Here is a 576,716-nt window from a genome sequence, read left to right as displayed (position 1 = left end):
ACAATAATTTTAGTACAAAAAGAAAACCACATTATCTTCAATCAATGAGCGGTGTAGATATTCTACGCTAGGCACTATTATTTTTATCAATTGACACACCATATTTTCAAATATTATACAAAGCTTGCTACAGTATATTAGTACTGTTAATGATTTTTAAGTAGTAATTAGTACTTAGTGCATGATACTATCTTGAGAAACCAGAGAAAGGCAAATCTTTTAACCACTATAATATTGTAATATAGGTATATGGTAAAAGAACCTAGGTACCTAGGGTATTTCAAGTAATATAAGCTGTAATAATGTCAATAAATGGGCCTTGTGTCCTATTAACAAGCTGATGACACAGAAATTCAGTATTAGATGAGTAGGCAGATAATACGTGGGACATAATTAAATTTCCATAGATACTGATAAGTTTCAATGCCCTATATTGTGTGTTTTACTCGATTTTTCTTACAATGCGTCGGCCAATGTCAACATTTCCATGCATACTAACAGAATGAAACTTTAACATGGACAAAACCACTGTAAGAAACATCAAATCTTGCTTGTAAACTAAATATTTTGTTTGGCACAGTTCTAGAATTAAATACCTAGTGTGATCTGTAATTATTTTAAAATGCTATCAATACTTAAACAATGCGTACGAAGTATTACATAGTTTCCATGATAATGACATTTCCTCAGGTTTCTCTAGATACTACAAAACGCACTTTTTTAACATTCTGGTAATATTTTACATATAAAAATAAGTAGATTGGTGTATCTACGTATTAAGAGAGCTATTAGTTAATTAGTGTTCATAACAAAAGTATCGTTACAGCAAGTCTAAATAATAACTGGACAAGTAGGACAATTTCATTTTATCCCCAAGTTAACCGCCACTTAATTGGGTATTAACTATTATTCTGGTACTTAAGGTAATTTATCGAGAGGTGGTTTAAAAAAACTACCTGTTCGATAAAAAAAGCATTAAAGCAAGCATTTTCTCTGATTTATTAAGATTATGAAAAAAAATAAGTCATCGGAAATATACTTTTACAACAATTACTACGATACTATGAACATATTAGATATATTGAAATATGGCGGACACATAACTCTAAAATAACGAATAGCTCTCAGAATAATAATAGGTACCTACACCCGCTGTACAACTTGTTTTTAAACGTATACGACAGTCAGAATGACTAATCAAATACTAGTCAAGTTTAATTCTTATAATAGAATTGGATAAGTATTCGTAGTTTGGTCAAAATTGCACAGACGTTATGTATACAAATACTTATGTATGCAATAGAAGTACATAAATAGTTGTTCTCATTTATTATAATAATATTGAAGATAATCGTACTACATATCAAAATAACAGTTAATTCAACTAATTCGGTGATGCTCAGCTAGTTTAACTACTATTCACGTCATTAATCACAATGTTAATAAAAACAATTAGTTAAAAAATATATTGTAGGTAGATTTTTTTATATACTTTTAAGACTTATGAATATTACTTCAGCTTTTAATAACTATTTAGTACTGTGGAAAACTGTGTTTGTAATAATTACAATGATTGCTTAGGCATCAGTAGAATCATCTAAGCCCGTTAATTTCATTAGTCTTCAGACAACGACATTTAACAAAAGCTAGCTTACATCCTCATTGGACATTTAGCCTATTATTTCTAATCTTTTACAAGGCTTTTATTGGTAGACCAACAGATCAATAGACAAAGGGTATTTTACTAGAAATATTTCTACAAAGAGATCTGAGAACATGTACGATAGTTCATTCGGATAAAAGAATCGTGACGTTAAAATAGTAGGGCTCGTAATTTTTATGTTAAATCAGGAAATATGTAGTATAACTAGTTTAGGTACTGATAAATTTACCCGAATGAACTATAATCGTCAGTAATTTAATTGATACTACCAATAAAATATGCTTATATCGATCCTTTAGTTCCCATGGTGAGGCCGCCCATGTTTAAAGCTTTAGGCAATGATAAAAAGCCTATTTCGGCTTAAGCGATGGTTTCCTCTACATAATTTTGAATCGATTTCAAGAGAAACACTTTACAATTAGATGCTACACGGTAGGTGTACCTATTTCCTTTCTTTTTTACTTAAACAAATATTTAACACAACTCACTTATGTATTTACACGCCACTTTTATAATTCCCTATTATACTACACTATTATTGTACTAAATCATCCACGCTTTAGTCTAATTTTAAACAGATTTATTTAATCGTATCAATCTAATAACAATTCAACATTTTGCGCTGATGTTACATTATAATTAACGCGTTTTTACAATAGTTACAAAGTAAAACAAATAAATGCTCTCAAATTGCCAATGACATATTTATTTACAACTATTAAGTTATTTATGCCAATGATGAGGATTTAAAAAAGAGTACTAAAACAACAATTTATTATTGTCCTAGCTTCATTAAAATTCATGCTTGTGTTCGTGTCTACCTTGGTTCTTCAGTTAGACGTAAACCCCTTTTAGTAATTTGTCAAATAAATATTATTATGTAAACTTAACTTTTACAAAATTACTTGAAATAAGGAGTAACATACGTAAGCATACGGTTGTACTATTAAAGTCACTAAATAAATATTTTATTAAGTACAGAACAAAAAGTTACCAACAGAGAATGTCAAGGATCAAGACTAACTAGATGTATAAAAAAGGAAGATCTGTTAAATGTATTACACAGCTTAATTAAACATTATATTTCTAACATATCTGCTTTGAAACCCATCAATTATAAAATAGCCTCCAAAACGCGTCTGTTAAACGGCAAACATAAAATATTACCTACGAGTATATCTACAAATCACATCAAATTTTATTCATTTAATGTTTCCGATAATCTAGTGGTATTGTCATTGGCAACAAGCGCCGTCCTTGAAATCATCAATATCTATTATTAATTATGTATACATACATAATATTAATTTATAAATACAAACGGTTAACTTACACACAAAATCACTGGATGTTATATTGGTTTACAAAGAGCATACAAAAATACACATCACACAATTATATAAACTGGTTTAGATAAGTGTACTTAAAGCAATATTATTTATTATTTTATAAACAGCTAATTCCCCATTTCTACTCATTATTTCGGGTAGCTTTAAAGTTATCTTATTTCTCACAATTTAATATAACGTAAAGGCAAGAATGATATAGGTAGATAATTTTTATGTTAGGTATCCGATTCATATATGATGCGCTCATCGCAATGTTAACATGTTATTCATGTATTTACAACTTATTAAATACATAATGTATAGCTATATCAAAATAACTCAAAGCCTCCGAATATCTGGCAAGCAAACAACTATCAAATACCGCACGATTTATAGGTAGAGTCGCTTTATGTGTGCGTATCGTGATTATTGATTGACAATATCAACGCATCTTATAATGTAAGTAACTACTCCGAATATAATTAAACAGTAACAGTCGTCAAAACTTGAATACCATCACTCTAAATCAATACGAAGCCTTTAAACTGTCTTATTGTATAAGACGACCTACGACTTTCATTATTTGTACATATCCATTATCCATACAATTTCGTTAATTGTGATAAATCTCCAGCCTTATGTTAAAAACGGCGGTGTATCAGTTAACTTTAATTCAATGTTCATTTACATGTTATTACTATACACCACAGATTCACAGCACTTTTTATAAAGTACATTATTTTAAGACGTTCACAGTATCTTTATCAACGATGGCACATTACTCTAGTGTCCTGTATTTTAACAGTGGTAACCTGTCTGGGTCACCACGGCGGGGCACTCAGGTGTTCTCGTCTGAGGAGTCGTCAGACGACGAGCTGGTGTTAAGGGTGGAAGCCATTGTCAGTTGTCGGATAAAAGGTTCCCTCGGGAGGCTCTGCTGACCTAGAGGTAGACGTCTCACGCCCATGCACGCGCTTTCTGGCAGCGACTTGCTACATTTTTCTTCTGTTATAGCGTCACGGGATAAAGATCTGGAACATACATAAATATAAATTAATATTGTATAAGACAAACCAATCGTTGCTACAATTTTTGAAACAGTATGCAGGTTTATTTTGGTTTGAAGGCAATGTAGTCTAAATAAGATTTAAAATCTTACCCCGTTAGTTCTAACATGGATCCTCTTCGGCATTGTCCCCTGTGCGGTCCTTGCATGATGCTGGCAGGCCGGCTGGACGCACCGAGAGGATCAGAATGTGCTACGTCTTCCATCAGCAGTACCGACGGACCCCCGAGGCTTGTACTTCGTTTAGACAGTAGGCTCGGTCCCTGTCTCACCGCTGTATCCTTTGAGGTGCCCTCTCCCTTGCTCCAACTATCGCGATGTCCTTCCGAGTCTGACACCACCACTCCGCTCTCACCACCACCTTGTGTAGAACTAGAGCTCTCTCTTCGGAAGAGACCTATGATAGATTTCGGGTGTTTTGGCTTTTCTATGCCACCTAGTGTCAGGAAGGTTATGATAATGGACGTGTTTTTTTTACAGTGGAATGGATGGGGAGAAAAGAGAAAAAAGTGTGTCAGAAAAAGTTGGTAAAAGTTTAGTATATCTAAGGTAAATAGAGTGCAATAATAAATATACATATATTAATCTTATAGATAGGTAGGTTCTAAATAAATCCTGAACATAGGAAGTCTATACCAGCACTATCTTGCTTGCTTGCTTGTTTTAAATTGATTAAAGCTTTACCTAGGTATGGATTTCATGGAAAGGTTTAAAAAACTGTGCACTTAAAAGTTTTTTCTAAATTAATCTATTACCGCAAAATTATTGAATTGATATAAAGCTAACATGCACGGTGTCACGCAGTACTAATGTCGAATGAAAGACGCTACTTGATTAAGGAATATCATTAAATTGATGTGCCCTTAAGCAATGCATGAAAAAGGCACTCTACGAATGCTATGGGGATGTAGGTACATACCTACGCTACGTGGCAAATGACACCAAAATATTTTTACACATCCGTGGTATTTGAAAATGTTAGACTTATCTGCTCACTTCCAATCGAATACTATTTGATGCCTGCTTAAAAATGTATGCGTGGCACTAAATAATTTTGCATTATTTATTACACCTACTTACCTAATACCATTTTAGTGTGATATTATCTACAGTGCGAGTTGTATATATTTTCAGATTGTGTTAAGTAACTGGGACTGATATTCGTAGCTGTTGCTCTGTAGCACTGGCTACGAGCTTACACGAGATAGTGTTACAGTGCTACATAATTAAAAGTAAATATAAAATTGACTCATAATACTAATAAGCTCTTAACAAAGTACATATATGAATTAATTATTCTCTGTTAATTATAAATATTTGTTTATCTGTAAACGATATTAATAATCCGAACTCTTATAATAACTTGTTAACATATTGATCGTCAAATAATCTTACCTAAGAAGGTGGCAGAGGGTGAGCTGTACGCGAGGTACTCCTTGTTGGAAGCCCAGGAGGGGAACTCGGATTGTTTGAGGGCTCCGGACCCCTCGGCCTCCTCTCGTTTCCATGGCAGCATAGTTTCAGTAGCCGTAGGGGTGGCGACGCGGGCGTGCTCTGCTACAATCATGTATGTGTCTGCGAGTGTAGAGTTTTATGATTTATCGTGTTACTACTTTATGAATCGTATAGCCATATTGACATTGGTTAAAGTAGTTACGCCACATAGATGTACGGCATATTCGTCGAAGAGATTTCTAAGACAACTTGGTCTTAGAATTCTATTTACAGAATTTGTAGCTGTTCGACTGTAGAGTCAAATATAGTTTAATTTAACTCGTTTAAGATTGACACGTAAGTATAAAGTTTGAAGCATAAATGAGTCAACTAATGCATTAAGTACTTTCTTACCATTGTCATCGGACAGTCTTCTCTCATCTTCTTCGAGAATGTCCTCGTTCGGAACTAAAAATATTAAAACATTCTATAAGAAATCCATCCTTTTTAGTAATACACCTACATTTATTATCTACCTACTAAAACCATACAAACCTAGATTGCACATAATTTTGTATTACTTATTGTTTTAAGATGATATTTTATTTCACATATGATTTATTTAAGACTACTATAATACCTACATACCTAATTACTCGTACAACTAAGCAAACTAACTAAGTAACATTATGATCAAATTGCTGTCTAATACGATTGTGAAGAGTTATTAAATTTGCATTCTATATCTTACGTATCACAAAGACGGCTACTTACATACTAATAAGTTCATTAAAATCATGCAATACTTACTTGTCTTTAGTAAATAAACCCATTAATAATACTTTGGTAACCAATCTAATATTATTATTAACATTTCTTCACTTATTTTTAGGCTCGAATATTTCATAAATAATTAAAGTAATTAGATTGGCTACATCGTACTTTTAATTAACTCAACAAAATATCCAAAGATTCTTTTAATGGAGAGTGAAAAATAGTATGTGTTTATAACATGCAGTTGTAACATTGAATCGGATGATCAATATCTTTGCAAAGCGTCCAATGAAGTAATTAAGCACCAATATTCACCATATTTTCATGTAGAATATAATAAAATATAGTAAATATATAAATAATATATGGAAGCATAATACAGCCATACCCCGAATTACGAAATCAACATAAAACCCCAAGCGCGAACTGCGCGATATCGAGTAATACACAAAGATTAAGTTCCTAAGAAAAGGCGAGTAGTACGATAACACAATGAAAAGCGAGGGTAGTAGCATGACAAAAGGCAAAGCTATAGAAAAAGTGACTACTAACTTCGAAACTGCTAAAGATGTGGCATCGTAAATCGGGGTATCACTATACAAAAACGTGTTAAGAAAATTCTATGTTTAATTTAGAATCACGTTACTCAAAATCAGATTAGGTATTTGTTAGAACACTTGTACGGATTCAATTAACATGTCATTGTGGATACATAATACCCTACTAGGTCAACAATAATTAAAATATCTGTAGTGTTTACAGAAATTTAATTGCCCTACCACGAAAAATTGTACATAATCATGATTTACAGTAATCGTAGCACAGAAACAATGAAGCGTAATCTAAAGTAAAATGTTGATCATCAGACGCAAGTATGCACGCTAGTGACAATTAAAACAGTTCGATTTTCGAGTAAACACATACCAAAGTTATACGTGGATCTGTCCCTTCTCCACGGTAAGGATTTCTCAACAGCTGTCGGAAGTATTTCTTCGGGTGTTTTAGCATACTGCTTAACAATCCTCGCTTTCAAGGGATTGAATCCGGGCAGGTTAGCCAGTTGGTTTAAAAGTGAACTACTATTTTCTTTATGCGAGGACGTCGGACTGACTTCTTTGTATCCAGCTGATAATTTTATCATCCCCAGTTGTCGAGAGTATCAGTTAGTTTGCGGTGCCACATGAAGATTGCCAGAAGGGAAGAAAACAACGATCAAACAAACAATATTAAACAAGCAAAGATGAAAAGTATATTAGCCATTAGAAGATAAGTATACCTACACAACTAAAGGAATGTTACTTGTGGTTAAGGATAGAAATAGGAAATAAACTTCGGGAATAGTATGAACAAAATCTTTAGCAAACCTTTTAGTTGTGGAAACTATGTTGTCAGTTCTCGTAGAATTCATGCGTAGCTATTCTACGCTCAAGTTCTACGAGGTGTGATAGTTCGACCACGCGATACGATGTATTTTTTACTCATAATGATGATAATTGCTAAAAGGTTTTAGGTTAGTAGGTACCTAGTGAATATGTTAATAAAACGTAGGGCCGTAAATTGTTTAATAGGCAACTGAATCAAACTTGAAATCATTAAAAAATCTTGGGGAAAGGTAATACTTATAAAATACAAATACATACAGAGTTAATTTGGAACATGCCACCACAAATACGTTTTAGCACATTCTCACAGTACGTAGCCATGTCAGAAATTAAGGAACGCTTTCGGGACCAGCAAATAATATTGTATACCAATTTAGTAAACGCCGGTTAAGTTATAAGTACTCCATTTCGTTAATGTAGTAAAAGTCCAAGTGCGGAAAATAAAAAAAAATAACAACGTTAGTCAACAACATCTAAAGGACTTGTTTGGATTTGAATATGTAGATGTATGTACGTATTTTTTATGTTACTTTGTGTAATTTTGTACCGGATTCCTAAGATAGATTTACACGATAAATCTGTTCGTTGAGATGTATACGAAAATGCCCTCATTATGTTTATATTATGTGTGTTAATAATTATTACACAATTAATTAAAGGACTGTTTAGCCAACTAAATAGCTACATTTACAATATATCTGTTCTTGCTCTACATACGTAGTGCTTTAGATCCAGTATAGATACGACATTTTTTTGCAATCTCTTACTGTTGTAGCATTCAAATCCAAACTGTGACGTGTCACACAGGGTGTGTCATGCAGAATACCTACGCGGGGATTTGGCAGTAAATGTAATACCGCCGTCTTCGCCATCGCGGCGAGGTTCCATCTCGCGCTCGTCTCCTTCTTCTTGCAGAACCTCGTCAATGTAGTCTGCAAACACGTACCGTACAACTGGCATACTTAAAACACAACATTTTATGTCATGCTTCAACTAAAGAGCTAAAAAAGACTTTGCTGTATTTTTAACTGTAACTATTTAGTTTTGTTTTTTTAACTATATTTTATGAGCTGCTACTTATTTGTTATCGCTATAAAATACTTGTGGGAATACCAATGCACGAATATCACATACAATAAGGAACATAAAACATGTGCTACGATGCGCATTTATTTAATTTAGTGTCATATTAATTACACATTTATGTGAGTTTTCTAGTGTAGAACAAAGCTTTTGTGCTTGCAAAGAAACTGAATAATGGTATTTGATACATATGTACGTATGTTTTTGAAAAGAAAAATAAATCAAAATAAATACTTGAACCCACACGTGCATGCGATCGACACTCGTGATAATAATTAAAAGAAAATAAGTACCTAATCTTAAATACTTTATTTTACCGTGCGTGAACTGTTTGGCCGAACCGTTTTGCTGGAATTCAGGGAAAGTGACATGGTTTTTGCCATCCTGAAAAAAGTAACGATCTATTATAGAACCTGAAAGAGCGTAGCTATCGAAAATTCGTGCCGGAACATAATTTTATAAAGGCTTACCTGCTTTCCGCGTTTGCTACGTTTATGGTGATGTTTCCTGTCGCCAACACGTCGCCGTATATTCATGTGAGTCTTGTAATTGACTTGTGTGCCGAGATCGCGGTCATTCACCGCGTGCCGGCTGTAGCTAAGGCGACGATGCTGGGTTTCAGAAAATATTGTATTATCATCTTGCCCTGATTTCGTATTATATGGAGGAGCTTCAATATTACGTAAGTGCTTTTCTCATCTCAGTTAAGTACCAGACGCGGGTAACAATTTATACTTGTAGTATATACCTAGTACCTATCTACTCCTAATACTACTTACAACAACGAAACGTAGAAGTTCTTCTCTGCTAATTAAACACTAATCAATATAATAAATAATCACTTAAATAAATGGTTTTCTCACTACGGTAACATATGATTTTCAGGACACACCATTTTCAGAGCAACATTTACCATACCAAGAACTCAATGAAAGGGTGGCAAACAAGTCATACGGAACTGACCTAACTGTAATAAGACGTAAATATTATATGGAACAGCAGAAATATAGGACTGTAAATAGAGGTGTATCATAATTGGATACATTATCCTTAAGTCAAATAGGACAAGGTGTGAAGACATCGTGTTAAAGTGGCAATGAACTGGTAACAGTAGTAAGGCTTCAAATATACTACGTATAACATTGTAATGCCTGCTTAAGAGCCTACTTTGTAGGTATTCATTTAGTTTGAATGAATCGTTGCAGCCTATTTACGTACTTCTGCTCTACACCTACGTACTGTCTTACGGAAATCATGAATTAAAATTAAAATTATAAACTTGATTTAAATAGCGATAAATTAAAATAACGTTATATCAATTTGTAAGATTTAGTACAAATTCACATGTAATCATCATGTAAAGATCAAAATAAGTAAAGTAAAAATATTCTGTCGCTCTGAAATGAAAGGCCATGAACATGAAAAGGATGTCACGACTCATGATTGGTTTAAAATCTCATTTCTATCAGTACCTATGCAATCTCGATAGATTAACGTTGATTTACTTACCCGTCTGAACGGTTTGCAGAGTTCTTCGGCTAGCAGGTGATGAATCTTGGCATCGGTGAGATCTTTCTTAGACGGATTATATTCTAGTTCTTGCATGTCTATATTCCATGTTGAAGAATCAAGTTGACTGAAGCTAGGACTGGAACCGAAACCATAAGATTAGGTACTTACATAAAAGTAAAAAAATATGTAAAAAAACAATGTAACAAAAATCGGATCCTACAGACAAACGGCGTAAGCGGCCTAGTAGGTCGTGTTCACGTTATTTTTAAATTATTTCGTTAAATTTTTATACATGTTATGTAATAAAAATTACACTAGATAGGCAAATAGAAAATATCATGTCCAATTTAGTTTTAGACAAAATTCTTACCTCCCATTGAAATTGGCATTAGTATAGTTTTTAAATATTGCCGACATAGACTCGGCTCCAGAAATATTTCCTATAGTAGACGCATTTCTTTGCATATATTCTATGGCATCCTTCATAGCCAGCTTCGAATATGTTTCCAAGATCTTTGGCTCGGCGCCCTGAAATATTATAGCAGTGTCAGCACTAACGAAAAATATATTCTACCCAACAATTTGTGTAACATCGTAACAAGAATTTGAACATATTTTTGTGAATATTCCAGGAAATGTGATTAACGCAACAAGTTGTCATTGTAATTTGATTCAACAATTTCCGAAACCATTTCCTTCACTACAAAGAAGTATTTCAGCAATCGAACATATTTACCTGATAATTTCTGAGTAAAAAAGGCCTAATGAATCGGTTGTCAAATCTCTTGAATTTGTCCCGCATGTGGTGGTTTCCATGTTTACCTAATATGTCCTCAATTCCCGCCATTAAGTGATCCATAAACTAAAAAAGGAAATTATTATATTATTATATTATTTCAGTATACATTTACATGCTGTATTTACATGCATATTACATAAAGCCTACTTATTAAGTCATGTTCTTATTATACTTCCAAATTTTCTTACGATCTGGTTTATGAATTAGTAATAAGTACACTCTACAAGACAGTGGCGAATCCAGCTCCTATATTATAAGAGTTCGTTGTACTTTTATGGGGACAATCGTGTGCTTCAAATGAGAAGAATATTCGTAATATTCTTTTCTCTATCCCGGAGGTCTTTGAACTCTAACCTCTTCTTTAAAAGATCGCTATTTTCTTTAAACAAAAAGTGTCTTTTTACCCTCTCATGAATCCTCTCATTCATCGTAGGTTTCCTCTTCTCAGCTGTTTTAACATTAAGTATCTTGACTAGAGGCTTTATCGTAATGCCTTGTATGAACACTGTGAAGTATATCACCGCGATAGTAGTGGTCACAAACATTGGTTGAAGCTCTACCACCTCTGGGTCTATCAGGAGTACTAGTGCGAAAGCTACGGCACCTCGCAGACCTGAAAGAATAAAGTAGTTAAACACAATTTCGAAATAAAAGCAACCAAATATACGTTTACGAGTACAAACTTTAACAAAATAGCAGCTCAGCTAAAACAACAAACACATTAACTTACTTAATTTAAACACAATGAAACTATCTCTAAAATGCTCTAGGGATGCCCCAGGGTTATTAAAATTTGCAAAATACGAAAGCTTGTTTAATTATTATTCTAGATTCTGCTTCGGTATGGTAAACTCAATGATTAAACCTATTAAATTTCTTTTAACAAAGATTAGCGAACGATTTTGCATAAAAAAGATTGTTCTAATTTCATACAATAGCCATTTTATATTTGCTTATCCCTTGCGTTTGAGCTGATTCCGCTGTGTTTTTAAAATAAAACAAAGCTGTATCTAAGTACGCGAATCTCTACATTGTTTTTCTTACCGTCTATATACAATATACATATGTACTTACATATAAAATTATAGTTTTAAAATTGCGAGTTCATTGTGTTTGAGGGATAAAACGACTAGACGTAGCAGACATTATACATAAAAATCAGACGTACGCTTCGCATTTGCCAGTCGACCATTGTAGTCTAGCCGGTTAACGACTTCACTAGTAGTATTCAGTTGCAAATTAAAATCTGTTCTCCAAACTCTAAACCAAAGTACTTATATCCATTCTTCGAACATAAATCACGAACTTAAGCTAACTGGTAAAGTTCTACGAGAAGTAATTTAACATGCATCTTACCTCCATACGACATAACGAACTTTTCCACCCGGTTCAGTTTATGTAAACGGAACTTGTTGGCGATTGTGCTAAATATGTACACTCCTAGAACAAACATAGATCTAATATTAGAAGGCTCTATCATCATTTTCTTAATCTGATTAAGTGTGTTCTGTTTTTGTTTGGATCTGACGCAGTGTATCGTGTCATTTATTAACTTAACATCTATGTTATTTCGGCTTTCGTAGAGCGTCCTGCGATCATTTGACTTGCCCAGAGAATAATTCCAATGATAATGTTGACCATCTTAGTTTAAAGCAAACACAAAAAATGTAACTAAGTACTTGTTAATAAACAAAATAACTTTACTCACCTATTATCCGGAAAACTGAGCAAAAAACAATAGTCAACAACACAAACCAAGTATTCCAATCATGGTTGTTGTTGACAGTGGCAACACCTAGGAACATGAATATAATCGTTTCGGAAGACGATGACAACATCTTCATAGTGTACTTTATCGTGGTGTGAGATTTGTGCGATATATTCCCTTCCACATAGTTCTTCATAGTTATACCGCAGAACGTAATTCTGGAAACAAACTGGTACATTTAATACTGCCATTTACATAAAATGTTAAAGTTTGAATATCCTACTAACGATGTGACGAAACCTCGCAGTGGGATAAAAGTTAAATTGTAGGTACTCCAAAATATGACATAGCAATTTTAAACAAAAGTTTGTTTCGTTTAATCGCGGTGCCGCATAGAAATATCATGTGAGTGACAGACCGCTTCAAGTTAATAATATAAATTTTTTCGAGTAAAATATTTGCTTTTCTCCGCGGAAATTAAACAAAGGTTAAATACGGCCCTCGTGAAATTAAAAAACATCCGGTGGATTCCATTTTTGTGTGTTATGAGCACACATTTATATTAATGGTACATTTTATATAGACTGCTATTAAATAGCGTTCATTAAATGAATTGAAATTGTGGATATTGTAAAATTACATAGCGCCATTAGGTTTTTAAATAATAGGTAAGTATATGAAATCAGAATCCATTTTTATGTAATTAATATTGTTCTATCTACATAGTGTACGTTAAACATCTGTTAGCTTTTAACATAAATGATCACATAACATTATAGAGTCACAACTTACGCAAGAATTCCGCTCATGTGGAACATTTCAGCATTGAGATACGCTAGATACGCCATGACGAATATGAAGATTGGTTCGATGACCCTGACTTCATGAGTGAACCGGGTGACGAGGCCGGTGGCGAAGCCCCACACTACCCCGATACATGTTCCTCCAACGGCTACGACTAGGAATGATGCCAGACCTGCCAATATGTCCGTGTACACCAGACGAGATGGACCCATTTCCCTGATAAAAATATGAATATTAGGTACATTATAGAGTCTATCACTATCAAAACATAAAATTAGACAGTTTTGTAAAGAGACTCAAACTTATTGCCATATATTGGTTGGCATGTTGGATAATAATAAGACTGACCTACATATATCGTTAGAATACTCACGTGTAAGCTTCAAACATGTGATATAACACAACGGTCACAGCATCATTTAGCAGTGACTCGCCAAAAACAACAATATAAAGCACTTCATCGACATGAATCTCTTCGAAAACAGCAAGCACAGCCACTGGGTCCACGGCAGATATAAGTGCAGCGAACAGAAGCATGTCCAGCAGCGGAGTAGTACAGCCAAACATCCCAGTCTGACCACATGCCCAAAGGGACGCCCCTGTATGAAACAGAAATAGGAAATAAAGAACCTTGCATAATTATCTTGGCTTTGGTTTCATAGTTTTGAGTGACTCTACAGCGAATGTTCAAAAGGTTATAGTTTGACTAGCTGACCCGCGCAACTTCGCTTGCGTCACATAAGAGAATGGCTCAAAATGTTCCCTGTTTTTGTTACATTTTTTACTGGTACTCTGCTCCTATTAGTCGTAGCGTGATGATATATAGCCTATAACCTTCCTCGATAAATGGGCTATCTAACAGTGAAAGAATTTTTGAGTACCACTAGTTCCTGAGATTAGCGCGTTCAAACAAACAAACAAACAAACTCTTCAGCTTTATAAAATTAGTATAGATAATGAGTAATATTTACAAAATGAACTTACCAATAGTCAGGGTGTTGAACACAGTCCCAACTACCGCAAATAACAGTATTGTTCCAAGATGATCAAAGAACAATCTGTTAGGCATAAAGTAGCCCGCGTCCAGGATGATCGGAGGCAGCATGTATAAAAAGAACGTATCTGGCGTCAAAGGTTGAACATGTACACTGTGTGTGCTCAACAGCAATGCTCCGATGAGAACTCCGACAAAAATGAGGAGACAGGACTCAGGAAACATCCTCGACAGTTTTGGGGCCATATGGAAACCTGCAACAAAACACAGATGTTATTTTTTTATTTCTTACTAATATGTTATGTGTTAAAGTAAGAAGACGAAGTCTAGTCTTTGCCCTTAAAACCGCCCGAAGAAATTCAGAATTGTTCCTCAAATGACTTCTTTGGAAAATGAAGTACCATACGCCAGAAACTTGGTTCCAAATTGGTCGGTATTACAAACTACTTTTATCACATTATTGTTTGTTAGTAAACTACCAAAATAAAATTAATTACATCTGTAAAAAAATCAGGTGACATAAAATGTCAGTGCCAAAACCGTAAAAATTTGTAAAATTATCAAAATTTCAAGTAATGCTATTTTTTCATGGATTATTACAAAATCGTGAAGAATGTCTATACTAAAGAAAAATAAAACACCTCACTCCAAATCATATCCAAGTGTACTTGATATATTTAGACCAACATCAGTATGTGTTCTCTGCGACAGCCATACCAAAGTACAGCAAGTGTTTCACGCAAATTGTAGAGATGCAGGGATTAAGTCTAAAGTTTACAATTCACATTCAAAATACATGAAGTTTATTACAAGTGACTTTGACTACTTGCAGAGAAAAGTCAGTAGTAAAACACTTATACCATCAACCAGTACAATATTCTATGATTTAGATGATATCGCTAAAAGACATTCGTTTCACTGCATGACTGATTTTGGTCAATCGAATACAAATTTATTGAAAGTCATGAGAATGAACGTAAAGAATAATGCATTTGCCAAATCAAATGCTACTGTTCAGGAATGTGCAACACAGTTGCCTCGGAAACTTGTTCCTCGGGATAGTATTGAAATTAATTCAAGAAAGGTTAAGAAAAAAGCTTCCAAGGACTTGTCTTCTGAAATTTTTCTAAGAGACGATGATTATCTACATGACTATGATAGACATTATTACAGTAACAATTTAAGGGATATATGTCAGAAACCACAAAAGTTTTGGTCCTACGCAAAATATCGGACAGAGTACACGAAACCTGAAGACAAGAAATTAAAAAAGAAAGAAAAAGGTAAGCGCACCGAAGATCCTTGTCCATGTCAATTATTTTCTTACGCTTGTCCTTGCACCGATAAGAAATCGCTAAGTGAATTGGCAGAAAACAGTGGATCTTTAACTGTTGCTAATCAAATTACAAGTACTTCTAAAATTGTAGCTGACGAAAAGGGTGATGTAAAACCGAATAACAACAACAAGTCGAAAAAGCACAAACGCGATAGTATGGAGAGGGAAGATAAACCAACAAACACAAGTGTTGCACAATTAATTGAAGTAATGGTTCCGAGAAATGAAGGCCAGGAAATGGTAAATCAACAAGAAGCGGCGCTCGCTGATTCGAATAATGGTAACAAAACTAATAAAAGGGGTTTTAAATACAGAGCTCATCAGAAAGCACGAAAAGTGTTATGTCCAAATTGTAGAGAAAAGGTTAATGTAGTCATTAGTTTAAGTACCACTGAAGAAGAAGATAGTCTTAAACGTGAAAACTCCATGTTAAATAATAGTGATGAAATACCATCAACGGTAACTTATAATTACAGCTCGTCTCCAACAGGCCATAGGAGCAAGACTAACGATGAAGATTTATGTTTACATGACCCTCCTTGTGAAATGTTGCCAATATGTCAAATCTTACCAACAGACAACTATTATACGGTAAACCAAAAATGTATGAAAAAGAACTCAATACCTAAATCTACACCACGCGTTATTAGAATAACTAAAGCATGCAGACATCATCCACCTTGTACAGTAGTCCCTTCTTGTCAAAGAGCGAATGTTTTAAAAAACAATTGTGAATATATACCTCCATGCTTGCATCACCCACGTTGCGTTAATTTACCTTTATGCGTCCCATTCTCTAAAAGCTTGCATTATGAAGATTCACCTACAAAATTGTATGATGAAAGGGATAATTCCGACTGTCCGCATGTTCCGAAATGTAAGTACATTCCCGTATGTCAGCACGACTCCTTTACGAATTTAGATCCCCATCAAATAAACATGGTATCTCAAGTGCCGAACACTTGTGAAGTTTTCAATAATTATAATCCCTATTTAGTAAATCCAAATAAAAACTGTGTTCGGAATTCGTGTTCTCCCTGTCAGTTGTCTACTATCCCATGTCATACGTGTCAATCTAATAAGTCATGCCAGTACAGTTCCTTACATTCTAGTCCCGATTCAAATCTAAATACCATTACCCAAGAGAAAACAAGTAGCGATGATATCATTTTCATTAGAGACGTCGGATGCCAGTTTAGGAGTAAAAGTTATTCACCAAGAAACTCCATGTTACAATCTATAGCTTCAAGCAATTCCTTCGATCTAGTAGACGTGCGACAGATGAGCAATTATTATACAAATGTCCATACTCTAAGATACGAGGATAAATGCACTAACCCTATTACGTCAATAGAAAAATCTTTTTCGATGGTGTCTATGACTACTATAGATTCTGTATGTCCGTCACACGGACGGCGAAGTCCATTCTCACGAAAGATTCAGCCGACAACAGGTTTCCAACCACAATCGGCTTATGTCGCCGCATTCTCAACGGGAACAAATTGCAATCGAACTCGGTATGTGGAAATCAGTAAATCCGATATAGAAGATTTTCGCGATCGTCACCACACTTTCCCGGTCAGATCCCGTAGGAACTTTTTAAAGTGTAAATACAAAAATATGTATTTAGTAAAACGAAGGCGAAAACCCAGACTGAGTTGTAAACTCTCAAGGAAAAGCTGTTTAGATGTTTAGATAATTAAATGACATACGGTATATAAAAATATTGAGTTTTTTATATTTTTTTGTGGTTTATTATATTTATTTTATGTGCATAGGGAGGAGAAATAAATGTCGATTTGAAAAAAAAGTTGTATTTATTTGTTTTATTTTTACTTACGAAGATAACGTGAAAGCTTTTGTTTATTATTTCATTTGTATAATTTCAAGGACCATAACGTCTCTATATAATGACGCTCTCTAAAGATTGTGTTCTCAGATACAGATCTAGGCAAAATTTCAACTATATAATAAACTGTGTACCTATTATAACTGCTTACAAGTTTTGCAAAACGTTGCTTACAGCATTGTGGGGAATTGGGGGAACTGTAACACTACAACCGGGCTCTTTAAACTTTGAAATTAAGCATGGTAAAACATAAAAATGTCATTGCGATGTTTATTTTAAAATCTATAAAGTACAGGGTGTGTGTATTCAAATTCCCGAATGAAGTGAACAAGTACGATTATAAAACCACTTGCCCCAGTTTGCTTCACCTTCGAATAAACTCGTGATTTGCAAGCTGGTACTTTAAGTTAACGAATTCTAGGGAATATAGGTACAAAATCCATTTAAGTGTTACAAAAGTGGTACAAGGCCAACGAAGCGTTTGGTGGATTTGTACACTTGAATATAGATACCTACATAAAATAGTTCTTTGTGCTACAAGTACTACAAAAAAAACTGTAAATGTAGCTGTATCGGATAATCTCAAAAACTATTAAAACGAACTAAAACCCCTTATCTATTAAAGATCTATCGAGAATATTGAAAGAAGTCTACTTAAAGTTCAATAAGATCGTAGACACTAGCAAAAGTTGGCTACCTTTTTATACGAAATTAGATAGAAATACGGCACCAGCTTATAAAGTTATGCAAATGAACGAACATAGGATATCTCGCTCCGCTCCTATCTTCTTCTTAAATAGTACAAGCACTAGATAACAATCCACTTTACCTGTGCTCTCGTAACATACGTAAACTACTTTTTTTTTTTTTTTTTTTTTTCGTCAGGAAAATGCATTACTGCACGTCCCGCCCCAGGGAGGAAAGCGGGGGTCTGTCGGGCTCTCCCGCCGGCAAGGCGTTCCGGCTGACTTGGGCATACCGACTAAAAACCTGACGGTGTTCCTTCTGCGGTCACCATAACGTGGCCAGGACGCGGTACCTCCGATCGGATACTCCGCGTCCCAGCCGGTGACTGCCCGCTTTGTATGCGGGCCCTACTTCGAGCGGGGGCAGGCACGAGGATTGCCCCCCCCTAGCTCTCCACTTCAAGGGGGTGTGCCAGGAACACACAGCGCACTCCCCACCTCTCGGACCTGTTCCCTGTCCAGGCGACGGAGCGTTCCGCCTCCGCCGCCCACAGGTCCGCGTCACGGGGGCCGGAGATCATCCCGGCGCCTACGACGCCCAGTGCGTCTTGCGCGGGAAGGGAGGGGAGCGTTGATTTCCCGCTCCCGTTCCGCCGCCTCTTTTGCGGATATAACTTCCTCGCAGAACGAGGCGACGGCCGACCACGCTGCCTCGCTCCCGACCATGGACAGAACCACGGCCGAGAGCGAGAGGTCGCTCCCGACTACCCCGGTCAATTGACGGCGCTGCGACGACCACGCCTGGCAGTGTGCCAGTGTGTGGTGAGCCATATAGGGCCATTGACCGCACGATCCCGGCGTACAGCCGTCGACAGGTGTTGTTTGGCCCCCCGAGGTTCGGCAGCAGGCGTGAAAGAGCGCCCGCCGCACCTACGAGTCTGGGGTCCAGCCGACTGAAATGGGCTGTGAAGTCCCATCGGCCGTCGAGAGTTAGACCAAGGTACTTCATCGACGATGCAATGCCGATGTGGACTCCGCCTACGATGATGCTGGATCCTGGAGGCGGGCGGCGTCGGGGCCCATGGAAAAATAGGTCCTCCGATTTTTCAAGTGCCACCTCCAGACCCAGCCGCCGGATGCGAGCGACGACCTGTGCGACCCCAGCTGTGGCCAGCACCTCCGCGTCGCGGTGCGTCTTCCCCCGGGCTGTAACCAGTGTGTCGTCGGCATAGCAGAATATGCCGACGCCCGGATACGTAAACTACTACATCAACTAAATTAACCCGGCCAGTTTGCAAACTTGCCGTGTTATTTTAGCATATTCATACAACGCGAGCGCATCGGTCCGCTGGATAACATAGTAATGAGTTATACCAATATTTACACATTTACCATTATAGTAATTAGTGGGACAGTAAATATTAAGCGCAAATTACTCGAATAAACAATATAATTAGTCCACGTTAATTTGTATATTAAATATTTTCAGTTTACATAATATAACCCGTATATCAATAGGGAATTAACGTGGTATTATTGTCATCAATGCGGCTAATAGTGAGCCACTCGAAAGACAATTTCGATGTCTGCATTACAATTATTAGAATAGAACAATGCATTTCTACTGTAAATAGAATTGGAGTTTCTAGAACTAATAGAACAATGTTTACAGACATTCTCTCTTTCATTTCTTAGAAAATTCTCAATAGCAGACTCTTACACAATAAAGAACAGATGAAATAATAAAGGTAATTGTAAGAATACGTGTACAATCGTACCAATTATTTTCAAGTTTAATTAGGATCAGTCGAAGTCTTGTAAGTGGAAAGATCCAGCATCCCCACCCTGGCCCCTTAGGGAACCCACTTACAAAGTATAATAATAATCTGCTTCTAGAGCTTACATCATTGTATCAAGATAATTAGCGCATCAAGACTTGTCTCAGCACTTTAAGAATTGAACATTCCATGTAGAAAACGGGTAGTGTAGGTAATTAGTAAGACAAGTGATTAATGTGCAAGAGATAAAATATTTCTGTAGCAATTTATTACGTTAGGTCTGAAGTAAATCTCGACAAAATAGGAGCATTAGGAACATTTCTGCGGTTGCGTAAGTTCGCTAAAGATTCGTACACATAAATTGCGGGTTTCTGTAGGTATTGTTAAGTGGTCTGAAACTCGAAACCAATTCATTACTTCCGTACCAGAGGAAACAATTTCCGGAATTCTGTGGACCAACAAAACTTAAGTATCGAATCAACTCGAGCAAGCTTTATAGCTCAACTTGTGAATTTAATAGTTAGTACGTCCATTACAGACATAGCGACGGCCATTGTGATCGCCAATCCGCTTAAAACTGTACCGTATTATTTCGCTATAAACTGTATTGCTCATCGCAGTTCTAGCTTATGCTTGTGCTAATAGATGAGGACAATTTGAAGTAAAACTTTTCAATTAAAATAATTAAAACGTTTTGTTAAAATGTATGCGTGCTGTAAAGTTTGGGATAATTAAGCAAAATACTATAGGATTTTTCATTGGAAATTATCCTCGTAAACAAAAGATTATATGCAAGTATTCAATAAATTACTTGTTCGTCAAAAACCTAACCTATCATAAACATAATGTTTTATACAGCTTAACCTATAACTATCTCCCAAATGTCTGATAATATTGATGAATATGAACGACGATATTGTAGCCAAACGCAATTGGCTGACAATGTCTATAACTCTTGAAACTATGCAGAATGGAGAACATGGACATTAAAGTCTATGTAACGAAGTATTATAAAGCTTCACAGCATATTCCTCGCATACAATATTTCCCTGGTTAACTTATATTGTTACGAGAAATTGCAAAGCCTCAGTGCCAGCGTGGAGGCACTTAATATATGCCACTACACACAACGGAAGGAAGCTTCCTGTGGCGCGGAGAGCGATATAACATAGATATTATTAAATGAAAAAGGTATCCACAGGTTATATATTAACATGACCTTTCGTTATTTCCACCTGCCCTTTAAAAAGATAAATATTATGATAGGTATCAGCATACAGACACACCGATACTGTAATGCCTTAACATTGATTTTATTTTCATTATCCTCAAAGAGCGGACTTTAAAAACCAATAAACGTAACATTAAATAAACAAATATGTATCAAACGTGTCAGTATCTGTTTTCCGTTCACGTACTGCTATATCAGAAGGTTTTACCGATTGCTGACTAAACCTTTTTATAGATATGAGCTGAATTTTTATCTGGTCTCAATATTGAACGAGGATACGCTGCGCAAATTTATAGGACGTGAGCTAATGGAACGATTTTTCCTAGCACACACGTTGTGATCTACAAAAGCTTTAGATGTCACACATTGACGGAAACATTTCCCTTGCGTCCTCGGGTACAAAGGTGCAAAGAATACCTACGCCTGGCGACGTATAAAATGCTAGAAAGAAACGACACAATTTTCCTGGAATTCGTAGCTAATATTTTCCACGCACCGTTTTCTCAACATACACTTCAACGCCGTGAGAGGTAAGTCAGACTGATATAAATAAAATATCACCGCCTTACACATGTAAAAAATATCAAGAATTTCGTGTTCCACGTGAACTTGGCTCTCTAAATTCGTAGCAAAAAAATACGTCACATGTGTGGCAGAGCGGTGATCCGTGAAATTGACTGAATTTCAACATGGAATAAGCGGTGTTTTACATTATTACTTAACTCCCTGTAGACTGGATTCATCGCATGGGTTAAATGTGTATTTATTTGAACAGACAAATTACATTTTGAAAACATGTATTGGACGTTAATGGAAGTTGATAACTTTTGGATATGGTAATTAACGACCAATTTAATTTAAAAAGTTGGTTACTTCAAAAACACGCTTTTATAGAACTTCACCTTTTAACATTAACAGTGTCAATAATAAGGTAACATACGAAAGCTTTAACATTAATATAATGTTAGAAAAACTCACCAATCTTCGCAATGCTAGCAAAGAATATCCACAATCCTATCAGGAAGGGTGTTTCAACTCGATGGAACTCAAAGGCTGCGATGACGAAAGTCCTCTCTTTCTTCGGCTTCTCCGTGCTTGGTAGACTAGTAGTAGTATCCTGGTGTTGTCGCAACTGTGTTCCCGGGGGCTCGCCGGGGAACGGGGCGACGGGGCCCATGGGCCCGAACCCCACGCCAGGGTACGTCGAAATCCCATCGACTGTTATGGACGGACTTTGTTTTGTGGTACTCTGCAAACAAGGAAAGGGATCGTTAGATAAATATTTAATGATGAGGTAATTGTAAAATATATTAGAAGGGTTACTCGACAAGAATATGTGGGGGATTTATTGGCAAAATTATACGAGAGACGAAGTTTATAGTCAGTGCACGATTCACGTTCATGTACGTAAAACTAAGGCGTACCTACATTAAAATTCGTATTCGCGCAGCAGTATTTCGTATCACCAATTGATAGATATGGGAAACAAATAATAATACCGTTCTTTATACGTTTTACGAGAGACTATACAATCATTAATCGAATTATATTTATTAAACTCTGCCAAAACTACAATCACGTCTCTTGATACAGCACGGTAGAATTGCATTCTCGTGTTAGAAAAATTCTAAGACTACGTCATATTGCAGACACTTCTTTTCAAACTATGCAGATTATTTCTATTTTGAGATCTTCAAATTAGTATTCAAAGGTTAGGAGTATATGTCACGTATCATCGAAGCCCAGTTTCGGACAGACACGGGTCTATTTCGGTCCACAAACTTACTTGAAACAAAACACTCGGCGAATGTGGCTCGAACTTACGACTGTACATTGCAATATGTTACACTTAGATCTAAATCTGCACCATTTCTTTTGTTTCTATTGCTACCTTAAGATAAGTATAGCTATTATTCCTAATAACGCAACTGTAGTTAAATTTAGAAATATTGAGAGCCTAGAACCTTATTTACCAAGGAAACCTTATTTATAGAATTCTGTCGTCAATTTGTATATGTGTCCACTACAGACTGAGGTACTGATATTTAAGTATTTAAATAGTTATTGCGTTAGGGGTAGATTTTTATGTGAAGTATACAGTTTATGAAATAATGAAAGGGTTAAAATTCTACAGTAAAAGCTAAAAGTAGAGAAGGTTAAATAAAACTTTTATTTTAGAAATCTTTTGGTTTAGAAAGAAGGCCGTCTAAAAATGAGGTGAGTATCCGGTACAATATTATTAAACGTAGCACAGGCGCCCCTGCAGGGGATTTCTATTTCACCCTTCCTCATAGTTCACGGACAAAAGACGTCGGCCTCTTTCTGCCGTTCACGGTCCGAAAATTTCCCTCGATCCCGACTCTTTATACAATTTCCAGGTAAATATAGTAGATAACCGTTTGTTAGCTGTTTCTATCTAAATTGAATAACTCCTTGCAAATCCCTAGCAAGGGATTAAGTAGTCCGTGTGTTTATAAAAGGACTTTTATTACGTTGTATTTAAGCGGATAATATACTTCACTTTCATTCCTTTCTTGCGAGTTTTGGATATTTTTACAACGCCTCAGTAATAAACGTAGGGTCTAATGATCAAATTATAAAGTTCCACGATAAAATCAGCAATGTTACGCTCTCGGCTTAAGTTCTGTGTTCTTTTTAATTGTAGTCGGTTCCAAGGGATTTTATAACTTTACCGCAGCCGTGGAAAGTTGGAACGGTTCTGAAACTTCATCTTAAGATGTCTGGAACTGTTTAATGTAGAACTATGTACAAGTTTGTATTGTGTAGTGGTTGGTAAACTGAAAAACGAAGTGGTTGAGGGTGCTCGGCAGCCGCAGTCGCGTTGACCTTGGCCGCAACACAAGGCTTTGTCTTCGAAGCGCGGCCTTCGCCAAATTGTCGTCGAGTCTACTACTTATGAAAATGTTAAACGCCTTAATTTGACAATGTATAAACCTTCACTTCAAGATATTAGATAGCGGCATATAAGATAGAGTTAACATAATATGGTTATGACCTTTATATTCGGAAAAGCCAACACAAATTAAAACTGAGTGATGAGCAGGTAGGACTTTTTTTGTTTTTTTTTAACACTACTCCCGCACTAACGATTGCTTGCAACGGACACATAGTAAACACCAGACTCGAAACAACTAAGTATTAGTGGATCGCACAAATAATTGTTCCGTGTGGGAATCGAAATCGAGCGTGGCGACCTTAACCACTGCGCTACGGAGGCAGTACATAAGAGGCATTTTTTAATTAGCATCTTATATCTTAACATTAACTGATACCCAGTTTTATCAAATAACTTTACACGGTGAAGCGTTGTAACAAGATTTTTCCTCATCTATATAATTTATCAGAACAATCTGGTTGGCTTATTAAGGCGCCGACGGCTCGTTCCATTATTCAGGAGCACGTTTAACGAGACCTAAGTACTTAGTACTAATTAGACTAAATCTTCATTTGCAGCTGGTTACATCATTGACTTTATAATTAATTCAATTAATGTATGATTTATATTTGATTTTGACGTTAAAGCAAATAAAATGCTATAATTATGTACCTACGTTAATAGTATGCAAATATAATTTCATTATATTATTATAGTGTCTTTACATCAAATATAGTTAAGGAGATTAATTTATATGTAAAGCTTTATATATATAACGACTATACCGTAGTATCGGATATTCTACTCAGAATATAAGAACAAAGGTATTTCTTAAAATAAACATAAATTTATGAAAAAGGCTTTACAAAGTCTACAAGGTGTATTATTAACGTTTGATAAATAATAAAAACGATATTATTTTAACAAAAACCTATAAAAGAACTACAAAAAGTCTAACGATACATATATAAATAAATTAAACGCGTCTCTTAGAAACAGATAACCTAAATGACCTTGAAATACTAAATTAGTTAATAAACTTGTTATTTTTTTGTTAACAGCTCATATTTAATTAATATCAACATTTAAACAATGATTTAAAATGTATTTTGTATCAAAATGTTGTACGCCCGAACAGGGACTTGAACCCTGGACCCTTGGATTAAAAGTCCAATGCTCTACCGACTGAGCTATCCGGGCCGTATTTGTACAGCCGAAATAGCCGTTTACGTAAACGACATTGGATTCCAACCGAAGAATAAAGGCGCCTTGCCAAGAAAATTTGAACTTTATTTAGTGATGATTTTTGTATTTAGAAATAATTTGTTTCCATTTATGTGTTTCTTACAGTGTTTTGGTAGTCAAGTGTTAAATACATAGGTAGGTACTTTAACCCCCGGTTTTTGAGGAAGGTACATTTAGCGGCAGTTTATCTATTCAATAGCGCTTAAACACTTATAAAAAAAACGCTATTGAGTAGATAAACTACCGCTAAATGTACTCAGAAACCTAAGGTAAATGTTTTAGTAGTCGACTTCAAGAACAATTCTTGTGAAAATCTATTATTTATTTATTATGATGAACCTGTATCGTCCCACTGCTGGACAAAGGCTTCCCCCATGGGTATCCATTGCAAACGATTTCTAATAATCAAAAATATAAATAAAATATCTATACCTACATTATTTTATTTATTTATAACGTTTTATGACAATGGACAAATTGGTATTTAAATATAAAGGTCAGTATGAATAACAGAGATTTAATTATCAGCTGGTGTAGACAAAATAAATAAGATTTTACCTCGACCTAATTCGAAACGAACATAAAATCAGTAGGCGATATTTATATGACAGAAATATACACATTTAGGAGATTTGTATCAATATAGAGTCCACTCTACCTACACTAAACAAAAATATGATTTAGCTGGGAAAATTCTATTAATATAAACATTTCAAATGAAAATAGAAATATAGAGTTAATTTTACCTACACTAAACAGTATAAAAATATGATTTTACAAAAAAAGTGCTATTAATACTTCAATAGTAACAAAATAAATCGTATTTCAATTGAAACACAATATATATTTTAGAATAATAAGCTCATATACGGCATGTTAACATACTGTATATGAGCAACATTTATAACCATACAGAATGTCTTCATATCACCACAAATCAAATCAAAATGTTAATCGCCCGAACAGGGACTTGAACCCTGGACCCTTGGATTAAAAGTCCAATGCTCTACCGACTGAGCTATCCGGGCCATATCAAAGATGGCAAAACAAGCAAACCCATTGCAGGATAACTTAAACTTCAAGTCTCAAATCAACAATACATACTACAGTTAAATATACAATGGATTTTATGCATTGTGTTTATAGATACAAAAAGGCTAAACCAAAAAAAACCGTCCTCTGCCTAAAAAAGTCTTTACCTGACGTATCCGTATTCCGTAGTGACTCACACGATTGTATGAAAGAATCTCCAGACAGAGTATTCGGCAATTTCGCACTATGTCTCCACGGCCCGGATAGCTCAGTCGGTAGAGCATTGGACTTTTAATCCAAGGGTCCAGGGTTCAAGTCCCTGTTCGGGCGAACCACATTTTGATTAAAATTACAGTAATTTATATAAGAATTCGTTATCGTGCATGACTAAATATCATTTCAATCGCAATTAGTAACATTCGATGTGCATTTTTTACTTCTATTTTTTATCATACTTACTTATTCATTTTAGTATAATTATAACTTACGTCTTTATAATAAAATAACGGAAAGAAGACTCATTACTTATATTCATTCAGGCAAATTTTTGTACCTAACAACACTAATTATTAATTATTCAATTTAAAAGTATATGAAAACAGTCTCAAAATCATTTCGTATTTACTTACAAAGTAACTTTTTCATTTCTAATTTTTATTTTATAAATATTAGATAAACTATATTTACCAATAAATTTCATAAAATTGCTCTACATTTAATTTCCATCGACCAAAAAGTAAAAAATTAAGTAGCAAAAGCACTTTTTTTGCATTAAACCATTCAACCTTCGATCGTTCGACGGGCACGTGTCCACGCTGCACATTATCGAAGGCAACTTTGCAGTGGAGTGACTGCGGTAGGCACATCTGCTCCTCTGCACCAAACTGCAGCATAATTCAAGTATTCTAGGGTAAATTTATTATCAATTTGGCTACTTTTAAACCTTGGCAAAAAAGGTCGTATTTATTGACGCAATTTATTATTATGCTGCTTTTTAGGAAGCTGTATGTTAATTTAACGAAAATATAAAAGAGTTTTCTATTTTTTTAAAGAAAAACAATATTTTTAATATCATATGGTAAAGTTCTTGAAATAAACCGTTTAAACGGAATGAAAACGTATTCAAATGTGCGCCGTAAGAATACCTCACGGGAATTAAGTTGTAAAACAATTCTAATTAGCCTATCTTTTAGATACGGAGTTAGTTTTTACAGTTCTTAATACTTTAATTATACCTTACACTAAAATTGGACTAAACATTTTTAGTAAAAAGCTAAGATTTTGTAAAAAAAAACGTGCAATAGTCTCTACTATCGCATTGAAACTTACGTTAAGATTACTATGGTAGAATAATTGCTTTATTCTTTGGAAAATACCTGTTATAACATTACAGATTTATTTTATTAAGAGTTTCATAAACCAAAATGTTGTTCGCCCGAACAGGGACTTGAACCCTGGACCCTTGGATTAAAAGTCCAATGCTCTACCGACTGAGCTATCCGGGCCGTGAGAACTCAAGCTGAAACTACGGAATAGTGTCTAACGAAACGAAAGTTTTTATTAGCACAATACCCAAAATGGTTAATGGTTGTAACATTGTATTCAGGTAGTATACTGCTTTTCGACCATTACAATGTAGGTACTTCTCTGATGATAAGGCTGATTGTTACTGGTTCTTTTGCAAAAAAAATCGGTAACACTTTATTCAGGTACAATAGGTACATACATATACGTTTTTCTTTTACAGTATTTTGATTCCATGTCTTTTGAATATTATCTTGTTTTACTTTATCTCAAGTAGAGTTAATCTATTTTAAAATTGTGTAATTTTCGCTGTGCTTGTCGTGAATAATTTGTCTTACTATAGATAGCGAATTATTTATTTTTATTCTAATTACGAAGAAGAATAACAGGGCGATCGTTAAATTTAAAAACAATTCTTTATAACGAACAAAATTAATGTTAAACGAAGTTCAAGACTAATATTTAGTTTTGCGGAGCTTTATAATAATTGTAAAGTTTATAGCTGAAAGCGTTACTTACTTCAATAGGGGTGCATTGTGCACAGGACAGGAGGGCGGCGGCCACCGCCCACAAGAAGGCCGGCCTGCACGCGCGCCGGCTGAGGTTCACTCCGTGCTTCAATGACGTCATGATTGCGCACCACTATCTATCACTACCTTACGCACATTTACACACAATCACAAAATCACAGAATACTTGTCTATCAATGAGAAGCCATTCTCACTGTTCTCTGTACTGCACCTTCCACGATACAACGACGGTTTATAATGACATTATGCTCTAATCACACAATTCGCGATGCTGATAGCTGTAATGTACAATATATTTTACGCCTTATATGTTTTGTATAACGGTGAAGGTCTTGTGGTATGTCACTCGACAGAACAAGCACGTGTATGAAATACCGTTAAAATTATGTAAGAAGAGAAAATAGTTTTAGGCTATTCTCGATCACTCTTTCCACGGTTCAAGACAAAAATGTGACGAAAAAAGCAATAAATGGAAACAATATGTAGTAATAAATATTTTATTGTTTTTCATGTGAATATAAATTGTTTCTTAAAAGTTGATATTGTTATGCTTAAAGCCTTATCATATTATTTGGTGTGTAATTTTGCATTTTATTTGTTATAATATATTTGTATTAGGTAAGCTTATTATCCAAGGGTATTAGACCAAGCTAATACAGTTATATTTCTCATTAGATACTTTTTCTAGCTAAAGGTTTGACTGCCTCCGTGGCGCAGTGGTTTAGGTCACCACGCCGATACCACTGCATCGGGAGGTCGTGGGTTCGATTCCCACACGGGACAATTATTTGTGCGATCCACAAATAATTGTTTCGGGTCTGGTTGTGCTTTGTGTCCGTTGTTTGTATGTTTGTAAAAGTCCCCGCGACACAAGAGCAATTCTTAGTGCGGGAGTTGTAAAAAAAAAAAAAGGAAAGGAAAGGAAAGGTCCTTCTAAACATTAAACGAGAATTAATTACACAAATTTTATGAAAGGGATGTTGAATGTAGACTCTGGAATAAAATGTCTTTCTTTCCCATAAATAAAAATAATTTCAATAATATTTATTTAGAGGACTGACGTTAAAAGGTTTGTGTTTTTATGAAGACTCTACGATAAGATTAGTCGTACGTAAATAAAGAACACATTGTCATTAATCTATTCATAAAACAGATTTAAAACCACGTCTTGATTTACCAATAAAAAGCACTTAATTTCTGTTTAAGAAATCGTTAAACCTCAATGTTGAATACCGAAATTAAACTATTACTCAACAAAACTGTTTCAAACAATACTAAAATAAACTATACTTTATCTCTAGAGAAAAAAATAACCCTTTCAACCTTAGACTAAATTAGAAGAATAGAAAAAAGAAATTTAAAAAGCAAAGTTTGTTTACATTAATTTGCAAGAGGATCAGTGTTCTAAGCGAAAATAATCTTAATGTGATAGCGAGTGTGGGCGGGCGTCGGCTAGTCGCGCCTCACCCCCGAGGATGTTGACTCGAAGGACTTGAACAATGTCGTATTTATTAACTTTACATGGACGTCAGAGAATTGGCATTGATCCCACGAACATAAAGACACTTGATATTGTATCTACTTACACTATTTTATATAATAAGACCATTTTACAGAGCTCTAGTTTGTTCAATACAGTAGCGCAATTCTCTACAGTCAATACTATCCAAAATCAAGAGTTTGACATTTAAAATGTACTGCCAACATAGTTCTTACGGAACCCGGTAGAGGCGTTAAACAGATTTTCATGTAAAATTTCGCGATAGTTAGCCGTATGACAAGTCGGTAGTTGATAGTAGTAAGGAATCGAGCCACAGATTGCCTGTGTTTTAATTTTAGTTTTAGTTTCACCACGGTAAAGTTGTGAAATGAAAACATAACCGCATTCATAATGTAACGTGTTTTTCTTTATCATGTTTGTTTAAGTTACAATCAGTTACGTATTACTATAACACGCATGTATTGTGCAGCTATAGTAACTGCGAATAATCATTTGTATGCAAAAGATATTCAAACACACTGAATGAAGCCTAAACTAGAATTATAAGTACTTTTACTTTATTGTCTTATACAGTTGCAATATACAATTCCATCAATCGTAATCGTGTTATTTTATCTACTCCGAATCTATTATCAATCAATATTGTATCTTAGGAAGATTTATTACGATCCCGTCATAAAATCTGCGAATAGTTACTAAACAAATGCTAGAACTAAATGTTTCATTCAGTTCTGAAACTTATGAACAATTAACAAATATTATTACGCAAAGGATCTTAAACGTTATTGAAAATTAAAGGTCAGGATACCTTAGGTATCAGTTTACTCGACGTTTCGATCGAATCGCATCGAATATCACGAGTTGACCGTCCGTAAGTCAGCCTGCAATATTATTTAACTTTCATTCGCATTTAAGACCCATTACATTACAATATTATGCGTACAAGTCACAAGAGTTTAAAATCGTTAAATAACATTAGAAACTTCCTGAAATCTAAAAGCGCCTGATGGTAATAATTAGCAATTTATTTACGAAAGTAAGTCCATCAATAAAAACATCAATCATAAAATTATTCCCTTCGTCGAATTGATTATTTTTGGTAGTGCATAACTGTGCCAGCGCTATTAATGCACTAACTATATTTAACCAAACACGTGAGCACTTGAAATGCACGTGTTCGTAGTTTGTTCTGTCAGACGCAGTTTGTAAATAAATCGAAACGTTGTAGGAACCGATTAAAAGGGTCGTAAAGTGTACGTCACTACCTACATTTGCATGGCGCATATTTAATAGGATTCAGTAAACAATCGTTACTGTATGTTCGTGAATATTTCATACGTTGTTTATCACTTACGCTCAACTCAATTACAGTTCGACAGTCTATAATTAATTGGACTATTTATTATGTTTGTTGAATTTACTCACAATTTATACATGATTCCACCCGCTTCGCCCGCACAGAATTTTACCCCCTCCGGAGCGGAATTTCCACAAATCCTCTCCTAGCGTTAAAACCCATACAAAAAAAAAAGTTATTAAATAAATAAACTACCGCTAAATGTACTCAGAAACCGGGGTTTAGTACTCGTCTACACTTTCTAAGGAATCTTCATACCAAATTTCATCTTTCTACGCCCAGTAGTTTCGGCTGCGCGTTGTCCATCAGTCAGTCAGCAATGGAATCATGATCACATGCAACTTCAGTATCGCCTCCCAAAATATCACGAGAAGTCTGTGTATAGATTGTTATTTAGAGTGGACTATCTATAATGATCATCAGTCAGGTTGATATAGGTCCTGTGGCTAAACGCTAAACTTTTCCGCTTGAAATATTCTTTGTACCCTTGACCGCATTGCCGCACCCGGCTCACCCGTCTCCCTTAGACGCACAATCTACTCAAATTTATAACCCGTAGGAAACCGACGGCCGCCCATCCTTATGGGGACGTGCCCTACTTGTGTCAATGTTTTACACCACCACGTGCCTCCCAGTAATAGAACCTTAACTCATGAAACTTTAAACCTACATAAACTGTTTATACGAAATTTATTTTTAAAAGCGTTGGTCTAAAACTGTGTATATAAACTATCTACCAGAAGTTTTTTAAATAGCAGTTCATATTATGATTGATTGTTTGCTTTACTAAATAAACCCTTTTAATAGCAGTCAGCTACTAAAATGAAATCACTACGATATAAATACAACGATAACCATAACAAAGTTACTAACTATAACTACCCTACTGAATATGGCAGATTCTCCACACTGTTCAAGAATACAGCAGACACCCCCAGTGAATAACAATAACCACTTAATCCCTTCTTGTAAAACGGGGTCTGAGTTTCATGGTAATTCTCGAACAAGCCATTCACACGTACAGCTAATCTTTTAAATAAAATTGCCATAAAATTTTCCAAGCAATCAAGTGCAAGTATAAGCTTTAAAGAATTGAACAGTTGAGTGGTCTTTCGAATGTCGCATGTGTACTGCATTGGCCTTGAACTTGCGTACTGGCAGGTACATACATAACGTATCTACGGCTCACGTTGCCCGTTGCCAACTGCTGAAGATTTGCTACACAGCTCCAGCAAAATTGTTTATATTTAGAATTCCACCCTCCAGTCACGTTTAGTGCCGAACAATTTAGTCGGCTTCAATTACGTATGTCCTGACCATGGTTCAGATTACTCTGTATGAAATTGAAAGCTATTTCTATTTTGGTATACTTTAGTTTAGTTTAAATTGTTAAACAACTCGCTGAAACGAAATTCTTTGGATATTGCTTCAATTATTTGTCGAAGCAAAAGGAGCAATAATTCAGTTAAGCGGATTAGTGACCGCAATAAAATATCGATCAGCCGAAACGTCGCCGCTCACAATTTAGTCTGCGACTATAAAAAAGTACTGAGTATACCTATTTGTTCCAAAACAATGTGTCGTTTTTTATGAAGTCATTAAACAGTTGCTTTATCATAGGCCAATCAAAATGTAATCAAGTATTTTATACCTACACACCAAATGACTTACACGAAGGGACATCAAATGCGTCATTTCATATTGCGTACTTATAGACTGCTCCATTATTCAAATGTAAATTAATTGTCTCCGTCTTTTAATTTAGGCATCCTGTTTTAATGCCTTCTAATTTTCACCCAGCTCAAACACTTAATTGCCCCTTGTCTATGTTAAAGAAACCTTATTGTCGAGACCATATCGTAGTCCTCAATTCGTAATTTTCCATTATTGGTTCAACACTCATTATACAAACAAAGTAATGAGGTAACTTTGTAACCAAAAGCTTTACAGAAAAAACACTTTTCAATTTCACGTTTGTGATTGATCACGTAACGCCTTACACAATTTCCGGTAAACATTAACATAATTATTGTAACAAAGATTGAAATGTAACAAATTACGCCCTTGTTTGTACACACGGGTATAAAAACGTTTGAAGTAGGCTTGAAAAAGTAAACAGGTGTCGTGTTCCATGACAATATGCAGTTCAAGGGCGGGGTGGACGATGCAGCGGCCGCGGTCGTGTGTGACACACAAAGCTTCGTTCATTATTTACACCAGATTGGACTACTAACTGAGTTTACCACCACAATACAGCCTTCCTACATGTCATGTATAGTATATCTTTTTCCCTGCCCAGAAACCGGTGAGGAACTTTAAAGCGTCAAAAAACAGTCTAAAGTTGGGTTGTTGCCAATATTTTTTGCTTCGCTCCTACTTATTGTGTAAGTACTGTGCAGTAGTTTATACAATAAAAATTAAAGCTGTATACAAATGCATTGTAACAAATTCACATTCGTTTTCAAGTAAATAATTTCATGGAGAAATTTTAATTTGCTTTGCGACTTCAACCTTGATAACGGAGCATATTTATTTTGTACAGTAAATACATTTAGTTTTCTTTTATCGATATGACTGGCCTTCAGACACACTAATCAATCAAGTATGTCTAACGAGGCACGTAAACTTGGAGCCTACTTGTACAGAACAGTCTGAAACTACCGATCTGGGTAACTTCACCGTTAGTTTACACGAAGGGATACTGGAATAATTTACGATCCACGATATGAAGTAGGTCACACGTTATACGCTGTAGTTCAAGACGAATGGACCATGGCGCAACATTTATGTATAGTAATGTGTACACATCACCGTAAATCGGGCGTATTTCTGGCTGGAATAAACAAACAGGTTTTAATCTACCTCTTTGTGAAAAATGACGCCATTTCGCTTTGTTTTTCTAGTTGTATTCTTATCTACATCTTTATATGAAAATAACTTTTAGACGTTTATTCTTTTTTTACTATTAAAAGCATTAAACAGTTGGGTAATCTAGATTCTGTAGTGGTTGAATAAAAAATCAAAGCAGTTTTCTTTTAAGTAGTTTGCCTGTGCCACTTATCCAAGCGGTATTGGTTCAAAGCTATTGTAGAGTCCTCGAGCTTAATGGGGAATAAAAGGAAAACGGTGAAGAGGTTTTCATCCCGCACAAGTTGTAAAATCAACTCAAATAAAAGGTTAACTATGGCTCGGGGACTCCGCAAATCTTGTTAAAATAAACTTTGTTCAATGATAATTAACATTTTATCCCGGAAGGTATATTTAACACTGATAAAAAGTATAATACCCTTTTGAAATTGGCCGACTAGACTAATATTCGGTAGAAAAAAATAAAAAAGTCGGAAGATCTCCATTTTATAAATAGCTTACAAGATAACATAATCCTGAACTTTTGCTAAAATAAAATTAACTTCCACATTATCTCAAGAACATGTAGAGAAGGAAAGTTATGAATATGCAGAGAACACTAACTACATAAGTTCATACATACTTCAGGTTTAAGAGAAACTTTAGCTAAAGGAGATGCTTTACTCAAAAGAGCTAGAACAGAAATGAGAAAGTTTATAAAATGTTGTATAATTTTCACAACATGCACTTGGACAGTACGGTGTACTCAAGAATTTCTGTATCAATGAGATACCCAGACATTTTGTGGGAAAAATAACATATCGCTTATATTTCCACGAGCCGTACCTACTTGGTCAGCGATCAAGCCACAGTCACATTTCGGGAAAAGACCCTTTCCCATCAGTGGGACAGTAGCTGGTTAAATTTATACATATACATTGGGTTGCTGAGTTTTCCTTACATGATCAGTGCGTCTTTTACCAGGGTCTCAAATATTAAATATGCTATGCAATATTTACTAATTAATTTATCCCGTTACATAGAGTGTAATTTAGCGGAGAACTAGGGCAACTCGGTATAATATCAGTAAACAGCACGTCTCAGCTCACCCGCGCAAGCAAACATTGTTTCCTAAGCCATTAATTGGACGAACTCCCCGTGACATTTAATTACACATTACAGGCCTATTTTAGATGAAGAATTAGGGTGAAGTACGTGACATTATAGCCTCTAATACAGGTACCTATATTAAATTTTATTTCATTACATTATGACTCAAATTTCTTTAAAAACTTAATATAATATGTTGAATGTTGAGGCACACAAAACAATAGTACCTACAATTGCAGTTGAAAGAATTAGTCCACGACTCTTTTATATGTTTAGAAACAAAGCTTTCATTGTAGTCTACGACCTCTAGTAGCACAGTTTTCCATACACTAGATTTTAATCAAAAAAGCATACCGATAATAAAGCTCACGACTTCACACACGACTTCACGACATCAACTATTGTTATTTGAAAACCACACAATATCACCAGTTTTTAGCTGTTTAGAAATGGCATATATAAAAGTACTAGCTTTTACCCGTGACTTCGTCCGCCACCTGAATTTTCCCATGGAAATGCGTCATTATCCCGGGGTAAAAATTAGCCTATGTCCTTTCTCGGGTATCAAAATATCTCCATACCAAATTTCATTCAAATTGGTTCAGTAGTTTAGGCGTGATTGAGTAACAGACAGACAGATAGAGTTACTTTCGCATTTATTATATTAGTATGGATAACAGTGGAAAGTATTAAAATGCTATTTGCTATAAATTCTATTTGTTCTTCTTTACAACTGTTTAATATTAATGCAACATTCAAATTCAAACGGTACCTAAGTTAAAACGACAGAGATTTAATCTAGATGTTCACCGACACATACAATTGGATAAGGTAAACGAGCGGTGGTGCTCGCTACATTATGTACTGCAAGTGGGGTTATGTCGTTAAATATGTAGCGATGAAGCTAGAGGGACACACGACAGCTAAGCTTTGCTTACGTGGAAAAGACTACTAACTACAACTGGTAGAAAATCTTTAAAACAATAACAAATCTAAACTAAGAATGCAGCAGTCGAATGTGTTTCTGCAGAATAATGACGCGGTTACTTCTTTGTAGTCTATTTGTAACTTGCGATAATATCAGATCTTATCTCTTGTGTTAAGTGTTTTGCTTACATTCGAGTGTATTTTACAATTCTTTTGATTTACGATAACAGATGATATTTTTTTCATACAAGAACGTCGACTCAATTATGTAATTGAAAATGGGTCGTAATAGTTCTAACATTAATGCATAGTTTATAAACTGACTCACGGTTTGTTTGTGCATCGTAACCAAATAACCTTTAGTTAGAAGCCAGTAATCAACAACAGAATTTCCAGTTACAATGAAGAATGGAAAAGCATTACTAGTTTGAACTACCGATCTAAACCGGGCCACATGATACAGACAGACGGGGGAGACATAAACTGCCTGCCACCTCCGTCACCTGCCTATGTTCCCACACAATTCATTCGAATGTCAACCGAACGAAACTTACCTTCGGCACCCCACTATAATTTCGATATCGTGTATCAAATTACAACATTTATTTTTTTAGGAAAATGGCTGGCTGTTCTTAGGAAAATATTAATAATATATGGGTTGTAGTCTCGGCTTCTCTTTTAATAGAGCCGGGTGTATCCTCCCGGGAAGCTCCATTATCGTAGCTTATTTTATGAACTGATGTTGAGCTATCAACGGGATTATATTTGCTCAATATTTTTTTAGGATCCTTATTGAATTTTAGTATTAAAAAGGAAGGTTTAAATAAAACATCCGTATTTGAATAGAGCTATAAATGGAAATGGTGCTGAGATAGCTCCGGGCGATTCTTTAGCCGCGTTAATTACATCAATTCACCGGCTCCAGGAAACATAAAAATACCTCAAGCTAACCTCAGGCGGGTTACCTTCTTCGTACTCAAACTTAAGATAACAATAACACAAATATTTATGAGCGAGCCAGCGGTTATTTATGGTTATTTGAAGCAGGCAAAGGGCGCGCACCGAAAGGCCTGCCTATAAAGAGTTTATTCGGATTATGTAAAGATCAAAGAGACTAGTGAAATTCATGGAAACATGAAATAAACAAGGTTAGCAACAATTGGGACATCTACAAGCAAGTTATGCCACTGTGAAGATAATCTGCTTACGCTGACGACCGGACACGACCGCAAGTGATTGCGGAATAGTCCCTTTGAAAACAGAATCTGTGCTTCTTTTTTATCCGGATGAACGTCATAAAGTAACGGACAAGATATGACATGTCAACGATAGTCGTAAAATATGATCCGAACACCGTTTTTATAAAGAAACCGATGAAAAACGATGCAATTTATTTGAAAGACAATATTTTTAATACCAGCTTCTTTATTCTTCTTACTAAAAAGTGTTAACCGAATCTTTACGAATATTAGTAAACTTTTACGGCAAAATTACAGTTATTTTCTAGGAATTAACTAATGAATATATAAGGTTTACCTACTACATATCTTTCTAAGTTTCTCAGGGGTAATATAAAAATGCTTTCATATTAGGTACGTGACAAAGATTTGTTGTTAGAAAACTGTTATGATACACAGTTTTTCTACCACACAGACAAAGAACGAACAGAAACGTGTTCAAAAGGAAATGTTCAATGATTGGACATAACTCGTTAGTAACGCCATAATAGTTGACAGTAGTTTCAAACAAACTTCCCTCGGGAATATGGACGCCCTTTCAACGGCTTGCGAAGCTTTCAACTATTGCATTAATAAATTATTTGCTACGATGTTCACCTTTTTGTTAGGGGTTCTTTAGTATTGATCTTTTTAATAGCAGACTTAATAGAATAGATAAATTTTGTATTGAGCGACAATTATGTTATCAAACATCAGATTTTAGTGACCATAGACGAGAGTTTCGGAAAAAAGTATTTTGTCATAGACAACGAATGAAAGGAGTGCACCTTTAGCAGTATTGTTTATTGGTTTTAGTTGCTATAAAATCGTGAAAAGCGCACTGATGATAGTTTTCATAAAACGAGAAAGACGTAAAATATTGGAAGAGCAGATATTTCTCTTTGATACGACCTGCTTACTTAAAAGAGCGTTCAGTGACTCGGAAAACGATTGATAGCGAGAAGAAAATAGAATACTGAACATCACTTTCGAACTATTTATTTGTTGAAAACTGTTGCTCGTTATATCAGGTGCATACTTGTGAACTATTACTCCAAATATTTTAGCGTAGATATTTTCCTACACGTGTGCATCTCCGTCGTGGGCGAAAAGTCTGACTCAATGGAATTACCGGTGATACATCTAGCTCATTTGCGAACTGTTGGCAATATCTCGTCGCATATTTGACATTTGAACATAGAAATGAGTTATCTTAGTCATAGAGTGAGTCTGAACTATATTGTTGTTTGATTAATCTTTGAAATAAACGCCGGATTTACTTTATTCTTGTGAAAATGATCGACACCACAAACACAATAAAATTAAGTTTCTTGTACATCTAGTTACTTATGCACACTACAGACGCACTACTTACTCTATCGGAGTCTTAAGTATACCTTTACATAGTTGAATTCCAAAAAAAAAATTGTTTGATAGTTCCAAAAAGTTGGGATTTCCTTCATTGATTAATCGGTTTCAAAGTTCTGTTGTGATATCTTAGCAAACAAAACTAAAAAAACATGTTCAAAACAATTTATTTCTTTTTGAAAAAGTTATTAATAGCTAAAACCACTCTGACAGAATAGTGAAATGAAATTATATCGCAAACAAGTCGAGATTTTAAATTGTGTTGTCTGTTTCCGATGCACTCGCCGCTCGCCGCGCGCGTCGAACGCAGTGGATTAACCCAGCAGTGTCGATGCAAACCTTTCACGTTATAACTCAATATAACCTTGTTTACTTTCCATATAGCTATCTATCTACTTTATATTTATAACGGATATTCTTCTGCTGAGTTTGGAAATATTGAGCTTTGTACTTGGTTTGTTTTGTCCTGGTTGGTGGTTTTAGGAGATTTCGTTTCATAAATCACTAACTGGAATAAGCTGTATAATCCGCCTTCCTAATTGACAAAATCTATGACTAGCACTAAAGTTTTTAACCGTAAGTTTATATGTGGGCCCATATATGGTATAAACCTTTGATATCGTGTTACTTATTTCTGAATAAAGTATAACATGAATATTAATACACTTAAATGACAATTAAATATCTTGTAGTACCATATACGAGCCAACTTGCAATAGAACGTTAATTTTCTGTCGTTACTTACATAACTAAATGTGATTTACATTTAGTTAGGTATGTAATGAGAACTTTAATCTCAGTTCTCATTGACTCTTACATAGGTCGCATTTTAAAAAGTCTAGTCTAATTAAAAACACTATTAAAACCTACGTAATTAAATAAAAACATGGCTGCCTATTTTCAATTATTCACCACGCGAGTTTTAGGCAAGGCCATATTAAAATAATATTTGAAATAGAAGCGGGTCAAGTTATGAAACCGTTTTATATTTTTAAAATGCCGGCAATAATATTAAAATACCGCAATCTGGAGTTACATTGAAGGAAGGAATAATAAAGCAAAAGTTTTCGATCAATCAAATCAACAGGGCAATTGAATTTAATTTGAATCGATCGAGCAAAGCTCCACGGTCAAGGGTTGAATAGGTAACGCTATAAATATATCAAGGTCTTGTAAAATCTACAGACTGAAGTCAGCGAAATCGCTGCAAAGAACCTCCCAGGCTGTCCGTGTATCAGCTCGCTTTTGGTTAAACGTCAACTCCTCGACTCCCAACCCCCCTTCCAATGAACATTTACGATGAAGAAACATAGTTCTTGTGCTTAGACTGACCAACCAATCCAAGTTCTAAGCTTATGTTAATAATGTGCTATAACGACAGCATTATAAAGCAGTAGACGAAAATTGCACTTGGAAGTAAATTTTTGACCTTAATTCTGTGATTATCATAGTCACTTATTTACTTTTAAAATGTCATTTACAAAGCGCCTACTGATTTTTTCTTAGAATACTCGTAACTAGCGTAATAGGTACAAATTAAAAAGAATTATCTTACAGGAATGAATAAGAGGTCTCAAAACAACGAACATTAAACACTAGGTCATTTTTGTCGTGTCAATTAATTTATGTTTTCCTTCAAAAGCTTGCATGACATTGTGATATTTAGCTCTAGTCCAAACAAATGTAACACGTAGGCGATTGACTATCGATCGTTACTTTAATACGACGTGAATGTTTTGCCGATAACTGGTTCAATCCAATCTGATTTACAGAGGTCACCGGTTTGTGAAATGATTGGTTTTGGCTTCCGTGGACAGTGGCACACGTCCACTGCCATCGCGCTCCCAATAGTTAATTGAGTTAATCGTAGGAATAAGCAGTAACAAACTCTTATTTCAGTAGCTCGATGCTCTACTACTATAGACTACAAGATAAATTTTACACGAAAATCTGTTTAGCGCCTCTACCGGACTCCGTTAGAACTATTGTGGCGTCAAACTTTCGATACTCGATAGTACCTGTACGAATCTGATTGTAGAGAATTGCGCTACAGACCACTTTGTATTTGTCTTCTCATTTGGCTTTAAATAGTAGGTGTAAAGCTTAATCACCTAGTCTTACTACTTGTTCCTGCAACTGTACTAAGATCCCGGGAGATCTTATTCATCAATCAGAGAAATCAGTCTACTAGAAATGACTTAGTGTGGAGCCTAATCAAATAAACTTAAAATTCTAAATCGTATTTTTTACCTTACATATCACTGCCTGTAAAAGGCAAAAAGGTTGAAAGTTTTAAAGCAAAGTCCGGCACTCCGGCTTCAGAGGCAAAACGGTTTCACTTTTGTAAAAAGGCGTTGAAGTTATCGCCTCTCTTTATAGCTCTTCTTTGCATCAAAAAGCTGGGCTAGTCACTCAGAAGCAATGATCAAGATATTAAAGCTATTATTTAATCAAGTAAAAGCGTTTACAGTAGCCAAGTTTGATTTTATAAAAACCGATAACAATTAATCATTTTGTTTTCAAGTGCCTATACTAATCTGACTCTTCAATTTAGTAAATATTTAAATTATTGTTATCTAAAGACACCAATATAAAAATCTCAAAAAAGAAGGTGTAATAAATTTAAAGCAACACCAGCTATCGAAACAATAAATATGTTTGTAGAAGCTCACACATTTCTCGGATATCTTAACTCATTATTGATTTCTTTCTCATTTGAGTCAGTCAGTGGTATTTTATTAGATACTAAGTCAAAGCAATAGCATACAATGCGTGAACAATGAACATGAGTGCAAGTTCAAAGACAAACAACGATGTTGTTGACAAACGCGTATTTGTCAACTACTTAGAGTAAAGTGTTTCAACAGTAACCGATACGGTTTACTACGGACGTGAATTTTCCATTGTTTTTATTTATTGTTCTATACACGAGTTAGTTCTATGCACCTTTAACTATTACGCTAATTCTCTAAGATCAGTACTAAAAGGATTTTAAACAAATAATAAGTAAATATCGTTAGACGCACGCACGGTTATTTGATTCCAAGCTAAGCAGAGCTTGTAGGTACTATGGTAACCAAATAACTTATAAACATATTGATATACTTCTAAATACAGCTTACTATATATAACATGTATATTTATAATTACAATTTGCTTAGATGTTGGGATCGCCTTGATTTGTATCCCATAATGATTCTCTTATAGCGTTTGTCAAAATTAAAGAATCATAAACTAGAAACTGTTAAAATTCGTTTATAACCCAGTCGGGCGTAAAAGCACTAGATTACTTGAGCACTGTCGAGGGAATCATAATTGAGATTACAATATGTACTACAAGTCAATACATAAATTATTTTTAACGAGCAGAGAGGAGATAAAAGGCACTTGTGACACTGGTATCATCAATCTCTTGTAGATTGTATAGAGCAGCTCGTTTCGGGACGCCTGAAGGAACGCTCTAAGGATATTTCATTTCACTATGACGTATTACATTCGATGGTCCAGCTTTACAATGTTAGGTTTGTGAAATAAACAGGCCAATTTTTGTGATGTATAATATTTTGTAAAAAAGATAGGTAATTTATCTGTCTAGTATAAAAAATTGTGCTGTTTGCTGAGATCTCATTAGATACAGATTTGAAAGGAAAGTCACATTTACTTCAACTTATGTACACATTTTTTATGATGCAATAAATATACCTATGTCTATGTCTTTAATAAATTACTGATTTGTAATTAAGGGCTGGATATGTTGGAGTCATTTTAATCTAAAAAAAACAATTTTGGTTGTAAACCAGCACTAAGACTTAAAACAACCATTATTCCTTTTAAGTCCGGTTCGGTAACTACTTTAAATCCGAAATCTTTGACATGTTTGCCGAAACAAATAACTGTAAACAAAACCAAGAAGCCCATCTCACGCAAACAATTTCAAACTTTTAAAGGAACACGATAATACACTTATCACTTTATGTATTAGTTTCGTGAAACTTTCAACAAATCAATTGAATCTCTAGCCATTTTAGATGCAAAGTCAATCTCGAAATTTACTGCTAGTTGAAAAATAACATCGTAAATAGAAACATATAAAATGGAACTATTGTTATTTGTATTTTGACCCGTGTTTGTGGTTTAGAATATGACAGTGCGATGGCCCCAGACGTCTGCTGCAGTCTGCAGTATGATGGGCAACGGTTCGAGGGGGGACGGGGGGTGCAGTGGACATTTGCATCGCCTGATAAAGTTATCGTCGAACATATCTTGCTCGTTAGCCCCTCGTGTAGCTGTACTTAGTCCTCGGAGTAAACAATGCGATGCTTTTAATGGAAGTCTAACTCTTAAAAGTTTGTAATTTCTCTAGAGATTATCAACAATTTTGTATTGAGTTTTCGACTTTTGCGTGCTTTCTGTTTTATATGTCGTAGTCTAAATGCATTTTATAAAGTTTATTATGTCTTTCAGTTTAATTTTTAATGTTATAATATGTAAACATACCTTTATTTAATGAATTTCAAATATCATTTTAGGGAAAAACGCATTCAGAAATTAAATATACACTCGTGAGGCCGTTTAAAATCACATTATGTGAGAAATGTTTACTCATAAAATTGTTGTTGTGTTATTCAGTGAACAGAAACGATGTTGCTGGCACAGTAGCGTACTCACAGTGTCTAATATTAAATATTCAAACACTACTTACTCTAGTTTTAGACTACACGTTTAATTTTCTAAACGACAACCTTCAGAAGGTCTCTTTGTCTCAAAGAAGCATAAGCGCTATTTAAAATATTCATATCAGAATTAATCAACGCCTAGCACTATCTCGGCCATTTTAATTAATTGTTTGAACTGCTTTTAATGCTTAATATTCCTAAAAGTAATGGAAAGTATAATTATGGTAAAGGTTTATAATTTTCAGGCGCTTTATTTCGTGTCACAAATTACAGGGCTCATGTAGCTTTATAGTTAATTCAGTATTAGGCTAACAACATATTGTATTACCGTTCGGTAGCCGCCACATTCTGTTACTCCTTTTGTATTTTATAGAACACGTTATTTTTATGCAAAATTAGGCCGAACGTTAACAAAACCTAATTGTTACTCATGATGTTTTTTACCAAAAAAGTTAATGAATTTTTACGAAGTTATTGTAAGCTCGAAAACTCGTTTGAGAAACCCCTTTTGTTAAATGATTCTGGGCTCCTACCTATTTAATCTCAATCTGTCTAACGGAAGGGTTACCATTTAACCAGTTAATATTAAGTTACTCATATAAACATTAACAAGAGGTACGTGTATGTGCATCTTTAGATGAAATATACCAAAGAAAGCAAACCAATACGTGATTTTTATAATACATGGAATTAAAAGATATTGTATTCAAGTAGAAGGTTACCATTAAAAATTAACGACAAATCTCAAAATTTGAAAGTACTTAATAATAGGTACCCGGGTAACTAAAGTAATCATAGTATCAAACGTTCGAGTCGAAATGTAAGTTGACACAAACAAAACAAGAGACCATTTTATTTACTTGCTGTTCAAACGACAGCGAAGAAATAAAACAGTAGGTTTGTATGTTCACAGTACATATCAATGATGCTTGCGACCCACGATTATCTGTCCCGGGCACAGCTCCTGATAAAGCTGACCAAATAAACAAAGGTCCACTGAACAAAATAAAAGCTAGATATAACTAAATCGAGTTGCCGACCAAAGGTTTCGTCCCATGACCTACATTTTCATCGTCGATCTTCACTAAAGGTTAAGTTCGCAAATACAAATCGTTAACGAACGTGAAACTTCTTTATAAAAGAATATTAACTCTGACGAAGTTACTTCGGTGAAACTGAACTTGGCTTTTAATGTTAACTCGTAACATTAATTGAAACGTTGACAGTAATCGTGTGTCGATCACACCGAGATTTACATTTCCAGTAAAACAAAACGTGATAACGTGATACTTTATTAGATTTGATTTTACTACCATTCCCTTGACAGCACAGTGGAATATAAAACGTGTTACGTAAGTATATTACGTATGTATGTGTGGTATATAGAATCTGACGTGCAAATAAAATGGGAAAATTATTGATTCTGTCTGACTCGCCGGTTTTCAGTCAAACATACGTTTGCCCTCTACGCATAACAGTAACAAGTTTTTGTATGAACAAATCAATATAGACTACATCATAATCGCATTAGATTTGCCAGCACAAATTGCGCTACAATTGTGAATGAAGAGCTTTTTAGGGCAACGTAAACATTATCTTTACGATCGCATTAATATTCCGCTCTAGTACGGTGAGATTCATGCGTCAACGTGGCAACATGTAGCGCTTATTACGAGCTTCAGTAGAAGATCAGCAGTACATACGTATAATGTTATTTCTCCTTGAAATTGTTATTAAACACATATTATATTGACATTGAAAATCCCCGTCGACCCTTGAAGCTAAAAGCCCCGGGCGTCTGTCTCTAAAGTCCTCGGCGAGAGCCACGACATACTCGTACACAACTCAACAAATATGAACCAAATTTACAACAGTCACTACTTTGAAAGTTTGACGACTCTTTATTCACTTCTGCTTTATAATAACAATTAATGGAAGTCCTTGTGGCATTTTTTTAGAAGATTAAAATATCAGCAGTAGGTACTGCTGCCGCGAATTGCTAGGATTAAGAACTTAATATAACAAATAAGATACAGCTTGGTTCTCACCTGTCCACAACACTTACGTCACAACAAGCAGGATAGCGTTATATAATGACAGCGGGTCCTGCGAACCTAAAACACATTTTCGACAATGGACTATCTCGTGATAATCTAATTGACACCAAGGCTCTCGCCAGTCAAACCTAATTAGTCATGGCTAATCAATGATCAAACAAATATTAGTTATTTTACTTAAATACAAAAAACAATAAAGGTTTTGACAAAACACATAAAAATAGCAACGTTTTACAGAGAGAGGCGGCAATCAAATCGTTTCGTAAAAGATTTAATAACTTATCGATTTTGAAGCGCCAGTCGTGTACCATTTACGTAACACAGTATAAGAACACAAATACAAGGGATACAAGTACTACATGTGGACTCTGGTGGCGAGGAGCGACCGAGAATAGCTCACGTTTCAATAAACGGATTGGCGATCATGTGTTTTCTAAGGTAGCCATGTTTTATGGTGTTGACAATAGCTATCAACGTGGCGAAGTGCGGTACCCACTCGGAGCAGGAGACGGCGGTGTGAACGTCTCGGGGGAGGATATTCAGGTTTATGTAAGTTTTAAGGGTATTATTTGTTGGTTATCACGGTATTGATCGAGAGTCGCGGTAGGGCGCGAGGAGTGCGCGCGGGCGGCAGGCTGCGCCGCGACTGGCAGGCAGTGGCAGGGCGGGCGGGCGCCTGCCGCCCTGCGTCGCGCGCCCGTCGCGCCGCCGCCGCACGGCTGCGCGCCAACGCTTTTATTTTGACCCGCAACCGTTACCGAGGGGATGCTTATGATAAGATGAAACCGCCACGTGAACATTGTCAATAAACTTCAAATGCCCGATATTGTTTTATATTTTTGTAAACTGACATAAATTTTCAAATTAAATTGTAAACTATTAAGTGAAATTTATTCTTGAAAAAATATGACGAAGAAACTATACTTTTTAGAACTCAGAACAATGGTGATTAAAATGTATGAATGCAGCTGGCTACTTCTTAACAGCTTGTCAACCGGTGTCAATTATGGTTTCTTTAATAAAAAAAACTGTGCATTTAATCCACATTTGGGTGCTAGCTTCATAATCTTGATACTGGGTACTTCTAACAATATAAAAGAATTGAACTGGCAACCAATGGTTGATATACAATATTTGGACAGATAATACAGAGTACTTTTGCTAATGACGTCACAGAAAAAAATGCATTTTTTCAACAGTAGTTAGCCATCTAGTTAGTTGCCTATCTGCCAATTATGTACGATACGACATAGTGTATGCATGTAATATGTTATTTGCGTAATGACGGTCAAACTGTCCAATTAGTCACATCTGGCATTGACTGCACCAATGACGTAGTTTTCCACATATTATAGGTATTTAAGATAACATATCTGACGAGGGTTTTCGTACTGTGAAGTTTCGCTGCATTCTCTCTCTGTATTTGAAAACAATATTTAGGTACGTCTTTATGCACTAGGTACTTAATGGAGCAAGATTTTTTAAGAAGAGTCCTAAGATCTGAACCACCATGATTTTATCACACATTCAACAACAATTTACTAGAGTACAAAAAAGCTTAAGCGCCATTAACAAGACATTCATTTACACATGTAAACATATTGTTCAAGCATTATGTCACAGGCAATTTAAGCATCCTTATCTAAATAGAATCATAAGCCGATAATTTGCAAAGCAGCAAACAAGTGTTTTGAAAGACTTGAACTAAGAACGGAAGCTGATTATTTTGTAATTTTCCGCCGCATAAAGGCGACATTTCGACAGCAAATAAAACAATGGATAGCTGAATAGCTGAATTAGTTTGTTCTGTCACGACACTACTGTAGATCACAGCCGAGCGCTACCGCGTGCGCACTCCTCGGTACACTGCACTAGTACCACCAGTGTCGGTGACTGAACCATCTACAGCTGTCGTGTTATCATGGCTGGAATACTTTTCATCGTAAACGTACCAAAAAAAGAATACGAAAATAAATTAAGACTAAACAACCTTCCAAATTTAATTTTCGAAAAAGAAAAAATTGATAAGTCGTCTAAAGCTTTAAACGAATTCGATTTAAAACATTCGGGACCGAGGACCATAGAGTCGTATGGCCACGATGAGGATATAGTTATAAAGTGTAGATCTACAGATTGTTTACATCAACACAGGAACAGTGAGTTGAACAAGTGCAATAGTGAAACTACTCTAGCAGATGGACTGGGGAGCGATCACAAAAGTTATATGAGAGCGTCTTGGGAAGAGATAAAACAAGTGATAAAGCCAAAGAACAAACTGAAAATAAGTCGGCCGGTGCGCGGCGTGGACATTCTTGGAGCTTTCCGTTGTGACACCCCACTTGAAACTGTAAGTTGGACTTATATTTTCATTAATGAAACAAATACAATATGTCTCATTTTCTTATTGTTCAAATGTTCTCAAACTCGTTACGAACACCAAAACCATTGGACAAATTAGAACAATATGTTTTGAGTATTGTTTTAACTTAAATAGATCGTCCAATGTTTGTTAGCTAATTCAAATATTAAATTGTAAATAATTTAACCTTTCTTTATCAGTATCTATAAGGTAATATTATTTTAAAACTATCTCAGGTAGTTACAGAATTTTGATAGCAAAAAATTAAAGTACTTACTAGGAAATGATGACAGCAACATGCTTGTATAAACTATAATCATGAGATTGTTGACAGTAACAATCAAACATAAATAATGTCTTGTCATCGACAGACTGTTATTACTGCGGGATTCCACTTTGAGAATGATACACATTAAATCGTTGTACAAAAATATAAGTAGAGTCATTCAAAGGAAACGTTTATATTCCATAGCATTAGGATATTAAATTGAAAACAATAATAATTGGTATTTTGGAAAATATTCAACTTTATTTACAATCAATGTAACTTACTTAACTATTTGTAACTGAATTTCCTCCGATTTCCTATACTCATTCATTAGATTCAAATTTAAATTCAAAATATACTTTATTTTGTAAGTTGTACGAAACAAAGTATTTGAAATAGTTGTATATTATAATTTATTGACCGTTTCGGAAAAACTGGTTGCTGGTTAATAGGTACATTGCTTTGATCAGGTACTCAATGAGTGCATTTTAAATAGTGCTTCAGAAAAGTGATAAGTGACATAAATACATGTTTAGAAATATTATAGCGTCTATAAACTTAACTTTACACTAAGATTTATGAGTTTGTCACCTATAGAAATGACATGTTGACTAAACATTAGGTTCCTTGGCATTACACCAAAATCCAAAAGCGCTACCTACTGTTTTGAAGGGGTTGAATAATTAATAGTGACACTATAAACACTTAATCACCCCATTGTTTCACGCTATAAGGGCCTTGAGTAATTCAGACTATAAATGTAATATACGTCGAATGACTATCCTCAATGCCGAAATTTTATTTAAATGCTATATGAATGAAACCAGGGCAGTTTGTTAGATTCGTACCAAGCGTTCTCTGGTCTCTCCACCAACAGGGAGAAAGGCGTAATTTTATGTACGAGTAGGTATATATCCTTCTAATCCTATTAGCAGAAAGTAAGCAGTGATAACCGACTGGTCTAAGCATATGCTTTCCACGCAGGGAAGAAATGCAAAATTCCCAAATCGCACTTGGCCAGTGTGGTGGACTCAAGGCCTATCCCTAGTCATTCCGGGAGGAGAACCTTAGCCAACAGTGGGACTATAATTACATTTGGTAATTTTCTTTTAAATATTTTAGACCGGTTTTTATATTTCGTCTTTAATCTGCGTAAAAATTGACGCAAGCAGAGCTGCAATAAACGGCTAATATTCAAATAGACAATCTTTTAACCTGATTCGAAGTGTTTGAGTGAAAACAATAGATAATACTGAGAAAATCTCTTTGATCCTCATTTTCCTTATAATTAAAAGATTGAAATAAATCAAAACGTTGTTAATGATCTAATTACGATATTAAAAAGTAATTATTAATTGAGAATTGTCACGATTTTAAGGGCTTTTACAAACCTATTTAGAGCTAACTGATTAACGCTATTTTTTAATCACTTCGTCACTACATAGTATAAAGCAAAGTTGCTTACCGCGTCTGTCCTTATGTCTGTATATATGTATATATGCTTAGATCTTTAAAACTATATAGTTTTAAAGATCTAAGCATATATATTTCGAAGTGATTTTTTTTCGTAGAGGGTGATTCAAGAAGAAGGTATTTGTGTAAAATTCGTACTAAAGGTATTTATTATAAATTAACTGTTTAAACTGGGCGAAGACGGGGCGGGCCATAAATCCATTAAAAATTTTTCGACAATAGTTCATTTTACATTTGATCTATCCAATTCTACATCAACGGGTCAATATTATTTATCTAAACTTACTAACTAATCGTTGCTATGAATGTTAATTGCAAACAATACGCATTGTTTGCTACTATGATACGCGTATGCTGCAAACAAACAATGTTTAACAATACTATAGTATATGACACATAAACTTTACTTTTTATACGATCTTTGTTGATATTGTGTTTCTGACTTTGAATGGTACACTTTTCTTACTTCTAATTTACCACAATCTTTGACTATCTATAAATGACGCCATTTTTCTCAATACTGCCTTGGACTGCTGATTAAACACGATTCTGACGCAGTCACTATTCCTAACAAAAACCTGGCATAGTCTTCACCGGATTCAGTCGGATTATTATCATTCAGACCAACCAATAGGTACATTTTTTCTTCCCATAATGGATTTTCGAGAAACGATGCACGTAGTAAAAAAAGAAACAACCTTTGGCTGTTAAAATAACGCGTGAACAGCTTTTTAATCTATCAGCCCTCAATTTAAAAAGAAACTCCTGACCTGCTGTAGAAATAGGAAATGTGAGGTAATAAAAAACAGATGATAGTATCAAGGTAACATATACAGATAACAACGTACGAGAAATTGCAATCAGCGTCACCGATTAAGGATTTTCTTCACTCGTGGTGCGTGCCAGCAATCAAGACGTTACAACTGATTATTACGACATTTTAGGAAAAGAAAACTCTTAACTTGAGATAATCACATAATTGTGGAGCTAATTTCATATCACATGACGTTTTTCCTTCCTTCTTTATTAAAGCCTGGAATAGAAATGTTGAAGAAATCCCAGAGGTCAACGGTTATGCGTTATCGATTTTAATTGCGGTCGCATATCCGAGCATTTAACTCGAAGCAATTGTTCTATTTGGACAAAACAATACACAATGCAAAACAATTATGTTGATGTTTGGTAATGTCCGAGTGAAAATATTGAACATAAAATTGTGAGCAGTATAATGGCCTTTGTGTTCGTGGCAATGTTTATCACCTCGTGAACTAGTGAACCTGAAATCTATATCTGAAGATATGATTATATTGATGATTAAACTCGACATAGAGTATACGGGTGAAGTGCTAAACAGTTGACACAAAATAAATGAGAATCAATACGACAATGTTTATTTTGATTGACAATTAGGTGACTGACAATTATAAGTCATTAATGACCATGTCATGTCATTTAGTGAAATTTGTCTTGAGAACTACCCTCAATATTGCCTGCTGCCCAGGATCAAATGGTTACCCGTGAAGACTTCTGGTTATATGATGATATGCTTAGTTTAATTTACGAACCCTTTTACGATTTGTGATATCACCGAAAGGCCTTCGAAAGAATATGAAGTTTCATTACCAATGTTATTTATTTTTGTAATTGAAGATGAATAATTAATTTTATTGCTAATTGCTGTTTATGCGAACAAACAAGGTCGGTCTCATCTCTATCTCTTCCTGATCTTGAAGCAACCTTTTTAGCGCAACAGGTGTTAATTATTGTAATGAGTCGTTTGGTTTTCCTTCGTTACAATTAAATAAATGATAGAGACTAATAAGTATTCGCTAATTTAGTTAAGGTCTTTTCGTCTTATGCGAGGCTGCTGTGTCCTAAAGATAAGTCAGAATATTTTAGTGTCAGTCCGTGGTTAATGGATGTTGCATTTAAGCAGTACCTAATTAAATATTTAATCAACACTGTGGTGTCTTTTAGGAAGTTTTGGTCGGATTACACAGGGCTCGGTTTTGAGATGGAAACTTTTTTTTTGTCGTTACTGAGTATAAATTGTATCATTTTCGATAGTGAAAACCATTATCATTTAATAGTCTAATGAAAATTTTCAGCGGTAGCATGCTATGTGGTCTATATCATCTGCATTGTTAAGATAATTTACAATGCATAAATGTACACTTGGTACAATGTGCCATAAGTTGCAGTGGGAATTCCATGAAATTCTTCTCATAATATTTAAATTATTTTCAAGTCTCACTAATGATAACTCGCTACGCTCTTCATGCCGCTAGATTAATTAAAATGAAATATTAAATAACTAGGTCACCAACATACACTACCGTATTTAGGTACATATTTTTCCAACAGAATGCTGCCAGAAAATTCATCCCGCTCGCAAATGAGTGAGATTTTCCTTATTTGTACACGAAATAATAAGTAATCACTATTCTTTATGACTCGTGGACAATGTACGTTGCTTCATACATAAATAACATACGTGCAGGCTAGAATTACAGAAAACAGGCCGTATTTTGTTTTTGTTGGAGAGACAATAGTTATTTATTTATCTGATATGCGGCCTGTCAATCGATGTCAGTGCGTAATTATTGCTAAAATACATATATTAACTACATTGGATATTTTCTGACGTCACACCAAGTTCTCTAAGAAGGGTAGTACGAACAGGGGGGCTATCACGTATCTCAGTTGACAGCCATTTGAAAGCCACTATGCTGTCCATTGTTTTCTTCCTTAGATTATAGTGATTAGTACGTTACGTCAAAGCAGTAATGTACTGAATAGTGACCATAGATTTGACGTATACTAGCTGTCAACTGAGATACGTGATAAGCCCGCTGGTATTAACACGTTTTCTTTGAGATAAGTACCTTCCGACATCAGCTTAGAAAATAATCTAAATTGAAAAGACTGCAGTGCTAGTTAGGAAAAGACTTAGTAGACATATATTATAGAGTACGGTGTATGTTCTCCAATAGAAATCCTTAATTGAACCGTTGTACGACTTATTAAGAAGGATAATATAACATTTGTTGTTAGAAAGGATCGTAAAATGGCCGAGAATTAGATACTCTTTTACCATGGGACTGAAAACACACTTGGCTTCATGAGCACGTATATTTCAATTATACACTTCAGACTTACAACAGGATATCCCAAAGGGAAATTTTATCGTACATCGGTAACTGAAGACATAAAAGTCAGTATCAATTATTCGTAAGACGATTGACCTGATTATATCTAAACAATGACGCAGGCACTCGGGGAAAATATTTAACTCTATAGTCTCTTATAGACAGGCACGTGGCACCCAATTATTGTTCCCACAAATAGGTCAAATGTTTCATAACGATAATCCTAAAAGGTCCCTGCTATCAAGTCTATATTTTGAACCCTTTCTAAATTTAATCTATCATTTTGTCTTCAGATTTTGTCGGAAATTGTGTCGCGGCTCGACGTCAAAAACGCAGCGTGGAATTCTACGAAGGATGATAATTTCTGGCAGGTAATTATGAACTTAATTGTTTATTAACATCGTTTTATTAGAATCGCTTGATGAAGAATGATTGACATGTATTTTTACATAAACTCATTGCATGATGGATTATTCAAGTAGGATTAACAAGATGAAATAAATTTTAATTATGCCAACTAATGCATTCTCACGTCCTCTTTATCTCGTAATTCTAAGCTATAGTTAAATAAAGATTAATTTCTATACACATAAATAAAAAGCCTAGACCAAATTCTATTACAAAACGTCGACATAAACTGAAAATTACTCCATGTCTCGGTTAAACAACATGTGGGCGGAACAGTAATCGTTTCACAAAATATTTGGACCAGTGAGGCATTAAAAACATTGTCGAAATGAAGACAGCACTTCGGAAGTGTTTTGTATGTGTAATGGCTTCCATTTAAACATTACGACGGCGTCCGCCCACTGCGAACGACCTATTAAACAGATATGAATCTACACCATCACTCATAATCGCAATAAGTGCACATTATGACGCGGCCGGCATTCAAACACGCTTTGTTTTGTGCCATACAGGACACAATAGACCTTATAGCCAAACTCTTTGAGCAGCTACTATTAATACGTCTATTCATATCCAAAGTAAGATTTATGCCGATTACTAAACGTAAACTTGCAACTTGTTGTTCTTAACGAAACTAGTAAAACATAACAGTTTCATATTTAGCTTTCGCTGTTATTATGTCAATAAGCTGAACCTAGACATAGATAAGGGAAATAAACATTAATAAGTATAAAATAATGTGTTTCTGCCAATGTTGCTACTTTTTTTACCGAATCCTTTATAATTTTGCATTAGTTTTAGGAGTTGTGTTACCATACACAGAAATAATAAACAGCTGTATATTTCAGGTAATTTTCTCCCTGGAATCAGGCAATCTGAGTGAGGAGCTTGTACAAGTTTTGCGGACATTCGGAATAGGATCACGATACCAGTCATCAGTCAGCCTGCTCCCCTGCGCCCTGTATTACAAGTCCAACGACCGTCTCCCGCCTGCCACAGAACCTCAATATGCCGACGAAAGGTACTGAATATTCAATAAGTGTAATTTGTCTTTGGTAAAAACTTAGGTCACTGAACCCTGAAACGTGTGCGTACTTTACCCATCAATTATATTGACTTAGTTTTTTATATATCGACCCTTTTTTTCTCACTCCTATCTTTCCTTATTTTATGCATGCCTTATATCTAATGGCGTTGCAATTATAAAAGAGGCAATTACATCCAGGAAGGAAGTTTACGGATTTGAATAAGTGATTAATTTATAGCCTATTCTTGTCACTTACTTAAGTAGCGGTAACCAATATCATTCCATTTCATAATATACAACGAGATATACCCTATACTAGACTGCGCTCTCAGGAATTATGTGTAAGAAACATCTATTTTTAGACAATAATTAGCTAGTTTAATGAATGATTCACAAGATCCAAGAAGTGAGCAGCATGTACCCATGACCAAGTGATCATGACCTTGCTGATGCAAGTGATCAGGAGGAGATAATCGCTACAGATTGCCAACTGACACTGCGACCCCGTTAATTATTTAAGTGGTTTTAACTGGACATTCAACTAATAGTAAAGCAACATTAGTCACATCCTGCAACCATCCAATAGATAATCCTATGAAAGACAAGCTTTTGCCCGCGACTTCGTTCGCGTAGTTTGTGACTTAGGACAATTTTTTCATACTAACTTTCATCGCCCATCTTATTCCCTTGGGGAAAGAATTGATCAAAATGCTTTCTTAGCGGATGCCTACGTCATAACATCTACCTGCATGCCAAATCTAAGCCCGATTCGTCCAGTGGTTTAGGCTATGCATTGATAGATCACTAGATATGTCATTCCGACCTAGACCGACCTTTGAGCTACATATACTTACCTATGTATATTTAGATTTTAAGTCTGTACATTTTTTTGGAAATGTTTTCCACTATCGCTATCGACAATTGAGTAGCTATTGAAATGTTTAGTATGAAAATAATCTGGTTAGCGTGTTCATCAAAAAAAAAATTAAGTACATTTCAAATGTCATAAGTTACATTCAACAGTACCTACCGAATGTAAATAATCGCGCAATAGTCGTTGAGAATATTAATATTAATATAGAATTATCCTCTTTTGTTCGTGACCATCTCGTGATAAGTATATTAATGTTAAACAACTTTATTTGTTATTTATTGCAATTCGTTTACAGAACAATGAAAGAAACAATAGCGCTCGTTTTATTTACCATCAATCTCTTTTATAGTTCAACGACAGCTACTGATGTTTGCAGGAAAACACAGAAATTTTACGCTAACCACGTGTTCGTTTGGGAATAACCAGGGTATAATAAAAATTAAACATAACTTAAACTAAGTAGTTTACTTCATTAATACGTAAGTAGACGCGAAACGTGACGTATTTTTTAAGCAGTATTGAATAAAATGTAATGTAAAAATTACTACTTATTTTATTGCCTGCAATATCATTGTTCATTGACATAAGCCCGGTTTCTGAGGCACATTTAGCGGTAGTTTATCTGTTCAAACTGTTTTTATATGGGTTTAAACGGTATTGAAAATAAACTCAGAAACCGTGGGTCAGTCTTTACTTGAAGGTTTTCGAACTATAAAAAGATCGATTCGGAGAAGAAATCACGAGATTAAAGAAAGAGGTTACGCTAATTACATTATCCTATTAATTATCAATTGTGTTATCAATTAACCGACTGTTCCCGTCCTAGATTTAATTGCTATTTTGCCACGTTATACGATCGATGCAATAAGGATTAAAAACTACTTTATTAATCTCCGTTTATTAAATTACGTTTTTTGCAGGACATGACTTTGCTATTGGTAGCTTTTGACATATTCGTGTAAATTCCACATAGAGAGTCAACTGGAGAGTTTTTTTTACAAAGTGTAATTAATTATTTGAAAGTAAAGTTGTAATTATCTAATCCAAACAAATTACTTACACGGATAAAGCGTGGAAGTCTTAAGAAACACACCGTGTCGCAACTATACTATGTCTTCTCCGATATCCGCGTCAATTGATAACGTTTAACTCTCACGCACAGAGTAATTGCTCTTACGTACCACAAGGCAGATTAGCGACACTTAGGTCAATTATTAATCCAAGCAATCAAGTGGAAACAAAGATAGCGGCTCCTGTTGTCTGAGGAATAACATGTCCTAACTAACAACACTTTGAATACGAGATTTAAAACTTTGTTTCAAAGGTAGACAAAGTTATATAGAGGCTTCCAGTTTCCTAGCTCTGCTAGGCCCATAAGTATAAACGGAGCAGTGTGTTGTTATTTATTACACCATTGATACACCTTTGGATATAAAATACATTACTTATTTAGAGCATAAAGTAACTAGAGTAGCGACTATCATAGCAACGCAAAACAACACGAAAGTTCTGAAGTATCACAGATTTTTTGCAAGAACTTTTTAAATAATCTTTCTTTCTTTCCAGCGGGTCAAACACAGCATGGTCTCGGTTCTCATCATCAGTGCGGGCTCGTACGAATCTTGCCCAAGTCCTTCACGATGTCAAGGCTAATGGAGCCCTAACCTTTGACTGGGTGTTCATGCTACTCGTAGCTGCCTTCGTAGCAGCCATCGGACTTATAGAAAACTCTACAGTTATACTCGTCGCTAGCATGCTTATTTCCCCGCTAATGGTGAGTGTACCTAAACTTGTTATTATTTTAGTTCTATTTATCTAATATATCAAATTCTCGCATCACAGTTTTCGTTGCCATACTCCTTCGAAACAGCTTGACCGATTTTGATGAATTTTTTTGTGCTTAACCGGTATCTATGAGAATCGGCCAACATCTATTTTTCATACCCCGTAAGTGACATTGTTTTTTTATAATTATGGCAAGACAACGTCTGCCGGGTCAGCTAGTCAGATATAAGATCTTATACTTAAATGTAATTTGATAATACTAGATAATGTAGGTCTCTTAAATAAGAACTGTCTTATTCAAGTCCTTAAACAAGGGGAGCAAGCGAACAGGAGCATAATGAAAGTTTAAGTACGAACGTTCACGTTTGTTTATCTTACTTTGTGGTCTCTATATCAATATTGGCCACGCAATACAAATAATTATCTACACGGAATAAAACAATAAGCACGAAAATTTTCCCACGTGACAAAATCAATATTGAATAAGCCGCCAATCGATACACACCATCACCGCGACACGAGCCACTCCTTAACCATAAATTCTATTGCAGCAAAATAATAGATAAAGATCATTAATTAAATACGACAAATTGTATTTTTCAGTAATGGTTTTCCTTTTTCCTTTATTGGAATCATAAAATAGGTACAATAGACGGAAAGTAATGTTTCGGAATAAAAGCTCGGTTAGATAAACACGTTGCGAGCTCTTTTAAATGGCGCCAGGACGACTGAAAGCTACTACAACTATTACCAACCCATCTGATTCAAGGAATTGAAAAACAATTATGTGTCGCTCGTTGAACAGTCGGTCTCCCTCTGATATAAAACCTAAACAATAGCTTCTCATTGCTCTCGTTGTTTCCTGAAGAAAACGATTCATACAGGCTTTGTCTACAACATTTTCTATAACCTACTATTTTTGGGTCCCGGGTCTAAAAAAATAGAAATGAAGTGAAGGGGACTCGGAATCAATAAGATAGGCATTTTTTCCTGTGACTGATATGTCCAAAAATATCAATTAGTGTACCTACCCCTAACCCCAGACTCAAAAGCTTTCAAAAGACGTGATATTTATAAGATTTTGTTCATTTCAGGGTCCAATAACAGCTGGGACATTGGGCACAGCAGTTCGCGATCGCTCTCTTCAACTGATGGGCGTTAAAAATGAGTTCCTCGGTTTATTCCTGTCTCTCGTCGTAGGATTTCTAGTCGGACTTACGATATGCGCTCTGGACGAGAGATATGGAGTAATAGAGGACTGGCCGACTGATGAAATGCTAGCAAGGTAGTATATTATTATTATCTATTATGTCTATAGCGCTAATGGTGCTAAGTGTAAAGTGGTCACGATTTTTATAAATTCTTTCTTCCATTGCAAGCGGCGCGGCGGTTGTATTGTCGATGCAAAAGAGAATCGTTTCATCTGTATGATTAAGAAGTAACGATATTAAGTGTTATTTATACCTTGCTTCGGTTTCAGGAACTAGAAAAACTAACACAAAAACCGTATTGCAGGCTAGATTCTCTCAAATACTTTTTTATTTAAATAACTTCCTAATACGATAGTTGCGACTATTCCTATCACCTACTTTTAACTATAAAGTTATACGACGCGTTCAGGTCAGTTAGGCCTTTACCCAATGATTAGATTTTCACACTAATTCACGGGAAACGTGACCGAGTCACCGTAAGTGAGTCAACGAATAAGTTCATTACCTGCAAACGGAGTATAACGGTAGCGTCAATATTATACGTTCAGCTACTGATTTCCCAAATATAGGTAGCCTTTTCCAAATCACAAGATGATGATGTTTGGGAAGAATGTTAGCTATAGTGAGCTGTCTTTATTATAAGTAGAAGCATAGACCAAATTACTGCTGCAGTTAAAATTATGTATGTGTAAGGTTACCTTTAAACATACAAAGTGAATTACTATCTAAGTACCTATTTATATAGAATATTTGAAACTTACGTTTTTAGTCTCGACATGGCGTTAAACTGAATAGTAATTTATTTTAGGCAAATTGGGCAAGCGTATACACTTAGCCATTTCACTCAATGTGTACATATATGTATAAGGTAGCTGTATATTTTTTTATAATTTGTTACTTAATAGTTCCCTTTACATGCTACAGATGTGCCCACCGTTCTCTATGGATTGGTATCCTGGTGGCCATCCCGAGCGGCGCGGGGTGCGCGCTGGCGGTGCTCGGCGACTACACGGCGTCGCTCGTCGGCGTCGCCATCTCCGCCTCCCTGCTGCCTCCTGCTGTTAATGCGGTTAGTAATTTTATAAAAGATCTAAAAAATGTATGTACCTACTCAATCTCTCAAGTATATCTCATAAAATTTTTGTAGGTAGGTACGTAAAATACATACTTACATAAAAAATATCACATATCGTACAGTGCAATTCAACCAACCTCTTCATCTTTTTCTCAAACTTGACGCCACAAATCCTACATCTTAGTTTCCAGTTTTAGTTTGTTCTCACCTCTGTAAACTTTGAATTAACTTATGTAAAGAATACGTGACGTCATAACGAAGAAAATACGTCTTAGTTATAAATAACGCCCAAGCACCATGAAAATATCATATCGAAATTAGAATACATTATTTTCAGCCAGCTCCGACCAAAACGGTTTTATTCATGCTAGCGATGCTACCAAAATAAGTGGATAAATATAACTCAAAGGGACCGAAATGTGGACACAATAGTTCATATTGATATAATAATACCTACGCTTCCGACATAAGGCTATAATTACAACCCTATTTTATCAGAAGTAACGATCGACAACGTTGGAAATTTTCCTACAAATAACGTTTCCCCTAGGAATTTCCGGATGGAAAATTACTTTTCTAACAAGAGTTTGTCAGTTTTGAAGTACTTTAACCATTTCCGATATCGAAAACTATCCCACGGTAAATAAGTAGGCATAGTTATATAGTTTTTTCTGAATTTGTAGGTACTAATGTTCGACTTAATAATAACTTAGTGTTTATGTTGAGTACAATCCATACTCCATACTATATACTATATACTATTATACTATAATATTATAAATGCGAAAGTAACTCTGTCTGTCTGTCTGTCTGCTACTCAATCACGCCTAAACTACTGAACCAATTTGCATGAAATTTGGTATGGAGATATTTTGATACCCGAGAAAGGACATAGGCTACTTTTTACCCCGGGAAAATGACGCATTTCCCGGGAAAATTCAGGTGGCGAATTAAGTCGCGAATAATCAATATTATAATGACATTAAAATAACAAAATTCCGTTGTCATGGCAACTGTTTTTTTTTTAGCAGATATTTAAATAATTTTGATATGTTTTTCGTGAAAAAAAGGCATATTATATATCATCACGCTACGACCAATAGGAGCAGAGTAACAGTAAAAAGTGTTATAAAAACGTGGAAACTTCTGACCCATTCTCTCTTATGTGACGCAAGCGAAGTTGCGCGGGTCAGCTAGTGAGTAATAAAAATTACTAGACTGTTAGCGTAGGCTGTTAGGCTGTTAGGTTTATTTTAGCTACAGGCGTTATTGGTGTACAATATTGGTTATGGACTACGAACACTACAATGAACAGTTTTCGCATCGTTATTAACGTTACTTTGCCAATTCTATCAGAATGCAGACTTTACTTGTTGTTCATTACAAACTATTCATCGAAATATATTTTTTATATTATAACCATGGTTTCCGTAGTCTTCTTAGTCTAAAGATTGGACCGACTCCTATCCGGTGTCGGAAAATGTTCAAAATTATATTTTTATGTTTCCAGGGTCTACTCTGGGCAATGTCACTGACCCGCCTGGTCTTGAAGTCGCCAGAACAACGTTGGCTAATAACTCAACCCTCAGAACTTGCGCTGATGGGTACCGCCTCGCTGTGCCTCACTCTTGTCAACATCGTCTGTATATTTCTCTCTGGGGTTACTGTTTATAAGGTAAAGAAATTAACGCATCCGAATCCATTAATTCTATCTTTGGGCTATAGTGCGCTTGATAAGAACAGAGTAAACATTATATTCTTTGGTTATGTACAATGAAGTAGCATTGCCCACACTAAACAAATGATTTGACAAGCTAAACAGCGATTCTTTGAATGTAAAGATTTTTGTTAGGTTTGGGAGTTAAAATATGTTTACAGAACGTTCTTTATACTAACATACTTTTATATCATTGAACCCCTCAATTTAACTTTATGGTTGTTTAAATAACTTTTATAAATATGAACACTGTACAGGTAAAGGAAGTCAGTCCTTTAGACAGGAGAGACATCTCATGGTGGAAAGCTAATAGAAGTCGATTCAACGCCACGAAGCAGAACAAAGAGAATCCACTCGACTGGGAAGCTTACACGTGAGTACTAATGTAGCTTTGGTCTATATTAGTGGTTCCCAACCGGTGGTCAGCGGACCACCAGTGGTCCGCCGAAGTCAAAATGTGGTCCGCGAATGACTTTAAAAATTTTCAGGATGATTAATACACTTTATCTTTAATATACTAACATAGTGGTCCCTGCCAATAAAAATAATATAAAAGTGGTCCCGGACTAAGAAAAGGTTGGGAATCAACTTACTACGGTACTACAATATTCGTTAAAAGAAAGAAATAATACAATATTGTGTAACAATGAAATGAAGCATAGACCAGTCAATGGAACTACGAAAGGTACCGAAATCATCTTATCACTTGATGAGTTCAACAGCAATAAAAGAGCTCCTCCGTACATTTAGATGCATATAATAATAAATTGTAGCTAATATAATTTTACTGCCAACTGTCGCATTACTTATTGCAAGAGCTATCTCATAAAATATTTTCTTACAGTAAATGGTGCACAGAATCTCTAGAAAGAAGGGCTAAAGAAGGCGACGTAGAAAAAGCTTCAGATACTTCAAGTGTTCCTTCAGTTCATGGGGAAACTATTGCATTTAGAAAGCGACCATCCATCATCAAGAGACTTAGAGCTCAGAATATTGAAGACTATTGTCACAAGATATCGTAAGTCATTTAAAAACTAAATAAATATTTTCGTTAGCAATGAACCCAATGTTTATAAAAGGTATTCAAGCCACCTTAGCTTTTTAATTGATTGAATTAAAACCAATAACAACCTTTGTCATGCCTAAAATAGCAACGATACCCAGAAAGCCCTAAATGGTCACCTACGATGCGCACGTGCCATAAGTTGAGTAAAATACTTATCTTTGAACACTGACTTTTTGAGGAATTAGTACTAAATAATTCCAAATCCTGTCTTAAATTAAATATTTGTTTGTTAACAGACTTGAAGACAACTACATACCACTGAATCTCCAAGTCAATTCAGACTTAGACAAGCAAATCGAAGCAATAAACAAAGCCAGGACTCCGAAAATCAACAATGAAAGGCAACACCGAAGAAACACATCGCAGAATACGGACAGTTTACCCCATGGATATTATAACATGGCTTACGAGAACGACAACTTAACCAAACATCGTCCTACTTTAGAACCATCATTATCTTATACTGTAGACAATAAGAAATATGTGAACAATAAGACTTTTGATGTTTAATACGAATTACAATTGTCACCATTTGTAAAATGTTTACAACTACCTAATAATAAAAGTATCATGACACGTTTGAAAAAGCACCCTTTAAATGAAGGAAAGGTCATATAAGCCTTTCTTTTCCTGCAAATTCAAGGCATAATAATAGTAGCCTTCAGTATAAAAGGGTACAATCTAACAAGGTTTGTCGTGCACTGAAAGCGTGATATTTTGTCTCTTCCCTTTTGATCGCATTTAATATCTTCGAGGGAAAAACTAACATGTTTTAAGTATAGGGTTTTATAAAACAGGGACACAATAAAATTATTATAACAATCGGGTCTCGAAATGTAAAAATAAATTAACGTTGAAATACTCGTTACAATTCAATCTGAATAAAAATGTTTATTACATTGTAAGCGTTATACCTAAATTTAAAGTAAGTAAATAGGTAGATAAGTAGATATCAACGACTGCACGTAGTTTTGTATTCATTTCATGAGTGTATATTTTAATTATTTATTACACTTAATTTTAATAAATATTTTTAGTCAAATGCTAATTTACTTTGATTTATTTATCAACAACATATTACGTAAAACGTAATAAATCCTAGTACAAGCGTACGCACCACCATATATTATATTAGCTGTATGAATAACACGAAGCCCTAGTATTCAGGCACCCGACATTTTCTTAATTAGGCATAAATAAAGCTCAGACGCAAGTGCAAGCCAAAAATATGTTTCCACAACATTACCACTATCTTCATCTACGATATATAAGAAGAAACAATATCAATATGTCCTATTTTGCCATGTGCATCTGAGTCTCGTATTTGAAACGGTATGTTTTCTCACGTGTATGATCACGTTAGCGATACATCATATTACACGCGTCCGGCGTCCAATTACTATTAGCATCTTGATTAATAGCACGAGCTTAATATATCTACTTACCTACGTATAATTGCAGTATACGAGATGCGACATCATTACACAGTGATGCTCTAATTATCGCACGAAGCCTCTAATTAAACGACGCTTATACGCTAAACGGTTTAAGTAGTTCCGTACATGGGGATAGAATGTTAGTCAGTTTTACTGTCCGAGTCTTCAAGTAAAAATGCCTTCAGGAGTGATATTCGTTATCTACATACCATCAAGTAATTACGAACATATCCTAAGATTTGGCAAGCCGAAAGATTTGATAGTCATTAATGATAATCCGCCGAAGCCTGGACGATTGGCTGTTGAACTTCGAAACAAGAAATCTAAGAGTATTCCTATACATTTAACGGAACATTATTATCATGATGGATTTAACCGAAATTTGGAAAAGATCTCCGAAGACGACGAATTTCTTACAATGGAAAGTGTAAGTGGATGACTGTGTAGGCGAGAGTAGATTGATGTAATTGTAGTGTAGTGACGCGGCGCTATCTATTTTGTTGCAAGAATTTGTGATCTGAAACAAAATAACCTAGAACATTTAAAGGTCACTATTGTTACTAGGCACCTTTTACCCAGATATCTGGGTCTTGCACATTTTAATAGGCATTAACTGGATTTAAGAACAAAGTTTTAACGCTCGTAACTCTTGGCTAGATTTTATGTATAACCTTAAGTAAATAAACATTATTTATAGCTTAAATTATTTATATTTTTAACCAAAATGTTATACATTTTAAAGATTTTACAAGAATTGCTATGCAAATTGCACGTGGATCACGTTGTTTGGATAAGTGACAAAGCCGGGAACTATTTCGAGATAATATTCCCACTGCCAACTGGCGATCAATGTGAGACCATGCTGCACTGTCTCACTCAGCTCGGCATCGGAGTACGATGCAAGTCTATAGTCAGGTAAACGTATCAATCAATCAATCAATAAAAGTACGCTTAATTGAAATGAATATAGGTATCCACATATATTTTTGTACCAGTCCCGGCGTCGATGTGAAAACAAATGGCACCTGAGGCGATATTGCTGAAATGTGCCACTCAATGAACGGTATAAATATCCGATGGATTTTTATAGCAGAGTCCAGATATTTCCCAAATAGATTTAGCTCCTCAAGCTAAGAGAAAATTGTAGGTACTCAATCCAAAATTACTCAAACATGCGACCATATGTTACAATCATATACCTTAACGTATAATTTATATAATATTTCAGCGTTTTACCTTGCAACGTAGTACATTCGGCAGTAAAAGTCGAACAAGATGAAGAGGACAACATGATGTAAGAAATTTTAGCTTTCCAAGCTAATAATTAACCACAAAACATAAACAATTAAACTTTTTCCTGTTATACAGGCGAAAGTCTGAAGACGCAACACGCTGGCGGAATTTCGTAGACTCGATTAGATCAAAACTAACAGTTAAACAAGTGGTCGATGGAGTTCGAGGCGGGGGAGAGTTGTCTTTCGATTACCTTACGCTTATCATAACAGCGGAGTAAGATATTAAATTCGACAGTATAAATTTACTTTATAACCGAGCTCAATTATATAAAAGTACCTTTAGTTCCCTTGCAGCTTTAGGTCTGGTCGAAAACAATGCTTCGAACATCGTAGCAGCAATGTTGGTCTCTCCGCTAATGGGGCCTGTCATGTCCATAACTTTTGGAACTATCATTTCGGATAGAAGCCTCGTGAGAAGCGGCTTCGAAAGTCTGATCATAGGGATGTTAGCATCCCTTGTGTTTGGGTTTATTTTTGGACTGATCTTGGGAACGACTGAAATGCCTTGGGGTTTCGGCGACTGGCCAACTGAGGAAATGAAGGGACGGTAATAGAAACATTGTTATACCTATTCTATCATTTTATAAGCACGAAGTTACTGATTCTATAACTTTTCAGAGGTAACGTCCGAGCCTTATGGATGGGTGTTCTTTGGGCTCTTACATCTGGCACGGGCGTAGCATTAGCTTTACTCCAAGGCAGTGCTGGACCTCTCATTGGTATAGCGATCTCAGCCTCTTTGTTACCACCAGTTGTAAATTGCGTAAGTGTGACATAGGTCAACCATTATGAAATAGTAATTGACGTCATGTAATCGAAATATTAATTTGTTTATGCACAGGGACTGTATTGGGCGTTAGCCTGCATTTGGCTCTTGTATCCAGGAGTAAAGATTCCTCACATAAAAGGAGAAGCTTACACGGGCAATTCGTCCTACCAACCTTTGTACCACGATTATCTACCGATTGAATTTGCAGTCAACGGTAAGGGAGAAATGACTACTAACTCTACAAAAGTATGTAACTATATCTTTCTTCCAAACCACATACAATTTTAAATGATTTTACATTAAAGGTATCGTGAGTTGCTGCCTCACAATAGTGAACGTGATCTGTATTTTTATAACGGCCATTATATTCCTGAAAATCAAAGAGGTCGCTGCCCCCTATACTTCCAGTCCAGACTTGAGACGCTTCTGGGAACAAGACATTAAAGTGGCGCGGGAATCGAATCGAGCGAACTTACATAAAGCCGAGAATGACGAACGTGCTGAGTAAGAATAACAATTCTGTGATTTTATTTTATAGACACTTTTTATTCCTTTGAAAAAACTTTATCGGTTAGATATGTACTATTTACTTTATATATTGCAATACCTAAGTGTTATCAAAAAAGAAAAAATACATTTTTAACATAAATTTTAAATAGCAATGGCACACCGAGGGAAGGCTTATATAAATGGGAACTGAATAGAAATGGGCTGAATAGACAGACAGGTCGTAATTAGTGACTAAAGCAGGTCCTTTTTCGCATTCAGGTTGGTTCTAGAAAACCTCGATCAAGGAACAGATGAAGATCTAAAAGATAAGCTAGAAGCGGCTGTTGAAGAAGCGTTAGACGACGACACATATAGAAAAGTGAAGAGAATGAGTTATCAGAGTCACAATGCTGATGAGGTAACTCAAACACTATCAATGCATTTATCCTACAATCTTTTTGCACACTATCTTTTCTCTAGAATAATCGTACGAGTGATAGTGATATTATCGAAATTTTACGACATGACCTTCAATTTCTGCAGATTACACTTATTTAAAGTAGGTTATGCAACACCGATGGACTAAATATATATCAGCGCATAAAAGAGCTCATTATAAACAACCATTAGACGCTCAATTAAAAATGTTATCAACATATATTTTTCGAACAATAATTTGAATAGCATAATTTAACATAACATTTAAGGCAATAGGTAGATACATGTTTATTATGATGCTAGCGTGTGAAAATGTAGACAGATATACTAAATTAAACTTTTTGTGAACATGCTACCATGGATCTAGTTAATAGATACCTATAATATTCTAACTTTACCTTCTCTGTTCAGATCATCCACTCCATAGGACTTTCAAGAACACCCGTCTCCGTTCTATCCAGTCAAAGGAACTCCGGCGTGAACACACCGACACGGCCAAAAACGTCCAACATAGACGACATAGCCACATTAGACAAGCTCTTGACATCACTCCTCGGCCTCAAGGAGGGAAAGCGTGGCCGGTCGTTCATATCACACCGTAATACGCCTCGATCTAGCCGTATTCCGAGAATTATTGAGGAAACATCCCTTGGTCACAGTAGACGCTCTGAATCTTGGCCGGAAAGGATATTCGAGGATTCCGTTGTACGCAGCGTGATCAACAACTTGAGAGATAGCAAGCGAAAATCGCAGCTTGAAGAACCTTTCCTAACTCCTAATTAAGACGTTTGAAATGATTAATTAAATACTACAAAACAAAGTAGACCCTTTAGGTATATACCACAGTAACATGCACTAAGTTATAAGTAGACATTTCTGTTTATATGCTACTGTAGGTACAGTTTGTTATGGTATCTACTATCTAACATGAATTAGGAAGGTCGCCAGCTGTTTCAATGCCAAACACCATGGACTTGTGGTATTTTTGTTGATTTTTAATGGTGTAAACAACATGTATACTATTACTAAAATTAAACAATAAAAAGCTTAACCTGCATGTAAAATGTTTTATTCAACAATTTCATATGTCAAATAAAGGTTTTTTTACATTTATTAACAAAAAATAAATAGTATAATTCTTCATTGAGATATAAATAAAAATCATATACCTATTATTATTGGGAATATTTCTCATGTTTTATCACAGCAAAGCTTATGTCAAGGTAAAATAATTTAATGTAAATTATACTTCAATTATGAACATAATTGTTTTTACAGTATGGACAAATTTTCTATGGCAAAATTGAAGTTAGTGATGACATGAATGATATAACTTCATTAAATTCAATAATCTATCTAAGTATAAATACATTTTTAAATTAGCAGTCAAGTTGGAGAACCAACTACAATCTAGCCATGAGTTTGTTTACATACTGTGCATAGACAATAAGTGCCAATATAAAACAATTTCCTATTTGAATTCACGATTCTTGAGTTTCTGGTCAAGATGATTTACTCCCATTCTTTGAGTCTTTAGGCACATTTTTAAAAGATTTACTATGTTTCACTTGTGAAGTATAAATATCATAGCCTAATGATATTGTATTATCATATAAAACTCTATACCTGGTTGGTAAAAAGAAAAAGTTTATAATTTGTGCAGGCGGCCACACCATCCACTCAGCTCTGTATAATGTGATGAATTTGTCTCTCACTTCTTCTTTAAAGTTTTCCATGGGATTCTCTTCAAATAACGCAACGGATCCAAAGAAAGTCACTATCATTATTGGTGAAAACACTAATTGATCTAAAGCCAATTTCTTGGCCACCATGTCTACTGTTCTGCCTATTATAAACCTATCTAATATTTTGTACCAGTGATGACACAGAATGCCCACTGCAGCACCAGAACATCCCATATGCACAGTCCTTTTTGCATCAAATTTATTTTCTTCTCCAGTATAAATTTCATATCCTTGTTCTAAGGCATCTCCCAAGGCTGATAAGCTTACTGATATAGACACATTTGTATAAAAAAGATATTTATCACTGAACGCCAAGTCCACTATTTTTTTACACTTTGACATTTGAGTTGACTTTTTCACATTAGTTGCTAGTTTGCGCCATGTTGTTCCCAATGCTTGCATTTTATCTGTAATAGAAGAAACAGCCCCTGATAAAAAATAATTAAAAAACAAATATTTTAAAAAGTAATACCAATATATTTTTGTAACAAAATATAAAATAATATTCATAAGTTAGGAACATATCACACTGTAGATTTGTCTTCTTTTGTCTGTTCTTTTGACTTATTAGATTTATCATGCTTAACTTGAGAAGTGTATATATCATAGCCAAGTGATATTGTGTTATCATACACAACTCTATAACGAGTTGGCAAGAAATAAAAGTTAATAATTTGAGCAGGAGGCCACACAACCCACTCAGCTTTATACAAAGTCCAAAACTTGTCTTTCACTTCATCAGTAAAATTTTCAGCAGGATTATCTTCAAATATTGCCACTGTGGCAAAAAATGACAATATCACAATTGGAGAACAAATAAACTGATCCATCATCAACTTTTTAAAAACCATGCCTAATGATCTGCCAACAATAACTGTGTCTAGATAGTTATACCAATGGTGACAAATAAAACCAGCTGTCACGCCTGAAAAGGCCATATGTGCAGTTCTATGGAAATCATAGTTATCTATATCCTTCTTGTAGTATTCATTGGTTTGTTCAATCAAATCTCCAAGTGTAGATATTCCCATTGAGATCAACAAATTGGTGTAAAACAGATTCTTGGGACAGAAAGCTTTATCAACCGCTTTTTGGTAAGACTTAATCACTTTAGCAAAGTTTCTTCTAAACATTACCAGAATAACACCTAAAACAAATGGTTAGGGCTTTAATAAAAATCTGTTTTACAACAACTGCCAACAATGCTATCCAAAAAGCCGCAGTACCGTTTTTAAGGTTATATCCATTTAAATAATTAGGTACTTTCTGAGTCAAAACATTTGGACAAACTATAGAATAGATTCTGACGTTCACTCTAAGCGTAATACTTTTTAAACATTATGTATAATTGCCATTTTCTTTCACATACAATATAAAATAAGAAGTCTACTTACGTTTTAACTATGTAAACACAGCAAAATTAACCAGGAAAATATAAAACAATACTCATATAAACGTTGTGTATATTCTAATTATTTATAACATTCGGTATATATTATATAACATTGGCAAAATATATTTTTGCTGTTTTCCAGTTATCAAAGTAACCTCAAATTCTGAGATTCTGTCAAATTCACTCGAAATTAAACTTTCCGCAAAAAACCGTTCCAGATCACAGACAGATCGCAGAAGTTACCCCGTTTCACGGTGAAATTCGAATGTCAAAATTTAGTCGACTTAATAACAGTGCACGTAAAAGCATTCTGCTTTCACTTGCTCAAATATAAAAAATAAAACTAAGTTGGCTAGCTTCCACTAAATAAAGAAACAACGCTACTGCACAAACAGAATCAGCTTATAATCATTTATCCTACTGATTAAAACATTTTGTACACGGCAATCAACTACGGCATAACTTTTGACAAATGTCAACGTCCACAGATAAAAAAAAGTCAATACGCTGGGGTTGCTCTGTTATGAAGAAAGAATCGAAATCTACTTATTTCATGTTTACATTACACAATCTTCAACCTACATAAACGGCCCATAATTTTGTGTTTGTATTATAAAGGTATGTGATTAGTGAGAATGTGTAAGTAACTGAATTCTTACAGTTTTGCAATGTGATATTTTACAAAACTAATAAAATTAAACTACAGATATGCAGATTTGACAAAAAAAATAAATAACTTAAAACTAAACTAAACCAATTTTGTTTGACAGCTAACAAGTCTAGCAACACTTAAACAGCAACATTGCATCCTTTCCCCGTAGATACTTTCTTCATTGCTTGGTTTGAATCACTGTTTTTCTTCAATAAATGAATGAACACAGCCAGAAACTAGTGATTTAAATATATAACCAAGTTAAATAGACACCAAGACGATGGCAGGTAAATAAAGACAGTAAATATTTTTGGCAAGACCGATCGCGGCAGTATTGATAGTTTCAATAACATTGTGAAGTGCTCTATGTTTATTATTACCATTCTACTTATGTTATAGATGTAATATAACATATTATGTTGTTATAATTGCCTGAATATTGGTTATTTATTGCAGACAAACTGACCTTAGATAGGCAGGCTATGAAAGACCGGAATACGGCGCATCTTCGTATATACGTAGGATCCATTCCAGACAATGCCACTATTGACGATATTTACGAACATTTTATAAGCTATGGACAGATAAATGGGATAGTAATAAACAGAAACTTTGGGTTCGTACAATTTGCTGAAGAAACAAGTGCAAGAGAAGCCATTGCTAAGGCAAATGGTAGTACTTTTCAGGGAAGTCGCATTGTTGTGAAGACTGCTCAGGCTAACCCTGACAAGAGGTAAAACATACTTTAATTACTTTGTATATTGTGGAGTCTTAATTGTAATTTTTTATTTACCAATTATATCTTTACAGGTTATAACCCAATGTGATACATATTATCATTTTATACTAATAAACATTTCCATTTTATTTGTTAGATATCATTAAGCATATCATGTTGTCATTTGCAACTTGTGGAAGTAAGATGTCATCCTAGAGCACATTAATTGTTGTATTAACAATAATGTTATAATACTATAACAGCAAATACCTCCATAATACTAAGTAAAAATTTCAAAACAAAGTAACAAATGCAGCAATGCTTTTCTTAAGTCTTCTGCAAAGACAAGATATAAACCATTAGAAAATGCTGTATTCGAAGACACACAACAAGAAAAATATACAGAGAATTCTGTTATAAAATAAAAAAGTTAGCAAATTCTTTCTAGTTATTTAAAATTTTAAATACAGATTGCATTTTTTTTTCTTTCAGCCGTCATGTCTTAGCAGAAGTAGTTAATGTTACATCAAATATACCACCTGCAGTTGCAATAAACGACAATAAGCTACCAAACACTGAAGATACAGTTGAGGACTATGATAGCTATGGCAACTACATTGGGGATCAGGGTAAGGGTTAGTACTACACAAATATTATTGTAATTGAGCTTGCATAAAGTTAAATATGAAAGTCTGTGTGTTACACTGTGGCTAAATGCTGAATCAATCTAGATGAAACGCAGTATCAATTCAGCTAGTCTTGAATCAAATAAAGATCTGTATGTCAACGAAATAAGGCATATCGATTTTCTTCCTCCTTGTCTTGTCCTTATCCCATGTTGATTTGGATCAGCATAGCATGTTTTCTTTCTCATGATGTTCTTATCAATTGTTGCCTGCATTAACATCAACAAATTTTGGTAAAAAATCAAACTGATTTTGTACTTAAAATAACTTTCTTGTTGCTTGTTAGTCATCTAAAACTGCACTCTATAATTGTGTTAAACATTATCTTGTCATTATTAGCTTATGCAGAAGAAGAGCATGATGAAGGTTATGGTAACCACTGGGCTGAAGGGCGTGGTGGCTTGAGGGGGCGAGGCGCACCTCGTGCTCGTGCCCGGGGCGCTAGAGGCCGTGGAGCCCCACCTGGCTTCAGAGAACGATCACCGGCACCTGGCAGAGGTAAGTCCAAGTTAATCACATCATTTTTTAAATTTTTATTCATGAAATTATTTTATCACCATTATTGAAAATTATTGTGTATTCTAAAAAGTACTCTGACCATTGAATGAGTGATATGACACTTATCTATCTATCACTTGTGAAAAGGTGATGCCAGAAATCATTCTTGTTTATGTAATTCTAGCAAATAAAATCTTAGTTATTGTCTGAATGACTATTTGCTGGCATCTTCTTTAAAATTATATCTGTAATGCACAATGACAAATTTGTCGACAGGCAGTGAGTGGTCAGAACGCGCAGGGTATGATCGTTACGCACAACCTTTACCAGAATATCCCAGAGCCTTACCTGGTCCAGAGAGAAATGATTGCGAAATTATTGTTGTCTCCAAAACTCTTACGTAAGTGTGCACATTATGTTAACTCCTTATATAGGCAATTTTGAGTATTAAATATATTAATTAATAAATGATACTCCAGTTGAATAAGAAAACGAATATATACGTTTTATATATTTTTTTTTCAGGGAGTATGCAGAATACATAGAAAGCCGACTAAAACGTTTAGGAATAATCGTGGACTTGCTATTTCCTATGGAAGATGTCCCGATCGGCAAAGTGCTCGGCAATATCGCGTCACGTGGCTGTCTTTACGCCATTCTAGTCATGCCACTAAACCAGGAGAATAGATCTTTAACACTTACCATATTGCATGGATTACCACAAGGTTAGTGTTAATGCTTATTTGATTATTATTATTGGTGGGTTTGCAGTAGGCAATTTCTGCGTTTTAAAATATCTGTGTTCTTGTTGTTTTAAACCAAACTAATTGTTTTGTCAGAGCACCGCAACATGCCGATAGAAGATGCGCTGCAGCTGTTGTCGCGCAACTTCCAGGAGGTGCAGCGCGGCGGACCGTCAGGTCGCGAGGCTGTGTACGCCTTGCTTGGACAGCTCGCCGACGGCCGCACGCTTACCGTGCTACAGTACGACAAAGTCATCGAGTACCTACAGGTACATACACCAAAACTACGCATAAAGACGCTTGTTTTCATATGAATAGACCTCTAAACCATAAAGTTCCGTAATTTCAGTGTGTTTTAAAATATCTTCTTTTTTCGCAGGACCGAAGAGATCATCAAGTGAAGATTGAATTAGGAGAGCCACTAAACCCGGCGCCGGCTACTACTAATAAGACTCAAGTTGACCTCCAACAAAGAATATTAAGCATATTGAACGACAAAAAAGCACTATCTCAAAGCGAGTCAGCCCCACCCCCTCCTGTCGTAACACCAGCCGCTCCCGCGTCTCAGCCGCCAGCCCAGAACAAACTGCTGAACGATCCCACCGTTAGAAAAGCACTAGATTCTATATTACAAAAATTTACTTAGTTTAAGTATAGTTAGGTGTAACCTTAATAATTCATAGTTATAAGGACGAGTCTACACATTTTGCTCCATTGACATGTTGCTGTCCATAGGGGCAAAATCAAAAATTACTAGAATAAAACTTAATTTTATAGTAACATAATAGAATCCTCGATTGCGAGATTCTAACGATATATATTATTTAATCACGCGTGTAAAGCTGTAAGGTGTCTAGAATTAATGATGGCATTTAAATAAAAGTACATTGTCAGTTACATCAGTTTTATTTATTAAGTTCATACATAATTAATAGAGGTGGTCTAAACAAATTTGTCCACAGAGCTAGCAGTTCATTGGTGATTTCAAGTGACAAACAGTGCTATATAGTTAATTTGTTATTATGTACATACACACGAATTTTATAATATCGATGCTACCAACTAAGATCCCAATACATTCAAGTTTGCACGTAAAAAATCAATTGGTTCCCATATTATATGCATTTCGAATATGACTCCAGCTAAACCTAACATCCAAAGCTGATTTGTCAAAAAAATAAAAAATCTACATGCAAGGAGTTGAGATTGAAACATTATAACATTGTGTAAACTTATGTATGACATGATTACTAGATGTCAACAAACACCGCCCGCGGCTCGCCAGAACTTCGTCACGTACTTAACGGCATGATTTATAATATGTACAAATACGTGAGACAAACATCAATAATACAACTTTGTTATCAGGAATTCATTATTATTATGGCATTGTAAGAATTTGAAACTTCAATTATTTTAATGGCTCTATGTTATATGAATATTTATTTATAAATATCATCCCATTGAGATCAAGGCTCTGAGTCTTTTTATCTTTCAAAAGCATCATATTTTTAAAAATTATATTCTTTTATTTTTCTAGTAGTTATTAGCTATACAAGATATATATAATAAACTAGGATAACATTAGGAATATCCACATCTTACTCTATATAAACATATCCACATACGCCCTTACTACTACAGCGACTAAATGCCACCACACACCCATCAAACCCCATAAAGCTTTGTTGGAAGAATTTGGTGTCAGTTGAGAGCTCGACGGGTGAGAGCGATATTTACATGGGATCAGTCAATTATTGACTGCATTGCCAACATTAGTGCAGGCCATACTGCAATCCTTTAACCATCAAAATTCGTCATATAAATTAAGTGGATCTTTCTGGAGGATCTTCTTGTTTGGAAGGATCAAAGCCTTCCTTTATGTGACCACCTGTGCCTTTTGGATCTAGATCTGTAGCCCAACTGAAATGCATTAGTGCTAAATGGGAATTGCCTAACTTATTGTGGACTTTACCAAGTAAATAGTACACCAGTGATTCCCTTGGAGCTATGTCTTTCAAATGATGAAGATCCACTAAAGCATCTTCAGGTCTTCCAGCACGCAACAGAACAGAGGCTCGGTGGAAACGACACAATGGGTTTTCAGTATCTAATGCAACAGCCCTTTCTAAAGTGGCTAGAGCGCGATCCATTTTCCCCAAAGCAGCTTGGGCTAATCCCAACTGACACCTTAGTACTCCAGAGTGAGGATGGATAGTAAGAGCTCGGCGAATGTGCACTTCTGAAGGTTTCCAACGTTCTTGTCGCGCATATACAGTCGCAATGCCGAACCACGCAACATAGTTACGAGGGTCAATGCTCACTGCCGCCCTGAAACTCGCTAGAGCCTTGTCAGTCTCCTCAGCCACAGCATATTCATGGCCCAACAGAGCATGTGCATAAGCTGCATCTGGATCTAACTGTACAGCTCGCCTGAAGAATTTTAATGCTGTGTCACGTTCTTTATGAAGTGAAAAGCAATTTCCGGCGGCAAGCCAAGCAATTGGATCCTTTCTGTTTAATTCAACTAATTCTTGGGACAATGCTGATAGCTGTGCTTCTCTCTGCAAATGCCATAAACATGTACTGTAGATGTCCATACCTTCAGTACGATTTGGATAATGTTTCCTAAGTTCAGCAAAAATCTTGGCAGCAGCCTCATACTGAGCAACTTCATAGTGTGCTTTGGCTATCATGGTCTGTACCCAAGGTGATGCTAATTGCTTCGGTGATGTCTCTTGGAATAATTTTATAGCATTTTTACAGTCTAGGAATGCAAGTGCCTTATAAGCATCTCCCAAGTCTCGCATTAAATTTAACAAAGCTACTCCATTTGAATTCTTTGGTGGGATAGTAGGTGTAACGGTTTCAACACTTTTATTCCTTTCATTAGCTTCAACTGAATTTGATTTGATATTTTTGGCTGTACGCTGTTTGTTTTTCCTTGAAGGACTCTTAGGGGCTACAAATTTTCTACTTGGCGACTTATTATTTTCTTTGACCGAGTAACTGCTGTTATTGTTACTAAATAGTCTGGATGACCGTCGAGGAGCTGGACCTAGGGTACACCTTGGAGCTGGACTAAACACAGCATCTTTTAGCTGTCCCATCTGTGCTCTTAACGAATTTACTATCTTGGGTATGGCCTTCTGTTCATTAGAGTCTGTCAATGTTGGAGTGTATAATACAGGAGATTCTTCCATTGGTAACATGCCAAAGGATGGAGAGAATGGAATAGGTGCCATGCCACTGAACACACTATGCATTCGTTTAACCGGAGCTTGAGTTTCAGGCGTAATACTTGTGGACATTGTCATAGGGGTTCTTGTAGCAACATTGTTTGGTGTGACATTAGTATTGATTGCAGTATTATTAGGAATGTTACTATTCACAAATGAAATGTTCTCTGAATTGCTGACTAGATTCACTAATGTAGTAACACCAAATGTAAAGTCAGTATTATTCATATGGAATACTTGGTGGGGATCTACTTTCTCACCCATGTTACATAGTTGTGTAAAAGATTTCCACATGAATGGATTCAGTGACAGTGCTTTCCGGTGCGCGTCCGCTGCTTTACTTCTTCTTTCAGTAATATTATAAATTTTGGCCAAAAGTTGTAATGCATAAGGGCCCTGTTCTCCAAATTCGGAAGCGACAATATCTAAATTAGATCCCAATGCAATCTCTGCATCTTTATAGCTGAAAATAAAAGTATTGAATCATTAGAACATAAAGTCATAGCATAATTATATCTATTTCTAAATATATGAATCTAATAATATTTCTAAATATATATACGAATTGTTTGTTGATATGTGTCCAAGTGACAATGGTTGAAATCACAACTTGTTTATTACTTATTAAAACAGAAAGCAAGCAGTAATTAAGGCTTCTAGGAAACAATAACAAGTAATGATAATTGAGAACTTACGATTTCAAGTCAATGGAACATTTGGCTAATAGGAACCTGGCCTGTGGTAATGTTAATGACATGTTTTGCAATAGATGATGAGCTTCATTTACTCTTCCAGCTCTGTAGTAACATGTTCCTAATAGGAAGGCAGTCTCTTCTGAGGCAACTGGAAATTTAAGAATTTTTGTCAAATCACTAATTGCAATCTAGGTGCATCGTGAATTTTGAAATCAACAATTACGTAAAAATCAATAGTAGCACTTAAAATGCAGGTGTTAAATCAACGATTAAATCTGTCACATAGAGGCAAAAAATAATCAACGTAAAATTACCTTCAGCGTGTAATCTCTCAGCCAAAAATATAGCGTTGTCGTATGCATAATTATTCAGACAATCCCAAATGATAACCTGTGGGAATTTGAATAATGAATAAAACGTCTCCACGAAAATACTTTGACAGTTCCTTGAAAATATACCTATCACTTACCTGTATAGGCTCTTGAACAATCATTTTTGTAGATTATATACACTTCTAAGAATATAAATACTACAAAATATTCACATCGCAGGCCACAATTATTAAACAGTCACAAAATAAATTAGAGCGTATCTTTTACGACGGACATTTTCATTTTTGTTAATTGTCTATGGCCATTTGGAAGTGTTTGCCAGGTATATGATATTAAACTTCTACCAAGAAAATCCTACCATTCATAAAATTACTTTTTTACGTTTTCTTTCTACCTACTATCTACAAACTGTGGCCTCTGTCTCCCATCAAGTCCCTCTGATCTAAAAAAAGTAAACAGTACATTTTTTTTCACGTTTAAGATACAATACTACTTTTGAGTCATAATTTATATTCAAACGAATAATTCGCTGGTTTTGTAAAATTTACATCGTTTGAAATTCGCAATAGCGAAAGCTCTTTTAAAATTATTAATCAATCAGTAAGTTTGAAAAGCAGAATCCCAAAATTCAAGAAATTCTTACTTGTCGTCCTTTCGGAAAAAAATCGAATGTAAAAATGCTGCATCACAACTATGTAGTTACAGATATACCTTTACCATTACCACCATTACCATTGTTTAATATTCTAAAATTTTTGTTCAATGTTTCAAAATAAACCTACATATTTTATTGTTGTTAAATAAATGGAGAAATTATTATAAGTACCTATAGTATTTTTTGTTTGTAGTTCACAAATTGTCTATGATGAGATTGGTAGCAAATGGTAGGAAACTAAACGTCAATTCGTCACGAACACAATCACGATTATCACGAATTTGCAAGTAGTGAGCCAAGTAAAAGATGGGAAAGCAACTAAAGTGAAATTGAAGTTTTTGCAGTGTTTTGTTAATAATACGTTGTGTTCATTTTATATAGAGTAAATACCTGCGTGAACATTGTTGTGTAGGAAACCTACGTGATTATGTGTACAATATGCGCAGAGTGTTGATTACGAATGACATCTGTTAACAAAAGGAAAACAGTAATATTGAGACGTTGGTAATCATAATCCAGGTAATTATTTGATGTGCTTGATATTTTAAAACTATACGATAGATTAACACGACTCCAAATAATTGCACCGTTTGTTTGGTGCCATATTAAATGTATCGCCCTTCACTCAACAGACAGTATAATACACCAAACAAGAAAATGTCAAGACGTGTGACCTCCAATTTGTGAGTTCCGTGATATTTCATGATTTTTAGTGTTATTGATGAGGTGGTTTACATTGAGGCGCATGGTTTTCGTTTTTTGCAATGATTATGTTCTACTTAGCATCTAGGTGAAAACTAAATGGTTATTGAACAACTTAACTACTACCTGGTTTGAATAGAAAATGTACTGTCTATTCTTAATAATAGTTTAACCATTGTTATGTTGTTTATTTCTTATAAGATAGGCATGCTTTTAAATCAAAACAAAGCTATTTATCATTATAGCAGTGAGGTAGTTATGATAGACCAGAGTGAAAGATTTGACACAGATACCCACATAGTAAATTGCAGTAATCTGTGAAGTATGAAGTCTATGAATATGATATTTTCTGTATTCAATTTCATTGTGATACAGATATTGGTGTTGTTTGCATACTGTCTATTGAAAGAATACCATTTGTTTACACAGCTGATGATTAAACAGAAACAATGACATCAACTATGACCAAGCAGGTTTTATGATTTATATACCTCTTTAGTATTTTGGCAGTAATATTAAATATTGCAAAATTTAAAAAAAAATAAGTCACTTAAGAAGCCTAGATCGGAACATGTGCATACACTTTTACAATTTACCTTATAAACTAGTCTATTAGTGCAATATTTCATAATTGTTTGAATGAATCACTAGAAATATCAGAATATTACTATACAAGTACTATAATATCACATTGATGTCTTCTATTTCCTTGAAAAAGAAAGAGACAGCAAGTGCTTGATAGCAAATGATTAGGAACATAAAACAGTAAAACTCGACACTGTGTTTTCGTTCTTTCTTCAAACTTACTTAGTTCTATTTAATTGTATTTTTGAAAAAGTATCAGTGTGATGGCAATTTTGAATTAAGTGGTGTTTTCCTTCAGTTTTCATTTGTGGTATGTGTTTATAGTTTAATAGGTGTAAACAGTATCACATAGTATTTTTAAATAACTGTTTTACTTTCTGTATCTTAAAATCTTGTTGGTTCAAAATAGTTTGTTTGTCCGAATAACAAATAATTATATTTACATTCAAGAAATGTTTCCTTTAAATCATTTATCAGAGAAATAATAGAATAAGATTTCAGAAATGTTGTGATAACACCATTTAATTAGTCATTACTTGTTATCTTATCAATCCTTATCAGTGGTGATGTGTTATAAACATAACCTTATGAGCAAAGAAAAAAATATTAGCATTTATATTTGTTTAGGAATTACAAATATTTATACCTACCTAGATATTAAGAAAGTGTTAGGTACCTAGTTATATGAACTGCATAAGTAAACATTTACTACTAACTATTTACTTATTTAAATATTTGGTAGTTTCTAGACTGCCGCAATGGGGCAGTCAGTAATATATCTTCTGATTTTCGTTCGCTTCCCAGGTCAGGCAAAGTACCGTGGGATAATTTTACTCATATTTGAATATTTCTCAATAGTGACCAAGAGTTTGTAATCTGTTTAGTAAATAACAATAGGCTTGCTATGTTACCTAAATGTGTATTACTCATACCTCTGCTTGTATCTTCGTGTATTTATGTAGATAGTTTCCAATTTTAGTCAAAATAAAGACATTTAAAAATCTTCTAAAGATAGGTAACTTATATTTCCATAATTTGTAATACAACATATCAAATGATATCAGATTATTGGTATTCAATATCAATTCAGATAAGGAATAGTTAGTCAACTGGTATAGAGTGGGGTAAATTGTGATCTGCCTACCTCATTTAGAGTCTTTATGTTTGTTGTATTTTTATATTTATTGCATTGTAAGTTTGTTTTTATTCTCAAATTATATTTAGTTGTCATTTTTGTAATACTTTCCATTAAATGAGCTGGAGTCAAAGGCAAACTTACTTACTGTTAAAAAGAAGAAATAGGTATCTATGTAAACAAAGGTATGCCCATACAAATAAATAGTATTTAACAAAAAAAACGGATAAAAGAAATCAACTTCTTTTAAAATGCTAAGTGTGGTTTAGATCCAATCAACTTAAAAAAAATTGATTGTGTTGCCACTTGCAAAATAGTATAAAAATAAAAAATAAACCAGTTTGTTAAATATCTGAAATCAAGGTCATTGAGTCATTGCATATTACACAGTAATCTACTTAAATCTACTTTTATAAGGCAGACATCAAGTAAATGTTAAAGTTGGAGCAGATTTATTTCTGTTAAAAGTCACTTGTTTGTTGTCTATCAGGTTTATGTTGGGATTTTCTAGAAGAACATGTTGCTATTTGTTTTGGCCATGATACTGTTATTATCAGTTCAAATATGCTTGTTTAATTGTTTCTATACACTATACTGTATTCATCTATTACAGATGATTAAGATGTTGTCAGGTACTCTTTACTAAATCACAAAATAGACAAAATCCCTTGTCTTGTCTGTCTATCTTTTCATATAAAAGTCAGATCTGCTTCTCTCTTTAGGCTACTGCTATACTTTGGTATTTTCACGCACATTTTGTATAAAGTCAATGAATTTGGATTGTGGAAAATGTGATAGGTTTCGCGATTGGATGCCGATTTACGAGTGCCGATTGGAGAGTGGTAGAACGATTTCGATGGTCTGATAGTCACATTTGAAGTAGACTTATTTTAAAATAAAACAAACAGGCGATTCATAAAATATTTTGTAGAATGTTTCAGGTCATAACAATGACAAAGGGGTTAGTGTTATATTTAGCCAAGTTTGGTTCAACACCCTCGATACAATGTGTAAACATATCAATTATAATCCTATAAGTGTTGGATATTTACAGTACTGTGGGTGTCCCCATATACACATAGTATTTATTATTTTAGATCGAAATAGAATCCTTCTGTAGTAAAACTTCACATATTTTTCTATGCAGGCAAAGACATATTATAATATTCTTTAATTTAACGTAACACATTTCCTTGTTTTTTAATGACGACTACCGTAATGGTGACCGGGGAATTCCCTACCTTGAAAATCAATTACGTAAAATTATATGGAAGGAACATGAGGAACTTTAGTGATTTACTTCCAGAATAACAAAATTTTAGGATACTGAATCATTTTGATATAAAATAAAACCATCTATAATATTCTATTGTTTATACTTCATCTAGAAATGTATAAAGAAATGTTAAATTCAACCCATTAGCTAATCAATGTTCATAAAGAGCTAACCTTCAGTTGTAGAACAGACCATTAAAATATTCTGTCCTCTTAGTCACCACATTACCCATAATGTCCAATTAGACTAGGTAGTAATACTATTTTATATTAAAAACTCACTGCAGAATATAGTTCTTAAATCACAAATTCAGCATTCAGTAGGTAATATAGGCCACATATTATTAGGCCAAGGTAGGCCTGAACTTGGGCGAAACAAACTGCAAGGTTAGCAAAATGAAGGTTGTAAAGCTGCGTCTTATTGGAGGTACACCGCATCAGGTCGAGGCTGCCTAATGTAGACGTAGCTTAATTGGCCTGAGTGTTATCAAACACGGTGAATACTTATTAGCTAAAGTGTAGCTGTTTCAGGAAACACTAAAAGCTAGGCGGAATAAAATACTTGGAGTAAACATTTTAAGATCTGTTTTCAGCATTAAAAATAGATCTCTGTAATGCCTCTTGCTGCGGCTGTTCTTATCGCGCCCACACACGCGCTTCGATTTTCCTTGCACCGCTTTGCTGACCGACTTACCAGTGTTTACTACTACTGTTTTGAACTCCACTTGTTAGTTCATTAATTTAAAAAATACGTATTTTTCTCACATCCTAATAGTTCCTCATTTTTAAATCGACGATCCTTTCTTGGATGCATCTGATCTTATCTCCCTAATGGGTCCTAAAGTTCTCGTGTTTATGTCACCGAACTAAAATCTCTAATGAGCAATCGCATCATCTAGCGACAATTATCATCGGTTAGACGCACGGATGATATTCCAGCTCGTAATTTCTCTTACATGTTATCTAATGAGCTGATGTACAGATAAAATAACTTTCCACACGATATAGTCGCGTCGTCGCTGATTTACCGTCAAGTGTCTGTTTTCAATTAAGATTAGCAGTAACATTTATGACAACCAGTTCTTGATACGTAAGATATCATAATTTACGAATTAGTCTCACCCTGCGTTCAATCAACAGTTGCAGCCAGATATATTTCACTTTTGAAAGAGGAGGCACATGTAACAAGCACTTGATGATGATGATCTAATAGCGACGGCTTGTTTGATTTGTCCCATGAGCTTATGAGCAGCATTGGTCTTAATAGCACATGTCTAAATCTACTTGAAGTATATTTATTCAAGTCAATTCCACGGAACAGTGAACCCTCTAAGACACACTAACAATAAAATGGAATTTCCCCTGAGAACAGACCTTGCACCGCGTATGATGTCATTACAGACCTTGTGTCTGATGGACTAACAACTTAACAGGCAGTGGTGCATTGTGGCATCGTTGTTCTCTTTAAAACCAACCCACGCTTGCTTTCCTGTTGAATATTGTTCAGTTAAGGGCAGAAACGTTTCTTTGAAGTGTATGTATGTGATGTAGAATGACTATTTACGTTACAAGAGTAGGAACATCTTCTAAGAAACTTGACAAATGGTGTTGTATTCCCTCTGGATACGGAGGTCATATAGCAGTCGGTTCACATTAATAATGTAGGTACTTAGTTCTCGCAATACACACGTTGCTTCGTGTCTCGCGAGACTTCAAGAAGATACATTAGATGGAAACCACCGCTATTTGACCTCAGTTTAATTATTGCTCATAGATACTCGTACGGTGGTCAAAGCCACAATGATTTGATTAGATAAACGCCCCTGGGATTCAATTTTATTGTTTTGCTAGCACATTGTTTCAGATAGGCCTTGCTGCGGCCGAATGATGAATTGTAATAGAATATACTGCTGGAATTTAAACAATGTTCTTTTGATTTAAATGATTGCATCAGTATGTTGTAGATCATTATCAATTTGTCGGTCTTTAATTAATTGATATATTTGTACTTCGTATTTTATATAAACAGTTATTCAGTGATGTATTGTTTACCGAAATAAATAAAAAACAAATGTCTTAACATTGCTTGCTCATATTTGTTAAAATTCTTCTTTTATGCATGAAGTAAGATGAGTATATGCGAAGTTGTCCGTGCTTTCATCAAAATTATATTACCTGTCAACGAATTAAAGTATTGTTCTGTGTAATTCACATAAAATGTCTAACTACTTTAAAACCTCATGCTCCATTTTCCTTTGTTAAAAAAGTGCCTCAAAAACCTCAATAGAAAAACCTTAATGTAATTAATGGTTTCGTGATGGGCGAATTGTAGTAATACGCAGTTTGCTAGTACCGTTACTTTTGTCCCGCGTTTATACTTTTCTATTTCGCTGCTGAGAAATCTTTTGCAAAATTGTAAGATTGTACATTTTGTTCGCAGAATGAGTTCGACAGAAACGATTAACGTGACGGCGCAGCCGATGAAAGAGGTGGTCCACGACCAGACCATGTTTCTTCAAACCCCGGCCGCTCAGGGTATCGCCGGCATATTTGTGTTTGCAGCACTTTTCATAACTTGCCAACAGGTAATTATATCTAATACGGTTCCCAGAAGCCGGTTATCTTGTTTTCTTTATTAGCAATAATGGCCGTGACCAAGACATGTTGTGCATTGACATGGATGCGTTCAAACGAGTTATTGATTGCGGGACCCCACGCAGGTGTCTCGTCGCATCCCATGCCGCCATTGTGCAAAATCGTAGAAAGTCGTACCTACTAAGTGCTCTAGTGAAACGTGCAATACCTAGTTAGGCTAAGTTATGCAAGAAAGTGACACTTACTCCAAATTTAATTTTACGCTTCAAGATCCAAATCTTTGTTTGCAGAACAATACAAAGACAAAAGCATCATTACGTTCAAAGTGTCTGTATTGTCACAGGTGTGGATACGTCATTCTATTTTTTCAGAAGTTGTACGAACGCTAAAATACCCAATACAAAAACTTGAAGAATAGAGAAACGCGCCGCTTGCAAGAATCGATTGTTGCGATTATAGTGAAGCATTGCATCAACCAGACAATCAATAAAATTAGAGCTATTAAACTATTTTTCTATTGAAATCTTTGGAGTACGTGACATTTTTTGTGCGATTAGGAATGTTCATGGTGACGGGATGTACTTAATCAATTTTAATGACACCCGCATGTAGTTTGTTTAACAAACACTTAAGTTATTGGATTGCGGGGTAAATGTATCAGGTTATGAGAAGCTACGGATGTATCGCTGAGTGAGACTCGATGACGTCAGACCGTGATATTATTTGAAGCGAGTAGATTGTATAAACAACGGTGTGTTGCGTCAACAGCGTCAAGATGTGACACACCTGTGACCTAGACGCGTAGACGATTCCACACTTATGTTATACACATCACTTTTCCTTCTGGCAAGGTAGCTTCTGCCTTGAATTTATTAAAATTGTATGAATGTCTTTATTACCGACAAAATGGCTAAATATGTGCACCATTACCGAACACTCCTCGCGTTCTATGATATAATTTATGCTGCTTATTTATTTACGTTTCAGTAGCGAAAGTTCGGCTTGATCAGATAAAATAACCCTTATGTTTCCTTCGGCCTGTAGCTGATTGTCCGTAATAGAGAAATAATGGTTATAAGGAACTAGAAGGCGTGACGTAATGTTAAATCGCGCCACAATACACAATGAGAGATTGTAAGGAAACAAAAAACGGGTGGAAACTATTAGACCACCCGCTATTTGTTTTATTGGAGTTTTGGATTTATCCTAATAATATTTGTGTACCTATATTTTTCGAAATTTCGTGTATTTTGATGTACTTAAATAAAAAATAGCTGATGATTTAATTTATTTCATAGCAAGGTATTGTACAAAATGTCATGTTTTACGCTTCGTACAGCTTATTACTCATACAAATACACATTACACCGGAAGATAACTAAATAGAAAGGTGGAAAATAGCATCAAACCTGCAATTAAAAGTAATACTCATCAGTCAATAGTGTAATTTACGCGTACGTCATGTAAAATATGCAACAAATGAGTCATTAGAACTTTGAGATTCCGTATAAGAAAACGTGTTCTACACATTAAGAGAATCGTTTTCCGCGTTTCAGTACATCGTAGCAAAAATATTGATATGTATTTAAAAGTCTAGAGTAGCAATTTTTTATGATATTTTGTTATTTTATTTGGAGTTTTCCTAAAAGATTTAAGCCTTTTTTGTTAAATTATAATGAGATGCCCGAGGTTGGTAGAGTTTATTCTGATTCTGAAGACTTATACAGGCGTTTTTCTTTGTTCAATGAAAAATATTATACCAACACATTTTTATATTTGTTTGATTTGTAATAACAGATATCGGCTAATAAGGATACTTGTTATAAAAACAAATATCCTGCATCTACACAAAAATAAATACGTATTTATTTTTAATAAAAAGCTGTAGTAAGCGTGTAAACTGTTTAGGGAACAACAAGGGGAACACATTAATTTCGCTTAGGTAGAATATAACATAATTTCAAAGTTAGATTTCTAACGACTTTAGTTGCGAATAGTAGCGAAACAAACCACATACACAATAATATACGTGTACATTACTATCACTACAAACTTTATGGAATTCACCGCGGTTGGTATCTTTTACAAAGGTTATTTAGATTTTGTACACTTTCCAATACATCCCATTCCATGATTTTCCCTAAAAACGCTTCGATGGTCTAAAACACCAAATCACTTATGACATGATTAAAAGGACAGCTAGCAGGCTATATATGCTACGTAACTCGTAGTCCATTGAAATGTTACATGAGTTTTACATTTCTTAGAGGACGCAATTTTATTTTTGGAACATGTAGGGGGGGTCAATAGAAGCTTAACTTGAAGTTTGTGGGGTTGCCACTCTTGTCCCCCGGCCGCCATCTTGGAAAAGGGGGTGGAAACACTTTTTTCGCTATATCTCAGAAACTATGCGTCTTGCAATAAAATTGTAAAAGCATAATTTGTAGCAAATTATTTTGCCTACAAATATGATGAATAACTTTTTGCCCTAAATTAACAATTAAAGAAGTTATAAGCAAAAAAGTGCAATTTTATTTATAACAATTTTCTTTATTGCTCTATAACTTTTTTTGACGACAGCCGCGCGGATCGATCTCTGAGGTGAAGCCACGCTTGCCGAGGTTGTTCTGTGGATGGGTGACCATCTTATACATATCGAGCTCCTCCGTGTTTCGGAAGGCACGTTAAATTGTGGGTCCCGGCTGTCATTTTCGAAGATCTTTGATAGTCGTTAACAGTAGTCAGACGCTTGAATGTCTGACAACCAGTCTTAACGAGGGGTATCGTTTTATATCCCAGATAACTGGGTTGTGAAGGTCAGATAGGCAGTCGCTCCATGTAAAACACTGGTATTCAGCTGCATCTGGTGAGACTGGAAGCCGACTCCAACATAGTTTATAAAAAAGGCTACGCTGATATGTATAAATACAAAAAAATTACCTCAGACCAATCTTGTAGAGTATTTTTCGAGGAAAATTTATCCCTATAATTTTTTTTATCTTCATTAATTAGAAACTCAGTAACAGCGCTCCGAAGTAGACCGGCTTCGGAAAGAAAATTTTTGTAAAAAAAAATCACTTTTTTGCTTATAACTTTTTTAATTGTTAATTTAGGGCAAAAAGTTATTAAACATATTTGTAGGCAAAATGATTTGCTACAAATTATGCTTTTACAATTTTATTGTAAGACGCATAGTTTCTGAGATATAGCGAAAAAAGTGTTTTCCAAGATGGCGGCCGGGGGACAAGAGTGGCAGCCCCACAAACTTCAAGTTAAGCTTCTATTGACCCCCCCTACACGTTCCAAAAATAAAATTGCGTCCTCTAAGAAATGCAATATTCGGCCCTCAAATTGTAACATTTCAATGGACTATCGTAAAAGTGAACTTTAAAGTAGAAGCGTTTAAAGTACGTATAAAATTCGTGAGTCCATTATTTTTGGCATATAAAACAAATCATTTTAAGTAATTTGGCATAAAATTTTACCAAATTTTAGTTAGCGTAGTTTAAATAGCTGCTGTCGAAAAGGTACACTTACCTGTGTTAGTGTATCTGTGTATAACACGCCTCATACAATGTCGTTAAACGACAAAGCCACTCAACAAGTAGGCAACTAAGGGCCTTCGAGTGCCGTACCGAACACATAAAGGTTGTAAGTTCAAATCCCATCCATTTGAGGTGAACACGAACTTATACAGGCAATGCACGACTAATACCCGGATTCTGAGGTACATTTAGCGGTAGTTTATCTATTCAATAGCGTTTAATCTATTAGGTCGGGGGAAAAGTCTTTTCGCATTATCGTATGTATGAACTTGTAATAAAATCTTTTCTCTACACAGAAAAGTTCGATGTTTGGGTAGCTCACGAGCTCACTGTAATGAACCGTGTACTCATTTGTGATTCTTGAAGCCAAAGAGATTTGATTACAAGTTCATACATACTATAATGCAAAGAGACTTTCCACGACCTAATGTATATAAAAAAACGCTATTGAATAGATAAACTACCGCTAAATGTACCTCAGAAACCCGGGGTTAGTGATATCATGTTTTCGCAAATATTTGTAGCTTCAAGATGTTTTTAGACTACCTGTCTGTAATTCATTCACGAATGTAGAAAGTGTGAAACTAGTATGTACAATATGCATTTATACCGATTTTTAAAAGTCGCATTATACCGCTTGGCATATAATTTATTGTGTTATGTTCATGAAACTAGTAATTAATTTTAAACGTAATTTCTCAACAAAGCGTATTATGTCGTATGGTGTCTTTTGCTGTACTAGGTATGTACAAAAGTAAGAAACTATTTGAAAACTTATAATTTGATTTGCGAACAATATGGAACTTTAAACGATTCGAGTATATTTTCGACCATGAGCTTAAAACTTGTAATTATTTAAATGAAATTCTAGGAGGCTAGTGTGATATTTAAATTAACCCTTCAGAAACGACGAAGACTATCAAATTTTTCAAAGGCATTTCATTAATCAAATAAGTATAAAGTTATGGTGTTATATCGTGTTGTTCTACAGGCATAGTTTACTCTAGTTTATTTCTAACACAGCTGAAAAACGATAACAATTGCTTTTTGTTCGGGGCTACGGTGCTTACACGCTATGCGGTTGCAAATGTTACATTATTTGGCGTAACACGTAACTGTGTGAAATATTAAGTAATGTTAAAACTTTACGTAGGTACTAGCGACGAGTGTGATGTATCGATCGAGCGTTATCGCCACTCTGCCTGGTCTTGTCTAAGCCAATATAGGCGGTATTGATAAGAAATTAACAGAAACGTCTTGTTTATGTTTCTTTAATAGCTTTGCGATAGTTGTTAATTAACTTTATGCTAATCTTTTGTCTGATTTCCAATCAGTATCACATTATGAAGCCGAAGAGGGACTATTTATAAACAAAAACAAGGTCTTCAACTATTTGTTTTCGTTGGATTTCGTGCGAAATTCGGTATCTGATATGGTTTGTTATATTGACAACGGAACGGTGCGGTATTAAGTTAAAGTAGCCGTGACAGGGTTGATAAACAACTATCACAAACATGACCCCGCATACTTTTATCGTGAAAATCGATAGTAAATGCGATGTATGCGGGATGACGTATGTATTTACCATGTCTATAGTTTCTGTACGTCTTCGACTGCTCGCAGTTCGGACACGTGCGACTTTGGTCGCGGTTGACGTCGGCTAGGGGTCGTTCAACCAATCAGACGATTTTAGGCGGCTAATGTTACCTTATGATACTGAATTCATAGCATATTTAAAGAAAAACTGTCTGAAAAGAACAGTGTTTTACCTCCTTGTATTGTACGGAAAATTTACTTTGTTCTTACTGTTTTATGAATAGTCTGCTTAAGATTATGCAAATGTGGTATTTAGTAATGATTGGTATCTAATCATATGCATCTATTTATTTATCGAGATACGATTATAATAAAGGCTAACAACTTTATATTTGCTGTTTTTAATTAACCAAAATACCAATCGATTGATAAAATTACAGCCAAAGGAATCACGATGGTATCATATTGAATTAAATACGCAATATAAGATAGTAGATTCACAACTAGCCTTTAAGATTAAGTTAAAGACGCAGTATAAAATGATAGAATGACAACTAGCCTTATTAAGATTTCCCCTTTAGTCATAATTTATTTATAAACACACGTTTTGTTGATACAGTCGTATGTAAAGTAGATCAATAATCAGACGTGGGAAAATTGTTTTTCATATCTTCGTGATAAGAATGTTAAACGCCGATCTGAAATTACCGCGTACCAATTCTTTTGTACTATTATCAGTTACTTTGTTATCGGTACAGTTATGGCCTGTATTCAGTTTTGTATTTACCAACTGATAAGTAACGTGTTATTAAGGTGTATGAATAATGGCTTCGACGATGTGAAACTGGCTACAGACTTGTCATACTCGGTTTTTTGACCTTGCGTTTTCCCATCGGGACAGGAAGTGTACGTGACGGACTGGTACTTTACTGTTACCAAAATGGGTGAATAGCCTTTAATAAAATCCACGAAATGTTACATGGTAATCTAGTTATTTTTTGTGAGAATGAGGCCCTAAACGCATAATGTTCCAACAGTGCCGCGGTTTGAGGTTGAGCACGAGTAACGTTTTGTACTTTATTGTTTTTACGTGCCTTAATAAATCATCTCGCTCAACAAAATTGTTACGAGTAAATATTTTTTACGAAAGATTAACTTTGTTGACTTGAAATATTATTAAGATTGCGGTGAGAAAGATTGATGATGAATAATATGAGAGAAGTTTGACCAAGCATTGAGTAATTAACACTTATACTTGATTGAAATATCTTAACAACAAATTAGGTATAAATCAAATACTTTTGTTTCGATAGTAATTGTACTTTTATATGTTTAGCAATTAGGCAATGGATACTAAATCGTTTCAAGTTTCTAATATAACAATGGTAATTGGTTGCATTCGCTAATCGTTGCAAGCAAAACTAACTACGCTTGTTAAAATAAACCGTTTATCGCACTTAATTGGAAAGGAGCGGTCTTTAGATTCATGTAAGCTGTGTTATGGACAATCATATCGAACCAGGCCATTTGTATTGTTATAAAATTGCGCATAAAAACTAGAAGAATGGCCTCGAAACTATTTTGAAATTCCAAAGTAAGTCTAGTCGCTATCTTTCCATCGTTTGTTTGTAACTCATTACTGTGTAAATACGTAGTTGCATTAGTGTATAGTATCAAGTGCAATATTGCTACTAGTTACGTAATCTTTTAGAGCGTTTATAAATTAAACTTTGAAGTTAATAAACAATTAACACGGGAAATCACACGACCGTTTCAAAGGCGGTCAGATAGTAAATACTCCAAGAAACGTTGTTTTAGAGTAGCGTAGCGGTAGCACCGTTATGTCTTGCTCAATTAATATATCTCAAACTAATGATTTTGGTCGTAAACGAAGAGAGCGTAACTATACCTCGTGCTTTCGACCCTGTTCACTCTGTTCCGCAATCAATTTTGTTTTAGTGAAAACCTAACGTTCCCAATACATAAACATTATAATAATATTCGACGCGAAACGGCTGACTTTCGATTGTAGAAAATGAGTTTATTTCTCTACGCATTTTGTCGTGACTGTCTAATGATTTGGAACGGAAACAAACGGTAGATAATGTCATAACATCTTTATTATGTATTAGAGATTGGTACCTGAGTAGAATGATTCAAGAGAGTTTATTTCGTGCAATGAACTGATAGACTTGTGACCAAACTTTATAGTCAGATAATAAATTTTAACTGATTTCTGAATTAGTTCATTGCACAGGAAATGCATTAATTTATCGCATATCTAAACAAAGACGCGAACCAAAATAACAAAGTTATGTAGTTGGCAAAGTTTCGGGTAGATATTTCGAGGTAAAGTTTGCTAGATTTGACGGTACTGGCCTCAAAACACGCTTAAATCTGAATGTTATAGAGCAACCGCTATTTGTGACAAATCTATCTTTGAGTTAATGGTGTTGAATCCGTTTTGTATAATGTGAAGATTGCATTCACATTAGGAGACTTCGGAATCTCTCACTTTCACGTTTGTCGCCGACAATGTTGCTAACAGCAGTCAATTATCACTATCTGAAGCGGCTACAATGACAAGAAAAGTCTGATGACATTGTCAAAATTCCATTTGTTCATTTAACTGACTTTTATCCAAAGGTGAAACTGACCGTAAATGGTCAAAGCATCCCGGTCGTGAACAATTTGAGTTTCTTATCGTTTGTAAATCACATGTATCGGAATATTGACATACTGTACTTTGCCATCATAAATTGTCTTGCCCATGGGCACAAAGGGTACGGCAACCTTTACTAACATTGTATGTAAGGCGATTCAGTGAAGTAAAATCATCTATCATTATCTATTTTCTCACGGCCACTTTTATAAGTTGTTGCGTTTCCATTGCAGATTTACCAGCACCTCCGCTGGTACACAAACCCATCGGAACAGCGCTGGATAGTGCGTATACTGTTCATCGTACCAATATACGGTTGCTACAGTTGGATCTCGCTGCTGTTCTTCAATGGCAACTCCTACTATGTATACTTCTTCACCGTCAGAGATTGCTATGAAGGTAAATATGAACACTCTTGCACTTTTAACTTTTGAGACATTAATTGCTTGACGCGTACTCTATATTTTAGTATACCCTACATAATAACCCGGGGGTAGTGGGATTCGTAAAACTATAGTTTGTTAAAACCGATGAGACTTTGATAGTGGATCTGTTAATCCTATATTTAGTAGACAAATGTATGGAAATAATGACGTTGATAGATGCGTGGGTATTGAATCGAGGTATACATACGTAAATATGATTAGCAATGAACTTCAAAGAGCCCAAAACAAAAGAAGGTCTCTATATTGTCAGTGTCTGTTTATATCAGTTACTGTTGATGTCAGTGGTGATGATATCATTCATGCAAAATACATCCTAAATGAAGCGCTTGCTCTAATCTTAGCTCGTTAGTTGGCTTTTTCAGGTCGCTATTGTACATCAGTGTCTAGGGTTGACTAGGTTATCAAAAATGATTAAAGTTATAGGTATGTACTGGTAAAAGGTTCATCCAAAACGCTCACGCTATGTAGTTTTTTCGTTAATGTTAAAAACAAAATTATTACAGACATAAACATTATATTAGGCATTTGATCTCAACGAAAATATGATATTAGTGACGTCACTATCTCGTATTTCTGTACAAAAATGCTATTTGTTAAAGGGTAGCTGATTTGACTGGTAGCAACACTATTAGCGATATGTAGGATATCCGTCTATGTGTAACAAGTCAGTCTATGTAAATAGATTAGATAACTACAGTTAAATAGCGGACAGACAAGCTATAAAATGCTATTAGTAAAACAGTAATGTTCTTAGTGCAAGAGATGCATCGGAATGTTAAGAATGGTATTCAAGACACAAACACTCGCTAGTCTCTACCACTATTAAACTAACGATTAGCGATTTCTTTTCTTTAAAAAAATGTTCTGTTGATGTTGGTTTCTTAGTTAAATGATGTTAAAGTTAACGAATTGCGTAACTGCATTCGCTAAATTATTTTACAATAGAAGATTGGGGGACGGGATGCAGAAAGTACTGTTAAAAAAAGGAAAAGTGTGATAAAATTTGAATGCATTTTACCTCAAAGAAAATCACTAGAAATGAATTAACGTAGATAGAACTTGCCTTTGAAATAAGGTTAAAGATGCACAACATATATTTAGAAAATCGCTCCAAACATCTGTAGTACGTCGGCCTACTAATTGATTAGATCTAAACGATCGGTGTATTGATTACGCAAACGCAACATAACTTCATTGGTATCGTGTTGGAAACGCACTCGCGCAACAGGGTCAGCCACCTTGATGAGGCAATTGACTGCGTACCAGAATATATCGTGACGAAGTGACGAACAACTTTATATATAAGACACGAGAGTGTTATATTTCCTGTGACACTTCCTTATAAATAAATCTTTTAAGTCATCCAAGAAAATTGTATTGTTAGTTTCCTTAACTGCAAGTTTGATGCAGTGGTTAACGTGGTCACCTCGCCCCAATAACCAGTAGCGTCGCGTTGGTGGGTTCGAATCCCACCCGGGTCAGCATTTTTGTGATGAGCACGAGTATCTGTTGTAAACCTGATTCGAATTGAAAAAATATTTTTGTGTTGTCCATTTATTGAGAAAATAACAGGCTATATAATATCATGCAAGGACTAATAGGAGTGGAGCAGCAATAAAAAAGTATGAAGGGGAAAACTAAAATCCACCAGAACGAATTCACAGCTGGTTGTTAATATTATACAGGGTTTAATAAGAGGAAAGATGTTGCAACAAACCAAAATAAGCCATTTAATTGGTAAATTGGGGATGTACAAGTAATTATAGCCGTATTTTTCTTCAATTTGTTTTACAAAACATCAATTTTCGTTTTATTAATGATTGTATGTGTGTTAATCTATGAATCGGCAAACATTTAATTTTTAATGCGTACAGTCGTGATTTTTAAACTAGGTCATGGTTGTATGTGAAAAGAGATGCTCATTTATTTGGTAAATGATTTAACTGTTGAAGACGGCTCAATGTCCATACATTCACTTAGTCTTACTACGTCGTTGTAATATTTGTAGTTCCTCAATCATTTCCACAAGCCTCATGCAGTTATACGTCTGTATCTGATTGGTAACTAATTCTGAGAGTGGGAGGAGCTTTATATCACCCATTGTTTTGATTGGTTGTTATCAGTGTTATCAAAAGGAATTTCATGTATGATAGAGGTTTGGTAAACACCATTTTGATTCTCGGATTTGATCAATAATGAAGCTAATTGTTTAGTTGTACGCCTATCTTCGATCTAAATAGACTGACTAATAAGAAGTATTTACTAATGAATGTTCTGCCGAAAATTCATCTACATACACATATTAGGTTTTAATAAAATTGTGTATTTCTAAAATTAAAGTATCAAATACGCCACCGTCAGCTGCCTGTGTGTCACAAATCTAAAATTTTTGTACCTCCACCGGTCTCGAAGCTTGCATGAGCTTCTAAGTTGTAGGGCTATAATTACGGCATAGCCAACATTTTTTCGTGAACTCACATAAATTTATGCTTATTTTATATTTAGACTCATTTAATATTTAAATGTATAATTTATACATGCATAATATATTCAATATATTGATCATATATGTATTTCTACGAGGCTTCCAATTCCCGCGCTTATCACGAAGAGCTTATTAATATTTAGCATTATGTCCGTCTGACCTAGTATTAGTATCTAGTTTTCAAGTAGTTAAGTTAAACGTTTTAGATAAAAACTGCATATATTAACAAGTGACATTTTTCAAAATAACTTGCAAATAGTTTCATAAAGTAAAAACGTTTTATAAAGGACGGGAAGAACGTATAGAAGAACGTTTAATAAAAATCGTTTTAGGGAGCTCTAAATCAAAATCATGTATAGTGTGCTTATGAAGCCATTTGCTCTTATAAGATCTTAAAGGTCTGGTTGTTACAAGTTTAGTTAGAAGCCCAATAGTATTAAATAGCCTACTAAAAAGGGTAAGTTATTAATGTAGGAAAGCATTATGGATATTAGGAAATGTTATATTGCTATATCTATGTAGGTTATTGCAGATTATCAATATGCGTTTTTTTAGTACAGCCACACTTCGTACTTGGAAATAAAGCCTATTCTCATTATTAGGGTCATAAACCTTTGTTTATAAATAAAGAAATAATAACCATAGTTCATTGGCAGTAGATATTAAATTATTTTCTAAACACGTACCGTACACGACCGTGAATAATTGATTTCAATTTTATGATAACATTTCTGGACAAAGGCCATTATCTATTACGTCATGAATAACATATGTATTTGTAAATAAGGGTTTTGTCTACTGAATTATATTTACATGACCGCTTTATTAAATTCTGATCTACCTTCTTTTACCTTTTAAAGTCATTTTTTTTTAAATATACTTAATAAGAAAGACTCAAATTAGAGTAAGCATCCCAGATCATAAAACAACTTAAATATTTAAGACGGACTTATTTTCAATGCCTAAATCACAGTTTCCTTTGATCGCAAGTTTTAATTAGCAATATACCTAACATAAATAAATACATTACATAAAATCACACCTTTTTCCTTGCCTTAAGACTTTATCTTATCTTATCTTTGGGGGTGGGGGTGCCAGTTAATGCCTGGCTGACACTTCGACCATTCCTGATCCTTTGCGTCACCCCCTCCTTGCTACTTTTAGACGTTGGGGGGCAGGGCAAAACTTATCAGTTTTGCTATGCACCCCACCGGAAGCAGCCTGTAGTCTTCTGGTTTCGGGTAGCCGCATCCTAGAAGATCCATTCTTTTTCTTCCTAAAGCATCACACTCGCACAGTATGTGTTTCATAGTTTCTGCTTCTTCATTGCAGTGCCTGCAATTAGGGTCATCTACGGCTCCTATCTTATTTAGCATGTAGTTCGTGCCGTAGTGACCTGTGAAAGCACCTAGTATTTTCTTGATGCTGTCTTTGCTGAGGTTTTTTAGGTTATTACTCCAGCTTTTGTTGACGTTGTTTATGAACATTTTCGAATGGGTTAGTCCAGATATGGCTTTCCATTCTTTCAGATGCTGTAGCCTAACTTTGTTGGTTCGGCCTACCTTGTTCAGGTTCTTTATGCAATTCAGTACAAGTCCCGAATTGACCTTAAAACAGCAGAGAGCTTTAATAGCTGCTTGACTGTCGCTGAGTATATAAATGTCGCGATTTTTTGTATCTCGTTTTATAATCTCTTGGGTGCATTCGATGATTGCGTGTACTTCTGCTTGGAAGACTGAAGCATATCTGCCTAGGCTAGTACTTATGCTGCAGTCCTCCGAGTGGACGCCTGCTCCTGTGCCGTTCTGCATTTTGGAGCCATCGGTGTACCATATCTGTCTCGATTTTGTTTGTGTGTAGAGACCTTGACTCCATTCTTCTCTCGTCGGAATCGTCATCTTAAAGTTTCTGTGAGTGACTAGTATTGTCTGTATTTTGTCAGAGTTCATATCTAGCATCTCTTTTAGATGAGGTTTTATGCCCATGTTTGTATGGTTGCATGTCATCATCTTCCTTGTCCCGAGGTTTGCATCTTTGAGTCTTTTCAACGCATTGATTGCCTCTCTTTGGACTGTAAGGTGCAACGGAGTGATTCCAAGTAAGGTTTCCATTGCTGCCGTTGGTGTTGTTTTGAAGGCACCTGTTATAGACATGCAGGCAACCCTTTGGATTGTGCTGAGCGCTTTCTTGCATGTCTCTTTATTGGTTCTTGGCCACCATACTACACTTCCATACTTGATGATGGGTAGGATCATCATTGTGTAGATCCAGTATAGTACCTTCGGTTGGAGTCCCCATGTTTTGCCATAGGCCCTCCTGAGCATGCCAAAAATCCTCAAGGATGTATTCGTTACATGCTCCTGGTGTTTTTTCCAGGTCAGATCTTTGTCCAGTATAAGTCCTAAGTATTTGACCTGTGTCGACCATTGTAGTTCTTCTCCGGCCATCTTTAGGCTTTTGAAGTTTTTGAGGTCTCTTTTCCTAGTAAAGTAAAGACCTTGCCTTAAGACTTAAGAACGCCCCTTAGTACAATAATCACAAAAACAGTTTTTTTCTGTGGCAACTTATTATTGCTTGTACTTATTCATGTATCGTGTTTATTAATTCCTAAATCTTTTGTTTTCAGCGTTCGTGATCTACAGTTTCCTATCGCTGTGTTACGAGTACCTCGGCGGGGAGGGCAACATAATGTCGGAGCTGCGCGGGCGGCCCGTGCGTGCCTCATGCGTGAACGGCACGTGTTGCCTCAGTGGCGCCACCTACACCATCGGCTTCCTGCGCTTCTGCAAACAGGCCACCCTGCAGTTCTGTCTCGTCAAACCTGTGTGCGCCTTCATTATTATATTCTTGCAGGTAATTTATCATATAAAATTAACAATTAATGTGTGTATATAATCTTGAAGGTAAGCAAAGTCCCCTACCCGCACTTGACTAGCTAGTGGACGCAAGGCGTAACCTATCCTTCATTACGGGAGGAGACCCTTGCGGGAGGATTTAATGGTCTACATTCATTATTATTATAATGTGTATCGTGATATCCAATGTCTGGACATGAGTCGCTCTGTGGGACATGACGTCACAAAATTTAATCAATCCTAATGATATTATAAATGCGAAATTCTCATTTGGCGATTATGATTAACTCTCAAACTAGTAAGCATACAATTTATCGGACACGAGAGAGAATGCCCCTTTACATTGATTTATCTACACAAATGATTTCTTAATCTCGCTAATCGTTTATCGACTTAGCGCTCTAATCAATATGAGTTCATACCAATTACGTAATGTATTGATTTAATCTTTACCAGGGTTTGCTTATGGTAGTAGTACGGCCTATGGGGAAAAAGATTTCCTCAGCGAAGCGTTGAAATCAACTTACACATTTTTCCTGCATCAATTGTATTCATTAATTGCAAATAAATACATTATCATAATTGTATTGTGGACTTTCCTCTTACGACAGTCGTGTCAGAGGTTAAAGAGTTGATTTACTTAGTAATTGTAGTAAACATTTACTTCTTTATAATGGCCGATAATGGGTTTATCCATTAGTAAGAGGTTTGATAGTATCAATCGAGATAAAGTGAATCATACGCGGATGTTATCAAATGCATTATTGAAACGTTAATAATGTTTATTTTGATGGAAATATATGATATCATTTATATTAGTTAGACACATGCTACACACATATTTGCCGTGTATTCACATTAGGTTCGGCATTAATAGACCTAGCCGGGCTGTAAGACCGAATATGTGTAGATAGCCGCATCCACACTAAGCAAGCAACCTCACGAGGCGTCTCTTTTCTTTAAAATCAAAATGAGCGAGACCGAGATATTGCCTCGCTAGGCTGCTCGCTTAGTGTAGACGCGGCTAATGAATGTTCGGGAAAAATTGTGAGGATCGGACCCGAAGGAACTATCCTATCGGTACAAGCCGAAAATAGCAGTACTTGCCTCGATTCGGTTTTGTTGTTCGATAAATACTATTTGTGTAGCAAGCCTAACTGGTTATAGTGGTGTACTATACCGGAAAAAATATCCTATTTCCTTCCTCGGGTTAAAAATAATACTGTAAAATTTTAGCAAAATCTGTTGTGTGCAAGTTATTAAATAATATTTAGAATCACAAAAATGTGTAACATATAATAGGAGTTGCCGTATTTATTTTTATGTGTTGCTTTTTATGACTTATGTAAAGTAATTGCAACACTATGTGCACAACACACGAATGTCTTAGTTTATTTTAGTTTATCGTTAACGAATCAAATTCTTATGATAAAAGTAAAGTAGTACACCATTTTTGTATTAATAAGTTAAATTTAATAACAAGTTTACAAGAAAATAGCGTTTCTTTCTAGATTGATAATATTTATTTTTGAATGTATTTAAGCTCCAAACCATAAAAAATACGGAAACTAGTGTTGCCAGTTTATGGCTTCCTCATCTAACACTACTTTCGTATTTCAGGAGACACTTCCATAGACGATGGGATATAAAATTTTCTTCTCACTGTAGGGACTATAGCAAGTGAAGTTCTTTGGTCTCCCTAACCATATAGGACGACAGGATACAGTTTTTTTTAATGCACTAGCGGACTAGGAATTATCTAACTTAGTTTAGTTCTTTTCAAAGTTATGCGCGTACATATGTTCCGTTTATTCATTTATATTTATATAGAGATATGTTTATTTGTTGTCCAGGCGCGAGGCTTGTACCACGACGGTGACTGGAGCCCCGACGGCGGCTACATCTACATCACGATCGTGTACAACTTCTCCGTGAGCTTGGCGCTGTACGGACTGTTCCTGTTCCTCGGCGCCACTCGCGAGATGCTCAAGCCCTTCGACCCCGTGCTCAAGTTCTTCACCGTCAAGTCTGTCATCTTCTTGTCGTTCTGGCAAGGTAAGATTCACTACAATATTATATCTATCTATCGTATGGTTAGTGGTCAACCTAGTGTCAAAGTTGTTCAAGCCGCCCGAAAGGCCTTTGACATGGCTTAGCTTATAGGACCGACTTTTTACGTGCCCTCTGTAGCACGGAGACGCTCAGTTCTAATACCACTATGCGGTCACCCATCCATAGAATGACCGCGTCAACGGTTGCTTAACCCACAGATCGTTTACCGACCAGTGAGCACAACTGGCTAGGAGCGCTTCAATATTTACTTGCTATTTTCTCTTAGTTTGATTGCTGTTTGCTCTGCTGTACAGAATATCACCAAAAAGTGACCTTCTGTACACTCTTACCCCTAAAGAGAAAAGGCCATAACCAAACCTCATGTTTAATTAAAACATTATTACATAACGTATGACATGGTTTCTTCATGAAGGTCTTCAAAGTCTTTATGTACATATTGATATCAGATTTTCCTGTATCTGTTATCTATAAGAAAGGTCACTTTAGTTCTAGAAGGGTTGTGTATTCTACAATGTAAATTCTTTGACTATGCATTGACCAATATTTTTGATGTAAAGATGGCCCTGTGTATACTGTGACATCGGTCCAATATTTTTATTCATTACATAACAAACAGGAACATAACTTATCTATTCCATTCGCAGGTGTGGCTCTCGCCATCCTCGAGAAGGCGGAGGTGATCAGTCCGATCCACGACTCTCTGGGCGCGCGCACGACCGCGGGGACGGTGTCGGCGGGGTACCAGAACTTCCTGATCTGCCTGGAGATGCTGGCGGCGGCCATCGCGCTGCGCTACGCCTTCCCGGCCGCCGTGTACGCGCATGCGCACCGCGACCCGCACCGCTCTGTCACTATGCAGTCCATCTCTAGTAGCCTCAAGGTAACTACAACCTTCTTATAAACTCTGATCCGCGTTGATTAAATTATAAGGAAAGTGTATGGTAAAAAGGAATTTAAAAAAAATATGCAGGTAGGTGTCCAAGTAGTGTCAGAGGTACGTAAGTAGAAAAAACATACTAGTATACGTCCGACGCTAATACAAACGTGTTAAAATTGTTAAGAGTCGTGTTGCTTTCTACAAGATAGAAGTTAGTTTAGTTCATACATACTATAATGAGAGAAGACTTTTTCCCCGACCTAATATTGTTGTCATGTCAAAGTATGACTCAATTATGTTAGGAGAGTTATTTTTGAGAACCATACAATAATGGTAAACAAATAAACTAAAATTAATATCTTAACATTCCAGGAGACAATGAATCCAAAGGACATAATGACAGACGCGTTCCACAACTTCCACCCGCAGTACCAACAATACACACAATACAGCTCCGGTAAGAAATACCTGTTATTTACTCATACATACCTGTTACTTTGTCACTGTGATACCGCATGCCCCATATCGCTGCCTGGTCGCATTTTATTTGCTCGTTTTAAATACTTCTCATGTTACCATATTAGTATATTTATTAGGTTTAATATTAGATATTTGAATGTTTAGTTAGACGTGTTCATAAAGGTATAAGTATATTAGTTGTGAATGTCGAAATTGATGGTTTTATCAATTTAGCTCGTGTAATACGGTTTGACAGTTTGTAGTTAATAAGATTTTGTTTTTTTTATATTCTATGGTCCAATACTGAAACTAGGAATACAATAATAAGCGAAATCAAAGGTTTTAAAAATGTGTGCGTAATAAAAAACTTTACTGATTTCATCGAGGAAGAATTTAATGAAGTATATTTTTATTTTTTTCCGTAATAATAACTTTTTTGTCTTGTAATGACATGAACAGGAAACTATTTAATTGTTTAATATAAATAAAAATATTCATATTTTTTTCATTATTATCCTACATACGAAGAAAAACGTAGGTGAAACAATACACTAGTATCAGATTACACATATTTAAAGATAGGATAATATTATTACTTAATATTTTATATATGCGTCCAGTTACCATCTTATACCATTTACCTACATGTATAACGAAGTAGGCTAGGTTTTATTTTTTGGTTTTATTTTCTTTCAGATGTCACTTCTCACCTGCCTTATGAGAAACTATAAACTCTGCCATAGCTGTGCTCTGCATGACGTGCATTGATGTCCGTTTACATGTAATAATTATATACATACAAGCCCGAGCATGGAAACACCACTAACAAAATAATGTTCATTAATTACGTGTGTTTCGTTACAATATGCCTCCGGTTTTACAACAAAACATTCCATAAAATCAACAGTATTTCGAGTATGACATCATAAATTGCAGTATTTTTTCTGAAAGTATTGAGAGGGTAAAACCGGAGTCATATAAACGGCATGCTGGTTTATCTAAAGAGATTAAAGATATTAAAATGAGATTTCTTATCGTCAAATTCTGAAGAATTTTAATATCATGCTGACGTTTTCTGTTGTTTAAAAACACAGCATGATATTAAAATGACTAAAAGATTTGACAGGTGTGAAAAGATTAACCGAATTTCGAGATTTTACACACACACATGCACACATATATTCAAAAAGTGCCTTAGAAGAGAGGTGTATAATACTTTTGGTTTTCGGTGCTCGGTCTACAGACCCACATTCATTAGTTAAGATGTTTATTTTTATAATATCGAGGTATTTGGCTAGTCCGAAACGCATAACGAATTTTTACGAAAATCTTAGGTAAGTTACGAACCGAAGGCATTGTTCGGGAACAAATTTGAATGGCGTACCCGGAGTTAACAGGGAAATTAAACAACATTTTTGAGGAGGATCAAATGATCGGTTGCGACATTAGTGTGGTAAACGTTGGGTCTAACATCTGTCAAGAATGGAAAAAATACCTTTTTATTTTTATTTAGAAATATGGCAATTCTTTTAAGGATAATAGTATTCCACTTTCAAGCAGTAAAATTCGTTGGAATAACGACATTCTCAAAATATAACCGAGCGACGATAAATTATAATTATGAAGTCTAACAGAATATTATTTGTTTAACAGACTTATAAGAGAATATAATAGTTGTTCATTAGATTTTCTACTACCCACGATACCAACATTTCATAGCACATTCAATAACAATTTTACAATATAATTTGTCGTTTACATTAATTCGGACTATTCATTGCCATAAAAGTTAGTAATTATTTCGTACTTATTCGCCTTTAGTATGTGTTGTGTAAGGTTTAGCGTGTAAATGTTTATTTTCTGTGATTATATTAATTTCTTTTTTTTGTATTACTTTGTTACTTTTCTTATAGTTACAGGATATGATCCTTAGTTGATTGCTAGAATTCAAAAATTATGTAGAAACCGCCCTGAGATCGTTTCTTTTTTTGTAAAAGCATTTTTTGGCATTTATCGGGTTGTTTTTTCTGTACATTTTTATTTATAGTTGAAAAAAATATTTTTTTCTTCGATGTGAAACTAGCCTTTGTTGCCAGACCAAAGAACGGCATTTCATATTCCCACTGTCAGTTAAATGTCGACGCGAGTTTATTGCCAACGCTTTGTAATAATACGCGCTTTGATATACGTTTAACTTAATTAAAAATAACTAACAACCTGTAAAGCCATACTTGTGTTTTCTTTCCTAAATATTGTTATCATAATATTATTTTTTAAATAGGAGATTTTAATATTAATTATAGTTTTGGTAAATAAATAAAATTTTAAATATTATTACAGGTTAGGTTTAAGTTGTAATTATTTTGTACCGTTCACCACAGTTTGATTTAAAACAACACTTGTATTTCGCCTCTCACTAATAATAAATAAAGGATATTACCTACTCATATATTATTTTTATTATACACATACCACGACATTGCCCAATAGCCCATTAGGTAGCTAGGGTTGACTACAGAAGACATACAGGTAAGACTGTTTTCAAATACGGCTTTTATTTATTTAAGTTGCTGGCATGCTTTAACTTTGTTTGGAATGTTTCATGATACCATATGCACGTTTGAATGTGTTTTGTAAATCATTAAAGTACCAGATAAGACAAACTTTTTTATAATCTGCATGAAATATGCAGGATATAAACTATTAAATATGGAATATCGACTATTGATAATTTAGCAACGTTATCCGTAAGCACACGTTATAAAATGTAGTGGCACATATACAGTAACATCCACTTTACACAACAATTTAACCTTTTCACCGCCAGAGTAATATTGAAAATCGGTGTTCCCCACGCCAAGCAATAAATTCCTTCGTTTATACCTACAAAATAATAGTCACGGGAAAAGTGTATATCGATAAAACTTCGATTAATTTTACGTGTTCTTATATTATGAGTAAAAATTGCATAAAAGTACCACATATTGAATTTCTCCCATGTGTCAACTTTACACTACTCAGTACTCATTACCCAATAATAACAATGATATACACGAACAATTTGCATAAAAAAAGTACTTAATTCAAATATTTTATTCAAAAAGTCACAGCACTAATCCCAGTTGTGACGACACCTTTTGACGTTAAGAAACGCCACTGGCGTGGTCAGCGCTGCGATTTCAAATTTTGCCGCCTTATATTAGAGATGTATCAGTGTGACCCGCTCCTGCTTAGCACGGGTATTTAATAACAATATTTCTCCACTATTTCTTGAATGTAATATTATACATAAAACATTCCTTTTTAATCATTCTATCTATTAAAAAAACGCATCAATATCTGTTGCGTAGTTTTAAAGATTTAAGCATACAAATATACTATGTAGTGATAACATATTTCTAATATTGAATAACGACAAAAGTAGTAACTATACCTAAAAGGTACAATAAACATAGATAGTACGTATTGGCATGATAACTGTGTTTTTTTGTTAGTCCTACAACATTAATAATACCTTTATTGTTTGTTTAATGTATTCAAACAATAACTTACCTCTAAATCGTCACTCCTTAAAGATTCTGCTTCAGAATATGTAACATCATCTTCTACACCTTCTAACACTCTCAACAGCTCTTCTGTCGTCATTTGACTTGAAGACATTTTTGTGGCGCAGATGGTGTACGAAAAATTTATTATACACAAGAATTTATGTACCTATTATTAATAACGTATTGCAACAACACTACGAGTGTCCAGCAGCGCGGGTGACGTCAGAGCGCGCCGTCTGATTCCGTCAGTGGCGTACGAAGCACTGTAAGGGATTCCGCTAATAGAGATGCGCGAGAGTTGCCACAAAATGATCGATTTGCACTTATTTAGTCATGAGTTTATCACTAGATATGGTAGTTTTATTACATATTTAGGTTTGTATTGAATCTAATTTAAAACATATCAGACAAAAAATTTTTTTTTCAGAAAGGAGTGAAGTATTTCAATTTGTTTTCGAAATATTGCATAAAGTGTTTAGATTGTAGTCCTTTTCCTTGCACATCACTAGTTGACGCGTCTTCACGTCTGTGGCGTGGATTTGCGGGCTAAATTTATACATTTTGCATGATGATTTACTTTGTTTTTTTTTCAGGTACAACTGTCTAATTATTATATGTCTTTGTGTAATAATGTAATAAATATGTTTAGGTAATAATAACAGGAGAAAGAAAACACTTGAAACGTATTGTTGTATGTTTATTTTGAACTATAAAAAAGTGATATTTTTGACGTGCTATCACGTCGATGGCGTCGTGAGCGATTTTCAATTTTACGTCTCTTAACGTCCGTGGCGGTGAAAAGGTTAAATTAGATCCTTAGTTCCACAAAGACACTGGTTTAACTTAAAATATAAAACAAACTACTTAACAGATTTATGTACCTACTTCTTACACAGAGCACAGAATAGTAACTTTAAGTTGCCACTGATTTAATAAATAACTGTTTTAAGGTATATTAGATGCACTAGTTACTATCACTTACACTGGACTATATTCGTCGCTATAAACTCGTTTTTGTAATGTAATTTTGTGACACGAATTCGCTTACGTGCACGGAAGTGCGTACAGAGAGTCATGCCAGAGAAATAAATCCAATTGATTTAAGTCCCTGCAGGTATAAGTTGTTATACAAAAACGTGTTCATACGCTTTGAAAAAGTCCATCATGTCTACAAAGGAATTAGGTTTTACTACTAATACCAACACAATGAACGTGTCACACAATGAGAATATAAATCTTATATATCTGTGTATGATTGTAACTAATATAAAATGTAACTAATACATAGTGATGCGCGGTGGCGCAGGCACGGGTAAGCGTTCGGACGAGGGGGCAGCACTGGCGCCGCGCCCGCCGCCACAGCGCGTGGCCACCATCTGCCACGCCACTAACTACCACGAGAAGACCACGCTGCTCAGCTCTGACGACGAGTTCCAGTGAACCACAGTATAATGTTTACAGCACAATCAGCCCCATTTACGGCCATTGTTGTTATTCGACTAACGTGTCCAGTCTTTTGTAAGTCAAAAGATTTAGGCACACTTTGCTTTCTTCAAAAATTTTACTTTTGATATTGGATAGACTATTATTTGCATATTTTCAGATAAAATTAATTTAGTAATGATAGTTCTAAATAACATTCCATTGGATTAAATTTTGAGTCGTTTAGATTGACTAAAGCTTTACGTTTTGCATTTCTGAACAGCATTTTATACGGTAAAAATCCTTCATATGCAATTATTTCTCTAGCAATTACTTAAATTGAATATGAGAAAGTGATTTGTTCGTTTATCTTACGGGCTTGTCGAATAACAACAAAGCCACGGTAATATAAAATTATCTAGGAATGAATCCTAACCTATCTAAAAGTTCATTTTAAAAAGCAAAAATATATTTTTATGTATTCCTTGGAGTCCTTTACATTAAAAAAAATAAATAGAAAAAAAAATACAAGTCTATACGCCTGACTCATAGCTGTACATTTGTTGTCAATATTCAGAAGGTATAAATCATATGAAAGCTTTATTCATTGGTGGATTTAATAGCATAATATTAAAAATAATATATATTTATTTATTAAGATTTATGTTGTCTAGTTTTATATTATGTCGTATCTCTGTTAATTTGATGTAGCGTTTTTAGTGTCGTATGTTTATTCATTTGATTGATGCTTACGTTAGGGTACTACTATTCTGTAGAACTTATTCACGATGCCATACGATCCTAAAATTATGAAAGTAATCAATGCGAATAATAAATAACTTGTGTAACAGATAAGTCACTTGCCTTTGACATGTAGATGTTATTGCGGTACGAGCGACAAACCACGGCGACACCGGCGCGACATAGGACGTAAGATTGTATAGTTTGTAAAATAAAAGTAAATGAAAAGCAAATGATACATTACAAAGTGTACAGGAAAAAGAGGAATTATTATTCTATAGATAGCTATAAACTCGCTATAAGGGCAGTAGAAGACTAATGGCGAATCCTCTTATGAAATTATGAGTTTAAAGTAACGTAGGTCATTAATAAAACAATGGAGGCACCTTTCCACATATCTCAATTAATGTCGAACTGTTCATTGTTATTCCAATATGAATCCTTTGGATGTGCCTTTTGCCAGAACATACCGCAAGTTGAATGCTAAATCTCAGCTTTACATACGTTTGCCCGTTCATTTATGACTTAGTAATTAGGTAAAGAAATATTTGCTTTAAATGTGATGCACAAATACATTCCTTCTTGCCGAGAACCAAAGAAAGTCACTGCCAAAAATAACTTTTGCTAAATAAATAAAGTCAGATAAAATGTAGCCAGTTTAATGAAAATGCAGGGCCATTTAGAATTAGTGGATTGGATTAAACAGTTGAAAGATCGAAGCATTATTGTCAATGCTTACCTCTGCTTCGCCGTCCAAATTGCTTAGGCTCAAACTTTCAAAAGGTATTGTCCATAAGTTCATAACAAAATTACCACTTGCAGTTATTACGTGCTCACTGAAGTTGAAGCGATGTATGTGATAGAAACCTGTGCTGTGCAACTTGTTGGTCGATATTGTTAGGTATAATTCGACCATTCGACAGAGCGCAGTTATTAATCGATTCTTTTAATATTGCTTTACACCTAAAACATTTGGCTTGGGCGATATGCAACATGTTGCGCAACATATTTTCTATAAACGTCTTTCCAGTGAGATAACATTAAAGAAATATCGAATAAAATGTCTAGGCAGACCCTCTAGTCAATTTTCCTAGAATGGTTTTGGTTGTAGACTGGTTCGTCTGAATACTGGTCTCAAGCGTGGTAGTAACCATCTGACAGTCGTACAGAGTCAGTTTTCTGAACAGCTTTCGTATCTCTCACTGGAAAGACGTTGCGTTTGAGGATTATCTATTAATTGCTTACAATTAGGTAAGAAAGATTGTGGGTCTCTTGATAATTGGTCAATCCCTAATTAAGAATAATTTAACTTACTAATTATTTTTGTGTTAAATGTATCCTCAAGTACTTCGTTGTTTTCTTGTTATATTAATTAACTTTGTGTATGTAATGTATCGAACGTTTTAAATTAGGTAAGTATCTAACTATATTATTATTTATTTGATTACTGTAAGTACATTCTACCTTTAACTAAATGTAAATAATAATAAAACCCCTTTTATTTGTTTTGCTTTTGAACGGCATTGTAGTGGGATCTAAAGTGTTGATATTTTTTTAAATTCATGTTTTAGTCAATTACCTTTTCATAAATCTGCCTGAAAACTTTTAGATCATATAAAGAATGTAGATATATCCGATCCGAAAGTTCAAAGTGTTCTGGTGAATAGAAATTCTAAAGTATCTATATTTTATTACAAGTATATGTCTTCAACGTATTAGGTGTGTTATTATGTTAGTGTAGATAATGTGTTGTGTACTAAATAGCGTAATGTATATTTGTTTTTTGATCTCATGGATGAGTTTGCATTCGCAGATATCTTTGTATGATCTAACAGCCTTGCATTTTAAAATAATCTATGTGAAATATAGGCCAATCATATATAATAAGAGCCTTACTTTTCGGGATTAAAAGAATTATTTTTGTAACAGAAATAGTATGTGACAGTAACACACGTGTTTCACAAAACGATTGTTGAAGAATATAACATGGATTAACGTTAGATATTTTTAATTAAAAATGTTTTAGCTCCAAGTTTTTAAGTATATGTATAAATAAATAACGATATTGATATACCAATGGTGTCTTTTATTTATTTTTTGTTTCCTTACATGCTTACTCATACTCTACCTCTATTAAGTGTAGGTACAACTTGCTATGATTTTTCATTAGCTTGGCGCTACCTGTAGGTAGTTACAAACAAGCCATTAATAATTAATTAGGTACGTACCTCAGGTCAGAGTAGGGTTGCCAGATTCAAGCTGATCATTTCCTGGACATTTCTGGGGCCACGAACGTAATCAGTTTTGGTCTCCGGTCCGAGACTACACTAAGTAGGGGTGACCAAAAAAAAATGTCGTTGCATCGTAGTTTTGTAAAAACTAGTATGTTTTCATTCCGGAACAGCGAAGTAAAATTTCTTGGACACGGGACAACACGCGAAATTTCGGGAAAATCCCGGAAATCCCAGCCATCTGGCAACCCTAGGTCAGAGACAAGTAATACTTCTGTATCTCAGAAGAATAGGAGTTACGACGACATAAAATCAAACAAATATAACTGGTATTAAATTTTATATTAAAAATATAGGTACAGTTACATAATAACCATATTTTCCACATTGCTGTTGCGTTCTCATGTGTTATTGCTTCAATACCATCGTAAAGGCCGAGGCTGATAGCCTGCCTACTTAGCCGCTAAGCTCTGAGTGCATAACAGAAAAATATGATGTACAATTCGTATTAACATAGTACCTACATGTCATGGCTGACAAACAAACCGGGTAGGTACACGTTCATTAAAGGCAATTCTCTATTAAATATGACTTTGAAAATAACCAATAATAGGGGCAATATGTGATAGTCAATGCGTTTGAAAAAAAAGTATGAATTTAGACCCATTTATAGTATTTTTTTTGGGTTTGCTTGTAATTGAATAGTTACTAAAATGTACAATGTATGCTAACCCATAACGCCCGAATTATTTAGTGTTCAATTTTATAAATGCAGTATCTAGTAAGCAGAAGTACTTAGTTCAACAAACAGGATTATAGAGCATGGACTTAGCATTTCGTCACATGTGCCAAACTTTGCCAACGAATGAACGAGCCCCATAAATAAATAATTATGTATTTATATAAATCTTCAAATATCAATACATATCATGTTTATAACATCTTTTCACATAAAAATAACATTAAATTTTACAAAAAATAGTGCTCATTAAATATATTTTCTTAAAATATTGTCATTTGCGATGGATCAAATTTTATTGATGTGTGTTAGTTTCCGATTTGTAAGTGTTCTTAAATTTGTTCTTAGGATTAATTCATTAGGAATACCTATGAGTAGAAAGAGCGCTAATTTAAATCGAGTAGTTAATTGATATAAACTAAACGTAAGTTTGTAAAATGTAAAAACAGCACAATATAAAACGAATGAGTACCAGCTTAGAGCATTTCTATCAAATCCGGAAAATTCCATGGAAAACTGGTCCATATTTTTTTTCTTTCCGAATAGTTTCCTTTTATCTCTCTACATATCAATCAAGGAAGAGGATTTTAAGAAGAGAAGTGAAAACATTTCCCTTGGAAATATGTAACTATAGGGAAATAAAACGACTACTTATTTACATATTTAAATCGTAAGGAAACTTATGAAAGTCATTGTGGAATATCTCACAAAAAGACCGAACAGCGCTTGGACCGACATAGACTTCATTTATAGTTAAATCAATATTCAAAGGCTGTTATAAGTAGTCCTGCTGTTTAATGAACATTTTAAGAAATCATTTGATCGAATGCTTTTACCTTGTAAAATCGTACCTCTAGTTTCATTACCGACTCTTTCAGAATATATTCCGCGGTGTCAGATTTCAGATCTGGAAAAGCAATTTCCGCGCTCTTATCTACCTCGCCCGCTTAAACTAAATTCAAAACGATACTAAAGGAAATATTACTATTGATTTACATAAAATATTTACAGACTTATAATAGATTTATAACAAAGCTACAGTGGCAGCATTTCATAAGTAATCATAAAGAAATTTATAAATAATTCTCTACATTATGCCACCGTGCTAAAGGCATCTAAATCACAATTTCCTAAATCAGGCTAAGCCTTGTAAGAATGAGAGAAAGAGAGAGAGAAAGATATGCAAAAATTCACAACATAGTTCGACCCTAGGAGTTGGTGTTATAACGTGTTACGATAATGTAATGGGCTTATTAGAGCATGTACCAACTAGCAATATCGTACGTACCTATTTGTAAATAAACTATCTTCTTCATGTGAATCGATTACGTTATTACAGGTACTTGCTAGTCGGTTATTACCCTAATAGGCGAATAATGAAATTGTACACGTGCAGACTCTAAAATAAATTGTGCTTGTGCTAGGAACGGACTCAGGTTTCCATTTGAGCAATTATCTAAGAGTTCGCAAACACTTTTGCTTTTTCTACATTTTTTACCCGAAGCAAAAGGTCCGCCGAGAGCAAGCTGCGGTCTTTAAATAACTGATTCGTGGATATACAACTTAATACCTAATTGAGGGTCAATATTATATCTAGAAGTATACAACTGAGGTCCATTTTTCCGTTCATAAAATCTTACAGTTAGATAATAGCGATAGAATATTTTACAGCGTTGTTTTACAAAACATAAAATATAAATTAACAAAAATATACTTTTAAACTCTCGCGTTGCATGTTTAATGTATAATAGAATACGGGAATTAACGCGAACACGCATTTTACCTTAAAATGCCTGTTCGCGTTAACTCACTCGCACTCACTCGCACTCGCCGTGGTCCCAGGCAGACTCTGCCTGGGACCACGGCGAGTGCAACCTGCGCCGAAACGTTAGGCATTTTAAGGTAAAATGCGTGTTCGCGTTAATTCCCGTATTCTATTATACATTAAACAAAAATATAATTTTATTTAGGTACAGGGTAGGTCGAGTTAAAATGTGAAGATCACGTTTCATATTTGACGCGTCATAGCTGCAAATATCAAATGTGAAATTCATTACAATATAGATAAGTAGTTAAGTATTTTCTCATAGAACTTTACATTCAATCAGGTCACTCAAGATTTTTAGTAAATAGATTTTTTAAACTTCAAAGGCATTTAAATAAACATCGCTACTGATAAAACTAGCTACAATAAAATTGTAATTACAAGCTAGTATGTAGGTATTCTAAAAGTAGAAATCTTAGAAATAGAAATCTGTACCAGTCAGAGCGCCATTATTCCGACTAATAAAATGTACGCGTCTCGATCACAATCCTATTAAAATATCTTCTAACTTTAATCTTCATAACATTAGCACGTTGTACTCTTTTCTTTCATAGTTTAAATAATTGAACTAATAAGACATTTCTCGGTAACATTTTAATGAATACTTAGAATAATACCGCGACCAATCTTTGGACTTCACATTTCTATTTAGACGATCTTATCTAATTCTTAATCCTTAGTCGTTAGAATCCATCAAAGATGTCCGATATTTTAGTAGTTCACAAATTATTCCTCGAGACAACTGGCAATAATACAAACGTTGCAATTATAGATAAGTACATAAACTCGTATTGCATAACGCCACACAATCATAGTCGTTGTTTCAGCATAGCTTTCTTACTGCGCAAACCCAGACAGATAAGTTCCAGCGCAATATAATACGGAGCGCTTGCGCTCAAGATATAAAGCGACAGTCTCGTGACGTAGAAACATCTGTCTCAGATAATATCATACAGGCTGAGGATTGCTTCGTACAGATACAACACTCGATAGTACGTTCTCGGAAATAAATTCGGTCTTGCAACAGGACAGAAACTGTTCTCACTAATTTCCAGGGCCCTCACTTTATCACCTATACATGAGCGCGAAATGGGCATCTAGCATAGTTTCGTTGATGAATGGTATTACACATTACAATAAATATATATCACGATTGACACCGCAAAGGCAAATAACAACTTTAGAATTGATATAACTGCCACAATCTTTTAACCATCAACATTATCTTAACTTTTCAATATCATCATTCTCCGTCAAAACTTCATCATTCATCAAACTTAATATCGTTCCACTCATCGTCCAACACTTTCCTTACAATATTGCTTACAATAAATGCTTCTTGTAGGCGTCGGAAGCCGTCGAAGCATCGAAATGTGCATTAATCACTAAAGGACGTGGATGTCAATGGATGCTGTTGTTGTGCGAGTGACATTGGGCGGATGTTGGACGACGCACGGTTGCCTGCTACGAACACCGCTGCACCGCGCGCGATCTGAAACATTATGATATATTGTAACACACCGTAATAAAACTAATAATAAAATCCATTGGTTCTCTAACGTATTCTGTCAAGAATTGGACTCAAGTTGTTGGTATTGAACACAACAAAGCGTGATCGCGTTTTCAATTAACGCCACAATTCGGGTGCGTCCTGCGTATCCTACATATTGCGTGGAAACGCAAATTACTCGTAGAGGCGTCCCACCGGACGTCAGCATCACGTTAAATTTTATGATGAACCGCCGTCCTCCGCTCGTTAAATATGAATCTAATACCAGAGAGTTTGCCGGCTTCATACGATATGCATATGGGACGTCCAATTATATTTTCACGTTGAAGTTTCGTCAGCCTAAATGCTAAAGTATGCATCTGTGGCAAAGCTAAAGGTTAAAGGCTGGCCGAAAATGTGTAAAAATACTTACCTAAAGTCAAAATAAAGGCTTATTTTTTTATTACGTTCTTTAAATAGCCGCTTCTAATTTCAAAAATCCTTAGCTTTAATGGTTTTTAATGTATAACCTTCGTAGTGGTAATTAGCACAAAACAGTCTAGTCTTATCATATCTCACGAGCTTGTCTGTCTACCTTATACCGTTAAACATCACCGTACAGCGCTCTATAAATTTGAATATTAAACGTTTCCTTGCAACAAATCCTCGGTGTACATTACGGAGCTTGATTGCAAGCTTCGAGTCGTGCAGAAATGTGTTTCCGACTTATCTGTACACAATTGAATGAAAACGGCGTCGCAGAGCCGTCCTACTTACAGCGATAAAGATAATACTATACAGAATGAGAAAACAATAGCCAAAGAGGCTCTATTCATCGTGGAATGTACTGTTGCCTCAATTATTTAAAAACGCTTCATTAGGTTCATCGGCACAGCGATAAGGAAGTCTTTCTCATTTATGTTACCTGTTCTGTTCGGTTTGTTTTGCAGTTTCGCGGTGATTTTGATATAAAGTCACTTTATTTCTTACTAGATATAAAAGCAAAAGAAAATTATACAGACCTAGCTTAAATATATATAAAAAATGACTACTGTACATAATGAATACAATTATGGAACAGTCAAATAATGGTTGAATACGAAACACAGAATCGCTAAATAAATACAAACTAAACTGTAATGGCAAAAGAAAATTTCAGTTAACAAAAGTGGAGAGCTTCAACAAAACAACGATGATTGCTAAATAATTGCGAGAACAAAAGAAACAATGGTTTGGTAACCTTGCGGCAAGGGTGCGAGGAGAGTGATTAAAACCTCTTGAGACATGACGGGGTGACGTCACAACGAGTCGGGGTCCCACTTCACCGAGGGTATAACCCACGCAACGCCGGGCCTATGATCAACATAACAATCAAAAGATGAATGAAAATACGAAAACGTGAAAAAATCAAGTACGTATGTAATGAAGCAACTGAGGAAATAAGCGAATGACCAAAATATGTAGGTACTCAATGTAATTTTTAAAGAATGGCAAAGTAAAAGGCCTAATTTAAACCTAAGGCCTATTTTTATAATACATTGGTGGTAAAAACTATGGCCCAAAACAAAAAAGATTACATTTTGAAACTTTGTTCAGTTTTAAATTAAGAAAACACTTTTAAAGTTAACCTATGGAGAAGAATACTGAGCAGCATAAATTAAAGCGGTGGTAAATGGCAGGGGATGATGACAGTAGCTGGTGATGAGCTGACCTGTGTGGTGCTCTGTGCGGGGAGCCGGGCGGCGAGGAGGCGGGCGAGAGTGCCGGCGTGGCGGGCGCGGAGGCGGCGCGACGACGCGAGTACTCCGTGCCTCCCACAGCCATGGCCGTGCCGCCGCCCACCGGGTCCGTCACACGGGTCACGCACAACCCTGATGCCGAGCGTGATGGCCGGGACGGAGCTGCAACATCACATTAATAACGAATTTTCTCATGGATGATTTATCTAGTCCTACAACATTAAGATTGGCTGAAAGTAGCTATTGAAGTAACACTCCTAAAAATCAAGGAATTTCAGCAAAGAGCTTACGTATTTTTCCCATTTTATAAAAAATCCTGTGTGGTTAAGTTATCCTTGTAATTTCTAAATGATATTTGGCAGTACCAAAGTCCTTCTTTTATATGCGAAGCTTTGTAATTACATAATTACTCCAATGAATGTACGAGTAAAGGCATACCTCCAGTATAACTATAAAGTCCTGCAGGCGAGGACCTCGGTCGATACCCTGAGGCGGTCGACGTGGTGGAAAGTGTTGAAGGCGACCTCTTCAGCCCTGGACCTTCCCCGGGCCCTGCGGCAACTGACGGCTTCCGCGGTCGCGGTTGTCTCTTCGATCCTGTTCTGCATACCCCTGATGTGAGAGACGCAATGATACTGCTATAGTGAGAGTGAATGTGCATACAAGAACACCTCTAAAACTAGTGCACGGTGGAACAACGATGCTAGTTGTGGCATACTGGCATATATCGTCCTGTTTCAGATTTTGGCAATTCTAACTCGGCATATCAAAGAGCAAATGACCATGTCTCCCGTCTGCTCATTATCAGTCACGCAGTAATAATTTTGGTCCATTTCTTACACAAAGAAGTTATGACTGGGGCAGGCGAGAGACCGGTCCTAACTCGATGTACATAATTGCCAGACTATAATGCTTTTAAAAGCGATGCCATGTAAGCGTAAAAAGTAATGGTGCTTGAATCGTACTCGTTATATTAGGTACATTTTCTTTTCACGACTTGAAAAATAAACTACCATTAGATAAAAACGCTAAAGTACCTAATCGAAACTTGAAACTATAGTAATGGACGTGACAACAGTATGTTACAGTGGAGAATGTTATACAACTCTCTTATTAAGTTTTAATCTATCAAAACATCAAAACCAATTAGTTTGATCTCGTCACTATAAAGAAATATAACTATCTTTAAAAAGATTTATCTGTTTAAAGATATTCATAATTTCTGCTTTATAACATCAAAAAACACATCAATCCAAACACAAAAGTAAAACTGTTTCGTGTTACGACATTAATACGAGATTGTTAAGTGTAACAGAATTATTAGTTTCAGTGTGAGGCACTCCCAACTAGGGCGTCTGGCTATTGAATTAAAAGGACTTTGGGCTCTACACGAAATTGAACTAGGTACAGTATCGTGACGAGAATATTGATGACGAAATTTTTTCAGAGCACGATGAGTGGTCACATTCACATCTGAGGCTATTCGTTTTTTTTCTCTATATACTGAATCTATGATTGAAATGTTTAATCAACCGTTTCGGCCTTTGTTTAGTAGTGTTTGAATGTATTTTTATGTAAATATGAATGTGTACTGCTGCCAAACCATGCGGGTATCAAAAACTCTAAATAAATGACGTGTTTCATTCGATGGCTGATGATTATATTATTTGTTGGTTGCTTGGTCGTGTATTTGGCAGCCTGAGGAAGACAACAGGGAGTTATTTGTATTGTAGCAGATTAATATTGATTTTCTTTGATGAAATTATTTGTGCGCCACCAAAATGGCTAGCTTTGCTAGTTTTTGGACTCATTGACTAAACTCATTGAAACTCAATTATTAAATTACAAATAGAACAATATGTTCCGTTTCGTGAAATAAAATACTAAAGGTTTTATTGCGCTATAATTTTTGTATGCAATGCAGAGTGTACCTACAAACCAATTTCAACCAAATAAAATAAAGTAGCATCAGCCTTATTTTAAGTCCAATATACTTAAACATATAATTGAAGAGTTACCAGTCGGACATTGTCGTCCCATGGAGCACTTTCCCTCGCAGATAGTTCGTTGGTTCAGCATGGTTTGATACGAGTCGAGCATGATGCGGCACTCTGATAGATCTCGGTCGGCCAACGCCAAGGACGGGTACCGCTCCTTCAATCTTCTTCTTTCCTATTTCAGAAAAATATATATTATATTAAGGAATGTTATAATATTTTGTGGGATAGATGACAAAAAATCATTAAATCTCTACTCTCTTTTCGCTCTCCCAGCCGCAGCTACTGAATAATGAAGAAAGATATATTATTTGATTCATTATCGCTTCGATAATGTCAGAAATTATTTTATAGAAGAAGAAGCCTTCGCTTTATATCACATTTTCTGTGATTTTTCACTAACAAATTTATTTTAAAGCGGAAAACGGAGCAGTAACAAAAACAGCCACTTGACTACTTTAACGCGGCGTCCCACAATTATATTAGCCGTGCGGGACTTGAAATAACGACCCCCGTGTCACGCGGTATAATGTGCACTTGACTTTAACCATTGCTCGTTTTCACATCGTCAGCGTGAAGCCAGAAACTGCCCTTGTTTTAACCCCCGACGCAAAAAGAGGGGTGTTATAAGTTTGACGTGTCTGTCTGTGTATGTGTCTGCATGTCTGTGGCATCGTAACTCCCAAACGGATGCAGTGATTTAAAAATTTTTTTTTTTAGTATTAAAGGTTACTTATGTGCAAGTGTGCTTAGATGATTAATGAAAATCGGCTGAGCCGTTCAAAAGTTGTAGGGGGTGAAAGTATGGGAAGGAGAGGAAATTTACTCGGGTGGGGTCTCAAATAGCTTCGTATGATGAAAAGGTTGGTGGTGGAACATAATGACGACATAACCTAGCTAGCCAAGTTATAAAAAGTATAAAAAAGGAGTATAAAATCGGGGCTTTTTAAAATTTTTAATTAATAGTTATTATATTTAGTGCTTAGTTTGGAATCAGACGGCCGTGTGTGAGTTGTCCAAAAATGTTATTATTAATTTATTATACAAAAAATCATACGACGGCATATAAAGGCACTAGATTTATGCCACAAGCTCTCAGTGTGCAAGTGGCGTAGTCGCATGTTGTCCTGCCTCGAGAGCTCCACTATAAATTACGTTGATTTATGGCATTTGTCCCCGCGCCGCGGCATGCCAGCTTGATTCATTATTGCAATGACTCGTGACTTGGCAATATTGATTTGTTTACGCTATATTATTACGAAAAATAGTTATGAAATATTATAGAATTAGCGAGAAAGTTTCCTTCGAATAAGTTGACCAGTTTCATAAAGCGTACTTAATTTAATTTTTTTCATTTATACGTGACTCAAAGCTAGGTATTTCCACAACTACGAATTCCGTTCAATGTGTTCATAGCTCGCATTGTTGAAAGAAAAGCAAAAAATACGTTGAAAGTCTTAAATAACAACCCATCACAATACACAAGCATAAAACTATTTTTGGACTTATTTGTCGACAGAATAAAGTACTGAAAATGTTGTAAAGCTTAAAGAAACGTGAATGTATTTTATGTCGACGCGGTGTCTGGCCGCTGAGATATGAGGGAAACTTGTGAGGCTGACAAAGGCACGGGAAACAACTAGTTTATTGTGAAACGTGGCATTATTTTGTATTCGTACGTATTTTCTAGAAAAAGGGTAATTTAGGCCTTACTGCCTAATGTGTGTAGGTACTCGGTCAGTAAACATTATAAGGTCAGGCCGTAACTGTGTATTCAGCGTACTGTATCGATTCTATCTATCATTAGTAGACATATTCAGTACATTAGGTAATGACAATTATGTAGTTTCTACCACTATACAAAGTTTCATAATTATGTTTCCGACAATGCCATCTGCAACCAAATATACACTGTAAGGTTATTCCTATTATCTACATTACATTTTAAACAAAGAAACAAGAAAAACAATAGTGATAATATTGACGCTCCTTCAATGATACTTACAAACAGAAACGTATGTACATATTATGTCTACTGCACCTGCACTTGAAGGTGAACCAAGGATTATCATGATGTAATCAGTCAGCTGTTGCCCGCGGCTCAGCTCGCATGTATTTATTATAAAGGAAAGCCTGATTCCTTTCTTTGAAAATAATCTATCACCCTCGCAAATTATTCTAAAGTTATTACGAAGATGAATTGTTTAAGAACAGTAGAATTAGTATGGAATCGAATGTGGTCATCATGGATTTGCCTAAAACATAGTTTGGGCATCATTTCCTCACCTCAACAAGTTTGTAAGTCTCGAACTCTTGCAGCTGTCTCTGGAAGCCGAGGTTAGGGTTGGCGACTGCACGACCAGCTCGCACCACTTTCAGCGCTTCCCGCCAAGTCAGGGGTGTCACCGACATGATGTAGGCCACAGCTACTGTCACACTCCGCGACATCCCTGCTAGACTGAAACAAAAATGTAATTTAATCTCTTTTAAGATTTTTTCTGTAATAGATGCATATTTGTAGGTAGAAAAGCGTGTTTTCTTTACTTAAATTCAGTTAAATTTAATTTTAGAGAGTTAGTTAAAATTTTCCCAGTCAGCAAGTAAAAATAACGCTCCATTCCATGTTGCAAATGGCGCTAACAGCATCTTTAACACAACACTGGCCATCGTCACGTACCTAACATTAAGTGTTCGTGGGCGTAATTGTAACCTGTGGCCTATCGTTATTATTAGCTATAGTTTGCTTCTTCGCGATAGAATCGGAAAATAATCACTTTTAATGAAAATGTCCGTTTAAAACAGCGATAAAAGCTAACGGTCTGATCACTAACTGTAAGCCATAATGGAAAATAACCAATATTATGTAAATACATGCGTTTAATTAAGTCAGACAAGAGTTGAACAAGGACTGGCTAATGAAAAGGTTGTCACTTAGGGTCCTACGTGGTTAGAATAAAAATAAAGTTCCTGGAGCGCATTTCTCTACCACCATCGACTATTGACAATATTTTATGAAAACTTGATCACCGCTTCTAGTGGTTGCTGCGGGAACTATATTTGTAGTACATTTTAAATGTCAAACTCTCGATAATCGATAGAATTGACTATAGAAAATCGCCCTGCCGTAGCCCGATTCTCTACTACTATCGAGTATCAACAACCGGATATCTATCAAAAAAAATTGTATGAAAATCTGATCAGCGCCTCTAACGGACATCGTAGAAACTATTTGTGCAGTACATTTTAAATGTCAAACTCTCGATAATCGATAGAATTGACTATAGAAAATCGCTGCTGTTTTCTTCTTTTAAATATTGCTAACGCTGTAGGTTACGTCATTAGATTCAGTGTACGGAAAATATTAGCGGCAAGGTCAGTGTCTGTGCCCGTTAGGTTGTATAATGGCGGACTACAGGCTAGTCTTTGAATTTCGTTATCGTATTTTTAGAAGCTTAGTGAACCAAACTTTTCTTACCAGTAAACGGTAATGTTGTTATGAGTAAGAATATTGTCGTGCCAAAAGCTTCTTTATGCTCGGGCTTGTGTAACAATAAACTGAGTCATGTAATATGCAATTTTGCACAAAATCGTGCTTGCATATTCGACGCTGGGCTTGGGTTACCAGTAATAATTAATTTTATCGCTTTTTTTATACACGTTGGGACTTTCATCCCAAATCTTTAGATAGGACTAAGCTTAAGGTTTATACATATACACAATTAAATTCATGGAACTGTTTACAAGTACTGATATAATAAACTTTAAGTAACACTATTTAAGGAGCTGAGTATTTACAAAAATTATAGGACACGTTAAAATCCACTCCAATCTTCGTTCATAAAGTTAATTCAAAGATTTTTGAGAGCTTTTATCAACCTTAACTGAACAAATGCTTGATCATTAACGCATAAATGATGAAGTATAAAGTGGCAAGGAATCATTAATAACAGAATAAAAACGATATGAAATAAAACAGGGATTTGCTTGAGCTTCTTACGTTATAAGAAGTAGTACAACACAATAAAGCTAAGCGTACACAATCGATGGTATCACATGTACTACACAGTGAACAGTGTCAGCGGTATTAGGGCCGTGACGTCAACAGTCCTCGAGCGCCCTCGATCGGCCTCAAGACGGGATGCTGGCTGCCAGTGACACTTGACCGAGAAAGGTGAGACCGATATCGACACCGGGAACTGCTGAGCTCATCTTAATAGGCATTTTAAAGAGATATACAAGAGCCTTTGCTCCTTATGCTTTTGTTTTTCTGGTAACAGGAAGGACTTGCTAATTAAAAATGGGAATAAGTCGAGTAATTGAACTCGTGGCTTATAATCTCTTATATTTTACTTTGGTCTTATGTACTAGATGTCAAAATTAATACATTTTTTTTTCCGTGATGTGATCATACCAGTATAAGTTTTATTTGGTTTTGTATGAGTTTTCCTATTTTTAAGAAAAACAAAGCCCTTCCTATTTGATAGGGGATTTTATACTTAACGCAAATGCATTTAAAGCTGTTTTTTTTTGTTTTAAAATAACTCGTTCTACGAATCTATTTCGCATTAATATTTTTATATAATCCAGGATAACAGAATTTACATTCTATAAATTGAATTATAGCTATTTCAGTGAGCTGGCATAATCCTGACGTGTTTGTCGCTGAAATTCAGCTCGGCTTATCTCGTTCGGAGTACCTACTTAAATAGAAAATGTAACTTCTCTACTGAAATTATGTGATTTCTCGATTGCATACCTAATATAAATTCATTGTAATCGGATTACTCTAATAGTTTTTGTGTATATAAGTATTATATTTGTAAATTATCGAAATGGTAAATGTCGAATTGCAGCCTTAGGAGTCATTAGGGTAAATTTTCGCCATATCGCCAAATCGGTTCACGCAATTAGTAGCATGCAACGTTGCCAAAATGCCACTTAGATGGCCGATGACAATCGACCACGTACATAAATACTAGTCAAAAGTCATGCGGTAATCACCCGTTTAAATCCCACATGAGGAAATAACAAATCGACAATGTGTACGTATATGCAGTTTCATTTCCATCATTAGCCGTGTCTTGTCGCAACGCCACTCGTCTGCGACTCGGCAACTAGACGCGACGCAAATGACGCGTCATTAAAATCTTCCCTCACGCTTTTGTGGAAACTTCGCACTTTTCACAACTCGCCTTGAAACAATTCGAAACACTAGACTAAAAGTAATTTATTCCTGTTTCTACTAAGTTTTATTTTATCAAACCCGATCGCATTATTAACGGCATGAGATAGAGAGAGAGAGAGAGAGCTTTTAGTATTAAAGCTCAGATAATCTGTTAAAGCGATAATACTACAACCAATTCAGAATTCAACTCAAACTATAGTCATAAGTATACATTAATAAGTTTATTAACCCCCGTTTTCTGAGGTACATTTAGCAGTAGTTTAGCTATTAATAGCGTTTAAACTCATATAAAAAAACACAATTGAATAGATAAACTACCGCTAAATGTATTTAGAAACCGGGCATAAGTAATTTAGCAAATTATATAACTATAAACATGACATCACGTTCTATAAAAGTAATCTTTGTAACACATTACCCTAGGACGGACATACTAAACTATTTTAGTATTAAAAAGAGGGTGGAACGCTACCTTTGTGCGATTAAGCGTCGAGAATCTGTTACAATTACGATTAATCGATAATGCGTTCAATCGTCTACTTCTACGTCGTTCGACCTTTACACGCTGTACATATTGATAGACTACAGACAAGTAATTAAATATTCAACGGCTAATAAGTAAGCCTTTCAAAAGAAACCAGAAATCTCGGAATTTCGGAAGGTTAATTATTGACAGCGATGTTAACGTTTAATTTAATATTTATGGCCAAGTTAATAACATGCTGTATTATTGCATTATGGAACATGAATATCTAAATACAAATATGATGCAAATAGATAATTATATTATCTACCTACATATGAAAATATAATGTCACATTCAAAATACTAATATATTATTCGAAAACGCTTCGTCGAGCGTGTATAGATACGAAGAATGCTGAAAAATTAAAGCAACTGTTAGAAAAACTTACTTAACGAAAGGGAGACACATTACATTATATTATGGAAAAGTCTTTAGCTTGATTGAGTGTCTCATTTCTGGGCAAAGGCCTCCCCCCTTTCCTTCCAAATCACCCTATCGGCGGCAAGATCCGACCAGTAACGTCCTTCTCAAATGCGTCGATGCGTCATTTGCTCAATTTTTATTTCATAAATAATGAAAGTAAGTATGTTTGCACATACATGATTCAAGTAAATTTTGTTCTTAGCTCAAACATTGAATAGTACCCGCGAAAGAGCGATGTACTGTGACGAAAAGTTTGTCAAATTCTACGAATTAACGCCGGAGTCTCTCCATTCCTTTCTTCTTGCGGTCTATTTACCAAGTTTCATGTTTTGTAGGGAAATATCAGGACTTAAAACAGTAATGACAAACATTGAAACAAAATTGAAATTTGTCGAATAGTTTTCAAGTTATTGAGGCCTTTATGCTTAAACAAAGAGAAATATAATAGTTATGACGGGAACAGTTTGTTTTAGAAAGCACTTTGCAAATTCAACATTTTGTGGTTTCCCCTACATTATATTTAATAGTTCTAGAACGTCTTTCTTGTAATATAAAGCGTTGCGTTCCATATATTTAAGAATAAAGGTATGTACAATGTATACTCCTGAAGAGAACAGATAATGTCTAATAATAAATAATAAATTTAGAGGCTTTTAAAACGCCCTTTGTTGCCTCCGGTCTTTACCAGAGACAAGCAAGGATATTTTATTTTGTTTACCCTAAAAAAATAAGTAAGTACAGGCATGACAGATTCAGACAATGTATGCTTTGGCACCCAGTCAAGTCAAATAACTCTCATTTCAAAATATTATACAGTTCAAAAAAACATCTAAGTGATATTTATATTTTGCAAGTAAATAAATAGAAGAATTTAATAGCACTTTTAGACAGCTTGATTCTTCGTAAAAATATTTATTTGGTATGAAAAGTAAGTAGTTGTATATTGCGTACTTCTCATCCACATAATAGAGGTTTCGCTGTGATTTATAATAGCGAGTGGCAGTCCTCTATTTGGATGTTTTCATAAAGAAATCCCTACTGTATAAATGATGACAATTCCAGAAAGACTTGTCATTTTATCTTTATGTTTGTGCGAGCATTTTGTATGTTACTCGTCCTTGAAAGTATATTCAATGTGTTTTATTTTAATTACATTTTATTCAGATTTATAAGTCTGTAATGTAAGTTCCAAAAATTATTTCTGAAATCGAACTTACTTTTACATAATCTTTCATTTTTAATTGGTTATGTGGGTTCGGGTCAGCCAATTTAAGTGCATTCTATTAAAATAGAACAAAAGTATTTAGAAAATACATTTCAGTACCTCCTGGCTCCTACTGTAACTTAGATATAGTTTCTCAGTCATGAAATATGTACAGTCAGCTGGCAGAAGCTTGTTATTTTAAAGTTTAAAAGCCGTTCAATTGTAATTGCCGAAACGATAGTAGTAGAGCTCGTAAACGTTCAGCGAGCAATTCATGGTCATAAAACTAGCGAATAAAACAAAGGAGTTTTACACAGAGCAATAATAATAATCTACAGGCGCACAGCTAAATGCTGGAACACGAACCCATTTCAAAATAAAGGCAAACAACTATGTCAGCTACTAAGCTACTTAATGAAATGGAAAATGTTTAAAAGGATCAAACATCAGTATTTTTGCTACCTTTTTATAATTTAATTCAGTAATATATTATGTAATAAGTAAAGTATTTTTTGAAGCTGTCTATAAGGTATAAACGCGTAAGGTGAGGTGTAAGGTAAGTCATACGATAATCGCCGAATACGTAATGCTGACTCCACGTAAAGTTGTACTTTTGGTTAAAAAAGTGTAGGCGAAGGCGTGGCGGCCGTTAGGACGCACAAAATACGAGGCGGAGGTAGAATTAGTAAACATCACGGAAATTGATAACTCATTCTTACCGTTGAAGGAAATAGGCACCACCTGGGGCGCCGCGTACAATGCCAACGAAATACACAGTAAATAATAAAAACAGATAACGCTGGGGGACATTTTCGAGGGTCGCTCTGTGGGTAGCGGTGTTTCAGACGCAGAACAAAAACATTACTTTTAATTGCCTTAATTAGTGCAACAACGCCCGCATGCCCTTTTATGTTCTATATGTATAAATTGTTTTCATTCTGAGGCATATTTCAAGTTGCGAGTGAAGCTCAGTGAATGTGCGGCTTCGAATACCGCGGCTTGCCTCATGGCTCGTCAAATGCGTGTGAAATTTACTGCGTTAAAAGCTTGCGATATAGTTGGTGGGTAATTTTGCTTGTATAATACAAACCTAAAAAGCGTTTCACGACATAAATCGATCGGCTATTATTAGTAGGAATATTCCGTAACGTTCTTTTACCAGATTACCCTGTAATTTCGTTCCGATAACGGACAGTTAAATTACTATGTTGTATTGTAGTACTCAATTCCAATGAATATTACTTTCAGCTAATAAAAATCTCAATTACACCGAAAACTGGATTAGTCTAGAAGTGTTAACGATTATTTTCCATTTTAATTAAGCTAAGTTTCGAACCAAAATTAGTTGAACATTCACTCTACATAAATGAGTAGGCCCTGTTTATTCTATAGTTCTACATCAGATATATTTGGGTTATAAACAGTCTTATTCTCTCTCTCTTTTTAGAAGAGAACAGTCTTGATAATTATAGCGAAGTGCTCTTAGCCGTCGGGTATGTTTGTCGTGACATACAAATGTATGTTAAAAGAAACAAAAGAAATTCGTAGAGATAGTTCTTTGGTATTCTCATCGAATCGAGGCGTGATTCTACTAGTATGTGTATAAATTATTTTTACTCACCAATGTATTAAAACGTTTCCTTCCCTAAGTCTCGCGGCGTGTATGAAGTCGTTGCACAGGCTGAAGTACTGCGTCAGATTCTGGTCTGGAGAGTCTGACGCCATGATGCATAGATAGTGTTTATCCTGTCAACAAACAGACACATATTACTAAGGACCTTAAATAAGGCACTTTAATTTAGTTGATAATTTCCAGATTTGCACATGTGACTTGAAGTACAAGTGAAAAGTTTCCAGGCGCGTAATCAAATACCATTTTAATGGGCCGGTGTGAAAGAGAGTTGAGTAATTTTTTTGAATTATTATTTTTCCAGACAAGTTACTTTTAAATTAATGTTCGAACATTTTGATGGCAGGAGTGTCTTCATTCTATCAAGTGTGCTTGTGAATTATAATTTCTATACATAACTTTTGCATAATGTCATTGTAATCATATTAACATTTCGTAAAGCCTTACATATGAACAAAGCACTAAGATAACAAACGCGGATTAAAGTTTACCGATAACTTTCAAAGCCGTTGTAACGTTTACTTAACCAGCTAAATTTATGGACTATCCATAAACCAGTAACCAGCCATAAACAAAAGTTAAGCCGAGAAACTATTAATATAATCTATGGTATAAAATAAAGTTGGCCGGTTGAGTTAATAGTCTATAACTTTTAATGCAATACATTAGTCACAAAGATTAATGTTATTATTTTCATCGTTTCTCCTTGAATCTTGAAGGTTTAAGGTAAATATGGGAGGGTTATTTACTGCGGTATGTTTCCGAGATGCAAGATTTGCGCGCTTGTTTATTTGACTCATTTTATCGGTATAAAATGTGCTGAGAGGAATTTATTGCGGTATTTTGTGTAGCTATCTGAAACTTTTACAAACATAAGTATAGTTTTAGAAGTTTTATGGTAGTAGATATCTAATGCTACTTTTCAAGACATAGCATTATTTTAGGTACTTAGTTATTTTGTCTGGGCTTTCAAATTGAATAAATGATAAACAAATCAAAAATTTACTTTCTTTTCGCGTGGGAATTCATCCACCAAGTGGACAAAAGCGAATCAAGTAAACATGAATGAGTAAACCTTTACGAACCAGCACTACCATAAATCATAAATGACCACTCATAAGCTCAACTTATTCGTTATTCACCAAACTATCCACTTAGTTATTTATTGTGCGACCATAGCATCATATTTGTACGTAGTTCAATCTAGCCGAGTCCCGTGGGTGAGACTCTGCAACTCTACTACAAAGTTATAATACTCTAGAGCGAAATAAAGCTGAAAATGCGATGATGTGATTGTCTCGTTTATTTCGCTTATTTATCATGTATAACGTCATTTCACCACTTTTATTATAGCCTGAAATGACCGCGGCTTTCGGCCGGCTTTGTGTTATGATTACTATATTATTATGGTAGTAGAGAATAAGATATTAGCAAAAGTTTTGATGGTAAATAAATCACATTCATTGTCTGCTCGGACGAACAATGTTATATGAATTGAGAAAGTTGTTATGTAATGTTGGTATCTGAACAAAACAAATGTAATGCGCGATGTCGAATATTACAGCAATTTTTGGATTCCTAATAAAATTCAGATAGAAAAGCTGACCAAATCTTGTGGATTTTCAATTCGACTCTTACTTTCGCTCTACTAAACTAACACGATTCCTAAAGGCATGCGATAGGCACTGACGAGATTCAGCTCAGAGCAGCCTTTACAAATATATTCCAGCATTATTTTTAACTAGTTGACCAGCGCAACTTTGCTTGCGTTACATAAGTGAGAATGGTCATAATTTTCCCCGTTTTTTAAACATTTTTCGTCGCTACTCCGCTCCTTACGTTTGTAGCATAATGTTATATAGCCTAAAGCCTTCCTCAATAAACAAGCTATCCAACAGTTAAACGATTTTTGCAATTCGCACCAGCAGTTCCTGAGATTTGCGCGTTCAAAAAAACAATCAAAGTACAATTTTATAATATTAGTATAGATAATAATATACGCGTTTAACGTAAATCTTTTTCCAATCGCCGCTCTAGATAGGTGGATTAATCGTATACATGTGAGAACAAATTACCCAACCCCCGTCCTCTCACGGGAAAATATGGTGAAGGCCTATTATTAGCGAGGTATTACGAGAGCCGTATGAGATCTACTCATGATTTTACGTATTACTGGCTTGTGGGAATAGATTAATAATAATATCGTGCTTATATTATCAAGATTACTTTTTTATATATATTTTTTCAATTATTATTTACTCGGATAACCGCCAAAGTAAATATACTTATCGTTTTATAAACCACAATATAACACTTATCATCTAAGCGCGGTCTCGAACTTTATACGATAGTATCGAACTCTTATCGTCCTAATGTCAAATACTCGACAATATGACGTTTGAACGATACAATCTTTCAAAATCGTACTAAGTACTCGATGGCACATTCACAAGTAATTTGTACTGAATCACGCACTATTCTAAAGAAATTTAATAATTGCTCGCGAATACCTGATGACGTCATCGCGTTACAATCGTGTTTTAATGAAACGCGACCGTTTATAGCTGGCATAAAAGTTTTATCGATTAGAGGTTGTTGTCACCAGTCATTATCTAATGAGGTCAAGTAACCTAACTATGTTCGTAGCAACGTAACTACGACATAGTAATTAACAGGAATTTACTCCAAAACTTTTCTTTACTGCTAAATAACTTAATAATTAATTGTCGGATTGTTTGTGACGATGATTTCTTAGTCTAAAAACTAATTATGGGCTCGTTCATTGACACATAACTGTACTAGATGGTAGAAGTAGTAATTATTATCAATCATTTCCTACTTTTACTTAGTTTTATTGCTTCACAGAGTGTTTTATGAAACTTGCATTTGTCCTATCGCTAGGCAATAGTTATGGCACACACACAAAATGAAAAAGCGAAAAAAATATGTAGACAAACATACAAGAATTGAAGCCAAACATCAAGACACTTGACCGGTGAGCAGCTGTCGGCGCAAAGAAGAATAAAATTCACACACAGAGAGAGGCAAGGCAACTATAATATTCATGTGTTGTGATTGGTAGATACCAAAAGTTGCCAAATAAGCTTATATGAGAGAAACTCTTCAATAAAATATTCAAAAGTTGGCCTGCACAAGTTTCTCGTCAATTGTACTTTTGTTGTGTTTCGTCGAAATGGGAATTATACCGGTTTACAGAATCGTTGTCATTGTTTACGACCTACCGGCTTACGGTGAAACTGCTTTTCTATAATTGTATCGTTACTTTATTGACGTAGTTAAAGAATAAATTCACTGTAATCTGTTTATTTTGTATGTAGTCTTATTCAATGATTGTTCTAATTGTTTAGGACAGTTGTTTGTTTAGGATCATTTCGAAGTAGAATCGAAACATTTGTGAGGATCCAGCGTTAATCCTAGTCAGGTATTTACTTCTAAGTGTAAGATATATTAAGTGTAGATACTAGCAGATAGTGTTTTCAGCCACCTCGGGACTGTTGGTATATGTATTTATAAAACTAACATTTATAAAGTACACGTTTACCTTCTTACACTGAACAGTTAAGTTAATTAAATTTTTCAGTTCCACAGCAGTAAGAGTACCCCGGAATAATGTCACTATGTCCCTCTAGCCTGCCGCAGGTACCTTCATACTAGTACTTATACATGTATGTATGTGCCGCAGTAATACCGTTCGACATCGGACATTGATGATAATTTACGATTGACACACTTGATTTATTGTGAGACTGCTGAATAATTAATGATGCAGAATATTGGAGGCATAAATGTGAAGTGAAATAGTCATGACTTTTGTGATGAATTCTGCGAGAAATCGCTAAAGTTTGCCTATTCTTACGATTAACTCGCTAAAATAATATATAACCTTAACAATTGCCTTGTAATACTATTGGCAAAGTGCAACCGAAACTCAAACTATGTGAGTAAACATCGAACAGCTCGCTAAAGCACTTTGCATGAGAGCACGACCTCCAAATCCGAACAACTGCACAAGCTAGATAACGGGAGTCGGTCGATGCGAGCTGCCGCCGCATAACTCACCAACTAACTTACTATTTAAGTGCACCGATTGTCCGGTATTCAGCATTCAAGGAAGGAACTACCTCTACAGTCTTGAGTTGCACAACTTAATATTTATTGCGGCTAGCGCGCTTTTCAATTCTCCAAGTCTCTATCACGAAGCTGTGAGACCGTGTTAACGACCTCGCTTTGTTGGCATTGCTATGGATAGAGCCATAGGTTTTATTGCCAAATTGTCTACATAATAGTTGTCAACTCTCGCTTAATAAGTGCTATTATTTCAAGGTTTAACATTTTAAGATTCTCTCTTGCATATATTTGGAATAAATCAGAAAAGAAGATGCATTTTTAAATCTCCGTCGTGACACAATTCGTATGCAAATAACAGAACAATATTTGCTTTAAATTTACGACCGCATTTCCTATTGTAAAAATATTTTTCTCGGTTGTGCGGAGATCTGGGCCAAAGTAAGACGACACGTGCTACGTTTTACGATATTCATATGCTTCGGTGGATCTCCGTCGCCAACAGATTAAATTTGTTACGAGCTACAATACTGTGACGGTTGCAGAATGAGAACTACCGCAATACTAGCCTTACATGTCCTGTTTGAGGTGGGCCCATTAGTTTCTATCTTTTTGGGTTGCGTTAATACCACCACAAATATCTCGCGCAACTAGTTGTAATGCTCTAACCCCCGGCGTTTAGTGTTTTCAACTCATATAAAAAAAAACGCAATTGAACATTAAACTACCGCTAAATGTACTCAGAAACCGGGGTAAGCTGACTCAACGATACCCACGGAATTGAGACTGGTATTCTGCTATTCTTCCGTAAATACAAGGATGAAAACGTGAGAAGCTCCCTATTAATTATATTTATCGAGAAAACGAGGACTATATTAACAAGATTAATGATTGGAGCTGATAATAAATTGATATTACTTTCCCGAGAAAATCCATTAATAAGAAGAGGAGTAATTTTCTTAAACGCATTTACGTTGTAATTGTTTAAAGCGTCTAAGTTTAGATCAATTATTTAATATTATTTTGTAATTTAGATAAATTAAATGTCCGGTGTTGGTTTCTCCGCTTTGAACGACCAAAAAACGATTGCTAAAATATTAACTAAAATCAAAACTGATCAGAAATGTGAATATGATTTTCCATTCAACGTATTTCGGTGAAAAGCCTCTAAAAATACAGCTCCCTGTGGAGTCAGGTATCTTACAAAAAATCCCCATTGCAAAATAACGAAACGGCCCTGGAGAAAAGAACCGCCTCATAAAAATCCATTGCAAATAATTTAAAAAAGCATAATTTTCTTTATTTTGAATGCAACGCAAGGTTTTGGAAATACAAGGAGACATTTTCTTCGAAGCTTACTCATGGTTGAAAAGCAGACAGGTGTTATAAAATACCAGCCGTCTGTCAAATATAAAGCCATCATAAACGTCGTCTGTCGTCTAGAATGTTCATAAAATCTATGTGTTTCCTAAGATTTATAGCAGTCTGTCTTCTACAGATTGTGATCAGGCATGCAAGGTTACGTAAGCGAAAATTAAATAATCCGATTAACCTAACTATGCTAGACAAGCCAGACAAGACTAGATGAATTATTGAAGCGTTTCGTGTTAATTGAGTTTGTATGAAATAATCTTCACATAAGTAGCGTCGTTTTAAAGGCGTAGGCTGAGTACGTAAACAAGAGGAACAGAAACTTATAAATTCATACATAAAATCATGCCCTTTTCTCATAGGAGTAGGCACTGACCAAATAACGCCACTTCGAACAATCCTTACAAACTTCCCTCGTTTCATTCCCATCCCTACATTTTGTCATACAGGAAAAAAAATATAAATTCATGGTAATTATAAAACTATACCTTCAGTTTCGTTTCTTCTTGTATAGAATCAGATCTGATGTAAAAAAAGATTCAATATGTAAGTTATAGAAGAGGATCAAAAGCTTAAACTTTTAAAGAGTCGTTGATTTGTAATTCAATGTCGGTTTATAAAAAACGTCAGTGGATGGAATAAGTTGAGAGGAAATCTGTCGGAGGCTTGAATAAGTGATGAAGAGTGGAAAACTCACAGACCGGCAACGATACACAAATACGAACGCCATGAAAATGATAATTCATATAAGGTTTGTTACACACATATTCGGTTCGGCATTAATCGGCCTAGCCGGGCAGTAAAGCGGTGTGTAGATGAACCCGATCGGCAAAAGCCGAACAAGTGAGTCGAGTCTGTTTTGTTGTTCGATAAATATTAGCATACCGACAAATGTGTAGCAAGCCTTACAGAAGTAATATTGTGATACAGCTGTTTATAACGCTTCATAAAAACTTGATAACACACTCATATTCTGTGTGTTTTAAAAAGAGTGATCATAATATTTTTGTTGGTTTTATAGCGGCGTAAAATAGAAGGATCATCACCTCGCGTTTTTGGGTTACTTAAGGTGTGGCGTGTCTTAAATGGAGTGAAAGTTTCTTTGTTAAACAATTATTTGGATAACAAAATGTTTGGAACCCTTTCCGACTTCTCCATACTAGCTACCCACACCACATCAAATACAATACGTCACTCATCATAGCCATTGAAAATCAACCATAACAAGTTTGTACTGCAAAATTTACTGTTGATGAACTCTTCAAAATCCATGAATACAGTAATCAGTTACAAATGTTTTAAAAAATGCAACAAGTTAAAGCCGGTTATATAGCTAGCCATTACCTATACAGGTACATTGGTCACTGTTAATGTTCTAAGTTGGAAGCATTAATTTGCATACTAAACCTGTGTCGGACTTCTCATAGAATATTCAACTACCCTCGTTTCGTGTGGGCGAATGCCAAATACCCGCGTGCTCCCTATCCGATGATTAGTTTGAATATTTTACGTATTCACTTACTGTGCTTTTAATTTTTAGTCGTTTTTTCCACTGAAGGTCATGGTATGAATCACCAGTGAGCGTGAACAGTGACTCGTGAAATAATCGTTTGTAAAAAAGGTTAAGGTAAAATGCGTGTTCGCGTTAATTCCCGTATTCTATTATACATTAAACATGCAACGCGAGAGTTTAAAAGTTATAAAAGTTATAATCGTTTGTTCTTTGTAAATTACGAAAGCTTTCAAATTCATGGAATTTTTTGGCCAAATTACGCTTAGAGTCAGTGGAAACGAATGATCTGTGTACACATGGTTACATGTTATTCTAGCTTTTTCGAATTTTCTGCTTTTTATACGACCTCATTATGTAAAACAACAATATTATGTTACTTTATTTGTGTACTCGTAAAATCCTGAGTTTAGTATATGTTTTCCACATCTTTTTCGATTTTCCAATAAATTTCGTGGCCGCCATTCCGCGAATAGAAAAACCAACCCGTTAGTCATATTCCTTGCTTATTCAAAGCATGTAAAACAAATTGGGTTCATATTTGGTCGTATTTCATAACAGAGATTGATCGTTAATGGAACAACGCGTACCTTTTACTGAGAAAATCGTAGGGAAATATACGCGTCAGTCGTAAAACATTTGCTCAATAAAAATGAGTCGTCGGGTCAGAGGGTGAGGCCGCCTTTGTGTGGTACCCGGGCTGTCATTAACAACACCGTTTATACCTCGCTACATTAAAGCGTATGCCTGCGCTCAACACTTCTAATAAAAATATATTCCAAAGAAAATGTACAGCAGAAATTGTTACAAACAAATTGAATTTTTGTTCCACAAAAATAGTGATTCATTTCAACTGTAAAGTATTAGTTTGTTGATTTATGTTCTTTGGATGTTTGATTTATTACCGAGCAATTTTTATTCAACTATCAAGGTCTTGAGTAATGGGAAAAACCATAAAAATATTACAGTCTAGACGATTTTAAAATTGACCTAATTTACAACCTAGAATTTTTCATTAGACAATGTTCCTAGCGTACGCAATAACCTTATTTCATCTGTACTTCTGCGCTCATATTAAAGGCAGTATATAAGGCCTTGTGTGCAACAATATTTATTCTGGGTAGGACGTACCCCTGCACTGACCTCGTGTGTACCGTCCCTTATATATTTATTTTAGCCGAGCAGACGCAACTTCGAAGGTCGCGTAACACATGTTTTGCGATGTCATGCTGAGAGTTGCTATCAACATGTGCATTTTATGTTTTGATTATTATTTTATAAATATATCATATAAAGCAACTTTTTTGTATATGTTTATAGAAAATAAAAATATTAAACTTTTATAGCAAATCCCTTATCAATAATGAAGCCAATTTAAGTTCTTTATAAAATATGTAGATGCTAAGTTCTAGTTAATGTAAATAAATTCATTAATGAAAGTCCGTAGTAAAACGTTTTTAGAACAGAAACAATTCCTATACGTTTACCATGAAGCCTATAATTTTGTAGAACGTACGGGTAATGGAATTTAAATAATAGGGTGTGAAAATTACACACGGTTCGTTTAAAGATACAATCACGATCCAAAGGATAAGCATCGGTATTTTTTTTACTCGACAACTCACAGTTTAAATATTAATTTAGTACCTTTTCGTAAAGGCTTCGTTTGTATTGGAAGCTAGTTAAATAAAAAGGTGTGTTTTAAGTCGTGACGTAACCTTATAACCAAACGTTCGACCGGAACATAAAAAGTTGGGAACGTTCCTTTGGGAGCCATACTCTCGACCAAACCTATCGGAGCTTGTGCATTTTCATTACGTCCCTTTTAGGTCGTGGGAAATGCTGCGGTAACTCTCCTTTAACCTAAGTATGGGAGCGCTACTCGACACTTTTTATTAAGAACTATAACGTAGATTTTAACAGAGAAATGTTAAGTTTTCTTTACTGTCTCTGTGGCTGTATCTGGTCACGAGGTTCAACTAACAATTACTTCGGAAACCGGTAATTGTCTGAAGATATAATTTTCTTAGGAAGTAAGCCGGAGTTTGTTGACCTGCTCGATTAATTGAATACCTAGTGAACTAAATAGTATCGTATTGATATATTGCCCTCTGTTTTCGACTATAACAATACGTATGAATAAAATAATAACTGTACCGTTCAAAACGGTATGGAATTTCATGTTATTATTTGTCTTTAGAATCTAAAGACCGAGTACTAAGATATAGTAAACATTACCTACACGTTAACTAAGAATAATAACAGTAATTCATCAGAATACCGTGGGATCTCGTTGTAATAATATAACAGGTTACAGGTAAACTGAATTACGAGAGTGGGCCTCAACAGAATAATTAATTGTAACTGTCAGGTTACCGACCTAATGCCGACATAGTTTTGCTTTTAGTTGCTAGCTTCTAAGATGGCGTTATGAGAACTTTTTGACATGCACAGGACATGTGTCTACTGGACTTCTTGATAAATAGGAGCAATTGAGGCAAGACTCATTAATGCATTTTTTTATAGTTAATTCTATTAAATTGTTGAAAACTTAACTGATTCCGGATTAAAGTAGTTTGTTTTGTATAGATGCGGATTAGTAAATCGCAATCGCAAGGATATGAATTGTAGATAATGAATAATTTCCATATTGTAGGTAAAATTTTTGAAGTAACAAAGACATTAAGACAGACATTACTAGGTACTCTATTCTGTCATAAAAAATCAAGTGAACTCATATGGTCTCACTTTTACAGATAGGTTTAATACAAATCGTACGCATTATCACAATGTTCAGTGGTTCCACTCTTCAGACGCCGGCAATAATGCCTGAGTGGGCCATAAACATTGTAATAATCTGAATGGCTTGACGTGAGCTCGTGTGATTAGACCGAACTCAAACCAAACTAGCTTTCGTAGATTACAAATGTACAAATCTACATACCTATTATTACACATACTGAAGAATAGACAAAGCTTAATTAAACTTATAATAAACATACAACAAATTGTTTTGATAAAACCAAAATATACATACACACGTAACATATATAAAATCACGCCTACTTTCCATAGGGGTAGGCAGGTCAAAGAACGCTACTAGCTATAATACTAACAAACTTCCCTTATTTCATTCACTTTAGTACATTTTGTCGTACAAGACCGCCGGTTACAGGTACTACGAACCTAACCTCTATGCGGGACATCAATAATATGATCAGTTAAAACCAAAATATTACATGATAAAACCGCCAACGGTCTGACTTATTTAAATCGGCTATATTCCTGTCAACATTAAAAATTACTAGCCTCAAAACCGTAGAACTTCTGTTTAACTTATTTCAAATTAATCCTACAATCATTGTTTATAACAACAACTTTTTAAATTTACCATAACTTTTTAATTCAAAGCGTCCCACTTAGGGTAGAGAGCCCCCTTTATTTCCCACGCACTTCTGTCAAAAGCAAAAGGTTATTAGAATTTTTATTTCTGTCTTTAGAAATATGGCAATCAGTAAATGTAAGGAATAATTGAAACAACTTACATTACTAGGGTAATAAAGTTAGTCGACATTCGTTGGTATGGTAATACAGATCTTAATCTAATTTCATGGAATAACTTTGTAAATACATAGAAATGACGTGTAATGGTTTTTAACCCTTAGTTTTGTAAGTCAATGGTGTGACTCACGAAATCGAGTTGAATGAAACTTATGAATAATAATGAGATTCATTGAAAAAATTGTAATTTATTTTATTCCATGGCGTCATTTCAATCAATATTGTGATGCCAATGAAACAATAGCTCGAAACACTCATTTTCATTTTTCGAAACGTTCTTTAAAATACAGGTAAAAAATGGCGGCTATGTTTGATACCACAGATGGGAACAATCCTTCATATGTGTTTGGTAGCACGGATACGCCTTTCATCACACACTACTAAACAGCTATCCATCTTTTGACGACAATATCCTACTAAAGGATACTTTTTTTTATAAATGTATAGTGTATACCCCTTGACCCGTAGTGTGAACTTCTTAAAATAACTATGCATCAATAAGAAAACCCACTTTTAACCACTTTAGTATCACGAAAGGCACTTCCAACAATATTTTTAGTAAAGCGAATTTCGTTTCGATATTATATGTGACGCCGGCCGCGGTCCTATTCAATGGAATCCAGAGGGGTATTCACGGACATAATTCACGAATTCTCACAATAGGAGGTCAGGCTTATGAACCAATAGAATTTTTTATTAACCCCAATATTTTTTACATTACCTTTTACTATTTTTATTGCTCCGATGTGAATTGTACGCTATTTTACAGAAGGTATATACAATTTATTCAAAAGCCATTAAACAATCGAAATAACTTTGCTTGCGATAAAATGTTTTACAATAATTCTATTTCGAGCTGTTCTATTAACACTATGAAAATAAAAAAAACTGCGAAGACTCCTTAGTTCATGGTTATTCTAGAATGTCATGCTGCATAATAGTTTATTTTTAAATATACCTAGATGATGCAATACTTCTATGAACGTAATGTTAAAGTTTAATCTACCTATAAAAAAATATCATGTAAGTCATTGTAAATTAATGTAGCAGTGTAGTTTAAAAGTAAATTCATATTACCTTTTAAAATAATACACTATTATTAAAAAACAACAATATAAATTGTACAAACAAAAGTGTCTGCCCTATTACGTAGCAAATAACTGCCGTAGCACTTTGTAGCCGTAGCAATGGTCTACGAATGAGGGTCCCTCCGATATTCGTAGACTAAGTAAAAGAAAAGTACATTGAAGTGTTACGGTAATGCACAACACGTGACGTTCTCACGTTCAAGCGAGTCGGCGACCGGTGACTGTTTAGGGGTCAACACATTCTCGTATTATAATATAATGTCTTTGTACTTTGTACGAGAATTGGACGAAAGACAATATTGTTGTAGAACTTTTCCAGTGCAATGCATTTTCATTACTTTGCGGTTTTTGAGGTATTATTTCCACTTATCTAGCTTTTGCTCCTGATCCAATCTTACCCCCGGTTTCCGAGGTACATTTAGCGGTAGTTTATCTGTTCAATAGCGTTTTTTTAATATAAGTTTAAACGCACGCGAAACCGGGGGTTAATCTAGTAAGGATAAGATAAACCTTCCTCAGTTGACTGTATTATCATACGAGTCTATATAACATATAACAACAACATGTCTATAGCATAGTGCAGTGCGTAGTTCGGGTTCGTGTTCAATGCAAATGATAGGTAAACTACGGAACAACTGGCTTTGCGTGAAGTACATAAAAGTGAAGCAGAAAATCCGTGAAAAGCTGCAGATTTCCATGCAACATATAATAAAAGTACTATAAATCCCAAAAAAATATACAGCGCTCGAGGGTAAAGGACCCAAGGTCGAATCGTAAAAGAAATTTTCCTTATTTCCCGAAACGGTTGGAATCTGTCGATAAATACACAAGAAATCTTTCCACGGATTTATCAAAGGCAAAAAAGAACTTCATAATCAAGCACGATCAAAAGAAAAAAAAGATAAGAATAGATTAAAAATCATTGAAACGGAGATTCGAAATAAATTCTCGAAAATGTTTCTTAAGAGTTGAATATAAGTAAAAATTATGAAAATACACCTAAACCTCATAATTTACATTTAATACTAACATTTTACTCATAATTTACATTTAATATTAACAATTTACTATTCAATTCATCTATTCTCAATCAAAATAATGTTATGATTAGTTACTCCATTGAGAATACAATAACGACAATCCTCAAGTCATAATGTCAAGTAGTACTTGTTAATTAGAAATACTATTTTACTCCTATTCAGCAATGAATAGTATTGAATTGATTTTAACAGAAATGAAGAGAAGATTCAATTAACAGAAATATGTAAGATTTGTAACTAAAAATCTATTAAATGTTGTATTAATATTTATATTATTTATACAATTTTAACACAGAAACGGAGAATTTAGTAAAATATGGTGGTTTATGAGAAACATAAAATCCTTTTGCTCGGAAACGGAAAACATTTCACCGTACCCGCTGAGGTTTCAACCACAAGGATTTCAGGTTTTATACATCAGGTCTACCGAAAAGGGTAAAAAATTTGAATATTTTAGTAGCAAGCAAACCGCGAAGGTTTTAATCCATCAAAAACTCACTCATCAACGAAATGAAATACGTGCATTTAGTTCATACCTATGTAGTACATACTAAATACACACTTACATACTTAATATCTTAACATTAGTCAAAATTATCGTGATTCTCGTCTGCCGAGAGCTAATTGGTAAACTTCAGACGACAAAAAATCGTCCTACAATCCCTATAAAAATTCCAAAAAACATTTTGTTCTTCCGACAATAACTGATATACATAACAGCACAGTAATCTCAAGGCGAGCCTCGAATACTTTCGAACAGGATAAACCCTCAGGTGTGTTCAGTTGTTCACCTCTCTGGTTACGAGTGTACGCTCGGAAATATTCATAGCCTCATGCGGGATTACAGCAATGACAGTTAAAAATAACAGTCATCGTCGAGAATATGAAATATGTTCTTAACATTAATATTAAAAGTAGGATGGGAATGCCTCGTCATGTCTAACAATCTCCTTTGGGATAAGAGGCGAAAGTATGTTCTGAAAATGGGAATAGAGAATTTTGGAAAGGTTGCCTCTGTGGCAGTCGGTAGTGTATCCGACCGCCTTATGCGTGTTCTCGAGCTCTTTCTTTTTTCTTCTTCTGAAATTTTCGGTCAAAAAATCTCAGTGTTTAAATTCCAAAGTCGGGCTGTAGACCACCGTACCTGTGAGAGCACGTAAAGCCGTAAGTCTGCGCCTCATACAGGTTTGTCACTAAACTGATCCAAATTCGGCATTTTTTGCTAGTTTCAATAAAAACTAGCCCCGGTAACCAAATATCAGCTAGTAGGACAATGGACATCATATTTAGAAAAGACCTAATAAGAATAAAAAATTTGCTCTAAAGCTGACATGAACAATCCCACATATAGGCAATTGACTTCTTATTAGTTAATCATTAAATTAATCTAGAACAAATACATTACCTTCGGGTTTATTAATAACTTTATAATTAAATTGCTTGTACAATTAAGCCTGTTTCAAAGTCACGCAATATATTGAACGTCATAGCATATTTTAAACTTTTGTTCCCATGAGAACTTACTAATATACTTCAAACTTCAGAACCTCAGAATACGAAAACAACAATAAGTCTAATTAGAGAGAGTTAAGTCTGTCAATTTGTTATCTTGATCTCACAAATCACGCCGTCACGAAAGAATGTAACAACTTTGCCCAATTACCGTGCTATAATTACAGTGTACTGTTTCCATTAAATTGGTCAATTACTCGTTCAATCAAACAACAAACTAAAATTTACCTAATCTATAGTCCGACAACATAGTAGGGCCCTGTTTGGCATAAAAAAATTAGAACGTTATTCACCCGCAGGCTTACGCAGCGGACGGTTGTCTGTTTGTTAATATTTACTATTATTTGGATACACAATAAGATGTAAATCTCAATTACGCTTAGAGCCCTACCTCACTAGGACGCCGTGGCGGCGTCGCTGGCTACGTATCCAAGCAGTTAGTATTAAAATGTATGTCACCTAACTCACGTGGTGACGGTGTGGCAACGTGACATTTCAGTTAGTATTGATACTTTTGCTTGTTGCTTGGATACGTAGCCATTGGTAGCCATCGATGCCGCCATGGCGTCCTGGTGAGGCAAGGCACTTAAGATAAATCGTGCACTCCTAGGCTTTTCACTAATTTGTGGGACTATACCAACTTAAAGTTTCAAACTATAATCACGGTTAGAACAGTGTAACGTATCGAACAAAGTTTGTGTATAACCCTCGCCATTTCTACATATTTAACTAATGATCGGTTACGAACTTTCCAGCAATTCGAGAGCCACGGATCGATTTCGTTAGAGTATTTCATCGAAACGATGCATAGTATGATATTTCGTTGAACTTCCAACGTGGTCTGTATTTATAGTTTTAACGTAAATTTTCTATTAAAACTAAGACTTTATTTATACAACCTGAAGCATCTCAAGAAGAAAAAATATAGTAATTTTCAAGGAAAGATAAAAACTCAACTTTGCCGAATAAGAATTATGGCGGATCTTATGGCTTGGTAGATCGATTTGGTTTACAATATTCGTTTTCGCGTACTTAATAATAACAAATAACGGAATCGTTAATCCGTAAAAGTCTTTAAAGCTATTGATGTTCCAAAGCCAACACAAACTAAGTACAAAAGCAACCATCATTAAATCTAGAACAAAGAGCTCATGTAGTTTAATACAGATTGTATAAAAGAGCCTTATTATCGAGAATGTAAACGTCACTCAAGAATATAATACTGTGTGGCAATTTGATCACACAGACGCGGTGTGCGGTGTAAAGCGAATTACCATTGTACAGGTTTAATTGGATCCACGAAGCTACCTTTATTACGTGAATATTAATTTCGTAGGTGTTGTGAGGATTTCAACAATATGTCTAACTGTGAACTAATCAACGGTTTCACACATCTAGTCTATTTCAAGTGTCTAGTTATAGTGTTGTGTTTCTATCTTCAATATTATAAATGCGAAAGTTTGGATGTTTGTATGGATGTTTGTTAGTCAATTAAGCCAAAACGCTATATCCAATTGAACGGTTTTGGACGTATTTTGGTACATAAGTAGTTCGTAACCTGGATTAAAATATAGGACACGGGAGATATTCTACAGAAAATGTTTTCACGCGGACAATCTGTCAGACAGCAGTTGTTGAATGTTGACAAACGTAGATTGCACACAGTGCAGTTGTTTCATTGAACAGAGTTACTAAAACTTTGGGACCACAAGACTGGCAGTGATGAAATCATTCCTAAGGTTAACAATCGTGCTATAGATTAGAATTCAAGAGAATTTCGGTTATTAAGATTAGAGCTTTGTTAAGGCCCAGAAGGTACGAGCACCCAGCACTCAATCAGACAGCATTGTTAAACACACAACTCTATAAAAAGAAACAATATTTTTATATCAGCAGAGAAAGTCCCACATATTTATTCAAAGAGCTGCTTGATATTGTGATTGGTTATCTTTATTCATGACAGTTATGTGTACAACAAGTGCATACGTAAATGAATACGGTGGCGAATATAAAATGCAATTCTGAATTGCAACTGTAGAAATAATAAGCCCTATTTAGGGTAACGAGTAGAATTATTTGCCTACAATCAAATAAATGTCACGTTTATGAAATCAAAGGAAATAAATAAACTATTATATTGATTATTATATAATACTAGCTGACCAGGCAAACGTTGTTTTGCAATAAAAAAAATTGTGTCACTTAGGTGTATGAAAAATAGATGTTGGCCGATTCTCAGACCTAGTCCATAAATATGCTCACAAAATTTCATGAGAATCGGTCAAGCCGTTTCGGAGGAGTATGGTAAAGAAAACTGTGACGCGAGAATTTTATATATTAGATTGGTAGTGTATTTTTTCCTTAGTTTCTGATTTTTGTGGATGTAGTCCCTAATGTATTGCAAAAAAGTTCTAAGGGTCAATGATTGTACGTAGGGGGAGGGGTTTAATAATACTGCGCGTTTCCCCAGTTTTTATAAACTTCATGTTTCAATAATAATTTATGTTGAACATTCAAATTTAAAACCAACATCAGTATCCAACGTACAAACAACACAAATTGCAACACAGCAATCAACTGCATTTAACTAAAAGCATTTTCCCACGGGGCAAATTAACGTGGTGTTTAAATACGTTTTTGAAAGCTTGTATGTTTCCCTCGACGCGATCGCACAAATGAGTTTGTGATTATTAAAAGAGGGAAATACATATATAGCGTGAAAAATCTTTTGTATTTAGTTTCAATACGTTAACGTGAAAATTTTAGCTTTTGAACTTTCGATATATTTTAAGAACTAAGACTAGATTTCAAGACGTATTTATTGCATACTCTTAATAAGTAATAATGTTCCTTATGATAAACTAAATTTTATCAATCCAGTCAATCCGAAGAGTACGTAAAACGATGGCAAGAGATCCACGGCTTCAATAAATATCGGATAGTCAATCTATACTTATAATAAATCTGTAGAGAGGTCAATTCTGTACATTGAATATATTTAAAAAAAAACCAATGGGGGATGTTTAGTAACGGATACTGATACCGAATCTGCAATTTATAATTTTCTTTTCTGTCTGTCTGTCTGTCTGTCTGTCCTCCGTCTGTATGTGACGCTATCACGTAAAAACTACCGGATAGAATGCACTGAAATTTGGTATATGCATAGATTAAGTAGTGGAGCAGTTTCTAGGATACTTTTTATAGCATAAAATTTCAAAAAAAATTAGAAAATTGAAAAATATACGTAGAAATCGTTTGAACCTGCGTTTCCCTATAGAGACCATAGATGGCGTTACAATCCATTTCACAACATTCGCATAAAGTTAACGCGGCGCCTGCCGTATCGATACCTGTTGTTTGCACCAACCAATAGATGGCGTTATAGCTCGCAACAAAGCATGTTTTTTCTAATTAATTTGTTTTGATGGCTTTATTGTAAAAAAATACCTTTGAAACATGCTATACATTTATAAGATTTTTAAACATAAATGTTGTATGATATATTACACAAAAATGTTGGTTTACGTGGGTCCGGTGCGGTCGGGATATCCTAGATGGCAACCGAGTAATTTCGTTTGTTGTTCGCCGCAACTAACAGATGGCGTTGTTGTTCGAAACACATAACCAAATTAATTGGTTGCATTAAGGAAATAAATTGTATAGCTATGAAACAGACTACGTGGTAAGTTTTAAAAAATAAATAACGGATGACATATAAAAAATAATTACGGGTTACGCGGTTTCGGACGTATCATCGCAAGTAAACATTATTACGCGTGTGAAGAGCTCCGGCGCAGATAGGTCTGTCTGTACCTATTATAATATTCTGAATCCAGACGGGTAAGCAATTGTCAGTCTATAATAAGGTATTATATTTTACACTGTAAACTGGTACGGATACAGACGAGAGCGGAAAAGAAGGTAACCACAGGAAATCAGGCCTGCCTGAGCCTGCGTCACATTGTGTGCCCTTCGGGTCCCTTTCGTATATAACCATTAGATGACAAAAGAGTTGTTAGCATTTTTATGTGTATCGAGTGCTTCGCAATTCGCGTGCTCAAACGAATAAGCAACAGTACGAAATTCACGCGAGCGGAGCCGCACGGGTCAGCTAGTACATAATATGACAGCAAATGTATGAAAGTAAAGGTCTAAATTCCGTCTAATAGGCCCAAAGATAACCTTTTAGAAGTGTTGGAACCGAGGCTAAATGTGAAACAGTTAATGAAATGTAAACTTACCGAATGTAATCTCCTAGCGGCGTCGTGTATGGACAGTATGTGAGTGATCTTGAACTTGTCCAGCTGGACCGTGTCCTTCGAGTCCCGGTAGTTTCCCACGTACAGACCGGGCAGCACCTGACCAACAAACAAACAAACTTATTGCAATTACCCGTATGTAAAGTTTATAGCAATTTATACGGTTACATCACATAGATGTAGTTATTTTTAATTTTATCATTATGGTTAGTAGTAAAAATTGCTGAAGCCGCCCGAAAGGCATTTAACGACGGTTAACTTAATCGACTTTATTTTGTCAATCGGTTCAGCGCCTCTAGCGAACGTCGTAGAAACTATTTTCGCAGTACATTTTAAATGTCAAACTCTCGATACTCGTTGATTCCAATTGTAAAGAATGTTACCACTGGAGCTGATTTCTAACGTGCCCCCCGAAGCAGGGAAACACTCTGTTCAAGTACCACTATCACAGCGGTCACCCGACTTTGTAATGACCGCACAATGGGTTGCTTATCCCTCAGACCTTTTACAACCGGTAAGCGCAATTGGCTACGAGATGTACAGTATACTGCAGGAAGGAGAAGCTGAGCAATAATAATGTACGAAATATGTCCCATTGGTTTGAAGTGTAGTTTTCTTTGGTCCCATAAGACTATGACCGCATATTTTACTCTATTGCGACCGCAAAGGTAATATCGTATTTCTTACATATTATATGAAAATGTAGGAAAACATGAAAATGTGTTTTAAAACACCCCCAACATTTGTATTCATTCTCAGACATGTTGTTTGAAAGTTGTACAGAATACATAATTATTTGGTTCAACTGCGCCATAACTACGCGTTGATTATTCTTTCTTTTCTTGCATTCATCCGTCTCATTATTTTTTGTGCAGTTATTCATATTTTTGTTGTTGGACGATGCAACAAAAATAATGAGTTTTCTCGCTGTAATCACCGCGCTATGAACGCAGTCAAGTGCATTGAAACTGTGGAAAAAGTAAACAAATCTGCTTTTACAACCTTGACTTTCATTTCATTTTTGATTTCTTGTGGGATGTGCGCATTCATTTTCTGTATGTAGTGGGAATAGTGACCTCGGATATCAAATGTACCAAGGTACCGAATGATTCACGAATTTGACTACAATTTTGTTACCTAAATTATCATTTTTTGAAGACAACTTCGGCACTATGATTTGTTCGTGTAGTTGTGGGGACTTTTACAAACATACAAACAACTCACAACCAGACCCAAAACAACTATTAGTGTCGCGCACAAAGCACAAATTACTGTTACGTGTCGGAGTCAAACCCACCACCTCCCAACGCAATGGTAGCGGCGCGTCATGGCAACCTTAACCACTGCGCCACGGAGTCAGTAAAATATAGTAAAAAAATGTTTTAGCGCATTGGCCTTACTCAAACAAGAATTTTCAAGTTCCAGTAAAATAGTGTCATGTACCTACGCGATCGTTTTACAGAAGGTGACGATTACATGCATTAAGACGTTTAGAACGAGAGCTGTTATTAAGTCCCAGTGTTCTTCAAAGGACCTAAAGTGGAGCATAAAGCTTGTAATTACTTACGCCAAATTGTACTTTTACCTTTTTACTTAGAAATTGAGCTATAACTCCGTACAAAGTGTCATATTAATTAACCTCCTTTTTGAACGAAGAAGTAAATTGCTACGTTCGACTAATTATAACTAATTGCTAAAACAAAGTTTGCTGACTTCGTTTTTTGGATTTCTTTGTGCCGAAAATTTGTACTTGCTTTTAAATAATGAAATAAGAGTAATAAAAAGCAATACATTTAATATTACACACAATAGGACATAGTACAAACATACTTTTATATTATTATATTCTACAAACTTTAAAATAAAAGTTGTCACTTGAAAGGATCACACGCAAATTAATAGTCTGCATTTCTAAGAGAATATAATAATATGTTTATGCTTATGTATGCATAATATCTAAGGAATTGATTTTATTAATACATAGTATCAGTAATTTATTATCTGTAGTTTTATTTAAATTAATAGAAGGGTAATGTAACGTGAATGTGACTTTATCTTAAGTGAAAGGATATCCGTTATGATTGCGGCATTGTCTTTGTTCATTGAAGTGACTCATGAACAATGACCAACGTCGTTTACAGAAAGTGCTCTAGTATTAATATTATAAGGTAAAATCAAGTTATGTTATTTTATATTAGTACAATTATTAAATAACTAGCTGTTCCTCTCGACTTTTCCCAGGCTACACCGGATGAACCCTAACAAATTATTTACTACAACCTGCCTTTAAAATTACTCTATCTATTTGTGAAAACCGCATGAAAATCCGTACAGAAGATTTTGAGTATATCGTGAATAGACAGACAAACAGACGCAGTTAGACACGGCGGGAGGACCTATGATTAAAGGCAATATGCATTATGCATACAAATTGTTCAATTAGACTTTATACTATATAATAATGTGTGTAATTTTTTTCATAAGGCGTAAAACATACTTTGTTTTATTCAAATGTATCAACTAATACATTAAATTACACCATAACATTAGGCGTGGTCAGCCCGTCATTACGACGGCAAAATAAAGGGCGAAACTAGTCTAATGCAAATGAGTATTTAAATGGAAAAGAGAATTAATTACACGTTGAAAACTCCGCCGGTTAAATACTTACTCCCTATTGAATAAAACTTTTATAAAGTTCAACCGTGAATTTAAAAGGCAAGGAGCAAAGAATCTTTCGAATCTAGCTTTCAATGGAGTTTTAGAAGTGGAAAAATCACACGAATAAGGCACTAGGTATGTAATAGACGAAAGAAGTAGTGCAGTGACTGTTGAAGTGAAACTGTTCTCTGCAAATTGTGCGGTCTCATGTAGTACGATTCTGTCCATGCGGTACTTTCGAGTATCGAGAGTTTGACATTTAAAACGTACTGCAAAAATAGTTTCTGCGACGCCCGTTAGAGGCGCTGATTTTTTTTCAATTGTCATGCAAAATTTTTCGACACTAGCCAGTTGTAGTGTAGTGTAGTAGTGGTTGAGAATCTCAGTAATGATCGTATAATTAATATATCATACTCGTATATTATGTCACCGATTGTGTTATTGATACTTAGCTAATATCAATAAAACATTTTTATTACAAAACAAATTAAACATTAAATTGTGGTTTTGTAGTAAAAGAGATATTCAATGATAATTATTTCTTTCGAACGTTCTCGAATACGTCGATTTTTAGCGTAAAATTGAGTCAGTAAATTGATTTTTTTACTGAGTTATTCATGTAAATGTCAAAGTTAGTGATAATGCACTTAATTTAAGGTTTCATTAGAATGCATATGAACTGCTAAACTGTTACCGAGGCCCAATTAGAGAGCGTGTCAGTGTTACAATAGCTTACAGTTGCTACGTGCGACACGTTGATGCAATTATCTAGTAATTATACTGCGGGCTTAATCAGATCCCCGCACGCAACTATCACATCTGAATCAACTACTACTAATCCGACTTGTAACCGTTCTCCTATTGGGCTTGCTACACGCTAATTCGGGTCGGCACGATCTTCTTTATCTTATTTATTATTTCTTATTTATCGAACAACAAAAACCGATTCGAAGCAATTACTGCACTCGTTTGGCTTGTGCCCGGTTTCTGAGATACATTTATTTATTTATTCTTTATATACAAATTTGTATAAAGGCGGACTTAATTTAATGCATTCAATAGCAATTCAATAGCTCCATCTATAAAATAATATTTTTTTTTATTTGGGTTTAAGCGCTATTGAATAGACAAACTACGGCTTAATGTATCTCAGAAACCAGGTGTTATATTCAGGGGCGGCTATGTCAAGCGGCATTTTTTCATCAACATTCATCTACACATATTCGGTTTTGGACCCGGCTAGACCGATTAATGCCGAACCAAATTTGCGTGTAGCAAGCCTAACACTTTATTCCAATCTTAATAGCTGTTAACAATCTTATAGCAGAACAATATGCTTATAACAACACAATAAGCAATTTTCATTGGCTTGTATTACAATAATTTGAGAACTCAACGGCCGAGTCAACAACATTGGCGAGAAATAACTTTGTTCAAATTGCCAAACTTCGTCTTTGATGTAAATCTTATTTTTTTCTCTGTTAAGAACTTGAGCGTGCTTAGAATATTTAAGGCTTTCGACGGTTTTAGAATGCCAGCTTTTATACCGGCAAGATCTTTTACCCCCGGTTTCTGAGGTATATTTAGGGGCAGTTTATCTATTCAATAGCGTTAAAACTCATACAAAGAAAACGCTATTGAATAGATAAACTACCGCTAAATTACTCAGAAACCGGGGGTTAGTGATACAACACTTGATCTACACATACATATTCCTTTATGCGATGATAATCATGGACGTTTTTTTTCTTACAAATCAGATACAATATTATTTGTATTTCAACGATGCCTACCAATCAATATGTCGATGATTCAAGCCACTATATAAATAATCCTGTGTTGAAGTTTATCTGGCCGTATGTAAACCTTTTAATAAAACAATAAATCATCTTTAATCCGGTATGCGCCAGTTTAAATAGGTGCAATACTTAAATAGGATTTCCTATGAAGCCTGAAACTAGTGCACATTTATCACGTTTGTATGGTTTCAAAAGTCATTGCGGATTCATAACTTTATTCTTTATACTGTTGAGCTTTACATCCGACAATTTTTTTGTCATTATAACTATTCTCTACAAGGTGCTGCTCGCGACTTCGTCCGCGTCAGATCGATTTCCCAAAGAAAAAGAGCTGTGTTAACTCAGGTTTGACGCTATCAGTGTACCAAATTTCATTAAAATCCGTCCAGTATTTTTTTCGGGAAAGAGTATCCAACAAACATACATACATATGTACATCTACGTCTATAGCAAAAACTTATTAATTATTCTTCACTTGTAATGAAAGTAATCAGAGGACAAAGAGACAATCAAGTGAATCTAAGAGAATCAATTTCAGCGCTATTCCGCCTCGTGTAAAGTATCGGCGCGGGTAATTAATTGTCTCGTAAAGTACAATTTGTGGCAAAATTGCTACATTACGTTCTTGCACTAATACTCGGAGCTGTTACAAATAAATGAGAAATAGGGTCAGAACTCAGAATAGAGATTCATTTTTCTAGAGTCATACTCACAAGATAAAATTACAACAAATAACGTAATATTACGATGCAATGGGTCTTAAACGCGATTGAAAATTATAGGTTACGAACTTACGATACCTGATTTGTTTACACGACGCCACGTTTCGATATAATTGCATCGACCGTTAAAACCCGTTGCATTATAATAATAATATTATGTCTACAAGTCGCGACAGCTTAAAATTTATAGAACATTCTAAAAATACCATAGACGGATAAATTGAGCTATGAAGTTACTTTTTATTGAACATTTAGACGGTAAAAATATTATTATGGGCGTTATAATATCACGTATAAGGTTATGCGGCTAGTGATGACACTTAAGCACACGGGACCGAGAGGATTAATATTAATGTCAGCCGACAGACGCTCTCGACAAACTTGTCCTACCCACTGTATTTATAAACTGCCAGTCCCTCAAGTCTGGAATAATTTAAACCATAAATTGACAGTTTATTCAATAGTTGACACATTGTTTGATACCAAAACTTGCGTACCATATGCGTCAAAATCTAGTTACAAAAAGCTGGGATAGACGAGTGGTAAGTATAAGTTGGCACTTCCCACGCAAGTGTTCGATGATTCAAACTTTACGAAGTTATGAGCGAATTAGATAACATTATCACTTGCTCTAATGGTGAAGGAAAAACATCGTGATAAAATATTTCATGCCAGAAAATTTATTTAATCCGTTTATCGAGGGCATGCAACATTCTCAACCCGCACTTAGCCAGCGTGGTAGACTCAAAGCCTAACCCCCTCTCTCGTTCTGGAGGAGACACTTGCCCAGCAGTGGGACGGTAACTAGTTAAAAAAATACTGACAATGAAACCGACAGAATTTTCAAACAAATCGTTTCACCATTCGATTTTCCTCTGAAAAGCGGTAAAAATTCCACAAATCTATTCCACGTAGGTAAGCTGTGACACAAGAGTCGAGAAACGGTTATTGAGAGAACGTTATTGAAGCTGAACAGTCCGTTTATAATGCAAGTGTGGCTGCGACGGGAACGTGTAACACGTAATATGTCTTGAGACTTGACTCCTGACCCGTGAGCCATGACACTCGTGACAGGTAGCACGGCTTTTATTGCCAAGGAATGTGGGGAAGCCGCCACTGCTATGTTAAGTGACGTTAAAGGGCCTTTGAGGCTTTGCAATGCGTATTGCGGAGTAATTTAGGGTTTGTAGCTAAATTGTTTTGGAGTTAAACATAACTGAGAGTTTTGCTGCCTCTGTAGCGCGGTCGGTTTTGTATACGACTGCTGACTACGAGATCCTCGGTTCGATTTCCTGGTCGGAGAAAGTGCCATTGGTCTTTCTCTAAATAATATTAGAATTTTCTTATGGATAGTCCAAGAAAATTCTAATATGATTTAGAGAAAGACCAATAGCATTTGTCCTATAATGGTAATAAGCTCACCCCCTATTACATGGGACTAACATTGTCAATGATGTATTTCATACACTGCTGCTTACACCTTCGGGTAAAACATACAAGATATTATGCATGAGTGTATGTATGTACATGACTGAGATGGGAAGTTCAACCCTCAGTTAAAGAGTAGAGTAGTAAATCAATTATAATTTACACGTTTGTGTTTACAATTTAGCGTAAATTGCATTATAAGGTTTGAGAATCGCCGCTAAAACGTCATCCGTTATGGTTTTATCTCATGCCAACATTAGGAGTTCTTTTCTCCAAAATTGTATGACGAAAACCATTGAAATCTTGCGTCTTTACAACGCATTTTATATCTCTGTTTATTACAGGCATACATATTTTGCAGCATTACACCACATTGTTGTCCGGAGCTTGAAATATTTCATGACAAACACAAAACCAAGGACGACAGTGTCAAATGATACGACAGTCGTATTTATAACGACTGATTAAAATTGTGCTTTGTTTACGTTTACAAATTTTAAGGCGATTAATTTTATTGTATGTGACGATAAATTTAATTCTTCCATATAAAATAAATGCAAAAGTTATATTCAGACGTGCATACATAAAATCACGCGTTTTTCCCATAGGGGTAGGCAGAGACCAAAGAACGCCACTTACGATCTTTACAATCTTCCCTTGCCTCACTCACATCTTTATTACAAAATAGTATTCTTAACTACCTACTTTCTCAACGTTTTATTAAACCCAAATATTAAGCCATTTTATATCTTAATATTGAACTTCACGCCGTGATCCGTAATAACTAATTGAACGCGCAAAACCATTATTTTAATAAAAAATACGACTGCAAGTCAAAGTGCAGAAAAACGCCGCATGCAAATAAATATGGAAGAAGAATGCAGTAAGAATCTATCGTATTTATTGCGAAGGTTGCTGGCTCTTGCCCTTGCCAATCCGATGCAAAGTTTACAGTGAATCAGTGAACAATTTAATATAACAACCAAGAAATAGCATAAAGTAGGTCATAACTACTGTTATTTTATTTGATATTCCATTGCGTCCTATTTTTAACTGAACGATGATAGCCCGATTACAAACCAGCAATGCAAAACGCATTTTTACGTCAGTAAACCCAGTAACCTATATATTATGCTAAGGTATATATTAAACAACCTATGACAAAGTTTTTGCTCCTATTTTAATCAAAAACCACACAACGTTTTAAGCTTGCTTTTGTGCAGAAAGTTGGCAACAAAATTTATTTTCCGTGGTAAAGCACACATGTTACACGCGTGAAGTGTGAAGTACCTAGATGTTGGAAACTTTTGCATAATGTAAAATGTCGGAGGTAAAATAGAGATAATTTAACCATGAGATTTCATTTTGAAATTGGATAGTGATTACATCTATCAGTATTTTTTGTGGAAGTTTAAAAAGTTCATCGTCGTAGAGTGCATTATAAAATCTACCACTCAAGTGGTCGACGGCTAACTCGAGGCAAAAAATCAATGACATTTCGAAATTTTGTGTGCATAACTTAGAAACATTATCGCATTATAACTTGTTCTAACTATGAAGAAAATATCTTGATGGATTCCTCCCCCGTTTGGGAGGAGAACCTTGCCCAGCAGTGGGTTAGTAAAGGGTTAAAAAAAGATATAGAAGCTACCCATTTCTCTCACTTTCAAGGGAGTTAAAGCAAAAATACATTATACGGTCTACAAATACTTTACATGGCTACAAGTTGGGTCTATCTAAAAAAACAACGTCAGATTTATTTATTTAGAGAAGGACCTTATGGGATTTAGGGACCGTGTTGCTAACTCAGATAGTTTTTGACCTTTCAGGATGTTCTTTCCCAACCCTAGTACAGTTTAAAGTCCCTTAGGAACATTTGGACTTAGTATTACTTGGAAATACTTGTATAAACTACTACTATATTCAAGTTTCAGTTTTTACATAATTATTCGCTTGAGGAATGGAGTTTCTAAGCTAACTCACACGTTCATTAATTTCGAATTGCAAACAAGTAACTGACTGCTTTAGGGAAATATATAAAAAATGGCACAACATTTCATCTAGACTATAATTTATTTATTGCACTTTCGATCGGTTCCTAACTAGAAATATATCTTGAAATATTATTGCGATATTAATAACCTGAAACATTGCAACTTATAAATACGTAATGAGATAATAGTTCCGAGTAGTGGAATATAATTGCTAAGTATTTGTATTGGCAATAATCCGACCAGCTTGTATTCTATCATCCTTGGATTATTGTCTTTACGAAGCAGTTTTATATCAGTTATTATGAGAAAATACTTGTGCTGTAATATAGATTCAATAAAAAGTTCTCGCGTGCTTGAACATAGCGTGTTGCGCCATGTGGCGACACGGCTTATGTGAACCAAGTCAGACGAGTGAAAAGATCTTTTGACTGTCTCTTTTAGAACAAAGATCTATATAAGTATGCTTTATTCAAATACAACTTTATGTTTTCTAGTTAGTCAGTATAGTTAAGAATTAAACCTTAAGTAATTTATGATATGTAACATCATATAATAAGGCGGATACAGTAATATAATTATTTACTTCATTGATTTAAGGGAGAAAGTATTATTCAGCTGCATTCGGAAAGACGCCTCTATCATAGTTGGAAGAATGGCTAGGTTGATGATGACTGAATAAAAAAACCTGTTATTCTTTCCATAAGAGTTCTGTTCATTCAATTGCCCGAAATTGTGGAAAAATTTAATAAATTCTATATTATTATTTCTAACGGTAACACAGTTTGTTCTGATATTGTATCGTTGTGAAATATGGGTTGAATCAATCATTCTTTGGCTAAACGCCAAACGGCTTAACGCTGCTCTATTGGTATGTAAAGCAAAAAGTTATTTTATGCTGTAACTATACAAAAGAATATACTTAGTCTGATCGATTTGTAAGTATCTATTGTACCTACATGTCTTGCGGGTTAAATACCAACATGACGAATTGTCTGAGTAATCAATTCGTCATACACTCTTCAATTTAGCTTAACCAATAATCCAATGTAACAGATTGCCTCATCCACGGAAGTTATATATTCCTCAACATTATTTCCCGCGTGTATTGTAAAAACGATTGAAGGATTATTTCAGAACGCTGAACAGCTGCGACTTTTTCTTTACCGACGAAGTACTGTGTGTTTCTCTCCGCAATCAATCCACTTGTCGAGGAAATAGACAATATCCGTCCTAGATCTCTCGATGTAAGATATATGAGATCCATTTTCAGTTCGAATTAAGATATTGGTGTAGCGACAGAAGAAATCTACGTCAAGCTTCGAAAAAACGGTCCGATTCAGCTGTTCAATCTTCGCATCGATAACAAGGTGTTAGGGAGTTTAATACCATCCACCGAGTGACGATGATGATAAAGATAGGGCGCAAACTTGAGAAATTCCAACTCAAACAAAACTGTCAGAATCTTGCTAATAATCTCAAAGTTCAGTTATCGTCAACACGGGAACAAAGTTAGTGTACATATTAGTTATACGTAAATACTTATTTCACAAGAGTATTTACTGACAGAAGTTCAACGTTAATAAAAAGTTATCGTTCGAAGCTTTTTAGGTCTTGCCTTGATAAAATTACTTTTCGTAACATTCGGCGTTTTTATGGCATGTAAAATATCAATTTCGTTAATAAGAAATAAAAGTATATGCAGATATACTTTTTTACGACCCAGTACCTTAATACAGGATACGTACCTAAACCTAATACAATTTGATACTCTTTTTGCAAATACATAAAAGTTAGAAGGTCGATTATTTGATACAGCTAATATAGTTGAAAGTGTAGCAAGCAGTTATTACTTTTCTATTGAATCTATCTACTGTAAAGGTTTCTTTGTCGATGCGCAAAAACGAATAAATGTGATTGTATCGAATTGTCGTATCCGTTGTGGGCTAAAGTACACCGTTTATGAAAGCGGGTGTATGGGAATAGTGGAGCGTTGCGAATTTAATTTGGCATCGTTCGTGTAAACAGGTGGAAACACCGAGGGATCGGTGAGGACCGGGGGTGCTCGCCCCGTACAATGGCGTCGGTCACCGCTTAGGAAAACAATCCCCCAACCGCGCCTATCTTATTTGTCCGGAGGGAAACGAAATTAGGTTTTTGTTTTCACTTTTGTCTAATTATTCGTGACTATTTACAGACGACTTTAGGTCGGGCTTTACCTTTTTCTTACGTTTGTCATGTTTCCGTCGTTTATGTTACTAACGCTTTTGCGAGCTCAACTGTTGGTATAGTAATATGAATATTGTATAACAAAAGATAAGTAGGTACAATTACATCTACATAAATAAGTAGATATTATGACCTAGTGCAAGTGTTGAAACTCACGCACGACGCAAAACTTTATGGCCACTGAGCACGCAACGTCGCTTAAATTTTGTCTAATAATTTGCCCTACATTCACCTCTATACCATTCATGTTTAGATACTTATAGTTCAATGGATGTAATATGATTAGAGTGCCTTGCGGCATAAAGTTTAATCGCAACTAATAAAAAAAAACCTTTCAATTTTCACTCATAAAATAGAAAAAAGTACATTTAACAACATTTATCATTATTAACTACCTAATGTAGTGACTACAGAAACTGGGCAACGAGCCAAATTAAAACTTGCATACATTTACATAAATCGCTTTAAATCGGCAAATGCACATACTTTATTCAGCTAAATGACTATATTACCTTCTATTCCGTACAATAAACGGCTTATTAGCTACCTTATGGCTTAAACATTCTTTTTTATCTCAAGAAACTAGAATTTCGTGGGGTGAAATAGAGAATCTATTTTTAAAGTCAGATTTTGTGCCAAACGTTGCTTAGGAGCTACATCTCGACATTCGCGAATGAAGGCGTCATCAAACTGCGTTCTATCTCTGAGCTCAAATGAATACGACCATCATCAAAAATTCAATGTTTCAGGGTTTCACTTGATACCTAGAGGTTAATCTGCGCTGTACATTTTAAGCTTCATGTCACGGGTTTATTGGATGACACTTTAGAAGAGGGTGAACCTTATCGCTTTTTGTCTAATCTCAAAGGACGTTAATGAAATTAATTTCTAAAGAATATTTTTGTTTAGAATAAAGAGACACATTTTGTTTGAGCTAACTCATTACTAAGTTTATCTTGCTGGCTTAGTTCTGCACGCGTTGTGTAATGTTCTTTAGACATTATTCTCATCTCGAAAACTCAACATTGTCGTCTTATTTGTTATTCCGAAGGAGTTTAGATTAGGCAAAAATTTTTGTACAAAGTAAGTATTTCGTGTCACAGGGAACTTTGCAAATTGCCTTAACTTTCTAAGCTAACAGAGACCATAGTTTTAAGACGTGTGTTGTCAAAACCCCTGGCAGTACGTAGGTAACTTGATATTTATATATTGGTGTGAAACATTGTTCGTTACGTCGAAAGAAAAGAAAGAATTACACTCTACGGACAACTATAATGACATATTTTATACAAATAAGTCGTTTTAACTGCGTCGCCACTAAAACTCTTGCAATTACACCACTCATTTCAATTCCTCCTTTCTTAAAAATAATGTATAGATCGCTACAAAGCGTTTGCTTTAAGACAAACGACGACGAGACGCCCAGCGCAGTGACATTGAATTCATCGCGACAGGGGTACACAAAAACCTTGAAAAATCTTTCAAACTTTTGTTATAAACCTCGTTTTAACTTGATCAAATACTAATGCAGTTAAACGGGTATCATAGGCTCGTAACAAGCGGCTCACGATCTAAGTTACAGCTCTTAGGCTCATTGCCAACTTTACGAGCTGGCCAGCAGAAAGTAGGATTGTATGCCGAATATCCATACGACCTCTGTCGTACGTGTATTGCATCATCGCTCATAATTCGTTTTATTCAAATGACAGGATTTATTATAGGACAGAATAAAAAATCGTGATTTAAACAAACAAAAAACAGCAAACAACAGCTTTAAAGATTACGGGATGAATTCTGACATGTTGAGTACTTTTCCTTGTTTAATTTTATGAAATAAGATACTCATAAAATGAAGAGTGGAGTGTTATTATTAACTATTATTATATGACTCCAACTTACACGCTGTATAAGCAGCATTTTACACGCTTAATAAGTTTATATTCCGATAAATTGTGCAAAGATCTTCATGCTTGCAAAAAATTAAATACCCCAATTTTACGGCAGCCTTAGGGCACAACACAAGCCAAAGATGATAGAATTTATTTTAATGAACTGAAATCAAACGTCCAAAGTTTGTGTGAAAAGGTATGACATTTTATTGTCATAAAATATTCACACATAAACTACATGCTTATAACAATTATTATTACAATACTAGTTGGTGAGGGTAGATGTTTACAATATATAAATGTCTACCCGCATAAAACTACAATAACATTTAAATATCAAGAAATGTATAATAAAAATCATATTCAATTGAAAATAAACTATATAATATTTTTCATATCATACGACAAATTAAATAAACATTACACTAAGTAAAACTCCAATATAAAATTAAACATGTCTAGATATATAAAAAGCATGCTACAATTAACTTGAAACCAAAACAATCCATAAAAGACGTTTTAATATCCACGTTGTAACGTCTCGGCGAAAAGGCGGACAAGACGTAGACACACAACTTGCATCCCGCTACGGACGCTCTACGAGCTACGAGCTACGAACCGCCGCTACGTTGACGTTACGTAACTTTTGCCGCCTGCATTCCACTGCCTTTCTACTTTCTTAACCTCCAAATATTTACATGCCTTACATATGAATTAAAATAATTAATAACCTACCTTGTTCATTCCATTTCCCATTTTCGTGGATTATACAAAACTATTCAAGCCAACAAAATTATTGTCGTCATCTTAACAATACGTAACAACCAACACACAACGTTGTAAAACATGATAATTTAAAAATCAACGGTATTTTAGCGTCATGTTTTAACTGTCAAACTGTCAACACGAGCGCGTCACTATGACTACATTGTTGACGCCGGTGCGCCACGCGATATCGATGTTGCCATCTAAAATCGGTTACATAAAAATGTCCAACATGACAATCGGGATCGGCACTGGTCGTTTTAATTTGTGTGACGGTGGAGATGTTTAGTTTTTATCGCGGCTTTGTGTTATCGATCGTGTTTCTTTCAAGTCGAGGTGTGTGGGTACGGCGAGTGGTGTTGAGCGAGCATGGAGCACGCGTGCGGCGTCCCCGGGCCGCGGCGCGCCACTGCCGTGTCGACCGCTCGACGGCGACTCGGCCGGCGTCACTGCGTCTATAAAACCCTGCAGAGACGTCTACTTGTCGATTCAATTGTGTCGATGTCTTTTATGTTGTCTACATACGGGATTTATCCTTCAAATGTTTCAGGAAATACGATTTGCGAACAAGTTGTTGACTGTGTTTGACGATTTTTCTGACTTGTACTCAATTTGTAAGACTATACAGAGATTAGACAAACAGCATATTTTCAAATCATATTTAATAAATCCCAAAAAAAATTAAAACAGTATTTATAACACTATTTTCAATTATATCGATATTATCGATAATATTAGTGTAGGCACTTCTACCAGCTCGTAGCGGTCGGGAGTGCGGTGCGGACGGATGGCTGGGCGGCTGAAATACGCAGGGACATTCGACAGCTCGCAAATCTGTTAACTACTTTAATTCAACCTAAGTATCCGCCGAGACTAAATCACAAGTTTTAAGACCCTCGGTAAATTGAGAGGAACTTTGTTTTTTGCGTCGTTTTTTGACCTTAAATACTTATATAGACAAAGGCAAATAAACCTTATTTATTTCTATTTTTCGGATATCAACATCATAACGTTCAAATAAAATCATCTGATAATGAGAAATCGATGCCTTTACAGTGATTGTTTTGTATCAATAACCAAATACCAATTGTTTTCTAAGCTTTATTACAAACGTTAGGTCCTTACAACAAATAAAACAAAAAGTAAGTAATTCTGTTAACAATAACTTTATTATATAACATTGAAATAAACTTAAATCTTATTCTTTTGGAAACTTTTATTTGTACTCGACGAATTAAACATGTAATATAATTTAATTGTGAACTAATTCATACATACACACCAGCAATACTTTTTATTTATATCATAAATGCATAAGTAGCTCTGAACTTATCTAAATAGAATTTGATAAAATAATATAAGTGCAGAATATTTTCTACGAAAGGACGTAAGCTACTACCTTGAAGGCAACTCGTGCAGAGCTCGGATAAAAGTGAACGCTTTTATATAAAGCTGAATAATATTGCTTTCAATTAAACTTTACATCAAATAACTAACTTTAAAAAACCTTTAAATATAGCTTGTCGATTATCCAGTTGAATGCCTGATTTCTGAGGCACATTTAGCGGTAGTTTATCTATTCAAACTGTTTTGTTTATATCAGCTTAAACGCTATTGAATAGATAAGCTACCGCTAAATGTACCTAAAACCGAGCATAAATAAATAAATATTAAATAAATATTATTGGACAACTCACACACGGTCATTTGAAAGTGTTGTACAATTAAATAAATACAAAATATATGTTAAGTTAAGAAAGTTGTTTGTCGTATAGTTAGTGGTCAACCTAGTGTCAAAGTTGTTCAAGCCGCCCGAGAGGCCTTTGACATGGCTTACCGACTATTATCTTAGTAGACAACAGCTGGAACCGACATTTTACATGCCCTCCGAGGCCTGGAGACGCCCAGCTCAAAACAAATATGCGGTCACCAATCTATGGAATGACCGCGCCAAGGGTTGCTTAACCCACAGATCGTTTACCCCTGGCTATGGGCGCCTCAGTTAAGAAAGTTAGTAAGTAGTAAGTTAGGATGTCTATCATTGAGTCTTCTGTTTATCCCTGGGACGCGCAACTAGAGCCAGTCCGAACACGATCATGGTGGCGCCGGCCCACCACCGCACTGATGATACTTCTTCAAACAACGTTATTCCTATCACACCCTGGAAAAGATAAACAGCATATTAAGAGTAAACGAATCGAAGTAAGGGAAGTTTGTAGGGATCGTAGCGTCTGCAGGGAAAATTTGCGATTTTATGTACTAAGAACTTAAGCCGCAAATTCAATCGCGATGCAATTTTTTTTTAATTAGCTCTGGCCTCGTCCTGTGCCTGCCTAGGAAAGAGAGATTTGAAAAGTCTTCGCTTAGCAGCAGTGAGACTAATTCAGCGCTATTTAATATTCTATACGTTTTTACACATGACAAAATTATTCCCCGAATAAAGTTATCTGACGATAAAAATAATGTCTTAAAAGATAACAAAAGTTATGGTGTAGCTTTCAAATAATAATGTTTTTAGTAAGTGATCAATAATAATATAATTTCGATTTAAGCGGGTAACAAATCAACAAGCAAATATTTTCTTTTGCTCAAAATAAAGTATAGACAATATAATCTGCTATACAAAATAAATTGTTATTTACGCGAGCGAATGAACGCGACCTCTCTGCACTTTGCACATCAATATCGAAATAAAATATGAATGTATTGGCATATAAAGGCACCAAGCCAAAACATACATGATTATTTTATACCGATTTTCAGGTTTGTGAAAACCTTTCCTTTATTTGAAAACTTATGAAGAATTTTATTTTATACTTCGACTTAATAATTCCTCTATTTTTTTTCAACGATACGATATAAAAAAGGAAAAGTTTCGTATAACGTGCTACGTCGACGCTACGAATAGTTTTATTTCGTTTCGTGGAAATTTATAAAAGCTTGTCACCCGTGGTAGCCGTGACTGTTGTTAACACTATATTTACCTAGCTTTTAATATTTCATAAACCGTTAAAATTGTACGGACACGGACGGGGGTATAAAATTATAGCAATAGCATGAGAAAACAGCCTATGAAATACAAAGAATGTAAGCGTAATTACGCTAGTGACTACAAAATGATATATTTGGCTGCTATGGAATACCTCGGTTTTTAAGTAAATAAATAATAAAGTCAAATGCCGTGGACAATTTAAATTAAGTATATTGTAGTTAAATCCTATCTAGAAGACTAGAAATAAAAATATATCTTCTGTTACCAGTGAATTAAAAATAGACAAAACTTCTGTATTATTGAGTTAAGTGTATCTATATCTACTTTAAAATGGCGATCTATTTAAAGGAACACTTGGACTCGAAGAAACTGTTTCGGGTGCAGTTTAAACAAAACGTTTCTTTCGAATCGGAATCGGTGGTTTCACACGTTTTCCCACTTGACCTTTCAAAGCTGTTTACTTTTTAAAGTTGCGCTTTTCACAAGGATTGCGAGGTAATAAATATATAAAATGAAATACGAATAACCTAACAAATATTACTGTGATTTTCATCTTATTTTACGCGTTTTGTTTTATAATAAATCAATGCTTATTTAAAAACAAAACGCGTTGTCATATTATTATTTTAGGTAACTTATTAATAGCGTACATAGCAATACCTGCTCGATTAAAAATAGAAATTATCGAAAATCGCAAAGTTTAGAAATTAGAGCTTTTATTTTCTATTTAAGTTCAACCTTTTTAGTAACAATAATATATCGCATTAGTTGTAACTGGCTCATGTTAGTTAAAAAATGTGCTATGATGCCATTAGATTTTTCTTTTAATTTTTTATTCATAAATTTATAAGGCATTTACACTATTTTTTCGCACATCGAGGCCAGTTAACTTTTGATTTGATTCATTATAAACCTCTATGCTCTCAAGATATTCAAATGAACATTCAAAAAATTAAGAAATTTGTTAATGCTTTTGTCAACAAAATTACAATAGCGCTTTTGCGTACAAACTATTGAAAATGCATTGTATTTAAGCAAAGTACCACAAGCGTACCTCTTCATATTGTCCATCGCAACGAGAGTTCTTGTTCAATTGATTGAATCTTGCACTACAATATTCATACTGCATTGTTAACGCTAATGATCAATTGAAAGACTCGTAAGAGTTTGTAGTTTCCATTCATTAGACTACTGTAGGCTTGTAATTATGCTCCACTTAATTAAGAAATAAAGTACCTACGCTATTCACAAGACAAGTTAAAAGATTGCATTTTTTATGGCGCAAACGAGTAATGTATATGTAATTAATAATATTAGAATATACAGGTACAACAAATATCAGAGTGCATTAAGTTACGAAAAGAAATAATACAATAGATACTGTATAGAGAAAATAATTTTGAGCTATAAGCACCTGTCTTATGTCGCATGTTAAACCATAAATGTACAAAATTATACTTACGGAGAGCACGTAACTAGAGGCCGCAGATATGATAGTTGGAGCTACGGTGTTTGACGCAGCATCGAGAGAACGGAGATAATGCCTGCAGCCCCATGTGTTGGCTATCACCATAGTGATTAATAAACCACCCCATATTATATAGCTTTCACCCTGTCGACAACGAAAATTACGTTAAAAATACAAACTGTGACCGTTTACCATTTTCTATTTAATATCTCTATGTCTCTATCTACCTTTTTCACACTACTCAATATTTATTTACTGAAAAAATTACGTAATTTGAACAGTGTAAAAAACAAACATTGTACTAATATGTGTTTTTATAAGAAATTATGTAACACAAAGATAGTTATGGCTGTATTATTTTTATAACTAATATAAGAAAACTGTATGACAATACTTATAACAATAAGAAAGTCTATCTTTATCAAATAAATCGATGACATTTTTTAAAATTATACTTTATTAATTCAAACGAAGCATAAACTTTTTAGTCAAAATAAATAACAAATCTTAATTTACTGGCACGTATAAGTGAAAAAAATGCATAAGATGCCATAAAACTTTTCTTTTAATTTTTTGTCATAAAATTGTAAATGGCATTTTCTCAGTTTTTTTGGGCGTCGCGGCCAGTGCTATGTTTCAATGCAACACGATAAACCTTCACGCTTAATATTACGTTAAAAAGTACCTATTATTTTATTGTGAGTTTATTTTCAATTAAAAGATTTCCACGATAGCTGTTTCATCTATATTTTATAGATTATATTGCGATTGGTAGAGATATTTTTCCGAGCAAAAAGCGAAACCGCTAAAACGAGTGCACTTTGATTAATTGCCGAGGCAACCGATTCCCAGTTATTTGCAACTTGAGTATAAACGTTCAGTTCGATAAAATTGTTACCTTGTTAAATGGCACAAGCACAACTCTTTTATTACGATGTGATTTTTATAAATCATCTGCAACAGCACCTATCTACATATAACCGTATAGAACCTACTTATGCTTTTACGTATTTTACTTTCGTACGATATGAGATCAAGCGGAACAATTTTTGGATGATTGGATAACCGAGTTGATTTGATTAAGGAATGACGACGTTTTGTCTTCAATACAACGAATGTCTACAACACATGAAAACTGGAAAAGACATTTGTAGTTCCTTTTTATTCTTACTAAAGTTCTTTACTATAACAAATACTCGGTTCTTATACTAAGGATGGAAAGCAGTAATTCGCATTTCCTACTGTTTATTTGCGGTTTTTCCGATAAACAAGTTTTAAGGTCACCTAAAATACGTCTGTCACCATCAGTTACCTACACATCTGCGTCCCTCCATAATGTGTATTGTGCACGTATCTAGAACCAAGGGAATGTCGCCCTTAGACGCTTATTTAAGGCTTAGATTGAATAACTAATATACAGGTTCTTCACATACTTATCATGTATGAGTCGATAAACATTTTCAGATTAAAACTTTGAAGATTACGACGGAAATGTGTGTGTAGGTATGTTCTGTTTTTACCGCAGCCCCTTTCGTCCTGTATGACAAGATGTATGTATGTGAATGAGGCAAGGGAAGTTTGTAAGGATCGTACCTACCCTTGTTTATTGGTCTCTACCTAATCCTATAGGAAAAAGACGTGATATTACGTATGTATTTGATCATCACTTTATACGATACATAGTAATGATAGTATGACATACGCCTTTAAAACTTTACAGTAACACCATATCGATTGAACTATGATGACTAATGCGTTTGTAGGTACATGGTTGATTAGTGCGATTACTATTACTAATACATACCTATGGCCTATGGCGCAGTACTCTTTCCACTGAGTAATTATCAGCAATGAAACAAAACACTTTATTTTATTGAGCAATTAAAAGACGGTATTATAGGAAATATGATCGACGTAAAGTGAAAGCAAATACAGCTTTCATAGAAAATATTATGTCTATTTTTCTTTGCTGTTTTCCCCGACGAAATGAATTGGGATTGGATAAGATTACATGTCCCGAGTGTCAGACCTTAGGTTGGACGAAAACAACGTAGGTTTTTGCAAAAATAAAGCCATGTCGTAAAAGACCCAGGTGCGGTGCGCTTGGTTAGATTCGTTTTTGAAATATTACTATTCCACGGCCGCCGAGAAAACCACACACGGCAAAGAGGGTCGTAATGAAATGTTGTTTTTAATACACTTTTACTGGAACTAACCTAAGAAAATGAGCCTTTAAGAAAAATTTATACTATTCTATTCAGTATCAATTTTTGGAGTATTTTAGCCATAATTTAGTAGGTATATTAAGATGATGAAATAGTAAGGTTCGCAAAATAATATAATTATTTTATTCTTTAATTGCCGTGTTTTTTACACGATTGTGCCGTTACTTCCCTTTATCTACAGCACAATTTTAGTCATAACCAACTAAAAAAGATAGATTAAATTAAGAACTACTTAGTTGACTAAAAAAAAATATGTTCAACAGAAAAAACTGTTCCTATTTCATTCTTTACTCTAAATTCTCTGTTTTTTTTTATTCAGTTTATGAATTTAAACGAATTATTTAAGAACCAGAGTAACTTTTAACAGAAGTGACGATCAAGTAGCGAAGTCAGGTACAAGTAAAATTAAGCATTTAATGCGGATAGACGGTACCTACAATACTTGAATTTGTGTGTATATGACTAAGTCACATAAATTAAGTAGTTAGAATAAATTTATTTTCATTTTCATAGTTTTTAAAAACGAGTAACAATATAGGTCGGCACAGCATTTTTTTTTCAGGTGACTTGCTGCGCCATCTAGTGATAAAATAGAGTACCTACTCAGTGTAAATATTCTAATTATTATAAAATTAGCACATATTAATGTTCTTTGTGGATGACTTAAAATAATTGCATCAGTTTAGTAATGTACATTTCTAACTCTATAATGATTAGGAACAAAACTGTATCTCCGCTCTTCTTAATAAATCAAATAGCTATAGTAGTAAATAATAACTCACAACGACACTAGTTGTGCCTGTTAATTTTCCTAGGGTGCTTCCTATAGATGCCCATATACCTGCTAGGAACGCCTCGTAAAACATGATAGAATATTTTAACTATTTACAAATATAAACAAAGGCGATTTTGTAGGTTAACTAATTGTCAGACGTCAGTTGACAAAATCAGGTGTCAAATCAGTTTGAACCATTCGGGTTAACGTAATGGAAACTGATAATTTTTCATTGTGCTAAGTTGTTTTTTCTTTGTGTTGAACATAAATAAATACTATCTTCTGTAATGTTAATTTTACAAGTATTTATTCTGTTGTATTTGGACTGTTTTATCAAAATTGAATATTTTGATAAAACAGTCCGACACAAAGTACTTTGCCTAAATCGGAACGAGCTACGAGCCAGTGACGACAGTGGCGTATCGTTTCCAATAGTTTTCACTTTTCATTTGCTTTTATTTATTTCTATTAAATCGATTAGATGTTGAATTTTGTTTCTTATCACTTTCTTGGCTGTGGTCTTTCATCAGTTACTGGTGCTTTTTCTCACCGGCAACTGGTTAGAGCGTAATATTATTACTTTCTGAAATTGTAAGCTGTAGTATTCAGTAACAAAATTGAAACTATACCTACTACTTTATGAAGCAAAAGCTATGCTACACTTTTTTTTAAACATTGTGTGTTATGTAATTATAAAATGTATTTTAAAAATAACAGACATACCCCAAAAGTAAATTTATCAAAATTAAAGATAATTTATTTAACATCCTACCAATTACCAATGGAGATGTAATTGTGTTAATTCTAACAAATTACGAAATAGTATCAAAACCTCTCCATTCGAATACAACGTACGGCTTATCTTACGACGCAAACCCTATCTGTGGTGTGATTAAAAAAATGTTTATAGAAATTAGAAATCGATTTCGACGACTGTCTCCTCAGAATTATGAAATTTAGCACGTTGGACATCTCTACAAACGTCAGAATAACCGAATGACTTATCATTTGTCAATTTGCTGTCAGCTCTCGGTGAAAAACTCTTTGCTCTGTGAAAAAACAAGCATTCGGTTTAGTCAGGCAAGGCATATCAAGAGTACAAAGAGGTTGTACTTTAAAATCAGAGATAAATTTATTAAACTTTGCTAAAATACAACGTTTCAACTTTAGTTGATTTCCTTTTTTAATTTGCTGAACGTGCTTGAACTTTGTTTACAAAAAAACATTGATAGAATTTATTGTTTGGTGCTTAACACACGGAGATTTCATAGGTTCGCAATATTTATCGAACGTGGTATCGACGGTAACTGTAATAACAAACAAAATGGAAAACATAAAAGCTGGTGATAATGTGCTAGTTATCTGGAACAAGGATAACCAAGAAGGTATCAGCAATTTAGTGGACGACATCAAAGGACTAGTTCAAAATGGATCAGTTGTTCTGGAAAACTCTGAAATGATTACTGAATGTAAGTTAAAGCAAAGTGTACTACTTTCAACTTTTATTATTGGTTAATATGTAACTTTTACCTATAATCTTTTCTGATAGCTTCACTGAGTATAAACATTTGCGTTCTTTATATTATTCTTATATTAGAAATAAATAACATTTCTAATTTTATGCAAATAGACATTGTTATATTATTAGTTACACTATGCAAATTACCATGCTATGAATGGTTTATGCTCATGACACAATCAGGTTATTTTCAGTACTTTATTGTTTAATACTTTATAATAACCAAATATTTTTTGCTGAACAGAGCAGGTAGGTTTTTCATATTGATGCCAAACCATGACCCTTTTGACAAAATAAATGCAATTATTGCTTATAAAACTTTCATGTGTCCTCTATTGTAGCATCCAGACCTCATTCCTCATATGAAGTGATAGTATCGAACTGGCTCACACCACTGACAGTGAAACACACAGACAGTATCCTAGCACTCATAGTGAAGTTGCTCAAACCCAGTGGTAAAGTGCTACTGAGAGATGAGACAGATCTGACCACCTCACTCAAGTTAAATGGATTTGTTAATGTCACAAAGTCTGCGGATAACTTATTCGTAGCTGAGAAGCCTAAGTTTGAGGTAAGGAAATAATAATGCAATTTCTTAATAGTTCTAGAATGTGCCCACTTAACTAAAGTTATAAGCTTTGTTAGTAGACTAATAATGAACCTATATATTTTCTTTACTTAAAATGTTCTCTTTGCATGTTTATTATATATTAGAATATGGGAATTTACGCGAATGAGAAGACATAATGGTAAAATGTGTGTTTTTTTTACTAGTTATAGAATCTCCTCCCGAATTAAGATATTATGAGACCTGTTAATATTATGTTTTATGATCCTTTTATTAAACCTACTTATTGGTAAAATTGAAAAAGCCAAAAGCAGTATAAAAGTATGGGTATTTTTTTATTAAATAATGTGTAGTTCATTATTTTAAAATATTTGCATGGACATGTATGCTAAGCATGTTGGTGAAATAAAATGAATGTACAAAAGCTATGACTAATTGTGTTGTGTCATCTTTACATAACACATTCTGTTTATACATCGGTAAATATTAAAAGAATGCTTTAAAATAATTAAAACACATGTGTTAAATCAAGCAAAGAATAACTGTTTCTTATTTATATAAAAACAGTTTTTATTATGTTATTATAACTATTAATATTATAATATGAGTGGCTCATCCTGGTTTTGCATGGATAGTACTTTTTTTGTTTATTGCAATTAAAGGTGTCTTAATTTAACAGCACCATAGCATTAAAGTGGTAAAATAAATTTTAAAATCGGTCCAACACTCTCTGAGCCTATTCATCACAAACACTTATCTTTACTCTTTATAATATTAGTATAGATTACCTATAATATTTTCAGGTGGGGTCAAAAGCATCACTGAAGTTGAACAGTAAGCCTACGGTGTGGAAACTAAGTGATACGGTTGAGGAGGCATGGGCAGGAGGCAATGATGATGACATTATAGATGATGATCAGCTCCTTGATGAAAATGACTTGAAGAAACCAGACCAGCAATCTTTAAGGGGTATGATTCATGATGTTTATAATTTTTTGTGGTTGTTATATGTGGGGATCGAATTATATTGACAATATCTGTCCCCATAAATAAATGACTATCTGGTAGTTAATTTGAATAAGATGAGTAGCAATAGAATATTAGTTAGTTCTAGGCATGAAAGGAAGAGAATTACTTTATTTTGTTTGAAATTAGTCTGTGGATGATGTTATAGATTTTAAATAATTGTGAAAATTGGCATTATTGGATGATTTTTGTTTTCTTTAAGAAAGTAACAATTTAGAAATTAATTAAATTCGGGAAACTACACAGCTATTTGCTTCGTAACAATTGAAATAATATTCGTAATTTTCAATTTAATAATACAATAATGTGAACGATAAGGGAATCTTATCACTCAATGCTGTCCACATACCGTGTAGTCGTTATCTTGATAATAGAATAACAACATCGAGGTTGAGGTTTCGTGTTCCGAATCCGGTGGAGCGATTAGGTTGAGGTTTTGTGTTGCGAGTCGGTCCAATGACGTTGTTCATTCACAAAGGTCAATGATTTCACTGTTTGTAGAACAGGTCTATTTTTACTTGTAAACACTTTTTACGTGAGATAATCATGAATGTGAATGTTATGGCGTGCTGCCCGATCTCCCTTGCATAACTAGGATTATATTTTGACAGGATTATGTACGAGTTTTGGATAGAACATAACCAACACAATATTTATTACTGCCCTTATGATTTTCAATGTTATAGCTGTATTAATTTCTGTTTAATCTCATACAAAAAATATTTTTTGAGTGTCACTGTTATGTGCCACACTATGATAGATCGGAAATAATCAAGTGCAGATAATTGCTGATATGAGAATTTAATGAGATATTCTTAACATGCGTGGAAATGTGCAGCAGTATTTTTGTTTTAAAAAAATGTACAACGAATTTACGACCATATTTAAGATGGTAGTTCGCAAAACTCATGAGCATTATTTTTAATTTGCAGTGTGTGCAACGACCGGTAAAAGAAAAGCTTGTGCAGATTGCTCATGCGGCCTAGCGGAAGAACTGCGAGGCGAGACTAAGGAAACACCGAAATCATCCTGTGGCAGCGTGAGTACTTGCAATTATTTTATTTTGCTTAATTACTCACGATTTCCTTTAAATAATAAATATAGATCCTTTTCTGAGTCATGTGACTATAGTCCGACAACTTAGTAGATAGCCTTGGCAAATACAATTCGATTTATTCTAGATAATTATAATTATTAATCGGGTGTGCTTTCAAAATAACGAAGTTGAATCAAACAGGCCACTCTGCCACTGTCCGTTTCATAACTCTGAGATTCACTGATGTAGTAAATTCTGAATTTGGTTTATCTCCGCCACGAACACCACGAACCTGGCAAAGAAAGGTCTATACTGAGTTGGCGAAATATAGTAGGGATACGGATTGATCGAGATTCAATGCAATAAACTTACTACATACGTTATGGTCATTTTTCGTTTTGGTTGACGTTATTTACATTGAGTAGTGTTTCCGCCTCTTTGAAATGAACTTCCGCGCCGAAATAATTGCTTTTATGACATTAAAAAAGCAACCAATGTCGCCTTCGAGGCTCTTTGATTACGATCGACATTCGACTGACTATTTGATGTAATAATAACTTTTGTTACATGTGAATTAATAATCCTCCCTTACCCGTCCAGTTACTCCGACTGCCTCTGTGGTTCGCGCGTTCGTATATGCTCACGAGATCTCAGGTTCAGTTCTTGGCTCGTGCAAAGTGCTTTTGGTCTTTTACAACGTGTTGTCTGGTATATGGCAATAGGCTTGGTTATTATAACTGAAACATACATTTTTTTCTATAACAGACAACTCCCGCATTAAGAATTGCTCTTGTATCGCGGGGATCTTTACAAACATTCAAACTACGGACACAAAGTATAACCAGACCTTAGACAACTATTTGTGGACCGCACAAATAAATTGTTCCGTGTGCGAATCGATCCTACGACCTCCCGACTACTCCCGATCACTGCACCACGGAGGCAGTCATGTATAGGCGAAAGGAGGACGTATTTCGTTCTTACACAGCCTACACTTTCCGATATAACATGGGTGATGTATGTTAAGAGATTTTTTTTTATTTTCAGTGTTATCTGGGAGACGCATTCCGCTGCGCCACATGTCCTTACCTCGGCATGCCAGCATTCAAGCCCGGTGAGAAAGTGAAGCTCGAACTCAAGTCAGATATATGAAAAACTACTTTATTATTATTATATATTATATTTAGATATGTAGCGCTCTCAGGTAACTAAGTATTAGTTCCACGTTGTGATCTTTGCTTTCAATAAAAATTGTAAGTTATGTATGTTATTTTATTTTATTGAAGTATCTTTATTGTTGGTAGTTTGGTAGTGTAGTTTGTAGTTGAGAAAATATAATTACGGTCAATTGTGGCATTGTCATGGTAACCTTACCTATACATTATTTAATCTTTCTTGTTGTATGGTTTGAGGTCAACCTAGTGTCAAGTTTCAAGCCACTCGGAAGCCATTGACGTGGTTTTACAACTGTTATCTTAATAGACAACCACCTGGACCAATTTTTACGTGCCGTACGAAGCACGAAGACGCCCAGTTGAAATACCCCTATGCGGTCACCCATCTATGGAATGACCGTGCCAAGCGTGGCTTGAGTCACAAATCGTTTATCGACCGGTGAACTTTAATTAAACAAATGTGACGTATGTTATACAGGGTGTAAACGACGGTTAACCGAAAACTTCAGTGTTAATTTTGTGACACTAAATGCGCGAAATTTACTTCAACCATTTTTCTCGGAAATGATTGGTTCCCGAGTTAGTCATTTTTGAGCATTCAATGTATATTGAACAACGCGATATATCTCCGCGCATGCCTACGAGATTTCTGGCGGCGGCGGCGCGTTGAGCGACGACATGTCGCGACGCGTCGTAGGTATCAAAATCAAAATCAAATCATTTATTAATTTAGATCAAATGTTGACACTTACGATAGTCGTTACAATTACTGAATCTACCTCTAGCTCGGAAAGGGGGTAGAGCCTTATGAGAAGAGCTAGCGAGAAACTCACGGCCACTCTTTTCAATCGCCAAAAGTTTTACAATGTGGTTGATACAATAATTGATCATGCGAGGAGCTGCCAACAATCAGCGGTACGTACGCGTACCACCACGTCTATGCGCTCACTAGTATGTATTATTAGATAACAATCTCATGTATCGTTTATGGTAGGTATCGTAAGTACGCTCGTATGTTACAATAGCTCATAGTAAAATTGTAAGTAGGTAGATACCTACTTGGCTTACGTGAAATCAAACAATAATAGCAAAATGTAACCAATAATAAGAAAGTGCTAAAACGAATTGTTATCAATGTCTATCAACACGCAATTACCTGGTGTATGGCGAGAGTTTGAGTAGGTACCTTTGGATCCGGACGTACAGGTGCAGAGCACGCCGTGCACTTCCACGTGCTTCACCATACATAGCACATCAACATTTCTTCCTATTTACGAACACAACTGCACTTCGAAAACAATAACAACAAAAATAATAACAATAAAAACACTAACAACTCAAAACCGAAACAATAACAAGTAATAATAAACAACAGTTCACACACGACACGACGAATAGGACATAACGAACGACACCGGTGAAGAACTTCCGTCTTCCGCGAGCGAATTGCTCGAACTATCAAAGAGAGCCGCCGGCGCGGGCGCCTCTCCGCTCACTCGCGCCGCCCCTCGCCCGCGCCACCCGCTCCCTCCGCGCCGTCCGTGCGCGCGCCGCCGATTTGGTGACGAGCGACGAGTTAGGATCCCAGCGAGAGATTAGATTGAATAAAATATTGATGTGGCATTAGGTACTATTTTTACTTGTCACAGTTGTTACTCGTTGCATTGTAGTTTTATTCAAATACCGAATAACATTAAAAACATTATTGATGTAAGTTTAAATACCTACTTTGATATTTAATAAAATAAAATCAGATTAAAGTAAATAAAATAAACACGAAACGTTTATTTAATTAAACCATAAAAAATGTAGGTACATAACAATGATAACAATCAATATCCATTAATATTCTTATCAGAGAAACTAACTTATCATAATTCATTATCCCCGGAGAATTACTTAGCATTCATTTTGTCGCATCCCATCTATGTAACATCCACGCGCGGTCGCGGCGTCACGCGTCACTACGGCCATCTACTTTTCGAGTCGCACCGCGCTTGTATGAATGAGCGTGTAAATATCGAATAGAATAATAAGTTTGCAAGAACAAATAGAACAAAGCGACAATACTTGTTAAATTGTTTATTAGAGATTTTTATAGCGCTAAAGAATATCAATAGGATTTTTTGTCGTTCTGTATGTATTTGTACGTGTAATAATAATAAGATATCACACATTTTAAATCTTATTAATGTACCTTTTATCGGAGAGCGGGATAATTATGTCATTTTCATTTTTAACATAGAAGAACAAATACTAAGTAACGCTGCATACTAGTGAGAGTGAGGCTGACAGCTGTGTGCGTAATCGTGTCTGTGTGGCGCGCGTAGGTACGTCGACCGTCGCGGCCGGCCGCCGCCGGCGCGGTGTCGTTGGCCGCGGACAGCTGATAGCGAATTTATACGTTGTTTTAATCCATTGCTGTTTTTTGTGAAAAACAGTAATATGACGGATTTTTTCTCATATTCATGTTGCACTGTGTAGTATTAACGAAATAATACCGAAAAAAAATAAAAAAAACGCATAAAAAATCGGAAAAATCATGAAAAAAGCGATGAAAATTTTCAACGCCATAAGCACCAGAATCATGTCTAGAATCATTTTTTTTTCGTTTTCGGTAGCCTGTCTGTTACACCCTGTATTATACATTTACCAAATACGAATATCGATGAAAATACCTATATTTTTCAGTTATTTACGTTAACATGACAAAGTAAAGATGCCACAGTCGTATGTAGCACGCCAAACAACACGTTCGCGGTAAAGTTAAACAAGTTTATATACAAGGAATATTTCTACTTGTATGATATGTATGTACTTACAAATCGTTTGTCATAAAACTATTTTTAATCATAAGTTCAGCATTCGCATGTATGCGACAGTTGATCTCGAGGTTCAGAACTCGATTACCAGGTCGAGCAAAGAGTTCGTCTTATCTATGTATAAAATGTTCGAAATAATAGGCATGAGTTTTCAACGTGCCGGTATATTGCAATAAGCTCCCTATTACATGGAACCTAACCTGTAAATGGCGTAATTTGGGAGTATTTTGTTCACCCCTTGGGTATAATGGTTTTTTTTATGGGTCGAACCCTAGGTCGGCCAAGTAAGATTTTTCAGAGTTTTTGAGTTCAGAATTTCTCAGACATTGCCCGGGGTTATAAGTTGAAGTTGTAGATATCCATGCCTCGGAGTGTACGTAAAGCTGTCGATCCTGCGCCTGAGCTCCCACTGGTCGTGCCGGTTTAGTTGTCCCAGCTGGGCTATGTAGTTGTGTATGAATTTTTAGTAGACGGTGAAAAGTACCGCAGCATTGACTTGTAATCGATGGTTAATTGTATCAACGAGATGTAGAGGCGAGTAAAATAAAACAAACATATAGCAAATATTCAATTATACATATTTTCTCTTCTTTTTACAAACAGTTAACTTATTTAACATATTTCGATCTATAACATTTTCCATTTACAATAAATCTGAATAGTAGTCATTCCGCTATACAATAAAATATACATATATATTTTTGCGATATCTGTCATATAATAACAATTTTTATAGTTATTTATCTATTAATTTAAATGACACAACATTTCCTGTTATCTAGTGTACGCTATTACAATGGAAAGTGTACATGTTGGTACAATTTGGTTCTGGAATATCCACGGATATAACTATGTTCCCAATATAATAATGTGTTCAGTTAAACATATTGTATATGTTACGGTGAATCATTTTGTCTTCTTAGTCATTATTTATAATCTGGAATACTAAAATATTGAAAATCTGTTAAGGATGGCACAATCATTGTGTGTCAGTTAGTGAGGAGCACTGTCTAACATTAATGTCTACATACCGTCTACTGGCCTTGCCGGGAGATGGCATCTTTAACGTAACATGAATCTCTCATACATTATATCTATTGTCACTATATTTGTAACACCTATTTATCGTTCAATCACATTTAGAGAAAAGTCTCGCACCAAATTAAACAATCATAGTAAATAGTTTTGAAAGAAATATTAAGTGACATTTAGATATTTATAAAAGTTTGTAAACGGAAGAAATTGGCACATCAAACTAATGATTGTCTACTGGTTCAGTAATAAGTTAACTGATCTCAGTCTTTGTTTAGGTACTTTGTTTATAGTTTGAGAGGTAACGATTCTTGTTTGTTAGACTGTTGTCGATTGATCACGTACCTAGTTTAAATTGGATAAATGTATTTAGCAAGTGACTAAACAACATATCAATGGAAGCCTTGTTAGTGGAATATGTTCAGTTGTGTTGTACTCGCTAGCGCAGTAAACAATCATTTGTTTGATGAACGTCAGCCTCTAGTTTACGTATAAGGAATATTGACGGAATCAAACGTATCGCAAACTCGTGTTGCATATTGTCTAATGAATACATTTTACAACAAACACCGATGCACATATTTAAGATGTTACTTATAACGTATCATATAATAATGAAGTAACAAGTGCTGACTGAATATGTACCTACACGTAACGATATTTAACGTATAATTGACTCACTAAATCTACTATAGGAGGCGCGGAAGAACATCGATTGTGCCTTTATCATATAAACGATTGGCAAATATTACAACAAAGTGTTCCTTAACAAAATTTTCTCTATAATATTATAATCATGATTGTGCCTGAATTACGTCCACAAAAATAATATAGCACCTTTTTGAAATTAAATTAATACTTTCTGAATTTGGATTTTGGGAAATAATACTTTTTGTAACAAATTTTGTACTAAATGATTGTCCAGCGTTGATAGCGGAGCTTGATAGTTACACGACGGAACGAGCTCGCGCCACAAATAAATGCTCCTATCTCATAATTTAAGTAATATCTTCAAAGAAACTACTATCCCACAACATTCAGTAAAGCGTCCCAGTCTTTTCAAAAGTTTATTTTCATCAAATTGAGATCTTGTTTAGACTTGATTGCGACCGGGTCGCGCGTGACGTCACCGGCGCACGCGGCGCGGGCGTCGCCGCCGCGAGACACTAGTCTTATAGTTTGTGAGGTAGGCTTAGTCATGATCTAATGAAAGCGCCTTGTTAGAAAATACCGATTAATAAAATGAGATCTTTCATTACAATTACAAATATTAATATAAAGACGATAAAACTAGAATTACATACATTATACAACAAATTATTAACTTTTGTACAACACCATCTGTCGTAGATGCGGTGTCCGTATTCTATGGTCGTCGATAATCGTTTAACACAATATTGATTAATAGCACGTAGCATTTGCGGTACAATGAAACTAACCCTTTGTAAATCTAACTGTCCGTATCCTTGTCACCGTCCGGCGAGTACTGCTCTGCCGCGTGTCATACAGTCATACTGTCATGTGTGTTTGTATGTTTGTATGTTTGTCTGTCTGCGTGTGATCAGTGTGATCAGTGCGACGACACCAGGATCGAGTCGCCACAGATGTTCTCAGTGCGATACAAGATCCATGACTTGTTAACGTCTGACAAACGTTCATGTTACAGATATACTAAATTATGCAAACACAAAATGGAGTTCAATTTCAAATCAAAAATCAATTTGACTTAGTAATTATATAAAATAAATTTGATTTTGATATGGCCATGCATTCGTCGTTATTTTAATAACGATATATGTATATCAATCACAGACGCTACTTGTTTTCATTTGTTTACAGTTTTAGTTTTTCAGCGTTTTATTTTTGAGTATACAACAACTATACATTTTCTTACCGATAACGCACTTATTAGTCTAAAACATATTATATTTCTTTTATTCAAGCAATACTTCATACCTACTCTGACCAATAACTACAAAATATCACAGACTGTGTGTTTATTATGTATACATCTTCTCATAGAAAAGTTTATGTGTATCACACATGGACGTCAAAAAGCAATAGAGATGACATCTATATAACCATGATCATTATACATATATTTTATGTTTACAATATATAACTATCAATTATCAACATTTATATTAGACGTGATCAAATTATTTGTCAGAAGAGTTAGCCACCACAGTTCGGCGAAGGATCCTCGCGCACTGCCGGCCGCGCCACGGCGACAAGGCGACGACGCGACAACGCGGGCACTGTCGCTGTGTCGCCGTGTCGCAGGACCACGACTAACGACAATTACATCGTCATGGATATGTCTGCAGTCACAACCATCGGAGGAGTATGGGACTCTCACATGACTGCTTCATATTCGTAAACAAACATAATCATTTACAATACTCGTATAGAAAGAAATCAGTCGAGATTTAAGCACACGTCAGCCCATTACTACTACCTACTATCTAACATTCATTGTACCTTTTGTTTTGTTTTATATATGCATTGCCACGTGTCCACGTAGACTGGCGTTTAAAATCTCATTGGTTATCACAATATCTAACCTACTTTAAGATCTGGTACAAACTTACACATTGTTATTTTTGTGCTCATTATTTTAAAATTTGTTTATTTTACTCCATTGGTTGTGGATTATTAAATAATAATATTGTTTAAAGTTTGTCGTGTAAGAATGTCTAAAGCGTTTTACTTTGTATGCCGTATATTGTAATATATTATTTCGTGCACCATAGAGGATTAAGAACCGTTAATCGTTATCCCTTCTCTTTGTGACAGATTAGGTTAGTCATGGAGCATAACGTTCAACTTTGACCTAAGTTACATACATATTTACAACGTCGTACACGAACGCGTACAGAAGCACCCGACAGTAAAAAGCACCTAGAGTTCCCGAATAGAATTTCATAAGCGTACTATTATGGACTGCCGATCGCTGCAGAAACCGCGCAACATAACATAAAACATAGTGCATGTGCCGCGACACGCGACCGAACTCACTGGGGCTGATCAATTTATCTATCTACACGTCGACACCCGAAAGCACTAGTCCGTTCCACTCGTAGAATTCAGCCGAATCGGCGCACGGAAACATTTAAAGTCAGAAACGAGGAGCGAGCCGCGACGAGGGCGATCACAACACGATCGAGACAGTTCTCCTCCAGAGCCACGATAACAGAGTTTACTTCGGTTCAACGTTTCTTGAGCGGCGGGCGGTCGTCTTCGCACACGTCGGAGGCGGACCACCGCCGCTTGCGCGCGTCCTCCTTCACGCTCAGGTTCTCGGGGTGCGTCTGCGGCGGCGCCGACGTGGGCAGCGGAGCGGGCGCCGCGCCCGCACCCGACCCCGCGCCCGCCTGCTTCCGCGGCACCAGCGACACGCACACGTCGCCCACCTGCAGCCGCTGCACGCGCAGCCCGTACTGCGCCATCGTGCGCTCGGGCTTGCACGACGCCCATCCTCTTCCGTACACGAAGAACGGGTGCTCTACCGTCGATTCTAGCTCCACCTGTAATCATTGAGACGAATATGTAGCTATTTTTGTTTGCTATTAGAGATAGGTTCTTGGACCGTCGCGGTCGTGACTTTCTTCTTGTGCTGCCTAATAAGATAGAGTTAATCGTAACGGACTGCTATGAATCTATATGAGGAAAATGTATCATCCATGTACCATTATAATAAATTTTCCGATTTCCTGCTGCCTATAAACGGTTCTTATTGTTCAATATTGTTCATTGTCGTGTCTATTTAAAGCGCGTTGATGGAGTGGTCCAACGATTATATTGTAGAATCGGGAGGAATATAAAAAAAGGGAAGGAATATAAACAAAAATCGGACCAGTAAGCTCAAAAGGTATGATTTGGAAATATTATTTTCGGACTTAATTGTTTAGCTTTAATCCATTGCGGATGTCGAACAAGTAGTTTGTGTATATGTATGCTTTTTGACTTCAATGTAGGAATCATATTAGTGATGAATGTGTAGTACCTGGGAGCGATTCCTGTCGTAGGTAAGCGTGAGCGCGAGTCGGTCGCCTCGCTCCTCGAGCCGCAGCAGGGTGCACTGCGTGAGCGCGAGGTCGCCGCTCCGGTCGGCGCTCATCACGAAGTCTTCCGTGCGCATCTCTTCGACGCGCCGTAGCGAGCCATCTTCCAGGCGGATCAACGCGCCGCGGCAGAAGTACGGCGCTGGCGCACCTCTTTCGGGAGACGTTGGCGGTTCCTGGAATCAAGTTCATAAATTATTAGGTAGGTGTTTTGCAGTATCTCAAAAATGTTTCTTAATCTAATTATTTTACATAGCTTAAGGTTAAAAGGTTAAAATATTTCAGAAACTTGTTATACTGAGAAAAGGGTTTTTTAAAATGGGGCTTACCTCTCTGGGTGGTGGAGCTGGCGCGGGCGCAGACACGGGTGGTGAGTGTGGTGCGGGTGCCGGGGGCACGAACCCAGAGGAAGCTCGGGGACGTATGGGGTAGTTTGATGGCGGCGCTTGAGGAGTCGCTCGCGTCCGGTAGATGTAGGACTGGTAGGCCGGGTGTGGGAGGAACGGTGCGTACGCTCCAGCTACCGAGGGGAATGGCGGTATCGCGGGTGCAGGGGGCGCCGGCATAGAGTCCCGGGGCCGCCGCGGCGCATACCGCGGGTAGGGCCGCGGCGGGGGCGCCAGGAACTCGGGCGTCATGACGGCCGGTGGCGGCGGCGGATACAGGTGGCTCAGCTGCCCGAGCTGCCCCAGCTGGGCTAGCGCCTCGCCGGGGAGGCTCGCTGAGATCATCGGACGGGCTGATGACAAAGACGACAATACATTAGCATACAATAATGATATTTAGAAGATGTAGTCGTGAGAAATCATGGACTAAATCCATTTTTTTACCATATCTTACGGGTCCATCGCTAACGATGCTACAGAAGTCCCTGGATTTCTCGTCAAATAACGCATTCCTAATCGGTATTTGTAAGGCTATATATTATATACAACAAGCAACAAATGTGAAGATTGATTAACACTAACTAGATCAGAGTAGGGCGAGAAGCCCTCGCTCTTACGTTACTCTGAAGAAATAGGTACGTAGCGTCCAGCATCTGTGTTAGATTACTCGAGTCGAGTTTAGTATCGCGACGAGATAAGAATGTGGAGCGGCCGACGTCAACATTATAAATAGATTTTATTCACGTACATAAAAGTTAGTAATTCAGTGTGCACGCCACATGACGTGGAGTAGTCTGTCGTATAAACACCGCTTTTGTTCTATTTTTAGGGTACAGTAGGTCTACCATCAACACATAAAACGATCTTTGTTGCTTTATCGTCCGGCGGTACACTAGGCGCATGTTATCCATACACGAACTGTACGGTCGAGTGGCGTGAACGTGCGCAGGGAAATAAACTCGTCTCATGATGAATTGTTACATGGCTGCTCAAGTGCTTATTACCGAGCGCTGTGAAATTATACCACTGCGCCTTTAGGCATTGCGTATTAAGTACTGAAAGTGAAGGAACCATCGAATAAAAGAGCACAAGTATATAGGTACACCTGCATAACGACTTGTAATATTGATTTTGGCATATTAGACGGGTAAACTTTCTATGAAGTATTTTTAAAGTATTCATCTTGTATTTTTTCTATTTAAACTGAGTTAAGTAAGCACCGTTACTGTTATAGTTTTTCAAAAAGATTCTAATTGAAAGCAGTCGGTGTACAAGGTTACCTCGCCAAAACATAATATACACACGTAGTTGCTCGATTGTTTGGATACTTATCACTATTACATGAAACACGTGTACACGAGTAAATATTTTTTCTACTTGTTTGAATTTTTTACACCACGGCGATTTGTTTCGTGGAGTTAAATATTAGTCCATTGAAATGTTACAATTTGAGGGCCGAATATTGCATTTCTTAGAGGACGCAATTTTATTTTTGGGACATGTAGGGGGGGTCAATAGAAGCTTAACTTGAAGTTTGTGGGGTCGCCACCCTTGTCCCCCGGCCGCCATCTTGAAAAAGGGGTGGAAACACTTTTTTCGCTATATCTTGGAAACTATGCGTCTTACAATAAAATTGTAAAAGCATAATTTGTAGCAAATTATTTTGTCTACAAATATGTTCAATAACTTTTTGTCCTAAATTAACAATTAAAGAAGTTATAAGCAAAATAGTGAATTTTTTTTTACAAAAATTTTCTTTTCGAATCCGGTCTTTTTCGGAGCGCTATTACTGAGTTTCTAATTAATGACATGAAAAAAATATAGGGCAAAATTTTCCTCGCAAAATTCTCTACAAGATTGGTCTGAGTTATTTTTTTTTAATATATTCATATCAGTTTAGCCTTTTTTCCAAACTATGTTGGAGTCGGCTTCCAGTCTCACCAGATGCAGCTGAATACCAGTGTTTTACTTGGAGTGACTGCCTGTCTGACCTCCACAACCCATTTACCTGGGATATAAAACGATACCCCTCGTTAAGACTGGTTGTCAGACTTTCAAGCTTCTGAGTACTGTTAACGACTGTCAAATATCTTCGAAAATGACAGCTGGGACCCACAATTTAACGTCCCTTCCGAAATAGGGAGGAACTCGATATGTGTAAGATGGTCACCCATCCACCAAACAACCTCGGCAAGCGTAGCTTAACCTCAGAGACCCATCCGCGCGGCTGTCGCTAAAAAAAGTTAAAGAGCAATAAAGAAAATAACTATAAAAAAAATTGCACTTTTTTGCTTATAACTTCTTTAATTGTTAATTTAGGACAAAAAGTTATTCAACATATTTGTAGACAAAATAATTTGCTACAAATTATGCTTTTACAATTTTATTGTAAGACGCATAGTTTCCGAGATATAGCGAAAAAAGTGTTTCCACCCCCTTTTCCAAGATGGCGGCCGGGGGACAAGGGTGGCGACCCCACAAACTTCAAGTTAAGCTTCTATTGACCCCCCCTACATGTTCCAAAAATAAAATTGCGTCCTCTAATAAATGTAAATCTCATGTAACATTTCAATGGACTATACAGGGTGTCCCAAAACTCAACGATAATCCGAGACAGGATGAAAGGCCAAGTCATACCGGCTATAGGAAAAATAAGAAAAAAATTCCATATCACTTAGTTCAGCAATAATAGACACTTTTCAAAAAAGTTGAAATTCCACACCTTTGGTCGCATTTTCAAGTCCTGTGATCACCAATGTTACAATTTCGCTGTGTTTTTTTGAATTTCGTGATCTTAATTAAATATGCTATTAATCGTATAACAAATTAATGCACAAAACATTGTTAATTTAATTAAAAAAGTTAAGTTTTAGTGAGTCATCTTTCTCAAAAATATCGTTAGTCAACTTTGACGCTTCATACTGAAAAAAAAATGTACTACACTACCCTTGGCAAGTTATTTCAAAAGTTGGCGCATTTAATCAAGATTTCAAAATAGTATAACACTTGCCACTTTTCTTGCCATAAAAAATGTTATTTTTATTTGAACGAAGAGTATCCCCGCAAATGGATCGGACGCAGTGGTACAATTTTATGGCTTCCTTGTTCTCCCGATCTAAATCCAGTAGATATTTTTTACTGGGAATGCATAAAAGAAAAAGTTTATTCGAAATCAATACAAAATCTATCAGAACTTCGCCAGAAAATTGACACAGCGTCAGAGGAAATAAATGCAAGGAATTTTGATTGACCGGTGCAAAGGTCTTTTGTAAGGCGTTGCAGAGCCTGAATTCATGCTAGAGGAAAACAATTCGGAATTACTTTAGTTTAAGGAGAAAAAATAAATAAGATCGATGGTTCGTTCATTGTTTTTTTTTAATTATTATAACCTATTATGTTTATTACATTAAATATTTGTTATGGACTGACTCAATTACATCTTTACTGAAAATAATTGCTTTCCTCTGGCACGAATACAGGCTCTGCAACGACGTACAAAAGATTTTTTCACCAGTCAAGCAAAATTCCTTGCATTTATTTCTTCTGACGCTGTGTCAATTTTCTGGCGAAGTTCTGATAGATTTTGTATTGATTTTGAAAAGACTTATTCTTTTATGCATTCCCAGTAAAAAATATCTACTAGATTTAGATCGGTTGAACGAGGATGCCATAAAATTGTACAACTGCGTCCGATCCATTTGCGGGGATACTCTTCGTTCAAATAAAAATAACATTTTTTATGGCAAGAAAAGTGGCAAGTGTTATACTATTTTGAAATCTTGATTAAATGCGCTAACTTTTGAAATAACTTGCCAAGTGTAGTGTAGTACATTTTTTTTTCAGTATGAAGCGTCAAAGTTGACTAACGATATTTTTGAGAAAGATGACTCACTAAAACTTAACTTTTTTAATTAAATTAACAATGTTTTGTGCATCAATTTGTTATACGATTAATAGCATATTTAATTAAGATCACGAAATTCAAAAAAACACAGCGAAATTGTAACATTGGTGATCACAGGACTTGAAAATGCGACCAAGGGTGTGGAATTTCAACTTTTTTGAAAAGTGTCTATTATTGCTGAACTAAGTGATATGGAATTTTTTTCTTATTTTTCCTATAGCCGGTATGACTTGGCCTTTCATCCTGTCTCGGATTATCGTTGAGTTTTGGGACACCCTGTATAGGTAGTTAGATAATGCTTGTTTGAAAGAGTAAATAATAAATGTAATTTGGTTATCTCGATACTTTTATAGAGGCTTTTTGGACATATTAACTTGTAAAAAAAGCGGCTAAATCCCACAGACCAGTTCAATATGGCGTTGCGTGAAGCATGTTTAATTATCTATGCACGATTGCAGTTTTGAACGTTTGAAGGTATAGGAACAACTTGATAAAATTTTTATTCTCGTGAGCCATTAGCAAGCGCGAAACATAAAAAGCACAAAAGCAAAATCCGATAATACTTGAAAGAAAATAAGTATAAGTTGAAAGAATCGTCAACATTCCTGTGCGTGTTGGTGCTGCAAGCGATAATTTGAAGAACAAAGAAGGCACCGACGCACCTGCGCAAACAATACGCTCTTTTCGAGTTAGCATATCTCTCTCACTAGGGGATGACTACTATACGATTGTATCTATAGACATGTTGTTGACAAAAACTTGTTAGCGGAGCCGATAGCACATACGCTCTCTCTTATCTAACAAGAAAATAAGCGTTAAACACTTCGAACAAAACTCCGAACGAACTTATAATTACAACAAAAAATCTTATCGTGAATGCTTCGAACAAATATTTTAAAAACTAAAATTCGTTTAATTTACAGTTTAGCAGTCTACACAGAATCTTTCAGTAATGTTGCTTACCTAATTCATGATAAAAGCCGTCAAAAGATGTGAAACTCGATAGGTATCGAAATATTTCACAAGGCTAGGCTTTCTAGACTTAGTCACGAACCTTTTGTGACCTTGTGTTCGTGTGAAACAGTTTTTCAAAGCCTGAAGGAAACCTAGTCAATCTAGCTTCGGCACATTGTTATAATGCCTAATATTACAAAGAGGAAAGTTTTGTTTGTTACTCATTCACGTAGAAACGACCTATACTGGACCTTCAGATGTGATTACAATTTTTTAAAGGACATCCTCTGAATTGAACAAGCCGAGGTTGTTTCTCAGAAATCTGATTGTAGATCCTAATGTAAGGTCAGCCTAGTTTAGTATGCGACTAAATTCTTGCGCTCTCAACACACGGCGTTATTTGAGATTGAAAAAAGTCAGTCGTAAATCATTTATTTCCATTATGGATATCCATTAAGTGAGATGTCATTTGTTGCAACAAAATGTTTTCATAAGGAAACGTCGAATGAGATAGGTATCAATGGACAAAGACAACTTTACATTTTCCTTATCTGGTTTCATGGAAAACCAAGCAACAGCAGCACTAAGAATAAATTATGATTTAACACGATATCACATTCCAGCTTCAGTCAACATGCTGTTACGTGTGTAATGTGTCCGAATTACACACATACTTAATTATGTTACATAATAGACAAAAGGCTTTTTTTACACGCACACTTGCACGTTGTTTGTTGTATTTATGTTTGTTGTGTGTGTAAAATCAAATTTCGCGAATGAGGAAACAAGATCGTGTACATTGTTTGCCATTGTGACTCACAAAAACAATGAAAGATGGTATGTCGTGACTAAGGTTTAAAAAATTCAAGCCAATTAGCTAGCTCTCAGGTTGAGTGATGCGCCTGCGCAACCCAACGTTCAACAACACACAACAGACAACAAACTCATTTTATTTTTAACCAAAGCTACAAAATACGTAATCACCTAATGGCGCTAGATAATAAACAATCAAAGATGGACTATTGCGTCATTTGTCACTGATTGTACTTACTATTTATTTTTAATTTAAAATTGATGGTATAATTCAGCATTTTGTTCCCACATGTGATTCCTTAGAGTCATTAAATTCATTTGAGACTGAATGATAGATATCAATCAATCAAAGTGTTTGTGGACTCTATCGTGTTTGTCAATTTTAGTTTTTATGTTACACGTGTAATTTTGAGATATAAAATAAAATAGTAAGACGTATAAAAATAAACGTAGAGACGATCTAATTTTGTGTAGAAGAAGTATAGCGCGCTGTCTGTTGGCTGCGTTCGGACGGCGCGCAGCGGCGGCGCGGCGGCGCGGCGTAGGCGCAGGCAGCAAGGCCGCGAGTTCGCCGGCCGCACGGTAAAAAACCTCGTATGAATGGCGAGCCAAATTCGCGAACGATTCTCGGCGGAAGCGCTTACATCACGAGCTCTACAAAACAACATGGCCGCTGCTCTAGCGCACAACTAATTGTTATTTGCCAAAATATTTTCGTCTGTTAGAAAAATAAATTTTATTAGCAAATTAAGAAAATCGGTGAAACGCGAGATAGTATGTATAGGAATGATTGAAAAAATGGAGTTATTAATTATTATTGTACTGTTTTTCGTGAAATACGAAACGTAGACATTATGGACCTTCTAAAAAGAAGGATTTTTCAATTTGTCACAGATCGATCCCAAAAAAAAATAGATTTTGGGCTGATTCATATTATTTGTGTTGCAATATTTTACTAACATACCAACCTAATATATAATAGATTCACAATACATGAAATTCAGCAGAATAAGTAAAACTGTAAAAATAAGTAAGTAGCAGCAGCTTAATCAAGCGCACGTTTCCATTTCTGAGCGTATAGGGCGAGTACACGCGTAAAAAGTTGTGAGCGTCGTTTATAAAGTATGATAATGATACAATGGTGTTATTAGGCGGCGTGTCGGGCGCGTGGCGGGCGCGTGAGGTGGTGCAGGGTGGCGCGGAGTGGCGCGAGGCGGCCCGGGGCGGGCGGCGGCCGGGCGGTCGATAGGGCGCCGCCCGTAACCCACTTCCGACGCCCCTGACCTTGCCGCCGCCATTCACGCCGCGTCTTACAGCGCCCGCCATTTCCCCCTACCAACAAACCCCCTATTGCCCTGTAGCCAGTCCCCGCCGCTCCCCCTACACCCATCGTCACGCACGCCGCCCCGCAGAAACTTACAAATGCCCGGATTATTTTGACTTTACGCTTGATTCGCTCAATGTTTATCAAAGATCTGTTTATACCAAGTTAGTTTTATCAACTCTCCGTAATACCGACACAAATGTTTGGGAAAGTCAGCAACGCGTTTAATTTATTTTTGTACATCTATTGACGATGTTGTTGTGATATTAACAAGTTAATTGATATTGTAATGTTTAATTAAGCAAATTATAATTAATTTGTTTCGTATCACCAATATTAGTCGTAAATTTTCATGATATAGTATGCGGGTCTGACAGAAAATGATATTGCGGACGTCTTTATCGTTAACTTGTTCATTACAATTATTGTCAATCGTTCAGAGGCAATGAAAATGCAAATTACACAGTTTATACACGTTTTAATAAGAGCCGCTGTACAGTTATGTTGCAAAATAACTACTGAAGTATATATGTATTGTTTGCACGATAAAAATAACACAAATTTATCCGCAGATGATAACTAACATTGTGTCATAGACGTGACTGTTTACATTAGTTATTAATTTAATTGTACAGGAGCGGTGTTCAAATGCTGGCAATAAGTACTATAATATGATATGATCGTACGCACCTGTTTCGCCCAGCTGTCACAGACGTTATAACTAGGGTTGTCCGACGAGCGGTTAGTTTCGTAACCATCAAATATTTGCCCTAAATATAGGACGTATATTATTACTTGTTATACGTTGATGTAGTCCCAAAATAATATGGGTTGAATAAAAAACGTTAACACAAGATTTTACACGTTATTTAGATATAGAGTTTATAGAAATATTTTAATTTTAATCGTTTCTATATCCGATATACTGCACTTGAATAGATTACGAACAGTAGCCAACCCTCAGTGAGTAGCGTAGGGACATGCAAACGTTCTGTGTAATCAGTAATTAGTAATTACGCACACATGCATGATAACCAAGCTGTAGTAGTGTGAACACAAAAATAAACACTTAATTATGTCCACGTTGCGTGCTGTTACAAGCGGATATCGGTTAAAACTAATCATACAATTAGTCACTTATTTGCATATGTCGAAATGGGTATTGGAAGTCATCAGATATTGCTATTTGTTAGGATAAAACCGAATCGTGATGAGTAGATCGTGTACACAACAGGTACGAAGTTACACCGTCATTTAGACAAACAACAAGGTAGAACTGCTGCTTACATTACCCCCTCTTTCACTCGTGCGTTAGCTTGTTTTTTATCATCATGTATCAGTCAACACTTTACGTAATACATTGAGAATTATGTACGGTATTAGCATCCATTAGTTTAGCTAAACATACAACACGAGATTGACGTCAATGTGGCTATTGTAAATTAAATATACCTAAATTAAGTCAGCCCGGTTGCTAGTCGAGTTTCAGAGTCCAATTTCAAAAGATCTTTCAATGATTTCACGCCTTAAAGCGTATCTGTACCTTATCCATAAAATGAAGTGGCTATTGATAAAAAACACTTTGTACATTCAGATTTTTAAGTTGCGCCAGCGATAGATTTGGGTGTACTTTAATAAAATATTGAAATATTTATTTTACAATGTAGCTATATTACTATGAAATAAAGTAAAGAATTGCTTCGGAGTTTACAACGTCATGCTTACACGTGCAAATTGTAGAGCACCAAAACTCCACTAGTTAAATTGTATAGTCAGTACACAATATCGTCAAAATGCTTAACAGTCATTATCTCAAATCAGCCACGTTTGATCTTCTTTAAACGAACACCAAAAACATACCTACAAACTTATAACAGTGATAGTATTGCACAATAACAAGTAACCTCTATCAAACCGCAAAATTGAATGCGGCACCTATAAGGACAAAGTCCAAAGACAGCTGGCAATTTTCTTTAAAAACAAGGTAGCTGGAGCTGAAACATTAATGCCCGATTTCTGAGTACATTTAACGGTAGTTTATCTATTCAATAGCGTTTTTTTGTATGAGTTTTAACGCTAATTAATGTAGGTACCTCAGAAACCGGATCTTCAGATAGAATTTTATTTACAGAAACTTAAGTGTACTACTCTGGATAGGTGCAATATTGAATTAAATAATAATCAGAGGTAAAGCGATAAAGAGGAGCGATTTATAAACGTGTACGTGATGTTGAGCTTTGGGTTGCGAGGCTGAATGAACGGAGCTAGTCACGCGACGGCAGTTACGTAAACCCCGAGTTTCCACAATATTACTTAGCTTACTTGTTTGCGGTAAAAAGGCAACTGACGTGTTAATTGCATTGCAGTATTGCTAATTATAATATTAACTTGCATTTTGATTCCTATCGAGAAACCGGCTTCGGTGTGTTAAGGACAGTTATTTCGAGTTTCGTTCGCAGTAGCGCACGTGTATACGTATGTATTTATGACGATAGCGTAACGCCAACCAAGCAAAATTGTTTCAGGTCATTGCATTATGATTATAAAACTGATGTGAAGTCAATTTCGCTGAAGCTGCTATTGTATGCTGGTACAAACGATACGTATAAATCCATACAAGTGATGAGAAATATCGAGCTACGTAGCGTGATAGGACAGATCGCTGGGTTTAATCATGACAAGGTGGTGAACTAAATTATCTCGCGTAATTGCCGGTTCTGATGGCCACAGTTTGCGTCGAACCTACAAGGAGGCGGCGTATTCGTTTAAACGACCAATTTGGAGTCCAACAACAGTTTTATTGAGTGTATCACGCAATAGGAGAGTCGAGGCAAACAACCCCGCCTACACTCGCGACTCGCGACGGCACACGGACACTCTTCTATTTACATACACGTCAGGGTTGGCAGACAAGTCGACGTATAAGAACATAAAAACCACCCATTATAAGATATAATGTATCATTTAAAAATAATATTTGAGCAGTATTCGATGTATGCATATTCATGTCAGAACTCATTAATTAACATTGTTGAATCACGTCGTCGATTCATGTCGTTTGAGTAGATTTTTCTACAATCTTTTCCTCAACAAGTGGCAAAGGAAGGAAAGATGAATTACATTGAGGTGTGTCAACCCTGTGCGCGTCCATTATTGTTAAGTTGCGGCCACCGTCGCCCACGCGGCGAGTGCGGCGACACACCAACATTGTGTTAATGTGTGCGCCACCTGTGCTGTGTGTTGTCACTCTCGGCACTGTTGTGTGCACAGGCGCCATCAAATGTCGTCGTGTCAATTCTACGATCAAAACAAATTATGTTCTGATTCATTTATACCCAAAAATATAAATATTCAATACCTTCTTTTCTCCAAGTCTGTCCGATTTTCTATTGAAGAGGACGCGATAAGTCAAAATTACCTCTTCAAGAATTTTTAATATTATCTTAAAGGTCGTGAATTGTATACCACCGAAGGCTTGTGGGTGTTGAGTCATTGTCAAAAGAAAGTTGTTTGTTGCGAATTTTTTTAACACTTCATTTGTAATTCAAAGGAACTATTTCATGTAAAAATCGAATTCATTTGCTGCTGCATTAGCATTAATTAGTAAGTTCGTTGACTGTTGTTGAATTATTACTTAATTCTTTTATCTGAATTAATGGTTGTACTAAATGTTCTCGTTACGACGCGTTTAAAGTTAATATAACTATTTCCTTTTCAGCAATAAGTAGAAAAATATAGGTAAAGTTTGGTTGTGTCATGTTATTCTTGACACACATGAGTATTGAGTATTTAAATAATGACGGAGCTAAATTCACGCAACATTTCTTTTACTTTGATTGAATACTGTTGTGAGTTCCAACTCGTAGATAATAAACGACCATGAATGTGGTTTCTATGTAATGACTTTATAGAGTAGCTATAAACAAGACATACTAGTCGAATCGTAAAATGACGTGTCGTACAGTCCGCCTGGTGGATCGCCCACGCTTCCACATCAAACGGATTGTATAAAATTTAGTGTCGCTAACTTTTTCAATCGTACGTATCTCCGTCTTCTTTTATTTATATACAAATAAGCGAGACGTAAAGCACGATTAGCAAGTGCAGCACTTGTGTCGAGCTGATAGATCATTGTGTCATGTTGGTATAACGTGATGTCGCGATACTCTGTTCGTTATTGTTGCGTTCTATGACGGACGTTGTCGTTGGCTCATTTCATTGATATGTAAATATGTGTATAAATTAATGGTCTATCGCCATTGATAAGACAGTCTTACAAAGTCCAATACTGCAATACGTGCTGGAAAACTCACGTCATGAAGTCGCAAACTGTAAACGTGGAACATATTTATTTATACCTAAACAAACATTTTAATTCTAATCTTAAATAATATTAGGTACGTAAGATAAATGAAAACAAGACTGAATCAAAACGTTAATGTCAAGGATCAGCTCTTTGTTGAATGTAAAGCGAAACTTATATATTTGTGTTTCATAATTTAAGGTAAATTCTCTGACCTTTGTATCTTTATTATAAAGTTATTATAAATTTTGATGTCGACTATTTATAGAATACTATGTACATTTTTAAACATATAGCTGGGTGGAAAAGCTCAACACGGTATCCAACGAATATTCGTTTAGTGTCATCGTGTTACTGTATGGGTAAAAGCCTACTACCCAGCACTATTCTGAAGAAAACTAGACAAGAAGAATATACTAGTGAAATCAGTATTCGCGGAATTCAAGAGTAAACAAAACATTTAGTTGAAATGTGCGGATGTGAGACGGGTGTCAGCATCCACCCACGACCGCTCGTCGCTAAATGGACTTTATTTTAGGCTGCATTAGATAGATACACGGAATAGCCTTTTGAAATCCAGGTCGGCTCTAATTTTAATTCTTATACCGCGTATATTTAAACTTTTTTAATAATCCAATGTTGTATTCGGTTGCTGATTATAGCTGCTTTTTGGTACTCTGATTAATTTTTAATTTGTTTGGGCAATGTCTGTAAGAGTTATACCCTAGTAGTTCTTGGCTTACGTACTTAAAAAGTGATAACAGCTGAACTCGGTAAAAGAATAATTATAAGACATGAATATTGTCAGTAGTGGTTTCAGTAGAGGCATAAGAAGTGCAACCGAAACAGGCTGTGCTATGCTTCTTTGCTTTGGAATAGATTTTCATTGATCCTCTATAACAGTGAAAATGAAGTGGCTGAACCGTGAAAATCTTACACGCTTCATAGCTAACTGACTCGCCTATTCTGAATAGCTTTTACATGTTTCGATAACAGTTAAATCGCCTGTGGAGGCAACATAATGTGTGAAGTTAGAACAAATATTATTTGAGAGAAAATCCAATAATCTGATAAAGCAAGACGGTCTTGTTGTATTCCGTTGTGTCATAAATATCGTAGTAAATGTAGCGAATATTGATCTCTGTCACAAAATGAATATCCGAATCTGTGTCCGCCATTATGTCTGGAAAAGGGACTCGTCGCTGTCGCAGTCAAATATTTGAGTAATGAGCAATTTCTGTAAAACGAGATATCAATTTATTAAAAATAATATCGACTTCCACTTCACGGAACACTTATATCTATCGTACGATAAGTTATGTAATTAACTTGACTAAAGATTATAAAATAAGTTGTCGTAATTGGTGAAATGTATAAATATAATATAACATCTTCGGTCACGTTTATGTAACCATACGTTATCTTATCTAGTATTCAGCGATTTCGAAGCAATAAAATCGTAAAGGTCGTTCACAATATGGTATGTTATTCGGAACCGAGAGCCGCAAATTAATTTGGAAAGACGTATTAGAGGACAATGTGAAGGCCACGAAATGCTGTTCGATTAAAATAAAGTTGATTCATTTCGCGAGTTATTCGGCGTTAAAATCGACGTAATCAATCATCTGGATGTGAGTGACGTAATCGGCGCTCTCCCGTCTACCCGGCCGTTTGATCGAGCGTTTATACTACAGCAGGCGTCCGTCCGCACCACCTCGTCTACGGTACCGACTCTACCTAACACCACGGTGCCCAAACATGTTCACTAATCGTCTAACTACGTACCTGGACGTGTGATTGAACATAGCCCGTCTGATCTCCAGAGCCTCACGATTTCAATTAATTTACAGCCATACACGATCAAACTTTAGCTTTCTGAAGCCTCTGTTCAGACTGATACAGACTCATGTTTTTGTAGATATTTTGTCTCACATTACTTTAAAAGATGTTATCTATTTATGCTAATTATTTCGAACGTACTTTATTACATCGGCGATTCATCAACAAATAGGTATAAATATCTTATCTCGCGATTAATTTATCAGTATGACCATTTATATTAAGGTAGATATTATTAGTTTATCACATTGTGAATGGTTGGACTTGGGGCGAGCAATTTTGGGCGTTCCATGGCTCTTGATAAACAGTTGATTAGTATTTAAGTCTTTTTAATTTATCAATGTCCACTTATAAAAGAGTAAAAATATACCTGTTCCTATTTCTACAGATATAATTTATTTTCATATCAAAAATATCAGCGGCACAAGTTGCATAATTACGCGCAACACTCTTTTACTACTTTATTTGATAAAGATTCGTGTAAACCTGTCCCACTGGTTTAGAAAATACGATGAGATAGTTTGCGACGGTATAAAATACTAGAACATTTAAAAATTATTTATGTTTTAATTTTTTAAACATATAAACAACATTGTTTTACAATCAAATGTACATACATATACATATATGTGAAAATGAACAACATAATCAATCGTTTATGTCGGTAGCGAGTATTCCTATATTAAGGTTGTCAAGGTTTTAGCGCTAGTCTAGACTTCAGCCGTCTAGTCGTTTCTACAAAGAGTTAAAATTAGCAACTTTTATATGATTTTAGCATTTATCGATCTACCTCCGAGTCTGGCTCTACCTCAGCAGTGTTGAGGAACATATTGTATCCTCTATTGTGCGAAGATCAGATTATTCATTGTACGTATTACTTCCTTTTCAAATGTATGGTACTATTCTTGTGCGTCATCTTGATGCGTGCAAATAACATAATGTAACTTCAAAGGTCTTCTAAGAAATGATAAAGCTAAGTTAGTAACACAATCTTGTCGCGTAACAATGTATTATTCTAGACGAGAATATCATGTTTGGTCGCCACTCACTCGGATTACAAGCACGTTTATCCGAGAATAGTGTATGATGGACGATCAATCAGTGTGACGTGTCAGTGTTCAATAGACGATGTTTTGCCAAAGTGCCAAGAGCTTTCCCTCGGCTTGGCAGCCGCGACAACAAGCCGATACGACCACACACACCTTCTAATTCATTCCTCTAACACACACATACATGCGTGTGTACCACCTGTACGTGTGTAATATACAAATAGATAGTGATAGCTATACGATATACACTATTTAAATTTTGATATACATATAGCCGTTTCGTGTATGCAAACATCGTGCCTTGATAATAGCGAACGCAATTATTATTAATTCCTTAAAGGTCACAGTTATCTTTAGAGACGATTGTTATTAATTCAAATCTTCGTTTTACATTTGTAATGTTATCGATTAACATATTGTTTTTACATTTGTAATATAACCTTAAAGCATACCATAAACAAACGTTACCCTTTTAGTGTTTTGCTAGGATTTTCGGTCGAAATCGATAGAAAGTAAGTCGATAAACAGTTCTCAAAATCTGCGTGTCCTATTTAACAATATATTTGCAAACATATCAATGCTGACCTCGTGTGAACAGTTATTGCTTCTCTATTTAGATTCCATTCGTGATTGTTACACGCGTAAGCAAACGCTGTCGTCCCTTGAATATAAAGAGCAGATCTTAGTGGCCGCGTGACTAACTGAGTACTGACTAACCTGTCAGAGGAATTACCACCGATTGTATGCTAAGCAGCGGTGACTGCGAGCGACCATTGAGCCGCGCCGATACCCGCACGAAGCATTCATCAATATCAAATGCCAAATTCAATAATAATGGCCTTGCTACCATAAAAGTATCGTACACACTTGCCATTCGCGAACGCGATTAAAGAACGGAACTAGTGAGTAAGTCTATTCGACTATTTGTGTCTCGTTACGTAATAATATTACAACTATTATAAATGATTCATTTTCTGCGGTTATATGATAATTTTATTGTGCACTTGTTGCTAACATTGTGGGTAATGTTATCTTGAACAGATTATTACGATTCTGTAGAAAATGTATTTAGAAAAACCTAAGAATTATTGTCAACGTCTCCTAATTGGTATAGTACTGTCATTATTAATCAGCAAATATATCAAAGCAAATAAATTTGTTCGATCTCTACGTGCATTCATAATAAACATTATATAATAGGGAAGAAGTTTGATATTGCTACTAAGTAGGTAACTAGTTGCATTACAGTAGAACTAAGTCGATTTAAATTAATTTGCCTCAACTAACCGCCGATTATGAGCAACATACAACGGAAATGCAGGGTCTTACTTAACTACTCTACATATCAATTATAGACTAGAGGAGACTCGCTATTTATACTCGTTTTGTTTCATTTGTCGAACTTAGCAACATTTATGTTAGTAAAGTTTAACTTTATGAACTTTTTATTTTAGTCTCACCAACAATAAGTTTAATTTAATAAACGTTTGTGCAGTCTGCAGGCACTCACGCTCCTTTTCCGATTTAGGTTCAAGTAAATACTGGTTTACTTTTAAAAGTAATGTGGGCGGTTCATTTCAAAACGATTCGCAATGAATTTGCAGTCGGAGCGAGGTCTTACTCAGATATATGTTGGTGACCTAAGCCTTCAAAGACGGCAAAGACGACCTAAGGACAAGTAAAAGTTCAATAATTCCGCGTTATAATACCGACATCCATTTTCGCTGTATAGTTTGCAAATAAAAAACAGACGCTGATGTAACGGATCACTTACTGTTTTTATACATATCACAATTTATTTTACATACAATCATCACCAATTTATCTGTGTAATGAAAACAAATAGTGTTATCAGTGTTTATAAGTTCGGTTTTATTAAAATAGAAGTTGGCGAGGCACGTGTAGAAGTGCTGGCCAAAACTGACTTTTATGTATAAATTGTAACTGTGTTGATATAAAATTGGATGTTTTCATTTTATCTATACTAATATTATAAAGCTGAAGAGTTTGTTTGTTTGTTTGAACGCGCTAATCTTGGGAACTACTGTTCCGATTTGAAAAATTCTTTCAGTTTTAGATAGCCCATTTATCGAGGAAGGCTATAGGCTATATATCATCACGCAACGACCAATAGGAGCAGAGTACCAGTGAAAAATGATACAAAAACGGGGAAAATTATGTCTCTCTTATGTGACGCAAGCGAAGTTGCGCGGGTCAGCTAGTTTTATCATACGAATGCCTCATTGTTTTTTTGGTACAACTTATTTCCCAGTTTATCATTAATTTGTTGTTACATTTCAGTTCCCTTTAGTTGGTACAAGTTAGTTTACAAAAACCTTTTAAGGGTGCTTATTTGTTAAGTTATAAAAATATGATTCAGCAGTATTTTAGGTCAATATTTGTTATCATTCGTTTATATTGCACTTCCCGGGTTAATTCGTCAGAATTCGGGTAGCGTTGAGTATCAGTGGAATGTTTTCATAACTGGCACTGGGTCGGATAAGATAATTCGCGGTTGCCAAGTGAGCACTATCTATTGACCCGTGTTAAATAACTTGAGATCATGTGACCCACCACTCACCACGGTTCTTCGACGACAATGAATTATTTTTTCATTCGTTTGTTTCGTCTGTTTTTGTTACTTTATTTGGCGATGACCTAGCACGCAGAGTAATGCAAATAAATTGGAACATGAGGTATTTTAGTTCCGTATCTGAGAATGTAGTCGGTCGGCAAATTTGTAAATACTTAACCAATTACATCCCATTTTCAAAGGCCTACCAAAGTGGAAATCTATACAAAAGAATACAGTTTTTCTGTAAATAGGAAGCTGACAATTCTAATTTGGTGTGTAAATGTAAAACGTCTATTTAAAGAGATTAACAGTAAATAGAATAGTTGCGCCATTTAGATTTCCACTTGACCGAATGCGGTTTATAGATATTTTGTAATTAAATATTTCAACGATAAACTTGTGTCGCTCGATATCGTCGGTCACGTACACACTCGTGGGTACACAATAACAATATTCAGAGTAATAAAAAACCTTCTCGGATCACGCTCTCGACGAAAACTGACTAACCGTTTATAATCGCACCTTGCTCACCTACAAAAGAAAACAGGCGGTTGAGTTAGTCGTACTTGTACAACGATTAAGCAACGATAACATTGACAAGTAACACGGATGAGGAATCACCCAATAAACAAGAAATTCAACTTTTATCACTTTTTACACGCGCTACAAATAGAAGCAATTAACCAACAAAAAGTGTTTTTCAATTGGAATTATCAACAGAAACGTTAAGCTGAGCTCTACTTAGAAACAGAAACAAGTTGACAATTGGAAGTGTAAATAATAAATATTTGGAAGTAAGAGCGACACGCGGATGTGTGAACACGTCACAATGGAGCCACGCGCCCGGTACTGGCTTGTGCTATGCGCGTGTTGATAGATGCGCACGCGTTCTTCAAGGAAAAACCCTCTGAATGGACCGAGGCCGACGAAGATGCGCGACCAGTGTTTTCAAAACGTTTTCACAGAAACGCCAATACTGGGACATGAGACACGCAAATATATTGTGTAAACTTGGAGAATACAAAGTCAGGAAACGTGCGATACACTGAGCTAAATATGCACGCCATTAAAGTTTTCTCCTTTCTAAATGCCACAAGGTAATTCAACAGTACAGTGTGATACGAGTCGTCCTTGTCGATCGCTCGATTATTATTGGTGGTTCGGTTATTGCTAGTGCTGTCGGTGGTAAGGCACGGTAAAATTAATAGGCAACATTGAACTTGAACGTGTTGTGCGGTGCGTGAGCGTGACGTCACAGCTCACGTATACACGTGGTCGGCGCTCGGCGCAACACTCGCCGACGGCCTTGTCGCGGCCGCCGCCGCCTATCGCACCGGCCACCTCGCCACCGTGCGCTGTGCGCCGTGCGCGCCTAACTAACCGTGAACACAGCCTCACATGTACAGACAACACCATCACACACACACACACACACACACAACCACTCTTATATACATACACATGGTAGTTTTAAACGCCCTCCACGAAGGAAGTAGGCGGACGTAGAGTCAGCTTAATTTGAATCACAACTACTCGATGCCTTACTTATTTATCGTATTAACAAGTCAAAGGAATAACCTCCTAAATACGGCTTGAATCTTGACCTCCCTGAGTTTTTTATGCCACATCTGAATAAGAAATACGTTCAATAATGTAGGTGTAAGGCCGTGAACATGTAGAGCCGCTCGCAAAAACTAACATTTTGGAGTATCATTTAGATGAGCACTGTGTACAGAAAACAGGAATGATAAAGTTATCTAGTTATGTATCGTTATCTATACAAATATTATTTATCAGTGTTACGTTAATGGATAAGCGAAAAAGTGATACAAGAAACTTGTTTCTTTCATCAATTTTATTTACTCGTAGGTATCAGGAACCTACTTATATTATGATATCAGCAACCACTTTGTGGTATATAGTTTTCGCACTTTGTACGGTTCAACGTACATTAAGTCCTGTACTGGTAATAAGTATTCCTGTTAATCTCGGAATTTAAGAAGACTTACTTAACACAACAATTCTTAAAAGTATCTATTCTAACAATATCTTTTCCATGTAGAGAGTTGTAGAGCGTTGTATTAGAATCAGAGTTACTGTCCACCGTACTTAATAGGAATTACAGTTTTCAGGAATTGCAAGCTATTGTTATCGAGTATTTCCACTAGGTGCGTTGTGTTATAAATAACAGTGCGTATGTGCGATTAATTGGATTTAAGTATTAACGCTAGAGAGTGTCAGTCGTACGATAGAGCTATTTATAAAAATATATCTTTGTAGCGAGTCGATAATGTCACTGATATCACAAACGCTGGAATCGGATCAATCACATTGTTGATAAATAAATACGAGCTCTAACATTTCTGTACAATTTATATATGCAATATTAAAGGTCGAGTGAAACACATGATACATTCCGCGAAACAACAACGAATATAATATATGTAGACAAGAATAAACAACAAATAAGTTAAATTTGAACACCTTTCTTTACTAACAAAATAAGCGAACTTCATCGCTAACTGTTGATGCTACATGACTTTAGTCACGTCTTAAAGACAAAGTAACTACGTCTTTCTTTAACTACCACCTAAAATAATATTGAAGCAATTGCATTATTAGTGTACAAATGAGATGACAGAATGCAGGTAAATGCATTGCTGAAAACGTGAGTGACATTTAAACCTAAGATAAGATAACTCCACGTGTTATTGCATGGGGACGATTCTATCAATCTGAACACGTTATGCAAAAAAGCCTTTCTAAGGTCGTAGTTGAATCCATTATCGTATGTCGTAACGTATCGTTAGAAACTCATTTACCTTGCATAATATGGATACACATGATTGCATGTGTCTGCTCTAATATACGTACCATGTACCTTCGACAAATGAGAACGGATGGGTTGGTCGACTCCACCGATTAATTTCATCTTACAATCGTTGCCAAGTCGCGTTCAAGTGGATACTGATTATGATCTTGGTACCTACATATCGACGACAAAAACTAGATTGTTTAGATAAATTATCTTTGCAGTAAATATATCAGTACCAAAAGATATCCATTGGTATTGTTTTACGTGTGTAGTTCCATTTCCGTATAAATGTAGTTTGAGTGCAAAGTGTGATACACGATTACGATTACATATCTTTGAATCCAAGTTTATTTTAGTGGCACGCAAATACCTGTGAGAGGTTACACAATCTCCTCCTGACTATGTGAATAATGTCTTTTAGAACTAGACAATTATTTATACAAATTGATAACTGAGAGGTCAAGTTCAAGTTCTATTATGTTCCAAAGGTTGAAGATTTATTCAATTAAAACAAGGATTCTTTCTTATCTATGTTTTCGAAACCAAATACCTATTTTTTATCAAAGATAACACAATTGCGAACATTTTCATTCAATCCATATCTAAAATATTATTCTTAATAATATATTGCCAATCTTGTTTGAGCATTACTATTGACGATAAGGCCCACCTTATCTGATGTTCCGTTTTATTACATATACCATTTTGCGAATTTTGTCCTAAGCAGAAAAATAATACTAGATAATACTTTATGCCGCGTGAAGTAAAATATCATTATCATTTTGCAGTGTCTATCCAAATGAAATTTTGTGCCACTGCTAAATGGTGTTTATTTATTTTAATATCAATTAACAATCCTTTGTGAACACATCGATAGAAGGTAAAAGCATTTTCCTAGTTGTAAAACAAACAACAATGAAAGTCGTTGAAGGTATAAAAAGGAAAAGAAGTAATATTTCACGCTGCAATTGCTTTGTAAGAGCTTTCGTATTGGCTCGAATAATTCCTTTATCGAAAAACTGACATTGAATTGACGGCCTCCGGTGTTTTTCTAAGTTGAGAACATTGCACGTGTTAATATAGCTTCATAAATATCATAGGTTAAAGTCTAAAGATGTTTTCTATCCGTGAGAACTAAAACATCATTAAGAGTATGAATGGGAACTCGATAAGTTATTTGTCAATGATGGTATTAATAAGGAAATCCCATCGCACGTCAACACTCTTGAAGGATTATTTTCCTTAAGTCGACAGCTGTTGTTAGAAGAGGATGTATCCTCTGAGGTATGAGACTTCAAATAATCTTATATGATCGATGCAATAACATATGAACGTGGCGCATGCAACATTCGCTCAGTTGGGGTATTTGCGTATCGCGTACTGCTTGCATAAGTGGCGTATTTCGCAACATCTTACTACAGTGTAGCCGCGAAAGCTGTGACGTAACGTGCGCAGGCGCTGCCGACCCATTGATTAGACCGACTTGTGAATGTAACCAGTTACTTAATCCTAATCATTTCTATTCTTAGTTTTTATCACTGTGAAATACTTACATTATTACAGTCTAGTATATTTATATCCACAACAATGAGATCACAACATTCACAACGCTCTCTGAAATATGTTTGCTGTTTGTGTTTAGTTAGTTAGGTACTTGTATTATATTAAATAAACATGAGAAAACATTTTCAAACAAAATTAATTTTCCTTGTTTAATAATAGGCTTTGGTGGAGCCATTTTGTGAAAATACTGTAAAGGTTACCTTTTCTAACGTGTATTTGGAAATATTGCCGGCGGCTACGCAGTTAATAACATGGAGAAACATCGAGAGGTCGATGTTAAATTATTCAAGAATAAAGAGGTTAGGCGTATTTTTAGACAGGACTTCTGTCACGAGGAGATGTTGGGTCAACAACATCGATCAAGTGCGTTCTGAATAAATCAGGGATCTAATACAACATGCATGCGTGTCGACACTGCACCGTCCCGCATCGCGTTCACAGGCACATTTTACTTTAAAAATACACCTACTTCTGCACTACGAAGAACTTATGTAAAAAATTATATAGGACTCATCAGATAACAACTGTATTATTCATCACTAACTCAGTACCAAACGCTGGATCTAGCTTCAACATTGACTATGTTTTGTAGAGGTTTCAGTCTAAAAACCTATTTTGCGAAAAGCTTTCACACAGGCGATAGATGTCCAATTTAATTCAGTGGAAGCTTATAGATTTCCAGAGAGCTTTGGATCTTAAATCTAAACATAGCAACGGAATATTGAGTGGGGCACCTGTTTTCCGGCTAATTTCACTACTTCCTCCCTTGTCAAACAGCCCACCCACATGTTTACCGCTCTCTGTACCAAACAAAGCATAATTATTATCGACTTTGAAGTAAATGCCACTTAATTACGCGTTTCGACGACTAATGTTATATTCACGGAATTCAATTATATGGGATTTGAAGTAAATGTGTCATATTTACCGTGTACAATATTTTACCTTTCGATAACCTGTGGAAATTATCCTCGCAGTTATGACTGCATTGTCTTTTATAAATGTACGAATAATCTCTATTGACCTGTTGCTATTAGATTTGTTATAAATCACCTGTATTCTAATGCAGAATAACAATGGAACATGGTAAAAATGATATTGTTTCTACAGCATAAAGTCCTTTTATATTTCCATATCGGCAATTTCTTTCTAAAATCATTTTGCAATAAAACATAGAGCAGATATACTCTGTGGACGAGATCTTTCACCTTATAAGGCCATGGGCAATATTTAAACAGTGATTAGTTGCATTGTTATTGATGCATATAGTGTATACAGTGCGCGAGACGCAGGTACAAACATTCAACTGCATTAGGGCCTTGTTGACAAACAACACCCTTTAATATAATCATTGTTTACCTTGCAACAATGTGTGTTTGTAATGTATATTATTTAAATGCAAATTGTTTCACGATTTTCATTGTTTCAGTCCAACCAGAAATAGCTCGTGATTAAAACTCGTCTTTAGCTTTTTGTTAAACAAATATCAGCGCCTGTCTCCATTTAAATGTGCTTCGGGACAATACTTGGAAATATGGAGATTTTACTTTGCAAGTGTTGCCAATTCTTTTTACCGTCTTCCCTACTAATGTCAAACAGCTCTTTTGCCAATTTCAAAATTATTTTCACGTCTATTTTGACACTAACGTTATATTTCCCACGAAAGATTTTCTGTAATTAAATAATTTATGACCTTTTATTTCTATATGAATATTTCATTATTCTTCAGATATAAATTAAATCAGTTGCCTTATTAAAGACCGTATTTTCATAGAGTTTCTTTGAAGTGGTTTAATTAATTCAAAATCCTATGAGCCATTGTCAAAATAAAGCTTATAATAATATTACTTTTAATTTTATTACGCTTAGAATGTTCTGAACTTGAACTTTTGTTAATTAAATAGGTAGATGTTTTCACCCACGTATTATGTACACATCTACTCCTATGGTACATAAGCCGTGCGTTGGTTCTCAGTGGGAGCTCTAGGCACTTGTTTCCATCACATAGGTGTGTAAGTGTGGGGTCTTATAACAGCGATATGATAACAAAGAAGTGCAGGCAGAGCGTCGTAACGTAAAACTAATAACTTTGATTGTTTACACACCGCAATAAGATACCGGCCTCTGACGATCGTGAGAACTTTGTTCCGTTAACGCGAGCTGTATTGTCACTCGCGAGTACATGTTACAACACTTATTACACTCATTAACGAGGTATTATCCAACGATCATCTTCACTGCCACTAACGCCGAGCTGAGCGACACTCATCTCTGCGTGAAATCTAGAAAAACTATACAATACAATCCTATTGCACTCAACTATGCTATAATTGTATAACGAACTTCTAGATAGTTCCAATGCGGTGTAATTAATGGAAAAAAGATTTGCGGTTTACATTGACATAAGTATAATAACGAGTTCATTACAGTGCGGTCTCTGTAATTGGTGGTTTATTATTTAAATCGTAGTTAATCACGTTGTAAGCTTAGTAAATATTATTGTCAACGAAGCCCCATAACGCGCAATGGGTATTGTAAGCAGAATAATACGTTGCATATTTATTTCATATGTATTAAATGCTACAGAATCATTATATTAAAATAAATATGAGCTAATATTTTTACAGGAATAACACAGTATCCTTCCTTATATTGTTTAAACGTTTATTCAGTTATTATTACTATTTACAAAATGGACAGATAACATTTACAATATATATGCCAATATTTCCTTTAGGGAAACCTAAATATACAATTAATATGTTACAATATTCATTGTACCTAATTGTAAGTTGTAATTAAAACCTATTTGACTTGATCCAAGAGCACTTCTTTTTAAAAATTTCGCTGAAAATTATAGTGATGACATTATTTCACGATGGCACTCTACCATAGACAGTTATTCAGATTCAAACGATGATTGTTTGTAATGGTTAAATAAGATTATATAGCCCTGTATTACATACTTGCGTAGCACATGGCTCCGTTAAAATCCTATCAACAAACCTCAACAACTCCACTACATAATTCAGGCGCAGCTGTTGTTTACAGAACAGTTTTATGTACATTCGTAGTTTAGTTCATTCATGTCTGTTGAGTGCCTATTTACATATATACATGCATAGAAGTAACGCATGTATAGTGCAGGTATGCGAGGTATTATCGTGGCTAATACAGCTGATAGTGTCAGATATCGCGACGTAGGCGGCCACGGTAGCTCGCTGCCTGATAACACACCCACACATGCACACGTTACACTGTACATACGCTAACATACATGTGTGCGCGCCTGTAACACTATCTGTGACACAAGCTATGATATCTCTTTGTTTTCTTTGCAACCGCCGCTTGTTATCTGACAAATGGTCCTCGTTTATTTAATAGGTATCATGGACCCTTCGTGAAGTAGAATTACGGTTACTTAGTTTATACGGTCTATATACATATACTAAGAATCACTTACTCCCAGTTTCTGAGATACATTTAGCGGTAGTTTATCTATGGAATAGCGTTTAAACTCATGTAAAAAAACGCTATTGAATATATAAACTACCGCTAAATGTACTTAGAAACCGGACATTAATCATTATTATTAGGTGGTTTAGAATTAAAGTATTGTTGCATCATATTTTTTATATCTATTATGTAGATAAAAAAAATAAATTGATAAGTATACTCATCCTTTAGCGATGTTATCATTAAGCATGGCACACATGTGAAAAAGTTGAGATTATAATAACCAGTGTTAAAACAAGTTTTAAGACTTTTGCAACCTTACGGCCTGTGATTTTTCTCGTGTAAGACATATGAAGTAAAGAATATTAAGATTATTTAGAATAACTAAACTGTAAATTATTGTTCTCATAGTATTTATACAAGCGCTTGATATTAAAATATATGATTGATTACAATGCTATTTATGGATGATATGTTTTGCCGACAGATATGGCATTTTTTATCAAATCCTGTCGTTAATCCTACGCTTAGGTCCCCAACAATATTGGCAAATATGTTATTCATTGTATACATAATGTCAATATGAAAATAAACTGGAAAAACATAAACGTCAAGGTACCTACCTATAGTTTTGTAAAACATATTGCCTCTTCGTTATAAAACATATAATAATTAACTAAGTCACGTTAGAGATCTAAATTATTTTGTTTAATGATTTTCGAGCCGCAATCCCATCGAGCACCTTTTTACCAGTTTACCGTAAACTATTTTTTAATAAAATCCGTTGACTACATTATGTACCTGATTGAAAATCACTTTACCTGTGAGGGTCTAACGTTGGACCATTTTTTTTATTTACTTTTATGGCGGCATCGTTGATTTCTGAGAAGAGGGAGTATTGACACATTTTTCAACTGCCGACGTTAACTCGTTTACTACCATCAGTCTCCTAAGTTTAGTAATCGTATAAAAGTTTATAGGAAACTTTGTAGCGCTAGTTGTCTGAAGGACTTTGGACTTGTTTCCACAGTAGTGTCACATGGCTTTAGGCCGAAACTGGCTCTAATAATTGATTAAAGTTTTGCAGACTATGCTGCTTTGTGGAGAGAAGAGAATCTTGTATTGTGCATTTTGTTTATTCAGTACATGTTTGCTAAGTAAATGTGCAAGTATAAACTAACCTACATAATAATACGAGAAGGCAAACTGTCGTTAGATAGCCAGCGCAGATAGGCTAGCACAATATTATCAAAGGATTTTCCTTTACTTTAATCTAACAAGTGTCGTGCGTCAATGTAAAATTGTTGATATTCTAAATCCCTTATTTATTATTCTGTTTATCGTATGTGTTTACTGTTTTTGTATAAACATAGAGATGAAGACTGTTCAGCTGTCTATTATCGGTCTGCTCTAATATTTGAAGATTGATTGTTTAGTCTCTCGCCGTTGGGTTACTTTATGTTGTTTATTTCCGAAACTGGCAGTAAATTCCTGAAGCTTGTGTTGTAATGCTTGTAAGAGTTATACATCATGTTAGTCATACTATAAAGAAAAGATACCTACTCATATTTAAATATTGAGTGATGCCTAATTTACTTACATGCTTTTAGTTCTACGGGAACTTGATATTTTTACGTCTAAGTGGGTAAAAGAGTGGACAACTCTTCGATGGGATTCCCGATAACTATTATGTAGTAGATTGTTAGAGCCGTGATAAGTTGGGTGTTTACTTATTTAGTAATTAATTTGTTTGCTTGAAATGTTTATGTTTGAACAAAGATATTTTAATAAGCGGTAGTAGATAGTATTGCGTGTAGAGCCGCTTGTAACAGCGGGTCGAAGTTTATCAGCCGACCTAACTGGCCACCACGTAATTTTCCTACTTGTTCTAATTTTAACTCATCAATTATTGAAAATGCTGCATTGTAGTAAGTTGATAACGCACGCGTATTATCATATTGTTATATTTATTTAGCGATTAATGCCCAGCCCAGGACTACTACACGCCTACACTCGTATCGCTATTAATTACTTTTGATTACCGATTTGTACTATAATTAACTGAGCTACTGTTGTGTATGTTTGTATTAATATGTGTTGAACAGGTCGGGTGACGTCAAGTCTTTTTATTTTCTTATTACAATGCAAAAGTAGTTACATGAATTACATTCTGATCAAAAAATAAATAATACGTATCACAAAAATATTGCTTAAAACGCTAAGCAAAATATAAACATGCTCCGTGAGGTCATGTAGAGATAGCATAGAGACAACGTCGACTCGCTTAATTATTAGTTAATTAGATAAATCACTATTCCATGTAAATGATTGTCACGTGTAAATGAAATAATGAGGCTAGCGTTTTTTACATTCTTTCGATGACAGGTAAAAAGTACACGTCGTCGGACAAAAAGTTGCCCATATCGCAGTATTCAGTTGCATTGTCCTGAGATCATTGACATGTAATGAATTGTGGATAATGATAATGTTGCCAACATAGTGACATAATGTAAGACCGGTTTAATGCCTCTCACACCACGATGCTCATGCCTGATATGAAGGCAGTGCTCCAAGTGCTACTGCATACTGGACATACTGGTGCTCTATCAGAACATAATCACTATGACTCATATTAAGTGCTACCGTTTTGTGAAATAAATTTTTGATAAGTACCTAATTTAAAGTATTCTTTGGTAATTTTGAGACAATTCAAGTGCTGATCTATACACTCAAGGTCGACCTGAAGGTGGCAAGCCCAAGAATGGTAATGGAATACGTTTGAATGGCATAGTTACGACGAGAGCAAGCGGTAGTGGTACAGTGGTACAGTGGTAGGTAGTGTGCAGGCGCCAGGCGGAGCGGTCGCTGGCGACACGCTCAGAAACAACCTAAATAAAGCAGGCCAGCAGGGAGTAGCCGTCTCGGCGGACGCGGAACGCGGCGCACACACGCGCGCCCGCACACACCCGCACCATCTCACACACTCTCGCTCCACGCACACACCAGTCCCCAGACGAAAATAAAATCCACTCGTATGCGCCATGCAAATAGGAAGGCGGCCCGTGCACGCGAGTCGCCAAATCAACTAACAGATCCTTACGTTTCGTGGCACTGTCGCAAGACGGTCACGGGCGCAGCATCGCAGGCCGCGGGTCACAACAGCGTTCGCCGGTCGGAGATCTCATCCGAGGGAAGGCGCCGTCGTCCGCCACTCCGAACTGGTTTCGTACGCTCGGATTCCGATGGAAAAGTACACGGGCGTAACGTCCAAGAACATTCGGCACTCGCGGTATAGCGCGCCGGTTTCACTGCGGTCACTCGGCAGGAAAATCAACGGGCGGAGATTAGCATGAATGATATCATGGGTCGATGTCACGACGAGCGGACACAGACGGAGTGCGACGTCGGCGCGGGTCGCAGCGCGACTGGCGGCGGCACTACGCGGAGCCCCGTGCGTAGTGAGTGGCCGTGAGGCGCGGGGACGAGGAAACCCGGCGCGAGTACGGAGCGCCCGGCCCGTGGCCCACCGCGGGCGGCGGCGGGGGGACGCGGATTAATCACGTAGTAAGTATGCCCCCCTGCCGCCGCCGCCCCGCCCGCCCCGCGGCGCCGCCACCGATAGAACCTGCGCTCCACCGATACATAAATAAATACTAAATGCAATATGAGCGCTCTTCGTGCCAGACTGAAACCGGACACTTCTCGGGCGAAATGGATTGTTGTGTGAGTGTTGTATGTTGCCACCGAATGCTGGGCCGCCGGGCCCGCCGCAGAGTGGCGCTGCGCCACGTATACCCATGATGCAATGCAACTGTTAAACGCCTCGCGAGTTATCAATCAGCCCGAGAGATGCTGTTATGTAGAGTCGTCGGGCGAGAGCTCGTTTCAACATAATATGAAAGTTTACTTCCGCCACGACGCTGTGTATGGATAATATAAACTCATTCAGCGATTTCCTGTCCTGCCACTGGACGATCTCGTCCACTGGCGACAATATTCTGAGTACTGTATAATTGCAACTACTCTCTACAACAGGTATTTCCCACACATCTCCAGTGGAAAGGTTCTGTAACCGGTTCTATAACTCTATGTCGCTGACGTCATGCCGTGCCTCGAGCTCGCGATACCTACCTTCGGGACCTTTCTACTTTTTATCCACACACTCAGTGCTCGTCGCTTAGGAACGCTACATTAATTGCATTTATCAAGATTACTACAAATGTCTTGTCTATTTCTGTACATAATTACTTAGTGCTTACTTACAGATGTAATCACTTCACAGAATTGGTTGTTCATTGTGTAAGCTTCTTTTATATCGTGCCGTAGTATTAATAAAACAAGTACTCGTAAAAAGCTAAACTGTGTAAACGTTAAATACATTTTAAGAGTACAAAAAAGGCTAAAAGTGTTTAGCTTGTAAGTACAATTGTCGGTAGCAGCGCACTTGAAAATAATCCTGGTCCGCTCCATTGTGTTCCACCAACGGTCACTCAGATAAGCCTTAAAAAGGCTTATCGTAGAATAATAGCACAGCCCCTTACGACAAATGGTCAGACATGGCTTATTGTCACACAAATATGTTTCATTTCGTTTTTATTCAATATTTTTTGTCGTAGTTACGTACAAATAACTTATTAAGTAATGCTCGTCTGGCTGCACTATATCATTGAGAAATATAAAGTGACTTTATCTGCATGGTATCTTACTACGGTTTCTGAAAAAAAAAATCTTATTACAAATACCTACAGGTATCTATATACCAGTAACAACATTAAACTCTACATGTCTTTCCTTCTATTTTATCTAAACATTCGTGATAAATGTTTAGAAATAATGATACGTATCCTAAATCCCAAAATTCCTAAGCATTGTAATTAACATAACATAAGAACTGCATCGGAGTGTGTCTAATGTAGTTTAAGTAGAAGTAGTAGTGCCAGCATCGCGTTGAACTCTTCACTAGGGCCATCGATCGATTCGACACGCTCAAGCGCAGGAGACTATCAAACGCGTTTTTTACCTCCACCACTCTACGTTGATGGAAAACTTTTAATGCATATTAAACTCTGTAATCAAACACATTCCAAATTGCTTTTAGGTGTTTAATAATGTGTGAAGAGTGTGGAGTTTGTATACGTTATTGTTTATACTTAAAGCTTATGAATTTTAAATGGTTGATTTACTCCTGACGTTAAAAATACTTCTATTTGATGTCTGGTTGAAAAAAAGGGTTGATGGCCCGCAATTTTGAATTTCATATTTAGAAGACATTCTATTAAAAACACGTTAATAAGATATAAGAAATAATAATATAGGCATATTAATAAAATATAATGTAAGTTGTATATAAAAAATACAGGTAATTGTAAGTAAAAGGAATAAACTTGTCAGCGGGCATTCGAGAATTTAGATCTTAAGAAACGTGGATGGAATATTAACTTTGTTATGAAGAGCTTCTTGCCTAATATAATAATAATAGCCTTAAAAAGCACGTTGTACTTTGTGACTTTGTGTAGTACCCATTTACACTAAGTTGAAAAATATAAATTATAAAGGTATCACTCGTGAATTGCATTAAGGGAGTAAAGTCAAAACAACTAAAAGTCTAAAGTCATGGTTTCGTTTGTGCTAAACCTCTTAGAAAAGTAGAGCTTTTAAAACGTATCTCGTACTCGAGACGTACTGATAGTTTTAGGTAGAAAATATTGTAAAATATTATGTGATGGCAGTGTAAATGTGAAAAAAAAAACAATAGTCGGTGAGTGAAGTGTAGCCATGAACCGTGTTGCGGCGTGGTCAGTTCGCTAAACAACATAACGTGGGTTACGCAGTGCGTGATCGCTTTGTCTTCACAATGTTAATGGTCGGTCGCGCCGCCCGCGCTCGGTGCGTGACGGTGGCAGGTGCGCATGCTCACTCGCACACCGTGTGATCTACTACATTACTGCACTTATCTACACCATTGATCACAAGTCACAACCCCATTACAATACTTTATAAAACTAGTTTAATACCCACACATATTTTCATTAACTCTCAAAACTGAAGGATTTTAATGAAATTGAATACTCAGAAAGGGTAAACAACAAAATAGATATCAAATATCACGCTGTCCTCAACCGTTCTCAGAATATCAAATACGGATTCAATTTCATATTGTTTCTGATGTAGACAAAGCTTGAGGTTATATTTTGGTTGAAGAATGAGGCGTGACGAAAGTTCGAGAGTGGAAGGCTGTGAATTGTATGTATCTGTGCGTGTATAATAATTTGAAAGCAGTTTGTTGACTTGTCTGGAGTTGCCTAGTTGGTGTCAGAGGCAGGTCGCAGACGTCTGGCTGCCCACGTCATCTCCAATAATTGCAGACAGATCTTCAACTACATCCCTTAACTGTTAGAGCTTTAAGAATTGATTTCAAGTAGATACCTGTTGCTGCAATTTATATTCTCGAGTAAACAAATACATGTTGATTGTGGAAAGATGCTATAATTGTAATTAATGAAATATTTTTTTTCTGTATATGAAATATGAAATGAACAGAATATACAACAGCAAAAAGTATATAAATAAGTACTAAGTGTTTAAACTAAATTTTCTTTACGTCTGCTTACATTTCTGATATCCAACTTTTCGAAGAGCTATAAAAGTCACACGGGTTAGTTTTTTGTAGTCTCTGAATTATATTTCTGTATTAGAAGCCTCCCATTTCACTATGAAAGCACGTTAATTAGAAACGAACGCAAATGTTTCAAACTACAATTTTCATACTTCAATAGGAGTTCATTACCTAATCTTATATATAAAATATAAATTTAACCCATTAATGTCCCACTGCTGGGCAAGGGTCTCCTCCCGTAATGAGGGAGGGGTTAGGCCTTGAGTCCACCACGCTGGCCAAGTGCGGGTTGGGGACTTTGCATGCCCTCAATAAATGTATTAAACAAATTTTAGGCATGCAAGGTTTCCTCACGATGTTTTCCTTCACCGTTGGAGCATGTGATAATTATTTCTAATACACACATAACTTCGAAAAGTCATTGGTGTGTTGCCTCGGGTTCGAACCTGCGACCACTTGCGTGGGAGGTGCCAACTTATACCACTCGGCTATCACCGCTGCAACCTAATCTTATATACCTAATATTAATTTACCGTCATCATTTACATTTGAAATTTTTATCGTCTGGCATTAAACTATTCCTGTTCGCGCCCGGCAGACATGATGCCGAATTATATGTCAGTTAAAGTCACGCGCAGTGCGGTGACTCGATGCTAATATTGCTAATATGAACATAGAATGCATGCACCGATGTATATCTAACACCGCGTATCTGTCGCATACAGACTACACTCTCGATCAATTTTAAACTACATTTACAATAATATTAGCATATTTTGACACGAGCTACAAGTTTCTTGCTTGTAATGAGTTAGTTGTTGGTCTGTTCAATTCAGTTACATAGTAGCCAGTTGCCTTGCAAATATTTTGTCTCATTTTAGTTGGTACGGTCCATATAGCGTCGGATTTTTTCTTGCCAGCAATGTTGAGATACTTCAATTCTGTTTTAGGAAAAAATGCATCCTCGGTATAGTTTTTCTAAACATTTGTATGTATGGCACAAAATATGTGTCTCCTCTAGTTTAAAATATCTAGAATATATTTTTTGCAAATGTTGTGCAACCTGTGTAGAGAATAAATTAAAATAATTCGTAACACTGTGGTGAAGAAATAATGTAATGTGTTCTACCTAGACTGAAAGTATGGGTGAATTTTTTCATAATGAAGTAATGTAGGCAGTAGAGATATTCATGTAGCCATTACATGTTATGACATAATTAATCAAGCGGCAGGCGGCGCGGTGTCGGCGGCGGCGGCGGCGGCGCGCGGTGGCAGCCGACGGCTCTTCTTATTTCGCTGGCGAGGGCGTTCAGTCAGTCTGGGCGGCCGCTAGGCTATTTCCGATCAAACCTACGCATCGCCGTCTAGTTTCTATTTGTTCGCCATATAAATTGCTATCATTACATTTGCACTACAGTCTGGTGCGTGCCATGATATATTTTTAACGACGCGTTGAGCGAAGTGGTTAGATAAACACTTCAGTTTCACTATTTGTTAGACTGTTTATTATTAGCGTTTGATTTTTTTATCAAGGTCTTACAAACGAACCATGCGTAAACATTTATTGGCCGCTTCGTCTACGTATACAATGTGAGGTGCCAAAATATGTTGGAATAAACGTGAAATACACATGTAGGCACGAAGCCGCCGTGGCTCGTGTGTATACTTGAGTGTATACAGTGTGTATAGTGGTAGGTATAGTTAATAACCGTTAACATTTTGCGTGCTGCTATAACAGTAAAATGAGAATGTAAAGACGATCTATAATGTCAACTGAAATATGCAACAATAGCAATACTGCAAAACCTATACGTGTTGTAACGAAAGAAACACGAGCTCCAAGTTTTCATAGTAAACACATCGACGCGCCAACCGTGTGAAGATTTATTTTTCCCAGAACGACAAAGCAACATTGTTCTTTGACTGAAATAGGTACGAGTTCAAAGCAACGTGCCAGCTCATTAGGAACGAGATCGCGTTGTTTACGTGCACATTACGTGCACTTCCTTATACCAGCCGGTTCAGTGTCTGAACAGGTCTGCAGCCACCCACGTCATTCCCTGTACACCCCATTAAAATAAGTCAATTCACCGGCTCAAAGTATCGTACAATGTGCGAGTACCAGTATAATACATCTGTGTCGTGTCCACGACTAAGAATGCGCCACTCATTACCAGTTATTTTAATTACAGCCAATGTACCGACGTGCAAGCGAAAGAGCTCTCGAAGGAGCCAACACTATCGCATGTGAATACACTCCAACATTAGAATGTCACATTGTATTCTAATTTTGAGTTCATTAAGCTTGCTTAAAGATGAGATGCTTTTATAAATATGATGAGTTTATTACAAAGAAGGATATTTTGGAAAAGTAACAGTAACCATTGTTTGCATAACTGTACAGAAACTGTTGGGAGGCTGATACAATACAATAAGTAGGTTGCGGGTTCCCAAACCTCAAATTTGAATTTATTTCTGTAATTTCAGAGGCTGATTAATCAAACAATGATCGTTTTATATCGGTGAACACGCAGCCTTCGGTGGCTGAAACTAAGATTCGCAAAATGCAAATAATAAAAAAATCGTTTGTCGGAATCGTTTTGATAATTCTGACAGTACGGATGATTTGATCTCACGAATGAAATATCTGTGACCGAGTTTACAGCCAATGAGTCACGGGGTAAACAGTTTAATAAAAGTTATTTATACGAGTGTGTGACGCGTGGTGCCCATTGTACGAATAATCCTTGCAAATGTCACGTTGGTGGCGGGAGGCGCGAACGATGCGCCCGCGCACTGCGGCCACGCCGACGATTAATCGAGCTATTACAGTGCCTTACACACAAACACTAATGTCGTTGGCTAGACCACATCGACAGCTGCCAAACAATTGATTGCATTCAACAATCCGTAAAGCTTACTTACGTATAAATAAGTAGTTAAAATGGAACATATTGATTTATGTCAGAAAAGCTTTTAGTTTCAGCTAAATTGTGACAATTGTAGTTATATTAGTTTAATTTGTAGATCAGTCGTGACTCGTCGTGATCATAAATATTATAGAAGATTTGGAAAATACAAACGAGTAGACTTATGTTAATTCATGAATAGAGAAAACGTAGAGTCGTCTATTTACTGTCTGCTTCGTTTCTAGTTTGTTCATCTCATAAACCGCGCGCCGCGGCACTTGGGAATTAATTTGAGTTGCGCTAATTCGAGCGGTTAAAATTCTCGCAGAACTCATGAGCTGCATCTTCTGTAATCCCTGCGACAGTGACAAATGCTTAACGTGCGCTTTTATCACTTGCTACGGGTTTATCCTTTTGCAGTAAAAGTTATATATAATATACTAGCTGACCCGCGCAACTTCGCTTGCGTCACAAAATAGAAAATGGGTCAAAATTTTCCCCGTTTTTGTAACATTTTTCATTGCTACTCTGCTCCTAATGGTCGTAGCGTGATGATATAGCCTAATAGCCTATAGCCTTCCTCAATAAATAGACTATCTAACACTGAAAGAATTTTTCACATCGGACCAGTAGTTCCCGAGATTAGCGCGTTCAAACAAACAAACTCTTCAGCTTTATAATATTAGTATAGAAGTATAGATAACGCGACTTTTTCCCATAGTAGTAGGCAGCGACCAAAGAATATTATAACTATATTAATATAGTAACTATATTCTTTTAAGTTACAAAATAAGCTAATAAATGTATTTGTTACATTTCTCGCATTTCTATTTCTCTTTCATTGAAATACGATTCTTTTCACTGTGGGTAGTTACTTACGACCTACAGGTATTTTTTCAATGTCTGGTACACCCACGGAGCTCTAAACTTAGTGAATTTACTTCACTGCTAACAAATATTGGAAATAAATAAATTATTATATGTCTATTAGTGTATGCTGTTAAAAAAATACGTCAAAGGATCAGTGTAAACATGAAAACTCTTAATTATCCTTCTAGTTTCAAGTTCCTTCCATTGCCATTCCACTTATACCTTTAATTATATAATATGTTTATATTATTGCTACAGTTATCTCCGACCACATACCATTTATTCTACCTACCTACGTGCTAAATGGCACTCAGAAATCCCAATACAGCTAATTATCCGCGAACATGACGAGTTCACGGAAATACCTAAATCATATTTCATAAGAACCGTCTAGCAATTAATACGCGGATTTCGATTTTCCTAAATCTTGTCCTTATGTAGAGGACACTGTTGAACATACCGCTAATTAAAAAGAAGTCCCGTTACATGAGGGAACATTACCATCAAGCACGGAATTAACTCCTGGCGTGAAATCAATAGATTCACCGACCCACATATCACACCTAATGCAAATTAAAATAAAGGTAAATAATTGGCCAAGGGCACGTCGTTTTAAAAACATTTGATTCTGAAATTGAAAGAAATCTACTGAAGTTATTAACAGTGATCCGCCATTTATTATGAAAATTTAATACTGAGGCTACAAACGAGCCTGTTATAGATGTCATTATTGCCTTTTCATTTTACGTTATAGGGCCTCATTGTTACGTAACTACAAAACGTTAAAAATGTGCCTTCAATGGTCACTTGTGGAGAAGAATAAACGAGCAAATGAAACCCATGTGATATTTCCCCCCTGAATGTCTACCTCGGCGTATAAGAATTCAATATCACGTACAAGATATAGCTCTGCTCATTACGAATGAAAATTCCGCTCATAAGGAATACCTGCATATAATAAATGCGCTAAAGGTGAGATGGCGTAGCGGCTTCTTCGAACTTCTGAATAAAAGATACGTTGCCGCGCGTGTTTACGCACGCTAGCTTGTGTTTTGTTGAATTCTTTAGCCTATTATTGAGTAAAAGCAATAAAAACTAACGTATCCTCAAAGACGTCACCGCAAACTATTTAGATTTTTACCCACGAGAAAAGAAACAAATGACTTAAAACACCTACGTCCAAGGTTTGTGGTTTAAGCAACAAGTTCAATTGAGACAGTTTCAAAGTATGTAGGAACGTGCTGTGGCAAACGAATTGAGGAATCTAATTATACACTCAAAGTATCAAGACAATGTTTCATTCTGTAACAAGAGCCGTTACATGAACCCACGGAATAACTGTTGACAAAATGTAAGATTCAGCAAAGCAGCTCGCGGGCCAAAATGTGAGGAGGTGTGAGGAATAATTAATCTTCCTTCAGATTACCACAATGTAAATACACCCTCAAGTTTAATACAGCAAAAGGTTAAACCGGCCAATGAATTAATAACAGTAGAACAATATCACAAAGGGAGTAGTAACAGAATTTTCTAGTAGGTCTTACTTACAGACTCAATATTTGGGAACAGCACAAAAGGCAGATTGACTCAAGTTAACCTTTCGGCACAGCCTACAGGCCCTTCAGCTATTACAGACTATATCTTGGTAAATTGTTTTAGTATATAATTACGACTGGCATTTTGATACGAGTAAATAATAATATTATTTACGTACAAGAATAATTTTCATGGAATTGAATAAGTAATTGCTGAATAAAATACCTACTGCAGCTATACTATGATAGATATTAGATACTGTTTTAGAAATTGCCAAAGGTGTACACAGGACAGGATCAATACTTATTTTCTTCTTTAGAAGGTATATTTATATGCCAGATCTTTTATATTTTTAATGGTCGCCATTTTGTGTTCGGGCCACTGCTATAAATTTAACACAGAACACCTACTTTTCTCACTTTTGGTCGACGCTTGTCCTTTTAGTAGGAGTTTAACTCGTATATCCATTTTCGCATCTGATAAAAGGGTGATCTATTTTTTGCTTAACTTATTTTCGTGGGTTTTACGCGTGTGTAAGCAAAATAAATTAGCGTAGGTGGTTGTAATTTCATGTAATATTAACGGCACATTTTAGAAAACACGATTAAGTCGGACGTGAAACTCTCTTGTGTAGAAGAGTTCCCTGTATTAAGACAAATCCTAGAGCAACCTAAATCGTTACTGAAGGCCTATAAGTTAATTTCTTAGGCTGTCGTACTAAATTATATGAAACTTTTTATGAAGATTGTACAAAATTTAAAGCACCGAAGCGAAACTGAGTTAATACCCGGCTATAAAATGGTAAGATTGATCGGTGCAAGTGTCGCGGCAGTTAATCGCCGATTCGCCGTAATGTCAATAGGGCGGGCGCGCTGCCACACGGGCACACACAGGCGAGCGGCCGACAACGCTGCATTAGACGTGTCCATCACACCTAATGGATCGCTCTCTGGCTATCGACCGAGACACTTGCTAAACTTTATCAGAATACGTGGCTACTTGTAATATTACATTCATTGTCCCACATTTAATGGTAATGCCCACTTTAACGCTCATTACGCTTTCAGAGAATTTCAACAAATCCTTTCCGAGTAAGCGATTGCTTGAATACCAAATAATTCTTGAGATATCTTGCCTTTACAAGCTTAATTTAAGCGTTCATTGGCCAAAGTCAGCCGTTGCGGGTGCGGCAGCAAATCTTTCTAAATAAAAGTCATTGAGATAATAAAGCGTGCAGTTTCAGGGGCACATTCCACTCCGAGGCGTCTCTCAGGCATACGCCGTCACCCCGCACTAGAGGGGGCAGCACCCTCCTCCTTGTGCCCGCTGGGGTATCATTCATACCCTGAAATTGGGTCATTAGAACGATTGGGAAAAATGTCGAGTCCCGGTAACGTGTAAGTATCATCGTATGTACAACATATCACATGGTATGTTAAGCCTTTATTCAAGTTGAATACATAACAATAGCAAAAATACGCACTAAGAAAATTGCTCGACCTTCCCAAGGGAAAAGTATACGTCCAGCCGTGGACTGCGAAACGCTCTTAATGTAATAAGAAAATCGCATTTCATGAATATTCAATGATGATACACGCGCGCCTTGACACTTCGGATATGGAGTGAATACTGTTACGGAACTGTTGGTAAGGAACCTCAGGCAAATTGAATTCTAACAGTTTTTAGTTTAACCTTTTATATTTATTGAATTATGATATTTACGATATGCCTAGAGTAGAACTAGCAGAGCGGTAGTTCAGCCTCAGTTCTACGTCATTTTGACAGTGTAATTTCTTTGTAGACGTTAAGTCGAGTAAGTTACTTCGTTTGAAAACTTCTGGCGCAAAACCAAATGGATCCTTTTATAAACTTTCATTCTTTTTACTGCTGCACCAACTACTGACTATCGTAATTTGCAACGACAACTGTCCAAACCTCTTTGTAGACAACTTTATAACTACTAACTTTGAACAAACCTATTATGTTGGTATACTATCTAATATCTATTGATTTGTAGTAGTAGTAGACATACTGTGTACAAAACGAAATAGATGTCAACTATGACGTAAAAACATCGTAATTATTTTGATACGAGACGTTATTAAGAGAATATCGAATTAATTGCATTATTAGTAAAACAGTTACCTCGGTAATTTAGAATTATTTTCACATTGAAAAAAAAAATAGTTTGGCAGATATCCTCTGACGTTATCTCTCTTCTGCTTTCATAAGTTTGCCACTCATTTCCAGGGCTTACGTAAAAATAGCCCTAGTTAGCAAATAACATTAATTTAATCCTCTTGGGACAAATCCATCCCCAAAAGATTCACTCATAGTAGGCCAGTCAGTAAAGCTGAAACCAAAAATGTCTAAAGAATTGAAGGATTGACGTAATTACTAAACTTTGAGCCATAAAACCTTTGAACTTTAATTCAAGTTAGTTCCCCGCAAGCTAAGTGTAACAGACCATACTTCTATTGACGCATGTTTATAAAAAGCTATACGATACTCACAAAAACGATTCTCACTATTTGTCCACTCAAAATTGACATAATATAGCCATAAAGTTAAAAAACAGTTACCTTTCCTTGTTTTGACCGACGTACTAAAATGAGGACATTATACTTACCGTCTGATATTTTTTTCTGATGATAAACAACAAAATAGAGTCGCTATTTGCATACCTTGTCGAAATATAGGTCAGGTCGCGAGATCTCGGTGGCAGGGGCTGGATGCAACGGCGCCCCGGTAACCCAGATGCAAGCGGCAAGGGCACACACCCACACCCTCCGACCATCACTCAACCACTTTACAAGATCTCCCGGACCTCTTACATCACCACCCCTTTGCATCAAACGAAGGGACCCCCGTGAGTGCTAGGGAAGATCACGTTATACTGGTCACCGCAGCTCAGCGACAAGAGACTGCATTTCCTAATGATAGTCCCTAGCGAAAACGCTCTTAAGCGTTTCTGGGCTTTTAATAGCGATAATACAAGACTTGATTTTTTTTGTTCCGTTGGCGATACATACTTATAACATCATAAATGAAAACTTTTCTCTTGCTCATTTTTATTTTTTGAAAGCATTTAGAGATTTTTATCTACTTGTACTAGGAGCATATAATTGCACCATAGACTTGTTCGAGTTGAATAATTAAAATTATGCATACAACAATGTATTGTGATAATTTAAATTGATCAAAACAAAAAATAGGAAGAAACAATCACTGAATAGCTACTACAGTCATTCAACAATAATTATAGTAGGTAGGTATGAAAATATGAGATCATTATGTGCGAGTCAAAACATGTTGGTTGCATTGTAGTCGGCGGAAACGAGGCCTGTTTCATGCGCGTTAATTAAAAAGCTTTATCTTTTTTCACATTACACAAACAACGGTTGGCGAAAAATGTTACTTTAATTTTATTTTCAGCCTGCAAGATGCTCTTTAATTAGAACAATAAGATAATGTCAGGCAATTCACGTTTACACGAGTTTCCCAAAAGCAATACTGACAAACTCGAAATGTCAAGTTTTCCTATATCTATGCGAGCAGGGATTGTATGTGGGTATAATGTTTTCTTACATAATCAAACGAAATCAATAAATTATGATTAATTTGTCAACACGTGGAGCATTCAGGCAGGGGGTTCTCAGTACGTATTAGTAATCGGTACGTTGTCCAACGTCCAGTCAGCGCGACAAGGAAGAGCGATCAACGAAATTCAAGCCAGTTAAACCACACTGGCATTAGAGTGATTCTAAGAATTTGTTCAAACAAGTTACGAAGCTCGAAGAACAAACACACATGTAAACAATCCATATTTTACGCACACACGAACGTTCAGCGCACTACACAATGAGAGTACGGCTCGAAGCCTGGCAACAGAGCCAGTAAAGGCTGTGCACTCACACAGAGGCTGCGGGTGCAGGTGTGTGCGTGCAGAGGCATAGTGGCTACGTCTGTGTGGAGTACGGAGCGTGGGCGGTATGTACACACAGAGCTTTCACGACGCAGCCTTGGCCGCGAGACACGTGCGTCAGTAGGGCGGTGCCCCGGCCCTATGGATGATTACTATCGATGCTTAAATATCGCCGCTATAATAACGATAATAACTTGTTTATTTTCATGTGTACTGGCTGCGCTAAGTTAAAGGAATGCCGTACATAATGCAACGTGAGTTAAACAGCTACGTTTCTGCGGAATCCTGTCAAACATCAGTTCGGAAGTGGCTTTTCGTTGCAGTTGACCTTGAATGTAAGAAAGGCATTCTTTTTAAAAAGCAGAAATAATCGTCTACCACAATGTTATTCAGAAGGATTTGTCAACTTTTTCCCTTTAATGAACTTAAAAATTAGGGTTCAATACCATGGCTGATGGTTAGATGAACTTTCAACTTAGCTTCTATGTAGTTTAAGTTTTTATCTTTAGAATAATGAAATGAGCATTACAAGTAACAATCGATGATACTGATAGCTTTTACATTAACCAAATCGTCGTATAGGTATAATGTTTAATTGTAAAGAAAATAATCCATTTCGTGTTATTTCTACATAGAATATTGATGATACGTAGAGACTAGAGACAAATAGTATGTAAAAACAGGTGAACAACAATCTAAGTCATCATTGAATAAATTGCAACCTCTGGTTATTTTTCTTGGAACTGTTAAAAGTGTTCTTGTGCGATTCTACTTTTTTTTCACAGTAATTTGACCAGGAAATAGAATTATTTTTAGACAGCAATATCGATAGAGGATTTCCCTTCACTCGGGGCGGGAGCGGGCGTCGGCCGGGTGGAGGGTGTGTTCCCCCTCGTTCCTCTCGCTCTATCAGCTGAGCGACACGTGCGCCGCATATACTATTTCGTCTAGTGTACTCTGTACTTGTACACATCGGCCAGCAAGCTCGCCTCCCGGCCTGCTAGCCTTGCTTACACACAACACACACTACTCGCACGTATTTACATGTTATGTAAATTGTTAAGTACCATTTGGGAAACATTCGTAATACATAAACACGTCTAGCTCAGACATTCTATAAATTCTGAATACGTAAAGCCAGTGATCGTTACAGCGGCGTTGAGAGATAATATTTATGCGTTAAACTAAAACTGTAATGTAAGGAGAACTTGTGCAAATAATGTAAGATTATGCCGGCGGAAAATCTGTCCGTCTCGAGCGTATGCCTGAAGTTCGCTACAATTATGTTACGAACTGAACTCCGCTAACTTTGTTCTTTAGGTACCTACACAATCGTTTCAACCTATTTTATGTTACAGTTTAGTACTAGTAAACTGGAGTATTAAATACATCCTCGTGTTAGAAACAGGAAAACATTTGAACTTTATACCCAGAGTCGTAACATAAAATAAAATGGTTCAAATAAGTACCTAAGTACATTATATTCTGTCATAAAGTAATAGTGGTAAACTAAGAAGTCTAATCTTTTCTGGTGCCACGTCTATTTTAATATCCACTGTGGCTATCATTATTTGCTAACAAAGTTACTTATATTGTTGTAGATCTTAGTCTTCTGTCTTGAAACATGCCCTGAAGATGATGAATTTAAAGCCTTCATCGCACTACATTGTAAGACTTACATGGAGTGTTAAATAATATTTGTCCATCTTGCTAAATCTATAACAACATCGTTCCCTATGTTACCTGGCATATAAGTTTCGTATAAAATACTTATGACTTCTAGGGTAGGTAAACTAAATAGTCGGAATTCCAGTCCCAGCTTTCTGTTTCGTAGAAGTTAAAATTGATATCGAGAGAACTTTGCTGTCTGAACTATTCAAAACGCATTTCCTCGACTTTCCGCAACATGGAAAACATTGAAACATAAACAATGCAACGACGCATCACGTCTGTATAATCTGTATAACAAATTCGCCCGTCACTTTGTTTTGTAACCCGTCGATCTGATACGCGCGCGCGCATGAATGCATTCGCTGTGTGACGGCTTCCCCATATGGCCAAGGCTAGGCCTTTTATGGCTCATATAAGTGGCCACTCACCCACCGCCTGAACGAGTCAGCCATATCAATGAACTGGCCATCAATAAAACATGTGGCACTAAGCCAGAAAAGGAAACGGCGAAATGAGAAAAAGAAATATTTGAAAAAGGTATTCGATGCGTACACTCGATTGTTTGTGCGATTTGAAAGCATTCAATGTAAAGCTGAGCGCACACAGCATGAATTATTCGAGTCGATTACTTTTTGCTTTTCGAGCTACTATCCACCATACTCGTCGTAATTGATTCAATATCATTACATAACTATCGTTGTGTGGCCTTACATAATATTGCGGGGTAAAGACGCACGCTTTCTGCCAGGAATCATAATGAATGAGTAATTCAAATCCATCAAGTCAGTGTCAACAGTTTAATTTTATTATTTGTCGGATAAAAATGGTAGGGCTCTACCACTGTTTATTAGTTAGGCTTAGTATATACTTATTATTATATTATCTGAAGACAAATGTACTCCTACTGAATTGTTACACGACAAGTCTCGACTGGTTCCTAGACGGTTCAACCTCTGAACTCAATATTCACGTCGATGTAGCGCGATGTAGCGATAGTGCGTAGAGGCGAAAATAAAAATAATTCGTATGGGGTCTGAGTCGTGGGAAGCGCGATCACCTGACCGGTCACGGAGCACATTCCTGTGGCAGCCACGCTCATCCGACAGCCTACAACTTAGGCTTAATGTATGACTCATATAACATTATACTAAGTAGTGTTCAATATCTATTAAAACCTTTGAGGATAAATGTCTATATGTTTATTTCAATTGAACTCTATCACATTGGTTACATATGCCTTGTTCTACACGTATATGTAAATCCACGCATATCTTTAAATATGTGCTAACTTTGTTTAAAGTGTACTGAAACTTTTCCCCAAGCTGATGCAATGATGAAACTAATAATGAAAGGATGTTGCAATAGTTAAAGCACTTGGCTCAATAAACAGGTGGATTGTTCGCATCTTCTTGTGAGTCATATGACAATGATAGGCCCTTAGCTTATAGTACGATGCTATGAAATGATGAAGCTTGAAAAGTCCAGTTTTTAACGTGTTAGTCACCACATGGTGAGAAAATAATTAAAAAGTTTTATTTTTGTGTTAAATGGGTACATTTTCTGGTTATGTGTTCAGATTATTTTGTGCCTAGAACAATATAAACATTTGTGTCTATATTTTTCTGGCAGAACATGTAAATTGGTAGTTAGTGTGTAATTAATTTGTGCGCCACGTCAACTGTTCTAATAATAACCTACTTTAGTCTGGCTTCATTTATAAAAATGATCCCAAAGTATTTAGATGATAGAAAATAATGAGAGGGTCCACGTCAATGGTCGCAGACCCCTAATGAAGTAGTTCGCACAGCTGCATTCCGGCCGCTCATTTTCTGGGAACACACATCTTTAATGGGAAGGTGGAATGCAAGTTTTTTAGTGGCAGTGCGTGTGCGTATGATTTTTCATTGAAATTTAAAAAGAAAACGCCTCGCTCGTGAAGTAATAAAAGCAGTACTGAGACCACGCCGCCGGCGTTTGTGCCATTCTTTTTTTTGTCGTCTGCAATCCTTAGCTTGTTTTATTATGTGATGACAAAACAACTTCTATTTATGGTTTTAGCCGAGCATGTTGCGAATGCCAAGCAGCTTAATGCTAGTATCTGTACGTTCTTGTATGCTGCAAATTATATTAAGATATTTGTGTGGATTCAGCGATCATAAATCTATAACAGGATAAGTGTGAGGAAGACCGTTCGACTATATTGAAACTATGAATCAGCGTTGAACGCGCAGTAATATTGTGATCAATTGATTACCTAATAAGTTAGTGGTATCGGTGTATAATGATGTAGGAGCGCTGAGATTTCCCATGGGATCGTTGGGAAGCCTCACATGCGCGCTCACGCGATGTTCGGCCGCGCGCAATCCGCGTGAGAATCTCCATAAAAGGACATCGCTGAAATTGCTTCAACACTCTGCGAATGTTGGCATGGTTGGCTTCAAATGTTTTCAATAAAAACACCATTAATATTTATATCCAATCTTGGCGAGTTCATGTTACTCACCAATTAAAACTTATTAAATACTTTTTCTTATAAAACAACAATTTTTGGAGATGGTTAATTTAGTTTCTAAGAAAACGTCGGTTAGTGTATTTGATTGTACCTAAAAGGGGTTTAAGGTATCGGCGGGTATTAGTAATTTGCGTGTGTCGGAGCGATAATGTGTGTCGTGCGGTGTACGGTGAGGCGGTGAGGCGGCGAGGCGGCGACACGGACAGGTTGGCTGTGTTTGTACATTTAATGGGTCACATCACAACACACAAGTGTAATCCTTGTTCTGCCCACACGAATTGAGAGAATCACGTGCACTCGACACGCAACGCTGTGGCCAATTCCGTGCACAACGTTTGATACCAAATTGAGAATAAACGGTTGAATTTAAAATGGTGAGACAATTTAATGATATCATGAACATTGAAACATCTCGTGCAATGTGTACAAGTTATTGCATAACGACGATAATAATACAAAGATGTAACATGGTTACTTCAGTCGTAGACTTTTTTAAACCTAAAATGTTACACCTCTAGACCTCGCATATCCTAAATCTCCAAGTACAAAATTAAATAAGATAGTGTGTCGAGTAGAAGCAGGAGTCTTAGTAAGAATTTCTTATTTCTTTATCGAGAACCGCTACTTCCGGGTCGGCGAACGGTCATTCGCCAATAAACAAATTCTTAGCGCACCTAATAGCCTAGGTAAACAAAAGTGGGTGTTTCTGCACCGGCCATCCGATTGATAACTCTTACGTCATCCTTTACAAATGTTTATGTAATACGACAATTTCTTTTTTACAAAAACAATATATTTGTGTCGTTCGTAACAATCTAATGTTTTCAATCGAGATCGTGATGGACCATCGAACATAACGATTGAATTATTATGACACGTTTTTATACACTGGCCGTTCGTTGTCGTGAATTCAATTGGCCATGTTCTTTGCTTAAAACCTGTTATAACTTGTAAGTGTTCGAACGGATATGGACAAATATATTATGAGTAGGTATCTATTTCATTTTATAAAGCTATACAAAATACCTTTTTAACAGATATACACTTACTATAAGTTACAACAGAAAATCTAAAATAACTGTCTTAATACTAATTAGCCCAATTAAATTCACATATAACGCTGAGAAAGAGGTCAGCGTTTTATCAAAGATCCTAATTTTAGTTACTTCACATTTATATCAATAGTAGAGTAGCGAAGTAGGACAGACGAACCGACGGGGCTTTCTTAAAATAGCATCCTTAATGAGTGTAGTGCGAAATGATGAAGCTTAAGCGCCAATAAACAAATGATTGCTGACAATTATTGCGAGGCGAGTGTGCGCGGGCGCCGCGCGTAGCGCAGTAGCCGCCACCCCGCCCGCCGCGCCCGCGCTCCCCCCGCCACTCACAATGATCGATTTATATTTCCATTAAAATTGCTAATGCTAATTTTGGCTGATTATTATTGGCACCGACGTTGTAAAGACTATGAATATTTTTGTAAGTCAATGCACGTAGAGCGAAGAGCACGTATGTTATACATTTGGGAAATTACGTTCATCGTCTCTATGGGAAACAGATAGGGTATACCAGAAAGTATAAAAATACGGAGAACTGACATAATTTGCGTTGAATAGTTTAGTAATAACAACAAGGCTCATAACAAAAGTGTGTTGATTTAATGTCATGGATAGATCTGATGGGACACTGTATAGCGAAACTCTCCATAATCATACTGGTACGTCTGATACATAAGTTCCGCTGGCTATAATTTCTCTCTGTCAATTAGAATTTTCATAACTCCTTCCATTTATCTTAGACCCAAATTTTTTAAACTTTTGATAAAAATATTCTGTCAAAAAAAGTATACATTCGGCCTTCATGGGAAAAAGGATCATTTTTCTTTATAAACATTTTAGGTAGAGCTACTCACTAAGTAAAAAGAATTGGACAAAATTGTCACAATTAGCAGCAGAAACCCAGGCCAAATATCTCTATTCAATTATCGATACGAAAGTTGGTGAGAATACTAAATGCAATGCAAACGCATTTTTACAGGACACCCATCTATAACCTATTTTCAAATCTGGGTAGCAGCAATTCGAACATAGGGTAAAGCACCCAGTAGTCAGCCCCCAACCAGTAGTCAGCCTTTACAGGCTTTATATCCATGTAATTAGTGTAGAAAATAGTAAAGACCAATAAAATAATCATTAATCGAATCTGTATAATCTTATTGACTAATATGCACAATTACGATTCGATAGCATGGCAGGTTAACGTGTTATACTCATTCTTATGAACTGCCATCAAAGACATGGCCAAAAACGTCGCCATTACTATTTTTTTGTTAAGGATTCGTGTTTTAGTTTTTGGCATGTTTTTAAATAAATTTGATGCAATATGGAACGAATTGATATTTTATGCTAGTATTTAATAGTTTATCTTCGATAAAATCATGCATTGCAGGCGTTTTATTTGTCTTTTGTATTATAAATTAACGTGGCCGACTATTGGGTGTGCAAAATATGAGGTTGATCCAGTACTCGGCCATGAGTGGCTGACTACTGGTTTTTTTGCAATTCTCATATATGTGGTTGAAATTAACAGGGCGAATACTTCTCAACATAACTATTGCGTTGAGCTAAACTCTTCTAAGACAAAAATAGTATTTTACCAGTAGTCGGCCGTATATAAAGTCAGTGAATTTCATGAGGCCGACCGTTGGACCTACATATCCCATAGTCGGCCGTCAGTTTTGCTAAATGAAATTGGGTCTTAAATCCTTTCATTAAGGTTCAAATTTGTGGACGGCTATGTTGGCACAAAACTTAGTTACTTGTTTTCGAATAGTATCGTATCAAAAAGACCAAAAGTTCTGTATAAAGAGGAATAATTGTCATGTGCTATGGTGGCGATCAAAAACGTTATGAAAATCATGGAAACGAGTCGAGTACTTGGCATTTCACACATTATTATGACACTACAAGTCCGAAATCGTTTAATAGTCGCACAAATGCCCCGTACCATTAAGCTAGACTAAGTGCACTCCCAAAAACAAATGGCTGCCCTAAGAAACTGGTCACAATATGCTGGAATCAGCTTCCAGTTTCACCGGATGCAGCTGAATACCAGTGTTTTACATGGAGCAACTGCCTATATGACCTCCACAATCCAGTTACCTGGGCTATACCACGACTAGCATAAGACTGGTTATCAGATTTTCAAGCTTCTGACTAATGGCAACGATTGCCAGAGATCCTTGAATGCCCGCCGGGACCTACAATTTACCATGCCTTCCGAAACACGAAGGAATTTTGGGAAATGAGAAAAGAAAGGAATGATACCAGTTGCTTCTATCATCTACCTTCTATTTCCTAGCCTACCATTGACTTATGTATCAACACATCAAGAAAGCTTAAATAGTTTTATAGAAGAGAGCATCTTTTGTAGATTGGGGAGAGTTGAGAAACAGAAGGAATAAAGGAACAGAAAATAAACTTTTATCGCTGTGAACCGTGTGAAGAAAGATTGACTAGAAAACATTTAGAAATCAATTACCTAAGTGCTAATAATTATAAATTAAAATCTTGAAAACCCCCGATTTCACAATATATTTTTTTATTTCATGCTTTTTATAGGTTGGTGGTTAGGTTAAGCCATTCTGACTTTCCCACCACCGACTTTCTCAGCATGCGAAGCCATTTGAGACCCCGTCCGAGTAAATTTGCAGACATTCGGTTAATCTCCCCACTTTAACCCACTACAACTTTTAAACGGCTCCACCGATTTTCATCAAACATGTCTAAAAACACTCGCACATATGTCACCTTTAATTAAAAAAAAACTAAATTGAAATCACTGCATCCTTTCGGGAGTTATGATGCCATAGACAGACAGACACACAGACAGACACATCGAACGTTATAACACCCCTCTTTTTGCGTCGGGGGTTAAAAATTAATGGATGTATAAATTGTACTGCATGGTATTATTGCAAATGTGCTTTATTTCCTGGAGATTTCAATAAAAATATATTTAAAATAGAACATTTGTATTGAGTAAGTAAGAGGCTGACTACTGGGTAAGACATGGCTGACTACTGGCGAAATGGGGCTGACTACTGGTAAAAAGTGCCATATTTTGTTTAATGTGGATTTTTTCCATAATAAACTTATGAATATGATATTTTGTTATATTTTTCTTAAAGTTTAATAAATTACCTTTCATACAATGACTAATGATTTTACATCTAGTTGTAAATGTTAAAAATATGGCTAAATCAAATTGACATTTTCACTAAAAGGCTGACTACTGGGTGCTTTACCCTATTCCTTTTTTAATTTTCCACCAGAAAACAACAACTCACGTATTCTAATGGCAAATCTTTGGTTCTCATTACTAATGTTCAATTTAGAATACAGTATTCCTCTGTCTCTACAAGCTGAAGCTCAAGACGTAACAAGACTGATACAAGGGGTTAACAACATAAACACCAGTGGCGAAGGCTCCATAAAACTCGATTCCTACCGGCTTCCCTTTCTGGACAGACTTAATATTAGTGTTAAATTAATTGTTTACTTTTGCCTAATAATACACAATTAATTAATAATAAACAATATTTAAAGCGAAATCTTTAACTAGAATCAATAATCTAATCGAAACAGTACGAAAACGCCTACCCTTCAAAAATTACGCTCCGCTAAAAACGCAACGTGAAGTAATAATAATGAAATAAACCGTAGGCGCTGATCGGGAATCGCGTACAATAAAAACTATGGCGGCGATGTCGCTTACGACCTTTTGGATCGCGCTTTACACCGCGCTGCATAGTGGCGAGCAAGCCGGAGGAAGAGCGGGTTGCCTCGCGCTACAGCGCTCGCGCCGCCGCGCCGCGGCGGACGCATGATCTTACGCATGTTTCTGTCGCGGCGCGAGCCGCGTGCAAGAGCGAGATGGCGAAATATAAGCCAAGCATCCTGCATAAGTATGAGTCGAACATTGTTCACCAGTTTGACATTAGGTTATGTTTGTTTACTGTTTTTTCGCGCGCTCTATAACAAATTAGAATATTTGTGTTTATTACAACATTATTCCTTATTAAATGTTTGTGCATAACTGTGAACGTATCAGTGTATTAAAGAGTAATTGTTTTGCATGTTTCTATTCGAGTAAATTTTCATTTTGTCAGATTTATAGGTTAAACTCATTTCTATTAAAGTGTTCTGCGTTTATCCATAATGTGTTTGATATTTTATTGTTGATGAATACATTCTAAATTGCTTGTATAATATGTTATAAAACAACCAGTGCGAGACAATCATCAATCGTTCGATATACGTTATCTTAAATATGTGCTGTTGTGTTACCTACGTGTTACTACACTGAAGACAGAGTAACTTAATGCAAAACAAGCATGATTAGGTAGCATGGTAAGTACTTATGTATTATTAGACTGTAGAGAGAGAAATAAGAGACTGTAGTCGAATGTAGATAATACTCTCATATTGTTATTATGCAGAATTTTACGTCGATATTCTTACGATATACATAATATGTAGGTATTATACCTAGACAATGACTAATAGCTCCGGCTTACCTTTTGTAAAAACTGACCCTTCGCCACTGATAAACACCAATCCTGTCATGTTACGATTAGCCCATGTAATAGGGTACCGATTCTCCTACGACTGAGAGTTGCCTCGCTGATTTCACTTATTTTCTCTGTGTATGAAAGACAAATGCTAGGCTCTTTTTGATTTGAGAACAACACTTTGAGAACACTACATGCAAAGAATGCATTATGTATGAATTGTTGAATTTTCTCGAATATTTGTGTAGTAAGGGCAAATCTTTTTCTTCATAAAACTACCAGTAAAATCGTAAATGAACAAATTTTACTGCCATTTTCATTTAGCCTATACTTTGGCTGTTACTTTTGAAGAAGATCGTTAGTAATTAGTGGAATAATGATTTTCATCCGTACTTCATAGTGTATTAGGTGTATAGACATGTATGTTGTCACGTCAATGCGCATTAGGTACGAGGTGGCGACGCGACGCTGCGCCGGCGCACGGCGCGCACCGCGCATGCGCACACACCACACCACCACAAGGACAACGACCCCCGCAACCTTGGCTATGCCAATTAATTTCAACAATGTTCTCTTCTCAATGCGGCTAAAATTATCTACTATATTAAAGATAATTATCTCTTGATGATATATAGAGATTAACCTGATTAACGTGTCGGCTGCTTCCTGTGTTCAACAGATTGTTATTGATTTGTTTTTTCGTATAATTATGTTCTAACGGTAACGTAATGCCACAGCAATGTTGAATGATATGCGGATCTTAATGAAATGTGTGACCGCACCTCGTAAAGCTATCAAGTTGGAACTTTTACGTGACTTTGGCTTTCCATTGCCACTATAGTTTTTTTAATGATTGACTTGTCAAAAGAACAACCGCTCTGAAAATTAGGTTTGCGTTGCAGGTTGTGCGTAGTCATAATAAATGCACTTTGACACTCACTAACCAACACCATATGGATCACACACAATTTACTTAACGGCAATAGGATCATGAGCTGGACTTACTGTCAGCTACAAATAATCATTTTCGTAAGGAACGAATATCAGAGAATTTCTTGTGTAAAGAAACACGTTGCAGCATTGCTTTCACCTGGACTATAGCCTATTATTCCCAGTGTAACCTAAGTGAAATACGGTTAAAGAGACCCGGATGAGCGAGCTAAACGAACCATCACTTACCTATTTGTTTAAAATAAATACAAAGAATTATGCTACTTACGCCATTACAGATAATGAGCAGCCACTCATATGTAATGGGTTCTAAATGTCTTAATTTCAGAATTATTACTATGACATCTGGCCTCTACAAGCTATTCGCATTAGTAAGTAGTGAATGTATCATACATATTAGGCGTATAAACTTTTATATCATGTGCTATTAGCATGTAAATGTGTATATTATAACGAATTATCACAATTATGTCGGCTGGCTGGAGCTAAAAACCGTAGGGTTATTTATATAAGTAAATAATGGTGGGCTGTGTAATTTTAATAAGACCGACTTATTGTACTCGGTCGTACAACAAATGAGTGAACAACAATAACAAGGTCGGTACTCGGTGCGTAATCAATTCCCAGTATGTTAAGCTCCAATGATTTACTCGAATAAGTTGTAAACAGCGCATTGTGTGGGTACACGAGGTACCGGGTGTACCGAGCGAGTTGGTGCGCTACGCGGGGACGCAAGCGTAAATACTACAATTTTACTGTAGCCACTATGGGCGCAGGAGAGGCTAAGGATAATGACCTGCGTGTGCGACTGCGAGTATGCGCCCGCGCCGCACCCGCGCAGGCCCGCGCTCCGTGCCCGCTGCCCGCCACAATACCACGCACTATTTGTACTACAAACATCGAACAATACCCACTTACACATTTATGGCACACCTATACATATAAGCACATACATAATATTGTGTAACTACCATTTAGATATAAATCAGTGACGTTTGCTTAATGACGTGTGTGATCATGTTAATTTTGAATAATGTTATCTGACTATAACCAGTGTTTGTTAATATTGAGTACTGACTACTGGCGGTAAAACTCTACCTATTGTTATAAGTTGCGTTCAACTATAAATAGTGGTGATGGGAAACCCTGGGTGATATGAATTGCGGAAACTCACAATGATGTCACTTACTTGCGGCGAATGGAAGTTATATTTAACTCAGACACTCAACTTTGTTTTTTTGCCATCATGATATCTAAAACAAGTATTGACAATTAACTTCTTCGTGTTAGTTATTTTTGTTTCATTGTCAATTAACCTTAACAATGTAGTCATAAAAATGAATGGACCATACATTGTCTTAAATATCTAATTTTCGACATGTTTACGTTAACATGTAAGATACCTACGTAAGTTTTATAAGTTTCCAAAAGCATAACATTTTATTTCGTAATTATGTGTATAAATAAATTTTAATACTAATAACTTTACCCAACATAAACAAAGTTTTATTTTACGATTTTCCAACAAAAATACGAGCGAGCTTAAATGGAATGGACTGTATAATGGTTCCGCATTAAAATAACGTAAACGTGAGATCATATTTATGTCTCGTAGATATTTAGCTCATTCAGTGGTAGGTAGCTAACTATCTAAGTATCTACGTATAACGTACATAATGATGCGAAAGAATGTTTCGTTTCCGGTGTTCATGGATCGCTGTTTATTTTTACACTTAAGATCAAACACGATTAAATGAGCCGTTGAATAATATCTCCTCTGCTACTGTCTGCTGCTAGCTCACGTCTCGACATCATCTCAGCTTTCTTGTTTTATTTTTATTACTGATCGATTTCTATCTTATTAGATACCTACATACTATCTCCCGACAATTAATCAGCACTCCAATATGTCTGCTCTGAATTACATATTTTTGTTATTCTAAAAGCACCGGCAATATGAATGGCGAATTCCTCTGCCCACTTACTGGCCTGAATGATTTCGACATTCTTGGCGCAGCTCCGATAATCCGAGAAAAAAATAAACGAGCGCCAACGTAAATAAGCCCACTCGGAGTTGAAAGTGCGCACTCCGCGAGGCGGTGGCACGAAAAATAAATCACGTCGATATGGTACGCTCGGGATAACGTATTTTTACGCAACAGGCTCTTTGTTTATAACTAGTAACGTCGACGAACAGACGGCTGGTTATTCAACCGGGCGCATTCCGCGACGGCTCCACTTTTTGCTCGCCCTCGGTCGCCGGCCGTCCTCCTCGCCTCCTCGCCGGTGAAAAACGACCAATTAGAGCTTTTACGGCAGGAATTAACATCGCGCATTGTCCGCGACAGCGCGGCTCGGCCCGCCTGAATGCGCCGCCGACCGCCGCCCGAGCCGCCCGACGCGACTGCCGGAATACTCTGTAACTACTTAGAGCTTATCTCGTGATGAATACTTGAATCTTGGCAGCGCTCACACAAAAACAAATATACACTCTGAATTATGCACATTTTGTGTTCGTTTATCTGAAAGAAGATGTTCCCATTGATGTGAAGTAATAGCGATGGCGCCGGAGCGGCGATCCGACACTATTGTTTACTCGCCGATCAACCATAGACTCGTCGCGCGGCACGACACTTAACACAGTGAAAAACCTTTTAGCGCTTAGTGGGGGCATTCCTGATAGTAAATACGAAAAAACGTTACCATAAAAATCTTTACATATGAACATAACAACCATGTTTTGAAGTGAGGAACTAAGTATAAGGAAGCTATACTTATTATTCAGAACATTGAACGTAGTTCCGAAAAAAACAATCGTGTAAGGAAGGTGAATAATTGAATGGCCGTACAAAATCACCTCAACAAAAGAGCGGGTTGGATCTGAGGAACTTAATATTCAATATCTTTAGAATATAGACAATGGCTATGGGAGATTAATGACGAATACATAAAATAACTGACGTCGTTGAAAAATAACACATGCGTTCTAATTTGGGGGTCTTTTGATTAGTCACATCGGGTCGGTTTAATCTCGGAACCTAGTGTCGGACAATGTATCGAGTAAAAAATAAAAAGAGAACGTTTTATGGGTGTACGTGGCCCCCGACCACTGACGCCAATAAAACCGATCAACAGCAGACATAGAGTTGCAACCTTACACAGTTTCCCTCAATCATGGTGCCTTTATATTGTTTTCCTCTTTCTATCCAATGAAATTAAAATGGTCATGAAAGTTTACGTAAAGAAATTTACATTACACCGAAACCTGTGTGAACACAAACTGGGATGTTGCAATGAAAAGCTATTACAACAGGTCTAGTTTCAATCTAGCACTATAAAACCCACACGTTTTTACCATATTCAGTGATAAAAGCAGTACTAGATATACACAGAACTTTCTTCCCAACAAGCAAGACTCTAGTGTAGTAGTAGTAACATAGAAAATCAATAAATTACAAGAAAAAATCTGGTCGGGTATTTTTTTGGCTGGAAGTTTAGAAACATTGTCTGGTAACCCAAGATGGAACGCGCATCACAAAAAGTTAACTCCCGGGGTGTACCATCAACATTATTTACATTTTTTTTATTTTACGGCAAAGTGGTGTCGAATTACTATCTCGGAATGTTTAGTGGAGTCTGACACTAGACGCTGTTCGGAATGTGCATCTTGAATTCCCCACTAGAGTTATGTCACATCGCGCGATCCACAGCTCCGTCGGTTGAAATTTTTAGGTGTAATACCTCTCTTTAAATGCAAAGTGAAACGTGACACCACGTTGTAAATTCATTAGAACGAATAAGGCAAACTAATTAGTCGTTAAAGCCGGCCCACAGTTGTGAAAATCGCCCAATTATTCCTTAATTGAATAAAATAGAACGTAATCAGCATAGGCCTTGTATTTATTTCATTAGGCCTTAAGTCTAGATCATCTAATTTACTGGTGTTTGTAGATGTTAATACTGAATTACTCTGAATTAATGTGAGCTTACAGCTACAGCGGCTTCGCCAGCTTGTATTTATCGCCTCGCAATATTTATTTTGTTTTTTGTTCTAGCTCAGTCAACAGACTATTAGGTTTGTGCGAGGTTATTTTGTGCAAATATGTTTCTTTAAAATTACTAGATTTTCAGGATAAACTGTTGAGGAAGTGTTAGTGTGTTGAGATTTTATAAAAAAAAATTAGGTAGATATTCTTTCACTATTTTAAATATGAAGTGATTAAGCATATAACAAAATAATCACTTACATAACTTGAAATCCTTAACTAAATATCCAATAAACACAACGAATGTACGAGTGTCTCTATTAGAATATGTACATATGTAGGTAAACATGTGGTACATGCGTACATAGATGCTACATGTATTATCCTATGTATCTATAACTGTGGCATGACGCTTTGATAACACTAATTGTAATGACGTAATCATGTTAAAGACTATGCAAGCTTCACTAATGCACATAATTATCCACTTTACATATCACTCTATATTTATATAACTAACTATATTTGTTACTTCAAGTAAAAATAGTCGTTTACCGTTATCAATTTAAATTAATACTAAATTTGTGTGCAGTAATATGTTTAAGTCTTGATTATAACCAAAATAGAATGTTTTAGAAACTACTTTTAATACAATATATAGTAAAATTAACTTCGGTATTTTTATTGAAATGATCAAAAACAGTTTAACAAAATGTGTACACACGTTTTTACGCAAATCAATCATAGTTACTTACCTGACTCCCAAATGTAACTTAGGGGATTTGGGGAAGACCCGTCGAAAAAAATATTACCTGTGTCCTCTGGCGTCAGAGAAACCTGTCAAATCTTACTACGAAACTACGTTTTTGAAGCAAAAAATGTCAATATTCAGAGGTGGCGCTTAGTCGTGGAATAATGAGTGAGTTATTGTGTTGTGTATAATAGGTGGAGTGGCTTGAGAACGGCGCTATTCGGCTATTATGAGCTGTGTACATGAGGCTCCGTCCGTCAGGTACCTGCCGGAGTCGGCGGCCCGTTAAATTTGCTGTCGCCGACAATACGTTACACGCAGAGTGGGTGTGCCCCACAAATAGCTACGGATAATTGCTATCGAACAGTTGAAATTGGTACTTATTGTAGAACCACTTGAATAGTGCAATTATTTTTAAACGACTCAGACGCAGCTTTTGTCCTTTTGTGTTATGAAAAATGAATTTACGGGAGTAGCTTTTAAGATAATAACATCCAAAATGTTTAATTAAAAGGAAGTCGGTACATGACTCTAGCTTAACATAACAACCCATAACAACGTAAATTTTATTAATGTACAAGAAATTTTCACGCAGGTTGGGCTTGATGGTCGTTGTAATATTTAGAATGAAACATTTTAGTCGATTCATCATTCATGTGAACGCCATAAAGTTGTTACAAAAAATCATGTAAGAAACTTCTCACAGCAACATTCATTAGGCGCAGTTCACAAAGCACAATGGACATATTGGGCCCATGTGTGCAGAACCCTTCACGGATGATTGTGTCTACATTGTGCCCAAATCACAAATTTTACCGAAATACTGTCAAAAGACTAACACCGACTTTTGCACTTCATCAAAAATAAATTTATCTCGAAATAATGCAGTCCCAACCTGTTGGATCCTTTTTGTTCGCAAACACAAAGCGCTGAAAAAAAAACCTTTTCTGGGTTTTGTGTCCCATTGTAAGTTTTAAACTATACTGAATTATTGTTTTTAACCAAGTTTTTATATGGCATTTTCGAGTGGCTCATGAATAGAATGCCTTACAAAATGACCATTTCATTGTTTACTCAATTGAAAACGCCACATCGCTGTCTACATTTTTTTTTCATTGTAAGGATTTCTATTGAATATCGAATTTGAATTTCAAGCAAAGATTAAATTTAGGGCATATTGTTACAAATGTGGAGTAAATTCAGCGAAAACTTAACTAGACAGAAGGGCAAAGGGTAGCTAATTACATTATTATTGCATCATAATACTTCGTTGTTAAATAATAATAGGTAAACATAATACAACACATAAAACCGCTATTTTATGTTATTGAAATTACTATTCAGCTGCACGACTACTTTATATTAAATTCCCACGTGGAAAGAATCACCTGTTGGTTGTTTCGTCGTTGCTCTAAACTGAAGAAATCTACTCTGTGTGCCCTCTAGCGGGGAATCCACAAACTAGAACAATATATTCGAACCTCACTACGAAGGCCGACATACGGTAGCAAGTTTACAAACATAAGAACTAAACAGCACAACGCCAGATGGCATCTACATCGCTTAAACGGAATTGATACTTTTTGGATGTTAGCTTATGTTAGTTTTAGCCTCATTCATATAATTTAAATCTGTCAAATTATGACCTAACCAAAATAAAAATTATGGAAGTGTAAATACACAAAAATAGAATCATAAATAAAAACTGAAAGTATACCTCACATAAATATGTCAGAATTTTTCCACAAAAGTTGTTACACGTCGAGAAGTTCGGGTTACAAATACAGGACTCTATCCACAAACACGGGAGAGCGGAAAAAGCGGAATAGTAATGAATTCAGCACTTTCGACGCAAAGTTCAAAGAGCTTTCGAAAGCGATCACTGTGAGGATCGATAGTGAAGTTTCAGCAACACGTAAAGCGCGAGATTCGATTAACGAGAAGTTTGAAAGGATAGATACTAAGATTAATTCGATGCTAGAACTGAAAGATGCTGTCACAGCATTGAGAAAAGACTTGACGGCCGCGGGAGCCACGCTGATGGAGATAATGGATAAAGTAGAGAGAATAGAAACAATGTCTACTAATACTAGTTTTCAATCTCCAAGGCCGTCTTTTAGATCTCGTGAACCTATTGCAGAGGAGATAGACGAGCGTAATTCTATATTAACGCACGTAGAAGGCCCTCCGTAGAGTCGGTCGGTACGGTCTCTACTGAATAAGGACATTGAAATAAGATTGTGACTAAATATATTGTTCTACTGTATCATTTGTGTAACAGATAAAATGTAATGTAATAATACTGTCGTTTTTTATTTAGGTATAACGAAACGACAGACTTCCACAGAAAGGTTTGAAGACATCTTACTCAAGTTTAATACCCAAGTTTATAGGTAATGTTTATTAGTTTATTGATAGATCGGTTTTTATCATTCGTAAACAACAACAACAACAACAACAACTTGTAACAGTTCTTCCAAGTTGGTATTTTTGTATAAACAAATAGTCCAGGCTTACAGAGTTCAGTGAAAGACTGAAAGGTGAATCTCAATGGCGGAGTAAATTACCCAATCAGTGAAAGTAAGGTAAGTTTAAGTAACTGACAATAAGCACTACATCTTAAGGTCATAATATGTACTGATATCGGACTGCTTTGCAGATTTGATGACGAAGAGGGAAGCGAAATTCTATTAATCAACCTCCCGTTGATCATTCATATATTTATACAATCTAGGGATCGAACCTAGTAACAATTCCTTTTAATTTATGACCCGTCAGTCCTTCAGGTCACCTCCTGTTATCAGGTATTTTAGGGAAATGAAAAACTGTATATATTTAACATCATATATTTGTCTCGGGATGGGTTCATTGTATTCACAGCTCTAAGCTGAACACAACAAATTCATGATTACAATAAATTAATTTTACGTACATTTGCGAACAAATTTCTATTACAATCTCATTTTTATAGTGGCACTATTCGTGGTGTATTTGTACAAACATTTGTATTGTTTGGTCCAAGAAAGATTGAATTCTCAAATATACTTGTTAATGTTGGCCAAGAGGCACAAATATTTGATAAATTACACCTCGCAAAGTGCTACCGATATTAACCGTTTAAAACGCACGGACACATACATTGAATAAGTAATTTAATTACATAAAAAGCTTTTTATTTAATTTGCTAAACACGTAATGAATAATGAGAGTACCTCTCTATAAATTCAAGTATAATTGAAGACACGAAAAAACTTCTATTTTATTAGCCACATCCAATATGGCACAATTTAAATTTGATAATAATATAAGCTACGTAACATTAATTTACCAAGTAGATCGTTCTGCGAACGACTGTTTCAAACATATCCCTATACACATAAGTTAGGTGACGCTCTGAACAATCGACAAAATAAAGGTATGCAAATACACGTAATTCTTGCTGAAGAATTCGACTTAAGAATTTCAAATTAAATGCTTTATCTGTCGTCATCTTTGTTTTTGGAATTTCGTTATGTCATCATCATCATCTCAGCCGGGAATCGTCCACTGCTGGACAAAGGCCTCCCCCATCGAGCGCCAATAGGACCGGTCCTGGGCCACCCTCATCCATCGGACTCCGGCAACCCTTACCAGGTCGTCGGTATGTATATTATCCAAATTATTTATCACTATGTAGGTATAAGATTGAAAAAACTAGGTTTGCCGAGTTATTTAGAGTAAACCTCTACGTTTGTCGATTGTTTAACTCGTCACCCTGCGTAATCTTTGACATTTATGTACTTTGTATACGACTAGTGAATATTTAAGTAACTATTTCACTAACAACCAAATTCCCAATGGTCAGTAATAGAGCACAAACATCAAGAGTTTGACCAACGTAACCTTCAAAGCTACATATTTAAAGCTCTTAAGTTCCAGTGACGTGTGAGAATTTGGCAGTAAATTATAGTACAATTATACTAAACAATTCGTTTATTTAACTAAACAAAAATACTAATTTAATAACCAGGTTATCCGACGTTTTATGTTCAAGAGATCGTTGACATGATATTGCAATAATTAGGATTTTTCGTACCTAATAACAATCTGTTCCAGATAACCTGTTATTGTCTCTCAAACGATTATCAATAAATGCAACAAAATTTTATACAACAACTAATAGCAACGTGAAACGTAACTAAACAACGGCATTTTGTGCACCAATACATTTCACATAAACGTTCATAATAAATGCAAATTGTCAAACAATCTAATACATTATAATCACATAAATAAAAAATAATTATTTCATATAAGTATCACAAATATTCTACTACATTGATTCCTAAGACGCGGACTCTTTCAATTGGTTCTATCACTCTCTAACAAAGATTTCCTCTTGTCATAAGCAAATTAGCAAATTAACATTAATTATAAAATGAACACAGACTTAAAAATGGACAATATAAGTATCTAAACATTATTTTTTCAGCTGCAGAAATATTAAACTTAAACTAAGGAAGTCGCAAATACCGCGGTGCTAAAATACTAAGTAGGTAGGATGTATGTTTTATACGAATAGTTTTAATTTTGATTCGTAAAAAAATACAAAAGAAGGCATTCTTTCTTTCCTTACAATTCCACGTCTATCCAAATCATTAATTGTAATCGATAAAGACACAGATTTCAGTATAACATGTACTTAATTATTTTAGTTGTTCAAACATTTATGTTCACATTGAATTACAAGAAAGTTAGATAGACAGGAAAGAATGCTAGTTTTTTTTTTCATTTCAATACATAACAGTCAGTCAAAAGTCATTGAACATCAAAGTGTAGTATTCACACATTACCCTTTACACGTATGTAACGGGGGCACTTTCTCAGTCGAATAAACAGATGATAGCTCGTAAGATTCCCTCTCCGAAGCAAGCGCAGCATCCGCGCTTCTTGCGCTTCTCTTCTGGCGCGAAGCTGGGCTGCTTCGGGCGCTTAGGACGACGCGCACAGAGTTTGCTTGGCTGGGGGTCTTCGGCCGGTGGCTCGGAGCGTGGGCTTAAGTGTACGGGCAGAGCGGCCGGCTCGGTGGGACGGGGGCGAGCCCAGTGACGCAGCAGAGCCTCCTGCTCGGCGCCCACTGGCACTGGTGCGGACAGTTTGCGAGCGCGAGCCGTCACCAATGCGCGCTCCATTGGCTCCAATAGTTCCAGAGCTAAAGCGCGATCCAATTCTTCGCCCGAAAGCAACAAATAGCGCGGGCAATAGCCTAATGCACCGAGGGCCGCCCTCTTGTGGGCCGGAGTCAGCTCCCTCTTGGTACGTTTGCAAGCAGCTGTGCTCCATCGAGAGAGAGCCTCGGCTAAAACGAGCTCACTCGATACTCGCAAGGTATCACGCTTCACGATGAGAGCCAAGTCCTCATAAGTGAGCTCCTCGAGGCGTTCGTCAGTCAGAGCCGTATCCGCATTGTCGTCTAGCACCAAAAGCGCGTTGTGGGCTAAGGAATCGCACCAACGCGAGCACTGTGCCAAGGAGCGAGCGGCTGCGTCATCCGAGAGAGCGGGCAGCGGCGGAGCGGAGGCAGCGCCGGGGAGCCTCGCGCAAAGGAATCGTAAGTCGCGTAAGATCTCTAGTGCAACTCCAGCATCCAACATTTCATCGAGTCGCCGAGCGCAGCGCTCCGCGAGTGGTGGACACAGAAACTTATAAGCTGCGTCAAGAGCGCAGCGAGCGGTGCCCACTGAGTTAAGTTGGGTGGGTTCACAGTAATGATAACGGAGGAGCTGCTCGAATCCCCTGCGGTCGATGTAATCGACGACAATGACGTCAGTTTTGCAGGATAACAGCGCCGCGAACACGGGGCTGGTGGCGGCGAGCACTCGCCGATGTCCAGGGTAGCGCCAAGTATTATCGCCATTGATGCCGACCTCGAACACGATGTCGCTCTGCTTCTCATCGTCGTAGAGCCTCGCATGATCCTCTGCGTCGTGGCCGCCGTACTCTCCGCCCACTGCGCTCTCCCGCCCTGACTCAATCTCATCGTCGGAGTTGGTCCGCGCGGGATTCGTTACCACCGTCATGATTTCGCTCTTGCGATTGCACTACCTGAAAACAAAAAAAAACGTTCGTTAGTTACATTGTAATCGACTCAAATTGTAGGTCCTATTATCGATCGAGTTATGTGTACTTTTAGAATAAGACTGAATATAGATCATAATACACGTTGTGTTAGTTTTATTATATTCGCTTTAAGTCCTTCCTTGTGTTAGACGCTAACTAGCGCTAGTTAACGTGCTGTTAGCGTCGCTTATTATATCCTGTATGAACATATCGGTGCCATAAAGAATCGTTATTACTCAGTTTGTATTACGAATCATCCTACGTGTTAAATAAACGACCAAGGGCAGTTGTGGCTGGTTTTAACAAATACCTATACTACTGTATGCTAAGGGTAAACAAATTGGTTTTATTCGTAACTGTAAATTTGAACGGAATTAGCGTGTTTAATCTTTTGTAGCAGCTGTTTCAGCCACTCGTTCCTTTATTTAGGAGTCAGACATTATGACTCACGTTCTGTGTTAAGTTACAAATACTTTAGTAGACTTTAAATGCGTAGAGTTCTACATGATCCTCATAAATTACGTGTAACTATTTGACAGTATTTTTTTATGTGGAAGGTTCAACGTCCATGGCAGTAATAAATAGTGCATGGTTCAACGTGTTCCCAGTTTATTACAGCGACGTGGCATCGGCACAGTATCGTTGCACTTGCGGGTCATCTGTTCCGTGAAGGACCATGCCAACCAACGACTATCTAATCAACCCTTTTATATCCTTACATAACAATGTGTTCATATAACATGAGCTTTACCACGAGGGAAATTTCTTAAGCCATCTAACAAATCCTGCCGGACATGTACCCACGTAATAGAATTATGTAACGTCTGGAGCGGCGGAATACATACTTCCTTTCACTATCAGATTCTATAGAATTCACTTCATAATAGCGGAATAAGGAACGTATCGATTTTCTCTCGCCGGCATCAACATCTCTGGAGCTTTAAATTGAAAATACGTCGAACACATTTTGTACGACATTTTCCGGAACATGGCAAATGTAGAGCACAATATTTTTCATATTTAATATAATATTTCTTCAAAGTAAAGAAATACCAACTTACTGAAGTGCGCGACATATTATGGAACATTTACTGCAGTAGCAATGTGAGCTTTTAATAAAGTACTCGTATTACATGCACTAATTGGCTGTGCAGAGCGCTGATTCTCGGAATACAAACAAAGCTTTAATCCTGAAACTATTTGAAATTGCATTGGAGAGAGCCGAGAGTTATCTGCCAATTAGTTGCCGTGACACGTGCCGTATTAATTAGTACCGTTATTGGATTTTCCGAGTAAACATATCAAATTACGAGAGCTCTATTGAAACATTGAACAATTGATGTGCTAAAGAGAATTGTTACAGTAACAGGACGAGATCGCGTCCGTTTTGCGAAGCGTGCGTAAACGAGGCGTTATGCGTCACCTCGCGCATTCCCTAAAGCATAAACAAAAATACACATTGAAATGTTACTGAAGACGTTTACGCTTCTCGCAAATGCTTCGTAAATAAACACATCTGCGTATTATACACTTGTTTAAGAGTGTACAACAATGATCTATTTGAAATCACCGCAAACATCTAAGGGACTGACCCGTGACATCGTCTTCAGTTTTGTAGTATCTAAGTATTGAGTCACGCTCCTCTATTCAGTGAATTTTATTAGTTTGGCTGAATATTAATAACAACGCTACTATACTAACAACTAAGAATGTTATCTAGAGCTTTTACGGAGCTCACAAGCAGAACGTGTTCTATCTCACGCTACTTATCTATTGATTCAATGAGGTTTTCAGTTCAGATATCTGCGTCACACTCTTAATAGACTTTTCATAATACAACAATACAATAAATTGTACAAGCGATATACTTTACGATCATAATTACATGATAAACGATATTGATCTGTCACAATTCACATTTCACTCGGTATGAAATCAACTTTCATTTCAGTCACGTTTCATAACAAACGTTTTAAAAGGAAATGGTTTTCTGAAATTGTAACAATTAGATAAAAAGAACATTTTCGTTCTGAAAGTGTGTTTCCATCAAAAACATTTTCCGTAATCCACTTTCCTGTCGTTGCGCAAGCGAATTCCCGGACCGGCTTCCTACTCTGGTATATATAATGCAGTTAGTGTCGAAACAGTAGGGACATTTTACGATAGAGCAGGTTATTTGTGATGCCCTCGCTAACCTACTTACATTCGCATAGCTTTACGGCGCTGGGCTGAATCTGCCCTATATTTAGAGACAGTAATCCATTGGTGCAATATTACGAAACCACCATTTATGATACGCCGCTGTACAACTTATCATTTCATAGTCGGAATGTAATATTTTTGGCCGACTGGTTAAGAAAAAGTTAACCATAAACATTTTATTTGTTACCACAATTCGATTTACGTTTCATTGAGATGAAGAAATTTATTTGATAACACGAGCTTATCAGCTATTAAATTAATAGAGGTAACATCTTAAGAGAAGTCTTACATGAAATTTTATTTACTTTGATCTGAGTAAGAGACTTTCGTGATTACCATTTGAGTAAATATCTTCAATGAATCTTTATACTATTATAGTGTTATTTAGCACTAATTCGGCGGGAGCAAAACATAAATATTTCTTTTAATAACAAACCGTATTTCAAGGTTTACTTCACTTGAAATTTCTCGACAAATATCGTTATCAGTATGTTTACTTGTATTGGAAGACTTTGTACCAAGCTTGGAAAGTCTTGAAGGCGATACAAAGTTTCTTGAAAACTTGGAATCCTCTTATTACGTCGTAATATTCTAGAAGCGAAATATATTACGAACAAACAAGGTCTTTTAACATGAGATAAAAGTACACAAGCTTCTTATCGAGAAAATATTGTTACAATATTGAAACGGAACTAGAGAGAAATTGTTTTTTAAAATAAAACGTAGGAGATACTTGTTCTTAGAAAACTAAAGAAGCATAAACGGAACTTGAAGAGATAGTTATTGTTTTCTTTTCATGAGAAAATCTCTTACCCTTGTATGTTGTAGTATATCATATATGCTATTGGAATTAATCCATTCTTCGTGGTTGTAAATACATTTTGTAAACTTAAGATCGTTTGTTAATTACTCAACAACAATTTGTTACATATTTTTAATTTATATTAAAAGAAAATGTTTGTCACGGTCCGGCAGCGCCCTCAGTACCGGCGATGCGTGGATCCTATAAATTGCTCAACATATAACTTAGTGCCGTAAACCTAATGAGCGCTAGTGAGTGGAGGCCTTGTTTCGCACTCAAGGCTCTGTAAACCATCTTATTAATTAACTCATCGACAGGTACCATCGAGATAAAAAATAGTATTAAATTTGAGTTGCAATTATAACTAGGACCACGATATTTTATTTTGGAAAAACAGAAATAGCCAAAACGTCCTACATTTGCCACAATTAAGGGTTATTAAAATGTTTGGGGAATGTAAAAGTAGAGAATTTTAAAGCCGAAGCTATGCAAACATTGCAACATTTGAGTGCATCGTTGTGTTTAAATCGCATAATGTTTGTATTCAGAGACATCGCAGATTGGAGGAGTCTCTGAAATAGAACGGGCAGCGGCTGTGACATGCGGAAATGGATGTGCAGTGAATCGACGCAGCGCGCCGCCGCGCCGTGTTGTGCCGCGCATCGCCCAATATGCAGAATTAACAACATGTCTCCTCATTTTCAATACGAAACATTATTTCTCGAGCTTGGATTTTTATTGATTGCATTTGGCATGAGTATTATAAGCGAACTGTGCTTTTTTGACAAATTATCGCGAACAGACAGTTTCGGACGAGCTTGCAAATTGTTAAATTAGTTTTACAATAGTTTTACTGGTATTTTGCTATCACAAATTTTGCGTTTTGAGTTTTCTTTTATCACTTTTTATGATATTGCTAAACAAAGTTGCAAAACATAATTCAGCACTTTCGCGTTCGCTGTGAAGTGCTCAGACATAACTTGAATCTCTTGAGAGGATTTCACTTAAAATGTATGTAATGTACTCTCTGAACTTTATATTATGGACCCGACACGAGATAGCTGCTTTAATAATCTAGAAGATGGGATTTACTTCAAAAGTTTAGGAGGCAGATAGGGACGCTAACCTCGTTGCCTCGAAAGACAACATTCGGTTCTTACCTCTAGGTCTATTTACTTTTCTAATTTTTACGACTTATAAATTGGCCTACTCACATAACTGTTAATGTTAACATCTACATATAAGTTAAATAGTACAGTTAAAATAATATTTACACAATTCGCACAACAAAACATTACAAATAACATTATTTTCAGAATAGTTCAATGTTATTTGTTCAAACCGTTGTAGGTTTCGTAATACCGCCTTTTTACGGAGTTTGACATTGAAATTATAGATGAGACCTGCCAACAGAACGTCGGTAGTGCTAAGTAATCTATTGTACTGACCTAATGCGACATAGAAATAAGAAGAATACATAAAAATTACAATGAACGGACACTATGTGATGTATATTTATATTTCTCGTTTTCGTTGTTCTAATTCACTGTATTATCCTGAACATAAGACGTTTGTTTTCCGCTTTCAGAACGAAACCTCGACAAGAATTTAGTTAGGTACCACATTCGTATTATTTCTTAATAAACGTACGTAAGACCTCCTTATAAGACTATTATGTGTAGGGACTTTGTTAATTATGATGTATTTTAATAATATTATGTTTAAGGCTTATCAGACGCAAGCGTGGTTGACCACTTTCAGTATAAATGAGTGATACAATTTGTTTTTCTTACCACAAAGCCATTTATGAAGTAACTGTCGTAACAAACAACGTCAATATTTTTTTTTAGTTCTACCGCGAATCAAGTTGAACAATATTTTTGTAAATAACTAACAAATAATGTCATTGCATCGCAATTCTTTTGGATTTACATTTACCGTGTGTGTTAAACGATCGCTATATATAAGGTCGGGGAAAAAGTCTTTTCGCATTATATTATGTATGAATTTGTAATAAAATCTTTACTCTACACAAAAAAGCTCAATATTTGGGTACCTCACGAGCTCACTGAAAGAAACCTAATGAACCGTGTACTCATTTGTGATTCTTGACATGCTGATTCATACTATAATGCGAAAAGACTTATTCCCCGACCTAATAATATATCGTACGCGTCTGCTTCGAAGTCCGGAAAGTGTAATGAGAATTAAAATTTGATGCAGTTATTTCAGCGTCGCTAGTTAATAATGTACCAATATAAATATGTTATGGATTGTTTACGGTGTGCATTTGGTCCGGGAGCTGCGCCACGCGCCCTGGGCGACCCGGCCCCGGCATACGCGCACCCGTCCTACTTTCAATCAACTGGGTCAAGAGTACACCGCCTCACTGAAAACTCCAGCACACCAATATTTGGCACCAGTTACATATGATTTTTAGGTGATAAATTAGTTTTTCTTGGGAAAGTATTTTAGTTTTCGTAAAGTTGGCGCAGTAAAGCTGGCAACCTTATCTTGTATGGATATAATGACTGTTCAGTTTGAAAATATGGCACATTTTAAATTCTATAAGCAGAACTTTGCTACATAATTAATCGTATAAAATAAACTTCTGCAAAACCTACAAAAACAAGAACTCTACATACATTTTACACCGAGGGAAATATAATTCGGTGTAATGAAACATGAAAATATAAACCCGCTTTTAATCCCGAGCAACTCGTAAAAGACAATTGAAGCAAAAAGGCTTTATACAGAGTGTAGCGTCTAGTTTGTAGAGTAACTACCGTCAATATTTAACGAAGTATAACAACGCGAGAATATCTTACAACAAAGCTTTCTTGGTTCACTTGGTGCCCCGGGGACCCTTTCGTACACACTGAATAATAAAGATTTACGTGATGTACGTTTTGAACGATGCAGAAACATTACCGTTGACCATATTTAGAAAACAAACCTTGTCCTCTCAAACTAACGAGCTCTCATAAACCGAACATAAAATACATGAGTTTTTAATTTACTTACAATTTTTAGAAGGATGTGTCATTTTGTTAGTCATTTCTTTGTTTATAACTTTGAGGCTCGAATTCGTTTATATTCGTATCATGAACGATTCGTAACTCCAATTTATAGCCAGTTTCCACCATAGCTAGATCTACTTGGGTGTAAAAATGGTAATAAAACTAGAAGGTCAATATTCTGAAGTAAGTATAGTGATACATATCTGCTGTGAGCAGAATTAATTCACGTGCTACGTATAAACATTACATGAATCATAGTAACTTACGACCAGTAGGTACTAAGGTACTCGCTACTAGGTAGATAGATACGTGTGAACTTCAATAATTTGTTTCAATATCAACTGCCTAATAAAGCAACGTGCTAAATGATACGGACTTCCGAATAATCACGAGAGTTCCTAAACAAATAAACAACATTCCCATTCGTATAATAATTTGATACATAAAGCTATTATTTGTGTTAACTTCAAAGCTTTTCCAGTACAAAAGATAAATAACCACGAGATAAGTAGAGCACGTTTGATGTCATTTCAATCAATTCGCGACGGAAGTCCTTGTTTATGTTGTAAATGAAGGTAAAATTCAGAACAAAGTTATATGAGTACTTTAGAATTTAATATTCACTGACTTTATACAGCGTGATTGCCATCTAATATAGCTATACCTACTCGTAAATATAATGTATTATTCAGTCCCGTTTTCTTTGAAAACTTGAAGGGTATTTAGTACAACTGATTAATGTGCGACAAATAAATACTTAGGTTTTACCTCTTTTTTTATTTGCTTAAGATTACTGAGCTTTCATTTACTTAAGATAATTTTGTTGACTGAATTAATGGTATAGGCAAATATCGTGAATTCTGATAAATGTAAGTGATAAATAAAGATCAAATATTGAATTGAAAATAAGTTAATCGTACTTCACGTTCAATATAAGTATTTGACTTGTAATTACGAAGTTTGATTACTATTTCCTTGACTTTTAAAATATTTTTGCCAGGTCACGCTATGTGCTCAACGTTGTAACTTTTGCGATTTTTGTTTATTTGTATTATCCATAACTTACTATGCACACATTTGTAGACTTTTGTGATTTTCAGTAGATGAGTGCTGCTACTTTTATATTATAAAGAACATATTTCAACACCAATATTTTTTCTTTTTACAAGTTTCTTGAACTTAGTTTTTCTAAGCTCGTCGTTTTTCCTATACAATTTATATAACTGTATATCCTTTCATCACAGTAAAGGAACAAGCTCTAAATTGCCTACAAACTAAAACGTAATGAAAGATCAGCAGTATATGTTTGTATAACATTATAATATAACGAGATGTAGACCGCCGCCATTTCCATTTTGCATAATTTAGAAAAGTAATAAGCCGGGGTACTCACTCAATTGGTTTAACAGGACGCTCCGAACGTTACGGTAAGCCATCAGTCAATATACTGCCGGGATTAAGGACCAACAGGGACTTATAAACCAATATATTAATCATCTATACTCAAGGGAAACTTTAATGGAGAGAATCTTATGGCCGTCTAAAGTTTCCATAAGACGATTCCATAAATTCGTGTAAAATGACGTAGGAACACAGACAAAGTACAGTCATACTTGTATGTATTTAGAATATTCATTGGTTAGACGCTTAGACGGTTAATTGCGTCGCGGAAAATTAAATAATTTAAACATATTTTATTGCATGAATAATAGTCGTTATACTGAATGGCTAATTTTCGTATTGACCGATGATGCGGAAAAGGTTTCCATTATCCTCAAAAAGTCTGAAAATGGTTATGCGTAACGAAAATGTTCTTTAATAGCCTTTCAGGCTGTCACCCGTTGTCCTTCATTGTCCCTCGAGATAGACCCTCGTCAGAAGGGTTATTAATAAATAAACATTGGCCATTTTACCGACCATAACAACGTAAAATTGAATGAAGTGCCTCAATAAAGTTATGCGTGGAATATGTAAATCGCTGCATTTACATTAAATCGTCATGTTATACTTATTAGGAAATCAATTGCGATCGTTTATTTAACTATTAATATACTATAACTACCTATATTTTATGAACTATACACACAAACATACATATAATATACCGCTTTTCTTCCATGGGTGTAGGTAGAGACCGAAGAACGAATTAACTAAACTTAAACAATAAATAACCTGGGCATAAAGTTCATTCTTTTTCTAAACATTTGTTTTGTAATTATATTCTCCATTCCCATTAAGTTTAATTAACGTGTATCGACTGTATCGTCTATATGTTTCCTTAATATTTGACTCACTTTTGTTCCCAGTATGCACTCGTATTATATTTTTCCAAATTAGTTATGTCTACTAACTTACTCATGTTGTACCTATTATTATTTATTATTGTCGTTGTGTCATAATAAGCAAACCGCAGAAAATGTGTTCAATATTTTATTAATGTCGACCTTATTATTGCATTCTGTTATCCTTCTTTTTTCCGTCAAACGTGTGACACATTTTGCATTACAATTTATTTTAAAACATTTTAAACTTAATGATTAGGTACATAATACGATTTTAAATCTTTATTATCATATCTAAGCTGATTCTCTTTCAAAACCTTGCATAATCATGACATAATATATGTAGAGTCCACCTCTCATCTGCAACTTCGTCCGCATGGACTATGGTTAAATGGCCCATGTTATATTTTACACAAACCCATGAGCAAGAGCTTGTATAACTATAGCCTTCCTGTTATTCTGATACATAAGCTACAAGTATGCCAAGTATCGTTCTTTGTATAATAGTTTTTGAATCAAGTAAAAACATACATACATCCATCTTCATAGAAGAGAGATCTTTTTGGCACAATTAGATTAATATCCACTTCATCATACAATTTTATGCTTTTATATCATAGTGAATACATATACGTCCTTAGTATACATTAACAATTTGCCCGAAAAGGCTTTATTTATCCGAATTACCGGCTGTAATGTATTGGATTCAACGATTCAGAGTTCGTGACTGTCTGACTGATACTGTTACTGTTTCCAATGGGATGACGGGATTACGTATTTCAGGTCAGCCGGTCGATAGCCACCTGTAGGTCACCCCCGAATATACGTGCCATAGATAAACCTAGACGAATAAATCTGTTCAATTTATTGATTTTAACTTTGTGACTCTCGTTTTAGGTCACCTAATTCAGCTTTTATTTAGCTGTTCATTAGCTGCATCTGAACACCAATGAAGTTGCTCGTGTCATTAATTAACTTTTTGAAACTTTTATTTTGAAATACAGTAAGCTAAAGCTCGATAACAAATGATGTACTTGTTCTTTTATAATAGTCTCCATTTTATATGTCGTTTTCATTATATCGTTACTAAAACATCGATGTTCTACAATTTTTTTAAGAATTGACTAACGTTCTTACTTAAAAAAAATTTTTTCGCATAGACAAGGATATCAATCTCAAAAATCTAATATTAGGATATTCGAAATATATTGCTGTAGTTTACTTTCATACCAAAAGGATCGTAACAATTAGTAAAATTATTTGATTTTGGACGCATGTCAGGTTGCTCTACCAATTCAACAAGTACAATAGTAGCTGATTGATGAGACGACGAGAGAAGAATGGAGTCAAGGTCTCTACACACAAACCAAATCGAGACAGATATGGTACACCGATGGCTCCAAAATGCAGAACGGCACAGGAGCAGGCGTCCACTCGGAGGACTGCAGCATAAGTACTAGCCTAGGCAGATATGCTTCAGTCTTCCAAGCAGAAGTACACGCAATCATCGAATGCACCCAAGAGATTATAAAACGAGATACAAAAAATCGCGACATTTATATACTCAGCGACAGTCAAGCAGCTATTAAAGCTCTTTGCTGTTCTAAGGTCAATTCGGGACTTGTACTGAATTGCATAAAGAACCTGAACAAGGTAGGTCGTACAAACAACGTTAGGCTAGTTTGGGTACCAGGCCACGCGGGCATAGATGGGAATGAGAAAGCTGATGAACTTGCACGGAAAGGATCAGAATCACTCCCAATAGGTCCAGAACCAATAATTGGACTACCTGATGCGACGGTCAAACTGGCAATAACCAACTTCACCAGGGACCAGCATCTGAAAGAATGGAAAGCCATATCTGGACTAACCCATTCGAAACTGTTCATAAATAACGTCAACAAAAGCTGGAGTAATAACCTAATAAACCTCAGCAAAGACAGCATCAAGAAAATACTTGGTGCTTTCACAGGACACTACGGCACGAACTACATGTTAAACAAAATAGGAGCCATAGATGACCCCAAATGCAGGCACTGCAATGAAGAAGCAGAAACCATGAAACACATACTGTGCGAGTGTGATGCTTTAGGAAGGAAAAGAATGGATCTTCTAGGATGCGGTTACCCTAAACCAGAAGACTACAGGCTGCTTCCGGTGGGGTGCATAGCAAAACTGATAAGTTTTGCCCTGCCCCCCAACGTCTAGAGTAGCAAAGGAGGGGGTGACACAAAGGATCAGGAATGGTCGAAGTGTCAGCCAGGCATTAACTGGCACCCCCACCCCTAAGATAAGATAAGATAAGCTGATTGATTGCCAGTAACATCTATTTTATGACTGAGCCACGCGCCAGGATACCAATCAGTAGCAGTAATCGGAATTATATCAGTAGCTTATCTTGTAAATTCACTAACCACTAGGTTGTTTATGCGCTGAATACGTTTTGAATTTGATTTCGGACGCAGTGCGCAAGCTCTTGAACAAATAGCTAGTACTACGACTACTTCGGACTAATATAGCTTATATTAGATTTGGATGCAGACAGAGCGCAGACGCTTACTATCGATAGTGTAAATGTGACGATAAAACCCTCATAGAACTTACGCAAGGAACTAGGTAGGTAAGGTTTATCCACTAACAATACGATAAGAAGAAGAAGACTGTAAATTCCATAGATAATTGCAGGTATAGTGCCTTTACAGCCTGCTGTTGCCTTCTAAATGTAACTTCTACTGGTCGCAAAAGATTAGTCGCTCCAAAGTTTTGAGTTTTCTTCTTCTGTCGTGTTAGCTCACTATGATGTTACCGAAACAATTGTCGTCCAGAACTTGGCAACCTCAACTGCTATATCCGTCGCCAAGTTAGGGACCTCAGTTGTGCAGGACATAGAGGGCATTGGAATGTTCGGTATATTCCCAGTCGTCCCCTCTAACACTGTCCCCCGACAACTGGGAATTTTATTCCTACTTGTCATACCTTTATTATACGTATACTTATAGCTACTGGTTTTCACGAAAAGATGCAATATTTTCTTATTCATACTCTCATTGCGTCCACGTGTCATTGTAGTTCTTAGAACGAGTGAATGAACGTCGATACCCGGTGTATCACTCAAATGATACACACATTGGATATGTGCCAATAAATGTGATCATTGAAAAATATGAATAATCTCCACGATGTTAGTAATTCTGAGTAAATGAATGCTCTGATACTTTGTTATACCGCCAGCAAAGTTAATATTTGTTTATTTATAGAGTATTGCGAAGAAGGCACCGCACCAGAGATAGTGGTTTAAGTACTTAGTCATATCATTACGCTTCCGATGCTCTCAAAAACGAAAATTAATACAAAGGTGCTTTTCAACTGTGTCTGTGTTATCAGTTTGCTGATATACTTATAGAAATAATGTTACAGAAATATATGACGAGGTAATTGATTATGATGAGTAACTCTGGAAGCACTTAGATAAGGCTTTCCCGAAATGGCTATTTTATCGGAAGCTATAAAATCTACCTATATCATTTCATATTTGATTAAGATAATTATTAATTTCAAATAAATTGTAATAATGATTTATATTGCATAGTTTTCCGTATATTCAACAGTCAATATCTTAAATTGAAAATTATTTGTATTTTACTATTTACTTTCCCAAATGACGCAAATTAGTATAATACACCAGATAAGTTAAACACCAGAGAAAAGGTTTCTTAAATCTAAGCTTCAACAAGTGTTACCTTCCATTGATTAATTTAAGTAGCGTGATACCAAATAAATACAAGAATTCTTTGCAAATCTGTGTGTACATAGGTGTTCCTACTACCTACACTTACACAGACCAAGTATTTTAATCACAGAAATGATACATATTGACTAAAGTAATGTAACTAATTACTGCCATTTAACATTCTAATTTCGCCACGGATGAAAACAAAATAAAAATGAAAGTCATTTCAGCAGACAGACAGTGTAAGAAACAAAGCAAATAAAGCTTACAGCACAACAAAACATTTATATTACCTGTTGTGATGTGCACCGATCTGTCAACAGAACTCGAAATATTCACATTTCAGCCGACTGCCACGAGCCCAGGTGAAAACTATGATGATCCCGGCACGCTAGTTCAATACTGCACTTCACCGAATACTATGAAACAGTATCTTTGATGCAATTAAAATATTGAGTTGTCGGCACTAGGGAAACGTCCTGTTGTGTGTATGGTAGATATTGTATTGAGAGGCAGGGTGCCCGGGGCGCGTCGGCGCGCGCCGCCCGCCCTGCGCGACCTCGCCCGGAAAAACACAACGTTGAGCGTACAGCGTTCAGCGGAGCGGGCGCGGATTGCAGGCGAGCGCGCGTTCTCGCATGCTAATATTAGCGGCGGATTTTCGCGCACAGCGGTGAGGAGGCGCGCTCACGCCGAACCTTCGATGATAAGTGGTCGTTGGCCGGCTCCGCGGCAAGCGAGCAGCGGCGAAGGTGACCAGAGCGACCAGGCCAGCGCGCATGCGCCGCGCACACACCACAACAAACAGTAGCCACACAAACTTTCATAGCAACTAAGGAATTATTGACTAAACGCGTATAAAGCTCGACATAAGCTTTTATAGAGCCATCATTGGAATTCACCTGAAGTTTCCTCCCACGTCTTACCTGTTAATACCTTATTGGAAACGATTTTGAGCTTAATTTATGATGTTTATAACTTTGTCATTAATATATATCCCATTAAATTATCGGGCTCGAAATTTAAATATGTATCTATGGGTAGGCAGTAAATTAAAGTATAATCTGAGCTAATGTATCTTGTTATATTTTGTTTTAAAGACCATAACAGATTTTATTAATATGATCACCTACGTTAGTCTTTTTCTTGCTTAAACTAAATATCTTCAGGATTGATACCAAGTCCTAGACATAGATACATAGGAGGAGAAGCGTTGTTGCAAGACAACATAATTGAAAAGAACAGTCATATTATACTCTATTCTATATTTCCTTATCCCGGTGGGAACAAGACATGACATTATTTACTTACGATGCGAACACATCTTGCGAGCTTTTTACTTTGCAATTTCCTATATCTCAACCAAATCAGAGGCGAACTTAACAAATCTGATAAAAGAAAATAAATATTGCATTTACCTCTCGTGGTTACGTTTGTAGGTAATTCAATATATTGTTTAAGAAGATAAAAAGTTATGTTTAGTTTCAAAAACATGGCCTACATAGAACCAATTAAATTTTGTAAAAAACAACACTCTTACAAACGTCTAGTAATACGTATGAAGAAATGGCAGTATAATGAAACAAGAGATTTGCCCTTTCATGATTGTATTTTTGCTGTAGGACATGTTTTTGGGCAGTGTAAAGTTTTCTTTATGTAGAAAATGAGAGAACTGGGAATCTTTTCTTCGAACGGTTGTTACTTTTTAAAGTAAAAAGTAAGCCGTGTTTTTTATGTTTCGATTTGGCAATTTAACACGAAATCCTAGAATCACGCAAATTTGTACACATAGTAATAATCGTAAACCTAAAATGTTAATGAATGTTGTACAAAATTTAACCTTGGTTGCATCATTTTAGTTTATTCTAAGAACGGTATCAATGGTTTCTTTGTAGAAAGTAAAGGGACCCAATAGAAATATGGTTCGTTATATGAGTATTATGATCAATGGAAGTCGTTGTAGATTGCCGTGGTTTCGTATCACCTAGAATAAAGGCGCTTTTATACAATTACTACGTGTACGAGTGAATCATACTTTAATTGGGATAAAACAAAGGTTTTTAGGCCGCCATCTAAGTTGGCAGGACTTAACAAACTTGATGGAATTATTACTTTAAAAATATATACCAGTCATAATCAACTTTCAAATTGCAATTAAATTAAAGTTATGAAAAATCCATCTTCTTTACCTCGTACTAGCGGTAAAAGAACTCCTAGCAGAATATGCCTGAAAACATTTTCATGAATTAGTCTCAAGTACGTCTTCTACTAATGGAATCTACCACTCACGGTATCAAAGCTAAGCCGGTAAGCAAACTATCTGTATACGCCCTAAGGTCACAGCGAGTACGGCGAGGAACGCGTGCGCGGGAATGACTCACGCGCAATTTTAAATTATAACAATAACACTGTAGTACGTTAACATTGTACGCCCGAGGTTTTAATCTTAAAGCTTATTACAATACATTATTTACACTACATTATATTCTTATTCAATTGATACGTTATAATTGACTGCTAAACAATTCCGGTTGCCATTTGTCTGTCAAAGGTTCTTCCGGTAAACACTATGATAGGGTATTATTATGTTATTAAAAGTAATTTTAGTCAGAAGTAGATTTATAACTTGCAACGAGTTAATAATAAAATATAGACACTTAGTGATTTTATTATTTTCCTTGAGTGTTAATAGTTTTGAATTCAAGTTCAAACAACGTTTACGTGCGAGCGGCAATAGAAACACTAATAAAAACGGAAAATAACTGCATTAAGTACATATAATTATGTGACATCATTTGCAATAATTATTCCGATTTGTCTTTGTTGAAATAATTAAGAATTTTCGGATATGAGTAATATTGCTTATAAATAGATAGTGATTAGACGGTCAAATACATATGTAGTTAGTCATTCAGCTGTGAGATGATTGTGAGTGTAGGGACTATGAAGAACTTTGTTACAATAAACTCGTAATGACTAATATCAAATTTTACGAGGGGATTACCGCGATCAAATATTTTTGGCTTGATTTGATTCATGTTGCGTTACTGAAAGCAAGAACCGTGCTTGCATAGAAATAATGTAGAGCCTGAAAAGCCAACTTAACGACAAGAAGAATTTCCTATATTTTTTGTTATAAATAGCCTATTGTGCTTTTAATTATATTTACAGTGAATCAATTTATTTTGGGATCCCAAACATAAAATATTAATTGCTAAAGTTCACATACAATATCACTAGCAGGTTTGCAATATTTTTTTAAACTATGTGAAAATAAAACATTTAATTTTATCTCCTTTTAAGCGCCGAATGTACGGGGTCACCTTTATAAAAAGTTTTCTTAGTACGAGTAAATTATGTTTTCAGTGCATTAAACCGCTAAAGACCGCGAAAGGTATTAGAGATATAGGTAGTGTACATTATATTTGTTACGAAAACCTTTACCGTATGTGTGCTATACAAATAGGTGACTACTTCTACTACACCCATAGTAGTATCCAGGTAGTTACAACTAATACTGCTAGTTAATCTATGGGGGCAGACCGTTTCATTCAAATACTTGATATTATTATGTACACAGTTTTATCTAATCGAGAGCCCACCTACTACCGCTGTGTAATTACCACGACGTCCATTGCAAACAGTTCTTGTTTAATCCTTATTAACCGTAAGCACGTACAGTCATCGCCAACAGTTGATGAAATCATCAAGAGTTTTGCTGAAATGTACGGTAAACTGGTAGTTTAGTAGTAAATATTCGTAAAACGACAATCTATACTAATCTATACTAATATTATAAAGCTGAAGAGTTTGTTTGTTTGAACGCGCTAATCTCAGGAACTACTGGTCCGATTTGAAAAATTCTTTCAGTGTTAGATAGTCCATTTATTGAGGAAGGCTATAGGCTATATAACACCACGCTACGACCTATAGGAACGGAGTAGCAATAAAAAATGTTACAAAAACAGGGAAAATTTTGACCCATTCTCTCTTATGTGACGCAAGCGAAGTTGCGCGGGTCAGCTAGTAAATAAATAAATATTGTTAGACAACTCAAACACGGTCATTTGATTCCAAACTAAGCAGAGCTTGTACCTACTATGGTAACCAACTAATAAACATACTTATATACTTACTTTTAAATATATGTATACTTATACAGATAAATTGATAACGAACTAACCAGTAACCACCACACTTAACTCATATGAGACACTACATTCGGGTACACCACGTTTACCTACTGTCTTTTGATAAGACATAAAGTAGTCTTACAGACTACCCTTGTAGATTTATTTATTCTGTGTCGACACTGTGTATGAATGTGAATGAAGCAAAGAAAGTTCGTAAGGATCAGACGTATCAAGTGGCGTTCTCTGGTCTCTGTCTGAGAGAAGGCGTGATTTTGTTTTAGTTTTTGTATATGTAGGTATGTAGATTTTTGTATTATTTTTACATACAATTTTTTTTACAAATTTTGTCGGTGACTGTACTGTATTACCTAACTTTTTTTTTTTTTTTTTTTTTTTTTTTTTTTAAAAAGACAACTCCCGCACTAAGAATTGCTCTTGTGTCGCGGGGACTTTTACAAACATACAAACAACGGACACAAAGCACAACCAGACCCGAAACAATTATTTGTGGAACGCACAAATAATTGTCCCGTGTGGGAATCGAACCCACGACCTCCCGTTGCAGTGGTATCGGCGTGGCGACCTAAACCACTGCGCCACGGTGCGGAGGCAGTAACTGAGTAAGTACTGAAATAGGTCATGGGCTAGTCCTCTTGTTTTCCATCATTTTAGCGAATTCTTCGTTATCTATGTTTGGTTAAACCGCTAAGTAACAGTATTATTAGAACACGTAGTCTCAAGTTCAGATTTCATCTCGGGTTCAACAGTCAGGCTGTTATAATCATAAATCCTAAGAAAAATAAAGCCTGGTCGAAGTAGCTTGATGGACTCGGTTTATTTTCAATATTATTAGCCATGGTTGTAAATTTCAATAGAGAATTAATTAACCTGCGTATTAAGCTAAGCCGTTATAATCTAATTAATATCTACATTGACTAGCTTTAATTAAACGAAAGGATACCGGCCTATCGTCAATCTAGCAGTTCTGCCACGAATTTATATCAGGCGACATGATGTTCTGTTCGTGTACTAAATACTTAGTAATTGTACTGTACATTCACTCATAAGAGAAATCTCAACAATACCTGTGATAATGCTACTCGTATAAAACGATTACTAAGAAAATTATTCTTTAATAATCAGGGGATTTCACTGAATAGTAAGTGCATACACATGATCTAAGCACTCATGAAACAAGTGTTCCTGAAGGTTGTTTAAACCAACACCATCAAAACTAAATTAGGTACCTAAAATATAATCTATTTAAGTGTATATGTACGTAGTCTAATGGTTTTATCTTTTTCAAGAACATTGTCATTAGGCATAAGGAGAGGCATACTTATTATAATTACATTTTCTTATTAATTGCTATCATTACTTAAATCTTTACCTTAACCAGTAAGCTAGGTATTTTCCGAGAAACTCCTTAGGTGAACCTTCGTAGTAAGTCTACCAATCCCGCACCCTGTTTTCAATTTCGGTATTAGCGGAGTAGCAATTTTTAATCCCGCGGAATCCCGGTATTTTCAGGATCAAGCATGTGTAATATTTTATTTTTAACGGCCTACAAAAATAACATCAATCGAATTGTATCATTTTATGTCACCATATTGTACACACAAGACAGTGTCGTCTACCAAACAGTGTCGTCTAAGAATGTTTTTAGAGACAATGTATTTGGCAGCAGAATATCGATACCTATATCAATATTAACTGTAAAACTATGCGGGGTCCCGCAATACTGTGATCTCAGTATACCGAGATTGAAAGCCCCACTACATGGGTAGATGTGTTCCGATGTCAGGCATTCTTTTTTCGTTGAGCTACCATTGAGAATATCTTCAGTATATCACTTATTGAAGGAGTAAAACCCGCGTAATACGCAGAATAAAGCTTTAAAATTTAAAATCACTAAAAGAGTCTAAAAAAGATAAATCATTTTATTTATATTTTTAGGCTGGCAATCTGTAACGTCAATGTGACAATTGACATTAATTTGTCAAAAAATCCAAACAAAGTGCTTGCTCTGCTCTGTATTGCGAAATAATTATCCTATGTTCAACTAAAAGATGTAAATATCTTAATGAATATATAATTAGTATGCACATAGCTTTAAATATCATGTTTTTACGCGATAAAATTAATATTACGCCTGTCACCCGTTGTTCATGCGTCTTTTATTTTATCAATATAATATTTTTGTTTGGTTTTTTATTAAACTGATATCTTTCATTAATTTACAGCAATAATTCAACACAGGATGTCATCTTTTCACGAAAGGCAAAAGTCTTTATTCAATCAGCTCAAAGAAGCTGAAGAGCAGTGCAGTTTCTCTAAGACAAACAAAAAAACGGAACCTGATGACTATGGTTCAATCGACAGACGTACATACAGGAAGTTGAAACATGAAATGAAACAGTTCCGAGGCAAGGACAGTATATACAAAAGACCTACAGCTAATATTCGAGAATGCTTGAAGTCTAAGACCATCCCGGACCACATTAAAAATCCTGACAAATGGGTATACTACTCTCTCGAAGATGTCACTCAAGAACAGATGTCCGATGCCACAAATACTGCAACAGCTTTAGCTCTAATTCGCGAAATGGAAGATAAAGCAACAGAACAATCAAAAATGGAATGTGACTATGATGATACTGGTGTTTTTAAGAAACCAAAATTCCATGTGTCATCTGCAATAAAAAAGGCACCACCACCGAGTACTGAAGAAAAACCTGTATTTAAAAGCAGTAAGGTTGTTATGCCAGAATATGTGGTAGGCAAAACAAAGAAAACTACAGAAAAGAAAGCTGCTCCTTTGGTAAAGAAATGCAAAAATTGTGAGAAAAATGCAGAACTGAAATTGGACCACCTTTTTGAAGAAGAGGATGAATAATGTACTTTTACTATTATTTATTTTTAAGGATTTTAGGATATAGGTACCTATACCTAATATTATTTAAACTTACAATAAAATGGTTCTCTTACATTTTTTGTATTATTTTGGTAGTACTGGGTCAATGACTAATTTATAAAGGCTTATTTCCCTGGCTGAGTATTGATGCGAATCCCTGTAACACTAAAACTAGTCTAATGAATTACTATGTGGGAATTATCTGATAGAATCAAGATAGTCAATTACCAATGCTAATGAAATCAAACCATGCTGATTCTGAACTGAACCATTCCAGGAATTGATATACAATGCCAGCGAATATTATAGTAGGGAGAAAACAGGTGAAAATATTTGGGATCACTAAAATTAAACTATTCATATAAATTACTGTTAAATGCTTTATTTACATAAATATCATCAACACTGTGATATGATAGCGGAATCAGATTTGATTTCCATATTCTCTGTTTGTTGGTTGTCTGTCTTGCTCTCTGCTGCGAAGGCACTGAGGTCTCGCATCATGGAATATGCATCCTCACCATCGGCATAGTACTTGGGCTCGATCTCTAGGATTTTGAAGCCAAGGGAATTGGTGTACAAGTTAAGTGCAGCTCTGTTGCTTTTCCTTACATGCAGTGATACATATTTCGCCTGAAAAAAGAAAACAGCATTAGTTCCACAATATTTTTCAATCTATGATAAGAATATTTAAAATCTGTAAAAACATGGTATCTAGTTTCAATAAATTCATTTTATTATCAGGTTTAAGAATGACGAAATTTCAATCTATATATATAAAAATGAATTGCTGTTTGTTAGTCTCGCTGAAACACATGAACGGCTGGACCGATTTGGCTAATTTTGGACTTGAATTATATTTGTGGAAGTCCAGAGAAGGTGTAAAAGGTGAATAAATTTGAAAATGCGCGGTATTAAATTAAAACAAGAAAGCGTGAGCGGAACTGTGCGGGTCAGCTAATATTCAAATATATTTCTAGTGTTACCTGAAAGCACTCCACCATAGCAAGTGAAGCTTGGTTCATAAGTTTCTGTGCAAGTCCGAGGCGACGATGCGATCTTTTTACAGCTAGTGATGTGATGTGTCCATGACGGTTGTCTTCTCCATCCTCCTCCATCTTAGCTAGCACATAACCTGAAATTATAGGCAAAACAACTTGAGTATGTGAAAAGCTTTTTGCAATACCAGCAAGTTATGTTAGGTACTATAGAGATTGAAGGCATAGTGTTGCTTATTGAGACTGATGCCTACTAAGAAAATGGCATGTGAATTGCACCCTGCAGCACCTATACAACTCATTATGCACAACTGCACAACTGAGGACCTTAACTTTGCGACGGATAATGCAATTGAAGATGCCAAGTTCTGATCAACGACTGTATAAATACTATATTATGGTGAGTCGTTGACATGACAGAAGAAGAATAAGCTCATTATAGTCATGGAGATATCAATAAATCATACTACTAGAATGATATCAGAAACTGAAGTAATTATACTTTTATAAAAATAAGTTAAATAATTGCCTTCAATTTCATATTTACTTAATACATACCAACAATGTGACCCTTTTCATCTTCAGCAACATAACTGAGTTGAGGCCAGGACAGTCCATGGTAGAAATAATATTTCATCTGGTAGTTTTCAGGCAAACACAGCAGGTTGCAGTGCTGCATGTTCATAAGATCGCTGGGTCTTGCACACCGGATGTTCATTTTGAATTAGCTGCAAAGATTAACCCATACTTCAATGTATTCAACAAAGTTGTGTTACATAGGTACTTTTTCCAAAAGCAAAATTATTTATCTATAAACCATGTTTGTTTTTAAATGATTGATTGAATTAGATTTAGATTATAGAAGTACTAGTTTTGGATGAATTAGAATATTTCATATCTAATGTACACTTTTGAATAACTGCTAGTACCTATTTTGGCTTTTATTTTGACACAATTATAAAATAACATTTACATTGTTTATTCTGTTATTGTTTATTCCCTTCGGATTTTTCTAGTCTTGTTTGGCTGCCTAATCTCAGAAGCCGGAGGACTATCTTGCATGCCACCTAGCAGCTCGCGCACGAAACGGAATTTGGACAAACAACACTTCCACACAATGTACCAACCTGAGAACAAAGAACAATAACATTGACAATAAATCACCACTAAACATATTCTGACAGTAATTCATCATCATAATAGTCATCATTAGTTAGTAACTTATTGAAATTACAAGCATATTGGGCTACTTACAAAATAACACAAAGACAAAAACTAAAAATACGCTACATACGAAGGTTATAACAGCTAATATCACTTCCTTCATATCTCACTAAGCATAGGTTAATAACTATGAACACGAGGTTAATGCATCCACTTTACCAGAACAATCACTATCTCTTTACATAAATTATCAGTCGTAAGGAGCGTGTCAGATTTTTATTGTAGTGATGTTATTGCTCGCGATTTTCACAGCGCCATGTTGGTTCAAGGAGTATTGTACATGTAACTAGGAAAATATCCTATTTGGATTGTTATTGATGTTTTTGCAAAGTATATAATGGTATATGTTTATAAATAAACCAAGAATGTAGCTTATATCAAATTCTGTACCTTATTTTCCTCCAAATTCAAAATTTAATCAACCCGCATAACCTCTTATTTTTGACATATAAAACTTCGTTCAAAAATATTAAGTTCTGGTGACCTAAACCAATTGCCATATTAAAAATAATCTCAAAAGACCATATTTCAAAATCAAATAAATCTTTCTGAGGTTCAATGAACTTTATGTCAATGTCAAAGTGTCATGCAAATAAAAATCAAAACAAAAACTCAAAATAATGAGAACTTTGATTTTCTGAGCAAATATAGAGAAAAGCTGAATTAATGACATACTCAAAACACTTTCTTTCCACACGATATAAAAATTAAAAATGGAAGAAGACGGCCAGGATGAAAAACCTTCGGCCCCAGCGTTTTTGTAAGTAACAATTTGAATTTTGTGGGTAAACCTTAAAAAGCTACTTACTACATAAAAATTTAAAAACCCCCTAAAGTTAAAAACGATTTTCTCGCGGCTAGTACAACTAAAATATATTTTTCACCCTCCAGTCGTCACAGGAGTCCAACATTTAGCAAAGAAGAAGTTAAAGCGTTATTAAACATAGTAGATAAATATAAAACGATCGTATTCAATAAATCGACGAGTGCTGCTGCTAGTTACGCGAAAGAAGCCACTTGGGTGAAGATAGCAAAGACATTTAACAGCCAAGGATTTATGCATGTACGGAGTGTGGACTGTTTGAAGATAAAATGGGATAATTTGAAAAAAGAGGCTAGGAAACAGTCAAAGAACTTGATGGATATAAAGTATAGTGATATTGATGATGTCACCAATCAGATGGTGGTGATGATGTGTGAGGCTGAGAACAATACCAGTATTATTGAGGAACCTTTAGAGTCTGATGGGGATCTAAATGGTAAGGGTGATATTTTTAAATTTATTATGTTTAACATTTCAACTTTGATTTTGTTATTGTATTTACTGAATTTATTACCTCTATGCTTATGAGCTTGCACAGGGTAAAGATCCTGATTCTATCTGATTTATGAGTTATAAAAAAAATCTTGGCATTATTAATATGTTAACAGTTTTAGACAGACTGATTAATAGATGCTTGCATTTTTTCCTATATCTGTTTAGTAAAATAAATTATTTTTAAGTTGGAAATTATTTTTTTTAATTTTAAGGTGTTTTATTAATACTTTTCAGAATCTGAAGTGCACAAAGATATAAATGATGAGATACATTGGAATGGTGATGAAGACAAGGATATAGATGATTCTCTTGGTGAGTTTGCTAGTTTAGTATTCTTTTACTTGTTCACTAATGGGACACTTGTGATTATCAATGAAAGGCAGGCAAAATCAAAATCTATGAATATACCTAGATACCAACTATAACAATATGTATACAAATGGCTGTTTGAAAAACTAGTACTTATTTCATTTTTCTCTTTTTTACAGATGCTGATGATAGTCAAAGGTAAAAAAATCACTAATCACATTTAATTTCATTTCATTTCCAGCTTTCTATCTGGTATATTATAATCTTCATAACTTTTAAACTCTTGCGTTGCATGTTTAATGTATAATAGAATACGGGAATTAACGCGAACACGGCGAGTGGAACCTGCGCCGAAACGTTAGGTATTTTAAGGTAAAATGCGTGTTCACGTTAATTCCTGTATTCTATTATACATATTATAATCTTGTAATAAAGTGTTGTCTTAATGTTTGTTGCAGACTTGTGAATCGTTCACTGAATTTTTCGCCGAAAGAGTGCAATCTTCTACTGCAGTGTGTTAGAAGAGAAAAGAACATAATATTATCGAATGCTCACACATCGAATGCTAATAAGATTAAGAACAGAGCTTGGTCAAGGGTAACTATCTAATAACAATTTGTACATAGAAATACTCTTAAATAGTCTGAGAGTACTAGGAAAATCGTTTTCTGTACTCCATGCCCATGATAACGATGTGCCGATGTTGCTATGCGCGTGTCTAATAGTCTAAACACTTAAGTTGTAATAGTAATATGGTAGTCAATTATTCCTGAGACGAAATCTTGGTAGATTCTGCATTAGCAGTTTAACATAAAAAAATACTGCGAATTTTCACGTTGCTTTCATATTTGTAATCTCTAGTGTTTATATGTGTGTCTAATCTACGTTTTTTATAATGTTTTCTAGGTAACGAATTCATACAACAAACTCAGTCCACAAAAACGTTCTACGAAGATGTTACGCACGAAATTCTCCAATATGAAAAGAATGGCCAAAAATGTTGGTTTAAAAGTTTACCTTAAAGACTTTGGCAGAAAACATCACAAATTAGAAGATTCTAGTAATTCTAGCAAAGTAAGTATTAATAAAAAATTAATTACTTCATTTCTTTTTAAATGCGAGCGCGGCTTTTTATTTTTCATCATCTTCATCATTATATACGCCAATTCACACAAAACCTATACGAATTGAAAGGCAAAACGTTCTCATTTAGTTTAATCAGCATAAAAATCCGTCAAGCAGTTTTTGTATTTATTGCAAACAGACAGACAGCGGTGGAAGAATTTGTTCTCATTTCGAAGAGAACATATCTTATAAAAGTAATTGATTATAATATTGCCATAAGTCTGAACCCTCAACCAGTTCTGTTGAAAACAATAATAAATCACCAATTGCATAATTCTTTATTAATTACAGAAAATAAAATCGGAGCCTTCATTTGAGCAATACAGTAATACCACTAACCAGGATGTGGGAGACGACGACGATGTCGATGATACGCCTGAAGTGGAACATGAGCCTATTACTAACGGAAACTCTACCTTAGACCCTTTGTGCAGTGTTCTTAGTAGCGATTTAGGCATAGGTAAGTTGAATAAGTAGTCTTAAAATCTACTCATATTTTTTACATTTAATCGCGTCTGTGCCTTATCGCATCGTAGGTCGCAGTAATAGTTACAGACAGTTGTACCCTGAGTCGTGGGTTGGAATCCTAAGCAGAATATTTTTGTACATACACACATTAGGTATATCACCAAATTGTGGGTGATGAATCTTCAATTTAAAGTTAATTTCTAGTGTTATAATTGTTAAGAAACATTAACCTATCGCTAGTCCTATTTGTACAATGTGACTTAAAAAAATATTTTTACTTCCAGGATCAATTAGTCAACTTGAAAATAAAGAGATAGTAAAATTAAAAACAGATTTGCTACACTACAAAATGGAGACCGCAAAGGTAGGTCACAAAACAACACAACCAACTAACTATCAAATATGTTGTTCGCAATTTAAAATGTATTTAACAACTAGTACCAACAGCACCTGCTAGAGGCGCTGATCGAGTTTTCATTCAAAATTTGACGATAATGAACTGTAAGAAATAAAAAAACATTGCCTATCCTTTTACAGCTGCAACGAAAACGAATAGAAGATTTAATACAAGCTGATGCAGCGGAACGGGAGGCTAAAGTGATAGAAACTTCATTAAGACTGAGAGCGGCGAGACTTGAGGCCATTAGTGCTGAGATGAAACTACCGCCCACGCACCCGGCTCTGACGTACACCGCGGAGGAAGCTAGCGCACAACACTATATACACCAATACCATGCCACTTGAGACATTGAAAGAACTTTGAAGTCCATGCGGCGAGAAAGTCGCTCCATGTAAAATACTGGTATCCAGCTGCATCTGGTGAGACTGCAAGCCGACTCCAACATAGTTGTAAGAAAGGCTAGGCTGATGTAGTGCAAGGCAAGTAGAGAAAGTCGTTTTAGATTAAGCCGAACGTCCACTGCTAGCTTTAGTCCAAAAATTTAGTAGAGAACCGTGTATGTAAGGTTTGCGGCAGGGACCCGCAGGAGTATTGAGCTGACATAATAATAAGTAGTAGATAAAAAAATTGTGCATGTTAAGGCTCTATACTAAGTTGCACATTGTTGAGCTAGATTTTCGCACAAGCGCATCCACAGCAAACTTTGCTAGCTAAGCTAAATTAAACTGAAATAAAGAAAGAATTTTGAAGAACCGTCCATAAATGGCGGAGTAATCGACAAACATACGTAAAAATCAATCATTCAAATATAGTATCTCCTCCTTATCGAGGTCGGTAAATCAGTCTCAAGCTCAACTATGTGAGCTTAACTAAACTTAACTTTAGCTGGCAGTGGATGTTCGTCTTTAGGGTCGTGCAATGAAAATCTTCCAGTCTAGTATAAGCCTAAGTAAGTTGTAATGTTCATAGATATTTAATATTTTAGTTGTAACGTAAAAATGTTGTTATATATGAGTAAAGTGTAAATTATTTTTATATGTTTTTTTGTTATATCCTTTACAAACGAACAAGTAGAGATAAAGTATTGTTCAGGTACCAAGCAGGAGATAGTGATAATATACTTACTGGCATATTAATTAGATACTTACTGAAAAAAACCTTTGAATCTTGTAGACCTAGTACTCAAAGGCACCATTCTAACTCGAATGAAGGTGTAATCATCAACCTGACACCACCTAAGTTATTTGAAATAGTGTGTTCAGTTTGACTGATGACTATAAGTTACTTAGTGGTGAATATAGGAGTCTCCAAAATAAAACAGATTTTAGATACGAAAATTTTGTATATTTTACTTGATTGCGTTTTACAAGATGATTAAATTATAATTCAATATTAAAATTATTAATATGCATTTGTACAATTTCATCTATACCTAGCTAAACTACAACGTCTAAAATATATTACACATCGCTAATATACAACATGCTTTTTACATTGATATCATATCCTACGTCTATCTACTAATGTCATATGTATAAAATACAATCGTAGGTACGTACATACATACTGTAACTATTGCATTATGTAGTTAAGTAACGACAAGCCACAAGTAGGTATATAGTGGTGAGCTTTAACATAATTTAGTTAGTATAATTGAGCATATTGCTTTATTGAGTCAGTCACGGCGGCCATGTCAAAGAAAAACAATTCAAATGTACACTACCTGACGTACACTTAACAAAGTAATCAGACAACAACACTCGCTTTCAATTGAGCCATTACATTACATACAATGGGTTCCAGCGCATATAGGTTTAAAAGGGAATGAGGAAGCGGACCGTCTGTCGAAATTGGCTGCGAAGGAAGGAGTTGAGTTTAGTTTTTTGCCAGACTATGTAGAATATGTATCTAAATTTAAAAAGAAGTGCTTTATTAATTGGCAAGAAAGTTTTAACATAACGTCTAAAGAAAAAGGAATATGGTATAAAACCATTCAAAGTGAACTTCCTCGTATACCCTGGTTTGACAATAGTAAATTAAGTAGAAACTTTGTTAAGTTATTATTAAGAATGCGTTCCGGACACTATCCATCAGCAAAATTTGCTTTTTTAATGAAAAAAGTAAACTCACCTAATTGTAATACTTGCAATGTGATAGAAGATGTACAGCATTTGCTAATGGATTGTGTTAGGAATCAAAATCAAAGGGAAGTTTTAGTTAACGAATTTAAATTAAATGTATTAGAGGTGGGGTTAGTACAAACAATTTTAGCACAACCAAATTCAAACGTAGCGAAGAGATTATGTCAGTTAGTTTACTTCCTTGATTAAGATTTCCTTTTAAGATAATTAAGACTGTTCTCCTGGTATTGTATGTAGTTAGCATAAGGCATGATGGGGTTGACGTATCCAAATTGATAAAAAACCCCAAATTAAACACAGATTAAAAAAAAAAAAAAAAAAAAAAATTGAGCCATTACAAGGAACATTCAAACGTGTTAATCGTTTATAGTAAAATAATATTGTCAGTGTTAAATTCATTATGCGTATTACATGTCCTTATTACGGCTAAGTTCGTTGAAGTTCCACAACAGATACAGGCAAAAGGCAGCCATAGTCCTGCACGTATGGTCCAATCAATCATCTCAATCCATAAATTCAGGCGACATCATAAATTACAATACATTAAAAGTTTCATATTTAAATCGACACACACAACAAGATGTAAGTACTAGAAGATAAAATGCTGACAATTAGCGCAAGGAAGCGATGATCACACCACATTTGCACATGTTCATTCATCGCTCGTAGTTGTGTGGAGGTACTCCAAATAAATTGACAGGATGTGTAAAATTAAATATATCACCGATTGGAAAATTAACCTCTTGTTAAATGTCGACAAAATAATGTTTATGTCACACATTAAATAATTTCACTAACTCGTTCTACAAAAAGTCACGACACTGATGCAAAATTGTATAAAACTGGACGGACAACTCAACTCACTACGGCAAAATGAGCATCCAGCGACTTCGAACTCTGCTAGTTCACGGCGACCGACTTTAACAAATAAAAAGACCTAATAGCAGCCTTCGATTTATCGTAAATGTATAAATACTAACATTTAAATAGAAACTCTGTATTTTATTCGTCATCGTATCGGCAGTCTACGTCGACCTAGGCGGGTAGGCGAGTATCGTACGTCCTATCGCGACGGCTTCTTTGGTTATGCTACACTCACGGGGGTGCCACGGGGGCGTCGCCCGGGCCCGACCGTCCCGGCGCGGGAACCTCGGGCGGGGCGGACGCCGGGTCCTAGCGCGTCTAAAACCTCGCTCGGCTCGGAACCAGCGAGCCGAGGCGCCGAGTACAAATCCCGATCCTCAGGTCGAGGCTCTATATCTGCAGAGCGGCGAGCGAAGGCGCGGCGGAGTTGTGCGGCGTGAGCGGGGTGAGCGGCGTGGTGGGCGCGGAGGGCGGCACGGCGGTGGCGGGCGTGAGCGGCGTGTCGGGCGGCGGCGGCGGCGGCGGGTCGGCGGCGCGCACCAGCACGCGCCGCAGCTCCTGCGCGCGCGCCGCCAGCGCCTTGGCCGCCTCCGCCATGTCGCCCACGGCACTGGCGCAAGGGAACTGCTGCGCCGCCGCCTTAGTCTTCGCCACGGTGGCGGCCAACGCGTCCGACAGTGCGTCCGAGCACCTCAGCGCTTGTGTCTTCAGGCCCGCGTGTTGAGCGCTCCTGATAAAGAAGATACGGAAGTGTTAAAAGTGGGTCAATATACGACTTCACTTAGAGTTCGTCTGACTCTAGAAAAAAGCAAACACGATTCGAGAGAAAGTATTCATTTACCTGTGTACTGTGTCGCCGACGTGCACGATCCTGTGCGCGCTGAGCACTACGAACTTGCCGTGTGCGAGGAACACGTCCGGCGGCTGGCCCATCTCGATTGTGCGTAGGAAGGCCTCCACTGCCGTGGCGAGGTGGGCGCCGTACGTCGCCGCCTGCGCCGCGTAGAACGCCGCTAGCTGCCGGTCGTCTGCCGGTAAACGCGTCGCCGCTGCTACTGCACTTACCTAAACAAAACCAAGATATTTATGTAATTAATGATATAAGTATTATGTTGATGCTGGTTTAAAAGATATCAGTTGAACGTAAACGTCAAAGCTTTCAGAATAATGTACATTTATTCAAGAAAATATAAATTAAAAGCCTGGGTTCAAAAAGAAGCATTTATGCTTACCTCGCCGGCATGGTCTGCGTCTCTGACGAGAGCGTCAAAGGAAGCCCTAAGTTTATCTGGCAGAGCTGCACGAATCTCTGCGTTCCGACGGCCTACTGCCGTCCGTGACTCCAATCTCACGTAGTCGTATTCTTCAGTCCATTCATGCTCTGGCACTGGAACTGCAGGGGACCGCCTGGAAGAATATTTGTTTTATTATTTCGAAGTCACATTAACTTTCTTTTAGGAAAATGAAAAGAGATGAAACGGTGTCAGCGGTGCTGTCAAAAGAAACACAATGGATTTTGATGCTCACCTAAACAGCAACGATGCATTTCCATTAATAAACGAAGCAGCTCTCCGAACATCTTCAGTGAGTGAGCGCGCACATGACACGAGCTGGTCGAGTGCGTCTTCGGTGCCGTCCGTGGGTTCTCTGTCCCGCTCTAGCCGCTCCGGCGCCCAGTCGCCTGCGTCCAGCGCGCTCGTGGCCTCGTGCGTGATACGCTCTGCGTCTTTCAGTGCTTTGACTAGGGGCCGTAGCTTTACTGCGATACCTGTAACGGAAAATGACAGTTACCATCCAGTCTTTGAGAGAGATTGCCATAGCCATAGCCAATAGAAGTTAATTGCGGCAGTATTTTTGTAATGCAAGATGAATGGTTAATTGACATGCTACATGTTGAAAGTTATGCTGAACGTTTTGCAATATGTTTAGTACTTAAAGATGTTTACCTTTATCTTGTGCATCGTGTGCATTGGCGAGCGTGGCGTCGGCGAAGACGGCGAGGTCGTGCAGCGCGGCGCGCAACCTTGCACCCGCCACGCGCACGTCCAGCACGCGCCCGCGCAGCGCGCCGCGCCGCCTCCAGCCCGGCGATACGTACGACAGCAACCGAGACACGGCAGCTGACGCTTCGTCCTACAAATACAACATTTCGTTACTATAAGTCATAATAACATCAAACGTTAGTTCCCGTAACCGTCAAATTGTATCTAGAATTGACTCTACTGACTGAAACGATTCAACCATTCCTGGCGCCACACCAAAGCTAATGATTTCAGGCGCCAATGTAGGATCTTACTCTAGCATAAAGCTAGACCTGACTCTGTTACAACATTAAACTTTTTTACTTTACCAACCTGTAATCTATCGAGGGCTTCTAGGGCAGCGTCACAAGGCAGTGGCAAAGCCCGCGACCTGGGCACGTCGTATGTACTGGAGGCGGAGGCAGCCGAGTGCACGGAACTGCCGGAGTTAGCCGACGCACTGGACGTGGCCGACGCTAGTGACCCTGTCCCGCTGCACGCTGAATCAGCGCTAGCAGGTCTAGGGGCGCGAGGAGCGTCGTACCAATCAGCTAATGGTCTGGGACAGTCGTACATCCCGATACGCTGAACTGGCATCGGCGCACGTGGCACGTCGTAATGTGAACACTCCTCGATCTAAAGAACACGAAAAGAAACATTATTCAGATGTTCTAGTTAACGGATGTGCTATTGGAATGATGAATAAGTCATCTGTGTTCAAGACAGGATTTTTGAAATGCATTATACTTACTTTTGTAAATGCGGGAGACTGTTGTGTGGGTAGAGGTTGGTGGGCTACAGGCGGCGGGGGACGCGCGCGCCGTCGCTGCATCGCGGCGCTTGCGTCGAACACGCCCGCTACTATCCTCAGTCTGTTCCCGGGACATATTCCCTGAAAATAACGACGGTTTCATTAGAAACGGTCTCGATATAAACAAAGAAGATGACGCTATGAATGGATAAACGTGCGTGAGTCGTTTGAATGAATCGTGTCATAGTATACAGATAATACTGAGAAGGAAAATAACGAGTAGGTGTATACGTTTTGTCATGTAAGCAACTGAATGGGCGTGATGCAATCTTCGTTGCTGGACTTGTAAACATCGCCAATTTGCATTTAAATAATGTCTAGAATAAACTTAACACCAACAAAGCATGCATAAGTTAGTGGTATTGAAGTATGAATCGGTCACACCTCTCTGAGGCACGTGATGCGCACGTTGCCGCCTCCTTCAAGACATTACCTTCAATTATAATAGTCATTCGAACTTTACCCTATCGTTTGTCAAGCAAGAACAACAAGAGTATGACACATAGTAAACTAGGTGAATGTTTCAATAAAAACAATAATAGCCATCACCGTTGTGGTCATCACTGAGTTATAGGAATCGTTTAGTCGATTTCTTATTACAGCATTAATTGCTGTCATAATTTTAAATGGTCCAAAGGCCTATCGTATCACTTGATACGTCTTCGCTGTCGCAGGCTCTTGGGGTACTGCTGAATATGTCTCAAGTCAATTAGAATAAGAATTACCTGTCTTCCTCTCAGCGAGCAGAGCCACCAGCCCTCACTTCCCCCGGTGTTCTGCTCCAGCACGGTGAGCAGGTCGCCGCGACGGAACGCCAACTCGTCTGGCGACTCAGCTATATTGTCGTATAACGCACGCGCCATACACTGCAACAAACATACAATTACGTCACTATTGCACTTAGATTTTTTACATTACTCTTCTGTCGTAAAAAACGTGTAAATTACAAACCAAATGTTGATTAGTAATGGGGAAATAATTGAAGTGTCAGCGATGACTCGTAAATTGTCGTGCAGGCGCAGGAATATTTGGTTTTCCCTATCAGGGAACTTTGTTTATTCTTACATAAAACCTTATTGCACGTAAGCTTAGTATGTTCGTATTTAATGAATTATCTCACTTCTTTTCGGTTCATCTTGGAGTCAAGAAAGTCTCACTTTCTTACAAGAATTGCAGTATCTGTAGAGCGTGTTTGCTTTCCAAAAGAATAATCGGAGATAGTCGACAACTAATGATAACAAGTTATGGGACATTTGAGCATTCTGTCCTCCCCAAGCAACTGTCTGAGATATTCATGACAACAGGGATTTAACGTGCTTTTCGAAGCACGGATTGGTACGTGACTTGAATCTTAGAATTGGCTGAAGTCCGATCCATCTGGGATTTGAAGCTTAACCATGTTGACCGTTCCCACAGTAGGTCTTATCGTGTGCTGTGTTGCCACTCTGTCATAAGATTTACTCTTCCTGACTAACGGCCAGTTTATTAAAAATAACAGACAAAGCATAGAGGTAACGTAAAACTGTCAGCCAAATTTGTTTCTTCCACGAATTTTAATAGTTTTTAAATAGAAGTCAATCGCTTTAGCTGTTACTTCAGATATGTATAAAGAAACTGGCCGTAGCTAACCAGCTAAATTGTATTGCTGCCATATTGTAAAAAACATAGAACTCTCGCCTCGCCCACGTATGTTCAGGCGCATTGTGGTGTGGTGGCGCAGCTGCAAAGTGCAACGGAACAGGCGCGTCCTAAATCAGCCGATAATGACGGATTGCATTGTGCAACGAGCTGTGGGCGCGTGTTGAGGCAGGCCATGTCCGTTTCCGATCAAACCAATCATTTATGCAACAGATAAGGGGAGCCTGACAATGAAACGCGCGGCAAAAAGTTTTGTTAGAAACCGCGCGCTTTTTAACACTCAATTATAGTTATTTGATTTTGTACAATGCGTGTATTCACTTCAATAAATATTTATAATTTGTCAATAAGTATTAAAAAAAATGTTTGGTAATTTTTTATCTGACTGACTCTACATTTGAATCCCTAGAAATAAAAAAATCTTTTATTTACCGGATTGGTCCATATGGCTGTAATTTTTCTAGCAACAATATATCTCTTGCAATTGCACATATTTGTTTAACTTGAAACACTTCACTAACTACACTCAGTCCAGTAATGTTTATAACATGAATAAATTGTAACGAAAAGCACAAGTGCTCGGTCCGATGAGTCCCGACGTAATGAAGCAATGATCGAATTAATACTCATTGGAATCAAAACAAGTTAAATATAAATTATTATTAGAACTGGTTGTATGACGCCTGACTCAGACGTCTGAGTTACGCACGATGCAATGAACTACAAAAATATTGTTATCACAATTGACCACCCATCTTTCCTATACGTAGTATTCCTTAGTTATTTCTTAGTTAAACGCTTGACTCATTGTTTTGCAAACCAGAAAAATTGGGAATATCATTTATAATTACCATGTGATTCATTATGTGGGATTAAGTCACGTAGACCCAGCCTCTTGCAGGTTAAGGAAACCTATCTGTACAAGTTTTTAACTAAGTATGTACAACTGCTTCAGAAATAGTGTAATAACCAGAAAAACAATAATATTTTAGTATAGTATAATATATAAATAGTATAAACAATAGTATAGTGGTAATAATTTAAAGGATAAACTTAGGTAGTTTGGTAGATAGATACCTTAGGCGACGCCCGAAATCCGTGTTATGAGTCTACTATCTGTCTTGGATTGAAGATTAAACAATTATTTACTGAGATAAGCCACTGCCCACTAGTCCGTAATAGTCCTCTACAATACTCGTGGTGACTCGTTTTCTCCACATTACTTTCACTGCCGCCAGTATTTTCGTTTAATATGATATTATCTTAATAATTTTATGTCGTCGCTGAGTATTAAGCTCTTTTGATAAGTTCAGAACTCCTTTGAAATCAATTCTGGTGAAAGGGAGACAATTTATAAGATGACAATACATTACACAGCTGAAATGAAGTGGGTAAAAATGTAGGTGTACAACAATAAAAACCTAGTTCTAAGAAAAAGTAATTGTCCCGTGTGGGCAGAAGCCTTGATGTATAAAATAACAACTATAATAATATCAATTCCAGCATTTGTGTTTATATTCCAAGAACCAGAAAATAAACAATTCAAAAATACTTGTTTATTGTCAACAGCTAGAAAAGTCCTAACATAAACAATCCCTGACAAATTATGACATTAGTTTGTAATACAGTCAACCTGGGTAACTTTGAATCATTTGGGTAACATTGAACGTGGGAATTTGAACTAGTTTCGATTATTTTTTCATATGAAACCAACACAACTGATAAAAGTTTGCAGAACTAAAATAAATCTTTACTAAAACAGCTTAAATGTATTTAGTTTTAAGCTACTTTTAAATAAATAAAAATTATGAATAAAAAAAAGCGTGAGTAGAAATATTCGGAAGAAAAATGCAACTCGTCCCGTAAACATCACCGTTTACGTGACGACTTTAGTTTAAAAGAACCTTTCCTGTTTATACAATTTCTGTAAATGTTATATGTAACATTTTCCTTAATAGCAAGCGGTATATTGTGGTGCTGCAGTACGAAGTCGATTTGGTGACTTTCTTGTAGTCCATAATTATTATGATTACAACTCAACAGTTAACTCGAACAGGGAAAATAAATAATAAGAGGCACACGTACTGTGATTATTCCCTATGGCGAAAGATAAATTATAAATTTAATTTTAAAATATTAGCATAGATGTTTATAGTTTTCATTTATCATAAAATCTACAAAAGAATATAGGTACCTACCTACCTAGTTAAAAACACTCAGGTGAAGAGAAGATATTCAAACTCAATGACATCTATTATGTGAACTGTAAGTCAAGTGATAGGACTTTCTCATCGGCTTTTATTTAATTAATCAACGCCATTGATCGATGGGATGACAAAGATGCTGTAGAACCGGATGCGCGTGAATCATGACGCGTTATTTCGCAGAATTTGTTGCGCAGGCGCCTAGTAAGGCGTAGGTATAACGCGCACGAAACCCGCGAATGCTTGTGTTGAATGTACCGGCGAGGTCGATGAGTTCATTGGCTTGACCTTTAAATATGGATACTGAACCAATAAATATAAAGACCAATAAATAAATTTTCTTCGAATCCCACTGAAATAACAAACAGCCATACAAATAACGGTAACCTAATGGAACTTGGAGAAGGTTCGCACATTGCTTATCTAACGCAGGCGTCGCAAATGCGAGCGGATTTTTAATGTTAGTAATTTGTTCGACACACTTTTTTAAATATATTATTTCCTCAATATGTTATCTCTTGTCATGTGAGAGATAATTAGTCATTACATAAAAGCTTTTTAAGAAATGATAGCTACATTAATACAAGCTAAGAGCTTTTACAAAAGCTGTGATATTTTGTTTTGAAAGTTTGGGTAATACAGGTAGGTATTATGTTTTTCTTATCTGCAACATTAGTGCGAATATTAACAATGTCTTATTATTCGTGAGTAAATGGTAATTACCCAAATAACGATTAATTACAAGTTTGTTTACAAGTTGCATTGTTAGGTATTATATTATTATTATTTCCCCACGTTTGCTAAATTTATATTATTATAGTTAAAATATGCTTTAGGAAAATCTTTGGTAAAACCTGCATATAAGAAACAATTGGTGCGACCGTAGGTGCTTATATTTAACCGCAAAATAAAGCGATCACTGAAATAATACATGGTGTTATTGTTTACAGTACCTTTACCTGCTAACAAGAAGCACTCTGTCAATGAACTGCCACTAACCGGTTACAACTTCATAAAATAAAATAAATTACTGGCTACCTGCTAATTGCTAATAGGTATTATTTTCATGAATCACAAACAACCACATTCTAATAATATTGAAAAAGGTCATTTCATCCGAAATAAGTATTTCCTTGTATGTTTCCCGCATTAACACCGCACATAAAGGGGACTTATTAGCCGTCTCACCTCGTTTTTCAAGTGTTCTTTCACTGTCGAGATATGGAACTGACACGTGCGACAAATATTGGCAAATCAACCGTGTGGATGGTCCTCGCGCTCGAGTAGACCTCGCCATATGATAGTGGGTCGAAAATCAATGAAGACCGGCAGGGGACTGAATGGCGGGGCGCCGACCTAGGAAGGTCGCCTCGCTCCCGTAGTACGCGAGGGGTGAACACGCATGCGCCACGGTACTTTAAAAAAAATGCATTGTGAATTCTGTGTTTCTAACATGGCCGACTTAAGTTTCAAAACAAATACACTTCAACTTACAAGGAACCGTACAAAAATTGCATTTAGATTTTTGTAACATAAATAGTCACACTCACATAATTTTTTCTTCATTGCTGATAGTAATAAAGTAAGCGTGGTCGTAGACATCGAACTTGTTCTTTTAACCACATTTTTCAGTTACACAAGCTGTAAAATGCGTCCTACACTACACAAAAAAGAAAATCATTCCAAATACAGCGAAGCTCATTTGTAACAATTTTTCCTTCGGCGGCTAAGAGCATGAGAGTTATCACAACAAATATATAGATCAGGAACAAGTTGGTTACTTAAAATAGTCTTGAACTATCTGTAGGTATAGAAAAAACCGCGCCACATCATGCCGCTTGCTACCGGCGCCGGCGCACGTCTAGACAACTCTATTTTATTTTAATTAAATGTTTTTTCCTTGTAATATAGCTACTAAGTAAAAGATAAGTAAATGACGGTAAGAGGTGTATTGATGTACAGTTAGCTCCAAGAATATGTAAACACGGTCACATTTTAAAAATAATGTTTGCCAATGAAAATAGTAAAATGACTGTACTAAAACTTTAAAGTATTTTTATAATCATTGTGTAATGTTTTTTAGATGCATGTGGCATTAATTAAATTAATATTTCTTGCGAAAAATATACGCTTGCAAATGCAAAAGTTTATGGATATTTTTGACACTGGCCGTGCAGTTGCGGGCTAAATAACGACTCTACATAAAGTTGTAGATATAATCGCATCCGTAACATTGAATTCAATGTCAGTTTCGGTTTTATTCCGGTGTCATCTGCGTCTGTTGCACAAACAACAGATGTTGGAAACCAGGCAATATGGAAAACAACATGACTCAGGTTCTCTGCCAAATGAATTAGCTAATTTTATTATTCAAACCATTTATAACAGATGGGTGTCTAAACGAATGATTAATTGTTTTTTCGGATCATGTTCCGGTTAATTGAATTCTGGATAACAGATATTTTATCTTTATTTTTCGTTATCGGAGTTTTCGTGTTATTTTTTTGTTTCTAAACATAATAAATGACCTGATTCTCATTAAAGAGCTTATAGTATACTAAAAGACGTGAATGATAATATAGTATGATAATCACATTGTGTTAGGAATAATATTGATCAAACGTAACCCCGAACACGAATCTGTTAAGTTTGTATGAAACGTCGCGTCGGTAACAAAAAAAACAGGTCAAAAATAATGAAACAAGCTTCAAACCCATTTTACGTTAGTTACTACTTACTATTTACTGTTGTCACATATGAAACCTTATAGAAGAAGAAAAACAATATTGGTAACTTGCATCTTGTACTACCTACACAGATATGAAGTTTCAAAACCCTAACTTTAAAGGCACAAAAATGTTCGCAGACTTTCACAAAAACAGGCACCTCGTGCCAAGACAAAAGTTTGCCTTCTTCTCTTTGCTGCCAAGATTTGAACATGGGAAGACACTTTTATCTAAAAGTAAATTGCAAAGACATTTTTTGTTACAGAATTTGACTTTTTATTTTCAAAAAGCATTAAAGATTTTTCACGTGTGCGTTTAAAAAAGTGGCCATCCACTTGAGAGTCCATTTGCATGGCTAAATGTGTTGGTAGAGTCGCAAGAAATAGAGTAGATCGCAATCAGTGTCGCGCAGATAGTCTCGAGAAGCATTTATAGCCGACACATAAGTGGTCGCCGCGCCTGCCTTTTGGAATCCGATGTGATAATCATATGAGATAAACTACAAATGCGTGCAAAATGCAAACTAGTTTTTTTTCTTTTAATTCTAATGGTTAAAATATGGTGAGGTTAATATAGAAAGTTTCTTAAAGCAGTGTTATGTAAATGTCAGGATTGCTGCGATATATCGTTTATCATACTAATAGACGACATGGAACACAGCCAGGCTCCTGACGCGCCCAGTCAATGACCTATCCCAAGAGATAAAATCGTCCCACGCATTATTACTATGCGCCGAAACTATGATGACTCTTTAATAACATATTTATTGGTATCTAATTATAATAAAACTGTAGAGGTGGGTCATAATATGTTTGAGTAAGTATACATTTTGTAAGAAAACATATCTAACTAGAGGCCGCCCGCGACTTCGTCCGCGTGGAAACCCTTCCCGTGTTAATCCCGATCCCTCGGGAACTCCGGAATAAAAAGCCTATGTGTTATTCTGGGTCTTCAGCTACCTACATACCAAATTTCATCGTAATCGATTCAGTAGTATTTGCGTGAAAGAATAACAAACATCTATACACGCTCACAAACTTTCGCATTTGTAGAATTAGTAGGATTAGTAGAGACAGAATGAATGAGTGCACGGCGCATGGGAACAGTGTGTATCAAGTGTATTCTATATGTGGTGTGTGTTTTGTGAGTGTGAGGGCAGTCGCCGGTGGATACAAACAGTCCAGTGTTGATATTCCCAGCGGTGCGTCATTTGACATGATATGTGACACGCCGGACACGGTAAACATTGTTTGGACACCACGAGTTAGAGACGACCACCGATAACACGCGATATAATACACATCTTGATCTACTAACGCATCGTAACAAGATGTTAGGTTCCCATCATTTTCAGGCTGTTTTTCATCAGTTGAAGTATGAAATATTTTAATAACTGACTCAGATTTAATCTACACAATACACAGATATATATACTAAGACTGGCTTGTAAGATAAGTTTCGCTTTCCTATGACAGTGTCTGCTTGAGATCTTCCAGTCACCTGTTTAGTTTAGTGACCAAGGAAAGAAGCAAGGGATAATTAAAATCACTCACTATTCAATATAATAACAATGTGTAAGTGCAGGTAGAAACACTAGCAATAAACAGTTTGACGCAAACGATGCTACTTTCACAACAGTGACGATTAAAAATATTATGATTACCTATACAATTCTCTATATGGGGTCCTGATATTCATATGATAATGTTTATTGCATAGACATAAGTGTTAATTCATTTAAGTATCATATTTATGTTTTTATGCCCTTTTACAACGATCTAAAACGATAAAGTTCCTCGTTATAGCCAACTGTGAGGTATTAAAATGTAAATAGAATTTATCTAATCTTATTTATCAGATGAATTGAAAAACATTACCGCATGAACAAGCGAACAACCCAGCGACGTCCAAAGGGGCGAATTGAAAAGATCTCCCTCCCAACAAGAGGGCGAGGGGCGACGGAGGGACGAGTGATGCAATTTCCCACTGCATTTTATAGATATGCAGCCGCCGAAGAATAGAAGGCGATTTTTTTGCCTCTTGTTAACCACGGTAACAATTCTTTAGGGGTTCGTCGACTTTTTGTTTGAACAGCTCGGCACGTTCACAATGGTAGTTTGAACGCAAAATTTCTCGCGAAGACGTAGAGCTTTTCAACTTTCTGCTTGTTTTATTCAGTGGAAAATGATTTTAAAGTTTTAATCGTGTCCCCATTTCTGTTACCCAATTATGCATCTGTCGCGAGGAAGGAACGTCGGCTGCCAAGCACCAGTGTGCGGCTGACACTTGTAGCTTGTGTAGACGATGAAGATTTGGCAGTCGCCCAAACGCCGCGCTGTAGCAACTCACGCGGACAATACTCGGCTGCCACTGCCGACACTATATGAGACGACGTGCCCCGAATATTAACGCGTGTTATGGTAAAAAATTATAAACACATCGATACAACACCCGACACGTCGCACACATTTATAAACACGATTATATTTGGCTACAATAGGTGCGCATTGAAGTAAAAAAAGGTAACGATTACTTTCAAAAAGAAAATAAACGAAAACTTCTTATGAAAAATCATTATTTTCAGCATCCAGTAGATAGAGACTAATTTAGATAGGAATATGAATATTAATGTGTACGGCAAATCGTGTGATACTTCTTCGTATATTAATTAATGCGCTAGCTTACTAAACAAATTGGTGTGACTGGATTAATATACCAAGGAAGCACATCATAAAAATGTACTTAAGGCTCAATTTCCGGAAATCATAATAGAGTACGGAGTCACGTAGTCGTATTTAACTTTCATCGTGATTTCGAAACCCTATTTCTAATTGGTAAATTGATACCCCACTCGGTCTGTAATTTTACTGCCATTATAGCCGATATAGGTGTCGATTGGCCGATAACAGCGTTAATCGAATATGTTATTAGATCTCCCTGGTTAATGTTTATTTAAAGCTAGTCAATGTTTAAATACGTCAAAGCATTATGAAACGGCGGCACCGTGACACCTAGTTTCGGTGAAGTAACATTTAGTTGGATATAGCACGTTTGTGAGTCGTGATCGTCAAACGAGCGGGACGTTGTGTCCTAGTAAATGAATGTAACGAGTAGACGGGGAGTCGCAACAGCTACAGTCGAAGTGTGGTGCACTCGAAGCGACTTCAAACAATTTCGTCTGATGCACAACTGCGCACTCGAGACGAGAGCACTGCCTCTGATTAAACTCTGCCAGCAGTGTGCGGGCTTCGCTTTATTTGTTCACTGTTTCATTAAAATCCTCGAACTTACTTTAAACAACTGCGGAAATGTTTATGCGACAATCATTAGGAGCGAGCACCTCGCTGGCACACGGTGCAGGAAAATACGATTACGTATTTTTTCGTCCTCGCAGTCTAAGTTATGCCAAGTTAAGTAAGCGGTTATAATGTAACCGAAGCTTTCTACTTTTGTTTATTTGTTTGATAACCTTTCCTGAACGAGTTGATAGTAGCATCTACTTCATACAACCTACATTATAAACTTCGTGCGAAGCCGCCCCGGTCTAATCTGTTTAACCTGCAGTTTCCGCGTATCGTTACCCCGTTCATGTAGTATGGTCCTCATAATTTAACTTTAAGTAGAGTGGTATAATAACATTTTAATCTAGATTAATGTGACGTACGGTATAAATTTGGCGTTAGAGCGGCAGCGGCGCTGGATTATTCATTAGAAGGTTGGCACCAAGTACCGCGCAGCGTTTCTCAAATACCACAAACTTTTAGTTACAACATCGAATAACTTTCATATAATTAAGTGTAAATAAGGATAGGCTTACAAACCAGCAAATGACTAAACTCTCCTTACTAAATCAACTTTCTAAGCCTGTGTATATTGCTAGTAAGTTTCTGTGTTCACGCTTAGAAAGTTTGCAATAATTTATAACTGCACATAAAACAGCTCGTTAACAGGTTACACATCAAATAATTAACATAGAAGTCGTAAATCTGCTCTTTACAACCATGCAATTTGAAGTAACATAAAACGCTTATTATCGCTGTGATATCTATTGATAATATTTAATAAAAATTGCAGATGAATACATTGCGAACCCACTTCAATCTGGAAGCTTGTCACGGTAGGAAATTAAATGTTAACGTGTGAGTTTTCCTGTTCACTAATTACACATGGTCGAGTGTACTTACTGTCCGATGCTGAATGAAAGGCTTCAGATGAATATAAACAATAGTGAGATACGAGTAAATCTAGGAGAATCAATGGGTAGGTTAGCAAGCTCGTAGTAATCAGTGAGTGAGCAGATTGCAACTGTTCTAGCGCTTGAACAAAGCTGTACCGCAGACTACTTGTTTGTAAGTAGTGTGTACAAATATTGGCAAAGTTTGGCGAACACTGCTCACAGACGGCTCTATGACTCTCCAGAGAGAGAGGCTAGACTACATTACATCCTGCAGTGAAATAGAGATATTATCTACTCTGTAATTTCATTAATATTTTATAAGGTAATCTTTGTAATGCATTCTGTCCTACAGATTTCATTTATACGATTTCTACGGTGTTAGTTCTCTAACTGTACAATGTACATTAGGTTTGTAACAATAATAATTATACATATTCAGGTTTTGCAATGTGAAGTGAATTTTCTTGGCAATTTGTTTTTATTATTGTGAATAGGTATGTTTTATTTATGCCTTATGCAAGTAGTTACATATTTGTATTTTGATAAAATATAATTATATTTAATCAAAATACAAATACAAAATACATAAAATTTATGAAAGCTTACGCAATTGTAAACTTAACACGTTAACTGCCACGTCAGGCACCGGTACCTGACGCACCTAGTATCTGTTAGGGCCATGTCAGACACGGGGGACTGACGCAGATGCATATATTTCAAATCAACCCAAGGAGCCGTCTGGCACGTTTATCGCATTTTTCTTTACGGTAATTGACTGACAAGGCCCCAGAGAAACTATGTGCAGCTTGGCCCACCATTTTCATGATTGGAACGAAAATTAAATAGGAAAAATAAAATACGACACTATGAAATTTTGCAAATGCTTTTTATTTGGCGAAATAATAACATTATTATCGGCGTTACCGCTGAGAGAATTAGAAATAAAATAAAATAAATAGTATTAGAAGAAAAACAAAATTTTATTTTTTTTTATGTTCTTCATTGAAACATTTTAGACAATAATGTGGTTCATTGGGACAATTTGGACAATAGGTATTTACTTGCTTCGTTTTCCTTCTCGCATGATTTCTATCCACTGTTTCTACATTAATCTTATAACACCTCGAGCAATATTTACGAGATTTTTTTACATTTGATTTTTTTTTATTTTTTTTTTACTTTGAGTCAAATTTTGCTTTTCCAGTTCGTCAATAACTTGTAGATCAAGTAACGATAGTTCAAAATCATCCATATTATCAATAATCGACATTATTAGTAATAGTAATCGTCACATAAATAACTTTATCTGAGAGCAATAAATTTACGCGCCTACTTCGACAACTATTTAGCAACGACTAAAAAAATGCATTTACTGCATGCAAGAGACCCCCGACAGGTTGCAACGTGCAAGGAGCGAACTATTTAGGTACTTACAGTCAACCGATCGCAGCCCGCAGTGAACGAAAAGTTTTCCCGCGCAAATGCAAAATACGCGCGGCCGCAATATTATTACTTGTTTCATGACAATGCCTGACAAAATGCCTGACATGGCGCAATAGGTATATTTTATACCGTTTGGGCTTTGTCAGTCACATATGCCTGACAAATTTATTTTTACCTAAATCTTACATAAATAATCATGGAAATTAATACGACATGATCAATTATCGTAATTTATGTCAATATGTTACATTTCAGAAAAATAAAAAAATGACGTCATAAAATTTTGTATTTTTTTATCTTGGCAGTTAACGTGTTAACGGTTTTTTTTATTTTGTAACAGGAAAATGTAAATGTTTCCTTTTGCATCATTACTATTCCGTGTAATATAAATGAACCACGAAACATAAAAATATGTCCATAAAAGTGTTTTACAATCAATACGACTTATTGCTTAAATCAATATACCTATTAGCCTGAACTAAAACCTAAAGTATTTCTTAGCCAATCTTTTAAAGAAACTTAAGTCGATTCTACTAGCTACTTACTGCTCCTAGAGATTGATGATCCACCGAGCTCAAGTAAAAGGAACTTCGAGAACAAAGACTGGATAATCACGATTGAATACATCACCATGACGGATCCTATTTATTACACGTTACAAAATACTACAATTATAATAACTTACATAAATAGATTAGTAAAGAATATAGGTATTAGTACATAAGTGTTATAAATGTAAATCGTCTTAGCTATTGGAAACATGTCGCGTCGTTTACTCCCTCGGTGCGTTGTCTCCCCAGGGGATAAAAGTCTTTGGCACCCTCCCCATTTTTTGCGACGTAGCGACTGTTGTGGAGTACTCTCATTACTGTACCATTTCGCTACCCCGAGGACGCAATAAAATATACGTACCTACATACTCGCAACAAACGAGACACTTCAAGTATACATTTTGTTTGTGCCATCAAACCATAAACCTAACCAAAAAAATCTGAATCTTATTAGGCATCAGTAACTAGTTGGTTACCTAGTTCGTGATGCTTGTTTCACGGCTGTAATCCGTCACACCGGATCTACGCTTGTACCCGAGTAACTCAAATTACTTTCTTTTGTCTTACAATACTAAATGGAGCCCTGTGATCTCCCCGATCCGTAACACGAAGGTGCAACCCAATTACAATTTGTTGCTTGCTCACGGGATCTAATGAAGCCTCCTCCAAACTTCCTAGTAAAAAGTTTTAAGTAGGTTGGCCTATTTACCGAGTGCCTTATACTTTTTGTGTTATAGGGTACATCAGAAACTTTCGTATTCTTATTTAGTTGTGTAAGTGTACTCTACTGAAGTATTATAACCCGCTGAGTTTACTCGCAGTTCGTTTCGTGGAATGGTTGCACGCTAAATGTGGTTATTCGAGTAACACATTGCAATAGCTACCATTCAATGGATTGAATCTAAAATAACTCGAGTGGCTCATTCCGTAGTCAAGTGGGATATCATCTTTGCATTAAAGCGTGTTTGGTAACACGATGGTCAATATCTCTCGATCGCAGCGTGGATACAATAATTGTATAACATTTAATCATTCATGTGGGAATATTGGTACTTAGCCAGATCTATCTGAGCGATAACCCGTCGGTAAGATGTTCGGGTGTTCAACAGTAGAACGGGCCAGTGACGTTTTGATATATAGCCTGTCGTGTTGTCGCTTCTGTACGTCCATCACGGCACTAGCCGAGTACGAGCGAGCTAGTGTTAGTTAGTCTGTTTGTTCTCGCCGACCGTTCCTAGTATTGCGACACAATGCTACGTCTACCAATCAACGCTGATTTTGAATAATGACATGAAAGAGAACCAAAATTAAACGATCGCATGATTCATTTGTAATAATTGAGGCAATCAGTTTGCTTAAACAAGCTAATGATCGTTGCGTGCCGACCGAAATGTTTCTGTATCGTAACGAAAATATTTACCGCCATTCTTCGAACAGACGAATGTTCAACAATATATTTTTATACGTCTGTATAACTAAAGCGAGGATATTGCGGAAGATATTGTGTTCATCACGACGTCCTCGGTTTCCTATTGATGGCTGCACTCAATAGACTTGCTTCGATGTTGCGATTTCATATAACTTAGTGCCTTGTCAGGACAATAATCTTGAGGTTTCGTATGAAGATGCTATCACTAATGCTCCTATTTGAAAATAGCTTGACGGAAGAGTCATTAAAGAAAATAATTGAAACCTTGAAATTACAATTTTCCTACTTCACAAACTAAGTATCTACCTTATTTCATAATCCTGTATAATTATACACTTTGATATTATAATATCATCAATTTGAATAGGACAGTCATGTTTTTACCATAGTAATGTTGTTGATGATATAACAGATACTATCTATCACCTGACTCTACACTTCCTGCTCTACAGAAACAATAACAATAATGTCAGCTTACAACTTGTATAAACCATTAAACCACTTTATGATAAACTAGCTGACCCGCGCAACTTCGCTTGCGTCACCTAAGAGAATGGGTCAAAATTTTCCCCGTTTTTGTAACATTTTTCGTTGCTACTCCGCTCCTAATAACCGTAGCGTGATGTTATATAGCCTATAGCCTTCTTCGATAAATGGGCTATCTAACACTGAAAGAATTTTTCAAATCGGCCCAGTAATTCCTGAGATTAGCGCGTTCAAACAAACAAACTCTTCAGTTTTATAACAATTCAAGTCTGTGTAAGATTCTAAAGTATGCAAATTGCGCTAACTGAGATTCAACTAAGTATTCCTATTATACTTATTCTTGAGTTATTTTCCAACAACGTTAATATCATTGTTATAATATAGAAGTGACATAAAACAGTACATGCGGTCATTCCCTTTTAAATACAAACAAGTCATGAATAATTGAGCAAAAATCGACGGTCCCTACGTACAATAACCTAATTGGAAAACGCAAATTTTACAGGAGAGCGGTTTGAAGTTTCAAACACTTGTATCTCAAGTTCTATCAATCGCAGAGCTATGAAATTTTGCACGAAGTCTTTATTTGTTGTCTTTTATGAGAAAATAAAATAAAAACGTTAAAATATATTCATTTTATTTCAACTTACCTGACGATATTTTGATGGCTTTACCTTTATCTTTTACATTTTTCATTTTCTTTTTTGCGCGAGCGCAACAAGCCCGCATGTGGGAGTTACGGGGGAGGCGCGCGGGGGTGTTGTTGACTTGCCAATGTAAAAATTAAATGTCTTAACTCTCACTAGTGACATTTTACATTGGAAGTGTTGTAGTTCTGGGGTTTGTCGAGTGTTGATTTAGGGTAGAATTAAAGCATTTTTACTAATTTTTCTTTGATCAATCGAAAGTAAGTATATGACAACCGGAAGGTCACGGAAACAAAAAAGGCAAATCCCGTAAGTACCACTTGAGGGAATGTACGTAGGGACCGTCGAAATACAAAATAACGGAAACTCCAAGGGGGAACGACTAAGTCCCCGAACATAAATACAAATCGTAAAATATACGAGGCGATGTATCCATCAAATATAATCTGTGCAGGCATGTATATCCGTAGAGGCGTACTGTTAGGTAAATCCACACATGTCATACATCGATGCGAATGATACGCAGGATACGCCGGTGGGATGGGGCTGACATCGTACTCATCCGAGTGACGTGACAGCGACAGCCACTCCAATCTGCGATACGCACTCGAGTGCGTCGCGTCGCTCCAGACTGACACTCACACCGGCACAACCACGTCCACGTATTTCGCTAAATACCTGCAAAAAATACTTCATTTTTCTATGCACGCAGATTTTTTCGCATAGTTTTTATTGCTACGCTTTTTACTGTACAACCGTTTCTTTATTGTTTTAACGATGAACTCAGATGCCGCAAAAGGTTTGCTAATAGTGTCATTTATGACAGCACAACTATTTTAGGAAATGTTTAACGAAACCAAAGTACTACCTTACTAAATAAACAGTTATACATAAAACCACAGGCACATTGTGGTTAGGACTATAAAAGAGACGCTGACGCAGAAAAAGTTAAGTCAAACACAATATCATGAATAGAGCTCAACGGAGCGTTACACAATACCTAGCTAGTTTCTAACTTTCCTGTTTCAATGTCAAAACAGTTTAGCGTTAGATATTCAACGAGATGTGTCACAATAGATTAGATATTAAACGAAGTAGTAGATAATCGTCTAAAAAATAATATAATAAATCACCGTCACGTCTGTAATCCACTGAAGCGAGTTACAGGTGTATCTACGTAGAACGTGAGCATGACGATCTATCAATAGCAGATTAGGGGCCTCTGTATGATAGACGGTAAATCTATTATTCCGTTTTTTTTTGCAGAAAAGTTTCTGTAATACTAATGTTTTCGAATTTACCTGCCCTTGAGGTAAATCTAAGATTTACCAAATTAATAGTGGTAAAAGTTCGAAATAAAATAATTGTTCGGACTTTTACCATTGAGAGTTGGTAAATCTAAGGTTTTACCGGAAAATCTTAGGATTTACCACAGTTCGGGCTTTTTACAGTAACATATGTATCACAAAATTACAGCTACGACATATCAAGTACCTACAAATCAAGTTTCCATACAGAAAGCCTATAGAGATAGAAACGTTGAAAGAATTCAATTCTCGAGACTGTGAATTGTTCCGTCGATATTAAGGCTTCAGCCTATCAATTCAAACCACTTAAGACCGCAATACAGATTCAAAAAACGCTGAGAGGATCGGCTAATCGACTCTTTTGGGTGTAAATAGAGATTAAAAATCACTTCGCTTGCTCCTCGCTGATCCCCCTTTAAAAAGGTTTGAAGATGAAAAGGGGAATCACGTTGAACGAAACGAGGGAACGAATCGTGTACAATTATGAGCAGGATCGATTTTAAAATTCTGCTCCGAGATAATTTATGTAATTTATAGCATTTTACTTTACCTTAATCAGGTCCAGAGTAAAGGTGAGGATTTAAATAATTAGTAGGTGTCAAGAACAAGACAAAAGTGTTTATAATTGAGGAAAAGAAGCTTTTGGCTATAAATTCTGTAAAACTTCGCGTAAATCATTAATTTTTAATGAAAAACGGTACCTTGCAAAGTAAATTATCTTGAAGAAAAATTACTTCGTGTACAAAATAAAGCTGAAATTCTCTACCAAAATTGTTAAACGTCGAAGCTCTTGTAAACTGTAGGTTAAGCATGTAAACCGCGACGTTAAAACGATTAGAATAATATCGGTTAAGACCTCACAGATAGTTTATGGCGATCACCTCTATAGAGCGATAATACTCTATAGTCACACCATGTAGGAATCGATGGCATTGTGTAATGCAAATGTTATGCAACCTCGTGCAGAATTAATATTAGTTTACACGCTATTGTTCCTACTGACGTCGATCTGACGACAGCTTGATGTTCTACGTTACTTAACAGAGAATCTGTGACGTGGAAGAGTCGATACTAGTTTAAATGATTCACAAAAAGTCGTAAGTGTTTGAGCCTTGGGGAGAACGATCTGCGTAGTATGCACAATTTTAATTAGTTACAATTAATACAGAGAATAGTTAACTAAAACGAACTGTAATAATTAAGATGCAAAAGTTTAACGTTTAGAACAAAAGCGATAACAGCATTCAATTTAAAGTTAATTTAAGTTGCTTTGAAGTATAGAGAGTAAAAGAGACGTTTCAGTATTCGACCGATAGTACGATACAGACAAGTGTACCATTACAAGTGTGAAAAACTCAACACACATTTATTTTATTAGAGGCAAGTAACTTTTAAATCATTACATTAATTATAACTTACGCATTCACCAAATTATAATAGACCCATCAACACGACTCTATTGTTCACTACATAGAAGCTTCAAACCAAACAAAAGTAAACCGCTTCCCCTATAGATTCTTTTATGAAGCTTTATCCATAAAAACAGTGCCCTAATGGATCGAAATAACGCAATAAACGGGAATGTAATCACAATTTTCCTTCGTCATGGACAAACAGAAGGGTCGCATATGTTCTCTCGTAGGCCGTAGTTGACGGGCCGCGGTAATCTGGCCCGGCTTACCCGAGGCACGCGCGGCTCGATTGATGGCAGATTTACCCAATGCTGTGTGTAAAAATACGACTGCCATATGAGTGAATAACTTCCAAAATAATTTGACTTACATTGTACGAGATATTCGGTAGTTATAAGGCGTTTTTCTGCGATCATATTATTATTATTTAATAATATAATTACTTTGCTACTGTTGTAAAAACTGTATAATATTCTGCCAGGAATGTAAGTCTTGTTCGATATTGACAACATAAGTTGCATTTAACATTCTTTTTTTTTACAAAAATGTAGAGCATTGCATGTTTACGTCCAAGAGTCTACTTTTATGGTATTCACAATTGAACTCGTTAATAGAACAGGTTTAATTTGCACTTCTATAGCGGTACTGGTAATGAAACTACATTAATGACAATTATGAGTTAATTAAACATGTCAAAAGGAAGTCTTTAACATAAAAGTCATGGGAAATTATCGCATTAAGAGTAAAATTTAATTTTATTTACTAAAATTAGTAATAATTATTTGTATTTTATAATAGCGAAAGGCGACAGTAATTCAATAAGGAAAGCGTAATTTCATAGCCGTTTTTAGAATAAGTCTTCACACAAACAAATTAATGAAGGCTGCAAATAAATAAGGCAAAATGAATGGAAGTAATTCAATAAATTTGCAGGAAAACCACAACACACAATAATGTTATCATTGGTTTACCTTTTCAGGGTTCAGTTTTTGTATTAAATTAGAACGCCCAGAAAGATCTTAGCACTAAATTAAAATTTCCTTACAAATTTACATTTTTATTTTGTTTAATACCCAGTAAGAAAACGTAATTTAAAAAAAACCTGACGCAAACTTACCGTACCTTTTTCAAAAACAAATTTTCTTCAAGATTTTAAGAACTTAAACTTTAAGATAAATATGATTTTGGAAGTTTAATCAGGAATGAGAGATGAAGTATTATTGTAATGTAATTAATTATTTTAATTTTAGTTGATTACGGGAACAGACCTATAACTAGAATAGCGCGTAGTCTTATTGCCTTCTCTACTATCATTGGTCCTTTAAACTTTTGCTTAATATTCAGGACATGTTACTATCAAATAAGAAAAAATAAGTATATAAATAAACCGAATCACCAATCATTGGCTTGTTATTTTTCTTTATTTAAAATTGCGAATATCCAGCCATAATTCTAGGTAACAATCATTAAATTAAAATTATTATATTTAAAGTTGTACAGAACTCTAGGTAGGTACTATTTGTGGCTATTGACCATTCAACTTATTGTTACGCTGACCAACGATATAAAATAACGAATGACACATGTTTGTGTCATATAGTGAATGAAGATTTACATTTTACTATATCTATGAAACAAACAACTTATGTACAGTCAACTATGGCATCTCTACTTTGTCGTAGTAACTTTGCCAATACATTACCTATTTAATTACAAATATGTTTAAGTTAATGATAAAGCGCTAATAAACCAAGACTTTCATTAAAAAGATGACTTATGTAAAATTATACATCTACCAAATAAAAGTTCAGTGAAAAAACCTATATTTTTTAGTTAGTTTTAACATGGTAAAGTAAAGATGCTACAGTCGACGGTACTTTTTTATAAGCTGACAAAACGTACCTACCTACGGCCTGCAAACCAATTTGCATTTGAAAATTGTTTTCGAGGCAAAGAGACAGACCCCGAAACAGATTAAAAAATAAACACAAAGGGTGAGAATCATTTACACCCTCATTCGCGAATAATTGTAAAATAATTAACAATGGTCTCTTGTAGTTGTTTTGGGGCTGGGAAATCGAACTTTTAGACGGAACTTATCATCTGTATTAACGAAATCGACAATTAATACAAACGAAACATATTTTTATAATTCTCATAAATAATACTACAAACGTCAGCTATCGTAATTGTAAATCATAATAAAGCATGTGACTAGTATACCAATAAAACGTAATGCATTGAGACGGTCGCAGAATACAGTAAATAATAAAGATCATTATAGTGCCAAAGATAATTCTGATTGTTTATCAGCACAACAAAACAGACGAATCTAACGCCCCAGTAATACGATACCGCTAACACTTGCTATTGTAACTATAGACTGTATAGGTATTATATTATACTCTCAAACCAGATAGGTATAACAAATATAGTACACATTGAAATAAATGGTTTAGCAGCAAAAGAAAAAATAAATGAAATTAGTTCGCCAGAGCTCGAAAAACCTGTTTCTCTTCTGACGAAATGATCTTATATGTCTTTACTGTGAAAATAAACGCATAATAACACATATTCGGTAAAACAAAACTTTAAGCCCAACAATACCGAGAGCGAGTGTTGACCATGAAACAACTCTCGACGCGACCCCAACCTATCCTTATCCGCGTGACAAATAAGGTAGAGTAGGTGCGGCTCTTATGAGTCAACGTCCTCACACCGATACTTTGGATTATTTTACCAAAGACCGTGCCTTGAAAATTTCAAAATAGAATGTGCAGAAATTCAACCAGGAATAGCAACCACCAGCTAGTTCAATAGCATGATCGAAATAGAACCACCGCTAGTCTGACGCAGGAACAGGCAGCGTCATTGATGCATGCGAATCCTGTTACTAAAATAGGACGAAAGGCGAAAGCGAGCGCTGACGCGGTAATGTGTAATAATCGATCTGGTAACGGGCACAGTTCAGTATAAGGACATAAATATAGACAAAGGATCGTTGTTTGAACGTCAGGACATGAGGCGCCCGTCAGCGATAGAGGAGCACCCGGCGACCTTGCGCGTGCGTCGCTCGGCGCGTCGTCGGCGGCTGTGCGCAAGAGCAATCGTCCCGCGACGCGCGATACGCGGAATACTAAGACACGCGGCGCCCGCGCCCGCCGGCTCCCAGGCGCCGCCACCAGCCGCCACTAGCCGCCAGCTCCCCATACCGACATGTTAAGCATGCCATTGTATGCCAAAATAATACAACCAGCGGCTTATCAAAAGTAAGTAAATATCCAATTAAAGTTTCGCTGCATTTCACATGCACATACTGGCACTCGACATAGGACGCCTACTATCACCAGCCATATAAATATGTAGAGTCTCTAGCGCCTACATTTTTGTAAATATTTGCAAAACCTTTAAAAAGATGATCATTCGTACGAGACGTGAGTCTTAAGCTAAGATTACAGTTCTGATACAAATCCGCTCCGTAAACAATAAACCCTAATCGATTTTGTATTAAAAGCTTACAAGGTGAAATTGACTTAACACTCGCAGCAATAAGGTGCACGTTAGAGAGAGGTGATACGAGGCACAATCTCAGATAGAAGAGAGACACCTGCAGGCGCTTTAATCCCTAGACGCAGGATTATTTTTAACCCCCAGCTTCTTCAGAAGGGTACTTAGTAAATACTGCTGACAAGATACACCGACTAGATTATGAACACAATCTAGGTATGGATCTAACGTAGCGAGCCGCCTGCGAACAACGTTTTATTTTAGAAAGTATGTGGATTTATTGTCTCCATCATACCGTACTTTATTCTTGTTCACGGAGCTTTCAATATTGCTGGCTCACAATAGCCAATCACACAAGTCATCAGTAAAAAATAATAGGTGTTAGGTGTGAACAATTACCAATTTATTTTTGCAAAGCGATAACTTTCAACAGAGCGACTTGATACATGTGGTATTGTAGATGTTATCTAACTCTATACTTAAACCGAGACGAATCAGAATAAGAGGATGGATAATGTTTATGCAAGGTTACTGAGTAACACGAATCGTTCAAAACTGGAAAAAGAAAAAATATAATTCATGGCCGTCATTTAAATGTTACACAATAATACATCCTCTGCAAGAATTGAAGAACAAGCAAGCACAAATAAACGAGTCTCACAACCTCGCGATGCGTTTATGCTCCTTTGTTTCATAATCGCATGAAAAGCAGTGTTTGCTTTACAAACGAACAATAAAACTGGAACGGTAATTAAAAGGCTGTAAGTATTCTCGTTCAGAGAGGAACAGTTCCTTGCAAAATGCGGCGGAGCATTCGCAGAGTCAACACTCCGCTTTACAGCGCTCGGCGGCAAGGAGAAATGCTCTAAGATTTATACACAGCGCGCGAGAGTACGACGCGGGACTCTCCCTTGTCAGCCGCGTGAAAACTTAATGTTGAGAAGTACTAAAACTTGTTCATGTCTTGAGAAGCTTAGCAGTTTAGTACGAGTGCTGCAAACTAACACGCGCCCAAACACTTTAAGTACCAATTATTCTTCTCTGAGCGGGCTATCTCGATATGCTATAATATAGACATACACATTAAACCAGACTTAAAACATGAAAATCGTGTGATAGGGTAATAAAAAAGGGGAGTGTAATGAAGCATGTGCATCGTGTTGGTGTGCACTGCTAAAAAAAGATTGTACGAAAATAACAAATTGGGGCATAGCCCACATACACATTGCCCCGTAGCCTATGAAACCCCATGCTAATTAGTGTTCCGGATATTAAAAATGGGGTGTTGTGCGTGTCGGCGGGGAACACTGTGAACGAGAGCGAACCGAGCGATTACGTAACTGTGTAAGAATTCACACTAATGAGTTCGGAAGTGTCCGTCAACCGATCACCGGACGATTAGTCGTCTATGCAATGACTCGATGCTCAAACCAGACACTATAATCACTATACTGAGACAATCAATCAAATTGTATACGAGCCGTGGCGGAGCGAGAAGAGGGTGGGGCGTCATTAACTGTTTCTAAGTTCTAGTCATAACTCATTGCTTTCTCCGCTGAGAGTGTGCATTATAAACCCTTCTAGTGCAGGGGGACAACGTTGTCGATAATTAAGTTAAATTTATAATGTGTGGAAGCATGAAGCGAGGGGTGGCACAGGGCGAGGCTGGCGACAAGCGCTAGGGCTAACACTTAACGAGATGAGCGGTCACGCGCGACTGGCCGCCGCAGATAGCGCCCTCCGCCCTCAACAATACATTACCGAGATACATTATGTCAACGAAAATGTCACTTGGATAAAAAAAATACTCTCCGCTATTCTATCCATTTTTTGTAGCCATACTTAAGAAAATACTCTCATACATTACTACGGTACAAGCTTTGCAATATACAATAGTATTTTCATAAATATAATATTTGTATATTAACTTCTAATAAAAAATGTACGTGAAAAGTTTTACATAATCTTTTGTTAGTACTAGAAAGAACGAAAGACTGCAAAACTGCTTCAATTCGCGTTTGATAGAAGACGCGACAGCATCATGCTACTATAGTCATATTCATAAAAATAATGTTCCCCTATCAATAAAGATAACAGAAAAGATCATAAAGACGATGTATTCATTTGTGTGAAAAGAAACGATCCTTTATACGCTTCACTTAACAAAGGAAAGGTCAAGAAACTTTAAAGTAAATTGTCTTCTTGGGAATGAGTGTTTCAATATTACAAACAATGCGTTTTAAACAAAATTGAGCAAAATAATTTTAAATTATAAAATAATATAGACGGTTACAACTGTATTTGTTTAATATTACATCAAAAAATAACTAGTAAGGCTAAAGTAAAATATTTCTTTCTCAACAAGAATTCAACATCAAAGAAATATGACTTACAAAAACAAACCCTTTTTATAGTTGTTTGCTTTGCTTTAAGTACCAAATCATGTTACAAATAAAATAAGATTTCACCAGGAGGGTTGTGAGGTCTCGCTTGGCATGCGTTGTACAATTAAATAAAGGTTCATTCCCTGCAATCAGATATATTCAAATAGCGCTGGGATCGACTCTAACAATTTTCTTTTCTTATGCACGCGCATTGACACAATAGACGAACCAGACTGCATGTCTATTTGTAAAAAACATTCAGTTCAGAACATTCTCGCAAATGCGATACCGATAAATGATTATGTGATAATGACGTATTCATAGCTCTTGACAATGATGAAGTGTTATATAAAATATAAGAAAATAATATACTAATGTTGAAGACGATAACGACAAAGATAATTGCTTTAGCGATTAGGTACTATGTTTTGATAAGATTGTCTTATTCATAGGTAAATTATTTTAGTCACCATTCAGAGAAATGTTTGTTAACCCACATACAAATACGATGAATACGAATCATTTGGAACAGATTAGTAGTGGGTAGATAGTATTAATTGGGGCTTATTTGCAGTAAATAGTTAGACTATTAATATGCTACTGTAAATAAGAAAAACTAGCAATCATGTGATAAAATTATTGAATACATACGCTATTGATAACATCATTTATCATCAAATTTATGCAAATATGTGTGTATTACGAACGTACGTATGTACGTTTTAATTTATCAGATAAAATTACATAACTTTGTGACAAAAAAACATGTCAAAATGTGTTCAGTTACTCGAGGATAGTGAAAGATTTATTTAAATTATTTCTTACTTCTAGCCACATGACTCCGCCTTAACTCAACCATCTACTTACACCTGAAAATGCCGCAATGATTTAAGTTGAATATCCATTAGTAAGAATGTTTTGTTACAAATACAACTCTCCCTGTTTCATGTATTATTTGTTTATCTAACACGACCATTCTGGCGAAGCACCTTGATCAGAACGCTTCCACCTAACTTGGCTCTACGCCGACTGACATTAAACAGAGGTCCGACAACTTAAATAAATAGTTCTCAGAGAAGTTTTATACCAATAGAATAAACTGTAAACATGGCAACTATAAAATACTACCCAGCATTTGAAGCTGAGAATTTATTGTAGTTTCACCGAATAACTTTATTGTTGAGAACTAAATGGAGCTTTTATATGCAGAATTGAGCAGTTTTGCAATTCAAAATATTTAAACAACTTACTACTGAAACTGTATCGTCTGGAGCGCCGGCTCTCATAACTTGGTAGCATTTCATTATTGATGTTGTCCGAAAGTTATGCATATTCTAGCAGATTGTTCAGGAATATTCAGGATATAGTAATACGTACAGATTAAATATTTCCCATATGAAGCAGCAGTCAACACATGCACGATAAGACGTCATACTCATAGATCTAATTTCTTTTTTCACTTTTATTATAACACGCAGGCCCATGTGGTGCAATTGTAACAAAGTGTGTTTTAACAAAGCACCTTATTTATTTCTCTCAAAATCAAATATCCGTGCAAACGTTTATCATGACTTCTTTCTTATTAAGCATTTTGATATCCCTGAATTTTGTGGTTAAGAACTGCGAACTGTTGTCAGCTTGAACGAATATTATAATAAAAGCCACATAATGGCATAAGCTTATTGCAAGTAATACAGCGCTCCTTGATTGAATAAATGAGCAAGACCATTATCCGCTATTTCTCGGCTATTGACTTCTGTTAACAAAAAAACTGTATTGTGTAAAGTATCAAAATATTTGCTTGAAATTAATTATTTCCAAACATTACTTTTTGGTTCTTAAATATGACGAGTTCCCACGAGGATTCTTTTGAAATGAATCATTGAGGAAATCATTGGAGACGGATTAGATATAGCTTTTTTGTTCAATCACAGTACAGGCTGACATTCCACGAACAGACTACCTAGAAATATTGTTTGATTCATCTCATACCTAAGCTGGCACTAAGCACTACTCATGAATAAGCCTTTTTTTAATCGATCTGGGCGTTAATTATTTGTTTCAAAGTCTACAAATTTTAACCACAAATATGTGTGGTCGGGGGTCTTACATACGAGGTATTAGAACTTCCCGAATAGGCACCAAATAGTTCTCATAAAATATATTTGTATTCGGTATTATCATCACGCTCAGCCAGTCAAAGCTCCGGCGTATAAAATAGCCTATTATCATGCGACCTACATACAAAGTTGCGAATAATTTAGCTCTCGTAGGGCGCGAAGTTCGTCGTTATCAATCGTTGATGATTAGTTGATTGACTCAGAGGAATCGTGGCCGGAACGAATTTGCACATGGCGCGTGACGAATTAACTTCGATTTATGTATGTAGGACTCGTGCTTTACTCATATGTGTAATGTGTACTAGTATGCCCATTCGAGAATTCAGTTTAAACAAATGTTTGTTTATTCGCGATCTTTATCTCAAACGAGAAAGTGTTGCCTTTAAAACGATTGCAAATGATTACGATAGCTAGAGCATATTGTGGTTTAGTTTTTTCCGGTTTTCGATGTTTGAGGTCAGTTTGTTAACCACAATTAAGAAAACGTAGGCGTAGACATTCTTTGTTTTGCAAATACACAAGAATATCCGGTTAAGTATCTGAATTATATCTAATACAAGGTCTAAAAAGATCAAAGGAAGTGTATAATTTACCCCCGGTTTCTGGGGTACGTTTAGCAGTAGTTTATCTATCCAATAGCGTTAAAATCCATATAAAAAAAAACGCTATTGAATAGATAAACAACCACTAAATGTACTCAGAAACCGGGGGTAAGATCGACAACCTCAGCGCTAAATACAGAAGTAGGTTCTCAGCCTGAAATATTCTCTAACCTGATGCTAAAGTCATATAAAATCCATTATGAATTTATAAATGACTCAGTACCTAGTAAAGATATTCATAAATCAAATCTTTTCGGGTACTTAGACAGTTATAAGTAGAAGCCAAGTCAGTTGTCGCCACTAATTGCTCGTATCGTCAACATAATTATGCTATCAACATGAAAATGAGAGTTTTCATTAAAAGTCTCGGCGACCTTTCATAAACGAGGTTCAATGTGGCGACACTTTCGTCAAGCCTTGCCGCAGGGTACCCACTTGTAGGGTTGATGCGAAAGTTCAAGAATCTCTACAGCAAATAATACTTAATCAATATACCTACTTATACATAAAAATTCTTCCGTTACTGAGTGACTTGCTAACAACAATGCACAGACGAAACTACTTAGCGTAGCAAGTTGAAATTTGTTGTGAAGATACCTAAGGAAGTGTAGAGGAGCACTAGGATATGGAAGTTCTCCCCCGAATATTTGTAAAAAGGGGTAAAATCTTTTATATGAAATTCAACGCGGACAAAATCGCGGGTGATCGATGTGTAATAATTCACTAATTAACTTCATATTATATCTAACTTTAACATAGAGAAAAAATATTTGCAGATAGAAAATAAAAACTATCAATTAAATTTAATTAATCTGCTGCGTGCCGCAGGGTAGTGCTCTGGGCCCATTGAAAATAATTGAGTTCGTATCTCAATTATAAAGCATAGATTAAATTTATGTATATCCTGTTAGAAACATTGAAGAGCTGTATTTCCCGGGCTTTTGTGTAGATTTACATTTATTGAGGGCATGCAAAGTCCCCAACTCGCACTTGGCCAGCGTGGTGGACTCAAGGCCTAACCCCTCCCCTATTACGGGAGGAGATCCTTGCCCAGCAGTGGGACAGTAATAGGTTGAAATTATTAAAGCATAGATTACAGCTGTTTATATATATCGTGTTAGAAATATTGGAGAGCTGTATTTCCCGGGCTTTTGTGTAGATTTATGTCCGCTCATATCCGTGGGCGGGTGGGTCATAAGGCAGCCCTGGCAGGGTCGTTAACGTTGTAAGTTCGACAACAGAGTGAACTGACTCACACCCGGTCACCTCGTATCTGACGTAATGCAGCTTATTGATCTCTTGTTCTCGACAATGCTGCTGCTGATTGATAAACAAAACTAACAATTTCATTAAGAAGATGATAAAGTTTCATTTTATCAGGGACAATAATCTTTTTTTTTTCTTTTGTTAGCCCGACTATTACTTCAATCTGATTATAATTGCTGTAGATCATTACATAAAATTGTGTTTTAAGTAAAATTTATAAGGAGTGTGTGCAGCATTCCACACATTTTCCACAATTCTGAGTCAGAACCAACGCACAACATAAAGATCAAAGAAACAATTACACACGAACATTGCATTTGTAAGACAGAATTACATAAACATTGTAATTTTAAGTGATATAAATTGCAGCTTGTTACTTGTTTGTGTAAATTACAAGCTGCAATTTTGAAAGAGAAAGTCGTTCACGAGAACACTGAAATTGAAAACGAGATAACGATACCGATCATTAATATTTCTAGAAGGTAATAGCTTGTTAAACATATGGAACCATAAAATCGACGATGACATCAAAGAGCCTCATATTACTGTGACCACCGAGGGACTCGACCGGCCCATAACGTATCTTTCAACCGAAACCGCCGCTACATTTGTTAATCTGTCGAGTTCGGAGGTCACCACAAAAAAGTGCCCGAAAAAATACTGAATGGGCCCCGCTAATGCGTTGGTTATAATGAATGGGCAGCTTCTGACGCTCTTCAAATCTATACTGGTTCTAATTAAACTCAAAAACATAAAAAGACACACATGCTGTCCAAACATTTTTTCTCGCAAATTCTCCGTAAAGTTTTACGCAAAAACCAAGAGCAGTGTGTCGTTCAAAGGAATCCATTAAAATGCTCGCACCGCGATGCGTCTGCGAGTGGGCTACACTTCGGGGAATGCAACTACCTGCTTTTATAGCGGAGATAAGGGCTCCACAAATATGCGCAACCCGACCCGATTTGTTTATTGATCAGTGAACCGTTACCAGTTATAGGATTGGACAACCTTTCGAAACCGATAGGATTATACTGTATGGAAGTGACCCAGAATCCCAATGGAATGACGTACAAACAAACATAAATGCATATTCATCGCCATATGGTGCAATGCAACGGAGCCATGATATTTTATATGGGCTGCAATCAGAGTCATAACTAGTTGCGAGCTTAACATTTTCGGCTCTTTAACGGCTGTCCTCTGTTATGGTTATTATAAACGATTTATCAACACTTCCTTGTATCTGTAGCAGCAGACGACGAAATAATTATTCAAGTATGAAGAGCACCGTTAGTCTGTCAGTGCACGAAACATAGTGTGACTAAAGATAAAGTGGATAGCGTCACAAATATGTGGCGTGGAAATGCCACAGAGAACATAATACAAGGCACAAAGGACAAAGGTACGAGCGCCGGAGAAATTGTCGCGACTGATTTGATTGTTCGCGCCGACGCGCACTTTGTCGGCGCCGAGGTTACTCGTAATGTACACGATACACCGCCTCACTCATCACTGAGCTTCACAAAACGAACAATAAGATAAATGTCTTCATAACCCACATGGCTGTAACTGATACCACTTAGAATATCGTTCACTTTTAGTTGAGCTTATGTAAATACTTACTTGAAAATTGCCGTAATTAATTACGCATATTTTAGTAAAAGATATGACAAGTAAGTCATTCAGATAAATCGTTGTGTTCAATATCAGTAAGACCTTGACATACCGATTAATCAAACTGATTTTCAAGCAGCCGGTATCTGAATTTGTTATCAGAACACGTACCTGCAACAAAGCATACAAAAACTTTCAATATCATACCAACATAATGTACCATAATAACATTTATATGTAACGCACACAAAAGACGCACGAGCTTAGCCACGGACGGCAAAATAAAGCCTCAATAAACAGCCTTTACTTTTGTGACAGTAAGCCTTAAGATATATTTATATAGCGTAAGCAGCACAGGGTGGCGACTGGCGGGTTCGGCCGGGGACTAGATCAGTTGACAGATGAGAGGTATTTCAATGGTTTATTGCTCCGGACTTTTTGTGGAGAAACGTGACTTCTGTAGGGCGATGACCTCGCTACTGATTCCTGTAGGACGCCGAGCTATCTCGACACCGTGAGATTGTTTGTACTCTCGATGCATATCTCACCTCCTTTTTCGGGCATTTGTTAATCAGTTATCGTTTATGGCAGCTAATGATGGTAGTAAAACTGTACGTAAGCACATAAATGGATCGGCGGGAAAGGCTACTACGAAGATAAATCTTGGTGTGATTTTTTTTAAAGAACAATACGTAACTAAAATAACAATCGTAAACATATGTTTCAGTTATACGCAGTTGTTATGCTTGTAAGTAATCGTCGTGTCGTTAAATTTGCATACAGCGATAAGTCTGGGAGGATGCGAGCGGATCAGAGGCGGCTTGTGAAACCAGCTCACAGCCGCTTTCCGCAAAAACACATGAGATATAATGACTGGACAGGGCCGTTGTTAAAAATTGAATTAAAGCAAAATCGACCATGTTTTTACCACGTTGACCACCACCATCACCCAAATTAATGTCCACGCCATTTCTGGTAAACTTGTTATACTTCATAATAAACAAGAATATTGAAGTTGTTGCCGTTTTCGGGTATCGGATAAGATTCTCGAAGAAGTGAGAACAAACTATTCGTATAAAAAGTTTTGTATAAGTAGTCTCTCAGCTTTGGAGTAACCTGTGCTGAAGTTTTCCTAACAAATATTAGTCTGAGGTCTTTAGGTACTTAATATTTATATACTTGAGAACAGATCAGTTGAACTTCTCCCATTTAAACTGGTACTGTTATAACAAAGTTTTACAACGTTTACTTTTATGTGTTAGTACGGGAGCAATCCAAACTCGGAATACATAAACAAGTACTAAAATCACTCACTGCTCGCCGACGGACCTCATTAATGAACCGATGATAGACTTATTATCTAAACTAATAATAAATCTACTTTAGGGCAAGTCCAATGCTTTTCTAACGTTTTCTATTTATCAGGAATAGATAAGACGAGATGACTTTTTCTATATGTATTGATTAAAAACTCTCTGGTGGGAGTCCTTTCTTTGTAAAACCAGACTTTCCAGAATTAATAACTTGTGTCAAATTATATAATTGCCATTAACTGTGTTAAGCTAAATCGTCTATTAAATTTATAAAGAAGCACATTAACGCAATGAGTGAAGCATGTAGTCTAAAAGCGAACAGCAACTACACGCTGAAAATTATTCAACAAAACATTGCCGTAATTGAAAAAACCAGTGCTAAAAACGCGGGCTGTTAAAGCACCGCTTTCTTCAATAGTAGAACACTTTTTCACACGGCACAGTAACAAGCTAGCGTTGCCGGTAGCCAACTTGGGCGGGCTGGCGGCTGGCGGCATGGCGGCAGGCAGTAGCTATTTTAAATATAATTGCAGCCTCCGCCATCCACTGTCCGCAGCATTTGTTGTTAAACCACTGTGAATACAGTTCTGCAATAAACTTTGTTTTTATTGCAACCGCACGGAGAACTTACACCGCTGACACGAGCTTATTTCGTCATTGATATCAAACGTAGACGTATATGCGACCACTACACTCCGGTGTTCGATTAGAAACACGTGCACCAGTGTAAAACATGTGAAGTACATAAATGTGTTAGGACTCCCACGAGTGGATTATATGGCAACTCGACCTGTGGTCGGTATCGATTGAAAAACTCAATTTATTTTACAGCACACTCGCTGCCGAACTTTTATATTGAAATGTAAATAAAGCTGTTTGCCTGCATTCGACGCCTGAGTACTTTGCGTTTGGATTAAACGAGACTTTAGTGGATTACAACTGCGAATGCAAGTTGTTAACACAAAAAAAAACAGTGACGTAATTTGTTGATCGTGTTTTACTTCGACTCAATGACACTGCGCCGTAGTGGTTTGCATTATTTTGTAGTTGTTTTAACCTTTTATCTGAATAAATATGTCGGAATCAGTCTACGCAGTGTGTGAATGGAGCCCAGACTCAGCTATCAATCGCGCTGGTATTTATATAATTACTGACTATATAACAGATATGCAGGACATGTGTCCCACTATTAAGACGATAAGTTAACCCGCCGGCGCCATGTGCAGTAATTTATTCTTAGCTATTATTGTATTACAAAACTGTCTGTCTACGCGATACTAAAATAAAATCGGAATATGAATCGTCTCTGAAATGCCTGTAATTTAAAGATGACGAGACAGGTTCTGGGAGCAAGAAATATAGCGGGGTAAAGCTTTTGTTTTATTGTGCTGATATATCTTACCAACAACAATGTAGACGCGAAAATGTAGGCAAACGGTTTGCCCTTTTCAAGAAGACAAATGCGTTGACAATATTAGATGTAGCGATGTAGCTCTACATGTCCCAAATGTAAAATTGTACATACATATGAGTAGATACTGATCGCTCTACGAGAGAAAAAGGTTTTGTAATAAAAATAAATGCAAAGTTCTCTACACAAGTAATTTTCATATACTTATGTTATGTGGTTTCCTTAAAAGCCTTGATTACAGTTGACATGAATGGACATTTAAAACCCCTGATTATCAGTTAAATATAAGAGGACCTACATATTACAAGTGTTTGTTGATTATTATGAATGTAAAGCACTGATAACCTTACATTACTAATTAAAATAAACGCATTACAACACCACTGTGCCGCGCATCGAATGCAAAAGACTTGCATATTGCTTTATTTTTAGTGTATTTTATTGTTAACTTGCATTACCCCTATTGCTTTCGTCGATGACTTCGCATGACATTAAAAATTTGTCGGCGGTCGGACAAGAGTTGAATAATTCATTGGTTTATAGCGTCGATTGAATTAAAGGTTGTAGCTGAAGCTCGACATGATACCGCGATGCTCTATATGCATATCACTCATGTTCTGATTCAACCCATTTGTTGATGCGTAAACTTTGATTATTAACTATTAAATCTGTTCTCTGTAAACTACGATCCCCTTTTACCTAGATAAAAAGTTATACACGTCAACAAGAGAATTTTCGCTTTATTTCGTTGGCCAACAACTTCCTAAAATTTTCTATCAAGTGCTTGCTGTATTTAACACAAATAAAAATTAAATATTTATGCAAAATAGTATAATGATATACATATATGATACGAATAAAAATAAGTCAATACTTTAAATACCCTATCTGCGCAAAAAATATAATACTTGCTCTATCACTCCTCTAGCAAAGTAATAACTACGTCTTGGGAACGTCAAACAGTCTGAATTAGTATTTAATTAGTCACGTTTATTTAACCAGCACTCGTAATAGTTAATATTCATAAAATGTCTGCGATAGAGCGGTAGATCACAAAGAGCGTCCATTGTCATTAACAGTCACGACTCCTGCTCACTAGTTCACTCAACTATCTAATAACGTTAAGACAAACACTTCAACAGAATACCGAGAAAGTCTAGAAAGCAATACTAAATGAAACAATATTAATATCGCGAAAGTTCAAATCAATAAGCATTCGCTATCTATTTAATTAGCATTCTAACACCTTTCAACGTAATTAATACAGCCCCATTACATTTGATAGCTCAATAAAATATCTATAAAACATGGCGATTAAACAGTTACAGTGACAACAAAAGGAGTGGTGGATATTAGTATTGGCGCCCAACGAGTTAATTCTATGAAGACTAGACGAATTTGATATATTTCTGTCATAGCTTTAGTATCGAACTCATTATACATTCAATGTGCATCGACATTTTATCATTTCGAAGCGTGCACGAATGTTAATAAAGTCAGTAAAATGTATTTTTATACGCGTCATTTCTTAAAATTGTGCGCTTATATCAATTTGTTGGGACGTGAGCAGAATATGAGACGAGAAGCGTGGGCCGGGCTCGTGCCACTGTAATCCTAAAACATAGAACTTCACTTGAGTCCAAGTATGGTTCATATTTTTACTTATGGTGAAAGGGATTTAAGAAATTGTTTAAAGCAATGTTCCTACTTAGCACCACATAAAATAACACCTACGATTTATTTGAGAGCCTGTAGCTAAGCTGAGCTGTAGCTATGTAAAAATTATTTGTAGTCGTATCTAATACAAATAACGGAAATAAAAGACTACTTTACATTATTATCAGTGATAAAAAATGTAAGAAGATTAATTCATTTATTTTCAGAAAAAGGCCAGATATTTTTTCAAATCACTTCAAATCTGGTAACAAGCAAGATCATTAAAAAAGGTTTCGTACACCGGTTTCTATAGAAATATCCGTGACAAGCTATAAAACCTTTTTCATTCGTTTTATTAAGGATGGAAATAAAAAGGCTCCTTTATCAGAGGGGAAATTCAATTATCTGTAACATAGTTACTGGTTGAAGCAACGGAGCAATGTCCGGTATAAACGGAGAAGTTGGCTGACAGAACCCATTCCACCGCGGGTTGTTAGCAGTTGTTTGCATACAACCCAAAAGCCCCTTTTTGTCCCGTCCCGAATAATATCATTGTAAATGCCAAGTTACGTGTAACGCCTACTTATAATTTATACATATTTGAGGCTACATGTTGTGTAGTAGCTAAGTAATAATTTACCCCACAGCCTCGTTTACATAGAAAGTTTTCCGGTTGCGGTCTTTGTTCGCAGAGCGATAACACAAAACAACTTTGATTGACATTTTGGCAGACAATTTATGTAGCAGAAAATGAAATATTGTTATAAAAATATTTTGATACAATGGTGGTTTTGTTTAGATGGTAGAGTTTAATCATTTACGTAACATCAAATAAGTATTACTTTCGCAAGTAATGTAGTTAGTCTGTAGAGCGGATAATGTTTAAAATAGGAAAATTAAAAATCTTTGAAACTGATAACTGTTATGGAAAGCAATATGCCTATTTATATGGATTTAGATGAAGTATAGCATGAGGTTAATCACTCTTGCTCGTGTTCAGCGTCAATATGATTTCATTGAGTTGCAGTCACGTCTGCAATAACACATGGTGCGCTACTAAAAGTAATTGTAACAGGATATTTAAGCGGAGCTTGAGTCGTCGGTGCGTCGTGTCTATCCAGCTCTGCTCTAACCACCGATACATAAACACTTCGCCCACCAGACCAACCACTTTCGCGAAACGTGGACCGGCTTTTAGCAAAAATTTGATCAGTGAAAGTCAAATGATACGAGCACAGCGCGACGCACGGGAACTCAAGGGTACATTCATTTAATTGATAGCCTCTCTAGATTTAAGATGATATTTAAATACGCAGAAAGATTTGGCATAGCTTTGTAAATGACCGAGCTAGTACCTACTTATGGAAGCTCGTTGGTGGGTTCGTGTGCTAATATCTCCGTGCCGCCGCGTCTCACGAAGTCTCGCCTTTCTTTTTTAATGCCATCAGTAAAACACATTTAATTAACAAAAGTTAAATTTATATTTCGTCTCTGGTCGCTTCAACGCACTACACAATATATCACCGGAGCGATAACTGTGGACGTAACAACTGTAATTTATATTTACTCAACGGCGGCGATTGCCGAAAGGACGAGACAAGATCTTCTCTGAATTTATATCTGATGGCGATGATATTCGGAGCGATTGTGGTTTCTCTTTACTTTTTATAGTTTATGCATAATGTTCACCGCGGACCTTATGTAATCGTATTTACAATATTATTAATACTCGTTCCAGTTTCTGTTAAAATCTGCGTGTAATCGTTTAATTAAAATCCTCTTATCTGCTTACATGCGCATTAGTCAGCTGTAAGCGCATAACGTTTGATTTGTAATCTTTTAATACTTTCAATTAGGTTGCTTTTTTGTACAGGATATAACATAGTATAATACATTTACAAAGATAAACGCAAGGATATATTTTTTTAAATCCATATCTTTCAGTAAGTCACTCAGACCTACATACATATTATATCCATCAGATAAATCCAAGATTTTCAATAGCAATGCGGTCGAAAACTATCTGTAAACATGTGAATTGTATGTAGGTATACGAATTGTGCATTTTCTAGATCCAATATACTTAGCGGGCAGTAGTAGCGGGTCGCTATCGTCAGATATGGCGTCAATTTGCAGTAATGCGGCGGGCAGGTTCAAGTTACTTTTTATAACACACGAGGTCGTTGACTCGCGACTAAACAACACATGGTATTGCAAGGTGTCGATGCACCGGGAAATAATACACGACCTTCCTTACCAATACTTATTGTTTCCAAGTATTCAATAACAATTTTGGATGCCACGATCGATATGTTCACTATCGAAATTGAAATCAATACACTCGTCTAAAGTCACATTCTTTTATTTTTATGTACGTCCATGAGTCAAGCTGTAACAAGAAACATTATACCGATACTGCGTGAATTTCTGAACTAGTAAGCACAAAGGAAACACGTGTCTTACGTCATGCCGTGCAGTCTGTTGCATTCTATTGTCACTTCTCATACATCAGCGTAAAAGGTGCTGCGTTCTCTATTCCATTCGCACCTTTCTTTTGTTGACTGACATAAAATATTGCACTAGAAAAAAATTAGTTGGCGAGCCTTACTTAATCTAGGCATCCAGACAACGTGCTTAAATTAAAACATAAATCAAAACAAGCAATCAAGAATAATGTCGAGACACTCACATAAGACACATCTGCAAGGCATGACGTTACTAAGAAATACATTCGTTACTACATAATACGCTTTGAAATGATAAATGACATCATGGAGAGGACCGGTTCAAAAAGTCATCAGAAAATAGCGAGCAAGCGTCATACAGTCGGCGACGCGGAGCACGGTCGCCGCGATTTATCATCCTGCGTATAGGCACTCTAATTGCGACAACTTGTCGCCGTGTCCTCAAACATATCTCCACCGGTTCCGGTAACCGACAGTCTGCGACAAGCCTTATTCGTTTTCAAGTTTGCATAAAATTCTACGAATGCAATGTTGTTTAGTATTCTATTGACCATTTAAAAGCAAATGCATTACGAGTTTAGAATTGTTATTCTAGTTTCCCACGAGTGTCATTGAATTTTAAAAGTATGCAAAATTTTGACTTTGTTACAAAATGAAATAAAAAAATACTCCGGTATTGTGTACAGGCTTCTGCTAAAATATGGCCGAGCCTGAAGGTTATACGAAACACAAATGCCTGCGAACGCGCGCTGGAATAAATTATAGGTTGGAGCGCGTACAAGATCAATAAATGCCAAATTTCATTAGCCTAAAAGAATCGTCAGTCACATAAAGATATTAAATACAACACGAATACCAGATATCCCTAAAGCCATTTTGTTTTTGGGACTTTCGGGTGCTTGTTGTTATAAACTTGACCGCAAAATTTTGCACCTCCTCCTTGATAAATACTGTGTTCTAAAAATATCGCTTGGTAAAAAATTATAATTCTTACGTTGTTTAAGTTCACATATATCTTGTTTCAGCAGTTCAGTTGAATGTTTTGAGAAAGTACGTAATGAGAAAGGCAAACTCTTATAGCGCAGCACACGCTGTGAAACATTTTCCACTGGATTTACTAGTTACTAGAGATGAATTTCTATCGATGAAATTAATTGTAGGTTCATTTATTTATGTACCTAGTTTATCTTCCATTGTTTCTTCAAGAATTGTTTACATATTGATATAAACTTACTATCAAAGTATCAATTGTAAAGCCTATGTCTAGAAACAAATAAACCACACAAGTTTTAATAAAATATCTCAGTGGGTACTACAAACGAACTGTAATTATAAAATTAATGGAGTCCATTTTTACAAGCGCCGTGCAATTAATCCTGCGAGATTTATTAATAAAGGTAAAGGCTACTCCTCGTGGATTTTATGAACGGAAGGGACCACAATTTTTTACATAAAGCTTTAAATATTAATCTTTAACGGGCGTAGAAGCCGAAAGACGTACCAATGAATGCGGAATAAGGCAACAGTCAATGGGCAGCTTTTAATACTTTATCAATTAGAAAACGATAGAGATCCTAGAAGTTTCCAATCTAGAAATCTGTAAGAGTAAGATGAAGAGTTTTGAATTAGTAATAACGAACGAGACTAGGCTGTAAATAAATATGAAACGTAACAGAGTTGCCTACATTTATTACACCGTCTCAGTGTCTAGACTAGACTCACAGGAGGTGGTCTGTGTCTATGTCTATTTGGATTTACACGTACCGACTCTGCTAATGTTATTTGTCACAGTAGCCGGCCTGTAATAAATGTCTCTTCGGATAGATCGATGATTAGGTCTATTGATTTATTAGTGCACGGCGTATCTAGGTCGATAGGACAAGCTTAGCGCAGCTAAAATCGCGAGAGCCCCGCCTGATCAATTGACCCGTCATATTAAACCGCTCGAACGTTTATTAGCAAAGTCAAGATCGGCTACGTACGGCTATATGACGGCTGAACCGACGCGATCTAGGTTACCAATGAGATATCATCTAAAGGCGATTGGCGATCTTCCGCCTCTATACGCAAGTACTAAATTATACTGGTTATGTATTATATTTTTTGCGGACAATTTATTATTTGAGTAGACGGCTTGAGTAGTTAATTAATACCGGATATGCATTCACACTTTCCTTAAGTAAATACATTTCAAGTATGATATAATTTTGACAACAAAATTAATCTTATTTGGTCGTTTTTAAGTATTTTCACATGGTCAGAAATAATGAACGCGTGGAGGTTATATTTTACCGATCTTTCATGGTCGGTGAAAGAGTCGTTTTGTTTTCATTCAAAACGGGAATTGTACCATAAACCGAACTCCATTAAACTAACCACAACACAATTTTCGGGAGAGTGTCATGCAATTTAATTAAACCGCGGCCCAACACTTCATGAATAGTTTTACATATAAAGTGCAAAATCAAATTCATTTCAGACACAAGTCGTTAGCTACTGTCGAAGGAGTTTAGGTGAGAACGAAAAGACATTCTCCTTGTAAATTATAGTTTTCATTTCAATGGTAATCACGCGACAACATTATCAGACTATGTTAGCTGTAGTCGAAGTAACTATTGTGATATATTATAGGTACGAGACGTCTAGTAATAACTTTGGCTTTTATGACGACATGTCGCTGTCGCTTAGACCGCTGAATAAAATATAACATGTGCTTACGAAATGGAGTTCACCTCATGTGCAGTTGCCACTTGGTTTTAGCTTTCAATGGTATTGCAGCCTAAGTGCAAGAAGCCATTAAGTTGACATTACATTATCCAGCCGACGAGACGACCCCGTTGCCGGAGGCTCGCATTTGATTAGGTTGTTATACCGAGTATTTGCTCTGGTTTTCGCAGCGTGTCTTATCTGCGCAAGTCTGCGTTCCGTATCATCTCCCTAGAGCAATAGACATACATACGTTCGAGTACGTGATTCGAATCTGTGCCGATGACAGATACGATTTTTCGCAAAGTTTAAATAACCTAGGTACTAAAATCTGTGACAAATAAACAGTCGGATAAAAGCAGGCAATGATAAAACTTTTTAAAATTTATTTGCAGAGTCGTAACTCGCGCCACTAACAATGAGATTGTATCTGTAATTGGTGTGCAAATTATGGGTTCTTGAAAAGAATTGCGAACGAAATGAAAAGGTTAACAAGGTTATAGTGGTGTGTTGGTCGTGACGAGGATGTCCTCAAGTCCCCGTGCAGTCGCGCTGCGCTAGGCGAGGTGCCGGGAGAGGGCTGCGCCGCCGGCCTCGATGTGCCGCCGCCTTATATGGCGCTGGCGGCCGACGAGCTCGCCGACTTGCGACAGGCCCGGCCAGGTATTTTAGGCGCAGGCCCTAAATTGTTTACATGCAACGCGCACGAGCTTAATTTAATTTAAAATGTCACGGCACAGCTTAACAAGTGTTACACTTGCCATATCATGACGCAAGGTAGTGCAAAGATCTTAATATGTAATTGGTCTTGATCACCTTATTACTTGTATCTACTAAAAGACAAATATGCGGAGAAAATAAATTGGCTGGCTTTAAAGAATAACATTCTAAATATTTAAGATCGGGACTTCGAGACGCAGATGCAATAATTATACAAAAACAAAAACATTTATATTGCTGCCAAAAATGTCACCGATTTCCAAACTGGGTCGAACAATCGAAGCTTGAGGAGAGACAGGAGCGATGGGTTATTATGCAGCCTAATAAGGTTGTGAGGAGCATTCCCGGCGTAGTGCAAAGGACACCGCCGAGGACGGCACGCAAGAAGTCGCCCGAATACTGGTCTCGCCGTGGTTATTTAAGGAACCTGGTTCTGCGAAATCACGCACGCGATGTCCGTATAGTAATCGTAATTTGGATGCTTTTGATTTTTTTACCGTATTCCGTGAAACTGGCTCTGGAGGAAAACATTATTTGCGCTTTCTTGTTGAAACCGCATTTTGGTAGATTAAGTAAGCCTTCAAAAATATTCAATCCGTGCAATGAGAGTTAAATATAAAGCTGACTGCAATCTTTTATTAACGGTTATGAAATGTCATGTGACAGAAATAAATGTAAACAACTTCAGCTACCTATATTATGAAATGTATGTCTTTGTGTTTCTTAAAATAAAGCCCTTCAAGCGCTATAAAGTATTAAATGTTCGATAACCAAAACAGAACCGCGTTATCGCTTTATCTGAACATTATCAGCATCGATAAGGGACCGTACAAAGTGCGGATATCTACCAATCGAACGAGATAAGCGTGCAATGTAGGAGTAAAATGTATGGAGTGAACGCATTGGATACATCGCACTGCAACCAAAATAAGACGGTGTTCATAAACAGTATTAGTCACTTTAGTATTAATAGCGATGCTGCAATGTACTTCATAATGACCGTTCAAGCACTAATGCTAGTAGAACTAAAATGAATCGTGAGTTAATGGGCATGCTTCCATTACATATTCAGTTGCATGCATTGGTAAACGTCGTTGGAGACATATTACTGCAATAATTACCATATTCAGTAGCAACAGTTCGATGTGATTGCTTAAGCGAACATAACACAGTACAGTGTACACGCGACTTAATATTAGCGCGGCTTGCAGGACGCATTATCGTAATAGGGGCAATAGCGGCTAAGATGCAGACAATGTCGTTTCGATAAGGGTGTAGCCTCGGGATAACCTAGTTAGCAGAAAGGCTTCTTATGTTCTGATACACGTATGCAAGTGTATGCATATCTTAACACTGTCTAGACACTAGACGTTATAAAATTAAGTTAAAAAGAAAATGACTGAACATTCCTTTGACTAAAAGTTGTAATTTTACAACTAATTATTATAAAACTGGCTTCTAAACCATAGAAAATGTGTGAGGATGACCATTGGCTACGTGTATGGAAAAACCAAAACTACTCAAGTAGGTACTTTTGAAGGAAATAGCATGCGTGATTCATATTTAAAGTGTAGGTGTTATAAAAATACAGCATAGCCATTTTTGGTAAACCAGTAATATTTGCAACTGTGACTTCATTTTCACCTACTAGTTACTAAAAATTTTACCCTATTTTTATCCTTATTAATATGTAATACCAAACGTTATATAATTTTACCTTTTAAACTATATAACGTTATAAAATAATACTAATCATAAAGTTTCATATATTTTATTTTGATAAAATGTACCATAGATATACAATCTAAGTTATACGCGATTTATACATTACAAAATTATGTTGAATATACAGTCTGTCTAACTTGGACTTACTCTAGCAACATTCAGCTTAGGTGTTCAGTATTTTAGCATAAAAATCTTTGCCGCATAAGCTTAGGCAGACTTGCATTCTTCTACAGTGCAAAGTCACGCCCTGATCTCACTTGTTTTTTGTTTAACCACTCTTAGCCCAGCCTTTTACAGAATACAAACAAACAGTTTGCCACAATAAACACTGAAATATTTAACGAAAACTTTTTATTATCATCGTAAAGTTTTTACTTTAAACAACTGTAACTAGTTATCTGTTGTTGCTTATGTAACAGCGAATAAACCCAAAAAGTTAACCTTAATAGAGCTTATTGCTTAAAAATATATCCTGCGTCGTTCGTTTGTATCTTTATTCATATATTTAGCTAGATTTATCTGGGTTGGGATAATATAGTCTTTCTAGCCACCTACTAATATTATAAATGCGAAAGTTGGTGATGATGTATGTAATGTATGTACTATATGTACCTATGTGTGACACTCGTTCACGAAAAACCTACTGGACGAATTTTAAGGTTATTGATACGCGGATACTTTATAATCCAGATTAACACATAGGTTATTTTTTATTAGCTATTATCATGTGAAACCTTTTTTCTAGGACAAAATCGCGGACAGACGCTTTTATATGATAATATTAATAAGTTACTCAATATGTTTCTATTCTCTTTACAGTCGACGTAACTGTAACGTACGTATTTCTAACGTTCGGTTGGTTATATTTGAAACACCATTTCGTTAGCTACACGCTAGAGTTAGGTTGTATGTAAATAAGGTTTAGCCAGCTAACCTAGCCAGTGGCTGGCAAGCTTCCAAAAGCCGGACTGGTAGTAAAAACGTCTGGCAAAAACACTTTAGTTTTCCGACCCAAAAGTGAACTTAGTGCTTTACAGGGGCGCTTGTAACCACTAAAGGAGGGCCTTAAAATAATCATGTTTATGCTTTGCGTCAAATACTTAATTAAGTGGGTTTTTTGACTGCCCTGTCTGAGGTCTCGGGTTTGATGCCCGGATTTATATTCTTAAATGTATGGAACTATAATTTTTAAAGGCGAAACGTGGGTGTTTTTTATAGATACACCTCTGCATTATCCTAATATCTTATTTAACCCAAACAAGCGTGATATTATGCACTAGCTGACCCGCGCAACTTCGCTTGCGTCACGTAAGAGAGAATGGGAATTTTCCCCGTTTTTGTAACATTTTTCGTTACTACTCCGCTCCTAATGGTCGTAGCGTGATGATATATAGCCTATAGCCTTCCTCGATAAATGGGCTATCTAACAGTGAAAGATTTTTTCAAATCGGACCAGCAGTTCCTGAGATTAGTGCGTTCAAACAAACAAACAAACAAACTCTTCAGCTTTATAATATTAGTATAGATATATTTGTTATACTTGGATTTTTGCCGTTTTGCACTATACTAGCAGTCAAAAAAGTGAGAAAATTTCAAATAGTACCTTGTCTATCTGATTGTAGCTGACGGTACATAAAGGTAAGTCGTACAGATAAACGTCGCTTCGCAGAAGTCATGACTCACGTTAGAAGCACGCAAGTAGAACAAGAACTACGGACACTGAACTGCCATCAGAAAGACTTGTGACCTCATTGAAGTGTATTAATTGGTAAAGAGTAAAAACTTCAAATGGAATTGCCAGTTTCACAGTTTACGAAGAAGTGCCTGGTAACATATTTGCTACATAAAGTCATGACAGTTAATGTATGAAAACAAATTATTATCTGATACGATATCTGATTGTAACCTAAAAGTGTTGAAATCGGGCCTAGTTGGTTACTCTTTCTTTTAAGACACTGCATGTATACTTTTAAATATGGTTAGTTTTCAAAGGTTAGGACGAGAACTAAAATTAAAACAACTAAGAACTTAAAATAATGCAAGTATTTGCTGTCCTCGGTAAATGAAAAGCTCTACGAATCTCGTTTTTCTTTAAATTTAATGTCTAGTCTTAATAAGACTGAGCTTAGTTATTCAGAAAAAAGAGCCAATTAACATTTAAGTTTTGTTTTCTAACAAGAAACTCTTAACAAGTCTGTTGAACTGGATACAAACTAAAAAAATAAAAACTTACTTTGCAGAATAAATATTCTGTCAAAGTAATATCAAGCTACTTAGATATTATCGACTAATGTCGTCCCGTAACATGGCTGGGGCTTTCTTCGCCTGTTACCATGATTTAACAGTCTGTATTTATAAATAAATCAACCAGTTTTATGATCAACGATGAAAAAACAACGTCGCCATTTTTGCTATAAGTCCACATAAAGATTTTTTAATTACGGGTCGAGATTAGCGTTAGAGTAAAAACTAGATCGGCGATAAACTACCGTAAGGAGACGGCGACTCTATTTTTATTATTCTTAGTAATCCTATAACCAATACTAAGCAGTATACGACTGCCTTTGCCTATGTACTGTGGCTTTAAATAGAATTGATCGCGTTTCCAAGCACGGCAAGCACAGAAATGTGAAAATAATGTAAGAAACTAGCAAGCAACCTTGCACCCTGGCTGATGGATCAATACAGCCTTGAACTTTGCGCCGCACGAACCTGACGCAGCCATAGGATGTGGATTATAACACTAGCTTCCGTCTACAAGTCTGCCTCAACTAAATTATATACTTGGAGAAAAGAGAGCGTCGTTTAAAGGAGAGCAAGCGACAATTTCACAGCGTAACGCGTTGCTAATGTAATGTAAATAAAATAAAGAAGCTACTTAGTGTAAAAGCTTTAAGACTAAGTTACGTAACTTGGTAGTCATAACGATGTTAGTTCCGCTTCATAGTGCAAATTATTTATTGCAAACATGTGGTACAAATTTACAGCTTAAAGCACTTGAACAGCGAACTAATTACGATCAAGTCAAACAAAATGACGCGGTTTTTATCTAATGTCTAATGAAAAACATGTGTTAGAGTTGTTATTCTGTATCGTAAGGAATAAAAGCGGTCAATAGTCAAGTGTAATCGTAACCTAATGAGCCTTTCTGTACCACATTGATCCACCTTGTACCCAATTCTGCTAACTGTCACCAGCAAGTTTACGACCAAGTAGAAGAGACCGTTAGGACGCGCACATACTCGTTTTAATCTTCAATCATGTGTTTTTGTAATTTGCATAAAACATTAATAATATTCTAATTAGAGCAATTATTATAAAAGCGGGCCTTAAAAGCTCTTGGCTATATTTTCCGACCCAACTTTGGTCATATTATACAAGTTGCAAATTTTTAAAGTAAGTGAATAAAAATAATAAATATAAATTAATATGTAGAGTCGCAAAAGATATAAGTTCTGATTGTAATAAAATCTATTTTAACAAAATATTTTAATTGCACGAATTAGATAAAAGAACCTGTTATAGTTATAAAAAAAAGTCCTTGAATAAGTTTATCACATACGCTACTTGATTTGTCAATATACTAGAATAAACAAGTGATAATCTAGGTATTTAATCGATTAGGTACATCCTTAATTATTTTTAGATCAATTGATTTCTAGTCTAGACTGGTCCAGACACATCAATGTTCGTGCGTAAGCATGTGTTATTTCTGTGAACCATTAGAAGGGCTGATAGCGTCGCGGCGTCAGTGACAATCGTTCATCATGATCAGTCACCGTGTTTACTCACTACGCAACCGACCAGCCCTTATCAAACCTTATCACACAGAATTTACAATGTCGCAAGTCAACTCTTTAGCACTTTATCACAATTAATTACGTACCAATCGAATATTAGCGAATTTTATTATTAATGCGCAGGTACAAATATGGGACCATGAAATCATAATCAATATTGTTCATATCAAAACGATATGTTAATATTTTGTAAGTGCTTTAGATAAGCAATGTATTTATTTTACTCGCTTTATTTTTATCTACACGAAAAGTATATTTTGTTTCCTCATTACTTTAACATTGACGCGCCCCAAATTAGTTGCAACAATGTAAATTGTTAAACTAACACAGATGTGGAGCAAATTTAATAATCCTTTATTGAACTTACTTTTATAAGTTGTTCACATTCATAATAGAAGTGCGCTTGATTTTTTTTTCTAGCCAACTACCTTAAAAGAGGGTTGGTACTGTTTTAATATTCATGAATTGATGCACCATCTCTATCGACTCTACAAAAGTGTTAGTTCGATTATAGTCGATCTCATTCAATCGGCGCACGATCAGTTGCTGTGAGTGCGGTGGCACCGCGAGAAGACGAGGACTCACCTGCGTGGGGAGCACAGTCTCCCGGCCCAGGGGTATCGACATTTTGCTAGCGGCGCCGCCGGCCGCACCCCGGCGCCCGCCCGCGCGCCACCATCCACCGACCCGCCACAAGGGCCGTGCGCCCGCCCGCTGCCGGTCCCACCGACGCCGAGCACAAACAAGAAAAACACTTTCCCGATAACGCGAATTTCCACCAGTTTATTGGATTCCAGCACCGCAGCTCTTTCTATCCGAGATTATACCACACATCACCGATAAATCCTCGTTCGAACAGTACAGCATAACACTTATAAAAATAAAAAATTCGATGCATATGTATAATCAGAATACGGCAGTGTTAAAAAGCGCGATAAAATCCACACAGCGGACCGGCGCCCACCCTGTCAGGCGCGAGTGTGCGACTGGCGCGCCGCCACCGGCCGCCGCGCGCATCGCTCACGAGCGCGGCTCACCCCGCGCCGCTCGGCTCGGTACGCTCGCGCTCGCGCTTGTATGGGGTCGTGGCACAGCCTCCTTCATCTCGGTCGGTACGCTCAGAATCCTTACGGCTGATCACATGGACACGTGCCGCGGACACGGGCGTAGTGCGGTTATCGAGCGCGAGTACACATGCGCAGTGCGCACCACTATCACCGTCGTGGCTCATTCATTTGTACGGGTCTCGCCTCGAATAGCGCACACCTGAGCAAATATTATGGAACTGGACAACAATAGCTCCGTTGTTTCGAAACGTTCAATTACAGGAGCAGCGCAAGCAATTATAAAGCTCCATGCGTTTACTTAAAATTTTAATTAACATCGATCGGCGTTAAATTGCTGAACTCTACATGCGGTTCGCTAAAACAGTGCAATTATTGCATTAAAAATGCTTGTATTATGTATGCAACTTCGTTTCATGCCACTTGATCAGGCGTATGATAATAAATAAACATATTTTTCTCTAATAATGATATAAAGAAGTATCTCTCCTTAAACATCTACGACAGTCCACATTCACACCAGTAATCATTACACATGACACAAACATTGTCCAGCTATATTTTTCTTACATTCTAATTCCGAACAGGACATTGACGAGAAAAAGTTTTGCAAATAATTTGCAGCTTTTCTAATAAAGATACTCCTTTGGAAGGGTGCAAGGTGCAAGGAGCGGACAGACGTGGGCGCAGCTCGAGGCTGTATAGGTAATCGGCAGTTCGCCCACTTTTCCTTTCTACTGCGTTCACTGTTCCAGATTACGTCATTATTTATACTAGATATCGGTTTACTTGACTCCTCGAAGCTTGCAGCTCCGTGGGAGGTAGCTGAATAACTGCAGGATGCATTAACATTAAAATAACACCTAGCTGACAGGCTAAGTATTCATTAAATTAGGCAAAATATATAATGATAATATAATAATATATAATATAAAATATATATATCAAAAAACTACAACTGCCGACTGAGATCAGATTTTGAAGTTTCCATGAGGTTAAAGCTTAGAGAAACAAGTGAGATTAGGTACGTCGTTCGACATGGGAGATATCAAAATACTTGTCATATATCTGATCAGCCATCTTCCCCCGAATGCCTTCATATATTTTTTTATTTCAAGCAGATTAGGTAGTGCCATTATTAATTGTATATTGTAAATACAGGTAAATAAGCTAACGTTTATTTAAGTACTTAGTACAGCTGTGTGTTTAGGTGCACAGGTTTTACTAAATAACTTGTTCTTGTTCATTCATCTAGAATGGAGGTAAACTTCACAACAACCCGTTTTATCAGACTACTCGCGTCTAATGCCAGCATTCAGATTTCCTTGAATTATAGAGGAAATGGTGTCATCCGTAATCTTATTTGATGTATCCTCATGATGTAGGAAGTAGGGAAATGCATAGTCGTATATCTTATTTCTCGAGTAGGGTACCTGATTTATTTTATAGCAATGGTAATATCTTCCAATCATATTATGTTTTTACATAAAACAGGATAAGCTCTTGACGTGACTGATGTTAGTCAGTTTATGCAATGTGAAGATATATTACAAAGCTCTAAGTATAATCTAAACAGTTCCCAAATTACGCATAATTATCCTCCGCAAATTACTGTCGTCGTTACCTTGAGTTAATGAGAGTTGGGTTAATTACAGTAGATCATTTTAAATACGCAAATTGCAATCTCTCGTGAACGTTTGTGATCAGTCTAAGAGCATAAGCTTTATAAACTCTTTACAGAAAGCATTTCATGGTAATAGTAATACAACCAAGAGACCCGAATAAAACCTACCGTACTTACGTTACTGCCCACATTCTATTAACAGAAACGTAAAGCTAGGTAGTGGTACTCCTCCCAATATCAGCTAAAACAGTACTGTAAAATATTCAAATGCACTGAAATAAAGCCGAAACACGCACATGTCCATTCGAATAGTAATGTCATATTCGCAATTGCACAATAGCCAATAAATACCTAGTTGCTAATTTTATACACGTGCATGAATAATCTTAGTAAATGTCTACAGGTCAATATTTACCTGAACACCTTGCATTCCACCGTCGTACATCGTCCATCTCCCGTAAGTGGTCATTGTTCACTTCACATAAATTCTATCTTAACTCTTGCACTAGTTTCGTTTAACACGAAATGTAAGGCTATATTTGAAAGATGGTCATGAACACTGCACGGAGGCAAGCACGGTACTGATGCCGACTGCTATGTGACACTGTAGCCTCCACAAATAAACTGTTTAGTGCTTGATTAGCACAACGTGTGCAAATCGTTCGACGTCTCGAGCGACGGTCTCGTTCAAATTGAAATTGATTGTTCGCTCGAGAGCCACACTCATTGACGTGATTGAGTAGAATGGATGAAATGGTCCTTGTGCGCTAGTTTGTTACTATTAAGAAGCTATATTCGCAGTACATAATGCACCTCAATACAATTTATGATTGGTGTGAGAAGGCGGTGTCGTGTCACACATATTTTCACGTATTACATACTTACCTGTGTTTTGATTTCTGTTCTAATGTTTCATAATATAATAGTTTTACGTGCGTAGCTGACCATAAATACAATTACATATTTCATTGTGACCTACTAATCAATATCAAAATGTAACGTCTCTACATTTTACTCAATCATAAATTATAGCAGATCTTAGTATAAAAATCAGTTATAGTTACTAATTTGTATTATCAACAGTAACGTAATCATAAAAAGTTAATTATTCATGAAATAAAATATCAAAGCTATCAAATAACATCTGGCCTAGATCTAATGTGCATTTAACGAGAGTGGTCATTCTATGCAATCATCACTCAAACAACTAACTATCTTTATTAGAATGCACTGACCACAATCAACGCCAGAGCAATTAACAAACAAACAAGCAAATAACTACTTTGAGATATTTTACATATGTTTTAAACTTTCGCTACCTAGACTACAAGTAATGCGTAAGTAGTTTAGACAGTAACGTAGCTATTATACAAGCAATTATTCTAAATGTATTCTCAAACAGTAGATGACAGTGTATTTGCAAAGTAGAACTATGTTCCGACTTCTTAGTAGAGAACCTTGGCATATACTATTTATCGACATTATAATCAATAATTCTGTGTTTTCAAAATATAGTAGCTGTAACAAACAGGCCACTGTCAGCTGCATAAGCTTATGAGTGAATCATATCCTAAACTAGCTGACCCGCGCAACTTCGCTTGCGTCACATAAGGGAGAGCAGGTCATAATTTACCCCGGTTTTGTAACATTTTTTACTGGTCTTCTGCTCCTATTGGTCATAGCGTGATGATATATAGCCTATAGCTTTCCTCAATAAATAGGCTATCCAACAGTAATAATTATTATTCAATTCGCACCAGTGGTTCCTGAGATTAGCGCCTTCAAACAAACAATCAAACAAACTCTTTCGCTTTATAAACTTTTGTATACCTCTGCCACCCGCGAACGTTCCGTACAAGGCTTTTTACTAAGTTGTTAGACTATAATACTAAGTAGCAGCGTGATTTGAATACTTGTAGGTAAATATAGAGTCAGACGTCTTGTCAATATGTGAACAATGTGCGGTAAATCTATCAGTGTCTGTAGTGTACACCTGGGTTATTTACACGTAAGTCATATGTGTGGCCTTACCGACATTACTATATAAACAAAGACTTTATATATAGTTCCTTCGACGAATATTGTTTAAATACTGCAGCGCCAGTACGAATTTTTGATACTATAGTGTCACCTTCGCAACGAGGGTTTGATATTTGAAATGACTGGAAAAAAACACTTAGATATTTGTCTAGAACGCCAATCAATTTCCATAAAAAATCTTAGTATCTACTTGATGGAAATACGGTGTAGCGTCTTAGTTACGACCTTAATAAAGTTAGTTGAGGTTGAATGCATTGCAATTATTGAACCCAAATAGTCAGATGTTTTAAACTACACATAATATTTCGGCACTTTAATAACTTTTTAATGTCGTTTTGCGGTTTTTATAACTTTTACTGCGTATTGCCGATTCGCACAAACAAAATACTAAAGCTTGTATAGATTTAAATGAATTGTATTTATATGACTAGATTTAAGAAAATTTTATTTTGTGATATAATTGTTTGTACTATTAATAAAACGAGAGTTAAATGCTGAGAATCACTGAATTGTTTTATTACGATCAAGATTTATGTCATGTGTATTATATTATCGGTTGCTGCGGCGGTTCATTCGCAAATCTCTCTCAATCTCGTACTGGCGGACGTCAGAGCGTTCCAGGAAATCTCGCCGGTCCAAGTAACTGAAACCAAAGCATTGTTTTATGAAACACTAATATTTACTTTGATCTTTAATCGACTTTGTAGAGCACTGTAATTCTTTGATAACTATTGTACGCTGAAAGCTTTGATGGCAAAATTTTGTAATAAAATATTTGTCCTTAAGTAAAATAATGTGTTTTAGCAATTAGAGGAATTCGAACAAACTTATGGTCACCTTGAGGATATGACTGTCGAGGCTTTGAAAAAATTGGGCAATAAACACCCGAAACTGATTTAGGATAGTAATTGGTAACAGAATTTAATCAGATTATTTTTCATATTTTTGACACAACCTATATATTTTTTAGACTCGGAAGAACTTACATTCGGAACAAAACAAAAATATTTTGATTGTTTATAAAACTAACCCATTCTTTCCTTTGTTATGGCTCTCGATTTCTTCCTCAATGCCTTCGTCCTGTTTGTAGGTAGACCAGTCGAGTTTGGACTTCTCCAGTGTAGACAGCTTGTTCTTTTTGTTCAATTGGCCAAGAACACTGGACAGCCCGACTGCACCGCCCGGCCGACTGCGCGAGGATCCCTCAGATGAACCTGTAAGAAACAAATCACCAATTAAAAAATACAACAATAATGTATCGAAGATAGTTGCGGCAAAATACAATTTGCAAGATATAATACCCTAATCTCAATACTAAGAGGCTGCTTCTATAAAATTGAAATACCATATCACTACATAGTATAAAACAAAGTCGCCCATTTTGTCTGTAGTCCCTTCGTATGCATAAAACTTTAAAACTACGCAACGGATTTTGATGCGGTTTTCACTAATAGAAAGAGTATTTTCTCCGACAGGTTTTTATATATAATTGAAATACATTGAAACTATATTAGCTGAGTTATAGCGATTTATGTCCAAGAAGTCAGAAAAAAAAATCTAATTGAAGATTGCATTTGTGCGTGCGCCCCTTATACCATTGGATACAAGTAAGAACAATGTATAGCAAAAACATTGGTCTTTATTAGTTCTACAAAAAAGTCCGCGATGACATATATCCAGCTTTTTTATTTAAGTCACAAAAACTACTTTTCTGTATTAAAAAAACATTTAATTCGTTGGGTGATGTTTAACTGGTGATATAACCAATAATACATATATCCTTATCAAAATAAGTAAGTTCATCATCACGAGCATTTAATTTAGATTATTTTTGCAGTTTACAGTGTGTTATTTAGACATATAGTTTAGGAGATATCACGATATTAGTATTGCGGCACGGTACGGGCCGGCCGCGGCGGCGGGGGCAGTAATATTTTAAACGCGGTTAAGGGAAAGAGAAGTTATTGTGAATTGAAAATTAGTATCCAATATGTGTTGGTGCGTTGACTGTATTTGTCGAAGTAGCGGGATACACGCAAACGAAGTTGCGCGGGTCAGCTAGTATTATATAAAATCGATGTGCATAAATTCTAATGTATTTTGGTTTGGCAACGTTCTAGTGACATTGTTGCCAAAAAGGCATTAGACGCGACTATATTGGAAGGCACGTTTCAAATATAAAGAAAATATATGGCTTTGAAATTTGTTTCAAAACGTGGTCCGTACATACCTGTCGCAGGACTTTCAGCTGTCTTTATCTTTTCCTTAATCTTGTTATTTTCTACTACAATAGTTTCACCAGCGAATTCAAAGATTCTTTGTTCTCTTGCTTTATTATCGTCAGCTGGCGTTTGTTTTTTAGGGGGATCGGCCTTAACAGCTACGGGTTTGGAGGGCTCTACAGTAGCAGTAGTCTGTTTTGCCGCAGGTTTAGGTTTTGTATCAGTTCCTTCTAGAAACTTAGCCCATAAGTCGTCTTCTTTTTTCTTCTCTTCTTCAGGGTTGAGTGGAGCTTGGATTTCTTCTGGTTGTTCCTCGGGAGACTCGGACCGTATTTCTGTGACACCATTTCTAGTTTTCCGTTTCTTTTTGCCTTTACTTTCTTGTTCCACTTTTCGCTTCTTAACTTTAAGCTCTACTTCTTTTTCGTACTGCTGGTCAGTCTCCTCGTTAGCAGACTCTTCTTCTGACAACTGCTCGGGTTCTCCCGGCACGTAGTCATCATCGCTCTCGCTGCCTGACGACATCTATAAAACAGAAAATTCACTGAGCACAAGATAAATTGGTTGATCACCAAAATAAATTGATCAATTAAAACTTAATAATAAATTATTGGATCGGACACAGAAGATATATTGCGATTGCGACTGATTCAAGTAAGTGTTAATCGATCTGGCCGTTTTCACGGTCACCTATTGTGGTCGCTGCCGACCTACTTTAGTGCATGTGGATGGAAAGGAAATACAACATACAAAAAATAGCTACAATATTGTGAAATGTCTATTTACCTTAGAAATGCCTTGAAAGTCTTTGTAAAACTATTTTCACCCGTATATCGGTGGCTTAATCTGTAAAAAAAATCATTGACTATCAGACAACAGGAATACACATATACGATCACGAAATACTGCTAGTTCCTGATGGCAATAAAAATTTCCTAGCACCATATTTAGTCTCATCCGTTAGTTTCGAATTTACAAATACTGCTTCAAATCTCTGCTATTCAATATTAGCTATCATTTTAACGTCAGTTCATTTTAGCCCCAATGTGAGTTATGAGTCGGTGGAGCACTTAACGGTCGGGATTCGAACCCACAACTCCTCGATAGCAAGCCCAATTCCACGATTGTGCTACCGTTGCTTCTTAATATCTGCTAACAAACACCTGTTTGTATAAGGGGACAAGTCAAAACACTACCGCTATACCGGTAAGAATCCCATTTAGCTGCTGTAACTTGCTAAATGGTGCACTATTTTCTTTCATTCACACTTCTAAGGCCAGTGCAAGTGAGTGTACTTGTAAGTTTGCGTTAAACATTTTCTCTTGAACTGAATGGAGTCCACAGTTATCAATGAAGTGTTTGTTTTGGGTGATATACGGAAGACAAATTGCCATGCTTTCGTGTGAAAGGCATAAATAGGTAAGAAATTTGTTCTCGTAGCACTAATTTTGCGCGTCTAACAGACGTGACCTTTTGATACTTTATTGTATTTATCTCCTACAAATTAGTAAGTATTTTTATGATGATATTCACACCTAATTGAGCTCAGCCCCGCCGGATATTAATCTATATAAAAATCAAATTGAAATGACTACCTATTTTTTAATAATTGTGTCATAAAAGCAATTTTGTTGTAATATTTAACTAAATCAATTAAAGCAATCATAATCATAATTGCATTTACTGACTATATAAAACTGCATACTAAAATTTATTATTCTCAATACCAATTATGTAGAGAGATCAAGGCAAAATATATCAGAACATCTGCCAAAATATTTTTCTTTAGTAATGAAAAAAATAATGACTTATTGATGTATGAAAATAAAAGAATGATATAAAAATATAATATTTAATAATTTCAAACAGGTTTCTTATTTCTATTCCTGTTTTTGACATTGGATACTTCGTAGAAGTTGCTTCCTGTTTTAGTGCGTTTCTGTGCTCTTTCAATGGCCCTTCTTTTCTTAGCTGTTAGTTTCTTTTCACCATCGCCCTTGCGTTTCTTGGCACCTTGTCCCACTTCTTCTACCATAAATTCACCACTGGCAGCCTCAAGCTTCTTTCGCTTAAGTTCCTTTACAGTCTCTGCGTCATTAGTCAAGTGGTCCTCCACATCACTGCAATGGTTTTCATCTTCACTATAAAAGTCACTGATATCTGAAGAGTCTGGGTCCTCCTCTGCATTCTCTTCATTAACACTTTTAGAGTCATCATTTTCTGTTTTGTCATCATTTTCTGTTTTGTCATCATCAATTCCTTCAAGTTCTTTTGGAATAGTCATCTTCTCAAGTGGTTTTCTATCTTCATCATTATCAAATTGCAGCCCAACTCTAATTTTAGCAAAATCTTGGGCAACAATGAGCTTGTTAATGTATATTGGTTTGTCAGCTTGGCTATCTTTATCTTTGTCGGTGTCAGATGTTGCCTCTTCAGCAGCATCATCTTTCTTCTCAGCATCTTTGGCTGGTTCTGCTTCATTAGTGGGTTCCTCAGTTTGTTGTTTTGATAGAGGGATTTCAAAACCTTCAGGTGCTACATAAAATGGTAGTTTTCCTCTCTGCCAGTCATTGAGAACCATCTTTGCAACTGAACTAACATCTGGCTCTCCTTTCTTTAACAGCTTTCCAGTACGAGCTGCAAGTTTCTCTAAGAACTCCGTGGCAGTGTCCCAAGCATCAACCTTGTATGTTTTAACTAGATATTCTTTACGGACTCTTTTAATCACCTCTTCTATGTAATCCTCAGGATTTTGAACTAGTTCAACTCTGACTACTCCTTTAAGAACCTTCTCTGTGTCTGTTTCAGCAGATGGATACACAATACCAGGACAATCAATAAGGAATATTCTTCTCATCAGGGTAATGTATTGCCATACTTTAGTTTCACCAGCAATTGGTGCAACCTTACATACTTTCTTGGATCGTAGAGTGTTGATTACAGATGACTTTCCTACATTTGGATATCCAATCAATCCAACACTAATCTGTTTCTTATCAATGTGAAGTTTCGCAAACTGACGCAATAGATTAATCAATGAACCTTTACCAAAAGGATGTGTCATTGATGCATGGAAAGCAATTGTTGGATATTCAGCACTTAGAATAGCCACCCAGCGCTGAGTTACCCAGTTTGGTACCAAGTCTACTTTATTTAAAATAAATATTAGATGTTTGTGCCTTTTTTCATCCTTAAGGAACTTTTCTACATAAGGACATCTAGTACCCATTGGATCTCTAGCGTCCAACACTTGCAATAGAACATCAGATGAATCAATGACTTTATACAATTCATTCCAGATTCTCTTACTCATGCCAGCTCCAAACACCCAGTCTCTCTGTCCCTCTTTAACACCAGTATCTTCTCGAACTCTGTCAATGTCTTTACTCTCATCATAATTTTCAATATTCTCCTCAACTGCTTTAGACATAGAGTCTAGATCACTAAACTTCAGATTTACTCTCTTTCTTTGTTTCTTAGGACCAAATGTTTTGTCAAATCCTTCTGTGTCTAGTAAGTGAACTCTTGCGTTTTTAGCCCTTTCATTGAGCAAAGTAATTGGTAAATTGGTAGGTTTCATAATAACTTGGTAGGGGTTTTTGACTGCAGCTCCAAATTCATCTTGGAACTTTTGAAGTGCATTTTGTGAAATAACTCGTGAGTTTCCGAACCATTTTTGGTTAGGTTCAACGCGAGCCTGAGTACCTGAAGGTAACCAACCTTGGAAAGGAGCTGGGGTCAAAATTTTACCAGTTTTGTCGCGTTTGGCTTTAAAGTTTCTGTACATCTGCAGCCTTTTGATGGTTCCTTTGGTCCTAGGTTTTGCAACTCCTTTTAATCCTTCTGTAGGTCGATCTGGGTTCATGGAATGTGCTCCTTTGTTGAACCCCTGTTTTCGGGGAGCCCCCGGCGCGGACCGCACTTTTCCCATTGTGAATGATTAATGAACCACTGTTAAATGTAAATAATAAATAAACTTTACACAAATCACGCGGGCCACGCACAAAATTTAGGTTATCAATGCTCGCAGAAAATTACGCATCTGTCAAATGACTTCACCCTAACTTCAGGCATGTACAATCCATACTATATTTTTAATACTTACGGAATATATGGCACAGCGTAACACAAACTAAGTGCTAGTATTAGTAACGGAATAATATCTGTTAGTCCACTAGCTTTTACATACGATAGTTTTATATGTTTTTGAAATACATTATAAAAACAATTCTCACAATATCACTTCCATATGTCACTAACTTCACAGTTAACAATAACATTTCGTTCATCATCATTCAGGCAGGCAGCATCAAACTTCGTCCTAGTCAAATTTTAGTGTATGGCAATATTTATTACCTAACGATTTCAACATACATTTTAAATCGTAAGAACTTAAAATACAGCTACCTAAATCTCATGTACCTACATGTTCATAATACTGTGTAATACTACCATCGTTAACTAAATTTATTTTATCCTTTTAAGTAAGTACTTTTAACGAGAATATCTTTGATTGAAAGAAAATCCTTAAAAATATTATTGACAGATTGAGCTTGGATTAATGTCAAACTAAACAAAATGTCACCAATTACAGCGACGATTTTTATCAAAACAATCGAATTTGCTGTACTTTAACTTTTCATTAATTCTTACTCAAGTTCAAAATACGTTGTGTTGTGTCGTAAAGTTTTACCATAATAAAACTACCCCGATGCCTGTGAGCCCTAGACACCGACAGACAACATGTATGACATGTTGTCCGAGTTCCGAGTATCAGAATTTGATTCATTCGTAGATATTTTGAAGTTGACTCCAGGTGATCCTTTAGATACGTTTGGTGAGATGTGGTATCCTGTGTTTCTGTGGTCTTTGTTCTCATCAGTGTTTGTGCATACTTGTGCGGCTCTAGTCGCCTTCGGAACTTTAAGGAAACATAAATATGGCAAGTTCTTTCCTGTGTTATTGATTGTGATGGGTGTTGTGAGTCCAGTGACTTCAGGCGTTGCCACCAGCGCCGCCGTCGCGTTCATATACCGAGCCGCTAACTTAACAATGCCGCCGATACATGCTATGATATGGGGCATTGGACAAACAGTGCTGGGAGCTGGTATGGGCTTCACTAGAATTTTGGCCACATTGTAATGAAAATATTTATTACTAGCCAATTACATGCAGTGTGTATTTGTGAAGGATATACCTATAATCAAAAAATTCTGAGTCAATTAACATAGATTTATTGTAATGGGATGTAGTGTAAGGAAAGGTGCTGATATTGATTGCATTGTTTCCCTAATTATAGTAAAACTTAAATGTTACTGTCCTCTGAATAGTAAATACTCACTAGATATCTACTCTACTTGCTGTAAATACATACTCCTCATGTGTAGCGGCATATAATACACAATGTGCTTAATTTTTGTATCTAAACTAGTTCTTTCACTGTATTGTATAAAGAAATAATGAAAATGTAATGGTGTAGAATGAATAATATATAATGAAATGTATTTATCAATTGAAATTATGATATTGTTTTAAATTGTAAATATGTGCCTATCTATAAAATATAATGACTGATATTTCACAAAATCATACAGCTAGTATTAGTTTTTCTACTTAAAAAAATTAAATCATGACTGTCAAGAAATCCTGTCAATAATCTATCCAATTTACTTTACTATATAGTATAGGAAAGCCAAGGACTAATCTATAGAACAATATTGTAACATAAATCTAATCTTTCAAACTTTCATTCTAAAATTCATTGAATCCAGCTTTCATAAACATAATAATAATATGTAAAGGAACATTAGGTTACTGGTATTCTATTAATTGTGTAGTACACACAGTGATTATTTGTAAATAAATAAATACTTGTAGCTAGCATCAGCTTAGATAAGAAAAACTCAACACAGTTGAGACATGGATAATGTGAATGTGATAATATCTAAAATTGGTGTTTCACACCTAACTCTTATCATTTCTTTTGCTAACACAAAAGCATTCCATGTACAAATTGTATCTAAAAACTATTTTTAGCAATGATATCACTAAATTAAAAATGCTTATAATGAAATGTATATTTTTTGACATTGTTGCTCATAATTTGCTTGATGTGAGACTTATTAGGCCCACCGAGAATTAATAATGTTTTGTTTTCCATTACAGTGAATGTAACTAATAGTAATTTGTGTTTATTTGTATTCCTTAGATACTGCACAAATATTTGTACTGTTTTTATAGTTGACTGTCGTCAATATATTATTATGTATGAATATTTACCCCAAAATAGAGTTTTAGTTGATAGAAATGTAATATTGAAGGTATGGTTATGTTATTATTCTGGTTAGGTGCAATTCCACTCATTATTTGTACTTACACAACATGTACATAATATCTATGTTTACCATAATATATCTGTTATGTCATTCTGGGTTTAAAGGCACATGTGTTAATCACAATCATTTATTAAATATTTTTTATGGGTATTGGACATAGGAATGGTTATTAAAAATTTTGATTTTATAATTTGACAAACAATTTATTCATTAATATATTATTATTTTGGGTACCTATATCAAGTATTACCACATTGAATTATGATAAAATGTATAAATATATGTATTGGTGATATGTAAGGCACTGCAGAACACTTATTTGTGTTGTGGGTTTTGTTGTAAGTCCTTGTATTCATAGTTTGTATAAGTGGACTACTCTTGTAATAACTATGATGGATTGAACAACTATTTTGTGAACAAATTTATGAGATCTCTAGATATGATATTCCTTATAATATCTTTATGAAAGGGAAGTTCAATCTATCATGATACAAGACCTGTAACAGATTATTTTTACTGCTTTGTTGTTGCATACTAAATATAAATAAATTGTACAATAAAGTTATCACAATGTGCTGTAGGTGCGGAATTATTTAATTATGTGAAGCTAGGGTGATTCTGTTGTAAATAGATGTATTGTAGAGGAAAGCTCATTTTCCACACTCGAAAGTTTATCCAAAGAACAATAAACATTTTGGATACCTACTCATTTTTTTAATCAAGTATTCCCTCTGTTTCTTATTATTTCTAAAACATGAGAATGACCAAGTTTTTATCATTTTAAGTGAATCTTGAAATAATGAGAACTTCAACACAATAAAAGATATTATTCATAAATATGGTGACATTATATTATGCATTTTAAATTACAATACATTATACAGGCAAACAAGTGTTTGTAGAACAATTCATATCCTTCCTAATAAGGCATTTATACAACATCAATTGAAATATTTTAAAAGTTAACATGATAAGTTATAATACATTGAACACAAGATAATAGTATAGTTTTAACCCTGTATTGGTCATGTCCTTAATATTGAATTAAATTCAAAGGACAGTAGAAATATTGCTTCTCATATAGTACCACTGTGTGTATAACTTGTATAACTTTTATGAGCTCTGTGGTATAGAGAACTGTCATCGTCTTCCTCATGACTCGCCTCGTGAATCTCCTCTAAAGTAAGAGGCAGAACAAAATCTGGATTTGTCAATGTTTCCTGAAATTAATATCAAATAAAAATTATGAACATAAACGGATGATAGGAAAAAATATGAGCCAAAACCCACCCACCATGCAGCAATATTTCTATACATAATTACATACCTCATGAATTTCTCTCCTACTCAGTCTACTAATACTTTCTTGTAAAGATTTAGTTTCCGAGGTAGCATCTTGCAAAGCTAGTTTGAGTTCAACAATTTCTTTTCTAGCATTTGATAAAAGTTTTTCTGTAGTTGCCAAGTTTTCCTTCATCTCATCTTTTTCCACTTCCAACTTTGCTTTGCAATTAGACAGACATTTAATTCTGTTCTCATATAGTTTAATCTCTGAATCAACATCATTAATCCCCCGCATGGTGTTTGTGTGCTCAGATTGTATATTGTTACACATTTGTTTCAAATATGAAATATTTTGTTCAAGTATAACCTTTTCTTCTGTCATAAGTTTGACTTCACTTTCTAATGCACTTATTTTACATGTCATAGATGCAATACGTGAAGCTTGAGTCTCAATTATATTTTCTTTATCAATTAACTTTTCTTCTAAACTTTGTATCTTTGTGACATATGTTTGCAACTGTAGTGATTTGGAAGCTGATTCACTTTCTAAAGAGTGATTGGTATTCTCTAAAATATTAGCTTCCACTGATAAACTTGCAAAATGTTCTAGCATGTCAGACCTCTCAGCTTCTTTCTGTGAGAGCAACTCTTCAATTCTTCTTATTTCTGCTACATAATGTTGCAATTGTTGTTTCAAAGTATCTACTTCTTTTCTTGACTTGTCAAATTCAATCCTTGTAACTTTCAATGTTCCATTGGCATCAGCTAAGCTGTTTTGCAAATGTTTGTTTTCTATAATAGCAGAATCTAGCTGCTGGGTAAGTCTCAAAATCTCACCATTCAGGAAAGCTATCTGAGTTTCATGATCTGCCAATTTGTGTTCAGTTACTTTATTAACAGTCAATTTTCTCTTCAGATCTGAAATTTCATTTTCCAGTTTACTCATGTCATATGATTGAGATTTTAGTTTTTGTTCTAACATGCTAATATTCTCAGTCTTATTGTCTAGTTCTATTACTAATTTATCCCTTTCTTGATCAACTTTCCTGATATTATCAACCAAATTGGATTTGTCATTTCTTAAAGTAGCAATTTCAGATTGCAGTTCTTTACATTTTCTTTCTAAAGAATCTATAGTATCTTTAGAGAGGCTGAATTTCTTTTGAACACCTAATAATTCATTTTGCATCTCAGTACTGCTCCTTTCAGTCTCTATTTGTATATTCTTAATTTGACTTGCAAAAGTTTTCTCTCTGATAACATCTGATTGCATTTTCTTTAATTGTTCCCTCAAGAAGTTACACTCTTCCTTCAAATGTTCTGTAGAAGCCTTTCCATTTCTATTAGTCATTTTGTATGAACAATTTTCCTCTTCTAAATGCTCAATTTCTTTTTGTTTGAATATCACATCTCTTTTTAACTTTTCTGACATCTCTAAAGCTTCTTTGTATCTTTGATTATATTCATGCTTATCTTTCTTCAATAATTGTATTTCATTTGTTAGTTCATTTATTTTATCTTTAAGTTTCTGAACATCATTTTTATTGTAATCACCTCTGTCATAGTGTCTTACTGAATTTATATTTTTGTACTGACTTAGCCTCTGGCTAAGAGCTATATTTTCTTTTGATAGTTCTGCATTCTCCATGTTTAATTGACTGATTACATCTTTGTAATTCTGTTTATTGCCCTCCTGACAGTAGCTTGTTTTCATTTTTAGTTCATCATTTTCTTTCTTCAACATTAACAATTTCTGTTCACTGTCACAAAGCCTGGTGTGTAGATCCCTTACAAATGCATTTTCATTTGATGTTTTCGATTTAGGACTATCCCTATCTTTGCATTTGGACATATGCCTATTAAAACTGTTCATTATTTCAGCCATTTTTTCTTGAACACTCATCATGTGTGTTTCATATTTCTTTCTCTCTTCTTCTAATAAATTTTGTAATTCAGATTTTGTGGGATACTTTAGTTTATCTCTAGAGACTCCAAAATCATCACCAACTTCAAATGGTTTACTCATTTGAGAGAGAGTTAAAATTTTATCCTGTAAACTTTTATTCAGATCAACCAGATCTTTGATTTCTTTATGTAAAGCATCATTTTCTTTTAGGGCAGCCGTTAATGAATCTTGCAACTTATTAGTTTGTGGTGAACTTGACTTTGATTCACGATTTGAAAGCTGTCTTTCTAATTCAGAATTTTTCATTATCAGCCCTTCAATTCTGGTTTGTAAAAAATTTACTTCATTGGTCATTCCAGCTAATCTTTTATTACAATCTTCTTCTACTTTTAAAGCTAATGTATCAACTTTTTGTAATTCATTTTGTAAGTTCTTGTTCTTATCTGCAAGATTCAATGCTCTGAGCATGGCTTCATGTTGTTTTTCTAATCCTTTCTCTAGCTCTTTTTTTAAGACATCATTTGCTGTCTCCAGTTCATGTATTTCTTTCATCAACTTCTGAACCCTATCACTAGTAGTAATATTGCAACAATCTTTAGCAATAGCTGTTAGAGGCCTACCACCTTCCAACAACATATTGAGGCGAATAATCTCATTATCTCGGTGCTCAATCTGACTTTTAAGAAGCACAATTTCATCACAATAGGCTTCATTCTTCTCTTCTATTGCGTAAATTTTATTCATTAATTCAGTTATATTTTTTTCATCAACTGTTTTTTTTCTTTCATGGCATACACAAATTTTGTTCACATTGTTACCAGCTCCATCATTCCTTCTACTTTTATTACGGGAACTTAAAGTTTCAGTGCACAATCCTCTCAGGCTCAGATCTCTTATATCGTGTTGTAGTTTACTTATAGTGGTATCTTTCTTTACAAGTTCTTCAGACAAAGATTTGATCTTTCTCCTCGATTCTTTAGACATTTTGAGATTCTCCTCTCGTAATTGCATTATTTCCTTATGAAGTTTATTGTTTTCTTGTATTAACTTAGCATTATCACATTTATAAGGCTCTGCTTCCATCATTAAAGAATCGCGCTGCATCAAAGCTTCTTTCGATAGATCCATATAATGTTGCAAACTGCGAGTGGTTTGCAGGAGATCTGCTAACACACATTCTACCAAAGGTACTGCTTCTACAGGTAAAGTGTTATTATAACCAAGATCTTCAAGCTTACGCTTTAAAGTAAAATACGGTTCACCCATGTTGCAAACTGATATCTGTTACTTATTTAAACGATACTGATTATTATTCCATTCCACCAACAAATCACATATCCAAAGTTGATTTAACTGAGTAACCATACCACAATATAACTATTTATTCCAAATTCCAACTTCAATGCAGTTTGTTTGTATTTCGTTGATTTGATTTGTTTTGTTGACGTAAAAATCGTGAATTCGTTAATGTTGCCAGCTTGATCAGCTACGAGTACGCTCCGTCTTCAGATAAAATGATAAATGAATAGAAAAGACAGTTGTTCAGTATAGTTAGGTACCTTTTAGGTACTAATCATAAATATAATGCATCAACATAAGGAAGTGTAACTTATCTTCCTTGTATTAAGTTTTACAGAGGTTAATGCTTTATGCAAAAAAATATTCAGTGAAACTTTGCACCGTTTCCGAACGCAAGCTCCTATTGTCAATATACAGTTCTTCCGTAATGTCACTGTCAGTCTCCGTTCGTCACTAGTGACACCTACTTCTTACGTTGTATTGTTATTTTGTTCAATTTTTGTGGAATTTAATTTCCACAAAAAAATTGAATGAATTGGCAACAAAGTGTAAAAATAATTGTTGTTGAAGAATATTACATGTGGCATGTAAATAACTGTAATCGGCGCTATGAATCCTTATAAGGAGATAGAAGAAAACTCTTTCGCTGCATCACCTCACTTAGCTTACGAGGACATCGCTACAAAATTGTTAAAAGACCATTACTTCCTGACGGCCTTAGAGTTGCATACAGAACTCGTAGAGAGTGGTAAAGAATTACCACAGTTAAGAGAATTCTTTTCCAATCCCGGAAATTTCGAACAACATGTTTCTAGGGCATCAGAATTTTCATCTATGCGTAAGTTTGTTTATATTTCTTATTATTTTTATAATTAACTATAATTGCCGGATGAAAACGAATCTAAATGAACAACTTGATTGTTATCTGCACAAGATACGCACTACTTTTGTTTGAATCATTATTTGCTTTGTTTACTAGCAGTAGTTAACGTAAAAATACAAGTACCGCTGCGATAATTACATCTAAGCACACCATGTTAGATCGTTATTTGTGATTACTTTAATAATGAACCTGAACTAAAATCATTAAGAAAATTTTTGTTTGTGGAAAAAAACTTAAATCTCTAAGCTCTACAGATCGCACCCCAAGCCAGGCAACTCTGGACTCTTTGGACACAGCAAGGTATTCTGAAGATGGTGGGGGTGACAGAGGTGGCAGCGGAGGAGATGTTGCAGTACTGGAGTTTGAACTTCGTAAAGCCAGAGAAACAATTAATGCTTTAAGAGCTAACCTTACACAGTTTGCAGGTAATCATTACTCTAGCTTATAATAAAAAAATACTTTAAAGGTCATCTGTAGTGTAAATATTCTCAAACATACAGGATCTTAGGTGACTCACATCTCTGAAATAGTGAGTCTAAATTTAAGTTCAGCAGTCTATCTAGACCTGTTTTATTGGGACAACCTCACACCTGTATATTATGTGTTGCTATCCCTGTCCTTTCCTCTTAAAAGGACTATTTAATTAAATTTATTGCAATTTTACAGATGGTGAATCAACATTAGACAAACACACTAAAGATATATCAGATCAGCGCTCATTGAAGCCCCATGAGAAGAGAGCTCTAAACTTCCTTATCAATGAATATTTATTGCTACAAGATTACAAACTGACTTCCATTACATTTTCTGATGAAAATCCAGATCAGGTATGTTCTCTTTTTTATTTATTTAATAAAAACTGCTAACAACATTTATACTATGTTTCTTAGGATAGAAAATGTGGCTAGTTAAATAAAATTAATAACTGGACAGCCAACTGAATTCTAAAACCCCATTCAATCTAGGCAATTGTCACTTTGACAATAATAAGACAAGATACATACTTTTAAACCACCTTTAAATCAAAAATAATGTTTTAGTGACAACAAAGTAAGACATCAATATTCAAGGAACCTATTTGAATATATCAAAAAGGTTCTCAAATAACTCTTCCCAAGTTGATATTGGTCTATTAATATAGACCTTAGTGTGTAATCCTTACAGGCTAATATTCAAATCTGTTGTTGATTCATCCAAGCAGGTAATAAGGCAGGGTGTGTGTAAGAAGTTCTATATAATGTATTGTTTTATTTTCCTTGTTATAATAGACATTAATATAATATTGTATTGTCAATGGTATAGTGTGTAGAACACCTATATTTTCCAGGTATTATCAACATTATTCCAATAAAACCACTGTGTTATTACTAGTCTATTTCTTAGTATATATCTGATAATATGATTTCTTTTACCAATTATTTATTTGCATATTTTTACTGTCATGTCTCAAGCACTTTGTTTTTTTTTGTCTCAATTTTAGTGTTTATGTATTAGCTTAATTTGACGTACACTAATTATTAAATCGTTATCAGATATTACCTTTATGACTATAACCTTGGGAAGGACATAGATTACTTTAATTTTTTCACAAACCAGCTAATGAGATTTATGCAATACTATTTTTTTAATGTTAGTGCTCTATGGTTTACCATCACAATGTTTATAAACGAAACATTTCCTTTCTATTGTTGTGTTCAATATTCTCATAAAAGTAGTTTTCTAAGAATATAATTATGCTTATTGTATTTTTCCTTCATTAAATCGTATGCACAAGTGCAATTAGAATATGTCTGTGCAAATTACTGAAGCTAACATAATGAATTGCATGACTGGATTCTTGTTTGATTACCAATAAGTCACGTAACAGTAATGTACGGTAATTATACATATATGCGTGTGTTCTATAGCATGAGAGTGTATTCAAGAAGATTAATTACTTATGATTCATACTTTTTTGTGGTAATAAAAATGTTAAGATGACAGTCAACGAGAAACGGGAACTTTATAGATCAAGTATAAAACTCGCGGCTGTTTGAATGAACTCTTTGGTAAGCAACCATGGTAACGCTTATCTACAGATGGGTGGCTGCGGCCACGTAGTAGTTTTTATAAACTGAGCTATTCCGTATTTCAGAAAGCAGTTGTAGTTACTTTCAGTGTATTTAAATAGCATTTAAGACCAGTCCTGGGCAACGTGAATAACTTTGATTAAGTATACCTACTTAAATAAACGAAGTAAAACCTCGAAATGTTTAATAAAGTAAATTACATTGGCGATAAGATATAATAAATAAACAAGTAAATGTGTGTCCAAGGAATACTAACACTTGGTGAAATTGACGGCGCGCCCACAAACGGTGGCCCTGTGGAAATTCTGGCATGTTGACATAGTAGGAGCGTCAGACCACGATATACAAATCATAATGTGTCGTACTACAGATATCGTATAGTTGTATTGAAATAGATACCGCAAGTGCGTCATTAGTGTTGTAAACATTAGCACCTTGACTATGAACATTTTCCTGATTTTTCGAATGCTTTTGTGTATTGTGGATAATCAATTAAATTCTATATCAATTACATGCAACTGTCAATGTTAATCGGAATATTCATTATAGTTCATTATTTAGTGATACGTTTTTTAAATTGTTTCGACGTATTCAAATACTTTAAAACCATTAGACTATGAATAGTAAATTCTGTTTTGTACAGGAAATACAAACTTAGTAACATTGCCAAAGGGATAGGTAGAGACCAAAGAGCGCCACTTGTTAAGACCCTTATACTTCGCCGGCTTCATTCAAATTGATACATCTTATCCTACAGGACCGTGTAGGTATACCGAGAGATTGCGTATCAGAAATTTTAGAACTTAATTCTAAAAGACTACTTGACGCATGTAAAGCAATCCGACAACAATAAGAGTACCCACGTCGAGTTAATCTGCAATGTATATTAGTATATTTATTCATGTTACACGCTCTTGACCCGCAGTGTTAGGCACGTGCTTTGCACATATAAAGACAATATGATACGTTAACACTTGCGTGCTGTAGTCTACAAAATAAATCTTCGATTCGATTTAGCCGTAGTCTGCTCAACCAACTTTAATAGAAGCCCTTAAACCCATACTATATGCTACGTAATTAATAAAACAGAAAAAATAGCCATGTTTTGCCATATCTCAGTTATATGATAGACATATCCGCAAAAAGTTATCTTGAAGGAGAGGCTTACTAAGAAAATATACCTACGATTTTTATGACACATACGTTTTGAATAAAAAAACAAATTAAAATACCATTTATTTATGCGAAATTTGTTAAACAACAACTTTACAAGAGAGCAATTTTGAATATTCAAGCGTTAATCAATACTACAATATTCTCGATTACAGTTTACTGTAATTAATGTGCTTTCTGAAAATAAGCAAAAAACATTATTAGTGTTGGATATCGAATAATAAAAATAACGTTTTTGAGATCTCACGTTGATTTTAACTGCACGTTTGGCGCAGTGGTTTAAGCGGTCACCTCGTCTCGCCGCAACAACCGTAGCGCCGCGTGTGGTGGGTTCGAATCCCACCCGGGACAAATCTTTGTGTGATGAGCACGAGTATTTGTTCGGAGCCTGGATGTCAATTTATCTATTTAAGTATGTATTTAGAAGTATATAAGTATGTTTATCAGTTATTTGGTTACCATAGTACAAGCTCTGCTTAGTTTGGAATCAAATGACCGTGTGTGAGTTGTCCAATGATATTTATTTATTTTATTTATTTATTTTTTAAAGAGGCGATAGGTATATTAAAACCTAATGATTAGGCTATATATATTTTTCACTCATTTACAGGAATTCGAAGACTGGGATGATGTAGGTCTCAACATGCCCAGACCAGCCGGCTTGGTGTCTTTGTTCCGTGGTAACACGACAGTGATCAGTGCGCCCAAAGCTGACGCGAGCACGGAAACAGACTGGACATACGCCGAGATGGAGTGTCAGACAGACTTTGATGAGGGCAACGATTGCGTCAGCTGCCAGACCTCCATTGAACATGAAACTGATTGGAGCCATGTGGTAAATAATACACTTTATCATTTGTTCTATACATGCTTAGTTGTTTCGTTTTATTTGCTGCCTCGTTAACAGCTTTAGAATTTTTGGGTTCAATTTTTTTTTATGAAAGTGGGACCAATGGCTAGTCACTCTCTCTGTTTCTCGTTTATCTTGTTTGGGGTTAATAGATTTTTAAAGCGTAATGCGTTGTACAAGAAACGTTTATATAGCTGGATGAATTAATAAACCAAAATCGGTATAATAAATAATTAAAGCTACGAGGAAAATACTAACCTTTATTTAATTCATATACAAATGAGAAAAATTCGAACAAATATTATGTATTTGAACTTAAAGTGGATTTAACTATTCACACATTTTTCCTACAATTCTAACCATAATCTATTTGCATAACTTATTCACAGCTACTCATCCAAGCCGAAGAAATCGAGCTATTGAAACAAAAAGTGATCGCCTTAGAGACTGAAAAACTGAACTTCCAAAAACTATATGATGCTGCCATAGTCAGTTTGAATTCATTAACGAGTCCTACTTCAGAGAGTAAATTGGACCTTCATATACCTGAAGATAAGCTGTTATCAGTGCAGACGAGAGTGGAGGAACCGAAACCAATAACTTGTACAGCCGCTGAGAATCACTACGGCAGCAGTAATTCAACGCATAGTGCGACACCAGAACAGTTTGAAATGATCGACAGTGAAAAGAATAGTGGAATGTAAGTGAGTCGAATAGTATAAAGTTACTAACTGACCCGGCACACGTTGCTCTGCCATATAAATAAAAAAAAAATAGTGTCACTTATGGGTATGAAAGATGTTTGCCGATTCTCAGACCTACTCAATATGCTCACAAAATTTCATGAGAATCGGTCAAGCCGTTTCGGAGGAGTATGGCAACGAAAACTGTGACGCGAAAATTTTATATATTAGATGATGTCAAAAAACCAACAAAAATGTTTCCTACTTGTCCTCTAAAAGCGTGTACATATTAGGCATATTTTCAAACTGTAAAACAAATTAGAATTTCGAGCATCAGGGCCTGATTGATACAGTACTTTCTTTGTAACAACACAGAATTATTAATCATACCTCTGGCTCTCTATTAAGTTGTGAAGTTAGTTGAGGCCATATGTAGATACGTGAGTCGATTTTTGACGAATCAATCTTTGTCGTGCTGTTTCAATCAACTATTGTTTAATACCGTATTAGCACTAGTTACACTTTAAGCGTTAGTGATTTTAGCTATTCGCTTTAGTTAGCAATTGCCGATATCTATACATTTAAGTCGTTAGATCTACAAGTACCTAGACACAGCATCTATGTCAGTAAACTTCCGTTTACCATTTTGTATTTCACCTTATTTTGTTACGCATATTTTTATAAAAGATACTAAAAAGTCTCCGCGCTTAATACGAGCGTATTTACGTACATACATTCGTACGAACCTTACATTCGTATTATAGAAGTTTACATAAATCCAATATCCGCATTGTTTGGAAAACCTCCGACATGTTAGTTTGTGTTTTTCGGCGTGACATTATCTGTGACAGTAGAGAGACATTATCAACACACTTGTATGCAAATGAGCATTTGACTTACTTTTGTTTGCTATGAATAACAATGAGTTTTCCGGTGACTAATTAAGCAACAATGAACCTAGACATGTACCGTTTTAATGACTTTAGGCTTTACATTTATTGATGAACTACTAATAGAAAATAACTTAGCATATTATATCTTTATTGTGGTGCTACTATGGAGCATTTGTTTAAACATTATTAAATGTAGTTTAACTAGTGCAAAAGATAATGTAACCGTCTTCAGTCAAAACTATGAGTCGTTTGCTGTACTAAAAGGTATTGATAATATATTCTCATGATTTTAATTTTTTTCGTTGAATTTTCCAATATCTGAAATATTCTTAGAATATACCGGTATTCAATAATAAAGTACATTTTAAAACAACACAAAACGACTCGTTACGAAACACATGAAATATCTTGTATAGTATGTACATAATATTTTCAGAACAAGGAAAGGCTCGAACATAAGTTCGTTCGACGCGGGTGCACTTGACCAGAGCGTGCGCGGGTCGCCGCTGCGTCGTGGTAGTGTCACCACATTGGACGAGACACTGAGCATCAATGACGCTGGCGAGTGGACCCGCGTGCATTACGAGTATAACAGCATCGAAACTAATAGTAAAGAGATGTGGATTGATAGGTGAGTTTAAAACTAACGTTGATTTACTGCTCCAATGTTGAATAATATCCCAGTTTATAAGAGAATAACACTGTTACCATTATTGGAGAGGTCAACATTTTACTTATGACATTTGATATAACATGTAGAGAGTGTACTGTACTTATTTTGAAAAAAAAACAGGTTCTTATTTTTTTGTGATTCCTTGGAATTGGCAGTGGACGGGTGGACCTGTTGTTATTTAAGCCTGAAAAAGCCTTTCAATTGGAAATTAGTAATCATCATCTCAATTTGTATTTGTTTTTCAGTGGTATACCGAACAGTTTGAAAGTATCAGTGCTGAACTGGTGCAGCGAGGCGCTGAACTTGAACGAGCCGTTAACGAACGATCTCCTCGCCGAGCTTGTGAACAGCGACAAACCAATAACTCTTCCCGGACTGCTCACTTTAGTAGCCGATACTTTACCTAGGGTACGTATTACAAATGATTGAAAACATTTATTTTAACTATTTGGGAGCGTGATGCTCGAAAACTGATGAGAATTGCGATAAAGTGTTGGTAACAAAAGTTGCAGAAAACGTTATTATTTTTCATTATGTAGAAGACACTTTTCTCTACGATGAACCGTTTTAAAGATATTAGTGAAAAACTAAAAAACGGGAACCTTAACCACCTCCCCCCATTCCGGCGCTCCTCCTAGAGGCGGGGATTTTTAGTTTGTTTACACTCTACTCTGCATCCTGAACCAATTTCTAAAGAAATTGCTTAGGATGCCGCTCACGCACTCTACATTTCCTTTTTTGAATGGACTATTTAGGAACATATCCAGGTCGTTCAACCGTCTCTCTATTGCTGCATAAAGTTTAATATAAGTGTAGTATATAATGCATTGTGTACACAGTTGCTCCCGCACACGCTGGTGGCGCGGCGCGGCGAGGCGGCGGCGCTGGTGGCGGGCGCGGCGGCGCTGCTGCCGCCCGGCGACGCACGGCGGGCCCGCGCGCTGCACGCGCTGCTCACGCTCGTCAAGAAGCCCGACCGCGCCGACACACGCGCCATCTGCGAGGGTAACACACATTACATATTAGTTACCATTTTAAACTTAAATATATCCGCTTAAAGTAAATCTAGAGAGGCTTGTAGTGATCTATTTCTCTAAGTGAATTAGACAGTCTCAAAACCTTGAAAAATATTATCACTCACTTGTACTTATATGCCGCAGCTTTCAGTGTTTTTGAGAACACTTATTCATTAATTTAGTAAAATATTCCCATTAATATTAATATTTTTGAATTCGACACCTAAGCAAACACTAGTTACACCGTTTTGTTTCTACAATCAACTTCGCTTCGAAGATTGAAACAATTAATTTCTCTATTTCAGCAACCTGCTTAGTAGTCAAATGGGGTGGTAGCGGCGAAGTACTATCCTCAATCGCTGAGCTCCTCGCATCACGATCGACCGAGCGACGAGTATTAGCCAGCCAAGTGTGCGTGGCCATCGCTCCCTACGTGCCTATAGAACTATGCACGTCTCTCCTACTTAGCCTCGTAGTACTAATGTGCGAGTCTAATGAGATAGAGATACGTTCGTTGGGACTAAAGTCGGCGTGTTTGATATGTCCGGTCGCGGAACACAAGTACGGACAACTAGAGAGTCTCATGTTCAACTTCCTCAAGGACCCAGTTGAGAAATGTGTGAAGGATACTGTTAATATATTTGTTCCGGTGCTGGCGAGGAGTGCTTTGATTGCAGGTACATTTTAAATTTATAAAAGTAATGGACTATTAATATGGATCTTTACATAAATCGTATTTAATCTAGGCATATTTTAAACGCTAATTTATCACTGGATTGATTTTTTGCGTTGCTAATATGCAAGCTAACACGCTGCCTGCGTATACGTGCACATTCATACGTGCAAGCAGTTTTGAGTGATTCGATATTATATGTATAATAATCATTGTAAATCTCGTATAGCGTTAACAGAGTGCCTTACTTAAAAGATAATACGAGTATAACAGTAGCAAAATTTGAGATAGACAAAAATACGTTATACTTAACCCTGTATTTCAATGTTCTAGGAAAGTTCTCAACGGACTTATGCAGCCGAATACTATCAAATATGAACAAAGCGAGCGGTGATAACGAATGGAAGACTGTACTGCTGTACTTGGAGGTGCTCCGAGTGTTAGTGTTAGCCAAACTGGCCTACGTAGTTAATGTACAAATTGTAAGGGACACCACCTTATCCAACTGTGATATGCAACCGATAAATTTACAAGAAGTGCCGTTAGAGGAACAAGAGTATTTCATTGATCTGCAGTGTTACATCACTGATAACTTCGACGCTAAGATGCTGTTGGTAGCTATGAATAATTTAGTTAAAGAGAAACCTGATGTCAGATGGTCTGAGTTGACGTGGTTTATTAGCACGTGAGTATTTTGTGTTTTTATTTTATTATCATGCCATGTATCGCAGTGTTTTCTATTTCTGTGTAGTGGTCACCTGTACTTTAAATTGCATCTTTTTTTACTTAGATTAGTGATATCATTTTTGATCCATTGCTATCCAATTGCTAAGCAAGAGTCTTCCCGAATGAGGAAGGGTAAAAACAGTAGATATAATAGTATACTTATAGCTTTTAAATTTACCCAATTGGCTACTATACAATTTGCAAAGGCTGTATCAAATTTAAATGTAGCTTTTAGTCCTTTCTCTATCCAGAGATTGATAGAAAAAGTTCCAGCTCAATTTTACCATCGCTTCCCGTAGCGACATTGACTATATTTTAAAGTAGTCTGTATACCGATATACAAACCTAACTCTTATGTGAACTGATCCTAGTGTGAACGAGTCTTATACACCATTAATATATTAAAGTTTACGTTACCTCATTTGTTCAAATGGTACTTTATCAGATACTTAATTTGTTACCCGACATAAAATCGTTCAAACTAATTTATTCGTATTATATTTCAGATTAAAACAAATCCTAGAAGTGGTGACGAACAGCAAAGTGTTGAATCACACCGCGATATACGAACTACTAATCTCTCTATTAAATAGTTACGTCGACAACTTCGGTATACATTTCTCGTCGTGTGTGCTGAAGCCGATGTTTAGTGATATGATAGCGGACTTGGAACACAAAATGGAGAAGCTACACACAGTGAATGTGGATAGCACGGTAGTTGTTGGTGTTTATTTGGTCACTATATTACCTGCGTTAGAAGATGAGACGCAACACGGGGAGTTCTTACAGAAGTAAGTGTTTTAATTCACAATGTTAATTTAGTAAACGTGATTTTGACAATATAAACTCGTAGCTAAGCAGAAAGGACTCAATCCACACTTTGACCACAATGGAGTTAAGTATGCCATCATTCTCCTGAGGGTCAATTTTGACACTCTTCATACTGTGGGTTGAGTTGAGGCAGTAGGAAAATTAGTTTCCATGTACATTTTAAAAATAGGGATTTCACTACATCATAGATTTGACCCTCAGGAGAATGATTGTATACTTAACTACATTGTGGTCAAAGTGTGGATTGGGTCCTTTCTGCTTAACTACGTCCATAATATACTCTCTGGGAGTTAGTATACGACTGCTGATCAAGGTCCCGACTAACTAACAACATTGTTGTCGAAATGTTGGCTCATTCTGTACACAAATGATTGATTTATAAGAAAATGACAATTAGCTTTATGTTAAGGATGGCAATGTTATATGAGTACAAAACTAATAGTCAAAGATCACATTGATTATTTAGGGGACACTACTGAGTTATTTTCAAGATTGTTGGTAGGTGTCATTGCCCTTTGTCGCTAAAAAACCCACTAAAATTACGCGACCCGGAAATAGATCTGTTGCTCCACTATATTTGTTTCTTTTTCCACAGATGGATAATGTATAGCAGTATCCGAGGGCTTCCTGTAAAAATATTTTCAATACCTTTGAAGTGGGTGGCGGAACATCGACACGAGGATATAGACTTTTATTTACAACATCTTAGAGAATGTAAGTCAAAATAATCAACCCTATTTCAGATATATATCAGATTAACTTAGGTCTTGAGTCCACCACGCTAACCAAGTGCCGGTTGAGAACTTTGCATGATTTTAAGAACTATGTTAAAGAACTCTCAGGCACGCAAGGTTGCATAAAAATCATAACAAACAATCATTAGATTACATTCACATAACATATTAATATTTATTCAAGAATAATCCAATATTATATAATCTCAATAGACACAAAATACAAATGTTAACTATTATTATTGTATTTTAGTTGCTGCAAGTAGCTGTGAGAGTTCAAGCGGCAGTACAATACGGGTATACATCGCTAATCTCATCACCGAGCTACTGAACGCCACAGAACTGAGTGAGAAGTCCATCGAACGACAAATGTTGCCCGCTGTTATGGCATTATTACATGATGAAGACCCGTAAGTAATATATATTTTTTTGTTTTTTGGTCAGCTTGAGCTATACAGGTAAAAATACTGACTGATACGACAAGTGTGCGGGGATAAATAATGCATGTCTCTTATTGTCGTTGTCAAAATAGTATCTGCTATTTGTAACGTTGAGATTGTGGATATAATATATTATGATATCTTAACCGACGTGTTTAACATTGGATTTTATGTTCGATGTAAACGCACGTAAAATAAGACATTATAACTATGATTATAATGTATTTCAAATAAAACTACTAACTAAAACTACTAAAACTGAAAATAGACTATGTTGTAAGACATAATTATATTATGTATTAAAAGATTCACCAACATTTATGACACATTAACAATTTTATGAGATGACATTATAACATAACTTATTACCTATTGCTCAATCCAGCATTTATTTTGATTTTAAGGAACAAACTTTATTACAATTCGAAAATGTATTTGATTATAAAGGTTTGTGGACAAATGACAATTCATTTACTGTTGCACCACATTACTTAATTGAATAACAAACATCTAAATATAAATCTATAAAGTAGTTTCTAAACATGAAGGATTAGTTCAGTTGCTTCTATTTAATTCCGCAAACGGTAAACAAATGCCATGTAATGTCGGTTAAGTAAATTTTAAACAGTGATAGCTAAATGATAGTGAACATAAATACATACATACATATTATGCGATTATGTGACACTTATCTATCTTTGTAAATAATGACTTGACATTATTTACTACTAGTAGACCCGCGCGGCGTCGCTTGCGTATAGCGTAGGAAAAATAAAAGGTGACTTTCAACCACCTATTCACCTTTCAACCACTTCGCTGGGGGATGATTGATTTAGATATATCTCGTAGAGTTTAGCCAACGTTTACAATGTAAGCGCAAAAAAAAGTATTTATTTATAACTTCGCATTAGAAATCTTAAAAATATCAGTGGTTCTCTAATAGATTAATGTATGTAAACTTCCTCATTATACATATAAACCTTCATCTTTAATCACTCTATCTATAAAAAACTGCATAAAAATCCGTTGTGTAGTTTTAAAGATCTATGCATACATACATACATACATACAGGCATAAAGACAGACCCGGGAAATGACTTTGCTTTATACTATATAGTGATACGATACATTACAGTGCATTATTGCGCAATGTAGTTAAATGGTTTTGCACTCCGTATACATCGAAATCAAGTTCATCTCTAAAAATAAATTGTATTTATTACTCAATTTTGATTCGTCATCAGTATGGTATCATGCAATGAGTGTATAAGTTTTATATCTATTTATGTATAATACTTGTATCATTATAGAATATGTTTGGTGATAACTATATTCGCTTGCAATATTTTTAACCAATGTTAGCACTGATTGAATGCGTTTGTCTCCCCTGGGACAAATTGTTTCAATGGTTATGTTAGGCTTTGTTTTAGTTATGAAAATACTGCAGATTTAACAATAAGTGTGATGTTCCTAACTCCCAATTGGTTGACTAAGGCCTCGAAATTACTCATATAACAAAAGACGAGTAATACCTTTAATGCCAATATGATTTTTAGCTGGGTTAACGAAACAAAAATTGTTCTTTCTTTCTTCACTTTCAAATTATTACAGGCAAAACATCGTTTTAATCATTGCTTTGATTTCGAAAACACAACCCTACTTGCAATGCCATTGTGTCAGCATACTAAATAAAAACGCCTTTGACGTTTCATAAGGAGAAACCGATTTGTCTGTTAATTAAACACCGTATTTCGCTTGTAGGTCTGTCCGAGAAGTAGCAATAACATCATGGGGTAGCGTGACCCGCACCTGTTTGATCCGCGGCCTGGACAGCGAGGCGCAGTGCTGGGCGCCGGTGGACGACCTCCTCACGTCCTCCACACCTCTCACCGTGAAGGAAGCCGCGAGGACCGCGGAAGCGCTGGCCCTACTCGTACTGCCTACTGTTGATAACCATGCTGTGTCGGAAAAAGGTAAGTGTTTATCCATACTAATATTATAAATGCGAAAGTAACTCTGTCTGTCTGTCTGTCTGTCTGCTACTCAATCACGCCCAAACTACCGAACCAATTTGCATGAAATTTGGTATGGAGATAGTTTGATACCCGAGAAAGGACATAGGCTACTTTTACCCCGGGAAAATGACGCATTTCCCGGGAAAATTCAGGTTTCGCCACCGAAGTCGCGAATAATCAATATTATAATGACATTGAATAACAAAATTCCGTTGTCATGGCAACAGTTTTAATGGCGGATATGCTTTAGCGCGAGTTATATGAGATATAAATAATTTTGAGAATATTTTTCGTGAAAAAAAGCATATTTTGTTGTTAAGAAATAATTAAGCTTTGTATTAGTAAAAAAAAATCATTCACGCGAGCGGAGCCGCACGGGTCAGCTAGTTTATAATATGATTAAGATTTAGTAAAAAGAGTCAACTTAAGGAGAGTAGAGACCATTTTTACAACTTCTGGATAACTCTTAGATAGCCTATCAGATGTTATTTTGAGTTATTTTATTGGTTTCACTGCTGTCAATTTTTCTAGCGGAGGTTATCTAACACTCATTTCTTAAATTGTGAAACAGGCACTAAAAGTTCTAGCCATTAATGATATCTGTATGTGCAGCAGTTAAGTACAGTAATGCAGTAGACACAACTCCGTTTTTTTTATCGTTCTTCGTCTATGTCTTCGTTTTAAATATCAAAACGCCTGTTTGTTTATAAATTTTGCTTTATAATCGGTGTGTGTAACAGAACACGTATCAATTTCAATAATCGATACCTAATGTCGTGTTCACGTGATCATGTTACAGAATTTGGTAAAAATATAAGTGTTATCACATTCATATTTACATATAATGTTTATTTATCTGTCGATCTTTAATTACATTCCTTTTATAACATGATAAAAACCTTTTATAACATGACATCAATATTAACATATTGTGTTTGTTTCAGCGGTATCGCTACTATGCACGCTATGCCACCGCGTGTCTCTGTCGACCGAGTGCCTGGCGGCTCTGACACCAGGTCTGCAGCTCGCCGTACATCACTGTCGACACCACCCCGCCTTGTTACCGGCACTCAGGTACCATACCATACCCTCCATACAACAAACTCGTACACTCGTGTGGTTATTTTTTTTCAACTGTTCGTTTGGTGGTTTAAGCGGTCACCTCGCCGCAATAACCATAGCGCCGCGTGTGGTGGGTTCGAATCCCACCCGGGACAAATCTTTGTGTGATAAGCACGAGTATTTGTTCTGAGCCTGGATGTTAATGTATCTATATAAGTATGTATTTAGAAGTATATAAGTATGTTTATCAGTTATTTGGTTACCATAGTACAAGCTCCGCTTAGTTTGGAATCAAATGACCATGTGTGAGTTGTCCAATAATATTTTATATGCGTGTGCGTCCGTCCTTATAGCGTGCACAATGCATGTGTGACCTAAAACTATAAATCTTCATACTGCAAATATTTTTTTGTTTAAAATATTATCTTTCCTATAAACAGAAAACTGGAAGAAGGCGTGCAACACCCAACATTAGCTCAATACAGGGCGGCGATAGAAGCTCTCATCCACAACGTTGCCGGCACAGCTCTCAGCAATGACGTCATCAGAGAACCTCCCCCACGGCCCGCGACCAACCTTCAAGCCGCACAAGAGGTCGGGAGACGGGTCACACAAATATTCCAACAATCAAAAACTAATATGAATCTACAAAATATATTTAAGAAGAAAACTTAGCGTCGCTGTGAGTCGTTCAAAATTGAAGGTCGTTTACATACGGGGCTAAATCTAACAAGAATCGCGCGAGGAATCACGCGAGCCTATAAATAGCTTGTGCACGTGCATATGTATTGTGTACGAAGCAGCTTAGTGTTCGCCGTGTAAACAAGCATATGCGCCCGACAAAGTAAACCCGGTGTGTGAACGCTCTTACTGTACAGAAAGCTGATTCACTATGACAAAAACAAATATGGCGCGCGTGTTAGACTGTCTGTGTTTGTCTAGTTTCATACACATAAACAAGTCTGTGAAAAACATCACATGTATACCGCGCTATATTTGATCTTGTCATAAGGAATCATGGCTCAGTAGTTTAAGTCACGTCCTAAATCAATACTAAAAAGTGTCAATATACCTAGTTGAAAAGATAAAATCGAAATGGAATCTAAATATATTTTTAAAACACTAATATTTTGCCCGAGTGTCATCGTGTAGGACATGCCTTAACAATATAGCGAATAACCCTTACCATGCCATAAACAAAAACATTGTATTTAAAAGTATTTTTTTAGAAATAATGTGTAGGTCATGTAATGCAATGCACTCATCTGTGGTGTCCGAGTTATAGACAGCTTACGGATTTGATTAGATTGCTATGCAACTGTGCGTTGATAACTAAGTCAACTGATTTCGAACTAAATTATACATTCCTAATGATATTATTTTACCCTTTTTTGGTCTCTATATATTTTTTATTCGTATTATTAATTTATTAAACAAGTACTTAATTAGTAATAATTGTTTTAGGTTAGGATAGTACAAATTAGTGCAATATACAAATTGTTATGACATTTAATTTAATTAATTACTTAATGACATTAAACTTTTGAAATTAATTATTGTGCCTAGCCCGGGAAACAGTGACATTATTGAACTGATACAGTGAGTCATATAATGTGGAAAAAATGCAATAATAAATGCATATCGCAATTAGTTGTTTGTGCTATCAAATCAGGTTCTGTAAACGTATCGCCTCTCAATGTGTCAAGAGCTCTCATGAATCAGCTATTGCTATTATGGTGCTTCCCTTTCAAGTATGAATACAAATACACCATGATAAAGTAAGATCTTTACGTGATAACTTATGTTATAATCGACTATGCCTTCATGATATTATAAAATACTCTATTAACTATTTTATTGCTATAAATGTATTCTGTATTTAAAAATCAAATGTAAAACTTTACATATAGCTTATTTATTTATCCACTTTACTAGTGTTATCGATCGCGTATTGTTAATATTCGATAGATAGATATCGCATGAATCTCAATCATACAATGTTACTTAATAGACCTTAGTTTAGTATGTAATGTTACATGGTACGCATAAATTACACAATTATTGAGATTGTTAAACCTAGTGCTTGTGAACACGAACATTTATTGGCACACAAACATAATTGGAGGTTGTGTTAACATTGTGAAATATATAAATTTTATTTTATACAATATGAGTCTTATTTCTTCTAGATATTGTTGTGATGAGTCAGCGTTTCAATTACTTTATATTTTGTAATATTTTATCAACTCATTGATTGACGTCGTTGATAGCCTTTGCCATTTTTATTTAGCGTGATAAGTTTTATATATTGAGCTATGAACATCAAAAACGATTCCTACAAAGACGATCCCTACAATGATGTCACCAATTAACCTAATTAGGTATAAGTACCTAATTATACAATTTCGTGATATTTGTTTCGACGGTTACCAATGCACCTTCACCTTCAGAGATAATATTATAAAGGTATTGGAAGCCGCCCGCGACTTCGTCTGCGTGGAAACCCTTCCTGTGTAAATCCCGATACCTCGGGAACTCCGAGATAAAAAGTAGTCTATGTGTAGTACTGGACTACTACACATAGACTACGCTACCTACATACCAAATTTAATCGCCATCGATTCAGAAGTATTTGCGTGAAAGAGTAACAAACATCCATACATACTCGCAACTATATAACTCGCAAACTTTCGCATTTACAAAATTAGTAGGATTATCTCTTAAATCTGTTCTGAGTGAAACTGTTGATTACGACGTTCGATTCCGGCAGCATACAGTTCTTTTGTGCTTTTCCACTCTATGTTAGGATACTTTAAATATCAATAATTTAATCCAAAAGTTTGGTCACCTCCTACATAGTAAGTTCCATTTTAATAACACTTCTGTTACCTGTTTATCATAGTATAAATAGGTTTACGCCGTGTTAATGTTGTGGGTTTATGTTATCTTTCTCGACAAATACAACTAGGTTGTGGTTTAACACAGACCATACAATGATACGAGTCTACGCACCTATTTAAGTTTCCTGTAGCAAATAAACATCGACAAGGATATTCGGAATAAATTATTTAACTTATTCAGAGAGACTGACTTCCTATAATTTTTTATGACAGAGGAACATTATTCAGTAGTCTAATATCTTACTGAAGATAGGTTATTGAAAACTGTTGTTACTGAACATTGCTTCTGATTGTGGTTTTTTTTACCTATTACTCTCCCACTGCAGGGGAAGGGTCTCCTCCTAAACTAGGGAGGGATTAGGCATTGAGTTCGTCACGCTAGCCAAATGCGGGTTGGGGACTTTCCATTATTATATTATTATATGCCCCATTAAATAAATTTTATGCATGCATGGTTTCCTCACGATATTTTCGTTCACCTTTAAAGCAAGTGATAAATATTTCTAATACACAAATATTTTCCAAAAGTCATTGATGTGTTGCCTCGGGTTTGAACCTGCGACCACTTGAGTGGGAGGTGCTATCTTTAACTTTTTTATATGTATTATAGAATTTCATTGCTCTTGATAGTGGTTTCTTATCATATTGTTTGTGCCTATCAGTTTATCAAAACCAAGTGGCATGTCCAAATGTTTCTATTAAACAATACCTACATATAATTATTAATTTATTTCATCAATTAAATAATAGACGATTCTTACTTATGTTTTAGAACCAAACAACATAGATCATAGTTCTATCCTACTATTACACAAAAACTGTTAGATTTGAAGAGGAAAAATAATAATCCAAAGTAATCATAACATTGTACTTTAATAACATCCAAATACGTATATTTAATTAATGTACTTCAACGTAAATGCCAAATATTATGCAGAAAACAATAACATTTCAAAACGATGTCTATTCCTTCTTCTTCCTTGGGCGCATGCAGCAGACGGCGCTGGTGTCCAGCATGTTGTAGTTGGGATCACCCTTAGCACGGGATTCCATGAACTTAGCGTGAGTCTCAGCGGCGAGGTAGTAAGATTTTACTGCAGGGACGTTCTTCATTGCTTCTATGTAAGTAACCTGTAAGAAAAAAAACCGTTTAGTAAAGAAAATACGATGAAGCACAGAAATATAGTATATTTTATTCAGCAGATGACTCTTATATAGCACAGTAGCATAGTCTCATTTGTTAAAATGGCCATCTTGCTTGATGACTCAATGAATGTAATGTTGCTTACCAAAGCCGCATATTTAGTCTTGTCAATAGCAAATTCAGGTTTGCCGATGAGAGGGAGAGCTTCAAAACGTTCCAAGAATGGCCACAGAGTGTAATCTACGAGTCCAGCACTGTCTCCATTCAAGAACTTGGTGCCACGGCTTTCAAGCTCCTTTTGTAGACGTTCGAGTCCCTTGTGGTAGGTTTCCACCATAGTTGGGTTTAGAGCAGGAGGGTTGAATGCAGCTGTGTAGAATGCAGATTGAGCCTGGAAATAATAGAATACTAGTAAGTACAAGAGAAAGAAAAGTGTGTTATGTTATGAGGTTTTAAAATGAAGGTACTCTTTATGTATCATGTGTCCACTTACTGATGCAAATTCTTCCACAAGCATTTTATCCTCAGCCCTGCGCAGAGGGTCTGATGCCTGCAGAGGTCCATCAGGATACTTCTCATCCAGATAAAAGTTTATAATGTTGCTGTCAAATATAGCTTTGCCTTGTTCATATTCTAGAGCTGGTACTGTGCCTAATCAAAAAAAAAGAAACAAAAATTATACTCTTCAAGTTTTATATTTATATACCATTGAGCAGTAAAAAACAAACATTAACCAGCTTTTATAAATAAAACTAGTGTCCATTTAGATTAGCTTAGTTAACCATAGAATCAATGCATATTGTATCAAAGAGCAGACTTAAGCTCAATGTTATGAACAATTTCTAATAGACAAACTAATCTACAGCGATAATAATACTACAATTGACTGAATCTTTCAGCATAAACATCAACCGTGAGTACAATACATATATAATAAGGATTATAACCCAGAGATTTTTTGCTATAGCAAATTTGAACGTACTTACCTTTGGGGCTAAAGTTGTAAATCCATTCGGGCTTTTGATCCAGGTTGATAAATACTAAATCATACTGCAACCCCTTAGCATTCAATACAAGTACCGTTCTCTCCGCGTAAGGGCAGAATCTCATAGCAAACAAGCGAAGTTTGCCGCTGTATGGAGGAAGAACATCCCCTATGGAAAAAAATACAAGTAGGTAATAATATTCTAAATAGATTCGTAATAGAACTTTGAAAAAAAAACTTACCGGTTTGCAAATGTTTTTCAGACATAATGGCAAGAACAGTTCAATTAATGCAAAATTCTAATAACGTTGTACTTAATACAACAACTTTTGATTATTATATTATTGGAAGTATTTCCAATTTGACGCGAAATACAATGTTCTGGAACAAGATAAGATCCGGCAAATTGTGCAATGAAAATGGCTGGCCGATTCTTGCTTTCACTTAATAAATGTCAGTTGTCAATGTCATTTTTTATGACGTCATGTGATGATTTTAAGAAAAATTGGGAATGTAAACATCAGTCTTTTTATCCGCAGATGGTCAGTTGTAAAGTGTTAATGCGATTTTAAATTAAATTACAACCGATAATTAAAAAGGATAGCCTTTATTAGTTGTTATTTTTATAGCGTATATAAACGGTTTTCCTCGTCTTTTAATTTATGCGAAGAAATTGAATCAGTTTATTTGGAAATGTAATTAAAATCTCGAAAAATGTATCCCTCTGTATACCTGAATTCCTCGATATCCCGGTAAATTCCCGAAACTACTACCAGTAGATGTATGATTTTAAATTCTCATACATTGGTTTATTGATTAGTTCTTTAATTAATATTAATTCCTGTAAAAAATATAAATAGGTAATTGCTAGGATATTCCTTAATCATTGTTTATACGTTACTGTAAAAAAAATAATATAGGCGTTATCAAAGAAAAAAAGCAATAATGTTAATAACAATAATTGATGACAACGACAACCTGGATGAAATCGTGTTGGTCATCTTATTTGTAATCATGATCATGAATGAATGAGCGAAATCATGTCTATGCGTACACTGATAACATGTAGGTTAAGTATCAAAGAGTTGATTACCCTAAACTTTGTATTATTGAAGTCGAGGTCAAACTGATCAATAATAGCGCTAGTAGCGTATGCTAAGTTTAAACATGTAATTTGTAGTGAACTTTGCACAAATTGTATTTATTACGGCTTACTTTTATCTCAAGTTTTTTATCTGTTTTCTGTCAAACCTGTTTGAAGTATTTTTGTATAATCATTATGTTAACAACAGTGATAAGTCTCGCTATGCATATAACTATCTCGTCACTTCAAGGAATCCGCGCAGTGGGTCAGGCAGTGGGATACGTTATACGCAGCAACATGTCGTCGGGAAAGACCAAGATTAACTTTAACCCAAAACATTTGTCAAAAGGTTAGTCTTTAAATTATTCCTCCCTACATATACTGATTTTATTAGCTTAATATAAATGTTATCTGATAACTATCACTATTGTGGATTTTTGGAACTTCTATATAATTCTAAACATTGGTACCTACGTATAATAGGTAACTACATATAATAGGTAGGTTAAATGAATGTTTAAAGGTTCGGTGTATTAAGAAAAGGGTAAATATTTACTAATAATATAATAATTTATAGTTTTTTTTGTAACGAATGAGTTACCTTTGCAGTTGGTTTACATTGTTTTTATTATTCTTTGTTGTTTTATTTATGTTTGGTGTTACCAGTTGTTTTGATATAATAATATTATGAATTATTAACTTATTCGTAAAGAACCTAATATTTATTTTAAAAGAAGCTAAAATGTTTGTGGAAATAAATTACTTAAAATTAAATTTTAATTGCCTAATGATGTTAATAAGCATAAATAATAGATGATAATTGCTTATTGTGTTCAGACAAAAACAAAAAGTGATTAGGTATATAGGTACGTCATATTAAAAACAAAAACACCAGGCTTCTATTTAAGAACAACTAATTCTACCTGCTACATAATAGGTACAATTCTTATTTCTATTCCATCGTGTTTCACATTATTGTGCAATCACTTTTCGCACACCCTTATTGTTGTAGACATAGTCAACTAGAGAATTATATTTTAAAAATAGCATACCTAGTCAAAATATGATGTAATTTTTATTGTGCCTTCACTCATAAACTTTTACTCTGTATGTTTATCTAATAATAGACACGGTCTCGCGTTCATTCATATAGGTATGGGTAGTACCTATAGTGTCCGAAACTCTTCACCACTTCAATCTCCGACTTGTGCAGCACACATCGCACATAAAGAGTCATTGACTGCAGGTGTTCCAATGTCAATGCGCGATTCTTCAGACAATTTATTTAATTTAGCGTAATAAATAGTATCTGATATCAACTTTGAAGCTATAGTTAATTGTTTTTGGCTTATATCTCGTAGTTGTAAGCCTATCGATCGTCCCATCACTTCCCAATCTTCATTCTTCATTGTGGAGGAATTTGAAGTATTGTATTGCGGTGCCGAGTGTGATTGCTCATGATGAGTGAAAACTGTAATTTTTTGTTTCTTCCTTTGGTCAATGCCTTTACTCGTATTTGCTTGTGATGATGAAGGTTCGTACTCTTGGTCACTATTGCTGTTATCGAACGCGTCCTGTGAATGCGTAAAAATATATAAATCAGCCTTTAAGCACAATATAATTAGTTTAAATCTTTTATTAATTATACTTGCTAAAATTATCACGAGATTTACTATAATATACCTAAGTTATAAATATATCCCATACCTCTGTCTTTAAAGGATCTGTAGGCACGGAGCGTCGAGGATCATTAGCATAGCGACAAGGCTCGTATAAATCTGACAGAAAATTCAATTTCTCAAAATACCATAACGATGGTTCGTAAATTTCATCAGTTCCTGACCGCATAGATTCTTTAACCTGGAAGTAAACGACAGAACTTTTGTAAAATCTATCAACATTTTTGACATTCGACTTGCTAGCACTTCCATTCATCCTATATCACGGACTTAACTTGAACAACATGAAAAATAAGAAAAACTTACTGCAATAACAAAAAAAAAAACAGATAATATTATGCAGGAAATATACTTATTTTATACAATAGTACCAAATCCTGGTAACCCTCAAACCCTTAACTTCATTCTGGTACGATTGACATATGACAGCTACAACTGACAGAGCTGACAAATGAGCCAAGAGCCAACATCAAATTGACAATTTCCAATTGCCGTTTATGGCCACAACTTATTTGATTTTGATGATTCGATATAATTTACAGCTCCACAACTGTGATATACACATTTTTAAAACAAACATTTTCGTACAGCTAGCTTACCTTTTTTAATTCCCTGTAGTATGTTGTTCTCATATTTTCGAGCTTCTTTTTTAAAGTGTCAACTGAGGCGTCAGCATCAAAATTGTCTCTGTATATTTGCGTAAGAACTTTGTATGCATCATTACGCATAGATTTGTTATTGTACATGCTATTAGTTTTATCCCACAAATAAGGAAAGTCCTTGTGGTATAATTCTAAAATTTGCAACATAGCTTTGCGATCACGCGCAGTCGCCATTTTGAAACGTCACAGGTAGCGCCCACAACAATTCAGGACGAAGGCCCTAACCCGACTGCCGTACATGACGCAACGAAAATTGCCGACCGCGTCGTACGATTTTAAATTCTAAATTTAGGGTGGGCTGTCGCATCGATTTTAGACGGTCGGGTCGGGTCGGACTAATAGTAATTGCCACGGTTCCAGTTCCAATGCGAGTTGCGACAATACACAATCTGAATTTCCATTTTATATAGCCTGTAAAATAATAATTATCCACATCTATATTTGGTACATTCTCACAAACTTTCGCATTTATAATATTGGTAGGTTCAGCAGTTCAAGTATCCAGGAGCCTGTTAATGTTAGTGGTGTTACTGTCTGGCTGTCTTTAAAGACTACTACACACATGCCGGCGGCAATGCCGCCGGGTTCATGCCGAGCGGCTATGCCGCCGGCAATACGAGCCGCCGGCACAAGCCGCACAAAGCCGTTAAGCATCATTCCGAATGATGCGTGCCGCTCGAATGCCAGGCACGAACTGAGCCGCGTAACCCGCCGGCACACCCCGGCGGCCATGCCGGCGGTTCCTTTGTGCGGCAAAGCCGGCGGCTTTGTATGCCGCCGGGTGCACGGCGGCTTGGCCGGCGGCTTACCCGGCGGCCCTGCCGCCGGCACTGTGTGTACTAATAATTCCTAATTAAGTAAAATATTCCAAACAATCCCTAAATAGTTTTTTTTTTGTAAATCCAAAATAAGATTTGTATTATATTTTGTTATCATTGTGTTTTTTATTCTGAGTTCTGTAATACTTAAACGAAGTTGCATAAAAGGTAACAAATGTCCAACTAATCATCCAATATGTAAAGCCCTGAAAAACAAGGTTCGTCTCTCATGTCGGGTAGGTATTTATATAAAACAATCAGCTGCGCGACTTAATTGCTCGGTTATGAGGTTAATTTATTCTTTACTGATTGTTATTATTCAAAGCAAAAAAAGGTAATATCGAGCTGTAACTTCGTCTATTGTCTATTGATGTTTTTTCTCAGCCGTAAACTGATAATTAGCAAATTTTCACGGCAAAGCAGCTGAACTGATTTTTGGCGTGTATTTAGCTAAAGACCCGGAATCAGAAAAAGGCTACAAGTGTCTATAAAGAAAAAACTACTTAAGCTGTTTACTTAATGATTAACTTATTTCAGGTGATCCGTTGCCGCCATACAATGGCAAGCTCCGTCTTTACAACATGCGCTACTGTCCCTTTGCACAGCGCGCTGTTCTCGCTCTCAATGCGAAAAACATCGATTACGAGATTGTCAACATTGATCTTGTTGATAAACCCGAGTGGCTGGCCCAGAAGAGTGCCTTTAGTAAGTATTTAGTACCTATTATTTATACAAGCATAAGCGAGGCGCCCATAGCCAGTTGCGCTCACCGGTCGGTAAACGATCGTGGGTTAAGCAACCATTGGCGCGGTCATTCCATAGATGGGTAACCGTATAGTGGTTTTTGGAACTGGGCGTCTCCGTGCTTCGGAGGGCACGTTAATAGTCGGTCCCGGTTGTTGTCTACTAGCCACGTCAAAGGCCTCTCGGGCGGCGTAAACAACTTTGACACTAAGTTGACCACTAACCATACGACAAACAACAAACTATACAAGCAGAACAGTGCGACAAATAAGCGAGTAAAACTAGTTAAACAACTTTTTCGAGGTCGAGTCACAGATGGAAAATCTTTGTTAAATAATTCATGAATCAAGCCGATGCGGTGAATTTTACAACTAGTTAGGATTCTATTTAATTCTATATGTGCATACCTACAGATTTCATGCAAGGACCTATTGTTTCGCGAGGATCTAACAGTAGTCTAATAGTAGTTCGTTCATAGTTGATGAATTACATCCTTAGGTTGCGCAGCAATTGAATGTCGCGTTTGGTACAGGAACTCCAAAAAACTTAGCGCTAACGAGTCTATTTACGCAAAGCAAATTTTTATTCTGATCTCTGTGTAAGTAATTTTTGCTTTTAGAGGTATCAATTTGATCATGAACCATAACGATTTAAACAAATAAATTGGCTAGCAGCCTGCCGTATCGGCTTGACTACATCCACATCCTTCCTTAAATACGCGTGTTAATTTATTCACTTGTATTTACAGCGAAAGTACCAGCGTTAGAGGTGGCTGAAGGAGTGTCTATCTACGAGAGCTTGGTGATCGTGGAGTATTTAGACGACGTGTACCCCGAAAGACCTTTATTCCCTAAAGATCCAGTGAAAAAGGCCTTTGACAAAATCTTAGTGGAAGCTCTTGGACAAGTGAGTATTTGCAAAACTTGGTACAGTACTACTAATATTATAAATGTGAAAGTAACTGTCTCTTTTTCACAACTGAGCCGATTAACTTGATTTTCTTTTCAAAGTTGGTTTGAGGTCCGGAGGACATAGAATATTTTTTATTTCGGTAATCCAACGAGAGCGGGAGCCACGCGAGTAGCCAGCCCAGGCAAATGGTAGCAAGGAATGACTCTAAGGTATTTAATTAGGCCAGTATGTAGCCCGCAAGAGGGAAATTGTCGTGTGTGAATAATGTCGTTTGTCGAATTGAGGGGAATTATAGATAACTTAATAGAAGGGTTCCTTTCTCTCATTCATGGTCCTAAAATGACCCATGGTTTTCAATTACTTTTATTGCTCTATTTTTTCATTTCAGATTCACAACGTCGTATACAGAACTGTGAAAGCGCCAGAGACCATCACTGATGAACTAATAGTTTCGTACCACAAAGCTTTGGCCTTCATACAAAGTACGATTGAAGAGCGAGGCACTAAGTACTTGGACGGAGAACAACCTGGTTACGCTGACTATATGCTGTGGCCCTGGTTTGAGAGGATCCCTTCGTTTCCTAATGACAAAATCCAGATTGAAGAGAGCAAATATCCGATACTCGTGAGTCTATTGCACTTATTTTATCTAGCTACTAGCTGACCCGCGCAACTTCACTTGCGTCACATAAGAGAATAGCTCAAAATTTTCCTCGGTTTTGTAACATTTTTTACTGGTACTCTGCTCCTATCAGTCGTAGCGTGATGATATATAGCGTGATGATATATTTTTCAAATCGGACCAGTAGTTCCTGAGATTAGCGCGTTCAAACAAACAAACAAACAATCAACCAAACAAACTCTTCAGCTTTAGAATATAGTATAGATTAGTATAGATGACGCAATGGTTTAGTGATTACAATACGACCACTGGCGGTTCGTGTGTTGAGGGTTCGATCCCCATTATTCCCACGTAATAAATAATATGAAAAATATAAAATGAAAATAAATATGATGACAAATAAAATAAAAGTTGGTTTGTTTAGTTGATTATTATATTTTAATAACGAATGTATTATACAACACTCTAAGCTGTAAATAATTTAATTAACAAAGTCCATAAAGACTTTTAGCACCTATGATGATTTTTAAAAATATGGAAAAATCTTTTTTTTTATATCATACGGCGTCAATGAGGTTCGTTAAAACTGTACGCAATGGGTTAAACATTTATTTTTCGTTTTCAGTCCAAATACATCAAGGACATGTGGGAAGACCCTGTCGTGAAGGAGTACGCCTTACCCAAAGAGCTGTTCCAAAGATTCCACAGCGCTTTCGCTAATGGCACCAAACCAGAATACGACATGCTCCTTCAAGAGTCATAATATCTCGTTTTTGTTTTTACGGTATTTGTCCACTTGTTCTGTAACATATCATCTACAAAGTACTTATATTATTGTATAAGAGATGTACAATCAATAAAATCTAATTGTTGAATAATTTATGTTTTTTCTTTGCATAACTACTGGCAGCAATTATATTGAGCGAATCGTCTGTGATTATAATTATAAGTATATGATGAATCACAGATCAGTGCAACAAATATTTCCTATTCCTAAGCATAAGTCTGCAGGTCGCTCATGTTCGAAATTCTGAGTTTTCTATGCACCCGCAAGCCATAATCGTTGCATAAAAGGCTCAATATTAAGTTGTCGGACTATACTAGGTAGTGTAAGCAACTCAAAGTTAAATAAATAGAGTTAAATAACCACAATATTACGTTATTTTTACTACACTACTTTAATTGGTGGTAATTAGCTAATGATATCGCTCACAGTTTTATAGACTTTAATTATCTCTACCTAAATCACTATGTCCATAATAGTATTACGCGCATATAACCTGCGCTTGTCGCCCTTCCAACGACCGGGTCATCCGAATGATAATTATTATATTTTTTCTTGCGATGCTTGATAAATGTTTAGGAAAATAACGTAGTTTTTATTTACCTGCCGCCTGTTTCTAATCAATTCTAATGTACTGAACAAACGATAAGATAATTATTACCTATGTTATTTAGAATACCGAATGGATTAGGTATTTTTTTATGATGATACAAACTGTCATTAAACTACTTTATATCTGTGTATTATTATTATGTAGTACTAGCTGACCCGCGCAACTTCGCTTGCGTCACATATGAGAGAATAGGTCATAATTTTCCCCGTTTTTATTTACTGGTACTCTGCATTTTTTACTGGTACTATTGGTCGTAGCGTGATGATATTATATAGCCTATACCCTTCCTCGATAAATGGGCTATCTAACACTGAAAGCATTTTTCAAATTGGACCTGTAGTTCCTGAGATTAGTGCGTTCAAACAAACAAACAAACTCTTCAGCTTTATAATATTAGTATAGATGTAGTAGAGATAGATACTTAGGTATGCTTTTATAAATTAGTTTACTTAGTTTAGCTGGCGGTGAACGTTTGGCTTTATGCTCACTTTCATAACTTCGAAATCAGTAGCTTACAAAGAATGTAGGTGCAATCGTGACAGATGTTTTCAAACATTAGCTGTTACTTTATCCATCGGGTATTTTATCCGTCGTTTATCCATAAACTTTGAAACTATTGTATTAAATTAACTGAGTTGTAATAAGCTTAGTTTTCTTTTCTTTATTTTAGTTGGTTATTTCAATATGTACTTATGTAAATATTGATTAAGTAGGTAGGTATAAGATAAGGTTGAACTTGCGGACTAATTCATCCACATTATTTATTTAATACACTGCTCTGAACAAATTGAAATTATTGCTGTATTTTTTATCTGTTTGCATTCAAATATAAAGTAATAATCACGTTGATAAGACTGACAAAGTGTACATTGAGTTATTGCAACGTTTTTTACGCCAATCTGTTTCTCTCGATAGCAGGACAGTCACAAGAATAGTGTTCAAAAGAAATGTCGTCTCCGAGAGTCAAGATTAACTTCAACACGAAACATCTGAAAAAAGGTATGAGTTGTTTCCTTTTTTTTAATATAATTATATGCTTACGTATTTGTAACATAATAAAACTTTACTTAAAGCTAGGTACTTACATATATTATACTTAAAGGTAATGGTCACAGGTATCCAACGATGGGTAATTGAATTAGAATGATTATCATGTTTTCTAGTATTGTCCTTACTTACATATTATCCTACTATTCGACTTATGTTATAAATGCGAAAGTTTAGAGATGTTATGTATGTATGGATGTTTGTTACTCTTGCACGCAAATACTACACACGTGAAGACATATTATAATAATTTAAAAAGATCTAAATTTTAATGTACGTCAGGCTGGCCCGGCCCCTTGGAATTTAATAATGAGATTGTTATCAATCCAATGTACCCGGGTATACTAATATATGTAACACCTTCATTTTCAATGTAACTCTTTTTAAAAGAAATTACGTGCACTTCTTAGTGGCCGGGCCAGCCTGACGTTTTCAGCCCGGCCACCTTGTTTCCCACTAATCTACAAAAAATACTGGCAATATTGTGCTACAGATGAAATGTACCCTATAATTTATGCATATGTAACACAAAATCGAATCCTAAAATGCAATAGCATACGAAATATTAGCGGTTGCAGGTGGCCGGGCTGAAATTATTTCGTTAATATACAACAGTAAAACTGCAACACCTACCAAAAACTAATACCAGTACATAATGAGATATAGAGATATAGAATACATGTAACGCTTTCATTTAAAATTATAATACATATTTAGAAAGAATAATCACTTGAAATTATATTTCAGCCCGGCCACCTAAAAGCGGTAATATTCCCTAAAATCTTATGCCAATTTGTACAGTAAAACCTGATACAGCTATGAAATGAAAGTTACATTCGTTTCGTTTTAGTCGTATACCTTTAAGCCTTCTGTTTGACTAGATTATCAAAATCCTATCCAAAACCAAATGTCCTGAAATTAGTTAATAAATGATAGTCACTCTTCGGCAAGTTTCTAAGATTTTGATAATCTAGTCAAACAGAAGGCTTAAAGGTATACGACTAAAACGAAACGAATGTAACTTTCATTTCATAGCTGTATCAGGTTTTACTGTACAAATTGGCATAAGATTTTAGGGAATATTACCGCTTTTAGGTGGCCGGGCTGAAATATAATTTCAAGTGATTATTCTTTCTAAATATGTATTATAATTTAAAATGAAAGCGTTACATGTATTCTATATCTCATTATGTACTGGTATTAGTTTTTGGTAGGTGTTGCAGTTTTACTGTTGTATATTAACGAAATAATTTCAGCCCGGCCACCTGCAACCGCTAATATTTCGTATGCTATTGCATTTTAGGATTCGATTTTGTGTTACATATGCATAAATTATAGGGTACATTTCATCTGTAGCACAATATTGCCAGTATTTTTTGTAGATTAGTGGGAAACAAGGTGGCCGGGCTGAAAACGTCAGGCTGGCCCGGCCACTAAGAAGTGCACGTAATTTCTTTTAAAAAGAGTTACATTGAAAATGAAGGTGTTACATATATTAGTATACCCGGGTATATTGGATTGATAACAATCTCATTATTAAATTCCAAGGGGCCGGGCCAGCCTGACGTACATAAATTTTATACCGGAGTTCCCGAGGGATCGGGATTTACACGGGAAGGATTTCTCTGTTTGTCTGTTGCGCTTTCACCTACAGTAAAGCTAAACCTGAGCTTTTTATCATTAAAATGTGTCCATTAATTTTATTAATTATTCAATTAATCATTGAATTTTTCAGGTGATCCGTTGCCGCCCTACAATGGCAAATTACGTCTGTACAGCACGCGATACTGCCCATTTGCACAACGGGCCGTCCTCACGCTTAACGCGAAAAACTTGGACTACGAGGTCGTTAATATAGACCTTGTGGACAAGCCCGAATGGTTCATCACCAAAAGCAAGTTCTGTAAGAATTTATTTCACTATTTGTTACTCAAATATTATATTCCAATTGCAAGGTTTTGCGGCTAACGTGTACAAACTTCAGAATTATATCAACATACCTACATGCCCCGCAGGCTCATGCAGCTGATGGTTTGGTACAACTAAGCTCCTTTATATCGGAAATGTACAAGGGGATTCCGTATAACCTACGTATATAAATCGTGGATGCCATTAGGTCTCTACTAAGTTGTCAGACTACATTTATTCTGGAAGCTGTAGTTTGTATACTATTTCTTATTTTTTCTGTGCAGCAAAAGTGCCAGCGCTGGAAATTGCTGATGGAATGTGCATTTATGAGAGTTTGGTGATAGTACAATACTTGGACGATGTCTACCCTGAACGACAACTGTTCCCGAAGGACCCTGTGACTAAAGCTTTTGACCAAATCATCGTAGAAGCTTGTGGACCAGTGAGTGTTTAGCTGCATTCAAATGATTATATTTTCAGCTCAATGGCTTGATCATCGGCTTGTTAAAGTCGGGTATCACTACAGACAATTAAGTGAAGTCGCTTCCCGCGTCTGTATGAAATTATGAATGTATGCTTTAAATCTTTAAAACTACGCAACGGTTTTCGGTGTGGTTTTTTTAATAGATAAGGTGATTCAAGAGGAAGGTTTGTATGTAAAGATTGTAAATATGTTTTTGTTAAATAACTGTTTAAGCCTAGGCGGGCCGCTAGTAAAATACAAACAGATGTTAACTCGAAAAAAAAGTCCTTTAAGTAGTTACAAATCTTACTCTTACTCTTATTTCACTACTATAATCCAGATTAATAACTGCACCCGTTCGGGAGTTATGATGCCACAGACAGACAGACACGTCAAACTTATAACACCCTTCGTTTTGCGGTTAACAAAAAACAAACTGATAAAGCAGCAAAATTAACCTAAACATCAATTTATTACAGATCTACGTACTGGTATACAAGTTAATGAAAATGCCAGTGACAGCGTCTGAAGATGACATAGCCGCATACTTCAAGGCTTTAGCCTTTTTAGAGGAGCAGTTAGAAGAGCGAGGCACTAAGTTCTTAGACGGAGAGCAACCTGGATACGCTGACTACACGATCTGGCCGTGGTTCGAGAGAATCCCGTCATTTGAGGATAAGAGGACCAATGTTGATGATACGAAGTATAAATTACTGGTTAGTAGATTGATTGCCCGGTTGAGATTATAACTTTTAAACTCTCGCGTTGCATGTTTAATGTATTATAGAATACGGGAATGAACGCGAGCACGCATTTTACCTTAAAATGCCTAACGTTTCGGCGCAGGTTGCACTCGCTGTGGTCGCAGATTATTATAGACTGCCAGCAACCAAACAGCAATTTAACATTTTGTATGAAAAACTGATCAGCGCTCCTAGCGTATTCTCGATGATCTATTTTTTAGATAAAAATCGTTTGATACTATATGACACAAAATATTTTGTCTTATTAAAAACCGAATGTGTTTTGTTTTAAATTCGAAAGTAAAGTAAGTAGGTATAGCTGATGTATAACTGATTTATTTTTCAGGCGCAGTACCTCAATAATATGATGCAAGATCCTGTGGTAAAGGAATATTTAATTCCAAAGAAGACTTACCAAGAGTTTCATAGTGCTTTTGCACAGAACAAAAAACCGGATTTCGATTTGCTTCTGCAAGAATAATTAATCACTCAGCAATTTATAGTTTTGTATTTTTTTTCACAGAAACAAATCTTTCGTAGTTTTACCTAACTTCTGATTGTGGAATAAAAAGTGAGTTGAATAAAACTACCAAGTACATAAATAACTATTCTTTATTTTCTTTTACTGTATTGCTTTTTTGTGATATAAATGATTTTAAAACTTTCTTAGCAACGTGGTCCTTGTACGCGTTGGCGGCGAGTTCTCGTAAACTGTGTTCCGACGCTTGTCCCAATTCCTTTACCATCGAGCTGAAGTGGCCTTCGTCATTCTTGAGAAGCTGGTGCGGGTGACCAAATTCTATTATTTGTCCCGCTTCAATCACCTACATAAAAACAGCTAAATTAAGTAGGTATAAAATTGCTTAGGGGATTCAAATTTACCTCAAGGTATGCGAGATCTGTAGCTGCGATGGTCTATTTGTAAATGCTTGTGTCCCACTCATTACTGTGGTTGTTTAGTACCTACTATGACACCACAGTCAAAAATTTTATTACCATGCGGCAAATATACAAATATATTTAAGGCGGCTTTTTCCCGAGACATTATACTATGTCGATGTTGTCTGTGCGATCTTTGGCATGAAAAAACTGCTGCCTGTATGTTTTTGTCACTATTGGGTATTTTTGTAAGAAAGGCGGTACTTACAATAACTCGATCTGAGTCGGCGACGGTGTGCAAACGATGTGCTACAGTTAACACGGTGCAATCGGCAAAGTGTTTGCGAATTGACTTCTGTATCATAGCATCCGTACTGGGAAATATAAAAAATATGTTAGTGGTAGTAAAATTGACTGGACATTTCAGATAAAGTAATAGATAGCCGAGTGGTAACTGGTATAAGTTGATAACCTCCCACTCAAGTGGTCGCAGGTAACACACCAATGAGTTTTCGAAGTTATGTGTGTACTAGAAATAATTATCACATGCTCCAACGGTGAAGGAAAACATCGTGAGGAAACCTTGCATGCCTAAAAAAATGTTTAAAACATTTATTGAGGGCATGCAAAGTCCCCAACCCGCACTTGGCCAGCGTGGTGGACTCAAGACCTAACCTCTCCCTCATTACGGGAGGAGGCCCTTGCCCAGCAGAGCCATAAATGGGTAAAATTTATTTATTATCTTAATAGAATATGTTTGCAACTCACGTAGGATCAACGTTCGCAGTCGCCTCGTCTAGTACAAGAATTTTATTATGAGCAAGTGCAGCCCGCGCTAAACACAGTAGTTGTCGCTCGCCCGCGCTGAAGTTCAAGCCACCAGCCGCTACTGGCGCTGATAATGAAGTTATACTGGATTTTATTTCCACCTGCAAGTAATATAACATTAGAATTCCCCTCTTGGCTTGTTTCTTTTATTATTGTGACCCTCTGTAGAAGCTAAATTCCTACTTTTAAATGTTTTAAGAACTCTCGCAATATACCTAATTATCTCGAAATTTATTTCTAATTCTTATTAAAATAAATTTTGAAACGTCAGTGGTTTTCGATTAAATTGTGAACGGAGTGGTAATGATTTAAAAGCCAGATTTGAATTTAAACGTAATTAAAATCCAGTCATAAAATTATGATGTTGATAACGTACCTGTTCCAATGCATTCCAAATATCAGCATCTGTATATTTCTCGAAGGGATCCATGTTGTATCGCAAGCTCGCTGAGAATAGCACTGGTTCTTGAGGGATGATTGAGATTTTTGATCTTAATTCCTGCAATAAAAAGGATCGATACTTTAGCGCGATTTTCAACATCCGGTTCTATTGCAGATCAAGAGACACAGTTAAAATGTATTTCGTAATTAGTTCTTATGGCACCCGCCAGAGGCGCTGCACCGAATATCACTCAAAATTTGTCTAAAACTAGTCGGTTGACAATAGTTGATAGCAGAAGGAAATTAGCCCATTGGCAGGTTTTTGGAGATTCGAAATACCTTGTAAGACCTTATACATTTAATTATAGGTGGGTATTTACCTCAAGTTTGAGTTTTGTTGCGTCAATGTCATCGATGTAAATGCTTCCTTCAATAGGAGCTAAACGGAAGAGCGCGGATATAAGGGACGATTTGCCAGCTCCCGTACGACCGACCACTCCAACCTAGAAGAAAAGAGGAGAATTATTATCGCTATTGTTCTGGATCTAACAAACAGGATGGAGTACTATGTGATTGATAATTATATTAGGATGTATTGTAGTCTATATGGAAGCGTAAAATTTTGTATAGTCCGAACAAATGCGACAGCATGTGGCATTCATATCTATCTAGAATAATCTAGAGTTTGAGTGTTTTCGAAATATAGAAGCTATCAAAAAGGAACCGTCAATTGCATACGCTAGCGGGTCACTAATATTATAAATTCTGAATAAGGTTTACCTCCGCCAGCACAGAACCTCGCATACAAAGTTCTCTACCAATTGTTGGACTACAGTAACGCAAAATCTATAATAGGACAGAAACTGTCTGACTCACCTTCCATCCACTCTCAATCTTAACATTCAATTCTTTAAGCACAGGTTCGGCTCCCTCAGAATACCTTAAAGAAAGGTCTTTAAAGTCCACTCGTCCTTGCTGTGGCCAGTTATTGGGCGGGGAGACGCCATCTTTGCTCTCTTGCGGGAGAGACGTGTACTGTAAAATTCGTTCCACACTGGTCATTTGAGCGACGACGTCCGCGCCCTGTTTGACGCCGTACTGTACCATATTCACTAATATTAGCCCCTGACTGATGGCTAAACCTACGTTGCCTGATTTTGTTGTACCTGAAAGCAATTTGGGACAATTAGAAAGTCTCATATTAGACTAGTTATGGTCTCTGCATATCCCTATTGAAAACAGGGGTGATTTTATGTACTTATTATGTCTTTATGAAAAGATAGAATGAAGATGAAAAATTAAATTAAGTAGGTATGGTTCACGATCACATAACAATTTAAGTCTTTAAAAATGTAAGGACATTTAATATAATATTTAATTCTTAATGTATAGGAATTGAAAGTAAAATATTTTACCGTCATCCATGAAGAGGAAAGTGTACCCAACAACAATGACGTAGGTGGCACAGATTAAACTCAACCATATCACGAAGGCAGCATTCGCCACCAAGCTCAAGTACCTAAAAAATATACAGTTTTAACTGATATTAAAACTGGAACCTGGAACTTTCTTTTTAACTGCTAGATTTTAATCACCATAAACGCCAATGTAATTTTTGTAAGCTAGGCTACACTATACTAAACAAATTAATGGTTTGTAGGTTCTCAGGGCTATGTCCGTATTATCAAAGTTATTTTATAACCCTAAAGAAACCGCCCTCGCTTTACAAAGTATAGTGAAAAGCAAAGAAGAGTGGTTAAAAGAATAACGCTCTTATTCATAAAAATATATGAGGTTATGAAAGGCTTATAAAGAGTTTTGTTTCTTTCACTCTTTAGTGAAATGAAAAAGAAAAAAATATTGTAGTAGGTTTTTTTTAACTGAAATAGGTTTAAAGTGTCTCTATAAATAAGAGGGTAAGTGTTTATTGATTACCATGCAGCAGTGTGTATGTCCTGTTTGTCGTCGAACTGTTTGAGCAGCATTTTCTGCGCATCACTGGCTCGCACCGTGGCCAGGCCTGACATCGTGGCCGTCACGTGCGAGAACACTGGACTACGCGTTACGCCTTCCACTCTAAGATGTAAAAAGAAGTGTAACTAATAACTAAATGTTCTTATATTATAGAGCAGTGATAGGCGAGTGGTTTAAGTTGGCACCTCCCACGCAAGTGGTCGCAGGTTCGGATCCGAGGCAACATACCAATGACTTTTCGAAGTTATGTGTGTATTAGAAATACTTTATTATCACTTGCTCTAACTGTAGGAACTAGGAAAACATCGTAAGGAAACCTTGCATGGATAAAATTTGTTTGGTTCATTTATTAAAGGCATGCAAAGTCCCCAACCCGCACTTAGCCAGCGCGGTGGACTCAAGGCTTAACCCCTCCCCCTTTGGGAGGAGACCATTGCCCTGCAGTGGGACAGTAATGGGTTAAAAAAAAAAGTTGAGATATCTGTCGATATGAGGGATTATACACGTCGTGAAAGCTCGGATTAGATATACATACAATGTTTTGTTACCTATAACAATTTTGAAACCATATGAGTGAAAAAGACAAAACACAGTATGAATAAACTTATACATTGCTTATATGGCGTTTACTAGTAAGTCAATTTACGAGTATTTTATTGATACCTTTTGATACCCTGTGCCGTGACAAGGTACATGGCTGTCCAGAAATACATGGCGACACCGCAGACGAGGGTGGTGAGCAACATCAACGGATTCACGATGGCCACCATCACTATTATACCGAGCATCACCATGGATATCTGCATATAAAACACATTTTGATATTAACAAACTTTTTAAAATGTAAAGTAAGTATAAAGTAAATCAATATAAAATATTGTCCCCATTAATTTTTTGGAAACAAGTAATTTAGAAAGTAAACAACATGAATAACTTATTGATTTGACACAATAGATGCAGTGCAGTATATTTAATGAGCAGCGCCATCTACTCATTGAAATGCAGCAAAAACATTTTTTACTTTTTTAAATAAGATAATTCTTGTTCCGTGTCGGAATCAAACCCGACGCAATCGTAGCGGCGTGGCGACCTAAACCACTGCGCCACGGAGGCAGTCGAAAATATACACATACTTACAAAGCATACATTTAACATACAGACGAAATGTTGTTCAAATCGGTTTAGTCGTGCAGCAGAGGTTGGGTGACAAACACACACACAAACGATAAATTAAGATAGAAGTATTGCTTTACGCATTTACCTGGATAGCTTCCAAAGACAATCTAGGCAGGACTTCGTCAATCATACCCATGTCCTTAGAGAATCTGTTAAGAATGCGACCAGAAGGGTTTGTGTCGAAGAATCGCATCGTCGCGCCCATTATGTTGACGAACATCTGATTGTGAAGACTTATGGAACTACGCATGCATGCCCAGAAGTATACAATTGATCTGGAAACGAGATTTATGAACGTTTAAATTTACAATAAATTTAATTTAACCCATTACTGTCCCACTGCTGGGCAGTTAATAAATTACAATAGGTAATGTAAGTTGCTAATTAATAAATCGATTTTTAAAAATGAAGATTCGGAATTCGAAACAAACAAATGTGTTTGGAATTAGGTTTTGTTACCAAGCACAAAGCGCAGATCTTTTACCTTATCGCTTAATAGGCTGAGCTCATTTGATTTCTAAAGTTTGAATCTGCGATTCAGGATCTATCATATAGGTACAACTTACTAGTTGAGCTACGCGCCGTGAGATGGCGCTGTTCTTTCTTAATATACTTAAAGCGTTTCTCTCTAATGTACTGTAAAGTAATTTATCGATTGTATATTTTTCTAAAACTTAAAAATTACAGCTTATATCGATACTTACTTGCCAGTATTGAAAACAATGCATCCGATTATCGCAACTGCCCAAATATAAATGTAGAATAAGTTGTTTATAGTATCTTGTTCTGCTGTTACGTGTGACGTCACGTTAGCGGCAAGGGAGGCTACAGTCGTAGACAGTGGAGTGTCTGTAGTTAATTCTGTTTCATTTTGAGGGTAGTCCGTATTGTTTGATCTTGGTAGAGACGTTGCGTTTTTATCGGCGTCGATGTATTGAGCTTCAACGTCGTTCATCCTGTAAAAGAAGACATTCTTTTTTAGTATAGCGGGAAGAGGTTTTACATTCTAATTATGTAAAAGTCTGACTAAAATTATTTGACATTAAATATAGAAAGGGCTTAACCCAACTGGATTAAGGTCATCTAAACTATACAGAGCCACAGAGGCAGGACTATGAAGCAAATTTTGGATCCTCGAAAATAGTCTCCTCAAAGTAGGATGTTCAGTTTTTAATTCTTACATTTAGCCAAATTCAGGATAAGGACTCTATAGAGTTCGTTTAGTTTTGGTAAGCTTTTGAAATAAATAAATCAGCAATAGCGGAAAAATTCTTATAGGGAGGATAATCGTATTTTAATTAGAATTCAGAAATGTTAGTTACCAATGTGTGAGCCAGAGGTCGCTGGCTGAAGTGACGACTTGTGCGATGATTACAGAGAACACCACGAATGACAGCAGACTCCAGCTATTACCAGCAGTGAAGTATTTACTGTACACCGGCATAGGCACGTTACCTGAAAACATTGAGCACCTATATTATAAAATTTTGCTAGTTTATGCTTACGTAAGTAGGTATGTATTTATACATTTTATTACAGTTTTAAGCCTATAATACCTACCCGAAGGTGTAGGCAGAGATTAATAATAATTGAACTACAGCCACTTGTCCAGTTTTCAATCATGAATTAACCGTTTGACTGCCACGGTCGGCTATAGCACGTGTCGTGAGCACGTTCTGATTTGTCGAGTTTAGACTAATATGAAGCAGTCGGCTTATCGAGCCTATTTCCTACTACCTGGTAGGTAACTTAACTCCGGTCTACTTATTAGGAGTTTACCCTCAGGTTTTTTATTTAAGCAAAAATATTTTTAAACAGGATTCTGGAAAATGTTTTTGTCCAAATGTCTGATTTTGTGATAAAACGTAGGTACTACCTAACCACGTGTAGGTGACATAATGCGACATATTAACGGATTATCATTATCATAGATGTCTAGGCCACAGCGTTATCCAGGTGTTTTTAATACAGCCCTAGCGACATTTTATACCTATTTATTTGTTGTGGATTAACTTTATCTGAGATAATATTTCCTCTTTGTTTCATTGCATAGTAATAACGATTAGAGTACAATGACATGTTTATAAAAAAAATACCGCGGAGTCGTGTTTTTTAAAACAACTGCAAGTTAGAATTAAAAATGTTATCAAACCTATTTTAGGCGTCGATGTTTGTATGTTTTACCGGCAATCTAAGATAATTAAGATATAATTATTTTTAATAACATTTTACGAGGCATATGCAATAGTAAAAACGTAAAGAAATACTATTTTCTTTAGCGTAGACACTGGGCAGGATGGCGAGTCGCAAGTTGAGTCGATCTTAGCGTAAGGCAAGGTAAAACTGAATACGATTGCAAGTACGACTATAGTCTAACAACTTAGTAGAGTGCCTTGTGTGTAAGGTTCGTAGGTGGCGCAACAATAGACCATGGCCTGTCTGCTACGACATTTTATCTTTTGGTTATACATCAAAATTTCTATTCAATTGTTTATAAATTGTGATGAAAATTAGGTGTGGGTTATGAGTATCTAATTGGTGAATCGCCAAGTTAACCATCCGTCTTTTTTACCTATATTCTAATTAAGTCGAGTACCTGATGCTGTCATTTCTTCGACTTCAGCTTGATCTTCGGAGGATTTCTGTACATTTTCCTCTGGTTGTATTCTTCCGGCTGTTTTCGATTGAACTGAGTCCGGTTTGTCGTCAACAGGTTCCTCGTCTTCCTCTTCTTTTTGTGACAGCTCGGCAAATAGTGGAGTGTTGGATATCTCGTCAAACGTACCATGGGCTTCTATTTGACGCTAGAATTTATATTAATAAAGTTCACTGTGATTAGTCACATTGAACATAATTATATTAAAGGCTGGGCTGTTGGTTGGATTTTTATTTTAGCTGTAATTGCATATGAGGTAAGTAAAATTAAATAATATATTTTGCAAGCCGGGTTTCAGCTTCCAGCTACCTCCTAGACTAAAGTAAAGAATGTGTCATTATTTCATTAAGTGTCGCGGGAGCAGCCTTATTTATAAAGTATGTGCTGTATGTAGTAAGTGCTGTTTGCTGATCAATCGTGTTATAGTCGAGTCTCTATCCTTAGTAAAGACCTTTACTTTTTATCAAATGTATACAGAGCAAGGACAATATAGTAATTACTTATGTAACAGATACAATGTACCGTAATACAGATTTCGATAGCGTTGTCCGCATTTATTAGTCATTAACGTCAATGATTATTAAATTTTTGTTTCACGAAAATAAATATCTAAGATAAGACTAACAGACAATCGATATTATCTTAGTAAAAATCGGTAAAATAAACGATTTTTCGTGTGAATGACTACTATTAGACTTCAACGAATGTGTAATTGTATTAGGTATTAGTTATCAGTCGTTTAATCAGTGAAAACTTGCATAGATAAAGAATGTGGGTTGTAATGATTTTTTGATTTATACGATATAAAATGGTCCCCAACAGTGATAAGCAAATTTTAGTAAACAAGTTAATGTTCGCCGCGCCACCCGCAAAATAATCTTCACGATTTTATTTAGGTATGTGATATAACCTGACGAATTTGATCGAAATCGGTTTTCGAGTGAAAGAAGGACGAATAAACAAGATTTTAGAAGAGATGACGTATAGTATTGCTATATACATTTTACGGGCAAGATTAGCTACTGTTAGGTAGAAAATAGTTAGGTGACTTTTTCACTGTTATGAAATAGTAAAGGCTGATATAGTCCAACTAGAGCCCTGGCATACACGATTCTAATTAGTAATTCAGTGCATTTGCAAATCTAACAAAAGCCTGGGAGTCACAGATGTTTTAAATCCTGAATTTTGCACACCTCCTCAACGAATTTTTCTTTCTTGCTTCGCTACATTGAAATAGGCGGTATTCTTACATGTCTTAGAATGTAGACTTGATCAGCTTCCTTGAGGTGATGTAGTTGGTGAGTGACGAGTATTCTCGTGGCGTTATGTAGCAGACCTTGCACACATTCAGACACTAGGTGCTTGCCGACGTGCGTGTCAACCGCTGATAGAGGATCGTCCAGGAGATATATGTCAGCCTGTGGAATAAAACGTTAAAGACGAAAATTATGCTATGTACCTATATAGCAGCGGGAATTATTTGATTGAATATTTTGTGGTATGTTTTGTACAGAAAGCTTTTTAGTACACCTATTTTGAAAGACGTCATGATCGAGTTTCGACGAGGAATATGCGAAGATAAAAGCCAGAAATTATCAGTAATAATTTATGTTAAATAATGCATGCCTAAAATTTGTTTAATACATTTATTGAGGGCATGCAAAGACCCAACCCGCACTTGGCCAGCGTGGTGGACTCAAAGTCTAACTCCACCCCTTCCTTTGGCAGGAGATCCTTGAGACAGTAATGGGTTAAAAAGTAAAAGTATAATACAGTCTTATTTCATTGAACTTCTTCGGCGCACGCTTGCTAGCTACTCCAGATCATGCGGCATTTTTGTGAATGGTCATCATTAAATAGTTAAATGATAACTTACTCGTCTATAACAAGCTCGTGCAAGACTAATACGCGCTCGTTGTCCACCGCTGAGACTGACTCCTCTCTCTCCCACCAGCGTCGAGTCCCCGTGCGGAAGTAGCTCGAAGTCCCTTATCAGAGCACACGCTTTCACTACCTGAAATTAATTGACATTCTTCTTCTTATCGAATGATTAGTGATCAACCTAGTGTCAAAGTTGTTCAAGCCGCCCGAAGGTCTTTGACGTGGCTTAACGGCTGTTATCTTAGTTGACAACAACCGGGACTGACTTTTTACGTGCCCTCTGGTGACGCCCAGTTCAAATACCACTATGCGGTCACCCATCTATGAAATGACCGCGCCAAGGGTTGCTTAACCCACAGATCGTTTACTTTATTTTAGTGCACAATTGCTGTAAAACAGTAATAGCTACTGAAAAAAGTATTATTTAAATAATAACAATTTAATTTAATATATTATGTACTATAACGATCACTAGCTCTTACGGTGAAGGGAAACATCGTGATGAAACCTCGCATGCCTCTAAAAGTTAACACATTTCTTGAGGGAATGCAGTGCCTTACCCGCACTTGGCCAGCGTGGTGGTATCAAGGTGTGGTTAAAAAAAAATGTTTATAGAAAAGTCGTAACATGTTTCCGTTATAGTATTATACTAGTACATACCCTTTTATATCTCACACGGTCAAACGGTAGACCGAACAGAATGTTTTCTCGAACAGTGGCCACGAATAACCACGGCTCTTGGCTGGCATACGATATAATTGAACCACCTAATGTGATTTTCCCCTGCTTCGGTTTTAACTCTCCCAAGATTAGTTGCAAGAGGGATGACTGTGAAATGTAAAATAGTTTTAAATAAATCATTCAATATTCATTTTCCTTTTGAAGCTGCGCATCCACTGCGTTGTCCGAGGGCACTGCGTTTACTGTATCGAAATTTCGGCGCCACAGAATAGAAAATGACAAAATGACAGTGAACGGTGCTTGAATCATACAATTTGAAAGACTACTGTTTGAAAATATATGATTTTAAATAACAGACTAGCTGAAAAAAAAGTGTCACCTAGTGGTATAAAAAATAGATGTTGGCCAATTTTCAGACCTACTCAATATGCTCACAAAAATTTCATAAGAATCGGTCAAGCCGTTTCGGAGGAGTATGGCAACGAAAACTGTGACGCGAGAATTTTATATAAGTATTAGATAAAAACGATCATCGCTTTTTAGATATTTTTATTGTCTTTGCTAGCTAAATTGTTACGTCTTTAAATAAAAATTACATCATACCTACCAAGGCAAATGAGATAAAGAAAATGAGGACATAGATTGCATTATAGCATCAGAAATTGCATGACGATAAAGATTAACAGTCGTACAAGCCGGTAATTAAAGATATTTTTAAAACAATTTTAGGTATTTAAAATTACTATAACACTATCGGCCATCGTAAACCTGCTAGCTATCGAGAATCTTTTAAAGAAAATTTGATCAGCGCCTCTGGAGGGCGCGCTAGTAACTATTTTTGAAGTTCATATTAAATGTCAAACTTTCAAAGCTCGATAGTACCGACTGTAGAGAATTACAGTTCACTGAATTCAGAATAAAAAATTTACTTACTTTTCCAGATCCCACGGGGCCTGCGATACCAATGAACTGTCCCGGTGAGACTGTCATAGAGATGTTATCAAGAGTATACAGAGCGTTGTCCTGCCAACTGGCGACCACGTTCAATATGGACAGTCCAGTCGGATTCAACTGCTGACCTGTTTCTTTATCATCCACATCAGCTAGCAAAGAATTTGGATCTATAGCCTTTGGCCGTGTAGTCTTCGGTTCTTTTTCATCCAGAAGTAAAAATTCCTGTAACAATGTTACGTATAAATAGTCGCAAAGCGAGTTTTTATAGTCGATATTACATTTTAGATACCCTACAAAGGAAGAACTAACTTAATAAGCTATTTTTAATTTCTTCTTCTTCTATCTAAAGAATATAATTATTACGATAATAATAAATGTCGCTAAAAAAATTTCATGCAACAGAAAAACAAAGCTATATTATAATAGAAGTGACTAGCAGTTCTTACTAGCAAATTTTAACGAGTTCTTACCTCTATCCGTTTAACAGAAACCATCGCTTCCGCCAAGAAGGCAAGTCCAAATGGGAACAATATATTGCAAGCCAGTTGCATTAGATTGAAGTACTGAACCAAAGCGAAGGTGGTCTGTGCCCTGATGTGGCCGCCCAGTAAAACAAACGTCACTATGGCCGAGAACAAGATGAACCGTTCACTGAACACGCTTAGAGCCGCTGTGACACCTTTCACCATTGAGGTTTTCATCACGAAACTTATTTCTAGCCTGAAATTATAATAAAAATGGACTGTTAGCTCTACCTACTGGATAATACATTAATTTGGTTTATGTGACATGGTATTTTTTGAAATATTTATATAAAAAGACATTATTTTGGATAATGAACAAATATGAATATGCTTCCGTATCTGTATGATAAAGTATGTTTCGAATCCTAGTGTTGTGAAGCTAATTGCGGTACTTCTTAAAGTTTTATCTTAAACCAAAATCTCAGAACAAAGATTTATTATTAAATCACAAAAGGTATTAGTAAAACATAGTGAAGGTGACCACTTGAAACGGTTATTAACCAGCACTGAGTCCTGGAAAACTGATAAAAAACAATCGTTTTAATCTTTCAAGTTCAAGTACCAAAGCGAAAAGATAACTTCTATATAATGTTATATGCGCAGCTGTTAAAGTAATTACTGAGTTATGGTTTTGTGTTATTTCCCACACAAAATAAATATATATTTGTGTGATTCATGGCAATATAATTTTTAGGGTTCTCGTAGTATTTCCATCATTGTAGTTCTGAAAATGGCAGTGGATGATGTACATATTATATTATTATTGACTGCTTCCGTGGCGAGATGGTTTAGGTCTCCACGCTGCTATCATTGCGTTGGGTTCGATTCCCACCCGGGAGATGGTTGTACTTTGTGTCCGTTGTTTGTATAAGTCCCCGCGACACAAGAGTAATTCTTAATGCGGGAGTTGTCTTTTTTTTAAGCAAAAATATTATTTAAACTCATCCTCTTACTTACTTTCGTAATCTATCGACTAGTTTTTGAAAAGGTTTCTCCCATGTATACATCTTGATCACTTGTATACCATTAACTAACCCACCCATCACCTTCACTCGTTCATCTGTACGTTTAGCTATTTTCCCTCGATATTTTCCTTGAATATTACTCAAGTACACTGAAACAAAAAACTTTATAACCCTTAGGTACGCAATACATAGGTATGTTGTTCTAATTGTGGCTTTAATTATCCAAATGTAAGATTATGATTTCCGCATTCTAAATCCAAGCAATTTAGGAGATGGGTACGTAACAAACATGTTAAAACTACCATGTGACTATTTTAATCATTTTATTAGTGGGTCATATAGATAAGTTCAAGATTAGGGTAATTGAAGATTTTAGTGAGTTTTACCTTGTACGAATGCTGTTTGAAAGAAAATAACAACTAGTGCGGCGACAGTGGCAGCCCCGATGTGTTGCCATATGAAGAAGGAGACTACAGGAACTACGATTGGCATAGTCCACACGTAGTTAAGGAATACAGAGACTAGATCGAAACGACACACGTCATTGGACATCAAGTTGATCACATGGCCGGGTTCTGTCTTGCTCAAGCCGGCTGCGTTAAGTTTCAATATCTAAAAACGAAGGTCTGATTTAGGAACCAATTAAAAAATTATCGTCTGCTGAATCATTAAAATAATAGTCGTTTATTTAATTGTTATGATCCTAGAATCGAGTTCAGAATTTAGAGCGCTTGCATCACCCCAAGGTTGACTGGCAGAAAATGTCCCTGGCATTAAGCCCGTCTTTCTACAACTCTGTATATAAAGTTTGAAATAAATAAACACATAACAGACATTACTCAATTAATAAGTAATCAAGTAAAGTCGAGTTCAATGCAATTTCTAATACTGCTCACCTTTCTGTACATTAAAGAGCAAGCCGCTACCCTCACTCGCATCCCAATTCTACCTTGATCCAGCTGCGTATGTGTCAACAACAAAGATGACAAAACGCTACAAGTGTTCATCAAGAAACAGTAAATGTGAGCGTTGCGGTACGCCTCGGGAGACTTGTCTTCAGAAAAATATTGTATGAATAACGCTAATGTGAATGGAATCATGGGCCTGCAAACAGAAAATTAAGAAAAAGGAGTAAAATAGGCTAAAATGTGATCAAAAACAATTAAATTTTAGGAACTTACCATATAATAACAAATAAAAAAGCGACTAGAAGACCAACGAGCATATATTCTACCCAGAAAGACCTTACGATTGCTTTCATGAATGAGGGTTTAGTGCCATAGTTTCTTTCATTTTCTAGTTCTATTTCCCACGCCTGCTCGAGGCGATCTCCGAGACGGCCTGACTCGTCGCCTTTGCGGGCTTGAAATAGATCGCCCAGGGTGATACCTTGTCTGTACCCCCTGCGAAACATGCTGAAGCTCCATCTAAGAACATGACATTTATTTAGATTTCGATGGATTTAGTAACGAAATATTCTCTTTAATATTTACGATTCTTACTGTTTACGAAAAAGAAGTTGTTGTGCGGCTAATGCGAGGTCACAAGTTCGATTCTCGGTAGATTTTTAGGTGACAGTATTACAGTTCCACTCCTTACGTTTAGGGATATATTATGATTAAAAAATATAAAATTTAACAGTTTTTCTACTTACGTTAAAAACAATTTGGAGAAAATGTTCGATTTGTCGTGTGGATTCTTATCACTCAATACCACTTTGGAATCCATTATGAACTCTTGTGTTCCTATTCACTTGTCCAAGTTCACAAAACACATTCACACGAAATAGATTTTCTTCTTTTATTTAATATTTTATGCAATGTCATTATACGTTTCACTTTCATTCTCTAGGGAATGTCAATTGACGATTAATATTGGAAAGATAACATCAACACTTATATATTTGACACACGGATACCTATAATATCATATTCACCTTTAATAGATAGGGACGATAAGATATTTTGATGTAATGGGTAAGCAGAACTTGTTGATACGGTTGGAGTCCCCGCAGACTGCAGACTTTGTCGCCTGATAGTTCAGTCGGTTTCTTAATCAGTATGGAGAGGTAAGGTATGCATATGCGTGCATGACGGCGATTATGGGTTGCCGCAGTCTAGCCACCGCCCACGGACCATTATTTTTCACACATTTTATATTGACACATCGCACACAGTTTACGCCAATGCCATTTGCTACAGATCATCGTCGCAAAGAAAAATGCAGTTGCGGTCGGTGGCCCGTGTGCAGCGACCCTTAGGTAAGTTTGGTGGGTTCTCCGACTGCCTTCAAATTATCCTATCGGCCGACTGTTTAATCAGTATTGGCTAATTACCACTTGCCGACTACCGACTCGGCCAATATAGTTTAGTTCACTCTGAGCTTTGGCGATAGACGGTCGTATGAAGGTATGGTTTTATAATGGCGCTGCCCAATTCACTATCGTTGATTGTTGAAACTTATCAATCAGTGATTATGGGATGCATCCAATACTCTCGCAATCGACATTTGCAATGTTATAAATAGTCCCATGTAATGGGGGGCGCGCCCATTGCCTTTTACCAGGCACGTCGCTAAGCCCTGGGATACCTACTATTTACTTTGCCCGACCCAGGAATCGAACCCTATGATCTCTACATCAGCAGTTAAACACTACCAACTGTGCCACAGTGGCAACTAGTTGTAATATTTCTGGACAGTACTGTATTAATTATTTGTGTCCAGAAATATTTTTGTTTTCTTTGTACGAGCGCTTTCTTTACTAGTCTGTCACTCATCACCAAGCAGACTGTCTAGTTGGCGTTGTATGCGCAATAACAGTACAACCTGATTAAACTATCAGCCTTTATACAAAGTTTGCAGTTTGTTCGGACTCTTTAGCCTTTAACAGCGATTATAGCGTGTCTTAGAGGTGAATTATTTAAAAAATAAATTATCGATCTTTTCATTTGAACTAGTTTCTCTATCAGATTAGTTTTTTCGTATCTGCTATAATCGTCCGGTGACACACCCTATATAGATTGTAATCAACACTTCTATTTATGTACTTACTGAACGCTACTGGTATTTATTTAGCATTATTATAACAAATCTTATTAATATCATAAACGCTGAACCACTGAACGAATTTCATTGAAACTTAGTACACAGATAGTTTATAACCTGGATTAATACATAGGATATAATATCAACTGTGGTTTTTGAGAATTGTTCCTGGCTGTACACCTTCTAATAGAAATGAAATGCGAACTGCACTTGCACACAATGTTTTTATTTTACTAACAAAGTAATACGACACGTCAACTTTAAAATTACAATCCGGTATTTATCATTACCACAAGCGACGCGAGCGATACATAACCGTATCGCATTTTACTTAACGTTAAAATTTTGCGCAGTGTTTTCACGTAAAGAGCGCGAGTCGTGCACTGCTGATATGCCGGCGACGACTGAAGAGCGTTGCGATATCGTCTTTATCATGAGTTTTCAGCGTAACAAAAGACTGTTGTGTTACAACTACTGCGATAAAAACAAAAATATGCCAAGAAAATATTCAATCTTTATAGAAAATCTTTTCCTTATGCGTCTACATAAACATACTACAAATTATTATTGAGCGCTTTAATAATCGTCATATTATGTTACTTTCACATGTTTATCTCATAGTTATTATTGTTATGAATTTTCACGTAATATTTTTATAATTTAATTAGTTCATCTCAAACTAGGTTATTAGGCTAACACATGCATTGCTTAGCATAAATAAAGTTGAAAAATTCGCTTGGCATACATATAGCTAATTATAGATTTTTATGCAAAGCTTGCATTGGTAAAAATCGTGACATTTATTTAGATCAACATTGAATAACAATTATGTCTAAAATCAATTTATTTAGATTCAATGTAATATGAAGACAGCGATTTTAACCAGTGCACAATTCATACTTTTCTTATAAAACAAACTATCATGTTTAAAAATTTATTTAAAGAAAAGAAATACCACACAGTAAAAGACAAAAATAAAATAATACTAAAACTAAATTAATACAAACTAAAAGGTCTCATAGATAGAGTTCATGTCCTGAGAAATATACATTTAATTATGCTATAGAACAAGAATGTTGTTTTGAATAATTATTAGAAAAATAAATAATAAAATGTCAGCTTAATTCTACAAGATTCAACTATGTCAATACAATATTTGGCATAAGTGTTTGATGTCAGGTCAATGGCAATATTACTGAACATTCAATAATACTTAAAGACTGAACTAAATTCCATGTACACATGTTGATCTGTAAGTACATGATGCTGTATAAATTAAAATCAATCTCATTGCGATCTATTTGCAGAATATTTTCCTTTTCACAATTAAACAGATTATTGGTTTACATTTACTCAGTCTTAGTTTGTAATGTCAAGTTCTAATTTGCTATAATTAATCATTCTTATACTTATTTGCTAAAGCCTCCAGTTTGGAGATAATCTTTTGCAAGTCAGCAGTTTTATCCAATTTCAGATAGGTGTTATTTCTGATTTCATGTAATTTAATCCAATCTGGCATTTCTTCAGTGAGAACTTTAATATCCCTTTGCAGATCACTGGCTGATACATTGGCTTTGAAACTGCTGTCTAGTTTGGAAAGAATTATGTTCAATGCTAGAACATTCTTCCTTTCAGTTACAAAGATGTTTCTAAGAGTCCTAGCTAGATCTGGCAAGCGACTGTAGATTAAGTACTTTTGATCATTCTCAGTAGATCTAGTCATAGCTTCAAGTGCCTTAGCTGCTTGTTTAGCTTTTACTTTCTCCAGTAAAGCAGTGGGAAGGTTCCTCAATGCAGGATTCAACAGTGTGACTGATGAAGTGGAGGGCTGACTTGTTTGTGTACTGCTGCTACTTGTACTCTTAACACCATTTACAGCAGTATTTGGCTTACTATCTGTTAGTCCTGTCACAGCTTTCTCTTGTTCAGTTAGTCCTCGGGCTTTGGCCTGAGCCAATTTCTCCAAAGCTCTTTCCATCTTAGTGTTACACTTGAACAATTCACGAGCCTTAGCCAATACATCTTGAGCATTTGAGAATTTTTGTACATTAGGCATTTCAGGTAGTTTGGCACATTCCACTTCTGGTACTTTTTCAATGTCAAACTCTGGATGCCAGCGTGTAATCTTATCATTAGGGATTTCCATAGGTGGGTCCAGTGACTGTAAATACTGTGCATGATGTTTCTTCACCAATTGTAACAATATATCAAAGAAGTACCTGCGCCTTTCCAAAAGCACACTTGGGTTCATAACTTTGATATCATTAGGGAAATTGGGTGAAATTACTAGTTCATACTCCTCTTTGTGTGATGATGCACTGAAGTGTTTCACTTTTTGTACTTCATAGTTGTAGAAATCAGGTACCAAGTGTTTTATTTGAGCCAGTTGCTTCTGTGTGAATGATCTCTTGAGCATTTCTTGTACTGAAGGTTTGAGTTTGGCAAATGTAATTTTTTCATTGCGGTTATAGAGCAGAGCGACCACAGTCTCCATGCCACGGAACAGTTCAGCGAGGAACCTGTAGTGATGTGGCAGAGGCAAGCTGCTGGAAGATGTGGCCAAGGCTGCATGTCTGATGTATGCTGGTACCTACAAACAAAACACTTCAGTTGAACAAACACAAGCATTTCTTGTAATGAAACAAATGTAAGTGACATAAAAGTAATGTAAAACATTACAGAACAATAGCATTCTTTACTCCATGCCTCCTTATGAAAATTCAGTACAGTTATTACTAATTAAACAATACAGATTTCATGGTAACAAGTTAATAGGTAGTAATAACTGTCACTCACCTTGCTTGGGCTCTTGACTGGACTAACAAACACTTTTCTTGGTGAAATGAGTGGCCTCTGTTGTGAGACAGGTGCTGGCATGCATTTCTTTGGAGACAGCAGCTCATTCTGAATCAAAGCTTTCTTGCTGGGGCTAAAATATATAAATCTTATTAGGTTAACCTTACATATCTGAATTTCAATTGTAAACCATAGTTACTAATATTCCAAATGAAATTACATCTTTATTACTGTCTACAATATTCAATATTATAGTAAACAGCCAAGCATACAGTATAGTAGTACAAAAATAAATATATATTATATCAATGGTAATGTTATATTAGAATAGCATAATAATTACCTGGAAGGAACCTCTACATCAATGGATTTAAATTCTTTCAAGTTCTTCTTTTCACTGGCCTCTTTAAGCTCTTGTATCCCTTTGCTTAGACGATCGGCGGTTGCTCTTAGTTCAACTAACCTAGAACTGCCAGCTAACCTCTTCTTTATATCGCCAAGACTTAGCTCCTTACGCGCAGAAACCACTACTTCAGATTTGGAGGGAATAACGTTTTTGACCGTGTTTGAAGCGTTGACTTTTTTCGCAAAGGCTGTGGTCGCTTTCGGCGTATTCTGTTTGGTTTCTTTCGCCGTGGCATGTTGAACTGCAAGTTGCTTCAAATCTTCTTTTTTATTGTCACTACAGCTGGTTGACTGCTTAATTTCGGTTACAATGTCACACTTTCGAAAAACAGGGCCTTTATTACTAGTTATAGACTTGGTTTCAGATATCCTGTCTATATGTGGTACTTTACTTTTCGAAGTTAAAATTTCATCAGTTGCAGGTCTTTTTCTGCTATTGAAAAATGATGTTATTGTCTTTTGCGACATGCTGATTACTTTCGTGCTTTCTATAATGTGAGAGTGTTAAAAAGGCCAATTTAAACTAGCAATTTGGCACTGTTCAAGACAAAACCAATTATTTTTCCCTCCAAAATGACCGTTGACGCGCGTCAGACAGATACCTACTCAGATTTCATTTTATGTCAAAGTCAAAAAATAATTGCCAAAACAACAGTATTGCGAGCTCTAAAAAAATAAACGCCAATGTTATATTTCACACCTGCACAGTACTCGGGGTAACATTAGCTGTAAGTATTTTCAGTAGAAACAACTGACAATTCTAAACTTTTCGGCTACAGATTAAATCGATACCTCCTGAGTATACTGAGTCATTTAACAAATTTAGGTATTTTATTATTTTTATATAAATGTACCTAATAAACCATGACCTTAATGTTAGTGTTAAAATTACTATAATGTCAGTTGACTCATTATACTTAGAAGGTATCGAAATGATTTGTGCTTATTACAAGCTAGAAAAACGATGAATATGGATTGAAAGGGTTGATCTTATACAATCAACCCCAGCACATTTCAGATAGAGGTTTGCTACTCAGGTCACTACACAAGTAATGTGCTTTAAGCTACTCAAATCTCCGAGTTCCTGCGGCTCAATTTCAAGAATTAAAAATCTTATATCTTCGAAAGAAAAGTTATAATTTTAACTGTTAGTCGTGAAGGTATCGGCAGTCTAAACTAGACATGGCCACGTTGCCTATGTCTAGTGTAAGTACAAAAAAAACGAAAGTATAGTATTTTTTATATAGCATGACTTTATTTCTTTGCTGGTTTTTTGGGTTTTTTTGGAGTTACATTTTTGTTATTTTCTTTGTTAACTAATTTCTGAACGGGTAATATCACAAAGCCACTTAATGATATGACTGCTCCAGCTGCATAAAAAGACACAGCATACCCAAATATTCCTTTCAGAATGCTAGATAAAGGCGGACCTATGAGACTTCCGAAGCCTTGAAACATTAATAACATGCCAGTTGCATTCGTTAACATATCTAAACCGTATAAATCTACAAGAACAGCACTACGTAAACTAGATATAGATGCTACAAACATGCCAAAAAATACACAGCAGAAGTACTGATAATAAAGATTAAATGACAAATTGAATAACATAGCTCCTATACCCGCTAGTATAGCTGCACCTTCGTATAACATTAAAGCATTATATTTGCAAGCTAGTGCGCCAGCAATTAACCTACCAATTGCATTACAAAGGCCAATAACGCTTAGGAACAAATTACAATGTTGAGGATCTATACCTTCACTTCTGTTACGATCTGGTAGAAACACATATGGTACCAGTAAACCTACATAAGTTAAAAACCCGCCAAAACATATTAACAAGAACGAACACCTTCTTAATAATTGTGGATTCATCATAGTGGCCAAAATTCTTCTTGCTGCAGTAGTAAACACACCCGTGCGTTCACCTAAATCAGCAGTGGTTACGGCACGCGATACTGCCATTTGATATTCTAGGCCGGTTCTTGCTTCTGGTGCTGTATCCATCATGCTTTTTTGATATGCCGGTAACTTTTCTAATTTTCCTGCATAAAAAGCATCGTCTCGATACATTGGTCTGGACTCTGTTATATGTTCCTCCCACTGACACAACCGAGCACAAAATCCTCGCTTCTTGCGTCTTGGCTCCTGCGGCATTTGCACTGTGACTTCAACATTTTTTTTATCACTATCTTGAACACTAGCCCTTGAAACCATTGACTGTACTTGTTTTAATTGTCTACGACTGATGCCGCCTTGAGGACTACGAGCTGTAATTGTTAATTTAGATACTCCAGCTCCAGACGACGGACCTGCTTGTGTCGTAGGTTGTGCTATTACCCCTTCTTCCACTACTGAAGCCGCCGTAGGAAAGTGAGCGTTAGATACAGCACTGAACATTCGTTCTGCTGCAGTAGGCATTGTATTTCTTGCCTTGGACGGCGATGCTCGCACGCCAGGGGGTGGTGCCATCAGGCTTGGTAAATAAGTTACAGTACGAGTAGGATCATCAGTAGTCTTGGCTACCGTTATTGAGAGTAAAGGTCTATACACCATGCTTATAAAATAAATAGATCCAAATAAACCAGAATGAAATAGAGTCGTTATACGCCAGCCAGCTAAATTTATTAAATAGGCATTTACAATGGACATAATCATAATTCCTACACTTGAACCTGATCCCGCTAATGACAAAGCTAAAGCTCGGAGGCGTTCAAAATAGAAGCCTACTATTATTGCAGATGGCATTGAAATAAGGCAGCCCGCAAAACCAGCAATTACACCATAAAACATCAGAAGAGCAAGGTAAGTGGTAGCAAAATATGAACATAAATATGCTATGGAGGCTATGACTGACCCCGCCATCGTACATGCTCGAAAACCAAATCTATTTATAAGAGCAGATGTCAAGGGACCTATTATAAAATACAAAGCAACTGCTACAGAGTTTATGAGTGCCACGAATGTTGATTCGATCCCCATGTCTTCGGTGATATCGGGATAGATAGTGCCGAATGTGAAAAAGATTCCATCTATAATGAAAGTGCAGTAAAAACTTCCTGCGACTACCACCCAGCCCCATCCTCCTTCAGAAGGCACTGATATTTCAGCAGCTATTTCTGTTTCTTCGATCCCATCAAGGTCATCAGTCGGAGCCTCCGCTATTCTACTTGGCACGATGAGTATACTCTTCCTTCTGCCATTCGGCTTGTTAGGTGCAGTGTTGGCCATTATTTATGTTGATCATAATATTTTTATAATGTACCTAGAAATAACACCTTTCCATGCGATGCAAAATACAACTCTGTGCGAAGTAGGTATGGTAGATGATAAAAAATGTAAATTATTGGAGCGTCTTGCTAAGTGACAAATGATGCTAGAACGTAGTGGTTATTGTCTCTGTGAATGATCTTAATACCACAGACAGAGTAAATTGTTTTTAATCTGGCTTTGATAATGTAAGAATAAGCTATTACCTATACATAACACGCTAAATAAACATGCTTACTATCCAAGAATATAAATTGGTATCTAATTATTTATCTTCTGATGTAAAGAAGAAACTATTCCCTATTCCTGTCCTTTTGCTAGTTTTTGGCCAACTAGGTGCGCTTGAGTACCTACGTGTTCGTAAATGAAGCCCATCTTTTATTCCTTTGAATTCATAACTCAGGGAGACAATAAATCAAACTAACATAAGACGGCGGCAAGAATCAGAATATAGCTATTACGTATCATATAGGGTTATCATTACTCCGACTTTCGTCATGATCTAAGCTTTTCCATTATTTTATATACTAACATATTATTACAAGTATACTCACCCCCGTATTTTTTCTTAAATACGGAGCTTAAAGTCAGAGATATTATTTTTTTGTTAAATTAGCTTGGATCCGTTCAGTAGTTTTTGAGATTTTTTTAACAGATAGCTGACAGAGACGGCCGTTGGCGAAGAACTTTGTTTTGTAATATTGAATCTTTTGCACAGGCGGGAATCGTTGTAGAATATGGGTTTTCTGTAATATTTGGCATAGTACAACATTGTGTGTCCACTCCCCACTAGTTACCATTATCTAATTATCTAATAGTTATGTGTAATTTTGGTTACGGATTTTGATAAATAGTTCTAAACTTAAGAAATAGGTTAGGTATTAATTTTATTTAAAACTCTGCTCCATATCCGATAGATGCATATTGTAGCCGGTTACAGAAACAATTTTATTTGGGAAATTGCATAGTTTCGATTTCGGCTACGAAACTCTATAAAATTCTTGTAATATTTTGTGATATAGGTACCTAATTACCTAACATAAAATACAAGCATTTTTTTTTCAGCTCTATTACTTAAAATCTTGAGTATTTTTACGGAAATATAATTATATCGAACGTCGGCGGTGAATATAACTGTAAATTGCTGTAGATGTTCTTCTTATTAATCAATAGTTATAACAAACAGGTGCCCACATTTTTCCTTCTATATTAGCGCAAAATTAAGTTTTGTCTTTGGTTTTTAATTTTATTTTGTCATTGCAACATTTAGAGTTCATGTTCGAACGCATTTTGTTCTGCGACCGGCCGCCATACTCAAACAAAAAGATTTGAGATGAAAAGATAAATTTATATATACATTGGCGTTGTTGAAAGTGTTTAATTTGCTAAATGAGTTCTAAATCAGATGTAAATAGACGAGTGCTCGCCATTCAGGCGAAAAAGAAACGACATAAACTCGGTAAAAAGAAAAATCGTGAGGAGGATCACGGGGCTGGTGGACAAGGAAACGGTCTGCGCAACCAGAATCAGAATCGTTTAGAACCTACACATAGCTCTTCCAATGAGACGATCGAAGAGGATGAAGACGAACAATATGCGAGCGACGACGAGGAGCAGGAAGACAGCGCTGACTACTGCAAGGGTGGTTACCATCCTGTCAAAATAGGAGACTTATTCCTGAATCGGTACCACGTCACTAGAAAATTGGGATGGGGTCATTTCTCCACTGTATGGTTATGTTGGGATCTCGTCGACAAACGCTTTGTCGCGTTAAAAGTTGTGAAATCGGCACCGCATTTCACAGAGACGGCGTTAGATGAAATTAAAATATTGAAAGCAGTCCGAGATAGCGACCCAGCGGACCCCAAGAGAAATAAGACCGTGCAGTTGCTTAATGACTTTAAAATAACTGGTGTGAATGGGACCCATGTGTGCATGGTGTTTGAGGTTCTGGGCCACCACCTACTGAAGTTGATACTCAAGTCTAATTATAGAGGTATACCACGAGAGAATGTGAAAACGATCATTCGTCAAGTTCTTGAAGGTTTGGATTACCTTCATACCAAGTGTAAGATAATTCATACAGATATTAAGCCTGAGAATGTGTTAGTTTGTGTGGACGAGCCTTATATCCGCAAGCTGGCAGCTGAAGCCACTGAACTACATTCCTTAGGCTTGAGGCTACCTCACTCCTTGATTAGTACTGCACCCAAGGAATTCCAGGAACAAGTAGTAACTGCTAAAATGAGTAGAAATAAAAAGAAAAAATTAAAGAAGAAAGCTAAGCGCCAATCTATGTTACTTAAAAAGCAAATGGAACAAATTGAAGAAATGGAAGAGCAGAAGAAACAGCTTAACAATAGTGACTTAGCACCCATGTCACAAGACAATGATGATTCTCCTCAAACTCCTGAGGAAGCGAGTGTGATTGAGACCACTCGTTCTGAGAATGAAACTAATATCAATGGTTGTACAGATCTTGAGCGGGCTGATGAAGAAGCTTTTGATACAGATGCTGATGCTGTTCAGGTAAGAACTAAACAATATGGATGTGGGGATGATGCAGGTACGCCAATGTCTGAAGGGGAAATGACTGACACCCCACCTTCTTTTAATTCACAGTCTACTAAAGGTAAATCCTTAGAAAAGAAACTGGATCCTGCTTTTGATGTTTGTGACATTGAAGTAAAGATTGCAGATTTAGGAAATGCTTGTTGGGTGCACAGACACTTTACTGAAGATATTCAAACCAGGCAGTATAGGTCTCTGGAGGTGTTGCTAAGTGCTGGCTATGGGACATCTGCTGATATATGGAGCACTGCTTGTATGGCTTTTGAATTGGCTACGGGAGATTACTTGTTTGAGCCTCATTCAGGCGATGGTTATAGTAGAGATGAGGATCACCTGGCTCACATTATTGAACTCCTAGGTGATATTCCTAAAAGAATTGCGGCATCAGGAAAATATTCAAAAGTATTTTTCAATAAAAAAGGTGAATTAAGGAATATAACAGGCTTAAAACCATGGGGCTTAGTATCTGTGCTCACTGAGAAATATGAATGGAGTCAGTCAGATGCAGAAGAGTTTGCTGACTTTTTAAAGCCAATGTTGGACTTTGACCCGAATCGGCGTGCCACTGCCTACGAGTGCCTTCAGCACCCATGGTTGAAAGTTGTCACACCTGAACAAAACGAGTCTGAGAAATAATATAACATTGCTCTCTGAAATGAATGATCATGCATTCATGAAATCAGTAGTGTCAACATACAAAGTATTTCAGTCTTATACATTTTTAATAAAAAGTTTATTTATGGATTTCTTTGTGAATAATTTACTTTGTATCTAGATTGTTTTGTTAGCAATCCTGAATTATTTGAAATAGAAATTGTGTAGATTACATATTAAAGGCATTGCTGAACTAATATTACACAAGTCCTGTAAACAGTTTGCAGCAAAGTATATAATACACAGGCTGCTCAGCAAAGGGTTATTATTTAAAAATGTAAAGTAATTGGCATTATACTAGACATTTTAAATTACACAAACTGTACAGATAACTTTAGGAAAAATTGTGATGTATGACATGTAGACAATATAGGTTTTGTCACATTAATCTTTTAGGAATTTAGTTGACATAATGACATAGCTCTGCACTTATAACAACATCCTAGAAGGTGAGGAACCTAATGTAAAGGAGTCATGCATGCATATAGTAGCCATTCAGGAAGTAGAATGTTCACATAGTTTAAGTTTGTGTTTTATCACTATCACAATAAAAATCTCATTATGTAAACTTAGGAGTAAGACAGTATTTGTAATGCCACACCTCCGAGACTGCCTTTTTATATTTCAATGAGTCATCAAAATTAAACAATGGCTGGAATCTAACCTATTCGGAGACGGTATAAGACAGTGTCCTAAACCAGCTATTAGTTATAATTATTTATCATAGATCCCAATTTACATGACCATAATTTGTATTAATTATATCTGCAAATTTACATGAATAAAATGTCCAAACGAGCTTGTTACTATGTTTATTTTTGTTTTTATTTTACATTTTTTCCCCATTGATAATTTTGCAGGTGGCTTTGTACCTTGTGCACCAAAACCTGGTGATGTAAATAAATGTTTTATTTTCCTAGTTTCTAGTCAAATATTTACCTACGTAACGATGCGACTAAGGTGGGGCCGGATATATTATTGTAAAGATTGCGGACAGCTCCCGCCGCGCTCATTGTGTCTGCAGTACCTACGTGCCTATATTATTGTGACTATTTGTGACGGAGTGACGCCTAGATAAACTATACTAAAATATAGAGATGTATAAAGGCTTACGGTAGGTACCACGCGTTACGGAAACGCGCACGCAATCATACCTGCCTGCTAGGTACCTACCTATAGGTACTTACATACATCATTCATGCAATACGTAACTATGTATCTGTACATATTGCGGGTTAGTCAGTAACTGTGATGTGTTTCTTTATTTAGAATAAATACAAATAGGGTTTTCTACTATTTCCATACAAAATATCTTAAAAATAGGTTAACAATGATACTCATTTAAACATAAAAAAAACGTTAGGTTCTAAGAAGAGAACCCCTTCCCGACGTAATGCGTGTTTTGCATAATTATTGTTAAGTCGGGGCAAAATGGGCTCATTTATGATATTACTCGCCCTTTCCGGTTTCCCGTAATAGTAGGAAATTTGAACATAAACATTTACATATCTATTCATAAGGTCTAATTATTATTTTATCACACAATGTGGTCTGAATTTAAGATATTCAAGAAATATATCTAGTTCAGTTTTATTTATTTAGAACCATATTATAATAGGTACGTGAGTATAATATTGCGATTGCGGTTATAGGTCATTTTACATGCATAGAAATCGAATTTTCATAAGTGGTTTAGCTGTAAACGTAACAGAAGATTGTCTTAAATTAATGTTTATTATTCAAGTTTTATCAGTATACTTTGTGAATAACATTTTAGAGGAATTACCTCACACAATGTCATGTAAGTACAAAATAATACCCAGCATTATTTTTAATTCAGGAAGAAACACCACGTTTTGCCGATTTCGTTATAATCAGAGAGATGAGATACCTAGCTCATAAACCGGAAGATTTGAAATTTAAATGCTGGCAATTTTGGTATTACAACCTGTCACATTTGACAAATATTGCTGTGGCATTGAAACCTAGCCTTTTAGGATTACTGTAACTTGTCAATGGGCTATGGGTGAAGGGCTTTTTCTGAGGTCCAATATTAATTAAATAATAATAAATATTTAAAAAATGGTGAACATTTTAAATAAGAGTTACTTACTCTTTTCTCATGAAAGTTAGCAACTTTCAATTTATTTCGATCGCGTTTTATTATTTGGCCAAAGATTCGAACAAGAGATTGAATCCAGAAAGTATAGAAAACAGCTAAGTATAGTAGTTTACTTGATCTTAGTATATTCTCGTAACATTTTTTTATCCCTTCAGGGATTTTAATAAAATGATGGTGGGGAAAAGTACCTATGTAGAGTAAATATCTATAGCGAACCAATATTTCATGTAGGTGCACTGATAGCGATGCATTTGCGCTGAAAGCCGAAAGGCATAGGAGCGTCACAATCATGTATCGATAATTGACGTCTCTGCACATTATTGCATACGCACATTGTTATGTTATTCACGGTACATGGATCAGTTTTTCGATGTTACTTTTGACATCACTACAACCTATTATGTAATACGTGAAACATCCTACAGCACCGTTCAGGGGGTGGTGCTAAGAGGTGTTGTTGTTATGGTACCCTTTCTTAATATAATTCTCGGGTGAAAATGAATTGAATTGAACCAGCCAGTCGGTTCACAAGTTCAACCAATTTCCGAATAGGGCCGTTTTTCGTTTTTGTTTGTTTGTAACTACAGTGTGATGCTTGCCGTTTTTACTAAATTTTGCTTTTTTACGTTTGACGACAGCGCCTCTACCGGAATATTGTTACAGTCAACAAACTTAAATTTATTTTCATTTTCGACTCTTGGCTCTAGTTAAGCCCTGGGCGCTGTAGTAATTTTTATGGGTAACTACTACAAGTGTATTTATATCGGCCAAATCTGCGGGCTGCTTACTTGACGTAACCCATTTAAGAATGAATCATATTGAAGAAAATTATAATATGTTTAAGTAATATTGTAATGAGCACATACTAAGCAGCAAAGGACAATGTTAATTATGTATGTAGAGCAAAATGTTACCTACATTATGTACGTGCATCTCTAAACATTACACTACGATAAGTATCTACCTAGTATCTAAGTAGACAGAGAACATTTGCTATTTAAATCCGGCCAGCTGGTGGTGCCACCATGGTATGACAGTATAATCACAGTTTAATAGACACCTATAAAACAACCCACGTAGTTTAATGGATTTCATGACTTTCAGTGTAAGATCACATGCTTTCTGAATGAATAAGACTTGGGAGTCACGAGGCTATGGTAGCAGACGTGGCAGCTGTTCTAGAACGTGACGTTGCAATCTGGTCGCTATCTACGCGCCAATGAAATAACAGTGGGACGGATAACGTAAACGTGACCCTTATCACAAATATTGTCCAAACTTTTGCCAGAGGTCAAAAAATTGGCAGTGTTTGGCTACATTTATGGTGATCACGGCGCATGCGCAGCTGCCGCGGCCGACCTTCCCGCGTCCTTACCGGCTACCGCCAGTCGTCGGCTCACGCCGCGCCGTCGCACATGAAAACACCGCTGACAAAATAAACCGATGCACTTTCGCTCTCGTTCGTCACATACGTGATCGTCTTCCGTCATTGGTTACATAGACAGAAGGTGAAGTGTTTTGGTGATGTGGATTCGGTAGTACTCTTCAGTGATACTTCGAGAGTGCCGTCGTTACTGACAGGTTCGTATCGTTGGCTGATTGTAAATAGCGCTTTCAATACACATGAATCCTTTCAAAACAATCACTGTTATTTCATTAGTAGATCCGCAATACTTCTGCGGCTACATCTTTGGAACCAGATTCTGAGTGTAAAAAAGATACGTTTGTTGGGAAGTAAGATTTGGTATATGAAATGTAAGGTCGTGACCTTGACCCCGGGCATAGGTCATGTAAACAAAACTTTGGCGGCGTGTTTCTGAGGTGCTATACTTGTCTCCATAGCTTTCCTTACGTAATTTTATTTTCAGTTATTGTAAAAATAGCTTTGTCATCACACTAAGTTGTTTCTAAGGCAAATATGATGAAACATGAAGAATTTTTGCCAGTTATTGATAAAAAATGGTGTATGTGCTTTTTATTTTTGTCACAAACGCTTCGTCATCTAGATGAATTATCAATGTAAGAAATCAGCTAAAGCGTATTTAGATTGATTAATTAGCGCTGAAGAGTCTTATAGGCTTGTGTTTTTAAAATTACGAACGGATGTGGAAATTGAACAGTACCTACATCTATGTATTAAAAATGTCATTGAAAATGACAGAACCATACCAATAACAATACAAATATTATCGCTTGTGTGTACAGTTTCAGGATGATAGCGTTAGGATCGAAATGTAGAGTCGAAGCATGGATTATTAATATATAAACAGTTTACTATGATTATTTTTATATCTATTCGATTTTAGATTTTCATGATTACACGAGTTTTAACAGACAAAGTCGTTAAAGATATTAATTATAATGTGTATGAAAGTTTAAATCTGTATAAATTTCTGCACGAACAGCGGAAGGAAAGAGAAACCAATTTAATGTCGGTATCCTCATTCCTCATTTTCCCTGACGTGAAATATTGAATGATTTTATATAATTATAGATTTATAAACAGCTATGACACTGTAGAAGCCCGAAGCGTTGTATATCTTTAGACTGCCCGACAAATCCTCAGATTTACCAAACTTCTGTTTGAGATATTCTGTAGGTACTTATTTATTTTTAATTTGAATTTTTACAACCATTCAATCGGGGTTTACCACAGACAGTGAGTAAATGCTGTTTTGGAGTTTTGGTGGTTATTTGCGAAGTTTTATTCAGACATAGTAGTAATTCATCTCTTTCCATTTATAAATCTTAAGTTCATGTCTTACACGATAGATTTTCTCCTTAGTGTATTGTTTTTCTTAAATTTCCGTTGTCAATAACGTATGTCTTCTTTGGGTAATGGCTTTATTTATTGTTTCGTAGGTTACTATCCAATGGGTAGTAGTTTTGCCGGCGGTTCAGCTTGCGTGGAACTCAGGAAAAGAGAAATCCCACACCCAAGCCCCGTTTGTTCGCGATACACGGTACGCCCCCACAAATATCCACGATCAATAGCTCTCATGATTCAACTTGATATACTTACATTAACAAAATCTTCTTTTCATTCTTACTCAATACCTTCTTAACTATAGTATTATTGAAACTTATACAACAATTCGACACGCTGCTGATGCGAAATTATTCAAACAGATACCCAATTACTAAGTAAATTTGACAAAAATAAATTCTTTACATAGAGACGATTGTGGCGGGAGAATTTAATAAACTACAAAGCTTTGGCTAGACTAACACTGAACCCATAAAATGCGTTTTATTCGTCACTTCGCCAAACTTAATAAAATGGATAACAGAGATTGGATGCAAGATGCAATCTTCAAACATCCCTAGACAGGTCGTCGCCCTCATGATAGATCTGTCACTCATAAAATATATTCCTTCATTGTTCCTTCGGAAGTTAAGCTTTGAAGTCTAGTCGTAGTCGTAGTCGTAGTCGTAAACTGAAGTGGTCTTTTACGTTTAGTGTTTGTTTGTTCTGTTGCGGTTCAACGATGCTACGATGTGTTTTTGGCTTTATGAATACGATTACAGTGAGTAAATAAACTTCTTGCAGCATTCCTTTCTGAAATCTATGTTTGATTGTTCCATTCAATAGTTACCTTTTATCGGCTATTGATTATAATGGTAGTATGTTTGTCTTAACTTTATAGGTGGTTAGCTTTCTCTGTGGATGAAATATTAATAAATATTTTTGTATTATGCTTGATATTGTCTGTTGGTTAAAATATTCACCTATAACATGCAACAATTTTAAATTTATTGGCATTAAATTGGCGATCGTTGTACAAGGAGTCCATTGTCCACGCATGCACTTGTCGGTACAGCCGCAACCCCGGCCCTTTAATTGTTATTTATGAGCGGGCTCTACTTGACCTCAGTTTCGTCTCTCACAACGAGCGAGATCATTGCGTCCCTGAGTTTATTGCCATGCAACCAACTTTATTGAAGCTTATTCAACAATTGTTTGTAAATTATTGGTCAATTCACTTGATTGTAGCAAATCAGAACTTTTAAAACTAAAAATGTAGAGTCGTAAAGACCGCAAAGCGTCTACAAGTTCAAAGATATGCATCTGTAACCTAAGGTTAAAGACCTAAGAAGACTGTGATCTAAAATATTTATAACCAAAACAATTTTATCAATTACCAATTTTTGTTCATTTATATTTTTATTCAACTGTTGTTTGTCTTTACGAAACTTAGATGTTTTATGCTGCTAAATACTGGGTTGATATTAGTCGCTAAGGTATCCTTCACATTTTATCAGTTAAAATATTTATCTAAGATTAGTTATAAATTGTTTCTTTTTTAGTTTTTCTAGTCGTCTCATTAAACTTAAAACATCCAATCTGGCCCACATCTATGCTTTAATTTGCCTTTTATGATCCAGTTTCATGGTACAGAGTAATTGTTATTTACGACGGCTATCGACAGTTTCAATTAAGGTGAAGTTGGTTCAAGTGCATGGCCATTTGGTTTATATGCTGGTAAAGAATGCCGGGAGCGAACGTTGCATTCAAACAATGTTCTATTTTACATTTGATTTCGCGTCTTCGTGAGTTAAGAAACTTGAATATGTTGATTATGATTCATAGAATGATGAACCTACTAAAGGCAGAGGTTTCATGATATCTACATTTTACTAGTAGGTTCTTTAGTCTCTTTAAGTAGACTACATTTGCGAGCTATTGATGCTTCGAGCAATTATTTTGGTTGCTACTTCAAAATTCTTATCAGAAACCCCAAATGAAATCTTCGTCCCAAGACCGAGTATTGAGTGTTGAAAGATAAAAATACTAGCACCTCAGTGTTTTTTATTTTCTTTAGCTTCACTCCTAGGGCCTTTGAGACAATATTTACTACACTTGAAGAATAGATTACCCAAATCCTATCCATACCGTATTATGAATCCGCTGACTGCACGAAGTTCGTAGCTTTAGCTAATGTCGTCTTTGCGTTCCTGACACTCATATTCACTAATCTATTTGTGGGACTAATTAATTTTCATAATAAAGAAGAAGGAGGAGTTGTTCTGAGAGTTTATCTAAGCTGAATTAAAGTTACTAAAATGTATGTTAAAACAAGTTGAAGGGTATCAGTTGCTATGCATTAAATCCTGCAGCGCGAGTTAATTTCGCGCCTATCACATTATTAATTGGTCTGAATCGATTGAACAAATTTATGAAGAGACATGAGGCTTTCTACAGTAATAACTAATATATTAGATTACAATTTCATGCTACACAAAGATAGAATATAATACGACTTGTAACATATTCAAGCTTTTTGTATTCAGTTTTATTTTGCGAAGTAAAAGGATTTGTCAGGATTTTCTAGTGGACCTCACTATGCTCTCTACATTCCTAAAGAGGTTGTACATGAAAGCGTTAGAAGAGTGTCTTGTGCAAAAATGATAACATAATAGAGGCAGAACAGGGATGGCTAGTGTTTATTTTGTCGCGAGATACACAGGAAATATAGAGTACTGAAAATTATCCAGAACCGTAGTTCGGACTTTTCGGAGGGCGCGAAGTACCAGTCAGTACCACGGAAGGAAAAATTCCGGTCCCGGCTATTGTTCACTAAGATAACAGTCATTAAGCTATTATAGGCTTTCGAGTGACTATAATCACTATGACTTTAGGTTGCATTTGTAAAATTTTCAAGAATTTAGCAAAACGAACGTTGGCACCTACTAAAGAAATGACAAAAAGAAATTAAATATCAAACGCATTAGCGGCTTCAAGCTGTTTTCCATCATTATATCGGTAGGTTAGTGAGAAGACACATCTACCATAGTTTGAACTAATATCGGCTCATACATCGTTAATCGAGTGTCAGTCAACGTAATGAATATTCCGCTCTTTACAATCGCGCCTGCAGAGTAAGTGGCTAACTTATCATAGTACATAACACAGTACATTTTACGTAGGAACTCGTATTACATTACAGCCACATAAAAGATGATAAAGAAAACAATGCAGTTATGTTTATTGTTATACAATGTATTGATTATGTAAGTTTCGATACAATTGAAACAGCCTTGAGCTTGTTACTTGTTAATGGAAAACGTTTAGAAATGATTTTAGAGATTTGAGCGCTCGTACATACAAAATTAGTTCTTGCGTTCTCCACTAGAGGCGCTGTTCCAGTTCAATACAAAGTTTGTATAATGATGAGTCGCAAGTAATTGATTAGGGTCCCTTTTTTTTGGGAAACCGAGACAATAAATATGAAATGATGTCTGACTTTCCTTGGAGTATAGGCAGAGTCTATGGAACTTTTAAGAAATATTTAATTTGTTACCTATTTTACATCATTTTTAAAGCCAACGTTCTTAAAAAAGCAAAGCCGACTGATACTGAAGATTGCACTATTTGGTCTTATAATAATGGAAAGTTCAAGAAGTACATTTTAACGTAATCTTCAAAGTTATAAATATACAAGAATTTCAGTTCTGCGTATTTTGTTATTGGATTGTTTCCAAAGAAGGCCAGGATTTTGGGTGTGTCTGTTCGTGAACGGCGCTTTTGTTTTCTGACAAAATGGTGAAAGTTTCCGTTATTACGCACTTGTCATCGTTAATCGTGATTCCTCTCATCTGAAGCAATATTTCTCTAAGGATATGGATTAAATATTACCCCGAAGCATTGTCCTTTATTCAGGTTCATGAACCTCCGAAAAGCTTCCTTTGCATGTTCTGAAGTCTGCGTACATAATTTATAGGGTCAATTGTTTCTCTTTAGTAGACGCACTTCAGTTAGCTCAAACAAAATATTTTATAAAAGCATAATTTAACATTGGAACTCTATAATTATTTAAAAATTTAAAGAAATTTCAAATTCGTCATTTTGCTTCTGTGTAATCAAAATGCGTTTAGTTATTCCTTGTATACTGTCATTCATCAAACATTTTCCAACGGATTTGTAACCTCTGTGACGACACATGTCACTCGTCTCATATTCAGTTATTTTAAGATTTACTACAGTCAATCTTCATTCTATTCTTATTTTAATTTCATTGAGTGTAACTGGAGCACGTCTTGTCCGCCTACAAAATGTTTACGGCTGGGAAATTAGGAAGCGCGTACCTTGGCAGTAAGAGTAACCTCGGCCTGCCAACTATGCCGTCAGATCACCTGCTTCTGGACCACTGTCATACAATGTAGAACACCAACGATCGTTACGTAAACCCCTGCTTTATAATACGTCACTTAATTTACTAAATAGCTTCTGCCCGCGACTTTGTCCGTATAGAGTGATTTTCCGGGGGTAAAAAGTATAGTATCCTATGTGATAACGGGTTATAAGCTATCAGTGTGCCAAATTACATCTTAATCCTTTAAGTTTAATTATAACTTATAAGCATCGTCCGAATGGAAACAATTTCCTAAGCTATCATATGCCTTAATCCGGGATATAAACTATTTAAGCGCCGAATTTCACCAAAATCTATATAATAGTTATTATGCGAAGTACCAAACACATGTTCATCGTAACAAACTTTCGTATTTATTTTAAACGTAGGATAAAACGCCTACAAAACATTGATCTTTAGACGCAGATAAGTTAATGATCGTAGTTCAAACGTGCAATCTCACCAGCCGAGGCCATTAAGAACACATGGTTTGCGATAAAGAGGTAAGTGCTTCATCAAAAAACGTCACTATTTCATCAGTTTCACGATATTGTTTAGATTATGGAATGATTCATTGGCATATTATGCAAACATACATAGGTAGGTACCTACTCGTTTACAACTTTGACCAAAACGTAAACGTTTGACCTCACAAAAATACTACGCTTTTGTTAAAAAAGTTAAGTGATTACAACCCTTCATAATATCCTTCACTATGTTATAAATAAGCTAAAAAATCAATGAAGGATGGATCTAGGCTACAATTTTGCGAATGGTACACCGCACATTGCAGCTCTGTCTAGAGGTATTCAAACCCAATAAGTATAGGTATCCATTTTTAAAATTTCCTTTTACATTTTACAATCAATCATTTTCCAAGTCAAAACTTACTCTTAAAGTTTTAACCAAAGTCATAGAAACCTCAAATGCACTTTTGTTTAGGTTCACAAACATTGATAACGCGTCCACGACACAACAGCATGATTCAGCATCTTATGTATAACCTTTTGCATTATTTACATTATTGACGATGCAATTTAATAGTATATGAGTAGGTATTAATGGTAAACATTACGTATGTTACATCTTAGCTATCTGCAATTGACAATGTATATTCTTACGTCATTTGTGACACCATGAGTGCATTAAATTGTTGTTTATCTCCGTTCTCCGCTACTAGTTTTAGCCCGCAACTTTATCTCCGTTGTAATAAAGGTATTTGACGATTTTCCGACTTTAAGTTAGAAGCACCAAAATAAGGAGCATTTATATCAGTAAACAAAAAAGAACTGAATCTGTTAGATAGTTTAGAGATGATTTTTAGAGCTTTCGAATAAATTCTGTCCTTTTATAACTTTGAGTACGGCGGGCCATTGTCTTTTTATGGTAAGGTTCTATGCAATTTTCCAATCATTTACCTAGTTGATCAACAAAAATGTTCACCAGAGATAATATTGTTGTAGTAGTTGTTTGTTACTGTAAACGATTTTGGAATCGAATCGGCTGTCTTTGAAAATATCCACATAAATATAAACAGACAAAAGGTTTTTCTTCACTATATATTAATATAGATATTTAATCATGCTATTTTGAAACGATGACATAGGTTCAAACATTAGATATTATTACGAAATGGTTATGTAAATAGTCGCATAGCATGTTATTTACTCGGGATAGTTAATATCTCTGTGGAATATTACCGGATGTTGAGATTCTATATGACATATATTATGACCCCTGGCTTTCATAATATTACGCGTAGTTGTGATGTATCACCGGAAGTTTAAAGAAAATATTCATGTGAAGGAAAACGCGGAAGTTAAAAGAAAATATGAACTAAAAAATAATAAACAGCGTTTATACGATTACTGTATATCTGTATATAGTACCTATTGAAAATCTTAGAAAGTAGAAGTTTGAAATTTGATATGAAGATTCCCTAAAAAGTGTAGAGGAGCAGACTACAGAGGTAATTTTGGAAATTCCGATCAGAAAAGCTATTTTTAATAAAACTATTTTCCACAACTGGTTATTTCGATGGTTCTTAATGTTGATGAAGGAAAAATTTTCGTTTCGTAAGTTTGACCAGAAGGGCACACCTTTGTGCGCCAGAAGCCCGCACCATTGATTTTTGTTTCAAAAGTGACTTGCCTTTTTTGTTGCGGTGTAATGACCTACATTGATTAAGTGCTTATATGGTAGATTGAGAGCAATATAGTTTTTTTTCGATTATGCACGGTAGAACAAAAGTTGGCTAGGTAAAAGAGTTGAACATTTGAAGCCATGCAAGATTTTTTTAAGAGATTTTTTCTCCCTTCTTACAAAAAAATGTGAATTTGATCCGTATGTCCCTATTAACTAAAGGACTATGTTATAGGAGAGTCATTTGCTCTCTATGAATGGAAAAAATCGTTTATCGATAATTTTGAATCGCTTACAGAATTACTCAATTAACCAGTAAAACGTTAAACGTTTAACGGTATCTCCATTCAATACACGAACTCACATTCAATTGATTGTTTATTTAAAGAACAGAATCAGCGAATCGTTGAGTCAATACAGAGTCAATTGACCGAGGCGCATTCTCCCCAAGTCGAACTAAATTAACGATAACAATGCACATCACTTAGCGGCTAAATCTTACATACTATATCATATCACTAGCTGACCCGCGCAACTTCGCTTGCGTCACATTTAAAGAGAGAATGGGTCATAATTTTGCCCGTTTTTGTAACATTTTTTACTGGTACTCTGCTCCTATTGGTCGTAGCTTGATGATATATAGCCTATAGCCTTACCAGATAAATTGACTATCTAACACTGAAAGACTTTTTAAAATCGGACCAAGCGTTCCTGAGATTAGCATGTTCAAACAAATAAACAAACAAACTCTTCAGCTTTATAATATTAGTATAGATAATGTGGACAATGTAGTGTACTGTACCGTACTGTTTAAAGTAAATAGAATAAACGAGTCCTCACTTGAGATAATTTAGTCGCGGCTACACAATCAACTATGGTTTGCTTCAATCACGTCTACGTGCACTTGCTTAAACAATTTTATTTGTTAGTACAACTTAGGTTCAAAACACCAGTATATAGTTCAATTAAAGACTGAATTTTCAGTTTTCTTTCATCTTACATGGAGGGTTATCGGTCATTTTCTTTAATTTTGCTTAACATCAATTTTCTCGGAGGTCAAGTGCTCTCTAAAAACATCTAAGCTTACTCTCGGAAACGACAAGGGTCAAGTCTTCCTTCGCCGCGAATTTGAAATGTCAAGATCCTTAATAAACCAAAATCACGGCCGTACCATTAGACTTACCATTAGAAATTCTCTTAAAGGATTTTCTTGTTTCTACGTAAACCTTCACGGGAGTATACATAATTTGTATTACGATATTTCTATTCATGACAAATGACTGTTGAAACACGATACAGTAGCTCGATTCTCTACTACTATCGACTACCGACAACCTGCTTGTCATCGAGAAATTTTATATGCCATCAAAAACATTCTGTAAAAACCTCAAGTCTCGCCGTAAAAAGTTGTGAGATCGATATAATACCAAGTCGATTAATCTATTTAGTCTCTACTTAAAGGACCTTCTGTCTTAAGTTATTACGTATGTTATTATCATCATGCCAATTTAAAAAAAAAATACCTTTAAAACAATTAGACCGACCTGGCCATCGCATGATTTAATTATTAGTATGTATCACACTACACAGCAGGACGAGAAGTTAATGCTCCTGAAATGTTAATGGCGAATTTATGTTTTCTTGCGATGACCAAGTCGATCTAATTGTTTTAAAGGTATTTTTTTTTAAATTGGCATGATAATAACATACGTAATAACATAAGACAGAAGGTCCTTTAAGTAGAGACTAAATAGATTAATCGACTTGGTATTATATCGATCTCACAACTTTTTACGGCGAGACTTGAGGTTTTTACAGAATGTTTTTGATGGCATCTCACTTCTTTTTGTAGAGCGAACATAAGTCAAATTTGTATGGAAAGACGTTTTTTTTTTTCATAATTCAACATATTTTCTTATGGGAATGTTGTTCAGTTTCATGGGCTAAACACCCTTACCCACCCTTTACCCCCTCCCATTATGTCTCATATAGTAGGTACCTATTTACACCTATTTATTTTATTTTCTACTGTAATAATAATTCATTAACTGCAAATGTAACCTTGTAATCTTATACATTTATATGGGATTACAAAGTTATTGTTGCAGTTGGTGTATTTAGAAAACTGGACCGAAATTAGAAAATATTAAATTTTTCCCATGATTAAGACACTAAACCCTATTTGTATTCTAAATTTTAAGCTTCTAAGTCTGCTAGAAGTACCTTAGACTTTTGATGATCGGTGAGTCAGTGAGTCAGTGAATCAGTGAGTGACAAAATTCAAAATTTTAACAAGTTGTCATTCCTAAACTACTGGTTCAAATTGACTGAAATTTTAAATATACCGTGTTTATACAATGACTAATTAGTTGCTGAAAATCTAGGCTTCTTGTTTTATCCACAACGAAATTATAGGGGTGTCAAAAATAGCCCGAATTGCTTCGAGAAAAGGATGTTACGGCCGTGCCGCTTTTTTTTTGCTCGACTTGCGGGGGCACTTCCGTGCCCCCAGATGAAATACTAATCAGCACCTCTGACGGGTGTCGTAAGAATTATTTTTGCAGTAGATTCTAAATGTCAAACTTTCGATGATCAACAGTACCGACTGTACAGAATCGCGCTACAGTATCTATTATTATTATTTCTAACGAGTCTTCTCGTTCATGTAATCAATTATCGTCTTTTGAGTTGCTTATTTCTAGTATTAACTTATTACTGGTTAACTTATTCTAGTATTATACTATTACAATCTAGCCGTCATACGTATCTCACGTGTAGTTACCATGTCCCCATGCTATATTGCTTTGATAACCTAAGACAAGGTGGGACACGGGCCACCTACACCGGCCACTCGTTGCCATAATTCTAGTCGTTTTCTTGTATTTTATAGGAATTTGCCGCATACGGTTGACGCTGGTAGACTAAACTACATGCTACATAATATTATTAATTTTCTGCCCATATTGTCTCACTATAGAGCCAAGCATTCTTACCCTCTTTTCACCTATCTTTTTTTATATCCCGGTTACAGCGTTTTTTTGTTCTGGCCGGTGGTTGTTTCTTTACGACAACCCTTAATTTTGTGACCACTACTCGCACAAATTGCTTATTCGGCGATTCGTTGACGCGTATTGTTGCCATGACAACGGGGCACAGGCTGGCAATCGGGATTGTTAAGATTTATACGGTCAATGACCTATCCCGGAGAGTACATCAATATATTTAGCTAAAGTTAATAATATTGACTCGCTACAATCACGCCATGGGTAGTTTTCAATCTACCTAAACTGTTTTGGATACTTAGTGCTGTTTAAACATTAAATAATGGGTATCATACTGTTTGACTTGTATCATCAGTCAATAGATAGACCGTCTCGTTAATTTACATACAATTGTCAGATTTATCGGTTTACAACGGACACAAATATACCATTTAGCTACGGTCCGGTACAGAAAGAATTGAAAATGGTATCATTACATTTAGAACATTTGGAAGACTTGAATCTTTTGTTCTTTAAATTATGTGATGAAAAGTTTCGTTACAGGGGATTAATCGCACGATAAACACCCACGTTTCGCTATTAACAATGTTCGTCCTGTAGAATAGGGGGCGAGCCTATTGCCATTTACCGGGCGTCTTACAACACTCCGGGATAATCCGCATTCGGAATCGCCACCAATCGCGCCACAGAGGCTTTAATTTTCAGAAACCAATAAGTGGAAATGCTATTTTCATCGGATAACTACCAATAACTTTGACTTATAAGAACCCATCACACGACATGAAAAGCTTTTTCTCCTATTCGTTCAATAAATACATATAAAATCACGCCTTATTCCCATAGGGGTAAGCAGAGGTCTAAAATAAAACGCGTTTTGACGGTTCCTACAAACTTCCCTAGCTTCATTCACATCTTGTCACACACGACACCTGATTTTTATACAAAACATCACCGATATGATCAGTACCTCGATTCTCTACCACTATCGACTACCGACAACCGGCTAGCTATCGAAATTTTGACATTTAGAATGTACTACCAAAATATTTCCTACGACACCCGTCAGAGGCGCTGATCAGATTTTCATACAAAATTTCTCGATGACAGGTCGGTTGCCGGTAGTCGATAGCAGTAGAGAATCGAGCTACAGTATGTGTCTTATTAGGGCGTCCCCTTTCAGTATATCCATTTACAATACATTGTTCATTATCTATTATTGCTTCCATTACTCATCAAATCAAAATAAACTACACAATAGTATTAAAAGATCGTAGACAAGTCTGGTCGTATCAAGTGAACACTCGTGGGGGAGGCGATGCGGTCAACCGCACGTCTCAGGTTCGATCCCCAGCCCAGTTCGTAACTTCATTACAATCACTCATATTTTACTGCGATTGATTTATCGTTGATTGTTCTGTACAAACTATTGTTTCGAAATGTTACGTAATAAGTCTGAGGCATAACATATTTGTTTTATGTTCGTGAGTCTAGTTAAAGTGAAAGTTATTTTGTCCATCTGTCTCTGAACTTTTCGGAGCTGTAGGTATATCTCAATAGATTACGGGAAAAAATACATACTTATATAAAATCACGCCTCTTTCCCATGGAGTCAAAATCACTCAGGACCAGCAATTAGATCAAAACGTCGGCTAACAATAAATTACATTTACTGCGCTAAGGACATGTAGTATTGAAGGTATTAAAGGTAGGAAAGGTCTGAAGGACGTCATTTGCTGCGGTACCTCCCTTACTTCATAAAGATTATATTTTGGGAAAAAATCACAAGCTCAAGAAGATACAACGCGAGTGATGCTGCTCAAAAAAGTTAGTTTATCATAAAAGAGAGTAGCATAGACAGAAGACGAATTTAAACGAAGTGTAACTAAATACTTCCTTAGGTTACACAGATTCGGTCAGTGGGCAAACTCGGAACACGTTTGAAACTAGGTTTGAAGAATACAACTCGTACTCTGCTCAAATTACTCACTTATGAGGTGTCAAATAGAAACAAATGGGTTAGAAATAAACGGCCGTTCACCTACTGGGTATACTCGTATATCAAAACATGACCGGCTAGCCGCTAGCCGGTAATTTTTGGCTAGCCGCTAGCCTATGGCAAAATGAATGTGAGAAAAGCGTTAAAGAACTAAAAAAGTTTCGGGGATTGACTGCTTCTGTCATAGGTCCGATCCCCGGGTTGGGCAAAATGCTATATTATAGTAACCCGGAGTCTGGTAACGTGCCCGGTAAATGGCAATAGGTTCGCCAGCTATTACATGGGACTTACATTGTTAATGGCGAAACGTGGGAGTACTTCATTCATCTTTGCCTAACACTTTGGGCGACATATGGTGTATGTAATTTTCGGGGATTTTTACTTAAATTTTTCATATGTCTGTAGATTTCCATACTTCAGATACAGCGATATGTAGAGCGACTTAAGCCTTCCTACCATGGAACTTGTAACTTGTATCTTACAATGATCAAGATAATGAGCCTAACATTTATGCCTTGAGAAGTCAGTTACTTTAAAGATAAAACGTTCTGGCTCATTAAGTTATTGCCACGGGCATCTTACGATTAGTCCACCTTTTGTCTGTGTATCAGGAAATTGGATCAGAGAAAGTTAATCGTATATTTTGTACAGAGGCATTTTGTACAGTTACAATCCCTTATATACTTATATAAATTTGATAGTGCTCGTTCCTATGAGAATAAGGGACTAGGGAAGGTCCTATGTGTTATGCATATACTTGGACATTATAGACAATGTCGCGAAGTGTTGGCTAATTTAATGAAATAGCGCAATTTTCTACAGTCGGTGCTGTAAAGTATCGAGAGCTAGATATAGTTTCTATGAAGCCCGCTAGAGGCGCTGATCAGATTTTCTAGATAGCTAGCCGGTTGTCGGTAGTCGATAGTAGTAACGATTCAAGCTACTGGCCGTTCACTTGGAAGGACGCTACATTTACTTTGACAAGCCGCGCCTCACTATGTGATATTAGCACTATTCGTACACATGGAATTAATTAACAACATCATAAATTAACTCTTTCTAAAGACATTGTATATTTTCAACTATGAAATACATTGAAGTCTCTGTTAATTAATTTTACAAGTGCTCACTAATAAACAAAGGCTTTCTTGGCTATTTGCAGTACAATCTGAGGTTTCACTTCACACTTTCTTGATAAGTTATCCTGTATATAGCGCGTCACTTGCATGCAACTCTAATATTTACTCAGACGCCATTGTTTGCGGTCTGTTGTGCATATAGCGACGACGCAATATTGTTCTTTAGATTAGCATACCAATAGAATCACTTTATGAAAACTCGTAGGCTCGTAGACAGTTTTTCTTGAAAGAAAGAAATATTTATCGTAGGCATATAACATAAATTACGATGTATAAAACGTTTCAATAAAATTTAGGACCAATAGTCACAAATCACCTAGTTAAATTAATGTATATTTTCTTTGTCATGGCATTATCCCTCGTTAAGTAGGGTCAGTACAACATTTTTTTGTTTAAAAAACATGCTATAAAGGGATTTGGTTGATATTTCAACTGACCGTTTGCCTGACAACAATCCTCTTTGGGAAATAATTCTATATGAACCTAAATCATAACTTGAATCCTAAATCATACACCTAAGTATCCATTAGTTTATTTACTACTCTTTTGAATGAATATATTTCTTATCTTCTACTCGGTCTTTGCCACTTCTATTGTATTCCAATTATACTTAAGACGATATTGTTAACACATTGTAAACACTGTTGTGCAATAACTATGTACAAATACTAATTATTATGTAGTATTGTAGTCAATGATAGTAGGTATCTACATAGTACTATTGCGTTCTATTATCATTGACTTATTACGGAAAATAGTTATTTCTGAAAGTGAGTGTACGTAATTCAACGAACCGATGTAAAATATAGAGATGCAAAATGCAGGGTACTAGAATGTCACCTATATCGGTGACATTCTGTAGCGATTCTATAAAATTGGAACCATCGGGTATCGAGAGTTTGACATTCTAAATGTACTGCCAAAATCGTTTATGCGACGACCGCTAGAGGCGCTGATCAGATTTTCATACACAATTTTTCGATAGCTATTCGGTTGTCGATTTTCGATAGTAGTAGAGAATCGAGCTACTGGTCCTCTACATTTTGGATCGGCGGCGTAGGAAACCGGTCGGGTTTACTTTAAAATTTGATTTATTGTGCAGCCAGTTAGTGTGTAAGTTTAAATTAAACATAAAATCGTGATCCGCTATGCCCCATTATGCTTGACACAAAAGGTAAAATATGGGTGCACATTTCCTTCCATGTAGAATAACGTAACTAATAATATTTAGCTACATTGCATCGTTTGTGTAATTCAACTGAAAGTTATGATTATTTGTGGTCACGTTCGTACTATGGTTTAGTCTGTGCTCTACAGTCTACACTCAACTTTGTTGCACCGCAATATCGAATTCTACAAAACTATTATTTTGAATTGCACACTTGCTCTGTCGAGTAACAACGAATAAGTATCACGTGAAGGATAATTATGGATAAAATTTTCTCGGGCCTCTTCCATGCGTGAGCTGACTCATACCGAGGGTGTATTTAAAGCGGATTTAAGTTCGAGTGCTGGCTGACGTCAAAGGTCTGCAAGACGTTCCAGTCTGCGTTGCGTATACGTTTTATTAACCATCAATATATCGGTGTCAGTCAATTTTAGATGCATGTAAAAAGCTTGTGCCAAATTTTCGCGCCTGCAGCGTTGTGCCTCGCCCGCTCGCTCCCGCCCGCGCCCGCATCCGCCCTGCATCTTACGACCTACTATTTATAGATAAATGTGACATTGTTTTATTTGCCACAGGCAGGCGTAATCATACCAGTACTTTTCCATGCAAAAATCTTTAACCCCTGATAGATAACTGTGGCGAGTGCATACTCGTATCGATCGCCTTATTTAATTACACAACCTGCTTAGGATGTCAACAAGTCCCTAGCGTATGAGTCTATTCTACTATGACTTTAGTGACGGTCGAATAATAAGTTTATTGACTGAAATTCGGCTAAACGATGATTTAATCAATACAAATGGTGTATTTATTGGAGGGGTGTCGGTTGTGAGTGATGCGGGGGTGCGGGACGCGATGCGCAGGGCTCGCTTCCTTGCATGGATCCTGTCTGTGGTGGTGCGCGGGCGCAGAGCCGTCAGACAGCATCCTGCCGCGCGCCGCACTCCCGCGCACCTCGAGCTATCGGTCGTGCACTCTCACATACCTAACTGATAAACTGTGTATTTATTTATAACGAGCTATAAAGATTTGTGATGACGATTGTGCATGTGTGAGTGTTTTGCCATGAGATGGATTTACGGGTGAGTTTCTTTATGCAACTATTTCCTTTAGCAGCAATATTTTAATTTGAAAGTACCATTTGTATAGAATAGTAAAATGTAAATGGTGATTTGCTATTTGGCACATTTTCAGTTTGACATAAATGTTAAATTGAATTATCAAGAGGGATCGCTTGTTAAGTGCCTGTATACTATTCTTGTTTTTATATCTTAAAAAGTAACTCTTAAAGGTATTAACTTTAGGTGACGACGTAAAGTATTGTTGAAATATATAAGGAAAAGTTGACAAAATATTTGATAAACAATGCATTGGATATTGGATCACATACATTTGGGTAATACCCATAATGTAACAGCTGAATACCTGGAATTTAACTAAAAATACATTACACCATCAAATATAGAAATACAGATTTTTAAATAATTACTATTATTTAATTTTGATAACGGGATACTAATACAATTAAAGTCATAAAAAATGCTTGCACTAACTTGAAAACCAAAATAATAAAATGAGTTTGTTATGTTTTTGCACTTTTGTAAACAATTATCAGGAAAATAACTTTATTTATTTTAAAATCGCAGTCTTTAACTAGTTTCAAATCGGTTACCAAAACAACGGTGGTTGGATACAAACGGTTGTCTTGCTTAGACAATATGTTTACATCTAATACAAAAAGAAAGATAATTAATCACCACGTGGGCTCAATTTACAAAATGCATCATAAGATCAAAGTGTAATAAAATAAAACAAGGACGGAATTATGCACTTTTTAGTTTCATTTTATCCTTTAGCTAATTTTTGATTTTCAGATCCATTTTAAATGTTACAATTATAATATTTAGGGCGAATTTTACAGTTTATACTTATTTAAAAGTTGGATCGGCAACTGTATGAAAAGCACTGTCAAAACTTCATCCTACATTATCAAAAAACATTTAGAAATGGTGAATTCATACGAACCTTGCAATGAACAATTATTAACCGACAGTTTGGGAAGCATTCTAATTAGTACTGATACAGTAGCATTATTTAAGGAAGTAATAATCAAGTATGGACCATGTGTTTAGTCAATTTGTGATATTAGTGTCCAATGACCACTGTAATGAACTCGAGCGATAAGCAATGAGATAAACAATAATATGATAGTTATACAAATAATTGCGTTTACAAACAAATTATATTAGGCGCCTTTCTCTAATCAATTCTTCTCATTAGGGAGATCAATAGTTCAGTTGTACGGTATTCTATCTAGAACTACCCTTTGCACGTGACTTCGTCTGATTTCTAAACGCAACACGAATTTATTTACGGGAACATTCTTTCCTGAAAAATTTTGTTGTTTCCATATTTTTCCCTTTTTTTAAGCAACTTCAAAAAGGAGGAGACTTCTATTTTCGGTTGTTTATTTTATAATTTGAACCACAATCACGCCGACGTTTCTTAACCGTTTTACCTGATTCTTTAACTCTGAATTTGATCCACCGTTAAAACAGGATACATGACAAACTAGCAAACCCAGCCATTACATTACAGCGAAATTAAAGTACCTACATGGATAGTTTTTGAAAGTATCTGGTGTTTGAAAATATATTACCCCCAAAGGCCTCATGCTATGTGCAGATTATCATGACGATGCTATTTTCGTTGCACGCATCGAACTTTGATACCTAATCAAGTTAGACTAACAAATTTTTTGACTGTGGTAAAGCAATTAGGGGGCTCGACTCGAGAAATCTGCGATGGACAGTTATTTTGAATATTTTCCTCATATCAAAGTTTTAATCAATATAGGATATCTTCTTGTAGTAGACCACTTTCCGTGGTATACTAAATTGTATCCATCGTTGGTCAGTTAAAATGTTCTGGTCAATTTATACCTTTATACATACGGTTGCTTATTGGGGGTGTGCTGTATATTTCGGGTGTGAAGACTTGAAATGATATGTGAATTGTGAAATCGTGATCGAAATAGTCGTAGTTTGTTTAGACTATTCTACATCCTTTTTCAATAGTAAATAACTTTACAGCTATCTTAATTAGCCTTTCTATTATTGGCGTCGCCTATGATCTTTATGAAATAACTTACATAAGGACGTAGACGGATCTAAGATTGTCTGAGTTACCTACAGCCAACGAACCGTGATGATTGTGACATTATTGGACTGCAGTAGCTTTCCACGGATGCTTTAGTATTCTGACAGATAACGTAGGTCTTGTAAATAAAAACACATGTCATTGTATACTTTGCCTTGCACTTTTCCTTGTATTATCACTGAGGTGAACTACTTAAGTTTTTACCAGACAAAAATAAAGACAAAAAGACGGCATTTGTAGACGTTACATAGATTTAAGTATAACAATAATCTATACTAATATTATAAAGCTGAAGAGTTTGTTTGTTTGTTTGAACGCGCTAATCTCAGGAACTACTAGTATATTATACTAGCTGACCCGGCAAACGTTGTTATGCCTTATACCTAAATAAAAAAAGTGTCATCTAGGGGTATGAAAAATAGATGTTGGCCGATTCTCAGACCTACTCAATATGCTCACAAAATTTCATGAGAATCGGTCAAGCTGTTCCGGAGGAGTATGGCAACGAAAACTGTGACGCGAGAATTATATATATTTGATGTATTACAATTCTGAGTGAGGGTGTATTCTCATGGGTCTAACATGACAACTGTCACTCTGTTTACATAATAAATTCATATATAATTATAGCAGTGATGTCCGCGCTATTACTCGTGGGATATACCCTGTAGATGCCTACGTGACAATTGAAACAAATTGAGAAGAATCACTACGAGTTCGCGAATTTATCGTTCAATGCATTGTTACTAAAATTATATTGGGGAAAACGCGGTTTTAATTAGTTATACAATTGTGTAGTTAAGTTGATCTCATGTGTTGTGTAGTCATTACCGGATGGCACACATGACCTCTCTGACCTCAGGAGATCGAGATTTTAGCTCGCTATTCTCAGACAAACGCGGTTGTTCGCGGTGAAAGCCTACATTGCCTCCGACACTTCGAAAATACTTAGTAATCCAGTTATCCGCTGCACTGGATACATCATTGCACCCACATTCTAGGAAATGCTAAACAGTCAAATGGAACCAGTATCAAGATGCATTTTAATCAGCACATTCCTTTAGAAAGTCTCTGTACAAATAATTACGAACTTAACGTTTAGGTGGCAATGTTTCGTGATATCCATCAAACAATTTGTTCCCTCTAAACAACTAAATTGGTCTGTTTCCATTCTAGTATTGATAAGAATATAAATATCTCGTACATTCTATTTGACGTAGACTTAAATAAAATAATCAAGTATTTTTATCGAACAATAAACAATAAAGTATCGATGTATTTATTCCGGGCTCAAGGCTTTGTAAAAATGTGTTTATATTATTGATGTTTTGTTTTTATTATTTACTAGCTGACTCGCGCAACTTCGCCTGCGTCACATAAGAGAGAATGGGTCAAAAATTTCCCTGTTTTTGTAACATTTTTTGCTGGTACTCTGCTCCTATTGGTCGTAACCTGATGATTTAGCCTTCCTCGATAAATGGGCTATCTAATACTGAACTTTTCAAATCGGACCAGTAGTTCCTGAGATTAGCGCGTTCAAACAAACAAACAAAGCTTTATAATATTAGTATAGATTGCGCTTGTACCGTTCACTAGGTACAAGTTGATAGTCCACGTTGCAGCTCGGTAGCTGTATATGGGCAGATTGAAGGCAGCCCTGCAAGCTTTATCCCGAGTTAGGAACACCTTCTATTACCATAAATGTTCAAAATATCTCTTGATATTTAATTCGTGCCGTCGCCAACTGATCGTGAATGTTGATAGCACGCCATTAACCTCTAATTAAATAGTTTCTGTTGACTTTACGTAAATACTTCGTGTAGTTAAACTTTGTTTGTAATAACGTCGCTGAATTTGGTCGATGTATTTTAGGTAAAAGTAGATTGTGTGTTGTTTTGATTGTTAATGTTTCGTAAATCTTTTGGAGTACAATTAATGCACTTAAATTGGTGTCTGTGGCCAATGAAACATGAATAAAGTGACATATTTTAATTTAAGTACTAAAGATATAGTCGCGATTTGATCATGAAAACTCGATTAAAGTTAAGAGTCCCGTATTTTAACAAAAATAACTTAAAGTTGTGGTCTTAATGTCAAAGACAACTAAGTTTTTGACGTTTCCTCGATAGCAGCTCGATATCAACGTACCCATCGCAAGTTAATGTTCGCTACAGATTAGTTCTCAAGAAACTGGATTCTTTTCTAAATGGATATGAGCTGAACGTTCAATACTAAGCTGTCTAGTCACTTTCTACCTTCAATGAGCTACAGGTACTGCGACTTAATTAACGGGATAGGATATTAAAAACCGGTAAAAATTACTTTAATATGAAATACATGAGGAGAAAAAAAAAATTGTAAAAAAATAGAGCGTGTCTCGTCATCAAACGTCAAAGTTTGGCGAGGGTGATTAATTTGTAAAACAATGTATGTATATTTTATTGTAAAAAAGACTTTGAACAAGTGAACAGGGAGACATTAAGATGTCATCAAACTAACTCTTTTTTTATTGCGAAATTGCAGCTCACACATTCGGTTTGCTAATGGAAGAAGGGCATAAAACACACAGACGAGCTTCTACTCTTGCCTCTTTTAGTACTGAAGGTGTGATATACTATTTATTTAACTAGAGGGTGTGTGGAGTAAGTAAGTGTGCCGCGTTGGGCTAGTGTTGTTGTCTGTCACGGTGGTGGGTCTTCACGCTGCGCCGGCGCCGCGTCACAATGCGCCCCACTCGACGCTTCGTGACACTGGATTAAACGTTCTAATTAAACCTCACACTTTAAACATAAAGCCATTTTCATTTCATCTTAATTACTAGCTGACCTGGCTAAAAAAGTGTCACTTAGGGATATGAAAAATAAAAGTTGGCCGATTCTCAGACTCGATATGCTCACAAAATTTCATGAGGATCGGTCAAGCCATTTCGAAGGAGTACGGTAACTAACATGGTGATATGGAAATTTTATATATCAGATATTTTATTTGTGATGGCCTTTGCGGTATTTTCTCTTAATATTTGCAAGCGATAACTGAATGTTAATTGGAAGTACCGTTATTTAATTAGCAAATTTACCGAGTTTTTGACTTTATGTTGTTTCAATTAAGTGTGCGGTCCAACCGGTCTACAATGTTGTTTGTCGTATTTCGTTGTGTAAACATTATGGTCGCCGATTGGTCGACATAGCTGTTTTACTACCCGTGCTCTTAAAATGTATCGTATTCAATATAGGTATAAGATTGGTTTACTTGGTTCCTTGTTTACTATAATATGTAGATTAATCTAGAAACTGTTTATCATATCAAACGAAATTGACCTCAGATATCGAATTCAAAAATAAACTGCCGGTATCCCCGAAAGCGTAGACAGTAATAAAATCTTATAGCGTTGACCCAAAATAGGCTTTCGATAAGTACCTATAACTGTTTATAAGTATTTTGTTTGAAGATTTGAACAGAGGCCATGACAGTTACGTATTATAATTATCACAAGACCAAAGAGGTGTAAACAAAAATAGTTTAATTTATTATTTCAGCGAGAGTATTTAGGATCTATTTCTATTTTTCGTCGAATGTCGTTGAAGGTCATGCGCGAGTTGCGCACGCGCCGCCCGCCCACTGACAAACAAGCAGAGGTCGATGACCACGAGACGATTTTAAACCCTATACTGAACAAATTGTTTGTCGTCAGCAATATGCACATTTCGGAAAATAACTGCAAGGAATTTTCTGTTAACATTGTATTACTTCATTTGGATCGGTCTTATTTCTCCTTTCTTGTCATGGGCATAAATCCAAAATGTAATTAGTAATGTTCCTAGTTTTCAACATTGATAAATGAATTGCGACAGTAGAAACGATTGCGGCGCCATGATTTTGAGGTTAATGTGCCATTAAATAGGCACTGTCTTTAAAGATAAGTCTTAGAATTGTAAGGCTAGAAAACTCTTTGAATTACAGTATCAGTAAAAAACAATGACAGTATGTGGGTGTGATTTAACTTTTTAATTATGTTTACACTTAAGTGTGAAATATCTGTAGATATCTTTATAACTAAACAATAAATTAATTAATTCCATTCATCAATACTTTCAATAATAAAATAAATACATAGGTAGTTGTGTTTATCATATCTGGCTGTAAACAAAAATGAACTTGCTGAAAGCATTTACTTAAGAACAAAATGTTTTGGTTGGAATATTTTAAATTAAACATTATCATATTATTTTAACTTTAGCGTAAGTCAACTGGACAAAACATACATAAATTGGCCTAGATACAAAAATGATATTATCAATTTATCATATTTTACAACTTATCCGTTTATTATCTGTTCTTTTTTTTACTTTAGACCGTATTTCACGGCGTAACAAAGAGTAGATAATTGTTTCGATCTCAATACGAAAAAATCTGATGAATATCTAAAAAGAAATGTTGTAGGTACATCCAATTTGTTGTAAACATTTTTATTACACGATTAAATGAGTATGTACAATTCATACACGATTTAGTATTAATTGGTTCAATTTTAAGAGGAAAAAGATACAAGAACTCGTACTACACTTATTTTTTTTTATCTTAATAATAATTGAGTAAGCTTACAGTAATGTAGAGCACTTAACCCCTCTGACTTTGGTAAGTGCGTATAAAACCTAATTCAAAATGTAAGATATTTTTAATACAGCTTTCATAGACATCGAGACATATCTAGCTTGATTTTAAAGGAGTCTTCGTAATCTATCATTTGGCAGTATTGATGACTTGGCTAAATATCGGATCGTTATTTTTCCACTAATGGATCCTCACAATGAGAGGGGTTAAGGCCATGACAATCCTACCACACTTGCCAAATTCTGGTTGGCAGTATTCACACACCTTCTTTGTGTGTCAGATCGTAGGAATTCAGGAATGTATAAGATATTTCCCTTCGTTACGCGAAAGATAAAATTGCCTTGGTAGACTCACCTATTTTAACCAGTGCTTAGGTGTTAGAAATTCCAAGACCAACAAGCCACTTCGCGAATCTATTATAATGAATGTTAGCTGTAAAGTAATACCGCAGCGTCATAACAAGTTTATATTGTTTCCGCATTCCACATATCCCCTGCAGTTTTCGGGATCGTGAGAGGGTTCAAGAGTCTCGACGCGGCATAAATCGTGGACGACATCGTTTATCGGTGCCGGCACATACATTACCGGGTCGTGCTCTATAAGTCACCCTGTTCCATGGCGGTAAGATCTAGCTTACGTTCCACGATACCTCCGACTGGACACGGCCAGCTATCTACTCGCCTTTTAGTCCATATTTGACGCAGAACAAACCTAATTTATGTAAAGAGAATTTTGTTGCAACAGGCTGCATTCAATCGCTGTTGGGCATCTAGTTTGAATTTGGTAGACAAGAAAATAGGCTTGGTCGGTATGTAATGTCGCATTCTAATACTGTGATAGAAATGTTAACAAATAACTACATTTTATGAATTATTTTTTGCTATCACAAACGTTAATATTTGCCAAGAGATGAAAGCTTCTCGACAGAGATGAAAGAGGATCTAAAATTCTTAGCTTGTAAAATGTAATATAAGAATAGTTGTCACAGAATTTGAGTGAACATAAACATTCGTTAAATTGTGATAAATATTTCCAAGCAATGACGTCCAATTACATTGCACGCTACGCCAAAAGCGTAGGCTTGGTCACGACGGCGCTACCAAAAATAAAACCTGAATGTTCCTCTTTGTTATTCATGTTATAAATATAATATTTTTGTGTTAGATTAGTCTGTCTGGACTTGATGTGTCACTTTATAAGTATGTGTGAGTGAAGGTAAAATTGACGTGCGTAGCTATGAAATGTACGGAGAGATAAGTTAATTATTATTAAAGTATGCAAAAGTTCACAAAGTCATCGATATGATTTATGTTTTGCCGATATACTAGTAGTATATATACAAAGCTATGTATTGACATGTGTTTACTTATTTATCCGTGCACAGCGGACGTTCCGGCTTGCATCCCAATTGCGTTGGTGTTTGTTTTCTTTCATGGTGTTGCGTCACGCGATATGGATATATTTTCTGTAATTTCGTACATATTCTTAGTTGGAGAAACTGGCGTCAAAAATGTGCTGACGACATTGCTGAAAATATCTTGCGGTACTTTTTAAATTTCGGTTTTAAATCTTTGTCTCGACCTACACTTCAATTAATAAGTTAGTTCAGTACTCCATCTAAAAAGTGCCGTTTTATTTTAAGCTAAGGTTTTCAAAACTGTATTCGTCCATAAAACCTTTCATTTCCTTCGCTTTAATTTATTTTCTTGTTACGGTACTGACTGCAATCTGTATTTTGTGTTGGAATAAAACTAACATAAAGTAGCGTTGAGCGTTGTTTATGATATCCTACAAAGGTAGCAGTAGAACAGCTAGGCGGTACATTCTTGGGTCTAGTTTGTCCGCGCATGAAAGACGTTTGTTAGAGCGGGTGTACGCGCGTGCGCAGTGTACACGCGATCCGGTTCCCGCACGCATTCCGCGCCGCGCCAACTGCACCCGGCCCTGCCTTCTAAGGATTAACGTTCACTGTAACGGATAACTTTAAATTTATGCAAACACTACCCCTTATTAGTCCTTGTATTCATGTTAAACGATCAAACGATCTATAATTACATGGCGGCAAAGAAGGAAGTTATTGGAAGTCGGGTTACGTCAAAATCGACGGTTGCCGCAGTTTGAGGAAAACAAGTGAACGGTAATTAAGAATCTTCACCTATATTTTTACGTAGCGACAATGCTTTGTTAATAGTAACGGATTCTCACTGTCCCATGCCAAAAACTTGATTTTCGTTTCTGCTAATGACTTTTACAGAAGTTCTAAAGATGTACGTTAGTATTTCATAATACCTGTATTACCTACGCAGACAGATTATATCATGAAAATGTTGAAACAATAAGCGTGGGTGTTTGTCTAGACTATGAAGTTCGTGCTAAATAAAGGTGTTTGGAAAACCATATAATTAGTACTAAACCAAGCTACGATACGTAGATCGTAATTTAACAGTGTATGTCACAGTTAGATGGTCGTTTTATACAGTGACAGTTTACTAACACCCTTATACTCTGTGTACCAACCTTACAGCAATAAATAATTTCAATACTAAGGAGTTCACGCATTTTAGTGCCATTGTCTTGTTATCTTGATTAGTTAAATATTTCAGCTGTATATTTGCATAATGTTCTGATAAGATATTCCTTTACTTTATTGTCAATTTCATAGTTTCCTTGTTTCTCAACTACGTAGTAATTGTAATTTAAGTGACTCTGCTAAAGGACAATAAATGCAACTGATTTTCAATGCGACGCAAACAGGATTGTCTCTACCATTTATAGATTCATTCAATTGAAACGGAATGAATTAGTTTCGGTGTCATTATATGACTAAACTTGTGTTTTTAGTAACAGTTAGGTGATTTTATTAAGAAAACATATTATGTTTTTTGTTAAATCTGCTATATAAAACATCTAATACGAAGATTGCGCCTGTAAAAACTGCTTGCAAAATAAAAACTTTTTGCAAGTTTTTGCCGTTGCAATTTTTCTCCGCAAGTTCACGTATCGGAAACTTGTCTTGTAAGTTGTTTCGCAGATAATAAATACACGATGTTGGTATCAGAGCCGTCAGCATTAGACACAGGAGAGATATAGCGGCTCGCGGCAGGCACCTGGCTTTAATTTCATGTTTATCACAGTTCCCTGATACACGGCGGTCTCGCGACTTACCGCAAGCGTAGGCAGCCGCAGAGAACGCTTTGTCGGCATCCTCATGACAACTAAATTCATTGGGCTCACTATGGGAAACTCGTATCTGCCCTCTGAGTAGATTGCGAGCCCAGGGCGAACAACCAAGCGGAATTTATATTATGCGTTTACGATGAATTCCTCTGTTCGCTGTCTCGACTGTGACAACTTAGTACCCTATTTGTACCTAAGCACCAACTATAAAGTAAGCTCTACGCTTTTGTTCAATGAACTATAATGGTCGTTATTGGAGAGATTCGAGTTGCGCGTGCACTATTTATTGATCGTTGAACTGATTGCTAATACAATGTTTCAATACGGGTTTGTAATATTTCGTAAATAGTAATAATTAACGCACAAACGTGTTACATAAATATGATGTAAAGAAGACGGCTCCACGGTCTATTTCACCATGTCATCGGCCGACTCCATATTGAATCGCGACAACACTTAACTACAATATTTAGTAAAACTTAGCGAAACTAATTTGAATGAATCATTTAGGAACATTAATATGCTAAAAAGTGTAGCGAATATATTAAGTCAGTCTCACTCATTTGTAAATTTGTTGATTTTTTGGCTATCACTATCCGCTGTTTTTCTATTAATAAGTTTGCAAAAATACTGTTTTTTCCGCCATTTTATGGTCGAAACGATAAATCAAAGTAAAAGTAGGATAATATATGTAACAAAATACCTCTAGACTACTACTGTACAAGAATAAATCAACGATTTTTGAATGCGACAATTCATTTAAGTCATTTACTGTTAAGATAGATAAAGTAAAATTATTATCTTTTACCAAATTGGTTTAATTTATTTTTCATAGATATTAACAAAAACGTTTATCTCAATTTTCGTAAAGGATTTTTTTGTTTACGACGCCCGCGTAATTGTTGTCTGTGTGTAATAAATTGGATTATTATTAAGTCATTTTTTTATAATTTGTTGTAGCTTAGCATCTACGGGATACAGTTTCGGATAACAATACGATAAATCACTTTAGAAAGTAACCATCGTTTAATCACGTCATAAAATCGATTGGGAGTCCTCTCTGGTCAGGAATACTTTTATTTTCTTTATGGATTTTTTGTTCGCTCACAGGTAGATCCATTTAAATAGTATGGACACGTTCCCATACTTTTCTGGCCATAGTAATGTCACAAAGACGTGTTAAATCGTAAAAATATGGATTAAACTTTCGGTTTGAATAAAGCAATCTTTTTTATGTGAACCCAACTAAGTTTTAGTAAAATAAAGTAACTTTTTTATTGGCTGCATACCAGTTTAATTGTAGACGTTTAATATCGGTGTTTTAATTTATTCATAAGCGCCAGACCTTTATTGCTTGTAGCTGTAATCTCGCCTCACCGTGAATTATTTATTTTTACCACAAAAATATTTAGATTAGACATAATATAGAGAATTTAGGAACTTGTATAACTTGTACAACTTTCGATATTTCGTAGGTATTCTCACTTGTTTACTATTTGTGCAGAGGTTCCCAGTTGCTACGTCTGTGAAAATCTGTTTTGTCAAAATTCCAGTTGTACTTTTCTAACCCCTATTTAACCAGGAGCTTTGAACTTTATACTTTCTTTTTTTTTCTACTGAACCATTCAATCTATCAAGTTCGATGGAGAATTACTCTAACCATTTATAACTGCGGCTTACATGCATACAGTATTACCAATCATTAATTCCTATCCTATTATAGTCAAATAGGCGCAAGACCCGTTCTCATCGGCTTAAAATTCTATGAATATCTTTAGTGATCGGTATCCGGTGTAAAGGCGCGTTGAGATGCGCGGGCGCAGCAGGGGTGTCATCCATCACCATTGGACCGAACGAGCGAATGTCACTCGTCTGTAAATAAACGCACAAAAAATTAAGTACACGCAGCCCTTAAAGGACCACTTGTGTTTCTATCTCTTTTCTGTAAACACGATAGGGACTCAGTAGCAAAAAGTACGCGAATAACACGTTTTTATTTATGTAACGATCTACGTCTTAGTTTTAAAGTAAAATAATAATAGACCACGCAAACCATTGACGGGTCACCGATAATGTTTTTGAATCAACAAGAGCAAGCACCCAAATACAAACTGTTACAAATCGTTATCTAATCATTACAATACATTAAATAACAGATAAATCACTGTGTATGTCTGCAAAGCTATCAGGAAAGGCCAGTCTCAGTGCGTTGCACTCCAAGCTAAAAATACCAGGTTGAAAGCCTAAATACTGCTGCGTTACGTTAGGAAACTATGTTTCACTTCGACTCGCTTGGAAGCTGCCTTCGAGGAAATTTTATTATAGCGGTTGTCGCTTGGATTAATTACATACATTTATACTAGTGATGCGCCAAATGTTCGCTCGACTAATTAATTTGCATTACCAAAGCTACAAGTATTTACTAAAATCTCATTGCAAAATTCTTTCTGTATTCAAAATAACTTGCCCCTTCAATTGGAGACTCTGATTCAGAATCAAATATTGAAAAATAGCTTGATTTAATCAAAGATAAAGCAAGTTAACTTTATGTCTTCGGTGGCAAAGCTTATGAGGTCTGTTTAAGTATGTTGACATGTGTATCAAGCGCAATATTTCTGTTATATACGACCTTAAACTTGGTACTTATAAATACTGGTTCACATACTGTATACCTCATGATCATACGCTGTCATTGTGCTTACATATTAGTCAAGGTGGACAACACGGTTTAGTTTATAAATATACGTATTAAACGGAGCTATTTTCAATGATTTCCGTAGATAATAAACGTTAAACATCAAATTCATTGATTACTTGGAGACCCCAACAATTTTTAGTAAGGAGAATTAAGTTGATTGTTGCGATATTTAAAAACCAATGGTCCAAGACCTGATTAAAATTAGGATACTCTCTTGAAAAGTTTTTAGCAGTTGAAAGCGTTATGACACAATAAATGAACTGATATTAAAATATGACACAACTAATAATACTAATTTTTATTAGAGCATTTTTTTAAAAGATTCTTTGTAAATTTGTCAAGCCTTTTAATAGGATAAAGTGCTCGTCGTGAGCGCCTATGTTTCCTGCATTTCAGCCCTTCTTGACTTCAGAAGTAAAGTTCACACACGTACAACTCAGCTTTGAAAAGATTGCAACAAAATACTAATTAATATTACTCATTTACACGTGGAAATAAACAGACGTATGTCACGTTAATCAAAACAGTCGTTTAAATAAAACTGATGGACTAGCAGTTGATCTTAGCCCGGGTCACTCTCACGGTAAATAGGTGCATCATAATAATTACTAACGATCGCGCTAATTAATTAATTATCAGCCATACGGTAGTAAGATGTACGCTGTTTACTATTTGTGTGAATTATAATTGACTTTCACGTCCATCATTAGTTAGTGGAAAGTCTTCCTACACGCGGTGATAGGCTATCAGCATAACATAGTGTTACAGTAGCTGTTCCAATAAAAATATAAATAAACGATAGATATTCTTACTTGTTTTTAATGAGGATAGCAAATGACAAACCTCAGGATAAGATAATTTTGTCAGACGAATGTTGTTGTTTAAGAAATCTCTCTTAATAGTTTTGCACTCAGAGGTTTGTCATTAAGTAATCATTTCTAAACGAGATATTGATTATATTTTGAGTAATTTGCTTTGTTGTGGTCAAAACAAATTCGTAATGTAGAAAATATGTGTTTGATATTTTGAATGTGACTAAACCATGCTACGTCCACACCATACTGTTATAGATTTGAACAGATGTTTTTGATTAGCACAGTGGGCTAATGGTATAGTGAAATGGTAATTTAAAATATTTTGATGTTTATCTGAAATTAAGATCATACAAAATTGTATGCAAAATTGCAATGTTAAGTTTGGAATGTTGCAATTGTTTGGTTGCATAATGGTGTCGATTGAACGTTCATGCCGAGAGGTGTTGGACTGTTGGTGGCATTTTTACGTTCGCCGAGGGCGCCAAACACATCACTCGGACGCTGCGTGATGCTCACGCGCAGGCGGCGTGACACCACATTTATATTTACATGTCGCTCGAAATCCCTTTAACTGATAGTTTATCAGTAAGATCCGATGGCTCATTATCGTGAATGTACATAAACAAAGCAAATGATGCGGAACATTAATGCATAGGTTAAATATCTCAAATTGGTTTTGTCTAGTGGTGCGCGGGCGGCGCACTCTCGGCACTCGGCCCGGGCGCGCACCTCGCGCACGCTCATTCGCACCAAGCGCAAGCGCCGGGTGGCTGCGCGCACTACACACTCGCAAAATATAAATCCACCTTCAATAATTTATAAAACAGAAATATATTGTTAAATAAAATAATAACAAAATAAAATTATTTTTTATTAATTTAAACACACGTCGCGAACACGCAAACAACGAGTGACAGTTATCTTTAGTGTCTTCATTAATTATAAATATATCAGTAAATAAATAATAAATAGTAACTAAGTGGAACAGGACAAGACTTTAAAGTGTTATTAATGAGCCCGTGTGCGCCGAAGAAGAGAAGCTCGATGAGTTCCCCCAAGCTAGAGATGTCGCTGGAACATCAGATTCCTGTCTTGATGAACAAGGTAACCGAACAATGTTATTGATTTGTTAACTACGCTACTTTATCATCGTAGCCTTTGCCCCTGCGGCCTGGGTCACCTATTATAATTGTCTTAAATATATAAGTTTGTTTATACCTTCGGTATTACCCTGATTTGTTAAACGATCATAATGATGATTTAATTAAGTGTAAATAAACGAGTGATAATCACGCCGTAGATGCATTGTTGTATAATTAGTTAAAAGATAACTGGGGCTGACACAAAAACAATCTTTACTTAATTTATTTTGGTATTGATATCGTTATGATTTTATAAATAAGTTCGTGTGTGAACAATGAAAAGATAATCGAATTCGCATAACAACGCACGCAGCCGCAGTAAAATGCATAAGCGGTTTTTATCGCGTTACTGGCGGCTCGACGGGTGCGTCGGCTCGTTCCCTGCGTTAACGCATAGCATTGCAACAAGAAGCCGCCGGTCTACGTTGCATCGTTAATATCTTCCAACACTGCCACTCTATTTACCGGTACTAGTGGCAATTTAGTATGCAAAACACCTCGCCCGTATATCCAGTTTCAGGATCTTGCTGTAAATTATTAGGTATTCCTCGGGCTAAGTTATGCGCACTCGGTGTGCGGCGGACAACGACGGGGCGGACGTAAGCCGGCCGAGTTATTGCGGCTAAGCATGTAATCATATTGATGAATGACTTCTGGGGTTGCTGATCATAATAAAGCAGGATGCGTGGACCCAACTGATACTTAAGTATTAAGAAATATCGGCGTTTCTGTCAAGCTTCAAGATGATGATTAACAACAATGTAGCGAAGTGCTGAGACGTTGCCGTAAGCCTATGTTTACAAGTGAAAAGTAGGGAGCGACCTCATTCTGTTATCAATAACGTACAGGATTTGATGTAATCATCACGTCGGAGAATGACGGTTACTAATTAGAGATAGTGTTTACGAATTCGTAACTAGGTTTAGAATGTTAACATTGTAATTTGTAACCCTATTTCTTGATATAATTTACAGCGATACGTATTACTCGGAAATTATTGAAAAACATCAACAGATTTCGGTTTTGTTAACTGCATATAGGTAACAAAACCTTTAATACATTAATATTTTACTCTTTATATTTCGTGACTGATTTAAAACTCATTAATAATTTACTCTTTACATTACGAATTTGACTTGAATCGCATATATTGTACCTACAGCTATTGTGAAAACAACAAAAGATGCATCCTAAATGTTGGTAAACAAGTCCCGGTGTTTTGGTCATGAAATTGATTAGGTTCAGTACCGAATTCATAAACTTTACAGTCTTGTTTTCTTACTGCCAACTAGATTTCATGGAACCTAATATACTTAAGTTCATTTAGAAGCCAACAATATTTCATGAACCTAACTTCATTTAGAAATTGTTTGAAAAGCTGTTTTCCTTAAAACATTATCTTTTGAAATGTTATTAAGATTACAAATATTTACATGAGGATGTTTGATTTACTTTAAAAAGACTTAACGTTGTCTGAAGCTTATATGAAATACATAATTATTTACGTTTAACATGTAAACAGCAATTGAACTTTACATTAGGTAATCGGTCATAAACTAGATGACTAATTTATTACGCGTGTATCATTAGAGATTCATCAAATTACTATCAGTCACTTTCTAGTTAGTGGACTTAAGATGTCACGTGGCAGTATGTGTTGTTGTTTGCGAGTAGCATATGGTCATACGCAAGGCGACAGGTCAGATATTACGATTGAACCACCTAGTATCACTATCAAACATTATCAATGTAAAAGCAGCAAATAAACACATGATTATCACGAGCTGAATGTAAACTATCGCAACTTTTACCCAGCATGATCCAGTACTTATCTTTAGCCGTGTTTTGAAATGATCAAAACAGTTTTTAATGGATGTATTTGTTATGTAATATTGTAAAATAGGTGTATTGTTATACCTACACTGGTTTAATGAATACAGGTCTCACCACAAATGCATTGGATGCTGACCAATGCGGGTAGATCGAATTTAAACTACGTTGAGTCGTTAAAGTTTGTCATTCAAAATCTTTAAAAACTATAGAGTTAATCTCATAACGAAATTCATAAAATGTATGCGTATTAGTGTCTAATTCTATTAGATATTGCAGTGAATGTTAGTACTTTACGCTTCTATTATGAAAACACGCGTGATGTGATAAAATTTATTGAGGTTTATATACAGTGTACGATATAAACAAGACGAAGAAAGGTCGAATTCATTTAAATTATTACAATTACCACTAAGGTTAAACATTGAAGTGCATCGTGCCAACAAGACAGAATCATTCGAAAGCCACATATTACGGGAGTTGGGACTGTATCCAAACCTATTAAAGTGTCTTTAGTAGTTATATTAATTAATCAAAATAAGCGATTGTGTAATACAATTTATCTGTCCTTTTATGTTGATTTATGAATATTGTAGATCTCTAAATATAATTTTCAAGTTCAAATTGTTGGTATTTGGCTTAGTAAACGAATTTAATTTTTAAAGTTTAGTGCTAGTATAGGTCCGCAAGCCTTTTGTGCTCATTTTCTCAAGTTTTCAATACTGAAAGATTTAGTTTAGTCAGAAAGTCTAAAGTGAAAGTAAAGTTTTCTGGAAAAGTGCGTAGACGTTACAGAATATGTCAAGCAATGATGACTAAGAAATACATATAAAGTCTTTCGCCTGTTGGCCCTGAAATAGTTCAATGCTAACTTTATTGTTTGTGCGTTTGCATTTTAATGTCACATAAATAACTTCGTAGCGAAGTCGCGGTCATTCACCTCACGTAGCTCGAAATAGTGAACACATCCAAATTGCCTTTTTCTATACTTGAAATTTAAACATTTATGGATTGGAAATTGAGAATTCGAGTACTTTACAAACGTTATTTAATTTTACATATAACTATGATGTATATTATATACATTTTGTCATAAACAACAATGTTTTAAGTAGGTATTTATAGTAAATAGTATCGTTACAATCGGTTCCCCGCATACTGACATCAATAATTATAACATTTCTTTATCTTGCCTCATAATTAAAAGATTAAATATTATTATTTTATCGGGAAAATCTTTGATTCAGTATCAGTTATATTATCAAGTTTATAGCGATTATTCAACTGAGTTTGCAGACAGAATTGCGTTTTAGTCTAGAACAGACAGTGAAGGACATGAACAAAAATTGAAGAGGACTTTCACATTGACTAAGAGAAAATTCCCCTGCATTTAAGGTTTTTACCTCATTGTAAACATGTTCAGTGTCTGTGTACCCATTTCGGTAGTTGAAAGGTCCAAATATTCTTCTACAAACACATATTTGTATGAGAAAGAGGTAGGTAAAAGAATAGCGTTAATTTATTCTAAAGTTGGACGTCTGTCAATACTGTTACGCTCGTTTGCTTGCACGTGTAAGTAAGTAGAAAATATTTGACAGTAATGTTAGAAGAGTGTCATATGCTTTGTGCCAAGCTATCCTGAGAATGTCTCGTGAGGACGATTAACAACGGCGAAGAAAGGTGCGCGAAATATGTGATCTAAGGCTTTCTATAATCTTAAATATTGTTCGTGTAATAATACCTCTTATTATAATAAACACGCTTGAATAGGTATGTAGATAATAATGAATGGTATAGCACGGGGAATGTAAATTATATACAAACAATATAATTTTGCACATTCTCTACCTCAATTGCACTAAATTAAGAACTTTCATAATTATAAAATATATTATTTATAATTTTTTTATTTGCTGCTAGTAATATATAAAAATGTTACGTTGTATATTAAAATAATGTTGAAAAGAACATGGCGGACAGAAAAATATAGTACTCATATTTTTGTATTCGCTCATAAATATTTCTCCTTGTAACGATTGCAAAATTGCAGTTATCAGTTAAGGAAACATACAAGCACTGAAAATATGTTGGTAGGTGAGTAAAGATAATGTAGAACCTTAAAACAGGTCGGTTAACATCGACGAGTTCTCAAGGCATTTGTAAACAAAATAATTTATTTAGTTATGCACACAGAATGCAAGATTATGTTGCCATGTTAATATTATTATGTATTCTGTACATGCTTTTTATTTTCCACCTTAAGTTGAAAAAGTGGACAAGTGTAGTATAGAATGACTGTATAGATTGCTATTTACCGCGAATACGTAGGTATTCATTCAATTTCTTGGATTTGTTGAGTAATTTATGCAATTATTATATTGTTTAATTTAGTATTTTGTTCACAGTTATCAAACTAAATATGTAATACGTGATACGAGCTTACTTGCAAGATGTGTAATGTATTTGGTATTTTAATCGCCCGAAAATTTTCCGAGACACTTTGGAGCATTTTCAAAAGTCAGATGTAAACAGTTTCATTTCGCCGTGACATTGTGATAGCGTTACAGAACACATTCTTATTAAATAGCTAAGATAAAAGAACAATGGGAGTGAATGAAATCTTTATCGTACATACCACTTGTTGCAAAACTACTTTCTTTTATTGTGCATAGTTCGGGAGATGTGCAGGTAGTTGTCAAGGCCGGCGGGCTGTGCTGCATCTTGCAGGACAAGTTTGTGCCTTACATCAGCTAGGATAATATCGTACCTCAATAACGTTCATTTGACGCAAGTCCGCTCGGAAATCAACCATAAAATTCTAAATTAAAGCAAAATTAACGAGATTCCATTACGCAAGACAGATTTTATGACCAATGAGCAAGTGTAGTTTTGTAAACATTAATCAGATAGTATAAATACTAATTTAGCTAGAATTTGAACAGAAAATCATGAAAACATCACAGCTTGTTCAAATAGTTGAGTATTGCTAGGTTACGTCAGCGCTAAATGAGAAAAGCATTGAAGTGTATCTTGTAGGACATTGAATTGTAAGGATTTATTAGTTAGTTGTCTTTAATTACGGTTACAATTATGGGCATGTGACCGACAATTTACTACGTTACGGGGTTTATTGCGGAACTAAACGTATCAATGGAATGGATTTTCCTATCCGTAGATGAGATGATTTGCCTCGGGGAAAATTATATAAAGAACAACGTTATCTACGTTGTTCTTTATATAATTTTCAAAATTCCAAAGAATGTTCCTGGATCTATATTTACTTACAAATGTGTGTAATATGCTATAGAATTTACGCAATAGGCCTTTCCCTTATAGAAAAATAACCAAACATGTGACAAAATCCTCTGACTCTTCAGGGAAATATGATGTCAATATTTGTTTACATTATATACTGTCAGGAGTCAACAATATGACAGTCGTACATTGCATTCATATAAAGGTATGTTGATTGAAACAAAAGGGTACTGACACACGAAATGTCATCTTTGAGCATCACAAATTCATAATAAGATTGCATTTGAATGTTTGTAAACACAATAGAAAGGCGACATGGTCGTTGTCATCAGACCGGCAGCTGCCACTCGGCCGGCTTGGCTGTAGAGTACATAAATATTTGTTCAATCATCACTACTGAGTGTGATTTGACGACTCTCAATCAAAAACAAATACGTTCGTTAAAAATACATTTTGTTCTATGATGCATCAAGCAACATAGTGTACAAGAATACCTTGTTTTTAAAGTAGGTTTTATTCATAACAAGACGTAGGTATCCAATACTGCAATTTGGTTAATAATGCTCGATTTTCCTTAACCTTTATATCTTATTTATATTAGGAAATACAGGAATAATATAAGGGTATAAAATTATATTTACCTTGACTTGATTTAGGAGCCTAACCTTAATTCAAAAACTTAACAATAATTACTCGAAACTAAATTAAACCAGGTAGAGATTTTCTTTTACGTAGAATCTCGTCTTATCCGTGTATAGAATAATGATAATTTCTTACAAAGTAACATTTCATAAGACATTCCTAATGGGAAACTTGCAACAAAATGTCGCGTTGTGAAAGCGCATTGATTTTCTTTCAAACCGGTCGCCACTGACAATAGTCGAACATGTTATAAGAACGCCTACAAACACTGCTCTGTAAATTAACAAGACTGCATAAAGACAGACGAAACTAATTATCAACTTGTATGATTAAAAAACTTACTGTTTTATCATACAGTTAACATATTATATTCAATCAATCAGTCAATTTTTTCAGGCCTTACCATAGCTTACGTTTTTAGTTCTTAATTTCTTGAATCATTTTGTCAATATAGAAACTTAAGTTCAATTTGATGGATGAAATCGCGTCCTCTGAAAACGCTGCCCTAAATGTTACTCTTCAATGGACTATATCACGAACGTCATACCTAGGTCATAAATGTGAGTGATGATACAGAACTTCTCGATAGCTAGCCGGTTCTTGATAGACGATAGTGGTAGAGCATTGCGCTTCTGTTTGTGTTATTTTAACATACAAGCGGATAAATAACTGTGACCCTTTATAATTGTAAGCTGGAGTTGAATGCACAAAGTTATAACTTAAACGTCGCTCAGTCTTTCAATCTGTCAAGAACATTTTCTCCTTCATTCTCTACTATTATTTAGCGTTGATAGAATCATCGTGGTGTTAGTTATTATCTACCACGGTAATAACTTGTCACGTTTATAAACTTTAATTTCCGTTTCGCTCGCGGTGCTTGTGTACCGTTAAGGGCATGTTAAGGCTTCGGATGCACATACAATCATTACAATCATCTTATTAATATGAAAAGGCCGTTTTACATAACACATGATTATTATACGAAGTGTCTTAGAAACTGTACTATTTTTAAACTAGTCTAGTCAAGGATGATGCAAGGTTGACATTTCAAACAATAATCGTATGTGAAAATATCACTATGGCACTCGTTTGCCAAATTTTCGAATAGGAAGTAGGCAGCGTCGGGCCGTGTACCTTTCTGTTTACGAATTGTTGAAACAGGCATGTTCGGCGTTCTGATGAGTGAGTACAGCTAACATAAGTATAGTGCCAAGCGCGTGATTTTGTTTTACACGTTTAACTGACGTCCTGATGCGTCTGCGCACTATTTTAGTTCACAAAGTGAAAGTCACGACTCAAATAACGTGTACCAGGACGTTCTCGCTTCTATAATTGCATTGTTTAACATATTTTATTAATTCATTTACGACATTGAGCGCTCGAACACGTTACGTCCAAAATTCCTCATTAAAATGTTTTTCGGTTTAAGCATAAAATACAGTATGTCCCGGATTTCGTGCGCTAATTTAGAAATCCTCGAGGAAAACGACTTTGTGTATTCGTTTTGCTGCCGTACACTTTTTTTTTACAGAAATTCTTGTTAACATTCACGTTGTAGAGTCCATAATAGAGTTCAATCAACTGTAATATTCAAACATTTCCCATTCAAATACAAAAATCGACTTGGTAATTGAAATCTTTGAAAATCAACTCGTAATGGTTAGTTTTCCTTTATATATTCTCATATATCTAATAAAAATTCAGTTGGCTTATCGCCAGTATCTACGAAACGCGTGTGTAATGAACGTAATGTATAAACGCGAGTGATAATATGGACAATCATATTGTGATAAAAATAAAAATATTTTGAGATACGGTCGCCACAGTCGATGTACTTTCGTGGAACACAGGATTGAAGTGACGAGTGGCGGCTAATCATCTATTGTTTTATGTCTAGTGATAAGATCGAGACGAGTGTCAGTCGGTTTCACTCTTTTATTCATTGTTTGCCGAGACGTGTTCGTTCAGAGCATTAACAGCAACACTGTGTGCCCGCGATGGTTACGCACACAACTCGATATGACCGCTATTCGTCCTCTGCGTCTCTCACTTTTGCCCAACCTGTTTAATTGCTCATATTAACACTAATACGCTTCTGACATTACTCCAGAATCTCCAATTTGTAAGTATATTTTTGTAATATATATTTTTGTTTGATAAACATGTGTCGTCACAGTCTATGGTGCGTTATCGTGCATATTACAATAATCTTATCTGAATACAAGTGAGCATTTAGTTAGTTAGTCGTTGTCTGGCGCACCTGGGCAAGCTCATTGTTGCTGCCTATAAGTGTCACAGATGACAGATATGTACGTAAATAACGGGATATAGTAATAACCTTGGCAGTCATATGTTCTAGTTTTGATGTCAAGGTCCAATATCCGTTCATAATCTAGATCGTTCTTGTGAAAATCTTAACTATTTTTAAATCTCCGATAAGGTAGGTATAACGTTGAATGAGTAGTGTTATTGCATATCAAACTAATTATGTAGACTTAACGCTTATCGTATTAGGCCTAAAAATATTCGAACATATTCTGAAGTTACGTAAAGTAATAAAACAAATTCTGTCTGCAGTCTGCAAAATAAAACATAAGTTTATAAGTTAAAAACAAGGAAAACCCAACTCTGACATTAAAAACTAATCTTTATTTAAATACCTCTTCGTTCTTCATTGCTATCGATTATTTAAGTTACGACTATCTATTTAATTCTCTATCAAGGACTTACTAAAGTTAAATAAAATTAGCTTCGTAATGTTTAAAATCGCCAAAAAAAACATAATTATTCATTTTTAAGAAAATAGGCTTCTACTAAATTTACTTTTAGTACATCAATCATAGCTGAGCATATAGGATGTTTATACGTAATTTGTTTTTTCTCGTAAAAATCATTAGGAGCGACTCGATCTATGAAATCGGGCGTAAAAACTGAATCCGCACTTCTCGCTATATTTTGTTTATGTATTGCATTATACAAATACAAGATACCTACCTATCTTTTTAATTCTAAATAATATGTACCTACCTACGTATTAAAAACTTTGAAGCATATAAGATGAAAAGTTATTTTATCATTTTTTCAAGGAAAGCTAATTTTCCCGCATTCGCCCTGTGTGGGGGCTCCTAGTCTCCTACCAGAATGAGAGAATACCTAAACTTTAGGCTTAATTATTCACTCATTTCGGTAAGAGATCTTTATCCAGAAATAAAAAGGCAATTGTTTTAAGGATTTTGATTTTTAATTGTAACTATAAAATCTTCTGACTACTGAAATAGTCCTATTAAATATCAAAATGAAAATATTATTTTCCAATACATCACCACCACTTATCATTATCGCAGGATTATTGTCATTTTCTCTGCACTTGTGCCACTTTCACTCAGATAACAATATTGTTTGTTTTATTTATCGTTAAATTACTATAAAAAAATCTGATTATAAACATACCAGCGATCCGATTACGTTGTTGTAGGTATTGTATTATCTCGATACTTACATCTGTTGCTAACTGTATCGTAAATGCTACAAAAAATAATTCATAAATAAACAAAACATCAACGTATTTAATGTATGAATGATATAACGTAGCAACTAATATTACACGGATAAAACATAAATGTCATATGTCAATGAATTTTTTATTATTCCCAAAACAATATTCGGAATATAATGTTCACGTTCTCATAACAATCGTGGGAGTATGTCTCATCGGTTATCGAATTGTTGATAAAATGAGGATTAAGTTATCAGAGAATGTTAAATTCTCACTATTTCGCGATAAATTAACTATCTATTGATGACGTCACTTTCTAATAAATATTTGAGCAGTTTCCATAGCAAAATGGCAGACGTATTTTGATAATAATAACGTAATGTATTTGACTTTTGTGCTAGTCTAAGTCAAAAGTTCAGAATGTTATTTGGTATAGGTATTACTGACATAATAAATAGCTTGAGTTTTAGTTAATTATGCATGGTATGAAATTTATAGATGTGTTATATTTACAAATATATCATCAAATGTATTATGAAAAGATTTTCTTTCGTAACCGTTACTACATAGTGTCTGATTATTCAGAGTCGTAACCTGAGTTTCATTGAAGAGTTACGAGGATGAGTATTCATGTGCGTTAAATAATAGTTTTGGCATATTATTAAGGAATTATATGCTTAAGCACGTGTGACTTTAAAACAGAAAGTGTCGAAATAAAGAGATAACAATCTTTCAGATTTTTGGTATCTCAAATCCGACATCTCGATCTTATTCATAAATGTTTTGTAGTTTCATCAAAATTCTCGCGGTTTTCGTGTGAAAGAGTATTGTTACTCTGTCACGTACAAGTTTGTACATTCATAACAACCATACATCCGGCGAACCGCACAAATTTTCGCGATTTCCAGTAGAATTTTCCTTAAAGTATCGTAGTACTGTGCTCATTTGTCAAGTGCGTTATGAAATCAATCATAATAATAGATTGCATGTTTCTAAGTGCAAGCCAAACAGTCAGTCGCACAATAGACTCATTGGCAACACTTAATAATATCGCACGATGTACAGCAATTGTGCCTTATCTATGGGTTCAATGACCGCCCTTATCGAACTTCTTCATTGAGCTTCTTATGACGTACGCACTTCTAATTCTAGCATGTTATGTAGCGCATGCCTTATTATTTATCTTTATATTAATGGGATTACATATATACTAATAATCTATCTTATGTGCAAACTTCAGTGGCCGTTATTAAGAATTTATCTTGGGAATAGTATTTACATTTTTTACATTACTTTAGTTTTTATTTTGCACTGAGATGAGATAGAAACATATAAAACGCTACAGTACCGGTAGTTAGTACCAATTTAAAAAAAATACAAAACTCATAGATAAACACTGTGAAAATTATTTTTTATTCTCGGTATGATGATTCAAAAATATTGGCTAGAGCATAAGATACACGTTCAAATCTGAGAAAACGAGAGCTTTCCGTTCTCCTTACTTTTTAGACGCCATTTGCAACTATGTAAATCTGAACAAATGACGACGAATCTGTATGAGTGTGTAGGAATGTCTGAGACTGAGTGCGTTGACTGAATCTTCTGCGAAGGATTCTAAATGGGCGGGCGTGTGCAGGCAGTCACGCGATTGATAACTACCACTCTATGAATAAATGGATGAACCATTCCTGTGGAAGATCTGCGCACTTTATGGTAGCAATTGCAAGCATCTGCGTATGGGTATTACTTATTACATACACACGACAGATATATACAGATACATAATTTAATTAAGTGTTATTAAACTGTTCGCTGAAATACGTTGTGGATTTTCATAATTTTACAAAAGAAAAAACTGAAGTATTCTATTCCATTGGTGAATGAAATTACCCATAAAAACCGAATTGGAAGAGGACATACCGTAATAAATAAAATTTAAATGATTAATTAAATTTTGAAATTCTCTATGATGTCTAATTGTCTTAGTAGTTTTAAGAATATGTTTGTGTTATGTAAGCTAACTGAAATAAAATCTTATTGATTAACGAGTAGTCATTCAACTATGAAAGTTATGAGTCTTTTTCAATAAAACAGAAAAATAATGTGATAGCTAACAAGAACGTGTCAACTAGCTAATTAAAACAGCGAAGAAAAGCTTTTAAAGTGATAATTTAAAAAGTAATCAGGACTTTAGCAATGAACACATTTAGTGATGACGGGTTTTAGAAGAACACTTATTTTTCACTTGACTAATTTCTTGGATTTGCTATCATCGGATCAGTTTACACCCAGATGTCATTGCAAAGGTTATTCATACGCAAATATACATCGTGTGATGTTTGATTACTAACTACAGTTCTAGGTATCTATAGGTATTTTCTTTATATTCAATTAAAACATTATATTTGGTTCTTTGACAAAATATTATTTGTTAAAGGTTATCTTTCAAGTGTAAGTACTTTCTCTGTTTACATTATGTCACCTTCGGATGCAATCACCTGTGAAAGGCATCGTAATGTTTACAAACCATCACTTAACTTACCACCCACTTAACGATAACTGAGATATCTCCTTTGTTATATAACTACATAAATATTATTATTAGTTATCAGCCTGATAGGGGAAAACCGGTCACATAAATTAATCTATTGGAAGTTTATTATTCTTTATAGTGTTCTGTTGAGCATCTATTGTTATTGTTTCCTTGTTTTGTGTAATTTCTCCATTTCTACACATGTGAGGGGCTCTGCGCATGCGCCGCGGTAGGCCGTGTATTGTTTCTCGCAAATCGTGTAGTAATTGACTCGGGCATTATTTATGAACAATAACGAGTGGCGTGGTCGGCTCGCGGTGCCCAGCCTCGGAGCGGTGACCGACTCGCCCTGATTGGATAATGGCGTACTGGCCACCGATGCATTACTGAACTATATTTATCTGAAAATGTACCCTCCTACGATTTGAAAATAAATCATCAGCTCTGTTTAGTTTTGACGCAGTGGGGTCTGCCCACGTAAGAGGAACTGTATCATTCAAATCACGTCGTCATCTTCTACGTAGCTACGATGAATGGAGAAACAAAATCACTGCGATTATGAATTCATTCCAAATCGAATCATGGATAATTATATTTTGGGTAATTCGATATTATGAAAATATTTTTATACCAACTACATAGATACTTAAAAACTATTACGGAGCTAGCAACTGAACTGTTTACCCAATAATGCAAGCAGCATTCGGTCCAAAGTAATATTTGCTCACTCATTAACTGTTTGTCAATTTGTGGTAGAGTACACAATCTTATCCTAATGTTATATCACAATTATTGTATGTCCGTTCCAGAGAACAAACTGTCCGTTTATGTTTTAATTTATTCGTGGCACTAATACCTTGGGCTTTTAGAGGCTTGTTTCAAGACAGAATTGCATACCAAATTCTCCTATGAGACATGTTACTTCGTAGCTTGAATGGTATTTGATTAATGTAGAACCGGCGTACTGTGTACGAACTAGAAAAGTCTAGTGGCGACAGTACATTTTCTGTGGGTGGTTTATATATCGCTACAGCTAGACTTGTCTAAACAAATCAAAAATAGTATGTCTCCCGAAAGCCAACGATATTATGAGTTATCCCGCGGTCGTCATCCGGCCGGACTTGCGTGGACTTGCGCCACTCGCCAGATGCTCCTCGCCGCCCGCGCTGCTCCCGCTCTTCCCTGACGTAGGGATCTTGGCACCGGAACATCATTACGAAACATCGTCACGTACACTTCCGAAATTCGCAATACATGCATTGCTGCACCCCAAAATAACAGGATAAATGAGCTGTTATCTACTATGAATATATCATCCTCACGTCAAATGTCACGCGCACTCAATTTCGCAACAGCTCACTTTAATTTAGTCCAATTTTATAACAAAACAAAACGCAAACAAATAACAAAACGGTTGCGGTTACAAACGATGGCCGTGTTCGGGTGACAAATCAAAATAAAAGAATCATCGTTGTATTGAAATTATCTGACCTTTCGCCATTCGAGTGTATTAATGGACGGTGATTGGTAGGTTATTGTTACATACTTCGCTGGTTGATGCTTCCAGTATCGGGTTACTATAGACGTTTGTTATCAACCACATTACACTTTATTGACTTGATTTATGCGGTCTCAGAACATTATTCCTCGAGGATATAGGTATTGAAATGTAACATAATATTATACATTATAAAAGATTTTTATCAGATGATTTTCCGAGAGCTCACATTGGGGTCAAGGTTCTGCGACCCAGTTTAGTGTCGCCTTGGAAATAGGTCGGGCACTGACCTTCGCCATGTCGCGACACTCTTCAGAAAAGTGTAGCGCTTTCCTTGAGACTTGTGAGATATGTAGGTGAAATCTTAAGTGCCAACAACAATATTAATGACGCATGCAAATACCTTAGGCGCTCATTACAGTTTTATGTCATCGCGGTATGGAAGATAATAAATAATTCTAGTTGACATGAATGCAATATGGTCTCAGGTGCTTGTTCTATGTATTGAGTTTGAGTATTATCTGGACTGTGGGCTGCTGATCACAGAGAGCCAGTGTAGTTGTATTATCTTATCGAGGTCGTTCACTTTTGACATTCAACTTTCATACGTGATAGTATGGAATAAATAGCTCGCGAACACAACCGTATATTCGCAAGAAGAATGACAGATATTATGGTATTCGATATAGTATTCAATTACCTATTAATTTAAATAATCTCGTCCCTAAAAGCTAGTCGATCATTATTCATAATTTTTAAATGAATCACTATTAATAGTATTGAATCAGTAGATAGCCTAAAAAGTTGCTTCGATCTCTGAGTAATCTAACGAGCCACAATGAATACGTGTTGGCAACAATAAAAACCTTTCTCTGTATAATTTTAGCTCAGTCGTATATGGCTGTTCATATAATAATATGTATGTAAGCTGAAAGTATGAAATTCTTGTACTGTGTATGCAAATGTTTAAAACTTACGATCTGTGTTTGTGCCAACATGAATAAAATAACCATCCAGGTCACCTTTAATTTATAAATAGCCACAATATTTTTTGTAATATTCCAAAATGTTGGTATTTGTACAAAAGCTCGATGTTAATAGCGAATGTATGATGTTTCAGACGCAGATGAGCGGTGATCGCGCCGGGTCGCAGTGCGGACTGACCTCACTGCTGCCGATGTCGTGCGGGCGGCGCGCGGCGGCGTTCGCGCGCGACCTCCACTCCCGCCTCAGCAACCTCGGCGGTGCCCACGACGACGACTGCGAGAATAGCTGGCTCACCAGAGACTCCACCACAGCACACCGACCCACCACATCCACTAATCAGAGAGAACTCGACACCTTCTACGACTTCGAGTTAGAGTGTGAGAGCCCCTCCAGCCCCGTAGACGAGGACGAGCCCGGATTCCCCGAAAGATCTCCCACCGAAGAAAATGAACCCGCATTCTATGATGTCGATAATGAGCCTGAACAAAAAGAGCAACCTAAGTTTTTACTGCCACAACCGGATAAGGCGAAAAATGGTTTTACATTTTCTACAGCCTTTTATACGGATTGTCCGCCCGTCAAACTTCAACCAATTCCACGCGAAAACGGTCACGCCGATAAACGCTTGTATTCCGCTATGACATTTGAAGGTTGTGCGCGACAAAACAGCCACGATGAAGTTGATTGTGCAGTTCAACCACCTGTGGTCGTAGAAACTGACCGGCTAAGCTTATCTGCCTTCCAATGTTTAACGCTGGACAGTGACTCTGAATTCGAATCTGCTAAAAGTGAACCCTCAGAAGCTGTTGATGAAGTCATCCAAACTGAAAAGATTTTCGAAAATAATGTTATAGAAAATGTGGAAACCCTTTCTCTTGCTGAAGTTGAAATACCACTCGACGAGGAAGTGCTGCAAGAGGTAATAGAACAAGAAAACGACACATGCAACGAAGTTATAAAGGAGCCTTTAGAAATAATTACCAGTGAAGTTCCTATTGAAAAAGAAGTATCGCCTGCGCCAGAAATCGAGCCGTCCCTTTTAAGTGCTGAAGTTAAAGATGAAGCTGATGAAAACCAGAACGAAGGAGAGGATGATCGGCCTCAGCGCGTACGACGATGCTCTTCCCTCAAAACAGGGAAGACGCCACCCGGCACGCCGGGCCGCAAGAAGATTGTACGCTTTGCGGACGTCCTAGGACTTGATTTAGCGGATGTCAAAACATTTATGGATGAAATTCCTGTCATACCTAAATCGGCGTACGACGATCTCACCGGCTGCGATGTCCAAAGTGCGCCACCGGTGCGAACGCCGCCACGACTCGGTGCTCTTACGCTAGTACCACTATTTCAACTGCCGCAGGAGGTCACCGATAAACTTGAGACCCTCAACGTGAGCCTGGAAAGCGCGCGGGTGTGCGACGGAGTGCACGTCACAGTGTGCGGCTCGGTACGAGTGCGAAACCTAGATTTCCACAAGACTGTACACATACGCTATACAATGAACAAGTGGAGGACATACACGGATCTGCAGGCCACCTATGTACAGGGCTCGTGTGACGGCTTCTCGGACCGTTTCCAGTTCGTGCTGTACGCGCCGGCGATATCGTCCGGGCAGCGACTCGAGATAGCCGTACGATTCATGTGCAAGGGCCAACAGTACTGGGACAACAACAGCGGAGCCAACTACTGCTTCGACTGCCTGGCACTAGGCGCCGTGGCGCCAGCATCAGGGGCGGCGGCCCCGCTTCACCCCACTGTGGACTGGCACCCGTCGTTCTACTGAGCCGGACGCGGCAGGGACTGCTGCGATGAGTGGTGACAGTGAAGCAGCGGCGTGCCGCGGGCCGGCGCGCCGCCCCCGGCCGGCAGCCCCGGCGCGAGCGCCGGCGGCCGACCTCCCGATCCGAAGAGGCTTAACGTTGTAAAGCGTACTTGTGATATAAATTAGACTAGGTGTAGATATTATAATCCGACGAGTGTGCGACTCGTTCTCAGAGTGCCATTTTGCAGTAGCGACGTTCGAGTTAATGTAAATTTTATCGAAGTTTTCGTTTCGTACTATGTTAATGTTAATGTAGAGTAGGTCCCCTAGGACAATAAAATGTGATGTAGAGCGGCGTGTGCCGCGTGCGAGCACTCCTTGTACATATTGAGAGAGATGAATTCTGAATGATATTAATTAATAATATTTTAATACATTTTTTACGACACTATTAGACGTTTGTAATAATATGTCGAATTAGGAGTGTCACCTAGATAGACAGATTTTATTCACATAACTCCTTATGAACTGTAGATACTATGTTAATATTGTAATGAATAGTTTATAATAGTGTCGAGCTGTCGACGGTGACATAATATCCTCCTTGTTAGATCATTTAAAGTTTCAGAAAATTGTTAAAGTAGCTGCGAAGCGTGTGAGACACATGAATGTTGAATGAGATGTTTCGATACACAATGATATATAAATATGCGAATAATAATATAACTAAACATTTTATATGGATGTTATAATCTGGATATATTTATATTTTATACATATTTTATAATCACGGTATCATGACATACTTCCTACGTGAGAACTGATAAATAATAGCCAATTGTTGATTCAGTTTTGAGATTTTAATCAAATGAGACTATTAGAAATTATGGAATTAAATTATTGTTAATTTTAAGCGATATTATAATTTATTTATTGGGCCGACTTTTATATTTTGTATATGTACCTGAATTCTTAAAACGTGGCCATATTAATTTTATAACAATTTGAATGCTATCCTTATGAACTATTATTGTTACTCTTTATAATTGACTCCTGTTTTATAATAAATACCTACCTAATAAATTAATGTGCATAATTATACAACACTCGTTTCAATTTATTACTACTAAATCCTCGTACATAATGCTTAGTTACGCAATTAACTACTTTATGGACTTGTTACTCCTAGTTACTAAACACTTTGTATATAATATTTAATTCCTTGACACAGTTTTCCTTAAAGATTTATTGTAATTTTTATAATAATGAGATGACTTTACTGTAGGTACATCAGAATAATTCAAAAGACATTAGTGTAAATATTTGTATTTTATTGGAATTAAGTTAGGCATCTAGATGTGTAGCAACAAAGGTCTAAATAATCTTAAATGAAACAAATTTTTAAATTAATATTATTTAATCATATAATCTTATCAATAAGCAAAATATATCACAATTACACTTTATTCTGATCATAATAAATAAGTCCGCAGCATTAGGTACAAGATCATAAGCAGATCGAGTTAAAGGCTTTAACCGTACACTACGAATAAGTGAATCTGCTTAGTTAGTGGCCATCTCTATAGCTACGACATTAAACTAAAATATACACAAAACAAAAGCTGAACTTATAAAGATTGCTGCTTAAAGATAAATCAATATGGACATCACTTATATTAGAACTAATTACAATAAATAGTCACAGTTTTATCGCCAAAATGGCGGCGATGAAGACTTTAGTAGCACCTCGACGAACCTTATGGCGAAGTAATAAAATTCTCGTCACCATATGAATTATATCGAAGAGAAAGCGAAAGAAGAAATAGATCACTGGTCTACTAGTAACTGTTAAGAAAGTCTACTTATCACTTAACTATTGAAGGTCTGTAAGATACTATACAATTATGATTAAAGAAAACACAAGAAAAAAAAAGAACACAACAAGACAAGAAAAAGGAAAATTAAAGGTACGTGAATCTGTAAGATTCCCTAATTAGTTCACACATCACTTGCGCATACAAACATAACCTAGCAAAATCTAAAACAGTCTAGAATCGATGGGATACCCATCAGTTACCATGGTTACACCCTTCCGTTTCTTCTCGTCCGCCTTCTCCTCCCACTTCTGGTAGTGGGGAGGGTGATGGTAGGATCCCGGAGGGCTCTCAGCTGCATATGAAGCCTCTGTTTGCAGAACTCATAGAACTCAATTTCCCTGGTGAAGTTTGCGCGGACGATTTGCTTGACTGCTTCTGATACTGGTGGCTTGAACGCGTTACGGTTGATACGGTTGAAGGTGTTCAGCTCCTCTGTAAGTTGACGTAATAAGCAGTTAGTAGGGAGTAGGGAGGAAGTGTTAATTATTGACAACGTTTGACCGTTACGCTAGTTATGGATCACAGAGTAGTATGCTAGAATTACTTCGAAGACCTAACAATATTTTTTCTGGTTACTATGTAGATTGATGTGTGGTAGATTTAAATCAAAAATATTCACTGAAAAGTCGATGATAATTACGATATGATCCCGAAATGCACCTCGCCAGCGTCGTGGATCCAAGGCATAACCGCTCTCATCCCCTTTCTTATACTAGGACGAAGTAATCCTTACACTGATTCTGCTACTATCCCATAGAACGTAACAACTTAAAGTAATTTAGTGTATGATATAAGTAATTTTTTTTAACCCATTACTGTCCCACTGCTGGGCAAGGGTCTCCTCCTAAACGAGGGAGGGGTAAGACCTTAATGTCTATAACTATTTTAAAGTACTGTTAGCTTACCCCAGTATAGTTTGAGTGCTCCTCTGAAGAACCGAGGCACGTATCTCTCGAGAGCCATGAGCGTCGTGTTCAGATGTTCGAGCACGCCGACCACCGCGTACTGCTCCTCCACCACCCGCTTGGCGCGCTGGAGAGCTTCCACACTGTTGAATGGCCTGTAAAATATAGAAATAACAGGAGGTAAGTTACCTACTAATATCTGAAGACATATCACTTACACCACGAATCAGATTCAACAATTCAATTCTTAGTTAAAGCCGGTACTATCAATATTCTATTCCGAAAGTCCGAAATCAATGTGTTTTATTTATAAAGGAAGAAGATATGGAGACAAAGACTCCGTTTTTAGATAGATTAGATCCTATAATAATCTGCCGAAATAAGTCTATAGTTACTCCTCTCTATACAAAAACCCAAGAGCCGATTTAATTAACGACGATAGCATTTTTAGTACAAATAAACTTAACAATCGCTGAAACACATGCCAACTATTTTTAACTTATCACGTTTGATGTGTCATAAGCAAAATAAATAACAATATAACAAGATAATGTTGTATCTCACTTATCAATTAAAGTAAGTATGTACACTTGACAATTGCCAAATATGACTTCACTAGAGGCCGCCCGCGACTCCGTCCGCGTGGAAACCCTTTCCGTGTAATTTCCGATCCCTCGGGAACTCCGAGATAAAAAGTAGCCTATGTGTTATTCTGGGTTTTCAGCTACCTACATACCAAATTTTATTGTAATAAATTCAATAGTATTTGCGTGAAAGAGTAACAAACATCCATACATACTCACAAACTTTCGCATTTAAATTATTAGTAGGACTAGTACATTTGGCAACTGTATTATTACACGAACTACTCAATTGATCAGGCCACTTTTAACGGCAATTGTGTAGGTAGCATATGGCGTGATAAACAAAAGGGGAGCTTGACACGTAAACAACTATTGATAGAAGAATTGGTAATGCGAGGGGTTCCTAATCTCGTGATATTAATCTATTAGTGGACGGCACGGGATGTTCTAGGTTATTTCTGGTCAAGGTTGTAGAGTACCTATAGCTTTATATACTTTTTATATTAGTGTGGTATGTTTGCCAAAGTTTCGGCTATATGCAAGCCCGTATGCACATAAAGATTACTTAAGTAGTAAATGTATAGGTATGGCTGAATTTTCATACCTAGATAGGCAGTACAAGAAAACTATGCTGCCGGTATATGGTTAGTATAAATATGTAGATTGTCGACTTGTCTTATAATGCCAAATAATGATATGTATTTTTATGTAAGGTCTGAAGTATTTTAATGTTAAAGACGCTTGTGGCTAACTTTAAAACTAAATATACTTAGGTATGGTACGCGCGAATGTAAAATAGTTGACGATGTGAAACATAGATGGCGCTACACGTATCATCTTGTGTTTCTTTTGGAACTGATAAATCCTACCGTTATATCATTGTATGCCAGGTATTTTTGCTTTTTCTTTCACTATAATGTAAGACAGAACGAATTAAGGATTTCCTTTTTGTATTTTTGACATAGTAGTGCGCCTTCATTAAAACGTATAGCAAAGTATCTTCATGCATCGCAAACCGGCTCACACTAGCCGGTACGGTTAGTTCAACACTTTATTGATATTAAAAAATAATCTTACCATTACTTGTATCAAAGAACAATTTTGCCTTTAATTCAAATTTACTTCAAAATAAGTATTTTTTTTATTAAAGAGGCTATTTTCGTTCGCTCTTCCCTTCCAATGACCAGTAGTACAGGTATTAGCATAAGATTACTATGAAGAATAATACTTACGTGCACTGAGGCTCGTGTCCACAGAAGAACAGCGTCTGCCGGCGATGGTCTCCGATACCCTCGTGCGTCTCGCCCTCGATGTAGCGGCACTCACGATCACCACTCAGGACGCAAGTCTCGAAGTCCTGCAATTTATTAAAATAACACATTAATATTTGAAAAAATTATGAAATAGAGGGAGAGTTATGTTAATATAGCTAGAGAGTATCCCAAACCAATGTCAATCAACGTATGATTATGATTAAAGCAACGCGGGTTGCCTAATTACTGAAAGTCTACATGAAAACGATTATAACGCGGTACCCAAGGTACGTTAAGACGTTTAAAACTTAGAAGACGTATCTACACAACTAGAATAATTTATTAGTTATTTAATTACTAATTAGACATAGGAAGTAAAATCTAAAATTCCATTAATAAATTTAGAATGTCGGCCAGCGGTCTTTGGGCGGTCGAATAACAAATTCAAATATTCCATTTCCTATACATCCTATCATCAAACGTTATCGAAATCGCAAGTCTGAAAGCGTAAACATATCCGCCATTGTGAAGTCAGTTGGGACATAAAGACATTCTGATTAAGTTTTTATGTAAATAAATTAATATTCAGTGGAACATCAAATGGCAATGTGTAACGCCTCGGGAGGAAACATGTTGTTATTATATTATACAAGCAGTGATGAACCGTTCATTGGCAAATTAACTTTCAACGGATATAACGCCTTTAATATAGTGGTACAGCAATGTTAATTATTAACTGCTTATTAGACCACAGCTCTAAATACTAAGCACGTTACAATTAGTTTTTTCCTAAAACTAATTATATCGTCAATTTTTTTGTTATCGCGAAACTAATTTATTTTTTGCACAGTACTGAGTGGGTGATCATATGACGTAGGCGCGAACTGAAACCTATTCACATAGTAAATAAAGTTTTGTAGTTAATATATTCTGTATGTGTGTGGCGGCAACATGTTAGGGGCTCGTAATTATATCGTTTATCAAATAAATTAGATCTGTTCTCGTAATTGTGATTCATCTGCAGGGGAATGAGTTTGGTAAAGCAGTTAATCTAATAAGTAAAACATATGTGTGCCGGGCCTTACTAACCTCATTAAAAAGGTTGGAGATTACGAAATAAATTTTCTATCACAGCACTGCTTTATGGAAAATTTAATTTCACGAAGGCGAAAAGGAGATAGGACCTCTCTCATACAATCTTGGGCCGGCTGTTAAATGTCATTTGTAGCTTGATTCTCTACCCGATAGTAATAGAGAATCGACTATCGACAACCGGCAACCTATCGAAAGTTGTTATATGAAATCTGACCAACGCCTCTAGCGGGCGTCGTAGAAACTATTTTTGCAGTTCATTTTAAATGTCAATCTCTTGATACTCGATGGTTCCAATTGAAGAGAATCGCGCTATAAGTGTCATTAATTAGCTAACAGCATATTATCAAATGATCCTAGAAAATATTTAGAATTATTATGTACAGTAAGCAGAGAATTATTGCTTATATTTAACACTCCAGGGAAAACTAATTTTCTATTATACGTGTTAGACCCTCCGTAGAAGGCGAATACTCTGTCTATTTATACGTTACATGATTAAAGGGCTCACATTACCCATTGTGGTGTTCTCGCGGTCATAAACGTCAATCGATTTATCAAACGCAGTAGATTGATCGCCAATAGATAACTATCTAATATCAAATTGATGAATACGATAAAGTAGATACCGCTCTTATAATGCAAGCAAGTAACATAAAACAAGGGCAAATATTTTTCATCACAGAGATTGACTGTGAGTCTTCCGACCATAGAAAAGAAAAATGGACCAAATAAACTGTAATTAGGTCTTTTTACTCAGCCACGGTTTGATAAAGTGAAAAATATTGTATAGCAGAACGTTTGCAGGTGCTTCGAAGCTCTATTTATTTACCCCTTTGAATAAAACAAGCGATGTATATTTACGTAAAAAAAATAACGGAAAATCTTATAGTATTTTCCACGTTATTCCAATAAAATGGCACTTTAAACTTATATAATATTTTTTACAGACTACACGCTGTTTCCTAATTTAAAAAGTCATAACTTCTTGTTTTTGTCTCCACTCTGACTTCACGCCTTTTATGACCGAAGGTTTAAACAGAGGTGTTTAAATACTTCCAGTTTAAATACACGACCATATTTCCAAATATTGATTTACGAACCAAAACAATTATTAAGAATACTGAACAGCAAAAAAAAATGAATGTCAATTCCTAAAAACCGTCACTGCTACTGACATAAATAAAATAAATTTTAAAAAGCAACAAAATAAAGATTCAACTCCGTCTAAGAGTCATCGTCCAACCACACTTCGATCGAGTCCCAATCAAAAACGTTCTTGAATTTAATCATTGTTATTTATTAACGATATTGAAGGCAGTAACGTACAGAAGTCAATTGGATTTCAATATCAATGAAACCATTTAAAAATAGGCGATCATAAAGAAAAGTAGTATAAAACGTTAATATCGAAATAAAAAAATACTTTTTATTACTACTTTGAATCGTATCAAACAACTAATTGTGCAGTTGTAAATCAGTATACCTTGTTGTATGTGCCCATTCATGGTAGCGGCACAGTTACACCGATTCATTACAAAACAATAATTCAATAAATTAAATAATAAAGTAATTTGGCGCAATAGAAGCCCAGTAATAAAGTGTAATATTAATCCATTAGATAGTGTACAATCAGCTCGTTAACTACTCTCAATGGTATATCATCTCCCACCGATACATTAACCCAATTAACAGATGAGTCGTTAGCCGGTAACATTGCGATCGGTTCAATCTACCTCTCAATGTAACCTGTCGATCGTGAGCATTGATTCGTGTCGTACTAATCGCACGAAGCCGTCGTGACCGACTGATCTCCACTCTTGTCTATGGGATCCGACAAAATGAACGTTTTGACAGCTCTAACGGGCCGCGTCACACTTGAAAAATGGGATTCGACACAGCTAATAGTGTAAAATTGGAAAATCGGATTCCGGAAACGTCCTGATAAGGTCATACGGTAGATTGACCATAAAGTGGGTTTGCAGCGCAAGGAAATCGCTACAGTATGGAACTATGGGAACTATCACTTTTAAATTCGACAAGTGAGTGATGGTTATTGATATGATCACTGCGCTAATGGTCGTTATAAATTTGCTTCAGACAGATGTGAGACGGTGCTCTTTCTATTGTTCGTACAGCCACCGGTAAAAACAAACTGTGCTAACCGATTATCAGCCAGCACGTTTATTGTTAACCTTGTTTTTTTATTGTTAGGAGCACCAAAGTATTCGAGATAATAGATTGAATGATATTTTGAATAAAAGAAAATTTTTTTAGTATTTCAATTACTGGTTTAAAGGTTCTTGACATAAACGCAGTAACGAAAATTGCAAACACATTTACGAATCAAATACGTAACAATATTTTAACATTGATCGTGCGTTTAATTCAAGTGCTTGACAACTTACAGCAGTTGCTACCTAAAAAGAGGCCTTCAGGCGGTTCAAATAACTCTTGAAGGTCAAACTCAGACCGAAAAAACCTTCTCATCTTACATAACATAAAAAGACGAGTAAAAAATGTCATCATGGTAACCCTAGTAGGAGTGCTAGGGATCAACTCTTGCGCAGTTAACGGCGCGGCACGTGACCGATTGTTCGCAGATTGATGCGCAAATTGACGCACGGTCTACCGCGAGGACCCAACGCGTAAACAAAACACTTTTTATACGCTCTGCTTGAAGAATAAAAATACAATCATGATTGAATTGTACGTCAGTGACCATGAGAAGAAAGTTACTTACAAGAAAAACAAATAAAATGAAGACACAATTTGAAAGTCTCCATATCAAATGTCAGTATCTGCTGTCTATAATCCAAGTGAGACGTCAGATAATTTGACAACTTCTGACTTAAAACAGCGTAAGCCACACGCAACAGGAAGTCTAAGTTCTGTATGCCTAACCAAATTGGTATTGTTGTAAAATTTAAAATAGCAATTTAGTAACAAACATTAGTTAGAAAGTTAATCAAAGAAAAGTAATTTAGTTATGGAATCGTGTACATTATGTTACAAACGACCGAACGAAGTCGGGGATAATTTAAAGTCTAGGTTTCAGTGTAATTTCGCCCTTCTGGCACAATATTATTCGATCAATTTGTCCATCACAAAGGGTGTAATTTTGATAAAGCACCTTGCACATGAGCCGTAAACGCTAAAGGCTATAACAATCAGTGCTCCTCGAAGAGGCTGATCAGAACAATCTTAAGATGATTTTCACCGTTAACAAATAAAAAAATACATCTCGTGAACGGAGATCATGTCACGACTACTTGCAGAAACAATAAAAAATCTAATGGCCGACACGTTCTCATGGCGGAGTAAGAAAATTATGAAAATATGTAGCAAGTAAGTAGGTAGGTATTAGACTCGTCATGAACGTTTAACACGCATTATGATCATGACTGAGTAAATACATACTTGTGTCAGTGAAATCAAATAAAGTTTTAACTGCACAAAAGCAAACGTTTTCTACAGAATTTCAACATTGGTAATTTTAGTAAGCCGAATTTATTTTTCCTTGCGTGTCGTTGCTGAACTGGAATTAGCATTTTTTCTAGATCTTTTTCTTCTGGTAACAGGTGTGGTACAAACCTTTTTCAACCAAGCTGGATCAGGAAGCGGCAGATCAGGGAAGACCCGCTTCCTTTCAACGTAGTACCACGGCGCACGCACGTAGTAGTACCATGAGATCACTCGCTCCACCGGGTCACGGACCACGTTCACGTAAATCGGATTTGGGTAGCCGTATCTGTGAATAGAAGAAAATAATACAATTAAAGTACTTCAATGTCGCTATAAAAGTTTAATTTTCAAACTAAAATGATCGTAGTTTGCACTGATGCGTGCGAAATGGACACAGAAAAATGTAATATTTGAAACTAGGTAATTAACATTCTGCTCGACAAGGCTTGGTTTCTGTTTATTGTTTGTATTTTGCATTGAACTACTTAGACTATAATTTAATGTAGAACAACTACACAGTAAATTATAATAAAACTAAAAAGATATGAATGCAAGCATTTTAAGTGTCCATAGAATTAAATGTAGCCCAGCAATTCCGTGCCACTGCACTTCTCATGACTGCTTACAATCTTAAAGCTAAATGAGTGTGAAAGAGAATTCAATTGAATTTAAAACACAAGTAAAAAGTTAGTGCGAATGCCTGATTTTGGATCATTGGCGAATTCGAAGCACTAATGAAATTTACAAAACTAATTAGGAATTAACTTTACCGTTGTTCACAATACTAGTACAGTAATGCAATTAGTGCTATAGAGAAAATACGGCAAAGCTACACCGAAACGCAGCGTCCGCCCTCAATAGTAGTATCGATGAACAAAACAATAGACTTTAGAATTCAACACGGTTTTTGCACGTGCTTGTGTTGTGTAATTACTCCTAACAAGAGAGTTATACGTACAACTCCGCGGTCGACTCGCCAATTAATGTCTTAGATACATTAATCATGTTATGTGTCTACAACCAATAGAGTTTGGTGCATTTTGATTGATGTCCGAGAGCCGGCTTCATATGGCCGAATGAGTCAATGCCTCACAATGCGTAGTAAATAGCTGTATCGATATCTTGACTGATAGTTGTAGGTCTGTTTTTGTTCTACGTCATTGATATAGCGCCGGATACCGCTAGCTAATGTTGGATTTGTGGTTTTGAAAGGTTACTATCCCATTTGTATTCAATAGTTTCGTTGTAGAATTTAGTCTGTAATATAGTTTATGCGTGGAACGTTACTGAGCGCGAATGCCTATAAACTTGAGCTGTATAAAGCGGAGCGACGTTTGTTGTTTATTTCCGATTGCCGTGTAATTTGCACTCTCTCATCCCGCGTCTTAGTTTATTGCTGGAGGCAGGAGGCACGTTGTTTTTCTTTAACGCAGGCTGTCTGTTGTGTAGGTCGCCCTTGGCTTTGCAAATTGAACATCGCTATAAATCTTGATTCATTATGTTTTCTGAAAGTGACTCTACATTTTTTATTTTTACCATGTTTTACTTACTAGTTACTACCACTGTTTTCACTTTGTCATTATTTATAGGTAGTTTCTAATTTCTGGTACAAGCATCCTTCTTTGTCATATAATATAAATTATTTGTAGCACATTTATAACTAAAGACATTTATAGACCAAGAGGGAGACCCAAGACCACGTGAACAGAAGTGGTGCGGCGAGACATGTGAGGTTGAGGAAGACGACGTCAAGGATAGGGCGAAGTGGAGGGAGAGTGTAAGGAAGGCAGATCCCACTATTATATGGGACGATTGGCCAGGGACAAAGAGAAAGAGAGTAGCACATTTATTATTAGGTACCTAATTAGTAATACATGTTTACCTGGTGAAGTTAGTGTAGCACACGTGTTTGATGTATGAAGCGGGCGGCGCGTATGAAGATACCAAGCTCGTCAGTATCTGTTGATCCGCCGGCGCCAACCGAATTGTCTCCACTCGCTGAACTGCGTCACGGTGGAAACCTGAACACCAATACAATCACAACTTAATATTAGGTTCCTTGTCATTCATGCAAATATCCGTATCATTAATACGCAATTATTTATTTTCACTTTAAAGCCACCTATATCGACCGTTTCATTCTCATATGGAACTTGTGTTTGTGTGCCTTTGATCTGATCGTCCATGATTTGCAAGTTAGCGAAGTCCTTATCGACACAAGATTTATTATTAGCGCGGGAATTCTGGAAAAAAGGTTTAAGAGCCTTTTCCTTTCATCGTCCATCAGTACGATCTCGCGATAATGATGACCGATTAATTGCCAATCATTAAATATCGCAGCCCACAAATGGTATAAGGCATTCGTTTCTTCTCTCACATTCCACGTTTACTTGATTATCAGAGAAATTAGGGTTCAAAGTATTTTAATTGAGCATTTCATTACTGCATTAATTTAACTTTGGAGGCAACTCGACCGTTTGCATTTATTAGCCATCAAGATTTTAATTAAATTAAATGCTTTAGGAGCTTACAATGTACCGATTTAGATTTACGGTAACGATTTTATGCGAGGCCTCTGCGGGGAACACTTTATGTTCTAAGTCTCTCGAGAACAAAGAAGTTGTTTAGTATGCTATCGAGTTGTCATGAGGAAATAACGCCTTACACCACTAATCAAATAGAAGATAATGGCTGCCAGTAATGTATACGTCTTAAGGTAATAATAATGTAACGAAGTACTACCTACTCTGTGATCGAAAATCAACAAATCAATTAAAAATAAAAATAAACACGGAAACGTAGAAAATCTGTCATCATCAACTTCTTTATACCCGCAGGAACCTTGAATAAGAGTGACATGATAACACAGTTTAACAGCTAACAGCAATGCTTCGTTTACTCACCAAACTGATTTCTAATAGCGAGTCGTCTAAGCAGTTCCATGAAGGTCTGACTGCCGACCTTGGGTACCCTGTTAAAGAACAGGATCTCAGCGCCAGCCCTCGCCGTGTTGTTGAGTTCCCAGGGCTCCGGTACGAGGAGCTCGTCCAAGTACTCCTGTTCCTCTTCCAGCTGCTGAGAGTCTTCTGGCTCAGCTTCTAGAGTACGCTGAGGTTTGCTGCGCTCCTGGACACAAAAAAAAGAAATTTATAATTTGTGTTGAAGAATACGTCTCGACAGATGGGTTACTGCTAGTTGATTTCCCTATGAATGAAACCAATTCTTGTAGGATACCAAAAAATCCTGTTATCATTGACACCAGATTATCTCAGTTGTCTTCTCTGTAATAATTAAGACCATAGGTCGTTGTATAGTATGACAACTAGAGAGCTTTGTATACAAGATTCTCGGCTGTTGGAATTATACAACATTTTGTTTTTCAGAAATTAGAACATCAGTGATGCAAAGGTTAATTAATGCAAGTAACGGTTGCCTGTTTGAATAAAAGAGTTTTGGAAATACCTGCTAAGGCTTTCCAAGTGGTCTGGCTATAGTTGCTAAGTGCAATCGACTCTAGATATTTTGGTTGTTATACTATATCGCAAGTTGTACTGCTACAAGTGTCTCAATTAAAAGAACTCAGATAAGTGGATGCCTTGGATAATTGGTTCGTGCATCGTGCGTAGCGCGTGGAACATGTGTAATGATGTACCAACTTTTACATAATATAAGTACGGGAGTTAAGCAATGCGCCCTAATACCGACATTTTGTACATACTTTACAGTTATTTACTTATTTAGAACGGTAATCTTAATGGCTGTTATATAACTTAAGGTAATGTAAAAAGGTTTATTTACGTCGAAACCTCTTAAATAACATGGTAAGATGTTTATGGTTCTAGTTTATTTCTATTGAGTATTTGCCGACATTAAATGTACTCGTTACTCAGTGCCGGGTAAGGACTATCTGATGCCTTAAGGAATTCACGCCTTTGGGTCCATCAATCCACAAGTAGACAAGTATCGGAATCATAACTTTTAAACTTTCGCAATGAATATTAATTTACGAGAAAAAGTAAGTATTTACGTTAAGTCCCGTATGTTTCTATATCACGTGTTTTCTAAACGACCAAGAGTACAGTGTACCTACAGGAAGATTATGTGTTACATACGTCTACAATAAAAATGAAGAATAATCGCTAGAATATAATCTGGCATTGTCGCTACCAACCACGTTATTTTTAAAAACCGTGCTTAAATTGGTTTTCACGGATAAACAAGAGAAGATTTAAAAAAAATACTTTGCTTTAAAATTACAGAAAGACTCCATAATAACTTTCATTACACGCTTCTAAGATACCATTTAATAAATCCTTTTACAAGACTTGGAGCATGAAAACGAACTATTCGCTAGCTAATCGAAGAATTTACTACATCCATTTCACTCGTATTTCTCGTATTTTATTGTCATTGGACGTTATTTGGCTGAGAAAGACCCTCTGTCCGAGAGCATCGAGACGTATTTCTATTATAGAAGAGGCGCGATCACGACCGGTGATTCGAGATCCATTATTACATTGAATGAGGGAGGCACTCGCCCAACAATACCGACGTAATAGCCTATTACTTTACAAATTCGTACGTATCGTAAGTAAATATAATTGTATTATTAGGGTTGTACTTTTCCTAATGCATTGTCTGATGAAGTGGGTTTTCCCAAATACTGTAAAGATCAACGACCTTAAGTTCTACAGTGATATGCATTTCGTATGATTGGTGTATCATTCGCTTTTTTGTTGTAAAACAAACTTATACTTACCTAATCATGATATCAATTTACACACGGTGTTCCGATAAAAAATATCAGAGATTCTTCGCAGTTTACTTAGCAGTCTTCTAGTGTAATTGCAGTTTCCATAAAGGGAGATTCTTCTTCTTATCGTATGGTTAGTGGTCAACCTAGTGTCAAAGTTGTTCAAGCCGCCCGAAGGCCTTATAGAGTGACCGCGCCAAGGGTTGCTTAACCCACAGATCGGATAAAGGGAGATATAATTTATTTATTGCATTTCAATATTCAGAACTTTTGTAATCTATTCATACTAATTGTTGTGGCATCAATTCCATCATTGTATATTCAAATCAAGTTCTTTGAATACCCAATTAGATGCAAGATCTATCAATAACACAACAGTCATTTTTCTCTCTATAATAAAGTAGCTATCATTGTGTACTAAATGATATAATAAATATCGAGCAACTTACAGCGCCGGTGTTCTTTCTGATCGCTTCGAGAGCCTCTTTGTACTCTTGCGCAGACGCATAGCCGTGCTCGGAGCGCTCCGTCGGGACTCCTGAACAAAAAAGAAAAGTTATTAACACAGGTACATCTGGTACTTACTGTAGGAACACACTCGTTGATTGCTTTTTTGGTTTTTTATAGTCGTGTTAGTATTAAATAATGAAGCGTGTGGCCTTTGTTAGGAAACATTTAAATTGATTTCGATGAGGAATTGTTTTGTAGACAGGTGTTGAAGATGCAGTGTTTTGTTTCTATTATTCTGATGCAATCGATGTAATTATTAGGTTGATTTATTGTTTACAGGGATAACAAACTGAGTTTGTTACTAAAGCTCGATGAATGATTCAAAAGATAAGTAGACTGGAAAAATGCGTCTTGTCTTTGCATGCTTAAACAGTAGGTATGCACGTGCCTAAAATTAGCAACCTTGATATTGCGCTAAATTAAATTAGGTACGCGGAAATAACCGTGACAAAGAATATACGCAAAAAATATATACACAATATATTCTTAAATACATTTAACATTACGTACAATTATATTAGTGGTTAACTCAAAATGGTCGGTAGTCTGATGACTCTAGAACTAATCGGACAAAATAAAATTACTGGTTACGTATCAGAACTTATTCTATGAAACCGGGAGGCGTTTCGTCAAACGTAAAAAATGCGTCTGCAAATAATGACAGTAAAAAGTTTAGCGAAACACCGTTTTTATGGTTTACCGCGAAGATGTTTAATTTTGTTATAAAATTGAAGTTTTTATTGGTATTTTATGCAAAAAATTACGTGACTGGATTAAAAATCGTTTTTTAGAAACTTCTTTACTCAAATGATGATAACATCTGGTTTCGTTGAGGAAATAGTAGGGACGAATAGAATATATTAAGAAAAAAATTGGAAAATAAACAAAATTTCGGAAGTATAGGTATGTCTAGAAGTGAAATAGCTTGACCGTACGTCGATCGTATCAACATAAATCGTTGAAGCGTTCAACATAATCTGACACTTGTACACTATCCGCCTTTACTAGCAACTAAAGCGTTTGTAGATAAGTATTAGATCGCTAGTATTCGCTAGTAATGCGGGTGTTAGTGTCGATCAAGTGAACATTCTACGCCTAATAAGGTTTGAAGATCGCGAGCCCTATCTCTCTGCATAAACTCCACTTAACTAGCAGTCGGATCTTTACAAAGAAACGTATCTACTACATTGTATGGTAACTAGGAGATAAGTAGAGCACATATTATGCCGTTCGTGTATCATATCTTTGAGGCAATTATTTTAATAAATTAGCATTTGATTAAGACTGCGTAATGCAAATGTTCCTGTAAAGACGCGGAGCACGTAAAATGATTTTTAAATAAAACTACATAGCGCTACATTTAATATCGCGATTTTCTACTACTATCGACGACAAGCCAGCTATGGACCATTTTTGTTATTGATGAGCGCCTCTAGCGTGAACAAAAGAAACTAATTAAATCGTCATACTCTCGATACTCGATAGTATCGATTGTAGACAATCGTTCTACATTTGGTATCATATTTGTCGGTAACATATTCATATTTTTATTTGAGCTTGTGTATTACTTGTCACTTAGTGAACTAGGAAATTGTCTTCACACCGCATAATCACTTAAAAAAACCGTAATTTAATGTAAAGTTAAGGTAAATTTATGACATACTTCCGTCAAAATTTTAGTGACAATGTAATTGAAAATGTTAATAGCACAGAAAGGCTATCATAGGATTCGACACTAAATAACGATAATAAATAATATTGAGCTGTCATATAACACGTTACTAGATAGTTTTGTTCCTGTTATATATCACGACACTAATATCGAATATAACGAGTATCTGTGCTGCACTTCAAACACGACCTGACCATTGGAAATTGTCTTTCACAAATCGGTAATGTTACAACGTAACTGTATGCTTCTTGCTGTTCAGGGTTAATCTATCTATACTAATATTATAAAGCTGAAGCGTTTGTTTGTCTGTTTGTTTGTTTGAACGCGCTTATCTCAGGAACTACTTATCTCACGCTACGACCAATAGAATCTATACTAATATTATAAAGCTGAAGAGTTTGTTTGTTTGTTTAAACGCGCTAATCTCAGGAACTACTGATTCGAATTGAAAATTTTTTTTTGTTGAATAGACCATTTATCGAGGAAGGCTTTAGGCTATATAACATCACGCTACGACCATTGAGCGGAGTAGCAACGAAAAATGTTACAAAAACGGGGAAAATTGTGATTCTATCTTATGTGACGCGAGCGAAGTTGCGCAGGTCAGCTAGTGTTTAGATACACGATCTATATGGTTCACTGTTCACTGGAACCGTTTTGTGTTTTATCGACAACAAGAAACTATTGTTGTCAGTTTGCACAATTCAAGGAATAATGCTCAATTCTGAGAACGTCTTGCTTCAGATTTGTTGAATGCAAAACGTATATCAAATACTATTATTACCTTGAGAACTTGTTAAATGTTTTAACTTTATGTAGTGCTTGTAGCGTCGCTTTAGCTTATCATTAGCATGATTACGAACATCCTAAGGGTGTCTTTTGAGTGTAGTGTTTGACTCTCACATTTAACTAGATTATTGCTATTCATGTACGATAAGTATAGGTAATGTATATAAAAAGACCAAGAGCATAATCGGTATAATTAGGATTCGCTTTACGCGATTACTTAAACTTACGTGATTTACGACGTATTCGTACTAACTTGACACATAGAGTTAAAAATGAAGATTTCTTTATTGTATCTATACTATACTAATATTATAAAGCTGAAGAGTTTGTTTGATTGTTTGTTTGTTTGTTTGAACACGCTAATCTCAGAAACTACTGATCCGATTTGAAAAATTCTATCAGTGTTAGATAGCCCATTTATCGAGGAAGGTTATAGGCTATATATCATCACGCTACGACCAGTAGGAGCAGAGTACCAGTAAAAAATGTTCCAAAAACGGGGAAAAATTTGACCCATTCTCTCTTATGTGACGCAAGCGAAGTTGCGCGGGTCAGCTAGTAATAGAATTTGGGAATTAACGCGAATTCCCGTATTCTATTATGTATACATTAAAAATGCAATGCGAGAGTTTAAAAGTTAAGATTTCTTTAACATTTAAATGTATCCAGGATTTTTGCTAGAATATTTATCCATCCTTATTCTCTAACTGAAACAGTGCCTGTTAAAAAGAACAGCAACGCTGGCATTTCCGTAATAACTACTTTCATTTTACGTGATCAGATATAAACGTCTGTCTCTCTTATATTTGTAATCCAAAAACAATTTGGAGCGATTTCTTTTATTATTTACTTCGTGTTCGCAATCTCAGTGGTCTGGACCACCTATACGGAGATTTGCAAAAAAAATAATATCAAGAGTAATAAATGCACTGGTTTTACTTAACATATTGGACTCTTAATTTATATCTACAGCTGCATATTTTCTGCACCAAATAACCATATTGCTTTCTTTTATCTAAAATCAATTTCATTTAAAGTAATATTAAGTTCGTTTAAGATACTCTGTGTAATTTTTCATATAAAGTATATCAATAGCTGATTCGATAATGATATGATACCTACTATTTAATATCATGACGTTATTTATGTCTGTTTCTTAAAAGTATTACCTACTTCGATATTTTTTAATACTCATACTTTCTTAATACTATATCTTCATGGCCAATAATTATCCTTCATATTGCTATCAATATAACAAGCATACACTTGCAAGTCACTAAAAAAACATTGAACATAAATATAATAGCACTTTGTACCACTTAACATAAAAAACCGTAATTATAATACTTTACAATAATTATGATAATTAGTTAATAAGTTGTTTTACAAGGTGATAAGGCATTGTTTGGTTTGTCGAATTCTCACAAATTAACAACTGAACCAACAACTACGTTCCATATAATTGTGTTACCTACTGCTCTATATGATATTGTAATTAATTACTTTCTTAACCCACAGACAATTAATACATTATGAATATCAAGACAGGTGTGAGATCTAACTTTCTCTTAAACAAAGCAATAATAACGTCTGCTCAACGCTACCATCGACTTAATGGCCTTTTGTATTCACATTCCGCCCATAAAACTAACTCTAAAATGCGAGAGTTCGCCGAAAGATCGCTACAATATGTGTAGATCCAAAGTGATAAGAAATGGACCGTTACATGATTGTGTAGTTCACAAGTATTGTTTGGTTAACAATAGCTGATCAACGTTTAATGTGTCAGCCGCCTTACCAGAAAATTAATAAAAAAGCAACGAAATTAAAAAAGAATCCACCTTTGTCGGATAAATTGATTATGAACTTTTTCTTCTTTTCAAAGTTCGGCTTCCACCGTTACTCGGACGCTACTTTTATCTTCTTTCGAATTCATATTTTGGCTACAGTCATATATTATTATTGCTTTAAAATCACTTTATTATCCGATAAAAAATAACTATAAGAAATGGAATAAAACATATAGTTACCATTAAAGCGTGAACTATACTAATAGGCTGGAGCCGATGGAATCATAAAAACTACATCTTCATTCGGAATAATAACGGCAACTACGAAAATAAATAAGACGGCCTCTTTGATAATGTGTATAATAATGATATTAAAGAAAAAAGTACGAGAATACCGAATCAAGTGTAGCGGGGCACATCCGGTGGCGCAGGCTGTTGTGATGACGTCACGTGCGGTCATAACGCCACTGCCCGGCGACCCCGATCACTGCTCTCCACTCGATTGACACGAAAATTGTTACCCAAACGAAATGATCACGATCCAAATAATTCCAATACTAACAATCAAGCAGAGCTTTCCGCCAATAATAACCGATAAATTAATGTGCTCACAAAAAACCGTGCGATTTGCAAATCACTATGAATAAGTTTGTGAATCAGTAACGTCAATATAATGGTGCGAAAAGATTTCTTAGAATTTAACTGTTACAGATTTTGTTGTAAAGAATATCCACCTGCAGAAATTGAATACTAGATAAATGCCAAAGTAATTTTATTTTTATGACTACATTTCATTGCTTTCCATGAGAATGTCTCATACAACCGGGATTTAATTTTATAGTGAATATATAAATGAAATGAGTTTGCGTGATGTGCCTAATGACGACCATTTAAAGTGTAATGATAGCGGGCAGTGCCGCAGACGGTTATAATAGTCTTAATTTATAGCTCAGGGCACTAAAACCATTGCAATATTGCAGTTTTCTAGTCAAATGATACTATTAGTATTTATTTACATCACAAAACGAATCGGTATATAAACTATTTTATGAGATGTGTCGTAAATATAAGATTTAATTCTAAAATACTTATAAGAGTTTTATGACTTTATTACTAGTCTCATCTTAACTACGTAGATTATTACTATTTTAATAGTGTCATCCTAACTGTCATAATGTAATAGTTAAGCAAAATCATAAGATTATAATATAATAGTCCAGTTGAACTATGCCTAGAATATTTCAAATGCAAATAACGCAATCTAGTACATAAATATGTAGTAAAATCGAACTAGAAATCATAATAAAACTAAAAAAATTTCATCAAATTATCAAGTCGAACAGTAATTTTACTGATGGTCTCTAAAGCCCTTCATTTTGATCTATGTTTAAAGGTGAAAAACAAAAAGATTAGAACAGCAAACAGGATAAAAACATTTAGATCCCAAAATATTTAGTTTGATTAGAGCTTATGCATAACAAAGAGTCTGTTATCTATCGGTTAGAACGTTATCACACTAAGGCACACCTTCACGACTTCTGAATAAGTACCAAATAGCTTATCAGAAGAAATTTTGACAGTTGAATTCATAAATTTGCTGTCCCTTTATCTAGCACGTAGGTTATCAGACACTTATTCATAAGCTATGAAACTGGTTAAACATGTACATCCTTGTATACCTAAGTATCTCGCAGCGACGTATATCAATAGGAACGGAGGCTGTATTGTGCAGAACATTTGTATGGAAAGCATAACGAGTCGCTTCAGGAAGCTCGTCAACATGCGGACGACACGTACCGAAGAATATACATAATGTTCAGGTGAATTTACAACTCTAGGAACTTCTTTATACTTTAAGCGTTTTGTAGAATCACTGTCGGGAAGCGCAAAGTATCGTAAATCTGTCCGAAGAGATTATGTTGATAATCTTTAAAGTTATTAGGAAGTAAACTTATAAATCTTGTTCTAGCTACTTTATTCCTGACTAACATAAGACTTCTTCGAATCATTATATTATTGCGCGTTATAAAATGTATACATTATACAAATGATAATCTTTAGAAGTGCTTGAGGACGTTGTAAACCTATCCAAATTTATCGAGAAGCATCGCGCTGTCCGCTACTAAAACAATAAAAATTGTTTTTATTTTAGTCTTGATTGAGCCTAGAAGCTTAACTACAGCGGAAAACTAACAAGCATCCTTACGTAAGTATGAAAACAAACTGGAAATCTATTTCTACGCGACGTCATTATATAAAATCGTTGAACGAGTTGAGACGTTAGCGACTATCAACAGCAGGATGTGAGCAGACGAGTTTTTTATTCAGCTTTTTTCACTTTTCCCGTGTACCCTTAACAGGATATTTGTGGGCCATTAACGTAACGATCTATTCGCATTAGTAATTAAATAAACGTGTTATCTTTACTACCACTCGGACCTTCGGTAACAGTCCTCTCCAATCTATAAAAACTTATCGTTTTCCAGGACATGTCTATAAAACGTAGGGTATAAAAAAGGCTTAAGATTCTGCGTTAAAAATATAAATAAAACTAGTAGTAAAACGACTATGAATAAATTTGAATACAACTGTAGTTATTTGTTTTTAATTTTAAAACAATGAAAGGTTTATTTATAGCTTTGTTTGTTCAATCGTAATGAAGCAAAAGCAATAAATTCTTGTGAAGAGGTACAATATTTTTAAAGCTCTTTTATAATAAACTAGCTGACCCGCGCAACTTCGCTTGCGTCACATAAGAGAGAATGGGTCAGAATTTTCCATGTTTTTGTAACACTATTTACTGTTAGGTACTCTGCTCCTATTGGTCGTAGCGTGATGATATAAAATATGCTTTTTTTCACGAAAAATATACTCGAAATTATTTATATCTCTTAGTATAACGAAGTCGCGCTAAGGAATATCCGCCATTAAAACAGTTGCCATGGCAACGGAATTTTGTTAATTCAATGTCATTATAATATTGATTTTTCGCGACTTCGTTGAATTTCCTGAATTTTCCCGGGGTAAAAAGTAGCCTATGTCCTTTCTCGGGTATCAAAATATCTCCATACCAAATTTCATGCAAATTGGTTCAGTAGTTTAGACGTGATTGAGTAGCAGACAGACAGACAGACAGACAGACAGAGTTACTTTCGCATTTATAATATTAGTATGGATGAAATAAAATTCTCTGCTCGCGTTTACATTCGCAAGGAGAATTTCACGGGGTAGTAGTATCATGGATCTTAATTTAGTATATAAACTATCTATGTGCCGAATTTCACTTAAATCACAAACATACAGACATACTCCCTCGCAAATTTTCGCATTTATAATATTACATCCGGATTATTTAGCTAATAGCAATTCAACCGTATCGCAAAGTTATTATTATTATGTTTCAAAATAATCGTCAGTTAATTGTAGTATATTTGGTATCCGTGTAGTGTTGTCCATAATAATATCAGCCCTAGATACAGGCAATATCTTCAGACGAACGGCTGCGGGCTAATGGAGACTACATCTTGTAACAAATTAACTGTGGCACCCATTATTTATGCACCGAAGTTCAAGATTATTGTTCGCCAGTTCCCAGCACGAAGCAAACTCACAGAATTGCTAATACACAATAACTGCATACGTTTCTTTGTTTAATATCCATTTACAAATATTTTCTTGATTACGTGCATTGTGTGACATTTGTCTGAGCAAATGTTACAAACACATTGTCTAATCCTTATCTGAACAAATGTTCACTGATTGGACATTGTGTTAAACTATCACACTAACAAGCAATGACATGGACAAATAAAGAACTGAATTACATCTGTGTTTGCCACTAGTATCTGTTTGTGCTTCAATGCCCTTAACCGTTATGCAATAGAAGTAATGCATTATCATAGATATAAATAAACATTTTAAACAATACCTTGTTAATTCTTCACTTACGTATATTTGCTTGCTATAATTATAATTGTAAGAGCTTACTCATAAACAATAACATGTGTAATTCATTTACGTATAATGTGACGATGATGTTTACTATTTTAAGCATAGTTCAGTGTCTGCAAATTACAACGATTGCTTTCTTCTACGCATACAACGCCATTTGAGCGAAATGCAAATAATAAGAATGATGTGACAAGGCTACAGTTGGACAACACCTGTAATGACAGAACTGTGCGATTTGCACGCAAAATGGCGATATTATTTACACTAATTTACGCAAATATAGAGTCAATACAGACATTGAACAGGTGTTTTTGGAAATAAATGTATTATCTCTAAGCGGAAACGCGAATTTACGGCGAAAAAATAATGAAGGAGATATTTAAATGCATCTGTAAATTATGGGACAAGAAGACCTTTTGTTCAAGTTTATTACATCATCTAAGTCCTATCTTAAACGTAGGACTGCATTGACTTATGTGCATTCTGTGAGGCAATAAAAAAATATCAATCACTGTTGAGGCATTCAGCATTTCATTTATCCTACCTTACTATTAAGCACAATAAACCATTTGCGGGTCCATCGTGGCAGAAAATGGCGCAAGACAGACAGTTATGGAAAGAAAGAGGGGAGGTCTTTGCCCAGCAGTGAGACACATAAAGGGCTAATAAAAAAAAACTATTAAGCTAAGAACGACACAGGCAATAGATTTTTTTTCTATTTTATTTTCAATCAAAGAAAGTCATGCAATAGTTCCGAGTTAAACTGCGCTTCCATTTTAAACATAAATATTTTATTGCAATTGCAACGAACACCCAGGTCGTGGATCATAATTTAATATAGAAAAAGCAGATCCCGACACTTCTATTCATTTGATAGCGATCCTCAGATTTACAATATGGCGCGCCACGCATTAATCATAAACCTAACCTGTAACTCTATGATCTGAACCTATCCTACTGTAATAGTTTTTGAGAAGGTACGAATATGTACACACAAACACTACTAAATCGATAATCTATAACATGGACTATATTACATGGGATACTTTTCACGAGGAAATCTTTTCACGCGGTTATAGTCGCAGGCAGATGCTTGTAATAAATATGTTTATAATAAAATTAAAGAAGTGTGTTTGCTTATTGTTTCAAGTAAAAATGACTGAAGAACGAAAGAAAAACTGGTCAGAGTGATTGTAGATAATAATACATATGTCGAGAAAAGTCATAGGCTTCTTGTGTAATAACCTATCAAATAAATGTACCTTCGTTTCTAGTAGTTGTAAATGCTTAATTTTATAGGTTTACTCTATGTTTGTTTAATTATACATTTACGACAGGGTTAATTCGGTTACAACTTTAAAATACTTGATATTTATTGACTGTTGATTGCATGAGAAAACACGATATCTGCCGGTTTAACTTCTTTTAAAGTGCATCAATGTCAATTTATATTGTAATGGGTCAAATTTAAATCCGTGAACATTCCAATGCAGGTGTAATGCCTTAAACGTTGGACAGCTGCCTATTAGCGTCTATTCACGTATCGATGTGAGTCTATTAGCCAATCCTAACGTCTTATTGTAGGAAGTCGGTAGTTGAGGAGGCATGTGAATGAAGTCAATGCCCTGCTGATATCCGTCAAATAGACGGCTCTGTTTGTTCAGGACTTATAAGGGCAAATACACACAGAAGAGACGACGGCAACCGGTTATGCACTTAATTCTAACTAGGTCCTACATTCTACCTCTATAAACGGCCGATATAGGTTTTTGTGACACTTTAAACGCATAATTCTCAATAAAACATACAGTAATAGAAATTCTGCAATGAATCTAACCAATAACCATCAATAACGTTCATTATCGTTTTAGATTAGGAATATAAAGTGCTTTACAATGTTAGACTATGGTGGAGGAATTCGCTTTTTGTGCATCCGTTCTCACTACTAAGTTAGCAGATGTACAATTATGCGCATACTAAGTGCGGGACTGTTGCATAGCCTCGATGTATTATCTGATGGAAGATCGACATTGACTGAAAAAAGGTTCGCGAGATATCTACGCGAGGGCCATTATAAACCGTATCATGTAATCATTGAATGAATCTGCGTCTAAGGCCGCGGGCGTCACCCTCTCTAGCGAAATATGAAGCATCACTTCGACTTGTTTTATTTGCTGAATGCACAGGTGATTTGCACTTAGCACCTGCTCCGTATTGCCATGTAAATCTGTATAGTATATGCATGGATTGATTTTTCTTTTTAATAGATAAAAGCAACAGAATATTGCCAATTACATTTGTGTAATTGAGATGAAAATCACTAAGAAACTCTCCCACGACTTGTCAATGTATTACAATAAGGAAGCGTTATAGAAGAATATTACTGACTAATCTTGGCATTAAGAGTTATTATGCACAATCGAGTGGTTGCTAGGACTGAACTATGTTTCTATAGTTCAAATAGGTGTCTACGCACGTAGCCGCCGGCTGCACGCTGAATGACGCACTGATTGTTTCAGTCGCCGAGAGGCTGAGAAGCTCGGCTTAAGTCGACAACGCGTAATAGCTGTTAAAATGCCCGTAGACAACCTCCGGGAAATACTTACGTCTATTTAACTATAGAGAAAAGTTTCAAAATAAAAGGCCGGTTTTACCGCTTTAGCTCCTAAGCAATGTTGTTAAAATGACTATTTTAACTAAATGGTGCATGAAAAAGAAATTTTGAATTTCAATTTATAATACTTTCTGTGAATTATTGGTACTTGTTTTCTGTTACAAATGTTGTAATTTCAATAAAAACCTGTCTCATTTCTAAATGCTGGTTGTTAAATGAACCAGTTATTTCCAATAAATTAATTTTAATGATTAATTTATTACCGATTTGCTAATGTTAGAATATTATTAAAGGAGTAATTTCTATAAAACATTAAGGCTGAACTAGATTTAATTAAACAAATTGATCAATTTAGTCCATCACGCTGGCTAAGTGACGATGGACACTAAGCATTAATTCAAGATACCTATAAAGAACTCTTCGATACGGATAACTAGGATTAAAAAAAAAAAAAATGGCTTGTTTAATGTTTATGCATTTTTTACACACGAGTTACCCTTTTTACGACCAATATGCATTACGTTATATATAGAACTAAAATATTAAATTATTTATGAATCATTTTTCCTTAGTTAATAGAGCTAGAGCGAGATAATTATTATATTATTTTTCCCATGAAACTAATGCCTATTAAAATCATAATTCTATATAAAAGTAATGAGGTTAGTTACACCATAAAATTAAATCAGACTAGCGTTATACCTTCGTGCTATGAATTAGATAAAAACATCTTTAATTTACAAATAAATTGAGATTAGGTATGCTGAGAAAAGATTTTAAATATAAATAAGTGCTTCGGGAAGTAGATTTTAGAAGCGGTTATATGTGAGTCAAGCTTTCGTGTTGCATGTTTCTTTTTTACGGGAATTAACGCAAACATTTTACCCGGCCACTGGCTAGTGTCGTAGATGTGTAAGTCGGTTGTATTCTGCCTCTATTATATTATAATGTAATTCAGTTGGGTCAAAACATAGACTTGACATTCAAGAACAACAGGACGTTATATAACAATCTAGTCTACATAATTATATCAAATTTTGTCTCTGATAGATTTCACGCATGCAAAACACAGAGCGAAAGCTAGTGCCGCATTAAAATAAATTTTATATTCATGATCATTATTCCATGGTTAGCTGACTTAATTTTCCGTAATACACTTCTAATCATCACATTTAAGTTTTTTACCCGACTTACAATACAATAGAGCGCACAAAAACTAGTAATTGTGTTTCATAGCGAATTAAGGAATTGTTTTTTGCATAGTGTAAAAACTAAAAAGCGTACTTCGTGTACATTAAAATAACGTCATTTTAATGGGCCGCGATATTTCGAGGATGACATACGCTGTGGGATGGGCAGACTAACTAGGATGACGTCACACGTCGTAACAATAACATACAAGTAAATAAACACAAAAGGTCATTGTAATTGTTATTTATAGGCGTGTTACTACTTATTACTTGTCTGGTTTTTCAATTTTCCCACAATGAGACATCCTTTTGCACACGGAAATCGGCGATATAAAAAGGTATCTTTAGTCTTTTTCAATTTTACCTTTACAAAATAAGATGGCAAAAACTTTACAAGTTTTTCTCATCGATTCTTAGCAACAAATTGTTTTAATATAGTAGATTTTCCTCCGTCGTGCAACGATTATTTGTTTGGTTGTACTATGTATCCGTTGTTTGTATGTTTGTAAAAGTCCCCCGACACAACAGCAATGATTAGTGCGGGATTCGTCTTTAAAAAACAAATGTATTAGGGGAAGCTTGATATTACAACTAACAAAAATCAGTCAGATTTGTAACGGTTGCTTCTAGAATAGCTTAAACATACAGAGATGATATCAAACAATAAGCCTACAACCACTACTACGACCATCTGAAAGCCTGTAATCTTTATAATATTTCATTTACACATCCCGTTGTTTTCGTGCGAGTGTATATGTTACTGTAAAAGCCCGAACGGTGGTAAATCCTAAGATTTTCCGGTATAACCTAAGATTTACCAACTCGCAATGGTAAAAGTCCGAACAATTCTTTTATTTCGAACTTTTACCTATATTCACTTGATGATATCGAGATGTCGCCGGAGCCCCGCTCCGCGGGGCTCCTCCTTCTGGGTGGTTAAAAAAAAAATAACCACGAAGGCTAAGGTGGGAGCTTCGCTTCGCTCGCTCCCAACTTAGCCTTCTAACCTAACCTATCCATGTCGCTTTGCCCAAAACTCCTTCTTTATAACTATGTCACAGTATATAATTATACCGTGAAATAGTTATAAACATAATTTTTATATATCGTAACAGGAGGATTTTTTTATATATCGTAACATAGTTTTTAAACTCTGGCTTGTTCGGACTTTTACCATTGAGAGTTGGTAAATCTTAGGTTTTACCGGAAAATCTTAGGATTTACCACAGTTCGGGCTTTTACAGTAACATATACATGGCACATGGTGTACCTCTACAGCAAGGTAAAGGACAGCTCGGGTGAGATAGGTCAGCCGATACACGGTCACAGCTAACGAGCTGTGGTCCCAGCGTCGCGGCCGCGATCTGGCACACCGATGAAACTAAGGCTTGCAACAGAATCAGCCTTGGATAATGTAATAGATGTACCCTAGTGTTTTTTGAAGATGGTCATAGTGTAATAATTAAGATGATCACCTAGTAGCTCTCACTGAATGAGGGCTAGATTTGTCCCCCCACACAGTAATACTTGTGTGATTCTCTAATGACTATTTCGGATATAGTTGGAATTTGTACGGTCTTTGTATTTATGTTAATGCCCTCGCAACATACATTTTTAAGTGTGAGAGTTGCCTTTTTTAGTGAAAAAAATAATAAGATTAACCTCGTTTTCTCTACAGATTTCGCGTCTGAAAACTTTATTTCATATTATCTAGAAGTATATTTATAAGAATCCACCCCGTCTCCGGCTTACATACATAAGTCCCTTCTATCTAACCTACGCCTAACAGCACACCACGTGTAATATCAATGTCTCACCACTATTTCATACTCCACAATCTTAATTATAATCTACGGATGAATTTCATTGAAAATAATTAATTTTGTTTCTTTTATCTGTAGAAGTATTTATTATGATTGCATTTCAATTGCATTCGTTACGTTGTTTATTTAAGTGTATTTATGAAAGGCGTGTCTAATGTTATAAACACACTACGTAATTGAAGTTAACTTCTAGGCGCTGATTAAATCACGTTATTATAATATTAATAAAAGAATAGTGATACTCAAGTGAAATAAATTTAAACGTGTTAACACGTTGAAAGAAAACAACATACGGAAATCTTGTAGCTATGCATGAGGATTTTCATCACACGCTCATGTTGCGTTGATGTTGATCCCATCTTTATTTATGAATTATGTAACAGAAACTGCATAAAGACCGTTAGATTAATTCCTGAGAAGTGAAGGTTGATGTAGATGAAGGTGAAAGTGGTGTTTATTTAGGTCTTAGTTAATGAGAAGTAAAAATATCGCCCCTGTTTCACGCCCCAATTCGCAGATTAAAGGTGCGTACTTTTAAACCGAGCTTTAAAGGTACTAGAGTGGACCATTTATTTTTATTTCATCATCTTATAATAATAATGTCAAAGTCTCACGAACACTACCATATTTTTTAAACAAAATTCATACGCAGTAATGCAGAAAACCGTTGTTATAAGTACACTATAAAGTCAATGATAAAGCGAGCGCTGTTTGTTTATTTTTAAAGCTGCAAAAATAAATGGCTTATTACCAGGTTTTTGCTTTACATCGATAAGTTTAATGATGATTACAGCTATCCAGCATCAATTGTAAGAAGTAACAGGAAGGACATTCTTACATAATTGTACTGGGGCTTACGGGGCGGTGAGTGCAGACAAAAAAGCTTTCCGAGAATCGTCGACGACGCGATGTCTACAGCACTACACGTGCTGGAGCCAAGTGCGGCGCTTAACGACAGCATTTCACGGGAGTTCTCATGGTAATGACATTTAAAGGCGTGACTAGACGCCGACTGTACCGTACACTAAGCACGGATACCTACGTAATACCCGAGAGAATACGAAATCGGGGATCTACATCAATTTATTGGTAAACCCGACCCGTGTAACAGTTACCAGTGCTAATTTTACAAAATATCTCTACTAAATCGTGAACGTTATATCGTCGCTGGGAATCGCGAACATAATCTGTACTTAGATCTAAAGAACGGTACTTAATGCCTGCGTCTACATCCGAAATACTTGTACCTGTACGTACGCAGAATTACTTAGACGATTGTTTATGTTCAAACATTAGCATGGACAATGAGTATGAGCATTGTAAGGTGGTCTGATTATGCAAAGTATCATTGCATTTACTGCCTTTTAATTACATAGTTTCGCAAAATTACTCTGTAGGAAATATTACTTGAGCATGATCGTATAAAAACATGACGTGTTATGTACCGGAATATTTTGCTCATTTTCCTTAGAAAGCAACAATTAATTTGTTTATGGAAACGTAAATTTTGTATAAGTAAGAAAGCGGTCAAGTTCTTATCGCATTGTTTGGTCATCCGTGGGATGTGAATTCGATTAGGTTACACAATCATCGTATATGGGCATCCTACAATTTAGTCAGATTATCACTTAGTTATGTAAACCAAATTCCGTAAGTATATCACTAAAATAACGATTCCATATTTAAGGAAAGTGTATTATGTAATATTGTTACGATTGTTTGGAAAGTAGATAAGTTATACCTATTAGGGTGTGGCGTACGATTTATAGATGCTAAGCATATCATTTGGATTCATTCTTTGAGTCACAATACAATGAATAGTATCGCTACAAACTCATTTCGGAGGTAATACTATTGTAATTTTAATCGATACATTGATACGATATAATATAATATATGCTATCTTCATTTTCCGCCACTTGTCAACCTTCATTGTCAACCACATGTCACCATTTTGATTTGGTCGATAAAAAATACACCTATTTATTAGCAACAATGTTGTGGGACAATCCTAAAGGCATCTCAAATAGATGTAAACTAGTGGTTAGTTTGTGCAAGGTTAATGTGTAATAGAGCGTAGTGGCGCACCGGCCATGTACGGGGTGCCCTCGGGTCCGTCTGACACAATGGTACCGCGTCGGGAACGATAAAGGAGTCACGACAAGCCTTCCGGGACCCTGGGGCGAGAGTTTAGAGCCGGCCACCTAGAGCGGTCAATGAACCCGCCTTAAATAACACATTGTATACACTATGTTGCCTGCAATTACATTGTAAGGTTCGATTCTAGAATTTCTAATTGAATATTTAGAAGATATTTACATATACTGTAGAACTGAATTCCCGATTATTTACTACCTAGTTAGTGGCTATAGAAATCCATGACAAGGCATATTTTGTGTGTCTCATAACGCCATGGTTTATCTCTAAAAGTTTGGGAATTCCGAGGCTGAATTTGGCTAATTGTATTAAGGCACTTCGGTGCCTTAATTCTCTTTACATAGTCTTGAATGCAAATAAAAGTAGCACATAACCTTCATGTGAGTATTATTAAAGTCTTAAAGCTCTACTTATACAATAATTTAGAACGCGAGAGCCTCCGAGAGACTTAATTTTCATTCAAAAAAATTCAATGGCAACAATGCATTAAAGTTTCAATTGTTAAAAATCACGAGAGGAGAATCGTGTCAATGCGTTATTTATTACTCTATAATACTTTATAGTCAAATTAGTTTAACGCGTGTTAAATTTACACGCGCACAAATATAATCAAGTCGAATGATTTACGAGCCGCGTAATGCGTTTTTTAACATAGTGGTACTTCTCGTGCTCTATGAAGCATTGTAATGAAGGTCAATGAAAGTAGACAAAGTATCACATTGAGATTATAAACAAATATTCCCACTGTTTATTAATGTCTATTATTTCACACATATGGTAAATGTGATTGTTAACTTTCACGTTTTTTGTCGGCCATATCATAGTAAAATGCAAATAGGTTAGCGCGTGATAGAAATGTCATATCGTGTGTATCGATTGTTGTCCTTATGGGACTTTCTCAATCGATAAAATCATATTTATTATGTCTAACAGGCCACTTAGTACGTAACCAACAGGTTTTCGAAATACGCATATCCAAGACCAAATTAGGAAGTAACTTATCAAGTCGTCTATGTCTAGATTCTCAGACTGGAGATACAGGTTATAAAAAGCAGAATTTTCTCTTTTCTACGACGGAAGCGCACACGCTACGAAATATTTTATTTTTTACGTTACTTAAGAATCGCAAACACTGTAGACATTTTCAGAAAACATTGTTTTTTATACGGTAAAATGTTACGACGGAAACTTGGCAAAAATAAGCACAAAAATGTAATTCTCTCAGAGCTACAAACGCGATATCGATTGAAGTATACAAAAGGATTGCAATACAAGCATCCGAACTGAAACAGCATTTGAAAACAGTCTATTTTTTAGTTCATGGAGCGCAGGGCAAATGTAACATACAAGTGGCATATGAGAGTGAAAAGAAATAATTAATTATAGAAAGTGTTCACATTGTCATAACCATATGACGTGATTATTTATTCATGCACGTACAAACTCTCATAGGATCTCTAATTAGTGTTATCATGGCTCTACAAAAGCAAAATTATCGGCCTTGTGTTTAAACAGTGCAGTAGTAAATATTTACTTTGTGTTTTATAATATTGGAAAATTCGTAGTAATTAATCATAAAAAAATATTTTAGTGTCTTGAAACGAAGACCATGATAGTAATGAGTGCGAGTTGCGTTAAAGAAATAACAAAACAAAACATTAGTAAAAACTTTCACAAACAATTCACCTAAAACAATATAACAGAGCCTACAGATACAATACCAGAGCAGTTGCATCCCACATACACTTTCACGTAATCGCTGTTCCAATACTCGAAGCTCACAAATTAAATGATTACGCCACGTGCAATCTCGGAACATCCACTGATACAGCAAAGTAGCCAAGTGTGTATAACATATAATCTCACAAGCGCTATTCTAAGCTTTCTATAGAACTAGCTGACCCGCGCAACTTCGCTTGCGTCAAATAAGAGAGAATGGGTCAAAATGTTCCCCGTTTTTGTAACATTTTTCACTGGTACTTTGCTCCTATTGGTAGTAGCGTGATGATATATAGCCTATAGCCTTCCTCGATAAATGGGCTATCTAACACCGAAAGAATTTTTCAAATTGGAACAGTAGTTCCTGAGATTAGCGCGTTCAAACAAACACACAAACAAACAAACTCTTAAATATTAGTATAGATAGATAATCTCACAAGCGCGGCTATTCTAAGCTTTCTATAGAATTAACGTGAACGTCTTTTATTTTGTTTCCGGACGAGATCAGACGCAATCACAATACGCCGCCACAAATAATACAGTATAGACAATCTGCTATTATTTTATTAGTGTACTATAGAAGTGTATCTACTATAAGAAGAGTAGTGTACGTGAGTGCACCAGATTTATGGTTATTGAGAAAGAAGTACGGTTCAAAATTATACTTGAACTTGGTAGAAATTGATCGGATTTTCTTCTGACAACAATTTTTCAGTTATTTGGTCGATACAAATAATAATGAAAAAGGCAATATTTCTACTAAATCTAACCTAAAAATATTTTGCTTAAAGCTCTCGTGCCGAACTGATAAATAAAAAAAAACGCTAACAATAAAGATATATTCCTTTGTCGTCGTAACAACGGACTAAAATCGAATATCTTCTTTGATACAAAGAGTTTCTTTGTGTAAGTTTTTCACATCATACACTATAAATGTATCATATCAGTTGTCGTCAACTTTTTACGAGCGCGAAATGTAATAGCTTTTTATTCATATTTACTGTTAACGCGACATTATGTATCGCCCGTTATGAGACCACAATAAAGCATGCAATTTCCCGGCGTGCCATTTTTTCGAAGCGTTATCCGGCGAAGAATTGATTGATTATATCTTTAACGTGTAGAAACTCAATATGCCAGCCTTTATTACTTTTTATATTAAGTAAAGAACGCCCGCTTTTTCCGGACGACTGGATATTTGCATTTAGATCGCAAGTTTCTTTACCGGTACTAATTTACTGTGTACTGATACTAATTTGATAAAAAAAAAATATTTATTTATTACCACCTAACAGTATCTACTATACAGGTAAGTTATAGGCTAGCTAGCTATCTATACATGGGTAAATTGCTCGTGAAAGCTCTAAACTTCATCTCAGTATTGTGATTCTCACATTTTACCATGATATTATCACAGTATAACCTACGTATGATAATCGTAATCGTATGCAAAACCCGCTACCTCATTACATTATAGTTCCTACAACACTCGCGTAATTGTACACCCTTTTTGTCATGTATGTAATAAAACCGTTTTTACCTTTAACTAATACTCCCTTGGGACATAATACGTTACGGAGATTATTGTGTTTATACATTAGTTATGCTTATATAAACTTCACTCGACTTGCGAGGTCAAACTTACTCAGCTACTATAGAATAATATTGACGTATTATCACAAATTTCATGTAAAAGGAAAACAAAATTTTGTAACATTTTTGTTTTTGTAACATTGTAATAGTCGAACTAATGCAACTTAAAAAATTCTTTGAACAATCTCAATAATTGCTGGAATAATGGCAGAAAGCCCATATCGTCATTGAAAATATTTTTAACGCAGAAGGAAAGTCCAAAAGTTATTGTATTCTAAACTCGCGCTACTTTCTATATATTCATATTCAATAAACCTATTCCTTATTATACCTATTATTGTACCTTTATCACTTTCCCATCGCCACTGCATTCAAATAATATATAATTCTTCAGTTTCGCGGCCCAATATCACAATATAACGCACATAAGGAATCGAAATAGCATACAAATGCCAGATTTAAGCCTGTATAATATCTTCAAAGATGTACTATTACGTAACATTCTCGACTTTAATAACAATTAGATAACGCTGTTTACATCCTGTAATAATTTGATCTCGTGATCAGCAATCGTTGCTGAGTAAAGTGCGCACAATTATTGTTTGTTTTACGTAAATGGCTTGCAAGGGATTCTAGACATTATAGAGCCCAACTTTGATATCCCTGAGAACTTCCTATCTCTCTATAACGTTCTCTTCTTCTCATCTCATCATTTTAACACAAATCTAATAACCTTTAACCCAACGAACTCGAACGATTTTTAGGGTAGGTTCACCATGGATGGACAGTCGAAACAGTTACGACCTATAAAATGAGCTGAGAAATACAAGCAGGCTTCAGGAAAACCCAGGTGTAGAGTTATTTAATGTTAGTTATAGATAATTACGTATTTCCAATGTCAGTATGAGGCTACCTTCGTACGACAACCACACGTTTTTTATAATGATCAAGTCCTTTGTTTGTTTCTCGCCAACAATCTTGTCTGTAATCTTCATATTACGTGTATAATAGGGATTATAATACTACGGTACGAAGGAAAATTAAATTATTCTCGATGCCAGCCTCCTTGAAACAACAATAGAGTTGGAAACAATGTGAACAAAGTCATTAAACTTGAAACTATTCAATAAATCTTGAATATTATCTGATACTCGGCCACTGTATGTTAGACTGAGTAAATTGCGAAGGTTTCGCGTATAAACAAATGCACTTCTGACCTCTCGTTAAAAAGACATAAAGCACAGACGTTTAAACGTGAATGTTTGTTATCATAACTTTTTATTTGTAAACGAAATAAATTTAAACAGTTACTTTACGAAAAAACCTTTTACAACTTTTACACATAAACCTTTCTCTTGAATCACCATATCTATTAAAAAACCGCCTCAATATCCGATGTTAGTTTTCAATATCTAGCATACATACAGACTTAGGCACAGACGCTTTACTTTATACTATGATGTGGTACATGAACATTTTGTAAAAAAAATGCCTTCACCAGGTTATATCCTCTACCAGGGTACAGTTTAAATAATAAATCCATATTGATTTAGTTCGCTACGGACGCGTAGCAGATAAAGTGACGTACCATAAGAAATACTAATTGGCATTCAAAATGACCTATCTCCTTCAATACGGCTAGTGAACAGTCGGAAGTGAAGCTGGTACTAACAAGACATTCCATTAGAGAGCAGACAATAGGCCGGCTACGTCGGGAATCCTTGTTAATATCGCAGGAATCGATTCACAGCCGGTCTATTAAGACATAGTAGCCATAGCTTGGTTAGTTCTCAGGCAATCTGAGGCTTTATTAAGATTCTCGGTAGCCTTTTTTTAACCGACTTCAATAAAGGAGGTTCTGCATTCACCAGAAACCGTTCTATAGACATGAACACAATCATTAGAGGGATCGGAATCAGAAATGCTAAAATTATTTAGATTTTTTCAAGGTATCAAAAATTGGCATATACCTATATCAGAAGATGTAGATAGAAGTGTATGAAACAGACATAAACTTTGTAGTTACCAATGCTATGTTAGGAGCCTATTGCCACATTCACATACAAAACTACGGGCTTCAATTACCTACCCGGGAATCGAACCCGAGACGTCAGCTTTACCGCTTAGACAGTTATTAATATTTCATATTATCTACTACTATAATAACCTGTAAATGAAAATGCATGATCTACAACTCATACCTACATGTCGTACAGCCCATAGGTACTACCCGAGGCGGTCTGCTACGTGCTTACATTCACTACAGATACGCTTCCTGAGACCGTAAGGGCAACTACGCATTGTGATGCATAGAAGGTTATAAATCGTAATGTAGAGCGCAACGTGTAACGGGACCGGCAATGTTCACGCACGCGCGTTATCATAAAATTTAACCGCTCGCCCTGTCAATGGAGAACGGACAGGTCGGCCGACGGACAGTCTACTTCATTTGTACCGCGTATTCACAAAAGAGGGCATTTTTAGTGGCACAGGTGGAAATGACATCGTCTGGCTTTTACTAATGTGGTTTTATTTCCTGAATGTATGTTTCCTTTACAATTTATTTAGTTTGTTAACTATTAATCTTTGTAAACAAATAGTAAATTAATCTTTGATGAGAAACTTTCGGTTCTTGTGGATTCGTACATTTATTGAGACAAATCTGACAGGCTATTGTATTAGAAATTGATACCAATATTCCGATTAAGCTGTGATCTTAGGTTAGCGGAAAATCGGAGCTGTTATTCACAATATAAGGCAATACCAAAATGAGTAATCCGATTACATTGGTACCAACGACAAAGACTGTTTCTATGCAAGCACCACAAATCATATTTGCCATGGAATATAACATTTTGTAAGATGCAGATGTATTCTACTTTTATACTCAGTAGACAAAGTTTAACTGTAATCCGTACGAGATAGGTATGTATAAATGCGAAAGTCAGTCTTTTACGCTTTCACGACTGAACCGCTGAACCGATTTTGACGAAATTCAGTATCAAGATTATTCAAGACCCAGAAACATAGGCTACTGCATACTTTAAAAAAGCAAACCAACTGAGGAAGGGTTCAAAATACGTATGCGAGAAAAGCCGCGCGTGTCCTCTGGTGATAGGTACTCACCCCCGGTTTCTGAGTAAATTTAACGGTAGTTTATCTATTCAATAGCCTTTTTTTTTGTATGAGTCTTGACATTATTGAATAAATAAACTACCGCTAAATGTACCTCAGAAACCGGGGGTTAGTAAAATATTTTAAATCACTTAAGATTAATGAATACGCAGTTTGTGCTATAGAAATGTTAGTACAATTGTGCGTCGGTAATAATCTGAATTGAACATCCAACTGCTTGCAGTAGATCAGTGATTATGATCCGTTACAAATGGATGATGTGTGCGTTTCCGTCCTTTCTCCTAACAATATTAACAAGGCACGCTTACAGTCATGTAACTATAACTACCTACTATGTGAACTGAACAATACTCCGCTGTACACGCGAAATATAACTCGCAACTAAATTTAATAAGACTTGATGATTGAACTTGGAATCAATCGAATAGGTTTCGCTTTTACAAATTTGTTAGAAAATTCTCTTTGCTTTTTTTTGTAGGCTTCGAAAGTCCGAAAAACGTAATTTGATTTCACTATCACGATTACAATTTTTTTATATTTATATTTCAACTTTTGTGTTTAAAATGACTTGAGATTAGTTATTTTTGGTATTCAAAGATGAAGCTGAATAGGCTGTGGACTTCGAGGCTGGTTCACGAGAATTCATAAATACGTTTAGAAAGTACCTCCATAGAAAATGTTTTGACTTAGAACATTGACAGTATTGACTACCTTACAACCATCTACCGTACTGCTTTCATTGTAAGTAATAAAAGCTACAGTTGCATTCCACATAAACAGATTCTAAAGCAACTGACCGCATAAGTCCGTTCCTTATTCGTTCAAGCTTGAACTGTGTTTAGTGTTTACAGGTTCACAAAACCCACCACGAACCTTTCACGGTACACTGTAGCTCACCGTAGTGACTGTAGCTAGGCATAACCACATTCATTATCATAATGACCCGTGTTATACAACAGAATCACAGGGTAAATCCGAAAAGGGGCAATTTAACACCGAACGATACAAACAGCGCCCGGCTCTGCCCGCCAATCATCAAATAATTACTGCTCACCACCACTAACTAACGTGTACACAATAATTTAATAACTATTAGGCGTTCTGTTAACATTTAATTTACTGTAATTATGTAGATTTTGTATTAGAGTAATTGCATTTACGTATGCATAATGTGAAAATCTACTAATTGTTATTCATATCTACATAGAATCACGCCCTCTTCCCATGGCGGTGGGCATGCTAAGATCCCCCGTTATATACATACTTCCATCTTCATAATTTTCATATTATCTACACACCTAATTCTTGAGCTAATAATATGCATTTACGACCAGGTTCTTCATCAAAAGTAACAAAAAAAATTGGGGAAAAGTAAAAATGACAGTAAAATTTATTTCTTCAAGAGTTGACTCAGAGTTTTACAAAGGAAAAGATTTGCCTTTACTACACAAATGTCAAGTAAAAGCCAACGGCTTAAGCGGTTACTTTAGATATGTATGAAGAAACTGGCCGTTAATAAGTACCTTTGTTGAAAGATGTATGCGCCCGACAATTCTATTTATATTTGCGTTGTAAACGGGCTTTCTTAGAAACCCTACATCTTTCTCCAATAAATTGCTAATTTTATGATACTTGGGCATAAGATGTTATCAGCATCGGTCCAATATACAAATAAATGCATGTAACGTTATGCAACTCTTGCGAACTAGCCACTTATGTGGCTAACACTACACACTGGCCATAATTTGATCGACGCAATCGAGAGCAGTCAATGAGGAAGTGGCGCGACGTCTGTACGTGGCTACTGCACACCTGACAGTATGTGCATCTCATACCATCTTATAGCATTCTGTGGTCGCACTCTCCATGTGAGAACACGACTAACACCCACCTGCGGCTATAACGGACACTTTAACCCTCTTTTAGCACACCACTTAAAAAAAGAAATCAGAAAAGGAATTTATAGCAGCGGCAGGTTTTAAAAAGCGCTACCGCGAAACGAGATGCAAATAAATGCAATTTACTTAATTGTGCAAGTGATCGAATAACTCATTGGCACGGAACGGGCATGAAATGGTAAGCGAATTACTTATAAACCGCATCTACTCAGCCTACTCAGGGCTCGGTGAAAGAAGTAAGCAGTGAACGGTATCGGTACGAATCATGAACGGAGACGCCATCAAATAGTTTTTTTTCTGTGGTAGTGAAAGTGCGGACGAGTTCCCGTGATAGGTCCGACAGGTGCGCACGCGACAGACAATAGCATTATGCATAATGAAATAACATCACGCAATTTCGAGGATGACTACAATTTTCGAATTTGCCCTAATTTTCTTTGTTCCTTCAATCGCCTATTGCAACATCAAGCACGCTACGTTTGAAGTAACAATGGAAACATTATGTTCTTGGTACTTTTTATACCTAGTGCTTTCGCAATAAAGAACGCATTATCACTGAAATCCGCGATAACTAAGAATAATTGGATGACACATCAAAGCTTGTTCCCAGCGCAGCCAACCGTGCACTAAAACACAAAGATTTAAACAATAACTAATAGCTGTGATTGTATCTAGTCAAAACGTTGAATTTAAATAATTGTATTCTAAAACGCGTAACTGTTGTTCTATTTTTTACGACGCGAACATACTTTTAATGTTAAGGGAAATTACTTAAGCAGGCTAAAGAATATAACCCAAAACAAGTACTTCTTACGCTGTTTTGATACAATTTACTAATGGAATAAACTTTAATTCCACGATAGCTGTTATTTTCCATTTATCGATTTTATTTTTATACTGTGCGTACGTCAAAGTCACAATAATTATTAAGTTAACTAATGTGTGAGACTTTTGACGTATTAAAATGAACATCCACCTAACTTCGAGCCGTCACATCATCGCTGAGTAACAAACATCAAACAGAACCAAATTCAATTTGAATAGTTGAAATTGTCTAATTCAATTACGTCAAAGTTTCAAACGAATTCCGAATGGCTGGTGGGTATTTAATGAATACATTTATATTGTCTTACTAGCTGACCCGCGCAACTTCGCTTGCGTCACGTATGAGAGGATGGGTCAAAATTTTCCCCGTTTTTGTAACAATTTTTACTGGTACCCTGCTCCTATTGGTCGTAGCGTGATGACATAAAGTCTATATATAGCCTTTCTCGATAAATGGGCTCTCTAACACTGAAATAATTTCAAATCGGACCAGTAGTTATTGAGAATAGCGCGTTCATACAAACAAACGAACTCTAACTTTGTAATATTATATTGTCTTTTGAGGCGTTGTTCACAATTTCACGGGCTGTCAGCAAGTCCACGAGTTAACTGGAATAAATTGAATTTCATGTATCACTATCTTACATCGTATCTCGACTGTGAACTCGACTGAGCTGCCGCAATGAGTTATTATAATTCATAGCTTATTATAACATTTTTTGTATCTAATTGAGTACAAACTAGAACGTACTTATAAGAATTAATTATGATATTGTGTAGGATTTGATTTGACGGGAGTTATTGAACTGTTCATTATTGTTCATGACAAGTGGGTTTTAGTTTTACTTAAATGTATAATAATCAAATAATAATAATGCCCTAATGGTAATTTTTATAAAATATTGCGTGATGATTACCTACATAAATTATATTTATATATCTTTTGTGAAAACTTTAAAATATTGATTTCTTCCCATTGTTCCCGTTTTCCACTGGAATTAAGGAAATATAATTATATCAGATAAAGCCATAAGCATCTCAATATTACCCATTAATTAACAAAGACAATAATATTTACGATAATTGAAGAACAAGCACAGTTAACCAATAAAACATTAGGGTTCAATACATCCTGCACTCAGAGTATCCGCTACCTTTTCCCGGTACAATTAGCTCATAATCTTGACAGCATAGAGACAGTGACTCGTTTACTATCCACATAACAAGTGCTCGGTACCTCGATTCTATACCACTATCGACTACCGACAACCGGCTAGCTATCGAAATTTTGATATTTAGAATGTACTTTTAATCTACATTCAAAGTTAAAGTTTCTACGACGAGGCGCTGATCAGTACCGCGATTCTGTACAGCTATCGAGTATCGACTATCGACTCGCTATCGAAAAATTTTGTATGAAAAATTGATCAGCGCCCCTAGCGGATTTTTGCAACAACTTTGTTTTTCAATGGCGCCATTTTCCACCAAACATTAAAATAAAATAAAATTAAATAAATTATTTTTTTGCTGGAGCGCACTTAGGGGCAATTCGAATTTCGAAATAAAATATTCTTTCCATTTTCAATTTTAATAAATTATTTAAATATTCTTTATAAGATAATTTTAGGAAGACGAGGCCAACGAGGCTGAAAAGGTATTGTCTCCTTTGCCAACTTCAACGTAGAAAAAAAAAGACGCTGATTCTTTTTTGTGTTGATAATGTTTCGTTGAACAACATTAATTATGATTTTTTTATATTATTGATTTATTTTTACTAATACCATTTAAAGTAGACTATAATTATTATTTATGAGATATAATACCTTTCATGATTATTTTTTATCCACTATATAATATTATATTTAAAATTAGTTTATACACAATTATTTCCAATAAAATTTTATTTAAAGAACAAATTTTCAGAACGAATCTTTTTCTCACTTTAAATGTCAAGTTTTCGATACTCGATAGGTCGCGATTCTCTGCCGGATTGCTGCCGGTTTCCTAACGAGTTGCTCGATAGCAATGTATGGTATTCGATAGCGTGACGTTAGTATCGAATGTACAGAATCGAGGTACAGTAGCTCAATTTTCTATTACTATCGACTACCGACAACTGACCTGTCATCGAGAAATTTTGTATGAAAATCTGATCAGCCCCTCTGACGGGCGGAGCAGAAACTTTTTTGACAGTACATGCTAAATGTCAAAATTTCGATAGCTAGCCGGTTGTCGGTAGTCGATAGTGATAGAGAATCGAGATACAGGTTCATACAAAATTTCTCGATGACAAGCTGGTTGTCGGTAGTCGATAGTAGTAGAGAATCGAGCTACGGGTCTGTACTAGCCCTACAACTGTCAATCTTGAAGGTAATAGGTAGCTATCCAACGTCCTTAACGTTCGACAGCTATGAATTACAGAACACAATCCGAAGACCCTATTTCTATACTAATTTATGCAAAACTACTTTCTAAAGTTCAATTATAGCAATAGTTTCTAAACTTATTATATTACATAAAGATGAAATATGTATTCCGCGTTCGTAAATCTTTAAATTATAATAAGTGAACTTATAAATCGATAATTGACAGTCAATTAATGTGTTGACTTTATAGTTTGAATTCTTAAGTCATAAATATGACGTTGACATTCCCTAGATTAAGCGTTAAAAGTTCAATTAAAAGGCAGTTTAATATATGAAGCGAGATTATAAATAGAATAAGAAAGATAAGTTAATGTAGGCGCGCAAACGTAGCGCGGATTATAGGCTTAAAGTATGAGTTATGACGAGCAGATATTATCTGTTGCTGTAAAGATGAATAGAGTGCAGTGACAGTAATCTGTGTACAAGAAAATCCTCAACATAAATCATAAAAACATTGAAGATGTAATTGCTATTTCTTTATCCAGTATGCTTAAGTCGATTCGTTAAACACGACTTTTATTTGTAAATGCAATTTGTAGCTATAGAGCTACGCAACGTTTATGAGATCTTAAATATAAAGAGAACGATACACATCACCGCGCCGATTTTATTAAACTGCAAAATACAATAACAGAAAATACTTTTTTGTACTCAGTAAGTTTCTTGCGGCCTACGGAAACGACTTTCGTATCGCCCAAATTTTAAATTTTACGGTTCAAGTATCAATAAACCATGTAACGCTTTAAAATTTGGTCATTTTAGTTTTTAAGTATTAAATTAACGCCGACCATATCTAAAGATATCGCTATAGGTAGAGCAAGCAATTTAGACATCGCGCCGCGTTAAAGAACTCTAAATAGATAGGCTGTATGTATTATGTACACAATTGAGAGTAATGTAATGTGTAGTGAATACTGACTGTCGGTGAGGTGGTTGAAGGCGGTGACGTCATCGTTGAGCCTACCCTCCATGCGCCGCAGCTTGGTGCTGAGGTCCCGCGTGTGGAGGAACAGGAACAAAGTGCATGACACCGCTACGAGAGCTACCAGCTCACTCGTCCTGGAACAAAGAAAAATACGCTTATTACCGGCTGAACATTTATCAATTTATTATCATATAATATACATAATGTCACACCGGTTATACCTGAAAGTTTAGGCAGGTGAATGAAATACCTACATCCGTGTTTCGCCGTTAACAATGTTAGGCCCATATAATAGGGGACGAGCCTTTTGCCGTTTACTAAGCACGTTACCAAACTCGCGGCTACTGATGAGAAATATTCTAATAGAAATTAGAAAGAGTAGTATGCTCGACCCGTGATGGAACGTGAGACCTAATGCTGAGCAGTCGGATACACTGCTGACCGCGCCACAGAGACAGACAATTTATTTTCATTTATATTTTTTGGTATAAAAAGCACCGCCTTAGTCTCTCCTAGTCACACTAGTTATTTTAGATACTGTATCTGAATTTAGATTCTAGAGATCTATTAGACTTCTAATTTTGTGTTTACAGTTGCTTATGTTCGTAAGCCCGTTACGTAAGATACGAAAATATTACAGCAACGGTTTTTCTATCATTATGATCGGGAATCGTGCGCGCTCTCCTAGTTGGACCAAAAGCAAGTAATTTCTTACAAAACTATTTTAGAGCATAGTTGTCTATGGAACATAGAAAATGGCAATAAGTAGCACGATTCTGTACAGTACTTTCAAGTATCGAGAGTTTAAGTTTGACATTAAAAATGTACTGCAAAAATGGTTTCTACGACACCCGCTAGAAGCGTTGAACCAACTGCCATACAAAGCTAGTCGGTTGACGGTAGTCAATAGCGGTAGAGAATATATATAAAAATAAAAGAACTATACATTTAAGATAACGTAGGCAGGGCGACTATACTTAATTTCACTCTACAAAGATCTCAGCAAAAGTATATACGTTTTGTTTCCCGCATCAATAAAAGGCATCGTCACAAAGAAAGCAAAACTACTCTTTATATCAGCTCTCGAAACACGAAAAACAAGACTTTGACAACCATAATGAGAAACTGTACGTACACACAAGGTGTGATTTATATTCTTGTTAGGAGCCGATCAATCACTCAATCAGTACAAAAAATGTGTATAGTCAAACAATTCTGATTCATTGCCTTTTTTCACGACATCATTTTCAAAAGATTTCATGTAGCCACACGTTTGTGTTATTACTTACGCTTTTTGCTTTGGGATCACGCCTTTAGATCAAAAGGGTTGGAAAAGTAGTTTGAAAGTATACCCCGTATTCGCTCTTATGTGACAAAGCCAATTTTTTTAATAGCTGTTTATTCAGCAAAATATTATCTTGATTTAAAATGAAGCGCCACAATAATGAACCACCGAAAACATGAATCTTCATTCTAGGATAAAATAAATACGTTGTTGTTCGTTGATAATACAAGGTTCATGGAAACTCAAGAACAAGAACAGAAGAAGAACTCTTAGAACTCAAGAGATCTAAATTACAGCACCTAGGTAGTTTATAGTTTTCCTGATAAAAACAAAACTTTTGTTAATAAAATTGCACATATTAAACTTAATGAACTGCTGTTAAATTACCCGGTACTTGTTATGATTATAAATAGTCCATTATATTAACTCGATGTAAACATACCGTAATTAATTTGCCTCTACTGTTTTTGTAAAGGTCAAAAATCTTTAAGATATAGACTTTATGCTAGTGACTGTCGGTACTTTGCAAGAACATTATCTTTGATGGAAAGCTTAGACATTTTAACACTCGTTTATACGGAAGATACGTCGCGTAATATGCCAGGTTTCACACGTGCTAATGAGCATTTCAAAGTAATTATGAGTAGCTAAGTTCGCTATTTAAAGACGTTTATACCTTTTACTGTCAACTGGTTACATCATCACGTTAGTAGCAATTTTCTCTATACACACTTGACACAGTGCTAATTTTCTTTGCCTTTCCCTGAGAACGGTAGTTCCTACAAAGGTAAAAGCCGCAACACATTATCCTTTCACCTTTGATACTTTCGTTTCTCTCCCACAATTAAAAAGAACGTTCCGAACATCTAATGAAAGGAAATTAAGACACGCTACCGGACACCAGTGATTATGTAAATTAAATCGTACCAGCTTCTTCAGAAGTTCGTAATAAATGCAGCAGTAAATGTTACTTGTTCCTTAACTATGTAAAAATAAAACCGGAGATTTATTGCTCTGGATAAATTTGCATAAATTACGTCAACACGTTTATCTATTTTAGTAGAAACATTGTCTGATCACTTTCAGTAACGTTTGAAGTACTCTTATTCTTTTTCATTTTGTAAAAAAATCTCGCTAAACGAAAAGTTCTCTCTGGAATGAGAAAACATTGTAAAAGTCAGGGCAGTTTGCTTAACTAATTGAGTGATTATAATGAAAAAAGTCGTTGTGAAAAATGAAAGCATTCATTTTTAATGGCGACGGGAACGTTAACTGGACTTTTACGTAGAATTAATCATCATACCTTTATTAAAGTGAGCTCATTTTAATTTTCTTTTGCCCTGCTGTTTTATAATGTAGCTACGTTATCCATTATATTACAAGGGAATTCTATTAACATGAAAAGTAAATATCCTAAGAAAGTGCTGTTTAAAAGCTCATCATGTTTCAATCTACGTAAAGGCGGGAGAGAATTGTAATAAAACTACGAGGGCGCACGACCAACGATGACCATGTCTTATTTTTTGCAACCTCATACCTCTTATTTAGTGAGGCGTGCGAAGATATCCTTAGACTCGAGTTCGTGAAGTGTCTATTAATAGATGTGAACTAAGTCTTCCAACATGTTGTGTACAATGCAGAACTCATTTAGGAATGGTAAATAGGTATTATTTTTTGTAAAGTGACTATCCTATGCCTTAGACTCCATTCGTTTATTAGTTCAGTTTAGCAACATAATATAACTATAGGGTCTTCTCTCAATAGCTAGTGATATTTTTGGAGGCAATACCGTCGATGAACATGATCGCGGAAAAAAATGTTTCACTACTTTTGTTTTTTGCATTTCGGTAGTACTCACTCACGCATCCAAATAATCATCTCGTCGAAATGAAAAAAAAAAGGTTCTAAGTGTAGTCAAAACATACGTTGTCAATCAGACATTTATCTGCAAATTGGTGTCAAGTCCGCACTGTCTTCTCCTTATATGGACATAGTATATGGCACAAGTGTAAAATTATCACTAAATCGTTAGGCGGCCAGAGTAGCACTGAAGTTAACGGACATAACGATTTGTGAACCTTCAATGAATGAACGTCTTAACAAGACACTTACAATGTCGTTTATCACCACATAGTAATGTAAGTGTTAATGAAGAGAATGTATTGACAAGCACAACCATCTCGTTATAAAGATTGAATTAATAGACTTGTCACTGTATCGAGGCTCTACTAAGTCTACAAACCTTTGCTTATGATAATTTTTCTATTTAATTTTAATAAAACCTATTAAAAGTACCTAGGCTAGTAACTAGGCTTAAAATATTGTGGGACTACAGACTTGGAATTATATTATTTGGGTGTGTATGAATATACGGATATTTTCGCTATTTAAAATATTTTTTCGTAAAAAATTACGGGCAGTAGCCAAGAGCTCGATGCGATTTAAAAAATATAACATGTCAATGAAATGCAAAAAATCTTTCTTTTCCTCTTATGGGGAATTGATTAATGGATTTAATTAAACCTGCAATCTATCTATTCAGCCCATTTCTACTTACACTTACTCGTAAGGTTAGTCCCCCCTCATATAAAACCTATAATTGTAAATCTACATTGTAACTCTACAGGTTACAAGTTACAAGGACCAGTTGCGAGATACTATAATAGATTATTTAATTAATGCTACCCATCCCTAACCAGGTTAGACTATAATGGTTATTAGTAAAAGCCTTCTAAGACATGATCAAAGTTACAGAACTCCTCCTCTCATTTTCGATATTGTTTATTCCCCGTTTTTGTAACATTTTTTACTAGTTCTTTGCTCCTATTGGTTGTAGCGTGATGATATATATCTTATAGCCTTCCTCAATAAATGGGCTACCTAATACTGAAAGAATTTTTCAAATCAGACCAGTAGTTCCTGAGATTTGCGCGTTCAAACAAACAAAAAAAGAAACTCTTCAGCTTTATAATATTAGTATAGATTTAACGGTCTAATACAAAGTTCAAAAGTAAATAGAAATATAATACGAGCTATTGTTGTTTTACAATTGGCGCTAATAGCAGACATTATGTGAAAACGACTGCCATATCTCAAAGCTTATTACACGATTCGTGAGCCTATTTTTTATGTTTATAATATTTCATAATCATATGAGTGATGGTATATCCTCTTATCATTCACAACTGTATAGTTGTATCCCCGTTATAGTATGCCAAGTAGTGCTATATGATTTGTGAACTTTATTGCTTGAAAAGGAAATGAACGGGAAATTGGTAGGTCTCAACTCAGATCACTCTTTAAATTACGTGTAGAATATTAAGCCATAGGCTTCAAAAAACGTACCCTACGAACTTATACACTATAGTATGACAACTTTGTTGAGAGCCTTTTATGCAAGGCTCGCGGCTTGTTGAGCTATCGATCCCAAAATTTTGCAAATAAGAATTTTGAACATCAGTGACTATCTAATCTGTTACAGCTAATTTGTTTTAAAACTTCACAGTCTTATTAATTACAATCAAGGTAAATCATGCATGAAAAGACTCTCTATTAATAAAGTTGTCAGACTGAAGATCTAAGTAGGTAGAGTCTGCTGCTATGGCCAAATTGCATTGACAATAAAGAAAGGAAGAGGATCTAAGTTATTACTTAATTATTCATGTCTATCCGGCTATTATTAATCTAACCAGTTTCAAAATTTAATTACATAACCTTTCACTTAGTAATGGTTGGTCGGATAAGGATAACATAATTCTTAGAGACGATTAAGTATACGGTAATAGGTATGTATAAAATGTTGTAGTGGATAGACGAGAGCAAATAAAATAGAAAGTGGTTGCCGTGTCGTGTATGCAGCCTTCGTACACGTGATAGTACAAGTAAATGGCTGAATATAGCGTGCTTCCTGTGCCTCCGAATTTAAAAAAAACTATTGTTTTTTATTATTTTATTGACTTTCGCGTGCGTGTGTGCCATAAAATGACATGTCATGCTATAAGTTAATATTATTTTTCTATTTTTATAAAGTAAGTGTGTAATTAAGTAAGTGATTTTGTTAATAAAATTGTAAATATAATTATTTTTAAATTATTTACAAGCTATCTGATTAAGCTGTCCGTAAGCCAAATTTTTGTCTTCAAATACGATAATAATGAAACTACCGAATTGTATTTTACTTATATGTAACTGAGAAATAAATAACAGCTATGATACCAAGAACAATTTGGCAAAAGTTGAATAACTCACAAATCAAACTTGTACAAAAAACTAAGAGAATAAGGACCTCGCCTTGGGAAATGAACAGACAATTACTAAAGTCAATAATTTTCTAAAGTACGGACTATTCAAGTAAAACCATATAAAATATAAATATATATGTAAGTATACAATTATTAATGGTATATAACCCCTAATAACAGCGATGTGTGATCGCGTGCGAGCTAAACATAGCACTGAAACACGTGCCCAGTGCAGCGTGCACGGGAGCAGAATAAGAAGAATAAATGACCAACCATCTGAACAAAAATATATATGTGCAATTTACCCGTATTAATGTACTGCATAAATATTCTATATATTTTCTTAACTCATATTAATAACATATCCATTTTTTACCTCTCAACGGCGCGATTCATTTCCGCACCGTTTAAATGAAAGAAAAATGAAAATAAAATTCATAGTTTCTTACACATCCGCAATTTCGTTGGGCTTTTATGAATAATTTCAATTAGAGTTGTCTATGAATATAACAGTTGTTATAAACTATATAGCCGCAGGTGTTGTAAACTTCGTAACGAAGCTTGTAGTGGGCCTCAATACAAGTAGATTACTAGTAGTAATTGTTCATGGAACGAGTAAAATACAGTACCGCAATTTCAATATTAGAAAGTACTCAAGAAGCAAATTTTTTCACGCTTTTATCCGTAACATTTTTTCCATGACACGGTTATCAGTACTTTTTTAGGTTTCCATTATTTCCATAAAATCGCATTTGGAATTAATCTCGGCGTACAGATTGCAGCTTCGGAATCCGGTTACTCGGTCATCGCGAGAAATTAATATTAAAAACAATAAACCCACATAATGTTGGCCACATTAAAAACATTAGACACTTTTCTCACAATCTTTGAGACAATGTAAAGTATGTTATAAGTTAATTATTGTTATAGTATAATCTACGTTAATAAAATAAATAAATGATCAATAAAGTAAGGCTGACGTGTGCTACAATGCGGTGCGCTGTTATATTAACCTATAAATAACTTTCACAGTTGGGTGGTGCGCGGGCGCATCGATCTCGCCGCATGCACTACATCAACTCGATGCACCCATTCACTAAACATATAAATCATATTCGGTTTATTTATACTTATGATTATGAATCTTCTTATTTATTACATCATATATTAAGTATGTGTACTAATTAAGTATGGCCGTCGGCGTATTACGTCATGGCCGTAAATCATTCCCGTGATATAGTCGTAGAAAAGAAATTAGTACAGGGAATAGAAAAATGCGTGTAGTTAATAAATTAATTATGACATTAGTCAATTGCTAGATTAATATTATAATTGCAGCTTCTTTATTAATCAATAAGAATACATATTTTATCTTAAGTTTTAGCTTATCTTTACTACCGACTTTGTTTTATTCCATTATCGTTGACACTATTTAAATATTGAATTTCTATAATGACGGCAATAATTCAACAGGTGGTTTCTTAAAAAGATATAATAATCTAAGCGGTTTTAATCATAATCGAATACCATTACTTACCTAGAAATACTTAAGTTCCGATACCTATTTATATTACATTCAACGACTTAGTAGTAAATTTTGGCACGATCGTTATTCCCATCTAAGATCTGTATCCTTCTTTTATGGATAAAAATGTTTGACATATTAATCACAAGCGTAGTTAGACTAGTTAGCAATACAAGTGGAAATGCGAACGACTATTGCAATAAAAATAAATTCATTTAGCTATAAAGTAGTATAAAGTCTATGAAGCGATTCTGATTTACGAGTTGGAACATTTCAAAGTCGCTTTGTATTTGGTTTCCACTACCGTGTAAGTAGGTCTCCTACAAATATAGTTTTAAAGAATCTAGTACGTGTTACAGTTTGTTCGCAGTTTTACACAGTAAAAGATAATTACTTGAAAATTGTTGTTTTCGGAATAAACATCGCTTATATTTCCGTCCGACTTAGTTTTCTTACTGTTATTATCTTGTTAATGAGACGGGAGCTGAAAGTGATCTGTGTTACGATAGTCCTGTGATGTAACAAGTTTTATTGAATCACTTATTGTAAGACAAGTAGGAGAAAATAAAACAAAGAAGATTGATCTCCGACAAATCTGTTCCTGATCCATAAATGGTGAAATCAATGTGACGAGATTAGGGCGCATAAAGTAGGCGTGGATGTAGAAAGCTCTGATAAATACGAGGCAGGCCTAAACTGTGGCGAGCTGGAGGCGCGATTGGAAAGCTGGGTGCAGCCGGTACACTAACGGGTTGCAGCTTTCCATGCCAAGATGCGCTTTCTGATATCAAATACCATTATACTCGTAAATGCACCATTGTAACTGATTGCTCCGTTCAATAGCTTTGATGAACTTCAATGATCGTAAATAACGAATGTGGGTCGAATATTCCCGTAGCGGCCTTTCCAGTCAAGTTGTTACTGAAGTCAACTGTATATTACTATCGAACGGCAGTTAAAATACGTATTATGAAAGGAAATATAGCTGGGACAAAATTATGAGTTACTGTAAACTTTCGCGACATTATATCGATGTTTATAGATTATACGGAATATGAGATGGTTCACCTCTTAGAAAGTAGACAATTGCAGCCTAGAACTAGAGCGAGTGCGGTTTGACTTAGTTTTCCTATTTGTTGATACATATTTTTCCTTGACTGTATTTAAGTTGCACATACAGCAATGCGATGTTTAAACCTATATTCCAGTTTCTAAATGCACAATTTAGATATTCCAAAGACATCTAACATCGCAAACGTAGACATTGTAACAAAGGCACACTTAAAAGAGAATTTCTCTTACATTTTTCATAACCATAAATGGTAAAATCAGATCATAAGGTTAGAGCCACACTCAATGGCGGTAATAATCGTTATATTGTACGTAAATGGAGTATAAAGATGCGAGAGTAGGTACTTAAGTAGCGTGGACATCACGGCCCGCAGCGCACGAGAAATCGTGGACTTCGAGAGCCTCTCGTTAAGATTATATTGAGGCGACTCTTCCTTTGAAATTACCTATTAAATACACGACTGTTTTATACCGATTAACCGATTTATACCTAATTAGGAAGAGCGTTATCTTGTCATAATGTTAACTTCATTACGGAATTTTCCTCAAGATGAAAAGTATTTGGGCAGTGGTTACTAGTTACATTAGATATACATATATATTTTTATCACTCATCTGTATGAAAGTTGAGTCTCAGGCTGTTTTACCGCTGTCCGAAAAGTATTCGGGTACAAGTCTGATATTTTTGCGTTATGAATTGGATCATAACGCAAAAATGTACTTTTTTAATACAAGAGCTGTCAAAAAGAAAAATATTCGATCAAGGTAAAAGCAATTAAGTAAGTCCCTTTATTAATAGGTTTAATTAAGAATGCATATTCATAGAAACGAATGGACATGACGGCTATTTGTACTTAATTTAACCTCTTAGAAAGGATTTCACGACAAGAAATTGTTGAAGCATTTGCATATTGATGCGATTGTAAATGCATTGGGAATGCACAGATTATAATTAATACCGACTTGTTCAACTTGCTTTCATTAATGTTTGACATAGAACTGAGAAACATTTATGACTTTTTATTATTTTTTCATCAGTTTAAAGATACTCGAAAACTGTATCAAAAGTCAGACCGTTTTCGTCTAATATTGAATTGTTTAGATTTAACTTGGGATTTGATTTTTTTGGTAAGAAAGCTTATTTTTTAATTTTCCTTTATCAGATTGGAAATTAGCATTTCCTTATACTTATAAATTCTTCGGGGAAAATCGTCAGTTATTCCGGTCCCCGACCCCTACTACCGTTGACCCACCGGACCGTTTACGTACTATATTTTTCAAGTTCACTAACACTTAAACAAACATATACTTAAGCGTTATAAACACGAAGACTACAATTAGTGTTTAACGAGAGCTCTTAGAACGTAAAGTGGCGAGTAAAAGTATATGTACATAGTAGTATTTCATTAGGCTACAACCGTAATGGCTACAGTTAATTCGGTAATGACTGTAGTTCAACTACTCGAGTTGTGTTAACGTTAAGTTATCAGTTACGTGTTCCGCAAGTTCATGTTAAGACGACATTACACTTGCGCGAAGTTTCGTAGGTGACATGGATACGACGGATTTCTATAAATTTCAACAGTAAAGTGAATCCAGACTTTTGGTACTTATAACCACCATTTCCTCCTACGTAGTACTTCGCACCTAGCGAAAGGTGACTAGATTTTTATGACATACGCTGGAGGAACTAGTTAATTTTACATATAGAATATCTTGTAGAATATAGTAGTTTAGCTGTTTGCCTATTGTAAGATGATTACACACAATGATTGCAAATAGTTCGAGACTGCACTTTAGAAATCTCCATTCCTACTGATCAAACCTTTTGCATTTTTTCCAGAATCCAGAATCTTCCATAATGAATTTCACCGGTTACGTTAACTAGCTAATACATATATCTATACCTTATTTTTAAACACTATATTTGTTTTTATTTCAATTTAATACTATCTTTGTAGTGTGTAACCGGCACAAATGTTAAAGTTTGTCGCAAGTAATCGGTATGCCTCGGCACGAAGCCGCGAATACATATTAGCGTTCCAGCATTATCTACCTACTAATGTTTACTCCTTTCAAGAGATAGGTACTAATGTAGATAACGATTGTATGTATACAGCTGTACCTAATAACTAGCAGAATTATTCAAAATAAACTTAAATTTATCGACGTTTGGCTTATTTCAATTTGTATGAAATAATTCATTAAAATGACTTTTAAATAAAAATCGGCTTCATGTGTATTTTGCCTACGTTCCAAAGTCTGTTAGAAATGTCATCGATTTTTCACAACCGAAACAAGCAAAACCACTTATTACGCGGATAAAGCCATAGATTATATATAGCCAGTTTATAATAGTTGTCAAAGTTAAAGTTCACGATCTAAATAAATGATTCAATGTTTGTCGTCACTAACTTGTTTCCCAAATGTTGTAACTTGACATTCTCCATGACTAAGTAAAGTAACTGAACAATACACGGTCCATAGTCTAATGTCTTAGTATAACAGGACTTCGGGACACTTTGAATTAGTTGGAAGTTCATACAAACATTCTCAGGGTTCATGTGTTCATTATAACTGTTAACTGCTATGCGGCTCATACGAGCACTTTAATTAAAATTACTTCGGAATATCCTTGTCAAGTCACACTATAATAATTTATCCGCAGTTGTCTACAATTTATTCACTATGTACCTAATTGGAACCTGTGGGATATTCTAAGAATTTTAACACTATATGGACACACCAGTAGCGCGATGCAATTGGAACCATTAATCGAGAGTTTAAAACGTACTGCAAAAATAGTTTCTACGAAGTCCGCTAGAGGCGCTGATCAGATTTTCATACGACATATTTCGATAGCTAGCCGGTAGATGGTAGAGAATCGTACTACAAAAAAGTAACATTTCGCCCACTGAGACCTTGGTCTTCATTTATAAGGTACTTGTATCTTTTTTATATCTCTTATAATTATGTAAATTGTCAAATTATTTAGCAATTTAACTGTAAGAAGGTACCGAAAGTGTTACTTTCGTATTTACCTATATATTATGTATGTATGTTTGTAAGATATGAAATCAACGCTAAATAATACTTAGTAGCAAATGAGTTGAACGCAACAAAGTCTTACTTAACCCGTCATTATATCCATTGATTGACGTTTAAATTTGTATGATGTTTTGTACTAAGCCCTTTCTAAGAAAGAGCTTCCGAATGGTGAAAGGTGCGAGTAATCGATTTCACGGTACCCGATAGTCACTGACGGACAGTAACTATCTACATTTTATTCTATACTTATAAAACTACAACCTCCCCAAAGCTGGTTTTTCTTCATTTCGGAATCAACCGTAACAAAATTAAAAGTAAATAAGTAATCTTATAAAATGCCTAATTTTTCTTTCATTTCTCATTGGCTCCCGCTTGCTTTTAAATAAGAAATAACGATAATAACACGATGTCCTTTACAAACAGCCTATTCATAGGTTCAGCTAACATTATAATTACATTCGTTAGGATTCGATAAATTAATTATCGTGTGTAACCCGAGCTGTTCAGGTACTATCATTAACGCTGGCCTAGCGGTACACAAAAGGAGATTAATGTGCACATGCAAATATCATCAATTATGCATAATCATACATTTGCGGTATGTTAAATAAACGGAAACCGCGATTTTCTATACCATACAAATTCTTTATTTATATAAAGAAAAATAACCCGTTAATTCGCTTTAATTGGCCGACGACATTTTATATTAATTAGTGAAAAAAAGGAAACAATTTCTCACGAGTATATTCATTTAAATAAAAAACTGTGGGAAGACATTTCGCGTTTCATTATTGTAAGAATATTGCTAAGTGGGTAAGTAAACTTGCTAAAATAAGCTAACATTTTAATTGTCAAGTTTCGTGGACATTAAAATATACAAATTCTCGCATTCCTTAATAAATTTCGAGGGTTATTTAATCGAAATCTTGATCTGAACAATAAAGATCACTGAGATAATAAAGGATGTAAACTTCAAAGCTGGATACTTAATAGCTGGCCACAGAAAGGCCCGTTACATTACTGCCCTGTATTTAATGAGCGCTGCAGACACAAGGGCCTGCAGGGAGTGTTTTATGTAGGATGTACGCAAGTAGTAATCCCCGATGACACCAGAAATATGCTCCTGTGGTGCGAAGCCTTTGTCGGCGCAGCGCCCGCGCATCGCACAAAAGTAATTAACCAACATTCATTTATCAAGTGCCCACGCCATTGTCGGAAGCAAACAATTTTTATCGGAACGACAATATTTATTAACAACATCAAAGAGTTATTACTTCCCACAGTAATTTGATAAATGCGAATATTTGATTAATAGCTTATAGAGCTCTATGATTAATGTTTAACTCAATATTGTCAACATTCAAGTTTGACTATGAGAACCGCAAAAAAACCCTTCTATGTTTATCTTAGTTACCGTATGGTTAACGGAATAGTAATTTCTTAATGACTGTCACTGTAGTGACAACTACATATGTCATTTTAAAATGGCCGGACTTTATTAATAACAGTTATCTATTAGTTGATTGGCATTTAGAATAATCGGTTTAGATTTATGAAATGAACTTTACCACTTTACGTACGCCTAATGTAGTAGGTACATTATGGAATCTTACTCGTAATATTTTTTAATTTATTCGCATGTAAAGTGCTTTTTTATGAGCATGTTACGGTACAACACTAATTTAGCAAACAGTGTCAAGTTATACTTTTACCTAATTAGATCTTCATACATTATTTACGGTAGAAGAGGTCATTAAACTTCTTTCTCATATAAAACGTTTATTAATGAAGATACAAACTTTATGATATTTAATTTATACTGGTTTATGCGAGATATATACCTAAAACTTAATGATACATAATATTTTAATAAAGCACTTCCATTAGGATTTAATATGAAAAGGAATGCCAACATAATTTTCCCATTTAAAATAAGATAAGTGTAATATTTTAAAAACTGTTTTAATTAATATCAATTTAATAACAACATTTGCAAACCACTCACGCATCCATCATTATATACTAAAAATATACTTTTAGTATCAAATTTCTACACGCAATAATCGAGAACTAAACGAAATTTAAAAACTAAAAATAAATATTAGCAAGTTTATTAGCAGTGATATCTTCATGGCTATTATGAGTGAGTAGCCAATTGATTACTGGCTATTATCAATTATTGCAGACGTAATGGCGAGCCGAGTGTGTTCATGCAAAGCGATATTAATCGATAATGAACCCGACAGAGAACAGAAGACATCATCATTCTTACCGCTTTCTAATGTTCCCAGAACTACAATATACATATTTTTTATTTATTGTGTAAACAATCACAATAAAGATAGTTCAATTACAATTATAATATTACTTAGAACATAATTGTGGGTTTGTTTTTCCAGAAATATTATTTTGTTCTTGCAATATTATCTTTATTCCTGAAATAGAGACTCCTTCTTTCACTTTTCTGTCCTCCTCACCTGATCTCAGTAAAAGGAACTATGATCTCTTTTTCTCTTTCTTTTTTAAAAGACAACTCTCGCACTAAGAATTGCTCTTGTGTGTATTTTACAAACATAGACACAAAGGACACAAAGTACAACCAGACCCGAAACAATTGTTTGTGGATCGCACAAATAATAATTCAGTGTGGGAATCGAACACACGATGCAAGGGCAGCGGTGTGGCGACCTAAACCACTTCGCCACGGAGGCAGTTCTCTTCGTAACATTGTCTTTACATATGAGGGCATTTAATACTGTTTAAATATACAATACATTATCATACTCTATTTCCCCAGATACTGGAATTATGCAGCAAAAATAATAAAAAACGGATAACTAAACGCGACACGACTTTCTAAAACCGCAGTGCTGCATGCGACATTAAAATCGCATAAAATAATCTGCAGCTTGGACCATGTGACTCGCAGATCATGTGAATTTTATCGGATAGTTCGTCCTCTCACTTTCTTAGCGGCGCAAGCGCGTGGGATAACATACATAACAAGCTTTTATGATCTATTCTATTGAGAGGCTCGCCGCTGCCCAATCCGACCACTTTTACTTTCCATCTCATCTCAAGTGAAGAGGTAAAACACCTGTATGACATCACCGCCTATTACATGAACATAACCAGTTCACTTTTCGACACAATTATTGAAGTAGTTAGCTCTTGAAGATCATCCAAATGTTAGAAAGTATTGTTGCACAACACGGTAAAGATTAACTAACATAATATAACATTTAAAAGTGCCCGTTCACTCGGTAAATAACAGACATTCCAAATAAGAAATGAGTATTGCACGCAGCGTTAATTGTACAAACAACTGTGAATCCTCAGTACCTACTTGCAATTTTACTTTCATCGTATTGTTTTTTTGCGTGACGCACACAACATAATGATCGTATCAGAATTTAATACCATAATTTCATCGAAGTCATCGAAGCGTGTGTCGTGTCACGAAGGCTGTGTGTCAACGCTGTCAACGCGATCGAGATGACACGGTCGCCACGAGCCACCTCACCCACAACAATAACGCCTTTGTTGTTCAACTGTATCAGTTCTAGTTGTCTAACTCATCATTGACTACAATGAAAACAATTCGTGTAACGATACGTTTTGACATGGTTTCTTCTTAACAATCCCCTACTACGCGTGCTTTCATAGAAATTATCGTATTGTTTGGGTGCACGCAGGCTGCCAATAAGTTTTTCTTCATTATTACGTGTAATGGCGTTACGTGCGCGTCTTCTCGAACTAATGAGTGGAAACTCGATAAGAGGTCATTCTAGTGCAATTATTCAGTCCCATTGTTACTACATTTGTACGCATCTTCAAACAATCAGATTACATCATGATACCAAACGACTATCTAATTGTATTATAAACATGTTAACTGCGTTTTTATTATTGTATAAATTGAGACTAAGGGGCGGACGTTTATAATAACATTACGGGACTCGTCATAAAATTATCTCGTAAGATGACTTTGGAATCTCTCTTCTAAGAAAGTGGTTAGTTGAGTATGTACTGCAGTCTCACACGACCTATGAATGTCTTGGTAGGAATCTCGATGTTATGACGTAGTTTCTAGATTCGATGGACACCACAAACTATAAGCATTGCTTAGGGGTCGTCTGATGTGGTAGAAAGCTATGTAGCTTGTCTATAGATCACGCAATGTGAACTTGATATACCAAAACAAAGTGAATTCACATTTTACACAGAAAAATATTGTTACTTATTAAGTAGAGCGCGCAAACAAAACAAATGTTACTTTAAATGAAATGAAATTATAATTTAATGGAAAATTAAACTCAGAAAATACTTAACGTGACTGAAATAATACATATTATATGTAGACAACAATAAAGAGAATCATCAAAATAAGTGAGCATAATATGCGTAGAAGGTATAGTAACCTAGCGATAACTCGACACTTTCTACATTCGCGAAAAAATGACTGCGAAAAAGCTAGTTTAACTCGTTTATGCCCAGTTTGTTACGTTACACATCGTTTGTAAATCTAATCGTATGTATATCACCTAACATTATATACGGTTTCTAAAAAATAAAGTTTCTCAACAGCTCATTGTTTGTCGGTTCATTTACATGATGATGAATTGGCATTTAATTTTGACGCTTTCAGTTTTTTGCCGTTTTCTTGGTCGCGCTACGCCCGACATAAACAAATTAATAGTCAATCGGGATCCAATCAAAAGTAGATCGCATCGCTGATATCTTCATATCTCGCCACACTCAATTACGCGGCAACTCTTTAAATTAATCAACACTATTCGTGTTTGTAGTCCGTTTTTTGCTGACACATCGTCACGCCTTTACTCAACGTTACTTTTATGGCCTTATAATCGTAAATTAATGCCGTTTAATGATCCTTATACTTAGCAAAAACTAATGTATTTACGATACAACGATAAATTAATTAGGCCGTGCACATAATTCTGAAGCGTAAAGTAACCCTAAATTATACTTTTTATAAGTACGTAAGCTTTAATATCAAAAGTACATTAATCATTTCTCTAGTCAATGAATGCAATTTTTTGCTAACATTATTCTTTTGTTCATGTTTACTTTCAAAAATTATAAATTGTTTGTATGCTCATGCTCTACATTTTATTTTTAATTTACATAATAATTGTCTATTTAGAGTTTGAAATTTATATTCGAGGCCAAGTTTAATGTGACGGGTAGATAATGATATTGGTCGTTGCACAAACTAACATCGCTCGCTATCAATAGGGTGCACTGACTCCTGTCGTAACTACTTAACGTTTTTTGCAGTTTTTTTCCGCTCAATCGGCTGACACTGACATGACGCGTCCATGTAACATAAAGGCGCGAAACCAAACACCTCCGCGTTATTACCCGTCAAAATATTACTGTGAACTGACAAGATCAACAACAGCTTTTTGTAATCAACCGTTAACTCGCATATTAGTCAGATGTTAGTCGTTACTAAATATGTTATTATAGTGTCTGATACAAATTGCACCGCCGACTTAATGGATATTTATCATTTGCTCACATAAAAGTCATTTTATATGATTTTTAAGTAATTTAAATCGTCCAGAGATTCACTTTGTCTGTCTTTTTTATTGTTTAGTAACACGCTATGCACTTTGAATTGCAACTCGCGATGTATTATTATATTTAGTTTTACTTTTTCCGGCAAGCCAATCTTCAGACAATTGAAGTGAATCATATTCTTTTAAAAATAGACACTTTGTATTACGAGTTCTTGTATCTACATCTGATTTGACTGTATGTCGATTGGTTCACGAATTCATCTATTACATATACCTAAGTACAGTTAATTAGGCACTGAGACTATCGGCTGTCACATTATATTTTTTGTTTTGGACTCCAAACAAAATACGTCATGACTCGTCATTTGTCATAATTAGTAAGACCATTTGTGAGATCACAAGGTTACTAGTAATTACGGTATTTAATCTTAATGACGTTACCTTGACGGACAGATACAAGTACTTACTACACTACTCATAATAATATAATGGATGTCGCCGAAACCACTTTAATAGAGTTTAAATAGCCAATGTAACAAAACTATGATACGCTACTATAACAACAACACGAAGTAATAAATTATAGAAATATAGAAAAATAATCATATAAGTTCCGTATTAATAAATTCACTTAGATGAGAAACTTTCCTAATAAATTGATTATTAAATTTCAATATGTAATTATAAAACAGGCTTCGTTTCCGTTCAACGAATTATTGCTTAATTACACAGAGATATTTCCGCACTAATATCTATACTAATATAATAAAGCTGAAGAGTTTGTTTGTTTGTTTGTTTGTTTGTTTGTTTGAACGCGCTAATCTCAGGAACTACTGGTCCGATTTGAAAAATTCTTTCAGTGTTAGATAGCCCATTTATCGAGGAAGGCTATAGGCTATATAACATCACGCTACGGTCATTAGGAGCGGAGTAGCAACGAAAAATGTTACAAAAACGGGGAAAATTTTGACCCATTCTCTTAAGTGACGCAAGCGAAGTTGCGCGGGTCAGCTAGTAATTTATATAAGGAGTATAATTACAACTTTAGTGAATCAGTGGAATGTATTGTGTAGGGTTGAAACTATCGGGATAAAACACATTAGTAATCAGCCCGGGGCTCTTGGTCGTAACAGTCAATTAGGCAAAGAGTTAGCTGACTTTAGTCACGTTTTAGACGCTTAACTTGTGTACAAGTTTGCATACGTGACAGTCCTATCACGATAGGTTTCTTTAGGAGGAAAGCTCTATGTACAAAAGTAATAGTCGGAGTGCTTTAATATTCCTTGAATGTAAAAAACAAGGACTCGTTTGAGAAGCCAATGTCAGTTTAATTGCTTGTTCTTGTTGTTGCACCAATTTGAACTTTATTTCAAACAGCATAGTGTTGAATAACATTTATTCTATGCAATATAGCAAATTTCCAAGTGCTTTTCATTTAACTAAATGTCTACGCAACGTGCAATAACTATGAAACTAAAAATAGTGAGTGCAATAAAGAAACGTCTTTAAATCATAATACATAAACGAGCATATAAAATTAGATCTCAAAATATCCTTTATTTAGTAAACTTCTTACAGAGCCTTTGGTATAGTCGTATACAAATATATAATGTTAATAATATCGTTACTTAAGGTATACAAAGTAACGCACTTTTCAAAATAACAAAGAATTCTGTTTCTATAAAAAACAAATTAGACAGGACCACATCGAAAGCAGCAGCTTCAGAACAAAAAAAGGATCTTCAAAATCGGTCCTCCCACTAAAAAGTGTTGAGATTAAAAATACAGATGACTTGAGAACCTCCTTCTTTTTTCGGTCGGTTAAAAGAAATACCACTAAGTTGGTATATCCTGGTTATATATTATTATAAATAATAGTCTGGTAATTATCCGGAGGCCTAGTTAATGACGACTATAATCCTCAAGTTGTCAGTCACTTAACTGCCGCGGGCAATGAGACAGTTATGAAGTGATTATGATAACGATACCGTCTTACTGGTGATAAAGCTATGAATATTAAATCATGGTACGTGCGCGATCTACCATCTTTTAGCTAACTTGCCTATAAAATATCAAAGTAGTCAATAGCGTAGTATTTTATAGAATACGTAGTTAGCACTTGAACTCGAAAAGACAAAAAAATAACCAATCTGTCCTATTTATATACTTCTTTATAAATTTGTTTCGTGACATATAAAAAAATTATGCTGATTCCAAGTGCTCAGATCCGATTCCCGGGTCGCAAAAATGCTATTACGCGATATTCTTTTTTATCTTAATATTCAACAGTAGCCAAGAGATTTGTAAAGTTCCCAATATATGGAAATAAGCCTGTAATAATCTATCTATACTAAGCGTTATTGTATTAATGATTAAATAATATCAAAACAATTCTAACCAGACAGAATACTGTAACGTACTATATTCTGAATCACCCCATATATAACGTTACTATATAGGTAATTACCAAACATTTATTGCATACAAATACTAATGGTGAGTTCGCACTTCATAAAGAGATTTGTCATTCTCAGCTAATATTAGCCGAAGAGAAACCGCTACCGGAGACACAAGTCAAACATAATCTATGTACTTACATGTTTTTTACAACGTACCTAATATTTAATACAAACTAATCTTGGGTAATAGTGACACTGAATAATAAACGATAATAAATAAGTTACAATATACTTGCCTTATGCGTGTAGATTGTAGGTTATATATAATATACTAGCTGACCCGTGCAACTTCGCTTGCGTCCAATAAGAGAGAATGGGTGAATGAAACTTTTCCCCGTTTTTGTAACATTAACTACTGGTACTATGCTCCTTTTGGTCGTAGCGTGATGATATATAGCCTATGTCCTTTCTCGGGTATCAAAATATCTCCATACCAAATTTCATGCGAATTGGTTCAGTAGTTTAGACGTGATTGAGTAGCAGACAGACAGACAGAGTTACTTTCGCATTTATAATATTAGTATGGATAAAACAAACTAGGATATAAGAAGGAAAAATAACTTTTCGATATAATACTTCAATCAATATAGGAATTTATGTTCGGTACTCCATTTTTATTTTCTTTATCAAATGACCGTGTGTGTTGTCGCTAAATATTTATTTACATTTATTGATTTTGTATCACAGAAGACTGATACAAATTAAAAAAAGACTTCAAACAAATATCTGCAATAGAAAACCTTTTTATTTGTAGTAGTAATCAAACCTAAGACACCTGCGACAATAGTAGCATAGCGAGCACTTTAACCAATAAACTAGTTAGAAAGATTTTATAGTTTTTTGCTCATGCCCAATCGTATAAAAAGCTTAACCACTAATTTGGTTGAATTTATAATGACATAGTTATCAATGAAACAACGTGAACATCGCCATGATTATAGTATGTAAATAACAGTAGTGTAGTGGTTTGTAACGGGACTGTATTAATACTATGTTTGAAATATTTCTATGAAGAATCCTGTGAACCGGATTTCACGGTGAACTCTTATAAAATACCTAATTAGCAAAACTGATTCATCTAATAATAAAATATGCGAGCCAATTTTGATTTTGTTTATGTTTCGACCACTTCAATATAATGTCAACTACTCATAGTTAAATAAGAAGTAAATGTAGATTAATCCAAACTGTCATATTTATTTAAACTCCATGTACAGCTGTAGTAGACTATCATAGCGCTCGGCACTTTAAAAGTTTTATACAGACACATATACACTTTAAAAGTTTTAAAAGTTTTATCACAGAATATCAACCCATTTCTACACAAAACAAACACTTTCTTTATTTGTAAGGTTACATAACATCCATATATAACAGATATCTAAATAACATCACCTACGCCCTTTCCCTATGAATAAAACGTAGGAACATTAATATAAATGCCATATTCGTATGTCTTACTTTATTTGATAAAAATACAATGCGTAAACTTCGTACAGCAACACGTAAACAGAATAGCGAAGAAAAAGGTTATACATAATTCATAAAACTTCTACGTTTCCTTAAATGTATTCCGCGGCCCTTTCATTCCACACAAAACAGTATTCCGCCCCAACAAAACAAATGCAAATTCACAATTATGTAATAATAAATTTTCTTTATGTTAGCATTCATCAGCTTTTAAACTATAACGACCAAAGAAAACAATGGCCGCAGCCGCGTACAGCGACCATGAATAATTCCAAATCCCGGGGCGCTGACAGCCAAAGACTAGCTCTAAACTTAAATTAATGTAAACAGCGATTGTACTCATACAATTTACAATGTTCTATTGCGAAATCCTTCGTTAATAAAGTCAGTACAATCGTACGTTGAGAATGATGCCACAGATCGGACATGTTGCATTCAAAAGACTTCAACGAGTTTTCTCATGCGGTGAATGCAAGGAAATATGAAAAACACAATGTTGCTAGACTTGATCTACACTTGATATGATACTAGTTTTTACGCTACAAGGAACTGCATAGTTTTGTGAATTATCCGGTCTAATTACAAGCTTCTCACACTTATAAACCAATTGTCTGAGAGACCATGCTTCGAAAATGCATTTACCGTTAAGTAATATATCAACAAATACTGCAGCCGGGGTAATACACGCTTCTAACGGCATGTTTTTGTCAACAAGTTTCTTAATTGGATTATCCTACAATGCAACCTTCCGTTGCACCTCGAACACGCACGGTACGCTCTGATTATACTCTACGTGCATACGAATAAAGACTCTGTGTAGATAGAATTAGCATTTAATTTTATGTAAACATCCGGAATCACGTGAAACAGCTTTATAATTACATACTGAACAATGCTAAGAGCAATGTTTAAAAACTAGGGCTCGAGGAACTCACGCGAAATCAGGCCTTACCAACTCTTGCGGTTGATACGGAGGCATCTACTTTCATCCTGTTTTAGTGAAATGAGCTTTATTCCTTGGAGAGTAGGGGAGTTAGTTGTAGGGAGGTGTGAGTGTAACGCTTCACTGCGGTTTCCGCAGAATGCCATTGTATTGCAGTGTCATCGTAGATATATGTCACTGTTATAAGATCGTCGGCGACGTGACGCGCTCAAGATAACAGTGATACGTTTGTTTGTAGTCACGCACACTGTGGGATCAACTGTATCAGTGTAACCCCGCTTCACCTGGAAATACGGGGACTACTAATAACCGTTGTACGAGGCATGTGTCGCCTCCTATTACACCTTAGTTTGTTTTACTCTCTAATTATTAAATACTCATACAATCTAAATGCCTGAGTGCAATGTTTCCCGACACAGATCTGTGCATCAAGATTCCTTGCATACTTACTAATGAAGCTCCAAGGAAGATTTATGTTTAAATGTTAAGTTTAATTATTTCTTGTTAATGAACGATAAGTGAGAAGTAGTGAGAACTATTCAGGTCTTCGTCTGAAGAGTTACTAAAAGCTGTTAGTATCTAATTAACAAATTTGTCGACTACCTTTAAAGCCGGTTGCTTTTGGAATTCTATACAAAGCCATGACACGCAACTCAAATATCCAGCCATGAATCTAACAGGTGCTCGGAATCGAACTCACATTAATAGGAAGACTAGTAACAATTGCGCCACACGTGCCATCAATGAGGCACAAAAGCACTCCTAATATACATTGTCCACACTCATTACTCATACTACGCGGTGTTATCCGCGGTATGACGTCACATTGTAAACAGTTGTCACCTCCTTGACCCGTGTCATTTACAACTGTCACGGTTCAGGCGAGTTCAAGGCTGCCGGCCGTAAATTATGTCTTCTCACGGCCCTTCGCCACAATAAGAGCGAGGAAATAGCTGTAAAAACTAAATAACCAATTGACCTGCACATTTCTTCGATCTAAATTACATTTACGGATCAATAAACAGAAATGACATCTCGTTTTCCAATACAATGAGTATTTGTGATACCTGAGACACGTACTTTCATAGAAAGTAGACGTTTATTTAATTCTAAAAGCTAAGCTTAATACCGATGATATTAAACTTGATTTACGTAGGTCCTTACGTTATTGATTATTTTGTCTGACTTATGTATCTATTACAGTGGTCAAAGAAATCGCCACGCCAAATTCAGATCGAATTTTCTATGAGACAAATAGCACTACACAATATCTATGTCGTCAATACAAGATATTTTTACTGTCAGGACAATAATAATTGTCCTCATACCTCCTCTCGTGTCTGCTATCTCTAGATGAGGACAAAAAAGTAAAACGTGCCGCTTTCTGTGTGTCCTTGTTAATAGATGCCATTGTTTACCGCGTTTAGTTAAACCCGTGAAGCCTCTTTATGGAAAGTGTACGATGCACGCGCATTGAATACGTATCGTCGCATGTGTCATAATAACCTGATTGAGCCAAACTCACCACGGAATATTTTACTTTTACTATTCGACCTTTCCTTTTGTTCGTAATAAATAAGTGCCTCTAACTGTGTCGTTCTTTTACGTGAGACTTCAGCTAACCCAATTAATCTCGTGGCGGAAAACAATTTTTGAAAAAAGTATATGAATTTTGATGATTGCATTCAACAAGATTTCTATTTCTGAACGTTTTGTACATCTCGTCACCTACTTAGATGTCAATACTTCACCAAAAGTAGCGAAACGAATGGAATTAACTTAACTTGTCTTATTTTGTTTCTTGTCGCGTGAGATCTGTAATTTACTCTTTTCTACTATTTCACGGTTTTATTTCGAACACAGATCTTAAAGATAAAATCGATAACCTTTTTTCGTGTATAACCTCTTCCTTTCGTTTAGTAGCCCGCTGAGACGTTGTACCGGCACGGAACACTTTTTACTACTCTGAGAAAAGCGCACAAAAATACATTGACGCAATAAATGTCAAAACTTTCATCATGTTGAACGTGTCTGCTATTTGTCCTGGTGCCATACTTGCGCCTCAACACGGCCACTGAATATTTACACATTCTGATACATCATTATCTTATGCATGAACAACCATTAATGCGAATGACTTCAAATTATAAAGTACTAAGTGTGGAAAGTCATTCCGAAGCTTTCTTAGCGGTAGTAAAATTCGAATGTAATTGAGTCGGCGCTGACTGAACCATTGAGTAATTTGCTCTAACACCTCCATCCGCTGCACGGAAGCACGTTGTTGCCGACCCATTAGCCGAGTTTCACACAAACGAGACGATTACCCATAAACAGACAACGTAAACGATGGATAGCGACCGAAATATCGAACGGTAACTCCATAAAGTAACAAAAAGTCCATTCATGTACTGACTGACCCCGACAACCAAATTATCTAACTGTTCGACGCTTAATTTTGGGATCCAGCACACGTATGTCTTTACAAAACATCTATTATGCCTGCTTGAATTTAAATTTTAAATTAGAAACACACAAATATCTTCTACACAAGCTTTCTAGGCTGGACAAAATTGTAGTGTGAATAGTCTTTCAGAGTGTAATTCCGTTCAGCACAGAAATCAAGTTAAATTCTTTTGTGAGCGATGCAGTTATGTTACCTCTATGTGTTGTGTACGGAACATTGTACAAACATGAATAGATTTTTAAGTTTCGCATTGCTGAACTCGATACAAAGGAATGATCCTTGTTACAATGCGTAATACAAAGAATACAATGCTAGTTGTTCTTCGATGTACCAAGTCATCTTACGTGACAAGAGTTTTCTGTTTTAACAATGTTACAAAAATATGTACTTCAATTTATTTTTCGTAACGCACACTTACGAAACATTCTATAACCTTTGTTTGGGTCAACCCTTTGACCAGTCATTCCTTTTAATAAATCGTTTAATAATTTAATCGTACGTCCACTATGTTTGTAATTTTGTTGTTTCACATGCAATCTTAATCTCCATATATCCCGCGTATCGACACCAATTAATATGCATTTGCAACAACTTACATGAAACTGTTACAGGTAGTCACGTTTGCGTGGCGGCTCTAATGCTCATTAATTATGAAAAATTACTTTCCGATGCAGAGGGTAGGAAGTGAAGCGTTGCGTCGATAACTGTTCGTCAGCGAACAACGACCTAGACCTTGCCTAGCGCCTGGCGACGCGACGCCGACACCGAACATAACAATGGACAAGAATTCTAATTGAACGCTCTAAAAATATTCTGAATACTGATTACTTTTTCTGTGTACTGAAGCATCATGAGAACGATGGAACAAGAGTGGCAGTCACGCACACGCTCCCTCCTCCCGATACGTAATTGATGCGAACGTTACATTAGCTCGTGAAAACAGCAGAGTAATGAAACATAGCCGACGTACAGATATAATTGTACGAAATCCATCGTCATCCTCGGCATTACGTGTGTATTCGCTATGGTGGAGTTATTACAAAACGTCTTCATACACTTGTAATTTTACCACAAAATCTTCGTAATATGATATAATGGATGTTTGGTGAAAGTGTTGATGTAAGTCTGTTTTCGTGGACAGCGGCGTGTGAAGAGCTGGCTGTATTCCTGTTCCGTGCAGAGAGCGGAACCACGCGGCGACACTCGACGCTGATTGCCGAGGATGTGGCACAGACCTAATGCCCGACATCACTAATAACTAATCATTGACTCGGCTCATTGCATATAGACGCTGTATTTTCCCTGCTGCGTTTGTTATTAGCATGCATTTATAGGTTTAGTTCTCAATGGATCATCTACATAATATGTAGTTGTATAGAACTTTAAACATAGTTTTTTAAAAACTATGTTTGTTGTGTAGCAGAATGAACAATCTTTGCGTTTTTATGATGTGGTAAAGTCTCTTAATCAGTTGTGGGACACTGAACTAAACAACAAAAAAATATACAGCCTTCACTTCAATAGTCACACATCGTTATAAAAAAAAAACTTGGTATTTTTACGATGTCCATAGCACCGTTTTTGTAGAGCAAAAAAGAACTAATTAGCTAACAAATTGTACATATCATTGACATGAATTGAAATATTATACTGCAGCAAGCCATGTTAACTAATAGGCTGTTTATATTGTAACTGAGCACCGTAACCACCTGCTTCCATCGATTAAATCGTACAACTTGAACAAAATATCAATCAGGTAATATACATACACATGTCCGGACATTCCTACACGTTACAATAGTGAATTGACTTGTCACATACAGTTTGCGAGTACATATTTAATTGGGTTAATAAAGCTGTAAGGAGAAATGAGTTCAATGTAACTCCTGTTTTCTTCGTAGTAAAACTAAAAGATGCTAAGACGGTGAGGTGCGTTTGTTTGCAACGACAACGACCGAGCGGCTCCGTGCCGTCCACACTGCAACTGGAGCATGAACACAGTTTCTACATGCGAAATATTTCTCTGATTGACGTTTATACGCCAACAAATACTTTCCACACGATAAATATTTAAAAAATATATATTACAATGATAGTCCCATGTTATAGAGGCAAGCTTACTATTACCAAATTCCGGGTTACATTTTAGGAAAAGTCTGATTTAAATTAGAAGAGCCAATAGTTCATCCGGGAATCCGTCAATCCGTCGACCCAGTAATCAAACTCGATACCTCATTCACGATCAGCAGTCGGATACATTCCGAGAGTTGAGAAGGAGTCAATATTATATTCATTCAAATAGATAATGTCTGCAAACTTTCTAGACTGCCAATCATATACATGAGTCGATTCATCAGAAAGCAGTCGATTGTATAATCACGCGAATATTGTAAGGACCGCTAGAATGATCTAAGTGAATTATTTTTTAATTATTGTATTCAATGTTTCGTAATTTTACACTTTCAATTGAAAGTTATATAAAAGTATCTGTCTTATTGAGATAAAGGTAATATAACTGTAAATATAATCGCAATAAACAACTTGAATAAGGGGATTTCGTAATCGAAAATATCAATGACTGTTTGATGGAAGCAATCTGAAATGCGATTAGCATAATGCAAAGTTTGGACATAGCAACACTCATCAATAAATGTTTAATAAAGTGAAATAGAGGTACACGATATTCCTTGATCCCGGAAATTAATGTAACGTCTTCATAAACCGTACTCCCCGAGGGTCCCGACATACTTATTTACCGTACGCCTACACGGTGCTAACTTACACCCATTTATTATGCATGCGAAGTCAACAGGTTAACTTGTAAATTATAGGAGATCACAGCACGTACACCCTCATGCTACATCGTTCCATCTACAAGGTCATAATACTGGGGTCAGTCGCGAGAAACCGTAAACTAGCTAATGAACATGTTATTAAACATAATGTCAAACGATCCAATGTAAATAATGCGTGTTAATTTCCGATTTTTAGATAATAAATTGAGCTTCTCAAATTATTATAATAGTATGAATGCACGAACTATGCTGGCTTATTTTTTTTTATCGTGTTTATTAGTCTAATCATAGACAACTACTGTCAGATTGTCACTTTAGTCAATTGTACAATCAATATTAAAATTTAATTTGTAACGGAATGCTCGTCATTTAGGTACATGGTAACAGGCACTTCGATCGTCCGATGATTTCTAGTGAAATATGAATCACGTTATATTTGTAACGTAAAAAGGTTGCTAATGATTCCATAACGAAATGCCCGATAGTCATTGATTGACACAACGCGGGCACAGTGTACGAAACCAGTGGATATAAAATGCGCACTCATCACGAGACGGTAATTAACTTCCGTATAGTTCAAAGAAAACAACTGTTTGTTGACGACAATCATTTTACACACAATCATACTTAACAGGAACGCACTGAGAAAAGAAATGAGGAACACAGTAAGAATGTCAAAGAAGTTGTACGTAGAGAGCGGATGTTGATTACAGTATTTGTTCCTATGTATAAATGCTTCTTGCTACTAGAAAGTAAAACTAATTACTTAAACGGTTACCTGAATTCTCTAGTAACGAGGTTTTGATACCATACGCAACTATGATTATGTACGACTGGTAAGGAGATATGATAATTATATCAATTGATGACTACAACGTCCTGTTGCTTCTTCAACGTTTTATAATAAACTAGCTGACCCGGCAAACGTTGTTTTGCCATAAAAATTAAATAAAAAAACATTGTCCAGCGGACAAAATTGTGAATCTAAACCATTCTCAGATCCCCTTGAACACTCACAAAAAAATTCATCAAAATCGGTCCAGTCGTTTAAGAGAAGTTCAGTGACATACACACTAACAGAAGAATTATTTATACAAAAATAAAGATATTGCCGCCCGCTTTGTATAAAGATGGGCGGCAACTTCGTCCGCTTGGCTTTAGTTTTTCAGTGCCATATATTTTAAATTGCTGCACTACTTTTATTAATCAAAGCATGTTCATAGAGACCCTACAGCTTTTTCAGTAAATGGACAATTCACAAACAAAAATATGTATGTGTACTTTCAATCTGAACCAGATGTTTCTAAGGTTAGCGCGTTCAAAGGAATAAACTCCTAAGATTTATGTTATTAATATAGATACAGCATAAGCAAACACACTGAATCACTTAATTAATGCATCCTGTGTATTAAAGCAGCTATAAATACTTTTAATCTATGACAAATGCAAAAACGAGTGAAAGCTGCAATTATTTATTTTTATATTCATGCAATACAATCAATTAGATTAACAAAACGTATCTAAAGGATTGCAATAGGAAGTCATAAAGTAATTTGATTACCATCGTCTGAAGCCAGATCACAATTTACGTTTGATATGTACCACTATCGACTTTTGACAACCGGCCAGCAATCGCGAAATAAAAAAAAGTTGAATTAAAAAAGGTAAGACTTTTTTTATGAAAATGTGATCAGCGCCTCTGACGGGCATCATTGGAATTATTTTTGCAGTACATTTTAAATGTCAAATTCACGATACTCAATTGTACCGACTGTAGAGAATCGTGCTACTGCTCAGTTCAATGGCTGATCATTAATATGTACTTTCTCTGTGTTAACTTTGCATGTAGATAAGATATTAATGACAGTGTCTGGGCTCTGTTTGTCATACTTGTTTGTATTTATCAAACCCAACTTTCCCAGTATAACCCGGTTCCTAGACTGCTGTAGACTTGCATTAGACTAATGTAAGTTAAAGTTGCACATTATGTTTCTACATATTGTTGTGTTATATAACTTGCACATTAGTATTGTATAAAAAACTGTGTAATATACTGGCTGTACATAATTATAATTGAAGATAAACGCTAGATCTTTCATTTTCGCGTGTTTTATTAATTTTTGTCGGAATTTTTAATTAATAATGACTACCTCCATGGCGCAGTGGTTTAGGTCGCCACGCCGATACCACTGCAACGGGAGGTCGTGGGTTCGATTCCCACACGGAGCAATTATTTGTGCGATTCACAAATAATTGTTTCGGGTCTGGTTGTGCTTTGTGTCCGTTGTTTGTATGTTTGTAAAAGTCCCCGCGACACAAGAGCAATTCTTAGTGCGGGAGTTGTCTTTTAAAAAAAAAAAAAAAAAAAAAAAAAAAAAAAAAAAAAAAAAAAAAAAAAAAATATATATTCCTTGCTTTTAACACATTGTTTAATCCATGTCAAATTTTAAAATGATACTCTTACCGAAACAGGTGCTATAATACTGTTTGAATTATTAAAAAAAAATACATTTAATTATTAAAATGTTCTTTTATAAAATAATATTTTTCAAGGTGAGTATAAAACACACGAAACATGTTTTTGCTGTTCCACACATAATTGTTAAGAATAATTTTGAATTAAATATTTGCACAGTTGAAGTCCTCTTACACTGTCTTTTCCTTATTAAAATAATATAGGTATTTCGTATATTTATTTCACCTGCTCTGTATGTGCCACGATGAGTCTATATCGTTCAAATAAGTTACAATTTTTATTACACTTTATGTCACCAGTGCCGTAGCTTGGATATCAATAAAACTGGACTTTAGCTCGAAATTCCTTAGAGTTTTAGCAGTTCATACGTTTATTTTATAATTCTAACATAAGCCGACTTCAAAGCAAAATGTTACCTGTATATTACATATCATCAATGTATGCAAAAATACACATTTTTTTGATTATCTCAAAAAGTATTCGCTGGATCTGTATCAAATTAAATGGAATAGAAATCAAAAAAAAATTCTTGGTTCACCCAACACTGATCTTACACCTTTATATTTCCCGGCCTCCTTTAAATAAGTACTAAACTAGTTAGTGGTTATCTATTAACCAGACGGTCAGCTCAGGCTTGTAATTAAAAAACTGTCAACTGATGAAAAATATTCGCATGAAAAAAAATAAGCTAGGTTATCGAGATAAGGCATGTAATTTATGTACCTATGTTTAAATAGAATACAGTTTGCCTACCGGCATTGAAGCAAAATATACAGACATTATGTAGAAACTTGACAACAGGAATAGACAAAAACAAATGAAATAAGCCCTTTACAGGAAAATACAAGGGATAAATAATTCAATAGGATAACCAGTATTCATAGTAACTTGCATTTTGCATAATAATACAGTTCAATGAATAGAAACATCTATCATGTGGTAATATCGGCGAAAATACGAGTACGTCGCGATTCAATGCACTGCTATTTTTACAAGCTCTTTTTATCATAGACCACACAGGCTCTATTTATTGCATTATCAATTCTTGATCAATTGACATAATAAAGTGTTATGAAACAGAAAATCAAATGATAAAGTTCTCGTTTCAGCAATTATCGCAAAGATACCGCAAATAAGCATATAGATAGGCATTCAGGGATTTTGGTAACGCACCGATTTTCCGGCAATTTTGACTAATAATTGATATATTTTTGTCGTGCTCAGTAAATTTGGAAGGCTCTTTCACAAGCACCTGCATGAGAATGAGCTTGAGATAAGTACTCTAGCATCGACGTCAACGCACCATTGTCAGTAGTTGGCAACAATGCCCGAGATATAGTTGACAAAAACGCCCGTGTTGTCTGCCTCTCGTGTCATTCACCCGACACTGGAAATCGATGTTTACATCTGCGAGTTTAATCGATTCGACAGTCGAATCAAAATTCGAATAAATCGACGTTTATCGCCATCATTCATTTCTTCCACATTAATTGCGATTAGTGAATCGGTCGTGCGTGACCGAATAGAATTAGCAGTTCCAGAGGATGGTCGGCGAGAGATTTGTAATGAGTTTGGTAGGCGTGCCGGTGTAAGCAGTACACTGCCATACAATGCGGGCTCACCGACAACAGTCAGTTCTAAACAATGAGACGTGAATACTATAATCAGTATAAAAGTCGGTTATGAAAGCTCTTACCTCTTGGGCACACTAATCCGCCGCTGCCGGAACAGGTGGTCCATTGTTCCTGCGCTCGTCTTTGTCTTTACACTTTAGCTCGGCCTCTCCCACACAAATATAGGAAATTACTAACTTTCACTTAATCTTTAAATGTTTGTTCCGCAGTGTCCACAACTGTTTTTTTTTAACTTATGAGAGTATCACTGTGTCCGCACTGGTCCACTTAAACGCTTCGGTGTTCAAATAACTCTACACGGTCTAGTGGTGTCGCGGCTTCTCGCCAGTGACCAGCATTGTCTGAAACATATTAAAACAATTAGATTTTTTAATTAATTATAGATAATTTATAGTGTACTATAAATCAAGAACGATAATTGACTGTAACGAAAACATTTAATATATGTTATAGCGTGATCAGTAATTGTATTAAATTAGTTTTAATCCTAATACTCTGTTATTTATAAACGGACATATAACGTTTAAATTGAAGCTTGTTATCATCATCTCCAACCCCTTACCGTTTTTTTAGCAATAAAATATTTTGAAATAATTTATTTTAAGTCATATGTAGTAGGTACTATAGCAATAAACCTACAATGTTATAGTAATATCTAAGAGAAAATACAATGGATTTAATTGATGGTATCTACTATCTAATATAATTTTGGCAACGATTACAGCGCGGGAGAAAGTGATGGCGTCGGATGCGCAAGCGCCGCGGCGCGCTCTCCTCTCGCTGCATTAACATTTATCTCGAGCACGGCTTCAATAATAATATCATTCATACTATAAACCTTTTTATTTAATTTGCAAGCTTATTGTATATTATGTACTTGCCTTTGTTTGGATACTGTTAAATACTTTATTCAATAAGAGTTCTTAGGTTTATTGAATGAGATTAGATAGCTCTATATTAAAGCTTATATATGTATTAATTTTTAAAATAAATAATAGCTTGATTTTATCACGCGCATGGAAAATTAATCAAACAATGTCATATTAACATTTTAGAAACATGTAAACGGAGTGTGCCTTTTAATTACTCACGTCGCGTGATGTGTGAAAATTATAACTTTACGCATAAAATATTTTGCCGCTATAATTAAATTTTGATGAATCTATGGACCCTTTTAAAAAATTCTCGACACTCGCAAAAGTGTACATACGATAATATTTATTGTATTTATATTTTTACGCAAATACGATATATTGGACATTTACCTTACTCACTAAAAATAACTACAAATACTATAAAAAATATCTGCCACTAAAATAAAGGAAAACCCGGTTAAACATAATAACACAATTATTTTTCCTAATCGCAAAAAAAAATACAGTCACGCTATTACTTATACGGATGTAACGTTAAATATTACAAAAAAACTTTGATAATAAATTCATAAATACGTACTATTATTTTCAAGTATATTTTTTTTTACTTCACAAAACACAGATAAATAATAGAGAATTACTTTTTGTTCGGCAGATTACGTTCGCGCGACTTTCTACGAGTGCGTGCAGTAGAGAGAGGGTCGGGTACGTGCGGCCGCGGGGCCTCTAGCCGGAGCACTGCCACTCGCCCCCTACTGAAGCCAGTGAAGCCTCCGATGCACCACTCAATTGTACAAACACTGAACATTTCATAAACTCTACAGTTTTATCATTATTCATGTTATGCGTATCGCTGTATAAACTGTCACATGAATACAGTTTAAAACGTGTAGGTATTTGGGTTGATAGGTTTGTGTGATGTACGCTCGATTTTTTGTGGGATTTCAGGAGCTTTGAATTGTAATATGGTGAATGTGTATTTATACGATTGTTAGTGTTTTATAATAGAAACTTAATAATTATCATTAACTTTCATTATAGTAAAAATGTAACCTAGAATCAGCTAATACTTGTAATGATTTTTAGAAATGTTAAGTTGTGGTAATTAAAGACGTTGAAATAGTGAATTATCTATTAATCATTATTATTCATATACATAGGCCCTTCTCCCATAAGAGTAGTCAGAGATTAAAGAACACCACTTGCTACGATCCCTATTCCCTGCTAACTTCCCTTGCTTTATTCATATCCACACAACTTGTCCTACAGGATAAATGAATTTATTTATACATAATTATTTTTTTTATTAAGATTTATACGTTCAGTTATTAAAACTATACAAACATCTGTACTATAAACAATTTGTCACAAGAAAGACATCAACGCATTTATCAAAGTTTTCAGGGCGTGCATTTAACGTCGCGTAAAAAACGAGATATTACAAACACACGGTGCGAATTTAATAACACTTCACAAGTACTTCTCAAGGTAATATACAGCCTTAGTAACTGTAAAATGTATCGGGATCTATGTTTACGAGTTGTTTAACTAAATTAAATAATACTACCTACTTATTATAAAACTACGTATGAACAAATAGGTGTGAATTAATAATATACAACGTGTTCTAAAAAAACATTTAATAGAATCTCCTGTCTAGATGTGTCAGTCATTACGGACAAAGGTGAAATTATCACATTCACATTGCGTGCTTTGGTTACACGCGAATAATAGGTAATGCCGGTGATGCGCCACACCTAGGCGGCTTTGAGGGACAAAACTAATCTAGTTTTTGTTTTTCTTTGACAGTAAATGTTATGTTTAATTTAAAATATAGGTAGTTAGGTTTTGTTCGAAACTTAATACGTTATAATGTACATTAATTGTCATCGATCGTGTAAGTAATCCTGAAATCAAAATGTTTAAAAACTTAAGTCTGTATGACTCGGTCTTATAGGCATAATGTTTTCAGTTTTACACGATTCAAAATATTTTATTCATTCAGGGTTATTCATATATTAACAATTAATTCATATAATAACAATAACCTGTAACGCTCATAATATATGACATTATGCAGGAGTGCTAAGTTTTCAAACAACTGGCTCGTTTTTCACGGAGCTTTTCTTTAAGCTTAGAAACCTCACTTGTTACCAAGGGAGGTTTCTAAGCTGGTGTGGAGTAAGGTGAGTTATACTAAATAAGTAAATATCTACTAATTTACTAAAATCAGTTATCTTTCATGTGGATAATATACTTACAGCTTTGACACAGGTGTTGGCTTTCTCGGCATTTGAGTACACGATCCACATTGGTAAATTGAATTGAATGTCTAATTTTATATTATTTTGTCATCAATAGGGTACTTGTATAGTCAAATAACTCAAAATCTGAAAGGAGAACGGATTGCTTTTACTTCTTTTAAAATTAAGATAATTCGTATTTTCAATTTACGATAAGCCCGTCGTTTTTTATTGTCGCACACAACAAAAGAGAAATACTAAAAAATCATACGTTCTTTTTCCATTTACTTGTGTGCGCATAAACATCGCAATACACAAGTTAACGGTCACTTCAATTATTAACGTACCCACCTATTTTTATAACTACTAACTACCAATGTTCATCAAATAATAAGTGTATTCATGTCGCTATCCTGCCAGTTCTGTTATTAAATACTCGTTATTGTCTATTGCCTTGAGCACCTAGACTCTTCCTTCTACGCTTCAATGTTTTATACTGCGACCGTTATATTCAAATAAGCTCTTTTATAATTTCTAAAATAAATTCCAAATTAAACTTCAAACTCAATGTTTTTAATACAAAATGAATCGAATAAGATATAAATTCTAAAATTGACGGAAATAAATCATTTTAAATTATGCATTGCATTTGACAGTTGTCATCATTGATCAGTCTTCCAATTTTTCCCAACACGTATTTAAGATATGTATATAAAACTTTTACTGACTTTTCCCATGTGTGGACAGATAAAAACAATGGAATTTATGTAAATGATTAATTATTTCTCACTTAAATTTCGCAACTACTTTGGTACATTTGCAGACATCTACCATTATTTGAGTCACGCGACACAGAAACTTTTCCGTTTCACTTTTCAAAACACGAATATAAAGATATTTTCATGCTCGTGAAAGTCGTTTGTTAAACGACTTCATGGCATTATATTCATCCTTTTTTGTTACAATCATTGTTGCCAAAAACTATTAAAGTTATTTACTTCGCTTCCAGTACGATGGAACCGGGTGATTTTTAGGTTACTCAAATGAGTAGTCAGAAGGTAACTACGTTTAATTAGGTACGTCGCTAGCTTTTCGCGAGGACTGCTATCAAATTATTTAAAAATTGACAAAATCTCACCCTGGTCTACGATAACTGAAACATTTAAATCTCGGGTAGCATAATTAAATCAATCCCTTTTTATATTCAGTGAATTAACTCTTCATACAGTTAGTCATAGGAAATCGCCGGGTCAAGTTGAGCCTGGCTTAAAGATGAACAGGTATATACTTAATGTAAGTTTACTATGTAAGCATGTCGTTCAAGGGCTCATAAAAGGTTTATAAATTCTTTATAACGCGTATCTTAGCTGCTTTGAGGACATCATCATTACCCAATAACATTTTAGGTTTAGCATAACAGCTAAATTTCACTAAAATATTCATAGGAACCGGATGAGATAAAACTAGATTAATACCGAAACACATTAATTAAATTACTAAGCTATTTAAATAAATCAGTCTTAATCGATTGTTACGTTTCACAGGACACGAATTTCAACCTTAGAGAAAGTAATGGTTACGAGAAGTTAGTTTATACCGCTCCTCGCAGATTACCTAAGCACTAAGCAGGTTTATATGTTTGAGCTGACAAGCTGAGTGCCGCTATAAAAGACTAATCTACAGTGGCAAGATTTCACCTCACACTTTCCTTCTCATATGTAAAAGCTCGTAGATGTGAAATACACACTTTCGTAGGTAGACCGCGGGTGACAACGACATATAGCATTTCATTCTAATCGAGTGTCGTATGAGACGGGTTTCACGGCTTTTCACCCTGTGAAATATTTGCACGTTGATCTAGATATACAATGTATAAACCACAGCCATCAATATGAGGAAATCCGTTTGGATCTGACTGTCAAGATTTCTTATTTCTACGTAAGTATGAAGTTAGGAAGTACCTTAAAAAGTCGATACATAACCCAGCATTTTTTTACGGTATCTTATGCATATGTACAAAAGCTTACTGACTGTGGCGTCATGGCGTGTCGGCAACCATTTACTAGACAATTATAGTTAACTACATTAGGGTAGCCGAATGATTATGGGTTGTGTAACAGCACACTATTCATAGACACATTAGCTAGCAAAAAGGAAACTACAATAGATACACCGTACGCTAACTCAGTGACAACGATATCAAGCTACTGGGGACATAGGTAGGTAGACGTATCTACTCTTAGAATAGATAATATTTTGAGGGTTAATGGAACTGCAATTCAAGTTAAATGAGTTTGTAAATGATTTTAATAAACTGTGTTTAATGAGCCATATCATTGCCGTTATCTATAGTAAGCGGTAACCATCCCAAAAACCAAATGAGTTGTATTTCACACTTGTTAGGACTATCAGGAGATATGAGTTCTGCGTGTAGGTGCGTCACAGGCGGGTTTACTGACTGTGGAAGGTGCGTTCCCTATAACAAAGTAAGCTACATATCACGGATGGAATCATTATTAAAGTAAGACAGCCTAAAACGAATAATAGCCAGATAGGTATCATCAAGCTAACATTTTATTTTATCTAAAACCAAAACATAATTTATAAACAATGTCGCCGGTATTAGTACATTACACATATGTTAACTAATTACAACTGTACTAACAATTAGCGTCATGTCTGCTACACTAAAGTACGGTAGTAATTACTACACTGGCTTTTGCACACAATTTTGTTACAAATAAGGGTAAGCCGGTTGTAGTACGCAATCCGCGTCGCATCCCACTTCCCACACACGACACACACACTTAACGTCTTCTAAACAACTCATTAAACCTCATTACGTTGCGAGAGTCACGTGAAACAATGAGTTCCTACTTAAAGGCAAACTCTCTTCTCAAATGCTCCTCATTGATGATCTTTAAAGCCTTTATGTTCTCTACTTGGTTATAATATGTTATATACGTGCCCGTGTATGATAATGCAGACAGTAGGTACCTACATATTCTAAGACTAACTTATTAATATTTATAAAAGAAACATCTAATAATACTGCCATTCCGCAATCACTGATGCTCAACATTGCACGACCAAGTATACTTTTTTTTATTTCTTATACATTTATACAAATATTATTAAACGACCTTCCCAAAGCAGTAGCTCAACATGACTGTGTCTTGTTTGCGGATGATACCTCAATAATCATCACTTCCAAAGATGAAGAAAAATTTGAAACTAATATTAATAATGCATTAAAAGATATAATAACATGGTTAGACTTAAATAATTTAAAAATTAACATAGGAAAAACTAACATAATTAACTTCAAAACACAAAAAAGTAGCAACAAAGAGCTAAATATAACATACAATAATCAAAATATCAATCAATTACAAAGTACTACATTCTTGGGTATTATTATCGACCAACACTTAAAATGGACTGAACACATTGCCAGCATCTGTAAAAAAAATAACAAATTTGTCTTCGCATTGAAAAAAGTAAAAGAAACCACTTCCATGCATGCTTCACTGATGGCTTATCATGCATATGTTTGTTCTATAATTCGCTATTGTATAGTTGTGTGGGGACATTCAATAGATAGTACAAGGATATTTGTAGCACAAAAGAAATGTGTACGTGCAATATTTAACTTGGAATGGCATGAATCTTGTAAGCCTATATTTAAAACACACAATCTTTTAACAGTACCCAGTATTTATATTTATGAAACAGCTAAATTTGTAAAATATAACACTCACCTTTTTGAAGTGAAAAATAACAACAATAAACGAACAGTCACGCATTCATATTTAAAATTACCAGTGCCCAGACTTGAAATGATCCGACATAGTTGTGTATATATGGCGCCATTAATATATAATTCTATACCAAAAAGTATAACGGAATTACCGTATAATAAATTTTGTATTTCACTGCACAAATGGCTGGTACAGGAATGTTTCTACTCTATAAATGATTTTCTAAAGAAATACGCCACTCAATCTTACCATTTTACTAACACTTTGTAAGGAAAAATATTATTCTTTATACCCTCGATTTGTGTAGGTGTTATATGTATAAAAAATAAGTTTCAAATGTTTAGAATATATTTAATTTAAGTTTAAGTTTTATATAATGTTTAATGCCTAATATTTGCATGTCTTAATGACAAAATATGTGATACTGTATTGTTTTGATAACCAACTCTTGTACCATATTTTCTGCGAATAAAAATAATTTGAATTTGAATTTTAGGTTTTTTATTTTTATTGCAACAATTTTACTAGCTGGACACATACGTTTTTAAACTTTTTTATTGATTTAGTTTAGTCTGACTGGACTGCGTCTGTGGTCTGGTTGTGTATACGGTGGCTGGTCATGAGTTCTGTAGCCCTACCATGAGTTGGCGTAGTTAAAAACTAGAGTAGTTAACGTGAGAACGCAACTACAACAGTGGGCTCAAATAGGGAAAGAATGAACGACAAAGCCAATCTACATTCACTGTTGTTTAATTTAACTGCACGTTATTAAATATGGCGACCCATGGTAGCAATTTTGGTACCTTAACTATCCGCTAAAGGCGCTGTTCGAGTTTTACGAGAACTACAGTGTCTCCGGGAGACTATAGTTACCAACTCATGGTAGCGCTACTGGATCTGATAGTACGCAAGTGGTCGCAGGTTCGAACCCAAGGCAACACACCAATGACTTTTCGAAGTTATGTGTGTATTAGAAATAATGATCACATGCTCCAACGGTGAAGGAAAACATCGTGAGGAAACCTTGCATGCCTAAAATTTTTTTAATACATTATTTGAAGGCATGCAAAGTCCCCAACCCGCACTTGGCCAGCGTGGTGGACTCAAGGCCTAACCCCTCCCTCATTACGGGAGGAGACCCTTGCCCAGCAGTGGGACATTAATGGGTTAAAATTATTTATTTATAAATAGTAGCCTGAACTTTATTCTAAATATTTAAATCAGATCGGAATGTTTACACTTTCAGATAATATGACAACAAATAACAATAAATGTTAAAAAAACCAATTGCTATTTTCTTCTACAATTATGATAGCGCCCTACATAAGAGCTTGCGAAACTATCACGTTGCCAAACTGAGAATGTTTTTTGATTAGTCCTTCATAACTGGGAAATAAGTAATAAAACAAAAAGAAAATTTAAAACATTTATTTTGATCGCATTGTGGCAGTCAATAGTACTAGACCTTACAAATATATGTCACTTTAACACTTTACTGTGTGATGCGTAGTATGTTTTATAAATACGGTTTAATATGTACACACAAAATATACTTTAAATAAAAAAATAATACAACCATTGAAAAGTTAGCAACTTATAAAACAAACAATTGTGTCTTAACACTAGCAGCAATTAAAAAAACAACTAGGTAATTAAATATTCCTTAATCCTAAAATCTGTTCACATAAACATTATAAATGGAGATCGTATTTAGACTAACTTACGAAAATCCTATCATTTTAAAATGATAGTAATATGTATAGCTAGACAAATATTATAAATACCCAAGTTTACCTCATCTGTTTATTTGTAAAAACGTTATTACAAGTTGTATACTTTGATAAATTTACAGCTTTTTATAACTATGGGAGCCTAGTCTGTTACAAATCAACGCAAACTGCAGAATTATCCGAAACCCTTAATTTCTTTATGTGAACAGACAGTGACGTGGTCGACTATTGAATATTGAAATTTAATATAATAATATTATTATAAAAACCCTTGCCTTTATTTACTCAAACACTCTCACTCGGAAATGAAAGATTTAATGGATGGTTTCTCTGCTATAGGACAAGTTTACAATGGTCTATACATAGCCGGAATATAGGTACGGAAATGTATAAAACGTCTGCTGAAATCTTTCAGATATTATAACCAATAGATATAATCACGATGTGAAACCGACAACCATAGACACTACTATATTCTTAGAAGTATTTTTTACTCTGAAGTTGATTATAATAGACACCAAATCTTATTGAAATACAAAATTAGTCATGTAGAAAGATAGTTTAGGAGATATAAGAGGAGACCCATTTTGTGTTTTGACTAGACAGTTGCCATATCACACGAGCCTCAAGATTGTCCAAGGCGTAAAAAGTAAAACCTGTTGGCTGGTTATATACTATGTGCTTAAACATGCAATGCTAAACATAGCATGCAAAACAGTGGCTAATAAGGTAACTTAAATGTTACATAACATAGGTAAGCTTATTACAATCGTAGGTAAATTTGATAGTTGACTACATAAATTATTTTCAAACCTTAAGACATTATAGGTCTAATAAGGTTAAAATATGTTATAGTTTGATGAACTTTGAATTGCATATTTTATCTAGTTGTACTTTAAATACACATATCTAAAAATACTAAATAGTAGAAATATTGAGAGTTAAATTATAAATAAACGGAGTATTTATAAAACGAAAGCAGCCTAGGCCTCCTTTTGGCGTTTATTTAGTTTCCGGGTGCGTCAATATTTTCCCCCAGCCAATGTAGACGAAGATAGTTGAGTAGGAGTACATGACGCCATATTGCGGACCAGGATCCCGGCAGTGTCTCTTCACTGATGTCGGTGAGTCTTCGGTGACAGAGCGCGCAGGGTTATTCACGCCCAGCTCACCATTGCCGTAACATCCGACTATCCGAGTTGTTGGGAACGCTATACGGAAGTATTGCTGTTCCCACTCGTGCTTTTGGTCTCGGCCCACGCAAGACATCTTTATTGCCACACTGTGCTCGAAATGTGGGACGCTTTTCGAAAACTGAAAAGTAAAAGAACTTTCAAAATTCTGGATTTAGGAAAGAGGTTCAGTGTAAGTAAAATCAAGCCATTAGCCCCCGGTTTCTAAGGTACATTTAGCGGCAGTTTATCTATTCAATGGTGTTTTTTTGTATGAGTTTTGACGCTATTGAATAGATAAACTGCTGCTAAATGTACCTCAGAAACCGAGGGTAGGTTTGTTCCAGGAAATAATTTTGTATATTAGTTCATACCTTATTAATGGAAGCCTGCATCTTAGCTTTACTCCAGTCAGATGATTCCAAAATAAATGAATACATACTAAAATTCGAGAGTTCATCTTGGGGTATATTTTTAGGAACAGAAAACATTCCTATGGATATAAGATTTTCACTGGTAAAATCTTTGCCCATGTTTATTCCATCTATAGCATCGTTGATATCATTCTGATCAGAAATGGTGTCTTCTACAATACACCCTCCAAGAGCATATGGGACATCAGGTTGCCTATAAAAACAAAAAAAATCTCTCAGTTATTCACATTACCTAAGCAATGTAATTATTTCTGTCATAATTTTGGAAGGAGATTCTGTTCGCTGGAAGGCTAACTCTCAAAATAAAAAATGTTCCAAATATCATTCTGGTCTAGAGTGATCACATTAGAATCTCCAAAAAAGAATCAGTTAGATACAATCTCATTAGTTAAAAAAAAGCTAATGCCAGCCAACTTTAAAAAATTGAGCATCATTCAATACTTACACTTTTTTAAAATGGTTCAGGAAAATAATTTCCTCTACTGAATGCAACAGAAAGCTATCGTTAACATAAACCAGCACACCCTTTATATAATGAGTCTCAGCCAGCTTATTGACCACATTATAGAAGTCTTCTTGTATCTTACTGACAGACTTTATATTAATGATAGTGAACTCAACATTAGGTATAGCTGGTATATAAATCCCACCAATGAAAGGGTGAGTTTCTAAAAACATCTTATGCCTTATAGCATTCTCCCATGTTTCCGAGTGAGGCAGTGGCATGTATGATAAATAGCATGCTTGCATTGTGAGCATGCAATTCTTAGGAGATGTCACTTGTTGCTGAATCATATCAATGACTGAAATTAATTTTATTTATTAATACACACACATTATTTGCTCAAATGCAGTACTATATTGTTTCACAGACAGTAAAAAATTAATACTAATCATGATCAAAAGCCATTATTAATACACAATCACTATAAATGTTAAGCCATTGTAACACTATTGACACATGAGTTATTTATAAAACAGGTGCAGTTATGGTTGTCAATATTTACTCACGATAATGTTGCTTTTCACAAGCAGGCTCACAGGGAGGTGGTACAAGGCTCTCACATTGGCTACCTGTTACATAGCCAATACGATTTGTAAAAGCAAAGACAGCCAATGGTTCGGTATAAAAATTACTTGATTTTAAAAATCTGATTCCATTCTTTATATTGCACAATCTTAAACTGATAGCAAAATCCACAGGAACCAACTGCTCCTTCTGCAGAGCCAGCACGGCAGAGTGCCACATAGAACACACATGCTTACATAGTGATTTATCTTGCCATGTTAAATTACTTATTATTTTCTTAGCTATAACATAGTTTGTTGTAATTTTGTTCAACAAACTCTGGTCACAGTCAAGGGGTTCCACATCTCTGCACAAATCTTTCTTTTCCAAGTAAGCAGCAAAGTGTTCTGGCAAAGGGATCTTCACACATCTTATTTCATCTTCCGACGACACACTCCCAGCACCATTATCATCAATATCTTCCTCATACATTATTTATTTTATTTTTTTATCTGTTCATAAGACTTTAATATTTATTCTACCACTTTATACAAGTTATATTTCTGTTACTATCTGTCCTTCCGCAGACCGATGAAGCGGATCTCCTTTGAGTAACGCTAATATAAAGCAATAAAGATATAAGAAAAAGAATAATAAATAGTAACCAATGTAAATCATAACATCTCTTAGATGTTTTCTGAGCTGCCCCCTGTTGTGAATCTCAGCGGGATCAAACGCGCCTAAGTTGCCCTGAGGAACAGTGAGATATTCGAACGACAGCCATATGAACATAGGCAGATTGAGAAGGAACAAAATGATATGGCCGTGGAACAATAACATAAACGTTATAAAAGAATGAGCGATATATTTCGGTAATAACCAATAGTTTAATTTATCGCAACACTCTTGGGCATTTAAATAATCGCATTCTAGGTCTGATAGCGTAATTATATAGTAAATTAAAAGAAATAATATAGCACCGTTATCGATTAGACCAAGAAAAAACAACAATGTTTCAGTAAATATCATAACTATTTTTTACCAATTTGTACAAGGTGAGAGAATTGCGATGGCAAGAATCGTTATATGCACAACAGTAATTTTCTGAACCAGATGCACTGTAAAACTGCAAACACACTGCAAATAAATTATATTTTATTGGTGATTGATCTGCTCAAAATTGATAGATAGGTTAATTTGACATCTCAGAATAAATTTATTGAATTTATTTTGCGAAGTGCTGCCAATTTAAAAATGCTGTAATGGCAAGTCACTAAGTAGGGCTACTATAGCTACCTAAAAGGAATTAAAAGATTAACGCCCTTGGCCCACGATAGCAACACATAGCCTTTACGAAGTGCCTACCTTGATATACTAAATATTACGAAATAAAGAATACATGTAATATTATAAGAAGGGATCTATAGGCACTAATACTTGTCAGTAGCGTAAACTTCCTCCATCGGTATTTAAATACCTTTTTTTTTTGCGTCAGGAAAATGCATTGCTGCATGTCCCGCCTCAGGGAGGAAAGCGGGGGTCTGTCGGGCTCTCCCACCGGCAAGGCGTTCCGGCTAACGTGGGCATACCGCCTAAAAACCTGACGGTGTTCCTTCTACAGTCACTATAAGGTGGCCAGGACGCGGTACCTCCAATCGGATACTCCGCGTCCCAGCCGGTGACGGCCCGCTTTGGATACGGGCCCTACTTCGAGCGGGGGCGGGCATGAGGATTGCCCATAGCTCTCCACTTCACGGGGGTGCGCCAGGAACACACAGCGCACTCCCCACCTCTCGGACCTGTTCCCTGTCCAGGCGACGGAGCGTTCCGCCTCTGCCGCCCACAGGTCCGCGTCACGGGGGCCGGAGATCGTCCCGGCGCCTACGACGCCCAGTGCGTCTTGCGCGGGATGGGAGGGGAGCGTTTATTTCTCGCTCCTGTTCCGCCGCATCGGTATTTAAATACCTACTTCAACTAGTGTAGGTACTTAGTCTTTCCTTACTAACAGTTTTCTTACCAGCATCGTCACAATGCGAAATTCTCCGAAGCAGCGAATCATCACAAAACGACGCTTAAACCTTACTTTTGCTTTTGTCTCGTGAAGAGTTAGTGTAGTGCTTTACTGAGGATAGGTTACTGGAGACGGCAGTAATCAGTATGCACTTTTTCCATGGTTTAGTCGCAGGTTTAGTTGTAATTAAACAATATTTGTGTCAAAAACTTTTTATTTAACATTCTCTCCTTATTCTAATAAAGGCTTGGTAAATATTTACAAGGCTTCAATACAGGGCAAGGTAAAAAAAACTATCCAGTTACACTACAGTTCCGACTCCTGTGGTTATCACATTAATACATTTTATTGAATACTTGGCTAGACCATCAGCTTAAAGCCGGGTATTGCTTTTTAAGGCGCGCTTATCTATGTATATAATATGTATACAACATCCAGTATGTCAGTATAAATGTATTCAAACTTATAAAACATAGTTAAGTTCAAAGAAGCCATCTGAGTACAGTGAGTACACTCATTAAAACATATTCATTGCAGAGAGCAAATCAGGTGTACTAATACATTTTCAGTGCATGATATTCATAAAGTCGGGTTCGGGTATAACTTAAGTTTACAAACAAATATTAAAACTTTCCTAAAATAATTACAACAATAATAACAAATATGCAGATAATATGCTATTTATCAAAACATTAATCTCACTTAGTATCTCGTTAAATACATTTAAACTAAACTCTTACAGAAGAGTGAATACGAAGCTAATTAACACTAGGCCTGTTAATAAATATATAGGAGCAGATGATAAGAGAATCTTCTCTCTATATGATCTCAATATATTTGACTAATATGCGTACAATTTCGATAATGAGCAAATAGATTTTATATATTTAAATCTAGAGTAAAGGTTCCGTATAATTCACTTAGTTAATGGAATATTTATTACTTAAAAATAATAAAGCAAATTTCAATTTGCGAGCCCTGTTTTAATTTTGAATGTAACCATTGCACTGGTTTTATGCTTTCGAATACTTTTTAAGTCCGAAATTAGCGACATGTGTAAATATAAAAATGTTAATAATATTAAGAGCCACACATTTACAAATCCAATATACAAATTATGCAAAGTTAAAATATTTTTATATAATTTAATAATATTAACTCTTAAATAGCACCATTCCGTATGCGAGTGTACTTTAATAAACTCCTTATGAAAAGTACAGTCGCACACACATTCCTCCATATTCTGCAACCAATATACAAGATACGGTGAAAATTCTAAGACAAAGAAAATATTATGTATTTCCACACTAATAGGTTGTTCCGTGAGTGTAAGAGACATATTTTAACCTAATACTGAACATATTGGCACACGCGGGGCAGTAAAACCGTAATTATTCGTTGTAGCAATAAGTATTCAAAAATTAAATAAATGCAAAAAATGGCAATATACTTTCGATTCCCAAATTTGGTTTTATCTAAATCCTCACTGATGACGCAAAGGTAAACTCTAGATAAATAACACGTGATTTTATACAAAATACATTAGTAAAAAACACTCACACATAGTAATGAATACAACAGAAACCAAAATATGTAAGTACACTTGTAGGACATTAAACATAAATAATTATAATTATGCTTTCAAACAATTATGCAAGCAAACAGACGTCGATCTGTGTAATGTATTTAACAATTACGTTTTAACAATCTAAGGATAATAAATTAATAACGAACTAATAATTTATAAAATAAAAGCCAGACTACGCAATAAATGCCATTCTATTTGATGACTTCATACGCATTTTTATTTTCGTTAGCTATCTCGCTTGCAATTGCGATTTAAGTAATTGGTCCAGTCGCTCGAGGGTCTCCAAAATGCAAATTAATTACTACTAAATGTCAGTAATCATTGCGTAATCGAGCATCAACGACAACTTAATGATAACGGCGCACCTATCCTACTTTTTTTAGACATTATAATGGAATGATACATTTTTAAGAATGTTGTGTTGTTACAATAATTAAAATAATTCTTCTAGGTAAATCAAACAATTACAATAATTTTGCAAGACGATTGCACTACAGTAAAGAAACAATATAGCCCAACATTTTGAAATGTGAAACAAGACGTGGAGTGTAGAATTAACGAGTGATTGCGAATGCTTGCATAATTGTCGAGCGCGAGGAGCCGGCTCCCTAAGTTATCTAAAATGAATTCATATCTAACATTGTTCCCAAGCTGGTCCCACCCATGACGATGGCTTGTGAATGTGCAACTTGTTCTCTGTATGATGTTTCATTTTACAACTTTCACTTGAAAGTACATAATCGTTTAGTGAGACAAGTGCCCTGGTGCCACATATTGCACTTCAACAAGACTGGAATGTCACTTAATTGTTCGGGAAATAGCTATCCATGCGCTAGGGACAGCGTCGAGCGGATTTCAATAATTGACACAACATCAATCTTAATTATTTTATATCGTATAATTATAATTAACACAATGTGTACGTGACCAGGTGACTCATAGATTGACTGTGCCTCAACAAAACAACTTTTCTTATGATAATTTTCCCCTAAGTTTTAGTCATCGGGCGGAATGCAGAAATCCACAACTATGTTGAGTATTATTATTTTCAATATATACATAAGTAGATAATAATTATACCTATAAATAATAATTAAAACGGACTTATAATAAGTGAGCCAAGTATGTCGCGCACACGTCGGTGACGCTCGCGATCACTCACTAGTGAAGTAAACAAACCATTCGACTAATAATTATCAACTAGCGACACAAACGTTCCGTACTATTATTAAGTACAATCATATACACTAATTAAATAAATCAGAGTTCTATAAATGTAAACACTTTGTGTTTCACAACATCAATCTCTTACGTCTACTTTTGTAATCGAAGGTCATTTTGGAAGAACGAGTCACGAGAGGAGACTAGCGCGTCGATCGGCAGGCCACTCGGTAGCGAGCGATCGGAGATAAGAAATACTTCCTTCGGCTAACGCCCGCACTATATAGAACAAAACCGTCAAGCTCACGTATCAGTACACGAGTGTTCGGTCGCAGCGGGCGAGGACAGGCGAGCGGAGGCGGGCAGAGATCAGAGAGTAAGCACGGTGAGAGAGCGGCGCGGCGCGGGCGGGCGGCGCGGAGGGTCAGGTGGCGTCGAACTCGATGCGGTCCCACGAGTAGTGCTTGAGCGCGGGCCGCGGCGCCGGCCGCGACAGCACGCCGCCCAGCAGCGGGTCGCACTGCGGCACGTGCCCGCGCCCGAACAGGTTGGGGATGATCTCTGTGTCCATGTAGTCGAACCCGTCGCTGTCCACGTTCATGTGCGAGCCGGGGTCTATGCTGAACTCCTTGAGGTCGAATTCGCACGTTCGATCCTCGAAGGTGTCGTGTCGCGTGTCGTCGTTCTGAAAGGACGGAAGCGACAGATCGTCCATGTACTCGAACCCTGACCGTGTGTGATCGAGTAAATCTCCGTTAGTTAGAGGTGTCATGCTCATTCTTTCCGGTACGTCGTCGCCGATATCCATTGCGATTTGCGATTTATCGTCCATGCGGTCTCCGCTATCTCCCGACAGCAGTCTTCCAAAAAAGTCATCGTTGTCGGCAGAGTTAGGATCGGAGCCGAAATCGGCATGGAACTCTCCATTCGAGAGTAGATCGACGGTAAGATCGGCCTCTATATCGGCCGAAGACTGATCGACGCAGGATCGATTTCCGGCATTCACGGCCTGAAGATCGGCATGACTCATGATTTCGTTCTGGATATCGTCGAGCTCTCGCTGTAGTTCGTCAGCCGCGAGAGAATCGCGAACGTGATTATCGCCCAACACATCATCGGACAACACGTCCTGAACGAACGTGCCCGGGGTCGTCGCCACATAACCCGCGTCCAGCGCCGGCGCTACGGCGGCATCGCCGACCGCCGAAGGCGGTAGTTCCCCGTTCTCAACGAGAATCTCCAGAACGTCATCCATTATCTGACTGTTTTCGGTGCGATCGTGCAACCCGGTGGCCAGCGGGACCTGCGGCATCGGAGGCGGTGGCGGCGGCGGCGGGGGAGGCGGAGGCGGAGGAGCCACGCGCTCGGCCTCGTAGTGCGCCGTAGGAACGATCGCGATGGGCACAACCTTCACTCCGTTCAGTATGTATGCAGAGTTAGCCTTCTGCGGAGTGACGTCACCGGCGTGGTCGGCGCCGGGCGCCGAGCGCGTGACCAGCACGTAGCGGGCGGGCGCGGGCGCGGGCGCCGGCAGCAGCGCGGGGGCCAGCGCGGGCGCGGCGGGCGCCTGCAGCGCGTCGAGCTGCTGGCGCAGCTGCGTCACGCACAGGTGCGCCTGCAGCAGGCGGCGGCTCTGGTCGCTGGCGCCGGCCGCGTCGCGCCGTACCGCCTCCAGCTGCTGACGGGAGACCTCCAGCTTCCGCTCGAGCTCTTCTATCTGGCGTCGTTGCGACTGCACGATGTCCTCCGGGGGCTCCGGCTCGAGTTTCACCTCGGGGGAAGCCACCGACGCGATAGACGCGACGGACGCGGGGGACCTCGGCGATTCCTCCGGTTTCTCCAGCAGAAACGGTCGGAGCCGATCGATCAGCTGAGGCTTCGGGCCGGAAACCCGGAGGTTTCGCCTCTTGCACTCGGCGCGGAGGTCGGAAACCTTCATGTCTTCGAACCGTGCCGGAGCCAGAAGCGAGGGCGTCGCGGGCGCCGGTGGCGGGGGCGGGGGCGGCGGCGCACTGTACATGTCGCTGGAGTCGGATGCGATGGAAGCCGACGAAGGCGCGGGGGACGCCGGCAGCATGAGCTGCAGGAGCAACTGCTGCTGCTGGAGCAGAAGTTCGTAAGGCGTCTCGACGGAGCCGGGCGGCGACGATGCTTTCTGAGCGTTCGGTGGCCCCTTGTACTCGTGAAACTTGAACCTCGCTTTGGGTTGTGGTTTGGGTTTGCTTTTCTTCCGATTTTTATCTTTCCCCGGGGCCGGGTGCTGCGGAGGCGACGCTACGCTGACCGGCGAAAGTGTCGACGGCGGTGAGGGCGACGGTGAGACTTCTTCCGGCGGCCCACAGTATGAGGACGGGTGTTCCGGTCGTCCCGAGGCGCCTTCACTGGTCGCTTTAAACGCGAGTGTTCCGCTTTTAACAGCGGTTTCGATGGTTTCCTCAGTGTGAAGGATATTCTTCTTGATTAGCTCGAGCGGGCCAGGTCGATGCGACAGTTGGTCGTTGAGTTGGTCCGCGAGTCTTGCTTTCTTTAACATTCGTTGTTTCTCAGCTAGGCTCGGGTCTACATGACTTTCCTGTAATTTAAATATTTTATTCGTAAATTCCTTAGCGAAACTAAATTAAGACAAAAGCGGACTAAAGCAGACAATAATATTTCTACACTTTAATTATTCGTACTGTTTAAATTTAATATGAATGATTGCGTATTCTACTTCCAACTATGAATCAAAGTAAAACATACTTGTTCTAAAATATGTCTTCGTTCTAGTTCTTGACGGTCTGGCCGCCGTTGTATTTTTGCTTTTAATAAATCTCCAGTTTTTGCTCTTTCTAGTTGCTTGCATCGTTCGAAGTAAGCTGGAGGCGTTTTCAGCGCTGTAAAAACGAATAACACACATTAAGTGGAAATTACATTAGTGTTCAAATTCTACAAGGTGAACAAATAACTAGATCAAGGATTTTAACTACTTTAGAATTGAGTGGAAAATACTATCATCATATTATCTGTTTTCTTTTTTAACAACAAATACCTAACCGATAAACCGAGGCACAACAAATGCGTAATCATTACAGGTATAAATGACAAAATACTGGTGTGATATCCTCGTAGCCTACACACTAGCACTTGTTACAAATAAGAAACTACTTACGGGGCATAATTCCTTGCTCCACCAGCTGATTAATCGGCCTCCGCATCATCAGCTTCACTTTCAAAGCTGAAAAACACACAATGATGTATCAGGACGTGCTCACTTGTTTCAATTAAGCACCGATTTAGATCATGTATACAAGTTTTCCTCAATATTTTCCCCATGTGTCCGCACGATACTAATAAAATCCGACAAACACTGGACATACAATGTGATGGGATCATAACACGATTGCATACCGACATTACCTTTTGCATACAACAATGGGTGCTGATTGAATAGACGGCATAGCGCCGTGAAGAATACAGTGTTATGACGCCAGGTGACGAACTTTGACGTAGCGTGTCGCGTGCGGGCGCGACGTGATCGACGTGATCGATACGTCGATCGATTTACAAAGATTATATCGATAAAGTTTGCAGAGCAGCGTAGGCGAGGGCTATATTCTTGTTTGCGTGTAGACAAGCGGCGGGCAGCGAGCGATGGGCGGACAACGCTGGCGCGCCGCCAATATAAATAAACACTGCACAAGGAAACTAGTGTTATGCCGCGACCGTATTACAGACGAAACATTCACTACCACTGGGCCGAATATTGTGGGTTACTGGGCGTCTTTGCCGCTATACTCACACCGTTTGGATTATTCCATTTCATGTAAGTACGTAACTGACAGAATTGTGTGTCTACCAAGTTACAAATGTTTATTTTTCAGGAAGCATAACAGGTAAATTTATATTTTGACGTTATACTAGTAATCCCTATAATTTAATATTAACAGCAACAGGTGTTCAAGTCATAAATCGTTTTATAAGTTTTTATGCTGAACAACTGTATAATTGAAATATATGTGAAAATTCATGTAGTTCATTCAATTCTTAGGCATTCAATAGTGTAGCCTATTTAAGATTCACACCGCCTGATGCAGACTGAATGCAATTGAGACCGGAGGACAAACAGGCGGTTTTGGGAATACTTACATTCTTTGTGCTTTCCCATGGCGGGTTGCAGGGGACTGTCGTCGACAACCACCTTAGGCGGAGAGACGCGGGGCGAGCTCGGCGGCTCGCTGGCACCGCTGCTGCCGGCCTGCCGTCCGGCCATCTCCTCCGCACCCGAACTACTGGAATCAATAAAACATTATTTAGTTTGTATTTACGTACTGGTAACTAATCTTGTCTATTTCCTAAACCCTACTAAATGCTGTCTGATCCAGATATCGATCAACCAGTCATCGATCAGTTATAAGTCGTATGGAATATTGCAATACGCACTGCAATAGGACTAAGGGCGATAAGGGAGAGAAGATAGAGTAAAATGTCAAACCTAAAAGTATCGTCAGAAGGTGGTGTGGCGGGTGTGCGCGGCGGCGAAGCTGGCGAGACCGGCGAGGCCGCGCGGCTGCGCTCCCGGCGGTGCTGCGGCTTGAACCACTCGGGGTAGATGGCGCTCAGCGTCTCCACGAGGTCGTGGTCCAGCGTCACGCGCCACGAAGCACGCCCCTCCGAGCCCTCCGAGCCCCCGCCTCCGCCACACGATGAACGGCTCTCTAAACAAACATTCAACACCTCCTTAGCCATCACTCACTACCACACTTTAGAAACCACAAATCACGCGAACACGAATGACGTGGCCTCCTTGTGGATAAAATAATGCTCGGTCAGCCTGGGGAGCTGAACTAATTGTTCGTGTTAATCTTGTGGGGGCAAGTTCAGATAACAGTTGAATAGCTTATGGTTAAGCTTTTAATAGGAGATTATAATAAGTGCTGTATAATGTTAACTTGTATGAACAGATCGAGAGACGTGAAGGAAGTGTGTGTGAAGTATGTCTCCTAGTAGGTTGGGTGAGGTTTATTGGGCGAGGCGAACCATTGGAGCGCGCTTTGATCACGGAGCCCTCATTATTTCGGGTCCTTGAACGAGTTTATGCGCATGAAGGTGCGTTACTTACTTGACTGCTTTACAGAGTAACGACTGTTTCTGTTTCACGATTTATAGGTATTTACGACGTACGTACGACCGAATATTACTTCGACTACCTCTTATCTTATACGTTAAATTATTATTATGTTTACATATTTATGGCACTCCAGCGGCTTATTCACTAATCTAATATTAATACGATCAACAAACATAAATTGATACGTCCAACTATTTGTTTAGTTTCGTCAACCCTTTACGTCCGAAACCACTGCGATTTGGACAAATTAGATATTAAGACTTATATCAATCAAGAGACTAAATAATAGATTTTTAAGAATAGTAGTAGCACTGCATAGTGCAGTTAAAGTCGCGTTAACAATACAAGATTAACAACACTTCAGGGAATTATTGCAAGTTATTGATAGGTTTATACGCGGTTATTGCTCGAAACCGTCACAAAATATTGGACTAACAAACAAGTTGAACTATGCTCGAAAACAATCCCTTTGCCTAATAATAGTTATTACATTATATCAAATCTATCTAATACTTATAAATACTCATCAAGTTCTAAATAATTTTAACCTACTTTAAAAAAATAAGTGAACATGATATCGTTCAATCATATAAATTTCGGTCGGCTATAAGTATTAACAACTGCATAGTAAAATGGAGCTTAAACTAAGAAGTCCGTGTGATCTGTATTCACGCGCAAAACATTTTAACTGTTGCCATAGACGAGAGAAGATGGATGTATTATGTAATGTTTAAAACTCTCATAAAGCTGGATATACGAGGAAAGGAAAATACGAGCTGAAAATAAAACATCTGTCTGTGAGTCACGCACAATATAAAACTAAACGTTAAGGTAAACAAATGCAGACTTCAAAATAAAATCGCTATACAATTTTGTTTTAAAATGCAACCAAATAAGAATTTAGACTTTAATAAACCCTACTTTACCCTAGTTATACTGGCAAGTTATTGCTTATGTTGACATGATGGTGGAGACAATATGAGATTGTACAAGATACTTTCTAGCCATGTTGTTCCTTGTTACATAACAAAGAGTATAAACGCTATCATTTGGATGGGTACAAACAACAATAAATTAATAAGAGTGTAAATGCCTGTTACGCATTTTACGTCGGTGTTACAAAACACAACTTTGTAAACAATCTGGCGCACGTGCGCACTGATGATTCATTACATATTACAGGTTTGGAGGAGATTATGAGGGCAGGTGAATACGAGGCCAATGCCGATTACACTTGAAAAAATGTAACAGGTAAGTCAAGTTATCTTGAAAACTTTATAAGATAAATAACGTTCTAAAAGTTCTACAAACCAAAAAGGGAGAGGACTCACTAAAATAGGTATATTCCCGTTGTCCACCCCCTGCTTGTCCACCCCGGATGGACAGTGACACAAATCTTTTAAAAAGTTCTCGGTGTCCACCCCTGGGGGACAGTGAGAATTAATTTTAAATTATTCCCGCTGGCCACCCCGGGTGGACAAAGACACGAGTTTCATATTACTACTCTCGATGTTCACCACCGGTGGACAAAGCCACTGCTTAAATAAACATTCTCAATGTCCACGCTTGATGGAATTGGGTGTAAAAAAATAAGCAGGTCGAAAGTTTAATCATATTATCAACATCTTTTACTTTTGCAATCTACACAAATAATTATCACAATAGGTATTAATCAAAGTCACAGAAAAATCTTTACATCCTCATCCTTTCTAGAAATAAATCAATATTGAAGTCCCCATTGACAAGTCCCATTCGCATGTTGTGAATAAAATGATCACTTTAAATATATTTTTTTACGTTTATTGTTATAACTTATACCTTGGTTTAATAAGTGCCGCAACTTAGCGTCAATCAACATTATATGGGAAAACACACAATAGATAGTGTAACTACTTCTATTTACCCTAAAGATGTTGATAATATGATTAAACTATGTACCTACTTAATTAATTTTGTTATAATTATTTACACCCATTTCTAGCAAGCGTGGACATTGAGAATGTTTATTTAAGCAGTGGCTTTGTCCACCTGCGGTGAACATCGAGACTAGTAATATGAAACTCGTGTCTTTGTCCACCCGGGGTGGCCAGTGGGAATAATTTAAAATTAATTCTCACTGTCCCCCAGGGGTGGATACCGAGAACTTTTTAAAAGATTTGTGTCACTGTCCACCCGGGGTGGACAAGCAGGGGGTGGACAACGGGAATATACCCTAAAATATAGGTATCAATTAAGTATGCGTCTAGAAATAATTTTAACATGTTCTGAAGTAGCAGTCTACTACACTCTGAAACTAACGTGTAGAGATTTATGATTCACGAGCTATGGCGAGCAGAGATTCAAAATTGATAGGTACTAATTTTATATCAAAGGACCAACATTATCGTTGGCAATTATAAAAATAGACATGACGATTTTATATCATTAAATAGGTACGGTAAATACCTGATGTTAAAAATAAGGTACATGCAGTAAGGACTACAGACGAGAGTTTACGCTGTACGTTTCATACAAGTCTTGTGGTTGGTCACAGCGGCCAAAATGTATTATTGTATAATAGTGCATTCTATGTACGCCCACATTCTAACATAACATATTGTATTTGGCAAAATGTTTAGTCTGTATTTAGGTGGTAAAAATGTATCTTGTGCAGTGTTGTAGTCATCGTAGCACTGATTTGTCCCCTGTCGTCGCCGCCCACACACCGTTGTATCACTATTTGGTATCACACGACACCACTTGGTTACTTAGTCAATCGTTCTTAGAGTACAGTCATTCCTTTTCGAGAATAGCGCATTCACGTCATTCTCGAATGTTTTTATTGCTGTACGTGTAGATTTAAAAATACTTGGCTACTTCCTTCTAAAATGTTAAATATTCTCACTTGAATTACAAGGGTTCTGAATAATAAATCATCCGTGCATAACAAGTCATTAAAAATCGAGTTTAGGAACGGAAAAAGAAGTCCCGGACTGGTTTCAGTAGACCAGATCACTGATTTATTTATATAGAGCGATTTTTGTTTTTGATATAGGTCAAGGCTTGTTCCTTTGATGTTAGTGCGCATTTTAAGTGGCTAAAAACTACGATGAAATAAAATGAACTGGTAGGTTAGTCACATGCGTGATGCGCGTAGCGTAACGTAGCACGTCAATCAAAATGTCAGCGCAGAGATGCGCACACGCCGCCAGCGACCGGCACACGCGTCCGCCGCGCCGGTCACACGCACCCGACGCGCAGTCGCATCTAAGCACTCCATTATGTTTATACTATTTGATTTATTGCCCCGATCTGCACATATTGATAGATGCTATCTCAGTTCAATATGAATGACTTGTCTCATCATAATTTTATGCTTTATACCTTTGCTTTCTAGAAAGTATCTTGTAATGTGTCCATTGTCCATTGGTCAAACTTATCAATCGTATTAATTATTGCATTCATCGGCATTTAAGTTTATAGGATTTCTTCGCAAATTATGTCAATTGGAGTGAAATATTGCTATTTTATTTTAAATTAATTGTAAAAAGTCAACATCCTACGGCACAGATAAGGACTCAAAAGTAATTCAAGAATACAAACAATGTAGAATTTTAAGTTTCAAGAGAGATAATCAAAATAAACACTTACATACCGGGATTTAAGCTGCTTGGAGAGACACACATACGATGGCTATGGATGTTATCAAAGTAATTGACTAGCAAAACCTAGTCTCAAATACGTAAATACAGCGCAAATTCTAGAACATCCACACAACGTAAAGATAATCTATTTTAAACTGACCCAATGTCTAATTCTGTTACAATGAAATTGAAAGTAAATTGTCATGTTGTTATGCAAACGAAGACATGGTTCCGTATGGCTGACGTCATCGGAAGGCTGTCGCGGTGACGTGAGGTGTGCACACGGCCCTGGGCCATGCGTGGGCGCAGCCACCTGCCTACACCCACAACAACAACTTGAATGACAAAGATCAGTGCGACTTGATATCGGTTAATATTGTACTGCTAAGCAAGGAACAATTTCATTTCCCACTTCAAAATTTACAATCGTAATATTATGCGTCAATGCAATACATAACTGCGATTAATGTACTTATAAACATAAGTACATTAATCGCAGTTATGAACTCTTGAACAATGTAGCTATGACAAATTGATAAATAATCTTGTAATGGATTGTCTTGTACTAGATAGAAATGACTAAATAGGCAACTCAACAATGGAATTTAGACTAGCTCTGCATTTACTCAAAATTGGACCAAATATTTTCAGACCGTCACACCAGTAAGTAGACTTGTCTTTAAGCCCTGCTAGAAATGTTTAGTACATTAGACACGGTTTATATCTGCTACTAAAATAACATATTCTTTTTAAGAGTCAGTGTCCTATATCTGTGACAGTTGGCTGTCTGCTATTTCAACTTTAGCTCAAAACTCAGGTGTGAAAATGACCTAAATAAATCATAAATTAAATTTTCCATAAAATCTGTGAACATTGAAGATCGATGGTCTTTACCTACGTACAAATTATCATTATGGCACTTAACAGAAGAGTGTGTTTGAATGAATAATATGCTAGCGTTGATAACAAGAAACTATTGTAAAGATTAGTTGCAGATTACAGTGCGAAAATGTTCGTTTGTTATAGCGAATGATATGCCAATTCATTTGATTGTTGGACAACTATAAACCTATTTCCTAAGCATACGTTACGAAACAATCATCGCTAATTAAAGTTCAAGTATTCTTTCGCTCTTAATTATGTATGTCGTTAGAGTCATTATAGATCGAAAATATCTTGTAGTCTCTTGCTCCCGGCCATGAACTCTTAATACCCGAAATGGTTGTATTTTAGTACAAGAGAAATAACAGTCAAAGCAAAACATCATAATTATCTGTCTTACAATGAATTCAAAGAACTAATTCAACTGTTTTGCAATTATTATTATTCAAACAGAGTGCGACGTCAAGGCATTCATAAACTTTTGCATGTTTCTGTCACAAGCATGAAGCTTGATAAACTGAATGATTTATTGAAGAAGACGTCAAGATTATTCAATACCTCCGAAATGATGTCTTCTATACATTAAAGAGACGTATCATCGTTCTTTAGATGTTATTTTTTAAAACTATGTATTAGTTAGAATCGTAAAAAGAAAACAAAAACAATGTTGCGAGGCATGGCGAACGACGGAACGGGGTCAGTCGCCACACTTCTCTGTCGCCGCCTGTTCGAGATGCGTCCCACAAATCATATTTAGCTTAGCACTATGGAGAATTGTGACTATTGCTGTTTGTCTTGGAATAGACGCGTTAATGAAAGCGGGCATCTGATACATGAACTGAGTGCGACCTATATTTTACTAAAGAAAAATGTTCTATTTAATTAGTACTCAGAATTGAACAAAATCATTTCTAGCTCACTACAGTCACAACTCAATAATTACGAAAATCAAATTACTTAAATACTTACTTCAGCATACAATAACTGTAATGCCACACTACATTTTATTAGTCCTTATTAGTAGTATTAGAAATTCTGTTTACTATGTAAGCTATTTATATTTTGTTTTTAATGAGTTGTTTACTAAACCATTTTTGTAAGTAACACTATTATAAATGATGTGTATTTCCGAGCGAAAGCGGACTCAGTGACGCAGTTGCGAAGAAGCCATCATCACAGTTTATCAGTGCCGTTAATCAACAAGGACGGAAAAACAACACTAGCGTTCGCAAATTCAATGATTGCAAAAGAAAGATGTCACTAATTTGAATATACATATAGCCTCATAAACTTGACTTCCGAAAATGCAGCATTGTGTAAGCACTATAGTTAATTAAACATTATTTTTCATAACTTTCTTGATTGATGCACGTGTAGATGAATTCCCTATCATTACCAATAACACACTACACAAATAAGTATAGTAGGTATTCTCAAACTATGCAATTTTACCTAACATGGCATATACATATATGAACGTATAGTTGAGATCAAGGCAGAAACCATAGCGGGGCGATGACGTAAAAGGATGTTTTCAGCGAGTCGGCAACAGCGGCCGTCTGTTTTTCGTCGGGGAACAGTTAGACCTACACCCAGTCTGAGCCTATGCCGAAATGCAGCTGTAAAAACATACGAATTACACCACTTCTACCGATCGCAATAAATGTACATAGAATGCTGAAATGCGCGCCCGTTACGCAACAGGCGCCCACATAAATGGCAAGCCGACACTGTAAGTAGCCAGTAGTAGCCACGTCTAATGACGTGAGCGGATAATGCTATATAATCATCAATACAACAACAATAGTAATCTGTACTATACTACATTGTTATAGTGATAGAGTGTGGGCGTTCTCCCGAGTACAATCTTGAACTACATGGCACCTCAATTCTCCGGGTGACATAAAAAGTCAAGAAATATTTTGGAATATATGGAGTGCAGTCATAAATATAGGTTATAGATTTATTAATTCTGTCGCAATCGAACGTTGTTTTGAGGTAAAAGTAATAAAAATACGAAATATATAGAAATCTGAAAAAAATGTGGTAAAACTTGGCAGTTAACATTAAACTTAAATTCTAGCGACATGTTTGCATTTTGCAATAAAAAAAAAGCTATAAAACACCAGTTTCAGAGCTTAATGTAATGCCAACTATGCGAATTAGCATATAAATAAATCTAAATAAAAGTCACGATACATGAAAAAATAAAACAAGGGTTACGCAATAAGCATTATTGGAGACGTTTTAGTTGTTCCGTCGGCATAAACATTTCCACACATACAATTAGAATTTTCGCCAAAATATATTACATACCTATTAATATGTCACATCGTGCGTCCGCGAATATTTTTATTCATACTATACCTCCATAATAATTTTAAAAATATGACGGCATCGCTCCATCTCATGTTTGATTTATTAAGTTAAATATTCACAGCCCACTACTAACATATCTATGACTGTATTTTAACTTACGCCACTATTCAAATTGAATTTGCCGAGAGAGACAAAGCTCTAGTACCCATTTAATTTTTGTCGGATCTTATTAAGTGATCGTACATAACTAAAGTTAACATCATTATATCATTATAATTACTCAGTAACTTCTTGATTAACTTGAAACTGTCTTGTTTTCTATATGACCATAGATACCATTATAAATTTAACTGGAACTAATTAAAAAAAGGGTTGAAAACAGCACAAAAACAATGAAAAAGGTTTCATATGCTGAAAGTTATATAGCACCTGTGCACAATTTAGCCATCTCCTTGCAGGCTAATTTTTATTTTTGTGATTTAATTGGAGCTACACCGTTCGATACAAAGGTTCAAACCATTATTAACATTAATATTTAGCTTTATAATACAAAGATATCAATTGTGCGGATGAACATTATAAATTCTGTAAAAACAAAGACATTATAATGTCTTAAAATATTTTTGGCTATCTAGACTAGTCGCCAATAATAACAATAATCTTCTTCCTCTGTTATATTATTATCTTCAGCGGGGTGTGGCGTTTTATACGTTGGTACTTAGAGTTAATTTCATCGCATTTTTGTTCTAAACGTGAACAAACTATGTGTAATGTCTCTATGTGCTGGCAGTAACAATTTGTCAACAAAACTTTTATATACCCACGAATTTAATCACACGTGATCATCACATAGATCACTAATTTTATCCAACGCCTGAGTATAAATTTAAATATAAGTAAGTACATATAAACATTTTCTGAAGATGAAGCGATGTAGACGGCTTCTAATATCGTTAAGGTTTATTTTAGCTTGTTTGGAATACGCAAACACGAAATAAAGAAGGAAAACTCGTATAGGTATTTTCTAAAAATGTTAAGTCACTGACGCAAATCTCTACACATAAATTATGTGAAAATATTTTGGTTGGTTCACGAGTGGCTCTACATTCTTTTTATTTATAAGTGAGTATCAAACTCGTAATATACCTCGACATTCGCATATTTTACTCGCAGATAAATATGTGAATGAACGATTACAAAGGTGATAAAAGTTCCCTTGTCCCTATAAACAGAAGTTTTAACGAATTGTGTTTACAGTTCTGGCTTATTTACGTTTATTATTGAAAAGGCATAAATCTACTAAGTTTACGGTTTTAAGCCGTATAGTAAGAATCTCTAAATTCAGAGTGGCCACAACAACTACGTAAAGATGTTAACAATTTTATTTGTAACTGAAACATAACAGCTGTTTATGTTTAACATCAGGGCTGCCACCGTAACACGCTTCGTTTCATTTAAGCAGAGTTTAAACATTATTTTGATGAAATAATTTTTTAACAACTTCACGGCAAATCATAACAGAGAAGCTTTTAAGCGGCGTCGTAAATCGTAACCTTGGCGACGCGCGACCCTGGTCTACAGCGAGACTATCATGTCTGCTGATTAATCAGAATTTATAGATATTGGCAAGTGAGCGGAACTCGCACTAGACAATTAACTGTAACACTTGTTAAATTGTCTCACGGAGACAGTAAGAAATAACTTTCGTTGGCAACGTTGTATCTTCAGCCACAATACGGCCGCCGCTGCTGCGGAATAAAGTGCCAAATTAAACACGTTTAACAACATGCGTATTATTGAAGTCAATTAGTTTCACTCAAAATTTCGAGTGCGTTTATTATAAATATTATTGTATGACATAAACTAATTACCTATATAAAATAAGAAACTCGGAGGCATTTAGTACCATAGAGAAACTAAATCCTTTTGCCAAACAATCCGTTCAGCATTCATAGTATTTAACAACCCGAAGCATGGCGAGGCACATGATTTATGGGCGCTCAACCAATCTAACAGGAGAACTAAAAACTGTTGTTGTAAACTGTTCTATTGATTTAGACGAAGATATTTCTCGCTATTAACATTACAAACGTGGTACGAGATCAGCTGAATTATAGTCGTTCGAGAGTTTAATTAACTCATAGCAAATAAATAAAAACAAACGATGGATAAATTAATAAACAAGTTTAAAACATGAGCGGCAGAGTGAGGGATGTGGTGTTCGCGCTTGCACGTGACGACTCTGACGACCCCCATTCATCCGTCATGTTCCACGTGCGGTACGACTCTGCCCGGTCTGGCACTTTGCCGCGTGACGAGAACACGCCACAATTGATGGAAATTGCGCTATTCTTACAAAAACTACCAGTGTTTACTTCTTAGACATGCCGATTGACATTCTATTTGTTACGACCATGCTACGGCTGCTCGCTTCCAGTATTTCTTTGGTTGTGTCAAGCATCATTGCGGCACGTCAAATGACTCGAATGATTGTAAAGTTCATCGTAAAATGTGTACGATCGCAACAGGCGGATGTTAATATACATAGTTCTGACAATATTCCCGGCGGGCTAGTCGGCCACGCGAATAACAAACGAGCAAAGCGAGCACTGTTTTAGGTCAACGTTGAACAAATACCAAACGGGTCGGTCGGACGCTTCCGTGGTCTATTTCTGAACTGCATCTAAACGATGAGGACTGTGCTGGCGTTTGTGACGCGACTTTCGCGACGTACGTATGTAACCACTGCCACTCCCTCAGCAATCATTTAATTCCCTAAATGTATGTTCCGAACATGTACAAAGTAAGTTATGAGATCTCTCGCAACTTTCACATGTTTTATCAAAGAAAAAGACGAAAGCAAAAATCGTTTTAAGCGGTTGCAAGCAGTACTTGGCTAAAGATAAAAAATTGGAAGTAAGTATTTACTAAAAGATATTCTCTTCAAATAACCTATATTAGATTAAACATTGAGTGTCCATCGAAGGTCGGGCATATTAGAAATTTATATTAGAGGGCTTTTGGTTCTTCGGGGTGGCAAATGTTAAACTAGAGTAAAATCCACCAGGGGGTGGATTCGGCACAGATTGCGGAAGTGATCATTGGTATCTATTTCGCGTAGCAGGCCATGCGGCCCGATTGCGTGGTCGTCGTCTCCACTTCTATAATCTAAATAAGGAGCAAAAGTTCAACGGCCCGCCTCGGCAGACTAGGAAGAAACCGACAAAAGTCACCACGCTATTTAACATCACGACTTTGTCTACTTTTTATGGCTGATCGATGTTCTACATGTTAACCCAAGATTATAAATTGTCCAAGTCAAATCCTACGTGTTAAGTCATTTAACAAAGCATCAGAATTTATAGTTCACATTATGCTCCGCGTTGATTCAATCATTTTACAACGAAAATGTTACAATTATTTTACTTAAGCTAATGACAGAATCACTCGTTATCGAGATTATATTATTTTTACTTCATAACAAAGGACGTTTTCGCACTGACTAAACACATTTTATACAGAGGATAACATTGGAGTACATCCACCCCGAAAGAATAATCTGAAGAAGAAAATACTCGTATGATGACTTTCCTTTACGTGTGGAGATAGCGACGCATATGACGTAGCGGCTTGGCAAGCGCTAAAGCGTGAGACAGGAATTGCGTAAAGGTGTCGTGAACACTTCATTCGAACTGTCTCTGCGAACTTTTCACGACAGCAAAACTACAGAAATACCATTAGCGTCCGTCAACAACGTCGAAAATATCTTAGTTTGTTCAAAATACTCCCACCACTAATAGTTAATTGCTAATTACCTAGTCAAAATAGAGTCATTTCCATAAAATCAACATCGGACCAACGATTGTTCAATCCTGCCTGATACTTAGCTACTTTATTTTCCTTTACACACCTTACTTAGCAAACATGTAAATTGTAAACTTGTAACAAATTATAATAAAATATGTAACGTGAATTATCTGCTGCACCTTTATTTTCGACTGAGGTAGTAATTAACTAGGATATAATATGTGTTTCTTACAAATCATGAATTTGTAAAACAATGATTACATTCTAAAATACAGAACACGATAATTGTGCTATGTTGCATAGACCTGAAAAAAGGCGACAAGGAGTACATTGAATTATCGAACTAATCTACGAAACCTAAACGTGGAAAAAATCTTGGACTCACTCCAAGCAGCTGATTGATGAGGATGGTCATTTCGTACACGGCCAATCCCGAGATTTTTCTTATTATTTAGCAAAGTAGTGGACTAGTCTATTTCGGTGAAACGAAAAACAAGCCGCCCGTAAAATATGCCACCGAATATAAAAAATTAAAACGAACTATTCAAGTTGTTTGAATACGCGTGTTATGATGGGATTGTTAATGTACCGTAGGGATATTTTAAAAGCCGTTGCCTATGTTTTAATTCGAATAGTTGCAGTAGTCCCCAGAGACCCATTTCTCCGACTAATGAAAGAAGAACGTAAACGATCAACATATTTCTTCATCACATATTTATTTGCCACGCGCAAATGTTTATGGTTATTAAACTCTCGAAACTCGAGTAGAATGAAACAATGTTTTACGAAGTTATTATTTATGAGCAAGAAAGGTATTCATTAGAATGTCTGGGTGGCTGCTGACCACACTAATATGCATAAAAAAGTTAAAAAAAATTTTTTTAATAATGGCAACGATTAAAATGTTAAAGTGTAATGGATTATAACCTAAGACACGCAGTTAGAGATTCTTCCTAGCTGTTTAGAAGGTAATGAACAGTTCCACATAACTTTGTTGTTAACATTTGGAAAAACCGTGGGTAAATGTTACTAATATAATAATAAGACGAAACGAGCACGCGGATCGGAGCAACAGCCTCAACATAACACCGTTAACCGAACCACAGCCGCATGCAACGCTGCCTTTGATGCACACAACTAATCTTATTAACATTTAGATGATTACTTCGTCCAAAATCTAGAAAATGACATGTATTGGCATCGTTAACGCATTCTAAATATGAGACTATTGATAATAAAATATGGTGGCCTAGAAAACAAGAACACGTGTTGGCGAATTACCTTAAATTTTAAATAATAAGATACTTCTTTTGCACGTCACGGAAGTCAATAAAACTGTACAAGATAATAATGATCAACGGAGTAAAAGTGCTGATTTTGGCCGGTGTGCAAGCGTGGGTGAAGCGAATGCGCTTAGCGACCAGATAAATAAAACGCTCCACATTTTGTAGTTCGGCGGGTAACATTCGATCGGAGATAAAATAATTAATATCAGCTGTTAACTAGAGAAATGGAACAAGTTTAATGTACCATGGCGTCTCCATTATTGACAAATAATATAGTTAAACATTAAGTTGTTTTAGGCCAACATTAGTGAATATACTCAAGCACCTCGTGAAATATGTTTTTTTTATGTATTGATTCAATATTTATGAATGAGACCTGGTTACCACGGAGGTATAGTTTAAATCAATGTCGTCAACAAACCACAAACGTGAATTGGGACTGTTATTCAAGAAGAAACACTCGGGTGAACACCGTCATTTGTATACCTGTCACGTAAATTAGTTCCTAACAATTTAAGGCACTAAAGAATTTTGTTTGCCTGTGTATTTATCGTACCACTGAAGACTGATTAGTTATTTGAGCACAATTTTAACATAAATTACAAATTGTACGTTCTTTTAGTTTTCGGAATTTTTATTTGTCACAAATACGTTATTTCACCCTACGTTTCATTTTCAGATTGCAAATGTCAGCTCATTCGAGTAACGAGAACGTATAGTGAAACATAATGGACAAGTGATAAGTAGATAGTGTTTCTGAATGCAACTAGTTGCGTAACGATGTCCCCAGACTTACCGAAATATTGTGCCAAGCATTTAGACGTTCAGAAAGAAGGAACGTGAAGGTTAATTACCTGAAAATATAAAATAAACAATTAGTACTGGCGCACTGCTACGGCCTAATAATGCCGACTAAAACTGCATAGAAACATTCATATACTGTTAACATTCCTTAAATCAACTACATTTATATATGTTCATAATTATGTAGTCGTTCAAATTGGCAATAACTACTTCTGGCAAGTTCGTCTTACATTATAAACAATGCAAATCCTATTGTTATGTTATGAGTTTCCTACACTAAACATATTTCACTTAACGAATATTTCGTTATCGGGTATATATGTCATGTTGACATGCACATTAATAAATCAGTTGTATAAATTCACGATAATACTGAGTGCACTATCGCACTGATATCAGTTTCAATGTTTTTGTCTGATTTATGATACAAATCGTAATTAAAGTCTTTAGATACCTAATTAATGAATGAATAAAGTACGGCCATACTTAAAATAGGTATAACAATAAAATAGATATCACAAGATGCGTTGGCAAAAGTTTAAACGTTTGGCTGGCGCTTGAATACGATTGTCAGAAAGCAGTACACTGTATAATTGGGTAGCACGCAAATAGACAAAAGTTCGTAAACAAGTTTGACAGCTCCGCCACCTACGCTCCAGCCAACAGTCTAAAAACCCCAAAGAAAACAATATAATGTTTTGTTCAACTAGATACCTTGGTACGCGTTCAAGTTAACCAAAGAAATCCTAATGTGTTTGGAGTATGAGCTCGAGGATATCTAAACAAGCGTAGGTTTCATACCTGCGACTTGTTTCTTCTGGAGAGAATCTGATTCATTCAAACGTAAACAAATATTTATTTACCTATGGCTGTAACTGAAGGAACTGTGGAGTATTTCTCTTATCAACTAAGAATTGCAAATTATTTGTAATTTAGCTGATACTTCAATGAAAATCTAATAATAATAAATTACAAAGTGCATGGAGTAGATAACTGTCAATGAGTTTCACATTGTATGAATTTACCTGTGCGCGTTTTATAGGTCAGGCGGCTGAAGTTCGTTAATCTCTGAACTGACATTATTTTAGCCGACGGCGGGCTACGACTAGCGTATCGACAAGCCAAAAGGATCGGTCATTCTGGCGGTGTACCAAGGAACGCGAACACCGGCCTAACTAATGTGATTTCGAGACCCAACTTGGCATTTTGTCCGGTAATCGACTTCTAACATACATATATAGATGTACATTCCTATTATCTCCTAAAATTTTACCGACAAATACATCCTGTATGTTTTTCATGATTACCAAATGAATATTATAAAATGCGGTTTTTTTATCAAATTCTGATCTGAATGTTAACTAAAACAAATTTGCGTAAGTTAAGTTGTTAAGTTTCTGAACATATTAAGTGAAGCTTATAAGCTTAATTTTGTAAGTGTGCGATATTGGAGAGTTTCGTCCAGCAATAGAAAGAATACTGACTAGTTATGATGATGAAACTATAAAATCTGGAATGATATTTTTTTACATTGCAGCAAATATTGATTACTGCAGAAAACTGACAAAATTTAAAAGGTTCTTTATATGTTCATTACTACAATATGGAAAGATCGTCTTTGTGGTCTGTTCACATATGGTTACAACTAAGTTCGTTTCCACGAATATAGGACAAGCATAAATTAAAACAACATTGTTTATTACAGATTGCACTAGATAATATGTTAATCTTGGGTGCGCGTAGCGTGTGGCAGGTGCACTGCGTTACTGTTTACTTTATTAAACCTACCACTTTTAGTTTTCACTGTCCACACCTGTTTACACTTAACAATAATCTTCAATAGCAGATATAATCTGCAACGAAAATTTTATTCTTGCGTCCTAGTTCGAATCTGACATGTTTCTTATAAATCAGCTAACTAGCGATTAAATCACTATTTCGCAAATTGTATGGCCCGTATTTCCATCCGCAGGAGCGCATCGAGAAGAGACGTTGCGAAATTCACGTCAGCAAGCGCCAAGCGCACCCAGGCGCTACTGCCTCACGAGGATGACGCCCCAGATGACACCGTACAGACAGAAATAAATCTGCAAGCTAAACAAACCTGGCATTTCCGGCGAGCACGTGCCCACTGACATAATTAAGTTCTTTCCCTAAACTGCATACCGAGTATATTTATTGCGCGTACTCATCGTAAGGCCAGCTCGAAGAAGTTTCACTTTTGGCGACGATGCGCCATGAATGGACGCATTATTATATAACTTGGCTTGAGCTTCGGTTGTGACTCATTTGTACAAAATAAACATTAGTGAATTTGACTGGAGCCCCCGCTGCTACAGTACATACGGTCATAAATTAATACATAATATAAATAAACAAAATAGCTTTTTCTCTAAGTGTCTTATGTAAATAAAAACTTTTTCGTAGTTCAACCAATATAACGGTTTGCTGCCGATTTCTGATATTCCTGAGCTTAGGAATTTGATTTTGAAAGGAAAATAAAATTAAATGTACAAAAATTGTTCAGAAGCAATTAGATATAGAATAGATATACGTATCCCCAAGACGTAACAAGAACGCGGCTTTATTTTTTGTTTCTTGTAATTTGTTTACTTCTAGAACAGTAATGCGTGTAAAATATTAGTTGTCGTTAGTGAATAGATTGGCAACAATTCATTTTATTTTCACATAAATTATTCGCATGCATGAATTATAACCAGTGCAGCATGACGACCAATCTACGTGTTTGCCAAAATGAGGATTATTATTGACGCCGGCATTTGCTAGCATGCCAAAGATTTGGAAATAGTTTTTGATAAAATGTAATAGCTATCAATTTATCTACATAAATAAATAGCAAAGCGTGTAGATATTTATTTATGCAATAGGAAACACCTTATGTTCCGGCTGTATAATACATATATCGGCAACGAAACTTTGTATAAAACTGTTACGTTTACTCTCAACAATGGCTCATATACAAACACCACTAATTAATACACATACCGCGAATATAATGTACTTGGATAATGTAACATAGTATACACGTTTTTCCTCAAAAAAAAGATGAGATAGGAGCACTAAAATGGAAGAAATAAGTACAGTATCGATAATAGTGAACTAGATTCTTATGCACTGATTCACAGAGCGTCTTTTCTCTTGCATTTTAAAACATTGACGTCAAAATCGGCACATTCGTGCGAACTACTTTCAGTGCTTATAATACGTCAAGGATAACTGAAGCTCACTGATTTAAATTGGCTATAGATCTTGAGTGATAAGTTGTATGTACGCTCTAGAAATCAGATTATCATTCCAATTGCAGCCCACATTGTCTAAAAGCTGATAAAAGTGATCATAAGTAACAATAGTAACATATTCAATATACTTCACAATCACTAAGATCAGGGTTTTTATAAAATAAGTTAGATCTGATTCATGTGTTATTTTAGCCACATATAAAATGATAGTTATTATTAGGAAAATTTCTTGGCAACCTTTCACACGTGTTAAGCGTTATAAAGTTAAAAAACCTAAAACATGTTAAACAACATTTAGATGTTGCAATACGACAATATGATTTATTTGACCATATTTTTGCTTGAGAAACTTTTTATTTTTCTTCTTTCTTTGCTTTCTATTTTTTAACAGCAACCGAAATAATATCTCCCAGGAATATGCCTCAGAAGACAGACAACGGCTCTTATTGTGCAACTGTTAGAAAAATATGCCAAACAAGTGTGTCACCTTAGGGATAGAGACAAAATATCCCAAAAGAAAACTACTCACTTCTAGGTCATCAGCCGTAAAGCTTTCAGTTATTCCTAATTCATAGGTGGAAAATGTAAGTAGTTGTGTACGTGACACCGACCGGATAGACTAATCCAAATAGAATCAGTTTCCAATGTCGCACCGTCTGAGACATTTTTTATTTTAGAATATATTTGGGAATGTTTAGCGTTGGATGCGGAGCAAGACATTAATTCAACAGATTTGTCTTATGAAATCCCGCGATACGCCCCCGCACACCGGCGAGCTCCACGTGTATTTTTATTGAGAGTTATGTATAAGGAAAACTTTATTAGAAATCATTTTATTGTTTTTTAACGGTGTTACTAGTAATGCATTAAACATTCTAACTAATCATGAAATCTGTGGTATTTAATTACTGTCAGTACAACAACGGTACGATAAAATGACACCACCTCACCACCTTGTGAGTTGATTTGCAAATTTTAGTCAGTAATAAGCTTTAGTTAGTCATAATGCTAGGTTTAAGTTGCGGTAGCCACGCAAATGATAAGCAATGGCATGAAAATATAACTTTTTCAAACCAATAGGACTAAAAAATAAGGCATAGTGCTGAGATGAAAAATCCATACGTACGTTACGTATGGGTATTTTTTGAGTTAGCCGTTAGTTTATATTCAGATTGCACCACACTCACAATGTCAGAAAACATTATTTTTCATCGCGTTTAATTTACTGCAGATATCACTCTCAGTTAATCAAAAACAAAACAACAACACATAAGTATAATATTGTGTTGGAATCCCCGAGTCGAAATAAAAACAAATTCCTTTCTATATATATAAAAGCGAGAATGGGAAAATCTATCATGTCGTAAGTGATTCTACGAAATTATTTTGGAAGGCGACCGAAATATGTCTACGTGTTGCATAATTAATGGGTGCTACACTAATTTTGTGAAGATTTCTATCCCCATGAATTTTCTATGACATTTGGATACAAATGTAGTTCATTCACGTCTGAGTCATTGCTAATTAATATTTCTAGGCAAAAATACCTAAAAACAGAAATACAATTAATGCCATACAATCAATAACGATTACAAATGTTTTGTGGAGACAAGTGTAAGGAAGATTGATAATACAAAATCAGAAATTGAAAGTGTTGTTGTGGGAGTCCAGTTGACACGGGTCCAAGATGCCGTCAACAGATAACGGTAATGTGGTTCATGTGGTCGTCACGCCTTCTGTCTGGCCAGTACTAATCGCGTTCGACGACACCTTCACGTTAATCATAGCACACGTCAGAGACTCATCGTACTGAACGTATGGAGCTTATAAGCTCATGTCGTTATTGGTAATGCATTTGGCAGTAAACCACGGCCGTGTACGTACCGGTATGCAGATGTATGTACATTACCTTCAAGACTAACATACTATTACACCATCACAATGGAATGAATCGATTAATTACAAACGATAACGACCGCTTTATGATCTAACTATAATAATGCGCCTGTAGGTTACACCTGCCATTTTATGAGATGTATTCAAAAAGAAAAGTATAAAACTGGATAGTACATCGTAAAGTAACGCAACGAGGTCAAGGTGGGGATTTAGAACGAGGACGGAACCCGCTAATTACTCACCCACCGTGTCAATAATACATATGCTATGGAAAATAACGGTGGCGACTGACAACTACGATTTAGGGCAATACCTATTTGTAGTAAATAATAAAACATGAAGAATTTTCATCATGAAATACTGTACATGTCTAGTAATTGTTTTTTTTTTAGTTTTTTCTACCACCAATTCGATTTCTTTTTGTAATAAGACAATGATGTAATAGTGTTGTCAACATATTGCAGTACCTGCCTAACAAATGATCTCTAACATAACAGTGTTTATCATCGTAATTAAAGATATTCCAATAATTTATTACACGTCATACTTGTTACGTTCTAATGTGAATAGATAGTTGGGAATCAACAAGTGGTTTATACATGAATTACACAACCACAGACAGTCAGTGCCAAAATTCTATTTGTGACGACAAACCGAGACGGGTATATTTAACTGCCAACCATAAACTGTCGAATAACTGCAGCAACTGATAACATGTACAATAAAAACAAACTAGAATTAATAAAAACATCAGTGGCATGCTGGCAGCTTCGAATAAAATATTACACAATGACATCTATCTATGTAATGATGGAAATATGAAAATACATTTGAAAATGCTGTTTTATACATGTATGTAGGTACATTAGGTTCAGTTATTTCCCTGTAAGCAGTGATAATAGCTCTTATCAAGCGTTATCATCGTATTAGGAAAGTCTTACTGATTTAAGGTAAAATTGACACTGCTGATACAGATTAATTGAATATTTCACGACTAAACCTAATCCATGGCATTGAGGAAATTTTTCATTAATTACGTCGATGCCCTAAAACATTGCGGGAAACATTGTACATCGAAATTTTAGAACAATGAAAGAGTTTATTAGTATTGTACTAGTACCCATCTAGTAATTGCTGATTGCGGTTCTTACCCTAAATTGAAAACTGCAGTAATCGAAATAAGAATGCACACTTTAAGTATCAGTGAATCATCTTGAAAATATCAATTTTAGAGTGTAGTTGTGTGAAGGAGAATTACTACTAGCGAATAAGGATGTATTTAAAATAACATATTATATTGTTTTACATTTACAGTAATACAGCTTGTAAACCGGTAATACATAATCTTTAACGATAGTTTTCAATGTAAAGTCAAATAAATAGCAAGTCAGTAATGAGCACTGCAACAGCCACAGATTGCGATTTAAGCAACTTGAGTCTGAGATAATGCCGTTTAAATGTACATTGTGTACGAGACGTACGAGCCGTACGAGCTACGGTTCTCGGAATAATTATGAGTTTGTTTGCGACTCCTCAAACCAAACATTCCGCTTCGACGTTCCTATGTGCGCTACGTACCACCTATAGCACTACAACCGAAACGCCGACGCTTGTTGCATAAATAGATTCATTTCTTGGATGGATATTAACTACTTTTATTTAAAGGCCGTCATCGAAACCGAGAGAAACGTAGTCATAGTCATTAGGTATTTTTCGTGAAAAACAACGATGCATGACGTCATGATAGCAAGCTATAAAAATACGATTAGTCCGCCGTGACTGTATAACTCAGTTATTTGAAGATACAACATTTTATAGAAGGCTACTAAGAAGTAATGAGAATACACAATAAGATTTTATTATTTTGTTTTCATTAATGCAATTTGAGATTGTATGTACGACAAACTGGAAAACCCTTGCAACTGTTTAGTCTCCGTACCATTTAAGTCAGCTATATGCCATGAATTGAATACTGCATAATCTACATTGTAAATGTAGTAACAAGACGAGCTTACCAAAATTGTGTAACGGTTTTCAAGAAGAACATTATTACTGGAGTGTCTGAAACACGCTCCGGTGGTCTCGAACTAATAAGTCCTAATAAAATCAACAAAAAGTCTGACTAGGCAGCTATTAAAAACTAAATAATTAAATTAGCAGGCATGAAGACATTGCAACTTATAACTGAACTTATCACAAAGATTGGGCAAATTAATAGACAAAATGATATTAATGACATCACTGAGTGCGAATAACAATCGACCAACAATCAATTAAAACAAATTTCAACCACAAGAAGTGTCGGTTGTGTAAGGAGCCCACAAGACAAACTTAAAATCTAAGGTGAAAAAAGTAGGAACAATTTATAAGATAACAAAAACACCTCACATAGTTTAGTTGGCATGTGACGAGCGGGCGCCGGCACAACACGTGGGTGCTGGGCGCGTAACCGCCCTACTATGCGAAAACAATTACGTCCATGTTGGACAGACTAATACCAGCCGGATATATTGCGACTGAGACTTGCTTGCTTAATCATGCACCGGATTTATTTAGCAATGCCACCTACGATTTAAAGAAAACACTTTCCACACCAATTGTGCCCAACTGTGATAATTTGCATAGATTATTAAAACTAAAAAGTTTTACAGAGAAAAATACACGTCTAAGGTTCTTGAACTTTCCAATAAAATCACTGCGAGAAATTCTTCCGTACGGAACTTGAAGATTGTATGACGCCAGTCAAATAGTTTTAGGGAAAAATTATATCTTGTTAGTAATGCTCTGGACGATAATTATTAGGCGTTACTTCAACAACTTTTAAATAAATGTTATGAGTGATTTCTCTAAGTTTATTGACTCTCGGTGAGTTAAACTGAAGAATCGGTCATTGATGCCGGGGACCCAAATATTATGAAATCGTTCACGACAAACAAGAGTATTTTATTATTTCACGCAGCATAACAAATCATTCGACTCATAAAACCGAATAAAAAACTATTAAGAGTTGTAGTCTCTCTAGCCGGTATTAACGGGAAATAACATGAAAGAACTTTGCAACAATTTGGCAATCATTGCAGGTCGTTGTAAAGATGTCAGATATGAATCTTATGAATCATATTAGTTTAACCAATAATAAAATATTGGGGTTAATGCAATTCCTGACACTCCACTTCTTAGTCGAAATCAATAATCTTTACTTTAAATCCGAAACATCCAATTCTAAGACTAAAAGATTCGTCCAATAAATCACGGTTGACAGTGCATGTGTGGCCTAATTTCATGTTTATTAAGATAATTTACCCGAAATGTGCATCTATGTATTTTGGCGAGATGTTTAATGATGGCCGATGATTTCATTCGTGGCGTCTCCGGTCTGCGGCTGCGGTCTGGACAGGCAATACTAATGAATTGACGAGCGATGTGCAAGCCGTCCCGCCAGATCGCGTCTCCGCCCTGCTGAGTGGTGACTTCCCACCTGTCACAACACACCCTCGACCAAACGTTTACCACGCCAGACGTGACTGAACCTAACTGACACAAATCACGATCAACAATCACTTCTGATTCATACTAGCTTTGTCTCAAACAATTTTTGGATGTGAATAATATGAATTCTAGAAAAGTCTCTTTTTTGATGTTCAAGGAAAAACAAAAAAGGTTCATTTCCAAGTTGACTTTACATTAAAGAAGATTAAAGTTGTTTAAATCTGACCTAATAAAATAAATAAAGATAAACAAGTTGTCCATTCGATGCAACATAGCAACCCTACAAGAGAATGCGCGACCTGTTAGCGCAACATGTGAAGGTAAGTCGGCGAATACGCATTTGTTTACGAGTTTTCTGTTACATAAGGTGGGGAATGTGGCCCACTCGTTGTGGAGTCTGTACACCTATTTATACGCTCTTTCCATTCCCGACTGCGTGACACATATTACTTACTCCAGTGACTAAGGGCGGGCTAAAGATAATTTTCCTGCAGCTCAACCATTAACCGAATTTGCACGTCTGATTAACATTTTGTTTTTTATGTGCAGCTATATAAATTTTACTTTAACGGCAATGTGTATACAATAAAGAATGTTGTTCACAACACGTCTATATAATTAATGAGCATTGAAAGATGTAAACTGGAAAAGCCTAAGAAAAACCGGTTTTGATTTTTTAGATAGCCACAGATTTATTTATGAAATCCACTTGATAACAATTTTCTACATAGTTCCTAAGTATATCAAAACAAATGCAATCAAGTTTAATGTCTATGATGAAACTCACGAACAATTAAGTATAATCGGTTATTGCTGTTAATTTTGAATACTCACTTTTGTTAAACTGAAACAGCAACATGTTACGTTGCATTTGAATGAGAACTTTTAATTACATAGTACACTTTGGGGTTATTACATTATGTTCCAAATTAATTGTTATCAGTGTCAGTTTGTTTATTATTCAACAATAATTAAATGTAAGGAGGTGATCCTTCGCTGTATCCACATCATCAATTCACATTTGTTGTTCCGAAGTATTTACATATTTGAAAGTATTGTCATTCGTAAATGATGTTTATTTGCATAATCAAGTTTTCAAACTCAAGCTGATAAGGTATAATTAGTCAACAAGTAGGTTAAGTCACCGCGTGTTAGATAAGTTTCAAGTACTGTTTTCGAGAAACTCCTGCGCTGCAAAGCTATGTATTTGTATCGTACCGTCGCAGTGCCTGCAGCGCTTGGGCTCCGGGGGTGCGAGCTCGTCGCCGAGTTCGCGGTGTCGTACCGGCATGGCGGCGCATCCCGCGCCGGCGCCGCCACCACCCGTCTGTCAATACGAGGCTCGCGCGCTCCACCTCGACCGCTCCTCTAGAGGCGGCGGCGTCGCAGCTGCCACTGAGCCCGACCAACGAGCCGCCCGCCCCGGGCGGTAGGCGGCGCCCATTCCCAAGTTATTTTGGGCGGCTGTGACTCACGGCTCGAACTGCCCGAGGCGAGCGGCGCCTGCGCATCGCAGCCTCTGTGGCAAATACCGCCTAAGCCTACGCTCACTGACAGCACATTTCCACCCCTACAGATTCATCCCTTAACTGTGGATTAGTATTTTATTTACTAGTTAGAAGAAAACAATACTTTTTGGTACCTTGAAAACATTATTATGGTTCATTTTACGGTTTACATTTTTTATTATTCATTTATCGATAAATATCGACATAGTTGTGAAATACTAAAATATTCCTTATAACAATGCTTATCTTGTTTTTAAATTAAACATTTGCTGATACCTACAGATAAAAGTAAACAGTATCAGCTGTTTAACTATCTATATTATGAGTCAGGCACCTGATGGCGAGCGCCGTCGTCAAGGCCAGCAAAGAAAACGTGATTGTCGTGTGTTCAACAAGTCAGGGTTTCGAAGAGCACCAAAGAAGTTGTAATAAAACTATAGCTTTATTTTAGGTGTGACCAAACCCCATTCAAGAATGAATATAATATAAACATATAAACAAAATGGAATGTTAGCATAAGAAACTATTATAAAGGATTATCACTGGTAAAACCAGTTCCATATTCAGAGTTTTAGTCTGTTATCAGGTATCAGAACCTTTGCCCTTTAATAATTGGGTCAATATTAATTGAGCCTCTTTTGTACTACATTCACTACTTTTTTGTAAAAGTTCATGACATAATGATCCATAGGTATTTATTTAACAAGGTTCTTTAAACAAATGTATTGTTTCAGTATCAAAACTTTCATAGACTTGAAAAACTCTTCCATTTGAGGATTATAATCAAAGAAACAACTATTTGTTTCTACAAACAGGTGAATTTTATCATCTATAAAGTTTAATTAAAGATAAAACCCAAATCTGAACTGAATATCACAATATTTTTACTTATTTTGCATAAATCTATACCAAACAAAACTGCAAGAGAGGAAGTGAGATCTGTTTATACAAAAGTATTGATAAACATTGGAAAAATTTCAACAGCATGTTTACGATCAAACATAAACAAAAGACTAAACAGAGCATATTAGAATGCATAGCAACATGACTTAATGCACTTAAAATAGTAGCTCCAGGCAAACATTATTTTGCTTATTTTAACACAAAGGTCTGTTATAACATTGGTATAAGCCCTACCAATGACATCACTTTTATTTTTTCTTTGTTACTACACCCTCAGATTTCCTTTCGTTTTAATTATTTTTCTTATTTCTGGGTGTTTAAGATACCTAGGTTTATATGATGTAAAAGAATTATGGATTTCAGGCAGACAGATTTGGAGAGTATTTTAGTACCAGCAGTAATTTTATGTACACTTCATTCTAAGGAAAAAAACAAAATATTGATTTCCTAAATAGTGACCACATGTTTCTGTAATTGCCAACTTTTTGAGACAAGCAAATGTTGGTAAAATATCTATGCAATGATATGCTTATTCCTCAGATTTGGAACTGGCATCTATTAGAATTTTTGCCTAAATCTGAACACTGGAGAAGACATTATGTTTTCAATTCACTGGGATGTAACAAATCAAGAATATGCATTAGTAGTAGGTCAATTTAAAAATAATGTAGAAATATGGAGATGTTACTCCAAACACAGCCACATCAGTTTTTAGCAAGAATAAGTACCTAGTAACTGTAGTTATTGCAACAACTGTTTTTAAATTTTTACTTTTTATACACAATAGCAAATATAACTAACAATTGAGTCAGTGCCTACTTTTATTTTGTGTTTGTGTATGATCTGATACTAATGCGGTTTGTCAAAATGAATCATTTGGCACCGTGTGCGAAAAGTAAAAGCGGCTCAGGCTATGGCACATCCCTATAATCTTATATTTACATAAGCGCAAATGAGCCGGCGATAACACGCTAATCTAACAACTTTTTGCAAATTCCTTAAATGTTAAAACCATTAGCATTGTTATTTCTACCTACCCTTAATAACAATCAATGAATTTGATTGAACGAAAAGTTAATAATAACTTTGTAATACGTCGTGTCTGGTTACAGAAATCTATAACAATTGGAGTGTTTGCAATGTGATATCATGACTATCCTTGGACGTATGTCACCTTTTCTAATTATCAAATGGAATGTTTATTATCTACAATACTAATACAAACCCTATAACACAACGTGACATCGCAATAATAACTAGAAATAGACCAAAACGAAACAGATTGAATACAACTGTGGGCGGCTACGCAAAAAACTTACCTTTGTATGAGGAATATTGTCTCCTTCAATAAAATCCAGTGTATTGATATGCTTGTTTGAATATGTTGTGTGAATTCACTATAATTCCGTTACACCACGTCACTATGATTTATTATTTCACAAACATAGAAATAAATATGCAGCTCGCTCCTGCCATTTTGGATTTTTGAAGAATATGTTGCCATTGACAAAATTACAATTGTTAATTCTACTTACAAACTGAATACAAGTCTTTTTATCCTTCAATGTATACCCTCTATTAATCGACTAAAGGCAAAAAAATATAATTTCCAAGGCGGGACACAAATGCAGGTACCTATATATCTGGATAGAAAAGATTCCTTTGAAGTATTCAAGTTTCATAGATAATAAGTGCCTTTGTAAAGTGGTCGGCCTTTGTAAATTCAATTATTTATTACGTTTTAGAATTTGAACTGCAGAATGATGAGCAAATGGTGAAAGCCAAAATAGAAATAGATAAGGCACATATTTACACCGCAATTGGGAACGATTGAGAGCGATAGCATGTGTTCGATTCCTAAGACCATCAAAAAACAAATAATACGCAAAATATTATTCATACAACTTTATTAGTATGTAAATTGAAATAGAGTGCAATTTATTTAAAGACAAAATATGTTCGAAGAGATTGTGAACGCCAATCTTATAATAATAATCACCGGACTCATTGCAACAAGATTTCTCTAAAATGTAGAATTGAGAGAGCTGAATAAAAATTCATCGGCTAATCGTATAATTACATTTAGTAACAGAAATAAAACATCAACAAAAACAATTTGTACACAACGTCAAATTAAAATTAATGTAGATATTTATCATCTTAATAACAATAATTTTGTAAAATGAATCTTAAAACAATGCCAAAATTTACTAGATAAATAACAATATTTAATTCATAACTATTATGTTATTGATTACACTTTAAAATATAAGTAAATAGACACTGAATAATTACTTTATTAAATGTGCTTGTCTGAGTACGTAAAATATTTTTACTAATAGACGAAATGCAGTTATATACTTAAATAATTTAATGAGTAATAAATAATAAAAACATCTGTATCAGTACAATACGTTGAAATAATATAATAAGTCTTCATGTACATAGTAATCGATCTTGCTTAGTTAGGGAATTATTTATTTTTTTATTCCATATAACCTATGAATAGACTATGATATTTATGTATATTGTAATTAATAGGCGGGCAAAAACTGGAATTTCATTTAAAACTATTAACCAAAACATAACCATTACATTTTTATTTATTTACACAGTGCCTCAATATAAAAATAAATACCTATTATAAAAATAATCTGAGGCGTTAAATATTTTCGTAATGCATCGTTTTTAGAAGCAATTGAGTACAAATAAAATGTTGGAATAAGCCATTCAATTATTGGGCACGTTTTTATCAACCAGAAATACGTAATCATTTCAATAAAAGTGCCCAGCTGCAATGTATTGTGTATCAATCAATATTATTTTACGTCAATTTACAGCTGAGTCAACTTTCTTCCTACGATATTTGAATAGAATCAGAAAGTGTTCAACACTGCCAATAGTCAACTGGTTTATTCTTAATTCTACGGCTACATAGCACGATCTAACACATATATTTGGTAAATAAGTTATATTATGTATTTCACAACTCATCATTTTAACTGTTGTTTGCAATTTCGCAGTTGCCGTTTTGTTTGACGTGCTGTTCCTTTTTCATAGCTTTTGTGATGGCGAGTTCCTTCTGTTCTTTACGTGAGTTTCGCACTTCAAATTCAAGTCGATGGCGTATTATTCGTTGCACAATATCTTCTGTGGTCATAGTGTTGCCTGAATTTAGTATCTGCAAAATATTTTTTTTTTAATTAGAACTTAGCCCGATAAATATTTAATTTTATGAATAATTCATTCGGTGAGTATCAGAGGGCAATAAGTTTAATAAATTACCTTGAAACAGCCGCGTTGTTTGGGAACCTTGTAGGGGTCGATGCCGTCAGAGTCGGAGGCTATTGCAGTGAGGCCGTGGCAGACTACCTTCACTCTAAAGTGGTCCATGAGCTCTGCTGTCACGGCGTACGGCGCACCGATCACCACCTCGTGAACGTACTGCAAACAAAACAATACAACAATGGCCATAACATATTATTCAAACCAATTCAGTAACCCTGTGAAATCGTCAATTAAAAAATGAGCGATTTTTCTGACCTTAAAGTTAGCAGTAAAAACAATCGCGGGCTTTTATTATCGAGTTATAATTGCTACGCGCATAATTTTCAGAACTTATCAAACACACATTTTATTTTTACTTGCATAGAACAGAGTTCACTCAATCATACTTTTTTTAAACCAATATTTACATTAAAACCATACATACCGAATTATCAACTATCATTAATTTAATACCAACGTGCAACAAATTACCCTTACGTTAAAACGAAATATCGAAAATCTCTATAAAATATCTAATCTGACAATCATAACAATAAATGGCGATAAAACAATAAATGATAAACAAATTGCATAGTAAATATCGGACAGTTGTAAAATGGCATAGTATAAGCATTTATACGATAACACAATCTAATCGCATTGACGGTGTGTAGAAGATAGCACGAGCGTGAAAGAATCACGCGATCCTGTCACGATGACTTGTTTTGCATCTGAATATAACCGTATTTATTTCAGGAGGCTTATTTTAAAACCACTCTTTGATTTAAACACCGTCTATCTGATTTTACTGCATAATATTAGATTCCCAATGTTTTATAAGTAATGTAATTTATGTTCAAAGCTGTAGGAATTATTTCCGCTACCAAGAAATAAGCAGTTTAGACTGGCAGATCGTTTTTAAGGAATAAAAAATTTGCCGGTATAATCTGCTTATACGTGGGCCACTACTTATATTTTGAGCCTAACTATGAAAAACTGTAAATATGTGAGTGAAAACTACTTTATCGTGTTCTCGGGTATTCTTATTCATGATCTAGATGATTTTTTATCCGATTAAAATATTTTTTTAATGTTTTTTTCCCTTTGCCGAAGACCCCTCAAAAACAGGGTGTGTCAGCGTGTAACCTGTTTCTTGTAACGATGAAAAATCAATGTTAACGCAATTTTTTGATGACGTTTTGGAACAAAATAAAGTTATTTGATATCAAACTGTAACGGCATGGCGAGAAACTCATTAATTCGTTTTTTTCGTGCACATAATAGCCAGCTGTTTAGCGAGATGCGTTACGGCCGGCATTGTTTCTATTGAGCTCGACCTGTAGGATTTTATGGTTTTTCCATATTTTAAACCAGTCTCTAGATAAATTTTTGGTTGTAAATCAATAAGAATTAACCGTACTGCATTTTTCTAAAGGCACTTTTCACCGTAACAAAGTTTTTATAAAAAATCAAGAGACCATTTGTTCCGAAGTGCTTCAAGCGCGAATATTTTTTTCTGGATTTGGTTCATCTTAAAGCATCCATAAAGTCGACTGGTGTTTATTTTTGGCTCATGCGTATTATATCCTAGATCCCTGTTCTATCACAATTTGATACACGTATTTTGAAGCAAAACGGTGGGTTTTTCAAGCATTTGTCTGCACTAATCGGCGCGAGAACCTTATCGAATTGTTGTGAAAAAAAAAATGATTCATTAAGAAAAAATATTCTAATCGGAAATGTTTTTACCTAATATTTTATATCTAAGAGTGGAAATAATGTTTAGGATTGTGTCATTCTTTTCATGTATCAGGAAACGAAAATGCATAATTAATTTTCGCACAGCAACAATTTTTCCGGACACAACTGGTGACCTTGGACGACCTTCAGGAATTTCATTGGTGAGGGAAAAATAGTCATGATAGAAGTCCATTTATTGGCTTTTTAAATTTTCAAAGAATCAGACTTTATCACCAAAATAATAAATAAGTCGATAGAGACACGACTGTTTCTATAAGTCATGTCGAAAGTCGTAAAAAATATTTGTACGAAAATGTTAACATCCTAATGCCATTTTCCCGCACACTTACAATTTTCAATCGACGTTATTGAAAATATTTTCAGCGCAGATTTCAAACCTTTCTTCGGAATGTAGTAGTCAAAAAGGTCAAACTTTACGATGAAAACACCAAATGGGGTCTATAACAATCAGATTCGCCAAGGCTCAAAATATAAGTAGTGACCTAAGTATCTTGGTAACTAGAAACCAATATTTTTATCGACCATTTAGTGTGTATGTTAGTCGCGATTAAACGAGTGTGTACTTGCATTCGATAACAGAGCGGCAATACAAAGCACGCAATATTAAGTGGGTATTGTACATACTACGTACATTGCGCTTATGCTGTGATCATTAGCCGCATTCTATATTTTAGTTGAATTCCTTTCATATTACACGTTCAGAGCAAAACTGCATAGCGTTTGTAAACGCTATGATTAGGTACTATTAATAGAATGTATTAAGTATAGTGTCGAACGTGCTCGTATCAACGTAACGCCCAGTGCGGGCACCAAATCCTAGACCTAATGATCGTACAGCCGTATACACTTATACCGGTAAGACCACGGAGGCAATCGAATAGCTAATTCTATGTTTTAGTGTGTACCACATGTTTAGTTAAGGTTTCTCTGGATAGGTTTTCTCAATATCCAATTTAACCCGTTACTGTCCCACTACTAGGTAAGGGTCTCCTCTAATGGATAGGATTCGATATTCAAAACGTCGTTACAATAGATAAAATGACCGGAAATGTTTGAAAACAACTGTCAACAATGCACCTGATAAGCTATCCAATGATTATTCCAAAATTATGAAACCGGGACTTAATAAAGACTGTGATAATGGTGGTGGTAATAAGACTACTAAATACCTTGCAAGCCAGTACAGAGAGTACTCGTTCGTGAAGATTCATAATAGGATAGTTGGAGCCTTTGTATCTGTTCACTTCGAGGTCGGTGTGCAGGCCCACGATGAGGAAGTCGCCTTGCTTGTGTGCCGCTTCTAAGAAGTCCAGGTGACCCACGTGGAATAGATCGAAAGCGCCGGCGACGTATACAACCTAGAAAAATATAAATGTATATAAATAATAAGGCCTAATAACGCATACAAACTTACTTATACTGACTTAATACCCACCTATTCAGCTCGGCATTAATCGGTCTAGCCGGGCGGCACAAGCCGAACAAGTGAGTCGACCCGGTTTTGTTCTTCGATAAGTATGGTCGAAAAGAACGTACGGAACCGAATATATGTGTATAGCAAGCCTTGCCGAGCACGTTAATAAATATAAATTAGAAAATACCAATAGAACTTTCTCCGAGAATCGAACCCGAGACCTCTATACGATAGTCCCATTCACTACCGACTGTGCAATGGAGGTAGTAATAATATATTTCCTATTAGATAAATCAAAATATTATAACAATTACGTGTTGAGGATAAACAACTACAATATGAAGGATATAACTACAAAAACTATTTAATATGAAACAATTGAGTTCAAAAGTACACATAGGTACAAAAAATAAAACTAACATTAATGTAAGCATAGAAAAACTGACTACAATCATCACTATTGTAATTATTACGATGACAATAAACTAATTAGTAGTTGAAACCGTTCTAAAGTTTAAAAATAACTATTTAAGTGGCAATTAATGTAGAATTTTTGCATAAATATTGCGGTAACAAGTCAGGTGGTTTTGCATTAGAACAGTTTTATAGGCAGTTTTATTAAAGGAAACTAACAGCATATCAAAACATCCAATCAATTGTAATTAAATATGTTTTATTTAGTCGCCCAGTGGTCGACAATAATGAATTTAAATTATAAGTTTTCAAATATACATTATTAAAATATAATGTTCAAATATTATTAAGGTCTACTGCCAAAGAAATTACTACTCTAAGTACATATTTCACTAAAGCAGTTATTTTATTAATTTTATTTAAAAGGTGTCCAAAGTTTTACCTTACGCTGATATTAATATATATGTTACTGTATATGCCCGAACTGTGGTAAATCCTAAGATTTTCCGGTAAAACCTAAGATTTACCAACTCTCAATGGTAAAAGTCCGAACGTTCTTTTATTTCATACTAGCTGACCCGTGCGGCTACGCTCGCGTGAATGATTTTTTTATACTAATACAAAGCTTAATTATTCCTTAACAACAAAATATGCATTTTTTCACGAAAAATATTCTCAAAATTATTTATATCTCATATAACTCGCGCTAAAGCATATCCGCCATTAAAACTGTTGCCATGACAACGAAATTTTGTTAATTCAATGTCATTATAATATTGACTATTCGCGACTTCGGTGGCGAAACCTGAATTTTCCCGGGAAATGCGTCATTTTCCCGGGGTAAAAAGTAGCCTATGTCCTTTCTCGGGTATCAAACTATCTCCATACCAAATTTCATGCAAATTGGTTCAGTAGTTTAGGCGTGATTGAGTAGCAGACAGACAGACAGACAGACAGACAGAGTTACTTTCGCATTTATAATATTAGTATGGATTTTTACCACTATTCACTTGGATAGATATGTCCTTTTGTAGTATTTCCTCTAAAATTAAGTCGGTAGCTAATAACTAGTAGGTATTTGTTAGTTCTAAAACGGTACCTGTGCAAGGCACATGAAGGACATAGTTATACTACCCATGGGTAGGTATGAACAACTCACAAGTACATACCTACAAAAACATTGAGTGACGTAATACTGTTCTGTTATCATTTATCAGTAGTAGCTGAGGTGTCGGATGACCCACTAATCGGTCTCAGATCATTGATAGCGTATACGTTGATGAATGATGACTTATCAAACTGAGTCATCACACCTGGTATTATTATATTTGATACCTATCTACGTTCACTTAAAAGAAAGTGCTGTACTATTTGTGGTAACTTAATAGTCAATATATGTAATAATAATAAATACTACAAATAAGTATTGAATCTGAGAGTTTGATAGTGTTGTTTGAGTATACTAGGTATCCTGCTTTAAGTATTTCTTCTTCTTTGAAAAGACAACTCCCGCACTAAGAATCGCTTTTGTGTCGCGGGGACTTTTACAAACATACAACTAACGTACACAAAGTATAACCAGACCCGAAACAACTATTTGTTATCGCACAAATAATATAATTGTTTCGTGTGGGCATCGAACCAACGACCTTCCAAAGCAAATGGTAGCGGCGGCGTGACGATCTTAACCACTGTGCCATGGAGGCAGGCAGATATTGTTGTTATAGTCTCTTTCATTACCTTACTTTACTTCTAAAAGCTACTGATTAATTGGTAGTAAAACCACAAAATTGATGAAAATATTAACTTAATAGATATTCACGTAATCGGAAATTCCTTAGGGCCAGTCCAAAGTATTTCGTGGTAATAGTATGTTTTAAAATTCTACACGACATTAGTGTCATAGGGCACTTGTTAAATCACTTAGCAAATAGTTTATACTACATAATACTTTTTATTCCTTTCTCATTTTTAGAAGATTTAAATGCAGAACCAATTTGAATGAACCTAAGAAATTAGTGAAATCGTTGCAAGAAACATTCGAAAATTTTTACGAAGGTCAGTGTTTTGTTGAATTATAATAGCCCCTTGGACTATAGAAATAATTCCCTGAATGTAAATAAAAAATGTGTTACATACCTTATCAGTAGGTTTAGGTGAGAGTCCGCTGCTGAATTGTATAATTTTCTGTGTGGTGGGCAAGAATTGTGAACATCCTGTGTAGGGTGAGCGGGCGGTGGAATCTGTTCCGAGGTTCGACGAGTGTTCCAGCGCGACGGAGTACTCTTTGTCACCTCTCCTGAAAAGCGATAAGCCTTAAGTGTAATCAGCAATAACATGAAATGATACATTACTGTGTGAAATGTATTTGACATCATTCAATTGTGAAAACCGATGCCTATGACTTACCCCTGGTTTCTAAGTTCAATTAACGGTAGTTTATCTATTCAATAGCGATTTTTTTTTTATATGTGTTAAAATGCTAATGAATAGATAAACTACCGCTAAATGTACCTCAGAAACCAGGGGTTAATGATTCTGTTTGCCCAGATCGTGAACAGTCCATTGATTGCAATCTGACTAACATTAACAATCTCGTCTCTGCCTACCCCTATCTATGGGAACGTGTGACTTTATGTATTAACAATATGACATATTTCGTTAGTTTACAAACTATCACGGGTCAAATTGTAAACTATATTATTCTTCGACAAAATTTTAATTATAGATTATTTTTCGATCGGTTTTCACAATTACATGGACGATATATGCGTAAGATATGAGGCCAATATACTCAGTAATACATAAATGGTTCTAGTTATTACATTGAATGATAGCCATGCATGTTGCTATTCTTATCTGATTTCAATCTCAATAGGCATGAGGAATTTCTATAGCCGGTATAGTAGAAATATCTACTTATACATGTAGTTTCTTATATGATATGCTTATTATCGTAGAAATATTATCATTTAATATTTCTTTAAATTAAATTGAAACGGTAATTTTAATAAGTACATTTTCTCTTAGGATGTTACTCTACTCAACATAAAATGCGAATTTAAGTTAGTCTGTGCGTTACGTTACGTTAAAATGACTGGACTGATGTGGACAATATTAAGCTGGGTAATAAAATAATCCTTGGGAAGAACATCGGTTTCGTTTTTTCAATAGTAATTTACTATTATGTAAATAAATAAATATGTTTTGCTCTACGTTTAAGTAAGTCACTTTTATCACGAACATTATGAATCAGTTGCATTCAGAAGTATGCGTGACTGTAACATATCATCTATGAGTAGGTATTTCTAATTATCCGGCATTATGACTATGGCTAATCAACAATAATGGATGGAAATTCGTATCACGGATGATATAAACAACAATGTTCAGAATATAGTACAAAGTATTTAAACGAAAAATCTACAAAAATACATTATGTAGTATACTATTGACTAACAGGATACTGAAAAAACAATCAAAAATTTGCTTCAAGGTGAATACTAAATGAAGAGACTAATAAACTTAATTAATGTATAAATTACCGTACATGTGTAGCTCTATTCAGAAAAGAATATTTAATTTAGTATATTATAAATCAATTTAATTAAATAATTACTTTCGTATCATACCTCAAAAGCAAATTGTAAATCCTTTTTCTGAGAAATAAAATATAATAATAAAGTTATTATTACTTGAAATGTTCCCTTGTGAGTAGCAGCATGCGTCCGACTAAATCTGTAGTGGAAACACCGGCAGTCCTTTGTACTTCCCTGCAACATATTAACAACAATTCAACATTGTTTATAAATACTATCTTAAATTATAAATATCCGTCAGGCGCCATACAGTGTGAGAACTACTACATAAAGATAATTCGAATGACACGTAAATAGAGCTCGTCTTATGAACATACACGAGGTTTGATCTACCTTAAGCCTAGTCCTCATTGTGCAAAATATTTAAAATTGTTTTCATCCATATCTATCTATAGGAAACTACTCGTAGTTGCAATATTTTCCCTGCACTTATTTAAAACCGCGCAATTAATATCAGTGAATTAAGTCGCTATATGATGACGAATGAAGTTGATATAAATATATATAATTTTGTTGTTTTCTTTATTTAACGAGTATAAAATAGCTAAATTCTGTTAGTAAATCGACGATTGAACGAATATGCAAGTAATCTGCATAAATAGAAATGTCATTGCTTCCTGAGAAAGTAGAAGGAAAGTGTTAATTAGCGACATCTTTCGCGGGATTGTGAAAGCTGCAGTGAAATGCACTGGCCACACAAGATTCCCTAGTTAAACTTTTCACACAGTAATAAAAATAAACCAAAACTAGAAAATTAAATACTCATAGTGTTCAACTGTTTAATATTTCTGATAAATTCTTATCTTAACTTTTTAATGTGTATATTACACAATATGTATAGGTATTTAATGTATGAGCACCAATTAACATTCAAACACACAATTTACATTCCATATAAATCACTACATTACTCTTTGATTAAGGTTTCAATGAACTACACTTGATACATAGAATAAAAATTAAATTGAAAAAAATATATAATGTTGATATAAATATTTCCGGTGTACCTTATAATTTTATTTTAAACTTTCCTTAAATATTTGTTCCCTGAACAAACAATTGAATGCTTTTTTTCACTAGAAATTACTGCTAAAATTGTACAATATGTCACTTCTCATTAAGTGTGTGTAACTAAGTCCAGTCACCCTTTACTTTCAAATAAATATAATAAAGAATCTAAGTACATTCGGGTACCTGTAACGGCCAGCTTTCTTGACTAAATGATATGTATCAATTCCATCTGCAGTCACTGTTATGTCATCTGAAACAAATTATCTCAAAGTCAGACCTTATTACAAACTTACATATAAAAAAATACACTATTTTCCCATACACCTCCACTTTGTACTATCCTTACAATCTTTTCTTGCTTCATTCACTTCCATTCATCTTGTCATATTGATCCAAGCTTTATAACTGAAATTTTTCAACTACTACAATACTGCATATCTTTTTTATTATAATACTTTATTTTATCCTAAATATTATTTAGTATAGACTAACACAAGGTTGATAAAACCAGAACCCATGAAGCAGCCATCCGTCTACATTCAGTAAGCAAAAAATCTTTAGTTAATAATTTATATACTATATAAGGGGATATGAAAAAAATAGCAAAGTTTTTGTAGATAAAGGCATTATGACGTACAAGAGTAAGAACTGGTTCCAAGGTTGGGGTATTATTTAATGTTGATTTCTGAGCTCCAACATTACTATGTAAGTTGTTTACGAAGATATATTTTTTGTCATGATAGTATACAGCAAGAAATACATTAGAATTTTGTGAGATTCATTCTATTTTATAATTTGACTGACTTAACAATAAGATTTTAATATACCAGTTTTCGTCAGACAGGCACATTTACAAGCTGGTTACGAAACAACAACAGTGGGAATTATATATAATCTGAATATTTTTATTTAATGTGTTTATTAATAAAGTAACTAACTAGCTTTGAATTATTTAAAGTAATTTGATGACATTTAATTAATAATTCAATGTCAAGGTTCATTGGAATGGTATTAGGTATCTGAAAATAATTGTAAAATTGATTAAAATTTTAACTTAAACTATTTTCAGAAGAACTATTATATTTAAAGACACCATAAATGTAATTTTTTTTAGATTTTAGAAGCTGGAAATAAAATTAATATTTTTTAATTTAAATATGGTCTTATAGTCTTCGCACAATATCTAGGTATTATCCAACAAGATAAATTCTTGTTTAGAGTTTTAGATAGAAGGATTGTATAAGAGTGTTCTTACTTCCTACATATTATAGTTATTTAAAGCACTGGAGTATATCATTATATTTATTTATAGACCAGTATTGTTAAATTTTCCTACAAACTAGATAGCTATTCATTGCTAGTTCTAAATCATTATGATAAATGGCAATGATGTGGAAACCAATAAGAATTATGCCTTACCTCCATGTACACAGAAATCACACTGATTATTGTCCAGAGTCTCAAGAGTGGTGACATAAGGTGCACCCTCAACCACCTGGTCCACCCATTTAATGGCACGGACCATTTTGTAACGCTCCTCTTGGGTAAATACGGGAGGACCTTTATGCTTTGAAATTTCTTCGTCTGTATGTACTCCCACGATCAAAACATCGCCCAATGCTTTGGCTTGTCGTAAAGAATTTGCGTGACCAAAATGCACCATATCGTAACTGAAAATAAGAGGCAGCTAGTTACAGCAAAAGTCGGTGCAGACTATTTTCAGTGAACAGCATGTGTACACAATGGTTAAAAGAAATCGTTCACACCGGATGTTTTATAATTAAATCCATCGGCTTTTAGGCTGTTAACACAAAATTTTAAAAAACATTGATATTCGCCCACACGCACCGTTGATACACTAAACTGTTTACAAGAGTTTCATTTAATCTTTTCAGTATAAAGCAGGCTAAAGTGTAAAAATAAAAACTCGATATTACTCACCACCCATCACACCACACACGTATTTGCTTTTTGTTTTCATTGTTTTCACTCATCTTTTGTATTTTTTTGGTATTTTAAGTTACGTGCGAAATTTAACCAGATTCAGAATTTAGATTATTTTTTAATTTAATTAAATGCAACCAGAGTCCGAACCCACAACACCACCGCCCCACGGAGAGTTCACAAATCAACTGATAAAATAAACTGTCACTGCTGTCACGTTTTAAGCCAGCCTTTTGCGCCTTTGCGGAAACATCAAAATTCCGTGTACAGACATTCTCGTTATTAACATAAGCTTATTTTTTTAACTATTATTTTTGTATGTATGCATATATTAAATTTTGCAATGTAAGCCAAAATACAAAAAAACTGCTTTAACGATGTTGCTGTTAGCGACTATACATTAAATAATGAATCCCGAGGAAATACATTTTTGAGTCAATTTTCAGAAGGCTCTTCTAGCTCTGGTGCGACGTTGAGGATAGTCTAGATGTAGGTATAAGTTCCCTTTAATTTCAATAGAATGTTGATCATATTATATAGTCCATTCCAAAGCCATTTTAGCGTGGCGATCTCTTAAATAAGTAAGTTCGGGAATGTAAATAAAAATATTAGCTTGCCACTTCAATTTGTGCGTGATTTATCTCGACCACCCAAGATATTATTATATTGCACCTTACTGCTCTCTGGCTAGTTTAAAGCCTAAACTTCTAATTCTGCAATCCTCAATCTATACATATAAAATTAGGTACCTACCTACTTGTCCTGACTGACTGATAATCATCGCACAACACAAACTATAGAAGTTGGAAACATAAAACCCGCCGAGGAAAGAGATTTTAGTAATCCACCTCTTGGGGTAAAATAGGGGTGAATATATTTTGTTCATTTTGGAAGTTAGAAGTGTGAGACTGAATGTGGGTCTTCAAGTAAAATGAAATAAAATATAGTAATAAATAAGTTTATAGTAAATCGTCCCCTAGCGGATTAATATAATGGGCGAAAGGCATCTTATATTTTTCCTAACTTATACGCGAGCGTAGCCCCACGGGCCCACTAGTATTATAATAATTTCATATCGACGACACGACGCGGCGACGCACGCGACGTACCGATTCTGGTCGTTGAGACCTAAACAGTCAACGGCAGAACCAGGTAGCTAATTGGTTTTAAAAGATGAAAAAAGCATAACCCGCGCCGTGTAAACTGTAAAAGAGATAAGAGAAACCAATTCAAATGCTACGTGGGATGCAAGCCCCACAGCCACCATCGACTAGTCCGGGTTTTACATTAAATTCAAGATTTTGAGTAGTCAATTCATTAGCTTGATACATTTCATGAATAAGCAGCTAAGATTAAAATTCCATTTTGGTTCAATACTTATCTGTTATTATTAATCTAAACAAGTAATATTTTTTACGTAAAACTTGACTATTCAGACTAAGTATTCTCTTTCTACATATTTCTGTGGTTTTTTTATTTATTCAACATAAAATATTCCTTTCATAATAATTTTATCAATGGTGTTATAGATCGTGGGTACTATTGACTCAGAGTTGTTTTAATACGTGATACCATATTTATATTTTATAAATATGGTATCACGTATATTACATATTATTTATATATACGAATAGCTAGACTAATTCATACGTTGCAAGTAAATACTCTGTAGCGTAAATCACGAAAGCATGGTACGGTTTATCTAATCATAGCAAGAAGCATAATTGGTTCGTTTGAATCACGCCACAATGAATGACGAATACAAAACGATTTCGTTAGCGCTTGGACTTTGGTTCCGTCTGGCTACTCGTAGTGGGAGTTATATGGAGGCAAGCACAGGTTACAGAAGTTATCTCATTGAATCTTACGATGTTACGATATAGGTCGATGACATCTGCCAAGTAACAGTCTATTTTTATTTAATTGTTATCTTTAATAGCTTTTTACAGCTCTCACACAAGCAAGGATAGTTTGAGGTCAGAAATCAGATGGGTTTCAGAGTAGGGTGACTAGGGTGGTTTGGACCCTTTAAGACATGTTATTATAGCCTAGACACTTAATAAGTTCGTGATTTATTTATATAA

At 35.8% G+C, this 576,716-nt stretch overlaps 37 protein-coding genes and 4 non-coding genes across 69 annotated transcripts in view; 14 read left to right on the top strand and 27 right to left on the bottom strand.

Annotated features, from left to right (window-relative positions):
• Nhe2 (Na[+]/H[+] hydrogen exchanger 2) overlaps positions 1–46,365 on the bottom strand; it is a 46,435-nt gene extending 70 nt beyond the window's left edge. Inside the window, exons 1-20 of one of the 10 annotated variants that reach the window (XM_076122693.1) lie at positions 46,211–46,365; positions 28,644–28,932; positions 22,406–22,676; positions 14,538–14,801; positions 13,927–14,152; positions 13,542–13,769; positions 12,750–12,967; positions 12,398–12,481; positions 11,446–11,654; positions 10,979–11,104; positions 10,613–10,770; positions 10,240–10,378; positions 9,201–9,341; positions 9,024–9,114; positions 8,478–8,579; positions 7,190–7,390; positions 5,906–5,959; positions 5,453–5,632; positions 4,151–4,493; positions 1–4,022 (exon numbers count right to left, since the gene is read on the bottom strand). The exon at positions 1–4,022 is cut by the window's left edge and continues 70 nt beyond it. In XM_076122693.1, coding sequence (XP_075978808.1) covers positions 3,830–4,022; positions 4,151–4,493; positions 5,453–5,632; positions 5,906–5,959; positions 7,190–7,390; positions 8,478–8,579; positions 9,024–9,114; positions 9,201–9,341; positions 10,240–10,378; positions 10,613–10,770; positions 10,979–11,104; positions 11,446–11,654; positions 12,398–12,481; positions 12,750–12,967; positions 13,542–13,769; positions 13,927–14,152; positions 14,538–14,801; positions 22,406–22,676; positions 28,644–28,754 — 3,339 coding nt within the window. In that variant the 5' untranslated portion in view covers positions 28,755–28,932; positions 46,211–46,365 and the 3' untranslated portion in view covers positions 1–3,829. The remainder of the gene's footprint in view (positions 4,023–4,150; positions 4,494–5,452; positions 5,633–5,905; positions 5,960–7,189; positions 7,391–8,477; positions 8,580–9,023; positions 9,115–9,200; positions 9,342–10,239; positions 10,379–10,612; positions 10,771–10,978; positions 11,105–11,445; positions 11,655–12,397; positions 12,482–12,749; positions 12,968–13,541; positions 13,770–13,926; positions 14,153–14,537; positions 14,802–22,405; positions 22,677–28,643; positions 28,933–46,210) is intronic. The other 9 variants (XM_076122695.1, XM_076122697.1, XM_076122696.1 and 6 more) reach the window with 9 other exon arrangements.
• On the top strand, positions 15,061–17,585 carry LOC142978393 (uncharacterized). 2 transcript variants are annotated; one of them, XM_076122828.1, is made up of 2 exons: positions 15,061–15,830; positions 15,975–17,585. In XM_076122828.1, exons 1-2 carry the CDS (start codon positions 15,161–15,163, stop codon positions 17,576–17,578), a joined length of 2,274 nt encoding a protein of 757 aa, XP_075978943.1. In that variant the 5' UTR covers positions 15,061–15,160; the 3' UTR covers positions 17,579–17,585. The 2 variants fall into 2 exon arrangements, with proteins under 2 accessions (XP_075978943.1, XP_075978944.1); XM_076122829.1 differs by having other exon boundaries at positions 15,061–16,163; positions 16,360–16,617.
• TRNAK-UUU (transfer RNA lysine (anticodon UUU)) lies at positions 25,451–25,523 on the bottom strand. Its single transcript has one exon. It is a non-coding gene; the product is annotated as a tRNA-Lys (tRNA).
• On the bottom strand, positions 26,524–26,596 carry TRNAK-UUU (transfer RNA lysine (anticodon UUU)). The gene has a single exon. It is a non-coding gene; the product is annotated as a tRNA-Lys (tRNA).
• TRNAK-UUU (transfer RNA lysine (anticodon UUU)) lies at positions 26,858–26,930 on the top strand. The gene has a single exon. It is a non-coding gene; the product is annotated as a tRNA-Lys (tRNA).
• TRNAK-UUU (transfer RNA lysine (anticodon UUU)) lies at positions 28,033–28,105 on the bottom strand. The gene has a single exon. It is a non-coding gene; the product is annotated as a tRNA-Lys (tRNA).
• Positions 46,366–47,546: 1,181 nt separating the features above from the next.
• On the top strand, positions 47,547–63,120 carry LOC142978459 (uncharacterized). The gene is made up of 10 exons (XM_076122923.1): positions 47,547–48,061; positions 53,257–53,334; positions 54,220–54,392; positions 56,839–57,046; positions 58,152–58,342; positions 59,193–59,337; positions 60,854–61,018; positions 61,318–61,433; positions 61,905–62,078; positions 62,363–63,120. Exons 1-10 carry the CDS (start codon positions 47,636–47,638, stop codon positions 62,634–62,636), a joined length of 1,950 nt encoding a protein of 649 aa, XP_075979038.1. The 5' UTR covers positions 47,547–47,635; the 3' UTR covers positions 62,637–63,120.
• Positions 63,121–63,700: 580 nt separating this feature from the next.
• LOC142978460 (uncharacterized) lies at positions 63,701–67,611 on the top strand. Its single transcript, XM_076122924.1, has 10 exons — positions 63,701–63,989; positions 64,305–64,477; positions 64,791–64,856; positions 64,931–65,071; positions 65,141–65,404; positions 65,476–65,620; positions 65,699–65,840; positions 65,932–66,130; positions 66,395–66,533; positions 66,965–67,611. The coding sequence occupies exons 1-10, from the start codon at positions 63,738–63,740 to the stop codon at positions 67,334–67,336; spliced, it is 1,893 nt and encodes a 630-aa protein (XP_075979039.1). The 5' UTR covers positions 63,701–63,737; the 3' UTR covers positions 67,337–67,611.
• LOC142978461 (mpv17-like protein 2) lies at positions 67,607–70,142 on the bottom strand. The gene is made up of 2 exons (XM_076122925.1): positions 69,693–70,142; positions 67,607–68,705 (listed from the first exon to the last, which is right to left on the bottom strand). Exon 2 carries the CDS (start codon positions 68,698–68,700, stop codon positions 68,056–68,058), a length of 645 nt encoding a protein of 214 aa, XP_075979040.1. The 5' UTR covers positions 68,701–68,705; positions 69,693–70,142; the 3' UTR covers positions 67,607–68,055.
• On the bottom strand, positions 68,794–69,439 carry LOC142978583 (mpv17-like protein 2). The gene has a single exon (XM_076123082.1). The coding sequence runs from the start codon at positions 69,429–69,431 to the stop codon at positions 68,823–68,825; it is 609 nt and encodes a 202-aa protein (XP_075979197.1). The 5' UTR covers positions 69,432–69,439; the 3' UTR covers positions 68,794–68,822.
• A 326-nt stretch (positions 70,143–70,468) lies between the features above and the next one.
• Neos (nuclear receptor coactivator protein neosin) lies at positions 70,469–73,885 on the top strand. 2 transcript variants are annotated; one of them, XM_076122484.1, is made up of 8 exons: positions 70,469–70,630; positions 70,800–71,076; positions 71,554–71,690; positions 72,087–72,245; positions 72,522–72,645; positions 72,771–72,970; positions 73,085–73,257; positions 73,368–73,885. In XM_076122484.1, the coding sequence occupies exons 1-8, from the start codon at positions 70,624–70,626 to the stop codon at positions 73,632–73,634; spliced, it is 1,344 nt and encodes a 447-aa protein (XP_075978599.1). In that variant the 5' UTR covers positions 70,469–70,623; the 3' UTR covers positions 73,635–73,885. The 2 variants fall into 2 exon arrangements, with proteins under 2 accessions (XP_075978599.1, XP_075978598.1); XM_076122483.1 differs by having other exon boundaries at positions 71,554–71,696.
• Positions 73,886–73,908: 23 nt separating this feature from the next.
• On the bottom strand, positions 73,909–77,558 carry Cdc27 (cell division cycle protein 27). The gene is made up of 4 exons (XM_076122482.1): positions 77,392–77,558; positions 77,237–77,312; positions 76,923–77,070; positions 73,909–76,690 (listed from the first exon to the last, which is right to left on the bottom strand). Exons 1-4 carry the CDS (start codon positions 77,413–77,415, stop codon positions 74,815–74,817), a joined length of 2,124 nt encoding a protein of 707 aa, XP_075978597.1. The 5' UTR covers positions 77,416–77,558; the 3' UTR covers positions 73,909–74,814.
• Positions 77,559–78,138: 580 nt separating this feature from the next.
• Tmep (Transmembrane endosomal protein) lies at positions 78,139–108,927 on the top strand. 2 transcript variants are annotated; one of them, XM_076123136.1, is made up of 8 exons: positions 78,139–78,428; positions 84,047–84,191; positions 92,178–92,343; positions 97,502–97,728; positions 99,584–99,785; positions 100,448–100,683; positions 101,053–101,137; positions 105,976–108,927. In XM_076123136.1, exons 2-8 carry the CDS (start codon positions 84,048–84,050, stop codon positions 106,125–106,127), a joined length of 1,212 nt encoding a protein of 403 aa, XP_075979251.1. In that variant the 5' UTR covers positions 78,139–78,428; position 84,047; the 3' UTR covers positions 106,128–108,927. The 2 variants fall into 2 exon arrangements, with proteins under 2 accessions (XP_075979251.1, XP_075979252.1); XM_076123137.1 differs by lacking the exon at positions 105,976–108,927 and adding an exon at positions 101,836–103,586.
• Positions 108,928–109,406: 479 nt separating this feature from the next.
• On the bottom strand, positions 109,407–158,250 carry LOC142978413 (dual specificity protein phosphatase 22-like). Of its 2 annotated transcripts, XR_012959758.1 has the most exons (9): positions 157,720–158,250; positions 144,248–144,364; positions 125,830–125,954; positions 119,157–119,328; positions 116,892–117,045; positions 115,312–115,485; positions 114,846–115,035; positions 114,375–114,487; positions 109,407–113,137 (listed from the first exon to the last, which is right to left on the bottom strand). XR_012959758.1 is itself a non-coding variant. In XM_076122852.1 (8 exons), the coding sequence occupies exons 1-8, from the start codon at positions 157,738–157,740 to the stop codon at positions 113,110–113,112; spliced, it is 981 nt and encodes a 326-aa protein (XP_075978967.1). In that variant the 5' UTR covers positions 157,741–158,246; the 3' UTR covers positions 109,407–113,109. The 2 variants fall into 2 exon arrangements, 1 of the variants encoding a protein (XP_075978967.1); XM_076122852.1 differs by lacking the exon at positions 114,375–114,487 and having other exon boundaries at positions 157,720–158,246.
• Positions 158,251–158,892: 642 nt separating this feature from the next.
• LOC142978409 (transmembrane protein 42) lies at positions 158,893–166,070 on the bottom strand. The gene is made up of 3 exons (XM_076122849.1): positions 165,217–166,070; positions 162,204–162,353; positions 158,893–159,910 (listed from the first exon to the last, which is right to left on the bottom strand). The coding sequence occupies exons 1-3, from the start codon at positions 165,298–165,300 to the stop codon at positions 159,788–159,790; spliced, it is 357 nt and encodes a 118-aa protein (XP_075978964.1). The 5' UTR covers positions 165,301–166,070; the 3' UTR covers positions 158,893–159,787.
• A 203-nt stretch (positions 166,071–166,273) lies between these two features.
• Positions 166,274–170,619, top strand: CIAPIN1 (cytokine induced apoptosis inhibitor 1). The gene is made up of 5 exons (XM_076122848.1): positions 166,274–166,678; positions 167,070–167,299; positions 168,100–168,265; positions 169,255–169,361; positions 170,406–170,619. The coding sequence occupies exons 1-5, from the start codon at positions 166,534–166,536 to the stop codon at positions 170,508–170,510; spliced, it is 753 nt and encodes a 250-aa protein (XP_075978963.1). The 5' UTR covers positions 166,274–166,533; the 3' UTR covers positions 170,511–170,619.
• Positions 170,620–177,459: 6,840 nt separating this feature from the next.
• Positions 177,460–206,932, bottom strand: Atx-1 (Ataxin 1). The gene is made up of 4 exons (XM_076123144.1): positions 206,533–206,932; positions 178,781–179,190; positions 178,394–178,627; positions 177,460–177,914 (listed from the first exon to the last, which is right to left on the bottom strand). Exons 2-4 carry the CDS (start codon positions 179,180–179,182, stop codon positions 177,597–177,599), a joined length of 954 nt encoding a protein of 317 aa, XP_075979259.1. The 5' UTR covers positions 179,183–179,190; positions 206,533–206,932; the 3' UTR covers positions 177,460–177,596.
• A 30,647-nt stretch (positions 206,933–237,579) lies between these two features.
• axed (BTB/POZ domain-containing protein axundead) lies at positions 237,580–253,600 on the bottom strand. Its single transcript, XM_076122692.1, has 2 exons — positions 253,160–253,600; positions 237,580–240,815 (listed from the first exon to the last, which is right to left on the bottom strand). Exon 2 carries the CDS (start codon positions 240,788–240,790, stop codon positions 239,594–239,596), a length of 1,197 nt encoding a protein of 398 aa, XP_075978807.1. The 5' UTR covers positions 240,791–240,815; positions 253,160–253,600; the 3' UTR covers positions 237,580–239,593.
• A 5,377-nt stretch (positions 253,601–258,977) lies between these two features.
• LOC142978314 (uncharacterized) lies at positions 258,978–259,986 on the top strand. The gene is made up of 2 exons (XM_076122691.1): positions 258,978–259,070; positions 259,243–259,986. Exon 2 carries the CDS (start codon positions 259,260–259,262, stop codon positions 259,893–259,895), a length of 636 nt encoding a protein of 211 aa, XP_075978806.1. The 5' UTR covers positions 258,978–259,070; positions 259,243–259,259; the 3' UTR covers positions 259,896–259,986.
• Positions 259,987–260,275: 289 nt separating this feature from the next.
• On the bottom strand, positions 260,276–262,632 carry vnc (GNAT family N-acetyltransferase vnc). Of its 5 annotated transcripts, none has more exons than XM_076122347.1 (5): positions 262,526–262,632; positions 261,885–262,038; positions 261,470–261,639; positions 260,900–261,048; positions 260,276–260,546 (listed from the first exon to the last, which is right to left on the bottom strand). In XM_076122347.1, the coding sequence occupies exons 3-5, from the start codon at positions 261,627–261,629 to the stop codon at positions 260,313–260,315; spliced, it is 543 nt and encodes a 180-aa protein (XP_075978462.1). In that variant the 5' UTR covers positions 261,630–261,639; positions 261,885–262,038; positions 262,526–262,632; the 3' UTR covers positions 260,276–260,312. The 5 variants fall into 5 exon arrangements, with proteins under 5 accessions (XP_075978462.1, XP_075978464.1, XP_075978465.1 ...); XM_076122349.1 differs by lacking the exon at positions 262,526–262,632 and adding an exon at positions 262,295–262,439; XM_076122350.1 differs by lacking the exon at positions 262,526–262,632 and adding an exon at positions 262,206–262,343.
• Positions 262,633–262,718: 86 nt separating this feature from the next.
• LOC142978089 (uncharacterized) lies at positions 262,719–266,790 on the top strand. The gene is made up of 9 exons (XM_076122346.1): positions 262,719–262,895; positions 263,027–263,394; positions 263,688–263,765; positions 263,942–263,960; positions 264,221–264,359; positions 264,669–264,836; positions 265,179–265,347; positions 265,640–265,719; positions 265,893–266,790. The coding sequence occupies exons 1-9, from the start codon at positions 262,849–262,851 to the stop codon at positions 266,097–266,099; spliced, it is 1,275 nt and encodes a 424-aa protein (XP_075978461.1). The 5' UTR covers positions 262,719–262,848; the 3' UTR covers positions 266,100–266,790.
• A 268-nt stretch (positions 266,791–267,058) lies between these two features.
• On the bottom strand, positions 267,059–320,168 carry p130CAS (Serine_rich_CAS and FAT-like_CAS_C domain-containing protein p130CAS). 3 transcript variants are annotated; one of them, XM_076122344.1, is made up of 9 exons: positions 320,005–320,168; positions 272,318–272,458; positions 271,533–271,673; positions 271,115–271,417; positions 270,707–270,893; positions 270,288–270,528; positions 269,993–270,167; positions 269,602–269,825; positions 267,059–269,490 (listed from the first exon to the last, which is right to left on the bottom strand). In XM_076122344.1, exons 1-9 carry the CDS (start codon positions 320,056–320,058, stop codon positions 269,151–269,153), a joined length of 1,806 nt encoding a protein of 601 aa, XP_075978459.1. In that variant the 5' UTR covers positions 320,059–320,168; the 3' UTR covers positions 267,059–269,150. The 3 variants fall into 3 exon arrangements, with proteins under 3 accessions (XP_075978459.1, XP_075978458.1, XP_075978460.1); XM_076122343.1 differs by lacking the exon at positions 320,005–320,168 and adding an exon at positions 273,663–273,828; XM_076122345.1 differs by lacking the exon at positions 320,005–320,168 and adding an exon at positions 317,487–317,990 and having other exon boundaries at positions 267,062–269,490.
• A 1,948-nt stretch (positions 320,169–322,116) lies between these two features.
• On the bottom strand, positions 322,117–328,130 carry Yeti (yeti). The gene is made up of 5 exons (XM_076123050.1): positions 327,957–328,130; positions 324,638–324,697; positions 323,860–324,376; positions 322,660–322,843; positions 322,117–322,272 (listed from the first exon to the last, which is right to left on the bottom strand). Exons 3-5 carry the CDS (start codon positions 324,374–324,376, stop codon positions 322,179–322,181), a joined length of 795 nt encoding a protein of 264 aa, XP_075979165.1. The 5' UTR covers positions 324,638–324,697; positions 327,957–328,130; the 3' UTR covers positions 322,117–322,178.
• Positions 325,690–327,902, bottom strand: Ns2 (nucleostemin 2). Its single transcript, XM_076123049.1, has one exon. The coding sequence runs from the start codon at positions 327,780–327,782 to the stop codon at positions 325,713–325,715; it is 2,070 nt and encodes a 689-aa protein (XP_075979164.1). The 5' UTR covers positions 327,783–327,902; the 3' UTR covers positions 325,690–325,712.
• Positions 328,131–328,385: 255 nt separating the features above from the next.
• On the top strand, positions 328,386–330,891 carry LOC142978558 (transmembrane protein 170A). The gene has a single exon (XM_076123051.1). The coding sequence runs from the start codon at positions 328,595–328,597 to the stop codon at positions 328,991–328,993; it is 399 nt and encodes a 132-aa protein (XP_075979166.1). The 5' UTR covers positions 328,386–328,594; the 3' UTR covers positions 328,994–330,891.
• Positions 330,892–331,037: 146 nt separating this feature from the next.
• On the bottom strand, positions 331,038–334,847 carry Cep135 (Centrosomal protein 135kDa). Its single transcript, XM_076123048.1, has 2 exons — positions 331,514–334,847; positions 331,038–331,406 (listed from the first exon to the last, which is right to left on the bottom strand). Exons 1-2 carry the CDS (start codon positions 334,640–334,642, stop codon positions 331,263–331,265), a joined length of 3,273 nt encoding a protein of 1,090 aa, XP_075979163.1. The 5' UTR covers positions 334,643–334,847; the 3' UTR covers positions 331,038–331,262.
• Positions 334,848–335,114: 267 nt separating this feature from the next.
• LOC142978319 (RAB11-binding protein RELCH homolog) lies at positions 335,115–351,564 on the top strand. The gene is made up of 16 exons (XM_076122705.1): positions 335,115–335,513; positions 335,813–335,983; positions 336,225–336,385; positions 339,411–339,635; positions 340,040–340,350; positions 341,663–341,857; positions 342,145–342,307; positions 342,739–342,904; positions 343,221–343,592; positions 343,922–344,273; positions 344,821–345,105; positions 345,741–345,859; positions 346,133–346,289; positions 348,081–348,292; positions 349,279–349,408; positions 349,837–351,564. The coding sequence occupies exons 1-16, from the start codon at positions 335,285–335,287 to the stop codon at positions 350,069–350,071; spliced, it is 3,483 nt and encodes a 1,160-aa protein (XP_075978820.1). The 5' UTR covers positions 335,115–335,284; the 3' UTR covers positions 350,072–351,564.
• A 1,586-nt stretch (positions 351,565–353,150) lies between these two features.
• On the bottom strand, positions 353,151–354,877 carry LOC142978455 (pyrimidodiazepine synthase-like). The gene is made up of 5 exons (XM_076122918.1): positions 354,668–354,877; positions 354,427–354,594; positions 353,934–354,091; positions 353,586–353,831; positions 353,151–353,427 (listed from the first exon to the last, which is right to left on the bottom strand). The coding sequence occupies exons 1-5, from the start codon at positions 354,690–354,692 to the stop codon at positions 353,260–353,262; spliced, it is 765 nt and encodes a 254-aa protein (XP_075979033.1). The 5' UTR covers positions 354,693–354,877; the 3' UTR covers positions 353,151–353,259.
• Positions 354,878–355,203: 326 nt separating this feature from the next.
• Positions 355,204–358,098, bottom strand: LOC142978522 (uncharacterized). Of its 2 annotated transcripts, XR_012959765.1 has the most exons (4): positions 357,788–358,098; positions 357,217–357,369; positions 356,562–357,083; positions 355,204–355,266 (listed from the first exon to the last, which is right to left on the bottom strand). XR_012959765.1 is itself a non-coding variant. In XM_076123002.1 (3 exons), the coding sequence occupies exons 1-3, from the start codon at positions 358,022–358,024 to the stop codon at positions 356,703–356,705; spliced, it is 771 nt and encodes a 256-aa protein (XP_075979117.1). In that variant the 5' UTR covers positions 358,025–358,098; the 3' UTR covers positions 356,108–356,702. The 2 variants fall into 2 exon arrangements, 1 of the variants encoding a protein (XP_075979117.1); XM_076123002.1 differs by lacking the exon at positions 355,204–355,266 and having other exon boundaries at positions 356,108–357,083.
• Positions 355,536–366,985, top strand: LOC142978600 (uncharacterized). The gene is made up of 10 exons (XM_076123103.1): positions 355,536–355,858; positions 359,206–359,373; positions 360,161–360,318; positions 360,713–360,949; positions 361,572–361,706; positions 363,279–363,342; positions 365,126–365,293; positions 365,583–365,740; positions 366,241–366,477; positions 366,851–366,985. The coding sequence occupies exons 1-10, from the start codon at positions 355,705–355,707 to the stop codon at positions 366,983–366,985; spliced, it is 1,614 nt and encodes a 537-aa protein (XP_075979218.1). The 5' UTR covers positions 355,536–355,704.
• A 124-nt stretch (positions 366,986–367,109) lies between these two features.
• Positions 367,110–382,554, bottom strand: LOC142978599 (putative multidrug resistance-associated protein lethal(2)03659). Its single transcript, XM_076123102.1, has 24 exons — positions 382,455–382,554; positions 381,058–381,250; positions 380,585–380,830; positions 380,300–380,507; positions 379,790–380,015; positions 379,396–379,552; positions 378,385–378,634; positions 377,894–378,136; positions 376,940–377,107; positions 376,275–376,412; positions 375,649–375,816; positions 374,339–374,546; positions 373,065–373,197; positions 372,447–372,698; positions 371,828–372,017; positions 371,230–371,366; positions 370,528–370,668; positions 370,008–370,111; positions 369,469–369,758; positions 368,973–369,095; positions 368,588–368,710; positions 368,152–368,312; positions 367,652–367,757; positions 367,110–367,328 (listed from the first exon to the last, which is right to left on the bottom strand). Exons 2-24 carry the CDS (start codon positions 381,129–381,131, stop codon positions 367,110–367,112), a joined length of 4,065 nt encoding a protein of 1,354 aa, XP_075979217.1. The 5' UTR covers positions 381,132–381,250; positions 382,455–382,554.
• Positions 382,555–382,653: 99 nt separating this feature from the next.
• On the bottom strand, positions 382,654–386,266 carry dup (chromatin licensing and DNA replication factor double parked). The gene is made up of 3 exons (XM_076123001.1): positions 385,588–386,266; positions 385,245–385,377; positions 382,654–385,038 (listed from the first exon to the last, which is right to left on the bottom strand). Exons 1-3 carry the CDS (start codon positions 386,115–386,117, stop codon positions 383,842–383,844), a joined length of 1,860 nt encoding a protein of 619 aa, XP_075979116.1. The 5' UTR covers positions 386,118–386,266; the 3' UTR covers positions 382,654–383,841.
• A 637-nt stretch (positions 386,267–386,903) lies between these two features.
• LOC142978598 (monocarboxylate transporter 7-like) lies at positions 386,904–388,880 on the bottom strand. The gene has a single exon (XM_076123101.1). It carries the CDS (start codon positions 388,878–388,880, stop codon positions 386,904–386,906), a length of 1,977 nt encoding a protein of 658 aa, XP_075979216.1.
• A 1,299-nt stretch (positions 388,881–390,179) lies between these two features.
• SRPK (SR splicing factor protein kinase) lies at positions 390,180–392,957 on the top strand. Its single transcript, XM_076122509.1, has one exon. It carries the CDS (start codon positions 390,309–390,311, stop codon positions 392,124–392,126), a length of 1,818 nt encoding a protein of 605 aa, XP_075978624.1. The 5' UTR covers positions 390,180–390,308; the 3' UTR covers positions 392,127–392,957.
• A 2,696-nt stretch (positions 392,958–395,653) lies between these two features.
• Positions 395,654–443,546, top strand: Gbs-76A (Glycogen binding subunit 76A). Of its 4 annotated transcripts, XM_076122547.1 has the most exons (3): positions 395,654–395,847; positions 397,129–397,229; positions 440,823–443,546. In XM_076122547.1, the coding sequence occupies exons 2-3, from the start codon at positions 397,140–397,142 to the stop codon at positions 442,470–442,472; spliced, it is 1,740 nt and encodes a 579-aa protein (XP_075978662.1). In that variant the 5' UTR covers positions 395,654–395,847; positions 397,129–397,139; the 3' UTR covers positions 442,473–443,546. The 4 variants fall into 4 exon arrangements, with proteins under 4 accessions (XP_075978662.1, XP_075978664.1, XP_075978663.1 ...); XM_076122549.1 differs by lacking the exon at positions 397,129–397,229 and having other exon boundaries at positions 395,655–395,847; positions 440,823–443,545; XM_076122548.1 differs by lacking the exons at positions 395,654–395,847; positions 397,129–397,229 and adding an exon at positions 411,599–411,928 and having other exon boundaries at positions 440,823–443,545.
• Positions 443,547–443,836: 290 nt separating this feature from the next.
• Positions 443,837–518,027, bottom strand: pip (heparan sulfate 2-O-sulfotransferase pipe). Of its 3 annotated transcripts, none has more exons than XM_076122672.1 (10): positions 517,871–518,027; positions 516,417–516,695; positions 485,392–485,531; positions 456,830–456,918; positions 454,531–454,753; positions 453,510–453,648; positions 451,757–451,913; positions 447,050–447,174; positions 445,234–445,388; positions 443,837–444,760 (listed from the first exon to the last, which is right to left on the bottom strand). In XM_076122672.1, the coding sequence occupies exons 2-10, from the start codon at positions 516,458–516,460 to the stop codon at positions 444,534–444,536; spliced, it is 1,299 nt and encodes a 432-aa protein (XP_075978787.1). In that variant the 5' UTR covers positions 516,461–516,695; positions 517,871–518,027; the 3' UTR covers positions 443,837–444,533. The 3 variants fall into 3 exon arrangements, with proteins under 3 accessions (XP_075978787.1, XP_075978788.1, XP_075978786.1); XM_076122673.1 differs by having other exon boundaries at positions 485,437–485,531; positions 517,810–518,000; XM_076122671.1 differs by having other exon boundaries at positions 517,810–517,998.
• A 6,619-nt stretch (positions 518,028–524,646) lies between these two features.
• Positions 524,647–528,790, bottom strand: LOC142978334 (uncharacterized). The gene is made up of 5 exons (XM_076122733.1): positions 528,621–528,790; positions 527,581–528,090; positions 527,015–527,372; positions 526,510–526,762; positions 524,647–526,277 (listed from the first exon to the last, which is right to left on the bottom strand). Exons 2-5 carry the CDS (start codon positions 528,068–528,070, stop codon positions 525,966–525,968), a joined length of 1,413 nt encoding a protein of 470 aa, XP_075978848.1. The 5' UTR covers positions 528,071–528,090; positions 528,621–528,790; the 3' UTR covers positions 524,647–525,965.
• Positions 528,134–528,623, bottom strand: cnir (cornichon-like protein). The gene has a single exon (XM_076122734.1). It carries the CDS (start codon positions 528,605–528,607, stop codon positions 528,134–528,136), a length of 474 nt encoding a protein of 157 aa, XP_075978849.1. The 5' UTR covers positions 528,608–528,623.
• Positions 528,791–529,785: 995 nt separating the features above from the next.
• Positions 529,786–562,706, bottom strand: Mrtf (Myocardin-related transcription factor). Of its 3 annotated transcripts, none has more exons than XM_076123157.1 (6): positions 562,542–562,706; positions 536,810–537,032; positions 536,464–536,606; positions 535,487–535,552; positions 535,078–535,211; positions 529,786–534,910 (listed from the first exon to the last, which is right to left on the bottom strand). In XM_076123157.1, exons 3-6 carry the CDS (start codon positions 536,585–536,587, stop codon positions 532,763–532,765), a joined length of 2,472 nt encoding a protein of 823 aa, XP_075979272.1. In that variant the 5' UTR covers positions 536,588–536,606; positions 536,810–537,032; positions 562,542–562,706; the 3' UTR covers positions 529,786–532,762. The 3 variants fall into 3 exon arrangements, with proteins under 3 accessions (XP_075979272.1, XP_075979271.1, XP_075979270.1); XM_076123156.1 differs by lacking the exon at positions 562,542–562,706 and adding an exon at positions 560,030–560,305 and having other exon boundaries at positions 536,464–536,603; XM_076123155.1 differs by lacking the exon at positions 562,542–562,706 and adding an exon at positions 560,030–560,300.
• Positions 562,707–563,112: 406 nt separating this feature from the next.
• On the bottom strand, positions 563,113–574,823 carry Pect (phosphoethanolamine cytidylyltransferase). Of its 2 annotated transcripts, none has more exons than XM_076122686.1 (8): positions 574,630–574,823; positions 574,108–574,358; positions 572,872–572,938; positions 571,774–571,851; positions 570,218–570,377; positions 567,420–567,608; positions 564,508–564,666; positions 563,113–564,403 (listed from the first exon to the last, which is right to left on the bottom strand). In XM_076122686.1, the coding sequence occupies exons 1-8, from the start codon at positions 574,680–574,682 to the stop codon at positions 564,221–564,223; spliced, it is 1,140 nt and encodes a 379-aa protein (XP_075978801.1). In that variant the 5' UTR covers positions 574,683–574,823; the 3' UTR covers positions 563,113–564,220. The 2 variants fall into 2 exon arrangements, with proteins under 2 accessions (XP_075978801.1, XP_075978802.1); XM_076122687.1 differs by having other exon boundaries at positions 570,218–570,374.
• Positions 574,824–576,589: 1,766 nt separating this feature from the next.
• Positions 576,590–576,716, bottom strand: part of LOC142978439 (meiotic recombination protein DMC1/LIM15 homolog) — a 5,243-nt gene continuing 5,116 nt past the window's right edge. The window contains exon 5 of the mRNA XM_076122900.1: positions 576,590–576,716. This exon is cut by the window's right edge and continues 471 nt beyond it. The gene's annotated coding sequence lies outside the window, so the exon portion shown is untranslated.

This window comes from Anticarsia gemmatalis, chromosome 14 (genome assembly GCF_050436995.1).
Source record: "Anticarsia gemmatalis isolate Benzon Research Colony breed Stoneville strain chromosome 14, ilAntGemm2 primary, whole genome shotgun sequence".
NCBI lineage: Eukaryota > Metazoa > Arthropoda > Insecta > Lepidoptera > Erebidae > Anticarsia > Anticarsia gemmatalis.
Note: the sequence above shows the minus strand (reverse complement) of the source record. Positions and strands in the feature narration are given on the sequence as shown.

What these genes read in the sequence shown, in the direction of transcription:
- LOC142978393 (XM_076122828.1), top strand. Translation starts at nt 15,161, where the DNA reads ATGTCTATACTAAAGAAAAATAAAACACCTCACTCCAAATCATATCCA. An exon ending in ATTAAAAAAGAAAGAAAAAG is followed by an intron (nt 15,831 to 15,974) that starts GTAAGCGCACCG and finishes CTAAAATTGTAG; the next exon opens with CTGACGAAAAGGGTGATGTA.
- LOC142978459 (XM_076122923.1), top strand. Translation starts at nt 47,636, where the DNA reads ATGGCTGGAATACTTTTCATCGTAAACGTACCAAAAAAAGAATACGAA. An exon ending in TGCTTATTTCCCCGCTAATG is followed by an intron (nt 57,047 to 58,151) that starts GTGAGTGTACCT and finishes TGTTCATTTCAG; the next exon opens with GGTCCAATAACAGCTGGGAC. An exon ending in TGCCTCCTGCTGTTAATGCG is followed by an intron (nt 59,338 to 60,853) that starts GTTAGTAATTTT and finishes TTATGTTTCCAG; the next exon opens with GGTCTACTCTGGGCAATGTC.
- LOC142978460 (XM_076122924.1), top strand. Translation starts at nt 63,738, where the DNA reads ATGCCTTCAGGAGTGATATTCGTTATCTACATACCATCAAGTAATTAC. An exon ending in GATGAAGAGGACAACATGAT is followed by an intron (nt 64,857 to 64,930) that starts GTAAGAAATTTT and finishes CCTGTTATACAG; the next exon opens with GCGAAAGTCTGAAGACGCAA. An exon ending in AGAGTCACAATGCTGATGAG is followed by an intron (nt 66,534 to 66,964) that starts GTAACTCAAACA and finishes TTCTCTGTTCAG; the next exon opens with ATCATCCACTCCATAGGACT.
- LOC142978461 (XM_076122925.1), bottom strand. Translation starts at nt 68,700, where the DNA reads ATGCAAGCATTGGGAACAACATGGCGCAAACTAGCAACTAATGTGAAA.
- LOC142978583 (XM_076123082.1), bottom strand. Translation starts at nt 69,431, where the DNA reads ATGTTTAGAAGAAACTTTGCTAAAGTGATTAAGTCTTACCAAAAAGCG.
- Neos (XM_076122483.1), top strand. An exon ending in ATCACCGGCACCTGGCAGAG is followed by an intron (nt 72,246 to 72,521) that starts GTAAGTCCAAGT and finishes ATTTGTCGACAG; the next exon opens with GCAGTGAGTGGTCAGAACGC. An exon ending in ATTGCATGGATTACCACAAG is followed by an intron (nt 72,971 to 73,084) that starts GTTAGTGTTAAT and finishes TTGTTTTGTCAG; the next exon opens with AGCACCGCAACATGCCGATA.
- Cdc27 (XM_076122482.1), bottom strand. Translation starts at nt 77,415, where the DNA reads ATGATTGTTCAAGAGCCTATACAG. An exon ending in TTGTTCAAGAGCCTATACAG is followed by an intron (nt 77,313 to 77,391) that starts GTAAGTGATAGG and finishes AAATTCCCACAG; the next exon opens with GTTATCATTTGGGATTGTCT. An exon ending in TGTTCCATTGACTTGAAATC is followed by an intron (nt 76,691 to 76,922) that starts GTAAGTTCTCAA and finishes TTTTATTTTCAG; the next exon opens with CTATAAAGATGCAGAGATTG.
- Tmep (XM_076123136.1), top strand. Translation starts at nt 84,048, where the DNA reads ATGAGTTCGACAGAAACGATTAACGTGACGGCGCAGCCGATGAAAGAG. An exon ending in TTTTCATAACTTGCCAACAG is followed by an intron (nt 84,192 to 92,177) that starts GTAATTATATCT and finishes TTTCCATTGCAG; the next exon opens with ATTTACCAGCACCTCCGCTG. An exon ending in ATACACACAATACAGCTCCG is followed by an intron (nt 101,138 to 105,975) that starts GTAAGAAATACC and finishes ACTAATACATAG; the next exon opens with TGATGCGCGGTGGCGCAGGC.
- LOC142978413 (XM_076122852.1), bottom strand. Translation starts at nt 157,740, where the DNA reads ATGGGAAATGGAATGAACAAG. An exon ending in TGGGAAATGGAATGAACAAG is followed by an intron (nt 144,365 to 157,719) that starts GTAGGTTATTAA and finishes TTTGTTGGTCAG; the next exon opens with GTGCTGCCCGGTCTGTACGT. An exon ending in CCGCACAGAGCACCACACAG is followed by an intron (nt 113,138 to 114,845) that starts GTCAGCTCATCA and finishes ATAATGTTTCAG; the next exon opens with ATCGCGCGCGGTGCAGCGGT.
- LOC142978409 (XM_076122849.1), bottom strand. Translation starts at nt 165,300, where the DNA reads ATGTTTTACGAGGCGTTCCTAGCAGGTATATGGGCATCTATAGGAAGC. An exon ending in CAGGCACAACTAGTGTCGTT is followed by an intron (nt 162,354 to 165,216) that starts GTGAGTTATTAT and finishes CGTTGTCGACAG; the next exon opens with GGTGAAAGCTATATAATATG. An exon ending in CCTCTAGTTACGTGCTCTCC is followed by an intron (nt 159,911 to 162,203) that starts GTAAGTATAATT and finishes TATCTTTTCCAG; the next exon opens with GGTGTGATAGGAATAACGTT.
- CIAPIN1 (XM_076122848.1), top strand. Translation starts at nt 166,534, where the DNA reads ATGGAAAACATAAAAGCTGGTGATAATGTGCTAGTTATCTGGAACAAG. An exon ending in CTGAGAAGCCTAAGTTTGAG is followed by an intron (nt 167,300 to 168,099) that starts GTAAGGAAATAA and finishes TAATATTTTCAG; the next exon opens with GTGGGGTCAAAAGCATCACT. An exon ending in CGAAATCATCCTGTGGCAGC is followed by an intron (nt 169,362 to 170,405) that starts GTGAGTACTTGC and finishes TTTTATTTTCAG; the next exon opens with TGTTATCTGGGAGACGCATT.
- Atx-1 (XM_076123144.1), bottom strand. Translation starts at nt 179,182, where the DNA reads ATGATCTCAGCGAGCCTCCCCGGCGAGGCGCTAGCCCAGCTGGGGCAG. An exon ending in CAGCTCCACCACCCAGAGAG is followed by an intron (nt 178,628 to 178,780) that starts GTAAGCCCCATT and finishes ACTTGATTCCAG; the next exon opens with GAACCGCCAACGTCTCCCGA. An exon ending in ACGACAGGAATCGCTCCCAG is followed by an intron (nt 177,915 to 178,393) that starts GTACTACACATT and finishes CAATGATTACAG; the next exon opens with GTGGAGCTAGAATCGACGGT.
- axed (XM_076122692.1), bottom strand. Translation starts at nt 240,790, where the DNA reads ATGACGGTGGTAACGAATCCCGCGCGGACCAACTCCGACGATGAGATT.
- LOC142978314 (XM_076122691.1), top strand. Translation starts at nt 259,260, where the DNA reads ATGTCATCTTTTCACGAAAGGCAAAAGTCTTTATTCAATCAGCTCAAA.
- vnc (XM_076122347.1), bottom strand. Translation starts at nt 261,629, where the DNA reads ATGAACATCCGGTGTGCAAGACCCAGCGATCTTATGAACATGCAGCAC. An exon ending in TGAAAAGGGTCACATTGTTG is followed by an intron (nt 261,049 to 261,469) that starts GTATGTATTAAG and finishes CTATAATTTCAG; the next exon opens with GTTATGTGCTAGCTAAGATG. An exon ending in CTATGGTGGAGTGCTTTCAG is followed by an intron (nt 260,547 to 260,899) that starts GTAACACTAGAA and finishes TTCTTTTTTCAG; the next exon opens with GCGAAATATGTATCACTGCA.
- LOC142978089 (XM_076122346.1), top strand. Translation starts at nt 262,849, where the DNA reads ATGGAAGAAGACGGCCAGGATGAAAAACCTTCGGCCCCAGCGTTTTT. An exon ending in CCTTCGGCCCCAGCGTTTTT is followed by an intron (nt 262,896 to 263,026) that starts GTAAGTAACAAT and finishes TTCACCCTCCAG; the next exon opens with TCGTCACAGGAGTCCAACAT. An exon ending in AGAACAGAGCTTGGTCAAGG is followed by an intron (nt 264,360 to 264,668) that starts GTAACTATCTAA and finishes AATGTTTTCTAG; the next exon opens with GTAACGAATTCATACAACAA.
- p130CAS (XM_076122343.1), bottom strand. Translation starts at nt 273,722, where the DNA reads ATGTGCAATTGCAAGAGATATATTGTTGCTAGAAAAATTACAGCCATA. An exon ending in CAGCCATATGGACCAATCCG is followed by an intron (nt 272,459 to 273,662) that starts GTAAATAAAAGA and finishes TGTTTGTTGCAG; the next exon opens with TGTATGGCGCGTGCGTTATA. An exon ending in AAGCCCTCGATAGATTACAG is followed by an intron (nt 270,894 to 271,114) that starts GTTGGTAAAGTA and finishes TTGTATTTGTAG; the next exon opens with GACGAAGCGTCAGCTGCCGT.
- Yeti (XM_076123050.1), bottom strand. Translation starts at nt 324,376, where the DNA reads ATGTCGTCAGGCAGCGAGAGCGATGATGACTACGTGCCGGGAGAACCC. An exon ending in AGCTGAAAGTCCTGCGACAG is followed by an intron (nt 322,844 to 323,859) that starts GTATGTACGGAC and finishes TGTTTCTTACAG; the next exon opens with GTTCATCTGAGGGATCCTCG. An exon ending in CATAACAAAGGAAAGAATGG is followed by an intron (nt 322,273 to 322,659) that starts GTTAGTTTTATA and finishes CTTTGGTTTCAG; the next exon opens with TTACTTGGACCGGCGAGATT.
- Ns2 (XM_076123049.1), bottom strand. Translation starts at nt 327,782, where the DNA reads ATGGGAAAAGTGCGGTCCGCGCCGGGGGCTCCCCGAAAACAGGGGTTC.
- LOC142978558 (XM_076123051.1), top strand. Translation starts at nt 328,595, where the DNA reads ATGTATGACATGTTGTCCGAGTTCCGAGTATCAGAATTTGATTCATTC.
- Cep135 (XM_076123048.1), bottom strand. Translation starts at nt 334,642, where the DNA reads ATGGGTGAACCGTATTTTACTTTAAAGCGTAAGCTTGAAGATCTTGGT. An exon ending in GTAGGAGAGAAATTCATGAG is followed by an intron (nt 331,407 to 331,513) that starts GTATGTAATTAT and finishes TATTAATTTCAG; the next exon opens with GAAACATTGACAAATCCAGA.
- LOC142978319 (XM_076122705.1), top strand. Translation starts at nt 335,285, where the DNA reads ATGAATCCTTATAAGGAGATAGAAGAAAACTCTTTCGCTGCATCACCT. An exon ending in CTGATGAAAATCCAGATCAG is followed by an intron (nt 336,386 to 339,410) that starts GTATGTTCTCTT and finishes ACTCATTTACAG; the next exon opens with GAATTCGAAGACTGGGATGA. An exon ending in CCATGCTGTGTCGGAAAAAG is followed by an intron (nt 348,293 to 349,278) that starts GTAAGTGTTTAT and finishes TGTTTGTTTCAG; the next exon opens with CGGTATCGCTACTATGCACG.
- LOC142978455 (XM_076122918.1), bottom strand. Translation starts at nt 354,692, where the DNA reads ATGTCTGAAAAACATTTGCAAACCG. An exon ending in TGAAAAACATTTGCAAACCG is followed by an intron (nt 354,595 to 354,667) that starts GTAAGTTTTTTT and finishes TTTTTTCCATAG; the next exon opens with GGGATGTTCTTCCTCCATAC. An exon ending in TTACAACTTTAGCCCCAAAG is followed by an intron (nt 354,092 to 354,426) that starts GTAAGTACGTTC and finishes TTTTTTGATTAG; the next exon opens with GCACAGTACCAGCTCTAGAA.
- LOC142978600 (XM_076123103.1), top strand. Translation starts at nt 355,705, where the DNA reads ATGTTAACAACAGTGATAAGTCTCGCTATGCATATAACTATCTCGTCA. An exon ending in TAGTGGAAGCTCTTGGACAA is followed by an intron (nt 360,319 to 360,712) that starts GTGAGTATTTGC and finishes TTTTCATTTCAG; the next exon opens with ATTCACAACGTCGTATACAG. An exon ending in ATACGAAGTATAAATTACTG is followed by an intron (nt 366,478 to 366,850) that starts GTTAGTAGATTG and finishes TTTATTTTTCAG; the next exon opens with GCGCAGTACCTCAATAATAT.
- LOC142978522 (XM_076123002.1), bottom strand. Translation starts at nt 358,024, where the DNA reads ATGGCGACTGCGCGTGATCGCAAAGCTATGTTGCAAATTTTAGAATTA. An exon ending in ACTACAGGGAATTAAAAAAG is followed by an intron (nt 357,370 to 357,787) that starts GTAAGCTAGCTG and finishes GTTTACTTCCAG; the next exon opens with GTTAAAGAATCTATGCGGTC. An exon ending in CAGATCCTTTAAAGACAGAG is followed by an intron (nt 357,084 to 357,216) that starts GTATGGGATATA and finishes ACGCATTCACAG; the next exon opens with GACGCGTTCGATAACAGCAA.
- LOC142978599 (XM_076123102.1), bottom strand. Translation starts at nt 381,131, where the DNA reads ATGGATTCCAAAGTGGTATTGAGTGATAAGAATCCACACGACAAATCG. An exon ending in TTTTTATTTGTTATTATATG is followed by an intron (nt 380,508 to 380,584) that starts GTAAGTTCCTAA and finishes TTCTGTTTGCAG; the next exon opens with GCCCATGATTCCATTCACAT. An exon ending in GACATACACACTGCTGCATG is followed by an intron (nt 370,112 to 370,527) that starts GTAATCAATAAA and finishes TATATTTTTTAG; the next exon opens with GTACTTGAGCTTGGTGGCGA.
- dup (XM_076123001.1), bottom strand. Translation starts at nt 386,117, where the DNA reads ATGTCGCAAAAGACAATAACATCATTTTTCAATAGCAGAAAAAGACCT. An exon ending in GATGTAGAGGTTCCTTCCAG is followed by an intron (nt 385,378 to 385,587) that starts GTAATTATTATG and finishes TATATATTTTAG; the next exon opens with CCCCAGCAAGAAAGCTTTGA. An exon ending in CAGTCAAGAGCCCAAGCAAG is followed by an intron (nt 385,039 to 385,244) that starts GTGAGTGACAGT and finishes TTTTGTTTGTAG; the next exon opens with GTACCAGCATACATCAGACA.
- LOC142978598 (XM_076123101.1), bottom strand. Translation starts at nt 388,880, where the DNA reads ATGGCCAACACTGCACCTAACAAGCCGAATGGCAGAAGGAAGAGTATA.
- SRPK (XM_076122509.1), top strand. Translation starts at nt 390,309, where the DNA reads ATGAGTTCTAAATCAGATGTAAATAGACGAGTGCTCGCCATTCAGGCG.
- Gbs-76A (XM_076122546.1), top strand. Translation starts at nt 426,318, where the DNA reads ATGAGCCCGTGTGCGCCGAAGAAGAGAAGCTCGATGAGTTCCCCCAAG. An exon ending in TTCCTGTCTTGATGAACAAG is followed by an intron (nt 426,411 to 440,822) that starts GTAACCGAACAA and finishes ATGATGTTTCAG; the next exon opens with ACGCAGATGAGCGGTGATCG.
- pip (XM_076122672.1), bottom strand. Translation starts at nt 516,460, where the DNA reads ATGGACCACCTGTTCCGGCAGCGGCGGATTAGTGTGCCCAAGAG. An exon ending in CTTCAACCACCTCACCGACA is followed by an intron (nt 456,919 to 485,391) that starts GTCAGTATTCAC and finishes TTTTTTGTTCAG; the next exon opens with GAGTCCCGACGGAGCGCTCC. An exon ending in TCAGAAAGAACACCGGCGCT is followed by an intron (nt 454,754 to 456,829) that starts GTAAGTTGCTCG and finishes TTTTGTGTCCAG; the next exon opens with GAGCGCAGCAAACCTCAGCG.
- LOC142978334 (XM_076122733.1), bottom strand. Translation starts at nt 528,070, where the DNA reads ATGTATGAGGAAGATATTGATGATAATGGTGCTGGGAGTGTGTCGTCG. An exon ending in TTGTGAAAAGCAACATTATC is followed by an intron (nt 527,373 to 527,580) that starts GTGAGTAAATAT and finishes AATTAATTTCAG; the next exon opens with TCATTGATATGATTCAGCAA. An exon ending in CTGAACCATTTTAAAAAAGT is followed by an intron (nt 526,763 to 527,014) that starts GTAAGTATTGAA and finishes TTGTTTTTATAG; the next exon opens with GCAACCTGATGTCCCATATG.
- cnir (XM_076122734.1), bottom strand. Translation starts at nt 528,607, where the DNA reads ATGATATTTACTGAAACATTGTTGTTTTTTCTTGGTCTAATCGATAAC.
- Mrtf (XM_076123155.1), bottom strand. Translation starts at nt 560,102, where the DNA reads ATGCCGGTACGACACCGCGAACTCGGCGACGAGCTCGCACCCCCGGAG. An exon ending in CCTTCTGACGATACTTTTAG is followed by an intron (nt 536,607 to 536,809) that starts GTTTGACATTTT and finishes TATTGATTCCAG; the next exon opens with TAGTTCGGGTGCGGAGGAGA. An exon ending in GGAGCAAGGAATTATGCCCC is followed by an intron (nt 535,212 to 535,486) that starts GTAAGTAGTTTC and finishes TCGTTTTTACAG; the next exon opens with CGCTGAAAACGCCTCCAGCT.
- Pect (XM_076122686.1), bottom strand. Translation starts at nt 574,682, where the DNA reads ATGAGTGAAAACAATGAAAACAAAAAGCAAATACGTGTGTGGTGTGAT. An exon ending in AAGAAAGCTGGCCGTTACAG is followed by an intron (nt 571,852 to 572,871) that starts GTACCCGAATGT and finishes AATATGTTGCAG; the next exon opens with GGAAGTACAAAGGACTGCCG. An exon ending in CACCTAAACCTACTGATAAG is followed by an intron (nt 567,609 to 570,217) that starts GTATGTAACACA and finishes ATATTTTTCTAG; the next exon opens with GTTGTATACGTCGCCGGCGC.